The sequence below is a fragment of the Corythoichthys intestinalis genome, chromosome 19 (assembly GCF_030265065.1).
Source record: "Corythoichthys intestinalis isolate RoL2023-P3 chromosome 19, ASM3026506v1, whole genome shotgun sequence".
Classification (NCBI taxonomy): domain Eukaryota; kingdom Metazoa; phylum Chordata; class Actinopteri; order Syngnathiformes; family Syngnathidae; genus Corythoichthys; species Corythoichthys intestinalis.
In genome coordinates this window covers 15,217,753-15,794,468 of record NC_080413.1, presented here as the reverse complement: position 1 = coordinate 15,794,468, position 576,716 = coordinate 15,217,753, and the positions used below count along the sequence as shown (strand labels likewise).

Below are 576,716 nucleotides of genomic sequence, written 5' to 3'. Positions count from 1 at the left end.
ACGTTACAAAAGCATATCAGGACTCTCGGCAGAGCCCAAATATCCCCAAAAAGTTGACTCTTGAGAAAAGTCAATTTTTGACTTCTTTGTAAGGGGGGGTGCTTATGCAATTTTTCAAAATTTCAAAAACGGTCAAAAAACACTTTTGGGCCAAGGAGCGGCGGGATACGTTCCAAAAACATGTCAGGACTCTCGGCAGAGCCCAAATATCCCAAAAAAGTTGACTTTTGAGAAAAGTCAATTTTTGACTTTTTTGTAAGGGGGGGTGCTTACGCAATTTTTCAAAATTTCAAAAACGGTCAAAAATCACTTTTGGGCCAAGGAGCGGAAGAAAACGTTCCAAAAACATTTCAGGACTCTCGGCAGAGCCCAAATATCCCAAAAAAGTTGACTTTTGAGAAAAGTCAATTTTTGACTTTTTTGTAAGGGGGGTGCTTACGCAATTTTTCAAAATTTCAAAAACGGTCAAAAAACACTTTTGGGCCAAGGAGCGGCGGGAAATGTTCCAAAAACATGTCAGGACTCTTGGCAGAGGCCAAATATCCCAAAAAAGTTGACTTTTGAGAAAAGTCAATTTTTGACTTTTTTGTAAGGGGGGGTGCTTACGCAATTTTTCAAAATTTCAAAAACGGTCAAAAAACACTTTTGGGCCAAGGAGCGGCGGGAAACGTTCCAAAAACATGTCAGGAATCTCGGCAGAGGCCAAATATCCCAAAAAAGTTGACTTTTGAGAAAAGTCCATTTTTGACTTTTTTGTAAGGGGGGGTGCTTACGCAATTTTTCAAAATTTCAAAAACGGTCAAAAAACACTTTTGGGCCAAGGAGCGCTGGGAAACGTTCCAAAAACATGTCAGGACTCTCGGCAGAGCCCAAATATACCAAAAAAGTTGACTCTTGAGAAAAGTCAATTTTTGACTTTTTTTGTAAGGGGGGGTGCTTACGCAATTTTTCAAAATTTCAAAAACGGTCAAAAAACACTTTTGGGCCAAGGAGCGGCGGGAAATGTTCCAAAAACATGTCAGGACTCTCGGCAGAGCCCAAATATCCCAAAAAAGTTGACTTTTGAGAAAAGTCAATTTTTGACTTTTTTGTAAGGGGGGGTGCTTACGCAATTTTTCAAAATTTCAAAAACGGTCAAAAAACACTTTTGGGCCAAGGAGCGCTGGGAAACGTTCCAATAGCATATCAGGACTCTCGGCAGAGCCCAAATATCCCAAAAAAGTTGTCTTTTGAGAAAAGTCCATTTTTGACTTTTTTGTAAGGGGGGGTGCTTACGCAATTTTTCAAAATTTCAAAAACGGTCAAAAAACACTTTTGGGCCAAGGAGCGCTGGGAAACGTTCCAAAAATATGTCAGGACTCTCGGCAGAGCCCAAATATACCAAAAAAGTTGTCTTTTGAGAAAAGTCAATTTTTGACTTTTTTGTAAGGGGGGGTGCTTACGCAATTTTTCAAAATTTCAAAAACGGTCAAAAAACACTTTTGGGCCAAGGAGCGCTGGGAAACGTTCCAAAAATATGTCAGGACTCTCGGCAGAGCCCAAATATACCAAAAAAGTTGTCTTTTGAGAAAAGTCAATTTTTGACTTTTTTGTAAGGGGGGGTGCTTACGCAATTTTTCAAAATTTCAAAAACGGTCAAAAAACACTTTTGGGCCAAGGAGCGCTAGGAAACGTTACAAAAGCATATCAGGACTCTCGGCAGAGCCCAAATATCCCCAAAAAGTTGACTCTTGAGAAAAGTCAATTTTTGACTTCTTTGTAAGGGGGGGTGCTTATGCAATTTTTCAAAATTTCAAAAACGGTCAAAAAACACTTTTGGGCCAAGGAGCGGCGGGATACGTTCCAAAAACATGTCAGGACTCTCGGCAGAGCCCAAATATCCCAAAAAAGTTGTCTTTTGAGAAAAGTCAATTTTTGACTTTTTTGTAAGGGGGGGTGCTTACGCAATTTTTCAAAATTTCAAAAACGGTCAAAAAACACTTTTGGGCCAAGGAGCGGCGGGAAATCTTCCAAAAACATGTCAGGACTCTTGGCAGAGGCCAAATATCCCAAAAAAGTTGACTTTTGAGAAAAGTCAATTTTTGACTTTTTTGTAAGGGGGGGTGCTTACGCAATTTTTCAAAATTTCAAAAACGGTCAAAAAACACTTTTGGGCCAAGGAGCGGCGGGAAACGTTCCAAAAACATGTCAGGAATCTCGGCAGAGGCCAAATATCCCAAAAAAGTTGACTTTTGAGAAAAGTCAATTTTTGACTTTTTTGTAAGGGGGGGTGCTTACGCAATTTTTCAAAATTTCAAAAACGGTCAAAAAACACTTTTGGGCCAAGGAGCGCTGGGAAACGTTCCAAAAACATGTCAGGACTCTCGGCAGAGCCCAAATATACCAAAAAAGTTGACTCTTGAGAAAAGTCAATTTTTGACTTTTTTTGTAAGGGGGGGTGCTTACGCAATTTTTCAAAATTTCAAAAACGGTCAAAAAACACTTTTGGGCCAAGGAGCGGCGGGAAATGTTCCAAAAACATGCCAGGACTCTCGGCAGAGGCCAAATATCCCAAAAAAGTTGTCTTTTGAGAAAAGTCAATTTTTGACTTTTTTGTAAGGGGGGGTGCTTACGCAATTTTTCAAAATTTCAAAAACGGTCAAAAAACACTTTTGGGCCAAGGAGCGGCGGGAAATGTTCCAAAAACATGTCAGGACTCTCGGCAGAGCCCAAATATCCCAAAAAAGTTGACTTTTGAGAAAAGTCAATTTTTGACTTTTTTGTAAGGGGGGGTGCTTACGCTATTTTTCAAAATTTCAAAAACGGTCAAAAAACACTTTTGGGCCAAGGAGCGCTAGGAAACGTTACAAAAGCATATCAGGACTCTCGGCAGAGCCCAAATATCCCAAAAAAGTTGTCTTTTGAGAAAAGTCCATTTTTGACTTTTTTGTAAGGGGGGGTGCTTACGCAATTTTTCAAAATTTCAAAAACGGTCAAAAAACACTTTTGGGCCAAGGAGCGGAAGAAAACGTTCCAAAAACATGTCAGGACTCTCGGCAGAGCCCAAATATCCCAAAAAAGTTGTCTTTTGAGAAAAGTCAATTTTTGACTTTTTTGTAAGGGGGGGTGCTTACGCAATTTTTCAAAATTTCAAAAACGGTCAAAAATAACTTTTGGGCCAAGGAGTGGCGGGAAACGTTCCAAAAACATGTCAGGACTCTCGGCAGAGCCCAAATATGCCCAAAAAGTTGACTTTTAAAAAAGTCAATTTTTGACTTTTTTGTAAGGGGGGGTGCTTACGCAATTTTTCAAAATTTCAGAAACGGTCAAAAAACACTTTTGGGCCAAGGAGCGCTGGGAAACGTTCCAAAAACATGTCAGGACTCTCGGCAGAGCCCAAATATACCAAAAAAGTTGACTCTTGAGAAAAGTCAATTTTTGACTTTTTTGTAAGGGGGGGTGCTTACGCAATTTTTCAAAATTTCAAAAACGGTCAAAAAACACTTTTGGGCCAAGGAGCGGCGGGAAATGTTCCAAAAACATGCCAGGACTCTCGGCAGAGGCCAAATATCCCAAAAAAGTTGTCTTTTGAGAAAAGTCAATTTTTGACTTTTTTGTAAGGGGGGGGTGCTTACGCAATTTTTCAAAATTTCAAAAACGGTCAAAAATCACTTTTGGGCCAAGGAGCGGCGGGAAACGATCCAAAAACATGTCAGGACTCTCGGCAGAGCCCAAATATCCCAAAAAAGTTGACTTTTGAGAAAAGTCAATTTTTGACTTTTTTGTAAGGGGGGCGGTGCTTACGCAATTTTTCAAAATTTCAAAAACGGTCAAAAAACACTTTTGGGCCAAGGAGCGGCGGGAAATGTTCCAAAAACATGTCAGGACTCTCGGCAGAGGCCAAATATCCCAAAAAAGTTGACTTTTGAGAAAAGTCAATTTTTGACTTTTTTGTAAGGGGGGGTGCTTACGCAATTTTTCAAAATTTCAAAAACGGTCAAAAATCACTTTTGGGCCAAGGAGCGGAAGAAAACGTTCCAAAAACATGTCAGGACTCTCGGCAGAGCCCAAATATCCCAAAAAAGTTGTCTTTTGAGAAAAGTCAATTTTTGACTTTTTTGTAAGGGGGGGTGCTTATGCAATTTTTCAAAATTTCAAAAACGGTCAAAAATAACTTTTGGGCCAAGGAGTGGCGGGAAACGTTCCAAAAACATGTCAGGACTCTCGGCAGAGCCCAAATATCCCAAAAAAGTTGACTTTTGAGAAAAGTCAATTTTTGACTTTTTTGTAAGGGGGGGTGGTTACGCAATTTTTCAAAATTTCAAAAACGGTCAAAAATCACTTTTGGGCCAAGGAGCGGAAGAAAACGTTCCAAAAACATGTCAGGACTCTCGGCAGAGCCCAAATATCCCAAAAAAGTTGACTTTTGAGAAAAGTCAATTTTTGACTTTTTTGTAAGGGGGGGTGCTTACGCAATTTTTCAAAATTTCAAAAACGGTCAAAAAACACTTTTGGGCCAAGGAGCGGCGGGAAATGTTCCAAAAACATGCCAGGACTCTCGGCAGAGCCCAAATATCCCAAAAAAGTTGACTTTTGAGAAAAGTCAATTTTTGACTATTTTTTAAGGGGGGGTGCTTACGCTATTTTTCAAAATTTCAAAAACGGTCAAAAAACACTTTTGGGCCAAGGAGCGCTAGGAAACGTTACAAAAGCATATCAGGACTCTCGGCAGAGTCCAAATATCCCAAAAAAGTTGACTTTTGAGAAAAGTCCATTTTTGACTTTTTTGTAAGGGGGGGTGCTTACGCAATTTTTAAAAATTTCAAAAACGGTCAAAAAACACTTTTGGGCCAAGGAGCGCTGGGAAACGTTCCAATAGCATATCAGGACTCTCGGCAGAGCCCAAATATCCCAAAAAAGTTGTCTTTTGAGAAAAGTCCATTTTTGACTTTTTTGTAAGGGGGGGTGCTTACGCAATTTTTCAAAATTTCAAAAACGGTCAAAAAACACTTTTGGGCCAGGGAGCGCTGGGAAACGTTCCAAAAATATGTCAGGACTCTCGGCAGAGCCCATATATACCAAAAAAGTTGTCTTTTGAGAAAAGTCAATTTTTGACTTTTTTGTAAGGGGGGGTGCTTACGCAATTTTTCAAAATTTCAAAAACGGTCAAAAAACACTTTTGGGCCAAGGAGCGCTAGGAAACGTTACAAAAGCATATCAGGACTCTCGGCAGAGCCCAAATATCCCAAAAAAGTTGACTTTTGAGAAAAGTCCATTTTTGACTTTTTTGTAAGGGGGGTGCTTACGCAATTTTTCAAAATTTCAAAAACGGTCAAAAAACACTTTTGGGCCAAGGAGCGGCGGGAAACGTTCCAAAAACATGTCAGGAATCTCGGCAGAGGCCAAATATCCCAAAAAAGTTGACTTTTGAGAAAAGTCAATTTTTGACTTTTTTGTAAGGGGGGGTGCTTACGCAATTTTTCAAAATTTCAAAAACGGTCAAAAAACACTTTTGGGCCAAGGAGCGCTGGGAAACGTTCCAAAAACATGTCAGGACTCTCGGCAGAGCCCAAATATACCAAAAAAGTTGACTCTTGAGAAAAGTCAATTTTTGACTTTTTTTGTAAGGGGGGGTGCTTACGCAATTTTTCAAAATTTCAAAAACGGTCAAAAAACACTTTTGGGCCAAGGAGCGGCGGGAAATGTTCCAAAAACATGCCAGGACTCTCGGCAGAGGCCAAATATCCCAAAAAAGTTGTCTTTTGAGAAAAGTCAATTTTTGACTTTTTTGTAAGGGGGGGTGCTTACGCAATTTTTCAAAATTTCAAAAACGGTCAAAAAACACTTTTGGGCCAAGGAGCGGCGGGAAATGTTCCAAAAATATGTCAGGACTCTCGGCAGAGCCCAAATATCCCAAAAAAGTTGACTTTTGAGAAAAGTCAATTTTTGACTTTTTTGTAAGGGGGGGTGCTTACGCAATTTTTCAAAATTTCAAAAACGGTCAAAAAACACTTTTGGGCCAAGGAGCGGCGGGAAATGTTCCAAAAACATGCCAGGACTCTCGGCAGAGGCCAAATATCCCAAAAAAGTTGTCTTTTGAGAAAAGTCCATTTTTGACTTTTTTGTAAGAGGGGGTGCTTACGCAATTTTTAAAAATTTCAAAAACGGTCAAAAAACACTTTTGGGCCAAGGAGCGCTGGGAAACGTTCCAAAAGCATATCAGGACTCTCGGCAGAGCCCAAATATACCAAAAAAGTTGTCTTTTGAGAAAAGTCAATTTTTGACTTTTTTGTAAGGGGGGGTGCTTACGCAATTTTTCAAAATTTCAAAAACGGTCAAAAAACACTTTTGGGCCAAGGAGCGCTAGGAAACGTTACAAAAGCATATCAGGACTCTCGGCAGAGCCCAAATATCCCAAAAAAGTTGACTCTTGAGAAAAGTCAATTTTTGACTTCTTTGTAAGGGGGGGTGCTTATGCAATTTTTCAAAATTTCAAAAACGGTCAAAAAACACTTTTGGGCCAAGGAGCGGCGGGATACGTTCCAAAAACATGTCAGGAATCTCGGCAGAGGCCAAATATCCCAAAAAAGTTGACTTTTGAGAAAAGTCAATTTTTGACTTTTTTGTAAGGGGGGGTGCTTACGCAATTTTTCAAAATTTCAAAAACGGTCAAAAAACACTTTTGGGCCAAGGAGCGCTGGGAAACGTTCCAAAAACATGTCAGGACTCTCGGCAGAGCCCAAATATACCAAAAAAGTTGACTCTTGAGAAAAGTCAATTTTTGACTTTTTTTGTAAGGGGGGGTGCTTACGCAATTTTTCAAAATTTCAAAAACGGTCAAAAAACACTTTTGGGCCAAGGAGCGGCGGGAAATGTTCCAAAAACATGCCAGGACTCTCGGCAGAGGCCAAATATCCCAAAAAAGTTGTCTTTTGAGAAAAGTCAATTTTTGACTTTTTTGTAAGGGGGGGTGCTTACGCAATTTTTCAAAATTTCAAAAACGGTCAAAAAACACTTTTGGGCCAAGGAGCGGCGGGAAATGTTCCAAAAATATGTCAGGACTCTCGGCAGAGCCCAAATATCCCAAAAAAGTTGACTTTTGAGAAAAGTCAATTTTTGACTTTTTTGTAAGGGGGGGTGCTTACGCAATTTTTCAAAATTTCAAAAACGGTCAAAAAACACTTTTGGGCCAAGGAGCGGCGGGAAATGTTCCAAAAACATGCCAGGACTCTCGGCAGAGGCCAAATATCCCAAAAAAGTTGTCTTTTGAGAAAAGTCCATTTTTGACTTTTTTGTAAGAGGGGGTGCTTACGCAATTTTTAAAAATTTCAAAAACGGTCAAAAAACACTTTTGGGCCAAGGAGCGCTGGGAAACGTTCCAAAAGCATATCAGGACTCTCGGCAGAGCCCAAATATACCAAAAAAGTTGTCTTTTGAGAAAAGTCAATTTTTGACTTTTTTGTAAGGGGGGGTGCTTACGCAATTTTTCAAAATTTCAAAAACGGTCAAAAAACACTTTTGGGCCAAGGAGCGCTAGGAAACGTTACAAAAGCATATCAGGACTCTCGGCAGAGCCCAAATATCCCAAAAAAGTTGACTCTTGAGAAAAGTCAATTTTTGACTTCTTTGTAAGGGGGGGTGCTTATGCAATTTTTCAAAATTTCAAAAACGGTCAAAAAACACTTTTGGGCCAAGGAGCGGCGGGATACGTTCCAAAAACATGTCAGGACTCTCGGCAGAGCCCAAATATCCCAAAAAAGTTGTCTTTTGAGAAAAGTCAATTTTTGACTTTTTTGTAAGGGGGGGTGCTTACGCAATTTTTCAAAATTTCAAAAACGGTCAAAAAACACTTTTGGGCCAAGGAGCGGCGGGAAATATTCCAAAAACATGTCAGGACTCTCGGCAGAGCCCAAATATCCCAAAAAAGTTGACTTTTGAGAAAAGTCAATTTTTGACTTTTTTGTAAGGGGGGGTGCTTACGCAATTTTTCAAAATTTCAAAAACGGTCAAAAATCACTTTTGGGCCAAGGAGCGGAAGAAAACGTTCAAAAAACATTTCAGGACTCTCGGCAGAGCCCAAATATCCCAAAAAAGTTGACTTTTGAGAAAAGTCAATTTTTGACTTTTTTGTAAGGGGGGTGCTTACGCAATTTTTCAAAATTTCAAAAACGGTCAAAAAACACTTTTGGGCCAAGGAGCGGCGGGAAATGTTCCAAAAACATGCCAGGACTCTCGGCAGAGGCCAAATATCCCAAAAAAGTTGTCTTTTGAGAAAAGTCAATTTTTGACTTTTTTGTAAGGGGGGGTGCTTACGCAATTTTTCAAAATTTCAAAAACGGTCAAAAAACACTTTTGGGCCAAGGAGCGGCGGGAAATGTTCCAAAAATATGTCAGGACTCTCGGCAGAGCCCAAATATCCCAAAAAAGTTGACTTTTGAGAAAAGTCAATTTTTGACTTTTTTGTAAGGGGGGGTGCTTACGCAATTTTTCAAAATTTCAAAAACGGTCAAAAAACACTTTTGGGCCAAGGAGCGGCGGGAAATGTTCTAAAAACATGCCAGGACTCTCGGCAGAGGCCAAATATCCCAAAAAAGTTGTCTTTTGAGAAAAGTCAATTTTTGACTTTTTTGTAAGGGGGGGTGCTTACGCAATTTTTCAAAATTTCAAAAACGGTCAAAAAACACTTTTGGGCCAAGGAGCGGCGGGAAATGTTCCAAAAACATGTCAGGACTCTCGGCAGAGCCCAAATATCCCAAAAAAGTTGACTTTTGAGAAAAGTCAATTTTTGACTTTTTTGTAAGGGGGGGTGCTTACGCTATTTTTCAAAATTTCAAAAACGGTCAAAAAACACTTTTGGGCCAAGGAGCGCTAGGAAACGTTACAAAAGCATATCAGGACTCTCGGCAGAGTCCAAATATCCCAAAAAAGTTGACTTTTGAGAAAAGTCCATTTTTGACTTTTTTGTAAGAGGGGGTGCTTACGCAATTTTTAAAAATTTCAAAAACGGTCAAAAAACACTTTTGGGCCAAGGAGCGCTGGGAAACGTTCCAAAAGCATATCAGGACTCTCGGCAGAGCCCAAATATCCCAAAAAAGTTGTCTTTTGAGAAAAGTCCATTTTTGACTTTTTTGTAAGGGGGGGTGCTTACGCAATTTTTCAAAATTTCAAAAACGGTCAAAAAACACTTTTGGGCCAAGGAGCGCTGGGAAACGTTCCAAAAACATGTCAGGACTCTCGGCAGAGCCCAAATATACCAAAAAAGTTGTCTTTTGAGAAAAGTCAATTTTTGACTTTTTTGTAAGGGGGGGTGCTTACGCAATTTTTCAAAATTTCAAAAACGGTCAAAAAACACTTTTGGGCCAAGGAGCGGCGGGAAATGTTCCAAAAACATGTCAGGACTCTCGGCAGAGCCCAAATATCCCAAAAAAGTTGACTTTTGAGAAAAGTCCATTTTTGACTTTTTTGTAAGGGGGGGTGCTTACGCAATTTTTCAAAATTTCAAAAACGGTCAAAAAACACTTTTGGGCCAAGGAGCGCTAGGAAACGTTACAAAAGCATATCAGGACTCTCGGCAGAGCCCAAATATCCCAAAAAAGTTGACTCTTGAGAAAAGTCAATTTTTGACTTTTTTGTAAGGGGGGGTGCTTATGCAATTTTTCAAAATTTCAAAAACGGTCAAAAAACACTTTTGGGCCAAGGAGCGGCGGGATACGTTCCAAAAACATGTCAGGACTCTCAGCAGAGCCCAAATATCCCAAAAAAGTTATCTTTTGAGAAAAGTCAATTTTTGACTTTTTTGTAAGGGGGGGTGCTTACGCAATTTTTCAAAATTTCAAAAACGGTCAAAAAACACTTTTGGGCCAAGGAGCGGAAGAAAACGTTCCAAAAACATGTCAGGACTCTCGGCAGAGCCCAAATATCCCAAAAAAGTTGTCTTTTGAGAAAAGTCAATTTTTGACTTTTTTGTAAGGCGGGGTGCTTACGCAATTTTTCAAAATTTCAAAAACGGTCAAAAATAACTTTTGGGCCAAGGAGTGGCGGGAAACGTTCCAAAAACATGCCAGGACTCTCGGCAGAGGCCAAATATCCCAAAAAAGTTGACTTTTGAGAAAAGTCCATTTTTGACTTTTTTGTAAGGGGGGGTGCTTATGCAATTTTTCAAAATTTCAAAAACGGTCAAAAAACACTTTTGGGCCAAGGAGCGGCGGGAAACGTTCCAAAAACATGTCAGGACTCTCGGCAGAGCCCAAATATCCCAAAAAAGTTGACTTTTGAGAAAAGTCAATTTTTGACTTTTTTGTAAGGGGGGGGTGCTTACGCAATTTTTCAAAATTTCAAAAACGGTCAAAAATCACTTTTGGGCAAAGGAGCGGAAGAAAACGTTCCAAAAACATGTCAGGACTCTCGGCAGAGCCCAAATATCCCAAAAAAGTTGACTTTTGAGAAAAGTCAATTTTTGACTTTTTTGTAAGGGGGGGTGCTTACGCAATTTTTCAAAATTTCAAAAACGGTCAAAAATCACTTTTGGGCCAAGGAGCGGAAGAAAACGTTCCAAAAACATGTCAGGACTCTCGGCAGAGCCCAAATATCCCAAAAAAGTTGACTTTTGAGAAAAGTCAATTTTTGACTTTTTTTTAAGGGGGGGTGCTTACGCAATTTTTCAAAATTTCAAAAACGGTCAAAAAACACTTTTGGGCCAAGGAGCGGCGGGAAATGTTCCAAAAACATGTCAGGACTCTCGGCAGAGGCCAAATATCCCAAAAAAGTTGACTTTTGAGAAAAGTCAATTTTTGACTTTTTTGTAAGGGGGGGTGCTTACGCAATTTTTCAAAATTTCAAAAACGGTCAAAAAACACTTTTGGGCCAAGGAGCGCTGGGAAACGTTCCAAAAGCATATCAGGACTCTCGGCAGAGCCCAAATATCCCAAAAAAGTTGACTTTTGAGAAAAGTCCATTTTTGACTTTTTTGTAAGGGGGGGTGCTTACGCAATTTTTCAAAATTTCAAAAACGGTCAAAAATCACTTTTGGGCCAAGGAGCGCTGGGAAACGTTCCAAAAACATGTCAGGACTCTCGGCAGAGCCCAAATATACCAAAAAAGTTGACTCTTGAGAAAAGTCAATTTTTGACTTTTTTTGTAAGGGGGGGTGCTTACGCAATTTTTCAAAATTTCAAAAACGGTCAAAAAACACTTTTGGGCCAAGGAGCGGCGGGAAATGTTCCAAAAACATGCCAGGACTCTCGGCAGAGGCCAAATATCCCAAAAAAGTTGTCTTTTGAGAAAAGTCAATTTTTGACTTTTTTGTAAGGGGGGGTGCTTACGCAATTTTTCAAAATTTCAAAAACGGTCAAAAAACACTTTTGGGCCAAGGAGCGGCGGGAAATGTTCCAAAAATATGTCAGGACTCTCGGCAGAGCCCAAATATCCCAAAAAAGTTGACTTTTGAGAAAAGTCAATTTTTGACTTTTTTGTAAGGGGGGGTGCTTACGCAATTTTTCAAAATTTCAAAAACGGTCAAAAAACACTTTTGGGCCAAGGAGCGGCGGGAAATGTTCCAAAAACATGCCAGGACTCTCGGCAGAGGCCAAATATCCCAAAAAAGTTGTCTTTTGAGAAAAGTCAATTTTTGACTTTTTTGTAAGGGGGGGTGCTTACGCAATTTTTCAAAATTTCAAAAACGGTCAAAAAACACTTTTGGGCCAAGGAGCGGCGGGAAATGTTCCAAAAACATGTCAGGACTCTCGGCAGAGCCCAAATATCCCAAAAAAGTTGACTTTTGAGAAAAGTCAATTTTTGACTTTTTTGTAAGGGGGGGTGCTTACGCTATTTTTCAAAATTTCAAAAACGGTCAAAAAACACTTTTGGGCCAAGGAGCGCTAGGAAACGTTACAAAAGCATATCAGGACTCTCGGCAGAGTCCAAATATCCCAAAAAAGTTGACTTTTGAGAAAAGTCCATTTTTGACTTTTTTGTAAGAGGGGGTGCTTACGCAATTTTTAAAAATTTCAAAAACGGTCAAAAAACACTTTTGGGCCAAGGAGCGCTGGGAAACGTTCCAAAAGCATATCAGGACTCTCGGCAGAGCCCAAATATCCCAAAAAAGTTGTCTTTTGAGAAAAGTCCATTTTTGACTTTTTTGTAAGGGGGGGTGCTTACGCAATTTTTCAAAATTTCAAAAACGGTCAAAAAACACTTTTGGGCCAAGGAGCGCTGGGAAACGTTCCAAAAACATGTCAGGACTCTCGGCAGAGCCCAAATATACCAAAAAAGTTGTCTTTTGAGAAAAGTCAATTTTTGACTTTTTTGTAAGGGGGGGTGCTTACGCAATTTTTCAAAATTTCAAAAACGGTCAAAAAACACTTTTGGGCCAAGGAGCGGCGGGAAATGTTCCAAAAACATGTCAGGACTCTCGGCAGAGCCCAAATATCCCAAAAAAGTTGTCTTTTGAGAAAAGTCAATTTTTGACTTTTTTGTAAGGGGGGGTGCTTACGCAATTTTTCAAAATTTCAAAAACGGTCAAAAAACACTTTTGGGCCAAGGAGCGGAAGAAAACGTTCCAAAAACATGTCAGGACTCTCGGCAGAGCCCAAATATCCCAAAAAAGTTGTCTTTTGAGAAAAGTCAATTTTTGACTTTTTTGTAAGGGGGGGTGCTTACGCAATTTTTCAAAATTTCAAAAACGGTCAAAAATAACTTTTGGGCCAAGGAGTGGCGGGAAACGTTCCAAAAACATGCCAGGACTCTCGGCAGAGGCCAAATATCCCAAAAAAGTTGACTTTTGAGAAAAGTCCATTTTTGACTTTTTTGTAAGGGGGGGTGCTTATGCAATTTTTCAAAATTTCAAAAACGGTCAAAAAACACTTTTGGGCCAAGGAGCGGCGGGAAACGTTCCAAAAACATGTCAGGACTCTCGGCAGAGCCCAAATATCCCAAAAAAGTTGACTTTTGAGAAAAGTCCATTTTTGACTTTTTTGTAAGGGGGGGGTGCTTACGCAATTTTTCAAAATTTCAAAAACGGTCAAAAATCACTTTTGGGCAAAGGAGCGGAAGAAAACGTTCCAAAAACATGTCAGGACTCTCGGCAGAGCCCAAATATCCCAAAAAAGTTGACTTTTGAGAAAAGTCAATTTTTGACTTTTTTGTAAGGGGGGGTGCTTACGCAATTTTTCAAAATTTCAAAAACGGTCAAAAATCACTTTTGGGCCAAGGAGCGGAAGAAAACGTTCCAAAAACATGTCAGGACTCTCGGCAGAGCCCAAATATCCCAAAAAAGTTGACTTTTGAGAAAAGTCAATTTTTGACTTTTTTTAAGGGGGGGTGCTTACGCAATTTTTCAAAATTTCAAAAACGGTCAAAAAACACTTTTGGGCCAAGGAGCGGCGGGAAATGTTCCAAAAACATGTCAGGACTCTCGGCAGAGGCCAAATATCCCAAAAAAGTTGACTTTTGAGAAAAGTCAATTTTTGACTTTTTTGTAAGGGGGGGTGCTTACGCAATTTTTCAAAATTTCAAAAACGGTCAAAAAACACTTTTGGGCCAAGGAGCGGCGGGAAACGTTCCAAAAACATGTCAGGACTCTCGGCAGAGCCCAAATATCCCAAAAAAGTTGACTTTTGAGAAAAGTCCATTTTTGACTTTTTTGTAAGGGGGGGTGCTTACGCTATTTTTCAAAATTTCAAAAACGGTCAAAAAACACTTTTGGGCCAAGGAGCGCTAGGAAACGTTACAAAAGCATATCAGGACTCTCGGCAGAGCCCAAATATCCCAAAAAAGTTGACTTTTGAGAAAAGTCCATTTTTGACTTTTTTGTAAGGGGGGGTGCTTACGCAATTTTTCAAAATTTCAAAAACGGTCAAAAAACACTTTTGGGCCAAGGAGCGCTGGGAAACGTTCCAAAAGCATATCAGGACTCTCGGCAGAGCCCAAATATCCCAAAAAATTGTCTTTTGAGAAAAGTCCATTTTTGACTTTTTTGTAAGGGGGGGTGCTTACGCAATTTTTCAAAATTTCAAAAACGGTCAAAAAACACTTTTGGGCCAAGGAGCGGAAGAAAACGTTCCAAAAACATGTCAGGACTCTCGGCTGAGCCCAAATATCCCAAAAAAGTTGTCTTTTGAGAAAAGTCAATTTTTGACTTTTTTGTAAGGGGGGGTGCTTACGCAATTTTTCAAAATTTCAAAAACGGTAAAAATAACTTTTGGGCCAAGGAGTGGCGGGAAACGTTCCAAAAACATGTCAGGACTCTCGGCAGAGCCCAAATATGCCCAAAAAGTTGACTTTTGAAAAAAGTCAATTTTTGACTTTTTTGTAAGGGGGGGTGCTTACGCAATTTTTCAAAATTTCAAAAACGGTCAAAAAACACTTTTGGGCCAAGGAGCGCTGGGAAACGTTCCAAAAACATGTCAGGACTCTCGGCAGAGCCCAAATATACCAAAAAAGTTGACTCTTGAGAAAAGTCCATTTTTGACTTTTTTGTAAGGGGGGGTGCTTACGCAATTTTTCAAAATTTCAAAAACGGTCAAAAAACACTTTTGGGCCAAGGAGCGGCGGGAAATGTTCCAAAAACATGCCAGGACTCTCGGCAGAGGCCAAATATCCCAAAAAAGTTGACTTTTGAGAAAAGTCAATTTTTGACTTTTTTGTAAGGGGGGGTGCTTATGCAATTTTTCAAAATTTCAAAAACGGTCAAAAAACACTTTTGGGCCAAGGAGCGGCGGGAAACGTTCCAAAAACATGTCAGGACTCTCGGCAGAGCCCAAATATCCCAAAAAAGTTGTCTTTTGAGAAAAGTCCATTTTTGACTTTTTTGTAAGGGGGGGTGCTTACGCAATTTTTCAAAATTTCAAAAACGGTCAAAAAACACTTTTGGGCCTAGGAGCGGCGGGAAATGTTCCAAAAACATGTCAGGACTCTCGACAGAGCCCAAATATCCCAAAAAAGTTGACTTTTGAGAAAAGTCAATTTTTGACTTTTTTGTAAGGGGGGGTGCTTACGCAATTTTTCAAAATTTCAAAAACGGTCAAAAAACACTTTTGGGCCAAGGAGCGCTGGGAAACGTTCCAAAAACATGTCAGGACTCTCGGCAGAGCCCAAATATACCAAAAAAGTTGACTCTTGAGAAAAGTCCATTTTTGACTTTTTTGTAAGGGGGGGTGCTTACGCAATTTTTCAAAATTTCAAAAACGGTCAAAAAACACTTTTGGGCCAAGGAGCGGCGGGAAATGTTCCAAAAACATGCCAGGACTCTCGGCAGAGGCCAAATATCCCAAAAAAGTTGACTTTTGAGAAAAGTCAATTTTTGACTTTTTTGTAAGGGGGGGTGCTTATGCAATTTTTCAAAATTTCAAAAACGGTCAAAAAACACTTTTGGGCCAAGGAGCGGCGGGAAACGTTCCAAAAACATGTCAGGACTCTCGGCAGAGCCCAAATATCCCAAAAAAGTTGTCTTTTGAGAAAAGTCCATTTTTGACTTTTTTGTAAGGGGGGGTGCTTACGCAATTTTTCAAAATTTCAAAAACGGTCAAAAAACACTTTTGGGCCTAGGAGCGGCGGGAAATGTTCCAAAAACATGTCAGGACTCTCGACAGAGCCCAAATATCCCAAAAAAGTTGACTTTTGAGAAAAGTCAATTTTTGACTTTTTTGTAAGGGGGGGTGCTTACGCAATTTTTCAAAATTTCAAAAACGGTCAAAAAACACTTTTGGGCAAAGGAGCGGCGGGAAACGTTCCAAAAACATGTCAGGACTCTCGGCAGAGCCCAAATATCCCAAAAAAGTTGACTTTTGAGAAAAGTCAATTTTTGACTTTTTTGTAAGGGGGGCTGCTTACGCAATTTTTCAAAATTTCAAAAACGGTCAAAAAATCACTTTTTGGCCAAGGAGCGGAAGAAAACGTTCCAAAAACATGTCAGGACTCTCGGCAGAGCCCAAATATCCCAAAAAAGTTTACTTTTGAGAAAAGTCAATTTTTGACTTTTTTGTAAGGGGGGGTGCTTACGCAATTTTTTAAAATTTCAAAAACGTGAGCATTGATTTATTATTATTGATTCTGTATCCTGTAAAGGTACCAAAGTCCTCCAATAAATTAACCAGGGTTGGGATAGTATTTTTCAAATCAATGCTCATGTTCCTGAACAAAGAAGACCAAAGAAACCCCCCAATAAATAAATACCCAATTTACAATTGCAACAAATGGCTTTAAATATCTGGGTATTAGGATTACTCCAAACTTGAACAAACTTATCGAGTCAAATTATCACCCTCTGGTGGATGAAACTACCGAAATGTTAAATCGCTGGTCAACTTTACCCATCTCTATGGTGGGACGGATTAATACAATAAAGATGTCAATACTACCCAAATTTTTATATTATTTCCAAACAATTCCTTTGTCATTACCACAGAGCTTCTTCGACAATATGAATAAGATATTTAGAAATTTTATCTGGGATAAGAGAAAAGCAAGACTTCGACTCAAATTACTTTACTTACCTTATGAAAGAGGAGGCCTGCAACTCCCAAACCTTAGATGGTACTATATGGCTGCTCAATTAACATCAGCTCCCCACTACTTTAACACAGACTCTCCCCCCTCATGGGTAAAGATTGAACAGCAATCAATATCAACAAACATACCAATCCACAGTTATCTTTATTCTGCAAACCTGAAAAAACTAAAAAAAGACACAAAAAATCCCTTTCTAAATAATACGATAGTTAACTGGCACAAGGCGCACAATCTCGTTGATAGCCCTATAACAATATCTTGTTTCTCTCCTTTGCAGAATAATGATAATTTTCCACCCGGGAGAATGGATGGAGGCTTTAAATTATGGAAAATTAAGGGTATTGAAACAGTTGGAGACTTATATGAAAATGGAATATTGCTTACATTTAGTTCTCTATGTGAAAAATATCAAATCCCCTCAAGACATTTTTTCAAATATTTGCAAGTAAGAAATTTCATTTACACAAACTTCGGAGATGCCACACATTCTCCCAATCTATCACCGATCGAGGAAATAACACACAAGCAACCAAAAAATGGTCTATTGTCAAAGATCTATAATTTACTTATTATTAACTGTAAAGAGTCATCAGTTGACAAATTGAATGCTTGGAGAAATGACCTGAAAGAAAATATTGCTGAGAGTGATTGGAATGAAGCCTGTTTGAGAGCTCAAAAAAATACAATAAATACTAGGTTAAAACTGATTCAATACAAATGGTTAACAAGAATGTACATAACTCCTGAAATACTACACCACATGTCTGGTAACATTCCCGATACATGCTCTAAATGTAACGACTGTAAAGGTACGCTCTTACACTGTGTGTGGGAATGTTCTAAAATTCAGAACTTTTGGAAAGATATCACTAAGTGTTTATCAGTTGTATTTAAATGTAATGTACCTACTTCGGCCAAACTTTGTGTTTTGGGGATTTATCCAACGGATGTATTAATAACCCAAAACCTGAGAAAATTGTTAGACTTTGGGTTACTGCATGCACGAAGAGTGGTTGCCCTAAACTGGAAGAACATGGAACCTCCCTCGCTAAAACAATGGATTAAGGAACTTTCGGAAAACATAGGAATGGAAAGACTGACCTACATCGCTCAAGGAAAACAAAAAGAATTTGAAAAACTATGGGACATATACATGTACATTGTATTAACAGTCTGAGATCTTAGAATGTAATTACGTCTTCTATATACAGATATATTTTTCATTTTGTCTTTGCAAGCTGTGTGAATGTGTGTGTGAATGTGTATTATTTTTCTCTTTATTTTATTTTTATTTATTTAATTGGGTTGTAATATATGACCTCCTCGTGGTCATCTTGTTTTGAATTCTCAGTTCTTGTCCTTTTTTTTTTTTAAAAAAATAATAAAAATATGGGGAAAAAAAAAAAAAAAATTTTTTCAAAAACGGTCAAAAAACACTTTTGGGCCAAGGAGCGGCGGGAAACGTTCCAAAAACATGTCAGGACTCTCGGCAGAGCCCAAATATCCCAAAAAAGTTGACTTTTGAGAAAAGTCAATTTTTGACTTTTTTGTAAGGGGGGGTGCTTACGCAATTTTTCAAAATTTCAAAAACGGTCAAAAAATCACTTTTGGGCCAAGGAGCGGAAGAAAACGTTCCAAAAACATGTCAGGACTCTCGGCAGAGCCCAAATATCCCAAAAAAGTTGACTTTTGAGAAAAGTCCATTTTTGACTTTTTTGTAAGGGGGGGTGCTTACGCAATTTTTCAAAATTTCAAAAACGGTCAAAAAACACTTTTGGGCCAAGGAGCGGCGGGAAATGTTCCAAAAATATGTCAGGACTCTCGGCAGAGCCCAAATATCCCTAAAAAGTTGACTTTTGAGAAAAGTCAATTTTTGACTTTTTTGTAAGGGGGGGTGCTTACGCAATTTTTCAAAATTTCAAAAACGGTCAAAAAACACTTTTGGGCCAAGGAGCGGCGGGAAATGTTCCAAAAACATGCCAGGACTCTCGGCAGAGGCCAAATATCCCAAAAAAGTTGTCTTTTGAGAAAAGTCCATTTTTGACTTTTTTGTAAGAGGGGGTGCTTACGCAATTTTTAAAAATTTCAAAAACGGTCAAAAAACACTTTTGGGCCAAGGAGCGCTGGGAAACGTTCCAAAAGCATATCAGGACTCTCGGCAGAGCCCAAATATCCCAAAAAAGTTGTCTTTTGAGAAAAGTCCATTTTTGACTTTTTTGTAAGGGGGGGTGCTTACGCAATTTTTCAAAATTTCAAAAACGGTCAAAAAACACTTTTGGGCCAAGGAGCGGAAGAAAACGTTCCAAAAACATGTCAGGACTCTCGGCAGAGCCCAAATATCCCAAAAAAGTTGTCTTTTGAGAAAAGTCAATTTTTGACTTTTTTGTAAGGGGGGGTGCTTACGCAATTTTTCAAAATTTCAAAAACGGTCAAAAATAACTTTTGGGCCAAGGAGCGGCGGGAAACGTTCCAAAAACATGCCAGGACTCTCGGCAGAGGCCAAATATCCCAAAAAAGTTGACTTTTGAGAAAAGTCCATTTTTGACTTTTTTGTAAGGGGGGGTGCTTATGCAATTTTTCAAAATTTCAAAAACGGTCAAAAAACACTTTTGGGCCAAGGAGCGGCGGGAAACGTTCCAAAAACATGTCAGGACTCTCGGCAGAGCCCAAATATCCCAAAAAAGTTGACTTTTGAGAAAAGTCCATTTTTGACTTTTTTGTAAGGGGGGGGTGCTTACGCAATTTTTCAAAATTTCAAAAACGGTCAAAAATCACTTTTGGGCAAAGGAGCGGAAGAAAACGTTCCAAAAACATGTCAGGACTCTCGGCAGAGCCCAAATATCCCAAAAAAGTTGACTTTTGAGAAAAGTCAATTTTTGACTTTTTTGTAAGGGGGGGTGCTTACGCAATTTTTCAAAATTTCAAAAACGGTCAAAAATCACTTTTGGGCCAAGGAGCGGAAGAAAACGTTCCAAAAACATGTCAGGACTCTCGGCAGAGCCCAAATATCCCAAAAAAGTTGACTTTTGAGAAAAGTCAATTTTTGACTTTTTTTAAGGGGGGGTGCTTACGCAATTTTTCAAAATTTCAAAAACGGTCAAAAAACACTTTTGGGCCAAGGAGCGGCGGGAAATGTTCCAAAAACATGTCAGGACTCTCGGCAGAGGCCAAATATCCCAAAAAAGTTGACTTTTGAGAAAAGTCAATTTTTGACTTTTTTGTAAGGGGGGGTGCTTACGCAATTTTTCAAAATTTCAAAAACGGTCAAAAAACACTTTTGGGCCAAGGAGCGGCGGGAAACGTTCCAAAAACATGTCAGGACTCTCGGCAGAGCCCAAATATCCCAAAAAAGTTGACTTTTGAGAAAAGTCCATTTTTGACTTTTTTGTAAGGGGGGGTGCTTACGCTATTTTTCAAAATTTCAAAAACGGTCAAAAAACACTTTTGGGCCAAGGAGCGCTAGGAAACGTTACAAAAGCATATCAGGACTCTCGGCAGAGCCCAAATATCCCAAAAAAGTTGACTTTTGAGAAAAGTCCATTTTTGACTTTTTTGTAAGGGGGGGTGCTTACGCAATTTTTCAAAATTTCAAAAACGGTCAAAAAACACTTTTGGGCCAAGGAGCGCTGGGAAACGTTCCAAAAGCATATCAGGACTCTCGGCAGAGCCCAAATATCCCAAAAAATTGTCTTTTGAGAAAAGTCCATTTTTGACTTTTTTGTAAGGGGGGGTGCTTACGCAATTTTTCAAAATTTCAAAAACGGTCAAAAAACACTTTTGGGCCAAGGAGCGGAAGAAAATGTTCCAAAAACATGTCAGGACTCTCGGCTGAGCCCAAATATCCCAAAAAAGTTGTCTTTTGAGAAAAGTCAATTTTTGACTTTTTTGTAAGGGGGGGTGCTTACGCAATTTTTCAAAATTTCAAAAACGGTAAAAATAACTTTTGGGCCAAGGAGTGGCGGGAAACGTTCCAAAAACATGTCAGGACTCTCGGCAGAGCCCAAATATGCCCAAAAAGTTGACTTTTGAAAAAAGTCAATTTTTGACTTTTTTGTAAGGGGGGGTGCTTACGCAATTTTTCAAAATTTCAAAAACGGTCAAAAAACACTTTTGGGCCAAGGAGCGCTGGGAAACGTTCCAAAAACATGTCAGGACTCTCGGCAGAGCCCAAATATACCAAAAAAGTTGACTCTTGAGAAAAGTCCATTTTTGACTTTTTTGTAAGGGGGGGTGCTTACGCAATTTTTCAAAATTTCAAAAACGGTCAAAAAACACTTTTGGGCCAAGGAGCGGCGGGAAATGTTCCAAAAACATGCCAGGACTCTCGGCAGAGGCCAAATATCCCAAAAAAGTTGACTTTTGAGAAAAGTCAATTTTTGACTTTTTTGTAAGGGGGGGTGCTTATGCAATTTTTCAAAATTTCAAAAACGGTCAAAAAACACTTTTGGGCCAAGGAGCGGCGGGAAACGTTCCAAAAACATGTCAGGACTCTCGGCAGAGCCCAAATATCCCAAAAAAGTTGTCTTTTGAGAAAAGTCCATTTTTGACTTTTTTGTAAGGGGGGGTGCTTACGCAATTTTTCAAAATTTCAAAAACGGTCAAAAAACACTTTTGGGCCTAGGAGCGGCGGGAAATGTTCCAAAAACATGTCAGGACTCTCGACAGAGCCCAAATATCCCAAAAAAGTTGACTTTTGAGAAAAGTCAATTTTTGACTTTTTTGTAAGGGGGGGTGCTTACGCAATTTTTCAAAATTTCAAAAACGGTCAAAAAACACTTTTGGGCAAAGGAGCGGCGGGAAACGTTCCAAAAACATGTCAGGACTCTCGGCAGAGCCCAAATATCCCAAAAAAGTTGACTTTTGAGAAAAGTCAATTTTTGACTTTTTTGTAAGGGGGGCTGCTTACGCAATTTTTCAAAATTTCAAAAACGGTCAAAAAATCACTTTTTGGCCAAGGAGCGGAAGAAAACGTTCCAAAAACATGTCAGGACTCTCGGCAGAGCCCAAATATCCCAAAAAAGTTTACTTTTGAGAAAAGTCAATTTTTGACTTTTTTGTAAGGGGGGGTGCTTACGCAATTTTTTAAAATTTCAAAAACGTGAGCATTGATTTATTATTATTGATTCTGTATCCTGTAAAGGTACCAAAGTCCTCCAATAAATTAACCAGGGTTGGGATAGTATTTTTCAAATCAATGCTCATGTTCCTGAACAAAGAAGACCAAAGAAACCCCCCAATAAATAAATACCCAATTTACAATTGCAACAAATGGCTTTAAATATCTGGGTATTAGGATTACTCCAAACTTGAACAAACTTATCGAGTCAAATTATCACCCTCTGGTGGATGAAACTACCGAAATGTTAAATCGCTGGTCAACTTTACCCATCTCTATGGTGGGACGGATTAATACAATAAAGATGTCAATACTACCCAAATTTTTATATTATTTCCAAACAATTCCTTTGTCATTACCACAGAGCTTCTTCGACAATATGAATAAGATATTTAGAAATTTTATCTGGGATAAGAGAAAAGCAAGACTTCGACTCAAATTACTTTACTTACCTTATGAAAGAGGAGGCCTGCAACTCCCAAACCTTAGATGGTACTATATGGCTGCTCAATTAACATCAGCTACCCACTACTTTAACACAGACTCTCCCCCCTCATGGGTAAAGATTGAACAGCAATCAATATCAACAAACATACCAATCCACAGTTATCTTTATTCTGCAAACCTGAAAAAACTAAAAAAAGACACAAAAAATCCCTTTCTAAATAATACGATAGTTAACTGGCACAAGGCGCACAATCTCGTTGATAGCCCTATAACAATATCTTGTTTCTCTCCTTTGCAGAATAATGATAATTTTCCACCCGGGAGAATGGATGGAGGCTTTAAATTATGGAAAATTAAGGGTATTGAAACAGTTGGAGACTTATATGAAAATGGAATATTGCTTACATTTAGTTCTCTATGTGAAAAATATCAAATCCCCTCAAGACATTTTTTCAAATATTTGCAAGTAAGAAATTTCATTTACACAAACTTCGGAGATGCCACACATTCTCCCAATCTATCACCGATCGAGGAAATAACACACAAGCAACCAAAAAATGGTCTATTGTCAAAGATCTATAATTTACTTATTATTAACTGTAAAGAGTCATCAGTTGACAAATTGAATGCTTGGAGAAATGACCTGAAAGAAAATATTGCTGAGAGTGATTGGAATGAAGCCTGTTTGAGAGCTCAAAAAAATACAATAAATACTAGGTTAAAACTGATTCAATACAAATGGTTAACAAGAATGTACATAACTCCTGAAATACTACACCACATGTCTGGTAACATTCCCGATACATGCTCTAAATGTAACGACTGTAAAGGTACGCTCTTACACTGTGTGTGGGAATGTTCTAAAATTCAGAACTTTTGGAAAGATATCACTAAGTGTTTATCAGTTGTATTTAAATGTAATGTACCTACTTCGGCCAAACTTTGTGTTTTGGGGATTTATCCAACGGATGTATTAATAACCCAAAACCTGAGAAAATTGTTAGACTTTGGGTTACTGCATGCACGAAGAGTGGTTGCCCTAAACTGGAAGAACATGGAACCTCCCTCGCTAAAACAATGGATTAAGGAACTTTCGGAAAACATAGGAATGGAAAGACTGACCTACATCGCTCAAGGAAAACAAAAAGAATTTGAAAAACTATGGGACATATACATGTACATTGTATTAACAGTCTGAGATCTTAGAATGTAATTACGTCTTCTATATACAGATATATTTTTCATTTTGTCTTTGCAAGCTGTGTGAATGTGTGTGTGAATGTGTATTATTTTTCTCTTTATTTTATTTTTATTTATTTAATTGGGTTGTAATATATGACCTCCTCGTGGTCATCTTGTTTTGAATTCTCAGTTCTTGTCCTTTTTTTTTTTAAAAAAATAATAAAAATATGGGGAAAAAAAAAAAAAAAATTTTTTCAAAAACGGTCAAAAAACACTTTTGGGCCAAGGAGCGGCGGGAAACGTTCCAAAAACATGTCAGGACTCTCGGCAGAGCCCAAATATCCCAAAAAAGTTGACTTTTGAGAAAAGTCAATTTTTGACTTTTTTGTAAGGGGGGGTGCTTACGCAATTTTTCAAAATTTCAAAAACGGTCAAAAAATCACTTTTGGGCCAAGGAGCGGAAGAAAACGTTCCAAAAACATGTCAGGACTCTCGGCAGAGCCCAAATATCCCAAAAAAGTTGACTTTTGAGAAAAGTCCATTTTTGACTTTTTTGTAAGGGGGGGTGCTTTCGCAATATTTCAAAATTTCAAAAACGGTCAAAAAACACTTTTGGGCCAAGGAGCGGCGGGAAACGTTCCAAAAACATGTCAGGACTCTCGGCAGAGCCCATATATCCCAAAAAAGTTGACTTTTGAGAAAAGTCAATTTTTGACTTTTTTGTAAGGGGGGGTGCTTACGCAATTTTTCAAAATTTCAAAAACGGTCAAAAAACACTTTTGGGCCAAGGAGCGGCGGGAAATGTTCCAAAAAATTGTCAGGACTCTCGGCAGAGCCCAAATATCCCAAAAAAGTTGACTTTTGAGAAAAGTCAATTTTTGACTTTTTTGTAAGGGGGGGTGCTTACGCTATTTTTCAAAATTTCAAAAACGGTCAAAAAACACTTTTGGGCCAAGGAGCGCTAGGAAACGTTACAAAAGCATATCAGGACTCTCGGCAGAGACCAAATATCCCAAAAAAGTTGACTTTTGAGAAAAGTCCATTTTTGACTTTTTTGTTAGGGGGGGTGCTTACGCAATTCTTCAAAATTTCAAAAACGGTCAAAAAACACTTTTGGGCCAAGGAGCGGCGGGAAACGTTCCAAAAACATGTCAGGACTCTCGGCAGAGCCCAAATATCCCAAAAAAGTTGACTTTTGAGAAAAGTCAATTTTTGACTTTTTTGTAAGGGGGGGTGCTTACGCAATTTTTCAAAATTTCAAAAACGGTCAAAAAATCACTTTTGGGCCAAGGAGCGGAAGAAAACGTTCCAAAAACATGTCAGGACTCTCGGCAGAGCCCAAATATCCCAAAAAAGTTTACTTTTGAGAAAAGTCAATTTTTGACTTTTTTGTAAGGGGGGGTGCTTACGCAATTTTTCAAAATTTCAAAAACGGACAAAAAACACTTTTGGGCCAAGGAGCGCTGGGAAACGTTCCAAAAGCATATCAGGACTCTCGGCAGAGCCCAAATATCCCAAAAAAGTTGTCTTTTGAGAAAAGTCCATTTTTAACTTTTTTGTAAGGGGGGGTGCTTACGCAATTTTTCAAAATTTCAAAAACGGTCAAAAAACACTTTTGGGCCAAGGAGCGGCGGGAAACGTTCCAAAAACATGTCAGGACTCTCGGCACGGCCCAAATATGCCAAAAAAGTTGACTTTTGAGAAAAGTCAATTTTTGACTTTTTTGTAAGGGGGGGTGCTTTCGCAATATTTCAAAATTTCAAAAACGGTCAAAAAACACTTTTGGGCCAAGGAGCGGCGGGAAATGTTCCAAAAACATGTCAGGACTCTCGGCAGAGGCCAAATATCCCAAAAAAGTTGACTTTTGAGAAAAGTCAATTTTTGACTTTTTTGTAAGGGGGGGTGCTTACGCAATTTTTCAAAATTTCAAAAACGGTCAAAAAACACTTTTGGGCCAAGGAGCGGCGGGAAACGTTCCAAAAACATGTCAGGACTCTCGGCAGAGGCCAAATATCCCAAAAAAGTTGACTTTTGAGAAAAGTCAATTTTTGACTTTTTTGTAAGGGGGGGTGCTTACGCAATTTTTCAAAATTTCAAAAACGGTCAAAAATCACTTTTGGGCCAAGGAGCGGAAGAAAACGTTCCAAAAACATGTCAGGACTCTCGGCAGAGCCCAAATATCCCAAAAAAGTTGTCTTTTGAGAAAAGTCAACTTTTGACTTTTTTGTAAGGGGGGGTGCTTACGCAATTTTTCAAAATTTCAAAAACGGTCAAAAATAACTTTTGGGCATAGGAGTGGCGGGAAACGTTCCAAAAACATGTCAGGACTCTCGGCAGAGCCCAAATATGCCCAAAAAGTTGACTTTGGAAAAAAGTCAATTTTTGACTTTTTTGTAAGGGGGGGTGCTTACGCAATTTTTCAAAATTCCAAAAACGGTCAAAAAACACTTTTGGGCCAAGGAGCGCTGGGAAACGTTCCAAAAACATGTCAGGACTCTCGGCAGAGCCCAAATATACCAAAAATGTTGACTCTTGAGAAAAGTCAATTTTTGACATTTTTGTAAGGGGGGGGTGCTTTCGCAATATTTCAAAATTTCAAAAACGGTCAAAAAACACTTTTGGGCCAAGGAGCGGCGGGAAATGTTCCAAAAAATTGTCAGGACTCTCGGCAGAGCCCAAATATCCCAAAAAAGTTGACTTTTTAGAAAAGTCAATTTTTGACTTTTTTGTAAGGGGGGGTGCTTACGCTATTTTTCAAAATTTCAAAAACGGTCAAAAAACACTTTTGGGCCAAGGAGCGCTAGGAAACGTTACAAAAGCATATCAGGACTCTCGGCAGAGCCCAAATATCCCAAAAAAGTTGACTTTTGAGAAAAGTCCATTTTTGACTTTTTTGTTAGGGGGGGTGCTTACGCAATTCTTCAAAATTTCAAAAACGGTCAAAAAACACTTTTGGGCCAAGGAGCGGCGGGAAACGTTCCAAAAACATGTCAGGACTCTCGGCAGAGCCCAAATATCCCAAAAAAGTTGACTTTTGAGAAAAGTCAATTTTTGACTTTTTTGTAAGGGGGGGTGCTTACGCAATTTTTCAAAATTTCAAAAACGGTCAAAAAATCACTTTTGGGCCAAGGAGCGGAAGAAAACGTTCCAAAAACATGTCAGGACTCTCGGCAGAGCCCAAATATCCCAAAAAAGTTTACTTTTGAGAAAAGTCAATTTTTGACTTTTTTGTAAGGGGGGGTGCTTACGCAATTTTTCAAAATTTCAAAAACGGTCAAAAAACACTTTTGGGCCAAGGAGCGCTGGGAAACGTTCCAAAAGCATATCAGGACTCTCAGCAGAGCCCAAATATCCCAAAAAAGTTGTCTTTTGAGAAAAGTCCATTTTTAACTTTTTTTGTAAGGGGGGGTGCTTACGCAATTTTTCAAAATTTCAAAAACGGTCAAAAAACACTTTTGGGCCAAGGAGCGGCGGGAAACGTTCCAAAAACATGTCAGGACTCTCGGCACGGCCCAAATATGCCAAAAAAGTTGACTTTTGAGAAAAGTCAATTTTTGACTTTTTTGTAAGGGGGGGTGCTTTCGCAATATTTCAAAATTTCAAAAACGGTCAAAAAACACTTTTGGGCCAAGGAGCGGCGGGAAATGTTCCAAAAACATGTCAGGACTCTCGGCAGAGGCCAAATATCCCAAAAAAGTTGACTTTTTAGAAAAGTCAATTTTTGACTTTTTTGTAAGGGGGGGTGCTTACGCAATTTTTCAAAATTTCAAAAACGGTCAAAAAACACTTTTGGGCCAAGGAGCGGCGGGAAACGTTCCAAAAACATGTCAGGACTCTCGGCAGAGGCCAAATATCCCAAAAAAGTTGACTTTTGAGAAAAGTCAATTTTTGACTTTTTTGTAAGGGGGGGTGCTTACGCAATTTTTCAAAATTTCAAAAACGGTCAAAAATCACTTTTGGGCCAAGGAGCGGAAGAAAACGTTCCAAAAACATGTCAGGACTCTCGGCAGAGCCCAAATATCCCAAAAAAGTTGTCTTTTGAGAAAAGTCAACTTTTGACTTTTTTGTAAGGGGGGGTGCTTACGCAATTTTTCAAAATTTCAAAAACGGTCAAAAATAACTTTTGGGCATAGGAGTGGCGGGAAACGTTCCAAAAACATGTCAGGACTCTCGGCAGAGCCCAAATATGCCCAAAAAGTTGACTTTTGAAAAAAGTCAATTTTTGACTTTTTTGTAAGGGGGGGTGCTTACGCAATTTTTCAAAATTTCAAAAACGGTCAAAAAACACTTTTGGGCCAAGGAGCGGCGGGAAACGTTCCAAAAACATGTCAGGACTCTCGGCAGAGCCCAAATATCCCAAAAAAGTTGACTTTTGAGAAAAGTCCATTTTTGACTTTTTTTGTAAGGGGGGGTGCTTACGCAATTTTTCAAAATTTCAAAAACGGTCAAAAAGCACTTTTGGGCCAAGGAGCGGCGGGAAATGTTCCAAAAACATGTCAGGACTCTCGGCAGAGCCCAAATATCCCAAAAAAGTTGACTTTTGAGAAAAGTCAATTTTTGACTTTTTTGTAAGGGGGGGTGCTTACGCAATTTTTCAAAATTTCAAAAACGGTCAAAAATAACTTTTGGGCATAGGAGTGGCGGGAAACGTTCCAAAAACATGTCAGGACTCTCGGCAGAGCCCAAATATGCCCAAAAAGTTGACTTTTGAAAAAAGTCAATTTTTGACTTTTTTGTAAGGGGGGGTGCTTACGCAATTTTTCAAAATTTCAAAAACGGTCAAAAAACACTTTTGGGCCAAGGAGCGCTGGGAAACGTTCCAAAAACATGTCAGGACTCTCGGCAGAGCCCAAATATACCAAAAAAGTTGACTCTTGAGAAAAGACAATTTTTGACTTTTTTGTAAGGGGGGGTGCTTACGCAATTTTTCAAAATTTCAAAAACGGTCAAAAAACACTTTTGGGCCAAGGAGCGGCGGGAAATGTTCCAAAAACATGCCAGGACTCTCGGCAGAGGCCAAATATCCCAAAAAAGTTGACTTTTGAGAAAAGTCCATTTTTGACTTTTTTGTAAGGGGGGGTGCTTATGCAATTTTTCAAAATTTCAAAAACGGTCAAAAAACACTTTTGGGCCAAGGAGCGGCGGGAAACGTTCCAAAAACATGTCAGGACTCTCGGCAGAGCCCAAATATCCCAAAAAAGTTGTCTTTTGAGAAAAGTCAATTTTTGACTTTTTTGTAAGGGGGGGTGCTTACGCAATTTTTCAAAATTTCAAAAACGGTCAAAAAACACTTTTGGGCCAAGGAGCGGCGGGAAATGTTCCAAAAACATGTCAGGACTCTCGGCAGAGCCCAAATATCCCAAAAAAGTTGACTTTTGAGAAAAGTCAATTTTTGACTTTTTTGTAAGGGGGGGTGCTTACGCTATTTTTCAAAATTTCAAAAACGGTCAAAAAACACTTTTGGGCCAAGGAGCGCTAGGAAACGTTACAAAAGCATATCAGGACTCTCGGCAGAGCCCAAATATCCCAAAAAAGTTGTCTTTTGAGAAAAGTCCATTTTTAACTTTTTTGTAAGGGGGGGTGCTTACGCAATTTTTCAAAATTTCAAAAACGGTCAAAAAACACTTTTGGGCCAAGGAGCGGCGGGAAACGTTCCAAAAACATGTCAGGACTCTCGGCACGGCCCAAATATGCCAAAAAAGTTGACTTTTGAGAAAAGTCAATTTTTGACTTTTTTGTAAGGGGGGGTGCTTTCGCAATATTTCAAAATTTCAAAAACGGTCAAAAAACACTTTTGGGCCAAGGAGCGGCGGGAAATGTTCCAAAAACATGTCAGGACTCTCGGCAGAGGCCAAATATCCCAAAAAAGTTGACTTTTGAGAAAAGTCAATTTTTGACTTTTTTGTAAGGGGGGGTGCTTACGCAATTTTTCAAAATTTCAAAAACGGTCAAAAAACACTTTTGGGCCAAGGAGCGGCGGGAAACGTTCCAAAAACATGTCAGGACTCTCGGCAGAGCCCAAATATCCCAAAAAAGTTGACTTTTGAGAAAAGTCAATTTTTGACTTTTTTTGTAAGGGGGGGTGCTTACGCAATTTTTCAAAATTTCAAAAACGGTCAAAAAGCACTTTTGGGCCAAGGAGCGGCGGGAAATGTTCCAAAAACATGTCAGGACTCTCGGCAGAGCCCAAATATCCCAAAAAAGTTGACTTTTGAGAAAAGTCAATTTTTGACTTTTTTGTAAGGGGGGGTGCTTACGCAATTTTTCAAAATTTCAAAAACGGTCAAAAATAACTTTTGGGCATAGGAGTGGCGGGAAACGTTCCAAAAACATGTCAGGACTCTCGGCAGAGCCCAAATATGCCCAAAAAGTTGACTTTTGAAAAAAGTCAATTTTTGACTTTTTTGTAAGGGGGGGTGCTTACGCAATTTTTCAAAATTTCAAAAACGGTCAAAAAACACTTTTGGGCCAAGGAGCGCTGGGAAACGTTCCAAAAACATGTCAGGACTCTCGGCAGAGCCCAAATATACCAAAAAAGTTGACTCTTGAGAAAAGTCAATTTTTGACTTTTTTGTAAGGGGGGGTGCTTACGCAATTTTTCAAAATTTCAAAAACGGTCAAAAAACACTTTTGGGCCAAGGAGCGGCGGGAAATGTTCCAAAAACATGCCAGGACTCTCGGCAGAGGCCAAATATCCCAAAAAAGTTGACTTTTGAGAAAAGTCCATTTTTGACTTTTTTGTAAGGGGGGGTGCTTATGCAATTTTTCAAAATTTCAAAAACGGTCAAAAAACACTTTTGGGCCAAGGAGCGGCGGGAAACGTTCCAAAAACATGTCAGGACTCTCGGCAGAGCCCAAATATCCCAAAAAAGTTGTCTTTTGAGAAAAGTCCATTTTTGACTTTTTTGTAAGGGGGGGTGCTTACGCAATTTTTCAAAATTTCAAAAACGGTCAAAAAACACTTTTGGGCCAAGGAGCGGCGGGAAATGTTCCAAAAACATGTCAGGACTCTCGGCAGAGCCCAAATATCCCAAAAAAGTTGACTTTTGAGAAAAGTCAATTTTTGACTTTTTTGTAAGGGGGGGTGCTTACGCTATTTTTCAAAATTTCAAAAACGGTCAAAAAACACTTTTGGGCCAAGGAGCGCTGGGAAACGTTCCAAAAGCATATCAGGACTCTCGGCAGAGCCCAAATATCCCAAAAAAGTTGACTTTTGAGAAAAGTCCATTTTTGACTTTTTTGTTAGGGGGGGTGCTTACGCAATTCTTCAAAATTTCAAAAACGGTCAAAAAACACTTTTGGGCCAAGGAGCGGCGGGAAACGTTCCAAAAACATGTCAGGACTCTCGGCAGAGCCCAAATATCCCAAAAAAGTTGACTTTTGAGAAAAGTCAATTTTTGACTTTTTTGTAAGGGGGGGTGCTTACGCAATTTTTCAAAATTTCAAAAACGGTCAAAAAATCACTTTTGGGCCAAGGAGCGGAAGAAAACGTTCCAAAAACATGTCAGGACTCTCGGCAGAGCCCAAATATCCCAAAAAAGTTTACTTTTGAGAAAAGTCAATTTTTGACTTTTTTGTAAGGGGGGGTGCTTACGCAATTTTTCAAAATTTCAAAAACGGTCAAAAAACACTTTTGGGCCAAGGAGCGCTGGGAAACGTTCCAAAAGCATATCAGGACTCTCAGCAGAGCCCAAATATCCCAAAAAAGTTGTCTTTTGAGAAAAGTCCATTTTTAACTTTTTTTGTAAGGGGGGGTGCTTACGCAATTTTTCAAAATTTCAAAAACGGTCAAAAAACACTTTTGGGCCAAGGAGCGGCGGGAAACGTTCCAAAAACATGTCAGGACTCTCGGCACGGCCCAAATATGCCAAAAAAGTTGACTTTTGAGAAAAGTCAATTTTTGACTTTTTTGTAAGGGGGGGTGCTTTCGCAATATTTCAAAATTTCAAAAACGGTCAAAAAACACTTTTGGGCCAAGGAGCGGCGGGAAATGTTCCAAAAACATGTCAGGACTCTCGGCAGAGGCCAAATATCCCAAAAAAGTTGACTTTTGAGAAAAGTCAATTTTTGACTTTTTTGTAAGGGGGGGTGCTTACGCAATTTTTCAAAATTTCAAAAACGGTCAAAAAACACTTTTGGGCCAAGGAGCGGCGGGAAACGTTCCAAAAACATGTCAGGACTCTCGGCAGAGGCCAAATATCCCAAAAAAGTTGACTTTTGAGAAAAGTCAATTTTTGACTTTTTTGTAAGGGGGGGTGCTTACGCAATTTTTCAAAATTTCAAAAACGGTCAAAAATCACTTTTGGGCCAAGGAGCGGAAGAAAACGTTCCAAAAACATGTCAGGACTCTCGGCAGAGCCCAAATATCCCAAAAAAGTTGTCTTTTGAGAAAAGTCAACTTTTGACTTTTTTGTAAGGGGGGGTGCTTACGCAATTTTTCAAAATTTCAAAAACGGTCAAAAATAACTTTTGGGCATAGGAGTGGCGGGAAACGTTCCAAAAACATGTCAGGACTCTCGGCAGAGCCCAAATATGCCCAAAAAGTTGACTTTTGAAAAAAGTCCATTTTTGACTTTTTTGTAAGGGGGGGTGCTTACGCAATTTTTCAAAATTTCAAAAACGGTCAAAAAACACTTTTGGGCCAAGGAGCGGCGGGAAACGTTCCAAAAACATGTCAGGACTCTCGGCAGAGCCCAAATATCCCAAAAAAGTTGACTTTTGAGAAAAGTCCATTTTTGACTTTTTTTGTAAGGGGGGGTGCTTACGCAATTTTTCAAAATTTCAAAAACGGTCAAAAAGCACTTTTGGGCCAAGGAGCGGCGGGAAATGTTCCAAAAACATGTCAGGACTCTCGGCAGAGCCCAAATATCCCAAAAAAGTTGACTTTTGAGAAAAGTCAATTTTTGACTTTTTTGTAAGGGGGGGTGCTTACGCAATTTTTCAAAATTTCAAAAACGGTCAAAAATAACTTTTGGGCATAGGAGTGGCGGGAAACGTTCCAAAAACATGTCAGGACTCTCGGCAGAGCCCAAATATGCCCAAAAAGTTGACTTTTGAAAAAAGTCAATTTTTGACTTTTTTGTAAGGGGGGGTGCTTACGCAATTTTTCAAAATTTCAAAAACGGTCAAAAAACACTTTTGGGCCAAGGAGCGCTGGGAAACGTTCCAAAAACATGTCAGGACTCTCGGCAGAGCCCAAATATACCAAAAAAGTTGACTCTTGAGAAAAGTCAATTTTTTACTTTTTTGTAAGGGGGGGTGCTTACGCAATTTTTCAAAATTTCAAAAACGGTCAAAAAACACTTTTGGGCCAAGGAGCGGCGGGAAATGTTCCAAAAACATGCCAGGACTCTCGGCAGAGGCCAAATATCCCAAAAAAGTTGACTTTTGAGAAAAGTCCATTTTTGACTTTTTTGTAAGGGGGGGTGCTTATGCAATTTTTCAAAATTTCAAAAACGGTCAAAAAACACTTTTGGGCCAAGGAGCGGCGGGAAACGTTCCAAAAACATGTCAGGACTCTCGGCAGAGCCCAAATATCCCAAAAAAGTTGTCTTTTGAGAAAAGTCAATTTTTGACTTTTTTGTAAGGGGGGGTGCTTACGCAATTTTTCAAAATTTCAAAAACGGTCAAAAAACACTTTTGGGCCAAGGAGCGGCGGGAAATGTTCCAAAAACATGTCAGGACTCTCGGCAGAGCCCAAATATACCAAAAAAGTTGACTTTTGAGAAAAGTCAATTTTTGACTTTTTTGTAAGGGGGGGTGCTTACGCAATTTTTCAAAATTTCAAAAACGGTCAAAAAGCACTTTTGGGCCAAGGAGCGGCGGGAAATGTTCCAAAAACATGTCAGGACTCTCGGCAGAGCCCAAATATCCCAAAAAAGTTGACTTTTGAGAAAAGTCAATTTTTGACTTTTTTGTAAGGGGGGGTGCTTACGCAATTTTTCAAAATTTCAAAAACGGTCAAAAATAACTTTTGGGCATAGGAGTGGCGGGAAACGTTCCAAAAACATGTCAGGACTCTCGGCAGAGCCCAAATATGCCCAAAAAGTTGACTTTTGAGAAAAGTCAATTTTTGACTTTTTTGTAAGGGGGGGTGCTTACGCAATTTTTCAAAATTTCAAAAACGGTCAAAAAACACTTTTGGGCCAAGGAGCGCTGGGAAACGTTCCAAAAACATGTCAGGACTCTCGGCAGAGCCCAAATATACCAAAAAAGTTGACTCTTGAGAAAAGTCAATTTTTGACTTTTTTGTAAGGGGGGGTGCTTACGCAATTTTTCAAAATTTCAAAAACGGTCAAAAAACACTTTTGGGCCAAGGAGCGGCGGGAAATGTTCCAAAAACATGTCAGGACTCTCGGCAGAGCCCAAATATCCCAAAAAAGTTGACTTTTGAGAAAAGTCAATTTTTGACTTTTTTGTAAGGGGGGGTGCTTACGCAATTTTTCAAAATTTCAAAAACGGTCAAAAAGCACTTTTGGGCCAAGGAGCGGCGGGAAATGTTCCAAAAACATGTCAGGACTCTCGGCAGAGCCCAAATATCCCAAAAAAGTTGACTTTTGAGAAAAGTCAATTTTTGACTTTTTTGTAAGGGGGGGTGCTTACGCAATTTTTCAAAATTTCAAAAACGGTCAAAAATAACTTTTGGGCATAGGAGTGGCGGGAAACGTTCCAAAAACATGTCAGGACTCTCGGCAGAGCCCAAATATGCCCAAAAAGTTGACTTTTGAAAAAAGTCAATTTTTGACTTTTTTGTAAGGGGGGGTGCTTACGCAATTTTTCAAAATTTCAAAAACGGTCAAAAAACACTTTTGGGCCAAGGAGCGCTGGGAAACGTTCCAAAAACATGTCAGGACTCTCGGCAGAGCCCAAATATACCAAAAAAGTTGACTCTTGAGAAAAGTCAATTTTTGACTTTTTTGTAAGGGGGGGTGCTTACGCAATTTTTCAAAATTTCAAAAACGGTCAAAAAACACTTTTGGGCCAAGGAGCGGCGGGAAATGTTCCAAAAACATGCCAGGACTCTCGGCAGAGGCCAAATATCCCAAAAAAGTTGACTTTTGAGAAAAGTCCATTTTTGACTTTTTTGTAAGGGGGGGTGCTTATGCAATTTTTCAAAATTTCAAAAACGGTCAAAAAACACTTTTGGGCCAAGGAGCGGCGGGAAACGTTCCAAAAACATGTCAGGACTCTCGGCAGAGCCCAAATATCCCAAAAAAGTTGTCTTTTGAGAAAAGTCAATTTTTGACTTTTTTGTAAGGGGGGGTGCTTACGCAATTTTTCAAAATTTCAAAAACGGTCAAAAAACACTTTTGGGCCAAGGAGCGGCGGGAAATGTTCCAAAAACATGTCAGGACTCTCGGCAGAGCCCAAATATCCCAAAAAAGTTGACTTTTGAGAAAAGTCAATTTTTGACTTTTTTGTAAGGGGGGGTGCTTACGCTATTTTTCAAAATTTCAAAAACGGTCAAAAAACACTTTTGGGCCAAGGAGCGCTAGGAAACGTTACAAAAGCATATCAGGACTCTCGGCAGAGCCCAAATATCCCAAAAAAGTTGACTTTTGAGAAAAGTCCATTTTTGACTTTTTTGTAAGGGGGGGTGCTTACGCAATTTTTCAAAATTTCAAAAACGGTCAAAAAACACTTTTGGGCCAAGGAGCGCTGGGAAACGTTCCAAAAGCATATCAGGACTCTCGGCAGAGCCCAAATATCCCAAAAAAGTTGACTTTTGAGAAAAGTCCATTTTTGACTTTTTTGTTAGGGGGGGTGCTTACGCAATTCTTCAAAATTTCAAAAACGGTCAAAAAACACTTTTGGGCCAAGGAGCGGCGGGAAACGTTCCAAAAACATGTCAGGACTCTCGGCAGAGCCCAAATATCCCAAAAAAGTTGACTTTTGAGAAAAGTCAATTTTTGACTTTTTTGTAAGGGGGGGTGCTTACGCAATTTTTCAAAATTTCAAAAACGGTCAAAAAATCACTTTTGGGCCAAGGAGCGGAAGAAAACGTTCCAAAAACATGTCAGGACTCTCGGCAGAGCCCAAATATCCCAAAAAAGTTTACTTTTGAGAAAAGTCAATTTTTGACTTTTTTGTAAGGGGGGGTGCTTACGCAATTTTTCAAAATTTCAAAAACGGTCAAAAAACACTTTTGGGCCAAGGAGCGCTGGGAAACGTTCCAAAAGCATATCAGGACTCTCAGCAGAGCCCAAATATCCCAAAAAAGTTGTCTTTTGAGAAAAGTCCATTTTTGACTTTTTTGTAGGGGGGGGTGCTTACGCAATTTTTCAAAATTTCAAAAACGGTCAAAAAACACTTTTGGGCCAAGGAGCGGAAGAAAACGTTCCAAAAACATGTCAGGACTCTCGGCAGAGCCCAAATATCCCAAAAAAGTTGTCTTTTGAGAAAAGTCAATTTTTGACTTTTTTGTAAGGGGGGGTGCTTACGCAATTTTTCAAAATTTCAAAAACGGTCAAAAATAACTTTTGGGCCAAGGAGTGGCGGGAAACGTTCCAAAAACATGTCAGGACTCTCGGCAGAGCCCAAATATGCCCAAAAAGTTGACTTTTAAAAAAGTCAATTTTTGACTTTTTTGTAAGGGGGGGTGCTTACGCAATTTTTCAAAATTTCAAAAACGGTCAAAAAACACTTTTGGGCCAAGGAGCGGCGGGAAACGTTCCAAAAACATGTCAGGACTCTCGGCACGGCCCAAATATGCCAAAAAAGTTGACTTTTGAGAAAAGTCAATTTTTGACTTTTTTGTAAGGGGGGGTGCTTTCGCAATATTTCAAAATTTCAAAAACGGTCAAAAAACACTTTTGGGCCAAGGAGCGGCGGGAAATGTTCCAAAAACATGTCAGGACTCTCGGCAGAGGCCAAATATCCCAAAAAAGTTGACTTTTGAGAAAAGTCAATTTTTGACTTTTTTGTAAGGGGGGGTGCTTACGCAATTTTTCAAAATTTCAAAAACGGTCAAAAAACACTTTTGGGCCAAGGAGCGGCGGGAAACGTTCCAAAAACATGTCAGGACTCTCGGCAGAGGCCAAATATCCCAAAAAAGTTGACTTTTGAGAAAAGTCAATTTTTGACTTTTTTGTAAGGGGGGGTGCTTACGCAATTTTTCAAAATTTCAAAAACGGTCAAAAATCACTTTTGGGCCAAGGAGCGGAAGAAAACGTTCCAAAAACATGTCAGGACTCTCGGCAGAGCCCAAATATCCCAAAAAAGTTGTCTTTTGAGAAAAGTCAACTTTTGACTTTTTTGTAAGGGGGGGTGCTTACGCAATTTTTCAAAATTTCAAAAACGGTCAAAAATAACTTTTGGGCATAGGAGTGGCGGGAAACGTTCCAAAAACATGTCAGGACTCTCGGCAGAGCCCAAATATGCCCAAAAAGTTGACTTTTGAAAAAAGTCAATTTTTGACTTTTTTGTAAGGGGGGGTGCTTACGCAATTTTTCAAAATTTCAAAAACGGTCAAAAAACACTTTTGGGCCAAGGAGCGGCGGGAAACGTTCCAAAAACATGTCAGGACTCTCGGCAGAGCCCAAATATCCCAAAAAAGTTGACTTTTGAGAAAAGTCCATTTTTGACTTTTTTTGTAAGGGGGGGTGCTTACGCAATTTTTCAAAATTTCAAAAACGGTCAAAAAGCACTTTTGGGCCAAGGAGCGGCGGGAAATGTTCCAAAAACATGTCAGGACTCTCGGCAGAGCCCAAATATCCCAAAAAAGTTGACTTTTGAGAAAAGTCAATTTTTGACTTTTTTGTAAGGGGGGGTGCTTACGCAATTTTTCAAAATTTCAAAAACGGTCAAAAATAACTTTTGGGCATAGGAGTGGCGGGAAACGTTCCAAAAACATGTCAGGACTCTCGGCAGAGCCCAAATATGCCCAAAAAGTTGACTTTTGAAAAAAGTCAATTTTTGACTTTTTTGTAAGGGGGGGTGCTTACGCAATTTTTCAAAATTTCAAAAACGGTCAAAAAACACTTTTGGGCCAAGGAGCGCTGGGAAACGTTCCAAAAACATGTCAGGACTCTCGGCAGAGCCCAAATATACCAAAAAAGTTGACTCTTGAGAAAAGTCAATTTTTGACTTTTTTGTAAGGGGGGGTGCTTACGCAATTTTTCAAAATTTCAAAAACGGTCAAAAAACACTTTTGGGCCAAGGAGCGGCGGGAAATGTTCCAAAAACATGCCAGGACTCTCGGCAGAGGCCAAATATCCCAAAAAAGTTGACTTTTGAGAAAAGTCCATTTTTGACTTTTTTGTAAGGGGGGGTGCTTATGCAATTTTTCAAAATTTCAAAAACGGTCAAAAAACACTTTTGGGCCAAGGAGCGGCGGGAAACGTTCCAAAAACATGTCAGGACTCTCGGCAGAGCCCAAATATCCCAAAAAAGTTGTCTTTTGAGAAAAGTCAATTTTTGACTTTTTTGTAAGGGGGGGTGCTTACGCAATTTTTCAAAATTTCAAAAACGGTCAAAAAACACTTTTGGGCCAAGGAGCGGCGGGAAATGTTCCAAAAACATGTCAGGACTCTCGGCAGAGCCCAAATATCCCAAAAAAGTTGACTTTTGAGAAAAGTCAATTTTTGACTTTTTTGTAAGGGGGGGTGCTTACGCAATTTTTCAAAATTTCAAAAACGGTCAAAAAGCACTTTTGGGCCAAGGAGCGGCGGGAAATGTTCCAAAAACATGTCAGGACTCTCGGCAGAGCCCAAATATCCCAAAAAAGTTGACTTTTGAGAAAAGTCAATTTTTGACTTTTTTGTAAGGGGGGGTGCTTACGCAATTTTTCAAAATTTCAAAAACGGTCAAAAATAACTTTTGGGCATAGGAGTGGCGGGAAACGTTCCAAAAACATGTCAGGACTCTCGGCAGAGCCCAAATATGCCCAAAAAGTTGACTTTTGAAAAAAGTCAATTTTTGACTTTTTTGTAAGGGGGGGTGCTTACGCAATTTTTCAAAATTTCAAAAACGGTCAAAAAACACTTTTGGGCCAAGGAGCGCTGGGAAACGTTCCAAAAACATGTCAGGACTCTCGGCAGAGCCCAAATATACCAAAAAAGTTGACTCTTGAGAAAAGTCAATTTTTGACTTTTTTGTAAGGGGGGGTGCTTACGCAATTTTTCAAAATTTCAAAAACGGTCAAAAAACACTTTTGGGCCAAGGAGCGGCGGGAAATGTTCCAAAAACATGCCAGGACTCTCGGCAGAGGCCAAATATCCCAAAAAAGTTGACTTTTGAGAAAAGTCCATTTTTGACTTTTTTGTAAGGGGGGGTGCTTATGCAATTTTTCAAAATTTCAAAAACGGTCAAAAAACACTTTTGGGCCAAGGAGCGGCGGGAAACGTTCCAAAAACATGTCAGGACTCTCGGCAGAGGCCAAATATCCCAAAAAAGTTGTCTTTTGAGAAAAGTCAATTTTTGACTTTTTTGTAAGGGGGGGTGCTTACGCAATTTTTCAAAATTTCAAAAACGGTCAAAAAACACTTTTGGGCCAAGGAGCGGCGGGAAATGTTCCAAAAACATGTCAGGACTCTCGGCAGAGCCCAAATATCCCAAAAAAGTTGACTTTTGAGAAAAGTCAATTTTTGACTTTTTTGTAAGGGGGGGTGCTTACGCAATTTTTCAAAATTTCAAAAACGGTCAAAAAGCACTTTTGGGCCAAGGAGCGGCGGGAAATGTTCCAAAAACATGTCAGGACTCTCGGCAGAGCCCAAATATCCCAAAAAAGTTGACTTTTGAGAAAAGTCAATTTTTGACTTTTTTGTAAGGGGGGGTGCTTACGCAATTTTTCAAAATTTCAAAAACGGTCAAAAATAACTTTTGGGCATAGGAGTGGCGGGAAACGTTCCAAAAACATGTCAGGACTCTCGGCAGAGCCCAAATATGCCCAAAAAGTTGACTTTTGAAAAAAGTCAATTTTTGACTTTTTTGTAAGGGGGGGTGCTTACGCAATTTTTCAAAATTTCAAAAACGGTCAAAAAACACTTTTGGGCCAAGGAGCGCTGGGAAACGTTCCAAAAACATGTCAGGACTCTCGGCAGAGCCCAAATATACCAAAAAAGTTGACTCTTGAGAAAAGTCAATTTTTGACTTTTTTGTAAGGGGGGGTGCTTACGCAATTTTTCAAAATTTCAAAAACGGTCAAAAAACACTTTTGGGCCAAGGAGCGGCGGGAAATGTTCCAAAAACATGTCAGGACTCTCGGCAGAGCCCAAATATCCCAAAAAAGTTGACTTTTGAGAAAAGTCAATTTTTGACTTTTTTGTAAGGGGGGGTGCTTACGCAATTTTTCAAAATTTCAAAAACGGTCAAAAAGCACTTTTGGGCCAAGGAGCGGCGGGAAATGTTCCAAAAACATGTCAGGACTCTCGGCAGAGCCCAAATATCCCAAAAAAGTTGACTTTTGAGAAAAGTCAATTTTTGACTTTTTTGTAAGGGGGGGTGCTTACGCAATTTTTCAAAATTTCAAAAACGGTCAAAAATAACTTTTGGGCATAGGAGTGGCGGGAAACGTTCCAAAAACATGTCAGGACTCTCGGCAGAGCCCAAATATGCCCAAAAAGTTGACTTTTGAAAAAAGTCAATTTTTGACTTTTTTGTAAGGGGGGGTGCTTACGCAATTTTTCAAAATTTCAAAAACGGTCAAAAAACACTTTTGGGCCAAGGAGCGCTGGGAAACGTTCCAAAAACATGTCAGGACTCTCGGCAGAGCCCAAATATACCAAAAAAGTTGACTCTTGAGAAAAGTCAATTTTTGACTTTTTTGTAAGGGGGGGTGCTTACGCAATTTTTCAAAATTTCAAAAACGGTCAAAAAACACTTTTGGGCCAAGGAGCGGCGGGAAATGTTCCAAAAACATGCCAGGACTCTCGGCAGAGGCCAAATATCCCAAAAAAGTTCACTTTTGAGAAAAGTCCATTTTTGACTTTTTTGTAAGGGGGGGTGCTTATGCAATTTTTCAAAATTTCAAAAACGGTCAAAAAACACTTTTGGGCCAAGGAGCGGCGGGAAACGTTCCAAAAACATGTCAGGACTCTCGGCAGAGCCCAAATATCCCAAAAAAGTTGTCTTTTGAGAAAAGTCAATTTTTGACTTTTTTGTAAGGGGGGGTGCTTACGCAATTTTTCAAAATTTCAAAAACGGTCAAAAAACACTTTTGGGCCAAGGAGCGGCGGGAAATGTTCCAAAAACATGTCAGGACTCTCGGCAGAGCCCAAATATCCCAAAAAAGTTGACTTTTGAGAAAAGTCAATTTTTGACTTTTTTGTAAGGGGGGGTGCTTACGCAATTTTTCAAAATTTCAAAAACGGTCAAAAAGCACTTTTGGGCCAAGGAGCGGCGGGAAATGTTCCAAAAACATGTCAGGACTCTCGGCAGAGCCCAAATATCCCAAAAAAGTTGACTTTTGAGAAAAGTCAATTTTTGACTTTTTTGTAAGGGGGGGTGCTTACGCAATTTTTCAAAATTTCAAAAACGGTCAAAAATAACTTTTGGGCATAGGAGTGGCGGGAAACGTTCCAAAAACATGTCAGGACTCTCGGCAGAGCCCAAATATGCCCAAAAAGTTGACTTTTGAAAAAAGTCAATTTTTGACTTTTTTGTAAGGGGGGGTGCTTACGCAATTTTTCAAAATTTCAAAAACGGTCAAAAAACACTTTTGGGCCAAGGAGCGGCGGGAAATGTTCCAAAAACATGTCAGGACTCTCGGCAGAGCCCAAATATCCCAAAAAAGTTGACTTTTGAGAAAAGTCAATTTTTGACTTTTTTGTAAGGGGGGGTGCTTACGCAATTTTTCAAAATTTCAAAAACGGTCAAAAAGCACTTTTGGGCCAAGGAGCGGCGGGAAATGTTCCAAAAACATGTCAGGACTCTCGGCAGAGCCCAAATATCCCAAAAAAGTTGACTTTTGAGAAAAGTCAATTTTTGACTTTTTTGTAAGGGGGGGTGCTTACGCAATTTTTCAAAATTTCAAAAACGGTCAAAAATAACTTTTGGGCATAGGAGTGGCGGGAAACGTTCCAAAAACATGTCAGGACTCTCGGCAGAGCCCAAATATGCCCAAAAAGTTGACTTTTGAAAAAAGTCAATTTTTGACTTTTTTGTAAGGGGGGGTGCTTACGCAATTTTTCAAAATTTCAAAAACGGTCAAAAAACACTTTTGGGCCAAGGAGCGCTGGGAAACGTTCCAAAAACATGTCAGGACTCTCGGCAGAGCCCAAATATACCAAAAAAGTTGACTCTTGAGAAAAGTCAATTTTTGACTTTTTTGTAAGGGGGGGTGCTTACGCAATTTTTCAAAATTTCAAAAACGGTCAAAAAACACTTTTGGGCCAAGGAGCGGCGGGAAATGTTCCAAAAACATGCCAGGACTCTCGGCAGAGGCCAAATATCCCAAAAAAGTTCACTTTTGAGAAAAGTCCATTTTTGACTTTTTTGTAAGGGGGGGTGCTTATGCAATTTTTCAAAATTTCAAAAACGGTCAAAAAACACTTTTGGGCCAAGGAGCGGCGGGAAACGTTCCAAAAACATGTCAGGACTCTCGGCAGAGCCCAAATATCCCAAAAAAGTTGTCTTTTGAGAAAAGTCAATTTTTGACTTTTTTGTAAGGGGGGGTGCTTACGCAATTTTTCAAAATTTCAAAAACGGTCAAAAAACACTTTTGGGCCAAGGAGCGGCGGGAAATGTTCCAAAAACATGTCAGGACTCTCGGCAGAGCCCAAATATCCCAAAAAAGTTGACTTTTGAGAAAAGTCAATTTTTGACTTTTTTGTAAGGGGGGGTGCTTACGCAATTTTTCAAAATTTCAAAAACGGTCAAAAAGCACTTTTGGGCCAAGGAGCGGCGGGAAATGTTCCAAAAACATGTCAGGACTCTCGGCAGAGCCCAAATATCCCAAAAAAGTTGACTTTTGAGAAAAGTCAATTTTTGACTTTTTTGTAAGGGGGGGTGCTTACGCAATTTTTCAAAATTTCAAAAACGGTCAAAAATAACTTTTGGGCATAGGAGTGGCGGGAAACGTTCCAAAAACATGTCAGGACTCTCGGCAGAGCCCAAATATGCCCAAAAAGTTGACTTTTGAAAAAAGTCAATTTTTGACTTTTTTGTAAGGGGGGGTGCTTACGCAATTTTTCAAAATTTCAAAAACGGTCAAAAAACACTTTTGGGCCAAGGAGCGGCGGGAAATGTTCCAAAAACATGTCAGGACTCTCGGCAGAGCCCAAATATCCCAAAAAAGTTGACTTTTGAGAAAAGTCAATTTTTGACTTTTTTGTAAGGGGGGGTGCTTACGCAATTTTTCAAAATTTCAAAAACGGTCAAAAAGCACTTTTGGGCCAAGGAGCGGCGGGAAATGTTCCAAAAACATGTCAGGACTCTCGGCAGAGCCCAAATATCCCAAAAAAGTTGACTTTTGAGAAAAGTCAATTTTTGACTTTTTTGTAAGGGGGGGTGCTTACGCAATTTTTCAAAATTTCAAAAACGGTCAAAAATAACTTTTGGGCATAGGAGTGGCGGGAAACGTTCCAAAAACATGTCAGGACTCTCGGCAGAGCCCAAATATGCCCAAAAAGTTGACTTTTGAAAAAAGTCAATTTTTGACTTTTTTGTAAGGGGGGGTGCTTACGCAATTTTTCAAAATTTCAAAAACGGTCAAAAAACACTTTTGGGCCAAGGAGCGCTGGGAAACGTTCCAAAAACATGTCAGGACTCTCGGCAGAGCCCAAATATACCAAAAAAGTTGACTCTTGAGAAAAGTCAATTTTTGACTTTTTTGTAAGGGGGGGTGCTTACGCAATTTTTCAAAATTTCAAAAACGGTCAAAAAACACTTTTGGGCCAAGGAGCGGCGGGAAATGTTCCAAAAACATGTCAGGACTCTCGGCAGAGCCCAAATATCCCAAAAAAGTTGACTTTTGAGAAAAGTCAATTTTTGACTTTTTTGTAAGGGGGGGTGCTTACGCAATTTTTCAAAATTTCAAAAACGGTCAAAAAGCACTTTTGGGCCAAGGAGCGGCGGGAAATGTTCCAAAAACATGTCAGGACTCTCGGCAGAGCCCAAATATCCCAAAAAAGTTGACTTTTGAGAAAAGTCAATTTTTGACTTTTTTGTAAGGGGGGGTGCTTACGCAATTTTTCAAAATTTCAAAAACGGTCAAAAATAACTTTTGGGCATAGGAGTGGCGGGAAACGTTCCAAAAACATGTCAGGACTCTCGGCAGAGCCCAAATATGCCCAAAAAGTTGACTTTTGAAAAAAGTCAATTTTTGACTTTTTTGTAAGGGGGGGTGCTTACGCAATTTTTCAAAATTTCAAAAACGGTCAAAAAACACTTTTGGGCCAAGGAGCGCTGGGAAACGTTCCAAAAACATGTCAGGACTCTCGGCAGAGCCCAAATATACCAAAAAAGTTGACTCTTGAGAAAAGTCAATTTTTGACTTTTTTGTAAGGGGGGGTGCTTACGCAATTTTTCAAAATTTCAAAAACGGTCAAAAAACACTTTTGGGCCAAGGAGCGGCGGGAAATGTTCCAAAAACATGCCAGGACTCTCGGCAGAGGCCAAATATCCCAAAAAAGTTCACTTTTGAGAAAAGTCCATTTTTGACTTTTTTGTAAGGGGGGGTGCTTATGCAATTTTTCAAAATTTCAAAAACGGTCAAAAAACACTTTTGGGCCAAGGAGCGGCGGGAAACGTTCCAAAAACATGTCAGGACTCTCGGCAGAGCCCAAATATCCCAAAAAAGTTGTCTTTTGAGAAAAGTCAATTTTTGACTTTTTTGTAAGGGGGGGTGCTTACGCAATTTTTCAAAATTTCAAAAACGGTCAAAAAACACTTTTGGGCCAAGGAGCGGCGGGAAATGTTCCAAAAACATGTCAGGACTCTCGGCAGAGCCCAAATATCCCAAAAAAGTTGACTTTTGAGAAAAGTCAATTTTTGACTTTTTTGTAAGGGGGGGTGCTTACGCAATTTTTCAAAATTTCAAAAACGGTCAAAAAGCACTTTTGGGCCAAGGAGCGGCGGGAAATGTTCCAAAAACATGTCAGGACTCTCGGCAGAGCCCAAATATCCCAAAAAAGTTGACTTTTGAGAAAAGTCAATTTTTGACTTTTTTGTAAGGGGGGGTGCTTACGCAATTTTTCAAAATTTCAAAAACGGTCAAAAATAACTTTTGGGCATAGGAGTGGCGGGAAACGTTCCAAAAACATGTCAGGACTCTCGGCAGAGCCCAAATATGCCCAAAAAGTTGACTTTTGAAAAAAGTCAATTTTTGACTTTTTTGTAAGGGGGGGTGCTTACGCAATTTTTCAAAATTTCAAAAACGGTCAAAAAACACTTTTGGGCCAAGGAGCGCTGGGAAACGTTCCAAAAACATGTCAGGACTCTCGGCAGAGCCCAAATATACCAAAAAAGTTGACTCTTGAGAAAAGTCAATTTTTGACTTTTTTGTAAGGGGGGGTGCTTACGCAATTTTTCAAAATTTCAAAAACGGTCAAAAAACACTTTTGGGCCAAGGAGCGGCGGGAAATGTTCCAAAAACATGTCAGGACTCTCGGCAGAGCCCAAATATCCCAAAAAAGTTGACTTTTGAGAAAAGTCAATTTTTGACTTTTTTGTAAGGGGGGGTGCTTACGCAATTTTTCAAAATTTCAAAAACGGTCAAAAAGCACTTTTGGGCCAAGGAGCGGCGGGAAATGTTCCAAAAACATGTCAGGACTCTCGGCAGAGCCCAAATATCCCAAAAAAGTTGACTTTTGAGAAAAGTCAATTTTTGACTTTTTTGTAAGGGGGGGTGCTTACGCAATTTTTCAAAATTTCAAAAACGGTCAAAAATAACTTTTGGGCATAGGAGTGGCGGGAAACGTTCCAAAAACATGTCAGGACTCTCGGCAGAGCCCAAATATGCCCAAAAAGTTGACTTTTGAAAAAAGTCAATTTTTGACTTTTTTGTAAGGGGGGGTGCTTACGCAATTTTTCAAAATTTCAAAAACGGTCAAAAAACACTTTTGGGCCAAGGAGCGCTGGGAAACGTTCCAAAAACATGTCAGGACTCTCGGCAGAGCCCAAATATACCAAAAAAGTTGACTCTTGAGAAAAGTCAATTTTTGACTTTTTTGTAAGGGGGGGTGCTTACGCAATTTTTCAAAATTTCAAAAACGGTCACAAAACACTTTTGGGCCAAGGAGCGGCGGGAAATGTTCCAAAAACATGCCAGGACTCTCGGCAGAGGCCAAATATCCCAAAAAAGTTGACTTTTGAGAAAAGTCCATTTTTGACTTTTTTGTAAGGGGGGGTGCTTACGCAATTTTTCAAAATTTCAAAAACGGTCAAAAAACACTTTTGGGCCAAGGAGCGGCGGGAAATGTTCCAAAAACATGCCAGGACTCTCGGCAGAGGCCAAATATCCCAAAAAAGTTGACTTTTGAGAAAAGTCCATTTTTGACTTTTTTGTAAGGGGGGGTGCTTATGCAATTTTTCAAAATTTCAAAAACGGTCAAAAAACACTTTTGGGCCAAGGAGCGGCGGGAAACGTTCCAAAAACATGTCAGGACTCTCGGCAGAGCCCAAATATCCCAAAAAAGTTGTCTTTTGAGAAAAGTCAATTTTTGACTTTTTTGTAAGGGGGGGTGCTTACGCAATTTTTCAAAATTTCAAAAACGGTCAAAAAACACTTTTGGGCCAAGGAGCGGCGGGAAATGTTCCAAAAACATGTCAGGACTCTCGGCAGAGCCCAAATATCCCAAAAAAGTTGACTTTTGAGAAAAGTCAATTTTTGACTTTTTTGTAAGGGGGGGTGCTTACGCAATTTTTCAAAATTTCAAAAACGGTCAAAAAGCACTTTTGGGCCAAGGAGCGGCGGGAAATGTTCCAAAAACATGTCAGGACTCTCGGCAGAGCCCAAATATCCCAAAAAAGTTGACTTTTGAGAAAAGTCAATTTTTGACTTTTTTGTAAGGGGGGGTGCTTACGCAATTTTTCAAAATTTCAAAAACGGTCAAAAATAACTTTTGGGCATAGGAGTGGCGGGAAACGTTCCAAAAACATGTCAGGACTCTCGGCAGAGCCCAAATATGCCCAAAAAGTTGACTTTTGAAAAAAGTCAATTTTTGACTTTTTTGTAAGGGGGGGTGCTTACGCAATTTTTCAAAATTTCAAAAACGGTCAAAAAACACTTTTGGGCCAAGGAGCGCTAGGAAACGTTCCAAAAACATGTCAGGACTCTCGGCAGAGCCCAAATATACCAAAAAAGTTGACTCTTGAGAAAAGTAAATTTTTGACTTTTTTGTAAGGGGGGGTGCTTACGCAATTTTTCAAAATTTCAAAAACGGTCAAAAAACACTTTTGGGCCAAGGAGCGGCGGGAAATGTTCCAAAAACATGCCAGGACTCTCGGCAGAGGCCAAATATCCCAAAAAAGTTGACTTTTGAGAAAAGTCCATTTTTGACTTTTTTGTAAGGGGGGGTGCTTATGCAATTTTTCAAAATTTCAAAAACGGTCAAAAAACACTTTTGGGCCAAGGAGCGGCGGGAAACGTTCCAAAAACATGTCAGGACTCTCGGCAGAGCCCAAATATCCCAAAAAAGTTGTCTTTTGAGAAAAGTCAATTTTTGACTTTTTTGTAAGGGGGGGTGCTTACGCAATTTTTCAAAATTTCAAAAACGGTCAAAAAACACTTTTGGGCCAAGGAGCGGCGGGAAATGTTCCAAAAACATGTCAGGACTCTCGGCAGAGCCCAAATATCCCAAAAAAGTTGACTTTTGAGAAAAGTCAATTTTTGACTTTTTTGTAAGGGGGGGTGCTTACGCAATTTTTCAAAATTTCAAAAACGGTCAAAAAGCACTTTTGGGCCAAGGAGCGCTGGGAAACGTTCCAAAAACATGTCAGGACTCTCGGCAGAGCCCAAATATACCAAAAAAGTTGACTCTTGAGAAAAGTCAATTTTTGACTTTTTTGTAAGGGGGGGTGCTTACGCAATTTTTCAAAATTTCAAAAACGGTCAAAAAACACTTTTGGGCCAAGGAGCGGCGGGAAATGTTCCAAAAACATGCCAGGACTCTCGGCAGAGGCCAAATATCCCAAAAAAGTTGACTTTTGAGAAAAGTCCATTTTTGACTTTTTTGTAAGGGGGGGTGCTTATGCAATTTTTCAAAATTTCAAAAACGGTCAAAAAACACTTTTGGGCCAAGGAGCGGCAGGAAACGTTCCAAAAACATGTCAGGACTCTCGGCAGAGCCCAAATATCCCAAAAAAGTTGTCTTTTGAGAAAAGTCAATTTTTGACTTTTTTGTAAGGGGGGGTGCTTACGCAATTTTTCAAAATTTCAAAAACGGTCAAAAAACACTTTTGGGCCAAGGAGCGGCGGGAAATGTTCCAAAAACATGTCAGGACTCTCGGCAGAGCCCAAATATCCCAAAAAAGTTGACTTTTGAGAAAAGTCAATTTTTGACTTTTTTGTAAGGGGGGGTGCTTACGCTATTTTTCAAAATTTCAAAAACGGTCAAAAAACACTTTTGGGCCAAGGAGCGCTAGGAAACGTTACAAAAGCATATCAGGACTCTCGGCAGAGCCCAAATATCCCAAAAAAGTTGACTTTTGAGAAAAGTCCATTTTTGACTTTTTTGTAAGGGGGGGGTGCTTACGCAATTTTTCAAAATTTCAAAAACGGTCAAAAAACACTTTTGGGCCAAGGATTGCTGGGAAACGTTCCAAAAGCATATCAGGACTCTCGGCAGAGCCCAAATATCCCAAAAAAGTTGTCTTTTGAGAAAAGTCCATTTTTGACTTTTTTGTAAGGGGGGGTGCTTATGCAATTTTTCAAAATTTCAAAAACGGTCAAAAAACACTTTTGGGCCAAGGAGCGGAAGAAAACGTTTCAAAAACATGTCAGGACTCTCGGCAGAGCCCAAATATACCAAAAAAGTTGACTTTTGAGAAAAGTCAATTTTTGACTTTTTTGTAAGGGGGGGTGCTTACGCAATTTTTCAAAATTTCAAAAACGGTCAAAAAACACTTTTGGGCCAAGGAGCGGCGGGAAATGTTCCAAAAACATGTCAGGACTCTCGGCAGAGGCCAAATATCCCAAAAAAGTTTACTTTTGAGAAAAGTAAATTTTTGACTTTTTTGTAAGGGGGGGTGCTTACGCAATTTTTCAAAATTTCAAAAACGGTCAAAAATCACTTTTGGGCCAAGGAGCGGAAGAAAACGTTCCAAAAACATGTCAGGACTCTCGGCAGAGCCCAAATATCCCAAAAAAGTTGACTTTTGAGAAAAGTCAATTTTTGACTTTTTTGTAAGGGGGGGTGCTTACGCAATTTTTCAAAATTTCAAAAACGGTCAAAAAACACTTTTGGGCCAAGGAGCGGCGGGAAATGTTCCAAAAACATGCCAGGACTCTCGGCAGAGGCCAAATATCCCAAAAAAGTTGACTTTTGAGAAAAGTCCATTTTTGACTTTTTTGTAAGGGGGGGTGCTTATGCAATTTTTCAAAATTTCAAAAACGGTCAAAAAACACTTTTGGGCCAAGGAGCGGCGGGAAATGTTCCAAAAACATGCCAGGACTCTCGGCAGAGGCCAAATATCCCAAAAAAGTTGACTTTTGAGAAAAGTCCATTTTTGACTTTTTTGTAAGGGGGGGTGCTTATGCAATTTTTCAAAATTTCAAAAACGGTCAAAAAACACTTTTGGGCCAAGGAGCGGCGGGAAACGTTCCAAAAACATGTCAGGACTCTCGGCAGAGCCCAAATATCCCAAAAAAGTTGTCTTTTGAGAAAAGTCAATTTTTGACTTTTTTGTAAGGGGGGGTGCTTACGCAATTTTTCAAAATTTCAAAAACGGTCAAAAAACACTTTTGGGCCAAGGAGCGGCGGGAAATGTTCCAAAAACATGTCAGGACTCTCGGCAGAGCCCAAATATCCCAAAAAAGTTGACTTTTGAGAAAAGTCAATTTTTGACTTTTTTGTAAGGGGGGGTGCTTACGCAATTTTTCAAAATTTCAAAAACGGTCAAAAAACACTTTTGGGCCAAGGAGCGCTAGGAAACGTTACAAAAGCATATCAGGACTCTCGGCAGAGCCCAAATATCCCAAAAAAGTTGACTTTTGAGAAAAGTCCATTTTTGACTTTTTTGTAAGGGGGGGGTGCTTACGCAATTTTTCAAAATTTCAAAAACGGTCAAAAAACACTTTTGGGCCAAGGATTGCTGGGAAACGTTCCAAAAGCATATCAGGACTCTCGGCAGAGCCCAAATATCCCAAAAAAGTTGTCTTTTGAGAAAAGTCCATTTTTGACTTTTTTGTAAGGGGGGGTGCTTATGCAATTTTTCAAAATTTCAAAAACGGTCAAAAAACACTTTTGGGCCAAGGAGCGGAAGAAAACGTTTCAAAAACATGTCAGGACTCTCGGCAGAGCCCAAATATACCAAAAAAGTTGACTTTTGAGAAAAGTCAATTTTTGACTTTTTTGTAAGGGGGGGTGCTTACGCAATTTTCAAAATTTCAAAAACGGTCAAAAAACACTTTTGGGCCAAGGAGCGGCGGGAAATGTTCCAAAAACATGTCAGGACTCTCGGCAGAGGCCAAATATCCCAAAAAAGTTTACTTTTGAGAAAAGTAAATTTTTGACTTTTTTGTAAGGGGGGGTGCTTACGCAATTTTTCAAAATTTCAAAAACGGTCAAAAATCACTTTTGGGCCAAGGAGCGGAAGAAAACGTTCCAAAAACATGTCAGGACTCTCGGCAGAGCCCAAATATCCCAAAAAAGTTGACTTTTGAGAAAAGTCAATTTTTGACTTTTTTGTAAGGGGGGGTGCTTACGCAATTTTTCAAAATTTCAAAAACGGTCAAAAAACACTTTTGGGCCAAGGAGCGGCGGGAAATGTTCCAAAAACATGCCAGGACTCTCGGCAGAGGCCAAATATCCCAAAAAAGTTGACTTTTGAGAAAAGTCCATTTTTGACTTTTTTGTAAGGGGGGGTGCTTATGCAATTTTTCAAAATTTCAAAAACGGTCAAAAAACACTTTTGGGCCAAGGAGCGGCGGGAAATGTTCCAAAAACATGCCAGGACTCTCGGCAGAGGCCAAATATCCCAAAAAAGTTGACTTTTGAGAAAAGTCCATTTTTGACTTTTTTGTAAGGGGGGGTGCTTATGCAATTTTTCAAAATTTCAAAAACGGTCAAAAAACACTTTTGGGCCAAGGAGCGGCGGGAAACGTTCCAAAAACATGTCAGGACTCTCGGCAGAGCCCAAATATCCCAAAAAAGTTGTCTTTTGAGAAAAGTCAATTTTTGACTTTTTTGTAAGGGGGGGTGCTTACGCAATTTTTCAAAATTTCAAAAACGGTCAAAAAACACTTTTGGGCCAAGGAGCGGCGGGAAATGTTCCAAAAACATGTCAGGACTCTCGGCAGAGCCCAAATATCCCAAAAAAGTTGACTTTTGAGAAAAGTCAATTTTTGACTTTTTTGTAAGGGGGGGTGCTTACGCAATTTTTCAAAATTTCAAAAACGGTCAAAAAACACTTTTGGGCCAAGGAGCGCTAGGAAACGTTACAAAAGCATATCAGGACTCTCGGCAGAGCCCAAATATCCCAAAAAAGTTGACTTTTGAGAAAAGTCCATTTTTGACTTTTTTGTAAGGGGGGGGTGCTTACGCAATTTTTCAAAATTTCAAAAACGGTCAAAAAACACTTTTGGGCCAAGGATTGCTGGGAAACGTTCCAAAAGCATATCAGGACTCTCGGCAGAGCCCAAATATCCCAAAAAAGTTGTCTTTTGAGAAAAGTCCATTTTTGACTTTTTTGTAAGGGGGGGTGCTTATGCAATTTTTCAAAATTTCAAAAACGGTCAAAAAACACTTTTGGGCCAAGGAGCGGAAGAAAACGTTTCAAAAACATGTCAGGACTCTCGGCAGAGCCCAAATATACCAAAAAAGTTGACTTTTGAGAAAAGTCAATTTTTGACTTTTTTGTAAGGGGGGGTGCTTACGCAATTTTTCAAAATTTCAAAAACGGTCAAAAAACACTTTTGGGCCAAGGAGCGGCGGGAAATGTTCCAAAAACATGTCAGGACTCTCGGCAGAGGCCAAATATCCCAAAAAAGTTTACTTTTGAGAAAAGTAAATTTTTGACTTTTTTGTAAGGGGGGGTGCTTACGCAATTTTTCAAAATTTCAAAAACGGTCAAAAATCACTTTTGGGCCAAGGAGCGGAAGAAAACGTTCCAAAAACATGTCAGGACTCTCGGCAGAGCCCAAATATCCCAAAAAAGTTGACTTTTGAGAAAAGTCAATTTTTGACTTTTTTGTAAGGGGGGGTGCTTACGCAATTTTTCAAAATTTCAAAAACGGTCAAAAAACACTTTTGGGCCAAGGAGCGGCGGGAAATGTTCCAAAAACATGCCAGGACTCTCGGCAGAGGCCAAATATCCCAAAAAAGTTGACTTTTGAGAAAAGTCCATTTTTGACTTTTTTGTAAGGGGGGGTGCTTATGCAATTTTTCAAAATTTCAAAAACGGTCAAAAAACACTTTTGGGCCAAGGAGCGGCGGGAAATGTTCCAAAAACATGCCAGGACTCTCGGCAGAGGCCAAATATCCCAAAAAAGTTGACTTTTGAGAAAAGTCCATTTTTGACTTTTTTGTAAGGGGGGGTGCTTATGCAATTTTTCAAAATTTCAAAAACGGTCAAAAAACACTTTTGGGCCAAGGAGCGGCGGGAAACGTTCCAAAAACATGTCAGGACTCTCGGCAGAGCCCAAATATCCCAAAAAAGTTGTCTTTTGAGAAAAGTCAATTTTTGACTTTTTTGTAAGGGGGGGTGCTTACGCAATTTTTCAAAATTTCAAAAACGGTCAAAAAACACTTTTGGGCCAAGGAGCGGCGGGAAATGTTCCAAAAACATGTCAGGACTCTCGGCAGAGCCCAAATATCCCAAAAAAGTTGACTTTTGAGAAAAGTCAATTTTTGACTTTTTTGTAAGGGGGGGTGCTTACGCTATTTTTCAAAATTTCAAAAACGGTCAAAAAACACTTTTGGGCCAAGGAGCGCTAGGAAACGTTACAAAAGCATATCAGGACTCTCGGCAGAGCCCAAATATCCCAAAAAAGTTGACTTTTGAGAAAAGTCCATTTTTGACTTTTTTGTAAGGGGGGGGTGCTTACGCAATTTTTCAAAATTTCAAAAACGGTCAAAAAACACTTTTGGGCCAAGGATTGCTGGGAAACGTTCCAAAAGCATATCAGGACTCTCGGCAGAGCCCAAATATCCCAAAAAAGTTGTCTTTTGAGAAAAGTCCATTTTTGACTTTTTTGTAAGGGGGGGTGCTTATGCAATTTTTCAAAATTTCAAAAACGGTCAAAAAACACTTTTGGGCCAAGGAGCGGAAGAAAACGTTTCAAAAACATGTCAGGACTCTCGGCAGAGCCCAAATATACCAAAAAAGTTGACTTTTGAGAAAAGTCAATTTTTGACTTTTTTGTAAGGGGGGGTGCTTACGCAATTTTTCAAAATTTCAAAAACGGTCAAAAAACACTTTTGGGCCAAGGAGCGGCGGGAAATGTTCCAAAAACATGTCAGGACTCTCGGCAGAGGCCAAATATCCCAAAAAAGTTTACTTTTGAGAAAAGTAAATTTTTGACTTTTTTGTAAGGGGGGGTGCTTACGCAATTTTTCAAAATTTCAAAAACGGTCAAAAATCACTTTTGGGCCAAGGAGCGGAAGAAAACGTTCCAAAAACATGTCAGGACTCTCGGCAGAGCCCAAATATCCCAAAAAAGTTGACTTTTGAGAAAAGTCAATTTTTGACTTTTTTGTAAGGGGGGGTGCTTACGCAATTTTTCAAAATTTCAAAAACGGTCAAAAAACACTTTTGGGCCAAGGAGCGGCGGGAAATGTTCCAAAAACATGCCAGGACTCTCGGCAGAGGCCAAATATCCCAAAAAAGTTGACTTTTGAGAAAAGTCCATTTTTGACTTTTTTGTAAGGGGGGGTGCTTATGCAATTTTTCAAAATTTCAAAAACGGTCAAAAAACACTTTTGGGCCAAGGAGCGGCGGGAAATGTTCCAAAAACATGCCAGGACTCTCGGCAGAGGCCAAATATCCCAAAAAAGTTGACTTTTGAGAAAAGTCCATTTTTGACTTTTTTGTAAGGGGGGGTGCTTATGCAATTTTTCAAAATTTCAAAAACGGTCAAAAAACACTTTTGGGCCAAGGAGCGGCGGGAAACGTTCCAAAAACATGTCAGGACTCTCGGCAGAGCCCAAATATCCCAAAAAAGTTGTCTTTTGAGAAAAGTCAATTTTTGACTTTTTTGTAAGGGGGGGTGCTTACGCAATTTTTCAAAATTTCAAAAACGGTCAAAAAACACTTTTGGGCCAAGGAGCGGCGGGAAATGTTCCAAAAACATGTCAGGACTCTCGGCAGAGCCCAAATATCCCAAAAAAGTTGACTTTTGAGAAAAGTCAATTTTTGACTTTTTTGTAAGGGGGGGTGCTTACGCTATTTTTCAAAATTTCAAAAACGGTCAAAAAACACTTTTGGGCCAAGGAGCGCTAGGAAACGTTACAAAAGCATATCAGGTCTCTCGGCAGAGCCCAAATATCCCAAAAAAGTTGACTTTTGAGAAAAGTCCATTTTTGACTTTTTTGTAAGGGGGGGTGCTTACGCAATTTTTCAAAATTTCAAAAACAGTCAAAAAACACTTTTGGGCCAAGGAGCGGCGGGAAATGTTCCAAAAGCATATCAGGACTCTCGGCAGAGCCCAAATATCCCAAAAAAGTTGACTTTTGAGAAAAGTCCATTTTTGACTTTTTTGTAAGGGGGGGTGCTTATGCAATTTTTCAAAATTTCAAAAACGGTCAAAAAACACTTTTGGGCCAAGGAGCGGAAGAAAACGTTCCAAAAACATGTCAGGACTCTCGGCAGAGCCCAAATATCCCAAAAAAGTTGACTTTTGAGAAAAGTCAATTTTTGACTTTTTTGTAAGGGGGGGTGCTTACGCAATTTTTCAAAATTTCAAAAACGGTCAAAAAACACTTTTGGGCCAAGGAGCGGCGGGAAACGTTCCAAAAACATGTCAGGACTCTCGGCAGAGCCCAAATATACCAAAAAAGTTGACTCTTGAGAAAAGTCAATTTTTGACTTTTTTGTAAGGGGGGGTGCTTACGCAATTTTTCAAAATTTCAAAAACGGTCAAAAAACACTTTTGGGCCAAGGAGCGGCGGGAAACGTTCCAAAAACATGTCAGGACTCTCGGCAGAGCCCAAATATCCCAAAAAAGTTTACTTTTGAGAAAAGTCAATTTTTGACTTTTTTGTAAGGGGGGGTGCTTACGCTATTTTTCAAAATTTCAAAAACGGTCAAAAAACACTTTTGGGCCAAGGAGCGCTAGGAAACGTTACAAAAGCATATCAGGACTCTCGGCAGAGCCCAAATATCCCAAAAAAGTTGACTTTTGAGAAAAGTCCATTTTTGACTTTTTTGTAAGGAGGGGTGCTTACGCAATTTTTCAAAATTTCAAAAACGGTCAAAAAACACTTTTGGGCCAAGGAGCGCTGGGAAACGTTCCAAAAGCATATCAGGACTCTCGGCAGAGCCCAAATATCCCAAAAAAGTTGTCTTTTGAGAAAAGTCCATTTTTGACTTTTTTGTAAGGGGGGGTGCTTACGCAATTTTTCAAAATTTCAAAAACGGTCAAAAAACACTTTTGGGCCAAGGAGCGGAAGAAAACGTTCCAAAAACATGTCAGGACTCTCGGCAGAGCCCAAATATACCAAAAAAGTTGACTTTTGAGAAAAGTCAATTTTTGACTTTTTTGTAAGGGGGGGTGCTTACGCAATTTTTCAAAATTTCAAAAACGGTCAAAAAACACTTTTGGGCCAAGGAGCGGCGGGAAATGTTCCAAAAACATGTCAGGACTCTCGGCAGAGGCCAAATATCCCAAAAAAGTTGACTTTTGAGAAAAGTAAATTTTTGACTTTTTTGTAAGGGGGGGTGCTTACGCAATTTTTCAAAATTTCAAAAACGGTCAAAAATCACTTTTGGGCCAAGGAGCGGAAGAAAACGTTCCAAAAACATGTCAGGACTCTCGGCAGAGCCCAAATATCCCAAAAAAGTTGACTTTTGAGAAAAGTCAATTTTTGACTTTTTTGTAAGGGGGGGTGCTTACGCAATTTTTCAAAATTTCAAAAACGGTCAAAAAACACTTTTGGGCCAAGGAGCGGCGGGAAATGTTCCAAAAACATGCCAGGACTCTCGGCAGAGCCCAAATATACCAAAAAAGTTGACTCTTGAGAAAAGTCAATTTTTGACTTTTTTGTAAGGGGGGGTGCTTACGCAATTTTTCAAAATTTCAAAAACGGTCAAAAAACACTTTTGGGCCAAGGAGCGGCGGGAAATTTTCCAAAAACATGCCAGGACTCTCGGCAGAGGCCAAATATCCCAAAAAAGTTGACTTTTGAGAAAAGTCCATTTTTGACTTTTTTGTAAGGGGGGGTGCTTATGCAATTTTTCAAAATTTCAAAAACGGTCAAAAAACACTTTTGGGCCAAGGAGCGGAAGAAAACGTTCCAAAAACATGTCAGGACTCTCGGCAGAGCCCAAATATCCCAAAAAAGTTTACTTTTGAGAAAAGTCAATTTTTGACTTTTTTGTAAGGGGGGGTGCTTACGCAATTTTTCAAAATTTCAAAAACGGTCAAAAAACACTTTTGGGCCAAGGAGCGCTGGGAAACGTTCCAAAAGCATATCAGGACTCTCGGCAGAGCCCAAATATCCCAAAAAAGTTGTCTTTTGAGAAAAGTCCATTTTTGACTTTTTTGTAAGGGGGGGTGCTTTCGCAATATTTCAAAATTTCAAAAACGGTCAAAAAACACTTTTGGGCCAAAGAGCGGCGGGAAACGTTCCAAAAACATGTCAGGACTCTCGGCAGAGCCCAAATATCCCAAAAAAGTTGACTTTTGAGAAAAGTCAATTTTTGACTTTTTTGTAAGGGGGGGTGCTTACGCAATTTTTCAAAATTTCAAAAACGGTCAAAAAAAACTTTTGGGCCAAGGAGCGGAAGAAAACGTTCCAAAAACATGTCAGGACTCTCGGCAGAGCCCAAATATCCCAAAAAAGTTTACTTTTGAGAAAAGTCAATTTTTGACTTTTTTGTAAGGGGGGGTGCTTACGCTATTTTTCAAAATTTCAAAAACGGTCAAAAAACACTTTTGGGCCAAGGAGCGCTAGGAAACGTTACAAAAGCATATCAGGACTCTCGGCAGAGCCCAAATATCCCAAAAAAGTTGACTTTTGAGAAAAGTCAATTTTTGACTTTTTTGTAAGGGGGGGTGCTTATGCAATTTTTCAAAATTTCAAAAACGGTCAAAAAACACTTTTGGGCCAAGGAGCGGCGGGAAACGTTCCAAAAACATGTCAGGACTCTCGGCAGAGCCCAAATATCCCAAAAAAGTTGTCTTTTGAGAAAAGTCAATTTTTGACTTTTTTGTAAGGGGGGGTGCTTACGCAATTTTTCAAAATTTCAAAAACGGTCAAAAAACACTTTTGGGCCAAGGAGCGGCGGGAAATGTTCCAAAAACATGCCAGGACTCTCGGCAGAGCCCAAATATACCAAAAAAGTTGACTCTTGAGAAAAGTCAATTTTTGACTTTTTTGTAAGGGGGGGGTGCTTACGCAATTTTTCAAAATTTCAAAAACGGTCAAAAAACACTTTTGGGCCAAGGATTGCTGGGAAACGTTCCAAAAGCATATCAGGACTCTCGGCAGAGCCCAAATATCCCAAAAAAGTTGTCTTTTGAGAAAAGTCCATTTTTGACTTTTTTGTAAGGGGGGGTGCTTATGCAATTTTTCAAAATTTCAAAAACGGTCAAAAAACACTTTTGGGCCAAGGAGCGGAAGAAAACGTTTCAAAAACATGTCAGGACTCTCGGCAGAGCCCAAATATACCAAAAAAGTTGACTTTTGAGAAAAGTCAATTTTTGACTTTTTTGTAAGGGGGGGTGCTTACGCAATTTTTCAAAATTTCAAAAACGGTCAAAAAACACTTTTGGGCCAAGGAGCGGCGGGAAATGTTCCAAAAACATGTCAGGACTCTCGGCAGAGGCCAAATATCCCAAAAAAGTTTACTTTTGAGAAAAGTAAATTTTTGACTTTTTTGTAAGGGGGGGTGCTTACGCAATTTTTCAAAATTTCAAAAACGGTCAAAAATCACTTTTGGGCCAAGGAGCGGAAGAAAACGTTCCAAAAACATGTCAGGACTCTCGGCAGAGCCCAAATATCCCAAAAAAGTTGACTTTTGAGAAAAGTCAATTTTTGACTTTTTTGTAAGGGGGGGTGCTTACGCAATTTTTCAAAATTTCAAAAACGGTCAAAAAACACTTTTGGGCCAAGGAGCGGCGGGAAATGTTCCAAAAACATGCCAGGACTCTCGGCAGAGGCCAAATATCCCAAAAAAGTTGACTTTTGAGAAAAGTCCATTTTTGACTTTTTTGTAAGGGGGGGTGCTTATGCAATTTTTCAAAATTTCAAAAACGGTCAAAAAACACTTTTGGGCCAAGGAGCGGCGGGAAATGTTCCAAAAACATGCCAGGACTCTCGGCAGAGGCCAAATATCCCAAAAAAGTTGACTTTTGAGAAAAGTCCATTTTTGACTTTTTTGTAAGGGGGGGTGCTTATGCAATTTTTCAAAATTTCAAAAACGGTCAAAAAACACTTTTGGGCCAAGGAGCGGCGGGAAACGTTCCAAAAACATGTCAGGACTCTCGGCAGAGCCCAAATATCCCAAAAAAGTTGTCTTTTGAGAAAAGTCAATTTTTGACTTTTTTGTAAGGGGGGGTGCTTACGCAATTTTTCAAAATTTCAAAAACGGTCAAAAAACACTTTTGGGCCAAGGAGCGGCGGGAAATGTTCCAAAAACATGTCAGGACTCTCGGCAGAGCCCAAATATCCCAAAAAAGTTGACTTTTGAGAAAAGTCAATTTTTGACTTTTTTGTAAGGGGGGGTGCTTACGCTATTTTTCAAAATTTCAAAAACGGTCAAAAAACACTTTTGGGCCAAGGAGCGCTAGGAAACGTTACAAAAGCATATCAGGTCTCTCGGCAGAGCCCAAATATCCCAAAAAAGTTGACTTTTGAGAAAAGTCCATTTTTGACTTTTTTGTAAGGGGGGGTGCTTACGCAATTTTTCAAAATTTCAAAAACGGTCAAAAAACACTTTTGGGCCAAGGAGCGGCGGGAAATGTTCCAAAAGCATATCAGGACTCTCGGCAGAGCCCAAATATCCCAAAAAAGTTGACTTTTGAGAAAAGTCCATTTTTGACTTTTTTGTAAGGGGGGGTGCTTATGCAATTTTTCAAAATTTCAAAAACGGTCAAAAAACACTTTTGGGCCAAGGAGCGGAAGAAAACGTTCCAAAAACATGTCAGGACTCTCGGCAGAGCCCAAATATCCCAAAAAAGTTGACTTTTGAGAAAAGTCAATTTTTGACTTTTTTGTAAGGGGGGGTGCTTACGCAATTTTTCAAAATTTCAAAAACGGTCAAAAAACACTTTTGGGCCAAGGAGCGGCGGGAAACGTTCCAAAAACATGTCAGGACTCTCGGCAGAGCCCAAATATACCAAAAAAGTTGACTCTTGAGAAAAGTCAATTTTTGACTTTTTTGTAAGGGGGGGTGCTTACGCAATTTTTCAAAATTTCAAAAACGGTCAAAAAACACTTTTGGGCCAAGGAGCGGCGGGAAACGTTCCAAAAACATGTCAGGACTCTCGGCAGAGCCCAAATATCCCAAAAAAGTTTACTTTTGAGAAAAGTCAATTTTTGACTTTTTTGTAAGGGGGGGTGCTTACGCTATTTTTCAAAATTTCAAAAACGGTCAAAAAACACTTTTGGGCCAAGGAGCGCTAGGAAACGTTACAAAAGCATATCAGGACTCTCGGCAGAGCCCAAATATCCCAAAAAAGTTGACTTTTGAGAAAAGTCCATTTTTGACTTTTTTGTAAGGAGGGGTGCTTACGCAATTTTTCAAAATTTCAAAAACGGTCAAAAAACACTTTTGGGCCAAGGAGCGCTGGGAAACGTTCCAAAAGCATATCAGGACTCTCGGCAGAGCCCAAATATCCCAAAAAAGTTGTCTTTTGAGAAAAGTCCATTTTTGACTTTTTTGTAAGGGGGGGTGCTTACGCAATTTTTCAAAATTTCAAAAACGGTCAAAAAACACTTTTGGGCCAAGGAGCGGAAGAAAACGTTCCAAAAACATGTCAGGACTCTCGGCAGAGCCCAAATATACCAAAAAAGTTGACTCTTGAGAAAAGTCAATTTTTGACTTTTTTGTAAGGGGGGGTGCTTACGCAATTTTTCAAAATTTCAAAAACGGTCAAAAAACACTTTTGGGCCAAGGAGCGGCGGGAAATGTTCCAAAAACATGTCAGGATTCTCGGCAGAGGCCAAATATCCCAAAAAAGTTGACTTTTGAGAAAAGTAAATTTTTGACTTTTTTGTAAGGGGGGGTGCTTACGCAATTTTTCAAAATTTCAAAAACGGTCAAAAATCACTTTTGGGCCAAGGAGCGGAAGAAAACGTTCCAAAAACATGTCAGGACTCTCGGCAGAGCCCAAATATCCCAAAAAAGTTGACTTTTGAGAAAAGTCAATTTTTGACTTTTTTGTAAGGGGGGGTGCTTACGCAATTTTTCAAAATTTCAAAAACGGTCAAAAAACACTTTTGGGCCAAGGAGCGGCGGGAAATGTTCCAAAAACATGCCAGGACTCTCGGCAGAGCCCAAATATACCAAAAAAGTTGACTCTTGAGAAAAGTCAATTTTTGACTTTTTTGTAAGGGGGGGTGCTTACGCAATTTTTCAAAATTTCAAAAACGGTCAAAAAACACTTTTGGGCCAAGGAGCGGCGGGAAATTTTCCAAAAACATGCCAGGACTCTCGGCAGAGGCCAAATATCCCAAAAAAGTTGACTTTTGAGAAAAGTCCATTTTTGACTTTTTTGTAAGGGGGGGTGCTTATGCAATTTTTCAAAATTTCAAAAACGGTCAAAAAACACTTTTGGGCCAAGGAGCGGAAGAAAACGTTCCAAAAACATGTCAGGACTCTCGGCAGAGCCCAAATATCCCAAAAAAGTTTACTTTTGAGAAAAGTCAATTTTTGACTTTTTTGTAAGGGGGGGTGCTTACGCAATTTTTCAAAATTTCAAAAACGGTCAAAAAACACATTTGGGCCAAGGAGCGCTGGGAAACGTTCCAAAAGCATATCAGGACTCTCGGCAGAGCCCAAATATCCCAAAAAAGTTGTCTTTTGAGAAAAGTCCATTTTTGACTTTTTTGTAAGGGGGGGTGCTTTCGCAATATTTCAAAATTTCAAAAACGGTCAAAAAACACTTTTGGGCCAAAGAGCGGCGGGAAACGTTCCAAAAACATGTCAGGACTCTCGGCAGAGCCCAAATATCCCAAAAAAGTTGACTTTTGAGAAAAGTCAATTTTTGACTTTTTTGTAAGGGGGGGTGCTTACGCAATTTTTCAAAATTTCAAAAACGGTCAAAAAAAACTTTTGGGCCAAGGAGCGGAAGAAAACGTTCCAAAAACATGTCAGGACTCTCGGCAGAGCCCAAATATCCCAAAAAAGTTTACTTTTGAGAAAAGTCAATTTTTGACTTTTTTGTAAGGGGGGGTGCTTACGCTATTTTTCAAAATTTCAAAAACGGTCAAAAAACACTTTTGGGCCAAGGAGCGCTAGGAAACGTTACAAAAGCATATCAGGACTCTCGGCAGAGCCCAAATATCCCAAAAAAGTTGACTTTTGAGAAAAGTCAATTTTTGACTTTTTTGTAAGGGGGGGTGCTTATGCAATTTTTCAAAATTTCAAAAACGGTCAAAAAACACTTTTGGGCCAAGGAGCGGCGGGAAACGTTCCAAAAACATGTCAGGACTCTCGGCAGAGCCCAAATATCCCAAAAAAGTTGTCTTTTGAGAAAAGTCAATTTTTGACTTTTTTGTAAGGGGGGGTGCTTACGCAATTTTTCAAAATTTCAAAAACGGTCAAAAAACACTTTTGGGCCAAGGAGCGGCGGGAAATGTTCCAAAAACATGTCAGGACTCTCGGCAGAGCCCAAATATCCCAAAAAAGTTGACTTTTGAGAAAAGTCAATTTTTGACTTTTTTGTAAGGGGGGGTGCTTACGCTATTTTTCAAAATTTCAAAAACGGTCAAAAAACACTTTTGGGCCAAGGAGCGCTAGGAAACGTTACAAAAGCATATCAGGTCTCTCGGCAGAGCCCAAATATCCCAAAAAAGTTGACTTTTGAGAAAAGTCCATTTTTGACGTTTTTGTAAGGGGGGGTGCTTACGCAATTTTTCAAAATTTCAAAAACGGTCAAAAAACACTTTTGGGCCAAGGAGCGGCGGGAAATGTTCCAAAAGCATATCAGGACTCTCGGCAGAGCCCAAATATCCCAAAAAAGTTGACTTTTGAGAAAAGTCCATTTTTGACTTTTTTGTAAGGGGGGGTGCTTATGCAATTTTTCAAAATTTCAAAAACGGTCAAAAAACACTTTTGGGCCAAGGAGCGGCGGGAAACGTTCCAAAAACATGTCAGGACTCTCGGCAGAGCCCAAATATCCCAAAAAAGTTGTCTTTTGAGAAAAGTCAATTTTTGACTTTTTTGTAAGGGGGGGTGCTTACGCAATTTTTCAAAATTTCAAAAACGGTCAAAAAACACTTTTGGGCCAAGGAGCGGCGGGAAACGTTCCAAAAACATGTCAGGACTCTCGGCAGAGCCCAAATATCCCAAAAAAGTTTACTTTTGAGAAAAGTCAATTTTTGACTTTTTTGTAAGGGGGGGTGCTTACGCTATTTTTCAAAATTTCAAAAACGGTCAAAAAACACTTTTGGGCCAAGGAGCGCTAGGAAACGTTACAAAAGCATATCAGGACTCTCGGCAGAGCCCAAATATCCCAAAAAAGTTGACTTTTGAGAAAAGTCCATTTTTGACTTTTTTGTAAGGGGGGGTGCTTACGCAATTTTTCAAAATTTCAAAAACGGTCAAAAAACACTTTTGGGCCAAGGAGCGCTGGGAAACGTTCCAAAAGCATATCAGGACTCTCGGCAGAGCCCAAATATCCCAAAAAAGTTGTCTTTTGAGAAAAGTCCATTTTTGACTTTTTTGTAAGGGGGGGTGCTTACGCAATTTTTCAAAATTTCAAAAACGGTCAAAAAACACTTTTGGGCCAAGGAGCGGAAGAAAACGTTCCAAAAACATGTCAGGACTCTCGGCAGAGCCCAAATATACCAAAAAAGTTGACTTTTGAGAAAAGTCAATTTTTGACTTTTTTGTAAGGGGGGGTGCTTACGCAATTTTTCAAAATTTCAAAAACGGTCAAAAAACACTTTTGGGCCAAGGAGCGGCGGGAAATGTTCCAAAAACATGTCAGGACTCTCGGCAGAGGCCAAATATCCCAAAAAATTTGACTTTTGAGAAAAGTAAATTTTTGACTTTTTTGTAAGGGGGGTGCTTACGCAATTTTTCAAAATTTCAAAAACGGTCAAAAATCACTTTTGGGCCAAGGAGCGGAAGAAAACGTTCCAAAAACATGTCAGGACTCTCGGCAGAGCCCAAATATCCCAAAAAAGTTGACTTTTGAGAAAAGTCAATTTTTGACTTTTTTGTAAGGGGGGGTGCTTACGCAATTTTTCAAAATTTCAAAAACGGTCAAAAAACACTTTTGGGCCAAGGAGCGCTGGGAAACGTTCCAAAAACATGTCAGGACTCTCGGCAGAGCCCAAATATACCAAAAAAGTTGACTCTTGAGAAAAGTCAATTTTTGACTTTTTTGTAAGGGGGGGTGCTTACGCAATTTTTCAAAATTTCAAAAACGGTCAAAAAACACTTTTGGGCCAAGGAGCGGCGGGAAATTTTCCAAAAACATGCCAGGACTCTCGGCAGAGGCCAAATATCCCAAAAAAGTTGACTTTTGAGAAAAGTCCATTTTTGACTTTTTTGTAAGGGGGGGTGCTTATGCAATTTTTCAAAATTTCAAAAACGGTCAAAAAACACTTTTGGGCCAAGGAGCGGAAGAAAACGTTCCAAAAACATGTCAGGACTCTCGGCAGAGCCCAAATATCCCAAAAAAGTTTACTTTTGAGAAAAGTCAATTTTTGACTTTTTTGTAAGGGGGGGTGCTTACGCAATTTTTCAAAATTTCAAAAACGGTCAAAAAACACTTTTGGGCCAAGGAGCGCTGGGAAACGTTCCAAAAGCATATCAGGACTCTCGGCAGAGCCCAAATATCCCAAAAAAGTTGTCTTTTGAGAAAAGTCCATTTTTGACTTTTTTGTAAGGGGGGGTGCTTTCGCAATATTTCAAAATTTCAAAAACGGTCAAAAAACACTTTTGGGCCAAAGAGCGGCGGGAAACGTTCCAAAAACATGTCAGGACTCTCGGCAGAGCCCATATATCCCAAAAAAGTTGACTTTTGAGAAAAGTCAATTTTTGACTTTTTTGTAAGGGGGGGTGCTTACGCAATTTTTCAAAATTTCAAAAACGGTCAAAAAACACTTTTGGGCCAAGGAGCGGCGGGAAATGTTCCAAAAAATTGTCAGGACTCTCGGCAGAGCCCAAATATCCCAAAAAAGTTGACTTTTGAGAAAAGTCAATTTTTGACTTTTTTGTAAGGGGGGGTGCTTACGCTATTTTTCAAAATTTCAAAAACGGTCAAAAAACACTTTTGGGCCAAGGAGCGCTAGGAAACGTTACAAAAGCATATCAGGACTCTCGGCAGAGCCCAAATATCCCAAAAAAGTTGACTTTTGAGAAAAGTCCATTTTTGACTTTTTTGTTAGGGGGGGTGCTTACGCATTTCTTCAAAATTTCAAAAACGGTCAAAAAACACTTTTGGGCCAAGGAGCGGCGGGAAACGTTCCAAAAACATGTCAGGACTCTCGGCAGAGCCCAAATATCCCAAAAAAGTTGACTTTTGAGAAAAGTCAATTTTTGACTTTTTTGTAAGGGGGGGTGCTTACGCAATTTTTCAAAATTTCAAAAACGGTCAAAAAATCACTTTTGGGCCAAGGAGCGGAAGAAAACGTTCCAAAAACATGTCAGGACTCTCGGCAGAGCCCAAATATCCCAAAAAAGTTTACTTTTGAGAAAAGTCAATTTTTGACTTTTTTGTAAGGGGGGGTGCTTACGCAATTTTTAAAAATTTCAAAAACGGTCAAAAAACACTTTTGGGCCAAGGAGCGCTGGGAAACGTTCCAAAAGCATATCAGGACTCTCGGCAGAGCCCAAATATCCCAAAAAAGTTGTCTTTTGAGAAAAGTCCATTTTTAACTTTTTTGTAAGGGGGGGTGCTTACGCAATTTTTCAAAATTTCAAAAACGGTCAAAAAACACTTTTGGGCCAAGGAGCGGCGGGAAACGTTCCAAAAACATGTCAGGACTCTCGGCACGGCCCAAATATGCCAAAAAAGTTGACTTTTGAGAAAAGTCAATTTTTGACTTTTTTGTAAGGGGGGGTGCTTTCGCAATATTTCAAAATTTCAAAAACGGTCAAAAAACACTTTTGGGCCAAGGAGCGGCGGGAAATGTTCCAAAAACATGTCAGGACCCTCGGCAGAGGCCAAATATCCCAAAACAGTTGACTTTTGAGAAAAGTCAATTTTTGACTTTTTTGTAAGGGGGGGTGCTTACGCAATTTTTCAAAATTTCAAAAACGGTCAAAAAACACTTTTGGGCCAAGGAGCGGCGGGAAACGTTCCAAAAACATGTCAGGACTCTCGGCAGAGCCCAAATATCCCAAAAAAGTTGACTTTTGAAAAAAGTCAATTTTTGACTTTTTTGTAAGGGGGGGTGCTTACGCAATTTTTCAAAATTTCAAAAACGGTCAAAAAACACTTTTGGGCCAAGGAGCGCTGGGAAACGTTCCAAAAACATGTCAGGACTCTCGGCAGAGCCCAAATATACCAAAAAAGTTGACTCTTGAGAAAAGTCAATTTTTGACTTTTTTGTAAGGGGGGGTGCTTACGCAATTTTTCAAAATTTCAAAAACGGTCAAAAAACACTTTTGGGCCAAGGAGCGGCGGGAAATGTTCCAAAAACATGCCAGGACTCTCGGCAGAGGCCAAATATCCCAAAAAAGTTGACTTTTGAGAAAAGTCCATTTTTGACTTTTTTGTAAGGGGGGGTGCTTATGCAATTTTTCAAAATTTCAAAAACGGTCAAAAAACACTTTTGGGCCAAGGAGCGGCGGGAAACGTTCCAAAAACATGTCAGGACTCTCGGCAGAGCCCAAATATCCCAAAAAAGTTGTCTTTTGAGAAAAGTCAATTTTTGACTTTTTTGTAAGGGGGGGTGCTTACGCAATTTTTCAAAATTTCAAAAACGGTCAAAAAACACTTTTGGGCCAAGGAGCGGCGGGAAATGTTCCAAAAACATGTCAGGACTCTCGGCAGAGCCCAAATATCCCAAAAAAGTTGACTTTTGAGAAAAGTCAATTTTTGACTTTTTTGTAAGGGGGGGTGCTTACGCTATTTTTCAAAATTTCAAAAACGGTCAAAAAACACTTTTGGGCCAAGGAGCGCTAGGAAACGTTACAAAAGCATATCAGGACTCTCGGCAGAGCCCAAATATCCCAAAAAAGTTGACTTTTGAGAAAAGTCAATTTTTGACTTTTTTGTAAGGGGGGGTGCTTACGCAATTTTTCAAAATTTCAAAAACGGTCAAAAAACACTTTTGGGCCAAGGAGCGGAAGAAAACGTTCCAAAAACATGTCAGGACTCTCGGCAGAGCCCAAATATCCCAAAAAAGTTGACTTTTGAGAAAAGTCAATTTTTGACTTTTTTGTAAGGGGGGGTGCTTACGCTATTTTTCAAAATTTCAAAAACGGTCAAAAAACACTTTTGGGCCAAGGAGCGGAAGAAAACGTTCCAAAAACATGTCAGGACTCTCGGCAGAGCCCAAATATCCCAAAAAAGTTGTCTTTTGAGAAAAGTCAATTTTTGACTTTTTTGTAAGGGGGGGTGCTTACGCAATTTTTCAAAATTTCAAAAACGGTCAAAAATAACTTTTGGGCATAGGAGTGGCGGGAAACGTTCCAAAAAAATGCCAGGACTCTCGGCAGAGCCCAAATATGCCCAAAAAGTTGACTTTTGAAAAAAGTCAATTTTTGACTTTTTTGTAAGGGGGGGTGCTTACGCAATTTTTCAAAATTTCAAAAACGGTCAAAAAACACTTTTGGGCCAAGGAGCGGCGGGAAATGTTCCAAAAACATGTCAGGACTCTCGGCAGAGCCCAAATATCCCAAAAAAGTTGACTTTTGAGAAAAGTCAATTTTTGACTTTTTTGTAAGGGGGGGTGCTTACGCAATTTTTCAAAATTTCAAAAACGGTCAAAAAACACTTTTGGGCCAAGGAGCGGAAGAAAACGTTCCAAAAACATGTCAGGACTCTCGGCAGAGGCCAAATATCCCAAAAAAGTTTACTTTTGAGAAAAGTAAATTTTTGACTTTTTTGTAAGGGGGGGTGCTTACGCAATTTTTCAAAATTTCAAAAACGGTCAAAAATCACTTTTGGGCCAAGGAGCGGAAGAAAACGTTCCAAAAACATGTCAGGACTCTCGGCAGAGCCCAAATATCCCAAAAAAGTTGACTTTTGAGAAAAGTCAATTTTTGACTTTTTTGTAAGGGGGGGTGCTTACGCAATTTTTCAAAATTTCAAAAACGGTCAAAAAACACTTTTGGGCCAAGGAGCGGCGGGAAATGTTCCAAAAACATGCCAGGACTCTCGGCAGAGGCCAAATATCCCAAAAAAGTTGACTTTTGAGAAAAGTCAATTTTTGACTTTTTTGTAAGGGGGGGTGCTTATGCAATTTTTCAAAATTTGAAAAACGGTCAAAAAACACTTTTGGGCCAAGGAGCGGAAGAAAACGTTCCAAAAACATGCCAGGACTCTCGGCAGAGGCCAAATATCCCAAAAAAGTTGACTTTTGAGAAAAGTCCATTTTTGACTTTTTTGTAAGGGGGGGTGCTTATGCAATTTTTCAAAATTTCAAAAACGGTCAAAAAACACTTTTGGGCCAAGGAGCGGCGGGAAACGTTCCAAAAACATGTCAGGACTCTCGGCAGAGCCCAAATATCCCAAAAAAGTTGTCTTTTGAGAAAAGTCAATTTTTGACTTTTTTGTAAGGGGGGGTGCTTACGCAATTTTTCAAAATTTCAAAAACGGTCAAAAAACACTTTTGGGCCAAGGAGCGGCGGGAAATGTTCCAAAAACATGTCAGGACTCTCGGTAGAGCCCAAATATCCCAAAAAAGTTGACTTTTGAGAAAAGTCAATTTTTGACTTTTTTGTAAGGGGGGGTGCTTACGCTATTTTTCAAAATTTCAAAAACGGTCAAAAAACACTTTTGGGCCAAGGAGCGCTAGGAAACGTTACAAAAGCATATCAGGTCTCTCGGCAGAGCCCAAATATCCCAAAAAAGTTGACTTTTGAGAAAAGTCCATTTTTGACTTTTTTGTAAGGGGGGGTGCTTACGCAATTTTTCAAAATTTCAAAAACGGTCAAAAAACACTTTTGGGCCAAGGAGCGGCGGGAAATGTTCCAAAAGCATATCAGGACTCTCGGCAGAGCCCAAATATCCCAAAAAAGTTGACTTTTGAGAAAAGTCCATTTTTGACTTTTTTGTAAGGGGGGGTGCTTATGCAATTTTTCAAAATTTCAAAAACGGTCAAAAAACACTTTTGGGCCAAGGAGCGCTGGCAAACGTTCCATAAACATGTCAGGACTCTCGGCAGAGCCCAAATATACCAAAAAAGTTGACTTTTGAGAAAAGTTAATTTTTGACTTTTTTGTAAGGGGGGGTGCTTACGCAATTTTTCAAAATTTCAAAAACGGTCAAAAAATACTTTTGGGCCAAGGAGCGGCGGGAAATGTTCCAAAAACATGTCAGGACTCTCGGCAGAGCCCAAATATCCCAAAAAAGTTGACTTTTGAGAAAAGTCAATTTTTGACTTTTTTGTAAGGGGGGGTGCTTACGCTATTTTTCAAAATTTCAAAAACGGTCAAAAAACACTTTTGGGCCAAGGAGCGGAAGAAAACGTTACAAAAGCATATCAGGACTCTCGGCAGAGCCCAAATATCCCAAAAAAGTTGTCTTTTGAGAAAAGTCCATTTTTGACTTTTTTGTAAGGGGGGGTGCTTACGCAATTTTTCAAAATTTTAAAAACGGTCAAAAAACACTTTTGGGCCAAGGAGCGGCGGGAAACGTTCCAAAAACATGTCAGGACTCTCGGCACGGCCCAAATATGCCAAAAAAGTTGACTTTTGAGAAAAGTCAATTTTTGACTTTTTTGTAAGGGGGGGTGCTTTCGCAATATTTCAAAATTTCAAAAACGGTCAAAAAACACTTTTGGGCCAAGGAGCGGCGGGAAACGTTCCAAAAACATGTCAGGACTCTCGGCAGAGCCCATATATCCCAAAAAAGTTGACTTTTGAGAAAAGTCAATTTTTGACTTTTTTGTAAGGGGGGGTGCTTACGCAATTTTTCAAAATTTCAAAAACGGTCAAAAAACACTTTTGGGCCAAGGAGCGGCGGGAAATGTTCCAAAAAATTGTCAGGACTCTCGGCAGAGCCCAAATATCCCAAAAAAGTTGACTTTTGAGAAAAGTCAATTTTTGACTTTTTTGTAAGGGGGGGTGCTTACGCTATTTTTCAAAATTTCAAAAACGGTCAAAAAACACTTTTGGGCCAAGGAGCGCTAGGAAACGTTACAAAAGCATATCAGGACTCTCGGCAGAGCCCAAATATCCCAAAAAAGTTGACTTTTGAGAAAAGTCCATTTTTGACTTTTTTGTAAGGGGGGGTGCTTACGCAATTTTTCAAAATTTCAAAAACGGTCAAAAAACACTTTTGGGCAAAGGAGCGGCGGGAAACGTTCCAAAAACATGTCAGGACTCTCGGCAGAGGCCAAATATCCCAAAAAAGTTGACTTTTGAGAAAAGTCAATTTTTGACTTTTTTGTAAGGGGGGGTGCTTACGCAATTTTTCAAAATTTCAAAAACGGTCAAAAAACACTTTTGGGCCAAGGAGCGGCGGGAAACGTTCCAAAAACATGTCAGGACTCTCGGCAGAGGCCAAATATCCCAAAAAAGTTGACTTTTGAGAAAAGTCAATTTTTTACTTTTTTGTAAGGGGGGGTGCTTACGCAATTTTTCAAAATTTCAAAAACGGTCAAAAATCACTTTTGGGCCAAGGAGCGGAAGAAAACGTTCCAAAAACATGTCAGGACTCTCGGCAGAGCCCAAATATCCCAAAAAGTTGTCTTTTGAGAAAAGTCCATTTTTAACTTTTTTGTAAGGGGGGGTGCTTACGCAATTTTTCAAAATTTCAAAAACGGTCAAAAAACACTTTTGGGCCAAGGAGCGGCGGGAAATGTTCCAAAAACATGTCAGGACTCTCGGCATAGGCCAAATATCCCAAAAAAGTTGACTTTTGAGAAAAGTAAATTTTTGACTTTTTTGTAAGGGGGGGTGCTTACGCAATTTTTCAAAATTTCAAAAACGGTCAAAAATCACTTTTGGGCCAAGGAGCGGAAGAAAACGTTCCAAAAACATGCCAGGACTCTCGGCAGAGCCCAAATATCCCAAAAAAGTTGACTTTTGAGAAAAGTCAATTTTTGACTTTTTTGTAAGGGGGGGTGCTTACGCAATTTTTCAAAATTTCAAAAACGGTCAAAAAACACTTTTGGGCCAAGGAGCGCTGGGAAACGTTCCAAAAAAATGTCAGGACTCTCGGCAGAGCCCAAATATACCAAAAAAGTTGACTCTTGAGAAAAGTCCATTTTTGACTTTTTTGTAAGGGGGGGTGCTTATGCAATTTTTCAAAATTTCAAAAACGGTCAAAAAACACTTTTGGGCCAAGGAGCGGAAGAAAACGTTCCAAAAACATGTCAGGACTCTCGGCAGAGCCCAAATATCCCAAAAAAGTTGACTTTTGAGAAAAGTCAATTTTTGACTTTTTTGTAAGGGGGGGTGCTTACGCAATTTTTCAAAATTTCAAAAACGGTCAAAAAACACTTTTGGGCCAAGGAGCGGCGGGAAATGTTCCAAAAACATGTCAGGACTCTCGGCAGAGCCCAAATATCCCAAAAAAGTTGACTTTTGAGAAAAGTCAATTTTTGACTTTTTTGTAAGGGGGGGTGCTTACGCAATTTTTCAAAATTTCAAAAACGGTCAAAAAACACTTTTGGGCCAAGGAGCGCTAGGAAACGTTACAAAAGCATATCAGGACTCTCGGCAAAGCCCAAATATCCCAAAAAAGTTGACTTTTGAGAAAAGTCCATTTTTGACTTTTTTGTAAGGGGGGGTGCTTACGCAATTTTTCAAAATTTCAAAAACGGTCAAAAAACACTTTTGGGCCAAGGAGCGGCGGGAAACGTTCTAAAAACATGTCAGGACTCTCGGCAGAGCCCAAATATCCCAAAAAAGTTGACTTTTGAGAAAAGTCAATTTTTGACTTTTTTGTAAGGGGGGGTGCTTATGCAATTTTTCAAAATTTCAAAAACGGTCAAAAAACACTTTTGGGCCAAGGAGCGCTGGCAAACGTTCCATAAACATGTCAGGACTCTCGGCAGAGCCCAAATATACCAAAAAAGTTGACTCTTGAGAAAAGTTAATTTTTGACTTTTTTGTAAGGGGGGGTGCTTACGCAATTTTTCAAAATTTCAAAAACGGTCAAAAAATACTTTTGGGCCAAGGAGCGGCGGGAAATGTTCCAAAAACATGTCAGGACTCTCGGCAGAGCCCAAATATCCCAAAAAAGTTGACTTTTGAGAAAAGTCAATTTTTGACTTTTTTGTAAGGGGGGGTGCTTACGCAATTTTTCAAAATTTCAAAAACGGTCAAAAATCACTTTTGGGCCAAGGAGCGGAAGAAAACGTTCCAAAAACATGTCAGGACTCTCGGCAGAGCCCAAATATCCCAAAAAGTTGTCTTTTGAGAAAAGTCCATTTTTAACTTTTTTGTAAGGGGGGGTGCTTACGCAATTTTTCAAAATTTCAAAAACGGTCAAAAAACACTTTTGGGCCAAGGAGCGGCGGGAAATGTTCCAAAAACATGTCACGACTCTCGGCATAGGCCAAATATCCCAAAAAAGTTGACTTTTGAGAAAAGTAAATTTTTGACTTTTTTGTAAGGGGGGGTGCTTACGCAATTTTTCAAAATTTCAAAAACGGTCAAAAATCACTTTTGGGCCAAGGAGCGGAAGAAAACGTTCCAAAAACATGCCAGGACTCTCGGCAGAGCCCAAATATCCCAAAAAAGTTGACTTTTGAGAAAAGTCAATTTTTGACTTTTTTGTAAGGGGGGGTGCTTACGCAATTTTTCAAAATTTCAAAAACGGTCAAAAAACACTTTTGGGCCAAGGAGCGCTGGGAAACGTTCCAAAAAAATGTCAGGACTCTCGGCAGAGCCCAAATATCCCAAAAAAGTTGACTTTTGAGAAAAGTCAATTTTTGACTTTTTTGTAAGGGGGGGTGCTTACGCAATTTTTCAAAATTTCAAAAACGGTCAAAAAACACTTTTGGGCCAAGGAGCGCTAGGAAACGTTACAAAAGCATATCAGGACTCTCGGCAAAGCCCAAATATCCCAAAAAAGTTGACTTTTGAGAAAAGTCCATTTTTGACTTTTTTGTAAGGGGGGGTGCTTACGCAATTTTTCAAAATTTTAAAAACGGTCAAAAAACACTTTTGGGCCAAGGAGCGGCGGGAAACGTTCCAAAAACATGTCAGGACTCTCGGCACGGCCCAAATATGCCAAAAAAGTTGACTTTTGAGAAAAGTCAATTTTTGACTTTTTTGTAAGGGGGGGTGCTTTCGCAATATTTCAAAATTTCAAAAACGGTCAAAAAACACTTTTGGGCCAAGGAGCGGCGGGAAACGTTCCAAAAACATGTCAGGACTCTCGGCAGAGCCCATATATCCCAAAAAAGTTGACTTTTGAGAAAAGTCAATTTTTGACTTTTTTGTAAGGGGGGGTGCTTACGCAATTTTTCAAAATTTCAAAAACGGTCAAAAAACACTTTTGGGCCAAGGAGCGGCGGGAAACGTTCCAAAAACATGTCAGGACTCTCGGCAGAGCCCATATATCCCAAAAAAGTTGACTTTTGAGAAAAGTCAATTTTTGACTTTTTTGTAAGGGGGGGTGCTTACGCAATTTTTCAAAATTTCAAAAACGGTCAAAAAACACTTTTGGGCCAAGGAGCGGCGGGAAATGTTCCAAAAAATTGTCAGGACTCTCGGCAGAGCCCAAATATCCCAAAAAAGTTGACTTTTGAGAAAAGTCAATTTTTGACTTTTTTGTAAGGGGGGGTGCTTACGCTATTTTTCAAAATTTCAAAAACGGTCAAAAAACACTTTTGGGCCAAGGAGCGCTAGGAAACGTTACAAAAGCATATCAGGACTCTCGGCAGAGCCCAAATATCCCAAAAAAGTTGACTTTTGAGAAAAGTCCATTTTTGACTTTTTTGTAAGGGGGGGTGCTTACGCAATTTTTCAAAATTTCAAAAACGGTCAAAAAACACTTTTGGGCAAAGGAGCGGCGGGAAACGTTCCAAAAACATGTCAGGACTCTCGGCAGAGGCCAAATATCCCAAAAAAGTTGACTTTTGAGAAAAGTCAATTTTTGACTTTTTTGTAAGGGGGGGTGCTTACGCAATTTTTCAAAATTTCAAAAACGGTCAAAAAACACTTTTGGGCCAAGGAGCGGCGGGAAACGTTCCAAAAACATGTCAGGACTCTCGGCAGAGGCCAAATATCCCAAAAAAGTTGACTTTTGAGAAAAGTCAATTTTTTACTTTTTTGTAAGGGGGGGTGCTTACGCAATTTTTCAAAATTTCAAAAACGTACAAAAATCACTTTTGGGCCAAGGAGCGGAAGAAAACGTTCCAAAAACATGTCAGGACTCTCGGCAGAGCCCAAATATCCCAAAAAGTTGTCTTTTGAGAAAAGTCCATTTTTAACTTTTTTGTAAGGGGGGGTGCTTACGCAATTTTTCAAAATTTCAAAAACGGTCAAAAAACACTTTTGGGCCAAGGAGCGGCGGGAAATGTTCCAAAAACATGTCAGGACTCTCGGCATAGGCCAAATATCCCAAAAAAGTTGACTTTTGAGAAAAGTAAATTTTTGACTTTTTTGTAAGGGGGGGTGCTTACGCAATTTTTCAAAATTTCAAAAACGGTCAAAAATCACTTTTGGGCCAAGGAGCGGAAGAAAACGTTCCAAAAACATGCCAGGACTCTCGGCAGAGCCCAAATATCCCAAAAAAGTTGACTTTTGAGAAAAGTCAATTTTTGACTTTTTTGTAAGGGGGGGTGCTTACGCAATTTTTCAAAATTTCAAAAACGGTCAAAAAACACTTTTGGGCCAAGGAGCGCTGGGAAACGTTCCAAAAAAATGTCAGGACTCTCGGCAGAGCCCAAATATACCAAAAAAGTTGACTCTTGAGAAAAGTCCATTTTTGACTTTTTTGTAAGGGGGGGTGCTTATGCAATTTTTCAAAATTTCAAAAACGGTCAAAAAACACTTTTGGGCCAAGGAGCGGAAGAAAACGTTCCAAAAACATGTCAGGACTCTCGGCAGAGCCCAAATATCCCAAAAAAGTTGACTTTTGAGAAAAGTCAATTTTTGACTTTTTTGTAAGGGGGGGTGCTTACGCAATTTTTCAAAATTTCAAAAACGGTCAAAAAACACTTTTGGGCCAAGGAGCGGCGGGAAATGTTCCAAAAACATGTCAGGACTCTCGGCAGAGCCCAAATATCCCAAAAAAGTTGACTTTTGAGAAAAGTCAATTTTTGACTTTTTTGTAAGGGGGGGTGCTTACGCAATTTTTCAAAATTTCAAAAACGGTCAAAAAACACTTTTGGGCCAAGGAGCGCTAGGAAACGTTACAAAAGCATATCAGGACTCTCGGCAGAGCCCAAATATCCCAAAAAAGTTGACTTTTGAGAAAAGTCCATTTTTGACTTTTTTGTAAGGGGGGGTGCTTACGCAATTTTTCAAAATTTCAAAAACGGTCAAAAAACACTTTTGGGCCAAGGAGCGGCGGGAAACGTTCCAAAAACATGTCAGGACTCTCGGCAGAGCCCATATATCCCAAAAAAGTTGACTTTTGAGAAAAGTCAATTTTTGACTTTTTTGTAAGGGGGGGTGCTTATGCAATTTTTCAAAATTTGAAAAACGGTCAAAAAACACTTTTGGGCCAAGGAGCGGAAGAAAACGTTCCAAAAACATGTCAGGACTCTCGGCAGAGCCATAATATACCAAAAAAGTTTACTTTTGAGAAAAGTCAATTTTTGACTTTTTTGTAAGGGGGGGTGCTTACGCAATTTTTCAAAATTTCAAAAACGGTCAAAAAACACTTTTGGGCCAAGGAGCGGCGGGAAATGTTCCAAAAACATGTCAGGACTCTCGGCATAGGCCAAATATCCCAAAAAAGTTGACTTTTGAGAAAAGTAAATTTTTGACTTTTTTGTAATGGGGGGTGCTTATTCAATTTTTCAAAATTTCAAAAACGGTCAAAAATCACTTTTGGGCCAAGGAGCGGAAGAAAACGTTCCAAAAACATGTCAGGACTCTCGGCAGAGCCCAAATATCCCAAAAAAGTTGACTTTTGAGAAAAGTCAATTTTTGACTTTTTTGTAAGGGGGGGTGCTTACGCAATTTTTCAAAATTTCAAAAACGGTCAAAAAACACTTTTGGGCCAAGGAGCGGCGGGAAACGTTCCAAAAACATGTCAGGACTCTCGGCAGAGCCCAAATATCCCAAAAAAGTTGACTTTTGAGAAAAGTCAATTTTTGACTTTTTTGTAAGGGGGGGTGCTTACGCAATTTTTCAAAATTTCAAAAACGGTCAAAAAACACTTTTGGGCCAAGGAGCGCTGGCAAACGTTCCAAAAACATGTCAGGACTCTCGGCAGAGCCCAAATATACCAAAAAAGTTGACTCTTGAGAAAAGTCAATTTTTGACTTTTTTGTAAGGGGGGGTGCTTACGCAATTTTTCAAAATTTCAAAAACGGTCAAAAAAAACTTTTGGGCCAAGGAGCGGCGGGAAATGTTCCAAAAAATTGTCAGGACTCTCGGCAGAGCCCAAATATCCCAAAAAAGTTGACTTTTGAGAAAAGTCAATTTTTGACTTTTTTGTAAGGGGGGGTGCTTACGCAATTTTTCAAAATTTCAAAAACGGTCAAAAAACACTTTTGGGCCAAGGAGCGGCGGGAAACGTTCCAAAAACATGACAGGACTCTCGGCACGGCCCAAATATGCCAAAAAAGTTGACTTTTGAGAAAAGTCAATTTTTGACTTTTTTGTAAGGGGGGGTGCTTTCGCAATATTTCAAAATTTCAAAAACGGTCAAAAAACACTTTTGGGCCAAGGAGCGGCGGGAAACGTTCCAAAAACATGTCAGGACTCTCGGCAGAGCCCATATATCCCAAAAAAGTTGACTTTTGAGAAAAGTCCATTTTTGACTTTTTTGTAAGGGGGGGGTGCTTACGCAATTTTTCAAAATTTCAAAAACGGTCAAAAAACACTTTTGGGCCAAGGAGCGCTAGGAAACGTTACAAAAGCATATCAGGACTCTCGGCAGAGCCCAAATATCCCAAAAAAGTTTACTTTTGAGAAAAGTCAATTTTTGACTTTTTTGTAAGGGGGGGTGCTTACGCAATTTTTAAAAATTTCAAAAACGGTCAAAAAACACTTTTGGGCCAAGGAGCGCTAGGAAACGTTACAAAAGCATATCAGGACTCTCGGCAGAGCCCAAATATCCCAAAAAAGTTTACTTTTGAGAAAAGTCAATTTTTGACTTTTTTGTAAGGGGGGGTGCTTACGCAATTTTTCAAAATTTCAAAAACGGTCAAAAAACACTTTTGGGCGAAGGAGCGGCGGGAAATGTTCCAAAAACATGTCAGGACTCTCGGCATAGGCCAAATATCCCAAAAAAGTTGACTTTTGAGAAAAGTAAATTTTTGACTTTTTTGTAATGGGGGGTGCTTATGCAATTTTTCAAAATTTCAAAAACGGTCAAAAATCACTTTTGGGCCAAGGAGCGGAAGAAAACGTTCCAAAAACATGTCAGGACTCTCGGCAGAGCCCAAATATCCCAAAAAAGTTGACTTTTGAGAAAAGTCAATTTTTGACTTTTTTGTAAGGGGGGGTGCTTACGCAATTTTTCAAAATTTCAAAAACGGTCAAAAAACACTTTTGGGCCAAGGAGCGGCGGGAAACGTTCCAAAAACATGTCAGGACTCTCGGCAGAGCCCAAATATCCCAAAAAAGTTGACTTTTGAGAAAAGTCAATTTTTGACTTTTTTGTAAGGGGGGGTGCTTACGCAATTTTTCAAAATTTCAAAAACGGTCAAAAAACACTTTTGGGCCAAGGAGCGCTGGCAAACGTTCCAAAAACATGTCAGGACTCTCGGCAGAGCCCAAATATACCAAAAAAGTTGACTCTTGAGAAAAGTCAATTTTTGACTTTTTTGTAAGGGGGGGTGCTTACGCAATTTTTCAAAATTTCAAAAACGGTCAAAAAAAACTTTTGGGCCAAGGAGCGGCGGGAAATGTTCCAAAAAATTGTCAGGACTCTCGGCAGAGCCCAAATATCCCAAAAAAGTTGACTTTTGAGAAAAGTCAATTTTTGACTTTTTTGTAAGGGGGGGTGCTTACGCTATTTTTCAAAATTTCAAAAACGGTCAAAAAACACTTTTGGGCCAAGGAGCGGAAGAAAACGTTCCAAAAACATGTCAGGACTCTCGGCAGAGCCCAAATATCCCAAAAAAGTTGACTTTTGAGAAAAGTCAATTTTTGACTTTTTTGTAAGGGGGGGTGCTTACGCAATTTTTCAAAATTTCAAAAACGGTCAAAAAACACTTTTGGGCCAAGGAGCGGCGGGAAACGTTCCAAAAACATGTCAGGACTCTCGGCAGAGCCCAAATATCCCAAAAAAGTTGACTTTTGAGAAAAGTCAATTTTTGACTTTTTTGTAAGGGGGGGTGCTTACGCAATTTTTCAAAATTTCAAAAACGGTCAAAAAACACTTTTGGGCCAAGGAGCGCTGGCAAACGTTCCAAAAACATGTCAGGACTCTCGGCAGAGCCCAAATATACCAAAAAAGTTGACTCTTGAGAAAAGTCAATTTTTGACTTTTTTGTAAGGGGGGGTGCTTACGCAATTTTTCAAAATTTCAAAAACGGTCAAAAAAAACTTTTGGGCCAAGGAGCGGCGGGAAATGTTCCAAAAAATTGTCAGGACTCTCGGCAGAGCCCAAATATCCCAAAAAAGTTGACTTTTGAGAAAAGTCAATTTTTGACTTTTTTGTAAGGGGGGGTGCTTACGCTATTTTTCAAAATTTCAAAAACGGTCAAAAAACACTTTTGGGCCAAGGAGCGGCGGGAAACGTTCCAAAAACATGTCAGGACTCTCGGCACGGCCCAAATATGCCAAAAAAGTTGACTTTTGAGAGAAGTCAATTTTTGACTTTTTTGTAAGGGGGGGTGCTTTCGCAATATTTCAAAATTTCAAAAACGGTCAAAAAACACTTTTGGGCCAAGGAGCGGCGGGAAACGTTCTAAAAACATGTCAGGAATCTCGGCAGAGCCCATATATCCCAAAAAAGTTGACTTTTGAGAAAAGTCCATTTTTGACTTTTTTGTAAGGGGGGGGTGCTTACGCAATTTTTCAAAATTTCAAAAACGGTCAAAAAACACTTTTGGGCCAAGGAGCGCTAGGAAACGTTACAAAAGCATATCAGGACTCTCGGCAGAGCCCAAATATCCCAAAAAAGTTTACTTTTGAGAAAAGTCAATTTTTGACTTTTTTGTAAGGGGGGGTGCTTACGCAATTTTTAAAAATTTCAAAAACGGTCAAAAAACACTTTTGGGCCAAGGAGCGCTAGGAAACGTTACAAAAGCATATCAGGACTCTCGGCAGAGCCCAAATATCCCAAAAAAGTTTACTTTTGAGAAAAGTCAATTTTTGACTTTTTTGTAAGGGGGGGTGCTTACGCAATTTTTCAAAATTTCAAAAACGGTCAAAAAACACTTTTGGGCCAAGGAGCGGCGGGAAATGTTCCAAAAACATGTCAGGACTCTCGGCATAGGCCAAATATCCCAAAAAAGTTGACTTTTGAGAAAAGTCAATTTTTGACTTTTTTGTAAGGGGGGGTGCTTTCGCAATATTTCAAAATTTCAAAAACGGTCAAAAAACACTTTTGGGCCAAGGAGCGGCGGGAAACGTTCCAAAAACATGTCAGGACTCTCGGCAGAGCCCATATATCCCAAAAAAGTTGACTTTTGAGAAAAGTCAATTTTTGACTTTTTTGTAAGGGGGGGTGCTTACGCAATTTTTCAAAATTTCAAAAACGGTCAAAAAACACTTTTGGGCCAAGGAGCGGCGGGAAACGTTCCAAAAACATGTCAGGACTCTCGGCAGAGCCCAAATATCCCAAAAAAGTTGACTTTTGAGAAAAGTCAATTTTTGACTTTTTTGTAAGGGGGGGTGCTTACGCTATTTTTCAAAATTTCAAAAACGGTCAAAAAACACTTTTGGGCCAAGGAGCGGAAGAAAACGTTCCAAAAACATGTCAGGACTCTCGGCAGAGCCCAAATATCCCAAAAAAGTTGTCTTTTGAGAAAAGTCAATTTTTGACTTTTTTGTAAGGGGGGGTGCTTACGCAATTTTTCAAAATTTCAAAAACGGTCAAAAATAACTTTTGGGCATAGGAGTGGCGGGAAACGTTCCAAAAACATGCCAGGACTCTCGGCAGAGCCCAAATATGCCCAAAAAGTTGACTTTTGAAAAAAGTCAATTTTTGACTTTTTTGTAAGGGGGGGTGCTTACGCAATTTTTCAAAATTTCAAAAACGGTCAAAAAACACTTTTGGGCCAAGGAGCGCTGGGAAACGTTCCAAAAACATGTCAGGACTCTCGGCAGAGCCCAAATATACCAAAAAAGTTGACTCTTGAGAAAAGTCAATTTTTGACTTTTTTGTAAGGGGGGGTGCTTACGCAATTTTTCAAAATTTCAAAAACGGTCAAAAAACACTTTTGGGCCAAGGAGCGGCGGGAAATGTTCCAAAAACATGCCAGGACTCTCGGCAGAGGCCAAATATCCCAAAAAAGTTGACTTTTGAGAAAAGTCAATTTTTGCCTTTTTTGTAAGGGGGGGTGCTTTCGCAATATTTCAAAATTTCAAAAACGGTCAAAAAACAATTTTGGGCCAAGGAGCGGCGGGAAACGTTCCAAAAACATGTCAGGACTCTCGGCAGAGCCCAAATATCCCAAAAAAGTTTACTTTTGAGAAAAGTCAATTTTTGACTTTTTTGTAAGGGGGGGTGCTTACGCAATTTTTCAAAATTTCAAAAACGGTCAAAAAACACTTTTGGGCCAAGGAGCGCTGGGAAACGTTCCAAAAGAATATCAGGACTCTCGGCAGAGCGCAAATATCCCAAAAAAGTTGTCTTTTGAGAAAAGTCCATTTTTGACTTTTTTATAAGGGGGGGTGCTTACGCAATTTTTCAAAATTTCAAAAACGGTCAAAAAACACTTTTGGGCCAAGGAGCGGTGGGAAACGTTCCAAAAACATGTCAGGACTCTCGGCACGGCCCAAATATGCCAAAAAAGTTGACTTTTGAGAAAAGTCAATTTTTGACTTTTTTGTAAGGGGGGGTGCTTACGCAATTTTTCAAAATTTCAAAAACGGTCAAAAAACACTTTTGGGCCAAGGAGCGGCGGGAAATGTTCCAAAAACATGCCAGGACTCTCGGCAGAGGCCAAATATCCCAAAAAAGTTGACTTTTGAGAAAAGTCCATTTTTGACTTTTTTGTAAGGGGGGGTGCTTATGCAATTTTTCAAAATTTCAAAAATGGTCAAAAAACACTTTTGGGCCAAGGAGCGCTGGCAAACGTTCCAAAAACATGTCAGGACTCTCGGCAGAGCCCAAATATACCAAAAAAGTTGACTTTTGAGAAAAGTCAATTTTTGACTTTTTTGTAAGGGGGGGTGCTTTCGCAATATTTCAAAATTTCAAAAACGGTCAAAAAACACTTTTGGGCCAAGGAGCGGCGGGAAACGTTCCAAAAACATGTCAGGACTCTCGGCAGAGCCTATATATCCCAAAATAGTTGACTTTTGAGAAAAGTCAATTTTTGACTTTTTTGTAAGGGGGGGTGCTTACGCAATTTTTCAAAATTTTAAAAACGGTCAAAAAACACTTTTGGGCCAAGGAGCGGCGGGAAACGTTCCAAAAACATGTCAGGACTCTCGGCAGAGCCCAAATATCCCAAAAAAGTTGACTTTTGAGAAAAGTCAATTTTTGACTTTTTTGTAAGGGGGGGTGCTTACGCTATTTTTCAAAATTTCAAAAACGGTCAAAAAACACTTTTGGGCCAAGGAGCGGCGGGAAACGTTCCAAAAACATGTCAGGACTCTTGGCAGAGCCCAAATATCCCAAAAAAGTTGTCTTTTGAGAAAAGTCAATTTTTGACTTTTTTGTAAGGGGGGGTGCTTACGCAATTTTTCAAAATTTCAAAAACGGTCAAAAATAACTTTTGGGCATAGGAGTGGCGGGAAACGTTCCAAAAACATGCCAGGACTCTCGGCAGAGCCCAAATATGCCCAAAAAGTTGACTTTTGAAAAAAGTCAATTTTTGACTTTTTTGTAAGGGGGGGTGCTTACGCAATTTTTCAAAATTTCAAAAACGGTCAAAAAACACTTTTGGGCCAAGGAGCGCTGGGAAACGTTCCAAAAACATGCCAGGACTCTCGGCAGAGGCCAAATATCCCAAAAAAGTTGACTTTTGAGAAAAGTCCATTTTTGACTTTTTTGTAAGGGGGGGTGCTTATGCAATTTTTCAAAATTTCAAAAATGGTCAAAAAACACTTTTGGGCCAAGGAGCGGCGGGAAACGTTCCAAAAACATGTCAGGACTCTCGGCAGAGCCCATATATCCCAAAAAAGTTGACTTTTGAGAAAAGTCCATTTTTGACTTTTTTGTAAGGGGGGGTGCTTACGCAATTTTTCAAAATTTCAAAAACGGTCAAAAAACACTTTTGGGCCAAGGAGCGCTAGGAAACGTTACAAAAGCATATCAGGACTCTCGGCAGAGCCCAAATATCCCAAAAAAGTTGACTTTTGAGAAAAGTCAATTTTTGACTTTTTTGTAAGGGGGGGTGCTTACGCAATTTTTCAAAATTTCAAAAACGGTCAAAAAACACTTTTGGGCCAAGGAGCGCTAGGAAACGTTACAAAAGCATATCAGGACTCTCGGCAGAGCCCAAATATCCCAAAAAAGTTGACTTTTGAGAAAAGTCAATTTTTGACTTTTTTGTAAGGGGGGGTGCTTACGCAATTTTTCAAAATTTCAAAAACGGTCAAAAAACACTTTTGGGCCAAGGAGCGGCGGGAAACGTTCCAAAAACATGTCAGGACTCTCGGCAGAGGCCAAATATCCCAAAAAAGTTGACTTTTGAGAAAAGTCAATTTTTGACTTTTTTGTAAGGGGGGGTGCTTTCGCAATATTTCAAAATTTCAAAAACGGTCAAAAAACACTTTTGGGCCAAGGAGCGGCGGGAAACGTTCCAAAAACATGTCAGGACTCTCGGCAGAGCCCATATATCCCAAAAAAGTTGACTTTTGAGAAAAGTCAATTTTTGACTTTTTTGTAAGGGGGGGTGCTTACGCAATTTTTCAAAATTTCAAAAACGGTCAAAAAACACTTTTGGGCCAAGGAGCGCTGGCAAACGTTCCAAAAACATGTCAGGACTCTCGGCAGAGCCCAAATATACCAAAAAAGTTGACTCTTGAGAAAAGTCAATTTTTGACTTTTTTGTAAGGGGGGGTTTTTACGCAATTTTTCAAAATTTCAAAAACGGTCAAAAAACACTTTTGGGCCAAGGAGCGGCGGGAAACGTTCCAAAAACATGTCAGGACTCTCGGCAGAGCCCAAATATCCCAAAAAAGTTGACTTTTGAGAAAAGTCAATTTTTGACTTTTTTGTAAGGGGGGGTGCTTACGCAATTTTTCAAAATTTCAAAGACGGTCAAAAAATCACTTTTGGGCCAAGGAGCGGAAGAAAACGTTCCAAAAACATGTCAGGACTCTTGGCAGAGCCCAAATATCCCAAAAAAGTTGTCTTTTGAGAAAAGTCAATTTTTGACTTTTTTGTAAGGGGGGGTGCTTACGCAATTTTTCAAAATTTCAAAAACGGTCAAAAATAACTTTTGGGCATAGGAGTGGCGGGAAACGTTCCAAAAACATGCCAGGACTCTCGGCAGAGCCCAAATATGCCCAAAAAGTTGACTTTTGAAAAAAGTCAATTTTTGACTTTTTTGTGAGGGGGGGTGCTTACGCAATTTTTCAAAATTTCAAAAACGGTCAAAAAACACTTTTGGGCCAAGGAGCGCTGGGAAACGTTCCAAAAACATGTCAGGACTCTCGGCAGAGCCCAAATATACCAAAAAAGTTGACTCTTGAGAAAAGTCAATTTTTGACTTTTTTGTAAGGGGGGGTGCTTACGCAATTTTTCAAAATTTCAAAAACGGTCAAAAAACACTTTTGGGCCAAGGAGCGGCGGGAAATGTTCCAAAAACATGCCAGGACTCTCGGCAGAGGCCAAATATCCCAAAAAAGTTGACTTTTGAGAAAAGTCCATTTTTGACTTTTTTGTAAGGGGGGGTGCTTATGCAATTTTTCAAAATTTCAAAAATGGTCAAAAAACACTTTTGGGCCAAGGAGCGCTGGCAAACGTTCCAAAAACATGTCAGGACTCTCGGCAGAGCCCAAATATACCAAAAAAGTTGACTCTTGAGAAAAGTCAATTTTTGACTTTTTTGTAAGGGGGGGTGCTTACGCAATTTTTCAAAATTTCAAAAACGGTCAAAAAAAACTTTTGGGCCAAGGAGCGGCGGGAAATGTTCCAAAAAATTGTCAGAACTCTCGGCAGAGCCCAAATATCCCAAAAAAGTTGACTTTTGAGAAAAGTCAATTTTTGACTTATTTGTAAGGGGGGGTGCTTACGCTATTTTTCAAAATTTCAAAAACGGTCAAAAAACACTTTTGGGCCATGGAGCGCTAGGAAACGTTACAAAAGCATATCAGGACTCTCGGCAGAGCCTAAATATCCCAAAAAAGTTGTCTTTTGAGAAAAGTCCATTTTTGACCTTTTTGTAAGGGGGGGTGCTTACGCAATTTTTCAAAATTTCAAAAACGGTCAAAAAACACTTTTGGGCCAAGGAGCGGCGGGAAACGTTCCAAAAACATGTCAGGAATCTCGGCACGGCCCAAATATGCCAAAAAATTTGACTCTTGAGAGAAGTCAATTTTTGACTTTTTTGTAAGGGGGGGTGCTTTCGCAATATTTCAAAATTTCAAAAACGGTCAAAAAACACTTTTGGGCCAAGGAGCGGCGGGAAACGTTCCAAAAACATGTCAGGACTCTCGGCAGAGCCCAAATATCCCAAAAAAGTTGACTTTTGAGAAAAGTCAATTTTTGACTTTTTTGTAAGGGGGGGTGCTTACGCAATTTTTCAAAATTTCAAAAACGGTCAAAAAACACTTTTGGGCCAAGGAGCGCTGGGAAACGTTCCAAAAACATGTCAGGACTCTCGGCACGGCCCAAATATGCCAAAAAAGTTGACTTTTGAGAAAAGTCAATTTTTGACTTTTTTATAAGGGGGGGTGCTTTCGCAATATTTCAAAATTTCAAAAACGGTCAAAAAACACTTTTGGGCCAAGGAGCGGCGGGAAACGTTCCAAAAACATGTCAGGACTCTCGGCACGGCCCATATATCCCAAAAAAGTTGACTTTTGAGAAAAGTCCATTTTTGACTTTTTTGTAAGGGGGGGTGCTTACGCAATTTTTCAAAATTTCAAAAACGGTCAAAAAACACTTTTGGGCCAAGGAGCGGTAGGAAACGTTCCAAAAACATGCCAGGACTCTCGGCAGAGCCCAAATATGCCCAAAAAGTTGACTTTTGAGAAAAGTCAATTTTTGACTTTTTTGTAAGGGGGGGTGCTTACGCAATTTTTCAAAATTTCAAAAACGGTCAAAAAACACTTTTGGGCCAAGGAGCGCTGGGAAACGTTCCAAAAGAATATCAGGACTCTCGGCAGAGCCTAAATATCCCAAAAAAGTTGTCTTTTGAGAAAAGTCCATTTTTGACCTTTTTGTAAGGGGGGGTGCTTACGCAATTTTTCAAAATTTCAAAAACGGTCAAAAAACACTTTTGGGCCAAGGAGCGGCGGGAAACGTTCCAAAAACATGTCAGGAATCTCGGCACGGCCCAAATATGCCAAAAAATTTGACTCTTGAGAGAAGTCAATTTTTGACTTTTTTGTAAGGGGGGGTGCTTTCGCAATATTTCAAAATTTCAAAAACGGTCAAAAAACACTTTTGGGCCAAGGAGCGGCGGGAAACGTTCCAAAAACATGTCAGGACTCTCGGCAGAGCCCAAATATCCCAAAAAAGTTGACTTTTGAGAAAAGTCAATTTTTGACTTTTTTGTAAGGGGGGGTGCTTACGCAATTTTTCAAAATTTCAAAAACGGTCAAAAAACACTTTTGGGCCAAGGAGCGCTGGGAAACGTTCCAAAAACATGTCAGGACTCTCGGCACGGCCCAAATATGCCAAAAAAGTTGACTTTTGAGAAAAGTCAATTTTTGACTTTTTTATAAGGGGGGGTGCTTTCGCAATATTTCAAAATTTCAAAAACGGTCAAAAAACACTTTTGGGCCAAGGAGCGGCGGGAAACGTTCCAAAAACATGTCAGGACTCTCGGCACGGCCCATATATCCCAAAAAAGTTGACTTTTGAGAAAAGTCCATTTTTGACTTTTTTGTAAGGGGGGGTGCTTACGCAATTTTTCAAAATTTCAAAAACGGTCAAAAAACACTTTTGGGCCAAGGAGCGGTAGGAAACGTTCCAAAAACATGCCAGGACTCTCGGCAGAGCCCAAATATGCCCAAAAAGTTGACTTTTGAGAAAAGTCAATTTTTGACTTTTTTGTAAGGGGGGGTGCTTACGCAATTTTTCAAAATTTCAAAAACGGTCAAAAAACACTTTTGGGCCAAGGAGCGCTGGGAAACGTTCCAAAAGAATATCAGGACTCTCGGCAGAGCGCAAATATCCCAAAAAAGTTGTCTTTTGAGAAAAGTCCATTTTTGACTTTTTTATAAGGGGGGGTGCTTACGCAATTTTTCAAAATTTCAAAAACGGTCAAAAAACACTTTTGGGCCAAGGAGCGGCGGGCAACGTTCGAAAAACATGTCAGGACTCTCGGCAGAGCCCAAATATCCCAAAAAAGTTGTCTTTTGAGAAAAGTCAATTTTTGACTTTTTTGTAAGGGGGGGTGCTTACGCAATTTTTCAAAATTTCAAAAACGGTCAAAAATAACTTTTGGGCCAAGGAGTGGCGGGAAACGTTCCAAAAACATGTCAGGACTCTCGGCAGAGCCCAAATATCCCAAAAAAGTTGACTTTTGAAAAAAGTCAATTTTTGACTTTTTTGTAAGGGGGGGTGCTTACGCAATTTTTCAAAATTTCAAAAACGGTCAAAAAACACTTTTGGGCCAAGGAGCGGCGGGAAATGTTCCAAAAACATGCCAGGACTCTCGGCAGAGGCCAAATATCCCAAAAAAGTTGACTTTTGAGAAAAGTCCATTTTTGACTTTTTTGTAAGGGGGGGTGCTTATGCAATTTTTCAAAATTTCAAAAACGGTCAAAAAACACTTTTGGGCCAAGGAGCGGAAGAAAAAGTTCCAAAAACATGTCAGGACTCTCGGCAGAGGCCAAATATCCCAAAAAAGTTGACTTTTGAGAAAAGTCAATTTTTGACTTTTTTGTAAGGGGGGGTGCTTTCGCAATATTTCAAAATTTCAAAAACGGTCAAAAAACACTTTTGGGCCAAGGAGCGGCGGGAAACGTTCCAAAAACATGTCAGGACTCTCGGCAGAGCCCATATATCCCAAAAAAGTTGACTTTTGAGAAAAGTCAATTTTTGACTTTTTTGTAAGGGGGGGTGCTTACGCAATTTTTCAAAATTTCAAAAACGGTCAAAAAAAACTTTTGGGCCAAGGAGCGGCGGGAAACGTTCCAAAAACATGTCAGGACTCTCGGCAGAGCCCAAATATCCCAAAAAAGTTGACTTTTGAGAAAAGTCAATTTTTGACTTTTTTGTAAGGGGGGGTGCTTACGCTATTTTTCAAAATTTCAAAAACGGTCAAAAAACACTTTTGGGCCAAGGAGCGGAAGAAAACGTTCCAAAAACATGTCAGGACTCTCGGCAGAGCCCAAATATCCCAAAAAAGTTGTCTTTTGAGAAAAGTCAATTTTTGACTTTTTTGTAAGGGGGGGTGCTTACGCAATTTTTCAAAATTTCAAAAACGGTCAAAAATAACTTTTGGGCATAGGAGTGGCGGGAAACGTTCCAAAAACATGCCAGGACTCTCGGCAGAGCCCAAATATGCCCAAAAAGTTGACTTTTGAAAAAAGTCAATTTTTGACTTTTTTGTAAGGGGGGGTGCTAACGCAATTTTTCAAAATTTCAAAAACGGTCAAAAAACACTTTTGGGCCAAGGAGCGCTGGGAAACGTTCCAAAAACATGTCAGGACTCTCGGCAGAGCCCAAATATACCAAAAAAGTTGACTCTTGAGAAAAGTCAATTTTTGACTTTTTTGTAAGGGGGGGTGCTTACGCAATTTTTCAAAATTTCAAAAACGGTCAAAAAACACTTTTGGGCCAAGGAGCGGCGGGAAATGTTCCAAAAACATGCCAGGACTCTCGGCAGAGGCCAAATATCCCAAAAAAGTTGACTTTTGAGAAAAGTCCATTTTTGACTTTTTTGTAAGGGGGGGTGCTTATGCAATTTTTCAAAATTTCAAAAATGGTCAAAAAACACTTTTGGGCCAAGGAGCGCTGGCAAACGTTCCAAAAACATGTCAGGACTCTCGGCAGAGCCCAAATATACCAAAAAAGTTGACTTTTGAGAAAAGTCAATTTTTGACTTTTTTGTAAGGGGGGGTGCTTTCGCAATATTTCAAAATTTCAAAAACGGTCAAAAAACACTTTTGGGCCAAGGAGCGGCGGGAAACGTTCCAAAAACATGTCAGTACTCTCGGCAGAGGCCAAATATCCCAAAAAAGTTGACTTTTGAGAAAAGTCCATTTTTGACTTTTTTGTAAGGGGGGGTGCTTATGCAATTTTTCAAAATTTCAAAAACGGTCAAAAAACACTTTTGGGCCAAGGAGCGGAAGAAAAAGTTCCAAAAACATGTCAGGACTCTCGGCAGAGGCCAAATATCCCAAAAAAGTTGTCTTTTGAGAAAAGTCCATTTTTGACTTTTTTATAAGGGGGGGTGCTTACGCAATTTTTCAAAATTTCAAAAACGGTCAAAAAACACTTTTGGGCCAAGGAGCGGCGGGAAACGTTCCAAAAACATGTCAGGACTCTCGGCACGGCCCAAATATGCCAAAAAAGTTGACTTTTGAGAAAAGTCAATTTTTGACTTTTTTGTAAGGGGGGGTGCTTACGCAATTTTTCAAAATTTCAAAAACGGTCAAAAAACACTTTTGGGCCAAGGAGCGGCGGGAAATGTTCCAAAAACATGTCAGGACTCTCGGCAGAGCCCAAATATCCCAAAAAAGTTGACTTTTGAGAAAAGTCAATTTTTGACTTTTTTGTAAGGGGGGGTGCTTACGCAATTTTTCAAAATTTCAAAAACGGTCAAAAAACACTTTTGGGCCAAGGAGCGGCGGGCAACGTTCGAAAAACATGTCAGGACTCTCGGCAGAGCCCAAATATCCCAAAAAAGTTGTCTTTTGAGAAAAGTCAATTTTTGACTTTTTTGTAAGGGAGGGTGCTTACGCAATTTTTCAAAATTTCAAAAACGGTCAAAAATAACTTTTGGGCCAAGGAGTGGCGGGAAACGTTCCAAAAACATGTCAGGACTCTCGGCAGAGCCCAAATATGCCCAAAAAGTTGACTTTTGAAAAAAGTCAATTTTTGACTTTTTTGTAAGGGGGGGTGCTTACGCAATTTTTCAAAATTTCAAAAACGGTCAAAAAACACTTTTGGGCCAAGGAGCGGCGGGAAATGTTCCAAAAACATGCCAGGACTCTCGGCAGAGGCCAAATATCCCAAAAAAGTTGACTTTTGAGAAAAGTCCATTTTTGACTTTTTTGTAAGGGGGGGTGCTTATGCAATTTTTCAAAATTTCAAAAACGGTCAAAAAACACTTTTGGGCCAAGGAGCGGAAGAAAAAGTTCCAAAAACATGTCAGGACTCTCGGCAGAGGCCAAATATCCCAAAAAAGTTGACTTTTGAGAAAAGTCAATTTTTGACTTTTTTGTAAGGGGGGGTGCTTTCGCAATATTTCAAAATTTCAAAAACGGTCAAAAAACATTTTTGGGCCAAGGAGCGGCGGGAAACGTTCCAAAAACATGTCAGGACTCTCGGCAGAGCCCATATATCCCAAAAAAGTTGACTTTTGAGAAAAGTCAATTTTTGACTTTTTTGTAAGGGGGGGTGCTTACGCAATTTTTCAAAATTTCAAAAACGGTCAAAAAACACTTTTGGGCCAAGGAGCGGCGGGAAACGTTCCAAAAACATGTCAGGACTCTCGGCAGAGCCCAAATATCCCAAAAAAGTTGACTTTTGAGAAAAGTCAATTTTTGACTTTTTTGTAAGGGGGGGTGCTTACGCTATTTTTCAAAATTTCAAAAACGGTCAAAAAACACTTTTGGGCCAAGGAGCGGAAGAAAACGTTCCAAAAACATGTCAGGACTCTCGGCAGAGCCCAAATATCCCAAAAAAGTTGTCTTTTGAGAAAAGTCAATTTTTGACTTTTTTGTAAGGGGGGGTGCTTACGCAATTTTTCAAAATTTCAAAAACGGTCAAAAATAACTTTTGGGCATAGGAGTGGCGGGAAACGTTCCAAAAAAATGCCAGGACTCTCGGCAGAGCCCAAATATGCCCAAAAAGTTGACTTTTGAAAAAAGTCAATTTTTGACTTTTTTGTAAGGGGGGGTGCTTACGCAATTTTTCAAAATTTCAAAAACGGTCAAAAAACACTTTTGGGCCAAGGAGCGCTGGGAAACGTTCCAAAAACATGTCAGGACTCTCGGCAGAGCCCAAATATCCCAAAAAAGTTGACTTTTGAGAAAAGTCAATTTTTGACTTTTTTGTAAGGGGGGGTGCTTACGCAATTTTTCAAAATTTCAAAAACGGTCAAAAAACACTTTTGGGCCAAGGAGCGGCGGGAAACGTTCCAAAAACATGTCAGGACTCTCGGCACGGCCCAAATATGCCAAAAAAGTTGACTTTTGAGAAAAGTCAATTTTTGACTTTTTTGTAAGGGGGGGTGCTTACGCAATTTTTCAAAATTTCAAAAACGGTCAAAAAACACTTTTGGGCCAAGGAGCGGCGGGAAATGTTCCAAAAACATGTCAGGACTCTCGGCAGAGCCCAAATATCCCAAAAAAGTTGACTTTTGAGAAAAGTCAATTTTTGACTTTTTTGTAAGGGGGGGTGCTTACGCAATTTTTCAAAATTTCAAAAACGGTCAAAAAACACTTTTGGGCCAAGGAGCGGCGGGCAACGTTCGAAAAACATGTCAGGACTCTCGGCAGAGCCCAAATATCCCAAAAAAGTTGTCTTTTGAGAAAAGTCAATTTTTGACTTTTTTGTAAGGGGGGGTGCTTACGCAATTTTTCAAAATTTCAAAAACGGTCAAAAATAACTTTTGGGCATAGGAGTGGCGGGAAACGTTCCAAAAACATGCCAGGACTCTCGGCAGAGCCCAAATATGCCCAAAAAGTTGACTTTTGAAAAAAGTCAATTTTTGACTTTTTTGTAAGGGGGGGTTCTTACGCAATTTTTCAAAATTTCAAAAACGGTCAAAAAACACTTTTGGGCCAAGGAGCGGCGGGAAACGTTCCAAAAACATGTCAGGACTCTCGGCAGAGCCCAAATATCCCAAAAAAGTTGACTTTTGAGAAAAGTCAATTTTTGACTTTTTTGTAAGGGGGGGTGCTTACGCTATTTTTCAAAATTTCAAAAACGGTCAAAAAACACTTTTGGGCCAAGGAGCGGAAGAAAACGTTCCAAAAACATGTCAGGACTCTCGGCAGAGCCCAAATATCCCAAAAAAGTTGTCTTTTGAGAAAAGTCAATTTTTGACTTTTTTGTAAGGGGGGGTGCTTACGCAATTTTTCAAAATTTCAAAAACGGTCAAAAATAACTTTTGGGCATAGGAGTGGCGGGAAACGTTCCAAAAAAATGCCAGGACTCTCGGCAGAGCCCAAATATGCCCAAAAAGTTGACTTTTGAAAAAAGTCAATTTTTGACTTTTTTGTAAGGGGGGGTGCTTACGCAATTTTTCAAAATTTCAAAAACGGTCAAAAAACACTTTTGGGCCAAGGAGCGCTGGGAAACGTTCCAAAAACATGTCAGGACTCTCGGCAGAGCCCAAATATACCAAAAAAGTTGACTCTTGAGAAAAGTCAATTTTTGACTTTTTTGTAAAGGGGGGTTCTTACGCAATTTTTCAAAATTTCAAAAACGGTCAAAAAACACTTTTGGGCCAAGGAGCGGCGTGAAATGTTCCAAAAACATGCCAGGACTCTCGGCAGAGGCCAAATATCCCAAAAAAGTTGACTTTTGAGAAAAGTCCATTTTTGACTTTTTTGTAAGGGGGGGTGCTTATGCAATTTTTCAAAATTTCAAAAATGGTCAAAAAACACTTTTGGGCCAAGGAGCGCTGGCAAACGTTCCAAAAACATGTCAGGACTCTCGGCAGAGCCCAAATATCCCAAAAAAGTTGACTTTTGAGAAAAGTCAATTTTTGACTTTTTTGTAAGGGGGGGTGCTTACGCAATTTTTCAAAATTTCAAAAACGGTCAAAAAACACTTTTGGGCCAAGGAGCGGCGGGAAACGTTCCAAAAACATGTCAGGACTCTCGGCACGGCCCAAATATGCCAAAAAAGTTGACTTTTGAGAAAAGTCAATTTTTGACTTTTTTGTAAGGGGGGGTGCTTACGCAATTTTTCAAAATTTCAAAAACGGTCAAAAAACACTTTTGGGCCAAGGAGCGGCGGGAAATGTTCCAAAAACATGTCAGGACTCTCGGCAGAGCCCAAATATCCCAAAAAAGTTGACTTTTGAGAAAAGTCAATTTTTGACTTTTTTGTAAGGGGGGGTGCTTACGCAATTTTTCAAAATTTCAAAAACGGTCAAAAAACACTTTTGGGCCAAGGAGCGGCGGGCAACGTTCGAAAAACATGTCAGGACTCTCGGCAGAGCCCAAATATCCCAAAAAAGTTGTCTTTTGAGAAAAGTCAATTTTTGACTTTTTTGTAAGGGGGGGTGCTTACGCAATTTTTCAAAATTTCAAAAACGGTCAAAAATAACTTTTGGGCATAGGAGTGGCGGGAAACGTTCCAAAAACATGCCAGGACTCTCGGCAGAGCCCAAATATGCCCAAAAAGTTGACTTTTGAAAAAAGTCAATTTTTGACTTTTTTGTAAGGGGGGGTTCTTACGCAATTTTTCAAAATTTCAAAAACGGTCAAAAAACACTTTTGGGCCAAGGAGCGCTGGGAAACGTTCCAAAAACATGTCAGGACTCTCGGCAGAGCCCAAATATACCAAAAAAGTTGACTCTTGAGAAAAGTCAATTTTTGACTTTTTTGTAAGGGGGGGTGCTTACGCAATTTTTCAAAATTTCAAAAACGGTCAAAAAAAACTTTTGGGCCAAGGAGCGGCGGGAAATGTTCCAAAAAATTGTCAGGACTCTCGGCAGAGCCCAAATATCCCAAAAAAGTTGACTTTTGAGAAAAGTCAATTTTTGACTTATTTGTAAGGGGGGGTGCTTACGCTATTTTTCAAAATTTCAAAAACGGTCAAAAAACACTTTTGGGCCATGGAGCGCTAGGAAACGTTACAAAAGCATATCAGGACTCTCGGCAGAGCCCAAATATCCCAAAAAAGTTGTCTTTTGAGAAAAGTCCATTTTTGACCTTTTTGTAAGGGGGGGTGCTTACGCAATTTTTCAAAATTTCAAAAACGGTCAAAAAACACTTTTGGGCCAAGAAGCGGTGGGAAACGTTCCAAAAACATGTCAGGACTCTCGGCAGAGCCCAAATATACCAAAAAAGTTGACTCTTGAGAAAAGTCAATTTTTGACTTTTTTGTAAGGGGGGGTGCTTACGCAATTTTTCAAAATTTCAAAAACGGTCAAAAAACACTTTTGGGCCAAGGAGCGGCGGGAAATGTTCCAAAAACATGCCAGGACTCTCGGCAGAGGCCAAATATCCCAAAAAAGTTGACTTTTGAGAAAAGTCCATTTTTGACTTTTTTGTAAGGGGGGGTGCTTATGCAATTTTTCAAAATTTCAAAAATGGTCAAAAAACACTTTTGGGCCAAGGAGCGCTGGCAAACGTTCCAAAAACATGTCAGGACTCTCGGCAGAGCCCAAATATACCAAAAAAGTTGACTTTTGAGAAAAGTCAATTTTTGACTTTTTTGTAAGGGGGGGTGCTTTCGCAATATTTCAAAATTTCAAAAACGGTCAAAAAACACTTTTGGGCCAAGGAGCGGCGGGAAACGTTCCAAAAACATGTCAGGACTCTCGGCAGAGGCCAAATATCCCAAAAAAGTTGACTTTTGAGAAAAGTCCATTTTTGACTTTTTTGTAAGGGGGGGTGCTTATGCAATTTTTCAAAATTTCAAAAACGGTCAAAAAACACTTTTGGGCCAAGGAGCGGAAGAAAAAGTTCCAAAAACATGTCAGGACTCTCGGCAGAGGCCAAATATCCCAAAAAAGTTGACTTTTGAGAAAAGTCAATTTTTGACTTTTTTGTAAGGGGGGGTGCTTACGCAATTTTTCAAAATTTCAAAAACGGTCAAAAAACACTTTTGGGCCAAGGAGCGCTGGGAAACGTTCCAAAAGAATATCAGGACTCTCGGCAGAGCGCAAATATCCCAAAAAAGTTGTCTTTTGAGAAAAGTCCATTTTTGACTTTTTTATAAGGGGGGGTGCTTACGCAATTTTTAAAAATTTCAAAAACGGTCAAAAAACACTTTTGGGCCAAGGAGCGGCGGGAAACGTTCCAAAAACATGTCAGGACTCTCGGCACGGCCCAAATATGCCAAAAAAGTTGACTTTTGAGAAAAGTCAATTTTTGACTTTTTTGTAAGGGGGGGTGCTTACGCAATTTTTCAAAATTTCAAAAACGGTCAAAAAACACTTTTGGGCCAAGGAGCGGCGGGAAATGTTCCAAAAACATGTCAGGACTCTCGGCAGAGCCCAAATATCCCAAAAAAGTTGACTTTTGAGAAAAGTCAATTTTTGACTTTTTTGTAAGGGGGGGTGCTTACGCAATTTTTCAAAATTTCAAAAACGGTCAAAAAACACTTTTGGGCCAAGGAGCGGCGGGCAACGTTCGAAAAACATGTCAGGACTCTCGGCAGAGCCCAAATATCCCAAAAAAGTTGACTTTTGAGAAAAGTCAATTTTTGACTTTTTTGTAAGGGGGGGTGCTTACGCAATTTTTCAAAATTTCAAAAACGGTCAAAAATAACTTTTGGGCCAAGGAGTGGCGGGAAACGTTCCAAAAACATGTCAGGACTCTCGGCAGAGCCCAAATATGCCCAAAAAGTTGACTTTTGAAAAAAGTCAATTTTTGACTTTTTTGTAAGGGGGGGTGCTTACGCAATTTTTCAAAATTTCTAAAACGGTCAAAAAACACTTTTGGGCCAAGGAGCGGCGGGAAATGTTCCAAAAACATGCCAGGACTCTCGGCAGAGGCCAAATATCCCAAAAAAGTTGACTTTTGAGAAAAGTCCATTTTTGACTTTTTTGTAAGGGGGGGTGCTTATGCAATTTTTCAAAATTTCAAAAACGGTCAAAAAACACTTTTGGGCCAAGGAGCGGAAGAAAAAGTTCCAAAAACATGTCAGGACTCTCGGCAGAGGCCAAATATCCCAAAAAAGTTGACTTTTGAGAAAAGTCAATTTTTGACTTTTTTGTAAGGGGGGGTGCTTTCGCAATATTTCAAAATTTCAAAAACGGTCAAAAAACATTTTTGGGCCAAGGAGCGGCGGGAAACGTTCCAAAAACATGTCAGGACTCTCGGCAGAGCCCATATATCCCAAAAAAGTTGACTTTTGAGAAAAGTCAATTTTTGACTTTTTTGTAAGGGGGGGTGCTTACGCAATTTTTCAAAATTTCAAAAACGGTCAAAAAACACTTTTGGGCCAAGGAGCGGCGGGAAACGTTCCAAAAACATGTCAGGACTCTCGGCAGAGCCCAAATATCCCAAAAAAGTTGACTTTTGAGAAAAGTCAATTTTTGACTTTTTTGTAAGGGGGGGTGCTTACGCTATTTTTCAAAATTTCAAAAACGGTCAAAAAACACTTTTGGGCCAAGGAGCGGAAGAAAACGTTCCAAAAACATGTCAGGACTCTCGGCAGAGCCCAAATATCCCAAAAAAGTTGTCTTTTGAGAAAAGTCAATTTTTGACTTTTTTGTAAGGGGGGGTGCTTACGCAATTTTTCAAAATTTCAAAAACGGTCAAAAATAACTTTTGGGCATAGGAGTGGCGGGAAACGTTCCAAAAACATGCCAGGACTCTCGGCAGAGCCCAAATATGCCCAAAAAGTTGACTTTTGAAAAAAGTCAATTTTTGACTTTTTTGTAAGGGGGGGTGCTTACGCAATTTTTCAAAATTTCAAAAACGGTCAAAAAACACTTTTGGGCCAAGGAGCGCTGGGAAACGTTCCAAAAACATGTCAGGACTCTCGGCAGAGCCCAAATATACCAAAAAAGTTGACTTTTGAAAAAAGTCAATTTTTGACTTTTTTGTAAGGGGGGGTGCTTACGCAATTTTTCAAAATTTCAAAAACGGTCAAAAAACACTTTTGGGCCAAGGAGCGGCGGGAAATGTTCCAAAAACATGCCAGGACTCTCGGCAGAGGCCAAATATCCCAAAAAAGTTGACTTTTGAGAAAAGTCCATTTTTGACTTTTTTGTAAGGGGGGGTGCTTATGCAATTTTTCAAAATTTCAAAAACGGTCAAAAAACACTTTTGGGCCAAGGAGCGGAAGAAAAAGTTCCAAAAACATGTCAGGACTCTCGGCAGAGGCCAAATATCCCAAAAAAGTTGACTTTTGAGAAAAGTCAATTTTTGACTTTTTTGTAAGGGGGGGTGCTTTCGCAATATTTCAAAATTTCAAAAACGGTCAAAAAACATTTTTGGGCCAAGGAGCGGCGGGAAACGTTCCAAAAACATGTCAGGACTCTCGGCAGAGCCCATATATCCCAAAAAAGTTGACTTTTGAGAAAAGTCAATTTTTGACTTTTTTGTAAGGGGGGGTGCTTACGCAATTTTTCAAAATTTCAAAAACGGTCAAAAAACACTTTTGGGCCAAGGAGCGGCGGGAAACGTTCCAAAAACATGTCAGGACTCTCGGCAGAGCCCAAATATCCCAAAAAAGTTGACTTTTGAGAAAAGTCAATTTTTGACTTTTTTGTAAGGGGGGGTGCTTACGCTATTTTTCAAAATTTCAAAAACGGTCAAAAAACACTTTTGGGCCAAGGAGCGGAAGAAAACGTTCCAAAAACATGTCAGGACTCTCGGCAGAGCCCAAATATCCCAAAAAAGTTGTCTTTTGAGAAAAGTCAATTTTTGACTTTTTTGTAAGGGGGGGTGCTTACGCAATTTTTCAAAATTTCAAAAACGGTCAAAAATAACTTTTGGGCATAGGAGTGGCGGGAAACGTTCCAAAAACATGCCAGGACTCTCGGCAGAGCCCAAATATGCCCAAAAAGTTGACTTTTGAAAAAAGTCAATTTTTGACTTTTTTGTAAGGGGGGGTGCTTACGCAATTTTTCAAAATTTCAAAAACGGTCAAAAAACACTTTTGGGCCAAGGAGCGCTGGGAAACGTTCCAAAAACATGTCAGGACTCTCGGCAGAGCCCAAATATACCAAAAAAGTTGACTCTTGAGAAAAGTCAATTTTTGACTTTTTTGTAAAGGGGGGTGCTTAAGCAATTTTTCAAAATTTCAAAAACGGTCAAAAAACACTTTTGGGCCAAGGAGCGGCGGGAAATGTTCCAAAAACATGCCAGGACTCTCGGCAGAGGCCAAATATCCCAAAAAAGTTGACTTTTGAGAAAAGTCCATTTTTGACTTTTTTGTAAGGGGGGGTGCTTATGCAATTTTTCAAAATTTCAAAAATGGTCAAAAAACACTTTTGGGCCAAGGAGCGCTGGCAAACGTTCCAAAAACATGTCAGGACTCTCGGCAGAGCCCAAATATACCAAAAAAGTTGACTTTTGAGAAAAGTCAATTTTTGACTTTTTTGTAAGGGGGGGTGCTTTCGCAATATTTCAAAATTTCAAAAACGGTCAAAAAACACTTTTGGGCCAAGGAGCGGCGGGAAACGTTCCAAAAACATGTCAGGACTCTTGGCAGAGCCCAAATATCCCAAAAAAGTTGTCTTTTGAGAAAAGTCAATTTTTGACTTTTTTGTAAGGGGGGGTGCTTACGCAATTTTTCAAAATTTCAAAAACGGTCAAAAATAACTTTTGGGCATAGGAGTGGCGGGAAACGTTCCAAAAACATGCCAGGACTCTCGGCAGAGCCCAAATATGCCCAAAAAGTTGACTTTTGAAAAAAGTCAATTTTTGACTTTTTTGTAAGGGGGGGTGCTTACGCAATTTTTCAAAATTTCAAAAACGGTCAAAAAACACTTTTGGGCCAAGGAGCGCTGGGAAACGTTCCAAAAACATGTCAGGACTCTCGGCAGAGCCCAAATATACCAAAAAAGTTGACTCTTGAGAAAAGTCAATTTTTGACTTTTTTGTAAGGGGGGGTGCTTACGCAATTTTTCAAAATTTCAAAAACGGTCAAAAAACACTTTTGGGCCAAGGAGCGGCGGGAAATGTTCCAAAAACATGCCAGGACTCTCGGCAGAGGCCAAATATCCCAAAAAATTTGACTTTTGAGAAAAGTCCATTTTTGACTTTTTTGTAAGGGGGGGTGCTTATGCAATTTTTCAAAATTTCAAAAATGGTCAAAAAACACTTTTGGGCCAAGGAGCGCTGGCAAACGTTCCAAAAACATGTCAGGACTCTCGGCAGAGCCCAAATATACCAAAAAAGTTGACTCTTGAGAAAAGTCAATTTTTGACTTTTTTGTAAGGGGGGGTGCTTACGCAATTTTTCAAAATTTCAAAAACGGTCAAAAAACACTTTTGGGCCAAGGAGCGCTGGGAAACGTTCCAAAAACATGTCAGGACTCTCGGCAGAGCCCAAATATACCAAAAAAGTTGACTCTTGAGAAAAGTCAATTTTTGACTTTTTTGTAAGGGGGGGTGCTTACGCAATTTTTCAAAATTTCAAAAACGGTCAAAAAACACTTTTGGGCCAAGGAGCGGCGGGAAATGTTCCAAAAACATGCCAGGACTCTCGGCAGAGGCCAAATATCCCAAAAAAGTTGACTTTTGAGAAAAGTCCATTTTTGACTTTTTTGTAAGGGGGGGTGCTTACGCAATTTTTCAAAATTTCAAAAATGGTCAAAAAACACTTTTGGGCCAAGGAGCGCTGGCAAACGTTCCAAAAACATGTCAGGACTCTCGGCAGAGCCCAAATATACCAAAAAAGTTGACTTTTGAGAAAAGTCAATTTTTGACTTTTTTGTAAGGGGGGGTGCTTACGCAATTTTTCAAAATTTCAAAAACGGTCAAAAAACACTTTTGGGCCAAGGAGCGGCGGGCAACGTTCGAAAAACATGTCAGGACTCTCGGCAGAGCCCAAATATCCCAAAAAAGTTGACTTTTGAGAAAAGTCAATTTTTGACTTTTTTGTAAGGGGGGGTGCTTACGCAATTTTTCAAAATTTCAAAAACGGTCAAAAATAACTTTTGGGCCAAGGAGTGGCGGGAAACGTTCCAAAAACATGTCAGGACTCTCGGCAGAGCCCAAATATGCCCAAAAAGTTGACTTTTGAAAAAAGTCAATTTTTGACTTTTTTGTAAGGGGGGGTGCTTACGCAATTTTTCAAAATTTCTAAAACGGTCAAAAAACACTTTTGGGCCAAGGAGCGGCGGGAAATGTTCCAAAAACATGCCAGGACTCTCGGCAGAGGCCAAATATCCCAAAAAAGTTGACTTTTGAGAAAAGTCCATTTTTGACTTTTTTGTAAGGGGGGGTGCTTATGCAATTTTTCAAAATTTCAAAAACGGTCAAAAAACACTTTTGGGCCAAGGAGCGGAAGAAAAAGTTCCAAAAACATGTCAGGACTCTCGGCAGAGGCCAAATATCCCAAAAAAGTTGACTTTTGAGAAAAGTCAATTTTTGACTTTTTTGTAAGGGGGGGTGCTTTCGCAATATTTCAAAATTTCAAAAACGGTCAAAAAACATTTTTGGGCCAAGGAGCGGCGGGAAACGTTCCAAAAACATGTCAGGACTCTCGGCAGAGCCCATATATCCCAAAAAAGTTGACTTTTGAGAAAAGTCAATTTTTGACTTTTTTGTAAGGGGGGGTGCTTACGCAATTTTTCAAAATTTCAAAAACGGTCAAAAAACACTTTTGGGCCAAGGAGCGGCGGGAAACGTTCCAAAAACATGTCAGGACTCTCGGCAGAGCCCAAATATCCCAAAAAAGTTGACTTTTGAGAAAAGTCAATTTTTGACTTTTTTGTAAGGGGGGGTGCTTACGCTATTTTTCAAAATTTCAAAAACGGTCAAAAAACACTTTTGGGCCAAGGAGCGGAAGAAAACGTTCCAAAAACATGTCAGGACTCTCGGCAGAGCCCAAATATCCCAAAAAAGTTGTCTTTTGAGAAAAGTCAATTTTTGACTTTTTTGTAAGGGGGGGTGCTTACGCAATTTTTCAAAATTTCAAAAACGGTCAAAAATAACTTTTGGGCATAGGAGTGGCGGGAAACGTTCCAAAAACATGCCAGGACTCTCGGCAGAGCCCAAATATGCCCAAAAAGTTGACTTTTGAAAAAAGTCAATTTTTGACTTTTTTGTAAGGGGGGGTGCTTACGCAATTTTTCAAAATTTCAAAAACGGTCAAAAAACACTTTTGGGCCAAGGAGCGCTGGGAAACGTTCCAAAAACATGTCAGGACTCTCGGCAGAGCCCAAATATACCAAAAAAGTTGACTCTTGAGAAAAGTCAATTTTTGACTTTTTTGTAAGGGGGGGTGCTTACGCAATTTTTCAAAATTTCAAAAACGGTCAAAAAACACTTTTGGGCCAAGGAGCGGCGGGAAATGTTCCAAAAACATGCCAGGACTCTCGGCAGAGGCCAAATATCCCAAAAAAGTTGTCTTTTGAGAAAAGTCCATTTTTGACCTTTTTGTAAGGGGGGGTGCTTACGCAATTTTTCAAAATTTCAAAAACGGTCAAAAAACACTTTTGGGCCAAGAAGCGGTGGGAAACGTTCCAAAAACATGTCAGGACTCTCGGCAGAGCCCAAATATACCAAAAAAGTTGACTCTTGAGAAAAGTCAATTTTTGACTTTTTTGTAAGGGGGGGTGCTTACGCAATTTTTCAAAATTTCAAAAACGGTCAAAAAACACTTTTGGGCCAAGGAGCGGCGGGAAATGTTCCAAAAACATGCCAGGACTCTCGGCAGAGGCCAAATATCCCAAAAAAGTTGACTTTTGAGAAAAGTCCATTTTTGACTTTTTTGTAAGGGGGGGTGCTTATGCAATTTTTCAAAATTTCAAAAATGGTCAAAAAACACTTTTGGGCCAAGGAGCGCTGGCAAACGTTCCAAAAACATGTCAGGACTCTCGGCAGAGCCCAAATATACCAAAAAAGTTGACTTTTGAGAAAAGTCAATTTTTGACTTTTTTGTAAGGGGGGGTGCTTTCGCAATATTTCAAAATTTCAAAAACGGTCAAAAAACACTTTTGGGCCAAGGAGCGGCGGGAAACGTTCCAAAAACATGTCAGGACTCTCGGCAGAGGCCAAATATCCCAAAAAAGTTGACTTTTGAGAAAAGTCCATTTTTGACTTTTTTGTAAGGGGGGGTGCTTATGCAATTTTTCAAAATTTCAAAAACGGTCAAAAAACACTTTTGGGCCAAGGAGCGGAAGAAAAAGTTCCAAAAACATGTCAGGACTCTCGGCAGAGGCCAAATATCCCAAAAAAGTTGACTTTTGAGAAAAGTCAATTTTTGACTTTTTTGTAAGGGGGGGTGCTTACGCAATTTTTCAAAATTTCAAAAACGGTCAAAAAACACTTTTGGGCCAAGGAGCGCTGGGAAACGTTCCAAAAGAATATCAGGACTCTCGGCAGAGCGCAAATATCCCAAAAAAGTTGTCTTTTGAGAAAAGTCCATTTTTGACTTTTTTATAAGGGGGGGTGCTTACGCAATTTTTAAAAATTTCAAAAACGGTCAAAAAACACTTTTGGGCCAAGGAGCGGCGGGAAACGTTCCAAAAACATGTCAGGACTCTCGGCACGGCCCAAATATGCCAAAAAAGTTGACTTTTGAGAAAAGTCAATTTTTGACTTTTTTGTAAGGGGGGGTGCTTACGCAATTTTTCAAAATTTCAAAAACGGTCAAAAAACACTTTTGGGCCAAGGAGCGGCGGGAAATGTTCCAAAAACATGTCAGGACTCTCGGCAGAGCCCAAATATCCCAAAAAAGTTGACTTTTGAGAAAAGTCAATTTTTGACTTTTTTGTAAGGGGGGGTGCTTACGCAATTTTTCAAAATTTCAAAAACGGTCAAAAAACACTTTTGGGCCAAGGAGCGGCGGGCAACGTTCGAAAAACATGTCAGGACTCTCGGCAGAGCCCAAATATCCCAAAAAAGTTGACTTTTGAGAAAAGTCAATTTTTGACTTTTTTGTAAGGGGGGGTGCTTACGCAATTTTTCAAAATTTCAAAAACGGTCAAAAATAACTTTTGGGCCAAGGAGTGGCGGGAAACGTTCCAAAAACATGTCAGGACTCTCGGCAGAGCCCAAATATGCCCAAAAAGTTGACTTTTGAAAAAAGTCAATTTTTGACTTTTTTGTAAGGGGGGGTGCTTACGCAATTTTTCAAAATTTCTAAAACGGTCAAAAAACACTTTTGGGCCAAGGAGCGGCGGGAAATGTTCCAAAAACATGCCAGGACTCTCGGCAGAGGCCAAATATCCCAAAAAAGTTGACTTTTGAGAAAAGTCCATTTTTGACTTTTTTGTAAGGGGGGGTGCTTATGCAATTTTTCAAAATTTCAAAAACGGTCAAAAAACACTTTTGGGCCAAGGAGCGGAAGAAAACGTTCCAAAAACATGTCAGGACTCTCGGCAGAGCCCAAATATCCCAAAAAAGTTGTCTTTTGAGAAAAGTCAATTTTTGACTTTTTTGTAAGGGGGGGTGCTTACGCAATTTTTCAAAATTTCAAAAACGGTCAAAAATAACTTTTGGGCATAGGAGTGGCGGGAAACGTTCCAAAAACATGCCAGGACTCTCGGCAGAGCCCAAATATGCCCAAAAAGTTGACTTTTGAAAAAAGTCAATTTTTGACTTTTTTGTAAGGGGGGGTGCTTACGCAATTTTTCAAAATTTCAAAAACGGTCAAAAAACACTTTTGGGCCAAGGAGCGCTGGGAAACGTTCCAAAAACATGTCAGGACTCTCGGCAGAGCCCAAATATACCAAAAAAGTTGACTCTTGAGAAAAGTCAATTTTTGACTTTTTTGTAAAGGGGGGTGCTTAAGCAATTTTTCAAAATTTCAAAAACGGTCAAAAAACACTTTTGGGCCAAGGAGCGGCGGGAAATGTTCCAAAAACATGCCAGGACTCTCGGCAGAGGCCAAATATCCCAAAAAAGTTGACTTTTGAGAAAAGTCCATTTTTGACTTTTTTGTAAGGGGGGGTGCTTATGCAATTTTTCAAAATTTCAAAAATGGTCAAAAAACACTTTTGGGCCAAGGAGCGCTGGCAAACGTTCCAAAAACATGTCAGGACTCTCGGCAGAGCCCAAATATACCAAAAAAGTTGACTTTTGAGAAAAGTCAATTTTTGACTTTTTTGTAAGGGGGGGTGCTTTCGCAATATTTCAAAATTTCAAAAACGGTCAAAAAACACTTTTGGGCCAAGGAGCGGCGGGAAACGTTCCAAAAACATGTCAGGACTCTTGGCAGAGCCCAAATATCCCAAAAAAGTTGTCTTTTGAGAAAAGTCAATTTTTGACTTTTTTGTAAGGGGGGGTGCTTACGCAATTTTTCAAAATTTCAAAAACGGTCAAAAATAACTTTTGGGCATAGGAGTGGCGGGAAACGTTCCAAAAACATGCCAGGACTCTCGGCAGAGCCCAAATATGCCCAAAAAGTTGACTTTTGAAAAAAGTCAATTTTTGACTTTTTTGTAAGGGGGGGTGCTTACGCAATTTTTCAAAATTTCAAAAACGGTCAAAAAACACTTTTGGGCCAAGGAGCGCTGGGAAACGTTCCAAAAACATGTCAGGACTCTCGGCAGAGCCCAAATATACCAAAAAAGTTGACTCTTGAGAAAAGTCAATTTTTGACTTTTTTGTAAGGGGGGGTGCTTACGCAATTTTTCAAAATTTCAAAAACGGTCAAAAAACACTTTTGGGCCAAGGAGCGGCGGGAAATGTTCCAAAAACATGCCAGGACTCTCGGCAGAGGCCAAATATCCCAAAAAATTTGACTTTTGAGAAAAGTCCATTTTTGACTTTTTTGTAAGGGGGGGTGCTTATGCAATTTTTCAAAATTTCAAAAATGGTCAAAAAACACTTTTGGGCCAAGGAGCGCTGGCAAACGTTCCAAAAACATGTCAGGACTCTCGGCAGAGCCCAAATATACCAAAAAAGTTGACTCTTGAGAAAAGTCAATTTTTGACTTTTTTGTAAGGGGGGGTGCTTACGCAATTTTTCAAAATTTCAAAAACGGTCAAAAAACACTTTTGGGCCAAGGAGCGCTGGGAAACGTTCCAAAAACATGTCAGGACTCTCGGCAGAGCCCAAATATACCAAAAAAGTTGACTCTTGAGAAAAGTCAATTTTTGACTTTTTTGTAAGGGGGGGTGCTTACGCAATTTTTCAAAATTTCAAAAACGGTCAAAAAACACTTTTGGGCCAAGGAGCGGCGGGAAATGTTCCAAAAACATGCCAGGACTCTCGGCAGAGGCCAAATATCCCAAAAAAGTTGACTTTTGAGAAAAGTCCATTTTTGACTTTTTTGTAAGGGGGGGTGCTTACGCAATTTTTCAAAATTTCAAAAATGGTCAAAAAACACTTTTGGGCCAAGGAGCGCTGGCAAACGTTCCAAAAACATGTCAGGACTCTCGGCAGAGCCCAAATATACCAAAAAAGTTGACTTTTGAGAAAAGTCAATTTTTGACTTTTTTGTAAGGGGGGGTGCTTACGCAATTTTTCAAAATTTCAAAAACGGTCAAAAAACACTTTTGGGCCAAGGAGCGGCGGGCAACGTTCGAAAAACATGTCAGGACTCTCGGCAGAGCCCAAATATCCCAAAAAAGTTGACTTTTGAGAAAAGTCAATTTTTGACTTTTTTGTAAGGGGGGGTGCTTACGCAATTTTTCAAAATTTCAAAAACGGTCAAAAATAACTTTTGGGCCAAGGAGTGGCGGGAAACGTTCCAAAAACATGTCAGGACTCTCGGCAGAGCCCAAATATGCCCAAAAAGTTGACTTTTGAAAAAAGTCAATTTTTGACTTTTTTGTAAGGGGGGGTGCTTACGCAATTTTTCAAAATTTCTAAAACGGTCAAAAAACACTTTTGGGCCAAGGAGCGGCGGGAAATGTTCCAAAAACATGCCAGGACTCTCGGCAGAGGCCAAATATCCCAAAAAAGTTGACTTTTGAGAAAAGTCCATTTTTGACTTTTTTGTAAGGGGGGGTGCTTATGCAATTTTTCAAAATTTCAAAAACGGTCAAAAAACACTTTTGGGCCAAGGAGCGGAAGAAAAAGTTCCAAAAACATGTCAGGACTCTCGGCAGAGGCCAAATATCCCAAAAAAGTTGACTTTTGAGAAAAGTCAATTTTTGACTTTTTTGTAAGGGGGGGTGCTTTCGCAATATTTCAAAATTTCAAAAACGGTCAAAAAACATTTTTGGGCCAAGGAGCGGCGGGAAACGTTCCAAAAACATGTCAGGACTCTCGGCAGAGCCCATATATCCCAAAAAAGTTGACTTTTGAGAAAAGTCAATTTTTGACTTTTTTGTAAGGGGGGGTGCTTACGCAATTTTTCAAAATTTCAAAAACGGTCAAAAAACACTTTTGGGCCAAGGAGCGGCGGGAAACGTTCCAAAAACATGTCAGGACTCTCGGCAGAGCCCAAATATCCCAAAAAAGTTGACTTTTGAGAAAAGTCAATTTTTGACTTTTTTGTAAGGGGGGGTGCTTACGCTATTTTTCAAAATTTCAAAAACGGTCAAAAAACACTTTTGGGCCAAGGAGCGGAAGAAAACGTTCCAAAAACATGTCAGGACTCTCGGCAGAGCCCAAATATCCCAAAAAAGTTGTCTTTTGAGAAAAGTCAATTTTTGACTTTTTTGTAAGGGGGGGTGCTTACGCAATTTTTCAAAATTTCAAAAACGGTCAAAAATAACTTTTGGGCATAGGAGTGGCGGGAAACGTTCCAAAAACATGCCAGGACTCTCGGCAGAGCCCAAATATGCCCAAAAAGTTGACTTTTGAAAAAAGTCAATTTTTGACTTTTTTGTAAGGGGGGGTGCTTACGCAATTTTTCAAAATTTCAAAAACGGTCAAAAAACACTTTTGGGCCAAGGAGCGCTGGGAAACGTTCCAAAAACATGTCAGGACTCTCGGCAGAGCCCAAATATACCAAAAAAGTTGACTCTTGAGAAAAGTCAATTTTTGACTTTTTTGTAAGGGGGGGTGCTTACGCAATTTTTCAAAATTTCAAAAACGGTCAAAAAACACTTTTGGGCCAAGGAGCGGCGGGAAATGTTCCAAAAACATGCCAGGACTCTCGGCAGAGGCCAAATATCCCAAAAAAGTTGTCTTTTGAGAAAAGTCCATTTTTGACCTTTTTGTAAGGGGGGGTGCTTACGCAATTTTTCAAAATTTCAAAAACGGTCAAAAAACACTTTTGGGCCAAGAAGCGGTGGGAAACGTTCCAAAAACATGTCAGGACTCTCGGCAGAGCCCAAATATACCAAAAAAGTTGACTCTTGAGAAAAGTCAATTTTTGACTTTTTTGTAAGGGGGGGTGCTTACGCAATTTTTCAAAATTTCAAAAACGGTCAAAAAACACTTTTGGGCCAAGGAGCGGCGGGAAATGTTCCAAAAACATGCCAGGACTCTCGGCAGAGGCCAAATATCCCAAAAAAGTTGACTTTTGAGAAAAGTCCATTTTTGACTTTTTTGTAAGGGGGGGTGCTTATGCAATTTTTCAAAATTTCAAAAATGGTCAAAAAACACTTTTGGGCCAAGGAGCGCTGGCAAACGTTCCAAAAACATGTCAGGACTCTCGGCAGAGCCCAAATATACCAAAAAAGTTGACTTTTGAGAAAAGTCAATTTTTGACTTTTTTGTAAGGGGGGGTGCTTTCGCAATATTTCAAAATTTCAAAAACGGTCAAAAAACACTTTTGGGCCAAGGAGCGGCGGGAAACGTTCCAAAAACATGTCAGGACTCTCGGCAGAGGCCAAATATCCCAAAAAAGTTGACTTTTGAGAAAAGTCCATTTTTGACTTTTTTGTAAGGGGGGGTGCTTATGCAATTTTTCAAAATTTCAAAAACGGTCAAAAAACACTTTTGGGCCAAGGAGCGGAAGAAAAAGTTCCAAAAACATGTCAGGACTCTCGGCAGAGGCCAAATATCCCAAAAAAGTTGACTTTTGAGAAAAGTCAATTTTTGACTTTTTTGTAAGGGGGGGTGCTTACGCAATTTTTCAAAATTTCAAAAACGGTCAAAAAACACTTTTGGGCCAAGGAGCGCTGGGAAACGTTCCAAAAGAATATCAGGACTCTCGGCAGAGCGCAAATATCCCAAAAAAGTTGTCTTTTGAGAAAAGTCCATTTTTGACTTTTTTATAAGGGGGGGTGCTTACGCAATTTTTAAAAATTTCAAAAACGGTCAAAAAACACTTTTGGGCCAAGGAGCGGCGGGAAACGTTCCAAAAACATGTCAGGACTCTCGGCACGGCCCAAATATGCCAAAAAAGTTGACTTTTGAGAAAAGTCAATTTTTGACTTTTTTGTAAGGGGGGGTGCTTACGCAATTTTTCAAAATTTCAAAAACGGTCAAAAAACACTTTTGGGCCAAGGAGCGGCGGGAAATGTTCCAAAAACATGTCAGGACTCTCGGCAGAGCCCAAATATCCCAAAAAAGTTGACTTTTGAGAAAAGTCAATTTTTGACTTTTTTGTAAGGGGGGGTGCTTACGCAATTTTTCAAAATTTCAAAAACGGTCAAAAAACACTTTTGGGCCAAGGAGCGGCGGGCAACGTTCGAAAAACATGTCAGGACTCTCGGCAGAGCCCAAATATCCCAAAAAAGTTGACTTTTGAGAAAAGTCAATTTTTGACTTTTTTGTAAGGGGGGGTGCTTACGCAATTTTTCAAAATTTCAAAAACGGTCAAAAATAACTTTTGGGCCAAGGAGTGGCGGGAAACGTTCCAAAAACATGTCAGGACTCTCGGCAGAGCCCAAATATGCCCAAAAAGTTGACTTTTGAAAAAAGTCAATTTTTGACTTTTTTGTAAGGGGGGGTGCTTACGCAATTTTTCAAAATTTCTAAAACGGTCAAAAAACACTTTTGGGCCAAGGAGCGGCGGGAAATGTTCCAAAAACATGCCAGGACTCTCGGCAGAGGCCAAATATCCCAAAAAAGTTGACTTTTGAGAAAAGTCCATTTTTGACTTTTTTGTAAGGGGGGGTGCTTATGCAATTTTTCAAAATTTCAAAAACGGTCAAAAAACACTTTTGGGCCAAGGAGCGGAAGAAAAAGTTCCAAAAACATGTCAGGACTCTCGGCAGAGGCCAAATATCCCAAAAAAGTTGACTTTTGAGAAAAGTCAATTTTTGACTTTTTTGTAAGGGGGGGTGCTTTCGCAATATTTCAAAATTTCAAAAACGGTCAAAAAACATTTTTGGGCCAAGGAGCGGCGGGAAACGTTCCAAAAACATGTCAGGACTCTCGGCAGAGCCCATATATCCCAAAAAAGTTGACTTTTGAGAAAAGTCAATTTTTGACTTTTTTGTAAGGGGGGGTGCTTACGCAATTTTTCAAAATTTCAAAAACGGTCAAAAAACACTTTTGGGCCAAGGAGCGGCGGGAAACGTTCCAAAAACATGTCAGGACTCTCGGCAGAGCCCAAATATCCCAAAAAAGTTGACTTTTGAGAAAAGTCAATTTTTGACTTTTTTGTAAGGGGGGGTGCTTACGCTATTTTTCAAAATTTCAAAAACGGTCAAAAAACACTTTTGGGCCAAGGAGCGGAAGAAAACGTTCCAAAAACATGTCAGGACTCTCGGCAGAGCCCAAATATCCCAAAAAAGTTGTCTTTTGAGAAAAGTCAATTTTTGACTTTTTTGTAAGGGGGGGTGCTTACGCAATTTTTCAAAATTTCAAAAACGGTCAAAAATAACTTTTGGGCATAGGAGTGGCGGGAAACGTTCCAAAAACATGCCAGGACTCTCGGCAGAGCCCAAATATGCCCAAAAAGTTGACTTTTGAAAAAAGTCAATTTTTGACTTTTTTGTAAGGGGGGGTGCTTACGCAATTTTTCAAAATTTCAAAAACGGTCAAAAAACACTTTTGGGCCAAGGAGCGCTGGGAAACGTTCCAAAAACATGTCAGGACTCTCGGCAGAGCCCAAATATACCAAAAAAGTTGACTCTTGAGAAAAGTCAATTTTTGACTTTTTTGTAAGGGGGGGTGCTTACGCAATTTTTCAAAATTTCAAAAACGGTCAAAAAACACTTTTGGGCCAAGGAGCGGCGGGAAATGTTCCAAAAACATGCCAGGACTCTCGGCAGAGGCCAAATATCCCAAAAAAGTTGACTTTTGAGAAAAGTCCATTTTTGACTTTTTTGTAAGGGGGGGTGCTTATGCAATTTTTCAAAATTTCAAAAATGGTCAAAAAACACTTTTGGGCCAAGGAGCGCTGGCAAACGTTCCAAAAACATGTCAGGACTCTCGGCAGAGCCCAAATATACCAAAAAAGTTGACTTTTGAGAAAAGTCAATTTTTGACTTTTTTGTAAGGGGGGGTGCTTACGCAATTTTTCAAAATTTCAAAAACGGTCAAAAAACACTTTTGGGCCAAGGAACGCTGGGAAACGTTCCAAAAGAATATCAGGACTCTCGGCAGAGCGCAAATATCCCAAAAAAGTTGTCTTTTGAGAAAAGTCCATTTTTGACTTTTTTATAAGGGGGGGTGCTTACGCAATTTTTAAAAATTTCAAAAACGGTCAAAAAACACTTTTGGGCCAAGGAGCGGCGGGAAACGTTCCAAAAACATGTCAGGACTCTCGGCACGGCCCAAATATGCCAAAAAAGTTGACTTTTGAGAAAAGTCAATTTTTGACTTTTTTGTAAGGGGGGGTGCTTACGCAATTTTTCAAAATTTCAAAAACGGTCAAAAAACACTTTTGGGCCAAGGAGCGGCGGGAAATGTTCCAAAAACATGTCAGGACTCTCGGCAGAGCCCAAATATCCCAAAAAAGTTGACTTTTGAGAAAAGTCAATTTTTGACTTTTTTGTAAGGGGGGGTGCTTACGCAATTTTTCAAAATTTCAAAAACGGTCAAAAAACACTTTTGGGCCAAGGAGCGGCGGGCAACGTTCGAAAAACATGTCAGGACTCTCGGCAGAGCCCAAATATCCCAAAAAAGTTGACTTTTGAGAAAAGTCAATTTTTGACTTTTTTGTAAGGGGGGGTGCTTACGCAATTTTTCAAAATTTCAAAAACGGTCAAAAATAACTTTTGGGCCAAGGAGTGGCGGGAAACGTTCCAAAAACATGTCAGGACTCTCGGCAGAGCCCAAATATGCCCAAAAAGTTGACTTTTGAAAAAAGTCAATTTTTGACTTTTTTGTAAGGGGGGGTGCTTACGCAATTTTTCAAAATTTCTAAAACGGTCAAAAAACACTTTTGGGCCAAGGAGCGGCGGGAAATGTTCCAAAAACATGCCAGGACTCTCGGCAGAGGCCAAATATCCCAAAAAAGTTGACTTTTGAGAAAAGTCCATTTTTGACTTTTTTGTAAGGGGGGGTGCTTATGCAATTTTTCAAAATTTCAAAAACGGTCAAAAAACACTTTTGGGCCAAGGAGCGGAAGAAAAAGTTCCAAAAACATGTCAGGACTCTCGGCAGAGGCCAAATATCCCAAAAAAGTTGACTTTTGAGAAAAGTCAATTTTTGACTTTTTTGTAAGGGGGGGTGCTTTCGCAATATTTCAAAATTTCAAAAACGGTCAAAAAACATTTTTGGGCCAAGGAGCGGCGGGAAACGTTCCAAAAACATGTCAGGACTCTCGGCAGAGCCCATATATCCCAAAAAAGTTGACTTTTGAGAAAAGTCAATTTTTGACTTTTTTGTAAGGGGGGGTGCTTACGCAATTTTTCAAAATTTCAAAAACGGTCAAAAAACACTTTTGGGCCAAGGAGCGGCGGGAAACGTTCCAAAAACATGTCAGGACTCTCGGCAGAGCCCAAATATCCCAAAAAAGTTGACTTTTGAGAAAAGTCAATTTTTGACTTTTTTGTAAGGGGGGGTGCTTACGCTATTTTTCAAAATTTCAAAAACGGTCAAAAAACACTTTTGGGCCAAGGAGCGGAAGAAAACGTTCCAAAAACATGTCAGGACTCTCGGCAGAGCCCAAATATCCCAAAAAAGTTGTCTTTTGAGAAAAGTCAATTTTTGACTTTTTTGTAAGGGGGGGTGCTTACGCAATTTTTCAAAATTTCAAAAACGGTCAAAAATAACTTTTGGGCATAGGAGTGGCGGGAAACGTTCCAAAAACATGCCAGGACTCTCGGCAGAGCCCAAATATGCCCAAAAAGTTGACTTTTGAAAAAAGTCAATTTTTGACTTTTTTGTAAGGGGGGGTGCTTACGCAATTTTTCAAAATTTCAAAAACGGTCAAAAAACACTTTTGGGCCAAGGAGCGCTGGGAAACGTTCCAAAAACATGTCAGGACTCTCGGCAGAGCCCAAATATACCAAAAAAGTTGACTCTTGAGAAAAGTCAATTTTTGACTTTTTTGTAAAGGGGGGTGCTTACGCAATTTTTCAAAATTTCAAAAACGGTCAAAAAACACTTTTGGGCCAAGGAGCGGCGGGAAATGTTCCAAAAACATGCCAGGACTCTCGGCAGAGGCCAAATATCCCAAAAAAGTTGACTTTTGAGAAAAGTCCATTTTTGACTTTTTTGTAAGGGGGGGTGCTTATGCAATTTTTCAAAATTTCAAAAATGGTCAAAAAACACTTTTGGGCCAAGGAGCGCTGGCAAACGTTCCAAAAACATGTCAGGACTCTCGGCAGAGCCCAAATATACCAAAAAAGTTGACTTTTGAGAAAAGTCAATTTTTGACTTTTTTGTAAGGGGGGGTGCTTTCGCAATATTTCAAAATTTCAAAAACGGTCAAAAAACACTTTTGGGCCAAGGAGCGGCGGGAAACGTTCCAAAAACATGTCAGGACTCTCGGCAGAGCCCATATATCCCAAAAAAGTTGACTTTTGAGAAAAGTCAATTTTTGACTTTTTTGTAAGGGGGGGTGCTTACGCAATTTTTCAAAATTTCAAAAACGGTCAAAAAACACTTTTGGGCCAAGGAGCGGCGGGAAACGTTCCAAAAACATGTCAGGACTCTCGGCAGAGCCCAAATATCCCAAAAAAGTTGACTTTTGAGAAAAGTCAATTTTTGACTTTTTTGTAAGGGGGGGTGCTTACGCTATTTTTCAAAATTTCAAAAACGGTCAAAAAACACTTTTGGGCCAAGGAGCGGAAGAAAACGTTCCAAAAACATGTCAGGACTCTTGGCAGAGCCCAAATATCCCAAAAAAGTTGTCTTTTGAGAAAAGTCAATTTTTGACTTTTTTGTAAGGGGGGGTGCTTACGCAATTTTTCAAAATTTCAAAAACGGTCAAAAATAACTTTTGGGCATAGGAGTGGCGGGAAACGTTCCAAAAACATGCCAGGACTCTCGGCAGAGCCCAAATATGCCCAAAAAGTTGACTTTTGAAAAAAGTCAATTTTTGACTTTTTTGTAAGGGGGGGTGCTTACGCAATTTTTCAAAATTTCAAAAACGGTCAAAAAACACTTTTGGGCCAAGGAGCGCTGGGAAACGTTCCAAAAACATGTCAGGACTCTCGGCAGAGCCCAAATATACCAAAAAAGTTGACTCTTGAGAAAAGTCAATTTTTGACTTTTTTGTAAGGGGGGGTGCTTACGCAATTTTTCAAAATTTCAAAAACGGTCAAAAAACACTTTTGGGCCAAGGAGCGGCGGGAAATGTTCCAAAAACATGCCAGGACTCTCGGCAGAGGCCAAATATCCCAAAAAATTTGACTTTTGAGAAAAGTCCATTTTTGACTTTTTTGTAAGGGGGGGTGCTTATGCAATTTTTCAAAATTTCAAAAATGGTCAAAAAACACTTTTGGGCCAAGGAGCGCTGGCAAACGTTCCAAAAACATGTCAGGACTCTCGGCAGAGCCCAAATATACCAAAAAAGTTGACTCTTGAGAAAAGTCAATTTTTGACTTTTTTGTAAGGGGGGGTGCTTACGCAATTTTTCAAAATTTCAAAAACGGTCAAAAAACACTTTTGGGCCAAGGAGCGCTGGGAAACGTTCCAAAAACATGTCAGGACTCTCGGCAGAGCCCAAATATACCAAAAAAGTTGACTCTTGAGAAAAGTCAATTTTTGACTTTTTTGTAAGGGGGGGTGCTTACGCAATTTTTCAAAATTTCAAAAACGGTCAAAAAACACTTTTGGGCCAAGGAGCGGCGGGAAATGTTCCAAAAACATGCCAGGACTCTCGGCAGAGGCCAAATATCCCAAAAAAGTTGACTTTTGAGAAAAGTCCATTTTTGACTTTTTTGTAAGGGGGGGTGCTTACGCAATTTTTCAAAATTTCAAAAATGGTCAAAAAACACTTTTGGGCCAAGGAGCGCTGGCAAACGTTCCAAAAACATGTCAGGACTCTCGGCAGAGCCCAAATATACCAAAAAAGTTGACTTTTGAGAAAAGTCAATTTTTGACTTTTTTGTAAGGGGGGGTGCTTACGCAATTTTTCAAAATTTCAAAAACGGTCAAAAAACACTTTTGGGCCAAGGAGCGGCGGGCAACGTTCGAAAAACATGTCAGGACTCTCGGCAGAGCCCAAATATCCCAAAAAAGTTGACTTTTGAGAAAAGTCAATTTTTGACTTTTTTGTAAGGGGGGGTGCTTACGCAATTTTTCAAAATTTCAAAAACGGTCAAAAATAACTTTTGGGCCAAGGAGTGGCGGGAAACGTTCCAAAAACATGTCAGGACTCTCGGCAGAGCCCAAATATGCCCAAAAAGTTGACTTTTGAAAAAAGTCAATTTTTGACTTTTTTGTAAGGGGGGGTGCTTACGCAATTTTTCAAAATTTCTAAAACGGTCAAAAAACACTTTTGGGCCAAGGAGCGGCGGGAAATGTTCCAAAAACATGCCAGGACTCTCGGCAGAGGCCAAATATCCCAAAAAAGTTGACTTTTGAGAAAAGTCCATTTTTGACTTTTTTGTAAGGGGGGGTGCTTATGCAATTTTTCAAAATTTCAAAAACGGTCAAAAAACACTTTTGGGCCAAGGAGCGGAAGAAAAAGTTCCAAAAACATGTCAGGACTCTCGGCAGAGGCCAAATATCCCAAAAAAGTTGACTTTTGAGAAAAGTCAATTTTTGACTTTTTTGTAAGGGGGGGTGCTTTCGCAATATTTCAAAATTTCAAAAACGGTCAAAAAACATTTTTGGGCCAAGGAGCGGCGGGAAACGTTCCAAAAACATGTCAGGACTCTCGGCAGAGCCCATATATCCCAAAAAAGTTGACTTTTGAGAAAAGTCAATTTTTGACTTTTTTGTAAGGGGGGGTGCTTACGCAATTTTTCAAAATTTCAAAAACGGTCAAAAAACACTTTTGGGCCAAGGAGCGGCGGGAAACGTTCCAAAAACATGTCAGGACTCTCGGCAGAGCCCAAATATCCCAAAAAAGTTGACTTTTGAGAAAAGTCAATTTTTGACTTTTTTGTAAGGGGGGGTGCTTACGCTATTTTTCAAAATTTCAAAAACGGTCAAAAAACACTTTTGGGCCAAGGAGCGGAAGAAAACGTTCCAAAAACATGTCAGGACTCTCGGCAGAGCCCAAATATCCCAAAAAAGTTGTCTTTTGAGAAAAGTCAATTTTTGACTTTTTTGTAAGGGGGGGTGCTTACGCAATTTTTCAAAATTTCAAAAACGGTCAAAAATAACTTTTGGGCATAGGAGTGGCGGGAAACGTTCCAAAAACATGCCAGGACTCTCGGCAGAGCCCAAATATGCCCAAAAAGTTGACTTTTGAAAAAAGTCAATTTTTGACTTTTTTGTAAGGGGGGGTGCTTACGCAATTTTTCAAAATTTCAAAAACGGTCAAAAAACACTTTTGGGCCAAGGAGCGCTGGGAAACGTTCCAAAAACATGTCAGGACTCTCGGCAGAGCCCAAATATACCAAAAAAGTTGACTCTTGAGAAAAGTCAATTTTTGACTTTTTTGTAAGGGGGGGTGCTTACGCAATTTTTCAAAATTTCAAAAACGGTCAAAAAACACTTTTGGGCCAAGGAGCGGCGGGAAATGTTCCAAAAACATGCCAGGACTCTCGGCAGAGGCCAAATATCCCAAAAAAGTTGACTTTTGAGAAAAGTCCATTTTTGACTTTTTTGTAAGGGGGGGTGCTTATGCAATTTTTCAAAATTTCAAAAATGGTCAAAAAACACTTTTGGGCCAAGGAGCGCTGGCAAACGTTCCAAAAACATGTCAGGACTCTCGGCAGAGCCCAAATATACCAAAAAAGTTGACTTTTGAGAAAAGTCAATTTTTGACTTTTTTGTAAGGGGGGGTGCTTTCGCAATATTTCAAAATTTCAAAAACGGTCAAAAAACACTTTTGGGCCAAGGAGCGGCGGGAAACGTTCCAAAAACATGTCAGGACTCTCGGCAGAGCCCATATATCCCAAAAAAGTTGACTTTTGAGAAAAGTCAATTTTTGACTTTTTTGTAAGGGGGGGTGCTTACGCAATTTTTCAAAATTTCAAAAACGGTCAAAAAACACTTTTGGGCCAAGGAGCGGCGGGAAACGTTCCAAAAACATGTCAGGACTCTCGGCAGAGCCCAAATATCCCAAAAAAGTTGACTTTTGAGAAAAGTCAATTTTTGACTTTTTTGTAAGGGGGGGTGCTTACGCTATTTTTCAAAATTTCAAAAACGGTCAAAAAACACTTTTGGGCCAAGGAGCGGAAGAAAACGTTCCAAAAACATGTCAGGACTCTTGGCAGAGCCCAAATATCCCAAAAAAGTTGTCTTTTGAGAAAAGTCAATTTTTGACTTTTTTGTAAGGGGGGGTGCTTACGCAATTTTTCAAAATTTCAAAAACGGTCAAAAATAACTTTTGGGCATAGGAGTGGCGGGAAACGTTCCAAAAACATGCCAGGACTCTCGGCAGAGCCCAAATATGCCCAAAAAGTTGACTTTTGAAAAAAGTCAATTTTTGACTTTTTTGTAAGGGGGGGTGCTTACGCAATTTTTCAAAATTTCAAAAACGGTCAAAAAACACTTTTGGGCCAAGGAGCGCTGGGAAACGTTCCAAAAACATGTCAGGACTCTCGGCAGAGCCCAAATATACCAAAAAAGTTGACTCTTGAGAAAAGTCAATTTTTGACTTTTTTGTAAGGGGGGGTGCTTACGCAATTTTTCAAAATTTCAAAAACGGTCAAAAAACACTTTTGGGCCAAGGAGCGGCGGGAAATGTTCCAAAAACATGCCAGGACTCTCGGCAGAGGCCAAATATCCCAAAAAATTTGACTTTTGAGAAAAGTCCATTTTTGACTTTTTTGTAAGGGGGGGTGCTTATGCAATTTTTCAAAATTTCAAAAATGGTCAAAAAACACTTTTGGGCCAAGGAGCGCTGGCAAACGTTCCAAAAACATGTCAGGACTCTCGGCAGAGCCCAAATATACCAAAAAAGTTGACTCTTGAGAAAAGTCAATTTTTGACTTTTTTGTAAGGGGGGGTGCTTACGCAATTTTTCAAAATTTCAAAAACGGTCAAAAAACACTTTTGGGCCAAGGAGCGCTGGGAAACGTTCCAAAAACATGTCAGGACTCTCGGCAGAGCCCAAATATACCAAAAAAGTTGACTCTTGAGAAAAGTCAATTTTTGACTTTTTTGTAAGGGGGGGTGCTTACGCAATTTTTCAAAATTTCAAAAACGGTCAAAAAACACTTTTGGGCCAAGGAGCGGCGGGAAATGTTCCAAAAACATGCCAGGACTCTCGGCAGAGGCCAAATATCCCAAAAAAGTTGACTTTTGAGAAAAGTCCATTTTTGACTTTTTTGTAAGGGGGGGTGCTTACGCAATTTTTCAAAATTTCAAAAATGGTCAAAAAACACTTTTGGGCCAAGGAGCGCTGGCAAACGTTCCAAAAACATGTCAGGACTCTCGGCAGAGCCCAAATATACCAAAAAAGTTGACTCTTGAGAAAAGTCAATTTTTGACTTTTTTGTAAAGGGGGGTGCTTACGCAATTTTTCAAAATTTCAAAAACGGTCAAAAAACACTTTTGGGCCAAGGAGCGGCGGGAAATGTTCCAAAAACATGCCAGGACTCTCGGCAGAGGCCAAATATCCCAAAAAAGTTGACTTTTGAGAAAAGTCCATTTTTGACTTTTTTGTAAGGGGGGGTGCTTATGCAATTTTTCAAAATTTCAAAAATGGTCAAAAAACACTTTTGGGCCAAGGAGCGCTGGCAAACGTTCCAAAAACATGTCAGGACTCTCGGCAGAGCCCAAATATACCAAAAAAGTTGACTTTTGAGAAAAGTCAATTTTTGACTTTTTTGTAAGGGGGGGTGCTTTCGCAATATTTCAAAATTTCAAAAACGGTCAAAAAACACTTTTGGGCCAAGGAGCGGCGGGAAACGTTCCAAAAACATGTCAGGACTCTCGGCAGAGCCCATATATCCCAAAAAAGTTGACTTTTGAGAAAAGTCAATTTTTGACTTTTTTGTAAGGGGGGGTGCTTACGCAATTTTTCAAAATTTCAAAAACGGTCAAAAAACACTTTTGGGCCAAGGAGCGGCGGGAAACGTTCCAAAAACATGTCAGGACTCTCGGCAGAGCCCAAATATCCCAAAAAAGTTGACTTTTGAGAAAAGTCAATTTTTGACTTTTTTGTAAGGGGGGGTGCTTACGCTATTTTTCAAAATTTCAAAAACGGTCAAAAAACACTTTTGGGCCAAGGAGCGGAAGAAAACGTTCCAAAAACATGTCAGGACTCTTGGCAGAGCCCAAATATCCCAAAAAAGTTGTCTTTTGAGAAAAGTCAATTTTTGACTTTTTTGTAAGGGGGGGTGCTTACGCAATTTTTCAAAATTTCAAAAACGGTCAAAAATAACTTTTGGGCATAGGAGTGGCGGGAAACGTTCCAAAAACATGCCAGGACTCTCGGCAGAGCCCAAATATGCCCAAAAAGTTGACTTTTGAAAAAAGTCAATTTTTGACTTTTTTGTAAGGGGGGGTGCTTACGCAATTTTTCAAAATTTCAAAAACGGTCAAAAAACACTTTTGGGCCAAGGAGCGCTGGGAAACGTTCCAAAAACATGTCAGGACTCTCGGCAGAGCCCAAATATACCAAAAAAGTTGACTCTTGAGAAAAGTCAATTTTTGACTTTTTTGTAAGGGGGGGTGCTTACGCAATTTTTCAAAATTTCAAAAACGGTCAAAAAACACTTTTGGGCCAAGGAGCGGCGGGAAATGTTCCAAAAACATGCCAGGACTCTCGGCAGAGGCCAAATATCCCAAAAAATTTGACTTTTGAGAAAAGTCCATTTTTGACTTTTTTGTAAGGGGGGGTGCTTATGCAATTTTTCAAAATTTCAAAAATGGTCAAAAAACACTTTTGGGCCAAGGAGCGCTGGCAAACGTTCCAAAAACATGTCAGGACTCTCGGCAGAGCCCAAATATACCAAAAAAGTTGACTCTTGAGAAAAGTCAATTTTTGACTTTTTTGTAAGGGGGGGTGCTTACGCAATTTTTCAAAATTTCAAAAACGGTCAAAAAACACTTTTGGGCCAAGGAGCGCTGGGAAACGTTCCAAAAACATGTCAGGACTCTCGGCAGAGCCCAAATATACCAAAAAAGTTGACTCTTGAGAAAAGTCAATTTTTGACTTTTTTGTAAGGGGGGGTGCTTACGCAATTTTTCAAAATTTCAAAAACGGTCAAAAAACACTTTTGGGCCAAGGAGCGGCGGGAAATGTTCCAAAAACATGCCAGGACTCTCGGCAGAGGCCAAATATCCCAAAAAAGTTGACTTTTGAGAAAAGTCCATTTTTGACTTTTTTGTAAGGGGGGGTGCTTACGCAATTTTTCAAAATTTCAAAAATGGTCAAAAAACACTTTTGGGCCAAGGAGCGCTGGCAAACGTTCCAAAAACATGTCAGGACTCTCGGCAGAGCCCAAATATACCAAAAAAGTTGACTTTTGAGAAAAGTCAATTTTTGACTTTTTTGTAAGGGGGGGTGCTTACGCAATTTTTCAAAATTTCAAAAACGGTCAAAAAACACTTTTGGGCCAAGGAGCGGCGGGCAACGTTCGAAAAACATGTCAGGACTCTCGGCAGAGCCCAAATATCCCAAAAAAGTTGACTTTTGAGAAAAGTCAATTTTTGACTTTTTTGTAAGGGGGGGTGCTTACGCAATTTTTCAAAATTTCAAAAACGGTCAAAAATAACTTTTGGGCCAAGGAGTGGCGGGAAACGTTCCAAAAACATGTCAGGACTCTCGGCAGAGCCCAAATATGCCCAAAAAGTTGACTTTTGAAAAAAGTCAATTTTTGACTTTTTTGTAAGGGGGGGTGCTTACGCAATTTTTCAAAATTTCTAAAACGGTCAAAAAACACTTTTGGGCCAAGGAGCGGCGGGAAATGTTCCAAAAACATGCCAGGACTCTCGGCAGAGGCCAAATATCCCAAAAAAGTTGACTTTTGAGAAAAGTCCATTTTTGACTTTTTTGTAAGGGGGGGTGCTTATGCAATTTTTCAAAATTTCAAAAACGGTCAAAAAACACTTTTGGGCCAAGGAGCGGAAGAAAAAGTTCCAAAAACATGTCAGGACTCTCGGCAGAGGCCAAATATCCCAAAAAAGTTGACTTTTGAGAAAAGTCAATTTTTGACTTTTTTGTAAGGGGGGGTGCTTTCGCAATATTTCAAAATTTCAAAAACGGTCAAAAAACATTTTTGGGCCAAGGAGCGGCGGGAAACGTTCCAAAAACATGTCAGGACTCTCGGCAGAGCCCATATATCCCAAAAAAGTTGACTTTTGAGAAAAGTCAATTTTTGACTTTTTTGTAAGGGGGGGTGCTTACGCAATTTTTCAAAATTTCAAAAACGGTCAAAAAACACTTTTGGGCCAAGGAGCGGCGGGAAACGTTCCAAAAACATGTCAGGACTCTCGGCAGAGCCCAAATATCCCAAAAAAGTTGACTTTTGAGAAAAGTCAATTTTTGACTTTTTTGTAAGGGGGGGTGCTTACGCTATTTTTCAAAATTTCAAAAACGGTCAAAAAACACTTTTGGGCCAAGGAGCGGAAGAAAACGTTCCAAAAACATGTCAGGACTCTCGGCAGAGCCCAAATATCCCAAAAAAGTTGTCTTTTGAGAAAAGTCAATTTTTGACTTTTTTGTAAGGGGGGGTGCTTACGCAATTTTTCAAAATTTCAAAAACGGTCAAAAATAACTTTTGGGCATAGGAGTGGCGGGAAACGTTCCAAAAACATGCCAGGACTCTCGGCAGAGCCCAAATATGCCCAAAAAGTTGACTTTTGAAAAAAGTCAATTTTTGACTTTTTTGTAAGGGGGGGTGCTTACGCAATTTTTCAAAATTTCAAAAACGGTCAAAAAACACTTTTGGGCCAAGGAGCGCTGGGAAACGTTCCAAAAACATGTCAGGACTCTCGGCAGAGCCCAAATATACCAAAAAAGTTGACTCTTGAGAAAAGTCAATTTTTGACTTTTTTGTAAGGGGGGGTGCTTACGCAATTTTTCAAAATTTCAAAAACGGTCAAAAAACACTTTTGGGCCAAGGAGCGGCGGGAAATGTTCCAAAAACATGCCAGGACTCTCGGCAGAGGCCAAATATCCCAAAAAAGTTGACTTTTGAGAAAAGTCCATTTTTGACTTTTTTGTAAGGGGGGGTGCTTATGCAATTTTTCAAAATTTCAAAAATGGTCAAAAAACACTTTTGGGCCAAGGAGCGCTGGCAAACGTTCCAAAAACATGTCAGGACTCTCGGCAGAGCCCAAATATACCAAAAAAGTTGACTTTTGAGAAAAGTCAATTTTTGACTTTTTTGTAAGGGGGGGTGCTTTCGCAATATTTCAAAATTTCAAAAACGGTCAAAAAACACTTTTGGGCCAAGGAGCGGCGGGAAACGTTCCAAAAACATGTCAGGACTCTCGGCAGAGCCCATATATCCCAAAAAAGTTGACTTTTGAGAAAAGTCAATTTTTGACTTTTTTGTAAGGGGGGGTGCTTACGCAATTTTTCAAAATTTCAAAAACGGTCAAAAAACACTTTTGGGCCAAGGAGCGGCGGGAAACGTTCCAAAAACATGTCAGGACTCTCGGCAGAGCCCAAATATCCCAAAAAAGTTGACTTTTGAGAAAAGTCAATTTTTGACTTTTTTGTAAGGGGGGGTGCTTACGCTATTTTTCAAAATTTCAAAAACGGTCAAAAAACACTTTTGGGCCAAGGAGCGGAAGAAAACGTTCCAAAAACATGTCAGGACTCTTGGCAGAGCCCAAATATCCCAAAAAAGTTGTCTTTTGAGAAAAGTCAATTTTTGACTTTTTTGTAAGGGGGGGTGCTTACGCAATTTTTCAAAATTTCAAAAACGGTCAAAAATAACTTTTGGGCATAGGAGTGGCGGGAAACGTTCCAAAAACATGCCAGGACTCTCGGCAGAGCCCAAATATGCCCAAAAAGTTGACTTTTGAAAAAAGTCAATTTTTGACTTTTTTGTAAGGGGGGGTGCTTACGCAATTTTTCAAAATTTCAAAAACGGTCAAAAAACACTTTTGGGCCAAGGAGCGCTGGGAAACGTTCCAAAAACATGTCAGGACTCTCGGCAGAGCCCAAATATACCAAAAAAGTTGACTCTTGAGAAAAGTCAATTTTTGACTTTTTTGTAAGGGGGGGTGCTTACGCAATTTTTCAAAATTTCAAAAACGGTCAAAAAACACTTTTGGGCCAAGGAGCGGCGGGAAATGTTCCAAAAACATGCCAGGACTCTCGGCAGAGGCCAAATATCCCAAAAAATTTGACTTTTGAGAAAAGTCCATTTTTGACTTTTTTGTAAGGGGGGGTGCTTATGCAATTTTTCAAAATTTCAAAAATGGTCAAAAAACACTTTTGGGCCAAGGAGCGCTGGCAAACGTTCCAAAAACATGTCAGGACTCTCGGCAGAGCCCAAATATACCAAAAAAGTTGACTCTTGAGAAAAGTCAATTTTTGACTTTTTTGTAAGGGGGGGTGCTTACGCAATTTTTCAAAATTTCAAAAACGGTCAAAAAACACTTTTGGGCCAAGGAGCGCTGGGAAACGTTCCAAAAACATGTCAGGACTCTCGGCAGAGCCCAAATATACCAAAAAAGTTGACTCTTGAGAAAAGTCAATTTTTGACTTTTTTGTAAGGGGGGGTGCTTACGCAATTTTTCAAAATTTCAAAAACGGTCAAAAAACACTTTTGGGCCAAGGAGCGGCGGGAAATGTTCCAAAAACATGCCAGGACTCTCGGCAGAGGCCAAATATCCCAAAAAAGTTGACTTTTGAGAAAAGTCCATTTTTGACTTTTTTGTAAGGGGGGGTGCTTACGCAATTTTTCAAAATTTCAAAAATGGTCAAAAAACACTTTTGGGCCAAGGAGCGCTGGCAAACGTTCCAAAAACATGTCAGGACTCTCGGCAGAGCCCAAATATACCAAAAAAGTTGACTTTTGAGAAAAGTCAATTTTTGACTTTTTTGTAAGGGGGGGTGCTTACGCAATTTTTCAAAATTTCAAAAACGGTCAAAAAACACTTTTGGGCCAAGGAGCGGCGGGAAATGTTCCAAAAACATGCCAGGACTCTCGGCAGAGGCCAAATATCCCAAAAAAGTTGACTTTTGAGAAAAGTCCATTTTTGACTTTTTTGTAAGGGGGGGTGCTTATGCAATTTTTCAAAATTTCAAAAACGGTCAAAAAACACTTTTGGGCCAAGGAGCGCTGGCAAACGTTCCAAAAACATGTCAGGACTCTCGGCAGAGCCCAAATATACCAAAAAAGTTGACTTTTGAGAAAAGTCAATTTTTGACTTTTTTGTAAGGGGGGGTGCTTTCGCAATATTTCAAAATTTCAAAAAACGGTCAAAAAACACTTTTGGGCCAAGGAGCGGCGGGAAACGTTCCAAAAACATGTCAGGACTCTCGGCAGAGGCCAAATATCCCAAAAAAGTTGACTTTTGAGAAAAGTCCATTTTTGACTTTTTTGTAAGGGGGGGTGCTTATGCAATTTTTCAAAATTTCAAAAACGGTCAAAAAACACTTTTGGGCCAAGGAGCGGAAGAAAAAGTTCCAAAAACATGTCAGGACTCTCGGCAGAGGCCAAATATCCCAAAAAAGTTGACTTTTGAGAAAAGTCAATTTTTGACTTTTTTGTAAGGGGGGGTGCTTTCGCAATATTTCAAAATTTCAAAAACGGTCAAAAAACACTTTTGGGCCAAGGAGCGGCGGGAAACGTTCCAAAAACATGTCAGGACTCTCGGCAGAGCCCATATATCCCAAAAAAGTTGACTTTTGAGAAAAGTCAATTTTTGACTTTTTTGTAAGGGGGGGTGCTTACGCAATTTTTCAAAATTTCAAAAACGGTCAAAAAACACTTTTGGGCCAAGGAGCGCTGGGAAACGTTCCAAAAGAATATCAGGACTCTCGGCAGAGCGCAAATATCCCAAAAAAGTTGTCTTTTGAGAAAAGTCCATTTTTGACTTTTTTATAAGGGGGGGTGCTTACGCAATTTTTCAAAATTTCAAAAACGGTCAAAAAACACTTTTGGGCCAAGGAGCGGCGGGAAACGTTCCAAAAACATGTCAGGACTCTCGGCACGGCCCAAATATGCCAAAAAAGTTGACTTTTGAGAAAAGTCAATTTTTGACTTTTTTGTAAGGGGGGGTGCTTACGCAATTTTTCAAAATTTCAAAAACGGTCAAAAAACACTTTTGGGCCAAGGAGCGGCGGGAAATGTTCCAAAAACATGTCAGGACTCTCGGCAGAGCCCAAATATCCCAAAAAAGTTGACTTTTGAGAAAAGTCAATTTTTGACTTTTTTGTAAGGGGGGGTGCTTACGCAATTTTTCAAAATTTCAAAAACGGTCAAAAAACACTTTTGGGCCAAGGAGCGGCGGGCAACGTTCGAAAAACATGTCAGGACTCTCGTTAGAGCCCAAATATCCCAAAAAAGTTGTCTTTTGAGAAAAGTCAATTTTTGACTTTTTTGTAAGGGGGGGTGCTTACGCAATTTTTCAAAATTTCAAAAACGGTCAAAAATAACTTTTGGGCCAAGGAGTGGCGGGAAACGTTCCAAAAACATGTCAGGACTCTCGGCAGAGCCCAAATATGCCCAAAAAGTTGACTTTTGAAAAAAGTCAATTTTTGACTTTTTTGTAAGGGGGGGTGCTTACGCAATTTTTCAAAATTTCAAAAACGGTCAAAAAACACTTTTGGGCCAAGGAGCGGCGGGAAATGTTCCAAAAACATGCCAGGACTCTCGGCAGAGGCCAAATATCCCAAAAAAGTTGACTTTTGAGAAAAGTCCATTTTTGACTTTTTTGTAAGGGGGGGTGCTTATGCAATTTTTCAAAATTTCAAAAATGGTCAAAAAACACTTTTGGGCCAAGGAGCGCTGGCAAACGTTCCAAAAACATGTCAGGACTCTCGGCAGAGCCCAAATATACCAAAAAAGTTGACTTTTGAGAAAAGTCAATTTTTGACTTTTTTGTAAGGGGGGGTGCTTTCGCAATATTTCAAAATTTCAAAAACGGTCAAAAAACACTTTTGGGCCAAGGAGCGGCGGGAAACGTTCCAAAAACATGTCAGGACTCTCGGCAGAGCCCATATATCCCAAAAAAGTTGACTTTTGAGAAAAGTCAATTTTTGACTTTTTTGTAAGGGGGGGTGCTTACGCAATTTTTCAAAATTTCAAAAACGGTCAAAAAACACTTTTGGGCCAAGGAGCGGCGGGAAACGTTCCAAAAACATGTCAGGACTCTCGGCAGAGCCCAAATATCCCAAAAAAGTTGACTTTTGAGAAAAGTCAATTTTTGACTTTTTTGTAAGGGGGGGTGCTTACGCTATTTTTCAAAATTTCAAAAACGGTCAAAAAACACTTTTGGGCCAAGGAGCGGAAGAAAACGTTCCAAAAACATGTCAGGACTCTTGGCAGAGCCCAAATATCCCAAAAAAGTTGTCTTTTGAGAAAAGTCAATTTTTGACTTTTTTGTAAGGGGGGGTGCTTACGCAATTTTTCAAAATTTCAAAAACGGTCAAAAATAACTTTTGGGCATAGGAGTGGCGGGAAACGTTCCAAAAACATGCCAGGACTCTCGGCAGAGCCCAAATATGCCCAAAAAGTTGACTTTTGAAAAAAGTCAATTTTTGACTTTTTTGTAAGGGGGGGTGCTTACGCAATTTTTCAAAATTTCAAAAACGGTCAAAAAACACTTTTGGGCCAAGGAGCGCTGGGAAACGTTCCAAAAACATGTCAGGACTCTCGGCAGAGCCCAAATATACCAAAAAAGTTGACTCTTGAGAAAAGTCAATTTTTGACTTTTTTGTAAGGGGGGGTGCTTACGCAATTTTTCAAAATTTCAAAAACGGTCAAAAAACACTTTTGGGCCAAGGAGCGGCGGGAAATGTTCCAAAAACATGCCAGGACTCTCGGCAGAGGCCAAATATCCCAAAAAATTTGACTTTTGAGAAAAGTCCATTTTTGACTTTTTTGTAAGGGGGGGTGCTTATGCAATTTTTCAAAATTTCAAAAATGGTCAAAAAACACTTTTGGGCCAAGGAGCGCTGGCAAACGTTCCAAAAACATGTCAGGACTCTCGGCAGAGCCCAAATATACCAAAAAAGTTGACTCTTGAGAAAAGTCAATTTTTGACTTTTTTGTAAGGGGGGGTGCTTACGCAATTTTTCAAAATTTCAAAAACGGTCAAAAAACACTTTTGGGCCAAGGAGCGCTGGGAAACGTTCCAAAAACATGTCAGGACTCTCGGCAGAGCCCAAATATACCAAAAAAGTTGACTCTTGAGAAAAGTCAATTTTTGACTTTTTTGTAAGGGGGGGTGCTTACGCAATTTTTCAAAATTTCAAAAACGGTCAAAAAACACTTTTGGGCCAAGGAGCGGCGGGAAATGTTCCAAAAACATGCCAGGACTCTCGGCAGAGGCCAAATATCCCAAAAAAGTTGACTTTTGAGAAAAGTCCATTTTTGACTTTTTTGTAAGGGGGGGTGCTTACGCAATTTTTCAAAATTTCAAAAATGGTCAAAAAACACTTTTGGGCCAAGGAGCGCTGGCAAACGTTCCAAAAACATGTCAGGACTCTCGGCAGAGCCCAAATATACCAAAAAAGTTGACTTTTGAGAAAAGTCAATTTTTGACTTTTTTGTAAGGGGGGGTGCTTACGCAATTTTTCAAAATTTCAAAAACGGTCAAAAAACACTTTTGGGCCAAGGAGCGGCGGGAAATGTTCCAAAAACATGCCAGGACTCTCGGCAGAGGCCAAATATCCCAAAAAAGTTGACTTTTGAGAAAAGTCCATTTTTGACTTTTTTGTAAGGGGGGGTGCTTATGCAATTTTTCAAAATTTCAAAAACGGTCAAAAAACACTTTTGGGCCAAGGAGCGCTGGCAAACGTTCCAAAAACATGTCAGGACTCTCGGCAGAGCCCAAATATACCAAAAAAGTTGACTTTTGAGAAAAGTCAATTTTTGACTTTTTTGTAAGGGGGGGTGCTTTCGCAATATTTCAAAATTTCAAAAAACGGTCAAAAAACACTTTTGGGCCAAGGAGCGGCGGGAAACGTTCCAAAAACATGTCAGGACTCTCGGCAGAGGCCAAATATCCCAAAAAAGTTGACTTTTGAGAAAAGTCCATTTTTGACTTTTTTGTAAGGGGGGGTGCTTATGCAATTTTTCAAAATTTCAAAAACGGTCAAAAAACACTTTTGGGCCAAGGAGCGGAAGAAAAAGTTCCAAAAACATGTCAGGACTCTCGGCAGAGGCCAAATATCCCAAAAAAGTTGACTTTTGAGAAAAGTCAATTTTTGACTTTTTTGTAAGGGGGGGTGCTTTCGCAATATTTCAAAATTTCAAAAACGGTCAAAAAACACTTTTGGGCCAAGGAGCGGCGGGAAACGTTCCAAAAACATGTCAGGACTCTCGGCAGAGCCCATATATCCCAAAAAAGTTGACTTTTGAGAAAAGTCAATTTTTGACTTTTTTGTAAGGGGGGGTGCTTACGCAATTTTTCAAAATTTCAAAAACGGTCAAAAAACACTTTTGGGCCAAGGAGCGCTGGGAAACGTTCCAAAAGAATATCAGGACTCTCGGCAGAGCGCAAATATCCCAAAAAAGTTGTCTTTTGAGAAAAGTCCATTTTTGACTTTTTTATAAGGGGGGGTGCTTACGCAATTTTTCAAAATTTCAAAAACGGTCAAAAAACACTTTTGGGCCAAGGAGCGGCGGGAAACGTTCCAAAAACATGTCAGGACTCTCGGCACGGCCCAAATATGCCAAAAAAGTTGACTTTTGAGAAAAGTCAATTTTTGACTTTTTTGTAAGGGGGGGTGCTTACGCAATTTTTCAAAATTTCAAAAACGGTCAAAAAACACTTTTGGGCCAAGGAGCGGCGGGAAATGTTCCAAAAACATGTCAGGACTCTCGGCAGAGCCCAAATATCCCAAAAAAGTTGACTTTTGAGAAAAGTCAATTTTTGACTTTTTTGTAAGGGGGGGTGCTTACGCAATTTTTCAAAATTTCAAAAACGGTCAAAAAACACTTTTGGGCCAAGGAGCGGCGGGCAACGTTCGAAAAACATGTCAGGACTCTCGTTAGAGCCCAAATATCCCAAAAAAGTTGTCTTTTGAGAAAAGTCAATTTTTGACTTTTTTGTAAGGGGGGGTGCTTACGCAATTTTTCAAAATTTCAAAAACGGTCAAAAATAACTTTTGGGCCAAGGAGTGGCGGGAAACGTTCCAAAAACATGTCAGGACTCTCGGCAGAGCCCAAATATGCCCAAAAAGTTGACTTTTGAAAAAAGTCAATTTTTGACTTTTTTGTAAGGGGGGGTGCTTACGCAATTTTTCAAAATTTCAAAAACGGTCAAAAAACACTTTTGGGCCAAGGAGCGGCGGGAAATGTTCCAAAAACATGCCAGGACTCTCGGCAGAGGCCAAATATCCCAAAAAAGTTGACTTTTGAGAAAAGTCCATTTTTGACTTTTTTGTAAGGGGGGGTGCTTATGCAATTTTTCAAAATTTCAAAAACGGTCAAAAAACACTTTTGGGCCAAGGAGCGGAAGAAAAAGTTCCAAAAACATGTCAGGACTCTCGGCAGAGGCCAAATATCCCAAAAAAGTTGACTTTTGAGAAAAGTCAATTTTTGACTTTTTTGTAAGGGGGGGTGCTTTCGCAATATTTCAAAATTTCAAAAACGGTCAAAAAACACTTTTGGGCCAAGGAGCGGCGGGAAACGTTCCAAAAACATGTCAGGACTCTCGGCAGAGCCCATATATCCCAAAAAAGTTGACTTTTGAGAAAAGTCAATTTTTGACTTTTTTGTAAGGGGGGGTGCTTACGCAATTTTTCAAAATTTCAAAAACGGTCAAAAAAAACTTTTGGGCCAAGGAGCGGCGGGAAACGTTCCAAAAACATGTCAGGACTCTCGGCAGAGCCCAAATATCCCAAAAAAGTTGACTTTTGAGAAAAGTCAATTTTTGACTTTTTTGTAAGGGGGGGTGCTTACGCTATTTTTCAAAATTTCAAAAACGGTCAAAAAACACTTTTGGGCCAAGGAGCGGAAGAAAACGTTCCAAAAACATGTCAGGACTCTCGGCAGAGCCCAAATATCCCAAAAAAGTTGTCTTTTGAGAAAAGTCAATTTTTGACTTTTTTGTAAGGGGGGGTGCTTACGCAATTTTTCAAAATTTCAAAAACGGTCAAAAATAACTTTTGGGCATAGGAGTGGCGGGAAACGTTCCAAAAACATGCCAGGACTCTCGGCAGAGCCCAAATATCCCAAAAAAGTTGACTTTTGAGAAAAGTCAATTTTTGACTTTTTTGTAAGGGGGGGTGCTTACGCAATTTTTCAAAATTTCAAAAACGGTCAAAAAACACTTTTGGGCCAAGGAGCGCTGGGAAACGTTCCAAAAGAACATCAGGACTCTCGGCAGAGCGCAAATATCCCAAAAAAGTTGTCTTTTGAGAAAAGTCCATTTTTGACTTTTTTATAAGGGGGGGTGCTTACGCAATTTTTCAAAATTTCAAAAACGGTCAAAAAACACTTTTGGGCCAAGGAGCGGCGGGAAACGTTCCAAAAACATGTCAGGACTCTCGGCAGAGCCCAAATATACCAAAAAAGTTGACTTTTGAGAAAAGTCCATTTTTGACTTTTTTGTAAGGGGGGGTGCTTATGCAATTTTTCAAAATTTCAAAAATGGTCAAAAAACACTTTTGGGCCAAGGAGCGCTGGCAAACGTTCCAAAAACATGTCAGGACTCTCGGCAGAGCCCAAATATACCAAAAAAGTTGACTTTTGAGAAAAGTCAATTTTTGACTTTTTTGTAAGGGGGGGTGCTTTCGCAATATTTCAAAATTTCAAAAACGGTCAAAAAACACTTTTGGGCCAAGGAGCGGCGGGAAACGTTCCAAAAACATGTCAGGACTCTCGGCAGAGGCCAAATATCCCAAAAAAGTTGACTTTTGAGAAAAGTCCATTTTTGACTTTTTTGTAAGGGGGGGTGCTTATGCAATTTTTCAAAATTTCAAAAACGGTCAAAAAACACTTTTGGGCCAAGGAGCGGAAGAAAAAGTTCCAAAAACATGTCAGGACTCTCGGCAGAGGCCAAATATCCCAAAAAAGTTGACTTTTGAGAAAAGTCCATTTTTGACTTTTTTGTAAGGGGGGGTGCTTTCGCAATATTTCAAAATTTCAAAAACGGTCAAAAAACACTTTTGGGCCAAGGAGCGGCGGGAAACGTTCCAAAAACATGTCAGGACTCTCGGCAGAGCCCATATATCCCAAAAAAGTTGACTTTTGAGAAAAGTCAATTTTTGACTTTTTTGTAAGGGGGGGTGCTTACGCAATTTTTCAAAATTTCAAAAACGGTCAAAAAACACTTTTGGGCCAAGGAGCGCTAGGAAACGTTACAAAAGCATATCAGGACTCTCGGCAGAGCCCAAATATCCCAAAAAAGTTGTCTTTTGAGAAAAGTCAATTTTTGACTTTTTTGTAAGGGGGGGTGCTTACGCAATTTTTCAAAATTTCAAAAACGGTCAAAAATAACTTTTGGGTCAAGGAGTGGCGGGAAACGTTCCAAAAACATGTCAGGACTCTCGGCAGAGCCCAAATATACCAAAAAGTTGTCTTTTGAAAAAAGTCAATTTTTGACTTTTTTGTAAGGGGGGGTGCTTACGCAATTTTTCAAAATTTCAAAAACGGTCAAAAAACACTTTTGGGCCAAGGAGCGCTGGGAAACGTTCCAAAAACATGTCAGGACTCTCGGCAGAGCCCAAATATCCCAAAAAAGTTGTCTTTTGAGAAAAGTCAATTTTTGACTTTTTTGTAAGGGGGGGTGCTTACGCAATTTTTCAAAATTTCAAAAACGGTCAAAAAACACTTTTGGGCCAAGGAGCGGCGGGAAATGTTCCAAAAACATGTCAGGACTCTCGGCAGAGCCCAAATATCCCAAAAAAGTTGACTTTTGAGAAAAGTCAATTTTTGACTTTTTTGTAAGGGGGGGTGCTTACGCTATTTTTCAAAATTTCAAAAACGGTCAAAAAACACTTTTGGGCCAAGGAGCGCTAGGAAACGTTACAAAAGCATATCAGGACTCTCGGCAGAGCCCAAATATCCCAAAAAAGTTGACTTTTGAGAAAAGTCCATTTTTGACTTTTTTGTAAGGGGGGGTGCTTACGCAATTTTTCAAAATTTCAAAAACGGTCAAAAAACACTTTTGGGCGAAGGAGCGGCGGGAAACGTTCCAAAAACATGTCAGGACTCTCGGCAGAGCCCAAATATGCCAAAAAAGTTGACTTTTGAGAAAAGTCAATTTTTGACTTTTTTGTAAGGGGGGGGGTGCTTACGCTATTTTTCAAAATTTCAAAAACGGTCAAAAAACACTTTTGGGCCAAGGAGCGCTAGGAAACGTTACAAAAGCATATCAGGACTCTCGGCAGAGCCCAAATATCCCAAAAAAGTTGACTTTTGAGAAAAGTCCATTTTTGACTTTTTTGTAAGGGGGGGTGCTTACGCAATTTTTCAAAATTTCAAAAACGGTCAAAAAACACTTTTGGGCCAAGGAGCGGCGGGAAACGTTCCAAAAACATGTCAGGACTCTCGGCAGAGCCCAAATATCCCAAAAAAGTTGACTTTTGAAAAAAGTCAATTTTTGACTTTTTTGTAAGGGGGGGGTGCTTACGCTATTTTTCAAAATTTCAAAAACGGTCAAAAAACACTTTTGGGCCAAGGAGCGCTAGGAAACGTTACAAAAGCATATCAGGACTCTCGGCAGAGCCCAAATATCCCAAAAAAGTTGACTTTTGAGAAAAGTCCATTTTTGACTTTTTTGTAAGGGGGGGTGCTTACGCAATTTTTCAAAATTTCAAAAACGATCAAAAAACACTTTTGGGCCAAGGAGCGGCGGGAAACGTTCCAAAAACATGTCAGGACTCTCGGCAGAGCCCAAATATCCCAAAAAAGTTGACTTTTGAGAAAAGTCAATTTTTGACTTTTTTGTAAGGGGGGGTGCTTACGCAATTTTTCAAAATTTCAAAAACGGTCAAAAATCACTTTTGGGCCAAGGAGCGCTAGGAAACGTTACAAAAGCATATCAGGACTCTCGGCAGAGCCCAAATATCCCAAAAAAGTTGACTTTTTTGTAAGGGGGGGTGGTTACGCAATTTTTCAAAATTTCAAAAACGGTCAAAAAACACTTTTGGGCCAAGGAGCGGCGGGAAACGTTCCAAAAACATGTCAGGACTCTCGGCAGAGCCCAAATATCCCAAAAAAGTTGACTTTTGAGAAAAGTCAATTTTTGACTTTTTTGTAAGGGGGGGTGCTTACGCAATTTTTCAAAATTTCAAAAACGGTCAAAAATCACTTTTGGGCCAAGGAGCGGAAGAAAACGTTCCAAAAACATGTCAGGACTCTCGGCAGAGCCCAAATATCCCAAAAAAGTTGTCTTTTGAGAAAAGTCAATTTTTGACTTTTTTGTAAGGGGGGGTGCTTACGCAATTTTTCAAAATTTCAAAAACGGTCAAAAATAACTTTTGGGCATAGGAGTGGCGGGAAACGTTCCAAAAACATGCCAGGACTCTCGGCAGAGCCCAAATATCCCAAAAAAGTTGACTTTTGAGAAAAGTCAATTTTTGACTTTTTTGTAAGGGGGGGTGCTTACGCAATTTTTCAAAATTTCAAAAACGGTCAAAAAACACTTTTGGGCCAAGGAGCGCTGGGAAACGTTCCAAAAGAATATCAGGACTCTCGGCAGAGCGCAAATATCCCAAAAAAGTTGTCTTTTGAGAAAAGTCCATTTTTGACTTTTTTATAAGGGGGGGTGCTTACGCAATTTTTCAAAATTTCAAAAACGGTCAAAAAACACTTTTGGGCCAAGGAGCGGAAGAAAAAGTTCCAAAAACATGTCAGGACTCTCGGCAGAGGCCAAATATCCCAAAAAAGTTGACTTTTGAGAAAAGTCAATTTTTGACTTTTTTGTAAGGGGGGGTGCTTTCGCAATATTTCAAAATTTCAAAAACGGTCAAAAAACACTTTTGGGCCAAGGAGCGGCGGGAAACGTTCCAAAAACATGTCAGGACTCTCGGCAGAGCCCATATATCCCAAAAAAGTTGACTTTTGAGAAAAGTCAATTTTTGACTTTTTTGTAAGGGGGGGTGCTTACGCAATTTTTCAAAATTTCAAAAACGGTCAAAAAAAACTTTTGGGCCAAGGAGCGGCGGGAAACGTTCCAAAAACATGTCAGGACTCTCGGCAGAGCCCAAATATCCCAAAAAAGTTGACTTTTGAGAAAAGTCAATTTTTGACTTTTTTGTAAGGGGGGGTGCTTACGCTATTTTTCAAAATTTCAAAAACGGTCAAAAAACACTTTTGGGCCAAGGAGCGGAAGAAAACGTTCCAAAAACATGTCAGGACTCTCGGCAGAGCCCAAATATCCCCAAAAAGTTGTCTTTTGAGAAAAGTCAATTTTTGACTTTTTTGTAAGGGGGGGTGCTTACGCAATTTTTCAAAATTTCAAAAACGGTCAAAAATAACTTTTGGGCATAGGAGTGGCGGGAAACGTTCCAAAAACATGCCAGGACTCTCGGCAGAGCCCAAATATGCCCAAAAAGTTGACTTTTGAAAAAAGTCAATTTTTGACTTTTTTGTAAGGGGGGGTGCTTACGCAATTTTTCAAAATTTCAAAAACGGTCAAAAAACACTTTTGGGCCAAGGAGCGGCGGGAAATGTTCCAAAAACATGCCAGGACTCTCGGCAGAGGCCAAATATCCCAAAAAAGTTGACTTTTGAGAAAAGTCCATTTTTGACTTTTTTGTAAGGGGGGGTGCTTATGCAATTTTTCAAAATTTCAAAAATGGTCAAAAAACACTTTTGGGCCAAGGAGCGCTGGCAAACGTTCCAAAAACATGTCAGGACTCTCGGCAGAGCCCAAATATACCAAAAAATTTGACTTTTGAGAAAAGTCAATTTTTGACTTTTTTGTAAGGGGGGGTGCTTTCGCAATATTTCAAAATTTCAAAAACGGTCAAAAAACACTTTTGGGCCAAGGAGCGGCGGGAAACGTTCCAAAAACATGTCAGGACTCTCGGCAGAGGCCAAATATCCCAAAAAAGTTGACTTTTGAGAAAAGTCCATTTTTGACTTTTTTGTAAGGGGGGGTGCTTATGCAATTTTTCAAAATTTCAAAAACGGTCAAAAAACACTTTTGGGCCAAGGAGCGGAAGAAAAAGTTCCAAAAACATGTCAGGACTCTCGGCAGAGGCCAAATATCCCAAAAAAGTTGACTTTTGAGAAAAGTCAATTTTTGACTTTTTTGTAAGGGGGGGTGCTTTCGCAATATTTCAAAATTTCAAAAACGGTCAAAAAACACTTTTGGGCCAAGGAGCGGCGGGAAACGTTCCAAAAACATGTCAGGACTCTCGGCAGAGCCCATATATCCCAAAAAAGTTGACTTTTGAGAAAAGTCCATTTTTGACTTTTTTATAAGGGGGGGTGCTTACGCAATTTTTCAAAATTTCAAAAACGGTCAAAAAACACTTTTGGGCCAAGGAGCGGAAGAAAAAGTTCCAAAAACATGTCAGGACTCTCGGCAGAGGCCAAATATCCCAAAAAAGTTGACTTTTGAGAAAAGTCAATTTTTGACTTTTTTGTAAGGGGGGGTGCTTTCGCAATATTTCAAAATTTCAAAAACGGTCAAAAAACACTTTTGGGCCAAGGAGCGGCGGGAAACGTTCCAAAAACATGTCAGGACTCTCGGCAGAGCCCATATATCCCAAAAAAGTTGACTTTTGAGAAAAGTCAATTTTTGACTTTTTTGTAAGGGGGGGTGCTTACGCAATTTTTCAAAATTTCAAAAACGGTCAAAAAAAACTTTTGGGCCAAGGAGCGGCGGGAAACGTTCCAAAAACATGTCAGGACTCTCGGCAGAGCCCAAATATCCCAAAAAAGTTGACTTTTGAGAAAAGTCAATTTTTGACTTTTTTGTAAGGGGGGGTGCTTACGCTATTTTTCAAAATTTCAAAAACGGTCAAAAAACACTTTTGGGCCAAGGAGCGGAAGAAAACGTTCCAAAAACATGTCAGGACTCTCGGCAGAGCCCAAATATCCCAAAAAAGTTGTCTTTTGAGAAAAGTCAATTTTTGACTTTTTTGTAAGGGGGGGGTGCTTACGCAATTTTTCAAAATTTCAAAAACGGTCAAAAATAACTTTTGGGCATAGGAGTGGCGGGAAACGTTCCAAAAACATGCCAGGACTCTCGGCAGAGCCCAAATATGCCCAAAAAGTTGACTTTTGAAAAAAGTCAATTTTTGACTTTTTTGTAAGGGGGGGTGCTTACGCAATTTTTCAAAATTTCAAAAACGGTCAAAAAACACTTTTGGGCCAAGGAGCGGCGGGAAATGTTCCAAAAACATGTCAGGACTCTCGGCAGAGCCCAAATATCCCAAAAAAGTTGACTTTTGAGAAAAGTCAATTTTTGACTTTTTTGTAAGGGGGGGTGCTTACGCTATTTTTCAAAATTTCAAAAACGGTCAAAAAACACTTTTGGGCCAAGGAGCGCTAGGAAACGTTACAAAAGCATATCAGGACTCTCGGCAGAGCCCAAATATCCCAAAAAAGTTGACTTTTGAGAAAAGTCCATTTTTGACTTTTTTGTAAGGGGGGGTGCTTACGCAATTTTTCAAAATTTCAAAAACGGTCAAAAAACACTTTTGGGCCAAGGAGCGGCGGGAAACGTTCCAAAAACATGTCAGGACTCTCGGCAGAGCCCAAATATGCCAAAAAAGTTGACTTTTGAGAAAAGTCAATTTTTGACTTTTTTGTAAGGGGGGGGGTGCTTACGCTATTTTTCAAAATTTCAAAAACGGTCAAAAAACACTTTTGGGCCAAGGAGCGCTAGGAAACGTTACAAAAGCATATCAGGACTCTCGGCAGAGCCCAAATATCCCAAAAAAGTTGACTTTTGAGAAAAGTCCATTTTTGACTTTTTTGTAAGGGGGGGTGCTTACGCAATTTTTCAAAATTTCAAAAACGGTCAAAAAACACTTTTGGGCCAAGGAGCGGCGGGAAACGTTCCAAAAACATGTCAGGACTCTCGGCAGAGCCCAAATATCCCAAAAAAGTTGACTTTTGAAAAAAGTCAATTTTTGACTTTTTTGTAAGGGGGGGGTGCTTACGCTATTTTTCAAAATTTCAAAAACGGTCAAAAAACACTTTTGGGCCAAGGAGCGCTAGGAAACGTTACAAAAGCATATCAGGACTCTCGGCAGAGCCCAAATATCCCAAAAAAGTTGACTTTTGAGAAAAGTCCATTTTTGACTTTTTTGTAAGGGGGGGTGCTTACGCAATTTTTCAAAATTTCAAAAACGATCAAAAAACACTTTTGGGCCAAGGAGCGGCGGGAAACGTTCCAAAAACATGTCAGGACTCTCGGCAGAGCCCAAATATCCCAAAAAAGTTGACTTTTGAGAAAAGTCAATTTTTGACTTTTTTGTAAGGGGGGGTGCTTACGCAATTTTTCAAAATTTCAAAAACGGTCAAAAATCACTTTTGGGCCAAGGAGCGCTAGGAAACGTTACAAAAGCATATCAGGACTCTCGGCAGAGCCCAAATATCCCAAAAAAGTTGACTTTTTTGTAAGGGGGGGTGCTTACGCAATTTTTCAAAATTTCAAAAACGGTCAAAAATCACTTTTGGGCCAAGGAGCGGAAGAAAACGTTCCAAAAACATGTCAGGACTCTCGGCAGAGCCCAAATATCCCAAAAAAGTTGTCTTTTGAGAAAAGTCAATTTTTGACTTTTTTGTAAGGGGGGGTGCTTACGCAATTTTTCAAAATTTCAAAAACGGTCAAAAATAACTTTTGGGCATAGGAGTGGCGGGAAACGTTCCAAAAACATGCCAGGACTCTCGGCAGAGCCCAAATATCCCAAAAAAGTTGACTTTTGAGAAAAGTCAATTTTTGACTTTTTTGTAAGGGGGGGTGCTTACGCAATTTTTCAAAATTTCAAAAACGGTCAAAAAACACTTTTGGGCCAAGGAGCGCTGGGAAACGTTCCAAAAGAATATCAGGACTCTCGGCAGAGCGCAAATATCCCAAAAAAGTTGTCTTTTGAGAAAAGTCCATTTTTGACTTTTTTATAAGGGGGGGTGCTTACGCAATTTTTCAAAATTTCAAAAACGGTCAAAAAACACTTTTGGGCCAAGGAGCGGAAGAAAAAGTTCCAAAAACATGTCAGGACTCTCGGCAGAGCCCAAATATCCCAAAAAAGTTGACTTTTGAGAAAAGTCAATTTTTGACTTTTTTGTAAGGGGGGGTGCTTACGCAATTTTTCAAAATTTCAAAAACGGTCAAAAATCACTTTTGGGCCAAGGAGCGGAAGAAAACGTTCCAAAAACATGTCAGGACTCTCGGCAGAGCCCAAATATCCCAAAAAAGTTGACTTTTGAGAAAAGTCAATTTTTGACTTTTTTGTAAGGGGGGGTGCTTTCGCAATATTTCAAAATTTCAAAAACGGTCAAAAAACACTTTTGGGCCAAGGAGCGGCGGGAAACGTTCCAAAAACATGTCAGGACTCTCGGCAGAGCCCATATATCCCAAAAAAGTTGACTTTTGAGAAAAGTCAATTTTTGACTTTTTTGTAAGGGGGGGTGCTTACGCAATTTTTCAAAATTTCAAAAACGGTCAAAAAAAACTTTTGGGCCAAGGAGCGGCGGGAAACGTTCCAAAAACATGTCAGGACTCTCGGCAGAGCCCAAATATCCCAAAAAAGTTGACTTTTGAGAAAAGTCAATTTTTGACTTTTTTGTAAGGGGGGGTGCTTACGCTATTTTTCAAAATTTCAAAAACGGTCAAAAAACACTTTTGGGCCAAGGAGCGGAAGAAAACGTTCCAAAAACATGTCAGGACTCTCGGCAGAGCCCAAATATCCCAAAAAAGTTGTCTTTTGAGAAAAGTCAATTTTTGACTTTTTTGTAAGGGGGGGTGCTTACGCAATTTTTCAAAATTTCAAAAACGGTCAAAAATAACTTTTGGGCATAGGAGTGGCGGGAAACGTTCCAAAAACATGCCAGGACTCTCGGCAGAGCCCAAATATGCCCAAAAAGTTGACTTTTGAAAAAAGTCAATTTTTGACTTTTTTGTAAGGGGGGGTGCTTACGCAATTTTTCAAAATTTCAAAAACGGTCAAAAAACACTTTTGGGCCAAGGAGCGCTGGGAAACGTTCCAAAAACATGTCAGGACTCTCGGCAGAGCCCAAATATACCAAAAAAGTTGACTCTTGAGAAAAGTCAATTTTTGACTTTTTTGTAAGGGGGGGTGCTTACGCAATTTTTCAAAATTTCAAAAACGGTCAAAAAACACTTTTGGGCCAAGGAGCGGCGGGAAATGTTCCAAAAACATGTCAGGACTCTCGGCAGAGGCCAAATATCCCAAAAAAGTTGACTTTTGAGAAAAGTCAATTTTTGACTTTTTTGTAAGGGGGGGTGCTTTCGCAATATTTCAAAATTTCAAAAACGGTCAAAAAACACTTTTGGGCCAAGGAGCGGAAGAAAAAGTTCCAAAAACATGTCAGGACTCTCGGCAGAGGCCAAATATCCCAAAAAAGTTGACTTTTGAGAAAAGTCAATTTTTGACTTTTTTGTAAGGGGGGGTGCTTTCGCAATATTTCAAAATTTCAAAAACGGTCAAAAAACACTTTTGGGCCAAGGAGCGGCGGGAAACGTTCCAAAAACATGTCAGGACTCTCTCGGCAGAGCCCAAATATCCCAAAAAAGTTGACTTTTGAGAAAAGTCAATTTTTGACTTTTTTGTAAGGGGGGGTGCTTACGCAATTTTTCAAAATTTCAAAAACGGTCAAAAATCACTTTTGGGCCAAGGAGCGCTAGGAAACGTTACAAAAGCATATCAGGACTCTCGGCAGAGCCCAAATATCCCAAAAAAGTTGACTTTTTTGTAAGGGGGGGTGGTTACGCAATTTTTCAAAATTTCAAAAACGGTCAAAAAACACTTTTGGGCCAAGGAGCGGCGGGAAACGTTCCAAAAACATGTCAGGACTCTCGGCAGAGCCCAAATATCCCAAAAAAGTTGACTTTTGAGAAAAGTCAATTTTTGACTTTTTTGTAAGGGGGGGTGCTTACGCAATTTTTCAAAATTTCAAAAACGGTCAAAAATAACTTTTGGGCATAGGAGTGGCGGGAAACGTTCCAAAAACATGCCAGGACTCTCGGCAGAGCCCAAATATGCCCAAAAAGTTGACTTTTGAAAAAAGTCAATTTTTGACTTTTTTGTAAGGGGGGGTGCTTACGCAATTTTTCAAAATTTCAAAAACGGTCAAAAAACACTTTTGGGCCAAGGAGCGCTGGGAAACGTTCCAAAAACATGTCAGGACTCTCGGCAGAGCCCAAATATACCAAAAAAGTTGACTCTTGAGAAAAGTCAATTTTTGACTTTTTTGTAAGGGGGGGTGCTTACGCAATTTTTCAAAATTTCAAAAACGGTCAAAAAACACTTTTGGGCCAAGGAGCGGCGGGAAATGTTCCAAAAACATGTCAGGACTCTCGGCAGAGGCCAAATATCCCAAAAAAGTTGACTTTTGAGAAAAGTCAATTTTTGACTTTTTTGTAAGGGGGGGTGCTTTCGCAATATTTCAAAATTTCAAAAACGGTCAAAAAACACTTTTGGGCCAAGGAGCGGAAGAAAAAGTTCCAAAAACATGTCAGGACTCTCGGCAGAGGCCAAATATCCCAAAAAAGTTGACTTTTGAGAAAAGTCAATTTTTGACTTTTTTGTAAGGGGGGGTGCTTTCGCAATATTTCAAAATTTCAAAAACGGTCAAAAAACACTTTTGGGCCAAGGAGCGGCGGGAAACGTTCCAAAAACATGTCAGGACTCTCTCGGCAGAGCCCAAATATCCCAAAAAAGTTGACTTTTGAGAAAAGTCAATTTTTGACTTTTTTGTAAGGGGGGGTGCTTACGCAATTTTTCAAAATTTCAAAAACGGTCAAAAATCACTTTTGGGCCAAGGAGCGCTAGGAAACGTTACAAAAGCATATCAGGACTCTCGGCAGAGCCCAAATATCCCAAAAAAGTTGACTTTTTTGTAAGGGGGGGTGGTTACGCAATTTTTCAAAATTTCAAAAACGGTCAAAAAACACTTTTGGGCCAAGGAGCGGCGGGAAACGTTCCAAAAACATGTCAGGACTCTCGGCAGAGCCCAAATATCCCAAAAAAGTTGACTTTTGAGAAAAGTCAATTTTTGACTTTTTTGTAAGGGGGGGTGCTTACGCAATTTTTCAAAATTTCAAAAACGGTCAAAAATCACTTTTGGGCCAAGGAGCGGAAGAAAACGTTCCAAAAACATGTCAGGACTCTCGGCAGAGCCCAAATATCCCAAAAAAGTTGTCTTTTGAGAAAAGTCAATTTTTGACTTTTTTGTAAGGGGGGGTGCTTACGCAATTTTTCAAAATTTCAAAAACGGTCAAAAATAACTTTTGGGCATAGGAGTGGCGGGAAACGTTCCAAAAACATGCCAGGACTCTCGGCAGAGCCCAAATATCCCAAAAAAGTTGACTTTTGAGAAAAGTCAATTTTTGACTTTTTTGTAAGGGGGGGTGCTTACGCAATTTTTCAAAATTTCAAAAACGGTCAAAAAACACTTTTGGGCCAAGGAGCGCTGGGAAACGTTCCAAAAGAATATCAGGACTCTCGGCAGAGCGCAAATATCCCAAAAAAGTTGTCTTTTGAGAAAAGTCCATTTTTGACTTTTTTATAAGGGGGGGTGCTTACGCAATTTTTCAAAATTTCAAAAACGGTCAAAAAACACTTTTGGGCCAAGGAGCGGAAGAAAAAGTTCCAAAAACATGTCAGGACTCTCGGCAGAGGCCAAATATCCCAAAAAAGTTGACTTTTGAGAAAAGTCAATTTTTGACTTTTTTGTAAGGGGGGGTGCTTTCGCAATATTTCAAAATTTCAAAAACGGTCAAAAAACACTTTTGGGCCAAGGAGCGGCGGGAAACGTTCCAAAAACATGTCAGGACTCTCGGCAGAGCCCATATATCCCAAAAAAGTTGACTTTTGAGAAAAGTCAATTTTTGACTTTTTTGTAAGGGGGGGTGCTTACGCAATTTTTCAAAATTTCAAAAACGGTCAAAAAAAACTTTTGGGCCAAGGAGCGGCGGGAAACGTTCCAAAAACATGTCAGGACTCTCGGCAGAGCCCAAATATCCCAAAAAAGTTGACTTTTGAGAAAAGTCAATTTTTTACTTTTTTGTAAGGGGGGGTGCTTACGCTATTTTTCAAAATTTCAAAAACGGTCAAAAAACACTTTTGGGCCAAGGAGCGGAAGAAAACGTTCCAAAAACATGTCAGGACTCTCGGCAGAGCCCAAATATCCCAAAAAAGTTGTCTTTTGAGAAAAGTCAATTTTTGACTTTTTTGTAAGGGGGGGTGCTTTCGCAATATTTCAAAATTTCAAAAACGGTCAAAAAACACTTTTGGGCCAAGGAGCGGCGGGAAACGTTCCAAAAACATGTCAGGACTCTCGGCAGAGGCCAAATATCCCAAAAAAGTTGACTTTTGAGAAAAGTCCATTTTTGACTTTTTTGTAAGGGGGGGTGCTTATGCAATTTTTCAAAATTTCAAAAACGGTCAAAAAACACTTTTGGGCCAAGGAGCGGAAGAAAAAGTTCCAAAAACATGTCAGGACTCTCGGCAGAGGCCAAATATCCCAAAAAAGTTGACTTTTGAGAAAAGTCAATTTTTGACTTTTTTGTAACGGGGGGTGCTTTCGCAATATTTCAAAATTTCAAAAACGGTCAAAAAACACTTTTGGGCCAAGGAGCGGCGGGAAACGTTCCAAAAACATGTCAGGACTCTCGGCAGAGCCCATATATCCCAAAAAAGTTGACTTTTGAGAAAAGTCCATTTTTGACTTTTTTATAAGGGGGGGTGCTTACGCAATTTTTCAAAATTTCAAAAACGGTCAAAAAACACTTTTGGGCCAAGGAGCGGAAGAAAAAGTTCCAAAAACATGTCAGGACTCTCGGCAGAGGCCAAATATCCCAAAAAAGTTGACTTTTGAGAAAAGTCAATTTTTGACTTTTTTGTAAGGGGGGGTGCTTTCGCAATATTTCAAAATTTCAAAAACGGTCAAAAAACACTTTTGGGCCAAGGAGCGGCGGGAAACGTTCCAAAAACATGTCAGGACTCTCGGCAGAGCCCATATATCCCAAAAAAGTTGACTTTTGAGAAAAGTCAATTTTTGACTTTTTTGTAAGGGGGGGTGCTTACGCAATTTTTCAAAATTTCAAAAACGGTCAAAAAAAACTTTTGGGCCAAGGAGCGGCGGGAAACGTTCCAAAAACATGTCAGGACTCTCGGCAGAGCCCAAATATCCCAAAAAAGTTGACTTTTGAGAAAAGTCAATTTTTGACTTTTTTGTAAGGGGGGGTGCTTACGCTATTTTTCAAAATTTCAAAAACGGTCAAAAAACACTTTTGGGCCAAGGAGCGGAAGAAAACGTTCCAAAAACATGTCAGGACTCTCGGCAGAGCCCAAATATCCCAAAAAAGTTGTCTTTTGAGAAAAGTCAATTTTTGACTTTTTTGTAAGGGGGGGTGCTTACGCAATTTTTCAAAATTTCAAAAACGGTCAAAAATAACTTTTGGGCATAGGAGTGGCGGGAAACGTTCCAAAAACATGCCAGGACTCTCGGCAGAGCCCAAATATGCCCAAAAAGTTGACTTTTGAAAAAAGTCAATTTTTGACTTTTTTGTAAGGGGGGGTGCTTACGCAATTTTTCAAAATTTCAAAAACGGTCAAAAAACACTTTTGGGCCAAGGAGCGCTGGGAAACGTTCCAAAAACATGTCAGGACTCTCGGCAGAGCCCAAATATACCAAAAAAGTTGACTCTTGAGAAAAGTCAATTTTTGACTTTTTTGTAAGGGGGGGTGCTTACGCAATTTTTCAAAATTTCAAAAACGGTCAAAAAACACTTTTGGGCCAAGGAGCGGCGGGAAATGTTCCAAAAACATGTCAGGACTCTCGGCAGAGGCCAAATATCCCAAAAAAGTTGACTTTTGAGAAAAGTCAATTTTTGACTTTTTTGTAAGGGGGGGTGCTTTCGCAATATTTAAAATTTTCAAAAACGGTCAAAAAACACTTTTGGGCCAAGGAGCGGAAGAAAAAGTTCCAAAAACATGTCAGGACTCTCGGCAGAGGCCAAATATCCCAAAAAAGTTGACTTTTGAGAAAAGTCAATTTTTGACTTTTTTGTAAGGGGGGGTGCTTTCGCAATATTTCAAAATTTCAAAAACGGTCAAAAAACACTTTTGGGCCAAGGAGCGGCGGGAAACGTTCCAAAAACATGTCAGGACTCTCGGCAGAGCCCATATATCCCAAAAAAGTTGACTTTTGAGAAAAGTCAATTTTTGACTTTTTTGTAAGGGGGGGTGCTTACGCAATTTTTCAAAATTTCAAAAACGGTCAAAAAAAACTTTTGGGCCAAGGAGCGGCGGGAAACGTTCCAAAAACATGTCAGGACTCTCGGCAGAGCCCAAATATCCCAAAAAAGTTGACTTTTGAGAAAAGTCAATTTTTGACTTTTTTGTAAGGGGGGGTGCTTACGCTATTTTTCAAAATTTCAAAAACGGTCAAAAAACACTTTTGGGCCAAGGAGCGGAAGAAAACGTTCCAAAAACATGTCAGGACTCTCGGCAGAGCCCAAATATCCCCAAAAAGTTGTCTTTTGAGAAAAGTCAATTTTTGACTTTTTTGTAAGGGGGGGTGCTTACGCAATTTTTCAAAATTTCAAAAACGGTCAAAAATAACTTTTGGGCATAGGAGTGGCGGGAAACGTTCCAAAAACATGCCAGGACTCTCGGCAGAGCCCAAATATGCCCAAAAAGTTGACTTTTGAAAAAAGTCAATTTTTGACTTTTTTGTAAGGGGGGGTGCTTACGCAATTTTTCAAAATTTCAAAAACGGTCAAAAAACACTTTTGGGCCAAGGAGCGCTGGGAAACGTTCCAAAAACATGTCAGGACTCTCGGCAGAGCCCAAATATACCAAAAAAGTTGACTCTTGAGAAAAGTCAATTTTTGACTTTTTTGTAAGGGGGGGTGCTTACGCAATTTTTCAAAATTTCAAAAACGGTCAAAAAACACTTTTGGGCCAAGGAGCGGCGGGAAATGTTCCAAAAACATGCCAGGACTCTCGGCAGAGGCCAAATATCCCAAAAAAGTTGACTTTTGAGAAAAGTCCATTTTTGACTTTTTTGTAAGGGGGGGTGCTTATGCAATTTTTCAAAATTTCAAAAATGGTCAAAAAACACTTTTGGGCCAAGGAGCGCTGGCAAACGTTCCAAAAACATGTCAGGACTCTCGGCAGAGCCCAAATATACCAAAAAAGTTGACTTTTGAGAAAAGTCAATTTTTGACTTTTTTGTAAGGGGGGGTGCTTTCGCAATATTTCAAAATTTCAAAAACGGTCAAAAAACACTTTTGGGCCAAGGAGCGGCGGGAAACGTTCCAAAAACATGTCAGGACTCTCGGCAGAGGCCAAATATCCCAAAAAAGTTGACTTTTGAGAAAAGTCCATTTTTGACTTTTTTGTAAGGGGGGGTGCTTATGCAATTTTTCAAAATTTCAAAAACGGTCAAAAAACACTTTTGGGCCAAGGAGCGGAAGAAAAAGTTCCAAAAACATGTCAGGACTCTCGGCAGAGGCCAAATATCCCAAAAAAGTTGACTTTTGAGAAAAGTCAATTTTTGACTTTTTTGTAAGGGGGGGTGCTTTCGCAATATTTCAAAATTTCAAAAACGGTCAAAAAACACTTTTGGGCCAAGGAGCGGCGGGAAACGTTCCAAAAACATGTCAGGACTCTCGGCAGAGCCCATATATCCCAAAAAAGTTGACTTTTGAGAAAAGTCAATTTTTGACTTTTTTGTAAGGGGGGGTGCTTACGCAATTTTTCAAAATTTCAAAAACGGTCAAAAAACACTTTTGGGCCAAGGAGCGCTAGGAAACGTTACAAAAGCATATCAGGACTCTCGGCAGAGGCCAAATATCCCAAAAAAGTTGTCTTTTGAGAAAAGTCAATTTTTGACTTTTTTGTAAGGGGGGGTGCTTACGCAATTTTTCAAAATTTCAAAAACGGTCAAAAATAACTTTTGGGTCAAGGAGTGGCGGGAAACGTTCCAAAAACATGTCAGGACTCTCGGCAGAGCCCAAATATACCAAAAAGTTGTCTTTTGAAAAAAGTCAATTTTTGACTTTTTTGTAAGGGGGGGTGCTTACGCAATTTTTCAAAATTTCAAAAACGGTCAAAAAACACTTTTGGGCCAAGGAGCGGCAAGAAACGTTCCAAAAACATGTCAGGACTCTCGGCAGAGCCCAAATATCCCAAAAAAGTTGTCTTTTGAGAAAAGTCAATTTTTGACTTTTTTGTAAGGGGGGGTTGCTTACGCAATTTTTCAAAATTTCAAAAACGGTCAAAAAACACTTTTGGGCCAAGGAGCGGCGGGAAATGTTCCAAAAACATGTCAGGACTCTCGGCAGAGCCCAAATATCCCAAAAAAGTTGACTTTTGAGAAAAGTCAATTTTTGACTTTTTTGTAAGGGGGGGTGCTTACGCAATTTTTCAAAATTTCAAAAACGGTCAAAAAACACTTTTGGGCCAAGGAGCGGCGGGCAACGTTCGAAAAACATGTCAGGACTCTCGGCAGAGCCCAAATATCCCAAAAAAGTTGTCTTTTGAGAAAAGTCAATTTTTGACTTTTTTGTAAGGGGGGGTGCTTACGCAATTTTTCAAAATTTCAAAAACGGTCAAAAATAACTTTTGGGCCAAGGAGTGGCGGGAAACGTTCCAAAAACATGTCAGGACTCTCGGCAGAGCCCAAATATGCCCAAAAAGTTGACTTTTGAAAAAAGTCAATTTTTGACTTTTTTGTAAGGGGGGGGTGCTTACGCAATTTTTCAAAATTTAAAAAACGGTCAAAAAACACTTTTGGGCCAAGGAGCGGCGGGAAATGTTCCAAAAACATGCCAGGACTCTCGGCAGAGGCCAAATATCCCCAAAAAGTTGACTTTTGAGAAAAGTCCATTTTTGACTTTTTTGTAAGGGGGGGTGCTTATGCAATTTTTCAAAATTTCAAAAACGGTCAAAAAACACTTTTGGGCCAAGGAGCGGAAGAAAAAGTTCCAAAAACATGTCAGGACTCTCGGCAGAGGCCAAATATCCCAAAAAAGTTGACTTTTGAGAAAAGTCAATTTTTGACTTTTTTGTAAGGGGGGGTGCTTTCGCAATATTTCAAAATTTCAAAAACGGTCAAAAAACACTTTTGGGCCAAGGAGCGGCGGGAAACGTTCCAAAAACATGTCAGGACTCTCGGCAGAGCCCATATATCCCAAAAAATTTGACTTTTGAGAAAAGTCAATTTTTGATTTTTTTGTAAGGGGGGGTGCTTACGCAATTTTTCAAAATTTCAAAAACGGTCAAAAAAAACTTTTGGGCCAAGGAGCGGCGGGAAACGTTCCAAAAACATGTCAGGACTCTCGGCAGAGCCCAAATATCCCAAAAAAGTTGACTTTTGAGAAAAGTCAATTTTTGACTTTTTTGTAAGGGGGGGTGCTTACGCTATTTTTCAAAATTTCAAAAACGGTCAAAAAACACTTTTGGGCCAAGGAGCGGAAGAAAACGTTCCAAAAACATGTCAGGACTCTCGGCAGAGCCCAAATATCCCAAAAAAGTTGTCTTTTGAGAAAAGTCAATTTTTGACTTTTTTGTAAGGGGGGGTGCTTACGCAATTTTTCAAAATTTCAAAAACGGTCAAAAATAACTTTTGGGCATAGGAGTGGCGGGAAACGTTCCAAAAACATGCCAGGACTCTCGGCAGAGCCCAAATATCCCAAAAAAGTTGACTTTTGAGAAAAGTCAATTTTTGACTTTTTTGTAAGGGGGGGTGCTTACGCAATTTTTCAAAATTTCAAAAACGGTCAAAAAACACTTTTGGGCCAAGGAGCGCTGGGAAACGTTCCAAAAGAATATCAGGACTCTCGGCAGAGCGCAAATATCCCAAAAAAGTTGTCTTTTGAGAAAAGTCCATTTTTGACTTTTTTATAAGGGGGGGTGCTTACGCAATTTTTCAAAATTTCAAAAACGGTCAAAAAACACTTTTGGGCCAAGGAGCGGAAGAAAAAGTTCCAAAAACATGTCAGGACTCTCGGCAGAGGCCAAATATCCCAAAAAAGTTGACTTTTGAGAAAAGTCAATTTTTGACTTTTTTGTAAGGGGGGGTGCTTTCGCAATATTTCAAAATTTCAAAAACGGTCAAAAAACACTTTTGGGCCAAGGAGCGGCGGGAAACGTTCCAAAAACATGTCAGGACTCTCGGCAGAGCCCATATATCCCAAAAAAGTTGACTTTTGAGAAAAGTCAATTTTTGACTTTTTTGTAAGGGGGGGTGCTTACGCAATTTTTCAAAATTTCAAAAACGGTCAAAAAAAACTTTTGGGCCAAGGAGCGGCGGGAAACGTTCCAAAAACATGTCAGGACTCTCGGCAGAGCCCAAATATCCCAAAAAAGTTGACTTTTGAGAAAAGTCAATTTTTGACTTTTTTGTAAGGGGGGGTGCTTACGCTATTTTTCAAAATTTCAAAAACGGTCAAAAAACACTTTTGGGCCAAGGAGCGGAAGAAAACGTTCCAAAAACATGTCAGGACTCTCGGCAGAGCCCAAATATCCCCAAAAAGTTGTCTTTTGAGAAAAGTCAATTTTTGACTTTTTTGTAAGGGGGGGTGCTTACGCAATTTTTCAAAATTTCAAAAACGGTCAAAAATAACTTTTGGGCATAGGAGTGGCGGGAAACGTTCCAAAAACATGCCAGGACTCTCGGCAGAGCCCAAATATGCCCAAAAAGTTGACTTTTGAAAAAAGTCAATTTTTGACTTTTTTGTAAGGGGGGGTGCTTACGCAATTTTTCAAAATTTCAAAAACGGTCAAAAAACACTTTTGGGCCAAGGAGCGCTGGGAAACGTTCCAAAAACATGTCAGGACTCTCGGCAGAGCCCAAATATACCAAAAAAGTTGACTCTTGAGAAAAGTCAATTTTTGACTTTTTTGTAAGGGGGGGTGCTTACGCAATTTTTCAAAATTTCAAAAACGGTCAAAAAACACTTTTGGGCCAAGGAGCGGCGGGAAATGTTCCAAAAACATGCCAGGACTCTTGGCAGAGGCCAAATATCCCAAAAAAGTTGACTTTTGAGAAAAGTCCATTTTTGACTTTTTTGTAAGTGGGGGTGCTTATGCAATTTTTCAAAATTTCAAAAATGGTCAAAAAACACTTTTGGGCCAAGGAGCGCTGGCAAACGTTCCAAAAACATGTCAGGACTCTCGGCAGAGCCCAAATATACCAAAAAAGTTGACTTTTGAGAAAAGTCAATTTTTGACTTTTTTGTAAGGGGGGGTGCTTTCGCAATATTTCAAAATTTCAAAAAACGGTCAAAAAACACTTTTGGGCCAAGGAGCGGCGGGAAACGTTCCAAAAACATGTCAGGACTCTCGGCAGAGGCCAAATATCCCAAAAAAGTTGACTTTTGAGAAAAGTCCATTTTTGACTTTTTTGTAAGGGGGGGTGCTTATGCAATTTTTCAAAATTTCAAAAACGGTCAAAAAACACTTTTGGGCCAAGGAGCGGAAGAAAAAGTTCCAAAAACATGTCAGGACTCTCGGCAGAGGCCAAATATCCCAAAAAAGTTGACTTTTGAGAAAAGTCAATTTTTGACTTTTTTGTAAGGGGGGGTGCTTTCGCAATATTTCAAAATTTCAAAAACGGTCAAAAAACACTTTTGGGCCAAGGAGCGGCGGGAAACGTTCCAAAAACATGTCAGGACTCTCGGCAGAGCCCATATATCCCAAAAAAGTTGACTTTTGAGAAAAGTCAATTTTTGACTTTTTTGTAAGGGGGGGTGCTTACGCAATTTTTCAAAATTTCAAAAACGGTCAAAAAACACTTTTGGGCCAAGGAGCGCTGGGAAACGTTCCAAAAGAATATCAGGACTCTCGGCAGAGCCCAAATATACCAAAAAGTTGTCTTTTGAAAAAAGTCAATTTTTGACTTTTTTGTAAGGGGGGGTGCTTACGCAATTTTTCAAAATTTCAAAAACGGTCAAAAAACACTTTTGGGCCAAGGAGCGGCAAGAAACGTTCCAAAAACATGTCAGGACTCTCGGCAGAGCCCAAATATCCCAAAAAAGTTGTCTTTTGAGAAAAGTCAATTTTTGACTTTTTTGTAAGGGGGGGTGCTTACGCAATTTTTCAAAATTTCAAAAACGGTCAAAAAACACTTTTGGGCCAAGGAGCGGCGGGAAATGTTCCAAAAACATGTCAGGACTCTCGGCAGAGCCCAAATATCCCAAAAAAGTTGACTTTTGAGAAAAGTCAATTTTTGACTTTTTTGTAAGGGGGGGTGCTTACGCAATTTTTCAAAATTTCAAAAACGGTCAAAAAACACTTTTGGGCCAAGGAGCGGCGGGCAACGTTCGAAAAACATGTCAGGACTCTCGGCAGAGCCCAAATATCCCAAAAAAGTTGTCTTTTGAGAAAAGTCAATTTTTGACTTTTTTGTAAGGGGGGGTGCTTACGCAATTTTTCAAAATTTCAAAAACGGTCAAAAATAACTTTTGGGCCAAGGAGTGGCGGGAAACGTTCCAAAAACATGTCAGGACTCTCGGCAGAGCCCAAATATGCCCAAAAAGTTGACTTTTGAAAAAAGTCAATTTTTGACTTTTTTGTAAGGGGGGGGTGCTTACGCAATTTTTCAAAATTTAAAAAACGGTCAAAAAACACTTTTGGGCCAAGGAGCGGCGGGAAATGTTCCAAAAACATGCCAGGACTCTCGGCAGAGGCCAAATATCCCCAAAAAGTTGACTTTTGAGAAAAGTCCATTTTTGACTTTTTTGTAAGGGGGGGTGCTTATGCAATTTTTCAAAATTTCAAAAACGGTCAAAAAACACTTTTGGGCCAAGGAGCGGAAGAAAAAGTTCCAAAAACATGTCAGGACTCTCGGCAGAGGCCAAATATCCCAAAAAAGTTGACTTTTGAGAAAAGTCAATTTTTGACTTTTTTGTAAGGGGGGGTGCTTTCGCAATATTTCAAAATTTCAAAAACGGTCAAAAAACACTTTTGGGCCAAGGAGCGGCGGGAAACGTTCCAAAAACATGTCAGGACTCTCGGCAGAGCCCATATATCCCAAAAAAGTTGACTTTTGAGAAAAGTCAATTTTTGATTTTTTTGTAAGGGGGGGTGCTTACGCAATTTTTCAAAATTTCAAAAACGGTCAAAAAAAACTTTTGGGCCAAGGAGCGGCGGGAAACGTTCCAAAAACATGTCAGGACTCTCGGCAGAGCCCAAATATCCCAAAAAAGTTGACTTTTGAGAAAAGTCAATTTTTGACTTTTTTGTAAGGGGGGGTGCTTACGCTATTTTTCAAAATTTCAAAAACGGTCAAAAAACACTTTTGGGCCAAGGAGCGGAAGAAAACGTTCCAAAAACATGTCAGGACTCTCGGCAGAGCCCAAATATCCCAAAAAAGTTGTCTTTTGAGAAAAGTCAATTTTTGACTTTTTTGTAAGGGGGGGTGCTTACGCAATTTTTCAAAATTTCAAAAACGGTCAAAAATAACTTTTGGGCATAGGAGTGGCGGGAAACGTTCCAAAAACATGCCAGGACTCTCGGCAGAGCCCAAATATCCCAAAAAAGTTGACTTTTGAGAAAAGTCAATTTTTGACTTTTTTGTAAGGGGGGGTGCTTACGCAATTTTTCAAAATTTCAAAAACGGTCAAAAAACACTTTTGGGCCAAGGAGCGCTGGGAAACGTTCCAAAAGAATATCAGGACTCTCGGCAGAGCGCAAATATCCCAAAAAAGTTGTCTTTTGAGAAAAGTCCATTTTTGACTTTTTTATAAGGGGGGGTGCTTACGCAATTTTTCAAAATTTCAAAAACGGTCAAAAAACACTTTTGGGCCAAGGAGCGGAAGAAAAAGTTCCAAAAACATGTCAGGACTCTCGGCAGAGGCCAAATATCCCAAAAAAGTTGACTTTTGAGAAAAGTCAATTTTTGACTTTTTTGTAAGGGGGGGTGCTTTCGCAATATTTCAAAATTTCAAAAACGGTCAAAAAACACTTTTGGGCCAAGGAGCGGCGGGAAACGTTCCAAAAACATGTCAGGACTCTCGGCAGAGCCCATATATCCCAAAAAAGTTGACTTTTGAGAAAAGTCAATTTTTGACTTTTTTGTAAGGGGGGGTGCTTACGCAATTTTTCAAAATTTCAAAAACGGTCAAAAAAAACTTTTGGGCCAAGGAGCGGCGGGAAACGTTCCAAAAACATGTCAGGACTCTCGGCAGAGCCCAAATATCCCAAAAAAGTTGACTTTTGAGAAAAGTCAATTTTTGACTTTTTTGTAAGGGGGGGTGCTTACGCTATTTTTCAAAATTTCAAAAACGGTCAAAAAACACTTTTGGGCCAAGGAGCGGAAGAAAACGTTCCAAAAACATGTCAGGACTCTCGGCAGAGCCCAAATATCCCCAAAAAGTTGTCTTTTGAGAAAAGTCAATTTTTGACTTTTTTGTAAGGGGGGGTGCTTACGCAATTTTTCAAAATTTCAAAAACGGTCAAAAATAACTTTTGGGCATAGGAGTGGCGGGAAACGTTCCAAAAACATGCCAGGACTCTCGGCAGAGCCCAAATATGCCCAAAAAGTTGACTTTTGAAAAAAGTCAATTTTTGACTTTTTTGTAAGGGGGGGTGCTTACGCAATTTTTCAAAATTTCAAAAACGGTCAAAAAACACTTTTGGGCCAAGGAGCGCTGGGAAACGTTCCAAAAACATGTCAGGACTCTCGGCAGAGCCCAAATATACCAAAAAAGTTGACTCTTGAGAAAAGTCAATTTTTGACTTTTTTGTAAGGGGGGGTGCTTACGCAATTTTTCAAAATTTCAAAAACGGTCAAAAAACACTTTTGGGCCAAGGAGCGGCGGGAAATGTTCCAAAAACATGCCAGGACTCTCGGCAGAGGCCAAATATCCCAAAAAAGTTGACTTTTGAGAAAAGTCCATTTTTGACTTTTTTGTAAGGGGGGGTGCTTATGCAATTTTTCAAAATTTCAAAAATGGTCAAAAAACACTTTTGGGCCAAGGAGCGCTGGCAAACGTTCCAAAAACATGTCAGGACTCTCGGCAGAGCCCAAATATACCAAAAAAGTTGACTTTTGAGAAAAGTCAATTTTTGACTTTTTTGTAAGGGGGGGTGCTTTCGCAATATTTCAAAATTTCAAAAAACGGTCAAAAAACACTTTTGGGCCAAGGAGCGGCGGGAAACGTTCCAAAAACATGTCAGGACTCTCGGCAGAGGCCAAATATCCCAAAAAAGTTGACTTTTGAGAAAAGTCCATTTTTGACTTTTTTGTAAGGGGGGGTGCTTATGCAATTTTTCAAAATTTCAAAAACGGTCAAAAAACACTTTTGGGCCAAGGAGCGGAAGAAAAAGTTCCAAAAACATGTCAGGACTCTCGGCAGAGGCCAAATATCCCAAAAAAGTTGACTTTTGAGAAAAGTCAATTTTTGACTTTTTTGTAAGGGGGGGTGCTTTCGCAATATTTCAAAATTTCAAAAACGGTCAAAAAACACTTTTGGGCCAAGGAGCGGCGGGAAACGTTCCAAAAACATGTCAGGACTCTCGGCAGAGCCCATATATCCCAAAAAAGTTGACTTTTGAGAAAAGTCAATTTTTGACTTTTTTGTAAGGGGGGGTGCTTACGCAATTTTTCAAAATTTCAAAAACGGTCAAAAAACACTTTTGGGCCAAGGAGCGCTGGGAAACGTTCCAAAAGAATATCAGGACTCTCGGCAGAGCGCAAATATCCCAAAAAAGTTGTCTTTTGAGAAAAGTCCATTTTTGACTTTTTTATAAGGGGGGGTGCTTACGCAATTTTTCAAAATTTCAAAAACGGTCAAAAAACACTTTTGGGCCAAGGAGCGGCGGGAAACGTTCCAAAAACATGTCAGGACTCTCGGCACGGCCCAAATATGCCAAAAAAGTTGACTTTTGAGAAAAGTCAATTTTTGACTTTTTTGTAAGGGGGGGTGCTTACGCAATTTTTCAAAATTTCAAAAACGGTCAAAAAACACTTTTGGGCCAAGGAGCGGCGGGAAATGTTCCAAAAACATGTCAGGACTCTCGGTAGAGCCCAAATATCCCAAAAAAGTTGACTTTTGAGAAAAGTCAATTTTTGACTTTTTTGTAAGGGGGGGTGCTTACGCAATTTTTCAAAATTTCAAAAACGGTCAAAAAACACTTTTGGGCCAAGGAGCGGCGGGCAACGTTCGAAAAACATGTCAGGACTCTCGTTAGAGCCCAAATATCCCAAAAAAGTTGTCTTTTGAGAAAAGTCAATTTTTGACTTTTTTGTAAGGGGGGGTGCTTACGCAATTTTTCAAAATTTCAAAAACGGTCAAAAATAACTTTTGGGCCAAGGAGTGGCGGGAAACGTTCCAAAAACATGTCAGGACTCTCGGCAGAGCCCAAATATGCCCAAAAAGTTGACTTTTGAAAAAAGTCAATTTTTGACTTTTTTGTAAGGGGGGGTGCTTACGCAATTTTTCAAAATTTCAAAAACGGTCAAAAAACACTTTTGGGCCAAGGAGCGGCGGGAAATGTTCCAAAAACATGCCAGGACTCTCGGCAGAGGCCAAATATCCCAAAAAAGTTGACTTTTGAGAAAAGTCCATTTTTGACTTTTTTGTAAGGGGGGGTGCTTATGCAATTTTTCAAAATTTCAAAAACGGTCAAAAAACACTTTTGGGCCAAGGAGCGGAAGAAAAAGTTCCAAAAACATGTCAGGACTCTCGGCAGAGGCCAAATATCCCAAAAAAGTTGACTTTTGAGAAAAGTCAATTTTTGACTTTTTTGTAAGGGGGGGTGCTTTCGCAATATTTCAAAATTTCAAAAACGGTCAAAAAACACTTTTGGGCCAAGGAGCGGCGGGAAACGTTCCAAAAACATGTCAGGACTCTCGGCAGAGCCCATATATCCCAAAAAAGTTGACTTTTGAGAAAAGTCAATTTTTGACTTTTTTGTAAGGGGGGGTGCTTACGCAATTTTTCAAAATTTCAAAAACGGTCAAAAAAAACTTTTGGGCCAAGGAGCGGCGGGAAACGTTCCAAAAACATGTCAGGACTCTCGGCAGAGCCCAAATATCCCAAAAAAGTTGACTTTTGAGAAAAGTCAATTTTTGACTTTTTTGTAAGGGGGGGTGCTTACGCTATTTTTCAAAATTTCAAAAACGGTCAAAAAACACTTTTGGGCCAAGGAGCGGAAGAAAACGTTCCAAAAACATGTCAGGACTCTCGGCAGAGCCCAAATATCCCAAAAAAGTTGTCTTTTGAGAAAAGTCAATTTTTGACTTTTTTGTAAGGGGGGGTGCTTACGCAATTTTTCAAAATTTCAAAAACGGTCAAAAATAACTTTTGGGCATAGGAGTGGCGGGAAACGTTCCAAAAACATGCCAGGACTCTCGGCAGAGCCCAAATATCCCAAAAAAGTTGACTTTTGAGAAAAGTCAATTTTTGACTTTTTTGTAAGGGGGGGTGCTTACGCAATTTTTCAAAATTTCAAAAACGGTCAAAAAACACTTTTGGGCCAAGGAGCGCTGGGAAACGTTCCAAAAGAATATCAGGACTCTCGGCAGAGCGCAAATATCCCAAAAAAGTTGTCTTTTGAGAAAAGTCCATTTTTGACTTTTTTATAAGGGGGGGTGCTTACGCAATTTTTCAAAATTTCAAAAACGGTCAAAAAACACTTTTGGGCCAAGGAGCGGAAGAAAAAGTTCCAAAAACATGTCAGGACTCTCGGCAGAGGCCAAATATCCCAAAAAAGTTGACTTTTGAGAAAAGTCAATTTTTGACTTTTTTGTAAGGGGGGGTGCTTTCGCAATATTTCAAAATTTCAAAAACGGTCAAAAAACACTTTTGGGCCAAGGAGCGGCGGGAAACGTTCCAAAAACATGTCAGGACTCTCGGCAGAGCCCATATATCCCAAAAAAGTTGACTTTTGAGAAAAGTCAATTTTTGACTTTTTTGTAAGGGGGGGTGCTTACGCAATTTTTCAAAATTTCAAAAACGGTCAAAAAAAACTTTTGGGCCAAGGAGCGGCGGGAAACGTTCCAAAAACATGTCAGGACTCTCGGCAGAGCCCAAATATCCCAAAAAAGTTGACTTTTGAGAAAAGTCAATTTTTGACTTTTTTGTAAGGGGGGGTGCTTACGCTATTTTTCAAAATTTCAAAAACGGTCAAAAAACACTTTTGGGCCAAGGAGCGGAAGAAAACGTTCCAAAAACATGTCAGGACTCTCGGCAGAGCCCAAATATCCCCAAAAAGTTGTCTTTTGAGAAAAGTCAATTTTTGACTTTTTTGTAAGGGGGGGTGCTTACGCAATTTTTCAAAATTTCAAAAACGGTCAAAAATAACTTTTGGGCATAGGAGTGGCGGGAAACGTTCCAAAAACATGCCAGGACTCTCGGCAGAGCCCAAATATGCCCAAAAAGTTGACTTTTGAAAAAAGTCAATTTTTGACTTTTTTGTAAGGGGGGGTGCTTACGCAATTTTTCAAAATTTCAAAAACGGTCAAAAAACACTTTTGGGCCAAGGAGCGCTGGGAAACGTTCCAAAAACATGTCAGGACTCTCGGCAGAGCCCAAATATACCAAAAAAGTTGACTCTTGAGAAAAGTCAATTTTTGACTTTTTTGTAAGGGGGGGTGCTTACGCAATTTTTCAAAATTTCAAAAACGGTCAAAAAACACTTTTGGGCCAAGGAGCGGCGGGAAACGTTCCAAAAACATGTCAGGACTCTCGGCAGAGCCCATATATCCCAAAAAAGTTGACTTTTGAGAAAAGTCAATTTTTGACTTTTTTGTAAGGGGGGGTGCTTACGCAATTTTTCAAAATTTCAAAAACGGTCAAAAAACACTTTTGGGCCAAGGAGCGCTAGGAAACGTTACAAAAGCATATCAGGACTCTCGGCAGAGCCCAAATATCCCAAAAAAGTTGTCTTTTGAGAAAAGTCAATTTTTGACTTTTTTGTAAGGGGGGGTGCTTACGCAATTTTTCAAAATTTCAAAAACGGTCAAAAATAACTTTTGGGTCAAGGAGTGGCGGGAAACGTTCCAAAAACATGTCAGGACTCTCGGCAGAGCCCAAATATACCAAAAAGTTGTCTTTTGAAAAAAGTCAATTTTTGACTTTTTTGTAAGGGGGGGTGCTTACGCAATTTTTCAAAATTTCAAAAACGGTCAAAAAACACTTTTGGGCCAAGGAGCGGCGGGAAACGTTCCAAAAACATGTCAGGACTCTCGGCAGAGCCCAAATATCCCAAAAAAGTTGTCTTTTGAGAAAAGTCAATTTTTGACTTTTTTGTAAGGGGGGGTGCTTACGCAATTTTTCAAAATTTCAAAAACGGTCAAAAAACACTTCTGGGCCAAGGAGCGGCGGGAAATGTTCCAAAAACATGTCAGGACTCTCGGCAGAGCCCAAATATCCCAAAAAAGTTGACTTTTGAGAAAAGTCAATTTTTGACTTTTTTGTAAGGGGGGGTGCTTACGCTATTTTTCAAAATTTCAAAAACGGTCAAAAAACACTTTTGGGCCAAGGAGCGCTAGGAAACGTTACAAAAGCATATCATGACTCTCGGCAGAGCCCAAATATCCCAAAAAAGTTGACTTTTGAGAAAAGTCCATTTTTGACTTTTTTGTAAGGGGGGGTGCTTACGCAATTTTTCAAAATTTCAAAAACGGTCAAAAAACACTTTTGGGCGAAGGAGCGGCGGGAAACGTTCCAAAAACATGTCAGGACTCTCGGCAGAGCCCAAATATGCCAAAAAAGTTGACTTTTGAAAAAAGTCAATTTTTGACTTTTTTGTAAGGGGGGGGTGCTTACGCTATTTTTCAAAATTTCAAAAACGGTCAAAAAACACTTTTGGGCCAAGGAGCGCTAGGAAACGTTACAAAAGCATATCAGGACTCTCGGCAGAGCCCAAATATCCCAAAAAAGTTGACTTTTGAGAAAGGTCCATTTTTGACTTTTTTGTAAGGGGGGGTGCTTACGCAATTTTTCAAAATTTCAAAAACGGTCAAAAAACACTTTTGGGCCAAGGAGCGGCGGGAAACGTTCCAAAAACATGTCAGGACTCTCGGCAGAGCCCAAATATCCCAAAAAAGTTGACTTTTGAAAAAAGTCAATTTTTGACTTTTTTGTAAGGGGGGGGTGCTTACGCTATTTTTCAAAATTTCAAAAACGGTCAAAAAACACTTTTGGGCCAAGGAGCGCTAGGAAACGTTACAAAAGCATATCAGGACTCTCGGCAGAGCCCAAATATCCCAAAAAAGTTGACTTTTGAGAAAAGTCCATTTTTGACTTTTTTGTAAGGGGGGGTGCTTACGCAATTTTTCAAAATTTCAAAAACGATCAAAAAACACTTTTGGGCCAAGGAGCGGCGGGAAACGTTCCAAAAACATGTCAGGACTCTCGGCAGAGCCCAAATATCCCAAAAAAGTTGACTTTTGAGAAAAGTCAATTTTTGACTTTTTTGTAAGGGGGGGTGCTTACGCAATTTTTCAAAATTTCAAAAACGGTCAAAAATCACTTTTGGGCCAAGGAGCGCTAGGAAACGTTACAAAAGCATATCAGGACTCTCGGCAGAGCCCAAATATCCCAAAAAAGTTGACTTTTTTGTAAGGGGGGGTGGTTACGCAATTTTTCAAAATTTCAAAAACGGTCAAAAAACACTTTTGGGCCAAGGAGCGGCGGGAAACGTTCCAAAAACATGTCAGGACTCTCGGCAGAGCCCAAATATCCCAAAAAAGTTGACTTTTGAGAAAAGTCAATTTTTGACTTTTTTGTAAGGGGGGGTGCTTACGCAATTTTTCAAAATTTCAAAAACGGTCAAAAATCACTTTTGGGCCAAGGAGCGGAAGAAAACGTTCCAAAAACATGTCAGGACTCTCGGCAGAGCCCAAATATCCCAAAAAAGTTGTCTTTTGAGAAAAGTCAATTTTTGACTTTTTTGTAAGGGGGGGTGCTTACGCAATTTTTCAAAATTTCAAAAAAGGTCAAAAATAACTTTTGGGCATAGGAGTGGCGGGAAACGTTCCAAAAACATGCCAGGACTCTCGGCAGAGCCCAAATATCCCAAAAAAGTTGACTTTTGAGAAAAGTCAATTTTTGACTTTTTTGTAAGGGGGGGTGCTTACGCAATTTTTCAAAATTTCAAAAACGGTCAAAAAACACTTTTGGGCCAAGGAGCGCTGGGAAACGTTCCAAAAGAATATCAGGACTCTCGGCAGAGCGCAAATATCCCAAAAAAGTTGTCTTTTGAGAAAAGTCCATTTTTGACTTTTTTATAAGGGGGGGTGCTTACGCAATTTTTCAAAATTTCAAAAACGGTCAAAAAACACTTTTGGGCCAAGGAGCGGAAGAAAAAGTTCCAAAAACATGTCAGGACTCTCGGCAGAGGCCAAATATCCCAAAAAAGTTGACTTTTGAGAAAAGTCAATTTTTGACTTTTTTGTAAGGGGGGGTGCTTTCGCAATATTTCAAAATTTCAAAAACGGTCAAAAAACACTTTTGGGCCAAGGAGCGGCGGGAAACGTTCCAAAAACATGTCAGGACTCTCGGCAGAGCCCATATATCCCAAAAAAGTTGACTTTTGAGAAAAGTCAATTTTTGACTTTTTTGTAAGGGGGGGTGCTTACGCAATTTTTCAAAATTTCAAAAACGGTCAAAAAAAACTTTTGGGCCAAGGAGCGGCGGGAAACGTTCCAAAAACATGTCAGGACTCTCGGCAGAGCCCAAATATCCCAAAAAAGTTGACTTTTGAGAAAAGTCAATTTTTGACTTTTTTGTAAGGGGGGGTGCTTACGCTATTTTTCAAAATTTCAAAAACGGTCAAAAAACACTTTTGGGCCAAGGAGCGGAAGAAAACGTTCCAAAAACATGTCAGGACTCTCGGCAGAGCCCAAATATCCCAAAAAAGTTGTCTTTTGAGAAAAGTCAATTTTTGACTTTTTTGTAAGGGGGGGTGCTTACGCAATTTTTCAAAATTTCAAAAACGGTCAAAAATAACTTTTGGGCATAGGAGTGGCGGGAAACGTTCCAAAAACATGCCAGGACTCTCGGCAGAGCCCAAATATGCCCAAAAAGTTGACTTTTGAAAAAAGTCAATTTTTGACTTTTTTGTAAGGGGGGGTGCTTACGCAATTTTTCAAAATTTCAAAAACGGTCAAAAAACACTTTTGGGCCAAGGAGCGCTGGGAAACGTTCCAAAAACATGTCAGGACTCTCGGCAGAGCCCAAATATACCAAAAAAGTTGACTCTTGAGAAAAGTCAATTTTTGACTTTTTTGTAAGGGGGGGTGCTTACGCAATTTTTCAAAATTTCAAAAACGGTCAAAAAACACTTTTGGGCCAAGGAGCGGCGGGAAATGTTCCAAAAACATGCCAGGACTCTCGGCAGAGGCCAAATATCCCAAAAAAGTTGACTTTTGAGAAAAGTCCATTTTTGACTTTTTTGTAAGGGGGGGTGCTTATGCAATTTTTCAAAATTTCAAAAATGGTCAAAAAACACTTTTGGGCCAAGGAGCGCTGGCAAACGTTCCAAAAACATGTCAGGACTCTCGGCAGAGCCCAAATATACCAAAAAAGTTGACTTTTGAGAAAAGTCAATTTTTGACTTTTTTGTAAGGGGGGGTGCTTTCGCAATATTTCAAAATTTCAAAAACGGTCAAAAAACACTTTTGGGCCAAGGAGCGCTGGCAAACGTTCCAAAAACATGTCAGGACTCTCGGCAGAGCCCAAATATCCCAAAAAAGTTGACTTTTGAGAAAAGTCCATTTTTGACTTTTTTGTAAGTGGGGGTGCTTATGCAATTTTTCAAAATTTCAAAAACGGTCAAAAAACACTTTTGGGCCAAGGAGCGGAAGAAAAAGTTCCAAAAACATGTCAGGACTCTCGGCAGAGGCCAAATATCCCCAAAAAGTTGACTTTTGAGAAAAGTCAATTTTTGACTTTTTTGTAAGGGGGGGGTGCTTTCGCAATATTTCAAAATTTCAAAAACGGTCAAAAAACACTTTTGGGCCAAGGAGCGGCGGGAAACGTTCCAAAAACATGTCAGGACTCTCGGCAGAGCCCATATATCCCAAAAAAGTTGACTTTTGAGAAAAGTCAATTTTTGACTTTTTTGTAAGGGGGGGTGCTTACGCAATTTTTCAAAATTTCAAAAACGGTCAAAAATCACTTTTGGGCCAAGGAGCGGCGGGAAACGTTCCAAAAACATATCAGGACTCTCGGCAGAGCCCAAATATCCCAAAAAAGTTGACTCTTGAGAAAAGTCAATTTTTGACTTTTTTGTAAGGGGGGGTGCTTACGCAATTTTTCAAAATTTCAAAAACGGTCAAAAAACACTTTTGGGCCAAGGAGCGGCGGGAAATGTTCCAAAAACATGCCAGGACTCTCGGCAGAGGCCAAATATCCAAAAAAAGTTGACTTTTGAGAAAAGTCCATTTTTGACTTTTTTGTAAGGGGGGGTGCTTATGCAATTTTTCAAAATTTCAAAAATGGTCAAAAAACACTTTTGGGCCAAGGAGCGCTGGCAAACGTTCCAAAAACATGTCAGGACTCTCGGCAGAGCCCAAATATACCAAAAAAGTTGACTTTTGAGAAAAGTCAATTTTTGACTTTTTTGTAAGGGGGGGTGCTTTCGCAATATTTCAAAATTTCAAAAACGGTCAAAAAACACTTTTGGGCCAAGGAGCGCTGGCAAACGTTCCAAAAACATGTCAGGACTCTCGGCAGAGCCCAAATATCCCAAAAAAGTTGACTTTTGAGAAAAGTCCATTTTTGACTTTTTTGTAAGGGGGGGTGCTTATGCAATTTTTCAAAATTTCAAAAACGGTCAAAAAACACTTTTGGGCCAAGGAGCGGAAGAAAAAGTTCCAAAAACATGTCAGGACTCTCGGCAGAGGCCAAATATCCCAAAAAAGTTGACTTTTGAGAAAAGTCAATTTTTGACTTTTTTGTAAGGGGGGGTGCTTTCGCAATATTTCAAAATTTCAAAAACGGTCAAAAAACACTTTTGGGCCAAGGAGCGGCGGGAAACGTTCCAAAAACATGTCAGGACTCTCGGCAGAGCCCATATATCCCAAAAAAGTTGACTTTTGAGAAAAGTCAATTTTTGACTTTTTTGTAAGGGGGGGTGCTTACGCAATTTTTCAAAATTTCAAAAACGGTCAAAAAACACTTTTGGGCCAAGGAGCGCTAGGGAACGTTACAAAAGCATATCAGGACTCTCGGCAGAGGCCAAATATCCCAAAAAAGTTGTCTTTTGAGAAAAGTCAATTTTTGACTTTTTTGTAAGGGGGGGTGCTTACGCAATTTTTCAAAATTTCAAAAACGGTCAAAAAAAACTTTTGGGCCAAGGAGCGGCGGGAAACGTTCCAAAAACATGTCAGGACTCTCGGCAGAGCCCAAATATCCCAAAAAAGTTGACTTTTGAGAAAAGTCAATTTTTGACTTTTTTGTAAGGGGGGGTGCTTACGCTATTTTTCAAAATTTCAAAAACGGTCAAAAAACACTTTTGGGCCAAGGAGCGGAAGAAAACGTTCCAAAAACATGTCAGGACTCTCGGCAGAGCCCAAATATCCCAAAAAAGTTGTCTTTTGAGAAAAGTCAATTTTTGACTTTTTTGTAAGGGGGGGTGCTTACGCAATTTTTCAAAATTTCAAAAACGGTCAAAAATAACTTTTGGGCATAGGAGTGGCGGGAAACGTTCCAAAAACATGCCAGGACTCTCGGCAGAGCCCAAATATCCCAAAAAAGTTGACTTTTGAGAAAAGTCAATTTTTGACTTTTTTGTAAGGGGGGGTGCTTACGCAATTTTTCAAAATTTCAAAAACGGTCAAAAAACACTTTTGGGCCAAGGAGCGCTGGGAAACGTTCCAAAAGAATATCAGGACTCTCGGCAGAGCGCAAATATCCCAAAAAAGTTGTCTTTTGAGAAAAGTCCATTTTTGACTTTTTTATAAGGGGGGGTGCTTACGCAATTTTTCAAAATTTCAAAAACGGTCAAAAAACACTTTTGGGCCAAGGAGCGGAAGAAAAAGTTCCAAAAACATGTCAGGACTCTCGGCAGAGGCCAAATATCCCAAAAAAGTTGACTTTTGAGAAAAGTCAATTTTTGACTTTTTTGTAAGGGGGGGTGCTTTCGCAATATTTCAAAATTTCAAAAACGGTCAAAAAACACTTTTGGGCCAAGGAGCGGCGGGAAACGTTCCAAAAACATGTCAGGACTCTCGGCAGAGCCCATATATCCCAAAAAAGTTGACTTTTGAGAAAAGTCAATTTTTGACTTTTTTGTAAGGGGGGGTGCTTACGCAATTTTTCAAAATTTCAAAAACGGTCAAAAAAAACTTTTGGGCCAAGGAGCGGCGGGAAACGTTCCAAAAACATGTCAGGACTCTCGGCAGAGCCCAAATATCCCAAAAAAGTTGACTTTTGAGAAAAGTCAATTTTTGACTTTTTTGTAAGGGGGGGTGCTTACGCTATTTTTCAAAATTTCAAAAACGGTCAAAAAACACTTTTGGGCCAAGGAGCGGAAGAAAACGTTCCAAAAACATGTCAGGACTCTCGGCAGAGCCCAAATATCCCCAAAAAGTTGTCTTTTGAGAAAAGTCAATTTTTGACTTTTTTGTAAGGGGGGGTGCTTACGCAATTTTTCAAAATTTCAAAAACGGTCAAAAATAACTTTTGGGCATAGGAGTGGCGGGAAACGTTCCAAAAACATGCCAGGACTCTCGGCAGAGCCCAAATATGCCCAAAAAGTTGACTTTTGAAAAAAGTCAATTTTTGACTTTTTTGTAAGGGGGGGTGCTTACGCAATTTTTCAAAATTTCAAAAACGGTCAAAAAACACTTTTGGGCCAAGGAGCGCTGGGAAACGTTCCAAAAACATGTCAGGACTCTCGGCAGAGCCCAAATATACCAAAAAAGTTGACTCTTGAGAAAAGTCAATTTTTGACTTTTTTGTAAGGGGGGGTGCTTACGCAATTTTTCAAAATTTCAAAAACGGTCAAAAAACACTTTTGGGCCAAGGAGCGGCGGGAAACGTTCCAAAAACATGTCAGGACTCTCGGCAGAGCCCATATATCCCAAAAAAGTTGACTTTTGAGAAAAGTCAATTTTTGACTTTTTTGTAAGGGGGGGTGCTTACGCAATTTTTCAAAATTTCAAAAACGGTCAAAAAACACTTTTGGGCCAAGGAGCGCTAGGAAACGTTACAAAAGCATATCAGGACTCTCGGCAGAGCCCAAATATCCCAAAAAAGTTGTCTTTTGAGAAAAGTCAATTTTTGACTTTTTTGTAAGGGGGGGTGCTTACGCAATTTTTCAAAATTTCAAAAACGGTCAAAAATAACTTTTGGGTCAAGGAGTGGCGGGAAACGTTCCAAAAACATGTCAGGACTCTCGGCAGAGCCCAAATATACCAAAAAGTTGTCTTTTGAAAAAAGTCAATTTTTGACTTTTTTGTAAGGGGGGGTGCTTACGCAATTTTTCAAAATTTCAAAAACGGTCAAAAAACACTTTTGGGCCAAGGAGCGGCGGGAAACGTTCCAAAAACATGTCAGGACTCTCGGCAGAGCCCAAATATCCCAAAAAAGTTGTCTTTTGAGAAAAGTCAATTTTTGACTTTTTTGTAAGGGGGGGTGCTTACGCAATTTTTCAAAATTTCAAAAACGGTCAAAAAACACTTCTGGGCCAAGGAGCGGCGGGAAATGTTCCAAAAACATGTCAGGACTCTCGGCAGAGCCCAAATATCCCAAAAAAGTTGACTTTTGAGAAAAGTCAATTTTTGACTTTTTTGTAAGGGGGGGTGCTTACGCTATTTTTCAAAATTTCAAAAACGGTCAAAAAACACTTTTGGGCCAAGGAGCGCTAGGAAACGTTACAAAAGCATATCATGACTCTCGGCAGAGCCCAAATATCCCAAAAAAGTTGACTTTTGAGAAAAGTCCATTTTTGACTTTTTTGTAAGGGGGGGTGCTTACGCAATTTTTCAAAATTTCAAAAACGGTCAAAAAACACTTTTGGGCGAAGGAGCGGCGGGAAACGTTCCAAAAACATGTCAGGACTCTCGGCAGAGCCCAAATATGCCAAAAAAGTTGACTTTTGAAAAAAGTCAATTTTTGACTTTTTTGTAAGGGGGGGGTGCTTACGCTATTTTTCAAAATTTCAAAAACGGTCAAAAAACACTTTTGGGCCAAGGAGCGCTAGGAAACGTTACAAAAGCATATCAGGACTCTCGGCAGAGCCCAAATATCCCAAAAAAGTTGACTTTTGAGAAAGGTCCATTTTTGACTTTTTTGTAAGGGGGGGTGCTTACGCAATTTTTCAAAATTTCAAAAACGGTCAAAAAACACTTTTGGGCCAAGGAGCGGCGGGAAACGTTCCAAAAACATGTCAGGACTCTCGGCAGAGCCCAAATATCCCAAAAAAGTTGACTTTTGAAAAAAGTCAATTTTTGACTTTTTTGTAAGGGGGGGGTGCTTACGCTATTTTTCAAAATTTCAAAAACGGTCAAAAAACACTTTTGGGCCAAGGAGCGCTAGGAAACGTTACAAAAGCATATCAGGACTCTCGGCAGAGCCCAAATATCCCAAAAAAGTTGACTTTTGAGAAAAGTCCATTTTTGACTTTTTTGTAAGGGGGGGTGCTTACGCAATTTTTCAAAATTTCAAAAACGATCAAAAAACACTTTTGGGCCAAGGAGCGGCGGGAAACGTTCCAAAAAAATGTCAGGACTCTCGGCAGAGCCCAAATATCCCAAAAAAGTTGACTTTTGAGAAAAGTCAATTTTTGACTTTTTTGTAAGGGGGGGTGCTTACGCAATTTTTCAAAATTTCAAAAACGGTCAAAAATCACTTTTGGGCCAAGGAGCGCTAGGAAACGTTACAAAAGCATATCAGGACTCTCGGCAGAGCCCAAATATCCCAAAAAAGTTGACTTTTTTGTAAGGGGGGGTGGTTACGCAATTTTTCAAAATTTCAAAAACGGTCAAAAAACACTTTTGGGCCAAGGAGCGGCGGGAAACGTTCCAAAAACATGTCAGGACTCTCGGCAGAGCCCAAATATCCCAAAAAAGTTGACTTTTGAGAAAAGTCAATTTTTGACTTTTTTGTAAGGGGGGGTGCTTACGCAATTTTTCAAAATTTCAAAAACGGTCAAAAATCACTTTTGGGCCAAGGAGCGGAAGAAAACGTTCCAAAAACATGTCAGGACTCTCGGCAGAGCCCAAATATCCCAAAAAAGTTGTCTTTTGAGAAAAGTCAATTTTTGACTTTTTTGTAAGGGGGGGTGCTTACGCAATTTTTCAAAATTTCAAAAAAGGTCAAAAATAACTTTTGGGCATAGGAGTGGCGGGAAACGTTCCAAAAACATGCCAGGACTCTCGGCAGAGCCCAAATATCCCAAAAAAGTTGACTTTTGAGAAAAGTCAATTTTTGACTTTTTTGTAAGGGGGGGTGCTTACGCAATTTTTCAAAATTTCAAAAACGGTCAAAAAACACTTTTGGGCCAAGGAGCGCTGGGAAACGTTCCAAAAGAATATCAGGACTCTCGGCAGAGCGCAAATATCCCAAAAAAGTTGTCTTTTGAGAAAAGTCCATTTTTGACTTTTTTATAAGGGGGGGTGCTTACGCAATTTTTCAAAATTTCAAAAACGGTCAAAAAACACTTTTGGGCCAAGGAGCGGAAGAAAAAGTTCCAAAAACATGTCAGGACTCTCGGCAGAGGCCAAATATCCCAAAAAAGTTGACTTTTGAGAAAAGTCAATTTTTGACTTTTTTGTAAGGGGGGGTGCTTTCGCAATATTTCAAAATTTCAAAAACGGTCAAAAAACACTTTTGGGCCAAGGAGCGGCGGGAAACGTTCCAAAAACATGTCAGGACTCTCGGCAGAGCCCATATATCCCAAAAAAGTTGACTTTTGAGAAAAGTCAATTTTTGACTTTTTTGTAAGGGGGGGTGCTTACGCAATTTTTCAAAATTTCAAAAACGGTCAAAAAAAACTTTTGGGCCAAGGAGCGGCGGGAAACGTTCCAAAAACATGTCAGGACTCTCGGCAGAGCCCAAATATCCCAAAAAAGTTGACTTTTGAGAAAAGTCAATTTTTGACTTTTTTGTAAGGGGGGGTGCTTACGCTATTTTTCAAAATTTCAAAAACGGTCAAAAAACACTTTTGGGCCAAGGAGCGGAAGAAAACGTTCCAAAAACATGTCAGGACTCTCGGCAGAGCCCAAATATCCCAAAAAAGTTGTCTTTTGAGAAAAGTCAATTTTTGACTTTTTTGTAAGGGGGGGTGCTTACGCAATTTTTCAAAATTTCAAAAACGGTCAAAAATAACTTTTGGGCATAGGAGTGGCGGGAAACGTTCCAAAAACATGCCAGGACTCTCGGCAGAGCCCAAATATGCCCAAAAAGTTGACTTTTGAAAAAAGTCAATTTTTGACTTTTTTGTAAGGGGGGGTGCTTACGCAATTTTTCAAAATTTCAAAAACGGTCAAAAAACACTTTTGGGCCAAGGAGCGCTGGGAAACGTTCCAAAAACATGTCAGGACTCTCGGCAGAGCCCAAATATACCAAAAAAGTTGACTCTTGAGAAAAGTCAATTTTTGACTTTTTTGTAAGGGGGGGTGCTTACGCAATTTTTCAAAATTTCAAAAACGGTCAAAAAACACTTTTGGGCCAAGGAGCGGCGGGAAATGTTCCAAAAACATGCCAGGACTCTCGGCAGAGGCCAAATATCCCAAAAAAGTTGACTTTTGAGAAAAGTCCATTTTTGACTTTTTTGTAAGGGGGGGTGCTTATGCAATTTTTCAAAATTTCAAAAATGGTCAAAAAACACTTTTGGGCCAAGGAGCGCTGGCAAACGTTCCAAAAACATGTCAGGACTCTCGGCAGAGCCCAAATATACCAAAAAAGTTGACTTTTGAGAAAAGTCAATTTTTGACTTTTTTGTAAGGGGGGGTGCTTTCGCAATATTTCAAAATTTCAAAAACGGTCAAAAAACACTTTTGGGCCAAGGAGCGCTGGCAAACGTTCCAAAAACATGTCAGGACTCTCGGCAGAGCCCAAATATCCCAAAAAAGTTGACTTTTGAGAAAAGTCCATTTTTGACTTTTTTGTAAGTGGGGGTGCTTATGCAATTTTTCAAAATTTCAAAAACGGTCAAAAAACACTTTTGGGCCAAGGAGCGGAAGAAAAAGTTCCAAAAACATGTCAGGACTCTCGGCAGAGGCCAAATATCCCCAAAAAGTTGACTTTTGAGAAAAGTCAATTTTTGACTTTTTTGTAAGGGGGGGGTGCTTTCGCAATATTTCAAAATTTCAAAAACGGTCAAAAAACACTTTTGGGCCAAGGAGCGGCGGGAAACGTTCCAAAAACATGTCAGGACTCTCGGCAGAGCCCATATATCCCAAAAAAGTTGACTTTTGAGAAAAGTCAATTTTTGACTTTTTTGTAAGGGGGGGTGCTTACGCAATTTTTCAAAATTTCAAAAACGGTCAAAAATCACTTTTGGGCCAAGGAGCGGCGGGAAACGTTCCAAAAACATATCAGGACTCTCGGCAGAGCCCAAATATCCCAAAAAAGTTGACTCTTGAGAAAAGTCAATTTTTGACTTTTTTGTAAGGGGGGGTGCTTACGCAATTTTTCAAAATTTCAAAAACGGTCAAAAAACACTTTTGGGCCAAGGAGCGGCGGGAAATGTTCCAAAAACATGCCAGGACTCTCGGCAGAGGCCAAATATCCAAAAAAAGTTGACTTTTGAGAAAAGTCCATTTTTGACTTTTTTGTAAGGGGGGGTGCTTATGCAATTTTTCAAAATTTCAAAAATGGTCAAAAAACACTTTTGGGCCAAGGAGCGCTGGCAAACGTTCCAAAAACATGTCAGGACTCTCGGCAGAGCCCAAATATACCAAAAAAGTTGACTTTTGAGAAAAGTCAATTTTTGACTTTTTTGTAAGGGGGGGTGCTTTCGCAATATTTCAAAATTTCAAAAACGGTCAAAAAACACTTTTGGGCCAAGGAGCGCTGGCAAACGTTCCAAAAACATGTCAGGACTCTCGGCAGAGCCCAAATATCCCAAAAAAGTTGACTTTTGAGAAAAGTCCATTTTTGACTTTTTTGTAAGGGGGGGTGCTTATGCAATTTTTCAAAATTTCAAAAACGGTCAAAAAACACTTTTGGGCCAAGGAGCGGAAGAAAAAGTTCCAAAAACATGTCAGGACTCTCGGCAGAGGCCAAATATCCCAAAAAAGTTGACTTTTGAGAAAAGTCAATTTTTGACTTTTTTGTAAGGGGGGGTGCTTTCGCAATATTTCAAAATTTCAAAAACGGTCAAAAAACACTTTTGGGCCAAGGAGCGGCGGGAAACGTTCCAAAAACATGTCAGGACTCTCGGCAGAGCCCATATATCCCAAAAAAGTTGACTTTTGAGAAAAGTCAATTTTTGACTTTTTTGTAAGGGGGGGTGCTTACGCAATTTTTCAAAATTTCAAAAACGGTCAAAAAACACTTTTGGGCCAAGGAGCGCTAGGGAACGTTACAAAAGCATATCAGGACTCTCGGCAGAGGCCAAATATCCCAAAAAAGTTGTCTTTTGAGAAAAGTCAATTTTTGACTTTTTTGTAAGGGGGGGTGCTTACGCAATTTTTCAAAATTTCAAAAACGGTCAAAAATAACTTTTGGGTCAAGGAGTGGCGGGAAACGTTCCAAAAACATGTCAGGACTCTCGGCAGAGCCCAAATATACCAAAAAGTTGTCTTTTGAAAAAAGTCAATTTTTGACTTTTTTGTAAGGGGGGGTGCTTACGCAATTTTTCAAAATTTCAAAAACGGTCAAAAAACACTTTTGGGCCAAGGAGCGGCGGGAAACGTTCCAAAAACATGTCAGGACTCTCGGCAGAGCCCAAATATGCCAAAAAAGTTGACTTTTGAAAAAAGTCAATTTTTGACTTTTTTGTAAGGGGGGGGTGCTTACGCTATTTTTCAAAATTTCAAAAACGGTCAAAAAACACTTTTGGGCCAAGGAGCGCTAGGAAACGTTACAAAAGCATATCAGGACTCTCGGCAGAGCCCAAATATCCCAAAAAAGTTGACTTTTGAGAAAAGTCCATTTTTGACTTTTTTGTAAGGGGGGGTGCTTACGCAATTTTTCAAAATTTCAAAAACGGTCAAAAAACACTTTTGGGCCAAGGAGCGGCGGGAAACGTTCCAAAAACATGTCAGGACTCTCGGCAGAGCCCAAATATCCCAAAAAAGTTGACTTTTGAGAAAAGTCAATTTTTGACTTTTTTGTAAGGGGGGGTGCTTACGCAATTTTTCAAAATTTCAAAAACGGTCAAAAATCACTTTTGGGCCAAGGAGCGCTAGGAAACGTTACAAAAGCATATCAGGACTCTCGGCAGAGCCCAAATATCCCAAAAAAGTTGACTTTTTTGTAAGGGGGGGTGGTTACGCAATTTTTCAAAATTTCAAAAACGGTCAAAAATCACTTTTGGGCCAAGGAGCGGAAGAAAACGTTCCAAAAACATGTCAGGACTCTCGGCAGAGCCCAAATATCCCAAAAAAGTTGTCTTTTGAGAAAAGTCAATTTTTGACTTTTTTGTAAGGGGGGGTGCTTACGCAATTTTTCAAAATTTCAAAAACGGTCAAAAATAACTTTTGGGCATAGGAGTGGCGGGAAACGTTCCAAAAACATGCCAGGACTCTCGGCAGAGCCCAAATATCCCAAAAAAGTTGACTTTTGAGAAAAGTCAATTTTTGACTTTTTTGTAAGGGGGGGTGCTTACGCAATTTTTCAAAATTTCAAAAACGGTCAAAAAACACTTTTGGGCCAAGGAGCGCTGGGAAACGTTCCAAAAGAATATCAGGACTCTCGGCAGAGCGCAAATATCCCAAAAAAGTTGTCTTTTGAGAAAAGTCCATTTTTGACTTTTTTATAAGGGGGGGTGCTTACGCAATTTTTCAAAATTTCAAAAACGGTCAAAAAACACTTTTGGGCCAAGGAGCGGAAGAAAAAGTTCCAAAAACATGTCAGGACTCTCGGCAGAGGCCAAATATCCCAAAAAAGTTGACTTTTGAGAAAAGTCAATTTTTGACTTTTTTGTAAGGGGGGGTGCTTTCGCAATATTTCAAAATTTCAAAAACGGTCAAAAAACACTTTTGGGCCAAGGAGCGGCGGGAAACGTTCCAAAAACATGTCAGGACTCTCGGCAGAGCCCATATATCCCAAAAAAGTTGACTTTTGAGAAAAGTCAATTTTTGACTTTTTTGTAAGGGGGGGTGCTTACGCAATTTTTCAAAATTTCAAAAACGGTCAAAAAAAACTTTTGGGCCAAGGAGCGGCGGGAAACGTTCCAAAAACATGTCAGGACTCTCGGCAGAGCCCAAATATCCCAAAAAAGTTGACTTTTGAGAAAAGTCAATTTTTGACTTTTTTGTAAGGGGGGGTGCTTACGCTATTTTTCAAAATTTCAAAAACGGTCAAAAAACACTTTTGGGCCAAGGAGCGGAAGAAAACGTTCCAAAAACATGTCAGGACTCTCGGCAGAGCCCAAATATCCCAAAAAAGTTGTCTTTTGAGAAAAGTCAATTTTTGACTTTTTTGTAAGGGGGGGTGCTTACGCAATTTTTCAAAATTTCAAAAACGGTCAAAAATAACTTTTGGGCATAGGAGTGGCGGGAAACGTTCCAAAAACATGCCAGGACTCTCGGCAGAGCCCAAATATGCCCAAAAAGTTGACTTTTGAAAAAAGTCAATTTTTGACTTTTTTGTAAGGGGGGGTGCTTACGCAATTTTTCAAAATTTCAAAAACGGTCAAAAAACACTTTTGGGCCAAGGAGCGCTGGGAAACGTTCCAAAAACATGTCAGGACTCTCGGCAGAGCCCAAATATACCAAAAAAGTTGACTCTTGAGAAAAGTCAATTTTTGACTTTTTTGTAAGGGGGGGTGCTTACGCAATTTTTCAAAATTTCAAAAACGGTCAAAAATCACTTTTGGGCCAAGGAGCGGAAGAAAACGTTCCAAAAACATGTCAGGACTCTCGGCAGAGCCCAAATATCCCAAAAAAGTTGTCTTTTGAGAAAAGTCAATTTTTGACTTTTTTGTAAGGGGGGGTGCTTACGCAATTTTTCAAAATTTCAAAAACGGTCAAAAATAACTTTTGGGCATAGGAGTGGCGGGAAACGTTCCAAAAACATGCCAGGACTCTCGGCAGAGCCCAAATATCCCAAAAAAGTTGACTTTTGAGAAAAGTCAATTTTTGACTTTTTTGTAAGGGGGGGTGCTTACGCAATTTTTCAAAATTTCAAAAACGGTCAAAAAACACTTTTGGGCCAAGGAGCGCTGGGAAACGTTCCAAAAGAATATCAGGACTCTCGGCAGAGCGCAAATATCCCAAAAAAGTTGTCTTTTGAGAAAAGTCCATTTTTGACTTTTTTATAAGGGGGGGTGCTTACGCAATTTTTCAAAATTTCAAAAACGGTCAAAAAACACTTTTGGGCCAAGGAGCGGAAGAAAAAGTTCCAAAAACATGTCAGGACTCTCGGCAGAGGCCAAATATCCCAAAAAAGTTGACTTTTGAGAAAAGTCAATTTTTGACTTTTTTGTAAGGGGGGGTGCTTTCGCAATATTTCAAAATTTCAAAAACGGTCAAAAAACACTTTTGGGCCAAGGAGCGGCGGGAAACGTTCCAAAAACATGTCAGGACTCTCGGCAGAGCCCATATATCCCAAAAAAGTTGACTTTTGAGAAAAGTCAATTTTTGACTTTTTTGTAAGGGGGGGTGCTTACGCAATTTTTCAAAATTTCAAAAACGGTCAAAAAAAACTTTTGGGCCAAGGAGCGGCGGGAAACGTTCCAAAAACATGTCAGGACTCTCGGCAGAGCCCAAATATCCCAAAAAAGTTGACTTTTGAGAAAAGTCAATTTTTGACTTTTTTGTAAGGGGGGGTGCTTACGCTATTTTTCAAAATTTCAAAAACGGTCAAAAAACACTTTTGGGCCAAGGAGCGGAAGAAAACGTTCCAAAAACATGTCAGGACTCTCGGCAGAGCCCAAATATCCCAAAAAAGTTGTCTTTTGAGAAAAGTCAATTTTTGACTTTTTTGTAAGGGGGGGTGCTTACGCAATTTTTCAAAATTTCAAAAACGGTCAAAAATAACTTTTGGGCATAGGAGTGGCGGGAAACGTTCCAAAAACATGCCAGGACTCTCGGCAGAGCCCAAATATGCCCAAAAAGTTGACTTTTGAAAAAAGTCAATTTTTGACTTTTTTGTAAGGGGGGGTGCTTACGCAATTTTTCAAAATTTCAAAAACGGTCAAAAAACACTTTTGGGCCAAGGAGCGCTGGGAAACGTTCCAAAAACATGTCAGGACTCTCGGCAGAGCCCAAATATACCAAAAAAGTTGACTCTTGAGAAAAGTCAATTTTTGACTTTTTTGTAAGGGGGGGTGCTTACGCAATTTTTCAAAATTTCAAAAACGGTCAAAAAACACTTTTGGGCCAAGGAGCGGCGGGAAATGTTCCAAAAACATGCCAGGACTCTCGGCAGAGGCCAAATATCCCAAAAAAGTTGACTTTTGAGAAAAGTCCATTTTTGACTTTTTTGTAAGGGGGGGTGCTTATGCAATTTTTCAAAATTTCAAAAATGGTCAAAAAACACTTTTGGGCCAAGGAGCGCTGGCAAACGTTCCAAAAACATGTCAGGACTCTCGGCAGAGCCCAAATATACCAAAAAAGTTGACTTTTGAGAAAAGTCAATTTTTGACTTTTTTGTAAGGGGGGGTGCTTTCGCAATATTTCAAAATTTCAAAAACGGTCAAAAAACACTTTTGGGCCAAGGAGCGCTGGCAAACGTTCCAAAAACATGTCAGGACTCTCGGCAGAGCCCAAATATCCCAAAAAAGTTGACTTTTGAGAAAAGTCCATTTTTGACTTTTTTGTAAGTGGGGGTGCTTATGCAATTTTTCAAAATTTCAAAAACGGTCAAAAAACACTTTTGGGCCAAGGAGCGGAAGAAAAAGTTCCAAAAACATGTCAGGACTCTCGGCAGAGGCCAAATATCCCCAAAAAGTTGACTTTTGAGAAAAGTCAATTTTTGACTTTTTTGTAAGGGGGGGGTGCTTTCGCAATATTTCAAAATTTCAAAAACGGTCAAAAAACACTTTTGGGCCAAGGAGCGGCGGGAAACGTTCCAAAAACATGTCAGGACTCTCGGCAGAGCCCATATATCCCAAAAAAGTTGACTTTTGAGAAAAGTCAATTTTTGACTTTTTTGTAAGGGGGGGTGCTTACGCAATTTTTCAAAATTTCAAAAACGGTCAAAAATCACTTTTGGGCCAAGGAGCGGCGGGAAACGTTCCAAAAACATATCAGGACTCTCGGCAGAGCCCAAATATCCCAAAAAAGTTGACTCTTGAGAAAAGTCAATTTTTGACTTTTTTGTAAGGGGGGGTGCTTACGCAATTTTTCAAAATTTCAAAAACGGTCAAAAAACACTTTTGGGCCAAGGAGCGGCGGGAAATGTTCCAAAAACATGCCAGGACTCTCGGCAGAGGCCAAATATCCAAAAAAAGTTGACTTTTGAGAAAAGTCCATTTTTGACTTTTTTGTAAGGGGGGGTGCTTATGCAATTTTTCAAAATTTCAAAAATGGTCAAAAAACACTTTTGGGCCAAGGAGCGCTGGCAAACGTTCCAAAAACATGTCAGGACTCTCGGCAGAGCCCAAATATACCAAAAAAGTTGACTTTTGAGAAAAGTCAATTTTTGACTTTTTTGTAAGGGGGGGTGCTTTCGCAATATTTCAAAATTTCAAAAACGGTCAAAAAACACTTTTGGGCCAAGGAGCGCTGGCAAACGTTCCAAAAACATGTCAGGACTCTCGGCAGAGCCCAAATATCCCAAAAAAGTTGACTTTTGAGAAAAGTCCATTTTTGACTTTTTTTTTAAGGGGGGGTGCTTATGCAATTTTTCAAAATTTCAAAAACGGTCAAAAAACACTTTTGGGCCAAGGAGCGGAAGAAAAAGTTCCAAAAACATGTCAGGACTCTCGGCAGAGGCCAAATATCCCAAAAAAGTTGACTTTTGAGAAAAGTCAATTTTTGACTTTTTTGTAAGGGGGGGTGCTTTCGCAATATTTCAAAATTTCAAAAACGGTCAAAAAACACTTTTGGGCCAAGGAGCGGCGGGAAACGTTCCAAAAACATGTCAGGACTCTCGGCAGAGCCCATATATCCCAAAAAAGTTGACTTTTGAGAAAAGTCAATTTTTGACTTTTTTGTATGGGGGGGTGCTTACGCAATTTTTCAAAATTTCAAAAACGGTCAAAAAACACTTTTGGGCCAAGGAGCGCTAGGAAACGTTACAAAAGCATATCAGGACTCTCGGCAGAGGCCAAATATCCCAAAAAAGTTGTCTTTTGAGAAAAGTCAATTTTTGACTTTTTTGTAAGGGGGGGTGCTTACGCAATTTTTCAAAATTTCAAAAACGGTCAAAAATAACTTTTGGGTCAAGGAGTGGCGGGAAACGTTCCAAAAACATGTCAGGACTCTCGGCAGAGCCCAAATATCCCCAAAAAGTTGTCTTTTGAGAAAAGTCAATTTTTGACTTTTTTGTAAGGGGGGGTGCTTACGCAATTTTTCAAAATTTCAAAAACGGTCAAAAAACACTTTTGGGCCAAGGAGCGGCGGGAAATGTTCCAAAAACATGTCAGGACTCTCGGCAGAGCCCAAATATCCCAAAAAAGTTGACTTTTGAGAAAAGTCAATTTTTGACTTTTTTGTAAGGGGGGGTGCTTACGCTATTTTTCAAAATTTCAAAAACGGTCAAAAAACACTTTTGGGCCAAGGAGCGCTAGGAAACGTTACAAAAGCATATCAGGACTCTCGGCAGAGCCCAAATATCCCAAAAAAGTTGACTTTTGAGAAAAGTCCATTTTTGACTTTTTTGTAAGGGGGGGTGCTTACGCAATTTTTCAAAATTTCAAAAACGGTCAAAAAACACTTTTGGGCCAAGGAGCGGCGGGAAACGTTCCAAAAACATGTCAGGACTCTCGGCAGAGCCCAAATATGCCAAAAAAGTTGACTTTTGAAAAAAGTCAATTTTTGACTTTTTTGTAAGGGGGGGGTGCTTACGCTATTTTTCAAAATTTCAAAAACGGTCAAAAAACACTTTTGGGCCAAGGAGCGCTAGGAAACGTTACAAAAGCATATCAGGACTCTCGGCAGAGCCCAAATATCCCAAAAAAGTTGACTTTTGAGAAAAGTCAATTTTTGACTTTTTTGTAAGGGGGGGTGCTTTCGCAATATTTCAAAATTTCAAAAACGGTCAAAAAACACTTTTGGGCCAAGGAGCGGCGGGAAACGTTCCAAAAACATAACAGGACTCTCGGCAGAGCCCATATATCCCAAAAAAGTTGACTTTTGAGAAAAGTCAATTTTTGACTTTTTTGTAAGGGGGGGTGCTTACGCAATTTTTCAAAATTTCAAAAACGGTCAAAAAAAACTTTTGGGCCAAGGAGCGGCGGGAAACGTTCCAAAAACATGTCAGGACTCTCGGCAGAGCCCAAATATCCCAAAAAAGTTGACTTTTGAGAAAAGTCAATTTTTGACTTTTTTGTAAGGGGGGGTGCTTACGCTATTTTTCAAAATTTCAAAAACGGTCAAAAAACACTTTTGGGCCAAGGAGCGGCGGGAAACGTTCCAAAAACATGTCAGGACTCTCGGCAGAGCCCATCTATCCCAAAAAAGTTGACTTTTGAGAAAAGTCAATTTTTGACTTTTTTGTAAGGGGGGGTGCTTACGCAATTTTTCAAAATTTCAAAAACGGTCAAAAAAAACTTTTGGGCCAAGGAGCGGCGGGAAACGTTCCAAAAACATGTCAGGACTCTCGGCAGAGCCCAAATATCACAAAAAAGTTGACTTTTGAGAAAAGTCAATTTTTGACTTTTTTGTAAGGGGGGGTGCTTACGCTATTTTTCAAAATTTCAAAAACGGTCAAAAAACACTTTTGGGCCAAGGAGCGGAAGAAAACGTTCCAAAAACATGTCAGGACTCTCGGCAGAGCCCAAATATCCCAAAAAAGTTGTCTTTTGAGAAAAGTCAATTTTTGACTTTTTTGTAAGGGGGGGTGCTTACGCAATTTTTCAAAATTTCAAAAATGGTCAAAAATAACTTTTGGGCATAGGAGTGGCGGGAAACGTTCCAAAAACATGCCAGGACTCTCGGCAGAGCCCAAATATGCCCAAAAAGTTGACTTTTGAAAAAAGTCAATTTTTGACTTTTTTGTAAGGGGGGGTGCTTACGCAATTTTTCAAAATTTCAAAAACGGTCAAAAAACACTTTTGGGCCAAGGAGCGCTGGGAAACGTTCCAAAAACATGTCAGGACTCTCGGCAGAGCCCAAATATACCAAAAAAGTTGACTCTTGAGAAAAGTCAATTTTTGACTTTTTTGTAAGGGGGGGTGCTTACGCAATTTTTCAAAATTTCAAAAACGGTCAAAAAACACTTTTGGGCCAAGGAGCGGCGGGAAATGTTCCAAAAACATGCCAGGACTCTCGGCAGAGGCCAAATATCCCAAAAAAGTTGACTTTTGAGAAAAGTCCATTTTTGACTTTTTTGTAAGGGGGGGTGCTTATGCAATTTTTCAAAATTTCAAAAATGGTCAAAAAACACTTTTGGGCCAAGGAGCGCTGGCAAACGTTCCAAAAACATGTCAGGACTCTCGGCAGAGCCCAAATATACCAAAAAAGTTGACTTTTGAGAAAAGTCAATTTTTGACTTTTTTGTAAGGGGGGGTGCTTTCGCAATATTTCAAAATTTCAAAAACGGTCAAAAAACACTTTTGGGCCAAGGAGCGGCGGGAAACGTTCCAAAAACATGTCAGGACTCTCGGCAGAGGCCAAATATCCCAAAAAAGTTGACTTTTGAGAAAAGTCCATTTTTGACTTTTTTGTAAGGGGGGGTGCTTATGCAATTTTTCAAAATTTCAAAAACGGTCAAAAAACACTTTTGGGCCAAGGAGCGGAAGAAAAAGTTCCAAAAACATGTCAGGACTCTCGGCAGAGGCCAAATATCCCAAAAAAGTTGACTTTTGAGAAAAGTCAATTTTTGACTTTTTTGTAAGGGGGGGTGCTTTCGCAATATTTCAAAATTTCAAAAACGGTCAAAAAACACTTTTGGGCCAAGGAGCGGCGGGAAACGTTCCAAAAACATGTCAGGACTCTCGGCAGAGCCCATATATCCCAAAAAAGTTGCCTTTTGAGAAAAGTCAATTTTTGACTTTTTTGTAAGGGGGGGTGCTTACGCAATTTTTCAAAATTTCAAAAACGGTCAAAAAACACTTTTGGGCCAAGGAGCGCTAGGAAACGTTACAAAAGCATATCAGGACTCTCGGCAGAGGCCAAATATCCCAAAAAAGTTGTCTTTTGAGAAAAGTCAATTTTTGACTTTTTTGTAAGGGGGGGTGCTTACGCAATTTTTCAAAATTTCAAAAACGGTCAAAAATAACTTTTGGGTCAAGGAGTGGCGGGAAACGTTCCAAAAACATGTCAGGACTCTCGGCAGAGCCCAAATATACCAAAAAGTTGTCTTTTGAAAAAAGTCAATTTTTGACTTTTTTGTAAGGGGGGGTGCTTACGCAATTTTTCAAAATTTCAAAAACGGTCAAAAAACACTTTTGGGCCAAGGAGCGGCGGGAAACGTTCCAAAAACATGTCAGGACTCTCGGCAGAGCCCAAATATCCCAAAAAAGTTGTCTTTTGAGAAAAGTCAATTTTTGACTTTTTTGTAAGGGGGGGTGCTTACGCAATTTTTCAAAATTTCAAAAACGGTCAAAAAACACTTTTGGGCCAAGGAGCGGCGGGAAATGTTCCAAAAACATGTCAGGACTCTCGGCAGAGCCCAAATATCCCAAAAAAGTTGACTTTTGAGAAAAGTCAATTTTTGACTTTTTTGTAAGGGGGGGTGCTTACGCTATTTTTCAAAATTTCAAAAACGGTCAAAAAACACTTTTGGGCCAAGGAGCGCTAGGACACGTTACAAAAGCATATCAGAACTCTCGGCAGAGCCCAAATATCCCAAAAAAGTTGACTTTTGAGAAAAGTCCATTTTTGACTTTTTTGTAAGGGGGGGTGCTTACGCAATTTTTCAAAATTTCAAAAACGGTCAAAAAACACTTTTGGGCCAAGGAGCGGCGGGAAACGTTCCAAAAACATGTCAGGACTCTCGGCAGAGCCCAAATATGCCAAAAAAGTTGACTTTTGAAAAAAGTCAATTTTTGACTTTTTTGTAAGGGGGGGGTGCTTACGCTATTTTTCAAAATTTCAAAAACGGTCAAAAAACACTTTTGGGCCAAGGAGCGCTAGGAAACGTTACAAAAGCATATCAGGACTCTCGGCAGAGCCCAAATATCCCAAAAAAGTTGACTTTTGAGAAAAGTCCATTTTTGACTTTTTTGTAAGGGGGGGTGCTTACGCAATTTTTCAAAATTTCAAAAACGGTCAAAAAACACTTTTGGGCCAAGGAGCGGCGGGAAACGTTCCAAAAACATGTCAGGACTCTCGGCAGAGCCCAAATATCCCAAAAAAGTTGACTTTTGAAAAAAGTCAATTTTTGACTTTTTTGTAAGGGGGGGGTGCTTACGCTATTTTTCAAAATTTCAAAAACGGTCAAAAAACACTTTTGGGCCAAGGAGCGCTAGGAAACGTTACAATAGCATATCAGGACTCTCGGCAGAGCCCAAATATCCCAAAAAAGTTGACTTTTGAGAAAAGTCCATTTTTGACTTTTTTGTAAGGGGGGGTGCTTACGCAATTTTTCAAAATTTCAAAAACGGTCAAAAAACACTTTTGGGCCAAGGAGCGGCGGGAAACGTTCCAAAAACATGTCAGGACTCTCGGCAGAGCCCAAATATCCCAAAAAAGTTGACTTTTGAGAAAAGTCAATTTTTGACTTTTTTGTAAGGGGGGGTGCTTACGCAATTTTTCAAAATTTCAAAAACGGTCAAAAATCACTTTTGGGCCAAGGAGCGCTAGGAAACGTTACAAAAGCATATCAGGACTCTCGGCAGAGCCCAAATATCCCAAAAAAGTTGACTTTTTTGTAAGGGGGGGTGGTTACGCAATTTTTCAAAATTTCAAAAACGGTCAAAAAACACTTTTGGGCCAAGGAGCGGCGGGAAACGTTCCAAAAACATGTCAGGACTCTCGGCAGAGCCCAAATATCCCAAAAAAGTTGACTTTTGAGAAAAGTCAATTTTTGACTTTTTTGTAAGGGGGGGTGCTTACGCAATTTTTCAAAATTTCAAAAACGGTCAAAAATCACTTTTGGGCCAAGGAGCGGAAGAAAACGTTCCAAAAACATGTCAGGACTCTCGGCAGAGGCCAAATATCCCAAAAAAGTTGACTTTTGAGAAAAGTCCATTTTTGACTTTTTTGTAAGGGGGGGTGCTTATGCAATTTTTCAAAATTTCAAAAACGGTCAAAAAACACTTTTGGGCCAAGGAGCGGAAGAAAAAGTTCCAAAAACATGTCAGGACTCTCGGCAGAGGCCAAATATCCCAAAAAAGTTGACTTTTGAGAAAAGTCAATTTTTGACTTTTTTGTAAGGGGGGGTGCTTTCGCAATATTTCAAAATTTCAAAAACGGTCAAAAAACACTTTTGGGCCAAGGAGCGGCGGGAAACGTTCCAAAAACATGTCAGGACTCTCGGCAGAGCCCATATATCCCAAAAAAGTTGCCTTTTGAGAAAAGTCAATTTTTGACTTTTTTGTAAGGGGGGGTGCTTACGCAATTTTTCAAAATTTCAAAAACGGTCAAAAAACACTTTTGGGCCAAGGAGCGCTAGGAAACGTTACAAAAGCATATCAGGACTCTCGGCAGAGGCCAAATATCCCAAAAAAGTTGTCTTTTGAGAAAAGTCAATTTTTGACTTTTTTGTAAGGGGGGGTGCTTACGCAATTTTTCAAAATTTCAAAAACGGTCAAAAATAACTTTTGGGTCAAGGAGTGGCGGGAAACGTTCCAAAAACATGTCAGGACTCTCGGCAGAGCCCAAATATACCAAAAAGTTGTCTTTTGAAAAAAGTCAATTTTTGACTTTTTTGTAAGGGGGGGTGCTTACGCAATTTTTCAAAATTTCAAAAACGGTCAAAAAACACTTTTGGGCCAAGAAGCGGCGGGAAACGTTCCAAAAACATGTCAGGACTCTCGGCAGAGCCCAAATATCCCAAAAAAGTTGTCTTTTGAGAAAAGTCAATTTTTGACTTTTTTGTAAGGGGGGGTGCTTACGCAATTTTTCAAAATTTCAAAAACGGTCAAAAAACACTTTTGGGCCAAGGAGCGGCGGGAAATGTTCCAAAAACATGTCAGGACTCTCGGCAGAGCCCAAATATCCCAAAAAAGTTGACTTTTGAGAAAAGTCAATTTTTGACTTTTTTGTAAGGGGGGGTGCTTACGCTATTTTTCAAAATTTCAAAAACGGTCAAAAAACACTTTTGGGCCAAGGAGCGCTAGGACACGTTACAAAAGCATATCAGAACTCTCGGCAGAGCCCAAATATCCCAAAAAAGTTGACTTTTGAGAAAAGTCCATTTTTGACTTTTTTGTAAGGGGGGGTGCTTACGCAATTTTTCAAAATTTCAAAAACGGTCAAAAAACACTTTTGGGCCAAGGAGCGGCGGGAAACGTTCCAAAAACATGTCAGGACTCTCGGCAGAGCCCAAATATGCCAAAAAAGTTGACTTTTGAAAAAAGTCAATTTTTGACTTTTTTGTAAGGGGGGGGTGCTTACGCTATTTTTCAAAATTTCAAAAACGGTCAAAAAACACTTTTGGGCCAAGGAGCGCTAGGAAACGTTACAAAAGCATATCAGGACTCTCGGCAGAGCCCAAATATCCCAAAAAAGTTGACTTTTGAGAAAAGTCCATTTTTGACTTTTTTGTAAGGGGGGGTGCTTACGCAATTTTTCAAAATTTCAAAAACGGTCAAAAAACACTTTTGGGCCAAGGAGCGGCGGGAAACGTTCCAAAAACATGTCAGGACTCTCGGCAGAGCCCAAATATCCCAAAAAAGTTGACTTTTGAAAAAAGTCAATTTTTGACTTTTTTGTAAGGGGGGGGTGCTTACGCTATTTTTCAAAATTTCAAAAACGGTCAAAAAACACTTTTGGGCCAAGGAGCGCTAGGAAACGTTACAATAGCATATCAGGACTCTCGGCAGAGCCCAAATATCCCAAAAAAGTTGACTTTTGAGAAAAGTCCATTTTTGACTTTTTTGTAAGGGGGGGTGCTTACGCAATTTTTCAAAATTTCAAAAACGGTCAAAAAACACTTTTGGGCCAAGGAGCGGCGGGAAACGTTCCAAAAACATGTCAGGACTCTCGGCAGAGCCCAAATATCCCAAAAAAGTTGACTTTTGAGAAAAGTCAATTTTTGACTTTTTTGTAAGGGGGGGTGCTTACGCAATTTTTCAAAATTTCAAAAACGGTCAAAAATCACTTTTGGGCCAAGGAGCGCTAGGAAACGTTACAAAAGCATATCAGGACTCTCGGCAGAGCCCAAATATCCCAAAAAAGTTGACTTTTTTGTAAGGGGGGGTGGTTACGCAATTTTTCAAAATTTCAAAAACGGTCAAAAAACACTTTTGGGCCAAGGAGCGGCGGGAAACGTTCCAAAAACATGTCAGGACTCTCGGCAGAGCCCAAATATCCCAAAAAAGTTGACTTTTGAGAAAAGTCAATTTTTGACTTTTTTGTAAGGGGGGGTGCTTACGCAATTTTTCAAAATTTCAAAAACGGTCAAAAATCACTTTTGGGCCAAGGAGCGGAAGAAAACGTTCCAAAAACATGTCAGGACTCTCGGCAGAGCCCAAATATCCCAAAAAAGTTGACTTTTGCGAAAAGTCAATTTTTGACTTTTTTGTAAGAGGGGGTGCTTACGCAATTTTTCAAAATTTCAAAAACGGTCAAAAAACACTTTTGGGCCAAGGAGCGGCGGGAAATGTTCCAAAAACATGTCAGGATTCTCGGCATTGGCCAAATATCCCAAAAAAGTTGACTTTTGAGAAAAGTCAATTTTTGACTTTTTTGTAAGGGGGGGTGCTTGCGCAATTTTTCAAAATTTCAAAAACGGTCAAAAATCACTTTTGGGCCAAGGAGCGGAAGAAAACGTTCCAAAAACATGTCAGGACTCTCGGCAGAGCCCAAATATCCCAAAAAAGTTGTCTTTTGAGAAAAGTCAATTTTTGACTTTTTTGTAAGGGGGGGTGCTTATGCAATTTTTCAAAATTTCAAAAACGGTCAAAAATAACTTTTGGGCCAAGGAGTGGCGGGAAACGTTCCAAAAACATGTCAGGACTCTCGGCAGAGCCCAAATATCCCAAAAAAGTTGACTTTTCAGAAAAGTCAATTTTTGACTTTTTTGTAAGGGGGGGTGCTTATGCAATTTTTCAAAATTTCAAAAACGGTCAAAAATCACTTTTGGGCCGAGGAGCGGAAGAAAACGTTCCAAAAACATGTCAGGACTCTCGGCAGGGCCCAAATATCCCAAAAGAGTTGACTTTTGAGAAAAGTCAATTTTTGACTTTTTTGTAAGGGGGGGTGCTTACGCAATTTTTCAAAATTTCAAAAACGGTCAAAAATCACTTTTGGGCCAAGGAGCGGAAGAAAATGTTCCAAAAACATGTCAGGACTCTCGGCAGAGCCCAAATATCCCAAAAAAGTTGACTTTTGAGAAAAGTCAATTTTTGACTTTTTTTTAAGGGGGGTGCTTACGCAATTTTTCAAAATTTCAAAAACGGTCAAAAAACACTTTTGGGCCAAGGAGCGGCGGGAAATGTTCCAAAAACATGTCAGGACTCTCGGCAGAGGCCAAATATCCCAAAAAAGTTGACTTTTGAGAAAAGTCCATTTTTGACTTTTTTGTAAGGGGGGGTGCTTACGCAATTTTTCAAAATTTCAAAAATTGTCAAAAAACACTTTTGGGCCAAGGAGCGGCGGGAAATGTTCCAAAAACATGTCAGGACTCTCGGCAGAGGCCTAATATCCCAAAAAAGTTGACTTTTGAGAAAAGTCAATTTTTGACTTTTTTGTAAGGGGGGGTGCTTACGCAATTTTTCAAAATTTCAAAAACGGTCAAAAAACTCTTTTGGGCCAAGGAGCGCTAGGAAACGTTACAAAAGCATATCAGGACTCTCGGCAGAGCCCAAATATCCCAAAAAAGTTGACTTTTGAGAAAAGTCCATTTTTGAATTTTTTGTAAGGGGGGGTGCTTACGCAATTTTTCAAAATTTCAAAAACGGTCAAAAAACACTTTTGGGCCAAGGAGCGCTGGGAAACGTTCCAAAAGCATATCAGGACTCTCGGCAGAGCCCAAATATCCCAAAAAAGTTGTCTTTTGAGAAAAGTCCATTTTTGACTTTTTTGTAAGGGGGGGTGCTTACGCAATTTTTCAAAATTTCAAAAACGGTCAAAAAACACTTTTGGGCCAAGGAGCGCTGGGAAACGTTCCAAAAACATGTCAGGACTCTCGGCAGAGCCCAAATATACCAAAAAAGTTGTCTGTTGAGAAAAGTCAATTTTTGACTTTTTTGTAAGGGGGGGTGCTTACGCAATTTTTCAAAATTTCAAAAACGGTCAAAAAACACTTTTGGGCCAAGGAGCGGCGGGAAATGTTCCAAAAACATGTCAGGACTCTCGGCAGAGCCCAAATATCCCAAAAAAGTTGACTTTTGAGAAAAGTCCATTTTTGACTTTTTTGTAAGTGGGGGTGCTTACGCTATTTTTCAAAATTTCAAAAACGGTCAAAAAACACTTTTGGGCCAAGGAGCGCTAGGAAACGTTACAAAAGCATATCAGGACTCTCGGCAGAGCCCAAATATCCCAAAAAAGTTGACTTTTGAGAAAAGTCCATTTTTGACTTTTTTGTAAGGGGGGGTGCTTACGCAATTTTTCAAAATTTCAAAAACGGTCAAAAATCAATTTTGGGCCAAGGAGCGGAAGAAAACGTTCCAAAAACATGTCAGGACTCTCGGCAGAGCCCAAATATCCCAAAAAAGTTGACTTTTGAGAAAAGTCAATTTTTGACTTTTTTTTAAGGGGGGGTGCTTACGCAATTTTTCAAAATTTCAAAAACGGTCAAAAAACACTTTTGGGCCAAGGAGCGGCGGGAAATGTTCCAAAAACATGTCAGGACTCTCGGCAGAGGCCAAATATCCCAAAAAAGTTGACTTTTGAGAAAAGTCAATTTTTGACTTTTTTGTAAGGGGGGTGCTTACGCAATTTTTCAAAATTTCAAAAACGGTCAAAAAACACTTTTGGGCCAAGGAGCGACGGGAAACGTTCCAAAAACATATCAGGACTCTCGGCAGAGCCCAAATATCCCAAAAAAGTTGACTTTTGAGAAAAGTCCATTTTTGACTTTTTTGTAAGGGGGGGTGCTTACGCAATTTTTCAAAATTTCAAAAACGGTCAAAAATCACTTTTGGGCCAAGGAGCGGAAGAAAACGTTCCAAAAACATGTCAGGACTCTCGGCAGAGCCCAAATATCCCAAAAAAGTTGACTTTTGAGAAAAGTCAATTTTTGACTTTTTTTTTAAGGGGGGGTGCTTACGCAATTTTTCAAAATTTCAAAAACGGTCAAAAAACACTTTTGGGCCAAGGAGCGGCGGGAAATGTTCCAAAAACATGTCAGGACTCTCGGCAGAGGCCAAATATCCCAAAAAAGTTGACTTTTGAGAAAAGTCAATTTTTGACTTTTTTGTAAGGGGGGTGCTTACGCAATTTTTCAAAATTTCAAAAACGGTCAAAAAACACTTTTGGGCCAAGGAGCGACGGGAAACGTTCCAAAAACATGTCAGGACTCTCGGCAGAGCCCAAATATCCCAAAAAAGTTGACTTTTGAGAAAAGTCAATTTTTGACTTTTTTGTAAGTGGGGGTGCTTACGCTATTTTTCAAAATTTCAAAAACGGTCAAAAAACACTTTTGGGCCAAGGAGCGCTAGGAAACGTTACAAAAGCATATCAGGACTCTCGGCAGAGCCCAAATATCCCAAAAAAAGTTGACTTTTGAGAAAAGTCCATTTTTGACTTTTTTGTAAGGGGGGGTGCTTACGCAATTTTTCAAAATTTCAAAAACGGTCAAAAAACACTTTTGGGCCAAGGAGCGCTGGGAAACGTTCCAAAAGCATATCAGGACTCTCGGCAGAGCCCAAATATCCCAAAAAAGTTGTCTTTTGAGAAAAGTCCATTTTTGACTTTTTTGTAAGGGGGGGTGCTTACGCAATTTTTCAAAATTTCAAAAACGGTCAAAAAACACTTTTGGGCCAAGGAGCGGAAGAAAACGTTCCAAAAACATGTCAGGACTCTCGGCAGAGCCCAAATATCCCAAAAAAGTTGTCTTTTGAGAAAAGTCAATTTTTGACTTTTTTGTAAGGGGGGGTGCTTACGCAATTTTTCAAAATTTCAAAAACGGTCAAAAATAACTTTTGGGCCAAGGAGTGGCGGGAAACGTTCCAAAAACATGTCAGGACTCTCGGCAGAGCCCAAATATACCAAAAAGTTGACTTTTGAAAAAAGTCAATTTTTGACTTTTTTGTAAGGGGGGGTGCTTACGAAATTTTTCAAAATTTCAAAAACGGTCAAAAAACACTTTTGGGCCAAGGAGCGGCGGGAAACGTTCCAAAAACATGTCAGGACTCTCGGCAGAGCCCAAATATCCCAAAAAAGTTGTCTTTTGAGAAAAGTCAATTTTTGACTTTTTTGTAAGGGGGGGTGCTTACGCAATTTTTCAAAATTTCAAAAACGGTCAAAAAACACTTTTGGGCCAAGGAGCGGCGGGAAATGTTCCAAAAACATGTCAGGACTCTCGGCAGAGCCCAAATATCCCAAAAAAGTTGACTTTTGAGAAAAGTCAATTTTTGACTTTTTTGTAAGGGGGGGTGCTTACGCTATTTTTCAAAATTTCAAAAACGGTCAAAAAACACTTTTGGGCCAAGGAGCGCTAGGAAACGTTACAAAAGCATATCAGGACTCTCGGCAGAGCCCAAATATCCCAAAAAAGTTGACTTTTGAGAAAAGTCCATTTTTGACTTTTTTGTAAGGGGGGGTGCTTACGCAATTTTTCAAAATTTCAAAAACGGTCAAAAAACACTTTTGGGCCAAGGAGCGGCGGGAAACGTTCCAAAAACATGTCAGGACTCTCGGCAGAGCCCAAATATGCCAAAAAAGTTGACTTTTGAAAAAAGTCAATTTTTGACTTTTTTGTAAGGGGGGGTGCTTACGCTATTTTTCAAAATTTCAAAAACGGTCAAAAAACACTTTTGGGCCAAGGAGCGCTAGGAAACGTTACAAAAGCATATCAGGACTCTCGGAAGAGCCCAAATATCCCAAAAAAGTTGACTTTTGAGAAAAGTCCATTTTTGACTTTTTTGTAAGGGGGGGTGCTTACGCAATTTTTCAAAATTTCAAAAACGGTCAAAAAACACTTTTGGGCCAAGGAGCGGCGGGAAACGTTCCAAAAACATGTCAGGACTCTCGGCAGAGCCCAAATATCCCAAAAAAGTTGACTTTTGAGAAAAGTCAATTTTTGACTTTTTTGTAAGGGGGGGTGCTTACGCAATTTTTCAAAATTTCAAAAACGGTCAAAAATCACTTTTGGGCCAAGGAGCGCTAGGAAACGTTACAAAAGCATATCAGGACTCTCGGCAGAGCCCAAATATCCCAAAAAAGTTGACTTTTGAGAAAAGTCCATTTTTGACTTTTTTGTAAGGGGGGGTAGTTACGCAATTTTTCAAAATTTCAAAAACGGTCAAAAAACACTTTTGGGCCAAGGAGCGGCGGGAAACGTTCCAAAAACATGTCAGGACTCTCGGCAGAGCCCAAATATCCCAAAAAAGTTGACTTTTGAGAAAAGTCAATTTTTGACTTTTTTGTAAGGGGGGGTGCTTACGCAATTTTTCAAAATTTCAAAAACGGTCAAAAATCACTTTTGGGCCAAGGAGCGGAAGAAAACGTTCCAAAAACATGTCAGGACTCTCGGCAGAGCCCAAATATCCCAAAAAAGTTGACTTTTGAGAAAAGTCAATTTTTGACTTTTTTGTAAGAGGGGGTGCTTACGCAATTTTTCAAAATTTCAAAAACGGTCAAAAAACACTTTTGGGCCAAGGAGCGGCGGGAAATGTTCCAAAAACATGTCAGGATTCTCGGCAGAGGCCAAATATCCCAAAAAAGTTGACTTTTGTGAAAAGTCAATTTTTGACTTTTTTGTAAGGGGGGGTGCTTACGCAATTTTTCAAAATTTCAAAAACGGTCAAAAATCACTTTTGGGCCAAGGAGCGGAAGAAAACGTTCCAAAAACATGTCAGGACTCTCGGCAGAGCCCAAATATCCCAAAAAAGTTGTCTTTTGAGAAAAGTCAATTTTTGACTTTTTTGTAAGGGGGGGTGCTTATGCAATTTTTCAAAATTTCAAAAACGGTCAAAAATAACTTTTGGGCCAAGGAGTGGCGGGAAACGTTCCAAAAACATGTCAGGACTCTCGGCAGAGCCCAAATATCCCAAAAAAGTTGACTTTTCAGAAAAGTCAATTTTTGACTTTTTTGTAAGGGGGGGTGCTTATGCAATTTTTCAAAATTTCAAAAACGGTCAAAAATCACTTTTGGGCCGAGGAGCGGAAGAAAACGTTCCAAAAACATGTCAGGACTCTCGGCAGGGCCCAAATATCCCAAAAGAGTTGACTTTTGAGAAAAGTCAATTTTTGACTTTTTTGTAAGGGGGGGTGCTTACGCAATTTTTCAAAATTTCAAAAACGGTCAAAAATCACTTTTGGGCCAAGGAGCGGAAGAAAACGTTCCAAAAACATGTCAGGACTCTCGGCAGAGCCCAAATATCCCAAAAAAGTTGACTTTTGAGAAAAGTCAATTTTTGACTTTTTTTTAAGGGGGGGTGCTTACGCAATTTTTCAAAATTTCAAAAACGGTCAAAAAACACTTTTGGGCCAAGGAGCGGCGGGAAACGTTCCAAAAACATGTCAGGACTCTCGGCAGAGCCCAAATATCCCAAAAAAGTTGACTTTTGAGAAAAGTCAATTTTTGACTTTTTTGTAAGGGGGGGTGCTTACGCAATTTTTCAAAATTTCAAAAACGGTCAAAAATCACTTTTGGGCCAAGGAGCGCTAGGAAACGTTACAAAAGCATATCAGGACTCTCGGCAGAGCCCAAATATCCCAAAAAAGTTGACTTTTGAGAAAAGTCCATTTTTGACTTTTTTGTAAGGGGGGGTGGTTACGCAATTTTTCAAAATTTCAAAAACGGTCAAAAAACACTTTTGGGCCAAGGAGCGGCGGGAAACGTTCCAAAAACATGTCAGGACTCTCGGCAGAGCCCAAATATCCCAAAAAAGTTGACTTTTGAGAAAAGTCCATTTTTGACTTTTTTGTAAGGGGGGGTGCTTACGCAATTTTTCAAAATTTCAAAAACGGTCAAAAAACACTTTTGGGCCAAGGAGCGGCGGGAAACGTTCCAAAAACATGTCAGGACTCTCGGCAGAGCCCAAATATCCCAAAAAAGTTGACTTTTGAGAAAAGTCAATTTTTGACTTTTTTGTAAGGGGGGGTGCTTACGCAATTTTTCAAAATTTCAAAAACGGTCAAAAATCACTTTTGGGCCAAGGAGCGCTAGGAAACGTTACAAAAGCATATCAGGACTCTCGGCAGAGCCCAAATATCCCAAAAAAGTTGACTTTTGAGAAAAGTCCATTTTTGACTTTTTTGTAAGGGGGGGTAGTTACGCAATTTTTCAAAATTTCAAAAACGGTCAAAAAACACTTTTGGGCCAAGGAGCGGCGGGAAACGTTCCAAAAACATGTCAGGACTCTCGGCAGAGCCCAAATATCCCAAAAAAGTTGACTTTTGAGAAAAGTCAATTTTTGACTTTTTTGTAAGGGGGGGTGCTTACGCAATTTTTCAAAATTTCAAAAACGGTCAAAAATCACTTTTGGGCCAAGGAGCGGAAGAAAACGTTCCAAAAACATGTCAGGACTCTCGGCAGAGCCCAAATATCCCAAAAAAGTTGACTTTTGAGAAAAGTCAATTTTTGACTTTTTTGTAAGAGGGGGTGCTTACGCAATTTTTCAAAATTTCAAAAACGGTCAAAAAACACTTTTGGGCCAAGGAGCGGCGGGAAATGTTCCAAAAACATGTCAGGATTCTCGGCAGAGGCCAAATATCCCAAAAAAGTTGACTTTTGAGAAAAGTCAATTTTTGACTTTTTTGTAAGGGGGGGTGCTTACGCAATTTTTCAAAATTTCAAAAACGGTCAAAAATCACTTTTGGGCCAAGGAGCGGAAGAAAACGTTCCAAAAACATGTCAGGACTCTCGGCAGAGCCCAAATATCCCAAAAAAGTTGTCTTTTGAGAAAAGTCAATTTTTGACTTTTTTGTAAGGGGGGGTGCTTATGCAATTTTTCAAAATTTCAAAAACGGTCAAAAATAACTTTTGGGCCAAGGAGTGGCGGGAAACGTTCCAAAAACATGTCAGGACTCTCGGCAGAGCCCAAATATCCCAAAAAAGTTGACTTTTCAGAAAAGTCAATTTTTGACTTTTTTGTAAGGGGGGGTGCTTATGCAATTTTTCAAAATTTCAAAAACGGTCAAAAATCACTTTTGGGCCGAGGAGCGGAAGAAAACGTTCCAAAAACATGTCAGGACTCTCGGCAGGGCCCAAATATCCCAAAAGAGTTGACTTTTGAGAAAAGTCAATTTTTGACTTTTTTGTAAGGGGGGGTGCTTACGCAATTTTTCAAAATTTCAAAAACGGTCAAAAATCACTTTTGGGCCAAGGAGCGGAAGAAAACGTTCCAAAAACATGTCAGGACTCTCGGCAGAGCCCAAATATCCCAAAAAAGTTGACTTTTGAGAAAAGTCAATTTTTGACTTTTTTTTAAGGGGGGGTGCTTACGCAATTTTTCAAAATTTCAAAAACGGTCAAAAAACACTTTTGGGCCAAGGAGCGGCGGGAAACGTTCCAAAAACATGTCAGGACTCTCGGCAGAGCCCAAATATCCCAAAAAAGTTGACTTTTGAGAAAAGTCAATTTTTGACTTTTTTGTAAGGGGGGGTGCTTACGCAATTTTTCAAAATTTCAAAAACGGTCAAAAATCACTTTTGGGCCAAGGAGCGCTAGGAAACGTTACAAAAGCATATCAGGACTCTCGGCAGAGCCCAAATATCCCAAAAAAGTTGACTTTTGAGAAAAGTCCATTTTTGACTTTTTTGTAAGGGGGGGTGGTTACGCAATTTTTCAAAATTTCAAAAACGGTCAAAAAACACTTTTGGGCCAAGGAGCGGCGGGAAACGTTCCAAAAACATGTCAGGACTCTCGGCAGAGCCCAAATATCCCAAAAAAGTTGACTTTTGAGAAAAGTCAATTTTTGACTTTTTTGTAAGGGGGGGGTGCTTACGCAATTTTTCAAAATTTCAAAAACGGTCAAAAATCACTTTTGGGCCAAGGAGCGGAAGAAAACGTTCCAAAAACATGTCAGGACTCTCGGCAGAGCCCAAATATCCCAAAAAAGTTTACTTTTGAGAAAAGTCAATTTTTGACTTTTTTGTAAGGGGGGGGTGCTTACACAATTTTTCAAAATTTCAAAAATTGTCAAAAAACACTTTTGGGCCAAGGAGCGGCGGGAAATGTTCCAAAAACATGTCAGGACTCTCGGCAGAGGCCTAATATCCCAAAAAAGTTGACTTTTGAGAAAAGTCAATTTTTGACTTTTTTGTAAGGGGGGGTGCTTACGCAATTTTTCAAAATTTCAAAAACGGTCAAAAAACACTTTTGGGCCAAGGAGCGCTAGGAAACGTTACAAAAGCATATCAGGACTCTCGGCAGAGCCCAAATATCCCAAAAAAGTTGACTTTTGAGAAAAGTCAATTTTTGACTTTTTTGTAAGGGGGGGTGCTTACGCAATTTTTCAAAATTTCAAAAACGGTCAAAAAACACTTTTGGGCCAAGGAGCGCTGGGAAACGTTCCAAAAGCATATCAGGACTCTCGGCAGAGCCCAAATATCCCAAAAAAGTTGTCTTTTGAGAAAAGTCAATTTTTGACTTTTTTGTAAGGGGGGGTGCTTACGCTATTTTTCAAAATTTCAAAAACGGTCAAAAAACACTTTTGGGCCAAGGAGCGCTAGGAAACGTTACAAAAGCATATCAGGACTCTCGGCAGAGCCCAAATATCCCAAAAAAGTTGACTTTTGAGAAAAGTCCATTTTTGACTTTTTTGTAAGGGGGGGTGCTTACGCAATTTTTCAAAATTTCAAAAACGGTCAAAAAACACTTTTGGGCCAAGGAGCGGCGGGAAACGTTCCAAAAACATGTCAGGACTCTCGGCAGAGCCCAAATATGCCAAAAAAGTTGACTTTTGAGAAAAGTCAATTTTTGACTTTTTTGTAAGGGGGGGTGCTTACGCAATTTTTCAAAATTTCAAAAACGGTCAAAAATCACTTTTGGGCCAAGGAGCGGAAGAAAACGTTACAAAAGCATATCAGGACTCTCGGCAGAGCCCAAATATCCCAAAAAAGTTGTCTTTTGAGAAAAGTCAATTTTTGACTTTTTTGTAAGGGGGGGTGCTTATGCAATTTTTCAAAATTTCAAAAACGGTCAAAAATAACTTTTGGGCCAAGGAGTGGCGGGAAACGTTCCAAAAACATGTCAGGACTCTCGGCAGAGCCCAAATATCCCAAAAAAGTTGACTTTTCAGAAAAGTCAATTTTTGACTTTTTTGTAAGGGGGGGTGCTTATGCAATTTTTCAAAATTTCAAAAACGGTCAAAAATCACTTTTGGGCCGAGGAGCGGAAGAAAACGTTCCAAAAACATGTCAGGACTCTCGGCAGGGCCCAAATATCCCAAAAGAGTTGACTTTTGAGAAAAGTCAATTTTTGACTTTTTTGTAAGGGGGGGTGCTTACGCAATTTTTCAAAATTTCAAAAACGGTCAAAAATCACTTTTGGGCCAAGGAGCGGAAGAAAACGTTCCAAAAACATGTCAGGACTCTCGGCAGAGCCCAAATATCCCAAAAAAGTTGACTTTTGAGAAAAGTCAATTTTTGACTTTTTTTTAAGGGGGGGTGCTTACGCAATTTTTCAAAATTTCAAAAACGGTCAAAAAACACTTTTGGGCCAAGGAGCGGCGGGAAACGTTCCAAAAACATGTCAGGACTCTCGGCAGAGCCCAAATATCCCAAAAAAGTTGACTTTTGAGAAAAGTCAATTTTTGACTTTTTTGTAAGGGGGGGTGCTTACGCAATTTTTCAAAATTTCAAAAACGGTCAAAAATCACTTTTGGGCCAAGGAGCGCTAGGAAACGTTACAAAAGCATATCAGGACTCTCGGCAGAGCCCAAATATCCCAAAAAAGTTGACTTTTGAGAAAAGTCCATTTTTGACTTTTTTGTAAGGGGGGGTGGTTACGCAATTTTTCAAAATTTCAAAAACGGTCAAAAAACACTTTTGGGCCAAGGAGCGGCGGGAAACGTTCCAAAAACATGTCAGGACTCTCGGCAGAGCCCAAATATCCCAAAAAAGTTGACTTTTGAGAAAAGTCCATTTTTGACTTTTTTGTAAGGGGGGGTGCTTACGCAATTTTTCAAAATTTCAAAAACGGTCAAAAAACACTTTTGGGCCAAGGAGCGGCGGGAAACGTTCCAAAAACATGTCAGGACTCTCGGCAGAGCCCAAATATCCCAAAAAAGTTGACTTTTGAGAAAAGTCAATTTTTGACTTTTTTGTAAGGGGGGGTGCTTACGCAATTTTTCAAAATTTCAAAAACGGTCAAAAATCACTTTTGGGCCAAGGAGCGCTAGGAAACGTTACAAAAGCATATCAGGACTCTCGGCAGAGCCCAAATATCCCAAAAAAGTTGACTTTTGAGAAAAGTCCATTTTTGACTTTTTTGTAAGGGGGGGTAGTTACGCAATTTTTCAAAATTTCAAAAACGGTCAAAAAACACTTTTGGGCCAAGGAGCGGCGGGAAACGTTCCAAAAACATGTCAGGACTCTCGGCAGAGCCCAAATATCCCAAAAAAGTTGACTTTTGAGAAAAGTCAATTTTTGACTTTTTTGTAAGGGGGGGTGCTTACGCAATTTTTCAAAATTTCAAAAACGGTCAAAAATCACTTTTGGGCCAAGGAGCGGAAGAAAACGTTCCAAAAACATGTCAGGACTCTCGGCAGAGCCCAAATATCCCAAAAAAGTTGACTTTTGAGAAAAGTCAATTTTTGACTTTTTTGTAAGAGGGGGTGCTTACGCAATTTTTCAAAATTTCAAAAACGGTCAAAAAACACTTTTGGGCCAAGGAGCGGCGGGAAATGTTCCAAAAACATGTCAGGATTCTCGGCAGAGGCCAAATATCCCAAAAAAGTTGACTTTTGAGAAAAGTCAATTTTTGACTTTTTTGTAAGGGGGGGTGCTTACGCAATTTTTCAAAATTTCAAAAACGGTCAAAAATCACTTTTGGGCCAAGGAGCGGAAGAAAACGTTCCAAAAACATGTCAGGACTCTCGGCAGAGCCCAAATATCCCAAAAAAGTTGTCTTTTGAGAAAAGTCAATTTTTGACTTTTTTGTAAGGGGGGGTGCTTATGCAATTTTTCAAAATTTCAAAAACGGTCAAAAATAACTTTTGGGCCAAGGAGTGGCGGGAAACGTTCCAAAAACATGTCAGGACTCTCGGCAGAGCCCAAATATCCCAAAAAAGTTGACTTTTCAGAAAAGTCAATTTTTGACTTTTTTGTAAGGGGGGGTGCTTATGCAATTTTTCAAAATTTCAAAAACGGTCAAAAATCACTTTTGGGCCGAGGAGCGGAAGAAAACGTTCCAAAAACATGTCAGGACTCTCGGCAGGGCCCAAATATCCCAAAAGAGTTGACTTTTGAGAAAAGTCAATTTTTGACTTTTTTGTAAGGGGGGGTGCTTACGCAATTTTTCAAAATTTCAAAAACGGTCAAAAATCACTTTTGGGCCAAGGAGCGGAAGAAAACGTTCCAAAAACATGTCAGGACTCTCGGCAGAGCCCAAATATCCCAAAAAAGTTGACTTTTGAGAAAAGTCAATTTTTGACTTTTTTTTAAGGGGGGGTGCTTACGCAATTTTTCAAAATTTCAAAAACGGTCAAAAAACACTTTTGGGCCAAGGAGCGGCGGGAAACGTTCCAAAAACATGTCAGGACTCTCGGCAGAGCCCAAATATCCCAAAAAAGTTGACTTTTGAGAAAAGTCAATTTTTGACTTTTTTGTAAGGGGGGGTGCTTACGCAATTTTTCAAAATTTCAAAAACGGTCAAAAATCACTTTTGGGCCAAGGAGCGCTAGGAAACGTTACAAAAGCATATCAGGACTCTCGGCAGAGCCCAAATATCCCAAAAAAGTTGACTTTTGAGAAAAGTCCATTTTTGACTTTTTTGTAAGGGGGGGTGGTTACGCAATTTTTCAAAATTTCAAAAACGGTCAAAAAACACTTTTGGGCCAAGGAGCGGCGGGAAACGTTCCAAAAACATGTCAGGACTCTCGGCAGAGCCCAAATATCCCAAAAAAGTTGACTTTTGAGAAAAGTCAATTTTTGACTTTTTTGTAAGGGGGGGGTGCTTACGCAATTTTTCAAAATTTCAAAAACGGTCAAAAATCACTTTTGGGCCAAGGAGCGGAAGAAAACGTTCCAAAAACATGTCAGGACTCTCGGCAGAGCCCAAATATCCCAAAAAAGTTTACTTTTGAGAAAAGTCAATTTTTGACTTTTTTGTAAGGGGGGGGTGCTTACACAATTTTTCAAAATTTCAAAAATTGTCAAAAAACACTTTTGGGCCAAGGAGCGGCGGGAAATGTTCCAAAAACATGTCAGGACTCTCGGCAGAGGCCTAATATCCCAAAAAAGTTGACTTTTGAGAAAAGTCAATTTTTGACTTTTTTGTAAGGGGGGGTGCTTACGCAATTTTTCAAAATTTCAAAAACGGTCAAAAAACACTTTTGGGCCAAGGAGCGCTAGGAAACGTTACAAAAGCATATCAGGACTCTCGGCAGAGCCCAAATATCCCAAAAAAGTTGACTTTTGAGAAAAGTCAATTTTTGACTTTTTTGTAAGGGGGGGTGCTTACGCAATTTTTCAAAATTTCAAAAACGGTCAAAAAACACTTTTGGGCCAAGGAGCGCTGGGAAACGTTCCAAAAGCATATCAGGACTCTCGGCAGAGCCCAAATATCCCAAAAAAGTTGTCTTTTGAGAAAAGTCAATTTTTGACTTTTTTGTAAGGGGGGGTGCTTACGCTATTTTTCAAAATTTCAAAAACGGTCAAAAAACACTTTTGGGCCAAGGAGCGCTAGGAAACGTTACAAAAGCATATCAGGACTCTCGGCAGAGCCCAAATATCCCAAAAAAGTTGACTTTTGAGAAAAGTCCATTTTTGACTTTTTTGTAAGGGGGGGTGCTTACGCAATTTTTCAAAATTTCAAAAACGGTCAAAAAACACTTTTGGGCCAAGGAGCGGCGGGAAACGTTCCAAAAACATGTCAGGACTCTCGGCAGAGCCCAAATATGCCAAAAAAGTTGACTTTTGAGAAAAGTCAATTTTTGACTTTTTTGTAAGGGGGGGTGCTTACGCAATTTTTCAAAATTTCAAAAACGGTCAAAAATCACTTTTGGGCCAAGGAGCGCTAGGAAACGTTACAAAAGCATATCAGGACTCTCGGCAGAGCCCAAATATCCCAAAAAAGTTGACTTTTGAGAAAAGTCCATTTTTGACTTTTTTGTAAGGGGGGGTAGTTACGCAATTTTTCAAAATTTCAAAAACGGTCAAAAAACACTTTTGGGCCAAGGAGCGGCGGGAAACGTTCCAAAAACATGTCAGGACTCTCGGCAGAGCCCAAATATCCCAAAAAAGTTGACTTTTGAGAAAAGTCAATTTTTGACTTTTTTGTAAGGGGGGGTGCTTACGCAATTTTTCAAAATTTCAAAAACGGTCAAAAATCACTTTTGGGCCAAGGAGCGGAAGAAAACGTTCCAAAAACATGTCAGGACTCTCGGCAGAGCCCAAATATCCCAAAAAAGTTGACTTTTGAGAAAAGTCAATTTTTGACTTTTTTGTAAGAGGGGGTGCTTACGCAATTTTTCAAAATTTCAAAAACGGTCAAAAAACACTTTTGGGCCAAGGAGCGGCGGGAAATGTTCCAAAAACATGTCAGGATTCTCGGCAGAGGCCAAATATCCCAAAAAAGTTGACTTTTGAGAAAAGTCAATTTTTGACTTTTTTGTAAGGGGGGGTGCTTACGCAATTTTTCAAAATTTCAAAAACGGTCAAAAATCACTTTTGGGCCAAGGAGCGGAAGAAAACGTTCCAAAAACATGTCAGGACTCTCGGCAGAGCCCAAATATCCCAAAAAAGTTGTCTTTTGAGAAAAGTCAATTTTTGACTTTTTTGTAAGGGGGGGTGCTTATGCAATTTTTCAAAATTTCAAAAACGGTCAAAAATAACTTTTGGGCCAAGGAGTGGCGGGAAACGTTCCAAAAACATGTCAGGACTCTCGGCAGAGCCCAAATATCCCAAAAAAGTTGACTTTTCAGAAAAGTCAATTTTTGACTTTTTTGTAAGGGGGGGTGCTTATGCAATTTTTCAAAATTTCAAAAACGGTCAAAAATCACTTTTGGGCCGAGGAGCGGAAGAAAACGTTCCAAAAACATGTCAGGACTCTCGGCAGGGCCCAAATATCCCAAAAGAGTTGACTTTTGAGAAAAGTCAATTTTTGACTTTTTTGTAAGGGGGGGTGCTTACGCAATTTTTCAAAATTTCAAAAACGGTCAAAAATCACTTTTGGGCCAAGGAGCGGAAGAAAACGTTCCAAAAACATGTCAGGACTCTCGGCAGAGCCCAAATATCCCAAAAAAGTTGACTTTTGAGAAAAGTCAATTTTTGACTTTTTTGTAAGGGGGGGTGCTTGCGCAATTTTTCAAAATTTCAAAAACGGTCAAAAATCACTTTTGGGCCAAGGAGCGGAAGAAAACGTTCCAAAAACATGTCAGGACTCTCGGCAGAGCCCAAATATCCCAAAAAAGTTGACTTTTGAGAAAAGTCAATTTTTGACTTTTTTTTAAGGGGGGGTGCTTACGCAATCTTTCAAAATTTCAAAAACGGTCAAAAAACACTTTTGGGCCAAGGAGCGGCGGGAAATGTTCCAAAAACATGTCAGGACTCTCGGCAGAGGCCAAATATCCCAAAAAAGTTGACTTTTGAGAAAAGTCAATTTTTGACTTTTTTGTAAGGGGGGTGCTTACGCAATTTTTCAAAATTTCAAAAACGGTCAAAAAACACTTTTAGGCCAAGGAGCGACGGGAAACGTTCCAAAAACATATCAGGACTCTCGGCAGAGCCCAAATATCCCAAAAAAGTTGACTTTTGAGAAAAGTCCATTTTTGACTTTTTTGTAAGGGGGGGTGCTTACGCAATTTTTCAAAATTTCAAAAACGGTCAAAAATCACTTTTGGGCCAAGGAGCGGAAGAAAACGTTCCAAAAACATGTCAGGACTCTCGGCAGAGCCCAAATATCCCAAAAAAGTTGACTTTTGAGAAAAGTCAATTTTTGACTTTTTTTTTAAGGGGGGGTGCTTACGCAATTTTTCAAAATTTCAAAAACGGTCAAAAAACACTTTTGGGCCAAGGAGCGGCGGGAAATGTTCCAAAAACATGTCAGGACTCTCGGCAGAGGCCAAATATCCCAAAAAAGTTGACTTTTGAGAAAAGTCAATTTTTGACTTTTTTGTAAGGGGGGTGCTAACGCAATTTTTCAAAATTTCAAAAACGGTCAAAAAACACTTTTGGGCCAAGGAGCGACGGGAAACGTTCCAAAAACATGTCAGGACTCTCGGCAGAGCCCAAATATCCCAAAAAAGTTGACTTTTGAGAAAAGTCAATTTTTGACTTTTTTGTAAGTGGGGGTGCTTATGCAATTTTTCAAAATTTCAAAAACGGTCAAAAATAACTTTTGGGCCAAGGAGTGGCGGGAAACGTTCCAAAAACATGTCAGGACTCTCGGCAGAGCCCAAATATCCCAAAAAAGTTGACTTTTCAGAAAAGTCAATTTTTGACTTTTTTGTAAGGGGGGGTGCTTATGCAATTTTTCAAAATTTCAAAAACGGTCAAAAATCACTTTTGGGCCGAGGAGCGGAAGAAAACGTTCCAAAAACATGTCAGGACTCTCGGCAGGGCCCAAATATCCCAAAAGAGTTGACTTTTGAGAAAAGTCAATTTTTGACTTTTTTGTAAGGGGGGGTGCTTACGCAATTTTTCAAAATTTCAAAAACGGTCAAAAATCACTTTTGGGCCAAGGAGCGGAAGAAAACGTTCCAAAAACATGTCAGGACTCTCGGCAGAGCCCAAATATCCCAAAAAAGTTGACTTTTGAGAAAAGTCAATTTTTGACTTTTTTGTAAGGGGGGTTGCTTACGCAATTTTTCAAAATTTCAAAAACGGCAAAAAACACTTTTGGGCCAAGGAGCGGCGGGAAACGTTCCAAAAAAATGTCAGGACTCTCGGCAGAGCCCAAATATCCCAAAAAAGTTGACTTTTGAGAAAAGTCCATTTTTGACTTTTTTGTAAGGGGGGGTGCTTACGCAATTTTTCAAAATTTCAAAAACGGTCAAAAAACACTTTTGGGCCAAGGAGCGGCGGGAAACGTTCCAAAAACATGTCAGGACTCTCGGCAGAGCCCAAATATCCCAAAAAAGTTGTCTTTTTAGAAAAGTCAATTTTTGACTTTTTTGTAAGGGGGGGTGCTTACGCAATTTTTCAAAATTTCAAAAACGGTCAAAAATATTTTTTGGGCCAAGGAGTGGCGGAAACGTTCCAAAAACATGTCAGGACTCTCGGCAGAGCCCAAATATCCCCAAAAAGTTGACTTTTGAAAAAAGTCAATTTTTGACTTTTTTGTAAGGGGGGGTGCTTACGCAATTTTTCAAAATTTCAAAAACGGTCAAAAAACACTTTTGGGCCAAGGAGCGCTGGGAAACGTTCCAAAAGCATATCAGGACTCTCGGCAGAGCCCAAATATCCCAAAAAAGTTGTCTTTTGAGAAAAGTCAATTTTTGACTTTTTTGTAAGGGGGGGTGCTTACGGAATTTTTCAAAATTTTCAAAAACGGTCAAAAAACACTTTTGGGCCAAGGAGCGGAAGAAAACGTTCCAAAAACATGTCAGGACTCTCGACAGAGCCCAAATATCCCAAAAAAGTTGACTTTTGAGAAAAGTCCATTTTTGACTTTTTTGTAAGGGGGGGAGCTTACGCAATTTTTCAAAATTTCAAAAACGGTCAAAAAACACTTTTGGGCCAAGGAGCGGCGGGAAATGTTCCAAAAACATGTCAGGACTCTCGGCAGAGGCCAAATATCCCAAAAAAGTTGACTTTTGAGAAAAGTCAATTTTTGACTTTTTTGTAAGGGGGGTGCTTACGCAATTTTTCAAAATTTCAAAAACGGTCAAAAAACACTTTTGGGCCAAGGAGCGACGGGAAACGTTCCAAAAACATGTCAGGACTCTCGGCAGAGCCCAAATATCCCAAAAAAGTTGACTTTTGAGAAAAGTCAATTTTTGACTTTTTTGTAAGTGGGGGTGCTTACGCTATTTTTCAAAATTTCAAAAACGGTCAAAAAACACTTTTGGGCCAAGGAGCGCTAGGAAACGTTACAAAAGCATATCAGGACTCTCGGCAGAGCCCAAATATCCCAAAAAAGTTGACTTTTGAGAAAAGTCCATTTTTGACTTTTTTGTAAGGGGGGGTGCTTACGCAATTTTTCAAAATTTCAAAAACGGTCAAAAAACACTTTTGGGCCAAGGAGCGCTGGGAAACGTTCCAAAAGCATATCAGGACTCTCGGCAGAGCCCAAATATCCCAAAAAAGTTGTCTTTTGAGAAAAGTCCATTTTTGACTTTTTTGTAAGGGGGGGTGCTTACGCAATTTTTCAAAATTTCAAAAACGGTCAAAAAACACTTTTGGGCCAAGGAGCGGAAGAAAACGTTCCAAAAACATGTCAGGACTCTCGGCAGAGCCCAAATATCCCAAAAAAGTTGTCTTTTGAGAAAAGTCAATTTTTGACTTTTTTGTAAGGGGGGGTGCTTACGCAATTTTTCAAAATTTCAAAAACGGTCAAAAATAACTTTTGGGCCAAGGAGTGGCGGGAAACGTTCCAAAAACATGTCAGGACTCTCGGCAGAGCCCAAATATACCAAAAAGTTGACTTTTGAAAAAAGTCAATTTTTGACTTTTTTGTAAGGGGGGGTGCTTACGAAATTTTTCAAAATTTCAAAAACGGTCAAAAAACACTTTTGGGCCAAGGAGCGGCGGGAAACGTTCCAAAAACATGTCAGGACTCTCGGCAGAGCCCAAATATCCCAAAAAAGTTGTCTTTTGAGAAAAGTCAATTTTTGACTTTTTTGTAAGGGGGGGTGCTTACGCAATTTTTCAAAATTTCAAAAACGGTCAAAAAACACTTTTGGGCCAAGGAGCGGCGGGAAATGTTCCAAAAACATGTCAGGACTCTCGGCAGAGCCCAAATATCCCAAAAAAGTTGACTTTTGAGAAAAGTCAATTTTTGACTTTTTTGTAAGGGGGGGTGCTTACGCTATTTTTCAAAATTTCAAAAACGGTCAAAAAACACTTTTGGGCCAAGGAGCGCTAGGAAACGTTACAAAAGCATATCAGGACTCTCGGCAGAGCCCAAATATCCCAAAAAAGTTGACTTTTGAGAAAAGTCCATTTTTGACTTTTTTGTAAGGGGGGGTGCTTACGCAATTTTTCAAAATTTCAAAAACGGTCAAAAAACACTTTTGGGCCAAGGAGCGGCGGGAAACGTTCCAAAAACATGTCAGGACTCTCGGCAGAGCCCAAATATGCCAAAAAAGTTGACTTTTGAGAAAAGTCAATTTTTGACTTTTTTGTAAGGGGGGGTGCTTACGCAATTTTTCAAAATTTCAAAAACGGTCAAAAATCACTTTTGGGCCAAGGAGCGCTAGGAAACGTTACAAAAGCATATCAGGACTCTCGGCAGAGCCCAAATATCCCAAAAAAGTTGACTTTTGAGAAAAGTCCATTTTTGACTTTTTTGTAAGGGGGGGTAGTTACGCAATTTTTCAAAATTTCAAAAACGGTCAAAAAACACTTTTGGGCCAAGGAGCGGCGGGAAACGTTCCAAAAACATGTCAGGACTCTCGGCAGAGCCCAAATATCCCAAAAAAGTTGACTTTTGAGAAAAGTCAATTTTTGACTTTTTTGTAAGGGGGGGTGCTTACGCAATTTTTCAAAATTTCAAAAACGGTCAAAAATCACTTTTGGGCCAAGGAGCGGAAGAAAACGTTCCAAAAACATGTCAGGACTCTCGGCAGAGCCCAAATATCCCAAAAAAGTTGACTTTTGAGAAAAGTCAATTTTTGACTTTTTTGTAAGAGGGGGTGCTTACGCAATTTTTCAAAATTTCAAAAACGGTCAAAAAACACTTTTGGGCCAAGGAGCGGCGGGAAATGTTCCAAAAACATGTCAGGATTCTCGGCAGAGGCCAAATATCCCAAAAAAGTTGACTTTTGAGAAAAGTCAATTTTTGACTTTTTTGTAAGGGGGGGTGCTTACGCAATTTTTCAAAATTTCAAAAACGGTCAAAAATCACTTTTGGGCCAAGGAGCGGAAGAAAACGTTCCAAAAACATGTCAGGACTCTCGGCAGAGCCCAAATATCCCAAAAAAGTTGTCTTTTGAGAAAAGTCAATTTTTGACTTTTTTGTAAGGGGGGGTGCTTATGCAATTTTTCAAAATTTCAAAAACGGTCAAAAATAACTTTTGGGCCAAGGAGTGGCGGGAAACGTTCCAAAAACATGTCAGGACTCTCGGCAGAGCCCAAATATCCCAAAAAAGTTGACTTTTCAGAAAAGTCAATTTTTGACTTTTTTGTAAGGGGGGGTGCTTATGCAATTTTTCAAAATTTCAAAAACGGTCAAAAATCACTTTTGGGCCGAGGAGCGGAAGAAAACGTTCCAAAAACATGTCAGGACTCTCGGCAGGGCCCAAATATCCCAAAAGAGTTGACTTTTGAGAAAAGTCAATTTTTGACTTTTTTGTAAGGGGGGGTGCTTACGCAATTTTTCAAAATTTCAAAAACGGTCAAAAATCACTTTTGGGCCAAGGAGCGGAAGAAAACGTTCCAAAAACATGTCAGGACTCTCGGCAGAGCCCAAATATCCCAAAAAAGTTGACTTTTGAGAAAAGTCAATTTTTGACTTTTTTGTAAGGGGGGGTGCTTGCGCAATTTTTCAAAATTTCAAAAACGGTCAAAAATCACTTTTGGGCCAAGGAGCGGAAGAAAACGTTCCAAAAACATGTCAGGACTCTCGGCAGAGCCCAAATATCCCAAAAAAGTTGACTTTTGAGAAAAGTCAATTTTTGACTTTTTTTTAAGGGGGGGTGCTTACGCAATCTTTCAAAATTTCAAAAACGGTCAAAAAACACTTTTGGGCCAAGGAGCGGCGGGAAATGTTCCAAAAACATGTCAGGACTCTCGGCAGAGGCCAAATATCCCAAAAAAGTTGACTTTTGAGAAAAGTCAATTTTTGACTTTTTTGTAAGGGGGGTGCTTACGCAATTTTTCAAAATTTCAAAAACGGTCAAAAAACACTTTTAGGCCAAGGAGCGACGGGAAACGTTCCAAAAACATATCAGGACTCTCGGCAGAGCCCAAATATCCCAAAAAAGTTGACTTTTGAGAAAAGTCCATTTTTGACTTTTTTGTAAGGGGGGGTGCTTACGCAATTTTTCAAAATTTCAAAAACGGTCAAAAATCACTTTTGGGCCAAGGAGCGGAAGAAAACGTTCCAAAAACATGTCAGGACTCTCGGCAGAGCCCAAATATCCCAAAAAAGTTGACTTTTGAGAAAAGTCAATTTTTGACTTTTTTTTTAAGGGGGGGTGCTTACGCAATTTTTCAAAATTTCAAAAACGGTCAAAAAACACTTTTGGGCCAAGGAGCGGCGGGAAATGTTCCAAAAACATGTCAGGACTCTCGGCAGAGGCCAAATATCCCAAAAAAGTTGACTTTTGAGAAAAGTCAATTTTTGACTTTTTTGTAAGGGGGGTGCTTACGCAATTTTTCAAAATTTCAAAAACGGTCAAAAAACACTTTTGGGCCAAGGAGCGACGGGAAACGTTCCAAAAACATGTCAGGACTCTCGGCAGAGCCCAAATATCCCAAAAAAGTTGACTTTTGAGAAAAGTCAATTTTTGACTTTTTTGTAAGTGGGGGTGCTTATGCAATTTTTCAAAATTTCAAAAACGGTCAAAAATAACTTTTGGGCCAAGGAGTGGCGGGAAACGTTCCAAAAACATGTCAGGACTCTCGGCAGAGCCCAAATATCCCAAAAAAGTTGACTTTTCAGAAAAGTCAATTTTTGACTTTTTTGTAAGGGGGGGTGCTTATGCAATTTTTCAAAATTTCAAAAACGGTCAAAAATCACTTTTGGGCCGAGGAGCGGAAGAAAACGTTCCAAAAACATGTCAGGACTCTCGGCAGGGCCCAAATATCCCAAAAGAGTTGACTTTTGAGAAAAGTCAATTTTTGACTTTTTTGTAAGGGGGGGTGCTTACGCAATTTTTCAAAATTTCAAAAACGGTCAAAAATCACTTTTGGGCCAAGGAGCGGAAGAAAACGTTCCAAAAACATGTCAGGACTCTCGGCAGAGCCCAAATATCCCAAAAAAGTTGACTTTTGAGAAAAGTCAATTTTTGACTTTTTTGTAAGGGGGGTTGCTTACGCAATTTTTCAAAATTTCAAAAACGGCAAAAAACACTTTTGGGCCAAGGAGCGGAAGAAAACGTTCCAAAAACATGTCAGGACTCTCGGCAGAGCCCAAATATACCAAAAAAGTTGACTTTTGAGAAAAGTCAATTTTTGACTTTTTTGTAAGGGGGGGTGCTTACGCAATTTTTCAAAATTTCAAAAACGGTCAAAAAACACTTTTGGGCCAAGGAGCGGCGGGAAATGTTCCAAAAACATGTCAGGACTCTCGGCAGAGGCCAAATATCCCAAAAAAGTTAACTTTTGAGAAAAGTCAATTTTTGACTTTTTTTTAAGGGGGGGTGCTTACGCAATTTTTCAAAATTTCAAAAACGGTCAAAAAACCCTTTTGGGCCAAGGAGCGGCGGGAAACGTTCCAAAAAAATGTCAGGACTCTCGGCAGAGCCCAAATATCCCAAAAAAGTTGACTTTTGAGAAAAGTCCATTTTTGACTTTTTTGTAAGGGGGGGTGCTTACGCAATTTTTCAAAATTTCAAAAACGGTCAAAAAACACTTTTGGGCCAAGGAGCGGCGGGAAACGTTCCAAAAACATGTCAGGACTCTCGGCAGAGCCCAAATATCCCAAAAAAGTTGTCTTTTTAGAAAAGTCAATTTTTGACTTTTTTGTAAGGGGGGGTGCTTACGCAATTTTTCAAAATTTCAAAAACGGTCAAAAATATTTTTTGGGCCAAGGAGTGGCGGAAACGTTCCAAAAACATGTCAGGACTCTCGGCAGAGCCCAAATATCCCCAAAAAGTTGACTTTTGAAAAAAGTCAATTTTTGACTTTTTTGTAAGGGGGGGTGCTTACGCAATTTTTCAAAATTTCAAAAACGGTCAAAAAACACTTTTGGGCCAAGGAGCGCTGGGAAACGTTCCAAAAGCATATCAGGACTCTCGGCAGAGCCCAAATATCCCAAAAAAGTTGTCTTTTGAGAAAAGTCAATTTTTGACTTTTTTGTAAGGGGGGGTGCTTACGGAATTTTTCAAAATTTTCAAAAACGGTCAAAAAACACTTTTGGGCCAAGGAGCGGAAGAAAACGTTCCAAAAACATGTCAGGACTCTCGACAGAGCCCAAATATCCCAAAAAAGTTGACTTTTGAGAAAAGTCCATTTTTGACTTTTTTGTAAGGGGGGGAGCTTACGCAATTTTTCAAAATTTAAAAAACGGTCAAAAAACACTTTTGGGCCAAGGAGCGCTGGGAAACGTTCCAAAAGCATATCAGGACTCTCGGCAGAGCCCAAATATCCCAAAAAAGTTGTCTTTTGAGAAAAGTCTATTTTTGACTTTTTTGTAAGGGGGGGTGCTTACGCAATTTTTCAAAATTTCAAAAACGGTCAAAAATAACTTTTGGGCCAAGGAGTGGCGGGAAACTTTCCAAAAACATGTCAGGACTCTCGGCAGAGCCCAAATATCCCCAAAAAGTTGACTTTTGGAAAAAGTCAATTTTTGACTTTTTTGTAAGGGGGGGTGCTTACGCAATTTTTCAAAATTTCAAAAACGGTCAAAAAACACTTTTGGGCCAAGGAGCGGCGGGAAAAGTTCCAAAAACATGTCAGGACTCTCGGCAGAGCCCAAATATCCCAAAAAAGTTGACTTTTGAGAAAAGTCAATTTTTGACTTTTTTGTAAGGGGGGGGTGCTTACGCAATTTTTCAAAATTTCAAAAACGGTCAAAAAACACTTTTGGGCCAAGGAGCGCTAGGAAACGTTACAAAACCATATCAGGACTCTCGGCAGAGCCCAAATATCCCAAAAAAGTTGACTTTTGAGAAAAGTCCATTTTTGACTTTTTTGTAAGGGGGGGTGCTTACGCAATTTTTCAAAATTTCAAAAACGGTCAAAAATAACTTTTGGACCAAGGAGTGGCGGGAAACGTTCCAAAAATATGTCAGGACTCTCGGCAGAGCCCAAATATCCCCAAAAAGTTGACTTTTGAAAAAAGTCAATTTTTTACTTTTTTTGTAAGGGGGGGTGCTTAAGCAATTTTTCAAAATTTCAAAAACGGTCAAAAAACACTTTTGGGCCAAGGAGCGGCGGGAAACGTTCCAAAAGCATATCAGGACTCTCGGCACGGCCCAAATATGCCAAAAAAGTTGACTTTTGAGAAAAGTCAATTTTTGACTTTCTTGTAAGGGGGGGTGCTTTCGCAATATTTCAAAATTTCAAAAACAGTCAAAAAACACTTTTGGGCCAAGGAGCGGCGGGAAACGTTCCAAAAACATGTCAGGACTCTCGGCAGAGCCCATATATCCCAAAAAAGTTGACTTTTGAGAAAAGTCAATTTTTGACTTTTTTGTAAGGGGGGGTGCTTACGCAATTTTTCAAAATTTCAAAAACAGTCAAAAAACACTTTTGGGCCAAGGACCGGAAGAAAACTTTCCAAAAACATGTCAGGACTCTCGGCAGAGCCCAAATATCCCAAAAAAGTTGACTTTTGAGAAAAGTCAATTTTTGACTTTTTTGTAAGGGGGGGTGCTTACGCAATTTTTGAAAATTACAAAAACGGTCAAAAAACACTTTTGGGCCAAGGAGCGCTGGGAAACGTTCCAAAAGCATATCAGGACTCTCGGCAGAGCCCAAATATCCCAAAAAAGTTGTCTTTCGAGAAAAGTCAATTTTTGACTTTTTTGTAAGGGGGGGTGCTTACGCAATTTTTCAAAATTTCAAAAACGGTCAAAAAACACTTTTGGGCCAAGGAGTGGAAGAAAACGTTCCAAAAACATGTCAGGACTCTCGGCAGAGCCCAAATATCCCCAAAAAGTTGACTTTTGAGAAAAGTCAATTTTTGACTTTTTTGTAAGGGGGGGTGCTTACGCAATTTTTCAAAATTTCAAAAAAGGTCAAAAATCACTTTTGGGCCAAGGAGCGGAAGAAAACGTTCCAAAAACATGTCAGGACTCTCGGCAGAGCCCAAATATCCCAAAAAAGTTGTCTTTTGAGAAAAGTCAATTTTTGACTTTTTTGTAAGGGGGGGTGCTTATGCAATTTTTCAAAATTTCAAAAACGGTCAAAAATAACTTTTGGGCCAAGGAGTGGCGGGAAACGTTCCAAAAACATGTCAGGACTCTCGGCAGAGCCCAAATATCCCAAAAAAGTTGACTTTTCAGAAAAGTCAATTTTTGACTTTTTTGTAAGGGGGGGTGCTTATGCAATTTTTCAAAATTTCAAAAACGGTCAAAAATCACTTTTGGGCCGAGGAGCGGAAAAAAACGTTCCAAAAACATGTCAGGACTCTCGGCAGGGCCCAAATATCCCAAAAGAGTTGACTTTTGAGAAAAGTCAATTTTTGACTTTTTTGTAAGGGGGGGTGCTTACGCAATTTTTCAAAATTTCAAAAACGGTCAAAAATCACTTTTGGGCCAAGGAGCGGAAGAAAACGTTCCAAAAACATGTCAGGACTCTCGGCAGAGCCCAAATATCCCAAAAAAGTTGACTTTTGAGAAAAGTCAATTTTTGACTTTTTTGTAAGGGGGGTTGCTTACGCAATTTTTCAAAATTTCAAAAACGGCAAAAAACACTTTTGGGCCAAGGAGCGGAAGAAAACGTTCCAAAAACATGTCAGGACTCTCGGCAGAGCCCAAATATACCAAAAAAGTTGACTTTTGAGAAAAGTCAATTTTTGACTTTTTTGTAAGGGGGGGTGCTTACGCAATTTTTCAAAATTTCAAAAACGGTCAAAAAACACTTTTGGGCCAAGGAGCGGCGGGAAATGTTCCAAAAACATGTCAGGACTCTCGGCAGAGGCCAAATATCCCAAAAAAGTTAACTTTTGAGAAAAGTCAATTTTTGACTTTTTTGTAAGGGGGGGTGCTTACGCAATTTTTCAAAATTTCAAAAACGGTCAAAAAACACTTTTGGGCCAAGGAGCGGCGGGAAACGTTCCAAAAAAATGTCAGGACTCTCGGCAGAGCCCAAATATCCCAAAAAAGTTGACTTTTGAGAAAAGTCAATTTTTGACTTTTTTGTAAGGGGGGGTGCTTACGCAATTTTTCAAAATTTCAAAAACGGTCAAAAAACACTTTTGGACCAAGGAGCGCTAGGAAACGTTACAAAAGCATATCAGGACTCTCGGCAGAGCCCAAATATCCCAAAAAAGTTGACTTTTGAGAAAAGTCCATTTTTGACTTTTTTGTAAGGGGGGGTGCTTACGCAATTTTTCAAAATTTCAAAAACGGTCAAAAAACACTTTTGGGCCAAGGAGCGGCGGGAAACGTTCCAAAAACATGTCAGGACTCTCGGCAGAGCCCAAATATCCCAAAAAAGTTGTCTTTTTAGAAAAGTCAATTTTTGACTTTTTTGTAAGGGGGGGTGCTTACGCAATTTTTCAAAATTTCAAAAACGGTCAAAAATATTTTTTGGGCCAAGGAGTGGCGGAAACGTTCCAAAAACATGTCAGGACTCTCGGCAGAGCCCAAATATCCCTAAAAAGTTGACTTTTGAAAAAAGTCAATTTTTGACTTTTTTGTAAGGGGGGGTGCTTACGCAATTTTTCAAAATTTCAAAAACGGTCAAAAAACACTTTTGGGCCAAGGAGCGCTGGGAAACGTTCCAAAAGCATATCAGGACTCTCGGCAGAGCCCAAATATCCCAAAAAAGTTGTCTTTTGAGAAAAGTCAATTTTTGACTTTTTTGTAAGGGGGGGTGCTTACGGAATTTTTCAAAATTTTCAAAAACGGTCAAAAAACACTTTTGGGCCAAGGAGCGGAAGAAAACGTTCCAAAAACATGTCAGGACTCTCGACAGAGCCCAAATATCCCAAAAAAGTTGACTTTTGAGAAAAGTCCATTTTTGACTTTTTTGTAAGGGGGGGTGCTTACGCAATTTTTCAAAATTTAAAAAACGGTCAAAAAACACTTTTGGGCCAAGGAGCGCTGGGAAACGTTCCAAAAGCATATCAGGACTCTCGGCAGAGCCCAAATATCCCAAAAAAGTTGTCTTTTGAGAAAAGTCAATTTTTGACTTTTTTGTAAGGGGGGGTGCTTACGCAATTTTTCAAAATTTCAAAAACGGTCAAAAATAACTTTTGGGCCAAGGAGTGGCGGGAAACTTTCCAAAAACATGTCAGGACTCTCGGCAGAGCCCAAATATCCCCAAAAAGTTGACTTTTAGAAAAAGTCAATTTTTGACTTTTTTGTAAGGGGGGGTGCTTACGCAATTTTTCAAAATTTCAAAAACGGTCAAAAAACACTTTTGGGCCAAGGAGCGGCGGGAAAAGTTCCAAAAACATGTCAGGACTCTCGGCAGAGCCCAAATATCCCAAAAAAGTTGACTTTTGAGAAAAGTCAATTTTTGACTTTTTTATAAGGGGGGGTGCTTACGCAATTTTTCAAAATTCAAAAACGGTCAAAAAACACTTTTGGGCCAAGGAGCGCTAGGAAACGTTACAAAACCATATCAGGACTCTCGGCAGAGCCCAAATATCCCAAAAAAGTTGTCTTTCGAGAAAAGTCAATTTTTGACTTTTTTGTAAGGGGGGGTGCTTACGCAATTTTTCAAAATTTCAAAAAAGGTCAAAAATCACTTTTGGGCCAAGGAGCGGAAGAAAACGTTCCAAAAACATGTCAGGACTCTCGGCAGAGCCCAAATATCCCAAAAAAGTTGTCTTTTGAGAAAAGTCAATTTTTGACTTTTTTGTAAGGGGGGGTGCTTATGCAATTTTTCAAAATTTCAAAAACGGTCAAAAATAACTTTTGGGCCAAGGAGTGGCGGGAAACGTTCCAAAAACATGTCAGGACTCTCGGCAGAGCCCAAATATCCCAAAAAAGTTGACTTTTCAGAAAAGTCAATTTTTGACTTTTTTGTAAGGGGGGGTGCTTATGCAATTTTTCAAAATTTCAAAAACGGTCAAAAATCACTTTTGGGCCGAGGAGCGGAAGAAAACGTTCCAAAAACATGTCAGGACTCTCGGCAGGGCCCAAATATCCCAAAAGAGTTGACTTTTGAGAAAAGTCAATTTTTGACTTTTTTGTAAGGGGGGGTGCTTACGCAATTTTTCAAAATTTCAAAAACGGTCAAAAATCACTTTTGGGCCAAGGAGCGGAAGAAAACGTTCCAAAAACATGTCAGGACTCTCGGCAGAGCCCAAATATCCCAAAAAAGTTGACTTTTGAGAAAAGTCAATTTTTGACTTTTTTGTAAGGGGGGTTGCTTACGCAATTTTTCAAAATTTCAAAAACGGCAAAAAACACTTTTGGGCCAAGGAGCGGAAGAAAACGTTCCAAAAACATGTCAGGACTCTCGGCAGAGCCCAAATATACCAAAAAAGTTGACTTTTGAGAAAAGTCAATTTTTGACTTTTTTGTAAGGGGGGGTGCTTACGCAATTTTTCAAAATTTCAAAAACGGTCAAAAAACACTTTTGGGCCAAGGAGCGGCGGGAAATGTTCCAAAAACATGTCAGGACTCTCGGCAGAGGCCAAATATCCCAAAAAAGTTAACTTTTGAGAAAAGTCAATTTTTGACTTTTTTGTAAGGGGGGGTGCTTACGCAATTTTTCAAAATTTCAAAAACGGTCAAAAAACACTTTTGGGCCAAGGAGCGGCGGGAAACGTTCCAAAAAAATGTCAGGACTCTCGGCAGAGCCCAAATATCCCAAAAAAGTTGACTTTTGAGAAAAGTCAATTTTTGACTTTTTTGTAAGGGGGGGTGCTTACGCAATTTTTCAAAATTTCAAAAACGGTCAAAAAACACTTTTGGACCAAGGAGCGCTAGGAAACGTTACAAAAGCATATCAGGACTCTCGGCAGAGCCCAAATATCCCAAAAAAGTTGACTTTTGAGAAAAGTCCATTTTTGACTTTTTTGTAAGGGGGGGTGCTTACGCAATTTTTCAAAATTTCAAAAACGGTCAAAAAACACTTTTGGGCCAAGGAGCGGCGGGAAACGTTCCAAAAACATGTCAGGACTCTCGGCAGAGCCCAAATATCCCAAAAAAGTTGTCTTTTTAGAAAAGTCAATTTTTGACTTTTTTGTAAGGGGGGGTGCTTACGCAATTTTTCAAAATTTCAAAAACGGTCAAAAATATTTTTTGGGCCAAGGAGTGGCGGAAACGTTCCAAAAACATGTCAGGACTCTCGGCAGAGCCCAAATATCCCTAAAAAGTTGACTTTTGAAAAAAGTCAATTTTTGACTTTTTTGTAAGGGGGGGTGCTTACGCAATTTTTCAAAATTTCAAAAACGGTCAAAAAACACTTTTGGGCCAAGGAGCGCTGGGAAACGTTCCAAAAGCATATCAGGACTCTCGGCAGAGCCCAAATATCCCAAAAAAGTTGTCTTTTGAGAAAAGTCAATTTTTGACTTTTTTGTAAGGGGGGGTGCTTACGGAATTTTTCAAAATTTTCAAAAACGGTCAAAAAACACTTTTGGGCCAAGGAGCGGAAGAAAACGTTCCAAAAACATGTCAGGACTCTCGACAGAGCCCAAATATCCCAAAAAAGTTGACTTTTGAGAAAAGTCCATTTTTGACTTTTTTGTAAGGGGGGGTGTTTACGCAATTTTTCAAAATTTAAAAAACGGTCAAAAAACACTTTTGGGCCAAGGAGCGCTGGGAAACGTTCCAAAAGCATATCAGGACTCTCGGCAGAGCCCAAATATCCCAAAAAAGTTGTCTTTTGAGAAAAGTCAATTTTTGACTTTTTTGTAAGGGGGGGTGCTTACGCAATTTTTCAAAATTTCAAAAACGGTCAAAAATAACTTTTGGGCCAAGGAGTGGCGGGAAACTTTCCAAAAACATGTCAGGACTCTCGGCAGAGCCCAAATATCCCCAAAAAGTTGACTTTTAGAAAAAGTCAATTTTTGACTTTTTTGTAAGGGGGGGTGCTTACGCAATTTTTCAAAATTTCAAAAACGGTCAAAAAACACTTTTGGGCCAAGGAGCGGCGGGAAAAGTTCCAAAAACATGTCAGGACTCTCGGCAGAGCCCAAATATCCCAAAAAAGTTGACTTTTGAGAAAAGTCAATTTTTGACTTTTTTATAAGGGGGGGTGCTTACGCAATTTTTCAAAATTCAAAAACGGTCAAAAAACACTTTTGGGCCAAGGAGCGCTAGGAAACGTTACAAAACCATATCAGGACTCTCGGCAGAGCCCAAATATCCCAAAAAAGTTGACTTTTGAGAAAAGTCCATTTTTGACTTTTTTGTAAGGGGGGGGTGCTTACGCAATTTTTCAAAATTTCAAAAACGGTCAAAAATAACTTTTGGACCAAGGAGTGGCGGGAAACGTTCCAAAAATATGTCAGGACTCTCGGCAGAGCCCAAATATCCCCAAAAAGTTGACTTTTGAAAAAAGTCAATTTTTTACTTTTTTGTAAGGGGGGGTGCTTAAGCAATTTTTCAAAATTTCAAAAACGGTCAAAAAACACTTTTGGGCCAAGGAGCGGCGGGAAACGTTCCAAAAGCATATCAGGACTCTCGGCACGGCCCAAATATGCCAAAAAAGTTGACTTTTGAGAAAAGTCAATTTTTGACTTTCTTGTAAGGGGGGGTGCTTTCGCAATATTTCAAAATTTCAAAAACAGTCAAAAAACACTTTTGGGCCAAGGAGCGGCGGGAAACGTTCCAAAAACATGTCAGGACTCTCGGCAGAGCCCATATATCCCAAAAAAGTTGACTTTTGAGAAAAGTCAATTTTTGACTTTTTTGTAAGGGGGGGTGCTTACGCAATTTTTCAAAATTTCAAAAACAGTCAAAAAACACTTTTGGGCCAAGGACCGGAAGAAAACTTTCCAAAAACATGTCAGGACTCTCGGCAGAGCCCAAATATCCCAAAAAAGTTGACTTTTGAGAAAAGTCAATTTTTGACTTTTTTGTAAGGGGGGGTGCTTACGCAATTTTTGAAAATTACAAAAACGGTCAAAAAACACTTTTGGGCCAAGGAGCGCTGGGAAACGTTCCAAAAGCATATCAGGACTCTCGGCAGAGCCCAAATATCCCAAAAAAGTTGTCTTTCGAGAAAAGTCAATTTTTGACTTTTTTGTAAGGGGGGGTGCTTACGCAATTTTTCAAAATTTCAAAAACGGTCAAAAAACACTTTTGGGCCAAGGAGCGCTGGGAAACGTTCCAAAAACATGTCAGGACTCTCGGCAGAGCCCAAATATCCCCAAAAAGTTGACTTTAGAGAAAAGTCAATTTTTGACTTTTTTGTAAGGGGGCGTGCTTACGCAATTTTTCAAAATTTCAAAAACGGTCAAAAAACACTTTTGGGCCAAGGAGCGGCGGGAAACGTTCCAAAAACATGTCAGGACTCTCGGCAGAGCCCAAATATCCCAAAAAAGTTGACTTTTGAGAAAAGTCAATTTTTGACTTTTTTGTAAGGGGGGGTGCTTACGCAATTTTTCAAATTTTCAAAAACGGTCAAAAAACACTTTTGGGCCAAGGAGTGGAAGAAAACGTTCCAAAAACATTTCAGGACTCTCAGCAGAGCCCAAATATCCCCAAAAAGTTGACTTTTGAGAAAAGTCAATTTTTGACTTTTTTGTAAGGGGGGGTGCTTACGCAATTTTTCAAATTTTCAAAAAAGGTCAAAAATCACTTTTGGGCCAAGGAGCGGAAGAAAACGTTCCAAAAACATGTCAGGACTCTCGGCAGAGCCCAAATATCCCAAAAAAGTTGACTTTTGAGAAAAGTCAATTTTTGACCTTTTTGTAAGGGGGGGTGCTTATGCAATTTTTCAAAATTTCAAAAACGGTCAAAAATAACTTTTGGGCCAAGGAGTGGCGGGAAACGTTCCAAAAACATGTCAGGACTCTCGGCAGAGCCCAAATATCCCAAAAAAGTTGACTTTTCAGAAAAGTCAATTTTTGACTTTTTTGTAAGGGGGGGTGCTTATGCAATTTTTCAAAATTTCAAAAACGGTCAAAAATCACTTTTGGGCCGAGGAGCGGAAGAAAACGTTCCAAAAACATGTCAGGACTCTCGGCAGGGCCCAAATATCCCAAAAGAGTTGACTTTTGAGAAAAGTCAATTTTTGACTTTTTTGTAAGGGGGGGTGCTTACGCAATTTTTCAAAATTTCAAAAACGGTCAAAAATCACTTTTAGGCCAAGGAGCGGAAGAAAACGTTCCAAAAACATGTCAGGACTCTCGGCAGAGCCCAAATATCCCAAAAAAGTTGACTTTTGAGAAAAGTCAATTTTTGACTTTTTTGTAAGGGGGGTTGCTTACGCAATTTTTCAAAATTTCAAAAACGGCAAAAAACACTTTTGGGCCAAGGAGCGGAAGAAAACGTTCCAAAAACATGTCAGGACTCTCGGCAGAGCCCAAATATACCAAAAAAGTTGACTTTTGAGAAAAGTCAATTTTTGACTTTTTTGTAAGGGGGGTGCTTACGCAATTTTTCAAAATTTCAAAAACGGTCAAAAAACACTTTTGGGCCAAGGAGCGGCGGGAAATGTTCCAAAAACATGTCAGGACTCTCGGCAGAGGCCAAATATCCCAAAAAATTTAACTTTTGAGAAAAGTCAATTTTTGACTTTTTTGTAAGGGGGGGTGCTTACGCAATTTTTCAAAATTTCAAAAACGGTCAAAAAACACTTTTGGGCCAAGGAGCGGCGGGAAACGTTCCAAAAACATGTCAGGACTCTCGACAGAGCCCAAATATCCCAAAAAAGTTGACTTTTGAGAAAAGTCCATTTTTGACTTTTTTGTAAGGGGGGGTGCTTACGCAATTTTTCAAAATTTAAAAAACGGTCAAAAAACACTTTTGGGCCAAGGAGCGCTGGGAAACGTTCCAAAAGCATATCAGGACTCTCGGCAGAGCCCAAATATCCCAAAAAAGTTGTCTTTTGAGAAAAGTCAATTTTTGACTTTTTTGTAAGGGGGGGTGCTTACGCAATTTTTCAAAATTTCAAAAACGGTCAAAAAACACTTTTGGGCCAAGGAGCGCTAGGAAACGTTACAAAACCATATCAGGACTCTCGGCAGAGCCCAAATATCCCAAAAAAGTTGACTTTTAGAAAAAGTCAATTTTTGACTTTTTTGTAAGGGGGGGTGCTTACGCAATTTTTCAAAATTTCAAAAACGGTCAAAAAACACTTTTGGGCCAAGGAGCGGCGGGAAAAGTTCCAAAAACATGTCAGGACTCTCGGCAGAGCCCAAATATCCCAAAAAAGTTGACTTTTGAGAAAAGTCAATTTTTGACTTTTTTATAAGGGGGGGTGCTTACGCAATTTTTCAAAATTCAAAAACGGTCAAAAAACACTTTTGGGCCAAGGAGCGCTAGGAAACGTTACAAAACCATATCAGGACTCTCGGCAGAGCCCAAATATCCCAAAAAAGTTGTCTTTCGAGAAAAGTCAATTTTTGACTTTTTTGTAAGGGGGGGTGCTTACGCAATTTTTCAAAATTTCAAAAAAGGTCAAAAATCACTTTTGGGCCAAGGAGCGGAAGAAAACGTTCCAAAAACATGTCAGGACTCTCGGCAGAGCCCAAATATCCCAAAAAAGTTGTCTTTTGAGAAAAGTCAATTTTTGACTTTTTTGTAAGGGGGGGTGCTTATGCAATTTTTCAAAATTTCAAAAACGGTCAAAAATAACTTTTGGGCCAAGGAGTGGCGGGAAACGTTCCAAAAACATGTCAGGACTCTCGGCAGAGCCCAAATATCCCAAAAAAGTTGACTTTTCAGAAAAGTCAATTTTTGACTTTTTTGTAAGGGGGGGTGCTTATGCAATTTTTCAAAATTTCAAAAACGGTCAAAAATCACTTTTGGGCCGAGGAGCGGAAGAAAACGTTCCAAAAACATGTCAGGACTCTCGGCAGGGCCCAAATATCCCAAAAGAGTTGACTTTTGAGAAAAGTCAATTTTTGACTTTTTTGTAAGGGGGGGTGCTTACGCAATTTTTCAAAATTTCAAAAACGGTCAAAAATCACTTTTGGGCCAAGGAGCGGAAGAAAACGTTCCAAAAACATGTCAGGACTCTCGGCAGAGCCCAAATATCCCAAAAAAGTTGACTTTTGAGAAAAGTCAATTTTTGACTTTTTTGTAAGGGGGGTTGCTTACGCAATTTTTCAAAATTTCAAAAACGGCAAAAAACACTTTTGGGCCAAGGAGCGGAAGAAAACGTTCCAAAAACATGTCAGGACTCTCGGCAGAGCCCAAATATACCAAAAAAGTTGACTTTTGAGAAAAGTCAATTTTTGACTTTTTTGTAAGGGGGGGTGCTTACGCAATTTTTCAAAATTTCAAAAACGGTCAAAAAACACTTTTGGGCCAAGGAGCGGCGGGAAATGTTCCAAAAACATGTCAGGACTCTCGGCAGAGGCCAAATATCCCAAAAAAGTTAACTTTTGAGAAAAGTCAATTTTTGACTTTTTTGTAAGGGGGGGTGCTTACGCAATTTTTCAAAATTTCAAAAACGGTCAAAAAACACTTTTGGGCCAAGGAGCGGCGGGAAACGTTCCAAAAAAATGTCAGGACTCTCGGCAGAGCCCAAATATCCCAAAAAAGTTGACTTTTGAGAAAAGTCAATTTTTGACTTTTTTGTAAGGGGGGGTGCTTACGCAATTTTTCAAAATTTCAAAAACGGTCAAAAAACACTTTTGGACCAAGGAGCGCTAGGAAACGTTACAAAAGCATATCAGGACTCTCGGCAGAGCCCAAATATCCCAAAAAAGTTGACTTTTGAGAAAAGTCCATTTTTGACTTTTTTGTAAGGGGGGGTGCTTACGCAATTTTTCAAAATTTCAAAAACGGTCAAAAAACACTTTTGGGCCAAGGAGCGGCGGGAAACGTTCCAAAAACATGTCAGGACTCTCGGCAGAGCCCAAATATCCCAAAAAAGTTGTCTTTTTAGAAAAGTCAATTTTTGACTTTTTTGTAAGGGGGGGTGCTTACGCAATTTTTCAAAATTTCAAAAACGGTCAAAAATATTTTTTGGGCCAAGGAGTGGCGGAAACGTTCCAAAAACATGTCAGGACTCTCGGCAGAGCCCAAATATCCCTAAAAAGTTGACTTTTGAAAAAAGTCAATTTTTGACTTTTTTGTAAGGGGGGGTGCTTACGCAATTTTTCAAAATTTCAAAAACGGTCAAAAAACACTTTTGGGCCAAGGAGCGCTGGGAAACGTTCCAAAAGCATATCAGGACTCTCGGCAGAGCCCAAATATCCCAAAAAAGTTGTCTTTTGAGAAAAGTCAATTTTTGACTTTTTTGTAAGGGGGGGTGCTTACGGAATTTTTCAAAATTTTCAAAAACGGTCAAAAAACACTTTTGGGCCAAGGAGCGGAAGAAAACGTTCCAAAAACATGTCAGGACTCTCGACAGAGCCCAAATATCCCAAAAAAGTTGACTTTTGAGAAAAGTCCATTTTTGACTTTTTTGTAAGGGGGGGTGTTTACGCAATTTTTCAAAATTTAAAAAACGGTCAAAAAACACTTTTGGGCCAAGGAGCGCTGGGAAACGTTCCAAAAGCATATCAGGACTCTCGGCAGAGCCCAAATATCCCAAAAAAGTTGTCTTTTGAGAAAAGTCAATTTTTGACTTTTTTGTAAGGGGGGGTGCTTACGCAATTTTTCAAAATTTCAAAAACGGTCAAAAATAACTTTTGGGCCAAGGAGTGGCGGGAAACTTTCCAAAAACATGTCAGGACTCTCGGCAGAGCCCAAATATCCCCAAAAAGTTGACTTTTAGAAAAAGTCAATTTTTGACTTTTTTGTAAGGGGGGGTGCTTACGCAATTTTTCAAAATTTCAAAAACGGTCAAAAAACACTTTTGGGCCAAGGAGCGGCGGGAAAAGTTCCAAAAACATGTCAGGACTCTCGGCAGAGCCCAAATATCCCAAAAAAGTTGACTTTTGAGAAAAGTCAATTTTTGACTTTTTTATAAGGGGGGGTGCTTACGCAATTTTTCAAAATTCAAAAACGGTCAAAAAACACTTTTGGGCCAAGGAGCGCTAGGAAACGTTACAAAACCATATCAGGACTCTCGGCAGAGCCCAAATATCCCAAAAAAGTTGACTTTTGAGAAAAGTCCATTTTTGACTTTTTTGTAAGGGGGGGGTGCTTACGCAATTTTTCAAAATTTCAAAAACGGTCAAAAATAACTTTTGGACCAAGGAGTGGCGGGAAACGTTCCAAAAATATGTCAGGACTCTCGGCAGAGCCCAAATATCCCCAAAAAGTTGACTTTTGAAAAAAGTCAATTTTTTACTTTTTTGTAAGGGGGGGTGCTTAAGCAATTTTTCAAAATTTCAAAAACGGTCAAAAAACACTTTTGGGCCAAGGAGCGGCGGGAAACGTTCCAAAAGCATATCAGGACTCTCGGCACGGCCCAAATATGCCAAAAAAGTTGACTTTTGAGAAAAGTCAATTTTTGACTTTCTTGTAAGGGGGGGTGCTTTCGCAATATTTCAAAATTTCAAAAACAGTCAAAAAACACTTTTGGGCCAAGGAGCGGCGGGAAACGTTCCAAAAACATGTCAGGACTCTCGGCAGAGCCCATATATCCCAAAAAAGTTGACTTTTGAGAAAAGTCAATTTTTGACTTTTTTGTAAGGGGGGGTGCTTACGCAATTTTTCAAAATTTCAAAAACAGTCAAAAAACACTTTTGGGCCAAGGACCGGAAGAAAACTTTCCAAAAACATGTCAGGACTCTCGGCAGAGCCCAAATATCCCAAAAAAGTTGACTTTTGAGAAAAGTCAATTTTTGACTTTTTTGTAAGGGGGGGTGCTTACGCAATTTTTGAAAATTACAAAAACGGTCAAAAAACACTTTTGGGCCAAGGAGCGCTGGGAAACGTTCCAAAAGCATATCAGGACTCTCGGCAGAGCCCAAATATCCCAAAAAAGTTGTCTTTCGAGAAAAGTCAATTTTTGACTTTTTTGTAAGGGGGGGTGCTTACGCAATTTTTCAAAATTTCAAAAACGGTCAAAAAACACTTTTGGGCCAAGGAGCGCTGGGAAACGTTCCAAAAACATGTCAGGACTCTCGGCAGAGCCCAAATATCCCCAAAAAGTTGACTTTAGAGAAAAGTCAATTTTTGACTTTTTTGTAAGGGGGCGTGCTTACGCAATTTTTCAAAATTTCAAAAACGGTCAAAAAACACTTTTGGGCCAAGGAGCGGCGGGAAACGTTCCAAAAACATGTCAGGACTCTCGGCAGAGCCCAAATATCCCAAAAAAGTTGACTTTTGAGAAAAGTCAATTTTTGACTTTTTTGTAAGGGGGGGTGCTTACGCAATTTTTCAAATTTTCAAAAACGGTCAAAAAACACTTTTGGGCCAAGGAGTGGAAGAAAACGTTCCAAAAACATTTCAGGACTCTCAGCAGAGCCCAAATATCCCCAAAAAGTTGACTTTTGAGAAAAGTCAATTTTTGACTTTTTTGTAAGGGGGGGTGCTTACGCAATTTTTCAAATTTTCAAAAAAGGTCAAAAATCACTTTTGGGCCAAGGAGCGGAAGAAAACGTTCCAAAAACATGTCAGGACTCTCGGCAGAGCCCAAATATCCCAAAAAAGTTGACTTTTGAGAAAAGTCAATTTTTGACCTTTTTGTAAGGGGGGGTGCTTATGCAATTTTTCAAAATTTCAAAAACGGTCAAAAATAACTTTTGGGCCAAGGAGTGGCGGGAAACGTTCCAAAAACATGTCAGGACTCTCGGCAGAGCCCAAATATCCCAAAAAAGTTGACTTTTCAGAAAAGTCAATTTTTGACTTTTTTGTAAGGGGGGGTGCTTATGCAATTTTTCAAAATTTCAAAAACGGTCAAAAATCACTTTTGGGCCGAGGAGCGGAAGAAAACGTTCCAAAAACATGTCAGGACTCTCGGCAGGGCCCAAATATCCCAAAAGAGTTGACTTTTGAGAAAAGTCAATTTTTGACTTTTTTGTAAGGGGGGGTGCTTACGCAATTTTTCAAAATTTCAAAAACGGTCAAAAATCACTTTTAGGCCAAGGAGCGGAAGAAAACGTTCCAAAAACATGTCAGGACTCTCGGCAGAGCCCAAATATCCCAAAAAAGTTGACTTTTGAGAAAAGTCAATTTTTGACTTTTTTGTAAGGGGGGTTGCTTACGCAATTTTTCAAAATTTCAAAAACGGCAAAAAACACTTTTGGGCCAAGGAGCGGAAGAAAACGTTCCAAAAACATGTCAGGACTCTCGGCAGAGCCCAAATATACCAAAAAAGTTGACTTTTGAGAAAAGTCAATTTTTGACTTTTTTGTAAGGGGGGTGCTTACGCAATTTTTCAAAATTTCAAAAACGGTCAAAAAACACTTTTGGGCCAAGGAGCGGCGGGAAATGTTCCAAAAACATGTCAGGACTCTCGGCAGAGGCCAAATATCCCAAAAAATTTAACTTTTGAGAAAAGTCAATTTTTGACTTTTTTGTAAGGGGGGGTGCTTACGCAATTTTTCAAAATTTCAAAAACGGTCAAAAAACACTTTTGGGCCAAGGAGCGGCGGGAAACGTTCCAAAAACATGTCAGGACTCTCGACAGAGCCCAAATATCCCAAAAAAGTTGACTTTTGAGAAAAGTCCATTTTTGACTTTTTTGTAAGGGGGGGTGCTTACGCAATTTTTCAAAATTTAAAAAACGGTCAAAAAACACTTTTGGGCCAAGGAGCGCTGGGAAACGTTCCAAAAGCATATCAGGACTCTCGGCAGAGCCCAAATATCCCAAAAAAGTTGTCTTTTGAGAAAAGTCAATTTTTGACTTTTTTGTAAGGGGGGGTGCTTACGCAATTTTTCAAAATTTCAAAAACGGTCAAAAAACACTTTTGGGCCAAGGAGCGCTAGGAAACGTTACAAAACCATATCAGGACTCTCGGCAGAGCCCAAATATCCCCAAAAAGTTGACTTTTGAAAAAAGTCAATTTTTTACTTTTTTGTAAGGGGGGGTGCTTAAGCAATTTTTCAAAATTTCAAAAACGGTCAAAAAACACTTTTGGGCCAAGGAGCGGCGGGAAACGTTCCAAAAGCATATCAGGACTCTCGGCACGGCCCAAATATGCCAAAAAAGTTGACTTTTGAGAAAAGTCAATTTTTGACTTTCTTGTAAGGGGGGGTGCTTTCGCAATATTTCAAAATTTCAAAAACAGTCAAAAAACACTTTTGGGCCAAGGAGCAGCGGGAAACGTTCCAAAAACATGTCAGGACTCTCGGCAGAGCCCATATATCCCAAAAAAGTTGACTTTTGAGAAAAGTCAATTTTTGACTTTTTTGTAAGGGGGGGTGCTTACGCAATTTTTCAAAATTTCAAAAACAGTCAAAAAACACTTTTGGGCCAAGGACCGGAAGAAAACTTTCCAAAAACATGTCAGGACTCTCGGCAGAGCCCAAATATCCCAAAAAAGTTGACTTTTGAGAAAAGTCAATTTTTGACTTTTTTGTAAGGGGGGGTGCTTACGCAATTTTTGAAAATTACAAAAACGGTCAAAAAACACTTTTGGGCCAAGGAGCGCTGGGAAACGTTCCAAAAGCATATCAGGACTCTCGGCAGAGCCCAAATATCCCAAAAAAGTTGTCTTTCGAGAAAAGTCAATTTTTGACTTTTTTGTAAGGGGGGGTGCTTACGCAATTTTTCAAAATTTCAAAAACGGTCAAAAAACACTTTTGGGCCAAGGAGCGCTGGGAAACGTTCCAAAAACATGTCAGGACTCTCGGCAGAGCCCAAATATCCCCAAAAAGTTGACTTTTGAGAAAAGTCAATTTTTGACTTTTTTGTAAGGGGGCGTGCTTACGCAATTTTTCAAAATTTCAAAAACGGTCAAAAAACACTTTTGGGCCAAGGAGCGGCGGGAAACGTTCCAAAAACATGTCAGGACTCTCGGCAGAGCCCAAATATCCCAAAAAAGTTGACTTTTGAGAAAAGTCCATTTTTGACTTTTTTGTAAGGGGGGGTGCTTACGCAATTTTTCAAATTTTCAAAAACGGTCAAAAAACACTTTTGGGCCAAGGAGTGGAAGAAAACGTTCCAAAAACATTTCAGGACTCTCGGCAGAGCCCAAATATCCCCAAAAAGTTGACTTTTGAGAAAAGTCAATTTTTGACTTTTTTGTAAGGGGGGGTGCTTACGCAATTTTTCAAATTTTCAAAAACGGTCAAAAAACACTTTTGGGCCAAGGAGCGGCGGGAAACGTTCCAAAAACATGTCAGGACTCTCGGCAGAGCCCAAATATCCCAAAAAAGTTGACTTTTGAGAAAAGTCAATTTTTGACTTTTTTGTAAGGGGGGGTGCTTACGCAATTTTTCAAATTTTCAAAAACGGTCAAAAAACACTTTTGGGCCAAGGAGTGGAAGAAAACGTTCCAAAAACATTTCAGGACTCTCGGCAGAGCCCAAATATCCCCAAAAAGTTGACTTTTGAGAAAAGTCAATTTTTGACTTTTTTGTAAGGGGGGGTGCTTACGCAATTTTTCAAATTTTCAAAAACGGTCAAAAAACACTTTTGGGCCAAGGAGCGGCGGGAAACGTTCCAAAAACATGTCAGGACTCTCGGCAGAGCCCAAATATCCCAAAAAAGTTGACTTTTGAGAAAAGTCAATTTTTGACTTTTTTGTAAGGGGGGGTGCTTACGCAATTTTTCAAAATTTCAAAAACGGTCAAAAAACACTTTTGGGCCAAGGAGCGCTGGGAAACGTTCCAAAATCATATCAGGACTCTCGGCAGAGCCCAAATATCCCAAAAAAGTTGTCTTTTGAGAAAAGTCAATTTTTGACTTTTTTGTAAGGGGGGGTGCTTACGCAATTTTTGAAAATTACAAAAACGGTCAAAAAACACTTTTGGGCCAAGGAGTGGCGGGAAACGTTCCAAAAACATGTCAGGACTCTCGGAAGAGCCCAAATATCCCAAAAAAGTTGACTTTTGAGAAAAGTCAATTTTTGACTTTTTTGTAAGGGGGGGTGCTTACGCAATTTTTGCAAATTTCAAAAATGGTCAAAAAACACTTTTGGGCCAAGGAGCGGCGGGAAACGTTCCAAAAACATGGCAGGACTCTCGGCACGGCCCAAATATCCCAAAAAAGTTGACTTTTTTGTAAGGGGGGGTGCTTACGCAATTTTTCAAAATTTCAAAAACTGTCAAAAAACACTTTTGGGCCAAGGAGCGGCGGGAAACGTTCCAAAAACATGTCAGGACTCTCAGCACGGCCCAAATATGCCAAAAAAGTTGACTTTTGAGAAAAGTATTTGCATCAGGTTTCTCCCGCCACTGTGGAAAAAGTCTCAAGGAGATGTTACAGATGTTCTTCCAAATTCAGAAATCGAGCCCACCAATTTGGCTTTGGACTATCAAGCCTCCCACAACTAAGTTTGTGTGTGTTTCCTCTAATTAACTCAATGACTGCCATTGATAGGGTGACCATATTTTGATTTCCAAAAAAGAGGACACTCAGCCCGGCCTCAAGATACTTGAATTTTACTCGAAGTTCACTCAAAGATGCCTATATCACTTTAATATATTTAAAGTCTGCCCCCTCACTCTGGATGGAAAAATGCATTTTGAAAAAAAAAATAAAAATAATGACCTATATATAATATATATATATATTTATATATATATATATATATATATATATTTATATGACATGCAGACCCATGGAAATGTAGTCCAGTCAAAAAACATACACACAGTAGACTATGTGCCAACTAAACATTTTATAAATTACTATAACAACAATTGTCCTTGACAAATTGTTATTCCCATTCAATTGATATTCTCATTCAATGTTCGAGATTGCACACAAACAATAACTGAAAAAAACTGACAAACTATTCAACCAGCATGTTTCCAAACGTAGCAGTTCAAAACTACGTTTCCCATAATGCCTAGCGTGGTTTAGCTTACTGATAGTTAGCTGAGGCAAAAATCAAACTTTGCTATATAAGTTTACAATCATCGGCAGCGCAACAATGCGACACCAAACGGGATTTTACAGTCAAAGCTCCGACAGAAGTCAACAGTTGCCATTATATACGTATTTATCGTAAAAAACTTAACAACTGGGCAGGCGTTGTGGCCAAATCGTCAACCCAGTAGATGGCGGTAATGCCTCTTGATAGGGATAAACTGCCAACAAAAACAAGAAGAACTACTCCTTCCCTCCCTTCTGGTAGGAGCCATGTCAACTGTTGCCACCCAGCGGCCGGAGGGATTCTCTTCAAATTGGTCCCGTGAAAAATCATAAAAACCAGACATTTTTATGAATTTATAAAACCTGCCCGGACGACGAGGATACTACGTGAAAGTAGAACTTGTCCGGGCAAAAGAGGACGTTTGGTCACCCTAGCCATTGACAACAAATGCTAATGCTAATTGACGAAATTTGTGTCTTCTTTTTCAGTGACCAGACTAACTGGGATAAACCAGGCCGTCCACAAGCTCAATGTGGGCCACTACACTCTGGAAGTTATGGTGGACCAGCTAATGGAGCGCCTGACCAGGATGGATGGTAGCGAGTCATGCTAATGCTAACCTGTGTCACTTCTTGGTTTAGCCGAGTTTCTCGGTTTATCTAAAACATCTCAGCTAAAATGACGGAACTTGAGGACAAAATCCGGGAAGTCTGTCAGTACAGTAAAGACAACCAGAAAGAGACAGGGAGACTGGAAGGTAAGCTTGTTTCGCAGGTTTTCAGTCATTTGGTTACATCTGCCAATTTTTTTTTTTGGTCATACAGGTTGCCAGAAGGGCCTGTGAGTGGGCTACAAATGCTACCCAGTGTACCACAACTATCAAGACTACGCAGGCGCATCCAGGAAGTGCCAAGAACGCGGAGGCCGCATGACTATGCTGCAAAACCATCGCGAACAGGAGGCAGTTTCCAGTTACGTCAAGTCTTTCGTCCAGCCGGGCAACTGGCCTGTGTGGCTCGGTGTCAATGACCTGGCGGACGAAGGTGTGTATGTCTTTAACGACGGAACGCCCGTCTCCTACTTCCAGTGGTGCAGGCACTTCCTATCGAGTCAGCCGTATGGAGGCGAGAGTGAGAACTGCGTATCAATGGCATCAGATGACGGTGACCGGTGGGACCAACTCCTGCGACATGAACATGACATGTGACATGTGAGTTTGATGACCGGGTGGTGCATTAAATGAACTCCTAGAACTCCAGTGGCCTCAATTTCTATTGACGTCGAATGATCGCTGTCAACCCTCCCGGTTCAGGTGGATTGGATGTCTCTCGCCGTCAATGGCAGCTAAAGAGTTATTGATCATGGTTTTTATATGACAGTTGTATTCAAATTATAGTTAAATGATTCGGTATGAATGATAGACGGTTGGATTTATAATGCTGTGTTCAATAGTCACCACTAGGTGTCAGAAACTATCTGTTAAAATAAAAACATTTTTCATTCAGTGTTTTCTTAAAACATGGAAATTGTGTAAAAATTATGACAGTCCGAACTACTATAAATGTGTGTTACTACGTTCTTATTTGTGATTAGATTAGAAAGCCAAGGAAATGTAAGGGTTACTTGGTAATTGCCCATTAATAATCATCACACTGACATTATACATGGGACAAACACGAAAATGACCTCTAAAAAAAGAGCTAATTTGGTTTTTAAAATTATATTATGTCCCTTTATGACTCTTCTGTTTTGATATAGGTGATAGGCAGTTGCCTAGGGTTGCTTTCTCAAAGGGGTGGCACTGATACGAGTCAAAAAATACAAATATAAAGTCCTACATTGCCTATTTTTTCATTTATTTGTATATTTATCTATTTGTCGATGTCACAACAGGGGACAAAAAGCTTTCTACCAGGCCATCACGCAATCCTGAGGCTCTCGTGTGATGTTTCAAGAAACCGAATACCCTTTGACCCCAGGAGTTCTATCTTCCTGTGGGGTCACACAGGGGTCGGGGGTGTCTTATCGCAATCGTAGCCTACTCAGCACTTGGGAAAGAAGACGAATCCCTTATTTTCAAGACCGGCTGGCTGTATTACAGAATTCATAGAACCAGTTACAATTTTTGCTTTTGTTCTATAAGTTCCGACTGTTTGTAAAATCATCAAACGTGTACGGCTTTGTTGTAGCTAGACATGTGCCGATTACCGTGGTGTGAAAACATCACGGTTTCAAAACCGCAAAAATTTTCAGTCCTACCGGCCCGACAGTATCAGCTATTTTTTATGTCCCAAAAATGCATAGAGAAATCCCTCGCTTGAAGCTGCAAGGCTCAACCCTCCCCCACCGGTTGTTAGTCAGTGTCAGTGAGTCAGCTGTTGTACACGATGCCTGGAGGAGGTGAAACTCCTGAAGTTTTTCCCCCATTGAAGAAAACAAAATCGCTGGTATGGGAATACTTCAGCTACAGAAAAGTTACAGATGGCCGCAGCTTAGAGGAGGAGGGCCAACCAACATGTAAAACATAATTTCGGAGGGTGGCTGGAGGCAATACCTCCAATATAATTTCGCATTTATACAAAATTAAAGGTCAGTGAACACTGTCACGAAAGTTTCCCAACAGGTACGAGCGGTAACTGCAGCATGTTTAGCGGTGGCAAAACGTGATGTTTTTTTTCTGTGGCAACTGTCTGTGTTGAGAAATAGAGTGTGTGTATAATGTAAACATGATACGAGTCATACACACATGCTTTTTATGGAAAATAATTCAATTATTGTTGTTCTGATGGTAATTATGTTGAGCTGTGGCTGTGGGTTTAGGCTCACCTAAATGACTGCATTTATTTCAATTGTATTCAGTATAGTTTTTTTTTTTTTCAAATTTATTTTGACTTAACATTATACTTTATGTTCCAATTTGCTAATATGTTTTGAAAAAATAAAAATCCTATTCAATGGAAAAAAGTTTTTGAAATTAACAAATTTTAGAGCTGTAATTGCAATACTGGGAAACCGTGATATTTCGGCTTAAGGTTATCATTCCGTCAGAATCTCATACAGGCACATGCCTAGTTGTAGCACAAATATTTTCCCTTCTTTTTAGAATTACAACTGAATGCAACACACTCCAGTGTGTTCATGATTTTTCTTACCTCACTAAATGCCACAGTCTTCTTTTTGTAGCTGTAGAAATGGCAACCCTAGACGAAATAGTCATTCATCTCTTAATTGTGTTACTAGTCAGGACAAAGAGCACACAAAAACACTGACCTTAAGCTATATATCATGGCTATCAAATAAACACTCAAACAGCTTTCCATAGACAGGTTATTTGACACCGTTTGGTTTGGGTAACTGAGCTGCGTTAAGGAAGAATCCACAAAGGCGCCTTGGCAACCGAGAAGGTGGAGGCCTTACAGATGAGTTGCCGGTCAAGAGCTGCTTTATCTACATAGCAGCGAGTCTTTCCCTGGATCTATAATTCAGTGTCATTGTAATTCAGGTGGTGCTTGCAGACTAAGTGGAGTGCAATTAAAAAAAAAAAAAAAATACAATTAACAATTGCTATTGTTTGATTTACATAAAATTGAGTCACATCGTTTTAATTTCCCAAATAGATCAGCACTCAAAAAAATTACAATAAATTACTTTGTTAGGAAAAGAAGAAGAGGGAATTTATTTTTGAAAAATTGCTTTTTATTCTCCCCCCTTTTAATTAAAATTTAATGGAATCGCGGGTTGAGTGTTGTTAGGTCACGTGACGCTCACCGCGCCATGTTTCCATCGTGGCGTCGGGAAACTTTTGCAGCCAAGTAGGGAAAGCTGCTGAGTTACTGTCAGTGAAGTACTGATGAACAGTAAGCTTCCTACCACTCGTTTCAAAATAAAATAATACAATGTGATGCTTGACGATTTTGACAATATTTGACTAAAACCTATGCATTTGCCTTTTTTTAGTGTCTATATTAAACGAATAAAACAATAAAAAGAGGTATTTACGTAAATATAACTGAAAACGTTATTCTCCTTGGTGCTTTTGTTTTGAAAAACAACTGTCAGCTTTTCTTTTTTTTTCACTCCTTAGTGGTACTTTGACAAGTGTCGCCAGGAGGGTAAAAAAACACACACCAGGAACAAAGTTGTGATTCGCGGCTGTCTCGCCACACATTCCCCTATTCCCTAAGAATATTTCACATTTTCAAACAGGGCACCTCCTTGCGTGTGAACAACACTTCGACTTTTGGATTTTTAAGTTAACAAGGAACTTGTGCAACTTTTGATTTTCCTTGCATTTTTTGGATAATCGCAGTGGAATTACTTTGGGAGTTTTCACATCACTTTTCTAAGGAGCGAGTGTCCTGCATATCGAACATGTCTTTGGATCCTCTCAAGTGGAATCTACTTTTGCGCTTTTCATGACTCGGTTTATCACACTTTGCCCCAAATTGGACGATTTGGTCTTGTTTCGAAGCGGTGCACGTCTCCTTAATCCCTTCCGGTGACAGCAGAGGTGAGTTGTCTCCTTTCGGTTTGGTAAGCCTAAGTATACACCGCAAAAAAACAAAATGCATAAAACATGATCAGAAAAAGTCAAACTTTTCGAACATTTTCATTGCGTTGCTTCCCTCGTGATGTCAATGTTCACCAAACCTGATGGAAGAGGAACTGGAATCGTCAATCAATTTAAAGGGCCAGTACACTTCCAAAATGTCTTGAAGCGAAGGTGTTTACAGGTAACACCCTCTTGATGAATATATGCAATTTTAAAATGAGTTTCCATTTCATTACCCTTTTCGACATGGGTGTGTAGAAAACGGAAACTTTCGTAACTAATCAGTTTAATAAAATAAACATGATAAAACCAATAGTAGTGTTAAATAAAAATATGCGTTCTTTACATAATAGGTCCACTAAAAGAAAAGTCACCCGACTTACGAGTTTTCTGACATAAGGGATGTGTCACTGGTGCATTTTATTTGGTGACAGTCAACCCAACTCACTAAAAAACAAGCAGTCTTTAATCTGTTCATTGCCACTCCAAGCTAAAATATATGCTCAAACTAAATATTAAACAAATGTAATCACACATTTGGATTGTTTAACCTTGATAAAAGAATTAAGAGTTGATACGTTGTCCAGATTTAAACCTATGTCTGCCACCATGGCACACACACTAGGAGCAACACATATCCATTAAATTGAAGCAGAAAAACTTTTTTTAAGAAAGTAAAATATCGTAGGAGGATAGCTGTCCTTTTTAAAAACATATTTCCAACTTGTGTGTTGTTTTTGTGGAGGAGTCTGGAGCACATCAGAGGTATTTTCATTCATTTGAATGGTGAAAGATATTTTGGGATTCAAGGTTTTTGAGTTAAGACAAGATCAGTGCTTCTCAGTGATTTTCTGTGAGCCCCCACATCCCCCCCTCCCCACCCCCACCGCGAGACATAAACGTGTCCCGCACCCCAACTCTCTGCCACCACTGTAAATAGTATGAAATGTCTAGGACAGAGGGACAGTTTTATTTTTTTTTTCTGTAGGCAGTATCGGCTCCTTCGCTATGGTGTGGGGTTATTTTGCACTGAGCAACATGGTATGCCACCTTATATGATGCTAACAGTGCTTGCTGGTCTACTGATATAACACTGACAAAGCGGGACGATTGTTGGCAATATTTGGGATGTTTTCGCAAAAAAAAAAAAAAAAAAAAAAATTCAAGCGGCTTATCAATGTTATTGGGGTGTAATGTCTTTAAGTGACGTCTTAATTTATTTGGCTTCACACTGTCCGCTGCCAACGTTTTTGGACACTGTAGAAGCACTGTCTTTCCTTTTCTCCCACTGTATTAAAAGTGAAACCAAATTTGTTCTGAATGTGATATTGCTTATGAGTCAATTTTTTTGTCCATAAATGTAATTTTTTTATTTTTTATTTTTTAAACAAAACCATGTCTACCTCACTGGAGGAATTATTTCTCTTGTAAAGCATTTAAATTGATTGTAGATGGGAAGGCCCTTCATCTATTTTCTTTAGTGAGTTAAGTTGACATAGAAAGTCCTCTTACAAATGAAAATTGGTTAGATTTTGTTGTTGCTGTTGTTTGTGCAATAATGCGCAATCTATCATATTGTATTTGATGTTAATATTTAAATGCATGGTTGTGTTTGTATGTTTGGTTCAAAAATACTGCACACACTCAGAAAATGAGAGTGCCATTGCCACACACTGAGTGGATGTGCAATTACACTATACTGTAGTACGTCAAAAAAGTATTTTCCCCAAGGTCAATAAGTCCCTCCCTAGCATCGCCCCATTATTTGAGAAGGACTGGACTAGAGCATGGTCACTAGAGGTGGGAATCTTGGGGCACCTAACGATTCGATAATGATTCAGAGGCTACGATTCGATTATAAATTGAGTATTGATGCCCCCCCCCCCCCCCCCCAGCTAGACAGACAGACAGAGTTTTAATAGTCATTGACACACAGACATGACAACAAAATTACGGTCGATGAATGAGCATCGGCATCAGCTATTAGCTGCTTTTAATGTTTGGTATATTTGTTACAAAAATTGTACAAAAATCCTCTAAGGCTTAAATAAACTACTATTTCAGTATTAAGTTAACAGTTCAAAACAGTAAATAAAATACTGAAGGCCCAATTCTGTATCAGCAGCTTTAAACTACATTTAATTATTTTAATGTTGTGAATCAACTGTTAAAGTTGTTAAAATTGCTCCCATTATTCCATAATTTCCCATCCGTATACTTTCGACATGTGAAACTTTTAAAACCGTTTCATCATTTAAAGATAGATTCAAGTCAAGATTTTGCCGATTTAGGAGTATTTTAGATAAAAAGGCAATTAGGTCCGCTCAGAAGATACGCTAAAACAGCCTTCTAGAGAAGTCTACTGCTTTAAGATGGCGGCTGTTTACTAATGTCGGTGAGTCTGTCATTTCGCATCTAGTTTTCTGTACATCTGCTAATGCCGCCAAGTCTGTCATTTTGCATATATGTATGTGATATCTACTGTAGCATTATATGGGCGTAGTTTGTTGCGGCTGTTGGCCACAGTCAGGTATTGTTTTTTTTTTCTAGCGGCATAAGTTGAGCATGATGTTTATTCTCAGTCCGTTCCTCATTACGTCCTGACGACCGCACTGACTGTGTTTTAGTTCCGCTTTACTTGGCATATTTCAATAATCGAAATTCGTATGTTTGTGAATCGTTCTAGAATCTTCCACTGCCGAATCGCGAATAATCTAAGAATCGGAAATTTTGTACACCTCTAATGGTCATTGAGCGAATTAAACTCTTCTTAAGGCACGGCTGCACTCAAGTTTCTTGGTACATTAAAGGAAGCATTCATTTATGAATATATGTGCTATGGACCTGGGCGGGAATTTGACACGGGTAACTTGCAAGCCAGAGAACGTCTTATAACCAGTTGGTCAGGTGGGTTATGCCCTTTTTTTAAGGTACATTTTTTACTCATTTTTATTTCATGGTCAGTTACTTAGAAAACCTAAAGCCACACCGTCATCCAGACAAATTCCTTTGAATTGTAGTAGGATTAGTAGCAGTGGACAGTTTGAAAAAATATTACCACCAGTGCTTGGTTAAACAGTGTTAAAGATTGTGGCAGACGTTTTCAGCGTATGTTGTCCTCTCATAAAAAAATGGACCGGTGTGACTACAAATGGCCCTCAAGCTGTAGTTTGAACACTGCGGCTTTAGTAGGACCACTTTCATCCTCCTCACCAATCCATTGACGCTCACTTGTTTGGGTTTCTCCACACATGTATTCACTTTATCACAGATGAGCCTGGCTTTGCTGCTATTTTGGGTCCTTGCATCACCCACTGAGAAGTGTAACTGACAGAAAATCTCCTTTCATGGTAAACCAGCTATTTATTGTTATTAGGAGCTTTTGAAACAGTCTCACACACAGCCCATGTTTAGTTTGGGATGATGATGTAATCAAACAATACTCAACCTGACATAGCTTCCAAACAATGGGAACCTTGTGGAGGTTATTGCAAAACCAATTGTTACACTTCATACAGTAAGCACTCGGACGATGTCAGTCAGGCAGGCTGATGGCATCTTTTTTTCTCCTTTGCAGTGATGACGACTGAATGGGAAGTCATATCACTGGACATCCTTTGTGTCTTACCCTATACTTCTGCATTCATTGGTATATTTTATTCATTATTTGTTGTCACGCTTGTAGGTGCAGAGTTTCCTCGGACAATCAAAGCCTCGTCTGCTCCGGTTCATATGCAATCATGGCGTCACTCGGCGACTTTGCAGAGGGAGGAGCCAACGAGTTCAGCGACATCATCAAGTCGCGAGCAGGTAGGTTCTTCATTTTTTGTTTTATTAATACAGTGGTACCTTTATTCACGAAATTAATTAGTTTTGGAAGTAGCCTCGTAAACTGAAAATTTCGTAAGTAGATACGGCTTCCATGTAAATGCCCTAATCTGTTCCAATCCCCCCAAAATTCAGACATAAATCATTTATAAAACAGAAAAATACATCAAAACAAGCAATTATTACATGTTACAATTAGATTTGATCATTGCACAGTGAACATAAAATGAGAGTTGTGCATAATGTAAAAAAACAAAGAATAAAGAATAAAAGTTAATACACTCACAAAAGGCTGTCAGATCACCTCATTGCCCGGAGGGTGAATGAAGAGGATGCTGGGATGCATGCTCATTCAATAGAAGTCCCTCTTAGCCAATTGGAAGACAGGAAGATGTTAGGCACTAGCCAATGGCAGAACAGCTACAAGTATGTTACATTTAATAAACTCTGGAAGGGCGAGTAGCAGCCCATACTGTATTTTTGCCTCTTGTACCCTGAAATTTCTTTTGTAAGAGGCAATATCTACCCGTTGTGGCGTGTCGTAACGTGACAATTCCTTATTTAGTGACGTTCATAAGTAGAGGTACCACTGTACAATTGGTTGAGCCTTGTGCTAATCTTGAACATCTTATTAAAAAACTACAAATCTCATGTCTACATGCTGGCTGGAAATACATAAAATTTTCATGGTCTTGTTCAGGTTTTGAGCAACAACCGGGGACACTTGATGGTTAGGAGGAAGAAAAAAAATAGCCAAAAGATAATCAACTATGAATGATAGGCTGCCATACCAAATTATCGCTCTCATGTGAATGCCTATTTGGAATGTGCCAAACTAATGTGAATGTTTCCTGGTCAAAATGTTGCCATGATGCAATCCTTGTAACCTGTACAAACAATGTTTTCAGTAACACTTTTAAACTGTTATACTAGTGTAAAAATAGACCACTCTATTTATTGAATCATAAAAACCCGCAATAAAACTGTCATGTTACACAAATTTCAAAAGAAGTTGTAAAATCTGAAAACTTGCTTTTGGTGAAGCGAAGTGAAAAAGAATTTGCATCGATCTTTTCCTGTTATTCTGTCACTCTCTAAGGGGGGTGGGAACCTCTGGGTACTTTACGATACATTTCTCCAAATGGAATTTTAAGGTTACGATATGCATCATTGGGAAAATATTGCCTCTTGTTACGAAAGAAATTTCAGAATACGAGAGGCTTAAATACAGTATGTGCTACTACTAGCAGCTCCCAGAGTTTATTGAACGGAACATAACACATCACGGAACACCACACAAAAATACACATGGTCCCAGGCTTCAACTGGGACCGTCTGCTTTGGTCAGATGAGATCGAGTTTTTTGGCAACAAACACTCTAAGTGGGTCTGGCGTGCCATGAAAGATGCGCATGCTGAAAAGCACCACATACCCACTGTCAAGTATGGGGGTGGGTCAGTGATGCTGTGGGGCTGTTTCGCTTCCAAAGTCCCTGGGAACCTTGTTAGGGTGCATGGCATCATGAATGTTTTGAAATACCAGGACATTTTATATCAAAATCTGTTGCCCTCTGCCCGAAAGCTGAAATGGGTCGTCACTGGGTCTTTCAGCAAGACAATGACCCTAAACATATGGCCAAATCTACACAGAAATGGTTCACCAGACACAAAATCAAGCTCCTCCCATGGCCATCTCAGTCCCCAGACCTTCTTTTGTTGGCAAAAGGGGGTTGTACAAAGTATTAACACCTTGGGTGCTAATAATTGTGACACACATTATTTGATGTCAAATATTTTTTTCTTTATGTGGGATTTTTCCCCACTGAAGTAATGCACTTGTATTGAAGGTTGGATTTTTCTTTTTTTCCATTAAGGTCCCATATTATTTGAAAAAAATATATATATTAGAAGCTAAAAAACACATCTTTTTCAGGGGTGCCAATAATTATGGAGGGCACTGTATATGTATTCTAAATAAATGCACTCCTTTAGGTGAGCCCAAACCCACAGCCAAAGCTCAATATTATTACCATCAGAACAAAAACAATTGAATTATTTTCCATAAAGGCACGGGTGTATGACTCGTATTATTTTTACATTCTACACACACTCTCTTTCTAACACAGACAGTTGCCACAGAAAAAACACAGTCGCCAGAGAGAAAGAACACCACGTTTTACCAACGCTAGACACACTAAGCACTCTGGAGTTAACTCTCGTAGCTGGTGGGAAACTTTCATGACAATGTTTACTAACCTTTAATTTTGCATAAATGCGAAATCATTTTGGAGGTATTGCCTCCTCGGCAGCCACCCTCAGCAAACATGTTTTACATGTCGGTTGGCCCTCCTCTAAGCTGCGGCCATCTGTAACATTTCTGTAGCCAAAGTATTCCCATAGCAGCGATTTCCTTTTCTACGATGGGGGAAAAAAGTTCAGGAGTTTCGCCTCCTCCATCCATCGTGTAGCACAGCTGACTCTGTGAGACTGAGCAACAACCGGTTGGAGAGGGTTGAGCCTTACAGCTGCAAGCGAGGGATTTCTCCATGCATTTTTGGAACATAAAAAATAGCTAATAACCTAGGGACATTATGATGGAATTATTTTGTGGTTTTAAAACCTTGTCGTTTTCATGCCACAGTATACCTTTAAAGAGGTAATCGGCACATTTCTAGTACCACTGTATATCGATTTCTGGCAGGAGCATATCACTATACTTTTGGGATACAAAACTATATATGGTACATGGTATATCAACATTTCGATATTTAGTCACACCCCTATAATTAAGTGTGTGACTAAAAAGATTTAAACAATTGCAATTGTTAATTAGTTATTTGAACGGACTACAGTATAGTCCCTGACAAAAGTCTTGACAATTGCTAATAACCTGACTTTTAATTATTCAATTGGTTTCAGAAATGGCTGATATGAAAGCTAAGACCCTCCCAAATGATGTTGAATGTACAAAAATATATTTGTTTCACTGAAAAACTATTTATCATTTAATGAAGACATCAAGGTCACATTTTGGCAAGACAAAAGTTCTGTCGCCTACAGAAAGTAGTGTGAAAATTGAAGAAAAAATGTACTTCAAATACAAAAATATGTTACAAAACATAAGCGAATTAGTGGTGCTGTGAGATCCAAATTTAATATTTTGTATGACTTCCATGGGCTTCAGCAAGGATTCATACAATTTATTGATGAAGTCATAAGGAACATCAAAGAAAGCAGTCTTGCATGCCTCCCAGAGTTCATCAACATCCTTGGGTTTCGTCTTCCATGCTTCCGCTTTCATCCTACCCCAGACATGCTCAATGATGTTCATGTCTGGTGACTGGGCTGGCCAGTCCTGGAGGATCTTGATCTTCTTTGCCTTGAGGAACTTTGAGGTAGAGATAGAAGTATGCGATGGAGCACTATCCTGCTGTAGAATTTGTCCCTTTTTATGGTTAGGAACGTAAGAGGCAGCTAACATTTGTTAATATTTCAGACTGTTTATGTTACCTTACATCCTGCAGCTCTCTCAGGGTGCAGACAATAAAAAAACCGTGTGGCATTTGCAAAGACCCACAGCCTGTCAAAATGATGGACGCTGGAAAAGTGGCAAAAGGTGGATTTTTCAGATTAATCTTCCATTGAATTACACCACAGTCATCGCAAATATTGCAGGAGACGTACTGGAGCCCGCATGGATCTGAGATTCACTCAGAAAACAGTGAAGTTTGGTGGTGGCAAAATCATGGTCTCGGGTTACATCCAGTATGGGGGTGTGCGAGAGATCTACAGGGTGGAAGGCAACATAAATAGTCTGAATTATCAACAAATCTTAGCTGCCTCTTACATTCCTAAGCATAAAAAGGGACAAATTCTGCAGCAGGATGGTGCTCCATCGCATACTTCAATCTCTACCTCAAAGTTCCTCAAGGCAAAGAAGATCAAGACCGTCCAGGACTGGCCAGCCCAGTCACCAGCCATGAACATCATTGAGCATGTCTGGGGTAGGATGAAAGAGGAAGCTTGGAAGACGAAACCCAAGAATGTTGATGAACTCTGGGAGGCATGCAAGACTGCTTCCCAAGATGCTTCTGATGATTTCATCAATAAATTGTATGAATCCTTGCCGAAGCCCATGGAAGACATACAAAATATTAGATTTGGATCTCACGGCACCACTACTTAATTCGCTTATGTTATTTAACATGTTTTTGTATTTGAAGTACATTCTTTGTTCAATTTTCACACTACTTTCTTTAGGCGACAAAACTTTTGTCTTGCCAAAATTTGACCTTTATGTCTTCATTAAATTATAAATCTTTTTTCAGTGAAACAAATATATTTTTGTACATTCACCATCATTTGGGAGGGTCTTAGCTTTCATATGAGCCATTTCTGAAACCAATTGAATAATTAAAAGTCAGGTTATTAGCAATTGTTTCTACAAAATGGATAAGCGACAAGACTTTTGTCAGGGACTGTATATTTGTAGTGCGTAATTGTGAATGAATATGAAATTAAATATGTTCAAACAGGGTACATGACTGACAACTTATTTCTATGTATTTTTGCAACTTTCCACCCACTAGCTTTATGCTAGTTTTCCTTTCCTATCCTGTCGCACCGCCTTGCTGATTCCCCGCCAAGAATTCCGCTGTACCGTCGCAGTTTGTAATTTACGTTTGTGTCCAGACCACAATGGCACCCCTCTTGCGAAGATTCAGGTTTCCTAGCAACACCCCCCTCCCAAAGTAATGTTTTTTTTAATGGAATCGTGGGGGGAAATTTGGCATGTAGCTTAGTTACTGACCCAAAAACACATGGAGCGAGGTTTTACCATCCTGCAGGTCTCATGGTGTGTTTATGCGTGTGAGAAGGGGGGGATTACATGAAGTTCGGTTCAGTCATAGGAAGCGGCTTTAAACAACAATTCGTGTGGGCTTGGTGTGATGTGTAAAAGCTTTTCAAACTGTTTCGCACACAAACTTTAAGGTTGCCAGTGAGAAACGCGTGTTTGCCGGACAGGTGGGACGGATGTTTTTGCAGCTGAGACGAGCCCCTTTGAAAAAACATGAACTCACTCGTTTCAGCCAGCTACCATGAAGCTGCACTTTATGTCCTCTCACGGTTGGAGAGTCGCGCCACCATGACTGATTGACAGAATGTCGTCTTTGGTCATTCTGCTCTTTAGATCAGCCCATTCTTTAATTTTCATGGACAGTTTTTAACATGCCGTGTGTGTATAGTGGAGGTCAGCAGGCTACATTCCGGCTATACATACTTATGCAAACAAATGCCTATTGAGTGTCGTGGGAGGGGTGGACTCTAGATTTCCACCATGTCAACTTGTTATTCTATCCCACAATGCACCAGGCGTTGAGAGCTAAATGTTAAGTGAGCATTTTGGCATGTTCCACTACCTCCACGTGGGGGTTGCTTGTCATCCAACTCACTATGGAATTTGAAAGTACAGTGAATCTGTTCCTTGCAAGGGAAATTCAAGACACACCCGTTATCCAACCAGACTTATTCAAACATTCATTTCATTACTAGCATTGCATTACTAGCTACAGTGTTGGGAAAGTTCTTTTTCTATATGAAATAGTTCCAATTGCAGTTCACAAATTTTAATTGAACTGTTCAGTTCATAGTTCATACAGGACTTTAAGAAATGTTTTATACTAAAGTTTTGGTTTAAAAAAAATGACCTTTTGTAGTTCTGTACTTTCTTCTCCCCAGTAATTGCTGCAAGCTATTGTTGACGGTGTCAATATAGAACCACAGACAGCAATTATTTGAGCCACTTTAACACTGAAACTGTCAGATTCATTTTAATGTGCAATTTCAAATCCACGTTGGTGCTGACCTGTTTGTAAAATTCGCTTAAAGGTTGGTACTGGGGCAGTGGTCTGCCAGATTTTGCACCCCATCAGAAGTTGCAACTTTGTGGTTCTGCCATGCGCATATTTTTTGCAAATGGCCGCAAATGCAGTGATTCTAATTAAACACAAAAAACTTTCTATAAAGAAAGGAATTATGTACTTACGTTTGGTCATGGACGCACATGAAGGAAAGTTCACACACTGCTGCACACTGCTTTCTCACTGTTAACGATTTCTCCCTGCCGTTAAGCATTTATTTACGCCAGGGTTGTTTTTGGCAGCCCTTTTAATTTTCAAATTAGTCTTAGTCTTTTGGACGATAATAATTTTTAGTTTCGATCATATTTTGGTCATTTCACAATAGGGGTGGGCGATATGGCCTTAAACATGTATCACGATAAATGGAGCAGATTTATCTCGATAACGATAAATGACGATAAAGTCGTCCAAGCGGACTGTTATATAATTTGAAAATCTGAATCAATGCATGAAATACAGATTAACAGTTTCTTGTTGATTTAGTTACCAGCATTCAATTTGATATATTTAACAAATGTACATGCAGTCTAGACATTAGGTTTATACAAATGAATTGTAAACAATAAGAATTCAAGTATGAGCATTTATAACAGAGTGTATGGCTTGAACAATGTACATTGTCAAAATCGATATGCCTGTGCAAACATGTCATTGTAACACAAATGACTTGCAGCTCGAACAGTACACTTCAAAAAGACAATTTATTGTTAATGGCTGCTGTGACATAATTATTCAATACAAGTGTTTACTTTATGGTTTCAGGGTCTCCCCCCCCCCAGTGCATTTTTTAATAAATGCACACATACATGAACCCCCAAACAGACAGACAGACAGACACACATTAAAGCTATATTGATCTTCTGCAAATGAAACACTTAAGATTTTATGATAGCAATAATGACACAGAATTAAACACATACAGAAAAATAGCTGGGGCCATTTATGCTTTATGCTGAATGCTTTACCATCACAAAAGCTATCAGAGAAATCACACACAGTCAGATACAAAATAACGCGACATAGTAATTGCTAGATGCAGTCCATGCCCAATCCACTCATTAAATTCAGCCGTTTCGACAAGGTTAGAGCCGCTATCCGACTCCATCACGTTCATTTGTAGCGTTAGCCGCTAGCGGCCGCTAGCGTTAGCGGCTAGCGTTAGCCTGTGGCCTGGCTACCGGTAGAAAGCACTGAAAGCCCCATCTCCGGAAATTGTGAGAACAAGGGAGGACAGCTGGTGAAAGCCCGTCTGGATGCCACCAAGAGTCTATTAAATGTCGGCGAACCTCCCTTAAGCCACACTCCATCACGTTTTGCTTGTAGCATTAGCTGCTAGCGTTAGCTTACCGGGCTTCTGTTTGATTGGCTTCCTGATGATCACGTGACTCCCTACGTAAGTACATTCACTGCTTTCTTAAAGGGGAATGAGCATAGACGAACAACACAGAGTCAAAGCGGGATGAAAAGACTATTTTCTTGTTTTATTAATTTACCGAATTTACCGACATGGTCAAAATTACGTCGGTCATCGTGAAGAATTTCGGTGACGGTAAATTTTCGGTTTACCGCCCAGCTCTATTTCACAATGTGTTTGGCTTCGTCTAGTTTTTGTTGACGAAATCTCAGATTAATTTCGTCTAGTTTAAGTTGACGTTTACTCGATATTTTTGTCTGTAAAATTTGAAAGTTTCATTCCAAAAATAAATCAATTAAAAAAAAAAAAAGTTTCCATGTTCCGACTATTTCGAACGAACATTGACAGACAAGCACATATTGTAGCATCTACAAATCTATCATGTGACAATTCACACTCAGCAGGAAAACAGTGTATTATTTTAAATTAATCATACCCACCTTGATACCACAAACTATGTAAAAAAAAAAAAAAAAAAAAAAAAAAAAAAAAAAAAAAAAAAAAGAAAGAAAATTGTCCGAGAGTTTAAGGGGACGCTCGCCGCTAGCAATAGCCTAATGCTAACGTGAATGTTATGCTAACGCTATTAATTACATCCATTGTGTGATTCAGATTCAGAATATTTATTGTCATTGTTACTAAAAGCACAACGAAACTTTGTTTGGCGCATCCATACAGCTAAGTTGGTAAAGTGCAAAACCCATTAGCTCACGGCCATACTACCCTGAGAATGCCCGATCTCGTCTGATGATCACTCAACACAGACCTTTAAGGGCTAAAGCAACATTGCATATTCTCTCTTGCAAAGATAACAAGACAAATTTCTGTGTGTGTGTCTTAAAACAAGCAATGGGGAGACTTGAGAGAACCTTTGTGTGTGAAATGGGGGGGGGGGGGCGCAGCACATCACATGAGTGACACAACCAGACACTGCTATGATGCAGGGTAGCTGCAGATAAAATGTCACACATTGTGAACATGTGACTGAAACTATGGTGCATGTTCGTCTTGTTCTTGTCTCGTCAAACGAAAACTGGCATTCGTGTTGTTATGTTTTAGTCTCCCAATACACGTTTTTAGCTTGTTATCGTCTCGTCATCATCATGAAAAAAAATTGTTTGTCGACGAAATATTTTCGTTTTCGTCATCGTTGACGAAAACAACACTGATTTACGCCCTATTCATGTTGCACATGTATGTTTATGATGTAACTTGTTTATTTAGCCCTTTTGGATAATATTGAGAGTCCAACTGAATGTAAAAGAATGCTTATTCGCCGCCATAAAAGCAGGCAAAATCTGACAGGACACCAGGTTACGAGAGCTGTCGTTTATTGTGTCCATGCTGCCGTATATGCTAGAACAACACAGCCGTGATAGGCAGCTTGAGTTGCCAGGTTTGATCGTTTTCCGCTATAAATCTGTTTTTTATCGTGTGTTTTTAGCCTATGGCTTTATCTGTTTTGTCTGAAAGGCTCTAACGAGGTTATGAACACCGCTCACAACCACTAGAAGGAGCGTGTTCACAGTAATGTTCAGACATTGTTGAGACAGCAAAATGATCCGTTCAATTCAAGTTCGCCCAAATTGTAAATCTGTTCATTGAACGCGTTCATGCACAACACTGACTAGCAACAAAGCTAACGTTTACTAGCATTACAGTACATCCAACAAAGCCAACTCAGATTACTCAACACCATATAGTGTCCATTCGGTGCAACGTTTACTAGAATTACAGTACATCCAACAAAGCCAACTCAGATTACTCAACATCATATAGTGTCCATTCGGTGCAATGGGAATTAATTTTACACTCTGGTTTTATCATTACGGTCTTTCTCAAACATTCAGGGAATAAATACCACACTGTCGTCAATTGTTTCGCAGGTTCTCAAATCCCTTGAAGGTTAAGAAGTATTATATTACTTTTTATCAAAAGATCTATGGATTCGTTTGAGAAGAACAAAACAGACTGTCCTCTTGTAAAGTACTTGACAAGCATGGAACTATTCAGGCTTCGGCTGCATTTTGCCACATGGCACAGCATTGTAAACCAAACCCTGTGTGAATGATCCATTCTGGTCATTCCTAAGGGAGGAAAAATGTGAGAGGTCAAATATCCTCACACGTATGTTTTATTTTTTTTTAAGTAAATTTCTCCTGACGGTTCATGATAACCTCTTAGGAACGTCCTTATGTTTTTGACCATCTGCTTGCACTTTAGGGTGTGACGTGAAACAAAACCAAGAAGAACAACGTGATTGTCGCCAAATGGAGGGTGTGGCATCAAGTTTTGTGATGGCTGGGTGGAACGTGTAATTGGATGCACTCCAGCTGGTGTGTGAGAGTGGGCGTGCGGTGTGCTCTCTGCTGTAACAGTTTGGATGGCTTGTCCTTGAATAACTTGGTGACATATTGGAACCGTCTGTAGTAACATTTGCCACCTAATCACTGATGAATACTTAAAGCCCATCCTAAAATCAAGGACGTTTCTCTCAATTGAATGGATGCAACATGGAAATTTCTTGGATTGTTGTCTTTGGTCAGCCCGTGCAAATGTGTCATTCCACTTCTATAATCCGAGAATTTTAGAGCAATAAAGGCACATTGGCCACTTCTTAACCGTCGCATGACAGGATTAAGTAAAACAAAAACTACACAAGCCAGGAGGGATCAGGTTAACCCTTTCAAGATTTTCTTCGTGAATAAATGTGGTTAAAAACCCTGAGATCCTTTCCTTTTTTGGCTTAGGGGCAAGTTTGAGACTGCTTGTATTTACTCCTCCTCCTGGCTGTTTACTTATAGTCCTTTCGGTCCCTTTTAGGAATTGTTCATAACATTGTTTCAAACTTAAGCGTTTAAAAGTGGAAGTTTTGAAAGCAAGATAAGTGTTTTTGTCATGACGTTTATCACAGCTAAATGTATTAGACGCCTATCATTGTCAATGGCAGCCAGTGAGCAAAGTGCCTTGGGATTCGTGGACTGAATGACAGATTTGGGAACCCTCTCCATGTCAGCATGACTAATTCAGTCCAGTGGAAATTCCCTTTTTTGTCTCTGGGCTTTTTCATCCACTTTTCTACCCTGCTTTTAGTCTTCCTTAGCAGGCATCGCATAGCCTGCTCACTGCTTTCGATGATTTTTCTTGTCTATAGTACTTCCTACATGTTTAAGAACGGAAAAGACTATATCAGGCACAGGAAAAATGAACTTCCTTTCCCTTCCATTTTACTTTCACTGTTCAAGTTGCTGGTTTTGTAATAGCAGTTCAGTCAACTTCAGAAACATTTTAGTTTTTGGCAATATAAAATTTGTTCGATTGATGCATTGTTGACGTCAGGAATAGTTCGTTTCAGCTATATATTCATTACAGATCCTAATGTGACCGTAACAGCCCTCGTCTGCTAACTTTTCTCACCCACTCATGAAGTGTTTGCGGGGTATGTGGCTCCACGCACACGTGTGATGTCCCAGCACCCCAACTCAGCGCCTTTGGTGCAGAAAAAAAAAATAAAGTTCTCGCACCTCCTACTTCCTCTTTTACTTATTACTGTTCTTCCGTCTCCTGCTACCACCTTGTCGTCATCTTCTGCGTTGTTTTTTTTTTTCACTTTCTGACATGAATTTAAGTAAGTGGATGTCATGGCGAAAGCGCAATTTTTTCAGGAGGAAACGGAAGCCTGAAATAATTCTTGACGTTGGTAAGTGCAAGGCCTTTGTCCACTTAAATCTGATGAACTGACGAGTGCTTGAAGCTAAAGTGATTTTGCTTGTCTCGGGCAACTTAATTATCATTTAAGTTTTCAGAATATTTCAAAATACTTGTAAAAACCAATACACAATATACTTTATACTGTGCACAACGCACATTCTCATAGAAAACACAAAACATAGCTTCCTCTACAAGCTGAAGTTGGGGCATTTACTTATCTGCTACCTTCAACATTAGCGTCAACCCTGTGTAGTGTCTGAGGGTGTGTTAACTAATCATTCCATCGCCTTGCATGCTGTGGTGGCTCTGAACACTGACTTTATCTGTGTTCATGGCCTGTCAACTCGCCGTCCTGCAATGCATTGAGACTCCCCCACCTTCAACCTGCTCTGTCCTATTTTTTTCTGGTTGTGCTCGCTCGCTGTTGCTGCTGCATTCCTCTGGTCCTTCGCTGGTTTTCTAGTCAAGGACACTGAAAGGCAAAGAAGAAAGGAGGAGCCCAAGATGTCCAAATTTCTTTGAGTCTTGACTATTGTTTATGGCAACTCGGCAGATGGCAGACTTCTGATATTGCTAGGCGGCAGGACGTGCCCTACCACGATAGGAAGTTGGTGATTCTTTGGCAGTGATTAGCTATTATGTGGCTGATTCATTAAAATGAAGTGAATGAAGAAATATAGTGATTGGACAAAATAATGGAAACACCTAACATTTTGGCATCATAATCATTGAACCTAATTGTCAAAGAATGGCATGAGGAACATTCTAATGAAGTTGAGCGTCTCGTAAGACCGGCACAATCCCCAGACCTCAACATTATTGAGCATTTAGGGTCAGTATTAGAGATTCAATTAAGACATCGATTTTCACTGCCATCGTCTCTAAAAGAGTTAGAGGGTATTCTAACTGAAGAATGGCTTTAAATTTCTTTGTCAACAATTCACAAGTTGTATGAATCAATACCTTGGAGAATTGAGGCTGTAATTGCCGCAAAATCGGACCTACACCATATTAAATTAGTTTTTGTTGATTTTTTTGAAGGTGTTTCTGTTATTTTGTCCAACCCCTGTAAGTTCTCAAGAGTGTGAGAATGAGTGGTCGGACGGGCCGATGGCGCAGACTGGCTGCCTCGCTTCTGTCGGACTGCCCCAGGGCAGCAGGGGCTGCAGTAGTGGCTTACCACTGTCGAGTGTGGAGTGAAAGAATAATGCAATGTAAAGCGTCCTTGAGTGTCCAAAAAAGTGCTATGTAAGTCCAGTGCTGCAATGATTAATCGATTAAATTGAGTAATTTGACAAGAAAAGGTTTTGAGTTCAATTTTGCTGCTTCAATGATAAGAGTGGCGTTGTAATGTTTTTTTTTTTTTTTTTTTTTTTTTTGAAAGTGTTGCATTTAGTTTCATTGATTTGGCAGGACACACTGCTGTCTGGTGGCAACAATGAATATGACCTAACTTGTCTAATGTTGCTGAATCCAGCTGCTCCCTGTTAAGGCCAACATAGGGCTATAAGTTTTTGTTTTAGTTTATGCATTTGCGATGTAGTTTAGAGGAATATTTAGCATTTTTTTGTGGAAATATGTGCTAGAACGAATTGTAAAGAAAGTTTGCATTTTATAGTGTTTAAGCTAGCGGACTTTTGCCATGTAAGTTAGGTTAATTCGATTCGATCTACTAAATTTACATATCAATTCAACTAATTTGACATGTAAACTCAAAAAATTTTTTTTGCTCTTTTGTTGTACTTGGATATTTTTTTTTCTATTTGAGGATAAACTTAAAGGGTATGAAAACGCAAAGGGGGTGTGAGACATCAATAGAACCGTTATGTGCCAAGATAACAAATATTTATAAAGTTAAAAAAAAAAAATCAATCACATTAATGAGCAATTATCGAAAATAGATCGAAAATGATGAACATTTCCGAAAGTGTTCCGGAAACAGCCGAATGGGGTGGAGACGTCATAACAAGGAAACAAAAAGTCGAGGCAGGTGCCATCGTTGTTTATCGACGAGAGAGTTGCGTTCGGGTTTTATCAAAAAATCGCTAAAATGGTTCAAACCTGTCATGCTATGTGGTTTACAAATAGCCATTTGTCGCAATTTAGTACCCATGAGTTGCCGAACGTGAGAAAAAGAGTTGGACTACGCAGACAATGAGTAAAGTTCGTCAGTGCTAAGAGGGCTAATTTTGCAATTTTACAGGGAAACGGGAACCTGACGAGCCAGAAGATGTGCCTACAACCTCAAAGACAACAAAATTTATGCTACTTCCCAATCACTAAAGACCCACGAACTGCGAAGGAGTGAATTCATGACCCGTATGTGAATAAATAGAGTGTTTCGAGCATGTCTGTGGAACAGGAATATCATCATGTAGAGATTGCAAATCACGGCGACTTAAACGTACATTTGAGACAACAACTCTACCGAAGTTCTGGATTAAAGTCATTTCGGAATATCCCGACATCGCTTGGAGCGCGCTGAAAACTGTGCTACAATTTCCAACATCGCTAGCTTGATGCTAGCCTCTCTCACTCTCCCATCTCGTCTCAACGAAACAAACTCAGCCCTCCCACTGATTCAGCGGGTGAGTTGTATTTTTCCCCTGCACTTAAAGAGCATATGACACGAGAAAAAAAGTCTCAAATGGCATTATTATGTGAATTAGAATCATATTTTGAGACGATTCGACTATATACAACAATTTAGAATAGCACAGATGACGAGAAATTAGTCTTTTAATCTGCCGGTTAGCCACGCCTACCATTATAGGGCTTTAGTGTCCCCAACAGGTGGATGACGTCAGCGGTAGACTGGGCTCATCGGTTTTACTATTCAGCCCATTGAGGGGGAATTATTCAGAACGAGGAAAATGCGACGAAGAGAGCCGCAAAATGTCATTGTTTCAGTCTCTCTACTCCAATATTTTTACAGGATATTCTTTTTATCCAAGTATTTTTCCCCAATAGCTATATAAATGGCTTGAGAAGGACCAGTCAGCCCGTCGAGGGGGAACTATTCACAACGAGGAAAACGCGACGAAGAGAGCGGCAAAATCTCATTGTTTCTGTCTCTTTACTTCAATATTTTTACAGGATATTCTTTTTATCCAAGTATTTTCCCCAATAGCTATATAAATGGCTTGAGAAGGACCAGTCAGCCCGTCGAGGGGGAACTATTCACAACGAGGAAAACACGACGAAGAGAGCGGCAAAATGTCATTGTTTCTGTCTCTTTACTTCAATATTTTTACAGGATATTCTTTTTATCCAAGTATTTTCCCCAATTGCTAAATAAATGGCATGTTCATGACAAATAACAGTATTGTGCTGAATGGAATATGAAATAATAAAAATGCATTTATTCAGGACGACATGGCAAAATTACTCCATAATGGTCAAAAATGTCGACTTCACCTTTACTGTCGCACCTCCCGAACGATATTTTATGACACCTAAATCGGACATATGTCATTTCCTTTCCCCGGTTTCGGAGAATGTAAACAAACCAGAAGCTGTGACAGCTAGCCGACATGCTAACCCAAACCGAGTGATGTTTCAAAGTCTTCGAAGTGGAAAATCACACATAACTATCCTGGATTATTTGACATGACGACCCGGTTGTCAATGGTCTTAGTGGATCGGCAAACCGCCCGGCGGAGAGCAATTTACAGTTCGTTCCCCGGAGGAGGGTGGCTGGATTTGTTGTGCAGCTAACGTGGTGCTGCTAATGACCATTAGGAGAGCTTTTTACATGGGGTGACGTGGCTCAGTGGTAGAGTAATTGTCCCCCAACCCAGAGGTTGTGGGTTCGATTCTCTGCCGATGAACACGTCTAAGTGTCCTTGAGCAAGACACTGAACCCCACGTTGCTCCTGGTGCTGCGTCACCAGTAGGTGGATGGTGAGATAGTGTAGAGCGCCTTGAAAGGTGGAAAAGCGCTATATAAGTGTAACACCATTTACATGCCTATCAATGATCAAACGTAAGTAGTCCTTCATTTAAAGGAAGTTTGTAGTGTTTACTTTGTAATCGCTGTATTCGTTTTTGACATAATACAAAACAAGATGTTTACTCACTTCCTCATAAGTCCAATGGTCCCACAGTAAATATCCACGGTGAATGGGAACCTTTTGAAACTCCAAAAAGGCGCATACGCCTCTCCCTCATACAGAATGATTTTTCTGCAGCCGTTTGGCTGGCGTGATGCGAAAAATAAACGTATTAATCCGCAAAATCAGCTGAATCCTTCGTCCTAATACACAACAGTACACTGTAGTAGAGCAGGGCGGTAAACCGAAAATTTACCGTCACCGAAATTCTTAACGATGACCGACGTAATTTTGACCATGTCGGTAAATTCGGTAAATTAATAAAACAAGAAAATATAGTATTTTCATCCCGCTTTGATTCTGTGTTGTCCGTCTATGTTCATTCCCCTTTAAGAAACCGTCAATGGGCTTACGTAGGGAGTCACGTGATCATCAAGGAGCCAATCAAACAAAAGCCCAGTAAGCTAACGCTAGCAGCTAACGCTACAAGCAAAACGTGATGGAGTGTGGCTTAAGGGAGGTTCACCAAACTTTTAACCGACATTTAGTAGACTCTTGGTGGCATCCAGACGGGCTTTCACCCGCTGTCCTCCCTGCTGTTCTCACAATTTCCGGAGATGGTGCTTTCAGTGCTTTCTACTGGTAACCAGGCTAACGCTAGCTAGCGGCTAACGCTACAAATGAACGTGATGTAGTCGGATAGCGGCTCTAACTTGTCGAAACGGCTGAACTTAATGAGTGGATTGGGCACGGACTGCATCTAGCAATTACTATGTGGCATTATTTTGTATCTGTCTGTGTGTGATTCCTCTGATAGCTTTTGTGATGGTAAAGCATTCAGCTTAAAGTACAATCCAACGGCGAAACTTATAATGACCGAGAAATGGCCCCAGCTATTTTTCTGTATGTGCTTATTTCTGTGTCATTATTGCTATCATAAAATCTTAAGCGTTTCATTTGAAGAAGATCAATATAGCTTTAATGTGTGTGTGTCTCTCTCTGTTTGTTTGGGGTTTCATTTGTGCGTGCATTTATTAAAAAATGCACTGGGGGGGGACCCTGAAACCATAATGTAAACACTTGTATTTAATAATTATGTCACAGCAGCCATTAACAAGTTGTCTTTTTGAAGTGTACTGTTCAACCTGCAAGTCATTTGTGTTACAATGACATGTTTGCACAGGCATATTGATTTTGATAATGTACATTGTTCAAGTCATACACGCTGTTATAAATGTTCATACTTGAATTCTTATTGCTTACATTACATTTTTATAAACTTAATGTTTAGACTGCATGTACAATTGTTAAATACAGTATATGAAATTGAATGCTGGTAAATAAATCAACAAGAAACAGTTAATCTGTATTTCATGCATTGATTCAGATTTTCAAATTATATAACAGTACGCTTGGGCAAATTTATCGTCATTTATCGTTATCGAGATAAATCTGCTCAATTTATCGTGATACATGTTTAAGGCCATATCGCCCAGCCCTACACTGTAGCGTGAAGAGGACGTCTTCTACCGTACACGTCACAGCGCCCTCCTCCTCAATGCAAGACCGAAGCCGGAAGTCACTCATTTTCATGGCGCGGGATTCAATAAAAACTAAATAAAAATAGCGATCGCTTCCACACACATCCAAGCGGCCCATATCATTCAGGGGCATAAAATACCGCGTGTATTATGAAATAAACATGCTTTTTCGTGTCACAGGCACTTTAACACGACGGGGCTAAAAAAAATGCTATTTTATATTTGCTGTATTTTTCTGCCGCACATTGCCATTGTTCTGACAAAGTTGGCATGCACGTAATGTTAAAAAGGACCACGAATGCAGCGATTCCTAAGTACACACTACAAACTTACTTTAAAGAAAGGAATATTAACTTACGTTTGCCATGTTTGGCGCACACAACAACTGCACGTAGCCCTCTCACTTAACGACTTCGCCGCGTCGTTAAGCGTTAATTTACGCCATTTCCGTGTTGCACATGTATGTTTGTGATGTAAATAGTTTTTTAGCACCATTGGATAACATTGCGAGTCCAACTGAATATAAAAGAGGGACACCGGTCCGTGAAAAAAAGACCCAAATCACACCGGGAACCCCTGCTCTCATCCCATTCATATTTGTGTCGGTTGGCAGAGCGAAACCGATGATAGCATATTAAATGATAATTATTCTATACATTATTTTGCGGTCACGGTCTATCAGCTTCACAAAAAGAAATGCAAAACATACCATTTGGTGTTTCCCACACGAACTGTTGTCGGGGTTTCATCAGTGTGATTGCTCCCCTCAATGATCCTTTCATTAGACTGCATTGGCTTTCGTTTGGGCTCAAATTGATAACCCAAAACACCAAAGAAAGGTTCATAACTCTCCTCGTCACCATTAGAAGAATGTTCGTTACGTCGGATTCGTTGCTGCAACTAGAAACGTAATTGTCCGCCATCATCGCCGCCATTCAGTACTAAAGCACCGAGCCGGTTGTTTCCTTGTTTTGATGTCACGCCCACAATCTGCCAGATTTCCGGGATCTCGGGGGCGGGTCTTTTTAGCTTGAAATTGCCCCAAATTTCTTTCATTTTCTTGGTGTTGCGATGTGTGTAATTACACGAAGTGACATGATATTAATCCAAAAGGCATTCGTTTATGGATAAATGATGGAATATTAGCATTTCCCCAGGTGTTGACATACACTTTAAGTATTTTAATATATCTTTTAAATGCATTTATTGCTCTGTCAAATGAAAGTGCAATCCTGTATAGTTTGAAGAAACACGAAGGTATTATTCTGTATTCACGTTTTTTCTATTTTAATGTAAATATTTACAATACTGTAATTTGCCATTTTTGCTCTTGTGTTAGCGTAAGTTTGTGATCGACTTCAATGTGTTCAGACAATTCTGTCTGTAGGAATGGAACTCGTAAAACATGGAGCCCCTTAACATCACGTTGTGGCATTATAATACAATCATAAACATTTAGATGTTTTTCAAACTATGAAAGGTTCCCCAGAGATGTCAGTGATGGTGACGAAAGGTTTCCCCGCTACAAATTCCCAGCGCTTTGAGAGCAAAAGCATGTCAACAAGGCTCTGCTGCAGTGACAAGCTGAGGCAAGTGACTACTGGAAGCTTGGAGGGAGGAATGCATTTGGGAATTATGGGAATTCTGTGCATTCTTCCCATCCTACACAAGCAAGGGAGAGTTCATCTCTGCTGGGGTTGTTTTGTGAGAGCGCTTTTGTTTCCAGGAGGAGTTAGTTTAGTGACGCACAATGAGCAGATGACTTGAAAGCCAGCTATTGTGTTGACTGTTGAATGAGAAGGTGAAGTTCATCCTGGAAAACTGTTGTCGGACACAAGATTTGCCTTAAAAAGTCACATATACACGACCCCAGCTTGATATCTCTGAGTTCATCCTGGCTAGTTGCCACTTAATCACGTGACCTTGTGGTTAATGGGTTAACTGTGGCTGGATTTTGTAAAAGCCTCGATTAGGACAACTACTGGGGTGGAACCATGTGAACTTAGGAAGTGTGGCCTGGCTTGTAAATTGCTGTGTTTGCTCGCCCATGTTTGCAGTGTGATGTTGCCGTGGAATCCAGCACGGTTTGTTTGGTTTCCACCTCAGTGACTCCCTGCCTGAGGTCATCACATTTGTCCACCTGTGAAATAAAAGCGATATTTATTTGAAAAGTGTGCATCTTGTGTGTTTTTAGGGTTCCTGCATTGCTTTCAGTCGAGTCCCCAGACTCAATCCTCTCGGGTATGGATTATGTAACCATTCTAGTTTGCTAAAAAACTGCCATCAGCGGGACTAATATAATTGTTATTATTACATGGGATCTTCAGTCTTTATTTACTGTATCTCACTGGCTGCCTGCAGTACTTATGCTAAATTGTGATTGTTCTATTAAAATGTAAAAAAAATAATAAAAAAAATGCTACTGTCGTGTTATCAGCTAAATTTTAAAGTGGAAACGCAGCATTTGTGTGTACATACAGTAAATTGCGGACGCGTGTGTGGCCAGTGAGCCGTGGGAAGACACCAGTGGGATTACGCCGCCTTGATGTAATCACCACTTCCTGTTTTTTTTTTTTTTTTTTTACCATCAGATGAATGTAGAGACTGTAAACAACATGTGCATTGTCAGCATGTAGTGGTGATTGTGTCAAGCAAAACAAAGTGTTATTAACTTGCATTGGGTCACATTTGGATTGTGTTGCCAATAGACTTTTAGAACTAGCTAAAATTCTCTTAAATCACATTTATTTCAATTCTTTTTCAAGTGTTCCTTACCGCTTGTTCTTACGCTCACTTACTGTAATGTTTTTTATGGTTCAGCTCATTCATGTCCATTTGTTGTCTTGACCTTGTACTGTGATTAAATGTTCCTTACTAAATTTCCTCCACGCATGACTAGTTCCCCTCTTATTATTTTTTCATCATGATATAATCAACCGGCAGCTCAATTATCATCAATTATCCGCTGTTGGTGATTATCAGGCCATAATTTGCACGCAGGATAGCATGTAAAAACTGGAGAAGGCTCATGCATATTTTTAACGTGTGGTTTCTTTACTTCATACTTTACTACGAAATTACAAGCTGTCAATTGGTGGGTTTCCTTCTCGGTGTTTTAGAAGACAGAATTTATTGGTAGTGGCTAGTAGTATTTTAGATAGACTTGAGTAGATTAAAAAAATATTACTGGTTTTCCCTGCCATGTTGGAAAAGTGCCGCATGCACAGATACTTTTAATCATTCATTTAACAGGACAAACAACAATCACACACAAATCTGCTTCCTTTCTTTCTGTCCCCCCTATGCCCCTTCCTGTTCGTTGCTTTCTCCTAATAAGTAAAACATAATGAACAACCACAATGGGAGTATATTAAACTCCCATGTGACGCATTAAAACGATTCGATTCTCCGTGTCTAAGCAGATGAACAGAACAGGTAGAAAAAAAGAAAGAGAAAAGAAAATACACAAATACAACATGAGGACATTTGCAAGGACTTAGTGAGTTCAACCCCTGACGTCACTCAAAAAGGCCTTGATTTCTTCATGGCGTGTTGACATAACACACCATAACCCACACATAAAGTCAGTGTATTTCTTCCCATTCTCTGATGTTTTATTCGGTTGTCACAGTGGTGGTGTTCTTTGCAGCCCATTTAATTTTCATCTTAGTCTTTTGGACGATAATTCTTATTAATCTTAGTCATACTTTAGTCATTTTAAAATGTGTTGTCTTTGTCTAATTTTTGTTGACGAAAACTAATTTTGTCTAGTTTTAGTTGGCGTTTGCTCAAAATGTTTTAGTCTGTAAAATTTAAAAGTTTTACTCCAAAAATTAATAAATAAACAAAGGTTTCGAACAATTTTGAATGAACATTGACAGATGGGTACATATTGTAGCGTCTACATAGTGTTGCAACAATAAATCAATTTATCAACAACTAATCGATGACCAAATTAATCGACAACTATTTTTATAACTGATTAATCGTTTATGACCTTTTTCACCTTGAAGTTGTCTAAATTCTTGAAATTATAACAAATATATAACATCTCGGTTGTGAATATTATCAGATATCTTCATTATATTTTTAGGTCAAAATGAGACACAAACAAAAATCTGCTTTTACTTTGGAAAACAACAATTCAAATTTTTGCCCATTTTAAGAAACTAGCTTCTTAATAAAGCTGCAACATCTAATCAATTAAATCGATTAATAAATTAATTTCAAACGAATTTGCTAATCGACACAGTTGAAGGAAATAGTCAGCCATTTCGTCTTACAACATGCTGAAAACAACTTCAAGGTAAATTGTGAAGGTAATTGAATGAAGTGACGTCTATCTGATTAATCTATTAATCGTTTAATTAATCGTCCGATTAATCGATTATGAAAATAATCGTGAGTTGTCTAGTCTACAAGAACAACGTCAACTTGGTGATAACACACACTCAACAGGAAAACAGTACATCGTTTTTAATCAATCATATTCACCTGGATGTCACAAAATCTATGTAAAAAAAAAAAAAAAAAAGATCAAGAGTGTTAACAGGACTCTCGCTTTTAGCATTAGCCTAATCGGAATGTAAATGTGAATGCTATGCTAATGCTATGAGTTACATTTAGTGTGTGATGGTCACTCAGCAAAGACTTTTAAACGCTAAAGCAACATATTCTCTCCTGCCAAGATAAGAAAACAAATCCTACCGTGCGTTTCAAAACAGGCAAGCCTGGAATACAGCCTAGCTTGAAGGACATCATTAACAGCACTGACAGGAGTGAGAGACAGCACATGTAACCCAATACATGTTTTTAGCTCGTTTTCACCACATCGTCATGAAAAAATTGTTCGTTGACGAAAAATATTTTAATTTTCTTTATCGTTGACGAAAACAACAGTAATCTTTTGTTTTTTACTGAGTCTATTTTTTCTGTATTTCAAGAGCAGTGTGTTTAATTACGTTTTAATGCAGAAAAATGATTTGATATTCATGAGAAAATCAAGTTAAAGAGTTTGATTAAGAACAAATGAAACTCATTTTTTTGCCTTTATTTGTAAAAATCCTCATTAAGGTCATTTAAAACACCATTGCCCACGGTTATTTCAACTTGGTGTGTGTATGTTTTTTTAGTCATATACTAGTATGTGTCAGTATAAGTGGTGTTGTATGTTATTTTCAGCGTTGGCTTCATCACTCACTTGTCCATACATGCAGTATGTAAGCAGCCACATATAAAGTGACTTAAGAGTAGGGGTGTGACAAAATATCGAAATGGTGATATGTCGTGATAATTTGTATCCCAAAAGGTTTTATCAGATGTCTAAAAAATAAATAAATAAAAAGGAACCAACAAGTTGCTACCAAAATCTTCTATCATGTCTGTTAACTCTAAGGCTTCATTAACGATGCTCGACGCCCAATCCATTTAGACTGGGAACGTTCCTTCATTCGAAACCAGAGCATTCACCGTCATTCTGTCCGATTTTCAGGGCATTTACAGGTCCCTTGCTGTGCATTTTAGGGCATTTACAGGTCATTTTCTGTTGAGTTTTAGTCACCGCCTATTCATTTGGGTGATTCCCAGGTCACTTCCTGTACTGTAACTAAAAATAAACAGGAAGTGACCCATAAAATACCCCCAAATCAACAGGAAGTAACTGAAAATCAACAGGTATTTAAATTTAAATGGCCCCAAATTACTTAAATTAATCAATGACTGGCATTGGCTGCCACTGACGGCCATAAACGTTCAATTGAAGTGGGAGGGATGGCAGCGAATGAACGAATGTTCATTCGCTGCCACCCTCCCAGTTCAAATGGATTGGACGTCTACTATTGATAAACTCTTTCCAATTCACAGCAGAAGCTTATTTTTCTGTTTGTTAGTTGTTTGTAGAATATCCTAGAATGATTTCCTGACCAATGTATCGATAATCGTTGTATCGCCATATCGTCAGATCGTTATCGTGAGCTTTGTATCGCAAATCGTATCGCATCGTGAGGTACCAAGAGGTTCCCACTCCTACTTAAGAGGACATGGGTAATATGGACTTAATGTTGTTTTAGACACATTCGTCAAGAGAAGGATTTTCATGTCTCTTTTAGACACGTGCTCAGACCCACACAATACTACCTTGATTTTTCTAGTCGTTTGACATTCCTGTGCCACGGCGGTCAGAAGCAAGCACATACTGTATGAATTGGAGTTATTGTGCTGTGAGGGCGGCAAGGTAGAGGGCTTGGAAGACTTGAGCCAAACCCAGGGCCTCCGAAGGTTGCTGATAAGGCTTTCAAGTTGGGGGGGAAATGCCGATGTTGTGTTGAGAGCACAGCTGCACCGGACCCCATACCGGTTTTGAGATTTTTAACATTTTAGGGCTTGGCGTTAAATTTTTTGCTTGCTCATGGAAGTGTTCATCCGCTGCCACCCTCCCCAGTTGAAATAGATTGGACATCTTTAAAAAAAATAAAAAAAAAAATTATGTAGTGTGAAAAATTATATTGTATATAAATTATATTGAAAAATATTGATCTCGAGCTCAAGATTTTAGTATTGTGAATATCCCTGTGGCTTATAAATGAAGAAATACTATGTTCAGGTACGCACTAAAGTCCAAAAACTACAGTTCTTGTTTTAGTTAACTCGTCCATCCATCCATGTCCACATGGTATGTTATTATTTTTCCAGCCAGCCAGCAAGCGGCCACACAGAAACAAAGAAGCAGACAACTACCCGGCCGGGTGATCATAACCTCTGACCCTTTGTTCGGTTCATGGTGTTTTCACTCACCGGCCTGTGTCCTGAGAGTGGCACTTAACTACACATACTGCCTTCTCTCCCTTTCTGTAATGTTTTTTTTTTTTTTTTTTTTCATTTATAAACCCCTAATTGACATTTCCTTCTGGCACTGATTTCCAATTTTAGAATTAATAGCGTTTTGCTACTAAAAGCGACTTGGACTTAATTTTAATGTTCACTGCAGCTTTTATGCTCTAAAATTGATTAGTGGATGTACTTAAAAGTATTTATGATTAAAAAGCCTCTTTTTTTTCTTGTCCACAGATGAACATGACTTGGTGCAGAAAAAAACATTCACCAAATGGATAAATGCACAGTTCTCAAAGGTAACTATTGTAAGGTTATACTTAGTTTTTCCGCTTGTTTATGCAACAAAACAACAATCTAGTTACTACAATTCAGGTCTCTTTTCTACACAACATCACTTGGCTCGTAAACCTAATGCAGTAATTAATTTTCATAGTAAGCTTGACACAGAGAGCTGTTTATAGCATTCTTTGCCTTATTAATCTGTTGCGCTGATTTTGTTTTGATTGTGTAGTCACAAGGGGTGTGCCATCTAAGGCACCCCATGATTCGATTATGATTCAGGGTGCTACAATTTGATTATTGAACAGTTGTCTTAACCTAATGACCCAGCAGGAACAACAGAAACATTTCTATACAACACAAATCTGACCTTAAGCTACTCTCTTTCAAAAGAAGCTGCAAAAACATTAACTTTTCAAAGGAAGTACTTATTTCTCTCAACAATACAATAAAATTTACACTGGTGGAATGAATTCCACATTTTTGGGGAAAAAACAAAGTGCCTTTAGAAATAAGACTTCTTTTAACACATACAGTGGGAAGAACAAGTATTTGATACACTGCCAATGGGTTTTTCCATTGTGAGTGTATCAAATACTTGTTCTCCCCACTGTATACTTGTTTTCACAGATTTCTGTACTATTTCGCATGTATGTAATCCAGAGGTTGCGCTAGACTTTTTCGTTGTCTGTCATTTTGACTGACAGTGTCATAAAAATCCGGTCATAATCTATTTTTACCCGTCACTTACATTTTTAAAATGATAATAATGACATATTCAAATAGTATTTAGTTTTCATTCATTTTTAATTAATATTCTGTCCAAACAAGCTTAACAGAGGCAAACAGACAGCGGAGTGCACCAATCAGCGACGGGCAGACGTGACGTTAGCAAAGCGACGAGTGCGGGATGAGGGACTTGCGCGTGGAAGTAAACATACGAGGAGAGCGGAGTTTATTCAACATGGCTAGCGCGAGCCAGACTGTTGTCAATGACTCGTGTCGATGTGTTTTAGCTCATTTAAAACTGAATTTACCACGGATTGGAACATATTCTCGGCCCTCCCGTTCGCCATCCGTGTTGTTGTGGAGACGACATTCGGCGCGCAAGAGTGACGTTGCTCATGAAGAACACGTCACGCAAATAAACAAATCTTATTTGTCGATTGATTTTGTCCCTACTCGAGAGGCCGTTAATGGGCTGCGTCCCAGACTTTTCTATCAGTGTTTGAAAAATACAGGGAGAACAGTCTGGCCGTGCCAGGCAAACACTCAGTTGCCTTGACATTTTTCCGAGTAAGGCCAACGACGTCATGCATCAAGAGAGACAATAGCTAATTAATATGCTCACTCGCCACTCTATGGTCTGGGGTGGGAATTGCAACCTGTCAAAATGACAGATGGACTTCAGTTTTTTCCGTCACCGTTTTAAAAAACCAGTCAACGACGGAAAATATTCGGTTAACGCCACCCCTGATGTAATGTTACCACTGTACTTAACCCTGGTTTTACACGTTCTGCATTTGGAGTAACTTTTGTACACCAACAAACAACGCACAAATGGACATGGAAATACACGTTAGCAAATGCGCTAATTAGCTTAGTGCTATGCGCTAATGTTTAACATCTCAAACGCAACAACGATAAAGGCTAAACAGTACAAGAGGGTTCGTGTACTCACCTCGCGACACACTCAGCACATTTTTCCATTACATGACTTGAAAGTACTGCTGGACAACTGAAAGGCAAGGAGCAGTGAACTACCTTTCTCCCCCTCTCGCTCTAAAAAAATAAGGCACACAGACGAGAACCCTAAGCGTGACCACTGGGAGCTTACCTTTCTCATACATAAATTTATTTTCGAGTCTTTTGTACAGGAGTAAATCTCTCACTCAGTAACTTCTGCTCTGGCCATCCTCACCTTGTGCGTCCCATAAGGTGTCCGGTGGCAAACGTGTTTTGAATTTCGTTCAGCTAGTAGCAGCTGTCATTAAGTTATAAGGGAAAATCATCGTTTTTTAACATTGATGAATCGTAATCGAATCGTCACATGTCGAATCTTGATGAATCTAATAATCGGATGTATTCACTCACCTACTGTTGTCACTCACATACTGTTAGGCAGTGTTGTTAATATTACTTTAAAACGCAGTTAGAATTACTAATTACTTCTCCCAAAAAGTAATTGAGTTAGTAACTCAGTTACCTCTTTTTAAGAGTATTTAGTTACTCAGCAAAGTAACTGACGTTACTTTCCATCTTCTACACCTTCTATTAAATTATACATTCCATAACATCTTTAACATCAAATATGTTTATAATAGCTGAAGAGTGCAAACACTATATACAGTTTGTCAGAACATTTGGTATTTATTTGCATCAAATATATTACAGTCTGTAAGAAAACACAAATGTAAACTGACCATTAACCAGTGCAAATTTCTGAAACGATATGTTAAGCCTCCTGCACAATAAGCAGAACACTATCCTTAAATATTCCAAAATATAATTCAAGTTTTGAGAACGCTACCTTTGAAATTCCCTGGCCCATCGACATTATCACTGTCTTCAGTATCACTATCCAGAGCGTGCAGTCAAGCAGGGCAAGATCCACCCACCTAGCCAATCATCATCGCGTTTTCAACGGCGTCATCACCCCCCTTCCCTCCTCCCGCTCTGCTTTCTCCAGGCGGAAGGCAGCTAATGTGTGACAAAATGAACTGTCGACAATCGCGCTTCATTCGACCAAATTGTAGTAACGCCCCCCTTCACATCCTCAGTAACGGTAATGGCGTTGCAAAGATGGGAAAAGTATGTAACTAGATAACTCACCACTGAAAAACATAACACCGTTAGAAACACCGTTATACTCTAACGCCGTTGTTAATAACAATACTGTGAAGTGAAGTTTGTTGTGTCTGTTTTGTCATTTGAGAGATAAAAACGCTCAGAATTTTTCAACACTAAATTTGACTACTTTTACTAAAATTACACCAAGTTAAGGTGGGAAGTGTACTAAAATTTATGTAATTTACGATCAATAAAACATTCAAAGGCAAACAATATGCTGAATGCTGCGGTTTGTGTATTCACGTTTCTATTTTTTAAAATTCATCTACTTAAAAAAAAAAAAAAAAAAAAGCAATATTTCACATGTCAATAATTGTGGGTGTGATTCAACACTGAATCTTGAAATCACAGAATAATTTAGAGATGTCCTCGATCTGATTACGTGATCGGAAATCTGGCTGATTGGGCTATTTTTCAGTGGATTGAAACAGGTAAAAAAAAAAAAAAGCGGAAGTACTACAAACAGTACAGTACTGTAACATGTTTGGAACTTCTTTTCGGTATCATATCAGGGACTCGGTATCAGCAGATTCTCAAAATCAGGTTACTCTTACTCTGACTTGGGTGCAAAATATCCGATCGGTAAATCCCTAGAATAATTGTTGATTAATCAATTATTATATAATAAACTCATTCACAAATTGTGAAGTGAATGTTTCTGAGGTGAGTGTTTATTCGATTTAAATTTTTTTGGAAAGAATTTGAATAACATACACATTTCGTTAAGATTGCTGGTGCTCATGTGCTCCTGCATATTAACTCAACCATTGACATCTATAGATGTCCAGTCCATTTGTATTGGGAGGGTGGCAGTGATCATTTGATGCCCAGCCTCTCCCAGTCAAAATCGATTGAACGTCCATCAAGCCAATGACTGCCAATGAGTTAATATACAATTAATAGACTGCAAGTGGATGTTTTTGTTTGTGTTGTCCAATCAGGTGGGCAAAACAACCATCAAGGACATGTTCTCTGACCTGAGGGATGGCAGGAAACTGCTGGACCTGTTGGAGGGACTCACTGGCAACATCCTGGTTAGTTTCTCCAGTGTTTAACAAATTCTTTGTTTCTTAAACTATTAGTTTTTTTTTCAGACTTTCCATGATCCAATCCCATCTCTGCTCTTTATTCTTCGATCATATCTCTCCTCCAATACCTTCCGCTGCAGAAAGTGTCAGACAATCTGCATTTAATATGCTTGCCTAATCTCGCTCGGCTCGGATAACAATAAATCTCCAATTCCCTGTCAGTCAGTGCAGTGCCTTCTTCAAGATATGCAGCTGGTTGCAATTCAGCCTGGCATTCTTTCCATAAGTTCTCAAGAGAAAGAATTGATTCTCCTATCAAGTGGTAGCTCACATTGTGGCTTCGACTGCGGTTCCACTTCACAATGTCTATTAACGTCCTATTTTCCATCATTTCCTCTGAATATATGTATGATTCTTCCAAGCGTTATTGTGCTGCGTTAATTCTTCAATTTCTTATTCTTCAGACCAAAGAGCGAGGCTCCACCAGAGTGCACGCGCTCAACAATGTCAACAAAGTACTTCAAGTTCTGCATCAGAATAATGTGAGTGCGCTACAAATCTGCTGCTTTTTTGTCAAATCGAGATGTCGAAGGTGGAAAGAGCGCGCCGGAGATTACGGTTGCTTTGGTAAACATGATATTAGAAAGCACACACAATGTCCTCCTTTCCTTTCCTGAGAAGTAAGTGGCCTCGTGAATTCACACTTGCCTTCTGTGTGAGACATATAAGGACACAGAGAGGGATGCAAGCGAAGCGGAAGAATGAGGCTAATTGGGAGCAGAAAACGGGGTGAAAGGTGGGCTCTGCGGTAGAGCGAGGTGTCATTAAGCTAAACACATGACCTCCCGCGTCCCATACTTTGTCTCGATCCTCTCCAAATAAGTCAAACATGGCCTCGCTATTGCTTCTGTGCTCAAGTTGTCCGTCAGATTCGCACTGCAGGCGCGCTCGTCACTCAAAACTGCTCAAATCAAGTTTTCTCAATTGAAATGGATTTAACCTACTGGCTGCAAATGACGTTGATAGATGAATGAGCCGCACGATTGGACGCCTATCATCGACAATGGCAATGAAAGAGTTAATACAACTTTAACACACTCAAAATTACATTAATAAATGTGTTTCCCGATAGAAAAAAATTACCTTTCCGTAAAATTGTGCTTTGTAAAGACATAGTATAATGGCATAATTCATTCACTGCCACTCATGGCGATATTTGCAAATTATTGCATTTGATTTGGAAAACAATGATACTGTTCCATGTTTAAAAGTATTCATAGTCCCACTTTTCTCAGCGCATTGTTTTTGGTTCCAATGCACATTTACAGCTAAAACAACAAGTAATATTACAGTTCGTATGTGATTTATGTATGTACCCATTAGTCGAGTAATTCAAAAATTAATTAGCCGACTATTAAGATTCTTTGTGGCAATCCTAGAACATACATACAGAACATACTGAAATACATGAAGTAGTAGTACAGAGATCCCTCGTTTATCGCGGTTAATGGTGACCCCCGCAAAATTCGTAGCGGTGGTGCCTAAGGACATACATATATGTATATTTCTATAAATAGTTTTCAAGCACTGCAGATGTAATGATTATAATATGAGATATATATATATAGAGAATAAAACAACGATTTATATAAGTTCAGTGGTATGAAAAAGTATCTGAACCTTTTGGAATTTCTCATATTTCTGCATAAAATCACCATCAAATGTGATTTGATCTTTGTCAAAATCACACAGATGGAAAAAATCGGTCTGGCACATTGATCAGGACTAATCTTGGCCTATTCTTTACAAAACTGTTGTAGTTCAGTCAGATTCCTGGGATGTCTGGCATGAATCGCTGTCTCTAGGTCATGCCACAGCATCTCAATGGGGTTCAAGTCTGGACTTTGACTTTGCCATTCCAGAACGTGTATTTTGTTCTCCTGAAACAATTCTGAAGTTGATTTACTTCGATATTTTGGATCATTGTCTTGTTGCTGCATCCATCCTCTTTTTAGCTTCAACTGTCTGACGGACGGCCTCAGGTTTTCCTGCAAAACATCCTGATTAACTTTTGAATTCATTCTTCCATTAATGATTGCAAGTTGTCCTGGCCCTGAGGTAGCAAAACAGCCCCAAATCATGGTGCTCCCTTCACCATGCTTCACGGTGGGAACGAGGTGTTGATGTTGGTGTGCTGTTCCTTTTTTCCTCTACACATGACGTTATGTGATACTCCCAAACAATTCAACTTCGGTTTCATCAGTCCACAAAATATTTTGCCAAAACTTCTGCGGCTTGTCCAACTGCCTTTTTGCGAACATTAAACGAGCAACAATGTTTTTTTTTTTTTTTTTTTTACACAGAAGTGGCTTCTTCCGTGAAGTCCTCCCATGAACACCATTCTTGGCCATAGTCTTACATACAGTATAGTTGATGTGTGCACAGAGATATTGGACTGTGCCAGTGATTTCTGTAAGTCTTTAGCAGACACCCAAGGGTTCTTTTTTACCGCTTTATTATTCTGCGCTGACTCTTGGCGTCATCTTTGGTGGACGGTCACTCCTTGGGAGAAAAGCAACAGTGTCAAACTCTCTTCATTTGTAGACAACTTCTCTGACTGTCAATTGATGAACATCCAGACTTTTAGAGATGGTTTTGTATCCTTTCCCAGCTTTATACAAATCAATAATCTTGATCGCAGGTCTTTAGGCAGCTCTTTTGACCGAGCCTTGATGCACATCAGACAATGCTTCTCATTAAGACAATTCTTACCAGGTATATGTTTTATAGTGGACAGGGCAGCTTTAAACCACTCACCAGTGATTGGACACACATGTTTTAAATTGTTTGGTAAAAATTGATTTCAGTTGCTTTTTAAGTTTCCTTAGGCAGAGAGTTCACTTACTTATTTTTTTCCCCCTTCTGTCATTGTTTGCATGCTATTCTCATTAAAATATGAAAACCTATAAATGTTTGGGTGGTTTTTGCCGACACTGTTTTGACATCTGTGTGATTTCTATAAAGATCAGATCACATTTGATGGTGATTTTATGCAGAAATTCCAAAATGTTCAGACACATTTTCATACCACTGTATACATGCATGTATCTTAACATATTTAAATAAAATACAGCAACCTTCTATAACTGGCATTGGTGATGATAAAAAATGATGATGATGTGCACTTCTGCCTCGTTGTCAGCTGTTACTTTGTTGCTGGGCCGTCTGCATTTTTCGTTTTGCTTACAGGATTCTGTGAATTTCTTTATTTATTTCAGAAAAATCCGCAAAAAATTGAAACCGCAAAATTTTAGACGCGAATTGGCAAAGGATCTCTGTAGTCATAGATTCTTTATCCTCTGAAAAAAAAATGTTTTCGATTGTTGTCTATTGTTTTAATTTTTTAGTCTGCTCTGTTCATCTTTTTCAACTAATTTGACCTTGATGTTTTTCCTTCATTAAATCTTGTGTTGTTGCTTTGTTTTGCCGTCATCAGGTGGATTTGGTAAACATTGGCGGGACCGACATTGTGGATGGAAACCACAAGCTGACTTTGGGCCTCATTTGGAGTATTATTCTTCACTGGCAGGTGAGCGCACATCCACAAAACTATTGGTCTTCTTCTACAGTGACTCAAACTTTCACTCAGTTTTTTGTAATTCATCTTTTTCTCCTCAATTCAGGTGAAAGACATCATGAAAGGTGTCATGTCCAGCCTCCAACAAACCAACAGCGAAAAGATTTTGCTCAGCTGGGTGCGCCAGTCTACTCGCGCTTACCCGGAGGTCAACGTGCTGAACTTCACCACCAGCTGGGCCGACGGTCTGGCTCTCAACGCCATCCTGCACCACTTCAGGTGAGGAGCTTGTCAGACAACGCCGTCAAGGCAGCTTCATCCGACACTTTGCCATCAAGTTGCGTTTATACTGAACAAAAAATGAATGTGAAAAGATACAAAGTTTTAAATTTATCATGAGTAGGCCTACCCATTGTCTGATTGTCATTGAAAAGCACAGGTGTCAAACTCCCGGCCTGGGGCCAAATCTGACCCACCATGCCAGTTTGTGTGGCCCGTGAAAGTAAATCATGTGGATTGACTTTGTGTTTTTCACTCAGGCATTAATCAGTTTTGGGTTTTTCCCCTCCCTTTTTAAAAACATTCCTGAATGAATCTTTCCTAAGATTTTTTTTTTTTACAATAAAAACAATAGGACAAAATACTGTATTATATATTACAGTGGTATGAAAAAGTATTTGAACCTTTTGGAATTTTTCTCACATTTCTGCATAAAATCACCATCAAATGTGATCCGATCTTTATCAAAATCACACAGGTGAAAAAACAGTGCTTTAACTAAAACCACCCAAACATTTATAGGCTTTCATATTTCAATGAGGATAGTTTGCAAACAATGACAGAAGAGGGAAAAATAAGTAAGGGAACGCTCTGCCTAAGGAGACTTAAAGAGCAATTGAAACCAATTTTTACCAAACAATTTAAGTCAGGTGTGTGCCCAATCAAGGATGAGTGGTTTAAGGCTGCCTTGGCCACTATAAAATACACACCTGGTCTCATCAAGAATTTGATGAGAAGCATTGTCTGATGAGCATCATGGCTCGGTCAAAAGAGCTGTCTGAAGACCTGCGATCAAGAATTGTTGATTTGTATAAAGCTGGAAAAGGATACAAAACCATCTCTAAAAGTCTGGATGTTCAACAATCAACAGTCAGAGAAGTTGTCTACAAATGAAGAGAGTTTGGCACTGTTTCTTCTCTCCTGGGGAGTGGCCTTCCACCAAAGATGACGCCTAGATTTCAGGGCAGAATACTAAGAGAGGTAAAAAAGAACCCTTAGGTGTCTGCTAAAGACTTACAGAAATCACTGGCACAGTCCAAGATCTCAGCACATATCAACTATATGTAAAACTATGCCCAAGAATGGTGTTCATGGGAGGACTCCACGGAGGAAACCACTGCTGTCTAAAAAAAACATTATTGCTCGTTTAATGGAAAAAGGCACTTGGACACTCCACACAAGTTTTGGCAAAATATTTTGTGGACTGTGGAAACGAAATTAGAATTGTTTGGGAGTAACACATAATGTCATGTGTGGAGGAAAAATGGAACAGCTCACCAACATAAACACCTCATCCCCACTGTGAAGCATGGTGGAGGGAGAATCATGATTTGGGGCTGTTTTGCTTTCTCAGGGCCTGGATAACTTGCAGTCATTAACGGAAGAATACATTCAAACGTTTATCAGGATGTTTTGCAGGAAAACATTATTTTTAGTATAAAAATAAAAATAAAAACTTTAGAAGTAAATTAAAAAAGGCAATTTCCCCATCTTAAACTAAAAAATATAAATATATAAAAACCATAAAATTGAAAAATAAGACAATATGTACTATTTAAAAGCTCAAAAAAAGGCTTTGGACTATTTTTGGGTCAACAGCGTCTCTAAACAATTCATTAACTATAAAAAAAAAAATCAATTTGTTTATCATTTAGTTTATTATTCATGAAGCCTTACCTTACAAACCATAAATACGATTTGTCTTGTGACAAAGACTTAAATCATAACAGCGTAAATATGGTTCAATATTCTTCAAGCAGATAGCGTGACCATATTGCACCAAAATCAGCATACAAGGTGGCTGTTCAAACACTTTTCCATACTCGTTTCATACCTGATTAAGCCTTTGTCATGCTTTGATTTCGTCAAACAAGAACGGTCGCCCCAAATGCAAACAAATCAGTCGTTATTAGCAAGTCACATTATGGATGCTGAAATATTTTCGTTAGATGGAAAAATGATAGCTTTTACAGATCTTGTGTATCTACTGTATATGGGAGTGGGTCTCCTGTTATGTGTGTGTTGACTTATCCTGTTTACACCTGCTATGTTGGTGTTTGCACATGCTTGGTGTGTGTGTGAGTTAAAAGCAAATGAGCCGAGCATCAGGGGTATTCGTTCGCCCAGCCCTCCCCTTTCTGTAACCCTTGTCCTTAGCTGTGACAAACACACACACATGGGACTTTGAGTTGTGAGAAAGGCCAGTGTTGGTTTAGACTCGGGCCAGGGTTTAGGTGGATCACTGATCCTTTACATTCCAAACTCGTCCCAACATAGTCTTTTTCTTCGTGCAAGATTCAGCACATACTGTACATCGATATTTTTTTTTACTATGTCTTGGTGCAAAACAATTTTTTTTGTCCTTTTATGTTGAATGTGATGGAGTTTTTCATGTCATTTGTAGGCCTAATGCATTCATTTGGGATGATGTGGTCCAAATGAGGCCTGTTGAGCGACTGGAGCACGCCTTCACTGTAGCCAAAGACCAGCTGGCTATTGAGAGGCTACTGGATCCCGAAGGTGAGGGCCCCTTTTCTCCAGTTTTTGCTGCCATTGATGGCGATAGATGTCCTGAGAGGGGTGAAAACTTCGAAGATATAGATGGTTATGGCGAAGGGTTCACTTGTATGTGTCGTAATGGCAACTGTATTGCACCGAACTCCATGAATTTTTTCCCCCATTATGCTGAACAGCATTTAATAAATTACCTCGGGTGCCATTGATGTTGATAGACGTCCAATCCATCTAGACTGGGTGGGCAGGCATCCTAAAGGGTTAAAATGAAGATGGATATAGTAAAGTGTCCACTTTGGGCAACGCCTTCATCACGCTAAAGTTTTTTGGCATTTTCTGACAAGGTTGCCGCATTCAGAGTCCAAATGTATTGGACGTCTATCCCCTTCAATGGCACTAAAACATGCTCTTCCAGATGGTCTTTCATACCATATTCATTTAGCGTCATCTTTCCTTTTCCAGATGTGGCAGTGCAGTTACCAGACAAGAAGTCTATACTTTTATACGTGACGTCACTGTTCGCGGCGTTACCCAAAGACGTCAGCATGGAATCCATTCGAGAAGTGGAGACGCTACCGCGCAGATTTAAAGCAGAGGCAGAAGATTCGGGTCCGGGTCTTCATGCACAGGTAACTTACGAGTAGAGGTAAAACTGCAAAAAAGGTTTTTAAATTGTCTGTCAATTTAATGGATTTTCACTGATCAAAATTCACCGTACACTGTCTTTTGTGGTGTTGTCAGAAACACCCAAATCACCTTTTACATTTTATTTATTACCTCTGGCCTCACACTTCACACCCTGGAAGCAGCGTTGGAAAACATGATCGTCTCGGATTGGTCCGATTTGGGGTTTACTTTCCTGGCACACTTCCTCCCGCCGCAGGAAGTGATCCGTAATGCCTCTGCTTTTGTGACCAGAAGGTTGGGATAGAATAGAGGTTCTTTGTGTGGGATGGTCCCCTCCCCCGCTTCAGGCTTTGATTCCTTGTGACTTCATGCAACAAATTTTTCCAGATATGTCACATTTTGGAAGTTCAGTCATCTATTGTGAGCAGGCGTTTCTCTCGTTATGTCAGAAATGTCAAACTAGTTCTTTTGCAACCGTAGTCATTTCTGCCATGGTTTCTGTGGTTAAGTGACACCTCAACTGTTGTACCATTTCAGACGACCCGGATTGGGAGTTCAAACTTTTTAACTCCTAGATTGCAGCTTGACCTGCCCTGCAAGTCAGCAGGCACCTCCCAGCATCCCATAATAGGCCCGCATATTTGCTATTCCTCAACTGCAGGGCAGGTCGCTCCGCATGCCTCAAAACAGTCACTTCCAGCCTCTCCCTCATTTAACTCCTGCTTCTATTTTAAAATCAGTAGCAGCTGATTAGGCATCGCTATATAAGAAACAAATGTCGAGCAAAAAGTGAACACACACACACTACATCAATGCAAAGCGAGCTGCAAAAATATAATCTCATTCCTTTTTAAAAACACAAAAAGAAAATTGGGTGCCTCATGCAAAAGACTAAGGGGCAGTTTACATGGCGACTCTGCGACACAAAGACTCAATGACTGAGTTGCAGACTCGCCTCCCGTGCATATGATGTCAGCGAAGACTGAAGGCGAAGACGAAAAATTCTGAATCCTGCCTCCAAAGTGGAAGATTCTGAATCCAGGGGCTAAGGGGGGGCTTCCTCGGCATGCATATCAAAGGCTCCTGCGGCGCGAGACCGCGTCGTTAACGTCAGCACTCGTACATGTCACATTGGGCGTGCGCGGCGGTGCGACTAAACATTAAAAACAGCAAATATGGTGGAACGTCGGCTTTAATTTACTGTTTTAATAATATTTTTAAATTAAATATATTGAACGTTTCAGTTTTTGTGCCTTTTTGAACAAAAGAAAAATGACATAGCTTCGAGTGGGCGGGCATATTTTTTTTTCCGGGCTGGGCTGAGGGAGCTTGGTGGGGTCAAAGTGCATCATTCTCTGTCGCCCAGTAAATCTGCCCCCTAGGGCCTGGCATGAATACTACATCGTTTTCATGCGGAATCACGACATTGTTCAAATGGAGACGCAAATGCAAATTTGACATTTTTCGTATTCTCGGAGAGTCACCATGTAAACGGCCCCAAAGCTTCTGTTATGGCTCCTTTTTTTGTCATCCGTTTGACCAAACGTAGTGACATTGCTCATCTACCGTATTGGCCCGAATATACGATGGCCCTGTTTATAAGACGACCCCCTCTTTTTCCAAGACTCAAGTTTGAAAAAATTTTTGAACACCAAATTATTTTTTATACAGAAAATAATTACAGTACATCTGAAACAAATGATTATACCAATATATTTGAGAGAAAAAGCATGTTATTTTGCCTCATTCAAATCTTAATATCTGAACATTTAAATATGTAAAATTAAGCAATCACATTTGTAAATGAATGGCTTCTGGTTTTTGAAATGTAAATAAACCAATCTATTGTGATAAAAAAACAAAATTGCAATAATTGCATTAACCATCAAAGTGAGGTCTAACTGTAACTGTAGTCTTGAAACAAATCTGAATAAGGAAAAACATTGCAATAAAATAATGCAAACTGGTTAAACTTGAGAGTAGCTGAGATCTGTCATGACAGAACACTACTCCTCAAGTTCGGCATTCGCTTCAATGATATCTAGCGCCATCTAGCGTCGTGAATGGGTAAAATGTCTAGACCCCGAATATAAGACGACTCCCACTTTTTCAGTCTTTTTTTTCAATGCAAAAAACACCGTCTTATATTCGGGCCAATACGGTAATTCTCATTAGGTATGTTTACATGGGTAATTTTCCTCAATCCAATTGAAATCAATATTATTAAGTGAATAAGATTTGATCTGTATGTATGAAGTTTAAGTAAAGAGATTGAAATTCAATCCGCGTTTGTATGGCCCCAGCTGAATCCGACTGTATTGTTCTTTTTGACATGCGCATTATGTTACTCTCTGCCACTACCATTAATGTGTAATGCTGCCTTCAAATGCTCTGCTCTGGGAAAGATGATCTTTACTACTTGCTAGTGGGTAGGTACTGTACGAGTGCATCCTGTTCATGTGCTTTTGTTGTCGTAGTCAGTGGCGTACCTCGCCTAGATGGTACCCTGGGCGACAAGACGCTTTGCACCCCCCCCCCCCCCCAATCGCCAAAATCCAACAATGGTTGACCCACAAAATACAGCGCATACAGTATAGACAAGTTTCCTGAGCGAAAATCTGTGACATTTTCTGCTACGGACTTCCGGCTTGGACAGAATACCATGAATTGCGGTTGAAGTAGAAAAAGTTTTAAACTGCCAAATCAAACCAGACGAAGAAACGGAATCTTCAAAAATGGATTCAGCACGATGTAAATGGGACTCCGTGATTTTCTGTCCTGTGCGTGATTTTGTGAACTCCTGGAAGCGCCTATATTTATGCTTGGAGGTGGAATGTTTTGAACAGCGTCCAGCTTCAAAGCACCAGTGTGGCTCTACCCCGCCATATGCCTTAAAGCGAAACCAGCAGCAGATTAAGGATTTGGCTCACAAGTTTAACCTTAAAGCATCCACCTAAAAGATTGCATGTTTGTTTTTATCACTTCGTTGATCGTTCGTGGACAAAATTCTACCAATCTGTTCAGCCTGTGTTAACATTGGGTCTAGATTGATACACTGGCCACTTGTTTTGTTTCTTGTTTTATTTAAAACAACTGGTGCATGTGCAAAACAGGTCAATAAATCACAAATTATAAAATTATTGGAAAAATATAATGGAAGTGGAGCATAAATCGAGCCTTCCATCATCAAGGTAGAATGCACGTAGTCTCGAGTTACTGTATGTCCATCAACATAAGTGTTGTTGTGCGGCACATCAAGTAGTCGTCCCTTGCCCAACAAAGTTTTCCAACTGTTAACAAACAAGCAATAAAACGTGTAACACTTGAATTTATATACATTTAGGGTAAAAAGCCCGTGGATGACTTGTAGTAGATGAGTGTTTGTTTTCCATTTCTTTATCATTGAAGCTAATGCAAAGTTAATGATGTTTCAGCTGTGACGCAACACACAGAATTGTAGTCAAAATGAACATAAATGTACCTGTTACTGCTTTGTGGTGGCACTGTCTTCGTTCCACATCTGCCTCCATGAACACAAAATTCCCATATTCATGTATTAGGACACATCCAACTGGATACTTCATAGATTTTCAGGTACCTGATTGTGCAACTATTTTGGTTGTGGCGACTCTTAGCCATTTCTTCATGTTGTCCCCCCATGTCGTGACGATGGCAGATGGATGCGGTATTTCCAAAATTGTCTTTTTTGAAGGATTTTGATGAGTAATGCCACTCCAGCTCCACTATTGTTTTGGTTGGATAAAACTGAAGTCGCGAGTAGAAATGCGGAAGGACTGTACCTGGGAAACTTGTTTATGTTTAGCACAACTCAACAACCAAAACACAGTATTTGCTAAGAATGTTACATTGATTTATGTTATCAAACCAGTTGAAAGTGCACAACAATATATAACGGACATAAATGAACAGGAACGGGTGCAGACGTGGCCCAAAATCCCACAGGAAGTGACCTAAAATCAATGGCGTAATGCAAGCAACATGTCACTTTTGTTCATTAATATCCATGACGTTAGCAATTGTGGCTAGACAGGTCAACCTTCCATTTGTCCCTAATAGTAAATGAATAGAAATAGTGTATGAACGAGATGTTTACTGAGCCAAACCTACCAATTCCTTTCAAAAATGATGTCCCTGGTGCTAAATTCGCTGGTCAAGATGTAGAGGAACATACAAATGTTGAGTTAAAGCGGTGGCTTGAGTGTCGAGGGCTGAAAAAGAGCCGACCTGATCCAGAGGTAGCTTTTTTATAGACAGCTTTTTCTTGTGTGCATTGCGTGACACCACTGACAATGACATTCTCCTGTTCCAACAATCTATCCCTTACCACAATATGGCCTGTCTTATATATTATATCCTCTGGTTGTATTACGTCTCTGACCGTTCTTGGGGTTAATTTACATTGCTATTTTTGTGTAGCTATCAGAAATGCTACTCAGTGACAGCCAACGAACACTTTTAATTTTTTTCATTAATAACAAATCCTAATTCTATAATTTATTTACACTTCCCCCTTACTAAAGTTTTTTTTTTAATTTATTTATTTTTTTTTTACAACAAAATAGGTAACAACAGTGGAAATCAGATACCATTTTAATTTTTTTCAGGTAATTCATTGTCAGACAGAAGCAGCCCGTCAAAACGCCACGCTAAAAAATAAGTACAAATACCAAAAGAGCTTGCATCTTGGTCTTTTGTTGGACCATGGACCCCAACAAAATGTTTAGTGCATATGAAGGTGAATGGCTTCACCTTACTGGCGTTAAACTGGTCTTTTGACGTCCGCACAAGTTGATCCGTTCTTCACATTTTTCCCCTCTGAGTTTTTGGTGTCGGGAAACGTATGAAAAAAAAACATCCTTCATATGTCGTAATGTCTAGAGTCGTTTCTACAAGTTTCATAGCAGAAGTGTTTGATCGGCATGTTCTTTTTTGAAAGATTACCGGCAGAAAACAAGCAGAAATAACATAGTTTGTATTCGAGGGCGTGTCAATTATGTCCCACTTCCGCGTTACGATGGCGACGTCACGGTCTAAAAATAGCATTCTTGCGGTACGCTATTCAAAGTGAACAGGAAATGCCCTAAAATCAACAGGAAGTGTCCCAGAATTCCCCCCAAATTAAGAGAGCTGTATTGACCGCTATGAACGAATTCCCCAAGCACTTTCTCAAAAAATGTTTAGTTTTGAACAAATTCTTATGTTCCTCAGAGTATGGAGCAAAGGAACTCGGGCAACAGCCCCCGACCGGAGACCCCCGACGCACTGACGGAAGAGGAGATGGAAGGCGTCGTCCTCGAGGCCGACTTGGACACCTACCAGACCACCTTGGAGGAGGTACTGACCTGGCTGCTGTCAGCCGAGGATGCCTTGCAAATCCAGGACGAGGTGTCGGACGATGTGGAGGATGTTAAAGAGCAGTTTCATACACACGAGGTGAGAGATCAGTTACACAGAATTTTAAATTTAAATGCCTTTAAATGCTAAAACAGCTGTGTGCTCCATTAAAATTTGGTATACTCCATTCGCGGTTGTATATATTGTGTTGCAACTGGACAGAACATATCTTAGAGGAACAGAGGAAAAAAAACTGAGGGAATAGTTATACACAAACATGTTTGAATATATGCTACCTAGCTATAATTAGCATTGCAGCCTCATTACAACATTGCGTCTTCTAGTCAAAATACCTTAGATGACTATTTGAAATATCATTCACAGCGTCATGGTGCCCTGACCTAAAGCCTACTTGTTTGCTAGCGGGGTGTTTGCGCCTGCCCAAGTGTGCAAAAGGGCTTTGGCTGTATTCCCTTTGGCCTAAATGGGAATATTTGCTGTGAATAATGTGCGGAGTCCAGGACAAAGCATGAATCTGAAGCAAAAAGAACAAGATTGATCTAAGCAAACTGCCCGATGATCTAGTTCGTCTTCAGATTGTCATATAGCAAAAATATACAGTTGTTTTCATGCAGATTAGTACCATAAGTGTACAGTACATCACAGGTCTGTCATTTCAGCCCCCCTGCCCCAAATTACATCCTGTTCAGAAATGTACTGTGAAAAGTTTGTCATTTTCATGGTCATTTGAGGATTCAAACTTTTCATTAAACTTGTAAAGTTGATGATCGCTCGAAGGCCTGTCACGAACAGGTCGATTTCCCAAGCAAATTGTGACTGTGCGGCTCTTGTGGACTTTGAAAGGCCTTCATGATGGAGCTGACGGCTCACCAGAGCAGCGTGGGCAACGTGCTGCAAGCCGGTAATCAACTGATCGCCCAGGGCAGCTTGTCAGAAGAGGTGGAGGATGAAATACGGGAGCAGATGAGCCTGCTGAATTCCCGCTGGGAGAGCCTACGCGTGGCTAGCATGGACCGCCAGGCCAGGTAAGGAATTCTCATTTGAAGCTGTTTTAATGATTAGTGTAGTTACACTACTAGATAGAGGTCATCATTCTTAGCGTTGACCCCAGATGTTTATGGCTTTCAACTGCGAGGAATGTTCTAGGCTGCAAGCAATATGAAGGTGACACCTGATAAGCAGTGAGCTTTCCCCCTAGGCTTGTGCCAGTCAGTCTGTAATCAATGTGTCAAATGTTTCAAGACAAAAATGAGCTTTTTTCCCCATTTTCAGGCTCCACGAAGTCCTGATGGAACTCCAGCAGCAGCAGCTTCAGCAGCTTTCTGATTGGCTGAGTCAGACTGAAGATCGCATCAGAAAAATTGAAACTGAGTCGGCGGCTAAAGACTTAGATGACTACAAGGACCGCATCGAGCAGCATAAAGTAAGGACATTTGATTGTGCTGCTTTGTGAAAGCCATTAAGGTCAAGTCAGAGATGCTTTAGAGAGGCCCGATGTCAGCCACTGGGGTGCGCGTAATCTCTGCGGAAGCACTGCTAATTGTGTGTTGTTCTTACTCTCCCCCCCGTGAAGGAGCTTCAGAACGACCTGGAGGCGGAGCAAGTGAAAGTAAACTCCCTGACGCACATGGTGGTTGTGGTGGACGAGAACAGCGGTGAGAGCGCCACTGCGGCCCTGGAGGAGCAGCTACAAGTAAGGGCTATCACTTGTCAAAGCAAGAAGTGGCAAAAGTACTCTACTCATTGGCTGCAAATTATGGAGACAGACAAAATAGAATTGCTCTGAAAATAAGCTGTTTTTACTAAGGATGTCCTGTTCCGATCACGTGATCGGAAATCGGGCCGATCGCGCCATATTTCAGAGAATTGGAATCAGATGAGAAGGATTTGGTTTTTCATTAAAAAAAATATATTTGTTTTTCTGCTTCATGCTCGTACAGCCTCTCATTCTCCCTCCTGCTGCTTTTCTTGGTCAGCAGGCAGCTGGAGTTTGCTTGCTAAAGTTAATGATGATTGACAGGCATTGAAGCTTTGATCTTGCCAGAGAAGCTTGGGAGCGCTACCTTCAAAGGCGCCTAATGCGTCAATCATCGTTTAGCTTGCTAAACACTAGTGGTAGTGTGCTGTGGCGACTCATTGTGTGGGTGTCAGTCAGCAGCTGTTCTCAGCAGCATGACAGGAATTGAGTGGACTCACTCAATGAAGCATTTAATAAAGACGAGCGTTTTTCTATGTTGTTCTTGTTGAAAATAATTCACGTTCTGAATATTATTATATATTTCTTTTTTGGAACACTTTTTTTTCGGTATCGGATCGGGACTCTGTATCGGCAGAATTTCAAAATCAGGTGACTTGGACTCGGATGCAAAAATATGCAGCAGGGCCGAGAACGAAAAGTGATATTTGGTCTGTGGGAAAATGGATTTCGCCATGTGGCCTTTTATTTTGGCATGTGGCAAAATTGATTTTGCCATGTGGCATTTTTTTAGCCACTTGGCAAAATTGATTTTGCCATGTGACATTTTTTTGCCATGTGGCATCTCTTTTGCCATGTGGCATTTTTTTGCCATGTGGCATTTTTTTTGGTATGTGGCAAAAAGGATTTTGGCATTTGGCATTTTTTTGGTATATGGCAAAATGTATTTTGTGATGTGGCATCTTTTTTGCCGTGTGGCATTTTTTTTGGTATGTAGCAAAATGGATTATGGCATGTGGCATTTTTTTTTGCCATGTGGCAAAATGTATTTTGGTATGTGGCATTTTTTGCCATGTGACATTTTTTTGAGTATGTGGCAAAATGGATTTTGGCATGTGCCATTTTTTGCCATGTAACATTTTTTTTGGTATGTGGCAAAAAGGATTTTGGCATGTGGCATTTATTATGGTATCTGGCAAAATGGATATTGCCATGTGGCATTTTTTTTGTTATGTGGCTATATGTATTTTGCCATGTGGCATCTTTTCTGCCTTGTGGCATTTTTTGGGGTATGTGGCAAACTGTATTTTGGCATGTTGCATTTTTTTGCCATGTGGCAAAATGTATTTTGGCATGTGGCAAAATGTATTTTGGCTTGTGGCATTTTTTTGCAATGTGGCAAAATGTATTTTTGGCATGTGGCATTTTTTTTGCCATGTGACATTTTTTTGGTATTTGGCAAAATGGATTTTTGCAATGTGGCATTTTTGCAGGCCATGCACATCCATGCAATACATTTTGCCAAATGGTAAAAAATGCCACATGGCAAAATCAATTTTGCCACATACCAAATACCACTTTTCGTTCTCGTTGTCTCTCAAAATATGTGATGGGGACATGCCTAGTTTATACATTGACCACACGGCAGCTTTTGGTTGCCATTGACGGTGATAGCAGTCCAATATATTTTCAGACTACAAAAGAGCCATCCAGTTTCAATCTCGATGAGCTAAAAATCAGATTTTGCCTGTTACGTTTGAACAAGGCCATAAGATATTCATAGCATAGGGTCCGCTTGCTGAACGTGTTTGGGGTCTTCTGACAGGTTTGCAGCATTTAATGAATTAATTTACTGGCTTACATTTACGTTCCCTTATGTACAATAGTCTCTGGGTGAGCGCTGGGCAGCTGTTTGTCGCTGGACAGAGGAGAGGTGGCACAAGCTACAGGATGTCTTCCTGGTGTGGCAGCAGCTGGTCTCGGATCAGGTAAGACATCCTTATACATAATCTATTACTGTGTTTCTCAACCTTTATAGCCCTGCAATGATAATCTTGTAACTATCGTAACAAAAATGTGCTTAGTCCGTGTGAAAACTGTTTGCAGACTTTATTCAGAACGTGGTTGGAAGAACGAGAAGAGGCATTGAGTGAAGTTCAGACAAGCAGTTTTAAGAATCCGAGTGAAATTAACACTAAAGTGCGGCAGTTAGCGGTAAGTAAGGCGGCAGCTCTTGGTTGAATCCACCTACAAATTACTCCGCTGACATTTCATATAAATGTCTAGATTCTCAAGGAGGATATGGAAAAAAAGAAGAAGACACTGGACCAACTGACCGACGCCGGACAGGATGTGATGTCATTGTTACGGAGCGGCGAGGCCGGAGCAATCATCGAGGCGGACACTGAAGATTTGGCCCATCGATGGGACAACCTAGTGCAGAGGCTGGAGGACTGCTCCTTCCAGGTGGGTATTGAGCTCCCATCTTCATGACTGATTAGCAAAAGCAGCGCAGACACACAGGAGCGTCCAAAAAGATAATAAACATCTTATATATTGACCAACGTTAATTGATCTCCGATCCGTTCTAGGTAATGGAAGCAGTGACTGACGCTGGGATGACTCAGGTGGATGAACAAGTCGTCATGAAGCCAGTTGCAGTGTCCGGCGCCACTGACGAGGAGTTGGCTCCACCTGCCCCTCCCAAGAAACGATTGGTGGAGACCGATGTAGAAGTCAGAAGATTGTAAGTACTGCTAGAAAAACTAAATCTATCCATTCATTTCCAATTGTTGATTATTTTAGTTAGCACTTAAAGGCACACATCCAACACTCGATTTCAGGACTTTTTTTGGTCACATTTTCGCACCGCAGGTTTGAAAATAAACTTTCCGACCAACTCAGCTGGATCAAAAAGTGGAAGAAGTCTACTGAATCTATAGCCACCACGCAACCGGACACTACAACCGATACTCAGGAGCTGCAGGAAAAGTTGAAGGTCATAGGAGGTGCAATTAAGAAAATGACAAGTTACAAGCTGGCGGTTAAATGTCTGATTTGGGTTTTTAGGCTCAAGAGGTGGAACTTAAAGCAAAAAAACCTGCTATCGATCAAGTGATCCAGGAAGGTCGAGGCTTGATGGAACAATTGGAGAGAGGTACGTGGCTAAGCTGTGATATTACTTAGATATGTGATATAACTCAGTTTGGACTGGTCAAAAGACTTTCAAGTGCAGTGATACCGCTACTTACGAAATTAATTGGTTCTGGAAGTAGTTTCGTAACTGAAAATTCTGTAAGTAGAGACATGTCTTCCATCTAAATGCCCTAATCTGCTCTAAGCTACCCAAAATTCAGGCAAATCTTATATAAAGCATAAAAATGCATCTAAACCTATAACAAATACATGTTGTAATTAAATTATTACACAATATACATGAAATGAGAGTTGTGCATGATTAAAAAAACAAAGAATGAAGAATAATAATTAATACATTCACGGAAAGTTGTCGGAACAACTCATGGCTTGAGGTGCAAATGAAGAGGGCATTGAGTTAGACACATACACATGCAGTAGAGGTCCCTCTTAGCCAACTGAATGCCAAGGAAATGCTCGGCAATAATCAATGGCCAGAGGTGGGTAGAGTAGCCAAAAATGTTACTCAGGTAAGAGTAGCGTTACTTCAAAATAATATTACTCAAGTAAAAGTAGTCATCCAAAAAATGTACCCGAGTACAAGTAAATAAGTATCCAGTGAAAAAACTCAAGTAATAACTAACATTGTGAGTAACTGCTTATTATTATTATTGTTTAAAGCAATGGTATTTGTTTTCTCTCAGCACAAACTTATCTATATGAAGTTTTGTTATAATGATACTCTACAATAATCCATTACATACTGTAACCACATTATGCCAAAGAAATACAAAAAAAATGAATTCTGGTGGGAGAATAAAAAAAAGACAGATATGAAGCATTATGTGTCCAAATAGCATTAGTGCCCTCTACTGGAGAAAATAGTTCCTAGTTTGAATAGTGAATAGTTCCTTCATATTTGCTATTATGGAATTATCATATCTCCCATTTTCAGTGGTCAAACGGTGCCAAATAAAAACTGGGAGAGAGGTGTAAATTAGCGCTTCCGAGTCATGGTGAGGGCAGCGCTCTATGTCAAATACTTCATTTTTTTACGTCGCTTTAAAGATGCCACGTGATTGAACAGGCTGGAGTGATCATAGAACGGCAATCTTGCATCAGATTGGTGTAATGGAGTCATTTGATTGTTGTTGCGACGTCTCATTGGTGACATTGGTAGAGCTGCTCTGGCAAAAAAAAAAAAAAATAATATGTAGAATAAAGAGGAAAAACATAACGACTCCGACATGATTAGAATTCTTAAAAAAAAAAAAAAAAAAAAAAATCTAGCATTAATATTATATTATACTACTATATACAGTATAATAGTATTACAATAATTATAATAATTATTCATTGTCAATCAGATTTTTCATAAATGGTGTCATTTTAAAGCTATTCTTAGTGTATTCTGAAGTATGTGGTAATAACTCCAGAAATCGTTTATTATATGACGAAAATGACGTGCTTTTATTTTGAAATGCTCACCAGAAGTACGTTCGTTAAACCGCTAACCGTAAGCTTTAAACTCCACAAAAAAAACACTTTTCGTCATTGCATGTGATGTCAGTCATAGATCTTTTTTTTTTTTTTTTTTTCATTTTTTCGTTCGCAAATCCTGTCAACAAGCGATTTTTCATGTTTGAAGTGTCACCTTTTAACCACAAGTTTGCGTTTTGGAGAAGACTGCCAATGTTTTATAGCAAGCTAAAATAGGTTGTCTTTTTTCCCCATTAGCCTCAATGTAGCAATGCTAACTTTTAAAGTCTTTAATGTAGTTGTGTTTCCTTATATTGAAAGTCTGAACTTTAATTTTACGTCATGTTGATGATCAATAAACATCTGTGAAAGGAACTGGAGTGTCATATGCCATCAACACGCATGCACAAATGTAAGCACACACGCACGCGACGAAAAAATACAGCCGTGAAAATTACTGCCCTCATTTTTATTACCGTGGGATAAATAGACTCATTGCATTTCGCGACAGGCTTAGCAACTTCAAAAAACCATGTCGTTAGTTAGTTAGATGGATTTAAGATCTGCCAGCTTGTTGTCTCCTGTCGTCTTCCAAAATTATAACTGGGTGACAGTGCTTCTTTAGGTGCTCATTCACAGCCCATGTGCGCCTGGTATGCAAGCTTGGCATTGAAGAGACAGGACACAACAGTGTACTCTTCTTTGGCAACTGTGGTACGGTTCTTTGGCTTTGTGCTGCTTTCCCCGCTTGCATACCGAGCATCTGATATTGTCAACTTTCCACGCATATTTTTTTAACCCTTCATTAACCATCAACGGGATATTGTGCTTGTTGACGCATTTACGTCATCGATGACGTCGACTACGACGACTAGTCGGCAGAGCTCTAGTAGAGACGTTCGTAAGTAGAGGCGCCACTGTACATAGTTGAACTCATTTCACTGTTTTTCTTCATTACCTTCAGAGGGCGTGCATGTGGATTCGGTGCGGGCAGATGTAGATCTGATTCAAACTGAATTGGACACGTGCGCGAGGGAGCAGCAGGCGGCCCGCGACCGAGTTGACGCGCGAACTCGGTTCACGGCACTGTCTGCTGATCTGGCCGGACTGGATCGGGTCTTGGATGAGCTGGACGGATGGCTGGACTCCACTTGTGTTGTAGAAAAGTGCGACATTGGCCAACTGAGGAACCTGAGTGAAGAATGTCAGGTGAGAGATGAATATACCACTTTGTTGCACAATTCTCATTGTAAAATCCCTAAAGACCGATATGCTATTCAGCCAAATCTCAAGCCACCAATCACAATTAATTTATGTTCATTGGGTTCAGTCCCGGCTGGTCCCTTTCAGTGCGTTGAGTACGCAGTTGGAACAGATTCGTGCAGATGCGGAGATGCTTCCGTCGTTAAAGGACAACATGGTGGCGGTTTCTGCTCATCACGGCTCCACACGACAGCGACTACTGAGCAAACAGCAAGAGGCCAACCAAGGTAACCCTACGAATGTAGCGCTTAAATACGCCCAACAGCTCAAAACTTAGAAACTTAATCAATTACACTGCTGGCCAAAAGTATTGGCACCCCTGCATTTTTGTCAGATAATGCTCAATTTCTCCCAGAAAATGGTTGATTGCAATTACAAATGCTTTGGTAGTAATATCTTCATTAATTTTGCTTGCAATGAAAACACACAAAAGAAAATGAAAAAAAAATCATTATCCTTTTACACAAAACTCCAAAAATGGGCCGGACAAAAGTATTGGCACCCTGAGCCGAATACTTGGTAGCACAACCTTAGACAAGATAACTGCCAACAACCGCTTCCGGTATCCATCAATGAGATTCTTACAACGCTGCTGGAATTTTAGACCATGTATCTTTGGCCAACTGCTCTAGGTCAATGAGATTTGAAGGGTACCTTCTCCAAACTGCCATTTTCAGATCTCGCCACAGGTGTTCCATGGGATTCAGGTCTGGCCACTTTAGAAGTCTCCAGTGCTTTCTCTCAAACCATTTTATAGTGCTCTTTGAAGTGTGTTTTGGGTCGTTGCCCTGCTGGAAGACCCATTTACCTCTGAGAGAGACCCAGCTTTCTCACAATGGGCCCTACATTATGCTGCAAAATTTGTTATTAGTTTTCAGACTTCATAATGCCATGCACATAGTCAAGCAGTCCAGTGCCAGAGGTAGCAAAGCAACCCCAAAACATCAGGGAACCTCCGCAATGTTTGACTGTGGGGACCGTGTTCTTTTCTTTGAAGGCCTCGTTTTTTTCCCCCTGTAAACTCTATGTTGATGCCTTTTCACAAAAAGCTCTACTTTTGTCTCACCTCACCACAGAACATTCTTCCATAACGTTTTTGGCTTTCTCAGGCAAGTTGTGGCAAACTCCAGCCTGGCTTTTTTATGTCTCTGGGTCAGAAGTTGGGTCTTTCTGGGTATCCTACCATACAGTCCCTTTTCATTCAGATGCCAACGGATAGTAGGGGTTAACTCTGTTGTACTCTCAGACTGCAGGACCGCTTGAACTCGTTTGGATGTTATTGGAGGTTCTTTATCCACCATCCGCACAATCTTTCGTTGAAATCTCTCGTCAATTTTTCTTTTCCGTCCACATCTAGGGAGGTTAGCCACAGTGCCATGGGTTTTACGCCTGTTGATGACACTGCGGACGGGAGACACAGGAACATTCAGGTCTTTGGCGATGGACTTGTAGCCTTGAGATTGCCCATGCTTCCTCACAATTTTGCTTCTCAAGTCTTTAGACAGTTCTTTGGTCTTCTTTCTTTTCTCCATGCTTAATGTGGTACACACAAGGACACAGGGCAGAGGTTGAGTCAACTTTAATCCATTTTAACTGCAAGTGTGATTTAGTTATTGCTACCACCTGTTATGTGCCACAGGTAAGTAACAGGTGCTGTTAATTACACAAATTAAAGAAGCATCACATGATTTTTCGAAAGGGTGCAAATACTTTTTTCAGGCCCATTTTTGGAGTTTTGTGTAAAATGATAATGATTGAACTTTTTTTTCCATTCTTTTTTGTGTTTTTTCAATGCAAGCAAAATAAATGAAGATATTACTACCAAAGCATTTGTAATTGCAATCATTTTCTTGAAGAAATTGAGTATTATCTGAGAGAATTGCTGGGGTGCCAATACTTTTGGCCAGCAGTGTAAAACTAGTGAAAGTGAATCCTGACTCAGGAATGAACTAAGGTCTTTAGGCTAATCCCCGATTGATTCGTTAATCGAATAAGAAGTCGTTCCTTAGGCGTTTCAAACATTTTAGCTGGGATTTCATTTACAATCAATATGGCTCTTGTTCTGAAGTCCAGCATCAAATCTGGTAATTTTCTGGCATCGTGCTGATATTTGGCAGAAGCCTTGACAGAAAGAAAGAAAAGATTCCAAAATGGAGGGTGTATGTTACAATGACTTGTAAGGGGAGACCCTAGACCTCAGGCCCAGGTGTGTGCTCGAATTCTTTGCCTTCTGGATTTTTCTGAGCTCGTCGACTTGGATAATAGCCATGGAAAAACTACTCTGTTTCTGCTCTGGCTTTTCTCTCGACTTAATCTCCCTCATAGGCCCCATCAAAACTGTCTTAATCCTGTGCATCTGGAAAACATTCACAGTGCTTTACTTTTAAAACATTTTATATGATAGCTTTATTCCAAAATTCTCGAAGAACTTGAGTGCCTTCATTCACATGTCATTCATCGCTACCATTGACGACTACAGTAGTCAAATCTGTTTACTAGACGTGTGACAAAATCGTGATACTTTGTATTCCAAAAGCTTGTCTTTTAATGTACAGTTAGGACATTTAGCAATGGGTGGTCCTTTTGCCTGGAGGTTGCTTCCCTCTGACAGCAGGTCCACAAATAACATTGGATAATGAATAATACACATTTCAGGGACAATGGTTATCACCATGAGCATCAGTAAAGCTGTTATTACATATATTTTGACTCTTGAATGTACGATCAATATATTGGGACAGCAGTGATGACGACGATGATGGCGGTGGTAGTGATAGTGATGATGCGATGATGATGACGATATTGGGAAGTGACTGTATTCTCATCGAATTGTTAAGGAGTGAATTGGGGGTGGGCCCAAAAAAAAAAGCTCGCCTTTTTTCCACTCCTTTTTTAGCTACATATGTATGTATTTGTTATTATTTTTGTATAATTTGTTTGTTATAATGCTATAATTGTTATTATTATTGTTTTTTTCCCCCACTCTTGTTGTTGTATTTCGTAATTACTGCTCGAGAAAAAAAAAAGGTTAGCGATATGCTCCTGCTGAGAATTGATATATGGCAGAAAACAGTCAGGTGACTTGAAGTTCGGCTCTGAGACCCCCAATTTGGCCAAATTTCAAAATTGTCCTATATGCATGTGTGATACATTATTGGAAAGCTTAAAATCTCCATTTTCTGGGTATAGAACAATTTTGAACTGGAGGGCATTTAAAAAACAATATTTTTTAAACCCCTAAACCCTAACTGGAGGTGAGAGTATAAGAGAGCATAATTAAAGACACCATGATTTTAACGAGATATTATCACGTACTTACCTTGTTTCCATCCCCAAACTCCATGTAGCGTGTATCACCGAGTGTCAAGACACAGCTGTGAATTGCCACAGCTGGACTTTTTGGGGATTTTATGGGTGACACATGATAACAAGGGTCGCGATGCAGGAATCGCAGACATCAAGGAGTGGTCAAGATTTTCTTTTCATATATTTACTTGGGCTGTCAAACGATTAAAATTTTTAATCGAGTTAATTACAGCTTAAAATTTAATTAATCGTAATTAATCGCAATTCAAACCATCTATAAAATATGACATATTTTTCTGTAAATTATTGTTGGAATGGAAAGATAAGACACAAGATGGATATATACATTCAACATACGGTACATAAGGACTTTATTTGTTTATTGTAAGTTACAATAAATTTGTAACAATAAATCAACAAGATGGTATTAACATTATTAACATTCTGTTAAGGCGATCCATGGATAGAGGGACTTGTAGTTAGTTAGAAAAATGTTAGTACAAGTTATAGAAATGTTATATTAAAACCCCTCTTAATGTTTTCGTTTTAATAAAATTTGTAAAATTTTCAATCAAAAAATAAAATAGTAGCCCACCATTGTTGATGTCAATAATTACTTACACAAATGTCATGGGTGTTGAAGCCTATAAAATCAGTCGCACCCAAGCGCCAGCAGAGGGCGGCAAAACTCCATAAAACACAAGTGAGCGTTTCACTGTACTGTCATTTAAATCTGTCTGAGCGGAACATCTGCGTTAATTGCGTCAAATATTTTAACGTGATTAATTAAAAAAATTAATTAACGCCCGTTAACGCGATAATTTTGACAGCCCTAATATTTACCCTTTTAAACGTTTTTTTTATTTTTAGGGCCCGAGCACTAGACGTGCGAAGGCCCTATTGTTTTGCAAAGGATTATTATTATTATTATTATTATTATTATTATTATTATTATTATTATTATTATTCTTTTTTCAGGGCAAATGAAAATGGCCAATTTGGAGGCCTGAACATGCACGAAAAGTCACCAAAATTTGCACATACGTGCCGCTTCGCGTAAATTTCGATAATCTTGTGTCGTTTTGAAAAAATGTCAAAAAATGGCTCAGTGGCGCCCCCTTTACCCTTAAAATTTTCAAAAAGGCCTCTCCTCTCAGGTTTTCAACGTAGAGCAATGAAATTTGGGGAGTAGATACCTTATGCCTAACTGTTCAAAAAAGCCTCTTGCACCCATATTCCAAATCCAACAGGAAATCGGATATTTTGGATCAAATGTGAAATTTTTATCGGTTCACAGTTGGGGTTTACATTTGGAGGCCTGAACATGCACGAAAACTCACCAAAATTTGCACATACATGCAACTTTGCGTAAATTTTGATAATCTACAAAAAAATTTAACAAAATCGCTCAGTGGCGCCCCCTTGAAATTTTCAAAAAGGCCTTTCCTATTAGGTTTTTTCAACGTAGAACGATGAAATTTGGCGAGTCGATACATTGTGCAAAACTGCTCCAAAAAGTCTCTTGCACCCATATTCCAAATCCAACAGGAAGTCGGAAATTTTGGATCAAATGTGAAATTTTATCGATTTACATTTGAGACCTTGTCGCTGAAGAAAATAGTTGGATCGTCTTCAAAATTGGTCAGAGTATTCAGGAGACATATGAGATCTTAAGTTTTCAAAATGGTGTGTTTTCACTCAAGGGTCGGGCCTGGGCGTGGTCCCAAAGTCGGCCATTTTTGGGCAAAATACCAAATTCAGAAAATGATTAAAAACTCCGTGATACAACGTTCAATCTTTTTCATTTCTAGCATGTATATGAGATATCCCAGCCTGAACACGACTGCATTGAAATATTACCCATTAGGCCTGGCGCCCCCTAGTGGGAACAGGAAATGGCCTTCTTTACGAGACAGGCTCCTCCTCCAAGGGAAAAAAATCTATTGACCTCAAACCTGTTTCAGGGGAGCCTCAAGACATGTGTTCAGGTCCCTGATAAAAAATATTGAGGTTTCGTTGAAGCGGAGAGGTCCAAACTGGAAGTGAAAATGACCGTCAACAATTTGTCTCGCCAAAAATTTTGAACAGTCATAACTCGGCAGATATGCAACATATCTGCGCCAAACTTTCCGTGTTTGTTGAGAGTCATACCCTGAAGGTTCTTGTAGGGGTCATTTGCATCAACTCTACAGTGCCAACTAGTGGCGAAAGAAAGAAGTTTTAAAAAAGGCCTTTCCTATTGGGTTTTTTCAACATAGAGCAAGGAAATTTGGGGAGTAGATACCTTATGCAAAACTGCTCCAAAAAGTCTCTTGCACCCATATTCCAAATCCAACAGGAAATTGGGTATTTTGGATCGAATGTGAAATTTTCATGGGTTCACAGTAAGAGTTTACATTTGGAGGCTTGAATATGCATAAAAACTCACCAAAATTTGCACATACATGCGGCTTTGGATAACGTTCGATAATCTTGCAACGTTACGAAAAAATTTAACAAAATGGCTCAGTGGCGCCCCCTTGAAATTTTCAAAAAGGCCTCTCCATTTAGGTTTTTCTAACATAGAGTGATGAAATTTGGAGAGTCAAAACTTTGTGCAAAACTGCTCCAAAAAGTCTCTTGCACACACATTCCAAATCCTACAGGAAATCGGGTATTTTGGATTGAATGTGAAATTTTTATCGATTTACAGTGTGCACATTTTACACCTTGGCACCTAGGGAATTAGTTTGATCATTCTCAAAATTGGCGAGCCTGTTCATGAGGCATATGAAATCTTAAGTTATAAAAATGGTGTGTTTTCATTCACGGGCCTGACCTGGGCGGGGTGCCAAAGTCGGCCATTTTTTCGCCAAAACACCGAATTCGGAAAATGACTGATAACTCCCTCATACAACGTTCAATCTATTTTAAATCTGGCATGTGTGTGAGGTATACTAGCCTGAGCAGGACTGGATTGAAAATTTACCATTTGTGCCTGGCGCCTCCTAGTGGGAACAGGAAATGCCCTTTTTTACGGGACACACTCCTCCTCTAAAGGGAAAAAATCAATCTACCTCAAACCTGCAAAAGGGAAGCCTTAAGACCTGTGTTCAGGTGCCTGATGAAAAATATTGAAGTTTCGTTGAAGCGGAGGGGTCCAAACAGGAAAGTGAAAATGACTGTCAACAATTTTTCTCTCCAAAAACTTTGAACAGTCATAACTCGGCAGATATACAACATATCTGCGCCAAACTTCCCGTGCTTGTTGAGAGTCATACCCTGAAGGGCCTTGTAGGGGTCATTTGCATCAACCCTACAGCGCCAACTAGTGGCAATAGAAAGTCACTCGTTTTTCCAATACATGTCCAGTTCTTTTCAGGTTGGTCATTGTAGTTTCAAGACCTATTAAAATACTTATTTACGGCCCATGTCCACGTGTCTCTGTCTGTTGCCGTGACGACCCTTTGTTCGCCATTTAAAGGAAATATTTTTTTTCAGAGACTCAGGCAGCTTATAGAGCCACAATAGTTGGCACACTTGGTCGAATTGGCCCAGTTAGAAGATTAATTTTAGTTTTGAATAAGGGCTTGGCTGCACAGCTCAGTAGTGGCTCCTTTTTTGTAGTACTTTCTCCAATAGGGGTTTTTATCTCTTGGGTGTGGGAATGTAAATAGGCGACTTTCGAGCATGTTAGGTTCTAATGAGATGATTAGAGAGGAGGATCTGCCACCGCCCTGACCTGCACACAGTCCGAGTTGCGTGACGTCCGAGTTGCGCTAGATCGCGAGGGCCCGTTCAGTCCTGCTTGCAGGCCTAGTTATTTTTATTCTTTCTTTGTTTGGATCGATTATTATCATCTAAAATATCGGGCTGCGACAGTAACAAAAAAAAAATACAACTAAGCGATAGTTATGAGGTAGATATCTATGACCTATTTACAGACACAATTTTTTATCATTGTGACGTTTGAAATATGCGAGTGAATAATTTTTTAAAGTCGTTTTTTTTTTTTTTTTTAACTAAATATTAGACATCAATTAATGATTCTAAACTAAAAATAACATTTTGAATACCGGTAATAAATATAATTACCTTCTTTTTATGGCTGGGTTGAAACAAAAGCGGTTGCGCAGTGTCTGTAAACAGGGGTCTCCAGGGTAAAACGGACAAATTAAAAATAGTTTGTGGCCTTAATGTGTCATGAAACTTCTATGGCAGCATATAGACATTGTTCAATCAAACTCAACACTTCTTTTGGCTTAAAAGACAGCAGTTTATTTTAAAGAGGGGTGCAAGAGCAGAAACTGCTTTTTCAGCCTTGTCTGTCTTTTCCGCCATATAGTTTTATAGGTGTCACTCTTGAGAAAAAAACAAAAAAGCAACCAACAATTTGCTACCAAAATCTTCCACTGAAATAGTGTCTCTGTTAACTTGATGGCTGCTGTTGTTGGCGCTAGACGCCAAATCTATCTAAACTGAAATTGGCGTTCATTCGAAACCAGAGTATTCTTAGCCAGTCTTTCAGATTTTCGGAGCAATCACAAGTCACTTTCTGTTCATTTACAGGTCGCTTCCTGTTGAGTTTGAGTCACTGCCTTTTCTTTTGGGGTGATTCCCATGTCACATCCTGTTTATTAACCCAAAATCAACATGAAGTGACCCAGGAAATGCCCCAAAATCAACAGGAAGTGACTGAAAAGCAACAGCAAATGACTTGAAATGCCCCCAAATTAAACTGATTGGTCGCTGTTGACTGCCATAGACGTCCAATCCATTTGAAGTGGGAGGGTTCCCAGTTCAAATGAATTGGATGTCTACTGGTTATAAACTCAATTCAAATTGTTTTTCTGTTTATTATTTGTATTGTAAAATATTGTAGAATGACCGCCTGAACAATGTATCGATAATTGTGCTATAATCATTATCGTGAGCCTTGTATCGCAAGTCGTATTGTACTGTGAAGTACCCAGAGGTTCCACCCATACTGTTAACATACTAGCTGTCATACCCTACTCGTCCACACAATTTCAACTTCCCGCTTCCCCCATGTGGTGTAGAAGCATGTATGGAAATTCATCATGATTGCCTTCATTGCTTTTCCAGCTCTGGAGGCCATCCAGGCACGATCTCTTCTGGTGGAAGGCCTAGAGGCCAGGCTTTCTGCTCTGAGACGAGGAGTCAACGACATTGCTGCAACTGAGGCAGCAGTGCAGCGAGCTCAGGTAAGTGAAGCTGCGTTACTGCTGTACTGCTGTTAAACGCTTAGCAAAAACAGACTTGAGCTCCTGCTCCTTCACGTTTTTGCTCTGTAAGTAATTTACTTAAAGTGTGTTCAACAAACTAGTTAGTTGTTTTAAATGTTGGTCTGGTACACTTTACAAATATGTAGTTTTCCTTTGACTTAATGAATTGTGATTTAAAAAAATATGCAAAGTAACTCACTGATCCGTGCTAATTTTATTAGCTTGAAATGAAAAACCAACACAATTAGCATGTTTTACCAAGTTATGTTTCATACTATTTCATATACCAACCATTTTTGTGTGTAATTCCTTTTCATCTTCAGAGAAAATAACGGAACGACAAAGTACAGACTCTTGTCAGATGTTTTTGAAATAACTGACCATAATACATATATAATTCATGGAAATACCTAATTAGCTAAATATCTGTAATCACATTAACATCATTGTAATCAACTAATGAAACTACTCAGCACCTCACTCGCAGTACTTAAATCATACCTTTTCAATAGGTGATGTATTTTTAATAACTACTGTATGGACAGTACATATACAGCACAGTATTTTACAATCGTAACTAGTGCTGCAACGATAAATCGATCCACTCGAGTAATTCATTTAGGTTCAAATCAAATTTTACTGCTTCGAGGATTCGTTTAGAGTGGCGTTGTGATGGTTTGTTTTGGAAGTGTTTGCATTTTGTTTTATTGATTTGGGTGGATACACTGCCCTCTTGTGGCAACAGTGAATATGCCGTAACTCGTCTAACATGGCTGAATCCAGCTGCAGCCCTGTTAAGATCGACATAAACTATGTTTCTGTTTGAGCTTATATGTATTCGTTATTTAGTTTAGAAGTATAGCAGTTTTTTGTGGGAATACGTATGTATTTTAATGATTTGTTAAAGGATACCACGGATAGAAAGAGATGTACTTCTTAAAAGATAAATGTTGGTACGAGTTGTAATAATTTGATATTAAAACTGCTCTTAATGTTTTCGTTTTAATGAAATTTGTAAAACTTTAATTAAAAAAAAACAAAAAACTAATAGCTCGCCATTGTTATTGATGTCGCAGAACGTGATATCACATTGGCTCCGTGCTGTACTTCTACAGTGTCGCTCTATCTAAGGTAGTGATTTAAATACACCCCTAGGTGTCAATGGCGTGTTTTAAATTAATTAGCGATAAGCTAACGAGTGCGTTTTGTCTCTCAACGGACGTTTCCTGTTTTACTGCGGGTTCATTGTACCTTAACGTTCATTTCAGTGTGGTCTTCACAACGTACAAGACCCCTGATAATGGCTCCCAGCATCATAGTTTGTACAGTATATTGCGACTAAATATTGCCATCCAGTGTATTTGTTGAGCTAAATGAGTTGCTAAAATGTTTAGAGTTTTACCAAAGTCTGAGTAAGTTTTATGTGTATTTTGCATATCTTGATTGTGAATGCCAGCTCCTTTTGCATTGTTTTTTAACCGTGTGAGAATATGGCCTCATCAATACAGATTGAAGCGCTTTTCTTTTTGTGAACATTATTTTTTGAGGGAGATATAATATTATTTTTGTTATATTTCGCTATTATATACTTATGTTTGTTGCGAAGGATTTGAAGAAATACTCTGGAATTTTATTTCTTATTCGCATTAAATGCTCTTTTGAAAGTGCAGTCTCAGTTAGCCTTTGTTTCACATCTCCTAAAATTGATTCTGCAACGCATTCAATGTTTCTTATACGATTATACGAATTCGAACTAACTAGTTGATAAATTAATCGATTACTTAAATAATCGATAGTTGCAACCCTAATCGTAACTCGCAAACTAACACACAAAACAGTTTAAACTAAACCAGACTACGTTCTCTCTTTAAATAATGCCATCTAGTTCTGTCTCTGTATGTTTCAGTCTTTTGTTTTATCTGCAGCTGAGAAAACAGATGCGCAGATGTTTTTTTGTTCTGTGCTTTTCTATGTGTGCACGATGTTTAAACATGTATGACATCATTTCCAACCCCCATCAGTCACTCTTGTCTGTCACTCACTTTTTTCTGCACTGTATCAGACTACCTGATCAACAAACGTGCGTTTGCGTTTAATATACTGTGCATATATACACAGTATATATTGATTAGTTTCCTCAAATAGATTTTCAGAAATCACCAGTTTTTATATCAGCTTTTTGTGTACTTTTTTCATCCTATACTAAAGTAGAGGAGTTTAGTCAGTTTTTTTTAACCGCCTCCTCCCCGTCTTTATCCCGCATTGGAATGTGGTTCAGTCTGAGCTCTTGTTTTGGCGGTGGTGCCGGTGAGGTGGGGGCCGCTGGGTAGTTGGTGCATTCTGGGCACTGCGCCCTGACATGCCGCACACATTTCTGTGTCACGGAAACATGAGAACATCAAGTCTTACGACACAACAATTCATAAAGGCCAAGTGTTGGCTTGAAATTACCTGAAATTTAACTACGTATTATCAAAAGACATGAAATGTTTTTTTAAGCCTTTATTGGGCTCTCATTTACTTCATTTGCTACCATTGACAGTGATAGATGTACGTATATTGGGTTCAAAACCGCAATTAATATTAGAGGTGTGCCATCTTTGGCACCCCACGATTCGATTCGATAACGATTCAGCGTACTACGATTCGATTATTGAAACAAACAATTTTATGTCCATTATTTATTTAAAATTTCCTATTGATTCAACAGGAACGATGGAAACATGCCCATACCACAAAAAGCTGCCCTTAAACTGCTTATTTTTATTTATTTATTTATTTATTTATTTATTTATTTATTTTTTACAAGAAAGTGCAAAAGCATTAACCATTTTAAAGGCAGTACTTGTTTCTCAACATGCCCATACAACACACAGCTGACCTTGAGATACTCTTTTTCACAAGAAGGTGCAACAACATTAGCTGTTTCAAAGGCAGTACATATTTCTCTCAACAAGACAATAAAATTTACAATGGTGGAATTAATTCCACATTTTCTGGAAACAAACAAAGTGTCTTTAGAAATAAGACTATAACCAGTATACTTTGTTTTCACAGATTTCTGTTCTATTTCGCATGATTGTAGTGTTACCGCTGTACTTAATCCTGGTTTTAAATGTTCTGCATCTAATAATCGATTTTTTTTTTGGAACTCATTTACTATCATACCCTAATCTGTCCTATCGTCGCTCTTCCTGTTCAATTAGTTATTTAAGTGCATTCCCTCTGTAATAGAAGTTGTAATGAGCTTTGCAATGCTATTCATAGCTAGGGATGGGAATCGAAATCCGATTCCAATTCGGAACCGGTTCCTAGTGTTTCGAGGCCTCGACATCACAATGAAAAAGCCTTAACAATCCCTTTAACGAGTCCTGAAGACGCATATTGCGTCGTGACTGTCTTGCTGTCCAAACACATCAAACTAGCATGGCGCCAAGAACCACCCGCTCCAAAGTTTGGCTACACTTCACCAGGAAAGAGGGTGAAAATGAAAGGTTACGATGGTTTGGCACGAGCATTGCAGCTGTAAACATAACAATTACAGCACGTAGGTTCAAACGCTTGAAAGTGTGTCTTCACTTCACGAGGAAACATTTACAATTACAACAAAACGACTTACAATCATTGCAAGGTGGATATAACTGCATCGGGAGGGAATAGACTGCACTGTCCTCACAGAGACAGCTATACAGCTAGCTAAACTCCGAAATGACGATACAGGAGACGTTGGTTTAATTTGCTGACTTTATTCAACCATCACTTGAAGAGTGAAACTAAAAATAGAAATGAAACAAATCAATTTCGTCCCCAATAACAAACAGGTTTGCATCAACGTAAATCAGCGATGATTAGCGGCTAATTGAGTAATAACAAAGCAGTCAGCATGCGTTCGCTAGCATTAGCACATCGTTCAAACCACTACACAACTGGATTTAAGTGTCCGATCGCGAGTGGAAACACACAACAACAACACAAAAGATGATACATACAGGCGTTGCCTCTGTAGATATTTTACAAGCATTAACAAAGAACGTAGGGTCGCAGCAGTGCTTCCCTCTCTCACTAACTCGCTCACTCGCCTTGGATGCGGCATTTCTTCTTCACGTGAGCGCGTTCTTCTTCGCGTGAGGAAGCGCAAGGGCGCCCCCACTTGAGCGTGAAAGCACCATAAAAACTAAAAGGCATGCATTTCAATATACTGGTAAATAATACTTTAACAGGAGTCCCCAAACTACGGCCCGCGGGCCGAATACGGCCCGCCCCGACATTTGGTCCGGTCCACTGAATAATACCAGAGAGCATTTTGATTTTTTTTCTTTTTTTTTTTTCTCAATAGTGTTAATTATTTTCTGGCCTTTTTCTGTGAAGAACTCAGAGAGGGTTATTTGGTTATTATCTATTTGATTAATAGAGTTATTTTTATTAATTATTATTATATTATTATTTTAATTTTATTTACTTTTGTTCCGTGAAATATCCAGAAAGGGTTATTTGATTGTGGCATTCGGAAAAACAATATTTTTTTACATTTAGGCACTCCTGCAATCGTCACACTTTTTCTGTTACAAACTGACCCCGGCCCCTCATCAGAGAAGGGAAAAGTTATGCGGCCCTCACTGGAAAAAGTTTGGGGACCCCTGCAAGTTTAACACATATCGCTAACGGCAGACCAACGACCTATATGCCAATATATACCAATATTTTTTATTTCTATTACAAAAATGTTTCAGTAAAATGTTACATTCTTGTGCATTTGCCACTTATTGCCACCGTTAATTTTGAGGCTTTGGGCCTCTTTTGACCTTGTTGTGAGTTTTTAAGGTTGTGACTTCTGATTAAACAAACTCAATGCCAATCAAAACGTTTGTTCTTCTTTTTCCCCAAATTAGAATCGATAAGAGAATCGATAAAGAATCGAATCGTTAATCAATATCGATAATGGAATTGGAATCGTAAAAATCCTATCAATTCCCATCCCTACTCATAGCGAGGTAGCATATACTGTATACTGTATATACAATGTATATCCATACTTATTAATATCACAGATCCCTCTTTTTCCCCAATGGCATTGAGTTAAATTCTATGAAATTTAAAAAATAATAATAAAAACAAGTTAAGAGTATTATTGGAAATAAAATTTCCCGGTTTATTTATTTTATTGTATTAATTTTGTTGTTATTAACATGTATTAATTTACACTTTTATTTATTGATAGAATATATTAAAATAATGATTTTATATATTTATACGTACATATTTAGATATATAAATGATATGTTTGTGTGTAAATATGCATTTAAAACTGCCAGGGTTTTTTATTATGGTCAGTATTGGATAAGTTTTGTATTTTATTTTATATTTTTTTATTGTTTTTTTTCTATTCACATACAAGCAGCCCCCCACGCCCTAAAAAGGGATGCATTTTAATCACAAAAAATTACCACGTGCCTTAACAAATGGTTAAAGTCTATTGAAAGTCCTTTTTTTCCCTCTGTAGGGTTTGTGTCTTGATATTGAACAAACACAGCAAGCCTCCCATCCCGCAGAGCAACAAAGATGGACTCAACTGTCCACGAAAGCTCGGGAGGAGATGGCCGGTCTTAAGTGCATTTTGGGAAACATGAAGGACAATCAGGTAAAATAGCTTATCCTCCCTATTTATTATGGAGGACACATGTTCCACACCCACCATATTTTACTTCCTTTAAAATGTGTAGTGCTCTAAACGTGAGTTATGTTGCATTCAGGTGCGGACGGCGGAGGTGGAGCGCTGGTTGGAGGCGGTTCAGGAGCTTTTGTCCCGGGATGCGAGAAGGTCAAGTGACGCACACAGCTTAGAGGAAGAATTGAGTCACTGCAAGGTCAGAAGAATGCATTTGTTATAATAATAGGACGCAATATTAGGAACATTGTTCCAATTCATAATGTGGTAAAAACTCAATTTTGATGCAGGAATATGTGAATGAGATGGACTCCGTGCAAGGTGCCTTGAAGCTGATGGATGAGAATGTGAGAGCCGTGCAGGCGGCTGCAGTACCGGGGTTGGCCGAGTGGGGGCAGCAGGCGGCGGAAGACCTCCGGAGTCAAGTGGATTCCCTTTCAAAACAGGTTAAAATGTTAACTGCTTTTTTGCAAACAAATTAAAAAATGAAAGCGGGGTGTCAACCCACCTTTGTCGCAGGCCACAACATAGTTTTAGTTTCCTTTGGAGAACCATCGTTGTCATCAAATAAATCGATAACTACTTTGAGAGTCAATGAAGCTTTTAAGAGACATTGTTGACCTCAGAATTGTCCAGATGGTATTTTTAAAGACTCTTAATAACACATATTTTCCTACATATTTCATAAAAATTTAAGAAAAAAAGGAGGAAAACAACAGTAAATATCTTTTTTTAACTTTTAAGTAGTCCCTAGGTTATGACGTAACCGATTTACGTGATTTGGAATTTACGTCGCCGAAGAGAGTCCACCATTCTGTCTCCAGTCGTTTATTTTATTTCATTTTTTAAAAATTTGCTTAAACAGTACTTAGTTGCCGTTCTTTATGTCATGTTGCGGCTTCTCCCACGTTGCCGACTCCTTTTACGAGTCCCGATCAGTTTTTTTTTTAGTCCAGACAGCGGGCTCACGTTGAGAGAGGCGACGCTGGCCACCTGAGCGGCCATGATTTCCCTCCTTTCTCGTCTCCCTACTTTTTCCACAGCGGCTTTTTCTCTCAGCAAGGCGACTCTCTTGCGATTGAAGCCCGAATAGTCATCTATTATAACTGCATTTAACACAACGTACCTCACATTATTTAATTTTTTTGCTTTTTTGCATTAATATGACATATAATACCGTATTGGCCCGAATATAAGACGGTGTTTTTTTGCATTGAAATAAGACTGAAAAAGTGGGGGTTGTCTTATATTCGCGGTCTAAAGGTTATATCCATTCACGACGCTAGATGGCGCCAGATATCATTGAAGGGATGTTCTGTCATGACAGATCTCAGCTACTCTCCAGTTTAACCAGTTTGCATTATTTTATTGCTATGTTTTTCCTTATTCAGATTTGTTACAGTTACAGGTAGACTTCACTTTGATGGTTAATGCAGTTATTGCAATTTTGTTGTTTTATCACAATAGATTGGTTTATTTACATTTCATAAACAAGAAGCCATTCATTTGCGTATGTGATTGCACTTTAGTTTACATATTTAAATGTTCAGATATTAAGATTTGAATGAGGCAAAATAACATGCTTTTTCTCTCAAATATTTTGTTATAATCATTTGTTTCAGATGTACTGTAATTATTTTCTGTATGAAAATTAATTTGGTGTTCAAAAAGTCTTTTTTTCAAACTTGAGTCTTGAAAAAGAGGGGGTCGTCTTTAGGGCTGTCCCAAACGACTAATTTTCTCCCGATTAGTCAGCCGACTATTTTTACGATTAGTCGACTAATCTAATAATTAATTATTTATTTATTTATTATTGTATTTTTTTAAACTAATTTAGCAATGAAATTTTTGTTGATGCTTATCAATTAAAAAAAAAAAATTGGAACACTCAAATCATTTATTAAAGTACAAATAAACACGTAAATAACAATAATAAATCACAAATAAACAATGAGTTCAAATGCTGATAGAATTAACTAGTGTAGCATCCCGATTGAAAATATGGTCTCTTAAACTGATGGTTTACAACTTTTATTCCATCCTTGATGTAAACACACCGTAAGAGCTACGGCGCACACAAATAAAGCAACACAATTAGAAATTAACAAAAACTTTTCACCTTTTTCCTTTTAAACCTTATTTATATATCAATGAATTGCCTATATGAATTGCCTTTACCTTATTACCTTATCATTGACAATCTCTCCCTTGAGTGCAATCACTGTATATACTGTATATATTTATGACCTTTTAACCTTATATAATTTTCTATACCATAAAATAAAACATAACATGAAATAAACCTTTCAATTATCATTAAGAACAATACTAATAGCACTTATAGGCCCATTGTCAATGAAACATTATTATTTAGTAAGGCGACAGCACCCTCTGGTGTACAAAAAATGAAAGAAAGAAAAAAAAAAAAAAACCTTACAAACTGCGTGAAGGCGCTTGAGGTGTTTCTTCACGGCCGACGTGCAGCCAAGCTTGGCACTGAAGAGACAGGACAGAAGAGTCCTTTGTTTCTTTGAAATAAGTCAGTGTTTTGGCCACTCTGGTGCGCTTTTTTTGGCTTTGTGCCGCTTTCCCTGCTTGCAAACAGAGCATCCGACATTCTAACTTTCCACGCATATATTTTTTTAACCCTTCATTAACCGTCGACGGCATGTTGTGCTCGTCGACGGATTTACGTCATCGATGACGTCGACTACGTCGACTAGTCGGGACAGCTCTAGTCGTCTTATAATCAGGGCCGTCTTATATTCGGGCAAATTCGTTTAATACATGTTTTTGGATCGTTATTTTGAGATTTAGGGGGTATTTATGGTTATTTAAAAGGGTTAATTCCGATTCGTGCGGAAATTTGGGTTACATGGCTAGCTTAGGAATGGAACACTTTTTGTTTAAGAGAAAAAAAAATTCATTTGATTTTTTTTTTTTTTTTTGATGGAATTGTATTTGTTTTATTTTAACCAGAAACATGAAATTGAACCACAAAATTATTTACTTACATGCGGGCCACACCAAATGAAATGGTGGGCCATATCTGGCCCCAAAGCCTTGAGTTCGACACCAGTAAATTAAAGCATCTTCAATTTGTTTTGCAGTTGCTGAGCTTACAGGATCGTTTGTTAGAAAGTCAGGAGAAGCAGGTGAATTTGAAGAAAGACTTGGCCGAGATGCAAGAATGGATGGCTCAAGTGGACGAGGAGTTCCTAATGAGGGACTTCGAGTACAAGAGTCCTGAGGAGCTCGAGACCGCGCTGGAGGAAATGAAGGTGAAGAGATGGCGACGTTATGGTGAAAGCGACATTTTCAACAAAAAGTAGTTAACTCTTCTGATTTGTTCTTTAACAGAGGGCTAAAGAGGATGTGCTACAGAAGGAGGTGAAAGTGAAGATCCTGAAGGACAGCATCAACACGTTGGTCGCCAGAACAGCGCCGACTGGTGGTGGTGGCTTGACATCACAGCTGGAGGGCGTTCTGGGTAACTACCAGAAGCTTTGCGACCGCCTCAAGAGCAAGTGCCACACCTTGGAGGTAAACTTGCCCCTCACTGCAGTTGGGAATCAAGGAAATAGCGCTGATAATATTTCATCAAATGCAGGAGGTGTGGTCGTGTTGGATGGAGCTGCTGCAGTATCTGGACATGGAGCAGTGTTGGCTAAACACGTTAGAGGAAAAGCTGCAAGCTACGGAAAGTCTGCCGGAGAGCACTGAAGTGTTTCATGATGCGCTTGAGGTAGGTCATATGTGTCCCATTTCAACAAATTATAAAAACAATTTAACTAAGCGTGGTACCCATTTTTGACCAAAAGTTTCCCATGAATTCCCATTGACACATTCAAATACTGGTTTCACACCCTCGTCAGCCCTTTTTCTTAATATTCACATCTTCGCATTTCAACGCATTCAATTCCTGTAATAATACTAATACAGTATGTAACATTGACATTTTTGACAAAAAAATCACCATTTTTGACCAAAACATACCCTTGAAAATCGAAAAGGACAGGGTTCACATCTTTGCCAGTGCTTTTTTGTTTTTTTGTTTTTGCGATTTGCCTCATTCCAGTTTCAACCTATTTAAAACATTTTAACTCCCACTCATCTTTTTAAACTAGCTTTTCACATATAATTATTTTCTTTATTGTTTTGTTCTGTTCTCGTTGTTTGCTGTTTTTTTGTTCCTACTGTAAAGCGTCTTTGAGCATTGGAAAAAAGTGCTGTACAAATAAAATGTATTATTATTATTATTTTTATTTTTCACATGTTCATGTTTTTAACTACTTAGTCACCATTAGCATAATTGCATCCCTCCCACAATTTCTCTAGAAGTTGCACCACCATGTTTAATGTACTATTAATGCAGAAAAAATACATTCCCTTAATATTATTTTATAAAGAAACATTCTATCAACTTAAAAAAGAAAGAAAAAAAGAAAACTACCACAATTTTCACACTATAAGGCGCACCTTCAATGAATGGCCTATTTTAAAACTGTTTTCATATACAGTGATCCCTCGCTACTTCGCGCTTTAAACTTTGCACCCTCAGTCCATCGCGGATTTTTTTTTTCAAAAAAAAAAAAAAAAAAAAAAAAACAGTTGCTGTGGCAACTAATTATGTGTAAGTGAGAGGATTTGACTCACTCAATGAAGTGCTGCCTCGGAAGAGACAGGCTCTGACTGCGCATTACGCGGGCGGGGGGATAAGGAAGCACGAGCTGGAATGAATGTGTGTGTTTGGTGACGTTTGAGGCAGCTGGACGTGTTGTGTTCGTGGCAATAAATGCCACATGTTAAAAGTGATCCTGAGCAGTTTGTAATTTCCACATGTCACTCCAAGAGTCACAGCCAAGGGAGATAACAGAAGCATTTAATAAAGCCAAGCATTTTTCTACTTCAGTACTTTATTTTTCTTTAAAAATAATTTGGTGTGACAGTAACATTTTTAAAACGTATCCTAATTATTGTATTTGAAGTGCTTAAAAACAATTTCATAATATATATGTATATATATATATAATATATATATATATATATATATATATATATATATATATATATATATATATATATATATATATATATATATATATATATATGTATATTTAAATTTGGGGGAAAAAGTGAAAAAACACATCTTTTGTTTATCTCTTTCCAATGCTAAACCTGAAAATTACATTGAACACACACAAAAAATACTTTGGTTCTGGTCCCCATTAACTGCGTAGAAAGAGGGATCACAGTATAAGACGCACCGCATTATAAGGTGCATTAGTAGAAGTGGTTGGGGTTGCGTTATACAACCACTAGATGGTTCTGTGCTAAAGGGAATGTCATGCCATGGTTAACCAATATTGAACAATATACAAGGCGCAGCGGATTATAAGGCACACTGCCTGCTTTTGAGAAAATCGAAGGCTCTTAGGTGCGCCTTATAGTTTGGAAAACACTGTATATAAAACATCAATCCCCCTCTTTAACACCACATCTTCCAAACATTGCCCACTGACAACTGTAGAAAAGCAGAGAATTGTCCAAAATGTACTAGAAAGTGTGTCCCAAGACTTTTGTCCTCATGGAGTCTACTCTTGTAAAGAGTCTCGCTCCCAGCCTGTGTCTGGCTGGTTGCTATATCTGTAGCTTGCCCGCAGCATCGCTGTCAAATTCACTTAGCGTCATGCTGCTGTTTCACCCTATGATGATGCATTGTTAAAAAAAAAAGATGACTTGAAGACATAAACACGCTCCCATAAAAGAAAAGTCCACTAAATGACCTCAAACATACGGCCGTCGATTCTCTCACATTTCTATCTCTTGTTCACTTCTCACCATTTTCTTCAAAGTCGCTCACTTGTAATTCTCACTCGCTTGCTCGTCCAATCACCCGCCAGAGTTTGGAGACCGTTCTCCGTCACCCGGCGGACAACCGCACACAAATCCGAGAGCTGGGTCAGACGCTGATCGACGGCGGCATCCTGGACGAGCTCATCGGCGAGAAACTTGAAGCCTTCAATTCCCGCTATGAGCACCTCAGTCAGCAGGTGAGCACTTAGAAGGTCTACTTAACGTTTTACAGGGCAAGTGACTATTTTGGGAAATTTAAAAAACTTTGCCTCATAAAGATTTGGCGTGAACATACGTCGACATCACATTTTGGCTTATTTAGGCCACAATATTAATTTGATATAGTACATAGGCCTGTTACGATAACAAATTGTAGTTGCTGGGATAGTGTCTCATAAATTACTGCTGATATGTGATATTATTGTCAATGTTTAAAACAATTCAACCACTGATGTAGTGACGATACATCCTAATAAATTACTGATTCAAATGCAATAAATTGTTATTCTTAAATAAAACACAAACTATATTGAAAATAATAAATATTTTTAAATTAAAAACACACAATACATAACGGGTCATTTCAAAACTAGTACAGAATATGAAATAGGTGCGAAACCAAACACTATTTTTTGTCTCTTCCAATTACAGCCCATCAAAAGTGTTTATTTGATTCAGAATGACTGTGATCTTGTCCTGCACAATACACATGCTTGCTAATTTGAAGCTAAATTGCCATTTAAATTTTTGATAATGGGTGTCATTTTAATGCTATCCTTAATGTAGAACCTAAATTATGAATGAAGTATAAAGTAAGTATGAGATTAACTCCAGAAATCGTATTTACATGTTGAACATGACATTGACATGCTTTTTTTTTTTTAAATGTTCACCAGAAGAACAGTCGCTAAGCCGTTAACCGTAAGCTTTACACTCGATAAAAAAAATAAAATAAAATAAAAGTGCATGTCTCCTATTTTTGTCATGCGTGTGGTGTCAGTAATAGATTTTTTTAAGGCTAGGTTCATACCGCAGGTCTTAATGCACGTATCAGATTTTTTTTGTGTTTTTCCGACTCGAGTTAGACTTTACAGTCTGAACGTGAAAGTCTCATAGAAGTGGACCATTTCGAATCCGATATGGGTGTCTGTCGTATGTGGTTTAAATCTGATCTGGGCCACATTTTTCCAGAATGTGGCGGTGGTCTGAACTGTCAAGTCTCCCAAATCGGTAATCATGCAGCAATTATGCCAGCAAAGAGTGAGAGCAGCACGCAAGACAGCAGTGATGTAGCTGTTCAATAGCATTAGCGCCTAGTTTGAACTCGGCTTGTAGTACACAGGAGGCACCACAAACATAAAAAAATACAATGAAGAAAAGGATAAGCCTGATAATGCTCGGTTTCTCCGTGCGCCAGATGAGCAATATTTCAGTAATGCTTACGTGGCCAAGTCGGGGCAAACTGACACACAAATACTGTATGTGGACGCCTAGAGCTTATGTTTTCGATTCTGTCTGTTTGTTGAAGACCAATAAAGGGATTACTATCAAACTTGCACTATGTTTGTAATATGAAATGAAATTTTCGGTGATGAGGTCAGATGTCAAATTTTTTTTTTTTTTTGGTAACCTGATTTACAGATTAACCTATTTAACTCAAATTTGCAGGATAGGTGATCTAATAATATTTTATTTTTATATCAAGGCATCAGGTTGTTGTTGTTCCCATGAACACAAATTTTGAATTCCTACTCTCTTTCATTTGTGAACCGACCATCTTGAAACTTGGTAGCTATGTAGCATAGGCCAGTGTCTATCGATCCTCTGAACCTGATTTTTGAGTTTTTCTATAAGGGCTAATCAAATAATTGCGGAATTATAGATAGGTTAATTAGCCAGTAGTGGGTGAGATTCTGCAGGGTAGGAATTTGCCAGTAGAGCAGTGTTTTTCTACCTTTTTTGAGCCACAGCACACTTTTTACATTTGAAATTAAAATCGCTGGGCACACCAACAGCAAAAAAAGTTAAAAATGAATTTCTGTAGCCTATATTAATGATATAAAGTCATGTACTGAAAAGGAATCAAACAAACACAAAGAAAAACACATTTTATAATCATATTTTTACTCACTCAGTCTGACTTGTTGTATTGCAGTCTTGCTTTTGGCAGCCATTTGAATTTTTGTCTTGGTCTTTTGGACAAAATACATATTAGTCTGAGTCATATTTGAAACTTTTAAAAGCATTTTTCTCTTTTAAACCTGTCAATCGATGTCACAGTTATAGTTTCACTAGCTCCAATGCCTCCTACTTCTTATGCATCACTCAACATAGTCATTAGCTACCTGTTGACACCTACTGATATGGAAGAATATGGCATGATTTCCGACCATTGAATAGCACAGCTCAGCAACGGCACATTTGCGGATTTATTTTCAAAAAAAATTTTTTAACATAAATTAGGTGAAAGTGGTTGATTTTCCACGGCACCTAGGGCTGCAACTAACTATTCATTATAATATATGATTAATCGGATGATTAAACGATTAATCGTATAAATGTCACCTCTTTCATTTAACTTCACAATTTGCCTCGAAGTTGTTTTCGGCATGTTGCAAGTAGCAATGAAGACAAAATGTATGACTATTTCCTTCAACTTTATCGATTATGAAATATGTTGGCAACTAATTTATTAATCGATTTAATCGATTAGTTGTTGCTGCCTTCTTCAGAAGCTAGTTTAAACAGTAAGATGTCAGAAAATTGGCAAAAATGTGACTTGTTGTTTTCCAAAGTAAATGCAGATTTTTGTTCATGTCCTGCTTTGACTTAACGAAGAAATCTGATATTTGCAACTGAAAAGTTATAAGAATTCAGACAAGTTAAAGAAGGTCCTAAGCAATTAATCGATTACCAAAACAGTTGTCGATTAATTTGCTAATTGATTAGTTGTCGATTTATCGATTATTTGTTGCACCTCTACACCAGACACGACGCCACGGTACAGTGGTTGAAAAACACTGCAGTAGAGTAGATATGTGCCGATTACCGGTTTCAAGGCAGCGTGTTTTTTGCATCTAGTGGTGTTTTTTTCTCTCTGGCATCTTTGTTGAGAAAGGGAGATTGAGTATAATGTAAACATGAGATGAATAAAAAACACGTGCTTTTTATGGAAAATAATTCAATTATTTTTGTTCTAATGGTAATAATGTTGAGCTGTGGCTGTGGGTTTAAGCTCACCTAAAGGACTGCATTTATTTTATTTAGAATATTTATTTAAAAAATATATATATTTTAGCTTAACGTTATATTTATGTTCCAATTTGCTAATGTTTTGAAAAAGAAAAATCCTGTTCAATGCAAAAAATGTGTTTTTTCTTAGTGTTTAAACTAGGGTTGTTCCGATCATGTTTTTTTGCTCCCGATCCGATCCCGATCGTTTTATTTTGAGTATCTGCCGATCCCGATATTTCCCGAGCCGATTGCTTTTTTTTGCTCCCGATTCAATTCCAATCATTCCCGATAATTTTTCCCGATCATATACATTTTGGCAATGCATTAAGAAAAAAATGAATAAAACTCGGACGAATATATACATTCAACATACAGTACATAAGTACTGTATTTGTTTATTATGATAATAACTCCTCAAGATGGCATTTACATTATTAACATTCTTTCTGTGAGAGGGATCCACGGATAGAAAGACTTGTGACTTTGTATATTGTGACTAAATATTGCCATCTAGTGTATTTGTTGAGCTTTCAGTAAATGATACTGTAGCCATGCCCAAATTCATGATGTGAAGTGGAACCATGACTGTGCGTAGTGCTACCAATTTATATGTCTTCTCTGCGTTGGGAAATAACATAAGGTGTTAAGAAAAAGATCAATTGCTACCTTGCTTCCCCACATTGCTTCCCATGATATTTCTAATCGTAGGGGGATGGATTGTAAGGCTTTGGCCAATTAAAAAAAGGCTCCAAAGGCTGCCAAAATTCACTCTACTCATTTTACGATGCCTTTTCTCTCTCTAAATAGGTAAAACGGCGCCATTACAGATTGAGCGCGACAATGCCTGAGTGGGTGCAGTGCATGCATTAATTGCGTTAAATATTTTAACGTGATACATTTTTTAAAAAATTAATTACCGCCATTATCGGGATAAATTTGATAACCCTACCTTAAGCCTAAACTAAAGACTCTGGATGAGTGTAACATATTATGTATGTAACGTTAAATACAATTAGAAAACGATTTAATTAAAAAATATATATATATTAAAAAAAGGCATGGCCGATATTTTTTTGCCGATTCCGATACTTTGAAAATGACGTGATCGGACCCGATCGATCGGGATGCCGATTGATCGGGACATCTCTAGTTTAAACACAGGAAATCTCAAGTGACACATTTTAGAGCTGCAATATCGTGAAACCGTGATATTTTGGCTTAAGGTTATTATACCGTCAGAATCTCATACCGGCACATGTCTACAGTAGCGTGCATGTGCACACGGCGCATGACTTATTGGTGTTGCCTCTAGGTTACGAGTTAGCCAGTAGAGGCCAGCCTTCAGCCTGTAGTAGCACATACATGGTTGTTATTTATTTATTTATTTATTTGTAATGTCTTTTGTCATAAACAGAAATATATTCTGGTTATGATCCCCAATAACATTCTCAAGTTGATCAATAATAAATTGATCTTTCGCTGCCAGCCTCTCCCAGTCAAATTGGCGCCATCAATGGCAGCTAATGAGTTAATGAATGCCCTATAAAGGATTAAAGCATACCCTGTTTACAGGCTGTCAACAAGCAAATGGGCCTGGAGCAGCAGCTGACCACGTTGAAGGAGAATGAACAAGCGCTCCAAACTCTCCAGGAGTCTCTTAGTCAGTTGGACCACACGCTCACTTCCTACCTTACAGACCGCATTGATGCCTTTCAGCTTCCCCAGGAGGCGCAGGTACGCCACGTGAGCAAATATGACATTTGAAATTGCAATCATTTGAATTTTAAATGCTAATATACTTTTTTCCCTAGAACATAGCGGCAGAAATCGCAACACATGAAGTGACAGTGGAGGAAATGCGGAGAAGGAACGTGGCCAATTTGCCACCCCCGGCCACCGATGGCAAAGGTGCCAAAGGTGGAACCATGCTGGACCAGCTTCAGGTAACACTGACCTCTCCTGGTGTTCACTTGAAGCTGCACCTTTTATGTCACTGAACACTGGCTAAAGCGAAAAGACATGATGCCATTTGGCAATTTGTCAGTATTACTTTTTTCTTGTGATACAGAGAAAGCTCAGAGAGATTTCCACAAAGTACCAACTGTTCCAGAAGCCTGCTAACTTTGAGCAGCGCATGTTGGACTGTAAGAGGGTTCTAGATGGCGCCAAGGCTGAGTTGCACGTTCTGGATGTCAGGGATTTGGACCCTGAGAAAATCCAGTCCCACCTCAACGGCTGCATGGTGATAGTTGCTTCAGCGCTGCCTTGATTTATAAACGTTGCCGGAATGAACATCTTAAACTTGTGTCTTTTTCTAATCCTTCTGCAGAAACTGTACAAGCTGCTGAGCGAGGTGAAACTAGAAGTGGAGACGGTGATTAAAACAGGTCGGCAAATTGTGCAAAAACAACAGACGGAGAACCCCAAGGCCATGGACGAGCAGCTGACTGCTCTCAAACTGCTTTACAACGATCTAGGAGCGCAGGTAAACACTGAATTACTTTACAGAACAACCAGCTATAGCTGAAAATCTACAACACTCAAATTTTTTTTTTTTGGCTATGCAGGTCACGGAGGGCAAACAGGACTTGGAAAAAGCCTTGTCGTTGTCACAAAAATTCCATAAGGAGAGCGCCACCCTGCAGGAGTGGCTGACAACCAGCGAAGCAGGGCTGCAGCAGAAAAACAACAGTGGAGACATGCCGGCAGACATTGACGCGGAGATTGGTTGGGCTAATGTGAGCTCACACTCATACAAATACTACTTTTTCTTCTACCACCTAATTGCATAAGTTATAATGATAATTTCGAGTCATTCTTAGACATTTTGTGCTAGAAAAACATCCAACCAGTGTTGTTTTTGGCAGCCATTTTAATTTTCGTCTTCGTTCTTCTTTTGGACAAAAATACTTAGTCATATTTTAGTCATTTGAAGTTGTGTTAATCTTCGTCTAGTTTAAGTCAACAATTCTCAAAATGTTTTCGTCTATAAAAATAAAGGTTTCCAACAATTTCGAATGAACATTGACAGACGAGCACATAATTGTAGAGTCTACCAGGACATCAACATCTCCATGTTGATAATTCACACTCAGCAGGAAAATGGCATATTATTTGCAATTAATTAAACTCATATGGATGCCACGAACTGAATGTAAAAAGTTTTCCAAGAGTTGAAGAAGACACTCACCGAGTCACTGCACTAAATGCTAATGCTAACGCAAACGCTATGCTAACCATACACTAAGCTAACGCTACAAATTAGTTTAGTGTGTTATGATAACTCAGCACAGACCTTTAAGGGCTAAAGCAACATGGCACAGCTAAGAAAACACCACGTCCAACTACAGTGGCGCTAGGGGTGGGAACCTCTTGGTACCCTATGACACGATACGGTTTGCGATACAAAGCCAAAATAACTATGATCTCACAATACGCTGATGAGACGATTATAAATACAATGGTCAGGAAATCATTCTAAGATATTCTACAAAACAACTAATGAATAGAAAAACAAGCTATTTTCATCCTTCTGCTGTGGAATGAGTTTATCACTAGTAGACGTCCAATCCATTTGAGCTGGGTGGGTGGCAGCAAATGAACATTTGTTCATTCGCTGCCATCCCTCCCATTTCCATGGCGGTCTGTGGCAACCAATGAGTTTAATTTGGGCGTATTTCAGGCTATTTGCTGTTGATTTTTAGTCACTGCCTGTTGATTTTGGGGCATTTATGGGTCACTTATTTAGTTTATTTTGGGTTACAGAACATCAATTGATCCAAGGATCTCCCTAAATGAATAGGCAATGACTCAAACTCAGCAGAAAGTGACCTGTATATGCCCTAAAATGAACAAAAAGTGACCTCTAAGCGCCCCAACGATATACCGTTTCTTGGCAGGAGCATATCGTAAACCTTTTGGAATACAAAGTATCAAGATATATCACCATTTCGATATTTTGTCACAGACCTAAGGGGTACCTCGAAATATGTTCAGCTCGATATGCAATCTTTTGTCATCCGACGTAAAATTTGACTAATTTGTTTCTACATCTGCTCGAAATACAACGACATGAAAGCGTTGCAGACGGACGCACGGTGGATTTTCTTGTAAGAGAAATCAACACAGGTTTCAAAAAGTTGGTACAGGGGTTGAAACACGAAAAAGGTGACGCTTACCAATGAAGTGAAGATGCAATTGATAAAAAAAAAAATATGAGCGTGGGGTGCGCATCTGTGGACTAGCTCAACAATACAGCCGTAGAATGTCTACGATCTCCATGTTCCTCCTCCGACCTCTGTTCGCCAGTTTTTATAAGTTAAGGTGACGATTACAGTATTATTGTTGTAACATCGCAAAAGAAATCGCCAGCTTTGTCATTAAAAGTGAAGTAAACTGTAAACCGCACCTTTTCCTCTCTCTGTCACGTCAGCGATGCGGTGTGTTCAGGTACAGCACGCAACACACGTCCGCCACATTGGAACCCGATTCGTTACATTGTTACAGGAATTGTTATTATTTTATGATTCCGGTTGTTATTAATAAATTATTTGTTTTGCTATTTGTAATTGCCATATGTAATAGCACTAGCAGTATTTATTAAGGATTTACTGTGGGTTTTTTGGGCTGTGGAACGAATTAATGGAATTATAAAGTACAACCATTTTGACTTACATACAAGGTCTTAGAACGAATTAACTTTGTATGTAAGGGCAAACCCGTCAGGTATGTTGTCCCGTGTCTCAGGACCATAGGGGCCCCTGAATGACCCTTAATTTATTTTACTTTACATTCACATATTTCTTTATTTAAATCATTGTCTGATTAAATATTATGTTCTACTCGATATATACTTAACAACTTTAACATATTAAATATTTCAAATACATATTTTTTCCTTTTTTGCACAACGCCCCCTCCCCCTCTGTCTTAGCAGAGAATGGTTTGACCCCGCTCTCGTGCACTCAAGGCTACACTATGTACGTGCCCTGAAGCGGGAAATTAAAATCTGTCATTGTTATAAACTCTAAAAATGGCGAGTCGTCATAAATCGGGTGCGCAGAAAAGACAAAAAAGTAAAAAGAGATGAAGATTATAGAGGTGAACGAAAAAAAAATGATAACGTTTTTAAAAGGGGGACAAGAAGCCAGAGAATTGGGGCTAAGTTGGCTGTGGACGGTGATGTCGGTAAGTGAACAACAGCCGCTAACACTGAATGTTTACATTCGCGATCACCGTGACCAAAGCCTGATTTGAGTCTGTCACCGGCCGCTTGTAACCTATTGAGCTGGGGTATGACGAAACATGCTGCTCACGTTGAGCCGAGGAGAGAGAAGGTGATGGGAGATCAGGGATATATGTTACTCTGTGGGGAGCAGATGCGCGAGGCTGAACAGACTCTGGTCCGGCGGCTGGATTTATCTTGGGTTAACAACCTAGCCATGCTCTCCATTTAGCGTGAGCTAGCTCAAAAACAGGATTTCACTGGTGCTATACAGTAAATGACTTTGCTGTCAAAAAATCTAGACGCATCACTGTTTGAGGGCTTGATAACCCCAGGGATGTGGAGGTGGCAGGCACAGGATGTTTAGTTATACTATTTTGTTGCTTAGCAGGCAGGCATAGCACTCTCAGTTGTATTGTATTGTAGCCTACATTAGACAATAGACGGAAAATTTTTGTTTATATTGTGTCACATCACATTACGGTCTGTTAAATTTAACTGTCCATCTCAAATTAAATAATTTGAAAATTTACACTGTCATTGCTTGCAAAGCATTAAAAGTACTGCGTATTTTGTCGTGACAACCCGGTGGCAGGGATGGGGTGGGGTGTGATGGGGGGGCCCTGTAATTGTCTCTTCTCCCCGGGCCCCTGCAAGTCTGTTGACAGCCCTGTGTAGGGGTACCATTGTACTGTATACTATAATTCTTCTTGTGTCACTTACTGTATGTGTTTCTTTTTTTGGCCAGTAGGTTGTACCATAAGACAATCTTCTTTCCTTTATCAATTACTGCCACTATTATCTATGTACATAGTAGCGATCTAGATCTAATAGTAGTCATAAAACTCTAAAATGCTATTTATGGTGTCACCAGGGCCTTTTGAAGGAGTCTGAACGTCGCAAGGTGGATTTATCCAGTCTGATGGAGACAAGTGGCGGGCTGCAGACATTGGTTGAGGGCAGCGAAAAGCAGTTGGAGGACAAACTCTGCGGCCTTAACGAGTCTTGGGGCCAAGTGCGCACGTGGATTGAGGATTGGCTCAGTGCTGTGCTGGTGCGTGCAAATAAGTGTTTTAAAAATAATATAGAAAGATTGCAGTCTGCGAATGGCTGGCAACCAGGTGAGGGAGTACCTGTTGTTAGCTGGGATATGCCCCAGCAGCCCCACGACCCTCTTGAGGATAAGCAGTTTAGAAGATGAATAAATGAATGAATAAATAGTGACACCTTTTCTGGACAAATAACAGAATAAAATTTAATTAAAGCGGTTTCTGTGGATGCAGAGTCACCAGAATGAGGTGGAAATCTTCGATGAAAACCTGGCACACATAAGCACGTGGCTCTACCAGACTCAGATACACCTAGATGAGGCGGAGCGACTGGAGCCAGGAGAGCGCGAGAAGGTGGTCAAGGTAAGGAGTTGCTGTGTAGGCTTTCAGTGTTTTCTGTGAATTTTTAAATCACAGTGTAACTGATTAATCACTATTTGGCCGTATAGTATGAAGTAGTGTTACGCCAGCAGTTGTCTATTAGGTTAAATGTGGTTGCCATTTTATGCTTCAACCATTGAGAAGCACTAGAACTAAATGTGTTATTACAGTTTGGCAAGCTGTGCTAAAGCATGTCACCATTAAAAAAAAAAAAGAATTAACTGTATTTGATAATGAACTATAATTCAGACTCAAGAAATTGGCTAAATAAAGCAAGATGTGTCAAAAAAGATGAATAACTAATGTATGTGTCATTGAATAGAACCTGACCCAACAAAAATTATTTGTTTTTAAATTATATACTATATCGTGTATTTTTTCATTTTATTTCTGTCACTTTAGTTAATTCATATACATATTTCCAATATGATCCCATAAAATATAATAACCGGGATTTATTTGTTTATTATGTTGTGAATTTTTTGGTGTTTACATTGCAAGTTCCAGGATTTTGAATTTTTTTATTTTAATTGTACAACTTCAAATTAATTATGACCACCTGGTACCCATACAAGATGTGATGCAATGCTGCCATCTTTGGGATAACTGGAGTAACTACATGAAGAGTCCACATTTAATAAATCAGCAATTAATTTATCAGACTTGAGGAAAAAATGGGGTTCCAAGGATCAAAAATAAAATATACCAACCAAAATTCATTCTGATTGAATAACAAAAGAGTTGCCGTTTTAGTTGGTGTCCTCACCATGAAGTTGAAGAACAACAAGAAAGCGAGTCAGACCTTGAGACCTCCCTCCAGCCGGTGCACTAGTTTCAAAGCTGTTATAATTGATAAAAGGGCTGTTCGTCAAATTTCGTATAACGTTTCTTTGTCAGCAATTAATATAAAACAAGAAGACAGTATGGAAATTAGGCTGCGATATTTGCTTCACCCTGCTGGCTTGGGCTGACAACCTGGCTGACAGCTTGTTTTGAGTCGTAACGGGCCGAACTCACTGAGTAGACAAATATGTTAATAACATTTTTTTTGCAATGTTATTAGAACATGCTTGAAGAGCTGGAAGACGTCGGGTTGCGCGTGGACAACGTGCGGGACCAGGCCGTCATTCTGATGACCAGTCGGGGGACCGCCTGCCGAGATGTCGTGGAGCCTAAATTAGCTGAGCTCAACTGCAACTTTGACAAAGTTTCACAGCACATTAAAACCGCCCAGGTTAGAAAGAAAAACACAACACAACACAAACTTAACATTACTTAATTAATGTGTGCCATTGACGATGATAGACATCCAATCAGTTTGGCTGACAGCAACCGTGCACTGCCAGCTTATATTTCGCCAAGCTATCAATGTACTTGTAACTCACTCACTGATATTGACAGATCTCTGCCATCCCTCCCAGTCAAAATGGATTTTAAATCTGTCACCGTCAATAGCAGACAATGAGTTAACACATTTTATTACAATGTTATTAATATGTTGTTACATTGTAAATATTAAGTTTATCAAACTTAAAAATACATTTTTAAAAACACGATCTTTTACACCTGATTTCAGGGGCGAGCGAACAATTGCTGACAGCCCTTCTAGTCAAAATGAATTGATGATCTATTGCCGTCAGTGGCAACCAATGGGTTAATGAGAAAACTACGGTGATTGTGTAATAGACCAAAATGTAAGGATTGAAACAGTTTTTGCCACGTTTTTATGGATATTGCCCTGCTCCCTCTAATGTGAGCACTCTGGCCGCTTGGGGGCAGTATAACACAATTGGTAGTTTAGTGACTGTAGAATGGTGAACTGTCGAGTATGAATAAGTTAGAATAACATTTATAACGCGGGATTTCCACCTTTTTAACTACATAGTTGAGATAAGTGTTGGATTGTTAAAAAAGTTTTTTTGCATGCAGATGATGACCAGCTTGGAGTCAGTAGGTGTGGACGTGAAACAGCAAGTGCCTCAGCAGGTATGACCGCACACTGAAGAATATTATGATAGTGAAGAATTAAATTAATAATTTTTCCCCTTTGTTTTTTTCAGGATGTCATTCCCAACCTGGAGACGTCAGTGGAGACTCAGACTGAAGCACTCCACCCCAGTGACCTGCAGGAATTTCAGGCTGAGCTTCAGGAGACCCTCAGGACTCTGCAGCAGGACCCTGCGAATATCCCAGATGATGACAAGGTAGCCTTCACCGGCTTTGAGAATGTGATTGCTTGAAGGCCGAAGATGAAACTGCTTGTTATCACATTTATGACGCTAATCATTCCAGTAGCTCAAAGTTGGCCAATTTGCAGCGAGGTCAATGTCCTTACAGGAAAAAGTCTCTTCCCACGCTCTTTATTAGATTTATTTTACTTGTCTCTGTGTCCAGATGGACGAGGAGAAAGCCAGCGTTGAAAACCTGCTGAGACGAGGAGAAGATCTTCTCCAGCAAACGTCTGATGAGGTCCAGCGAGAGGAATTGAGACTCTTGCTGCTTAGACTTCAGAACCAGTACTCCTCGCACAGGGTGAGACATGTAATTTGGTTGTCGCGTTTTGTGTGCGTCTGTTAATTTGTATGTACTTCTTAGGAGTTGAGGGTGTTGAGAAGCAGACAGCTCGACGTAGAATCGTCTTCCCACATGATAACGCAGCAGATAAAAGACTTGCCGCCTGAGGTGAGCTCCGCTTGAGCACTTTTGTTCAAGTTCAGTGTGACCTAGTTGCGGTTATGATGTTTTTATGTGTTTTTAAACATTAACTGCCAGAAGTAGTGGCAAATCAAGGCATAGGAATGCATAACCAGTATAATGCGTTCAAACTCCAAGGTGCCATTGTAATGGGTTTGTTTGCGTGCGGTGCAGGATGGGAAGTCGGTGGTGGACCACGGCCGAGCCCTGACTCCGTCCAGCTACCAGCTGGATATTAACAAAGTGCTGCTGGCCATGGCTGACAATGAGCTGCTGCTCAACTCCTCTGAGCTCAGCGGCGGACTGTATGAAGACTTCTCCAGCCAGGAGGACACACTCAAGGTCTGTGGGGCTGGTTATCAATTTTAGTTTAATTTGCATTTTTTTTTATTAAGTCATTTTTTTAACTTAATTTCATTAAAGTAGAGCATCCTAAAACCAGACATCTCTTGTGCAGTTTCAAATACTTTTTTTTTTTTTTATACTTAATTTCATGAAAGTAGAGCATCCTAAAACCAGACATCTCTTGAGCAGTGTCAAAATATATGATGTGATATATAAATGTATATATGTGTTTGTGTGTGTATACGTATATCTAAATTATTCATGAATAAACTCCCACCTCAGAAACTGTCATCCAAAAATTATGTTTGAGCATGCATTAGTAAGCAGATCAATTAAAACATTGAAAAAAAGATCTAAAAATACCCCTCGGAGTTATCTAACTGATTGGCTGCCATTGACGGCTATATACGTCTGATCCATTTGTAATTTAAATGAGTTAAGAATTTTTTTTTTTTTCAATTAAAAAAGAAAAATGCCAACTGCGCTGTCTGACGCTCGCTGAGAGACAGCAAGGACCAAAAGTGGTATTTGCCATGTGGCCAAATGGATTTTGCCATGTGGCAATTTTATGCCGTGTGGCAAAATAGATTTTGCCATGTAGTGTTGATTAAAATGAATGTGAAATTTGGACGTGCATAGCCGTCAATGGCATGGACGTGCATGGCCTTCAAAACTGCCATATACCCCCAAAAAATGCCACATACCCCTGCTAAGAAATGCGACATCAAAAATCCATTTTGCCACATGGCAAGAAAAAATGCCAAATGTCAAAATCAGTTTTGCCACAGGGCAAAAAAAATGCCACGTGGCAAAAAAAATGCAACATGGCAAAATCAGGTAAAAAAAGATAAAAAGAAAAAAAAAAGCCACATGGCAATAAAAAATGCCACATAGCAAAATCAGTTTTGCCACATGGCAAAAAAAATGCCATATGACAAAATCTATTTTGCCACGTGGCAAATACCACTTTTGGTTCTTACCCCTGCTGGGCTCGCTCCTTCCCTCCCTGCTCTTTGCTCGTCAGAGAGTGAACTGGAGTTGCTTATTAAAGTAAACGATTACTGACAGGGATTAAGTTTTGATCTCGCCAGAGACTCAACCTTCAAAGCGCCTCATGCGTCAATCATCGTTTAACTTGTTAAACAGTTGCTGTGGCAACTCATTGTGTGTAGGTGAGCAGCTGGACCGGATTTGAGTGGACACTCAATAAAGCATTTAATAAAGACGAGATTTTTTTTTACTATTTCAAAATGGATTGGGTGTCTACTTTATTCGTTGCTTGAAAATAATTCTGTGGGACAGTTATTTTTTAATTTTACTCTGGGGGGAAAAAGGTATGTCTTATATGTATCTCTTTCCAATGATAGATTTTATGGGGGGAGGTGGGGGGGCGCTACTTTGCGGTTTTTCACTTATCGCGGCGGGTTCTGGTCCCCATTAACCGCGAAAAACGAGGGATCACTGTACTTGAATTATGGATGTTTGTTGGTATATTATTATTATATTTGCAAGGCAAATATACTTCACAACTAATGATACGCCATCAGCTAGCCGCTGTAATTTATCGAAATTGCACTGACTTTTTTGTATTGTCTGTCCTTCAGACCATCAGCGAAAACCTGGAACGGCTAGGCGAGCGGGTGGCCGGAATCCATCAGCGCCACCCGGACGTCATCCAGCACGCATCACCTGCCGAGGTCTCCCAGACGGAGGATGCCCTCTCGCAGCTCAATGCCGATTGGGACCGCATCAACCGCATGTACAACCAGCGAAAAGGGTGAGCACATTGTGAAATATTGCATTTCTCCTACTTTATAAACTGTATCCAGAATATATTCAGAATAATTACCAACAAGCACCAGGATACATCAGCGTGTCAAAATTTTAATTTCACATTTGCTTCCTCTCTTACATAAGAAATGTAATTGCCTCATACTCACAAACGGATACACGCTATTATCGGGATTGCTATTAGCTGAACCAGCGAGGTGATCTCACAGTGATTACACCAACTTCAGGGCATCATTAAAAGTCAAACAAATGGAGTTCATTGTATCAGGTTAGCCATCCAAAACTCATTTCCTCACTGCTCCCTTTAACAGATCACATTTGCGGCGCTACAGGAAATCAACCTCATGTGGTCCGACAGTGCTATCGAAAATTGTTTCTTCTGTCGGGCAGTTCAAACCTCCCGTTGATTTATTCAACATTAACATTTCTCCCCGACAAGAGGAGTTCAGACACATTTTCTTATTTCTAAACGGAGTTCAAATGTTCATTCGCTTAGCATTTCCTTATTCATACTTGTTGGGCTTTATATAACTAAATTAAATTAAATAATATGGTACTGCAGGAGCTTTGACCGGGCCATTGAGGAATGGAGGCACTTCCACTGCGACATGAATGACATGAACCAATGGCTGACTGACACTGAGAGGCTGCTGTCGGACGGCGTCAGCCCTGAGGGACAGTTGGACCTGGACACGGCGCGGCGTCACCAAGAGGTCACACACACAGACTCTTGCTCATGATTATAACATGAAGACAAAAGCGATTGGTTTAAATTAACTCAAAGCCGTCGACTGTGATTGACATCAAGTACACTTGAACTGGAATAGCTAGCATTGCGTAATCAGCTTTCACTGCCGATGAAGTGCTAGACGTCCAATCCAATTTGACTGGAGGGCTCCCAATCAAAATGGATTCGACCAGTGCCGAAACAAATGTGAACAGGAGCCAGGTGCGATGAGCATAAACAGGACCCCCGAGTGGACGTTATGAGGTGCTAGTGAACAATTATTCACGGGCCCCTCCACACTTTAGCACGCCCCTTGTGTGTGGGGTGCAAGTGGAATTTTTTTTTTTTTTTTTTGCAGTCCATCCAGACAACTTGTTAATTTAACATATTAACAGTTAGGCCTGATTTATGCTTCTGCGTTCCGTTGACGGTGGAGCAACGGCGTAGACCCTACATCGTCATTGAGCATTCTGAAGTTCTGCGTCAAGGGCGTTCTTCTGTCATTCACCGCCAAGCCACTAGAGGGGTGTTGCTTTGTCTTTGTACAATTTATGCGTGTGTTTGGAGCTGCAGCTAATCAATATTGAACAACAAATGTTGTTCATACAAAGGCTGACGCATAGGCGACACAGAAGATGTTTGCAGAAGTGTTTGAATGTTTGAAAATGGCAGTGTTGTGCTAAACCCATAGACATAGTAATGTATTGATGGGGCGTGGGGCCGATTCATAAGGGGCCCATCTCCGTCAAAGCTTACCGAGTGGAAACACAGACAAAGAGCTTTTTCCGTTAAAAATTCTTGTGAACAAATGCTTAAATCCCTGAACTCTTCATAGATATGGATGTAAAACAGTCTTGATTCTTGGTTAAAAGCAAAAAAAAAAAAAAAAAACGTGCAGGTAGCATTTATTTGAGTAAATATTGCAAACTATGGGGGCTAAGTCAGTAAGGAAATTAGCGGCCGCCATATGTAAACAAAGAGCTTTTTCCGTTGAAAATTCTTGTGAATAAATGCTTAAATCCCTGAAGTCTTTATTGATATGGACGTAAAACAGTCTCGATTCTTGGTTAAAAGCAAAAAAAAAAAAAAACCGCGCTGGTAGCATTTATTTTATGTAAATATTGCAAACTATGAGGCTAGTCAGTTAGGAAATTAGCGGCCGCCATATGTAGACAAAGAGCTTTTTCAGTTGAAAATTCCTGTGAATAAATGCTTAAATCCCTGAATTCTTGGTTAAAATAAATAACGTATATATTGCGAAGTATAATGCTAATGCCGTAGCGGCTAATTTCTCCCATCGATTGTTTTCACAACATTTTAAAATGCATGCATGGTACGAAAAATACAATAATTACCTTGAATCTTCGAACAAATCACTCCTGTGACAATCCTCGCTGTGTTTATGCAGTACAGTTTTCGCACTTTTTCAACCTAAATCCGGCGTTAGATCGCTGCATGTGACCGACTGCTACTAAATGAAACGGAGTGTGGGACTGCCCCCTTCGGGAAGGTGTGACGCAGTGAATGGCGAATGTGTCACGTCAATACATTATGAAATCTATGGCTAAAGCTTTACGTTTACGTCACTAAGCGTTGACGTGACGCATAGTCAGGATTTTTTGGAGGCGCACGTCAGACTATGGTGTCATGTCGTAAATCGGGTCCGCGTTAACGGCGTAAGTCTGCCGTCACCGCCATGTAGAAGCATCAATCAGCCTTTTAACACTATATTACAACTCCGTACATCATCTTTCCATTCTATTTGACCCTCCCCTTCGTCCAAGTGCACCCACAACAATAGATAAGGATCAATGCTAACCCTGCCAGTCAAAATGGATTGGACGTCTATGGCCGTCAACTGCAGTCGAAGGGTTAAAATCTCAGCGTCTTATATTATTCTACTCAGTCTGCTGAATTCCATTCTGGAACACTAAGTGGGGAAATTATATTAAACAAATCACTTAACAAAAACACAGAAAGTATTAAAGTTCACTGCACTGTTATTTTTAAATTGCTGCAAAGACTGAACAAAAAGGCCATTTGGATTCCAACTGAGAGAGTGATTGTATAAGAAATGATAAAATGTAGTTATGTCACCCCCCGCCACCACCACCTGATTTTTCCTTATTCTGTAATTTCCATTTTATTGTTTGGCTACTTCAGACCAAAAAGTGTGAGCATGTGTTCAATAGATGGACATGAAAGATAAGTCATATACAATATGTCTGGTGGGATTAACCCTCATAACGTACAAGTTCAAAGCATGATCATTATCCCCAAGATATGCAATTAATGTTTGATTTACTAGGCGCTTGTTAGCCACTCTTTGATAATTCAGCTTCATTCCCTGTGGAGGTGTCTTGTTTCTATACGGCATTTATTAAACAAACAACTACAGTTGATCCAAATTCATTACGCACAAGACGTGAGGCGTCTTTGTTTGGATGCTAAACCTTGAGCTGTACGCTAGCTTTACATGTTGTTAACACACATTTTCACAAACTTTGACACAACTTGTCTGACTTGGTACAGTGTTGTTTGGCAGCCATTTTTATTTTTGTCTTAGTCTTAGACAAAAATACTTATTAATGTTAGTCATATTTTAGTCATTTCAAAACCTTTTAGTTTTCGTCCAGTTTTATTCGATGTACAGTAGTGCTGCAACGATTAATCAATTAACTCGAGTACTCGATTACAAAAAAATATTCGAATTAAATTTTGTTGCTTCGAGTATTCGTTTAATTAAAGCGGCGTTTTAATGGTTTATTCTGAAAGTGTTTGCAATTAGTTTTATTGATGAGGGTGGATACACTGCCCTCTGGTCTGCCTCTTTTCACATGGCTGAACCCAACTGCTCCCTGTTAAGACCAACGTAAGCTAAGTTTTTGTTCGAGCTAATGTTTTTTAATGCATTCTGAATTTAGTTTTTAGCTATATTTAGCCGTTTTTTGTGGGAATATGTGTCTGAAACATTTGTTAAGAGCATTGTAAAAAAAAAAAAAAAAAAAAAAAAAGTTAGCATTTTATAGCATTTAAGCTAGCGGACTTTTTCCTATGTAAGTTAACCAGTTGTTCTTTTGTTGTACATAGATCCTCACTTAAAAAAAAAAAAACATTTGAGGCTTAGCTCAGGTTTTTAAACAATTTTTCATGTTCCTTATCCGATTACTCGATTATTCGAACTAACTAGTCCATTGATTAATCGACTACTAAAATATTCGATAGCTGCAGCCCTAATGTACAGTCATTTCATACAAATTTCGTCTAGTTTTAGCCGGCAGTTACTCAAAATGTTTTCGTCTCTAAAATTCACAATTTTGGTCAAAAAATAACTGTTTCCAACAATTTGGAATGAACATAGAAAGATGAGCACATAATGTAGCTTCTACAAGGACTACAACAACTTTGTGATGATAATACGCTCAGCAGGAAAAGCATTGTTTTCAATTAAAACCAACAAGAAGCCACAAACTATATGTTAAAAAAACAAAAAAACAACTGAAGCCAGAGAAGCCAAGTTGCTCTGCTTTAGACTGGCCAGTGTTTTAAGATGACGCTTGCCATTCTGGAGCTAATGCTCATGCTAATGTGAATGCTACGCTAATGCTAGGAGGTACATTTAGTGTCTGATTATTACTCAACACTGACGTTTAAACGCAAAAGCAACATTCCAAATACTTTCTTTCCAAGATAAGAAAACAAATCTTACCATGTTTCCAGACAAAATTCATTGTCGAAACTTGGCATTCTGCTCGTTATGTTCTAATCTCCCGAGCCACGTTGTTAGCTCACAAAATATTTTCGTTATCGTCATTGTAGACAAAAACAACACTTACCTGGTATTTATGAGACTGTACATAGATCATTATTAACAGAGTAGTGTCAGATTTGAACTTGACTAAACGTAAAATCTGTCTGGTTCTTCCTTCAGGAGTTAGAAGAAGGTCTTGCTAGCCACCAGGCGGTTCTGGCCGACCTCACCCGCACAGGAGAGCGAATCACCAGCCAGTTGTCGTCACCCGACGGCCCTCTGCTGGAAGAAAAGCTCCACGCCTTGAGTCGGCGCTGGAAGGCAGCGAACCGTCAGGTTGCGGATCGACAACGCAGGTATTCATGGAAACATCTCGGCCAGCATGTAAATTCGGGAACATGATGCCGATATATACTTGTAACCCCATCATTCTCGTAACTGGATTACGATAAGAAGTTTTGAATTTCCAGTGTAGTACAGCATGCAGGTCAGCAATTCCTGGCCATCTGCTTTGTCTCCTTATCAGCACTGTCAATTAGCCGCCACGGCTAATTTAAATGTAAATTTCAGGATTAAGTCCGCAACCTACAGGGAAGTGGAGATTCCAATCTGGGTAAATAATGTGTCTACGCATGTGTACGTGCAGGCTGGCTGCAGAGGATCCGGCCCTTGCCGACCTGTTGAGGAGAAGCGAGGGTTTGGCTTCGTGGCTGCAACAAGCGGAAAATGCCTTTGTCACACTTCCTGTCTCCTCCACTGACCAGAACCTCAAAGAACTTAAGGTAGATCCAGGATCAGTAATGTATTTCCTATGGATGTCCCCAATCCGATCATGTGATTGGAAATCAGGCCAGATCATATCATGTCATTCTTATCATGTCATTTTCAGAGGATTGGAATCAGGTGTAAAAGATCAGGTTTTTGAACTGTATTATTTTTTTAACTCATTCTCTCCCAGCCATTTTCACCAGAGAGAGGCCCTTCGCTCCCGGCCGTTTTACTGGATTTTGACTGATTTTGCAAAGCCCACAGAAAATTCTGTTCTATTGCTATATAAACATGGAACCCACCAAAAGTAAGATTAGACTCTCTTCTTTCAGAAGAGAAAAAGTTAGTTCATGTCTTCTTCCATTCTTTAGAAATCAGCATTAGAAAATAGCTTAGTTTGAGCAATTTTCCAATTTCTGATGAAAAAAGAGAAAATGAGCTTTTTGTGAAAGCATACGTTTCAAACATAACTTTGACTTTAACACAGCTTCTTTTTTTTTTGCTTTAGTTACATCCCAAACATCTGAATAATGTTTTCCTTTTACAAAATAACATAAACAACAAAACAAATAGATCTTCTGATAGCAAAGTAAGAATTTATTTACACATAACTAACTGAGATGATGCCGTTGTGGCTGCGACAGCCGGGTTAACTTTTCCCTCATTGCCGCCTGTCTCATAAAGATGGATTTTTTTTGAGTCCCTTTGGGGTCTGCTCGGCGAGCAGCACGGATTCAATGACATCGTCCGCTGCACTGGTGGTACCGGTCGTTCTGCTCGTCGTCCAGCGCCTGGCATCCCGGGCGTCCTGTCGTTTGTTCTGCTCGGTCGTCCGCCGCCTGGCATCCTTCCTGTACCTTGGCCGTTCGTTGCCGTTGAATCGGGTGGCGGGTCTTACCAAATGCTCTACTGCCCTCCAATGGCCAGTTTTATTGCTTTAAAATGGATTTTCAGCTTTGTGCTTTGGAGCCGTTGAATCATAGCCCAGAGATGTGTCTTATGAAAAAAAACATGAAAGACGTATTGGGATACTCAAACAATTAAAAATAGAACGTATTTATACGTTTTTGGGAGCAAATGAGTTAAAGTATTCACTCATTGGCTGCCATTGACCGCGATAAATGTCTAATCCATTTTGACCACGAGGGTTCGCATTTTAAAAATGTTAAACTAGCAAAGTTCCTTAGTAATTACAATGTAGTGACATAGTAATAACATTGTAACAAATGTGTGCAGCGATTTGTCAGTGAGTGATTTAAAAGTGCAGTGGTAACTTAGTTTGGTCAAATATAGGCTTTTTGTTGTGAGCCAAAATTTAAAGTGGAAAAACATATCCTTAACGGGGAAAAACTCAGTAAGACACTTGAGGTAAATCGGTCGACTAATTGAGGCAGGGTGTCTATTGAAGTGAAAGCCACTATATATTTTTTTCTAGCTGACAAGAGCTTCAGCGCCTGTTTTTCTTTCGCTATTTGTTTCAAGGAGGACCTGGCCAATGTGATTACCTTCGCTTAGATCAATAGCGCTTGATGAGATAAATGTGTCTATCCTCACAGACCTTGGCAACAGAGATGGACGCGCAGAATGAACACTTGGGTTGGCTAAACAAACATGCGCCGCAGATCCTGGCCAGTCCCGGCGTGAGTCCACAGAGCAGAGATGAACACGTGGGCAAACTCAGAGCTATTAACCTTAATTGGAGTAAGGTGGGATGTGTGTACATTTATCTGTACACTCAATACTGTAACATTAACTTCATTCGGTAGCTCTGATTCTTCTTCCATTAAACGCCTCTTAAATCCAAATTTGCAGGTGACCCACGAGTTGCTAGACAAAGTGGGCCAAGTGGAGGCCGATCTGCAAAGTCACGCCCATTTCCGCGACAAAATGAACCGGCTCACAGACTGGGTGGTCATCACGCATCAGACCATCACAAATCGAGGTCTGAGTCCTGGGCAAGCGCAGGTACTTAACCATACTTTGTGAACTGCGTTTATCTCAGGAGATACATTCAAGAGCAACATTGCAGTCAGTGAAAAACAACGAAAAAGAGAACAGAAAAAGTTTTTGGACCGTCCGGAGGGAGGTCTCAATTTCTCACATGCTTTGTACTTCTACTACTTTTTCTTATTGGTGAGGACTCTCACTAAAATTGCTACTACTATGTTATTTGTGGACGGATCAGAATGAAATTTGGTAAGTATAGTCTTTGAATGTATATGTATAGATCATTGACTTATTTTGCCTCTTTATAACATAAAAATATTTAATATGCGTATCTTGTTTGCTGAGGTAGGTTGTAACGCGTTACATGTACTCCGTTGCATTTACTTAAGTAACTTTTTGAGAAAAATGTACTTCTAAGAGTAGTTTAACTTAGCCATACTTTTACTTGAGTAGATCTGTGAGGAAAGAACGCTACTCTTACTCCGGTACTTAGGGCTACATAAGTTGTTACATTTTTCCTCATTATTCTACATATTAGATTTATTGTTGTTGGGTTTTTTTTTTTTTTGCTAGCGATGCTGTTGCCAAGTGTAGCGCTCCTAAGTTCACCAAAGAGACGTCACAACAATACAATAATCATATGACTCCATTACACCAACCAGACGCAAGCTTGCCATTCTGTGATCACGCAAGCCTGTTCAATCACGCGTCTTTAAAGCACAGTAAAAAGTGAGGTATTTGACATGGAGCGCTGCCCTCAACATGAATCGAAATCGCAGATTTAAAACTCTCACAGGTTTTATTTGGCACCGATTGACCACTGAAAACCGGAGATATAATCCTTTTAATATGATAATAGTAACTATGAAGGAACTACAGTACTCACTACTCAAACTAGGAACTATTTTCTCCACTAGAGGGCAGGGAACTCATGCTCTTTGGACGAATAATGCTTCGTTACTGTTTTTTTCCCCTCTCTTTAATGATTTCTTTAAATTTCTTTGGCTTAATATGGTTATGTAATGGGTTATTGTACAGTATCCTTATAACAACAGTTCATATAGATATGTATGTGCTGAGAAAAAAAAAATACCATTGTTTAAAAAAAAAAAAATCTAACAAAAATAAGCACTCAAAATGTTACTCTTTTCTTGAGTGTTATTTTCACTGGGTACTTTTTGACTCGAGTAGATTTTTTGGATGACTACTTTTACTTGAGTATTATTATTTTTGAAGTAATGCTACTCTTACTTGAGTAAAATTTTTGGCTACTCCACCCACCTCTGCTTGTTTGGTATAATTTTTCTCAGCATGTCATCTATATTAACTGTTAGTATTACACTATAACCTATTACATTATCATAGCAGGCCAAAATATACACAAAAATATGTATTTATTCAGTGAAGCGGTCAAAAGTCCCGTCCCAAGAGCACGAGTGCCTTTTAGTGTCCAATGCGCACACATGCACGGATAAAGACATCTTCTACTATGAAAAGAAAACTATCATACCTCCGGTTTTCTGTGGTCTATCGGTGCCCCAAAAATGGGAGAAAGTTTGAAGTCCTCATTTTTCAAGTTTAATGACAATACAGGACAAAGTGCGGCCCTTCTAAGCTCAATGCAGGGCATTTTTGTTTCTGAACATGCGATGATCCCGTTTGTTAAGGGACTGTTGGCAACCCCAATTCTATCATTCCTGTTCTTTGTGTAGTGACGGTCTATTTTAACACTTTATTGCCATTGACAATGTTAATGGCAGCCAATTGGTTATCTGTAAATAAGAGTCACATAGAACACATTTAAATCAGCAATTTTGAGTCCAAAAACTGCTACGTAAGGTGCCTGTGACAGCATAAAAAAATCTTGAATAACATTATTATGTGAATTATAATCATATTTTGAGACTATTCGACTATATACAATAATTTACAAAGCGGAGATGACGAGAAATTAGTCTTTTAATCTGCCGTTTAGCTCCACCTGTTATTATAGCGCTCTAGCGTCCTGGAGGATGACGTCGGCAGGGTCACGATTTCATCTGATTTAGAATCAAGCGCATTGAGGGCGAATTATTCAGAACGAGGAAAATGCGACACAGAGCCGCAAACTGTCATTGTTTCAATCTCTACTCCAATAGTTTTACAGGATATTCTTTTTATTTAAGTATTTTTCCCCAATTGCTAAATAAATCATAAGGTGACAAATAAGTCTTGTGCTAAATGGAATATGAAATTTTAAAAATGCAATTATTCAGTACGACATGGCAAAATTACTCCATAATGGTCAAAACTATTGACTTCTAGCACCACCCGAACGATATTTTATGCCACCGGAGTTAGTCCGGCTTTTGTCATTTCCTTGCCGCGGCTTCGGAGAACGTAAGCAAACCAGGAGGTGTGACAGTTAGCCGACATGTTGCCGGGAAGCAGCTGGAGAATGACCGCCGAGGGGCTGTTCCAATCTTTTTTACCTTTCGAGGACGAAAAATAGCACAAAACTACCCCAGCCGATGTCACACACGGCGGCGAGGATGACAACCTTAACCGATCGGCCAGCCTCTAGTGGCAAGCAAGTTTCGGCCCGTTGTTCCCCTGCTCTTGGCAGGAGTGCTCGTTGCCGGGGAAGAAGCTGGAAAATGACCGCCGGACAAACCGGCCAACATCGGAGGAGCGCGTGGCTGCCCAAGCCCAACCTGAGGATAGTTGTCTATTGCCGGGCACACAAATAGGGAAGAGGGTGCTGGAGGTCTGGACGATATGGAGAACCGCGGACGAGAGTGGGGGGCTGCACGAGCATAAGCCGAGTATAGCGCTTGAGGACCGAGTGGGGGGGGGTGCGCCAAGCCGCTGGTTGTCGGCCAAGTGGCCTTCTCGCTGGACAAGGAGCATTGTCAGCCACAAATGCAAGCCACCTCCCTATCAAAACGTGCGCCATGATCCCAGTATTTGACATAACACAAAACATGTAGTTTACTCACTCCTTATAAGTCAAATGGTCCCACAGTTGTCGGACTTATTTTGGCCTATCTCTGCGGTGAACGGGAACTTTTTGAAACCCAAAAAGGCTCACACGTCTCTCCCTGGTGCAGCAACAAAACCCTGCAGCACATTTGAATGGCGTGATGAGAAAAATAAACGAATTAGTCCGCAAAATCAGCTGAATCGCAGACCATTTGCATGCTATAAAGCAATGCTGTATTGTGAGATGCTGACCCGGGTGACGTCACATTCACATTCATCCTCAACCCGAGACTGGAGAAGTCAGTCATTTTTATGGCACGGGATTAAAAAAATTGAATGCTTTTTGCTGTCATAGGCACTTTAAACACTCATTCTGACTGTTTTCAGGCTTTGGAAGTCTCCATGAAAGACAGGAAGAAAGACTTAGAAGACCTCTTGTCCCACTCCATCGAGCTCCAGAGACGCCAGCAGCTTTCACCTCATGAAAAGGTTCCCTCTTTTCTCGTCGAGCGATTTATTCAATAAGCCCTCCTAAATTCACAATCCTGTGTAATTACAGCATATTGCAGCGGGTCATTTTCTCTCCTGGAACTGATTGCGGCTTAATTGGCTGTTTTATTAAAGCGCTGTTCCTCATCTCACCCTCTGAATGTTTCATGGCGCGCAGGGCAAGGTGGAGCAGCTGGCAGCCGATTGGAAAGTTCTGGATGGCCGGCTGAGGGAGTCTCTGCAGGCGCACGTCTCCCCGTGGACGTCGCACCACGCTCGGGTTGTGGAGCATCAGCAACTTGGTGAGAATGATGCCCGTTTTTACACGTCTTATAGTGGAAATGATCAATTCTGAAGCGGTTATGAAACGTTTTGTCTTAGTTTTTACACTGGAAATTAGCGGTGGGAACCTCGATTTGCGATTCAAGGCTCATGATAACGCTGATCTCACGATATGGCGATACAATAATTATCGATATATGGGTCAGGAAATCATTTTAGGATATTCTACAAAACAACTAACTAGGTATTTTTATCTTTCTGCTGTGAATTGGAATGATCTTATCACTAGTAGACTTCCAATCCATTTGAATTGGGAGGAATTCATTCATTCGCTGCCATCCCTCCCACTTCAAACGGATTGGACGACTATGGCCGTTTGTGGCAGCAAATACTGCTTGATTTTGGGGTATTTCACTTCATTTCCTAGTGATTTTCAGTCGCTCCCTTTTCCTTTTGAGACATTTATGGGTCACTTCCTGTTGATTTTGGGGAATTTACAGGTCACTTCCGGTTGATTTTGGTTTACTGAAAAGGAAGTGACACCAAATGAACAGGAAGTGACCTGTAAATGCCCACAAAATGCCCAATTTTTTTTGAGCGGCGGCGTCTCATACGTCAAGTTTGAGGGGAGGCAGGAGGGTCAGTGAATGTGGCGGACTTTTTTGCTGTACCTGAACGCACCGTGGGACTGACGTGACGGTGAGATACTTTCTGTTTTGATGCTGGCGTCAACAGCAGCGGAAATGATTAGGAACCTGACGAAGATGGCAATTTCATTTGGCGATGTTACCACAATAAGAATTGTCATCATAATTTATAAAGACTGGCGAACGGAGGAGGATAGCCAAGATCGACATTATACGGCCCTATTGTCGACCCAGTTCGTGGATGCACACACCATGCTTATATTTTGCTATCATTTACATCTTCATTTCAATGGTAAACGTCACCTTTTCTTTTTTTCTCCACCTGCACTAACCTTCTTGGAACCAGTGTTGATTTCACAAAAAAAATCAGCCGTGAGTCCGTCTTCCGGCAAAACGAAGAAACTGCGGCGCTGTCAAAAATTGCCATATTTCGAGTATGTCGTCGGATGTAGAAACAAATGACGAGTCAAATTATACGTCTGATGTCAAAAAATCGTGTGTCGAAGTGATTGTATGTCAAGGTACCACTGTGTATTCTTATGGGAAAGTCCTGCTCGATATATGACCATTTTGACTTCCAAACAAGGTCCTGGAACTAATGAACTTCGTATGTAAAGGTACCACTGTATATTTATCTTTGTTAGTAAATTTATTGCTGACATTTCGGGGTCATCAACATGTTTTGCACCCCCTTCCGCTAAAGTCAAACTCTGCCAATGTGACGTCTAGCGCTGTTGATGCCACTGGAAACCAGAACATTCACAGCCGGTCTGTTGTGGGTATATGCAGGTCACGTCCTGCTCATTTTAGGGCATTAACAAGTCACTTCCTGTTGATATTGAGTCACTTCTTTTTCATTTGGGGACCTTCTTGAGTCACTTCCTTTACAGCAGTACTTCTCAAATAGTGGGGCGGCGCCCCGCTTTTTTTTTTTTTTTTTTTTTTTTTTGCCGTACTAGAATAAAGTGTACTTGCGCATCCACTCAGTGGGTGGCAGTGGCGCTCTCATTTTCAAAGTGCGCGCAGTATTTTTGAAGTAAGCAAGAGCACACAGAAGAGAGATATGAAGAGCTGTGTGCCGTTTTCGAAAGCCGTTTTCCGGCCGGACTCACACAGCAACCCACTGTCTTCTCCGGTTCTCACGTGTCCGCCCGAGAAGTGCCATTTTCGGCTAGGGATCGTCACGACGACCGCCCTCACCTACGGTTCTCCCTCGGCCGCCGAGAATGCGCTTTTTTCGGGCCGTTTGCCTTTTGGCTTTGACATTTAATACAGTGGTAGATGAGGAAAGACCACTGTTTACTGTGTCTAAAAATGATTATAGCAGACAGCCGGAAGCCAAAACAATTAAGACGCCACTTAAAGACATTACACCTCAATCTCATTGATAAGCTGCTTGGTTGTTTTTCAGCGAAAACGTGCCGAATATTGCCAATAATCGTCCCGCTTTGTCAGTGTTATCTAAGTAAACCAGTGAGCACTGTTAGCATGCTCAGTGCAAAATAACCCCACCTCATTGCAAACTGGAGGTGATACTGTGAGCAGCGAGCAGCGAAAATAAAAACTGTCCTACTGTCCAAAGACACTTTTTTTTCCCCCTCTATTCAGTTTTGTTTTTTCGGTCAAATTTTTTGGCATATTGTCCTCAAGAGTTAATGTTTCTAATCAATTTGAATGTGTTATTTACTGATTTTATTTTTCAGTATCAAATTGTCAAAAATGTACCTTGAATGTATTTTTACAGTTTGGATGTGACTTTTTTTTTTTTTTAATTCAGGCAAATTGATGCGCGTTAAGTCTTTCCTTTTACAAACAAAACAATGTTGATAAAGTTATACTGTATAAGTTGATCTCTGTTATTTTCTCTAATAGAAAAAAGGACACAATGTGAGGCAGAGGCGTACTTATAATAGTAATATTATAGACTATTTACAGTGACGGCAGAGTTTGGGGGGGGGGGGGCGCGAAACATTTACGTCTTCCTTGGGGGGGGGGGGGGGGGGGGGGGGCGTAACAGAAAATAATTGAGAAGCACTGCTTTACAGTAACCCAAAATCAACAGAAAGTGACCCGTAAATGCCCCAAAAGGAAACGAAAGTGCCCAAAATTTAACAGGAAATGACGTGATATGCCCCAAAATGAACTCCTTGCTTGGCACTGGCTGCGACTGATGGCCATAGACTTCCAATCCGTTTGACGTGGGAGGGATGACAGCGATTCGCTGGCCGGATTGGATGTCCACTAGCGATGAACTCATTCCAATTCATTGCAGACGGATGAAAATTGCTTGTTTTTCCATTTATCAGCTGTTTTGTACAATATCCTAGAATGATTTCCTGACCCATGCATCAATAATTGTTGTATCACCAGAAGTTCCCATCTTTAGTCCACTATATTCACCACTGTATCCGACAGGGTTAAAACCTTCCACGCTATTAGTTGGTAGCCTCCTCCATTACACAAAATATTTGCATTCCCGTCTCATGATTCATCCCCAGCATATTGAGAAACAGAACAGTTTAATAGTTACAAGTACCGGGGAGAGTTTAATTTCGAGTATGAAAAATGCATGCTGAAATTACATATCAGCTGGTAAGCTGCATTCGCCGCGGAGCGTCATTTATCACGATTTGCTACTTACGCTCCAGAACATCTTTAATATTCAAGCCGTCATTTTTCCTTAAACATGTGGAGGAAGAACTCATGTTTTTTGTGGGAGAAAATCTGTGTTGTAGAGGCCGTAGATGAAACTTTTTTGCTCGTTCTACTACTTTTATACTCTTTAATCACACGAACCTATGTCCTCTGTCGCAGTGGCAGTGTCTTCAGTCCCCTCAGCTGTCCAGATGGCCAGCCTGGCAAGCGAAGACCCTCATCACCAGACCCCGCACACACCTGAATCCGTGGCACCCACCGACTTAAACGAGACGGCGACAGAGTTGGCCGACTGGCTGGTCCTCATCACACAGATGCTGAAGTCCAACATTGTCACAGTGGGCGACATCGAGGAGATCAGGACCACCATGGCGCGGCTTCAGGTTACCCCAGCACTTTGATCATTCTTAAATTCATTTCTGTATTTCATTTGTATTTTAAAGTAGAAGTATGGCCCGGAGTTGGCCCGGAATACTACTGCTGCTGTGTTGTTGAGCCAAGGTTTGTTAAAGGGAACCTCAGACTTTTAAAGACTTGTAGGCTCTAATAAGCCAGCCACAATTGTTCTCTTTTACTAAAATATGTTATTAGAAACACATAAAATATTGCCATTATTTAAAAATCTATAATATTTAGTACATGTTTTGACCTGCAGAGGGTACTTACTATTTGTGTTTTTCTTGCGTCTTTTATGACCTTTTCATTGCCTCAATAGACTTTTTGCATGTGTTTCCCTCTCATACTTTTAAGCATTGTGTTTACATGTGGTAGCTTTAAAGCAGATTCTTGATCTGTTGACCACATTTGTCACGTAGCATATTCAACCCCCCCTTATTTGATATTACTACGTTTAAGTATTTTCTTAAGGGAGCTTTAGTATGTTCTGTCTTTATGCATCTAAACAAAACAAGCTGAAAGCGCATGGTACTACTTTGGGTGTCAAATCGCCGGTGTAGCACATTTTGGCAGAACACCGTTTTTTTCCCCCCAACTCTCGTCTAGTCTCATCCCGTCTTTCCTGTTCATTTTGCGTTTGCTGCTCGTTTTGTGAAATATCGACAGTGCTGTCATGCTTATTAATGTTCCTCCTGGGTTCAAATTGAAAGGGTTGAACAGATGACATGCTTATGTCGCTAAAGTCGTACTCTGGAAGCCCGGCAACTTAACCATGTGACGTCACAGCCCCGCAATGTCAACAACAATGGCCATCTACGAGTTAAACAAATTTTACAAATTGTATAAAAACGAAAACAACAAGAGGGGTTTCAATATCAAATTATTTTAACTCATAAAAACGTTTATCTTTTAAGAACTACAAGTCTTTTTATCTGTGGATCCCTTCAAATGGACACATAATAAACCTCGAAATGTGGCCGTAGCCCTGATTTTAAAAAACAGTCTTTTTAATACAGTATATGCTGGATGGATTTATCAAGCTGTATGGCCCGGCGTTGCTCAGGTGAAAAAGTAAAAATGGGCATTTTCTATTGTAATTTTTGGATGTTCTATAAATTTTCTACACTAAATGGAGGCTTACACAGATCAAACCCATCGAAGAACACTCCCAGGCACATAAAGTACAACTGTGTAAAATTTCGTCAAAATTCACACAGCCTTTTTGGAGTACATACAGACAAACACACACTCACACATACAGTCCCATTGATATATAGGTATACATTTTTTTTGCCCTCGTTTTTTATTGATATTTTTTGGGTTGGGATTTTTCCTCCATTTGATTTTTCATAAAAAAAAAAAATAGATAGATAGAGAGATAGATATATAGATGGATTTTTTTTTTTTTAATTTTCATTTCTTTTTAGAATTTTTTAAATTATTTTTTTATTTTGAAATTTTTTTTTTTCCATGTATTTTTTTACTTTTTGGCATTTTTAAAATTTTATTTTATAGATATTTGGATATAACTTTTTAGTCTCCTGTCAAGATTAAATGTTATATGGAAAAATAATTAAAGTATTCAGTGTTTTTCTTCTTTGTAAATTAGATTTATTTTATTTATTTTCATAAAAAAATTATAAAATTATTATTTATTTAATATTATAAGTACGTACGAATTGTACAATGTATTAAAAAAACATTTTAAAATTAATTTTCTCCACTTTTTTTGGCAAAAAATATTTTTCAAAATGTTTGTAGTCTTTTTATTTTCATTTTTACCTTTTCGACTTTTGAGATTTTGGAGTTTAGATTCTATTAAAAAACATGTCAATGTTAAGGTAGCCAATGTCAAGCATCTGTGTATCGAAAATATGAAACCAATTATAGTGTGACTATTCCTCCCATACAGAGCAAAAAAAAATCATACTCATTTGAACTATGTTCATGTATCATCATTCCAGGTAACCAAAAGAGACCTGGAGCAGCGTCATCCTCAGTTGGAAGACATTTTCACCCTTGCGCAGAACATCAAAAACAAGACGTCCAACCTGGATGTGCGCACGTCCATCACAGAGAAACGTACGTGATATTCAACGGGTATCAACTATCACCTGCCCTCTGTTGGTGATTTAATCCCTAATAATTTCCAGTGGAGAAGGTGCGTGGCCAGTGGGACAACACACAGCACGGCGTTGTGGCGCGACTTCAACAACTAGACAGCATGATCGGCCATAGTGACCAATGGGAGGGTCAGCGTCGGGAAGTGCAGGCTCTAATTGGACACAAAGAAGGATGGTTCCACAATATGCTGCAGCAGTCCAGAGAGTCCAGAGACCCACTGACAGTTCAGCTGGCTGATAGCAAGGTTAGAAAAAAAGTAAAATTTCTGAAAAAAAAAAAAAAAGCCAAAAAGATTAATAGAATTTGCCGTTTTGTCTCAAAACAATCATTTTAGTATAATTTTGCTCATCCTTTGAATCTATAATTACTCCCAAATTTGAACCGCACACACACGACGGATGGATGACGCCAAGTTGTGAAACATTTGACTTTCCAGACAAGCGCTGGGGCCGCTAATTTGAGTATCTCAGCTTTAATTACCAGTGCAATTCAGAGCGTGATTAAAAGTGCTGGATGGGGAATGAATCACCTCTCCACAGTATCCTTTTGAGGCTTAACAGCATCAGTGAACTCACATCAAGCATAGTCTCGATGCGAGACGATGACAAATTGTGCCCTGCGAGAGCGTCTGAAGCACTGCGGGGGGCGAACACTAGGGGGCAACTGAGTCACTTTGTGTTTGGCCATGCGATGGTGACTAATCTTGGTCAACCAGAGTTTAAGCAGAAATACTGTTTTAACTAAATCTATTATCAGACACACACACTAAACAATGTATACATGCAAATTAGGGGTGTAATGATACACACAAGTCACGGTTCGGTATGTACCTCGGTATGGGCGTCACGTTTAGGGAGGCGTTTGGTACAACGGGAAAAACAAAAGGGCTTTTTTAATCACAGCATTTAAAAGATAAAGGTTCTATTGGCTAAAACTAAAGAGCAGCTCTTATTAAATCGCAAAATAAATAGAAAAAAATCAAACTTGTGAATTTGTTTTTATATTGTTCTAATATTCTTTGATTCACACAGGGTTTATGTGGGTCATTAAAAAACATTAAAAGTCATTAAATGGATTTTGGTAAATGGTAAATGGTGTTATACTTGTATAGCGCTTTTCTACCTTAAGGTACTCAAAGCGCTTTACACTACATCGTCATCTACCTACTGGTGACGCAGCACCAGGAGCAATGTGGGGTTCAGTATCTTGCGTCAATCCTTAAAAAGCATTAAACTAAATTTTTGAGGCATTAAAAAATATGTAAAGTTGATGGTTAAAGGTCCCCATTAACCGCAAAAACGAGGGATTACTGTATTTCAATGTTACATTACACAAAGTTAACTGTAAACCAACACCAGTAAACATACACTCCCACATAAATTGTATTTTTATGTTAGCAAAATCATATAAAAAGTGCAAATAGTTCCTAAACTGAAAAAGTATCCCTTTTTGCCCAAAATAGCAACTTATGATTTTTTTTCAATTTAGTGCAAGTTTTCAACGGCTAATAAATCACTCAATTATCACTTGAGGAAAGCATGCAGAATCATCTTAATTTTGCGCAACAAAAGCAAAAAAAATTTTTTAATTTTTTTATTTTCATTTGTTTAGTTCAGGCCATCACTGTTGTTGTCAAGACAGTAAATATATACAGCTCATATAATAAAAAAGAGCACAAAAATCATTTGCATTTTTCTATATACAATCACAACTTATTTTGGTTGAATTCCGCTAATGTGTAGAGATACGAAATCCAACATGGCGGCCATCATAAAACAAAGACCTTTTTAAGTTGGAAATTCTTGTAAATAAATACTTAAATCGCGGAATTTCTATAGATATGAACGTAAAACAGTCTAGATTCTTGGTTAAAAGTAAAAAACGTGCAGTTATCGTACATTTTACATAAATATTTCAAGCCAAAGTTACGGTATTGTGTCATCCAATATGGCGGCGGTCACGAAACAAAGAGCTTTTTAAGTTGAAAATTCTTGTAAATAAATGCTTAAATCGCACAATTTCTATAGACATGAATGTAAAACAGTCTAGATTCTTGGTTAAAAGCAAATAACAGGCAGTTATCGTTCATTTTACGTAAATATTTCAAGCCAAAGTTACGGTATTGTGTAATCCAACATGGTGGCTGTCACGAAACAAAGAGCTTTTTAAGTTGAAAATTCTTGTAAATAAATGCTTAAATCGCGGAATTGCTATAGACGGAAATGTAAAAATGTCTAGATTTTTGGTTAACTGCCTGTTTTTTGCTTTTATTGTTCATTTTACGTAAATATTTCAAGCCTAATTTACGGTATTGTGTAATCCAACATGGCGGCCGTCATGAAACAAAGAACTTTTTAAGTTGAAAATTCCTGTGAATAAATGCTTAAAACTTGGAATTTCTATACATAGCGCAAACAGTGTAGATTCTTGGTGAAAAGCAAAAAACGGGCAGCATTCATTTTACGTAAATATTATGAGCCAAAGTTACGGTATTGTGTAATTTAACATGGCGGCCGTCACAAAACAGAGTTTTTTAAGTTGGAAATTCTTGTAAATGAGTGCTTAAATCGCGGAATATCTATAGATATGGACGCAAAACAGTCTAGATTCTTGGTAAAAAGCAAAAAACGGGCAGTTGTCATTCATTTTACGTAAATATTTCAAGCTAAAGTTACGGTATTGTGTAATCCAACATGGCGGCCGTTACGAAAGAAAGAGTTTAAGTTCAAAATTCTTGTAAATGAATGCTTAAATCGCGGAATTTCTATAGATATGAAAGTAAAACAGTCTAGATTCTTGGTCAAAGCAAAAAATGGCAGTTATTGTTTATTTTACGTAAATATTTCAAGCCGAAGATATACAAATTTTATCCACAGATTTTTTTCACAATATTTCAAAGTGCATGCATGGTGCTATTTAATATAATAATTACCTTCAATCCTCAACCAAACCACTCTGGAGACATTCCTGCCTGCTTGTATGGAGTAAAACCTTTGTCCTCTTTCCACCTAAATCCGGCGTTAGAACGCAGCGTGTGTTTGAGTTATCACAGTGAAAGCCAACTCAACCTTCTGCCCGGGTCGGTCCCCTACTGGAAGGCGTGGCGCAATGTCTGTGAGAGCTGTCTTGTCAACAAATGGTGGAGTCAATGCTTTAGCCTAGGGTTAGAGCACAATATACATTTGCTGATTTTGGTTTAGGTACATTACCTCTACCGAACCCTGGAGTAAAGGAGAACGAACTTCGACAAGGTTTTTAAACATTTTTACTCAAACGGATTTGCCGTCTGACTGCGTGCACCGAACCGTGATGCCCGATGATAATACGAGACGAATACAAATACCATTACACTCTTAATGCAAAAAAATGCATACCACTCTAAAGAGCTTGATCATATTTTATGATATCTGTCGACGCAGACTTTTTTGCAAGAGCTGAATCGAGGCCAAGCCGCAGTGGCGGCTTTCAACGACTTGTCGGCCCATCTTCTGCGCGAGTACTCCAACGACGACACCCGGCGGGTGAAAGAAGTCACCGACGCGCACAACGCCGCCTGGAACAACCTCAACAACAGGTGCCGAGTGCTCTTTTTAGGCCAGTCGTGCATAGATTATGACAACCACTTGGATTAATGAATCTTCAGGCATCGTGTATTTTAACGAGTTATAAAATCAGCGTTTCTTAACCTTGTTGGAGTTGTGTTTCATACACAGATTCTTAATTTGTAATTGGAAAAATGGGAATTTTCTTTGAAGTTCAAAAAAAAAAAATATTGAAAAAGTGCTGATGATGAGCGACAAAGTGCTTTTCATATGTTTTCTTCCCTCTAAATGATAAAATTAAAAGAAATAAACCGAAAAATATTGGGGAAAAATATCTGTTAATAGGTTAATCCGCTTTATTGTTATTGCACAAAATTAACCAAAATTATGGAGGCCCAAATGGGACAGGAAGAAATATACAAACTATATAAATAAAGTTATATAGACTTCAAACGAAAGCAATCGATGAGACTTCGATCGTTCAGTCCTGCCCACTGACTTTGATGGGCGGGTTTGACAGATAAAATAAATTCATGAAGTGCTGCAACATGTGTCAAGGAAATAATTCAGTAAATATTTTTTAAATAAAATATCTGTTATTTTAATTAATTGATTACATTTATTGACACTTTTATTCCCATTTGAATTAATTAATGACACATTTAAATATTTATTTAAAGACATTATTATATATTTCTCTCTGTCCCATTTGGTCCTCCATACGAAATCACTTTGTTCATAGAATTAAAAGAAAACATGAAATTCATGGAGGGCTTGCAGTGAATGATCATATTTCAATGCCATTGGCGGTGATAGAGGTCCAATTCATTTTGACTGAGAAATGTTCAGCATGAGAGGGGAAAAACATCATGGAGGTCGTGGCAACACCCTCATGTGGATCATTCACTCTGACCCTGTTTGTTCTCTAACATGACAGCCCTCTCAGCAGTGTTGTTTTTGGCAGCCCTTTTAATTTCCGTCTTAGTCTTAGACGATAATACGTTTTAGTCTTAGTCATATTTTGGTCATCTAAAAATGTGTTTGTCTTCGTCTAGTTTTTGTTGACGAAAACTCAAGACTAATTTTGTCTAGTTTTAGTCGACGTTTTGTTTTCGTCTGTGAAATTAAAAAAAAAAAAAAATCTCCAAAAATAAATATACGTTTCCAACTATTTCAAATAAACATTGACAGACGAGTGCATATTGTAGCGTCTACAAGGACAACACCAATTTGGTGATTATACATACTCAACAGGAAAAATGTAAAATACTTTCTATTAATTATACCCACCTGGACACCTCGAACTGTATTTGAAAAAATTTGTCTGAGAGTTTAAGAGGACGCTCGCAGTAAGCATTAGCCTAATGTGAATGCTATGCTAATGCTACAAGTTACATTTAGTGTGTGATGATCACTCAGCACAGACCTTTAGAGGCTAAAGCAACATTGCATATTCTCTCTGGCCAAGACAACAAATCATACCTGTGTGCAAGTCTGCACGGAGACTGGAGATGACACACTGGTGAGTCGGGAAGCGGGCAGTGCGCAACACGCCACGAGTAACACAACCAGACACTTCTACGATGCAGGCTAACTACTCATGAAATGTCACATTGTGAACATTTGACAAAAACTATTGCGCATTTTCGTTTCTTCAGACAAAAACCGGCGTTCGTCTCGTTATCTTTTAGTCTCCCAAATCACGTTTTTAGCCCGTATTGTCATGTCATCATCTTGAAAAAAAAGTGTTAATCGACAAAATATTTTCATTATCGTCACCGTTGACGACAACAACAGTGCCTCCCAGTTAAAATGGATTGAACGTATATCCAGGGACGGATCTAGGAAAATATTTATGGGGTGGCGAGAGGAGGGCAGGAACTTTTAGACGTGGCAAATATTTCATGATGGTATAACACATTATCGACTCTTTAATACTTCTCACATTTAACACAATCAGTTCCAATTTACCTGAGGAAATAAAAATACAAATCAGTTTGTATGTGCATGACAATTTTGTTGACGAAAAATCAAATGTTTTAATTGAATACATACTGTATATATATGTATGTATATATTAGGGCTGTCAAATTTATTGCGTTAACGGGCGGTAATTAATTTTTAAATTATGTTATAATATTTGACGCAACCTCAAACAGTTTACTATGACGCTGTTTTACCACATTGAGACCGAAAAGGCAGAGAAATGTGAGTGGACACAGGCGTTCATTGGACCGCACCTTTTATTGGCTTAAGCAGCCACTACTAACAGTCATGGTTGCCCAACTTCCCATCATGCAATTGGGCGGAGTAAGAGACGCTGTTTTTCTTAACACGCTTAATTGAACACAACATAGAACATATTGTATACCATTTGCAGCCACTACTGACAGTTATGGTTGCCCAACTTCCCATCATGCAGTTGGGCGGAGCAAGAGACTAGCTTTTTCTTAACACGCCTAATTGAACACAACACAGAACATACTTTACACCATTTGCAGCCTCCACTGACGGTCATGGTTGCCTAACTTCCCATCATGCATTTGGGCAGAGCAGGAGACATTCTTTTTCTTAACACGCCTAATTGAACACAACACAGAACATACTGTATACCATTTGCAGCCACCACTGACAGTCATGGTTGCCCAACTTCCCATCATGTATTTGGGCCGAACAGTTAAGTCGCTACAGTATCATTTAGTGAAAGCACAACAAAAATAATATTTCTATCTCTCAAAAAAAGATGTTCACAAAAAGAAAAGCGCTCATTGCAAAGAGAACTGGCATTCCCAATCAAATAGCTATGCAAAATACACATAAATGTTAATAATGTTAATGCCATCTTGTGGATTTATTGTTTTAATAAACAAATACAGTACCTATGTACAGTATGTTGAATATTTATGTCCGTCTTGTGTCTTATCTTTCCATTCCAACAATAATTTATAGAAAATTATGGCATATTTTAGAGATGGTTTGAATTGCCATTAATTAATATTAATTTTTAAGCTGTGATTAACTCGTTAAAAAATTTAATGGTTTGACAGCCCTAGTATTTATGTAACAACAGCATATTGACATTATAATCGTTTTGCATTTTGATGGAATTACATTCAATTCTGCTTAACTAATTGATAACATGATCCACATCGACTGATTGTTACACACCTTGTGTCAACATATGGCAGATGTGTGCACATCTTAAATCACTGTTTGTATGTAGACACCACAAAAAGGCACAAGTGATATTTACAAACTGAGAGAGAAACATAGTTCCATTAAATGTATTATTATTACTATAATCAGGTTCCTCACTGACACCAGTACTTAACTGATGGTAGTACATGTCAAATTGATTTTAAATGTCAAATTGATTTTTTTTTCCCCCATTGAGGCGACTCTGCTGGCAACTGGGATGGCAACTAGGTCTGCACAATATATTGTGTTAATATCGCGATGGCGATATTCAATGCGCAATAGTCCTATTGCAGGATGTGCAATTATTATTATATTTTTTGAACATATGACCTTTTGGTTTGCTTCATAAAAGCAGCAAGTGTGCTGAGACATGACTTCCTGAATCCTGTTTATATGCAGCAATCTTTATTATTCACAGATCAACCCTTTTGCCTAGATTAGAGGGTATTATAGAAATACAGCCATATATCACTGTTTTGCACTCCCAGTTCTTAGATAAATGAATAATAAATAGTAATTTAAAGTAAATTGAAGCACCTTGAATCTATAATGCAACAATAAAAAATTGCAGAAACTAAGATGGCATTTTTTTTTATAATAAAGAAAATGTGGAATTGTTTAAATGATATGAAACAAAGAAAAGAAATGAGAATAGATGAGAAAAACAAGGAGGGGAAACTCAGGAAAAACAATCTAATAAAATGAAGAATGCAGCAAAAGTCTTCCCAAACAGAGCTATTCAAGTAATCTGGTGAAAATTCTTCTAATTTTAATATTACTATATATATATATATATATATATATATCGCACCCTCCCAAAAAGTCGCATTGTAAGATTTTTCCAATATCGTGCAGGCCTAGTGGCAACCCTGTCTGTTAGGATGGCAGTTGCCCCCAATGCCATCCTGGTGGATCCCCTCTTGCGTCTATCACTGTCAATGGCAGCCAATAAGTTAACTAAATGAATTAACTGCTACTATGTCCCTATTGTTTCCAGTCTAGAAGATTCACGTAGGTATTTAAAAAAAATAAATAAAAAAAAAAAATATATATATATATATATATATATATATATATATATATATATATATATATATATATATATATATATATATATATAGAGAGAGAGAGACATCAAGCAGCAACTAAGAAGTAATTTAATCCTCACCATTTCCAAGTATTGATTTTGCGATGGGAGGATTGTAATTAATCACTACTAAATTAGGGAACGTGCATCACTGTTTTTTTACTACAATCAATACTATCACTGCGGCTTAGTCATCTGCGAGATCGAATTATACTTGTATCTCGAGGCACCGTTGACAAAAAAATGAACTAAGACATTTATTGCTGACTCAGGGCAAACGACTACCACGGCCAGCTGGACTTTGAGCTCAAAGGTCTACAGGCATCCCTCAGGGAGCTGGAAGCCTTCCTCAAGTGGCTCCAGGAGGCCGAGACCACCGTAAATGTGCTGTCAGATGCCTCCCATAGAGAAGACCTATCGCAGGATTCCACCCGTGTCAAGGAGCTCAGACGACAGCTGGAGGTAGGAGCCGTGTGTCCAAATTGCATGTGTGTCTGGGAGTAAACAGGTGGGAGCCATTATCTCAGTGTCGTCCTCCATTAGTGTTATCAATGCGAGGGCATGTTGAGGGGCGTCGGAACACGTGCGCACATTGAGTGCAGAGCATTGATTCATTGGGGAGTTCAATACGCGCGTGCCAGTGAACTCATTTTATGCTATTTGAATGGACAGTATATATTTTGGTCTTTCAGTTCTGCAAGTTTGTCTTTCGTTTTAAGTATTGGTCGATCCGAATGGATTGTTCTAATTTATTCAGATAGTTGGGTCCATCCAAATCTTGTAATTGTTTCGAAATAGCTTTGCTGAGTGCCAAATGGATTGTGAGTTCCGAATGGATTTTTCTAATTTATTCCAATAATCCTGTTTTTAGATCTTGTAATTATGTAGAAAAACTACACTGAGTTGCTTGTGTTTTTCTGTTGGTCAAATGAAAATCAACTTTCAGATTTAAAAAGAAAAATTGTAATCTGATCTTGGTACGTTTCGGAAAATGGTTTCTTTAGTTTCTTCAGACTTTACCATTTAGTCTGAATACACAGGTCTACAAGCAAAATGCTTCATGGATAAAAGTAGTGAGACTTTACTAAATTTTGGTCACTAAAAAGAAAAAAATGAGGTCAGAAGTGTCAATTAGATATCGTTTTAAGAAATGTTAAAGTCCAAGCAATTTAGCTGAAATGTGTTTCACAAATCCTGGTTTTTGGAAGTGAACTAATTGCATTAATGTAAACACATTTCATAAGTGGTGGGGCACACTGATATATCCATCTCATATCAAATGAAGCAACTTGTAAAACTGAATTATATAATCACACCAATATATCTTTGTAATTACAGTTTAACATTAAATATCTTGTATACTTTAGCCAACCAGCACTAAAATATTTTATTTTCCAATCTACGTCACCACAACAATTATGATTTAGGCATTTTTATCTCTGAAGCAGATATTTTCCAAAATTTTGTGCACTAGTGATATTGATCCATTGAGTCTTTCAGCGATAGCTAGCTAGCTATCGCTTAATGCTAACTCGGAATAGCAGCGTTTTTGGGTCCTGTAACCCATTATTCATTCTAGATTTTATACAAATGACCAGATTGTTTTTGGCAGCCATTTTAATTTTCGTCTTAGTCTTTTGGACAAAAATACTTAGTCTTATATTAGTCATTTCAAAATGTTTTCGTCTTGGTCTAGTTTTAGTCAACGGAAATGCAGATAAATTTCTTCTAGTTTTAGTCGACAATTCTCAAAATGTTCTCATCTATAAACTTTAAAAGTTTTAATCCATGAATAAATAAATGCATAAAAGGTTTCCAACAATTTCGAATGAACATGACAGACGAGCACATAACTGTAGAGTCTACAAGGACATCGCCATTTTCATGATGATAATACACACTCGGCAGGAAAACAGCACATTATTTACAATTTATTGAACTCACCTTGGACGCCATGAACTGTATGTAAAATGTTTTCCAGGGGTTTAAGAAGACACAGAGTCACCGCACTAAATGTTAATGCTAACACGAAACGCTATGCCAATGCTACAAGTTAGTTTAGTGTGTGATGATCACTCAGCACAGACCTTTAAAGACTAAAGCAACATGGCTTATCTAGCCAAGATAAGAAAACAAAACTTACCAATCATCACCTGACACGTTTCACAAAAGGAATCTGGTATTGGCACAGATAAGCGTGTGTGTGGGGCGAGGGAGTCGGGGGTGAGGCGCAGAACGCCACATGAGTGACACGACCATACACTGCTAAATGTGTGCTAACTACACATACAATAAGAAAATATCACACATTGTGAATTTATGACGGAAACTACGCAAATTTTCATCTCGTTCCCGTGTCATCAGACGACAACTGGCATCCATCTCGTTATGTTTTAGTCTCCCAAGGCGTGTTTTCAACGCGTCATCGTGACGTTTTTGTCATTAAAGAATTGTTGACGAAATATTTTCGTTATCGTTGACGAAAACAAAACTTTTACATGACAATATTACAATTTACCAGTAGCTTAATAAGTTATAGTCATATAATCTTTATCCTCTGTAAAGAACAATGACTTCGAGTGCTGTACTGATAAGCTGAGAAGTAGGAGTGGGGACCTTTTGGTACCTCACAATACGATAAGATTTGCGATACAAAGGTCACGATAACGATCTGACGATATAGCGATACAACGATTTTCGATACACTGGTCAGGAAATCCTTCTAGGATATTCTACAAAAAACTAATAAACAGAAAAACAAGCTTCTGCTGTGAATTGGAATGAGTTTATCACTAGTAGATGTCCAATCCATTTGAACAGGGAGGGTGGCAGCGAATGAACGAATTTTCATTCGCTGCCATCCCTCCCACTTCAAACGGATTGAACATCTATGGCCGTCAGTGGCAGCCAGTGCCAGGCAATGAGTAATTTTGAGCCATTTAAGGTAATTTACCTGTTGATTTTCAGTTACTTCCTGTTCATTTTGGGGTATTTTATGGGCCTCTTGCTGTTTATTTTGCATTACAGAACAGGAAGTGACCTGGGAATCACCCAAATGAATAGGCAGTGACTCAAACTCAACAGGAAATGACCTGTAAATGCCCCAAAAATCGCACCGAATGACTGTGAATGCTCTGGTTTTGAATGAACGAACGTTCCCAGTCTAAAAGCATTGGGCGTCGAGCATCGTCAATGGCAGCCTTTAAAAAAAAAAAAATATATATATATATATATATATATATATATATATATATATATATATATATATATATATTTTTTTTTTTTAATTGACACCTTTTTAAAAAGATATCTCGATTCTTGACAGGAGCATATCGATAACCTTTTGGGATTCAAAGTATCACGATATATCACAATTTCAATATTTTGTCACACCCCTACTGAGAAGAGTTGAAATGTCTCAGCAACAGTATAGTTTTGCTTATCTTATATACAGGGGTGCACATATTTTTTTTGCCCAGGTTCTCAGAGGAGGACCTGGAGATGTGACTTGGTCCTCATTGAGCTTGAGAGCCGACCCGCCTGATGCGATAAAATTATGACAAGCTTTAATTAGAGCCAATTACCTTTAATTAATTATATAAACAATTAACGCTTGATTAACATCAACTGGCACAACAAAATTGCCATTACTTTGAAGTGAAATGTAAAGAAATAAACATAAAAGCACTAATTCAAAATAAAGGGCATTCATATGCGGCTCTCACATTAACTCCAAGCCTTTGTAAAAGTGGGATGTCCTCCTCATAAGAGCTCATTGAACGTGCATGTTTAGCTTTGTGAAATGCGAGCAAAAACACGTTTGTCAGCCCATGGCGCTGTTCTACAATAACTTTATTCCGCCACTTGTCCATAGGGCGAGTGGGGTCCTGTCTGACATCGATAGTTTGATTAGTTGCCACATGCTCTGTTTTTTTCATGCTTTTCAAAGTTTGGATGGCTAAAATTATTTGACCCTACATAAAATGCGCTGCTCTTATTAGCGACATTGGGATTCTCACGGCAAATGTTGCACCACATTTCCGTGCGAGCATCATTTGCTTCTAGCCATGGTACCTCCTGCAGCCACTTTTCAGCAAAAGTCCTTTTTTTCCAGTAGCTCCGGTGATGTCTCTGTCGTCTGTCTGTCTGTCTGTCTTTTGACGGGGGTGGGGGAACACGGAAATAATTACTCAGTGGGGCCTGCCTCTTTGACATTTTGAGAGGTGATTTTCTCGTGTCCGCCGCAAATACAGTGGTCAGGCAGGTCAGCCATTGGTACGCAAAAGCGTATGGAAGCCGTTGAGGGCCAGCGCGTTTGTCTATGTCCGGTACGCATGCGCGCATGCGGACCACTTATGTGCACCCCTGCTTATATATAAGTATGTGAGTGTCTTAAGTTTCGAGTATGGTCAAGGAACAAATTAAAGTCTTATCTCAAATCACTACTGTATAAAAAGAAAAAAATCCAATTTAATTCTTTGTTTCAATCCTGCAACCCTGGAAAAAGCGGTTTTCTACTAAATCCTTAAAATCCCCCAAATTAGTGTGACGTTCAATACCCCAGCAGTGTCTGTAAACGTCTCAGCAAAGCGTCTCCAGCAAAAACAAGACTTTCTGTGTACCCCTGGGGCCCCCCCTGACATATCGCCTTAATTAAAGCCCCATCGTCTGTTTCTATCTCTGCCGCGCTTCAGATTGATGGATGGCGTTCAAGTGTGAAAAGTCATTTGGTGAAATCGGAAAGTATTCTCCAGCTGAGGAAAGCCTTTTTTTTCTCCCCCTTCATAACTACACATTTACAACCTACTTTTTGACCACTGGCTTTTTGGAAACACACAAACAGACGCTCACATAACTTTGCAGCTGATGCTTTCAGTGGTATTAACAATAAGTGAGTCAACAAAACAGTGTGGTGTAAATCCCTGGAAGTCAATACTGTGCTTTGACTGAAATGACTCCTGTAGCGCGTTAAAACCTTCTCTAAACACTCTTCTTCTACAAAGCTTAACATAATCCCTCTAACACTGTCTATTCGTACGCATGTATGTGTTTGTAATAATTACTAAAGCGGCCTGTGTGGGTGTCAAATATTTGCTTTAACTCCATCTGAATGCGGATTATAACTCTGGAAGTTTGAGGCTCTATTGATATACAGTTCAAGCTAGCAATGACCTTTGAGGCTCTATTGATATACAGTTCAAGCTAGCAATGACCTTTGTCCTGAATACTAGCGCAACAAGCTAACAGTTTGAATAGGTGATGCTGTGTGTAAGCATTGCTGTTTTCTATGTGTCTCCCGCATTTCCAGTGGAGTTCTTATGCTTTTTTTACTTCTCGCAGTGGCAATTTTTTAGCTGCACTTCAAAGTGGCGCGCCGCTCTTACGCAACCTCTCTCGGGGTCAGGAGCGTCACGCCGCCTCACCGCACCGACTGAGCCGCTCGAAGAGCCCAACGTTATGGCAATTATCCCGCCGTGGAGGTGGTATTGACGAGTAAAATAGGACAGTGGGAGCGGCGTGCTCAGCTCCTTAGGGGTTCATTTACGAGGCACCGTTGATGAGATGGGTTTAAATGACCTCAATTTATGCTCATGTGGGGCTAATAGTGCTTTTAATTGTAGTATGACAATGTTATTCTGGTGATATTAAGAGTTTTCTTACAAATTGGTCTTGTATCATTGCAGATTTATTCGTAATATTAATTACCGCGTTGTTTTGTTGCATAAGTCACAACAATAATTCGAATACTTTTTATCAAATGTATGACTTGATTACAACTATCAGTCATAACATTTCAACTTTATCATGTAAGATAAGACTTTATTATAACTTTGTTTTTCTCCAATTAAAAAATATATATATATTTTGTGCATTTATATTGACTTTTCATCAAATTTGAACTTGAAAGTTTTCACTACATTTATGTTTCAGCACTTCTGTTGGTAATATTACATCATTCTTGTCACAAGGCTTTTCTGGTAACTTCTTAACTTTAAAATTACAACACTTGTTTCTTATTACTATGATTAGTTTTTTTTTGTTTTTTTTTTCCACAAAATTTGCGACTTCATTTTGGTAATTTTACCACCAGTTAAAAAACGACACTCGCGTAACAGTGTTTTCACAAAATTCACTCCACTGAACCTTTTGACTGTAACATTAATGACTTAACTCTCGTAACACTGTGATTGTCTTGTCGCAAAATTTTGAATTAATCGGAATATTGTGAATGTATTCTCGTAACAGTACGATGTATTGTAAAAATTGGAATTTATCCTAACATTCCAACTTAATGGTTGTAGCAGTACGACCGTCGTAAAAGTGTCAAATTTTGAATTTATCTCAATTTTATGACTTTGTTCTTGTAAAAGTATGATGGAATAGTACAAATTGAATCTATCGCAACTTAACTACCTAATTCGTGTAGCAGTATGACGTAGTATCACAAAATTTTGAATTTATCTTAACATTCCGACTTCTAGCAGCAGTACTTCATAATATACTGTAAAATTTTGAATTTTTTTCTTAATTTTATAACTTTGTAAGAATTTGAATGTACCGCAACTTTACGACTTGATACATCATACTGCGACATGAATTATCATAAAAATTGAATTTATCGTAACATTCCGACTTCATTCTTGTAGCAATACGACTTCAGAAAATATATTGTAAAATATGGAATTTTTTCCTGATTTTATAACTTTGTACTCGTAACAGTACGACAGAATAATACAAATTTAAATGTACCACAACTTTACGACTTAATACATCATACTGCTACAAGAATTATCATAAAATTTGGAATTTATCTTAACATTACAACTTAATTCTTTCAACAATACGATGATTGTAAAATATCGTAAAATGATGAATTTATCTCAATGTCATAACTTTGTCCTCATAACAATACGATGGAATAGTAAAAATTTGAACCGTAACTTGACGACTTAATTCTTGTAGCAGTGTGACGTATTATCATAAAGTTTGGAATTTATCGTGACATCCCGACTTCATTCTTTCAGCAGTATGACGGTTGTAAAATATTGAAAAATGTTGAATTTATCATAATGAGTTTTATTCGTAACAGTACGGTGGAATAGTAAAAAAATTGTATCGCAACATCGCGATTTAATTCTTGTAGCAGTATAATGTACTAGTATTATCATCAAATTAGGAATTTATCGTTACATTCCGACTTCATTCTTTCAGCAGTACGACGATCGTAAAATATCGTAAAATTTTATTGTAATGTTATGACTTTGCTCTTGAAGCAGTAAAATTAAACAGTATAAATTTGAATGTATCGCAACTTTACGACGTGAATTTATCGTAAAATTGCGTCAAATTTTATTCTTGCAACTTGACTATTATTGTTACGGCAAGGACCACCACAGATTATGCTATTATTTCCGATTTATATAGGATATTTTGCTTGTTTGTTTCCTGTAATAATATTCCCTAGAAATGTGCAACTTTATTCCTGTAGTTACGACTTCTTAATACCAGTTTGTATCATAGTTCTGACTTCATTTTCATAATTTGGGGACTTCTCATAATTTCCCAACGGTTCGCCACATCCCATCCTGTGACATAGTTCTATTTTCTTGCGTATTCTTCTGCTCAAAGGCGAGTTTTGTGTTTCACGTGTGTGGTGTCAGAAATCCAACTGGGACTTTTACTGCCAGGAAGCTCCGTCTAACCCCTCCTTCTCTTTTACGCGCGTGTTATTACTCAGCCGCTCTCAGTGTTGATGTAGCGGCTGCACAAAGGAGGCGCTACCTGCCTCCCCTCTTCTGCTCTTACATCCCGGCTCCTCTCACAGGCATTCTCACCCCTCTTACGGGATCAGCTGAAGTGCGTAGACCATCCTATTTTTGACGGACTCTGCACTTTTCAAAACATTTCCTTTCTCCGTTTCTTTTTTTTTTTTCTTCAATCTCTCACGTCACAGCTGATTTGTCTCTGTATAGTGTGGGATGAAAAGAAGAGCCACGCTGAGATCAGCGTGCGTGTGAGTGAGCGAACGCGTGCGTACGAGCAAGAGAGCGAGCGCGTGCCTCCGCTCGGGTCCGCCGGGCTCGCGAGGGAGACGGTCACAGCGCCATGAGCGGGTTAGGGCAGTGATAGCATGCGGACCGGCGCCAGGCTGCTGCACACTTGGAGCAGTCCTAAAATGATGGCCATGGTCCGGACCTCCCTCCAGAAAGTGGTGGTCTTCCTACACAGGCTTCAGAGGATGGCAATTTCCTCGCCGCGCTACCAGAAACTCTGCAAGGTACGTGCACAGGAGGGAGCGATGAGACCACGGAGAGTTTATTTTGGATGCTTAAGTGGGCAAAATCACTTCCCGTCCTCATTTTGTCGTGCGAGAGAATGAAGCGGACAACTTGGACAGGTTGTTTTCTGAGACGTTAGTCACTCTTCATCTGTGTTTTTGTTGTTCTGTGTGAAATTGATGATTTGAGTCTATTTGTGATGGTTGTGGTGCATATTCTCGAGGTACTTTCTTTCAACACGCTCAGACTTTTTGGTCTAATTCATGACTGTACTCGATTAATAATTTAGGCTGCCGTTCTCGTACTACTCCTCATGTGTTTCTCTGAATAACATTACAACTTTCTTTTGCTGGACATTGGGTTTTCTGTTGTTATTCTCATGATATTACATGTTTGCATTTGTTTTAAATGAACAATTTTTTATTCATGGTCACTTTCTGTGGTCTCTTTTTACACCTTTATTCTCCTGTTATATCACTTTGTTTTCATCGGAGTTTTTCCCCATGTAGTCGTATATAAGAGTATTTTTATGTTATTGTAACTTTTTCCTGATATTCTCCTTCATATTTGTACTGTGCATTGTATCTGAAGACTTATTCTCATATTCTGATTTTGTTTTGTTTTGAGTATTTTACATTGTTTTCACACTGGTGCGACATGTTTTCCACAATTAATGATGGTTTCATAATGCAGTTGCATTTTTCTCAAGATATCTTGTTTTTTCCTCAAAATGTAGAAGAGTAATCTCATAATAGTCTTTTTAACCCCTTGTAATTTATTCTCATTACATTCCACGTTTTCAAACACAAGATATCCATGTAATAATTGACATTATACTGGAGTTGGAAGTTTTTGTAATATTACTCTTACTTGAGTATTTTTATTTTGAAGTAACGCTACTCTTACTTGAGTGAAATTTTTGGCTGCTCTACCCATTTCTGGCTGGCGATGAAACCCAGATTTGCGCGTAAGTCCGATTTAAGCCTTCAAATAACTCGAAAAACCCTCTACATTACAAAAAAAACAAAAAAAAACACGATCCAATAACACGTATTATACATCATTGTACTGTCCTCGCCAAGACGTTGGAGCTAGGTCCTTGCTAGACAGCGAGCTAAGCTCCGAAATGACGATGTCAGACGTCCGTGTGGTTTGCTGACTTTATTCAGCTGCTCAAGACATCAACACTTGCAGAATGAAACTAAAATAAAATGAAATTAAATCAGTCTCATCTTCAATAACAGCAATTCAAATTTGCGTTTACAAGTACCCGCTGATACAGCAATAACAAACGATGAGCATGTATTAGCGTCCGCACATCATCAAAACAATCACATCAAGTATTCGACCACAATTTAAAACGCACAATTAACAGTACAAAAGGGGGTATATATGGACAGAGGTAGTCACCGGGTTATGACGGACCCGACTGACGCGATTTCTACTTTACAACGCCTCGTCATTCTCTCGTCATTTTTATTTTTTTTTAAAATTTATTTTATTTTATAAAGCGAGCGCATGTATAGCCGCGCCCCCCCCACCCCACACACGCACAAACAGAGCAGATGAGTGGCAGAGGTGACAGCCTGCGCGCACATTTGTTGCTTGTGAAGCATCCAGAGGCGACGGCTGTACGTATATATATACAAGACTATTCCGATAATTGTCTTATTTCTTGTAATTTAAAGTGCCTGTGACACGAAAAAGCATGTTTATTTCATAATACACGCGTTATTTTATTCTCCTGAATGAAATGGACCTCTTGGATGTGTGGAAAATCGATGAATATATTTATTCAATTTTTTTTAATCCCGCGCTACGAAAATGACAGACTTCCGGCTTCGGTCTTGCATTGAGGAAGAGGGCGCTGTGACGTGTACGGGAGAAGGAATCCTCTTCACTATACAGCCGTACTGTTGTATGAGAAGGACTAAGGATTCAGCTGATTTTGCGGATTAATTTGTTTATTTTTCGCATCACGCTAACCAAACGGCTGCTGAAAAATCTTGCTGTACGAGGGAGTGGCGTGTGAGCCTTTTTGGGGTTTCAAAAGGTTCCCATTCACCGGTGGATATTGGCCAAAACAAACCCTACAACTGTGGGACCATGGAACTTACGAGGAAGTGAGTCAACATCGTGTTTTGTATTATGTCAAATACTGGGATCATTTTAATATGTAGGTGGCTTGCATTTCGTTGGCCAACTTGTCGCACATCCCCCCGCCGGGAGAGCACTATACTCTGCTTATTGCCCTCTTCAGGTGCCCGGTGTTCGCTCAAATTTTCCAACCGATCAGAAATTGCAACTTTACGTTAAAAATAGCTGCAAATACAGCGATTACAAAGTAAACATTGCAAACTTTCTTTAAATATAGGGCTACTTACTTTTGATCATGGATGGGCATGTAAAAAGCTCTCCTAATACACATATTGTCATGTTAGCTGCATAAGAAATGCAGCTGCCCTGCTCCACTGAGTCTCTGGCTGTATACGACTTCGCTGTGTAGTAAAGCATTATTTTGCCATATTCGTAACCATTTGCTACACGCTCCTCCGACGTCGGCTGGTTTGTCCGGCGGTCATTGTCCAGCTGCTTCCCCGTAAACAAGCCTTCTGCCCTGAGCAGGGGAACAACGAGCTCTAACCGGGCAGGTTGCCCATCGGCGAAGACAATCGACAACCCAGTCATGATGTGAATTGATCCGGGCTAGTTATGTGTGATTTTCCGCTTCGAAGACTTTGAAACATCACTCGGTTCGGGTTAGCATGTCGGCTAGCTGTCATGCCTCTTGGTTTGTTTACATTCTCCGAAGCCGGGGGAAAAAAATGACATAAGCCCGACTTAGGTGGCATAAAATATTGTTCGGGGGGTGCGACAGTAAAGGTGAAGTTGACAGTTTTGGCCATTATGGAGTAATTTTGCCATGTCGTCCTGAATAAATGCATTTTTATTATTTCATATTCCATTTAGCACAAGACTTATTTGTCATGACCATGCAATTTATTTAGCTATGGGGGAAAAATACTTGGATATAAAGAATATCCTGTAAAAATATTGGAGTAGAGAGACTGAAATAATGACATAGTGCGTTTCTCTTCGTCGCGTTTTCCTCGTTCTGAATAATTCACCCTCAGTGGGCTGCATACTAAATCAGATGAAATTGTTACTCTGGTGACGTCATCCACCTGTTGGGGACGCTAGAGCCCTATAATGGTAGGCGTGGCTAACTGGCAGATGAAAAGACTAATTTCTCATCATCCGCGCTTTGCTAAATTGTTTTATATAGTCGAATCGTCTCACAATATGATTCTAATTCACATAATAATGCTATTTAAGACTTTTTTTTTTTTCTCCTGTCATATGTCGTATGCACTTTAATTCTTATTACAGTCCACATTTTCCATGTAACAATTGGCATGCTTCTCATAAATATCAGAACTTTTTATAGTAGCACAACTTTTTCCTATGATATCATAATTGTTTCCTGAATATGACTATTTACTCCATATAATACTCTAGGTCATTCTCATGATCTTTCCAAATTTGACGATACGAGTACGTCCACTTTTACCCGGGGCCTTTTGTTTACAAAAGGCCAGTGCACGGTGATGTAAGGAGCCACAGCTGGTTGGCAGCTGGCTCCTTTTCATCACAGAGGATTTGGCCAGCGAGGAGGGGGGGAAACAAATGCATCGCAACGGTTTGTGACGGCTTGCCAGCCTCAATCAAAGCAACATGTGACAGTCCAGCCTAAGCCAGTCTTAATCCATAAATCCATCATTCCTCAACGCTCCGACGTAGGCAGTTTGCTTTCAGGTTGACCTTTTTGTGTATGTGTGATCCTGGCTGGTTATATTTACCGTTTTAGCTTCATTCACATATTTTTATGAATGTTTCTGAAGTAAAATGTTACATTGCAATACCACTTTTTTTTTTAAACCTAAAAGTTTAAAACTGACATTCTTTATAACTGTTTGTAATACAGGGGTATCTTGATTTACGAAGGCTGTGATAGCACTCACTAGGCCACGCCCTTTCAAGACAAATATTTAACACACAAATATGTCAGTACGTACAGTAATTGAGTTTTTATAAGCAGCTTATTTCTGTTTTTTTTTTTTTTTTTTTTTTTTTTTTTGGACAGAATAGCATTGATTCGCAAAGTGTGGTATAAGTACTTGGACTACATTGATTATATTAGCTCCCTCTAGTGGTACGTAAAAGGATAACAAAATTAAATGTTCAAACTGCCTGATTTTAAAGGGGTAGAAAGTTTATTATAGTCAATATCATACATTTGATAAACACACTTCACTTGTATTTAACTTTGAATTGTAATCATTTACATTTTTTTAACTTATTTACTGCCCACGACCGTGATGGACGTCTCTCTTTAACTTGATTTTTACCCAGTTTGATTGGATTCGACATCTATCGCCATCACCGGTAGCTAATTTGTTCATCATATTTACATTTTTCTATATTCAAGCACATTATTAATGGTTGAACAATGCTAAATAGGATTCCATTTACTTTATATGTATTAAAAATGGATTATTGAAACAGATTATTAAATTATTCATTATCAACATTTTTTTAAATTCGGAATTTATGTAAAAATATTTTGCAAATACTGCAACTCAATTGTTTGGAATTTAGCGTAACCATATGTTTTTTTGTTGTTTTTTTTTTTCTCCTAAAGTTTTTGAATTTATCGTAACATTACGACATAATTCTTGTTATAGTATGATTTCATTATGGCAATTTTTCAATTAATTGTAACATCCCGATAATTTATAATTCTCGTAACCTTGACTGGTGTGCTAGTGTTATTTTCGATATTCATATGATTTATATGCAGTAACTTGTTTGTTTCTCGTGATGACATCTGCAGTTTGTATCATAATAATGTTAAATATACTTTATAGGCATTAAAAGTAGAGCTAAATTATTTATGAGGTCGTAATTCTTGTAAAGATGTTTGAGAATACTACTGTTCCTTATGGAAAATTGACGTAATTTAAAATTATCTGTTTGATGGGCTGGTAACCGATTAGGAGCATTTCAATGGAAAATACTATAGAGTTGTCTGATATTCTCGGGTAGCTAATAGTGTTGGCTGATAAAAGCATTTATAAATAATATCGACATTGGTTTTTTCATTACTGGTTCCGGGCCAATATGCATGTTTCCTTCAAAGTGAATGTAGAAGCCTTCTGCCTTTGTACAAGGGCTGATCACAGCCTAGCACAGTAGTTATTCTTATTGACCATTAGATGTCTTCAATCTAAGATGCTAGGGATTTGTGATGTGGGCAGACCATTTGACCTGGGCAACACATTACAACCTTGCATTGCTATTTTATTTTTGACATATTGATAGGATAAGTAATTTAGAAAGATACGGGGAATTCATTTTTCATCGTTGACAAATTCAAGTACTGCTCATACCGTGGAAATCCAGCACATTATCTTTGTGCCAGATACCTGCAGAGATTGATTCCCAACTGCAAAGAAGTCTATTAGCGCCCCCTGAGTTGCATCAGTCGGTCTGACTGAGGAAGTCACACCATTCCCGATCCTCTCAGGAGCGCTCGCTTGCCAGCCTCCGAGTTGGACCGCTGACTTCCGCTTCATAAATTTGAGGGCTGAGCCTCCTGGGTCGCGTGAACGTTTCCACCCATATTTCACTTGAAGGAGTTACAAACGTGTTATATCGATTTTTGTACTCCTATTTTTCCGTAATAATTTGTTATTTAGCTGGTTCAATTTCTTATCTAAAGAGTTGTATATCATGGGGTATTGTGGTTCATGGTGTATTGCTTTAATATTTGTTCCAACAGAGCAGAGATTTAGGTTTTGTCGCATCCACAGTTTTTATGTGTTGTTGCTAGGTGTAAAATTCAGTATTTGGACCATAGTAATTATTCTAATGTTAATAAGCCTTTGTGTTTGTTTGAGCATTTTTGTATTTAACTGACTGGCTGACATGGGTGGTGACTGAGGTCCAATTCGTTCTCTAACAGTCAAAATGGACTGGACATCTATTGCTGTCAGTGGCACTGAAACATGATCATTCACAGCTAAGGCCTCCCTGTTTAGATAAAATATTACCAGGTTTTTATCTTTTAGTTAAAAAAAAAAAAAAAAATCATTCAAAAAATTTAAAAAATTTAAAAAATATCAATTAAAAATAAGTATATTACTGAATATATTGCAATAATGATTAAATATTTTTATTGAATATTTCATTTTTTAATTTAAAATATATTTAAATTTGTATTTTTTTCATTAAAAAATTTAAAATAAATAAATTTCAACATTTTTTAATGAAATAAAAATAAAATACCTTTTTTTGATTGAAAATGTTACAAAATAATAAATGAATAAGAAATCTAAGAGGCATATATAAATATATATATATATATATATATAGTTTTTTAGATGTAATTTTTTAAATTTTTAAAAAAAATAAAATATGTAAATGTAAATTTAGACAAAACACACATAAATTAATGATTAGTGATTAGCGACAGCTCCAAAAAGTTTTTGGACTTTCCTTTATTCATTTTTTTTTTTTTTTAATATAAAAGAATCATAAAAAAAAAAAAAAAAACGTAAAATAAAAAAACAAATAAAAAGATTAATTAAAAATAATTATCATATATAACATTACTATTAATAAATAATATGATAATGACATATTCAATGAATGTTTTCTTTTTTATTTAAAGCATATTTAAACATTTTAAAAAATAGTTTTTTTTTTTTTTAAATCAACATTCTTCATTAAATATAATAGAGTAATGACTGTTTTTTTTTAATTATTAAAAAATAATAAATTCAATAAACAAAATAATGGATTGTATATATATATATATATATTTTTTAGAATTTTTGAAATATGTAAATGTTATTTTAAATAAAAAATACATAAATGAATGAATAGAGGCAGCTCAAAAAGGATTTGGACTTTCTTTTATTCATACATTTTATTTTTTTTATTTAACCTTTTTCGATATTAGCCCCCCCCCCTTTCTTTTTTTAAAAATGTTTTTATTTTTTATTTATTTTTATTTTTATTTTAAACTACTAGAAAAGAAAATTTTGCAGTCAACTTTGAATTTATCGCTGCCAACCCCCGCCCCAGTCGGGGTGGATTTGACGTCTATCGTCGTCAATGGCAGTAAAACAGTTAAGAATGTATAGCGTTTTTTTTTGTTTTATGTGTCAATTTCACAGTTGACGTCAACTGGGAGTGGCAAACAGCTTTAAGCAAGCACTCTTATCAGTAAGAACAAGTACTTAAAAAAAGTCTCACTCTACCGCACATTAGTAGTGCCATTGAATTTTTGTTCATTTCGGCTGCTTTTGTATCGCCCTTCTGTTCCGCATTCATGGCATTGAATACAACCAGAAGCCTTTTTATCATGCTATTTTTAGTTGAGTTCTCTCCATTACTTGCACACATGAATAGCTCTCATCTCTTCTCCATTTCTTTCCAAGCAGTTTATGTTTAATGAGGTGCAAACTAGTCTGGTCTGGATTAACTTGTGTCCTCTGTTGACGAAACAAAAATTGCAGGTTTTGTTTTTAAAGCACACTGCTTAGGTCGGAAAATCGGAAATTCCCATCCTCTGTGATTTAGACGCGATGTAGATTCTTCATTATTCTTTATTGCTTCTTAATAATACCTTGACACTTTCAAAATGAAGTGCATTTATGGACCTCCAAGCAAATATTTCCTAGCCATCACTCAGCGGGGATTATTAACAGCGTGGCGGTCCATTTGCGCATCCGGGCGTGAGTATTTTGGCGAGGACGGAAATGCATTGTGGGTAGGAGGGCGGGAGAGGCGGATCTGTCTAATTTGAGCCGGAGCAGTCTTACGAGGGAGACTGTCTGCCTGCACCTGAGCTCCTATTAGAGTCTAATAACCCAGAGGAGCGCTTTTGGAGCTCAAGGTTAGACGGCGTCTGACTCACCTGCCCTGCGGCATTTGTGGTATGGAAGTAGATGGAGCAAGATGGGCTGTCAAACTTGATTTCGTACAGGGTCACGTTGTAGTTATGGTTGCATTTTGAGGGATGGTTATAAGAGGGAAACCACTTACAGTGTTGCTCTGCTACAGTGTATTGTGCTTCAATGTATGTATCCACCTGAAATCACTTATTTTTACAGGCTAAAGGCCTGTCAAGTTGCCACTCGGCTTGTTTTGGTTCTCCATGTGGACACCAACTTTGAAGTCCGACTCCTTCGTTATTTGTGAACGGATCGCCATGAAATTTGGTAGCTATGTAGTAGGGGTGTGCCATCTTTGGAACCCCACGATTCGATTTGATTACGATTTGGGGTGCTACGATTCGATTGTTGAACAATGATCACGGTATGGACGATGATCACGATTATCTCGATTATCAATGGATCATGCAATACTAATTAATAGTGCTGTCAAACTTATTGCTCTAACGGATGGTAATAATTTTTTGTAATTAATCGCGTTAAAATATTTGACGCATTTAAAGCATGCGCGGATTGACCCGCTCATGCATTGCCTCAAACAGAATACAATGACGCACTTGAGAGGTAAGCAGAGAAGAAGGTGTCTTGTTTTGTGCTTTTTCTGAACAAAGGTATACCACACACGACGTGCTGGCACTTTGTTTCCTTATTAGCACATTCAGCTTCAACATTAACACAGCTTACGACTCTCGGCAGGCCGTATTTCTAACTCACCCCTGCATCATGTGAGTAAACAGCATTGGTGCCACGTGCACTTCAGGGTGCCTCAGATAATTCTATATCAGAATATTACAAAAGGCGAGTGGACACAGGCGTTCATTGGACCGCCCTGTTTATTGGCATAAGCGTCAGCAATTCCTTCACAACAAACATGAGTGTCATTTTGTGAAAGCACAACAAAAATGATATCTCTCAAAAAAAAAATAATGTTCACAAAAAGAAAAGCGCTTCAATCTGTATTAATGAGGCCCTATTCTCACACAGTTAAACAACAGTGCAAAGAGAACTGGCATTCCCAATCAAAATAGCTATGCAAAATACACGTAAAACTTACTCAGACCTTGGTCAAACTCTATTCAAACATTTTGTGTAATTCAACAAATGGGAATATTTAGTCACAATATACAAACTATGAGAGGTCTCGTACGTTGTTAAGCCAGCACTCAAAAAGACCGTGTGATACAATGCATGGACCAGTAAACAGGGAACTACGGCGTCAGTCGAGGGACAAAGCACAGTATTTGGCTTGATTTCTAAGTTAATTTAAAACTTACCATTGACACCTTGTGGTGTATTTCAATCACTAACAGAAAGAATGTTAATAATGTTAATGTTATTGTTATAATAAACAAACACAGTAATTATGTACAGTATGTTGTATGTATATATCCGTCTTGTCTTATCTTTCCAGTCCAACAATAATTTACAGAAAAATATGGCATATTTTAGAGATGGTTTGAATTGTGATTAATTACGATTAATTAATTTTTAAGCTGTGATTAACTCGATTAAAATTTTTAATCATTTGACAGCCCTACTACTTAATAAAGTAGATAAACAAATTTATATCCATTATTTATTTAAAATAATGATTTGATAAGAACAGGCCCATACAACAAAAAGCTGCCCTTCAGCTGCTTTTTTTTTTTTTTTTTTTACAAGAAAGTGCAAAAACATTACCCATTTTAAAGGCAGTACTTATTTCTCAACATACCTATACAACACACATTTTATTTCCAATCACCTAATGATCCAGCAGGAACAATGGAAACATGCCTGTACAACACAAAGCTGACCTTAAGCTGCTTTTTTTCACAAGAATTACGGTGAAAAAACATGAGCTGTTTCAAAGGCAGTACTTATTTCTCCCAACAATAAAATTTACGCAGGTGGAATTAATTCCACATTTTCTGAAAAAAAATAAAGTGTCTTTAGAAATAAGACTTCATGGATATACACGTTAGCGATTTTGCTAATTAGCTTAGCGCTCGGCGCTAACTGTTAACATCTCAAAAACAACAACAATAAAGGCAGTACAAGATTGTTCGCGTATCTTATAGATGGACACGGGATTTAGCAACACACTCAGGACATTTTTTAATTGACATGACTTGAAACTACAGCTGGACATCTGAAAGAGGAGGAGCAACGAACTATCTCTCTTCCCCTCTCGCTCTAAAAAATGTGCGCTTTCTGTGCCTGCCTGTCTCATACGCAAATTTATTTTCGAGTCTTTCGAACAGGAGTAAATCTCTCGCTCAGTAAACTTCAGCTGCATCCATCATAACGTTGTGCGTGCGTCCGTTAAAGGTGTCAGGGCGGCAGTTGGTCTTGAATTTCATTCCGCTACTAGCAGCTATCATTGTTATTAGGGAAAATCATCGTTTTTGAACATTTATGAATCGTAGTCCAATCGTCACGTGTCGACTCTCGATGCATCTAATAATCGATTTTTTTGGGGACACCGAATTGATCCCTGGAGCCCGAATTTTGATGGTTTTGTTATGCCCATTTATTTTAAATGTCTTAAAATGGCACTTGAACTTCGAACTTGTTGGTATTTGCCTGGGAAACTGTATTAAATTCAAAATTAAAAAAAAAAAAAATTAGCTTTTTGGGACACATGTTGCTATGTGTTTAAAATGCAATTGATCAAGTTTATTTAGATTTTTTTGTGTCTCACCTCTAGAAACAAGAAGACAATGATACTTTTTGTTGACGTTTGCTAGCAATAAGCTAAACAAATTCATGTAAGGAAAAGTTTTCAGGCTGTTATAAATACACAGCATATACATGTTATGCTCGTTCTTTAGAAAAGTACAGTTGGAAGCACTAAACAGCTTAAAGTCTCTTTATATTTAGGGTAAATTGCCCTGCAATTGGCTGGCAACCAGTTCAGGGTGTCCCCTGCCTACTGCCCGTAGTTAGTTGGGATAGGCTCCAGCACCCCCGCGACCCTCGTGAGGAATAAGCGGCACGGAAAATGAATGAATGAATGCTCACTATTTGGCAAACTGTTGCTGGTTGTGAACTGATTAGAGTTCACCAACACCCTAATTTTCTCCTATCTCAAATTTGATCTCCAAGCCAGTGAAAAGAAGTCAGCCAAAAGTTGGCTCGTATCTCAAAAACACTTCATTTATGATAGTGACTCATATCTCAGGGCACCTATACTACGAGTTCATATTAAAATATTGGTGTTTAATCCTACATGAAGTATTTTGCTTTTCCAGCCGTGCCTCTTATTTGGAGTATAAACACAATGAGATACCTGGAAAAGTGTGTTCGGACCAGTTTAAAAGGGTAAAACTCTTTGAGGGGGTAAAAAAAAAAAAAAATGGAATGTGCAACCTCAGGGCAGTCGGATTAAAGTCCCAAACAAGCCAATAGGCAAAAGGTGGCTTTTGGACGCCCTTCTGAAGTTGTGCTTCGACAGGGGAATGAGAGTCAACGCCGGCCAAGTAATGAGAAGAGTAGGACGTTCCTCTTGGGGAAGGGGAGGGTGTGAGGCTGGTAGACGAGACTGACAGCGGTGGTCCCTTCAGCCAATTTCCAGCTCAACACACACACACACATGTGATTTGTTAGTTTCACACTCCACTGCCTTACTTTTTCTTAGGATTAAACACATTTCGTTAACAACAGTACTTTCCCTTGTTAGCCTCTCCCGTTCCATTCCTTCCATTCAAGAGCAGCCTTTTCAAGCAAGGGATCAGATAAAGCAATAAGTCATGCATTTAGCTTAATGTCATTAGACGCACCGTGTAGCAAGTCTATAAAACTCAGTGTGCACGCGTGTTTTTTCTTCGCCCACACTTATTGAGTCACTAATGCCTCTGTGTGTGTTTTGCCATGGATTTGTGTTGTGCGCTCCCTGTTCCATTAGCCGCTCTTAGGCCGGATGCAACGGCGAGCCAGAGCTGCTAATGCTTGTGTGCTTTATCGCCCTGCGCACTTTATGATGCCGCAAAGCAAGCAAGCGAGCAAGTCGTGAAGGTTCTGGCCAGAAGCAGCCAGCACTTTGTTGATCGGAACAACACTTTTGACAGGGAATAACTCACACAGGCCCACTATATAACAACTCCACAGCAAGTTCCATTTTGACAATGGAGGGCTTTTTACAAGGCTTTCCAGTCTGAATTTTAAAATGGAGAAAAGAAATGTAAGAAACTTGGTTGATAAAAAAAAGTAGGTAATTTTCTAAATAAAGCTAAGGAAGGAAATTAATTGCATGATATACTGTATGCATAGATGTATAATATTCATGTGTTGTCAGTATGGCTGTAGCTATCGACCATTTTAGGATTCGATTAGTCGATGAAAAAGTAAATAAATGAGGATCTATGTGCAACGAAAGAATAATTGGCTAACTTATATAGCAAAAGTCTGCTAGCTTAAATGCTATGAAATGTTAACTTTTTTTTTTTTTTTTTACAATGCTCTTAACAAATGGTTCAGACACGTATTCCCACAAAAAACAGCTAAATATACCTATAAACTAAATTTCTAATGCATTGAAAAAACATTAATTGAAACAAAAGCTTATGTTGGTCTTAACAGAGAGCAGCTGCATTCACCCATGTGAAATGAGGCAGACAAGAGGGCAGTGTATCCACTCAAATCAATAAAACTAAATTCAAACACTCTCAAAATACACAATTACATCACCACTTTAATTAAACGACTACTCGAAGCAGCAAAATTTAATTCAAATCTTTTTTTCTAATCGATTACTCAAGTTTATCGATTAATCGTTGCAGCACTAGTTGTCAGCTACGTAACGCATTACTGTAATCAGATTACTTTTTTTTTTTTTTTGTAAAGAGTAACGCATTAAATTTTCCAAACCAGTAATCTGATTAAAGTTAGCTTCCTTAGTCTCTGTGCATTACTGTTTTGTTATTGCCTTATAATGTATGTAGAATGAAGAATATTGTCATGTAAAAAGAGCATTTTGAATAGAAAATGCTGGAAAAATGACGCTTTGTGTTCGTTTCCATGGTAACGGCTCACGGTTACTTCCTGTCACTAAGTGGTGTTTTGGGACTAAGAAAGGGGAGCGCCAGGCTGTCAGCATGGGTGCACATTCGAGCCAAATGTTGAGTTGTGCGAGGGAATGCTGATTCTGTATTCCAGTAATAGTTTGGATCCCCTACATGTGCGGCCGTTTCGTAGCTTTGCCGTTGCAATGACGGGCAGTCATCGCTCCAAGTTGGCAAGCATTGTTTACATCATATTCGTGTTGCATATTTATGCAGTGAGGTGACGTGTTCGTTTAGCGTCTTTGGGATGTGTTGTAAGTCCGATTAAGCATAAAGTGCTTAGTTGCCGCCACGTTTTGCGGCCAAATTGACCGCATGTGTGTACGGCGTACTTCCAGGTTGTGTGCGCGCGTCCGCGCTCGCCCCACCTTTGTGTTTTTTTTCACTGTGCAATTAATTTGTGTGTTGCTCATTATGGTGCAGTCAATTTGCATTGTTTTGCATTGGCACTGATGCTGCTAACCCGAACCCGAACACGAAATGTATCATTTTTGACATTAGGCTTAATCTTCGAGTTAGCGGGGTTTAATTAGTCGGTGGAGTTGATTTCAACAAATTCCATGCAGTTTGTCAGTTATTTGTTACTTTCAGGGCTCCGGAGTGGCTAAGCTAGCGCGAGTCAATGGCGGTTGAAATGAACTCCATTAACTAATTAAACCTCCGCTAACTCGAAGATTATGTGAAAAATACTGCTGTTCCCCTTTAAATTCAATTATGGGAAAGTCAACTATATGCGATGACATTTTCTGTTGTCATTCTTATGTTGAGGAGGCAAAGGCAAAAAAAAAAAGGTAAAATGTCATCTTTTTAGCTTGAACGGCAGCTTTCGACGGCCTCAGGTTTTCCTGCAAAACATCATGTTAAACTTTTGAATTCATTCTTCCATTAATGATTGCAAGTTGTCCAGGGCCTGAGGCAGTAAAACAGCCTTGAATCATGATGCTCCCTCCACCGTGCTTTACGGTGGGGATGAGGTGTTGATGTTGGTGAGCTGTTCCATTTTTCCTCCACACATGACGTTGTGGGTTACTCCCAAACAATTAAACTTTGGTTTCATCAGTCCACATAATATTTTGCAGAAACCTCGGTTGAGTGTCCAAATGCCTTTTTGCGAACATTAAACGTAAATTAATTTTTTCTTATCAGTGATTGGGCACACACCTGACTTAGATTGTTAGGTAAAAATTTGTTTCAATTACTCTTTAAGTCTCCTTAGGCACAGGGTTCACTTACTTATTCATCCCCGTTCTGTAATTGTTTGCATGCTATCCTCATTAAAATATGAAAACCCATAAATGTCTGGGTGGTTTGACTTAAAGCAGACACTGTTTTTTCTTCTGTGTGATTTTGACAAAGATAAACTCACATTTGATTTTATGCAGAAATGTGAGAAATTGCAAAAAGTTCAGATACTTTTTCATACCACTATATGTATTTATATACAAGGGTGGCAAAATCATGGCCAAAATGATGGTAGCGAATATTTTGATCAATATTGTATTCACAATTGTTTAGTTGTAATGAAAACCATCTGCATTCTTATTCAAGTTCTTTTCAACAAACAAAATGTGTAAACTTTCCAAGGTAAAATCTGAATTTAAAATGAACAAATGATCATTTTGGAATAAAATTCAGATTTAGATATGCAGCAGAGATTCAGATTTAGATATGCAGCAGAGCCCACATTCCAAATGTAAAAACGACCAACAATATCGTACTAATGTAGAAGTTACTACTATTCTAAGGTAAAATCCAAAATCCTTTCCAAATATCCAGTGTATTTTTTACAGGTTTTTTGCAGCCAAAATCCCATCTCACAGCAGTTTTTTTTTTTTTTCATGAGTCACACTCAGTGGGTGCAGACAGAAATTCACACTAACCCGGAGTGAGCCGCTCCAGTGTCTAATTTACCTTGTCAGCGTGAAGCCTTTTTGACCTTCAGCCTGTTTCTGCCTCCTCCGTGGTCACCTTGCTTGTTTGCCAAAAAATGTCATGTCGGGTTGACGCCAATGCGCGACATGAAACGATTTTTTTTCTCCACCATTCTAGTCCGTCAATAAAGACACCCTGCCAGTGATTGAGTCACTGAAGTACACATACATAATTTGGAGTCAGTAGCAATAGTCATGAAATCCTTTGCTTTTAAATGTTTCACAAGTGCTTACATCTTGAATGAAGTGCTTTTAAGAGCTCCACAGTACTGTATCACTCTTTGAAAAACAGGAATCCAATATCGTGTTTTTTTACTGTATGTTTTCTACTAACAGCATGAATCTGTTGTCATTATTTGATAATGAAAAATACAGGGTTAGGGTTAGGGTTAGAGTCCTTGAAATCTTTGAAAACGCTTGGATTTTACTGTTGGGTTTTCAAGGTTTGAAAAATATTTGAATTTTGTGTACATTCTTTGCAAATGCTTGGAAGTGTTAGCTTTTAAAGGGAAACTCAGACTTTAAGACTTGTGGGCTCTAATAAGCCACAATTGTTCTCTTTTACTAAAATATGCTATTAGAAACACATAGAATATTGCCAATGATTTAAAAATCTATAATATATAGTACATGTTTTGGCCTACGGAGGGCGCCATGTTTTAGGCGCGCAATAGACGCTCGGGGTGATGACGTAGATCGTCACTGTCACTCGACGAATACGACCGGTGTTCGCGGCGAAACGTCCTACACAATGCCCAGTCCCCTTGCGCACGCCTGCGCACATTGGTTAAAAGCGGCGAGTACTTACTATTTGCTTGTGTTTCCCTCTCATACTTTTAAGCATTGTGTTTTCTTGTTGTGGCTTTAAAGCAAATTGTTGATCTGTTGACCACATTAGTCACATAGAGTATTTAACCCCCCCTTATTTGATATAACTTCATTTAGGTATTTTGTTAAGGCATTTCTTAGTATGTTCTGCCTGTATGCATCTAAACAAAACTAGTTGAAAGTGCACCGTAGTACTTTGGGGGTCAAATCGGCTTCATGTAGGACATTTCGCCGGTTTAGCACATTTTGGCAGAATACCATTTTTTTCCCCCAAGTCCCGTCTCATCCCGTCTTTCCTGTTCGTTTTGCTTTTGCTGCTCGTTTTGTGAAATATCGACAGTGCTGTCATGCTCATTAATATTCTTCTCAAGTTCAAATTGAAAGGGTTGAACAGATGACATCTTTATGTCACCAGAGTCATACTCTGAAAGCCGGCAGCGAAACCATGTGACGTCACCGGCCTGCGACTTCAGCAACGATGGCGACCTACTAGTTAAACTAATTTTATGAAATCTATAAAAATGAAAACATCAAGAGGGGTTTCAATATCAAATTATTTAACTCATAATAATGTTTATCTTTTGAGAACTACAAGTCTTTGGATGCCTTTAAATGAAGGAAAATAACATTTTCCCGCGTTTTCACGTTCGTTCTGAAGTTGCTTTCCCTCGATGTCCCAGGTCATATCGTCGCTCCTAAGAGTACAGTGCAGGGACTAAAATTTGAGCCAGTACGAGTATTTTTTTTCATCTCCTCGTACAAGCGCGACCATTAACATTGCGGTTTTTTTTGTTTTTTTTTGACTGACAAACTCCTTCACGATTATTTCCACTAGTTGGCGGTAATGTAATGAGCTGGTTTGCCAAGGGTAAATACAACAGTAGAAAAAGAAGGTGAAGATGGGCAATGTCTGGAGCGGGTTATAATAGGTGTTGCGGGAAAACTTGACGGTACTTGCGAACAATGGCAAAAAGAACATTACCGTAATAGTCATACTGTTTTTTGAGTGAATCTCGGATCCATGCGGGCTCCAGTAGGTCTCCTGCAATATTTGCGGCGACTGTGGTGTAATTCATTGGAAGATTCATCTGAAAAATTCACCTTGGGGATGGCGTGGCTCAGTGGTGGAGTAGTTGTCCCCCAACCCTGAGGCTGTGGGTTCGATTCTCCACCCTGATGAACTCGCCTAAGTATCCTTGAGCAAGATACTGAACCCTGCATTGCTCCTGGTGCTGGGTCACCAGTAGGTAGATGGCAATGTAGTGTAAAGTGCTTTGAGTACCTTGAGAGGTAGAAAAGCACTTACATCTTATACTTTCAACATCATTTGGGAGGGTCTTGGCTTTCATATGAGCCATTTCTGAAACCAATTGAATAATTAAAAGTCAGGTTATTAGCAATTGTCTCTACAAAATGGATAAGCGACAAGACTTTTGTCAGTGACTGTATAAGCCACTACTTTTTTACATTTTTTTCATTTTGAATCCTGTGGCTTATAGTCCAGTGCGGCTTATTTGTTTATCTATTTTGGTTAATAGATAACAATTTATTTGACAGCGGTGTCATAAGACTGCCATGGACATTAATAAATCCTTATGACAGATGTAATTAAGTGTTATCTGCCAAATCATGTCACTAACTCAATTTATGTCCAGCTTGGATCTTGTACAACCACTAATAAGTGAGATAATTTGCCCGATGACACAAAATGGCATCTGTCATAAGCATTCATTAATGCTCATGTCATGCATGTCATAATTATGATTGTCTTCTGACAGTCTTATGGCGCCACTGTCAAATGTGTTACCAAAATACCATAATGAGCAAATAATGAAACAACTAGAACACTAATTGGAGAAACAATTAGCAGAGAAGATACATTTTGATTGTTATTTACATCTGTGTGCTGCAATGCATGCTAGGAGGCAGGTTGGACCACAACAGTGTTGACATCAGGTGGCAGAAGAGGTTGACTGTCTCCCTCAAGGGAGCAGTGGTGGCCAAATGAAGCTTCTTGAAGCAATGAAGCTTTGCAGCCAATTGGTTCAAAGCTTCATGGTGGTTCATTTGGTCATATGATAGTCCTTTGATGCCGCTGTCAAATAAAATGGTACCGGTTAATATCTTTTGGAGTGAATATCCCATAATATAGTAAGGGTAGCTGCGGCTTATAGTCCAGTGCGGCTTATCTATGGGGGGGGAAAAATACTGTTTTTGTGCCAGATTTGGCAGGTGGCGGCTTATAGTCAGTTGCGCCTTATAGTCCGAAAATTACGGTATTTCACGTTTAACTTAGTCAATTGACTTCAAGTAAAAACGGGAGTGAACCTCAACTTCCGCATTTTCAAACGAGACCAATCACATGTCTCACAACTTTTGAGGGTTGAGAATCTCACATTTATATGTATGATATAAACTACATCATGACACCGTCAGTGCCATTGACGGCGATAGACGTCTAATCCATTTTGACGGAGCAGGCAGGCAACGATCATTCGCCGTCAATGGTTGCATAGAGTTAAAACAATAAATTGTTTTGGAAAAACGGGAAGTTTGAATTATGAATCATCGTAGCAGCCTCACTTTGGCTTTTAGAGGTAAGTCCGATGGCGATTGTGCAAATGTTTTCTGCCCTTCTATGACAGCAGATTAAAGATAAAGCGGGTTATATATAGTCTCTAATCCCCAGCGGGGAACATCTGGCCGATAAAAACTAGCAGCAGCAGCGGTAGCAGCAGCGGCGGTAGCAGAAGGGGAAAAGACGGATTGGACATGTGAAATTTGCAAAACATGTTTAAAGATTAGAAATGTGACACGAAGACAAGCGACGTTTAAGGAAGGATCAAAAGCTGCACGAGACTGCGCGTGTTAAGACGTTCTGCTTTTAAGCGTGGCAGGTTGACGGCGAGCATTACGTCATGTGACTGCAGGGAAAATAGCGAGATAGAGATTGACGTAATACATTTGAATTTAGAAATGTAAATCTTAAAGTTTAATAAATCAGATTTCCAGCTTTTCATGTTGCTAGGCAGAGTTTATTTTGTTCATGGGTGTCAAACTGTTTTTCACAGGCCACATTGTAGTAATGGTTTCCTTTGGAGGGCTATTATGTCTCCCAACTAAGGCTGCCATTATTAATCAACTAATTGCCAACTAATCGATTATCAAATGAACTACTTTGACGGTTGAATGAATCGTTTCGAGACATTGTTGACCTGTAGGATACACCTAATCCTCTTTTTGAGCCCCTTAGTGCAAATACTTTTATATTTTTTGCATTTTTATTTAATATGATGATCAATTATTGAAAAATTATATGGAAAAAAAATATTTAGAATATATATATATATATATATATATATATATATATATATATATATATATATATATATTTAGCATTTATTTTATATTTGTATTTTTAAAAAAAAAAAAAGAGGGAAAATAAGATTTTTTTTCTCTTATTTTGTTTTTCATTAAAAAACATTTAAAAACGAGGGAAAAAACAAAAAAATAAATCACTAAATTGATGCACATTACCTACTTCCGCGGGCCACACAGAATGAGGTGGAGGGGCCGGATCTGGCCCGTGAGCCTTTAGTTTGACACTTCTTTATCTAAACATTTATGATTTTTTTTAGCATTTTATTTATTTACCTTATACATTTTCCATATATATATATTTTTTTCATCTACAAAAACGGACAAAAACAATACATTTTCTTGTATTTTTTTTTATATTATCAAAAACTTATTGATTGATTGATTGATTTTTTTTAAAATTGGGAAAACAACTGAACATAAATTATATTATGTGCATTTTATACTGACGTAGCTCACACAAAATTAGGCGGCAGCCCGGATCTGGCCCCCAAGCCTTTAGTTTGACACATTTAAAGATATGTATATATATTTGTAAACATTTCTATTTTTTTATTCACCTTTTTTATTTGATTTTTTTTAAAATATAAAATCAACAGAGAAAAACAATTATTCTTTTACTTTTGACAAAACTTTTTTCATTTAAATATTTTTTTCTTGAGAATGTCAAAAGTAAAAGAAAAATCAATCAATCAATATTGATTGATTTATTTATGTTTTAAAATTGGGGGAAAGAAACTGAAAATATATCACATTATCTACTTAAGTTGTGCGAAATTTCCGGTTCTTAGATTATTCGCGATTCGGCCGTGGAAGATTCGAGAACGATTCACAAACATCAAAATTCCGATTATTGAAATATGCCAAGTAAATCGGAACTAAAACACAGACAGCGTGGTCTTCGGGATCCAATGAAGGACGGACCGAGAGTAAACATCATGCTCAACTCATGCCGCTAAATGAAAAAAACAATACCTGACTGTGGCCGACAGCCGCTAAAAACTATGCCCACATAATGCTACGATAGATATCGCATGTATATAGAACTAGATGTGAAATGACAGACTCGGCGGCGTTAGCACATGTGTAATAATCGATTTTTAATCGAATCGTAGCCTCTGAAGTAGTCAAATTGTTACTGCCCCAAGATTCCCACCTCCATTATCTACATTATTTACTTTTGCGGGTCACACAAAATGAAGTTGCTGGCAAGGTCTGGCCCCGGGCACTGAGTTTGACGCCTGTAATCTGGCCAATGAAAAATGAATTTATATTACTGAAGTGGACAAAAAAAACAATCAAAGGCAATGACTCCCTGAACAGTATGTTACGGATTATAAACCAGCTTTCTTTAAACATTAATTTTACTATTTAATAATTTCTCCGTATTAAACATAATACACTTAAGGGAGCTCTTCTTTCCTTCCTAAAATTATTTGTTTTTTTAACGCACGAATGCCTAAAATAGTGCTGAGGCAACTTGTGTTCATTTGAATGTGCTAATTTGATGTCGCTAATTAGATGCGAATCGTCTCCCCGACTAGCAAATTGCATTTTTGCAGGTCAGGACGTCGAAATGAAAACTTGTAAGTTACGTTGTCACATTAGAGGTGATTTCGGGCAGTGACATCATTGATGTAAATTGGACTCTCGATGCGTGTGTGTGTCTTTTGCATGTTGTCTGTGTTTGCCCTGAGGTTAGTCGATTTTTCGGGTAGTTCATCAAGATCTAATTTTGGATTGATGTTTTCCTGTTTCCCGGAGAGAAGCCATTAATTAGTGCTAATCACTCTGGGAAACACGCACTCACACACGTGCACGCCCTCACACATACTATATTCTCATAACGGTCATGATAAAGTCTCTTGCTAACCAAAAAGGCAACACTTGGATGATTAAAAATATTGTGTTTGTCCCTGTGCCACCGCTCGCCAACATACTCACACTCACTCTTGACTGACATATCGCACGTCCTCTTTTCCATTCTGTCTTGCTCTATTTATAGCTGGTGTCAGGCTCCGCCCCCTCAGACTGTAATGATGATTGACAGGTCAATGCGAGCATCCGTCCTTCCTCTTGTTAACCTTCTCCTGCTGACATCAACTCTGACTGAATGTGAAGTTACAGTTATACGTGCTTGTATGTGTGTGGAACTCATTGGATGTCATTGACAGCACTAGATGTCCAATCTTGGGCTGCAGCTATTTATTATTTTAGTAGTCAATTAATCGATGAACTACTTGGTTCGAATAATTGAGTAATCGGATAAGGAACATGAAAAATTAAAATACTTGAGCTGAACTTCAAACAGTATAAAAAAGAAATAAATAAATAAATGAGCATCTATGTACAACAAAAGAACAATTGGCTAACTTACATAGCAGAAGTCCGCTAGCTTAAATGCTATAAAATGACTGTATGACTAAAAAACTTTTTTTTTTTTTTTTTTTTTTTAATAACAATGTTCTTAACTCATTCACCGGTGCAACCCCCTTTGTTCCCGGCAGTTTTACTGAATTTTGACTGATTTTGCAAGGCCTACAGACATTTCTGTTCTATTGTTAAATAAACATGGAACCCACCAAAAGAAAGATTAGACTCTCTTCTTTCAGCAGGAAAAAAGGTTTGTTCATATCTTTTTCCATTCTTTAGAAATCAGCATTAGAAAATAGCTTAGTTTGAGCAATTTTCCAATTTCTGATGAAAAAACTGAGAAATTGAGCTTTTGTAAAAGCATACATTTCAAACATAACTTTGACTTTAACACAGCTATTTTTTGCTTTTGTGACATCCCAAGCATATGAATAATGTTTTCCTTCTACAAAATAACATAAACAAGAAGACAAATAGAGCTTTTGATAGCTAAGTAACAATTTATTTACACATATCTAAACTATTGAACTGAGAGATGACGCTGTTGTGGCTGCGGCTGTATCGGCAGTCGGGGTAAATTTTTCCCTCATCACCGCCTGTCTGTCTCATCAAGATAGATTTTTTTAAATCTTTCTTTTGTAGTGACCACTACCTCATAACAGAATTCACCTAGGGAACTTGTGTGGGGCATGTGCCTTGTGTTTACATCATTCTCCACATTTTTCTCATGCTTCTTACTTCTTCCAACTTCCGTTTCTTGACTAGTTCTCTTCATTCATTTCCTTTCATGGTCCGATATGAGTTCTTACTAGAGATGTCCCGATCGATCGGGTCCGATCACGTCATTTTCAAAGTATCGGAATTGGCAAAAAAATATCGGACATGCCTTTTTTAAATATATATATATTTTAATTAAATCGTTTTGTAATTGTATTTAACGTTACAGACATAATATGTTACACTCATCCAGAGTCTTTAGTTTAGGCTTAAGGTAGGGTTATCAAATTTATCCCGTTAACGGCGGTAATTGATTTTTAAAAAAAATTTATCACGTTAAAATATTTAACACAATTAACGCATGCGCTGCACGACCCACTCACGCATTGTCGCGTTCAATCTGTAAGGACACCGTTTTACCTATATATAGAGCTAAAAGGCAGCGCAAAATGAGTAGAGTGAATTTTGGCAGCCTTTGGAGCCTTTTTTTAATTGGCTAAAGCCTTACAATCCCTCTCCCTACGATTAGAAATATCGTGGGAAGCAATGTGGGGAAGGAAGTTAGTAACTGATATTTTTCTTAACACCCTATGTTATTTCCCAACGCAGAGAAGATATATCAATTGGTACCACTACGCACAATCATGGTTGCACTTCCCATCATGCATTTGGGCAGAACAGTTAAATGGCTACAGTATCATCTACTGAAAGCTCAACAAATACACTAGATGGCAATATTTAGTCACAATATACAAAGTCACATTTATCCTTTAAGAATTACAAGTCTTTCTGTCCGTGGATCCCTCTCACAGAAAGAATGTTAATAATGTAAATGCCATCTTGAGGATTTATTGTCATAATAAACAAATACAGTACTTATTTACTGTATGTTGAATGTATATATTCGTCCGAGTTTTATTCATTTTTTTCTTAATGCATTGCCAAAATGTATATGATCGGGAAAAATTATCGGGAATGATTGGAATTGAATCAGGAGCAAAAAAAAAAAAAAAAAAAGCAATCGGATCGGGAAATATGGGGATTGGCAGATATTCAAGCAAAAAAAAAAAAGCAATCGGATCGGGAAATATCGGGATTGGCAGATACTCAAACTAAAACGATCAGGATCGGATCGGGAGCAAAAAAACATGACAGGAACAACCCTAGTTCTTACCAAATGCGCTACTGCCCTCCAGTGGCCAGTTTTATTGCTTTAAAATGGATTTTGACCGTTGTGCGTTGGAGTGAACTTGCATAAGAACCTAGAGATGTCTCTTGTGAAAAAAAAATGTAAGAGACGTAAAATACGTTTTTGGGACACTGAAACAATTAAAAATAGAATGCATCTATACGTTTTTTGGAGCAAATGTGTTAAATGCTATAAAATGTTTTTTTTTAAAAATTTTTTAAACAATGCTCTTAACAAATGGTTCAGACACATATTCCCCCAAAAAACGGCTAAATATACTTATAAACTAAATTACGAATGCATTAAAAAAATATCACCTCACACAAAAACTTGACTTATGCTGGTCCTAACAGGGAGCAGCTGGATTCAGCCATGTGAAATGAGGCAGACCAGACCGCAGTGTATCCACCCAAATCAATAAATTTAAATGCAAACACTTTCAAAATAAACCATTACAACGCCACTGTAATTAAACGAAGACTCGAAGCAGCAAAATTTCATTCGAATCTTTTTTTTTCTAATCGAGTACTCAAGTTAATCGATTAATCATTGCAGCACTAGTCCAATCCATTTTGACTGGGGGAGGATGGCAGCGGTGGTATTGAAAGAAGAGCATTTACAGCCAGTCCTCACAGTTTAAATGAATTGGACGTTTATTGTTGTCAATTGCAGGCAATGAGTTAAGTACATGTGTTCGGGAGAATTTGTGTGAGTAAGTGAATGTGTGAGTATTCATGTGTTTGTGTGTATGTGTGAAGAATGTGCTTTCCATACTGCTTTCTGGATTACAGACGCGTCGCTGATGCCGGTTGCCATGACGGTGTCACTGCCAGCTAGGGAAAGGAAATGAAAAGAATAATGGAGGAATGAACACAAACACACATGCACTCGCACACCTGCACACACCAACACACACGTATACACAGATATACCCTGGTAATTTGGTGACAGATAAAGACGTGCCACAGTTTCTTTCCCTGCTGCCCTCAGTCACCTCTTGAATGTGTTGTCCGCTGTTGTAAGAGTGTAGTTTATAACAAGAGAAAAGTTGTAACATGAAAGGAATAAAGTTGTCTTCAAAGAGACGGTAATTTATTGCATTTACTGTATTTTTTGGATAATTGGCGTAACATAATTTCTTTTCATCCGCAAGGAGCTTTAGTTCTTTATATTTTAAGGGTTTTTGTTTTTTTATGTCCTACTGAAATTAATGTTTGAACAAAACTACTAATTCCAACTACCAAACCAATAACTAAACTACTTTAAACTCCTTAAATGACTATTACTTGAGTACTTTAATTGTACTGCATATTGTTTCTAATTTATAATCACCGTAATTTTCGCACTATAATGACTATAAGCCGCCACCCACCAAATTTGACAAAACTGCATTTGTTCATAGATAAACCCCACTGGACTATAAGCCGCAACTGTCCTCACTGTATTATGGGATATTTACATCAAAAGATATTAAGCGGTAACACTTTATTTGACAGACGCATCATAAGACTGTCATAAGACCAAATCAGCAACCAAGCTTTATTGCTTCAAGAAGCTTCATTTGGCCATCACTGCTCCCTTGGGGGAAACAACCTCTGCTGTTACCTGCTGTCAACATTGTTGTCATCCAACATGCCTCCTAGCATGCATTGCAGCGCTACAGATGTAAATAACAATCAAAATTCATGTTCTGAGCTAATTATTTCGTCGGTTACTGTTCTAGTTGTTTCACTAATGACCAATCATGGAATTTGGTAACACTCTATTTAACAGTGGCGCCATAAGACTGTCATAAGACCATCATAATTATGACATGACACACCCATGAGCAATAATGAATGCTGATAACAGACATCATTTTGTGTCATCCGGCAAATTATCTCACTTTTAAATGGCTGTAAAAGATCAGATCTGGACATAAATGGAGTTAGTGACATAATTTGCTGGACAACACTTAACGACATCTGCATTCATTAATCTCCATGACAGTGTTATGTCCTAATTATGACGGTCTTATGGCAGTCTTATGATGCCGCTGTCAAATAAAGTGTTACTTATTAACCCAAATAAATCAACAAATAAACTGCACTGGACGATAAGCCGCAGGATTCAAAATAAGGGAGAAAAGTAGCAGCTTATAGTCCGAAAATTACGGTAAATGTTTATGGTGTAAGAATAAGTAACTCCTGTAAACTGAAAAATATTAGTCATTTGATTATGGGAGCCTGAATGCTTCTAGAATATAGGTTTGAAGTCATTAAGCACAACCAGAATTCATACTGGAGACGCACTGTCAGTTTTTGGGAAAAGTAGAGGATTTTAAGTGTGCCTTATATTTAAAAAAATAAGGTAATTTTTACCATCTTGTTTTGACCAATGGATGGCAGATAATGAGTTGACACATGTGTTACAATGTTATTACTATGTTATTACAATGTAATTACAAATAAACTCAACGAGTTAATATTTAAAATTGAAATACAATCCAAAAACCTAATCTTTTTCACCTAAAAATGATGGGATCGAACCTGATTTCCTATGACATGATGATAATTTGGGACATCCCCACCAACATTGAAAAAGTTAAACTTGTAAGGAAGTGTTTGTCATCCCAAGGTTAAACAGACAATAATTGAACATTTGTCCTTCTTTATGGCAAATGTCAGTCAAGCTTCCAATCGCGTGCGGCTGCCAAACCAGGAATGGAAATGGATGTTCTTGCTGACCCGTTACGCTCAGTCAGTCAGTGGTCATTCTGTTCTCCACGGTGCTGTTTCGCAAACGGCTGGCTCACGTGCATTAGAGCTGCATTAACGTAATTGTGTCAGGCTCCAGGAGTTGCTAAAAATGGTCTCAAGTGACTTTCCTTAAGTATTCTCCTTAGAGCAAATTCCCAGATTGGTGCCCAGAATGTGCCTGCTTTCGCTTTTTGACTGGAATGAATGACATAGAACTGCTGACGATATAGAAAAAGACAGTGTAGAGTTAGATATATGCGCTAATGTAAGTCGAGCATAATTCCCTCGAGGGCTTGAATTTTCACGTATGAAAACATACTGTAAATTGGATGTCTCCCAAATCTTGGAATGCTGTTTTGGCCCTCTCGTATGGCTAAATTGCATTCGGGAATTGGCTGTTTAGAGGACGTCGACTGTAAGGGACAAATAGCGGCTGTAATGGAAAACGGGCCGCCGCGCTATAACTCACTCGCTCGCAGGCTATTTAGTCTTTGATTCGCTTTCCGTGGACAATACATGACAATTCAGGACGCTGCTTGGTACATATAGGCTTAATTTCTACTAGAGTGGTTTGGAAACTGGTCTCTGGAAGTCCAGCACCTGATAGGTCTCCCAGTTTAGTCATTACACTCTTTGCTGTTAAGTCAGTTAACCGCTTCTTCATCGATCAGCGGACGTTTTCTTCTTAACGATGACCATTCATCACTTAAATGGCTTGTTGGAGTTTCACTTGTTTTATTTTCTTTGCTGTCATAGTTTTACTGTAATGTATCAATTTTTCAGTTTTTTGGGGGGACTAGAAGCAAATGCTGTTTTAAAGGGAAGCTAAATAGTTTTTATGGGGTTTGATGAAATGCTGTGATGGATGTTTGGCAAAAGTTTGCCTTTGATTCTACAGGTTTTAAAGCTTCCTGCAACATCCATAAAATGTTTTTTCTGCTTTACCGCAACATTAAGTCCATTTGAGAAATCTATAATGTAGGAGTAGTCACAATAACAAAAGGTGACCTCAGTGCTATACTTGCATTAAATACCTTGAGACTGTTACTTAGATTATAGCATTGCAAAAACCTAAAGCAGTGGTCTCAAACCGGTCCTCAAAGGGCCGCAGGGGGTACTGGATTTCATTCCAACCAAACGAGACAAATACCTTTTCACCAATCTGGTTTCTTACAAGTGTAATCAGTTGATTGCAATCAGGTGCTGCTTATGTTAGTAGAAACCTCATTGGTTGAACTGTCTGTGCTGGATCTGTTGGAACAAAAACCAGGACCCACTGCGGCCCTTTGTGGAGTCGGTTTGAGACCGCTGACCTAAAGTATTAATACAAAAAATGTATATCAAAAACTGATGAAACATCTTTTTTTTATTATTATTAAATCAAAATAAAATGGTTAGATTGTTATGATATTATAGATTTCTGTTTTTCAAGTTAGCTTTTATTGTTGCAATCGATTTTTATTCTTTTACATATATTATTTATTCATTTGTCTTCCGTTCCGCTTATCCTCACAAGGGTCGCGGGGTGCTGGACCTTATCCCAGCTAACTATGGCCAGCAGGGAGGGTAAACCCTGAACTGCTTGCCAGCCAATCATTTGTTCATAGACTTCATAATGATATATTGTGAAGTCTATGCATTTGGTATTTATTAAATTACGGTAAGTAAAAAGTGTACAAAATTTAAAATTAAATTAAAAAGATTTTTTTTTTTTTTTTCTCAAAATTTTACTTGCATAATGTATGCAATATACGTATGTAATATATCAGTAAATATAAACTTTGTAATTAGATATCCAAAGGACTGGAAGAGTCTGTAGTACTTTTTCAAATAAATACTTTAAAAATTTGTACACTTTTGCTTTTTACTGTCAGGTACTGTGGTACTTTTTAGTACAAGTATACCATGCAACTCTGTGGAAGAGTACAGTGGCACTTTGACTTATGAGTTCAATGCGGGGGCGGAGCTTAGGTGGGTCCTGGGGCTGTGGCCGCCTCTGAGCCCGGGCCACTTGAGGCGATTAGCGGGCATGGTTAGGCAAGGGGAATGTCTAAAACAAAGGTAAGATGCGCAAAGTTATAATACAGGTAGTCCCCAGTTTACGAACGCGTTTCGTTCCTACGCTGGCAACGTAACCCGAATTTATGCGTTGGAATTAACTCTTTAAGTCCCCTAAATCTTTAAATAGCTATCCAAAATGTCCAAAAGTATTATATTTTGTTTAATGATGGAGGATACACTGCCCTCTGGTGGCAGCATTGGGTCTGGCTGGACTGTCACCTTGTAAGACTGAGAAGCTGACACAGATGTCTGACATGAATAAAGGATAACTGCGCTCTGGTTTGGCCCACATAATGCTGTAAGTTGTTTCAGCTAATATATGTGTGTTTATGCATTTGTAATTAAGTTTACAGCTATTGTTTGTGGAGTTACCTGTGAGCGATTTGCTATGAGAAGTTTAAATAGGATAGCATTCGTAGCATTTAAACTGGTGGATTTTTGTTAGGCAAATTAGGCTAATTTAATCTATTAAATTTACATATTGATCAGACTAGATGGACATTTGAAGACCAATTGTTTTGTGTCAAGTGTTTTACTATTTAAATGTGTGTCATTTTGAACATAAGATTACATATTTGTGTTACAGCTTTACAAATTGTCAAAGTAAAGGAAGTCAAAAGCTTAAAAAAGCACAAATGCCTTGTTTGCTGTCTGTGAAGCTGAACAACTTCATGTTTAGTGAGGACAGAACATGTCATATTAATAAAGTAAAAAATAACATACTCTGAGGTACAATTAGGTACTGTTTATGCAACTTAAAAAAATCGCATAGGTCAAGTACGTCATAACCCGGAGACGGTGTTGTTTTTGGCAGCGATTTTATTTTTTTAGTATTATTTTAGTCATAGTCACATATTTTAGTCATTTCAAAATGTTTGTCTTCATCTTGTTTTAGTCGACACTTCTCAGAATGTTTTCATCTATAAACTTCAAAACTTTTAGTCCATGAATAAATAAATTAAAAAAAGTTTTCAACAATTTCGAATGAACATGATTGATGAGCACATAACTGTAGAGTCTACAAGGACATCAACATTTTCATGATGATAATACACACTCAGCAAGAAAAAAGCACATTATTTGCAATTAAACTCACTTGGATGCCACGAACTGTATGTAAAATGTTTCCAAGAGTTTAAGAAGACACTGAGTCACTGCGCTAAATGCTAATGCTAACGCAAACGCTATGCTAATGCAACAAGTTACTTAAGGGTATGATGATCACTCCACACAGACCTTTAAAGTCTAAAGCAACATGGCATATCTAGTTAGGATAAGGAAGAAAAACATACAAAGCAGCACCTGACACATATATTTCACAAAATGAGAATAGAGTGGGCACGGTGAGTAAGCGTGTGTGTGGGACATGGGGTTGGGGGGGGCTCAGCACGTCACATAAGTGACACGACCTAACACTGCTAAATGCGTACTAACTACTAATAAAATAAGAAAATATCACATTGTGAATTTCTGACGGAAACTATGGCAAATTTTCTATCTCGTTCTCGTGTCGTCAGACGACAACTGGCATCCATCTCAGTATGTTTTAGTCTCCCAAGACACGTTTTCGGCGCGTCATCATAGGGCTGGGCGATATGGCCTTAAGTATGTATCACGGTAAATTGAGCAGATTTACCTCGATAACGATAAATGACGATAAATTCGCCCAAGCGGACTATTATGTAATTTGAAAATCTGAATCAATGCATTAAATACAAATGAACCGTTTCATTGATTTATTTACCAGCTTTCAATTTAACAAATGTACATGCAATCTAGACATTAAGTATATAAAAATTTCTTGTAAACAATAAGAATTCAAGTATGAACATTTATAACAGCTTGTATGACTTGAACAATGTACAACATTATAAAAATCAATGCGACGACTGTGCAAACATGTCATTGTAACACAAAAGACTTACAGCTTGAACAGTACACTTCAAACAGACAACTTATTGTTAATGGCTGCTGTGACATAATTAGTCAACACAAGTGTTTACTTCAAGGTTTCAGGTTTTTTTTTTTCCCAGAGCGTTTTAGAAAAGAATAGAATAGGTCTTTACTGTCATTGTCAACAACAGAACATTGTGTCATTGTCAACAACAGAACGTTGTGTCATTGTCAACAACAGAACATTGTGAACAACGAAATTGGACGTGGCACTCCAGTATAAACATAGGTAATTGATAAATGAAATCAATAAATCGAGGACTGGTTTGCCCACCCCTGCTCTAGAGCTATAAGTGCATAAGTATAGCTTACTTAGACTGAAATATGTACATGTTGATAATAATGCAGTGCTGTCCTAATTTCAGCAGCGTCATTTGTGCAAAGAATGGAATATGAATTAAAAAGATATATATATCTATAAATAGAATTTTTTAAATAATGTACCCCCCACACAGACACAACCACATTAAAGCTATATTGCTCTTATGCCATTGAAACATTTAAGATTTGATGATGGCAGTAATGACACAGAATTAAGCAAGCACATACACAAAAATAACTGTGGCCATTAAACGGTCATATTATAGGCTTCACTGTTGGATTATACTTTATGCTGAATGCTTTACATCATAAAAGCTATCAGAGAAATCACACACACTCAAAGATACAAAATAACGCGACATATTGACTGCTAAATGCAGTCTGTGCCCAATCCCCTCATTTAGTTCAGCCGTTTCGACAAGATTAGAGCCGCTATCCGACTCCATCACCTTCATTTGTAGCGTTGGCCCGGCTACCCCTAAGAAGCACTGAAAGCATCCTCTCCTGAAATCATGAGAACCATGTAGGACAGTGGGTTAAAGCCCGTCTAGAGGCCGCCAAGAGTCTACTTAATGTCAGGTGAAAGTTTTAGCGAAGCTCCCTTAAGCCGATTCCATCACGTTTGCTTGTAGCGCTAGCCGCTTGCATTAGCCTACCGGGCTTCTGTTTGTTTGGTTTCCTGATAACCACGTAACTTCATACTTCAGCACACTGACAGATTTCTAAAGGGGAATGAATGTAGCCGAACAACACAGAGTCAAAGCGGGATGAAAAGACTATATTTTCGTGTTTTATTAAATTACCGAATTTACCGACATGGTTAAAATTACTTCGGTCATAGTGAAGAATTTCGGTAACCGTAAATTTTCGGTATACCGCCCGGCTCTAAGTCATCGTCATGAAAAAAATTGTTCGTTGACGAAAACAACACTGCCCAGGGACTACCTGTATAGTGTTTAAGTGTTGTCAGTAGGGCCCCGCAAGTGATAAGCCACTCTACCACCCACCATTCGGCTCAAGGGGCCCGTGGATACGCAACACTCCTGGGCCCTGTTCACATTTGTTCTGCCACTGGGTAAATATATCTAAAAAACACAATAAAAATGTACTCTAGTATTCCTAGTGGATGTCTTAGCAAAAATCATAATAAATATGGCTCCTGATGTTTGTCAGCGTTTATGACACCAATACAGAAGTAACTGCCGCAACACGTTATAAAAAATATGAATAACATTCGTCATGATCAGATCTCTACTTTCCAAGTCCGTAATATCGCTTGGCTGCCTCACTCACACACTGAAATTAAGAAGGTTACAGATGGTAAACATCTCCAACCTGCAGCATGTCCTAAATTCTTCAAAGCATGTTATTATACTTCATTATTTTTCTAGCCTCATTCTGGGTCGAATTAGGGAGGCTGCCGTTGCCATCAGGGAGGACGACTCAGTCGATCAGCCTTCATGAAAAAGCACAAATGTGATACACGGTGAGGCGCTATTAATAAAAAACACACACGGCGACGCTTTCCAGTGACGAAGACGCGGATTAATCGTCGCTGTTTGCAGAGATATTGTAGCTATCTGCGATTATAATTAATTCAATCCGTCACAATGTGATAGAAGTTCTATCAGTCATCGTGTGAAAGAATAATGAGATTAAAAGCACTTAGGGCTTTCGCACCACATTTTTCATGGTAATTCTTTGAGATGATCATTAAACTTTGACACCCTGCTTTTATTAAATGGCAAACAATATGCCCCGATACAATACATTTTTAATTATTTGATGATGAAGCTGCCGTGATCGTTGTAGAATTTTTCTTTAACATTAACTCATTCTCTCCCAGCCATTTTCACCGTTGCAACCCCCTTCGCTTTTGGCCGTTTTACTGGATTTTGACTGATTTTGACCCAGAGAAAATTCTGTTCTATTGCTATATAAACATGGAACCCACCAAAAGAAAGATTAGACTCTCAGCAGGAAAAAAAAGTAAGTTCATATCCTTTTCCATTCTTTAGAAATCAGCATTAGAAAATAGCTTAGTTTGAGCAATTTTCCAATTTCTGATGAAAAAACAGAAAAATTGAGCTTTTTGTTAAAGCATACATTTCAAACATAACTTTGACTTTAACACAACTATTTTTTGCTTTAGTTGCATCCCAAACATCTGAATAATTTTTTCCTTTTACAAAATAACATAAACAACAAGATAAATAGAGCTTTTGATAGCAAAGTTACAGTTTATTTACACATAACTAACTGAGAGATAACGCTGTTGTGGCCGCGACAGCCGGGTAAACTTTTCCCTCATCGCCGCCTGTCTCACAAAGATTTTTTTTTTTTTTTGAGTCTCTGCGGGGTCTGCTCGGCAAGCAGCACAGGCTCAACAGCGTCATCCGTTGCACTTGTGGTGCCGATCGTTCTGCTCGGTCATCCAGCTCCTGGCATCCCGGGCATCCTCTAGGTTCTGCTCGGTTGTCCGCCGCCTGCCATCCTGGACGCCTTTCGGTCGTCTTCCGCCGGCCCCCCTGGCCGTGCTGCCCGGCCGTTCGTTGCCATTGAATCGGGTTTCGGGTCTTACCAAATGCGCTACTGCCCGCCAGTGGCCAGTTTTATTGCTCTAAAATGGATTTTCAGCTTAGTGCTTTGAAGCTAAATTGAATCAGAACCCAAATATGTCTCTTGTAAAGAAAAAACGTAAAAGACGTATAAATACGTCTTTGGGACACTGAAACAATTAAAAATAGAACGTATTTATACGTTTTGGGGAGCAAATGAGTTGAACATACCAGTCACAAATGTGAAATGCATAAAGTAGTGCTGCAACCTAAAGTATGCAAATGGCAACCTAAAGTATCCAAATGGCACAGTAACATACATATTTTTGCATTAATTTTTTTTTTTTAAGGTTTTGCTTCAACTTAATACACATGTCCCTCCTTCTGCTGTACATCAGAACAATTACTAACAATCCCAAATGGCCTTCCAAATAAATAAATAGAGCCGATCAACAACTTGTTGTAACAGGACAATGGAGCAGTTTCCTTCCTCTTGTTAATCACTTTTTATTTCATATCATAAACCGACTCGGCCGGTTAGCTTCCAAGCACTCGTTTGATTTTAATCCGCCGTCTCAGCCCGGCTTTGTAAGGCGTCGGCAGGTTAAAGGCGGGTTAATTGGCTCCCAACTTCTGACACCTTTGATGCCCCCGAGCACTAAATAGATGCAAATCACGGCCAACGAAATGGATCTGGTCCATCATCTCCCACTTATCCAGGAGGGATGCGAGGGGCCACTTAAAAGGATTTAAAGCGTTGAAACATTCTGATGCATCTCTCGCTAGCCGCGCTTCGCCCAAGTGCCTCTCTAGAGTTGATGAACGATATGAAAGCCGACGATGATAATGACTACCAGACATAAAAAGAGGTTATTTCGTTGATGGTTTCTCTCATTGGCAGTGGAGACTGATGGCTTTATTTTGTGTAAAACAAGCCGCTTTTTGCCACTTGACATGCGGATTGTTTTTATGCACTGAAATTAGATGGGTTTATGGACTCTTGCTGATTATATTTTTTAGTTTATCTTGGGAGGTGGCAGTGAAAATGTCAAATTTTCAAAGTCAAAATGGGTCGGACGTCTATCGTCTTGCCACGATGACACGCTAAAGTTTAAAGCTTTGCCTCTTTCCTGCCAATTAATGGCAGCCAATGAGTTAAAACCCAAGAATATACAGGACATGTTTTTTTTTCCTTGGTCAAGTTATGTATTTATATAAATTTTAAATGGCAATTCTTAACAGGCATGGAAAGTATTAATCCGATCGATCGGGTCCGATCACGTCATTTTCAAAGTATCGGAATCGGCAAAAAAATATTGGCCATGCCTTTTTTAAATTTATATATATATTTTAATTACCTGTAAATCGTTTTCTAATTGTATTTAATGTCACAGACATAATATGTTACACTCATCCAGAGTCTTTAGTTTAGGCTTAAGGTAGGGTTATCAAATTAATGCCGATAACGGCAGCAATTAATTCTTTAAAAAATGTGTCACGTTAAAATATTTAACGCAATTAATGCATGCGCTGCATGACCCTCTCACTCATTGTCGCGCTCAGTCTGTAATGATGCCGTTTTACCTATATAGAGAGATAAAAGGCAGTGCAAAATGAGGAGAGTGAACTTTGGCAGCCTTTGGAGCCTTTTATTAATTGGCTAAATCCTTGCAATCCCTCTCCCTATGATTAGAAATATCATGGGAAGCAATGTGGGGAAGCAAGGTGGCAATTGATCATTGTCTTAACACCTTATGTTTGTTCCCAACGCAGAGAAGATATAGCAATTGGTAGCACGTTGCACAGTCATGGTTCCACTTCCCATCATGCATTTGGGATGGCCACAGTATCATTTACTGAAAGCTCAACAAATACACTAGATGGCAATATTTAGTCACAATATACAAAGTCATAAGTCTTTCTATCCGTGGATCCCTCTCACAGAAAGAATGTTAATAATGTAAATGCAATCTTGAGGATTTATTGTCATAATAAACAAATACAGTACTTATGTACTGTATGTTGAATGTATATATTCGTCCGAGTTTTATTCATTTTTTTCTTAATGCATTGCCAAAATGTTTATGATCGGGAAAAATTATCGGGAATGATTGGAATTGAATCGGGAGCAAAAAAAAGCAATCGGATCGGGAAATATCGGGATCGGCAGATACTCAAACTAAAACGATCGGATCGGGAGCAAAAAAACATGATCGGAACAACCCTAGTATTAATCACTAATAATCGAGTACTTGCTAATTACATGATTAACTTTCAAATGAATCAGCAACTTTTTTCAACGTTTAGAGGCCTAAAAATTGTCCAAATGTCGTTTTTGGGCTCCTTAAGAAAAGAGAATATTTAGTATTATTTTTTTTTTTGTATTATTTTATTTGTTTTGGTTTTTTTCAATATGCTGTATTTTTTTCAATAAAAAGTAAAAAATAGTCTATCTGGCTAGCTGCCTGGATAGCTATTTAAGTAGCTATTAAGCTTAAAGTGCCTATGACAGCAAAAAGCATGTTTATATCATATTTCACGCGGTATTTTATGCTTCTGAATGAAATGGACCGCTTGGATGTGTGTGGAAGTGATCGATTTATAGATTCAATTTTTTGAATCCCACGGCATGAAAATGAGTGACTTCCTGGATTGAAGAGGAATGCGATTGTAATGTCACCCGGGTCAGACACCCCGTTACAATACAGCATTGCTTTATAGCATGCAGATGGACTGCGAATTCAGCTGATTTTGCGGATTAATTCGTTTATTTTTCACATCACGCCACCCAAATGTGATGCAGGGTTTTGTGGCTGCACCGGGGAGAGGCGTGTGAGCCTTTTTGTGTTTCAAAAAGTTCCCGTTCCCGCGGAGAATGGCCAAAACAAGTCCGATAACTGTTGGACCACTGGACTTATTAAGAAGTGAGTTAACATCGTGTTTTGTATTAGGTCTAATATTGGGATCATCGCACACGTTTTAATAAGGAGGTGGCTTGCATTTTGTGGGTGACAATGCTCCTTGTCCACCGAGAAGGCCACTCGGCCGACGACCCTCTTCTGACGTCGGCCGGTTTGTCCGGCAGTCATTCTCCAGCTGCTTCCCCGGCAAACGAGCTGTCCTTCCCACAGCAGGGGAACGACGAGTTGTAACTTGCTCGTGGCCGTGGAGGGTTGCCAATCGGTGAAGACTGTCGACAACCTTGCCGCCGTGTGATACGATCCGGGGTAGTCTTGTGTGATTTTTCACTTTGAAAGGCGAGAATAAGACTTGGAAACGCCACTCGGTTTGGGTTAGCTGTCACGCCTTCTGGTTTATTTTCCCTCTTCGAAGCTGGGGCAGGGAAATGATGAAAGCCTGACTAACTCCGGTGGCATAAAATATCGTTCGGAAGGTGCAAGAAGTGGACAGTTTTGACCATTATGTCGTACTGAATAGATGCATTTTTAATATTTCATATTCCATTTAGCACAAGACTGTTATTTGTCATGACCATACCATTTATTTAGCAATTGGGGAAATTTTACCGTATTGGCCGGAATATAAGACAGTGTTTTTTTGCATTGAAATAAGACTGTAAAAGTGGGGGTCGGTCTTATATTCTGGGTCTAGACATTATACCCATTCATGACGCTGGATGGCGTCAGATATCATTCAAGCGAATGCTGAACTTGACTCCCCAGGCCAAAGCGACCCCTTATGGTTTATGCAGTTATTGCAATTTTGTTGTTTTATCACAATAGATTGGTTTATTTACATTTCAAAAACCAGACGCCATTCATTTACAAATGTGATTGCACTTTAGTTGACATGTTTAAATGTTTAGATATTAAGATTTGAATGAGGCAAAAAAACCATGCTTTTTTCTCTTAAATATATTGTTATAATCATTTGTTTCAGATGTAATTATTTTCTGTATAAAAATTAATTTGGTGTTCAAAAAGTCTTTTTTTACACTTGAGTCTTGAAAAAGAGGGGGTCTTATAATCAGGCCGTCTTATATTCGGGCCAATACGGTACTTAGGTAAAAAGAATATCCTGTAAAAATATTGGAGAGATTGAAACAATCATGACATTTTGATGCTGTCTGTTGCATTTTTCTCATTCTGAATCTTCCCCCTCAATGGGCTGAATTCTAAATCAGATGATATCGTGACCCTGCCGACGACATCCTACAGCTAGGGACGCTAGAGCGCTATAATGACAGGCGGGGCTAAACGGCAGATTAAAAGACTAATTTCTCGTCATCTGAGCTTTGCCAAATTGTTTTATATAGTCAAATCGTCTCAAAATATGATTCTAATTCACATAATAATGCTATTTAAGGTTTTTTTATGCTGTCACAGGCACTTTAATATATAGCAAGCTATGTAATTAGTTCTTTACCTAGCTAGCTGGCTAGCATCAATCTGTCTGTATGTCTGTCTGTCTAATCTATCCCCCCCCCCCTCCCTTTTAATTAAAAAGAAAAAAAATCCGTATTTTGTTATTCAAGAATTTTTCAAATTGAAAGTGGGAATCCTAATTGAAGTGCAATAGGAATTGTTTAGTTTCATTTTGAACTGCTTTCAACTGTAAATATAGATTGATATCTATCAAGTAGATGTATGTGGTACAGTTACAAGCTGTTATATTGCATTTTTTGCAGTAAATGAATGGTTTCAATAATTGCCACGTGGTGCTATTAAGAAGTGGATTAAATTGGAATCAAACTGTGAAATCAGCCATCATGTGCCTATTTATAGCAGTAGTAAACACCAATCAATTCTCCAACATGAGGAAATGAATGTTTACTACATTTCACTAAAGTCTCAGATGTCTTATGCTCAAATTGACATTTTTTTCCCCAGCAAACGATATTTCTCGCTTTATGAAACCTGAACAGATATGATGTATTTTAATTATATCCAACCTCTTTTAAAAGAATGGCATCGCCGTGTGGACCACATTTTTTTCGTAGCTAATATGTACAAGTATTTATGAACGAATGCATATTTCAGCTTTAGTAGGCTCCTAATTGGACATGCCTTTCATCTACTAACGTATGCTACTTTTCAATACGGCTTTCCTCGGCGAGGCGATCAAAGGAGTCGCTGATTAAAACGACACGGGAATATGCGTGCGCGTGGTTGTGTGCGCCGAGCTATGATTACTCATCACAAAAACATCAGAGGGAACATTACAACCAACCCAAAATGTTGAGTGTTTTTATCAAGTTTTCCTCTATGTTTAACCACATTTATCTCATTACGCAACTTCAGCGTTTTTTTTTTGTTTTTTTTATGCCATCAAGTTTGTCAAGTTAGATTTCGAGAGTCCCGCGAAAGCTTGGCTTGAGTGATAAAAAGCAGGAATTTGTTTATTTGTTGTTGCAGTCAAAGAAAATGTCGAGATATTTTTGAGACTTTACGCATGATTAAGCAATTTTTTTGCTTTTAAACTATTTTGGTGAACAGTTGGTAGTTTGGGGAAATTGTCAGCTAAATGTGTCCAAAATCTTAGATTTTCAGAATTTGCCTTTGACTGTGATAGAGGTCCAATTCAATTGAAGTGGGAGGGTTGGCTGCCACTTAAAATGGATTGGACGTCTACGACAAACTCATTGGAAGGATAAAATCAAACACATTATTGCCGTCAGTAGCAGTGTTTGAAAAACCTACAGTCACATGAATTGTTATTCGTAATGAAACTCAAACTATACGGAAAATAGTAAGTATTTAAAAATAAATAAATAAATAAATAAAAAACACACACACACACACAATGCATAATGAGTCATCTAAAAGCTAAGAGCAGAATATGAACTATGCCATTTTTGTTCTCTGCCACTTAGAGCCCATCAAAAGTGTTAATTTGAACCAAAATGACTGTCATCTTGTCCTGCAAAGTGTTCATGGTAGCAAATTTCAAACCAAATTACTCTTTGCCAATCAGATTTTTCATAATGGGTGTTACTTTAAATCTATTCTTAGTGTAGAATTTGAAGCATGTGAAAAATCTATATTTAAATGTTGAACATGACAGGCTTTTATTTTTTTAAATGCTCTCTCGAAGTACGTTCGTGAATCTGCTAACCGTAAACTTTACACTGTGTATAAAAAAGTGCACGTGTCTTTTATTTTCGTTATGTATGTGGTGTCTGTAATAGATTTTTCTTTGTTTGCAAATGCTGTAAACCAGATTTCATGTTTGAAGTGTCACCTTTTAACCGCAAGTTTGTGTTTTGGATAAGACTGCCAATGTTATATAGAAGGCTAAAGTTGTTAGTACATTGAATAGAGAATAGAATAGCCCTTTATTGTCATTATACAGCTGTACAATGAAATTGTGGAGCATCTCCCTTTACAGTGCAGGACAAGCAAAAATCTCAAAAGTGACTTGCAAGAATAAAAGTATAAAATCTAAATAAATATAAAATGTGTATGAGGTAGTCCTATATTCAGGCGGTGCAAATAATTGAACTAGCGGCAGTTGACAGTGAAGGCATCGAATATTGCACGTTAATATTGCACGTAAATAAGTATTGCACACAGAATATGTGTGAATAGAAGTTAAGTAGCAGCAGTTGACAGTAAGGCATTGAATATTGCACATAGTATTGCACATAGTATATTGCATGTAAATGAATGTTGGGACATTGGGTGATGTGGTGTTACATATGTCTGTTCAGGGTGGAGATGGCTTAAGCAAAGAAACTTCCTCAGTCTGTTTGTTCTTGCTTTTAAACACCTATAGTGTCTCCCAGAGGGGCGCAGTTCAAACAGCTGGAAACCAAGATGTGAGCTGTCTTTGAGGATGTTTAGAGCTTTGCTGAGGCACCGGGAGTAGTAGATGTCCATCAGGGAGGGGAAAGGACAGCAAATGATCCTCTTCGCTGCCTTGACTGTCCTCTGAGGCCTCTCCCTGTCTGTAGCAGTGAGGCAGGGCGGCAGGGTGGTACTGTTCCTCCTGAGGTCCGTGATGACCTCTTTGGTTTTGGTGGTGTTCAGGGCCAGATTGTTGTCTGAGCACCAGGCTGAGAGTTTGTTGACTTCCTCTCTGTAGGGTGCCTCATCTTCCTGGGTGATTAGTTCAACCACTGTGGTGACATCAGCAAAGTTGACGATGGTGTTGCTCCAGTGGATTGGACTGCAGTCGTAGGTGTAGAGGCAGTACAGGAGGGGGCTCAGTACGCAGCCCCCGAGTGAGCCGGTGCTCAGTGTGGGGAAGGAAAAATGGTGGGGGCCAAGTCTCACAGTCTAGGGTCTGTTGGACAAGAAGTCCTTGATCCAGGAGCAGGAGTGGGAGGAGGCCTCAATAACCTCAATGTAGCAATGCTAACGTTTTACAATCTTTCATAAAGATGTGTTTCCTTATTTTATATGTCTGAACTTTAATTCCATGGGATGTTGATGATAAGTCAACATCTCTGAAAGGAACTGGAGTCTCCTACGCAGTCAACACACAAACGCATGCACGTGACGATAAATTTCGACCTCATTTTAATTTACCGTGCAATTAACTGATTAATTGCATTTTGCGACTGAATTTATTTTCATGCATTTTCTGCACTGTCGCTTTGAAATAACTTTCCAATTTTTGAATAAAGTTGTGAAAAATTTACCTTTTAATTGAAAAAACACTGTGTTCAAATAGTTTTTGTATCATTGTTACACAATTTTGCTTCCAATAAATTAACTGGTTTTAAAAACTAAAGCCTTGATGGTTAAAAAAAAAAAACAGCGAATAACATGTTTGACGTTGACGAAGAGCGATGTGGCTCAGGTCCCGCGTGACAAACTGGATGAGGTCCCACCTCTGTGACCTCATCCCATGTTCAATCTGTGTGTGATTGTCGACTTGAACACGGGGGAGAACATTGCTTTCGCGCCCTCCTTTTACTTTACTTCGATTTCACTGTCGGGGGAAAAAAAGTGTGTTGATAGGAAGAAAATTGAGTGCAAAGCGTTCCCCAAGTTGTGCACACACAGCCAAAACTCAGAATGGCTTACCGAGCCAAAATGTGTAGATGAATTTGTAATTGAATTCATTATGACGTGCTAGGTGCATATTTCACATCCTAAATTATGCCTTACAATGGCCTCTGAAATTAAGATGCTGTAATGTTCATCATTTTTTGCAAAGGATAAAGAATATATGCTAGTGATTAGTGTTATTATTTATTATTAAATTTATTTATTTAATTTTTTTTATTACCTGTCCTGTTCAGCTGCTTAGACACAGAGAATAGGAATCTAATTGTCCCTGTGGTCTGAAGAGTTTTAATGTACCACATGGGAGTTTGAGATACTCCTATTGTGGTTGTTCATTATGTTTTATTCATTAGGAGTAATCAGTGAACAGGAAGGGGTGACAGAAAGGAAGGAAGCAGACAGAAGAGGAGAACAAACAACAACATAAATATACATTATTACACGCCGATGCTACCTACAGTGATATGAAAAAGTATCTGAACCTTTTGGAATTTCTCACATTCCTGCATAAAATCACCATCAAATGTGATCTGATCTTTGTCAAAGCACACAGATGAAAAAACGGTGTCTGCTTTAACTAAAACCACACAAACATTTATAGGTTTTCATATTTTAATTTGGATAGTATGCAAACAATGACAGAAGGGGGAAATAAGTACGTGAACCATCATATTTCATATTTTGTGCGCCCCCCACCCCCTGCCAGCAATAACTTGAACCAGACGCTTCCTGCAGCTGCAGATCAGTCTGGCACATCGATGAGGACTAATCTTGGCCCATTCTTCTCCACAAAACTGGTGTAGTTCAGTCAGATTCCTGGGATGTCTGGCATGAATCGCTGTGTTTAAGTCATGCCAAAGCATTTCAATGGGGTTCGAATCTGGACTTTGAGTTGGCCACTCCAGAACGTGAATTTTGTTCTTCTGAAACCATTCTGAAGTTGACTTACTTCTGTGTTTTGGATCATTGTCTTGTTGCAACATCCATCCTCTTTTTAGCTTCAACTGTCTGACTGGCGGCCTCAGATTTTCCTCCAAAACATCCTGATAAACCTTTTAATTTATTATTCCATTAATGATTGCAAGTTGTCCAGGCCCTGAGGAAGAAAAACGGCCCCAAATCATGATGCTCCCTCCACCATGCTTCACGGTTGGGATGAGGTGTTGATGTGGGTAAGTTTTTCCATTTTTCCTCCACACATGACGTTGTGTGTTACTGCCAAACAATTCAACTTTGGTTTCATCAGCCCACAAAATATTTTGCCAAAACCTCTGTGGAGTGTCCAAGTGCCTTTTTGCGAACATTAAACGAGCAACAATGTTTTTTTAGACAGCAGTGACTTCTTCTGTGGAGTCCTCCCATGAACACCATTCTTGGCCATAATTTTACATATAGTTAATGTATGCATTGAGATATTGGACTGTGCCATTGATTTCTGCAAGTCTTTAGCAGACACTCGAGGGTTCTTTTTTACCTACCTGAGTATCCTGCACTGAACTGGCGTTATCTTTGGTGGACGGCCACTCCTTTGGAGAGAACCAACAGTGCCAAACTCTCTCCATTTAGAAACAACTTCTCTGACTGCCGATTGATGGACATCCAGACTTTTAGAAACGGTTTTGTATCCTTTCCCAGCTTTATACAAATCAACAATTCTTGATCGCAGGTCTTTAGACAGCTTTTTTGACTGAGAGGGTTCACTTACTTATTTTTCTCCTTTCTGTCATTGTTTGCATGCTATCTTCATTAAAACACGAAAACCTATAAATGTTTGCGTGGTTTTCGTTAAAGCAGACACTGTATTTTCATCTGTTTTTATTTTTACAAAGATCAGATACATTTGATGGTGATTTTATGGAGAAATGTGAGAAATTCAAAAAGGTTCAGATACTTTTTCAAACCACTGTATGAACATAGTGGTGCTAGTGATTAGCGCTATGATATTGGTAGTTTAATATCAACAAATGCCTGACAAAAAGATATCGAGCCTTTGGACATCAATACTTTATTTTCCGATATTACAAAGTCTGAGTCCATGAGAATAGTGTCTACGTTAGCTTAGTAGCTGCCATTGACGGCGCTAGACATCCAATGCATTTTGACTGGATTTGGACGTCTAGCACCAGTCTTTTGTGAGCATTTATGAGTCATTTCCTCTTCATAATAGGGCATTTACGGGTTACTTCCTGTTCATTTTGAGTCACTTCCTATGGATTTTAGGACATTCCCAAGTTACTTCTTGTTGATTTTGGGTTACTGAACAGGAAGTGACCTTAAAAGCCTCAAAATCAACAGGAAGTTACCCACAAGTACCCCAAAATAAAAAATAAAAATAAAAAAAAGTGCCCAAAACAACAGGAAATGACGTGAAATGACCCAAAATTAACTCATTGCCTGGCATTGGCTGCCACTGAGGGCTATAGACGTTCGTTCATTCTCTGCCATCCCTCCAACTTCAAAGGAATCGGACATCTACTCTTGATAAATTCATTCTGATTCACAAACGAAGGATGAAAATAGCTTGTTTTTCTGTTTATTACCCGTTTTGTAGAATATCCTCGAATGATTTCCTGATTTATGTATCGATAATTTTTGCATCGTCATATCGTGAGATGACCTTTATCGTGAGCCTTGTATTGTATCATGAAGTAACCAGAGACCCCCTCCCCCTACTGTACAACCCACCATTGCTGAAAATGTAAACAAGTAAATTCTAGCAATATGACAGCATTTTATAGTGATATAACATATCACCTTCCTACATAAAGTAGTGGTTGGAGCTAAAAGCAGATTACGAGGAGGCTGCAAGGACACAGGAGGATGTATATGACTAAGCGATGTACATTACACACCAGTACACAAATATTCTGCTCACCCACTATTATTATTATTAGCATCACCTCCCTCAAGTGGACGCTATGTCACCAAACTATGACGCACACACACCTGGTGCTGTTTATTGTTTGATTTAGAAACGAAATTCCAGCTGAGTGGTGTTTGTTGAAAGTTTTTTTTTTTTTTTTTCATTTTAGGCTGTGTTGATCCATGAATTAAAAAGTTTGGGAAAGTCCAGAGCGTGTCGGTAAAAGATTTATAGGGCGTTGGACTGTACCTGCTGTTAAATTGATATACAACAGAGGACATGCTTTATTTAGCCACAAAGCTTTACAGTCCCGTCATTTTTTTTTTTCCTTCCTCCCTCTTTGCTTGTTGCATCATTAGCAAAAGCTGTCTCTTCTGGTGTTAAAGCAATTCATCTTGACGTGATGTGTGTTGCAATTTGCATTTTGATGTTAGACACGCGTGTCTCCGATTTATGAGCGGAGAAGAAAACAAGCAACTGACAAAGGTAGTGTTGCACCAATACCATTTTTTGGCTCTATCTACCGTATCCGTTACCACGCTAAGTGGTTTTCGACCAATACTGTACTGATTACATGCTTTTGAAAGAAACACATTTTCTTTTAATGCTACATTACTGCATTAATGCATACTCACTTAAATGTAAAAAAAATTGTTATCAAGGCTTGGTTGGACTCTACTTACCAAACCTTTGTGCCTACCTGGTATAAGTGATAAATGACTAAGCATGTGCCGGTATAAGATTCTCACGGTATGATGAACTAAAACCAAAATATCATGGTTTCACGGAATTGCAATTATAGCTCTAAACTGTGTTAAATTGAGATATTTGGGTAGGGAAAAAAAGTCTGGTTTTAGCAAATTTGCGCATTAGAACTTAAAAGGATAATGTTAAGTTTAAATTAGGGCAGTCAAACAATTAAAATTTTCAATCGAGTTAATCACAGCTTAAGAATTAATTTATTGTAATTAATAGCAATTCAAACCATCTATAAAGTATGCCATATTTTTCTGTAAATTATTGTTGGAATGGAAAGATAAGACACAATACAGATACATACATTCAACATACTGTATTTGGTTATTATATCAATAAATCAACAAAATGGCAATAACATTATTAACATTCTGTTAAAGCGATCCAGGGATAGAAAGACTTGTAGTTCTTAAAAGATAAATGTTAGTACAAGTTATGGAAATTTTGTATTAAAACCTCTCTTAATGTTTTCAGTTTGATAAAATTTTCAAACAAAAAAATAAACTAGTAGCTCGCCATTGTTGACGTCAATAATTACACAATGCTCATGGATGGTGCTGAAACCCATAAAATCAGTCGTACCCAAGTGCCAGCAGAGGGCGAAAGAACACCAAAAAATACAAGTAACAAATGGACATGACACTGTCATTTTAATCTGTTTGAGCAGGGCATCTGCGTTAATTGCGTCTAATATTTTAACGTGATTAATTTAAAAAATTAATTACTGGCCTTTAACGCGATAATTCTGACAGCCATCGTTTAAATACATTTTTTAAAAATGACAAAAAATAACTGAAATATTCTAAATAAAATAGAAATAAATGCAGTCCTTTAGGTGAGCACAAAGCCACAGCCACAGTTCAACATTATTACCATCAGAACAAAAAATAATGGAATTATTTTCCGTAAAAAACACATGTGTATGACTCGTATCATGTTTACATTACACACACACAGACAGTTGCCATAAAGGAAAAAAAAAACAACTAATGTTTTACCACCGCTAGACACACTAAACACGCTTGAGTTAACTCTCGCAGTTGGTGGGAAACGTGCATGACAGTGTTTACCAACCTTTAATTTTGTATAAATGCGGAAATCGTATTGGAGGTATTGCCTCCTCAGCAGACACCCTCCGCAAACATGTTTTACATGTCGGTGGGCCCTCCGCTAAGCCGGGGCTGTCTGTAACTTTTCTTTAGCCGGAGTATTCCCATACCAGCTGTTTCGTTTTCTTCAATGGGGGAAAAAGTTCAGGAGTTTCACCTCCTCCAGCCATCGTGTAAGACTGCTGACTCACTGACACTGAGCAACAACCAGTGGGGGAGGTTTGATCCTTGCATCTGCAAGTGAAGGATTATCCCTGCATTTTTGGGATATAAAAAATAGCTAATACCGGAGGGACAGGATGATGGAAATTTTTTGCGGTTTTGAAACCGTGATGTTTTCATGCCACGGTTTATTTTGAAATAGGTAATACACGCATGTCTAGTGATAATAAACGAATGAACTCCTCTAAAATTTTAGACTTAAAATGCTCTCGAAGGTCAAAATCTTGTTTTAAAAAAAAAAATATTTGATTAATTTGGTATCAGTCCTGATATTTGTATTAAGTCCAGTTAATGCCATTATACTACATTAGCTTAGCATGTGCTCATAACTTGCTTTGACTGGGTGTGCTGCCGGTGATCATCATATCTTATCAATGCGTCAAAATATCAAAATGATGATGTATTGTGATACTTTATATCCCAAAAGGTTATCAATATGCTCCTGCCAAGAATTGATATATCATTTTAAAAAGGTGTCACTGTTAAAAACAAAAAAAAGGAACCAACAAGTTGCTACCAAAATCTTCCACTACAATACTGTCTCTGTTAACTCAAAGGCAAACAATGGTCGCGCGAGAATCCGTTTAGACTGGGCGGGGCGAAAGAATGTTCGTTCATTCGAAACCAGAGCATTCGCAGTCAGTCTTTCTGATTTTCGGTGCATTTACAGTTCACTTTCTGTTCATTTTACAGTATCTACAGGTCACTTCCTGTTGAATTTGAGCAACTGCCTAATCCTTTGGGCATATTCCAAGGTCAACTCCTATTCTCTAACCCAAAATCAATAGTAAGTGGCACATAAATGCCCCCAGATTAACAGGAAATGACCCAGAAATGCTCTAAAATCAACAGGAAGTGACTGAAAATCAACAGCAAATGACCTGAAATGGGAGGGTTGCAGCAAATGAACATTCGCTGCCACCCTCCCACTTCAAATGAATTGGACGTCTACCAGTGAACAACTCAATTAAATTCACTGAAGAATAACAAGAGCTTGTTTTTCTGTTTATTACATGTATAGTAAAATATTGTAGAATAGACCAATGTATCGAAAATTGTTATATCGCCATATTTTCAGAATATCATTATGTCCTTGTATAGCAAATTGTCTCTATCGTTCACACCGCAAGGGTCAATGGTAGCCAATGAGTTAAAAGAAACGTAGCTTTTTGAGCTCAAAGGAATTGTCGTCACTACTACAAACAAAATGGCTGATAAGTTATCTATCCACCCCCACCAAAATTGCCGTGCCCGCCCAGAAGCTGCTCCCTTAGGGGTCTAAGTGTATTTGGTGTGGCACGCCCTGATTTGAACTTTTTTCGCCGCCGCTCTTCAATTTGCTTCACGCAGCGATTTTTGGACATTGATCCACGCGATGTTCAGTCAACAGGAAGCACATTATCTATTGATTTGTATCTAAATTTAAGCTTTAGAGCTCCTTCATGTGTCAGCTCCTCATTCCCAGCAAGGCTCTTTCTTAGATCTATGGATTTTTTTTTATCACTAGGTTCCTTCCAAGGCCTGTTGGTACCTCTTCTTTTCTATACTGAAGGCAAGGATCTTTGAATTTAAAGGGGAAATGGCAGGCATTATGAATATTTATGAAGCAAAAACATGATATGTATGAGCTATATGAGGAGTGATGTGTGTGTGTGTGAGTGGGCGGTGGCAGAGAGAGAGCTGTTTATGCATGTGTGAATTGGAAAATATGATTTAAAGGCGGGCTTGTTATCACAGAGCTAGATGGAATGTTTTGGAATCAGGACCTTTCTCACGCTACCTGCCGCTAAATCGTCTTATCTGACCTCTGTCGCTCTGCCGCCCCAAACAAACCAGGCCAAATAAAATAAATATTGGAAAAATATCCACCATTGCGTTGAGCCGCATGTTTGTGTTGTTCATTGTTATTCTGGAGCCATAAGAATAGCAATTTTCAAGGTTTTGTATGAGCAAAGAATCACCAAATTTGATGTTTTGTAAAGTTAGAACGTAAAGCCACTTTGCCAAAGTAAAAATTGGGAGGTATTCGTGTTGCACTTAAATACTAGTACAGTGCTACCGCTACTTATGAGATTAACTGGTTCTGGAAGTAGTCTCATAACTCAAAATTTTATAAATAGAGACGCGTTTTACAGTCCCTGACAAAAGTCTTGTCGCATATCCATTTTGGTGAAACAATTGCTAATAACCTGACTTTTTAATTATTCAATTAGTTTCAGAAATGGCTCATATGAAAGTAAAGACCCCCCCCCAAATGATGTTGAATGTACAAAAATATATTTGTTTCACTGAAAAAAGATTTATCATTTAATGAAGTCATAAAGGTCCAATTTTGGCAAGACAAAAGTTTTGTCGCTTACAGAAAGTAGTGTGAAAATTTAACAAAAAATGTACTTCAAATACAAAAATATGTTACATAACATAAGCGAATTAAGTAGTGATACTCTGAGATCCAAATTTAATATTTTGTATGACTTCCATGGGGTTCGGCAAGGATTCATACAATTTATTGATAAAGTCATTAAGGAACATCAAAGAAAGCAGTCTTGCATGCCTCCCAGAGTTCATCATGGTTTCGTCTTCCATGCTTCCTCTTTCATCCTACCTACCATCCTATCCTACTATGATGTTCATGTCTGGTGACTGGGCTGGCCAGTCCTGAAGGATCTTGATCTTCTTTGCCTTGAGGAACTTTGAGGTAGAGATTGAAGTATGCGATGGAGCACCATCCTGCCACAGAATTTGTCCCTTTTTATGTTTAGGAATGTAAGAGGCAGCTAAGATTTTTTTTTTTTTTTTTTTTTAAACCTGTCCTGTTCAGCTGTTTGACACGGAGAATGGAAGTCTAAGTGCCCGGATGGTCGATAGGCAGCTAAGATATGTTGACGAGGAGCCTTGTGCTCATTTGGGTCAGACCTCCCCACAATATCAACAACACCGTCGCGCCTGTGCCCGTTATCATACTGCAACACCCAAATTGAAACCTCATCAACAATAGGACAGTAGGAGAGTGGAATTCCATTAGTAAGCATGATGGAAAATATTATGACCAATAGAGCAGCAGTATCTTATGCCGTGACATTTAAAAGCAGAAAGCGGGAAGTACATACAGTACGCATCTTTTACAGTATTATATAGTGCAGTAATTCTTAACCTGGAGTCGATTGAACCCCAGGGGTTCGATGAATAAGTCTAAGGGGTTCGGCGAAGGTAAAGAAACACAGAACCCTATTTTCGTACGCTGATTAAATCTAGGCAAAGTGGATTTTTAGACCAGGTTTTGGACTGGTTTACTCCCAGTTTACAGGCTTTATCCATTTCTTTCCACTGCTAGTCCTCGATCTGATGGGAGAAGGAACTGGTTTGCTCAGTGGAAGGTTGACTCACACTTGGTATCAGTGCATACAACAGACCAATGGGCAGCGTGGTCTCAAATTTTGACCTCTTTATCAAAGAAGCTGTCAAAATGAGACGAATTTTGAATGGGAATTTGCTCAATTATTAGCTTGCTAGCTTAGGTATATCGGTTTTGAATTAGAAGACAAAAATGCTTTTTTATCTAATTCCTAAGGGTTCAATACTTCGCGGTTTTTCACTTATCGCGGCAGGTTCTGGTCCCCATTAACCGCGAAAAACGGGGGATCACTGTATAATGTATTTTAATGGGAAAATACCGCTCGACATACGACCATTTCGACTTACAAAACAAGACCTGGAATGAATTAAATTCGTATGTACAGGATAATGTAAAAATAATAATGTACTTTGTAGATTGCACCTATATAAGATTAAAAATGTAACTCCCAGGACAAACAAAGGACCACTGTATAAAATCATAAATTTAGTAGTCATGTCATTTATGATTCTACAAATTTGTTGAAATTATTAAATTTGTCACCAACTTTGAATCACTAAAACTACATTAGTTTGTGTCTTTTTTTTGTGTGTGTGTGAGAACAGCAGTGCAGCAAAGTTTGACGGGCCTTTTTATTTTTCCTCCTAGCTTTGATTCATTTTCGTTCTCTCCAGCCTTTTACAATTGAGTCATCTCCGACCAGCTGCCAGCCTTGCTCATCTTTTTTTGTAAAGTCAGATGGATTGGGTGTCAATCACTGTCAATGGCACTGAAAGATGATCATTCCCTCTCTATGACCTTTTACTAGAGGATACCTACGACCCTCACTTGTCTTGGCTAATGGGAGCTGTGTCACATTGTTGGGGAATTTATTGCTAAAAGGAGCTTTTTCTATGATGTCCTCTTACCGTTCTTTTTATTCCGCGCTCATTTTCTTGCACCGGAGATAACCTGGAGCATCCTCAGGGAGGAATCTAACAAGCAGGATCGTGTGAGGTCAGAAACGCTTGACTTGTACAGCATCACGCGAGGTTGCCCGTTTAGTGGAAGGGAGCCCCGGGTGTGTTTGTGTTTGCCGGTGCCTCATTTGTGATCCTGTTACATGCTTGTTTAACTTCGTGTAGGCGGCATCGCTTTTGCTCCCTCTTCACAACGCTCCGTATGGCAAACAGCTATTTGTCACATCTTTTTTTATCATGAAGTAGCATCGTTATTATTTTGATGCATGAATACTATAATACTATACAAAAATGAACAACCATTGTACTAGGAATGCCATAAACAATTATTTTGTTAGTCGAATAATTAGCAAATATTTTTAGTGCTGCAACGATTAATCGATCAACTCGAGTATTCGATTAGATGAAAAATATTCAAATTAAATTTTATTGCTTCGAGTATTCGTTTAATTAAATTGGCGTTGTAATGGTTCATTTTGAAAGTGTTTGCATTTAGTTTTATTGATTAGGGTGGATACACTGCCCTCTGGTCTGCCTCATTTCACATGGCTGAATCCGACTGCTCCCTGTTAAGACCAATGTAAGCTAAATTTTGTTTGAGCTAATGATTTTTAATGCATTCTTAATTTCGTTTATAGATATATTTTGCTGTTTTTGTGGGAATATGTGTTTGAACCTTTTGTTAAGAAAATTGTTAAAAAAAAAAAGTTATCATTTTATAGCATTTAAGCTAGCGGTCTTTTGCTATGTAAGTTAGCCAATTGTTCTTTTGTTGTACATAGATCCTCATTTTTTTTTTTTTTTTATACCATTTGAGGCTCAGCTCAGGTATTTTAATTTTTCATGTTCCTTGTCCAAACACTCGATTATTCGAACTAACTAGTTCATCGATTAATCGATTACTAAGATAATCGATAGGTGCAGCCCTAAATATTTTTGCGATTAGTTGAGTCATCGGCTCATATAATTTACGTTATTTACTTTTATTTTATTTCAGGCTTAACATTTGAGATTTAAGGCTGCGTTCAGACTGCAGACTTATCTGATTCCAGTTGGATTCCTCTTTAAATCTGATTTTTAGGGATGACTGGTTCACCAGTGTTGTTTTTGGCAGACCTTTTAATTTTAGTCTTAGTTGTAGTCTTTTGAACGAAAATACTTATTAGTCTTAGTCATATTTTAGTCATTTCAAAAATGTGTTCGTCTTCGTCTAGTTTTAGTCAATGTTTTCGTCTGTAAACTTCAAAAGTTTTAGTCCATGAATAATTACATAAAAGGTTTCCAACAATTTCAAATGAACATTGACAGACGAGTACAAAATTGTAGACTGTGCAAGGACATCACCACCTTCGTGATGATTATATGCACTCAGCAGGAAAACAGTACATTATTTTCCATTAATTAAACTCACCTGGACGCCATGAAGTGTATGTAAACAGTTTTCCGAGAGTTTAAGATGACACTCACCACGCTAAATGCTATTGCCTACGCGAAAGCTATGCTAACGCTACAAGTTACCAGAGGTGGGTAGAGTAGCGAAAAATTGTACTCAAGTAAGAGTAGCGTTAATTCAAAATAATATTACTCAAGTAAAAGTAAAAGTAGTCATCCAAGAAATGCACTTATGTACAAGTAAAACAGTTTTTGGTGAAAATAATACTCAAGTAATATGTAGAATTGTGAGTAACTGCTTACAATTTTTTGGGGGGGGGCAAAAATGAAGCATTATTCGTCCAAAGAGCATGAGTGCCTTCTAGTGGAGAAAATAGTTTGTAGTTGGAATAATGAATAGTTCCTTCATAGTTACGATTATGACGTTAAAAGGATCATCCGGATCCGGTTTTCCGTGGTCAGTCGGTGCCAAATAAAGACTGGGAAAGAGGTTAAAAATCAGTGCTTTTGTGTCATGTTAAGGGCAGCAAAGTAGTGGCGTAAGAGTAGCGTTTTTTTTAAAGTATGGTTTAGTAAACTACTCTTAGAAGTACATTTTTCTCAAAAAGTTATTCAAGTTAATGTAACGCAGTACATGTAATGCGTTGCTACACACCTCTGCAAGTTACATTTAATGTGTTATAATCACTCAGTACAGACCTTTAAAGGCTAAAGCAACATGGCATGTCTGCCCGAGAAAAGAAAACAAAACTTACCAAGCAGCACTTGCCACATGTTTCATAAAAGGAGCCTGGAGTGGGGCGTGTGTGTGGTGTGGTGGCGGTGCAGAACGTCACTTGAAGGACACGACCAAACACGACTATAATGCGTGCTAACTACACATACGATAGGAAAATGTTACACATTGTGAACTTATGACTGAACCTACAGCTAATTTTCATCTCGTTCTCGTCTCGGTAGACAAAAAATGGCATCCATCTCGTTATGTTTTAGTCTCCCAAGACACGTTTTTAGCTCGTCATCGTCACAAAAAAATTGTTCGTTGACAAAGTATTTTCGTTATCAGCATCGTTGACGAAAACAACACTGCTGTTCACATTATTTTTAGCAAGTGTCCAAATCAGATCTGGGCCCGTTCAAACTGGGCTACATTATTGACGCACCTGACAGGTTGCCGTAGCAACAAAGGCGTAATCTGGCATAGAGTGAGGTCAAGGACAGTCAAATCCTATTTGAGCTGTTCAGACTAGGAAGCATATTGTCCAAATCTGATATGAAACTACATAGCATATGTGGTTTTAATCCGTCTGGTAAAAATCAGATTACTGTGCTTTGTGACTTCAGAGTACAAAAAAAGCCATCCAGTTTAATTCTGGATGGGCTAAAAATCAGATTTTGCCTGCCAGTCTGAACAAGACCGAAGCTGCATTCAGATATTGTTGACGTTTTTAAAAATCACATTTGGATTGTTCTAGACTATAATTACGTATAAATAGTGTTTTGCTTTCATTGAGGACAAAGGAAATCAGAGAATATTGGCTGTTTTTTGTTATTTTTAATCAAGCAAAATAGATTTTAAAAAAATGAATGAAAAATATCTTTTTACATTTTTTAAAAATTCTAATATACATTTAACTTTTAATGTTAATGTAAAGTTAACAAGGAAATATTTAGATTTTTTTAATAATAAAAAGTGTTCCCCTTTTCACCATGTTTTCTTTTATTTTTTTCTTTCAAATCAATTCTTAAGAAATTAGAATAAAAATGAATATTCATGATTAAGAGGCTCAAAAATTAGGATTAAATCGCAGAATTTTTTACGTAAACAAGGTCTCCAAATGATTGTCTATCAAAACAGTTGTCAATTGATTTAATAATTGATTAGTTTTCGATTAGTTGATTAAATATGGCAGCACTACACTCCACCCATTCCAAAATGGCCACTGTAATTCATCGTATTACTGGAGACATTTTAATGAACTACTTTATTTAACCCATACTACCATTGACGGCCATAGACGTCCAGTTGAATTGTTGAGGGCCGGAAGCTTAGTCAAACACGTAATCATGTTTTTTTTCCATTAAACTAGACTTTCTGCTTTCATCCCTACACTGTGAAGAACAGCCCAAAAACCCACAACTCTCAAAAAAAACATCATCTAATACATTTGACATGGTTAAGCCGAAATTCCTCAAGCAGTACACTTGTCTGCCTGAATCAAAAATGCTGTTTAAAAAGCCCGAAGTATGTAGATCTTTTTAATGAGCTAAGCGCACTTCAAAGCATTTTCCTTATGAATATTCAACCTTGTATTTGTCTTCTCGCTGTCGCTCGCTCGGCCTGACAGCCATCTGTCTTCCGGCTTTGATCTACCCCGCATGTTTGCGTTTCTTCTGTTTGCAATGCCAACATACATCGTCACGAACGCATCTTTAATGTATGTGCCGTGAAAGTCGACGACCTGAGGGCTAGCAGGCGGACAAGAATCTTGCATTTATCAAACTCGGCGGTCGCCACTCTTGATGCAAACAGATCATAAAGTTAGTGTCATGGGATCATTTCTTGAGAGAGATCAGTGATACCTGTTACGTTGTACTTTGTGAAGTGGTATTAGACTGCTCGTACATGCGGTCAAAATGGATGAGACGTCTCTCGCAGTCAATGACAGCAATGTATTCTGGAATGGTTTAAATTAGGGCTGCTACGGATGATTACTTTGATGGTCGAGTAACTACTGATTATTTCTTCGACTAAATTTGGCACTAATGTGCAGAGAAAAGTTGGACTACTAATACCATGTAACTGTGTCGAATTGTAAAGATAATCATTACAGAAATCGAGGATTATTTGCACCCCCCCCCCTTTCAGTTTTTTGATTAAAGAAAAAAAAAGGTAAAAAAGAAAAACAGCAGAATGGAATGGTACCTCTACATACAAAGTTAGTTCGTTCCAGGACCTTGTTTGTAAGTCGAAATGGTCGTATGTCGAGCAGGATTTTCCCATAAGAATACATTATAATACCATTAATTTGTTCCACAGCTCGAAAACCTAAATCCTTAATAAATACAGCTGGTACTATTACAAATGGCGAATCAGGTTCTAATTTGGCGGATGTGTTTTGCATACTGTACCTGAACGCACCGCGCGACTGACATGACAGTGAGATAGGTGCGATAGAGATTTTACATTATCTTTTAATGTCCTGTTGTTGTTGGCGTCAACCGTGGCGGACAGTAAGCGTGTTGTGTTGCACAAGTTCTGAAATAAACAGTGTTGTTAATTTTCTTCAGTAGTGAGTAATCTAATTAATTACTTTTCTTATCTTGGCAATGTTGTTACCGTTACTGAGGCGGGAAAGGCATGTGTTACTATGCGTTACGATGTTGGTTGACTGACACGAGAAGTGGGGAGGAGGCAAAGGAGTGTGACGCCGTTGCAAACGCTATGCTACTATGCTAGGTGGCTCCAATAATACCATACTGTAGCTGATAGCCTACAAACTACGCCCACGTGATGCTTCGGTAGATATCACATATATACACAACTGGATGCAAATGACGGACACGGCGGCATTAGCAACATGTACAATAAAGGACTAGATGCATTAGTAAACAGCTGCCATCTTAAAGCAGTAGACCTCTCAGGAAAGCTCTGTTGAAGAGAACCTTCCTAGCGAACCTAAGTGTTTTTATCTCAAATGCTGCTAAATCGGCAAAACTTAAATGTTTCTTTAAACGGTTTTAAAACTTACACATGTCGAAAGTAGACAGAAGGGAACTAATGCAATAACGGGAGCAATTTTGACAACTTTATTGGTTGATTCACAACATTAAATGACTTCCACACATAGCAAAGGTTACTATCTACCGTATTTTTCGGACTGCAAGTCGCACCTGAGTATAAGTCGATCCAGCCATAAAATGCCCAACGAAGAGAAAAAAAACATATACAAGTCGCACCGGAGTATAAGTCGAATTTTTGGGGGAAATTTACTTGACAAAATCCAACACGTAGAACAGACATGTCATCTTGAAAGGCAATTTAATATAAAAATACAATAGAGACCAACATGCTAAATAAATGTACAGTGTACAGTGCATGAACAACGAAATGTGAATATACTGTCCTACGCTACGGCTCGGGCCAGGCTATACAGCGAACTCCCAAAAGACAATGCTGGACGTCCGTATAATTTGCTGAATCAATTTGGTCCTCAATATCAAACAGGTTCGCATCAACGTAAATAAATGATAATTAGGTACTATTACAGTAATAAATAACAGGTTAGCATGCGTTCGCTATCATTAGCACATCGTTCAAACAACCACACAACTGGCTCTAAGTGTCCGATCGCTGGTGGAAAACACACAACAACAACAGAAAAGATGATACACGCAGGCGTTGCCTCTGTAGAGATAATTTAAAAGCATAAACAATGAAAGTAGGTTCGCAGCTTTCTTTTCTCTCTCGCTAACTCGCCCACTCACTCACTCAGAGCTACGTAGCTGTCCGTCTTCTTCTGGCGTGTGAGCACTCTTCTTCACGTAAACAAGTGCGAGTCCGCCCTCACGTGGGCGTGAAAGCGCCACAAACTAAATGCATCCATTTCAAGATAAAAAAGTCAATAATACAATTGAACATACACTGCCAAAGGCAGAACGCGAATGTTGCCATAGCTATAAGAGTTATTCAGATAACTATAGCATAAGAACATGCTAACAACTTTACAAAACCATCAGTGTCACTGCAAAGCACCAAAATAACATGTGAAATTATATCATAATGTGTTAATAATTCCACACATAAATCGCTCCTGAGTATAAGTCGCACCCCCAGCCAAAATATAAAAAAAAACGCGACTTATAGTCCGAAAAATACGGTAGTTATCGCAATATCCGCAATACCCCTGTGTCTAGTTAAGTTTAGGGTAAAGAATTGGGCTAGGGCCAGTTATCCCAAAAAACCCTTTAAACTTCACATTGTGTGGAAAATTATCACCAGTTACTTTGCCAAGTAACTAATTACTCTTACATTCAGGTAGCTGAGTTACTAACGCAATTACTTTTTGGGAAAAGTAATTTGTAACTGTAATTAATTCCTTTTTTAAAGTAAGATTAACAACACTGGAAAGAAATTATTAAAAACTTGATGAAGCTGGTGATTTCTTTGGGGATGTTACCACAATAATAATTGTCACCTTAACTTACAGTATAACTGGCGAACAAAAGTTGGAGGAGAACCATCAAGAACATTCTATGGTCGTATCTGCACTAACCTTCTTGGAACCTATGCTGATTTCTCTCACAAGAAAATCCACCGTGCGTCCGTGCTGCGGGAAAACAAAGAAACTGTGGCGCTTTCATAAATCCTCGTACTTTGAGCATGTTGTCGGATGTAGTAGCAAATTGCGAGTCAAATTTTACGTCAAATGTTGAAAAGATCGTGTGTCAAAGCGATCGTATGTCAAGGGACCACTTTAATTAGATCGGGTCTGATCACGTCATTTTCAAAGTATTGGAATTGGCAAAAAAATATTGGCCATGCCTTTTTTTTAATATATATATATATATATATATATATATATATATATATATATATATATATATATATATATATATATATATATATATATATATATATATATATACATATATATATTCATTAAATCGTTTTCTAATTGTATTTAACGTTACAGACATAATATGTCACATTCATCCAGAGTCTTTAGTTTAGGCTTAAGGTAGGGATATCAAATTTATCCCAATAACGGCAGCAATTAATTTATTAAAAAATGTGTCACGTTAAAATATTCAACGCAATTAATGTATGTGCTGTATGACCCTCTCACTCATTGTTGCGCTCAAACTGTAATGACGCCGTTTTACCTATATAGAGAGATAAAAGGCAGCGCAAAATGAGTAGAGTGAATTTTGGCAGCCTTTCGAGCCTTTCTTTAATTGGCTAAAGCCTTGCAATCCCTCTCCCTATGATTAGAAATATCATGGGAAGCAATGTGGGGAAGCAAGATGGCAGTTGATCTTTGTCTTAACACCTTAAGTTATTTCCCAAAGCAGAGAAGATATATCCTTTGGTAGCACGACGCACAGTCATGGGTCCACTTCCCATCATGCATTTGGGACGGCCACAGTATCATTTACAGAAAGCTCAACAAATACACGAGATGGCAATATTTAGTCACAATATACAAAGTCACAAGTCTTTCTATCCGTGGATCCCTCTCACAGAAAGAATGTTAATAATGTAGATGCCATCATGAGGATTTATTGTCATAATAAACAAATACAGTACTTATGTACTGTATGTTGAATGTATATATTCGTCCGAGTTTTATTCATTTTTTTCTTAATGCATTGCCAAAATGTATAGGATCGGGAAAATTATCGGGAATGATTGGAATTGAATCGGGAGCAATAAAAAGCAATCTGATCGGGAAATATCGGGATCGGCAGATACTTAAACTAAAACGATCGGGATCGGATCGGGAGCAAAAAAACATGATTGGAACAACCCTAGTATTTACAGAATCATTTTTCGTCTAAAGAAAATTTACTTTGAAGTCATTGATTTCCAGTATTACCAGATTATTTATGTATTCATTGTTTTCTTTAACAGTGATAATATCGAAAAGATTTCACTGACGGACCATTTTTTTCATGAGGTTGATGAGCTAAAGACGTGGCTTGGAAGACTAGAACATAACGAGACGAATGGCAGTTTTCCTCTGGCGAGACGACAGCGAGACGGAAATGACAGTTTCTGTCATGAGTTCTCAATGCATAACACTTTAATATTGTAGGTGGAGTACGTCAACTTGCCTCGTAACAGTGTTTGGGTCGTGCAGCGCATCTCCCTCATTCTCCTCACCGGAGTTTAGGATGTGTTTCAAGCTAGGCTGGGCTCCATCTTACTTGTTTGGAAACACATGGTACGATTTGTTTTTTTATCTTGGCAAGAGAGAATATGCAGTGTTGCTTTAGCCTTTAAAGGTTTGTTCTGAGTGATCATCACACACTAAATGTAACTCGTCGCGTTAGCATAGCATTCATGTTAGCTATAACATCAACTTTAGCGTGGTGCGCATCTTTTTAAACGCTTGGACAACTTTTTTTCCTTTTTTTTACATACAGTTTGTGGCTTTTAGGTGGGTTTAATTGGAAAATTATGTAGTGCTTTCCCTGCTGAGTGTGTATTTTCATCACGAAGTTGACATCCTTGTAGGCGCTGCGATTTGTGCTCATCTGTCTATGTTCTTTCAAAAGTGTTGGAAGCCTTTTTTATTTTAGGTCTAAAACCTTTGAATTTTACAGACGAAAACATTTGGTGTAACTGTCGGTTATTGCTGGCAGCAATTGAGTGATCCCTGCCACCCCTCCCGGTCCAAATTAATTGGACGTCTATCACCGTCAATGGTAGTAAGTAAGGAGGCTCAAAAAAGAGGATTTTGACAATATTTAGGTCAGCAATGTCTAAATGGTTAATCGACTATAAAATATGTATAAAAATGTCAATTAATTTAATATTCGATTTATTGGGGTAGCACTAATTTAAAAGACAGTGTTCGGGTTAATATTAGTGGTACACTCATCGTAATGAGGCCCTTCAAACTTTGTCAAAAAGTCTCGAAAGTGCGGGCGGGCTGCGAGGGGTCAGCCTCAGGAAGCGTGTGTTTGGCGTGTCCAAGTTAGTTTAGGGGACAGCCACAGTGGTAGAGAGAGAGTGAGCGAGTGAGGAAGAGGAGGGGAAGGGGAAATTACAATAATAAACAGCTGGGAAAACGAGAGAGGGGGCTCGTAACGGGCCGGAGTGCCAGCGAGGCAGCCGGCGGCACGGTAAGACCCTCGCCGGATCCCCTCGAGGAGGAAACTTCTGAGCTTTTGGAGAAAATTGCAGCAACTCCGACTCAAAGGATGGAGACGGTGGGCGGTCGTCTGAACGCGGGGCCTCCGAGATCAGAAGAAGGCATTCTTTGACTAACTGGTGGTCGTGGTTATGGTGAAAGGACGACGGGGTGACCCTGACCTCCCAATAACTTTCGATTTCCAAGGAGTGGGCACAAATTAGGCCTGAAAAAGCAGAGGCAAGAAGGCGAAGTTGATGCATCCCTCCAGACACCAAGTGTCTTATCTCCAATTTGCAGACTTCAATCCAAGATTTGTCGGATTCTCCCCCCCGCCGCTCACAGCGTCCCGTTTCTGGCTGTCAGGGAAACCTGACGGCACCGGTCGGCCAGTAAATCCGAATTCTGGATCACCCACGGAAGCGCGGTTGCACGGATGCTAAGATTACATTTGCGAGATTGGGCGATCGATGAGGGATTTAAGAGTGACGTGTTTTTGGAGGACCTCTGACCTCTATTGAGAAGATGTAGAAGGGCTCGGAAGGAGTGGGAGGAGCTAAAGCACAAGCGGCAATATGATTGGTTTAAGCTTCAGTTTGCATGAGCTACTCAGGAAATTTGAACAGGTAATTATAAAGTATTTTTTTTAATTTTTATTATTATATTTTCAATGAACGCTTTCGCTGCCATTGACAACAATAGATGTCCAGCCCATTTGAAATGAGAGAGGCTTGCTAAATTTGAAACTGTTGAGCCTCACTTCTAACGCCTTCAAAAGAGAGTGTTAGTAACTGAGTTATGGACCCAGATGTTGTGCTTTGCTGCCAAGGCGGGTGGGAGCAAAACTTTGATATTTACTTCGTTTATTTAAAATGTTCAAACTACTTAATCTGAATTTTAGTTTCGGAGAATGTTGAGTTCAAAGCATTAACTTATTTTTTTGAGTTTTCTATCAAAACCTGACAAATCCAGTGAAATCGATTGACTTGAAATTTCAAGTTGAGCCTGTTTTTTTTTTTTTTTTTTTGTGATACAGTGGACTGCTAATGGTTGATGGTGGATTAAACATTTAAAAATATATATATATACTAAATATAAATGTCTTTTTAAATCCTCTAATGATATAAATCACCAGACCTAATATTTCAAATGTAAATGTAAAGTCCTTGGCTAACTTGAAGGTAAATACAACACTAATTATTAATTTCAGCTAGGTTAGGCCATCAGAGATTAACAATAAGGAAAAAAAAAAAAAAACATAAAATTCACAGCACAAAATACAAACAGGCTACAGTTTATAAAAAAAAACATATATACCATATTTTCCAGACTATAAGTCGCACTTTTTTTGTTTTTTATAGTTTGGCTGGGCCTGCGACTTATACTCAGGTGCAACTTCCCCCCGAGGCTTGCCCTCTACTTTGAGTTTGTGCAGTTATTCAAAAGTGATACCTTAGATGAGGACCTGAATGGATTTGGTAGTGATTTAAAGGGAGATGGAGAGTTTGTTTAGTTTAGTTATCTGAATAACTGGTAATATGTCAACAGATACCTATTTAGCATTTTGTTCTCCATTTTATTACTGCTTTAATGTTTAATATTTGTGCTTGGTCTCTGATTAAGTAAAATGGCGTCCCCAACATACGACTTATACTCCAGTGTGACATGTTTTTTCCCCCCTCTTCATTGTGCATTTTGTCTGGTGCGACTTGTAGTCCGAAAAATAAGGTGTGTATATATATATATATATATATATATATATATATATATATATATATATATATATATATATATATATATATATATGTATTAGGGCTGTCAAACTATTAACATTTTTAATCGAGTTAATTACAGCTTAAAAAGTAATTAATCGTAATTAATCGTAATTCAACCCATCTATTAAATATGCAATAATAATACAGATTTTTCTGTAAATTATTGTTGGAATGGAAAGATAAGACACAAGATGGATATATACATTCAACATACGGTACATAAGTACTGTGTTTGTTTATTATAACAATAAATCAACAAGATGACATTAACATTATTAACATTCTCTTAAAGCTATCCATGGATAGAAAGACTTGTAGTTCTTAAAAGATAAATGTTAGTACAAGTCATAGAAATTTTATATTAAAACCCCTCCTAATATTTTCGTTTTAATAAAATTTTTAAAATTTTCAATCAAAAAATAAACTAGTAGCTCGCCATTGTTGATGTCAATAATTACACCATGCTCACTCATGGTACTAACCCATAAAATCAGTTGGACCCAAACGCCAGCAGAGGGCGCCAAACACCAAAAAACAAGTAACAAGCGGACATTACAGTGTCAGTCTGAGCGGGGCATGTGCTTTTATTGCGTAAAATATTTTAACGTGATTAATTTATATATATATATATATATATATATATATATATATATATATATATATATATATATATATATATATATATATATATATATATAATATATGTGTGTGTGTGTGTGTTTTTTATTTTTTTTTTGTACTGCCCATGGCAAAATACTCCAAAAGAATACAATACTTTGACGTCAAATGCAGGGCCGCAAGAATTTGTCCCTCGTGCCTAAATTGGCCCATCTTCTGCAAATTTGAGGTTGTATCCATCCTACCAAATTTCATCTCGATCAGTCCAGGGCTGCGGCTATCGATTATTTAAGTAATTGATTAATCTGTCAATTAGTTAGTTCAAAAATTAATCAAGTAATCTGATTAGGCACATTTAATGTGTTGCAGAATAAGTTTTAGGAGATGTAAAACAAAGGCATGCTAAGATTTCACGTTCAAAAACGCATTGAATGGAATACAAAATAAAATTCCCGAGTGTTTCTTCAAACTGCAGAATTGCACATTCATTTCACAAGAGCAATAAATTCATTTAAAAATAAATTAACATACCTGAGCTTAGCCTCAAACGGACAAAAGAACATATGGCAAATTTGCATAGCAAAGGTCCGTCCGCTATCTTAAAAAAACCATAGGATTTTATAGCATTTTTTTTTTTTTTTTTAACAATGCTCTTAACAAATCGTTCAAAAACATATCCCCACAAAAAAACTGCTAAATATTCTTAGAAACTAAATTACGAATGCTTAAATAAAACAAAGCTCTCCATCTACTGTTCGATCTTCGTTCCTACCCTCACCTATGGTCGTGAATGATGGGTCATGACCGAAAGGACAAGATGACGGGTACAAGCGGCCGAGATGGGCTTCCTCAGGCGGATAGCTGGTGTCTCACTTAGGGACAGGGTGAGAAACGCTGCTATTCGCGAGAGGCTCAGAGGCGAGCCGCTGATCCTTCACACCAGGGCGCCTCCCTAGGGAGGTGCTCCTGACACGTCCGGCTGGGAGGAGACCTCGGGGCAGGCCCAGAACCAGTTGGGGGGATTATATCTTGACACTGGCTTGGGAGCGCCTTGGGATCCCCCTGTCAGACCTAGTTGATGTGGCCAGGGAAAGGGAAGTTTGGGGATCCCTGCTGAAGCTGCTGCCCCCGCGACCCGATTCCGGATAAGCGGTTGAAGATGGATGGATAAATAAGCTCAAACAAAAACTTGCTCCTAACAGGGAGCAGCTGGATTCAGCCATGTAAAATTAGTTTTTTCATATACACTGTTGCCACTTGAGGGTAGTGTATCCACCCAAATCAATAAAACTAAATGCAAACAATTTCAAAACAAACCATTACAACACCACTCTAACTAAACGAATCCTCGAAACAGCAAAATTTGATCTTTTTCAGGTTTTTTCTAATCAAATAGCTCGAGTTAATCAATTAATCTTTGCAGTTCTAGATCAGTCCAAGAATAGTGCAAAAGTAGCAATTTTAGTCTGTATCAAGAACATGAAACACTTCATTTTAGTTAGTATTTACTGTAGCTATCTTTACAGAAAAACACAAAAAAGTCTAAATTGTAGCTGCTTTGAATAGGAAAAAGTAGCAAAATCTTGAATTGAATTAACATAAGGATAAGAATTCCATGAGTTAGACGTTAAGATAAATGCAGTTCCTAACAGCTGACTGCTCACAGCCCACAGCTGAAACATGGCTCATTATCGTCTGTACGAGATCCACAAGCCATTAACCTTTCTGCTAGCATTCTCCCCACATCCACCCACAAGCACGCCTCTGCACAAGTGTTTGTCCTTTAGGTAAAATAGTAATGCACTTTGAGTTTGTGTCCACTTTTTTGTCATTCCGAGCATGTGTTGCATGTCGGCAGTATTTTTCCATAATTAATAACACTGCTGTAGGCCTCCGAACCGCCAAATATAATTAATTAGCATCCATCACCCACGAATAGAACGTGAAATACGAGCGGACAGACATCCTTTTGTTGCATACTGAGTTATTGCTTTACGCCGCACTAATATTTAGTTTGGCATCCGCACACTGACTATGTTTCAAATGCGAAAATGAATTCTAAAAGGAGCTTTTGTAATTGAATGTATGCCCTACAAACGTCTGTTTTTGCTCCCACACTGTGTGTTTGTGCTTATAATCAGTTGTATGTTAGTAGTAGAAGTGCCCAAGTTCAAAAAGGGATGGGGAAGCACTTGGGTAATGACTTGAGTTAAGTCCAGCTGGCTCGGCGGCAGCGCATGAATCTGTCTTTGCACATCGGCGCGGTGTCATTGCGCGGACGTGCCAAATACGTTGCGCATGTCATAAACGCGATGTTTATCTGCTTTTAAAGTCACGCTTTTGATGTTTTTAAAGTGCTTCGACATTTCAAGCAATGAAATTGCAAATGAAAGTCTTTCAATTAGTGTTGCACCGATACAAGTATCGAGTTTATTAGTAGTAGATGTCCAATTCATTTGTAGTGAGAGGGTTGGCAGCGAACACAGGTGGGCAGTAACATGTTACATGTACTCTGTTACATTTACTTGACTAACTTTTGGAGAAAAATGTACTTCTAAGAGTAGCTTTACTTTTGACTTTAGTAGATTTGTGAAGAAAAAAAGCCTTAGTCCGCTACTTTGGGCTACACAAGAGTCATTACATTTTTCCTCTTTATTCTACATATAAGATGGTTTTTGTTTTGTTTTTTTAGCTAGCGATGCTATTGCCAAGAGTAGCGCTACTAATTTCACCAATGAGACGTTGCAACAATAATCACATGACTCCATTAAACCAATCAGACGCAAGCTTGCCGTTCTATGATCACACCAGCCTGTTCAACCACGTGGCATCTTTAAAGCACCGTAAAAAATGAAGTATTTGACATAGAGCGCTGCCCTCAACATGACTCAAAAGCGCGGGTTTAAAACTCTTTCCCAGTTTTTATTTAGCACCGATTGACCACAGAAAACCAGAGATATGATCCTTTTAATTTCATAATACTAACTATGAATGAACTACAGTATTCACTATTCAACCTAGGAACTATTTTCTCCATTAGAGGGCACTCATGCTCTTTGAACGAATAATGCTTCATTTTTGTCTTTTTTTCTCTCTCGCCAAAATTCAATGATTTTTTTTTTTTTTTGTATTTGTATTTCTTTGGCTTAATGTGGTTATGTAATGGGTTATTGTGCAGTATAATTATAACAACAGTTCTGACAAAAAAATTAAAAACACAAAAAAAAAAAACATTGTTTAAAAAAAAAAAAAAATCAAACAAAAATCAAAAATAAGCAGTTACTCACAATATTACTCATTACTTGAGTATTCTTTTCACTGTACACTTTTTTTACTTGTACTTGAGTACATTTTTTGGATGACTACTTTTTACTTAATATAATAGTATATAATAAGTAATATTATTTTGAAGTAATGCTACTCTTACTTAAGTAGATTTTTTGGCTACTCTACCTACCACTGGCAGCAAATATAAATGGGTTGGATGTCTGGCACAGTCAATGGCGGCAAATGAGTTAAGCAGTGTCTGACCAAGGCAGTGGCGGAACAAATATGAACAGGGGCCGGGTGCGATCAGTGTAAACGGAATCCCCGATTGGACCGTTCAGTTGTGTGTGAGTGTGTGTGGCGGGGGGTTGGAGGGCGTGCAAGTGGAAATTTTTTTGCATGACCCTCCAGACAACTGGCCAAGCGGCTGGCAGAGATTATTAACAGTTAAACACTTTATATGTTAAGTTTGTAAGTCGAAATGGTCGTAGGTCGAGCGGCATTTTCCCATTAGAATACATTATAATTCAATTACAGTGATCCCTCGTTTTTTGCAGTTAATGGGGACCAGAACCCGCTGTGAAAAACCGCATAGTAGCACCCCCTCTCAAAAAAAAAAAAAAAATTGTGTTCAATGTGTTTCCTCAGATTCACCATTGGAAAGAGATACATATAAGACATGTTTTTTCACTTTTTTCTCTAAAATATATTATATATGTACTAGTATATATTTGTTAATAAATGGTTTTTAAGCACTTCAAATGTAATAGTTTTGTTTTTAACATGATACTGTCTAACCTAATTATTTTTAAACAAGAATAAAGTAGAAAACAATGCTTGTCTTTATAAAATGCTACATTGAGTGAGTCCACTCATATCCGCTCAAGCTGCTCACTTACACACAGAGTTGCCACAGCAACTGTTTAACAAGTTAAACGATGATTAACACATGCGGCGCTTTGAAGTAAGCGTCTCTGTCTAGCTCAAACCTTAACCGTCTGTCAATCATCGTTAACTTTAATAAACAACTCCAATGCACTGCCTGACCAAGAAAAGTGGCAGGAGCGAGAGTAAGAGACTACGTAATCGGATCGGGACAGCTCTATGAAATAATGCATTTATTTATTTATTAATTAAAAAAAATAAATAAATCTGCGATGGACTGAGGGCGCGAAGTTTTAAGTGCAAAGTAGCGAGGGATCACTGTAATTCGTTCCACAGCCCATAAACCTACGCTAAATCTTTAATAAATAGTGCTGATACAATTACAAATAGAAATTACACATTGCAAAACAATTTTAAATACAAATCGTAATGTTAATAATAATGTAACGAGGTGAGTTCGAATGTGGTGGTTGTGTTTTGCTTGCTGTTCTTGAACGCACCGTGTGACTGACCAGAGTGAGATAGAGAGGTGTGGCTGAGTGGGAAGTTTTTACTTATTTTCATGTTGTTGTTGGCGTCGGCTATGGCTGACAGTAGCCGTGTTGTGTTGCACAAGTTCTGAAATATTAAAAACCTGAAGAAGCTGGCGACCTCTTTGCCGATGTTCCAATAATAATAATTCGGGGGGGGGGACACCTTCATTTATAGAGATTGGCGAGGAGACCGGCCATATTTTCGAGCCAGTTCATTCACACGTGCACAACACTCATAATTATGTATCATTTCCTTCTTAATTTCAATGGTAAGCATCACCTTTTTCCTATTTTTCTCCGCCTGCACTAACCTTCTTGGGACCCATGTTGATTTGATGACAAGAAAATCCGCATTGCGTCCGTCTTGCAGGAAAACAATGACACTGTGTCAAAAAACACGGTATTGGTACACTATCAGCTTTAACCGATACCGCACAGCCGGAATCAGTGCAACAGTACTTTTATTATCGACTTTTTACTGTTTTTCTTTAACCATTACAGTCTTAGTTCTCCATATGTGCAGGCAGTATTCCATTCACACCCAACTCATCCATATGCTAGTGGGGCTTCTTTATTTAGTGTTCAAATAGCTCAAACGGAAGGGAGGGTCCCACTAGAGAGCGGGCGGCAGGAAAAAGTGGAGCGATTTTACACATCCCAAAATAAAACGTTTGACAGGAGCCTGAGAAGCGCCACGGCTACGCGTGAATGCACACAAGCACATGTGAAAACCCCGGAGGTGCACTTATGTAATTCAGTGAACCCCCACTATGACGTGATTCATCGTATCTGCCCTTTCTCTGTCACAGATTTGGTAACTACAGTATTGTCCAAATCTATAGTTGCGCGTCATCAGTGTAGTAACACGTGGTGTTGGAGCTCTGCTAGAAGAGTTACAACATAATTAACAAAAAGAAGTTGATGACAATTTTAATGTTTTTGTTGAGCAACGAATGAAGTCACGTCCATAAATATTGATAAAAATTCAGCCTTTTAGTTCGAAATACCACCACTATAGATTGGAATGTATATTTGAGCCATTCAACCACACTTTGGCATTTGAGTCAAAAATTTGAAAACGGAAATGCTCAAACAAGACTTTTCGCATTTTAAATGTTTTTAGAAACTCTCCCTTATACAAATAAATCATTATAAATCATCTTATAAATCATTTTTATCATCACGGATCAAAATGGACGGCCACCAACCTGCCAACTAGCGTTGCAACGATTAATCGATTAAATCGATTAATTAGATTAGAAAAAAGCTTCGAATGAAATTTAGCTACTCCAAAGATTCATTTAATTAGAGTGGCGTTGTAATATTTGTTTTGAAAGTGTTGCATTTAGTCCTATTGATTTGGGTGGATACAGTGCCCTCTAGTGGCAACAGTGCAACTCATTATATAACTCATTTAACATGGCTGAATCTAGCTGCTCCCTGTTAAGACCAACATAAGATGTTTTTGTTGGAGCTAATATGTTTGTTTATGCATTTGTAATTTCGTTCAGAGGAATGTGTAGCAGTTTTTTGTAGGAATATGTTTTTGAACAATTTAAGAACTAGCGGGGAAAAAAGCATGTTATAGCATTTAAGCTAGCAGACTTTGGGTATGCAAGTTGGCTCGATGCTCTTTTGCTGTACTTAGATGCACGTTTATTATTTTTTTATAATGTTTGAGGCTAAACTCAGGTATTTTAATTTAGTATTCAGTTTAAATGCATTTTTTGCTCTTGTGAAATGAAAGTGCAACTCTGCATCATGTGAAGAAGCACTTACAAATTTTATTTTTGTATTTGCATTTAATGCTCTCTGAGACTGATATCTTAGCAAGCCAACACTTGTTTCTTTCCTCTTACATCTCTTTAAAAATGTATTCTGCAAGCCATTAAATGTTTGTAATTCGATTTCTCGATTATTTGAACTAACTAGTCGAAAGATTAATCGATTACCTAAATAATCGATAGCTGCAGCTCTCCTGCCAACAGAGTTATTGCATTTAGTAGCTGATATTTGAATTTATGGTAGAAGTGAGAACCTCTGGGTAGCTCACGATACGATACAATTTGCGATACAAGGCTCATGATAACACTTAGGTAGTAGTCGATTAATTGATGAAGGTCCTGGAGTGGCCTAGCCAGTCTCCAGATCTCAACCCCATAGAAAATCTGTGGAGGGAGTTGAAAGTCCGTGTTGCCCAAGGACAGCCCCAAAACATCACTGCTCTAGAGGAGATCTGCATGGAGGAATAGGCCAAATTACAAGCAACAGTGTGTGAAAAGCTTGTGAAGAGTTACAGAAAACGTTTGGCCTCCGTTATTGCCAACAAAGGGTACATAACAAAGTATTGAGATGAACTTTTGGTATTGACCAAATACTTATTTTCCACCATGATTTGCAAATAAATTCTTTAAAAATCAAACAATGTGATTTTCTGTTTTTTTTTTTCCTCATTCTGTCTCTCATGGTTGAGGTTTACCCATGTTGACAATTACAGGCCTCTCTAATATTTTCAAGTGGGAGAACTTGCACAATTTGTGGTAGACTAAATACTTATTTGCCCCACTGTACATGGCAAACATTTCCAGTGAACTTAAAGGTATTTGTATATTTAATGTTTTAACTGTTTTTTTAATGATTATGATGGGTCATCTCACAAAAGTACGTACAAAAGTACAACACCAGGATGCAAACCTTGAAGTAAAAGTTTCAGGGGTGAAATTTTTTCATATATGATTTAGACTAGACTAGATTAGACTAGAAACGCTACTTCGTGCGTCATACCTCATTCAGAGAAGCATTTGATTTCATTGGAACGCCTCAATTATGTCTCTTGAGTATGTATGAGTCTGTTTGTATGCATTGTCGCTCCATGTGTGTTGAAGCTGTTTGAAAGTACGTCTGGAGCGTAACTCCCGTGCGAAATGGTGGTTGATGGTAGGTGTGTTGTCGACCCACACTTTGGCAAACTTGTTGACAAACACACACAGCGCAGCTGGATATTTTCTCCTGCAGTGATAAGAGCAAACGCGGTACGTGCGCAGACGTTGCTCTCGGGCTGACATTCCATGTCAAAAGAGAGAAGTTAAGGTCTTTACAGTCAAAGAGTGTCCCGCGGGCATTCAATAATAATAAAAGTTCACCCTCGGCATGAATACTTCCCTATTGTTTGTCACTCTAGTCGTGTATCACATTGAAATGACTTACACGTATCCATCTGTATCCGCACAGGACATCCAGGCTGAAATCGACGCCCACAATGACATTTACAAGAGCGTGGACGGCAACAAGTCCAAAATGGTCAAAGCTCTGGGAAGCTCCGACGAGGCAGTGTTCCTTCAGCACCGGCTGGATGACATGAACCAACGCTGGAGCGACCTCAAGGCCAAATCGGCAAACATCCGGTTAGTCAAAACCAACATCCATCCGTCTTCTTTACCACTTGTTCATTCGAGTCATAGTCGGTTTCCTTGACGTTATTTATAAAATTTCAAATAGTCAAAGGCCACTCTCCTCCATTACCCCACCACTTAGCATGTTATTCATAATATATGACCCAAAAGGCACGGCACCGTTCCCAGAGCCGAGTTCATAAAAGACGACACAGATAGCCTTTTTCTTTATCGAGCGTGACTCGCACGCGCTGAAATATTTATGCGGTCTGGGGGCGTTGTCCATCAGATACGGCGCGCCCTGTGTTTCAGCATGTCTGCCTTGGTGTTCCGGGGTGAAATATTGATCGCTCGAGAGGCGCATAAACTTCCATGACACTGATAGACCCCAGCCAACCACGACCTCGCCAAAAGGAAGAATGGGAAAAAAAAGCTCTGTATATCATGGAGGGTTGCTGTGAAGAAAGTGTAGGTAGAATTAAAGGTGACAAGAGCCAGATGGAGATGCTCCCAGATCAGGATGGAGTGTGGGGGGAAGCAGCGGAACAAAGACAGGAAGGAATAATGCAGGGTAGACATGCTAAAAATGCTAACATTGTGCTTCTTCACCAAAGTGAGGAAGTGTACTGTACTGTACTGTAGTCTGTAAAAGATGTATAGAATGTAACTGACCAAACCGTGTGGTGTCAAACACATCTTTGTCACAAACTTACGTCGCAGTTGTGGTTTCCGTCAGAAGGTAATTATGGCCATGTGTGAATGAAGTATTCACTTTTTTTTTTTTTTTTAATGTATATAAAAGTACAGATACAGGTGCAAATTTTTTTTTTTTTTAAAAACCTAATATATGTATTTTTTAATATACATAAATACATACTGAAGGAATTTGACCTTTTAGCCAGATGGCCGGAATCACTCCAGCCAAACCGCGAGAACCGCGCTAGCGCAATTCCAACAACCCGGGCCGGCGGAACCTTGACAACCCGGCCAAAAGGCCAGATTCTGCGGGTTCACCTTAGTCTTAACCCCTTGTACTGACTTAATTTTAAAAGCTGCTAAAAGGCTTCGAAACGCAAGTTGACAATTTATTCCAAGTCGGCAGCAGTCATACAGCACAGAGACACCCAGGTGAGGTGGCAAATTGGATCCGGAGTCATCATATCACAAGTCAACGAAAGATTGTCGAGAAAAATGACAACGATTAGTTAAACATTTAGTCTTTCAAAGGCTCTGGTGAGGCTGGCTGTGGTCTGGAAAAAGGGTGTGTTTGGGCGTTTTTTGGATTATTGTATCTTGGACAGGAGAATTCGGGCATTACTGTTGTCAGGGCAACAAGACTTAAGGATTTTTCCATCCTCAGCGCCACATGAGTGCTGAGTGTTCACTTCTCGGTCGCGGGTTCCTCCTTATCAGATGTTCCTTATGGCAAGACAAGATGTCCCGCCATTTGTTCTGGACTGTCCAGAAGAGCTGATTGTGGGATTTGGTGGTGTAGACGTGGACTTGTAGATGTCTTGCCTATCACCTGCTTGTCAGCGTCAATCTTGCTCCGTCAGCTGCATGATGCGCGTTGGGCTTCCGTGATCACAAAGCGTCCTGTATCTGTTTTGCCCTCAAAATATATTCTGCTTGTTTTTCTTAAACTATGATATAAATGCTATTTATTTTACACTGGGTGTGTTAGAGTAACACAGTCAGAGTAAATTTGAGAAGATATACTATTCCCTGATTGATTATATTCAGTGTGTTACAGTAATACAAACAGTCAAACAGTAAATACAAGAAAAGACCGTATTCCCTTCAATACATACAGAGATTTGAATTAGTATTCAAAGAAAGAACCAGAACATTTGTGCAGAATGGAAAAACAAGCAATAAAATTGACTCCACTGTAAACTAGAGATGCAACAATTAATCGATGAATCGACAACTAATCAATTAGCAAATTAATCGACAACTATTTTGATAACCGACTAATCGTTTAGGATCTTCTTCACCTTAAACCTGTCTAAATTCTTGAAATTATAACAAATATATAACTTCTCAGTTGTAACTATTATCAGATTTTTTTCATTATTATATTTGTTAAGTCAAAGTAGGACATGAACATAAATCTTTAGAAAATTCACATTTTGGCAAATTTTCGGACATCTTACGGTCTAGATTTAGTTGTTGAAGCCTTATTAAGAAGCTAATTGATTAAATCGATTAAAAAAGATTAGTTGCCAACGAATTTGATCATCGATACAGTTGTAGACTAGAGTTAAGTCAGGAAGCTGTAATAATTTTTTTTTTTTTTTTTGAAGGAAAAAGTCAACCATTTTGTCTTCATTGCTAAATACAACATGCTGAAAACAACTTCAAGGTAAATTGTGAAGATAATTGTAAGAAGTTATCAGCATGTTTATTTAATCGATGATGAAAATAATCGTTAGTTGCAGCCCTACTGTAATCAGAAGCTTACCAAGCTCAAAAACTCTGAAACCTAGCTTGTCGGCGGATTGCGTGCAACTATCAGGTGCATATCGCCACCTACTGTACAAGAGTGTGCAGCACCCATCTGAAGGCGCGCTGCTCTCACTGTTGTTTTTTTATTGGTCAATATCTTGTTCACCTGCCTAATCTTGCGTGCACTCGTGTTGCTGCCTCTAGTGTTCAATTACGGTATAGTTGTACAGGGCTCATAGATTGCACTGGCGGTATGAAGACAAAACTATCAATTCTCAAGTAGGGAAAAAAATTAACAAAAGTGATGTGTAACTCAGGCGACAATTTGGAAATTAGTACAGTATAAAGTACAGACACTGTACGTGCTGTAAAATGTACTGAAGTAAAAGTGAAAAGTACCACTTCATATTTGTACTTAAGTACAGATAGACAAAAATGTACTTAAGTATAATAATGAAGTACTTTTACTTCGTTACATTCCACCACTGATTATGACTATGTTCATACCGCAGGTCTTAATGCACAAATCCAATTTTTGTCATATCTGGTCTTTTTGCATGCCCGTTCAGACAGAAGCGCCAACATGTGATAGCATAATTAACATGGAGGTCTTTGGATGGTTTCTCCCTCCCCCAGATAGTTATTAATTGTTGAACTTCACTCTTCCTCCACTGCACACTGCCGTCCATTCCGCCCTCCATGCTTGTTTTTGTTCCTCGCGTTACTTCACTGAGCAGTCACCCGTTGCTCAGCAATACAAATTAACGTCGTCAGCGGAAATCAAATCGGAATTCGGGAGACTTGAGAGTTCAAACCACAGCTACATTCTGGGAAAATGTGGCCAACATCAGATTTAAAACCACATATGAAAGTCACGACTTTCACCGTTCAAACAGTCAAGTTTTAATGCCTCACTCGAGTCGGAAAAAAACATTTATAAAATCTGATTTATGCATGTCTACCAACAAAGGCTGTCATGATTAAATGAGTAATTGTCATCTGATCGATCATCAAATGAACATTTTTGATAGTTGATGCATCTGCAACGATTAATCGATTAACTCGAGTATTCGATTAGAAAAAAAATATTCGAATTACCTTTTGTTGCCTCGAGTATTCGTTTGATTAAAGTGGCTTTGTAATGTTTTATTTTGAAAGTGTTTACATTTAGTTTATTGATGAGGGTGGATATATTGCCCTCTGGTCTGCCTCATTTCACATGGCTGAATCCAACTGCTCCCCGTTAAGACCAACGTAAGCTAAGTTTTTCTTTGGGCTAATGTTTTTTAATGCATTTGTAATTTAGTTTATATGTATATTTAGCCGTTTTTTTGTGGGAATATGAGTCTGAACCATTTGTCAAGAGCATTGGGAAAAAAAAGTTAGCATTTTATAGCATTTAAGCTAGTAGACTTTTGCCATTTAAGTTAGCCAATTGTTCTTTTGTTGTACATAGATCCTCATTTATTTATATTTAATACCGTTTGAGGCTCAGCTCGGGTATTTTAATTTTTCATATTCCTCTTCCGATTACTTGATTTTTCCAACTAACTAGTTCATTGATTAATCGACTATTAAAATAATCGATAGCTGCAGCCCTAGATGCATCGTTTAGAGATACTTTTGACATAAAAAAAGTAATATTTTTTTAGCTTCTTAATAGCTGATATGCTCTTCAAATATTTCTCGTTTTAATTTCAATTATTATTTACATTTCTTACTAAAAAAAGGAAATCCTTTTTTAAATGAATGAATGAATGGTTTGCATTTTTTTAATTGAAAGACATCTTTTTTTTTTTTTTTATTTCGTAGTCAAGGTTCATTTATTATTAAAAAATTTCGCAGACCGCAAAAACGATGCAGCGGGCTGGATCTGGCCCCACGGCCTTGAGTTAGATGTTTGTTTTATACTGCGTGGGGGCAGCACACTCAGTAGCAAAGTTTCTAAACAGCCGTTTCACCTTGACAGCGCCCACCTGGAAGCAAGTGCCGAGCGCTGGTCCCGCCTGCTGGGTCTCCTGGAGGAGCTGTGGCGCTGGATCTGCATGCAGGACGAGGAGCTGGCCAAACAGATGCCTGTCGGTGGAGACGTGCCCACCCTGCTGCAGCAGCAGAACCACTGCACGGTATGTTCCAACCTTGAAATCATTTCCTTCTATATCTTCCGTTGACTTAAACAGGGTTCCCGTCAGGGTAGGGGTGTAATCACCAATCGTATAACAATAGGATTCTTAAGACAATAATACGATAATTGCAGATTGCACGATTCGATTCAAATCAAGGGCGCATTTAACATAGTTGGCTACATTTTACCTAAAGCAGTGGTTCTTAACTTTGCTAAAGTTACCGAACCCCACGAGTTTCACATGTGCATTCACCAAACCCTTCAGAATTTAAGAATGAAGCTTTTTTTTTTCAATTTCAAAACCAATATACCATAATTCCCCGAATATAAGGCGCACCCGTGTATAATGCGCACCCCAAATTTACTTGTAAAATCTAGGGAAAATTATTGTACCCGTTTATAACGCGTACCCTAAATTTAGCACCGATAAATAGAAGAATACAAGAAAACAGAGCTCGTGTACAGATACAGAAATATAATTTTACTGACTGGTGAAACACAGCACAAGCATAGCACATTGGTAGTTCAAAACATTACCATAAACTGACAATATTTACGGTAATAATATGATTTGACAACTTCGCCAACTTACCAGAATCTAGGAGAAAACAAAACAGATGTGACTTTTCTTTTAAAGGCTGCTGTATAACTTGCTTGTTTCATCATCATGAATAAATGTTTCTTCCGTGGATTGATACGGTAAAATGAAAGTGAGAACGTAAATCCGAAATCCGAGAGAGCTCATCGCTGTCGACACGACAGTAACAATAGGAACTATTGTTATTTGGGTTTGAGTTTCCCGAGGGACAGATATAGTTGACGGACACAGGAAGTCTGTGTTGTTCCGTTTGTTATGGTCCGAGTTGCGGAGCTGCAATAAACGTTGACTCAAATGTAAATTCTGTGCTTTATGAAGCGTGAAAAAAGCAGAATTTAACACAGACGAAATCATTCGGCCGATCAGAGTGAAGTATTACCGAAACAAAATGGTGACGTCACGTACCGTAATGATCGGGAACGGATCGCCGCATACGTTTCTTCAACACAACGTGGCCGTGTCAATAAAAAAAAAAAAAATCAGTTTATATACAGATATATACATATACGTATATAATATATATTTCTGTCTCCATCCATGCACCCGTTTATAATGTGCACCATGATTTTACAAGTTGATTTTGGGGGGGAAAAGTGTGCGTTATATTCGGGAAATTACGGTAGCAAGTAAATTCAAATTTACTACATTCAAATTGGGTGTTTTGCAGTTAAGTTTCATGTTGGACAATGAAATTTCATGTCTCATTTTTGAAGTTTCATGTCATCCTCTTATTCTTTTTAAATTAATTATTTTTTTAAATTAATTTTTAATTTAATTTAGTTTTTAATTAGTTAATTATTTTTCTTTTAACCTGTCCTGTTCAGCTGACATGGAAAATAGGAATCTCAGTGTCCTTATGGTCTGAACAGCTTTTATGTATCACATGGGAGTTTGATATACTCCTATTGTTCATCATTTCTATATTCTGATTTTATGGTGACATCCTTGAATCACATACTATTTTGATGGCGTAAAATGTGACGCCAATATTTTTATTTTTATTTCTTGTATTATCTGCACGGTGCACGCTGCCTGCGTATTTGTTATACTTCCTCATAATAAGTCAACCTTCCACTTAGCAAACCACTAATTCTTCCCATTAGATAGAGGGTTGGAAGTTGAAAGAAATGGAATAAAGCCTATAAATTGGAGGCAACCCAAAACCTAGTCTAAACCGACACTTGGCCTTTAGTCAGATTATGACAGTAGGACCTTGCGTGTCTTAACCTTCACCGAACATCTCAGACTTACTTACCGAACCCCTGGGGTTTAAAATAAACCCAGGTGAAGAACCACTGACCTAAAGCAGTAATAAGTACAAAGACATTTTGAGGTTTTTGACAGTTTTGTTCCTAAAATATTTCCGACATTTGAATAAAAAGCATTTTTAAACGGAACTGTACAATCCCTGAGAAAAGTCTTGTCGCTTATCCATTTTGTAGAAACAATTGCTAATAACCTGACTTTTAATTATTCAATTGGTTTCAGAAATGGCTCATATAAAAGCTAATACCCTCCCAAATGATGTTGAATGTACAAAAATATATTTGTTTCACTGAAAAAAGATTTATCATTTATTGAAAACATAAAGGTCAAATTTTGGCAAGACAAAAGTTTTGTCGCCTACAGAAAGTAGTCTGAAAATTGAACAAAGAATGTACTTTAAATACAAAAATATGTTAAATAACATAAGCGAATTAAGTGGTGGTGCTGTGAGATCCAAATTTAATATTTTGTATGTCTTCCATGGGCTTCGGCAAGGATTCATACAATTTATTGATGAAGTCATCAGAACCATCAAAGGAAGCATGCTTCCTCTTTCATCCTACCCCAGACATGCTCAATATGTTCATGTCTGGTGACTGGGCTGGCCAGTCCTGGACGGTCTTGATCTTCTTTGCCTTGAGGAACTTTGAGGTAGAGATTGAAGTATGCGATGGAGCACCATCCTGCTGCAGAATTTGTCCCTTTTTATGGTTAGGAATGTAAGAGGCAGCTAAGATTTGTTAATATTTCAGACTATTTATCTCTCAGGGTGCAGACAATTAAAGAACCGTGTGGCATTTGCCAAGGCCCACAGCCTGTCAAAAGGATTGACGCTAGAAAATTGGCAAAAGGTGGATTTATCAGATGAATCTTCCATTGAATTACACCACAGTCGCCACAAAAATTGCAGGAGACCTATTGGAGCCCGCATGGATCCGAGATTCACTCAGAAAACAGTGAAGTTTGGTGGTTACATCATTAGCAAAATCATGGTCTGGGTTTACATCCAGTATGGGGGTGTGGGAGAGATCTGCAGGGTGGAAGGCAACATAAATAGTCTGAAATACAACAAGTCTTAGCTTACTCTTAACTTCCTAACCATAACAAGGGACAAATTCTTCAGCAGGATGGTGCTCCATCGCATACTTCAATCTCTACTTGAAAGTTCCTCAAGGCAAAGAAGATCAAGAGCCTCCAGGACTGGTCAGCCCAGTCACCAGGCATGAACATCATTGAGCATGTCTGAGGTAGGATGAAAGAGGAAGCATGGAAGACGAAACCCAAGAATGTTGATGAACTCTGGAAGGCTTGCAAGACTGCTTTCTTTGATGTTCCTGATGACTTCATCAATAAATTGTATGAATCCCTGCCGAAGCTTATGCCAATAAACGACGTGGTCCAATGAACGCCTGTGTCCACTCGCCTTTGTCTGCCTCTTAGCTCTCAATGTGCCAAAAACAGCGTCATTGTAATATGTTTGAGACAATGCGTGAGCAGGTCGTTCTGCGCCTGCGATAAATGCGTCAAATATTTTAACGTGATTAATTTTAAAAAATTAATTAGCGCCCGTTAACGCGATAAATTTGACAGCACTCCTCCAATTGTGGGAAGTTTCTTGGTTTCAGCAATATGGTTCGCCACGAGGTATGATGCTCTCAGTGCATTCGCTTTTGTTGCCTCGTTTGCTAGCTGTTAGCCACATATTGTGCAGAATGGACTTGGTTGTCGGCTCCTCTTCTAGCTCAGCAGGTGGCTTTTTCCCCATAAAAAAGCTGTCCAAAGACATCGCCGCACACAGCCAACAGCAGCTAATGTTACTGTTAACATTGACTAACGCTGGGCTACTCTAAGTGTGCAAACACCCCAGTAATGGCAGCCAACCACTAGATGGCGACGTACACAAATCTCTACTCATATTAATCAATAGAGTAGGCAGCAGGGGCGGACTGGGACTAAAAAGCAGCCCTGGACTTTGACTCAGCCCAGCCCACAAGAATCGCTTTACGAAGGGAAACAGACCCCCTAGGGGTGTCCGGGGGCATACCGCCCAACCCCCCAACCCCGGGGAGAATTTTTATTTATTTATTTTTTTTACATTTTATTGTAAAATGCATCAATTTCTTGCACTTTAAGAGAAAATGAAGAAAATATGTCTAGACTGTCACTGTTTGGGTGGCACGGTGGCTTAGTGGTTAGCACATCTGCCTCACAGTTCTGAGATCAAGGGTTCAATCCCGGGCTTCGGCCTTCCTGTGTGGAGTTTGCATGTTCTCCCCGTGCCTGCGTGGGTTTCCTCCGGGAACTCCGGTTTCCTCCCACATCCCAAAAACATGCATGGTAGGCTGATTGAACACTCTAAATTGTCCGTAGGTATGAGTGTGTGCGTGAATGGTTGTATGTCTCCTTGTGCCCTGTGATTGGCTGGCAACCAGTTCAGGGTGTCCCCTGCCTACTGCCCGTAGTTGGCTGGGATAGGCTCCAGCACCTCCGTGACCCTCGTGAGGAAAAGCGGCATGGAAAATGAATGAATGAATGTCACTGTCTGACTTGGGGCACTCAAAGTACTGCAAGGCTGAACTGGAGTTGGGTTCATTTTCTGTACTAGCTCTATGATAGACCTAAATAAACAAATGAAAGAATGTATTTTTCAAAGCAAGTTTTAAGTATTCGGGCAAATTCCACATTCTGAAACTGTCAATGATTATGATGATGATGACAATGACAATAAATTCATTCATTCATGTATCCGATTGATTATAATATATCTCTATATATCTCTGTCTATAAAACAATTTCATTGTTTATGCCATAATTCAGTGGTCTCCAAACTATTCCACATAGGGCCGCAGCGGGCACAGGATTTCATTCCAACAAAACAAGACAACACCTATGCACCAATCTGGTGTTTTACAAGTGTAATCAGTTGATTGCAGTCAGCTGCTGCTTGTTTTAGCAGAAACTTCATTGGTTAAACTGTCGGTACTCGATCGGTTGAAAGAAAAACCAGGCCCCACAGTGGCCCTTGAGGACCGGTTTGGAGACCCCTGCCATAATTAATCTTGCCATACAAATAATAAATTTCAATGAAAATACAATAAACATTTCAAGACAAATCCTGTATACATAACCTTCATTGGAAAGTATTAACCAGAAAACAAAACGATATATAAATGATTAAAAATATATATCAATTTAACTACCTAAACTGTAAAGTAAAACCATTCATTTTATTAATATTTTGTTATATTTCTTCTGAATTAATATTGCTGCTGCGTGTGCATACGTTGTTTTACAGCTAAAATATTTTTTCTTAGGAGAGTGATAGTAGGACTAGCATATTGTAACTTGACACGATTGCCAACGGGTACATCGACTAGCTGGCACTAACCCTTTAATTGTCGTTTATTTCATTTAAAATGTACCTACCTGGTGGATAACAATTGCCAGTATACCGAACAAGTGACCCTCTTCATCCATTTTTACTTGCTCTGCGCTTGTCTGGGGAACTTCCCTCTCGAACTTCCACCAGCTTATCATTACCCCCTCCCTCTTTTTTTCTCTCTCCCTGAATCGGCTGCGCGTCAGAGCGGCTGCCGCTCCCCCTCTCACGCCGGGAGTGGGCTGCTGTTACCCGACGTGGCCGTTGCAGCCAGACTGCTGCTTGCGAAAATATTTGTCAACTTATGACATTTTGATGCTTCGCTCTCCAGTTTCTTTAATTTTTTTCTTCCTAACCTTCTTCGCGCCACCCTTCTCTTTTCTTTTTTTGCCACCACCATCCATATTGTGCATTAACGCTCGTCGCCATTTTGCTTCCACAAGGAACCAATGAAGGCAACTTTGTGCTTCTTCCGTTCTTCTATCAGACTGGCGATGAACAGCCAGGCGCATTGCTGCCACCTGTTGGATTGGATGCGAACTGTAGATAATCAGAGGCAAGGGGGGACAAAAACAGTGATGTATAATGAATGGCGGCCGCCGGCCGTCCAGGGCACCGGCCGTTCTGTGATCCTCCAGAACCCACAGATTACCAGTCCGCCCCTGGTAGGCAGGCATATTGATCTGTCAAGAGGCACAGGCCAGATTGCGGTCGTTGCAAATGATTTTCATTCTCTGTTGCCCAGTAGCAAATGTGCCACGGACCGGCACCGGTTGGGGACCACTGGGGCTACGGCGTCAGGTCCAAATCGCTTTAATGGCGTAAGTCTGCCGTCACCGCAACGTTGAAGCACGTATCAGCCTTAAGTATGTGGTTATTTTGTTAACGTTCGTTCAATAAGTAGTTTGAAGTGCAATGGTGGCTATGTATTGCAGCATTATAATAAGTTGTTGGCAAGATGCTGTTTACTTTTCTATTGATTAAATACCTGTCATTGAAGGTGATAGACGCTCAAATGGATCGCAGGCAGGTCTAAGTATCACCTTCAAAGACAGCAAATAAGTTAACAACGCTTTCCCCAAAAATTGCTGCCCTCAAAATTCCATTCTGTCATGTTTATCAATAAAAAGCAGGCGGTTTAGCGGTTTGCTGAAACCGCAGGATCCTCCCGCGCTTGTAAATCACCGTGCGGTAATCACCGGTGTTATTATTCATCATCAAGCCGGTCGGCGGCACGTCCCGTAAAGATGAATTGCAGTTTGCGGCAGTCCCCTACGAAAATAAACAGAATGTTTTGTGCGTCCTTGGTAATTAATCGGCAGTTTTATTGCAGGCAATCAGCAGCCGGCGGGCGGATAAAACTTGTTTCACCACAGTTAAATAATGAAGTGCGCTACTCTATCCTCGGGAATCATTGTTCAGTTTCTCGTCCCACACCGTATCATTTCTTGTGTCTTAAGTAGTCAATAGTGACCCATCGGTAAGTTTGTCTTCATTGGTTTTTGTCAGCCGTCGCAATTATTTATTGCAAGAACTGGATATCGTTGACGTGTAATTTTGTTCAGATGGATGAGGCAGTCAGTGGAGGCTGTTTACGAACGGCGGGCTCGCACTCGTCTTGACATTGTTGTATGGTAGCTTTTCAGTGATGTCCCAGTTACTAGATATTAACTCATTGACTGCCATTGAGAATGATAGACGTCAAGTCTGTTTGAAGCGGGAGAGCTGGCAATGATAAATCGCCCTTGTCAGCCTTGCATGGTTATTTCTGTGATATGTTGATTAATCATCTAAAATGTAAATCAGTGTTTTATTTACATTTTAGCTGGAAATGTGCCTTGGAACCAAAAAAACTACACTGTGAAAAGTTGGATTCTGAATATTATCAATGTAACGCATTGTTATTCAATGCATAAACGATTATATCAAATTTGGCTTAATTAAAAAGATAGTCAGAATAGAATATTTAGAGTTTCCCCCTTTAAAATATCAGAATAGAATATTTAGAGTTTCCCCCCTTTAAAATAAAGTTTTTCTGCATTTATTATTTTTAAAATATACTGTAAGAGTGGCGGATGCTGGTCTGTCAATGAGGGGAAGTTCAAAGTGTGTCCCCATGTGAGTGCTTTGTGACTATGGAGGGGCTCAGCGGCACCCTCTGCTCAGGAGGGACAGAAACTAGTGTGCCAGAAGCAATGTTCCCTCTAAGCTGCGCGCGCGTGCGATCGTACACTGCTTGCACATTAACAGCGCACAAGAAAATCTATGCAGCGCACAAAATAAAAGTTCAACAGAAACATATTGTAGCGTCACTAGGACTACTGTCAGCACGACACTCCCATTGGTGCGTTCGATACGGCAACAGTACGCTCCCATTGGTGGGTTACTACACCACGATTGTATATAGTGGTGAGGTGCAAAAAGAAATGTGGTTCTTTTAAGATGGAATAGCTGTCGGAGTAAATGGCGGAAAACACAGACAAGGCTGAAAAAGCAGTTTCTGCTCTTGCACCCCTCTTTAAAATAAACTGATGTATTTTAAGCCAAAAGAACTGTTGTGTTTGATAGAAGAATATGTCTATATGCTGCCATAGCAGATTCATGGCGCATTAAGTCCCCAAACTATTTTTAATTTGTCCATTTTACCCTGGAAACCCCCGTTTACAGATGTCATCGCGCACACCACTTTTGTTTCAACCTAGCCATAAAAAGGTGTGTAATCGTATTTATTACAGTATTAGAAATGTCTGTCATTTTTAGCTTTGAATCATTAATTGATGTCTCATATTTAGTTTTAAAAAAAACTAAAAAAACGACTTGAAAAAATTATTCACTCGTATATTTTAAACTTTTAAACAAATTACGTCACAATGAAAAAATTGGCGTCTGTTAAAAACTCACGGATATCTACCTCATAACTATCGCTTAATTGTATTTTTTTTCGTTACAGTCGCATTTCTCCCAATATTTTAGATGATAATCGAAACAAACAAAGAAAAATTGAAAGAAAAAAAAAACGTTTAAAAGGGTAAATATCTGAAAATAAATATCTCGATTACTCCTTGATGTCTGCGATTTCTGCATCTCAACCCATGTTATATTACCATGTTTCACCCATAAAATCCCCCCAAAATCCGGCCGTGGCCATTCACATCTATGTCTTGACACTCTATGATACGTGCTACATGGAGTTTTTGGATCGAAAAAAGGTAAGTACAGGATAATATCTCGTTAAAATCCTGGCGTCTTTAATTATACTCTCGCATGCTCTCACCGCCAGGTGCGGTTTTGCTGTTAATTTTTTTTTTTTTAAATGCCCTTCTGTTGAAAAGTTTTCTTCCCCCAGAAAATTGAGATTTTAAGCTTTCCAATGATATATATATATATATACATACATATATATACATATATATATATATATATATACATATATATACAGTGGGGAGAACAAGTATTTGATACACATTGGCAGTGTATCAAATACTTGTTCTCCCCACTGTGTATATATATTTTTATATCTATCTATCTATCTATCTATCTATCTATATATATATATATATATATATATATATATATATATATATATATATATATATATATATATATATATATATATATATATATATATATACATATTAGGGGTGGGCGATATGTCCTTAAACACGTATCACGATAAATGGAGTAGATTTACCTCGATAACGATATATGACGATAAAGTCGCCCAAGCGGACTGTTATATAATTTGAAAATCTGAATCACTGCAATTTTGAAATTTGGCCAAATTGGGGGTCTCAGAGCGGAACTTCAAGTCACCTGAGTGTTTTCCGCCATATGCTGCTTAGACAAGGAGAATCGGACGGAACCTTGAGTGTCCTTATTGTCTGAACAGTTTTAATGTAGGAGTTTGATCTGCTCCCATTGTGGTTGTTCATTATGTTTTATTTATAAACTCACCCATGCCACAACTGGACCTTACCCAGGCCAAAGCAGGAGTCTTCCTATGGTTAAAGCAGGACTCTCACATATAACATAATGGACATCTCATGAACAACAAGATTTTTCGTCTTTTTCAATTTAAATGGGCCAAATCAATTATATTGAAAGTTAACTAATGACAATTGCTGTTGTAAATTCATTGTTTTAATAAGCCATGTAACTTGCTATGCTCCAAGGTTTTGAACACGCGTGATATTGGCACAGCAAACACATCTGATGTTGCTCACAGTGGTCCTCAGTGTGCTTGTGTGTCTGCTCAGACATGAAAAATTAGAGGGAACGTTGGCCAAAAGTCAAGTCTCCGAACACAAGCAGCTACAAAAAAAAAACCCCCACAAGAAATAGAAATTCAATTTTTCGCTAGTTGTTTTTAACCAAACACGTTTCACTAGAGTGATTATGAAAGTCTCCGGTTCACCTCAGAACAACAGAATGAAAATTGAAAAATGCCCCCCATGGTTGTTAATACTAAAAGATCACGTCTTTGCTCAGTTCGCTGTCAATCAAAAATTCAGCCTCAGACAGCTCATCTATCATCATGCAGAGAAACAGGGCTTCTGGGCCAGCTGAGCACCGCCCACTGTCCATCGCTGCAGTGGAACAATGCACTCTCAACTCTGGAGACGCACAGCTTCCATACTGTTTAAAGGACTGTAAAGCTTTGCGAATGAATTAAAAGCAAGCCGCATCATAACGAGTGATTAGAAGCTAATTGTGAACAAAAGTTGAGCGCGTTGCAGCGCATATTTAGTCAATGACATGTTCACACAACAGTATACACACTTATTTTTTGACATTTTGGGGGAAGCTGAGCTTCCCTTGCAGGCTAAGAGCAATCGCCACTGCTGTAAAATAAATATGAAAAATCTTATTAAATGTTTCTTTTCTTAAATTGTAATTATTCTTTTTCCATTTAAAAAAAAAAAAAAAACATTTTTTTTTATATATATTTTACATTTAAATAAGGGAAGTCAGGGTGAAAAGTGAAAACCTTTTATTTTAGTTAGTTGAATTATTTATACAATTATCAATAAATTATATTTTTATTTTATATTCATTTTAAATTTTAAGTTAAAAAGAGGAAAATGTAAAAACAGATTTTTTTTGTTTTTAAGTTTTTAGTTTAAAGAAAAAATTATATTTAAAAATGAATGAATAAAACATAGAAATATAAAAAAAAATATGGATAAAGAGTTTCTGTACTGTTCAATTATTTTAGAAAACACTGGAGGTCTCTTATTTTTTAATTCTTATATGTTTTTAGATATACTTAAATAAATGGGGCAAACTAAGATACTTTTGAATTATGATTATGAGGCTACAAAAAGAGGAATAAACTGAACATTTTTTTTAGGTAAAAATGTATTTTAAACTCTTCCTCGACTATCAAAATCAATTAATTTATCCTCCCTATCAAAACGGATTTGGACGTGAATGCCAGCGACTAAATTGATAATCATAACTAATAGTTCGTTATCACTTTTGTGCTTTATTTTAACGACCTACAATATGAAGTGTTGGCCCACTTCCAGCAGGGAACAATAAACGTTTTGGCTCTCCTACTTGCTTAACCTTAACTTCATGAAAGAATCATCAGTCACATTGAACAGCACATTATGAAAAACAATAGGTGACCCATATCGCAGAAATATTGCTGTTCTATGCCAAAAAAATAGTGCGGTTAAGTTCATATATCCTCCCTTTTGGCCCATATCGTGTCAAAGTCAATATAAAATCATCTATAATAATGTCAGAGAATAAAAGTTTATATAATAGGCTAAAATTATGAACTGAGGAACCGCTTTAGAAAAGAAGAAAAACTTTTCATCAAAATGTTATTAAATACAGGGTTATACTAGGCGAAAAACGAACCAAAAAAAATGATGATGGATTTTCACACAGTTCATATTGTAATGCAGCACACTTGTACACAACTGACAACTGTGATAATAAACACAAAGGTGTCAAGCAGAACGAAACATTTTTGTAGAATCCGCCTTTTTCATGCAGCTCTTGAAGTGAATCATTGCACTGACAAGAAAACACAATCTGCCCTCATCGCATCTCCCTTTTATGTCCTTTTTCACACTCTTCACTTTCCAGATTGACTCAGTTTTATATATTGTAGCCGTGTTCTTAGTGGAGTGAAATCCTCTTTGAATTGCCGTTTCTGAGTCTGACTAGGGCTGCTACAAACAATTATTTTGATAGTTGATTCATCAAGAAATAGTTTTTAGTCAAGTTACTTTTTAACCAAAATCCAGATATTGTCCAGATGGTAGCGTCAGAATTTGGCGTCAACAACATGAAAGCATGGATCCATCCTGCCTTGTATCAACGGTTCAGGCTGGTGGTGGTGGTGTAATGGTCTGGGGATTTTTTTTGGCACTCTTTGGGCCCCTTGGTACCAATTGAGCATCGTTGGAACGCCACAGCCTACCTGAGTATTGTTGCTGACCATGTCCATCCCCTTATGACCACAGTGTACCCAACTTCTGATGGCTACTTTCAGCAGGATAATGCGCCATGTCATAAAGCTGGAATCATCTCAGACTGGTTTCTTGAACATGACAGTGAGTTCACTGTACTCAAATGGCCTCCACAGTAACCAGATCTCAATCCAATAGAGCATCTTTGGTATGTGGTGGAACGGGAGATTCGCATCATGGATGTGCAGCCGACAAATCTGCACCAACTGTGTGATGCCAGCATATCAATATGGACCAAACTCTCTGAGGAATGCTTCCAGCACCTTGTTGAATCTATGCCACGAAGAATTGAGGCAGTTCTGAAGGCAAAAGGGGGTCCAACCCGTTACTAGCATGGTGTACCTAATAAAGTGGCCGGTGAGTGTATATCCTAATTAATAAAAATTGAAAAGAAAAATTAAAAGAGAGAATATTTGGGGGGGACGATGGCACCTTTGCTGGGCTGCAGGAGGAGGGATGGGATGGGCTGCGCTGAACCCCCCCCCGCTCGAGTGGAATCTCCACTCGTCTGCATGGCTGTCGCATGCGACTGGATGTGATAGGGCGCGCTCGGGTCGGGGGTCCCGGTGCCGGGATTGGCAATGGGGCACCGTAGGGTCGGTCGCCAATGGGCTTATACTCACAAGGGATTCACACGATTACTGGGTTCTAGATCACAGAGCTGATTTGTGTACACTCTACCCCTTTCAATCACTTAGCTTATAGACTCCCCCACCCCCAGCCCCCTCTTTCCCTGGTCAACAGGCCCCCCACATGGTGTCAATCGTAAATATATCGAGCTGACGATAGCGCCAACATTTTACTAGTTAGTGTAGACGTTCAATGTGTTTCTTGTTGTTGTGTTTCTTTTCTTTCTTCTCTTGTGTTCCTTTTCTTTTGTTCCCCTATAGCCCATTCCTGTTCGCTGCTTTGTCATATTAAACGAGGTATGTTGGATGATCACAATGGGAGTATCTCATACTCTCAATGTGAAACATTAAAAGTGTTCAGACCAACCGGGCACTTAGACTTCCATTCTCCGTGTCAAACAGCTGAACAGGACAGGTTTAAAAAAAATAAAAAAAATAATAAATATTACGAACTATGACGCCAATGCCGTGGCGACCAATTTCTCCCATTGATTTTTTTCACGTTTAAAAATGCATGCATGGTATGAAAAATATAATAATTACCTTGAATCCTCAAACAAATCACTCCTGAGACAATCCTTCCTCTTTGTATGCGGTACAGCTTTCGTAGTATTTCGACCTAAATCCGGCGTTAGATCGCTGCGTGCGTGTGTTTGAGAGTAACTCCTCTTGATGTGGGCAGGCCCCCTACTTGAAGGCGTGGCGCAGTGTATGACGGAAGTGACCTGTCAATATAATTATGAATTCTATGAAAAACCATAAATTAATAATAAAGAATATCTACAATTTGGAGCAAACAAATAAGGGATTTAGGTCGACCTCTATATGATTACTCATCTTTTCAGATATTGCACTTATGACCAATGAGTCGACTTTTGGAGGGCCTCAAACTGCCCAAAGGATTTTTGTAAGCGTGTAATTTTTCTGTTTCTGTCTTGTTAAAAAAAAAAAAAAACTCTGAAAAGTCACTCTCTTTATATCATCAGATGGCAAAATATGTCTGTGTAGGCTCAGACTTGGGAAAAAAAATTCATCCTTCTTTTTTTACATTATATATTTCTTTGCTCCTGTGAGATAAAAACGCTAAGCCACTTAGCCCGGCGGTGAGCAACGGATGTGGCGGTTATTAAAAGAACAAGAAGTCAGAATCCGAGCGAGCACTGGTCCGAGAATGACAGCAGAGACGGAGAAAAAAAAAAGCCGGACTTATTAAACATGTGAGAGTTGAGCAAAGTTCCCAAACTTTTTAAGTGTTTCTACTGTTTAAATCGACCATAACGACAATTATTCATCATCACGCATTCAATTAGCCGCTAAAAGGCTGTCGTCATTATCGGGCTCATTACAAGCGTCGCTTTGTGTGACCGTTTTTTTTTTTTAAATGCCTTTTATCGCTTGCTGGTATTTGGGCTTTTGTCTTGTCATTTGACAACCTCTTGACCACTGCTTTCAAAGCCAAAACTAACAATTATTTCTATCAAAAGTTGCTCGACATACGCACTGTTGTAAAAGTTTAGTAATTAGCAACTAGAATCTATTGTAATTATGATGCCAGACTGATAAATTGCTTCCATTTGCATCCGTAATAAACGGAAAGGAAGAATTAAACACACAAACAGTTATTTCAGACTATATGAAGTATATAATTTATTACAGTTTCAAAGACATTTAAAAGTGAATGTTGAGACTTGTTTTAACACATTATACGTCCTTCAATATAATTGTTTAAAATGTGTAAAGACTCCTCACATGAAGTATGATACAGAAAAAAAAAAAAACCAAGCACATTGAAATTCACTTTATTTCTTTGAGGCAATCTAGGGCCTTTAAATATGTTGAAACGGTTAGCAACATTTGAAGGTTAAAATTAGTGCTGCAACGATTAATTGATTAACTCGAGTATTCAATCAGAAAAAAAGATTTGAATTAAATTTTGCTGCTTCGAGTATTCGTTTTAGTTAAAGGGGCGTTGTAATGGTTAGTTTTGAAAGTGTTTGCATTTAGTTTTATTGATTTGGGTGGATCCATTGCCCTCTAGTCTGCCTCATTTCACTTGGCTGAATCCAGCTGCTCCCTGTTAAGACTAACATAAGCTAAGTTTTTGTTTGAGCTAATGTTTTTTATTTTTAAATGCTTTTCTGATTTAGTTTCTAGGTATACTTAGCCATTTTATTGTGGGAATACGTGTCTGAACCATTTTTTAGGAGCATTCTTAAAAAAAAAGTTAGCAAAAGTCCACTAGCTTAAATGCTATAAAATGCTAAGTAAGTTAGCTAATTCTTCTTATGTTATATATAGATCCTCATTCAAAGGAGATTTAAAATATATATATATATTTAAAAAAAAAAAAAAATTTTTAACGTCAGCTCAGTTATTTGAATTTTTTATGTTCCTTAACCGATAACTCGATTATTCAAACTAACTAGTTTATCGATTAATCGACTACTAAAATAATTGATAGCTGCAGCCCTAGTTAAAATTCACACTTTACTTCAAATCTCCTTTTACAATTTGTTTGTCCTTGATTTAGTTGTCACAGTACCGTTATTTTGATGCTCCATCTGACTCTCCTGAAGGAAAATGAGGGGTTCAGCTGTGCTTATTGTGTTATAGTGAGGAAGAGATAGAAGTAGCCGTCAGCGCTCGGTGATAAGCCTTCGCCGTGCACCTTTGGCCACACAAGCAAACACTACCCAGCCTCAATCATTCAGAGGCCACAATGCACAATGTCGACCAAGGTCGTCATCACGAAAAGTCAGACGGATTTTTTTTTTGGTGTGTGTGCGGGGACTTAAAACACACACCCTGAGTCCACTTGTGATAAGTGCTCAAAAGCAGACGAGTCTTTTATCTTAAACATAGCCGGGCCGTGTCTTATCTTTTACCGGCCAGATGGAATTTGTCAGCCAAATGGAAAAGCATGTTCATTTCAAATGTATTTGATGTTTTTTATATTAGTAAAAATTGAGGGAGAAACCATATAAATGTTTTTTTTAATTTGATCATTCGATCTCTCCAAGTTAAAATGCATAGGACATCTATTCCAGTCAATGACAGCTACAGTGAGCCAATGAGTTACAGTTGTATTGAAAAGTATCTGAACCTTTTGGAATTTCCTACATTTCTGCATAAAATCACCATCAAATGTGATCGAATCTTTGTCAAAATCGCACGGATGTAAAACTAGTGTCTGCATTAATTAAAACCACCCATACATTTATAGGTTTTCATATTTTAATAAGGATAGTATGCAAACAATGTCGGAAGGGGGAAAATAAATACGTAAATATTTTGTCGTCCCCCCCCCCCCCCTTTTGGTAGCAATAAAATCAACCAGACACTTCCTGTAGCTGCAGATCAGACTGGCACCTCGATCAGGGTTAATCTTGACCCATTTCCCCCCCTTTTGTCTTTGTTTGCATGCTATCTTCATCAAAATTTGAAAACCTATAAATGTTTGGGTGGAATACTTAAAGCAGACACTGTTTTTACATCTGTGTGATTTTGACAAAGATCAGATCACATTTGATGGTGATTTTATGCAGAAATGTGAGCAATTCCAAAAAGTTCAGATACTTTTTCATACCACTGTAGATAGTTAAGCAATGTGAGGTCACAAGATTTATAAAACAAAACAAAAACAAACAAACAAAATAATTTCCTAAAGCAAAATTACACACAGGCCACATTTATTTGAAAAAATGTATTTATTCATCTTTTTTTTCATTTACTACTATATTCTTGTTTTATTATTTGTTTAATTAATTAATTTATTATCGTTTTATTTTATTTTTGTTTTATATATTTTTAATTAAATTAAATTAAATTGTTAATTCTTATTTCTTTTTATTAATATAGATTTTTTTTTTATTTCTCATGGTATTTCTTAAAAAAATATTATACAAATTACACACAGGCCACACTTATTTGATTTTATATCTTTATTTTTTATTTACTACTTTATTGTTGTTTTATTATTATTTAATTTACTATTATTTTTAATTTATTTGACAGTTCTAAATATGTATTTGTATTTATTTATTCTTCTGTCAATTTATTTAGAATTATTTTTTTTATTAATCATGGCTTTTAAAAAACGTTATTTATTACTTTAAAAAAAATGAATCCTTCAATAAATTCATTTTATTCTAATTATTTATATATATTATTTATAATCCATCGCAAAATATGTGCGTGCAACACTATTACTACAATTTGTGAAATGGGGTCCGAAAAATATTCTCCAGTGTGCCGCAATTGACCCCTGGGCCACATGTTTGTGACCCCTGTCCTATTTGAAGATAATAAAAACATTTAAGAAAAATAAAATCGCATAATTCATGCCTAACTAATCGCACACAGAGTGTCAGAGTGGGCAAGAACACCTCCTCCACTCTCACCATCAACACGGGGGCCCCTCAAGGGTGTGTTCTGAGCCCTTTACTAACCCTGTACCCTCATGACTGCTCCGCCTCCTCTGCATCCAACCTCATCGTCAAGTTTGCCCGACGACACCACAGTGCTCGGACTCATCGCCAACGACGATGAAACAGACTACAGAAGAGAGGTGCAACATCTGGAGTCATGGCAACGTTACAAAAAAAAAAAAAGCAACAAAATGGCTCAGTGGCGCCCCCTTGAAAACAAAAACAACTTGGCTCTAAACTAAAAAGAAAAAAAACCAAGGCGATCGTGGTGGATTTCCGTAAGGGGAGTCACATCAGCCATCAGCCTCTTACTATCGGCAACGATGTGGTGGAGAAGGTGAGAAGCTTCAAATTCTTGGGGGTAACTGTGACTGAGGACCTGTCCTGGTGGGACCACATCTCCACAGCGGTGGGCAAGGCACAACAACGCCTCTATTACCTGAGGAAGCTGAGGAGCACTCACATCCCCAGACCACTGATGGTGAACTTTTACAACTATGCCATCAGCAGTGTTCTGACATATGGATTTTTAGTGTGGTTTTCCAGCTGCACTAAGGCTGACCAGCAGGCGCTCCAGCGCGTGGTGAAAGCTGCCGGGAGAATAATAGGAAAATCTCTCCCTGAGATCAGCACCATCTACATCCTACAGCACTTGCTGTTTAAGAAGAGTGCACAACATCCTGCGGGACCAGCACCATCCTGCTCACAACCTTTTTCACTTGCTGCCCTCAGGGAGAAGGTACAGGTCCATACAGGCCAGAACATCAAGACCGGCCAACAGTCTGTACCCACAGGCTGTGAGGCTACTGAAATCTGCCCCTCTCCCCTCTCTGCCCCCCTCTTACGGACAATAATCCACATCCACCAACAATAACTCTGAGCTGGTTTGCATTGTTGCAGTATGTCACTATCTACCATTTCCTCCTCCCTGACCGTTACCCATTGGTTGACGACCAGTAGGCTATAGACCCTACTCACATGACGTCACAACCACGCCCCCGCGCCATATTGTCCGTCAACTCGTCACTGTTGATGCATTACGGCTACGTAAATTCCTCCTATTATGACGTGTTTTTCTGCTCGTTAACATTAATAATCAAAATGGTGAAGGCGTGTGTGGCGGTCGGTTGCAATAACAGAGAAGATAGACAGAGAGACTTGAAGTTCTACCGGATTCCGAGAGACCCGGAGAGGAGAGCGAGATGGGCTGCTGCAATTCGACGAGAAAACTGGGCTCCAAACGATTACCACAGATTATGTAGTAGTCATTTTATATCTGGTAAGATGCATTTAATATATATTTAGAGGGTTTTGGGCTGACAACCACAATTAAGATCATTGCTAGGCTAATCGCCGACAACATACACTCAGACGTTGTGAATGAACTACCTGAAAATATATAAGGGGATAATAAGACAGTTGTCATACAATTAATTTACAGTTTCACTATTGAGGTCAAAAGCCAAAAAATAAATTCAACTAGGGACAATCTGGAGTAGTGCTATCGCACTTCATATTTATTACATATTATATATGTATGTAGTGAGAGTGCTATCACTAAACCATATAAACATTAAAAGCCCTAGCTCCATTGACAAATGACATGAAATACATTAGACTTGACAGTGGATGTTAGCAAGAACAAAAGCTTTTGAATTGAAAATTTCGTAACTCACCTTCCCAAGCACAAGATAGATTCCTGCCGAATTTTCGTGGACGAGGACCTGTTTCACCCAACCAGCAACGAAGTATTTATAAGCCTCCAAGCTCTTAAAGTTTTTCAAACTTTCGTGAGAATGGGCTGATTTTGTGTGGACAAGATAGTTGTAAATATCAGGGTAGCAGATGTCAGGCAGAGACGGCGAAGACAGCGGGTTGAAAAACATCGATTTAGGCATCAAATATGGATCTGGCGAATGGATAAACTGAAGCTTTTCCACATAACGGCTTTTATGCAACGCATCCAATGAGTTTACAGCGTCAGATAACACCGGGGCTTCCATGAATTGCTCTATAAATAACACGACTAATTGAAACCATTGAGAATAGGGCTAAAAAATGGCGGCCGGATACAGCGACACGTCATTTTGTGACGTGAGTAGGGTCTATACTTGATTATACTTAACTTATCTACGTTTTGCTCTGATTTATGACTGTTTTTAGCTGGTATATTTTGCTCTGCACTTTAGCACTGACATGACCTTATGCTGCTGTTGAATCTTTGTTGTACATATGTCCAATACTGTGTCAATGTTTACACTTGGTACTTAAGGGTATTTATTATATGGGTTTTGCACTTTACCAACTTAGCTGTATAAGCTGTATGGATGCTCCAAACAAAGTTTCGTTGTGCTTTTTGTAACAATGACAATAAATATTCTGAATCTGAAAGCATTAAGCTTGCTAGTTAGCTAGCTAGCTAGCCAATATGGCTCATATTTAAAAACCGCCACTATTCTTCACTCTCCCTCCTCATTTCATTGGTTCAGCGCAAGTCCTACATTTGCTCACTTGTTCACAGTCTCTGTGAACTTCGCAGTTCACACACTTCGCAGGAAACTGGAACAAAACAGAGCACATTTCAACACCGGTGGAGAAGATTCGTCTTGATGTCCCATTTCGACACAAGCATATTTGTTTCATGAAGACATGAATATGTTGGATCTGCGGTGACGCGTACCCTCATTCACTTGATTGAAGGGCCTTTGCAATCTCATCTTATGTTGAATCAATGTTTCCTCTTGAAATGAATTGAAGTTAGGGTGCTTTAAGGTAAAGTTAGTTTTAATATTGTCACAGAACAACATTACCTTAAGCGTGTGAAGGCCCTATTGTTCTGCAAAAGATTTTTTTTGTCGTCAAATGAATTTGGAGGCTTGAACATGCTCAAAAACTCACCAAAATTTCCACATACATGCGGCAAAATTTAAATTTCGATAATTTTGCAACATTGCAAAAAAAAAAAAAAGCAACAAAATGGGTCAGTGGCGCCCCCTTGAAATTTTAAAGTTGGCCTATAACATTAGGGTTTGTCGGCGTATAGCGATGAAATTTGGGGAGTCTATACCTTGTCCAAAACTGCTCCAAAAAAGCATTGGCACCCATATTCCAAACCCAACAGGAAATCGGTTATTTTGGATCAAATGTGAAATTTTTATTGATTTACAGGGTGCACATTTGAAACCTTTTCGCCGATATAGTTGGATCGTCTTTAAAATTGGTGAGACTGTTCAGGAGACATACTGTATGTGAGCTTAAGTTTTTAAAATGGTGCATTTTCATTCATGGGTCTGACCTGGGCATCGTGCCAAAGTCGGCCATTTTTTCGGAAAAATGGCAAATTCACTAAATGACTAATAGCTCCTTGACACAACGTTCAATCTTTTTCATATCTGGCATGTATGTGCGGTATCCCAACCTTAACACGAGTGCATTGAAATATTACCCATTAGGCCTAGCAACCCCTAGTGGGAACAGAAAATGCCTTTTTTTTTTTTTTTTTTTTTTTTTTTACGAGACAGGCTCCTCCACCAAGGGAAAAAAATCTATTGACCTCAAACCTGCATCAGGGGAGCCTTAAGACATGTGTTCAGGTGCCTGATGAAAAATATTGAGGTTTGGTTGAAGCAGAAGGGTCCAACAGGAAAGTGAAAATGAGTGTCAACATTTTCTCACTAAAAATGTTCAACAGTCATAACTCGGCAGCAACATATCTGGCCAAACTTCCCGTACTTGTTGAGAGTCATTCTCTGACGGGTCCTGTTGGGGTAATTTGCATCAACCTTACAACGCCAACTAGTGGTGACAGAAAGGAGTTTTAAAAAGGCCTCTCCTTTTAGGTTTTTTTCAACATAGAGCAATGAAATTTGGGGAGTTGATACCTTATGCAAAATAGCTCCAAAAAGTCTCTTGCTTGATATTCCAAATCTAACAGGAAATCAGGTATTTTGGATCGAATGTGAAATTTTTATCGATTTATAGTACAGTTTATATTTGGGGGCCTGAACATGCACGAAAACTGACCAAATTTTGCTCGTACATACGGCTTTACGTAAATTTTAAAAATCGTGCGACATTACAAAAAACCGTAACAAAATGGCTCAGTGGCTTCCCCTTGAATTTAGGCGTGTTTCGAGCAAGTTAGGTTCTAATGAGATTACGAGAGGGGGACAATTTGCCACAACCCTGACCTGCGTGCCGTCCGAGTTTAGGTGACGTCTGAGTTGCGCCAAACTGCGAGGGCCCGTTCAGTCCTGTTTGCGGGCCTAGTTGTTGTTGTTTTTTTTGTGTGTGTGACTTATATGTGTGCAAAAGTGGCATTACCAAGTAAGCTCGTCCCATTTAATCAAGCTGCCTGCCAGCGTCTCGCACTACACGGCCGCCTCGTAAAGCAATCACACACTCCGATAGGCAATGAAGTCCCCGGGGTCACGCGTGTATTAAAACGAAAATAATTATACTGTTATGTAGCCTCCTTTCTTCGCTCTGGCTGCGAGGATCGCAAGTTGGCAAAGGTTAAGCGAATGTTCCTCATTGGGTCCAATCATTGCTATCAGGGAGGCCATATGCTGGTGTGTTTAGAGCAGAGAAACAGTATTGCTGCACTAGCTTAACTTGGACTGGGAGGGATGGCAGTGTTCATTTGCTGCCAGCAATTCCCAATTCAAATGGATTTGTCGATTACCTCCGTCAATGGCGGCGGCCAACGAGTGAATTAGCGTTTGTTGGTCATTGAGCGTAAATAAAATAAACATCTGCTGCAATTCGTTAAGGCCCCTCGAGTTCATAGCCGGCACCTCTTTTCGTGATGTGATGAAATCTGGCCGCAGTTCACTCTGAGTTCATGTGCGCCGGCCAGATCGGCAGACAGGAGTCACATATGCAGGGGGAATGCATTATGGAGCTCATTAATCAGCCGGCCTGCTCTCAAATGCAGGCTCTTTCTCATTACGAAGGATAAGTTTGGGAGTTTCAACTCGCCACAGTGAAGTTTCGGCTATTTTATTATGCTATTTTATTGTTGACTTGTATATTTTTATACGACTGAGTATTAGGGCCAAATAAAGGGAAAAATAAACAGACTGCGAGATTAAAGGCATACTGTTACTTCAAGAAAAAAGTCGCATTATTACGTAAGGGGTAATGTAGCTGAATTAGCTTTTCTCTCATAACATTTCGACTTTTTTTTTTTTTTTAGTACCATTACTACAACTTTTTTTTTAATTGTTTTGACAGAAGCCCCTTAATTCTTAGGTGCTAATCATAAGCGGAGTTTAACTTTTGTGGAAGGGGGAGCAAAAATGTTGATGACCCCAAAACGCAATATCAGCAATAAAATTAACTTACAAGATATATGCTCTGATAGTAGCTTAGCCCATGCTTGTACATACGGGCATCCCAGTTGTGTGTGTGTCTGTGCGTTTTTCTGTCTTACCTGGAAGGAGACGCCGCATCCTTTTTGACAGGATATTCCAGCCAGGAATAATTATAATAATATGCTGAAAATGAGCGTTTTTTTTTCCCCATCATTTTTGAGGGGAATTCTAAATCAGGCTGCTGAGGACAGCTATGCTTTTGGCCAAGATCGTGGTCCATTGAATATGGTACGCCCGGTGGTGGCTCTGTTGTAGAATTAACATCTTTAGTGGGACAAACTGAAACTCCGCTCAACATTTTAGCGGTGCTCTGTGGCGTTTCATGGTCCACATCTTCAATCCTTGGTTCTCGCTCAGTAGTTGTTGTCGCTTTTGAAAGTTTAGGTTTGAAAAAATGATGTACCGTATTGGCCCGAATATAAGACGGTGTTTTTTGCTTTGAAATAAGACTGAAAAAGAGGGGGTCGTTTTATATTCGCGGTCCAGACATTATACCCATTTACGATGCTAGATGGCGCCAGATATCATATGAGCGATGTTCTGTCATGACATATCTCGGCTACTCTCCCCATTCACGATGCTAGATGGCGCCAGATATCATTGAAGCGATGTTCTGTCATGATAGATCTCAGCTACTCTCAAGTTTAACCAGTTTGCATTATTTTATTGCAAAGTTTTTCTTTATTCACATTTGTTTCAAGACTGAAGTTACAGTTAGACTTCACTTTGATGGTTAATGCAGTTATTGTAATTTTGTTGTTTTATCACAATAGATTGGTTTATTTACATTTCAAAAACCAGAAGCCATTCATTTACGAATGTGATTGCACTTTAGTTTACATATTTAAATGTTCAGATATTAAGATTTGAATGAGGCAAAATAACATGCTTTTTCTCTCAACTATATTGTTATCATCATTTGTTATTTTCTGTATAAAAATTAATTTAGTGTTCAAAAAGTCTTTTTTTTCAAACTTGAGACTTGAAAAAGAGGGGGTCGTCTTATAATCAGGGCCGTCTTGTATTCAGGCCAATACGGTACATCCATCTTGCCTCTTCTGTCCTCAGGTGTTTTTTTTGGGGGGGGGGGCTAAGAAAAGCAAATGACTCTGTCTAAGGTGCTCGCCACATGATCTGTTCGAAAAATAATTTTGACCCATTATAAAAATATATTTTTTGTTCATTCATTTTTGTTTTTTTATTGCTTTACAGATTTTATAGAAAACATTTTACTGGCAAAGTCTTACTTTTTAAATTCAAATATTGGAAAGTCAGTTACATGCTATATATATATATATATATATATATATATATATGAATATGATATTTGCGGCCACCAGGCGGGGCTATGCCCCCCAGGCCACCTTAGGCTATATCTACACTTGAACAGATAATTTTCTCAGGAGTATTTTGCCGACTATTTTTATACCTGTCGCATGACGTTTAAGGTGCGTTTAAGTCCCCCCAGCTTCTGCAAGGTATGGCTGCACATGCGCAAACTACATATGCTTAGAAAGGAGCAGCCATATGTGTTACGTCTTCGTCCGCGTGATTTACCTATGAACCGGCGGGAAATTAAAAAATTACTACACCTTCGAGACCAGAGGTCTAGAAGATGATCTCTGTTTTGTGATCACTGTTTTTTTTTTTTTGTGTGTGTGTGAACGCATCACGCGGGAGCTAGAGTGAAGGGACTGAGGGTACACTCAGCTTTTGCGAGCAATCGGCCAATTGTGATTGAAATAAATCTTTAGAAAACAACAACGAAAGGTTGACATCGTTACTTGGGATGTTACAATGTTCAATTGTGCACTCACCACTTGAGACGTGCCGATTACCGGTTCCAAGGTATACCGCGTTATGAAAACGTCACTGTTTCAAAACCACAAACATTTTCTGTCGTACCGTCCCTAAGGTATTAGCTATTTTTTGGATCTCAAAAATGCATGGAGAAATCCCTCACTTGCAGCTGTAAAGCCTGAGTTATGCTTCTGCATTGCGGTGACGGCGAAGCGACTACGGCGTCAATGAGTATTCGATAGTTCTGCGGCAAAGGAACACGTTGCTCTGTAATTTACCGCCAAGCCACTATAGGGGTGTGGTGTTGTTTTTGTTGGGTTTTGGGGGACTCTTCTCGACTTCCTCTAGTTTTCTTTCGGTTACACAATGCCAATGGAGAAAAAAAAAAATAATGCTGACTGTTGATGCCGCACACAAACTTTTAGCCTCGGGTGGAAGCCAGCAAGCTGTGACGGCTAGCTTCAAACTGGCGTCGAGCACTGTGTCCAGCGTTTTGTCTGAGGTCTGAAACGAATTGCGGACAGCCTTCCGGCCCGATTTTTTGCCGTGTCCTGCAACAAGCCAGTGGGAAGCCATAGCAGATTTCTGGCGGCTATGCAACTTCCCAAACTGTGTTGGAAGCCTCGATGGTAAATACGTTATCATAAAAGCACAGAGGCACTCTCAATCAGTGATGCTGTATCAAGTGTGTGAACTGTCTTGTTGAAAATTAAACATCAAAACAACTCTTTTGATACCAAACCTATGCTTTATTCTTCAAATAGTGTTCTTGAAGTGTGACATGTAAATAAGTCACTGACTCAAAGCAAACATATGTACACAATAAATGATGAAGTGCACCAACCAAAAATACAGTACGACATAAAGTGATAAAAAGCTGGCAGTTTATGGCCGACTGGTTGACCGACTCGGGAGGCCATTTGCTTCCGAACACACACATACTTGTGTCGGTGGTTCTTCCGTTTTTTATGCAATCGCTGACCTCGCCATTTGGCAATCTTTATAATGTCTTGACGAGACATTGTATAAGTTGTCGCACTTGCTCTTCGATGATACTCGCGTCGGCTTGGTCCATTTTTGCGTTTAGCAAAGCAATGTTTGAAAATGGCGGTGATTTCGCGCTGTTCCGGAAACAACAGTTCGAGCGGACAGTCCATTTGCGCCACGTCACCATGCGCTGACGCCGCACAAGTCAAGATTTTCTTGAAGTGCACGACAGGCTACAGTGGAGGGTTATAAATCAGGTCTGCCTTGACGGCACAGGTCTGCCGCAGAAGCATAACTCGGCTGAAACCTCCCCCACCGGTTGTTGCTCAGTGTCAGTGAGTCAGCTGTGCTACACGATGGCTGGAGGAGGTGAAACTCTTGAACTTTTTCCCCCATTGAAGAAAACAAAATCGCTGATTTTTCGGCTACAGAAAAGTTACAGACGGCCGTGGCTTAGAGGAGGAGGGCCAACCGACATGTATAACATGTTTGCGGAGGGTGGCTGCCGAGGAGGCAATACCTCCAATATGATTTCGCATTTATACAAAATTAAAGGTTAGTAAACACTGTTATGAACGTTTCCCACCAGCTACGAGAGTTAACTCCAGCGTGTTAAGTGTGTCTAGCGGTGGTAAAACCTGTGTTTTTTTTTTTCTCTCTGTCAACTGAGTTGAGAGTGTGTGTATAATATAAACATAATACGAGTCATACACACGCACTTTTTCTGGAAAATAATTACAATTATTTTTGTTCTGGTGGTTATGATATTGAGCTGTGGGTGTGGGTTTAGGCTCACCTAAAGGACCGCAGTTTTTTAAATTTTATTTAGAATATTTTGTTATTTCTTAAAATGTATTTTAACATTATACTTATGTTTCAATTTGCTATTTTTTGAAAAATAAAAGTCCTGTTCAATTTATTTTTCATTATCTCAAAATAACACATTTTAGGGCTGTAATTGCAATACTGTGAAACCATGATATTTTGACATAAGGTTATCATACCTAAGGATGGGAATCGAAATCCGATTCCAATTCCGAACCGGTTCCTAGTGTTTCGAGGCCTCGACATCACAATGAAAAAGCCTTAACGATCCCTTTAACGATTCCTAAAGACACATATTGCGTCGTGACTGTCTTGTTGTCCAGACGCATCAAACTAGCATGGCGCCAAGAACCACCCGCTCCAAAGTTTGGCTACACTTCACCGGGAAAGAGGGTGAAAATGAAAGGTTACGACGGTTTAGCACGAGCACTGTAGCTGTAAACATAACAATGACAGCATGTAGGTTCAAACGCTCGAAAGTGTGTCTTCACTCACGAGGAAAAAATACAACAAAACGACTTGCAGTGCAAGGTGGAGATAACTGCATCGGGAGGGAAGGTGGAGATAACTGCATTGGAAAGGAATAGACTGCACTGTCCTTACCGAGACGCTAAGGCTTAGTCCTGGCTATACAGCTAGCTAAACTCCGAAATGACGATACAGAACACGTTGGTATAATTTGCTGACTTTATTCAAACATCACTTTTAAGAGTGAAAATAAAAATAAAAATGAAACAAATCAATTTTGTCCCCAATAACAAACAGGTTTGCATCAACGTAAATCAGCGATGATTAGCTGCTAATACAGTAACAACAAAACGGTTAGCATGGGTTCGCTAGCATTAGCACATCGTTTAAACCACTACACAACTGGATTTAAGTGGCTGATCGCGAGTGGAAACACACAACAACAACACAAAAGATGATACATACAGGCGTTGCCTCTGTAGATATTTTACTAACATTAACAAAGAACGTAGAGTCGTAGCATTAGCACATCGTTCAAACCACTACACAACTGGATTTAAGTGTCCGATCGCGAGTGGAAACACACAACAACAACACAAAAGATGATACATACAGGCGGTGCCTCTGTAGATATTTTACAAACATTAACAAAGAACATAGAGTCGTAGTACTGTTACCCTCTCTCACTAACTCGCTCACTCGCTTGGATGCGCATTTCTTCTTCTTTGCGTGAGGAAGTGCAAGGGCGCCCCCACTTGAGCGTGAAAGCACCATAAAATCTAAAAAGCATGCATTTCAATATACTGGTAAGTAATACACTTTAACAGGGGTCCAAATGTTGGGGCGGGCCGAACAATACCAGAGAACATTTTGAATTTTTTTTTTTTTTTTCCTCAATAGTGTTATTTATTTTCTGGCCTTTTTCTGTGAAGAACTCAGAGAGGGTTATTTGGCTATTATCTATATGATTAATAGTGTTATTATTATTTATTATTATTACATTATATTATTATTTGTATTTTATTTACTTTTGTTCCGTGAAGAATCCAGAAAGGGTTATTTGATTGTGGCATTCTGAAAAACAATAATTGTTTACATTTAGGCACTCCTGCAATCGTCAGACTTTTTCTGTTACAAACTGACCCCGGCCCCTCATCAGATAAGGGAGAAGTTATATGGCCCTCACAGGAAAAAGTTTTGGGACCCCTGCAAGTTTAACACATATTGCCAACGGCAGAACAACGACCTATATGCCAATATATACCAATATTTTTTATTTCTATTAAAAAAATGTTTCAGTAAAATGTTACACATTCTTGTGCATTTGCCACTTATTGCCACAGTTAATATTGAGGCTTTGGGCCTCTTTTGACCTCGTTGTGAGTTTGTAAGGTTGCGACTTCTGATTAAACAAATTCGATGCCAATCAAAATGTTTTTTCTTCTTTTTCTCCAAATTAGAATCGATAAGAGAATCGATCAAGAATCGAATCGTTAAGCAATATCGATAATGGAATCGGAATCGTAAAAATCCTATCAATTCCCATCCCTAACCGTAAGAATATCCTACCAACATATGCTTACACCACTTGCACTAAACATGTACTCCAAAATCAGTCTTACCTGTACACTCTAATATGTCATGCGAAAAGATTGCTTAAAAATTTGCAATAAGGTGGTGTTGCGAACAATTAACCATGATTTAACAGGTTAACACTATCTTTTATGAGAATTCATTAAACTTTCAACTCCCTCTTTTCATTAGCCTTGTAAAAATACGGGTGATTAAGTGGTTTGGATAGAAATCCTCCAACACATTTAAATGTCTTCCTCGTTTTCAGATGCTGCAATCGGAACTGAAAGAACGCGAGCAGCTGGTGATCAGCACTTTGGAGCAAGCTCGCCTGTTTCTAGCTGAGCAGCCTATCGAAGGTCCGGGTGAACCGCGCAAGAACCTGCAGCCCAAGACAGGTCGGTGTCATCGGATTTAACTACCCTGCATTAAAATGAGCCTGATTTCGTCGAGTCACCACGTTTGCCTTCAAACGATCCTTTTTTTTTTTTTTTTGCATTAATTATTAAAGTGAGCCAAGAGGGTGCAACGGGGGTGTGGCAAGACTTCACACGGCTGTGATATTAGACACCGTGATCAAAGTATCGTCTGATTATATAAATAGATAAAAAAGATGAGTTTAAATCACAGCGTATGCCTGATATTTAATCAAAGGAGACAGTTAATGATCACGTTTTAGTGCCATTGACATTGATAGACATCTAATACATTTTGACTGCGAGCGATTATTCCCCGCCAGCCCCTCCTTGTCGAAATGGATTGGACGTCTGTCATCGTCAGTGGCCGCGAATGAGTTCCGCTTCTCTTATTAAGCTTTGTCTGTGTCACTGATTAACTTTTGATTGTTGTCTGCATGACTAAAGATGCATAAAGAAAAGATGTTAATTCAATCACCACCCCGGAGAGCGGGCGGATTTAAGCTCGGGGAAATGGTGGTAGATGACAACCAATGTTAATTGCCCAGGCATCCTCCAAATCTTATATGAACCATGAGGGAACATAACAATCAAGACTTTGGAATAACATTAAATCTATGAGACAAAAACTTAATCCAAATTGAAGGAAAGGTGAATTTATACTGAAGTATTTTCATTGAAATGCTAAATTTGAACCAAATAATGAACTCCACTGGGCAAAAAAAGTTTTTTAAACAGCAAAACCCTATCTGGAGGCGAGAGCACGCGAGAGCAGCATTACAGACTCCATCACTTTAACGAGATGTTATCTCGTAAAAACCTTGTTTCAATCCAAAAATTCCATGTAGCATGTATCACTGAGTGTCAAGACACAGCTGTAAATGGTGACAGCTCTATGGGTAAAACATGGTAATATAACAAGGGTCGCAATGCAGAAATCGCAGACATCAAGGAGTGGCCGAGATTTTTTTTCATATATTTACCCTTTTAAACTTTTTTTTTTTTTTTTTTTTTGCTCAATCTTTCTTTGTTTCGATCGATTATTTATTATCTAACGTGTCAGAGAAAATGTGACAGTAACAAAAAAAAACAGAAAAACAATTAACTGATAGTTATGAGGTAGATATCCGTGACTTTTTTACAGACGCCATTTTTTTCATTGTGACATAATTTAAAAGTTTGAAATATGCGAGTGAATAATTTTTTTAAGGCGTTTTTTTTTTTTCATACAAAATATGAGATATTGGTTAATGATTCTAAGCTAAAAACGACAGACGTTTTGAATCATAAATATAATTAATTACCTTTTTAATTAATTACCCTAGGTTTTATGGCTGGGTTGAAACTAAAGCGGTTGCGCGACGTCTGTAAATGAAGGTTTTCAGGGTAAAACGGCCAAATTAAAAATAGTTCAGGCGCTTTGTGCGCCCTGAGTCTGCAATTGCAGCATAAAGATATATTGTTCTATCAAACACAACAGTTGTTTTGTCTTAAAATGCAGCAGTTTCTTTTAAAACGGAGTGCAAGAGCAGAAACTGCTTTTTCAGTCTTGTCTGTGTTTTCCGCCACATTTACATATACAGGTATATATATATATATATATATATATATATATATATACACAGACACAACCGTAAAGTACATAAAAAAAACAATATAGAGCTTTAAATCATGGAAGCAAACCAGTGGGGATTTTGTCAGCAATGACGATAAAGAAAATATTTCGTAGACGAACATTTTTTTTTTTTTTTTTTATCATGGTGACGTGGCTCAGGAGACTAGAACATAATGAAACAAACGCCAGTTTTCGTCTGACAAGATGACAACGAGACAAAAATGCAAGATAGTTTATGTCATATGTTCACATTCATATTGTACGTGGAGTATGTCAGCTTCATCGTAGCAGTGTTTGGGTCGTGCCACCCATGCACCTCCCCTTCACTCTCTTCACCGGAGTTTAGGATGTGTTTCGTGCTAAGCTGCTCTCTATCTTGCTTGTTTGTAAGCACATTGTAATATTTGTTTTCTTAACTTGGCAATATGCAATTTGCTTTAGCTTTTAAAATCACAGACACTAAATGTAACTTGTTGCATTAGCATAGCATTTGCGTTTGCATTAGCATCAACTTTAGCATTCTCTTCGTACAACTTTTTTTTTGGCATACAGTCCGTGGCTTCTAGGTGGGTTTAATTGTGTGTGTGTTATTATTACGAAGTATGCGTTATCCTTGTAGACAATATGTGCTTCTCTATCAATGTTCTTTCAAAATTGTTGGAAACCTTTGATTTTTGAACTACAACTGAGGGACTTTTAAGATGAAAACTGACAACTAAAGCTAGACGAAATCTGTATGAGAATTTCAACTAAAACTAGACGAAGACGAACATATTTTGAAATGACGAAAATATGACTAAGTGTTTTCGTTCAAAAGATTAGGACAAAACTTCAAGGGCTGCCAAAAGTAACACTGAGGCGCAAACATTTAATTTTGACATTTTTTTTTACATTGATCCATATGTAACCAGTTTTGATTTTTGATGCTAACTTTCCTACAAGTATTTGGACCCACACTTTTATCTTTGCAATCGAGCGTGTCAACGACCAAGCTCCTCAAGACAAGTTGTAGGAAGTGCTGTGCATTTTCAAGATTATGAATAATTCACTCGTTGAGGATTTAAAAATCTGAACCGATGGCTGAAACTAGACTGGACTGTTCGCTCCATAGTCCACCAACATTACCACTCCTACCAAAGTGATATTGCAGATTTAAACTTGTGTTGGATCTCACACCACGACATACTTTTACAGTCGTTGGCTGTAAAACAACAGTTGAAATGTGAAATCTACTGTAAATTCAACAGGTTTTTCCACAAAAACTAGAATCTATCATTCTTTTCATGAGTTGAATATGATAATTTCAACTGCTACTTTTTAAGAGAAGGGCCTTTCATCAGCACCAGCACTCACACATTCTCTTTAAGTTGACTTAACTGCAAAGGAGATGCTGACATTTTTATTCCCTGCCTATATAATGGAAAATGTCTGATCTATAAAACCACATGGTCTAAAGGAATTAGTATGCTCGGTTATTTAACTTTCCCAGAACAGCTAGACGTCTTTAATGCAAATGAACTATAGTACATAGTCAGTGGCTCAGAAGATGGTATACTTGTAAAACTTGGAAAGGTAATTGCTGATGTCCAGACAGAATATTGGATTGTTCTGTATTGAGTTTACTGATGCAATCATAAGTGGGTGTTTTTGTTGGGAGGATGGATCGATAAATGTAAGGTCAGGAGCTTGAATGTCCACTCGTGAATTGTCTTTCTATTGTAATTCTTAACATTACTTTACATTTTTTCCATTTTTTACCAGACCTCAGCCCAGAGCAGAAAGCCCGCGGACTGGCCCGGGCCATCCGCAAGCAGACGGGCGAAGTGAGGGAGCGCTGGGAGCGTCTGCGGGGCCATGCGGGAGGCTGGCAGAATCAGGTGGAGCAAGCCCTAGAGCGATTGCAAGAGCTCCAGAGCTCCATGGACCAGCTTGATCTGCAGCTGACTCGGGCAGAGGACGCCAAGTCCGGCTGGCAGCCTGTGGGCGACCTGCTCATCGACTCTTTGCAAGACCACATTGACAAGACAGTGGTAAGCAGGATCTGAGATGTTTATCGAGTTTTGCAAAAACAAAAGTGACATATTGTTAACAGTAGAGTTGTCCTATTAGGACTTTTTAACTGGTAACCGATATCCCTGTATTGTTCATCTCCAAAAATCTGATAACGGTATGAAACCAATACCGATATATGCGGTCATGCACTTAACACGGCCACGCAGCCCGACCGTTCCGTTCCATTAAATCGGGTTACACCTGGCATCCTGTGTGGGTGAATTCTGGGGGGGGGTCATGTGTAGTGACCACTACCTCATAAGAGAATTCACCTCGGGAACTTGTGTGGGGCATGTGCCATGTGTTTTTGTTCTCCACATTTTTTCTCACGCTTCTTACAGTACTTCTTCCAACTTCCGTTTCCTGACTATTTTTCTTCATTCACTTTCTATGGTCCGATGAGTTCTTACCAAATGCGCTACTGACCTCCAGTGGCCAGTTTTATTGCTTTAAAATGGATTTTCAGCATTGTGCTTTGGAGCGAGGTGCATCAGAATCTAGACATGTCTCTTGTGGAGAAAAAAAACGTAAAAGACGTATAAATACGTCTTTGGGACACTGAAACAATTAAAAATAACAAATGAGTTAAGCTAATTTTCTGACCAACAAAATACAATTTGTGGATACTTTGCGATATTTATGTCATGATAATTGAACATTGAATTGAAACGGAAGTTTAACTATGTTATATTAATTCAAAAAAAATTCTCGGAATCTCTATCAAACTCATTTTGCCAAGCCCGATCACAAATGCTACTGCTGGAATATTCCTAAATTTGTTTTCCCAGGCATTCCGAGAAGAAATCAGCCCGCTGCGTCAAGACGTCCAGCTAGTAAATGAGCTTTCTGCCGAGCTGACTCCACTGGACATCCAGCTGTCCTCCACCGCCTCCAGGCAGCTGGACCAGCTCAACATGAGGTGGAAGCTACTTCAGGTACACACGGCCTCAAAGGAATGCGGCGTATGGAAGCTTTTTCCGTCATGCTTTGTTCCATCCTGCGGCATTTTATCCATGCTTGTCTGGTCTTTTTTTACACGTCCCCTCTGTTTCCCCTTTTGTTCCAAGCAAACACACGGTTCTGCCTGTGTATAATCACAGCTTGGTACCGCGAGGCTCAAGTCACGCGGAGAAAATCTGCAAAATTAATGTTACAGCTCTATTTTTTCTATATATTTTTGCAATACTACAAAACAGCTAATAAACTTCTGCTGTGAATTGGAATGAGCTTATTGCTAGTAGACGTCCAATCCATTTGAACTGGGAGGGATGGCAGCGAATGAACGTTCATTCGCTGCCATCCCTCCCAGTTCAAATGGACTGGACGTCTATGGCCGTCAGTGGATACTAATGCCAGGGAATGTGTTCATTTTGGGACATTTCACGTCATCTATTGATTTATGGTCACTTTTTTTTACCTTTTGGGGCATTTACGTGTTACTTCCTGTTGATTTTGGGGCATTTACAGGTCACGTCCTGTTTATTTTGGGTTACTGATAAGGAAGTGACTCAAGAATATTCCAAAATGAATAGAATAGAATAGATCTTTATTTTTTTTGTTTTTGTTTTCTAGCAAAGGGAACGTCTGGGTACATCATGATTAGGGTTGGGAATCGAGCATCGATGGGATCCGGGACTAAAACTTTGGGCCTCCCGGAACTTTTCGAATTTTTTTATGTCAATTCCAAGTTGCCTTGACCGCCGACCGGAAAAAACAGCTGCCGAACACCACAAAGGAGAAGCCACATGAAGACTAGCTCCGTTATGAGCAAATCAAATGAAGTGGCTAAATTATCTTAGCACAAAAATGTGTTGCTTCGCTTCACATAAATGACAAAGTAAGAGAATAAACACACCGAAATGATATCAGACCCTCTGTTAAAACGTGCAGATTATGTTCTTTTTGCTTGCTGCTTTCAGTAAGTAACCACCAAGGGAAGCCAAGCGAACATAGCAAAACCAAAGCAAAACTGTAGAGTCCGGAGTTATAATAGTGACATCTTGTGGAAGGATGAACAATATACCAGTTGAGAAAGAAATCAAACTTAAAAAGTAGTCAACTTAAGATCAAGGGACAGAACAATCCCTGCTTAACTAACTTGTAGAAATACCACCAAAAATTTAAAATGCAATACAATAAATGCCTGCAGCATAAGACACTCTAAAACATAGGCAAAAGAACATGTGTCAATCTTTTCTCTGTGAGCTTTTGAAAAATAAACATCTTTGTGAAAGTGCACTGCTGTGGAAAGAAACTTCATAATATTCAAGCTCAAAGGCTGATATTTATATACAAGTTAAAAATAGCCCTGTGAGAAACCATAGCAACGCATAGACTTCATAATGTATTGACTTGACACATTCGCCTTTCACTGCGTCACGCCTTCCCAAAGGGGGCCGTCCCACACTCCGCTTCATTTATAAGCGGTCGGTCACATGCAGCGATTTAACGCCGGATTTAGGTTGAAAAAGTACGAAAGCTGTATCGCATACAAACAGGCACGATAGTCTCAGGAGTGATTTGTTCGAGGATTCAAGGTAATTATTATATTTTTTGTACCATGCATGCATTTTGAAACGTGAAAAAAATCAATGGGAGAAATTAGCCGCCACAGCATTGGCATTATACTTCGCAATATTTATGTAAAATAACTGCTAACTGCCCGTTTTTTTGCTTTTAACCAAGCATCGAGACTGTTTTACATCCATATCTATAAAGAATTTAGGGATTTAAGCATTTATTCACAAGAATTTTCAACGCAAAAAGCTCTTTGTTGTACTAAGGGGGCCGCCACAGTGACTTAACTAGCAGCACATTCAACATATTAATGTAAAATAAATGCTAACTCCCCATTTTTTTTTGTTTTGCTTTCAACCAAGAATCGTGACTTTTACGTCCATATCTATAAAGAATTCAGGGATTTAAGCATTTATTCACAGGAATTTTCAACGGAAAAAGCTCTTTGTCTTTGATATGGCGGCTGCTAATTTGCATACTGACTAGCATCATAGTTCGCAATATTTACGTAAAATGAATGCTAACTGCACTTTTTTTTTTTTTTGCTTTTAACCAAGAATCGAGACTGTATTACGTCCATATCTATAAAGAATTCATGGATTTAAGCATTTATTCACAAGAATTTTCAATGGAAAAAGCTCTTTGTCTGTGTTTCCACTCGGTCAGCTTTGACGGAGATAGGCCCCCTATGAATCGTCCCCGAGTCCCGTCAATACATTATGAAGTCTATGAGCAAAGTTAGTTGAAAGTTCATATAATTTAAAAAATAATCGACAAGTTTAGAAATTGATATAAATTATGCAATTTTTTTACCCTGCCTATTAAAAGACTTGGAATCGAGAATCATTTGGAATCTGAATCGAAACTCGGAACGGTTAAAATTCAAACTATACCCAACCATAGTCAGCAGCATAGGAATGGAAGTCGTTCATAACCCTGGGACTACATGTAGTGTTTTTTCTCTTTTTTTTAATTTCAATTTCACGCTTCTTTCTCTGCACACATTGTTTCGTTCTTTATCAGTGGAATTCCAAAAATTGGATGGAGCAAAAGATAAGGACTACATTTGCATAAAAGTGTTTAGTTGGATTTAATGACTTGCGACTCGACCCGACAGAAAAACTTTACTTGCTTGAGACCCGGTACAAATGACTCACAACATGCTTTTGACTGAAATCAGATTTTAGCGTAATATGGGCAAAAAATAGTTGTACATTGAAGACTGCTTAATGTAGGAGATTATACTAGTAAAACTGGCTTTCACCCTCCCACATGCAAAGCAGAGACAAGAGTACTCATAGGTAAAGTCGTCTTTTATCCACTACTTTTCAGTCAATCCCTTTGGAATTACAAAACGCTTATTGTTGTATGTCAATGCGGTGAAAAAATCTTACGTCAGTAGCACTATTCTTGTTGCAGGTGGCAGTGGAGGACCGACTGAAACTACTCCAGGAAGCCCACAGAGACTTTGGCCCGTCCTCGCAACATTTCTTATCCAGTGAGTAGTTCATTCAGTTCTTAGTTTTTTTTTTTCTTTTTTGTAAGTAAACTCTTAATCCAGATGTAAATTGTTTTACCTATCAGTCAGTTGCCATTTTGCTAATAATGAACATGTTATGCACTGCAAAAACACAGTAGTTTAATTCACTTGTTTTCAGTGTAAATCTACTATAAATAGGTGAAATAATCTGCCAGTACTTCAAGTAAATTTTGCCGTGGCCCTGGGTTGCCGCCCGCGCGGCATCTCCGCCCGTCTGCGTGGCTGTCGCGCGCCCAGTGGGGCTCGCGTGCTGCTGGATGTGGTAGTGCATGCTCGGGTTGGGGGTCCTGGTGCCGGGATTGGCGATGGGGCGGCGTAGGGTTGGTCGTCAACGGGCTCACACTCATAAGAGATTCACACGATTACTGGGTTCTAGATCACAGAACTGATTTGTGTACACTCTACCCTTTTCAATCACTTAGCTTATAGACACCCCCGTCCCCCTCTTTCACTGGTCAATAGACCCCCACATGGTGTAAACCTGAAATACATCTCGCTGACGATGGCACCAGCATATTAGTAATTAGTCTAGATGTTCAATGTATTTCTTGTTGTTGTTAGTGTATGTGTTTCTTTTCTTTCTTCTCTTGTGTTTCTTTTCTTCTGTCCCCCCATAATCCCTTCCTGTTCGCTGCTGTGTCATAATAAAAAAGTATTTTGAATGATCACAATGGGAGTATGTCAGACTCTCAATGTGAAACATTAAAACTCTTCAGACTATCCGGGCACTTAGACTTCCATTCTCTGTGTCAAACAGCTGAACAGGACAGGTTAGAAAAAAATAAAATAAATAAAAATAAAAAAAATAAAAAGAATAGAGGAGCGAGAATGCCACGTCGTGATCGTCCTCCTCCATTGTTTAGGATGCGCGGCATGACGTCATTTCCTTAGTGTCCGATTGCTGTACGGAAACAGCAGTCCATATTAAGTGGCGGGTAATATTACTCGCCTACATTACCGTGGAACAACTAATCTGGATAATAGGCATACTAGTGTAGCCGACATGCCATATAGTCCAACTAATTACACGTTTAAGGCCATTATCCGTCCTAGTTTTCTAGTTTTCTAGTTTTCTAGGTTTCTTCTACACAAATCTACTCAAGTAAAAGTAATATGTATGGCTTAGTAAAACTAGTCCTAGATGTACATTTTTTTCAAAAAGTTACTCGGGTTAATGTAGCAGAGTAAACATAATGTGTTACTACCAGTCTCTGATTTTAATTAGGGCTTTCAAATTTATCGCGTTTACGGGCGGTAATTATTTTTTTTAATTAATCATGTTAAAATATTTGACGCAATAAACGCATGCACGGAATGACCCGTTTATGCGTTGCCTTAAACCAGGGGTCCCCAGCCGTTTTTGCACCACGGACCGGTGTGATTTGGGTCTTTTTCACGGGCCGGTGTTCTGTCAAATTTTGCACCCATATGAAATTTTGCTCCCAAAGCTTTTGTGGAGGTGAAAAAAACCCTCTTTTATATTCAGTTGGACTCTCAAAGTTATCCAACGGTGCTAAAAAACTATTTACATCATAAACATACATGTGCAACACAAAAATAGCGTAAATTAATGCTTAACGACACGGTGAAGTCGTTAAGTGAGAGAGCTGCGAGCAGTTGTGTGCAGTTAACATGGCAAACATAAGTTAATATTCCTGTCTTTAAAAGAAAGTTTGTAATGTGTACTTTGGAATCGCTGCATTCGCGGTCATTTTTAACGTTACGCGCATGCCAAATTTGTCAGAACACCGGCAATGTGCGGCAGAAAAATACAGCAAATATAAAATAACATTTGTTTCTAGCCCCGTCGTGTTAAGTGCAGGGAAAGTACAACTCACCCGCTGAATCAGTGGGAGGCCTGAGCTTGTTTTGTTGTGACGAGATGGTCCTGAGATGGGAGAGTGAGAGAAGCTAGCTTCACAAAGATACAATATTGGAAATTGTAGCAGTTTTTAGTGCGCTCCTCGCAATGTCAGGATATTCCGAAATGACTTTAATCCAGAACCTCGGTAGAGTTGTTGTCTCAAATGTACGTTTAAGGTCGGCGTGATTTGTGATCTCTACAAGCTGATTGTCCCGTTGCACTGACATGCTTGAATCACTCGGTTTATTCACATACGGGTCAAGAATCCACCCCTTTGCAGTTCGTGGGTCTTTATTGATTGGGAAGTAGCATAGATTTTGTTTTCTTCGAGGTTGTAGGCTCATCTTCTGGCTAGTCGGGTGCCCTTTTCCCAGTAAAAAATCTGTCCAAAGACGTCTTTTTTCAGTCATCCTAGTGTGGGGACTAATTATTTCCGGGAAAAAATGGATTAGCGATGACCTACGTCATACGTTATTATCGAGGCCAAGCTCACATAGATATACAAAACAAGATGTACTGCTAACAGTCCAATCAATGCATTTCTATGACGACCTCCTATCCTGTAGTGTTATATCTAGAGTAGACAGGGATATTGGTGTGTTAGGCGACACAGGCCAAAGTCAATCGGCCACAATGCAGTCGTTAATAAATTATTTATTATTTCTGCGCGGCCCGGTACCAAATGCGCAACGGACCAGTACCAGTCCGCGGCCCGGTCGTTAGGGACCCCTGCTTTAAACAGTTTACAATGACGCCGTTTTAGCACAGTGGGAGAAAAAGGCAAAGAATTGCGAGTGGACACAGGCGTTAATTTTCTTTACACGCTTAATTGAATACAACGCAGAACATACTGTATACCATTTGCAGCCACTACTGACAGTCATGGTTGCCGCAACTTCCCAGAATGCATTTGGGCGAAGGAGGAGACCATCTTTTTCTTAACACACTTAATTGAACACAACGCAGAACATACTGTATACCATTTGCAGCCACTACTGTCAGTCATGGTTGCACAACTTCCCAGCATGCATTTGGGCGGAACATTTAAGTCGCTACAGTATCATTTAGTGAAAGCACAACAAAAATAATATTCCTATCTCTCAAAAAAAAAAAATGTTCACAAAAAGAAAAGCGCTCAATGCAAAGAGAACTGGCATTCCCAGTCAAAATAGCTATGCGAAATACACATGAAATTTACTCAGTCTTTGACTTGGCTAGATCTCTAATTAATTTAAACCTCCCCATTGACACCTTGTGGTGTATTTTCAATCACTACTTTACTTATCTTTCCATTCCAACAATAATTCACAGAAAAAATATGGCATATTTTAGAGATGGTTTGAATTGTGATTAATTACGATTAATTAATTTTTAAGTAGGGCTGTCAAAATTATCACGTTAACGCACGGTAATTAATTTTTTAAATTAATCACGTTAAAATATTTGACGCAATTAACGCACATGTCCCGCTCAGAAAGTATTCTGCCTTTTGGTAAGTTTTACAGCAAGGCTTTTTATGCTGTCCAACAGCGAACTTTTGTGGTCGCTTTGCGACATGGTTTATTGTTGTCTTACCAGTTCATTATGGCTGCACGACGTCTCGGGCTGATAATGTTGTGCTTATATGATCCTTGGACAAGATTTGTCCGTAAGTATGGTTGTTGTAAAGAATGTACATATTATGTTAGTAAGCGAAATGTTCTATTTTTTGTATGAGACGCTTTTTGTTTGTTTAGTGAACCTGTATAGCGTGCTAAGCTAATGTTGTTGCTAATGCAATGCTTGTGTACTTTTATTTTGTAGTTTTACAACGGTCTAAAGAGGACAATGGTTTGAGGCCATTTTATTAATAAATCAGATGAAAAAGGAAGAAGAATTATTAAGGCGTCGTTCACTAGCTGTCTAGCTTTGGAAAAAGTAGACGCTTCGGAGTGAGGACAGCATAGACAGATTTAAATGACAGTAGAGTGAAATGCCCACTACAGTCCTTATATACCGTATGTTGAATGTATATATCCATCTTGTGTCTTATCTTTCCATTCCAACAATTTATTTGACAGAATATATATATAATTTACAGAAAAATATGGCATATTTTATAGACGGTTTGAATTGCGATTAACTGCGATTAATTACGATTAATTAATTTTTAAGCTGTAATTAACTCGATTAAAAATTTTAATCGTTTGACAGCCCTATTTTGAAGCTGTGATTAACTCGATTAAAAATTTTAATCGTTTGTCAGCCCTAGTTTTAATGCAACATTTTTAAAACTGCACAAGCCAAAAGAGAAACATAGAAATAAACGCTCTTCTCTATTACACGAAAGTGTTATTTCTTTGAGTTTCGGTCCAGCCTCGATGACACTATCATGTCTATCATCTCACGTTGGCAGTCATTACACTGGTAGTGTAATTTTCCCTCAGGGATCAATAAAGCACTGCTCTTATCTCCCAATCTCTTTTTTATGTCTTTTCATCCTTCCGTGCGCTCGCCAACGCCTCTGACAGAGGAGGGAACATGGGAATCAGCCGTGCGCACGTTTCACCGCTAATAGTCTTAATGCGGCTTCGGATATTTCAGACGTTTCTGCTTGCATTAGTCGCCTCGCTTATCCGAGTCCGCCACCAATATTTCTTATGTTTTTTTTTTTTTTTTTCCCCCCCAGCGTTTCCTCCTTCTGCCTGAAACACTCTTCCCTTTTCCTCTCTACTTCATGCATAGTAGCTTTGTTCTTCACACAAGTTATTCCAGGTCAAACTTATTCTTACAATGCCGCTCAATTATAGGGCTGCTACAAAACAGTAATTTTGATAATTGGTTAATTAGCGATTAACGACTAACAGGCTCATATATGGATAGTTTTTTTATTGTGACTTTGACTAGGGCATTACATTTTAGCCAGAAACCAAATACTCTTGGCTTGGAAAAGTTTTAATGTTATGTCACTATGAAACCATCATTGTTGTCCCAGAAAAATCTCATTTTAAACAAATACAAAGATATTCATGATTTCATCAAGAACTACAGAAATCAGAGAATATTTTTATTATTTGTAATCCAATAAAAACAAAATATTTCAAATAGACAAAAATAGAATAGTTTCATTTTTTTTTTTTTTTTAATCGGAATATTTCCGTAAAATAAAATAGAAATTAATTTTGAAAATACTTAAAAAGAGAATATTATATACATTTAAAAACATTTGAAATAATACAAATACAAATCATAAAAATACATAAAAAATACAATATTAACAAATAAGAAGATCAAAAATTTATTTTTTGGGGGGGTTGACAATGTTTCAACAAACGAAAGTTTTCCATTCATTTCATCATGGACTAGATAAATAAAATAGATTTAAAATAAAAGTTTTTTCCTTTTTTGTTTTGAAGATTTACTGTTTTTCACTTTTGTTTTATATATATACAGTATAGATATGGCGGAAAACACTCCGGGGACTTCAAGTTCCGCTCTAAGACCCCCAATTTAGCCAACTTTCCAAATTGTCCAATATGCATGTGTGATACATCATTGTAAAGCTTAAGATCTCAATTTTCTGGGGGAAGAAAATTTTTGAACAGGAGGGCATTTTTTTTTTTGTAATGTTTTTTTAAACAGCAAAACCCTATCTGGAGAGCAAGCGAGAGCAGAATTACAGATGCCATGACTTTAACGAGATATGATTACCTTATTTCGATCCAAAAACTCCATGCAGCATGTATCAGTGAGTGTCAAAACACAGCTGTGAATGGCCACAGCTGGATTTTTTGGGGGGATTTTATGGGTGAAATATGGTAATATAACAAGGGTCGCGATGCAGAAATCGCAGACATCAAGGAGTGGTCGAGATTTTCTTTTTCATATATTTACTAGGGCTGTCAAACGATTAAAATTTTTAATCGAGTTAGTTACAGCTTAAAAATTAATTAATCGTAATTAATCGCAATTAATCGCAATTCAAACCATCTATAAAATATGCCAAATTTTTCTGTAAATTATATATATATTCTGTAAAATAAATTGTTGGAATGGAAAGATAAGACACAAGATGGATGTATGCCGTGGGGAGAACACGTATATACTACTATAATACTTGTTCTCCCCACTGTACATTCAACTTACGGTACATAAGGACTGTAGTGGGCATTTCACTCTACTGTCATTTAAATCTGTCTATGCTGTCCTCACTCCGAAGCGTCTACTTTTTCCAAAGCTAGATAGCTAGTGAACGACGCCTTAATAATCAGACTTCTCCCTTTTTCATCTGATTTATTAATAAAATAGCCTCAAACCATTGTCCTCTTTAGACCGTCGTAAAACTACAACAACAAAAAAGTACACAACCATTGCATTAGCAACAACGTTAGCTTAGCACGCTATACAGGTTCACTAAACATAAACAAAAAGCGTCTCATACAAAAAATAGAACATTTCGCTTACTAACATAATATGTACATTCTTTACAACAACCATACTTACGGACAAATCTTGTCCAAGGATCATATAAGCACAACATTACAACGTAGGCGTCAGCCCGAGACGTCGTGCAGCCATATTGAACTGGCAAGAAAAAAAATAAACCATGTCGCAAAGCGACCACAAGAGTTCGCTATTAGACAGCACAAAAAGCCTGCTCTAAAACTTACCAAAAGGCAGAATACTGTCTGAGCGGGACATGTGCGTTAATTGCGTTAAATATTTTAGCGTGATTAATTAAAAAAATTAACGCGATAATTTTGACAGCCCTAATATTTACCCTTATAAACGTTTTTTTTTTTTTTTCTTTGTTTGGATTGATTATTTATCATCTAAAATATCGGAGAAAATGCAACAATAACAAAAAAAATACAAATAAGCAATAGTTAAAAGATCTGTGACTTTTTTTTACTGACGCCATTTTTTTCATTGTGACATAATTTGTTTAAAAGTTTAAAATATGTGAGTGAATAATTTTTTAAAGTCGTTCAAAAAAAAAAAAGACATCAATTAATGATTCTTAGCTAAAAATGACAGACATTTAGAATATTAAACATAATTGCTGAGCTTCTTTTTATGGCTGGGTTGAAACAAAAGCAGTTGCGCGACGTCTATAAACGCGGATTTCAGGGTAAAACGGACAAATTAAAAATAGTTCGGGGACTTCATGCGCCAGGAATCTGCTATGGCAGCATATAGACATATTGTTCTATCAAACACAACAATTGTTTTGGCTTAAAATGCCGCAGTTTCTTCTAAAGAGGAGTGCAAGAGCAGAAACTGCTTTTTCAGTCTTGTTTGTGTTTTCCGCCATATATGTATATAGAGTCCACCATCAATTGACAAGAAAACTCCCACGGACTTTGCGCCACGCCTTCCCGTAGGGGGCAGACCCACAGAGCGTTGAGGTGGCTTTCGCTATTCGCTGTGATAAACTCAAACACACGCTGCGTTCTAACGCCGGATTTAGGTGGAAATAGGATGTAGGTTTCACTGCATACAAGTAGGCAGGAGTGTCTCTCAAGAGTGATTTGGTTGAGGATTCAAAGTAATTATTATATTTTTTTGCACCATACATGCACTGAAATGTTGTGAATACAATGAAATGAATGGAAAAAATTGGCCTAACTTTAGCTTGAAATATTCATGTAAAATGAATGATAACTGCCTGTTTTTGTTGGTGTTTTTTTTTTTTTTTTTTTTTTTGCTTCTAACCAAGAGTTTAGACTATTTTACGTTCAAATCTATATTAATTCTGCGATTTAAGCATTTATTTGCAAGAATTTTCAACTTAAAAAGCTCTTTGTTCAGTGACGGGCACCACGTTGGATTAAACAATACGGTAACTTTGGCTCGAAATATTTACGTAAAATGAATAACTGTTTTTTCTTTTAATCAAGAATCTAGACTGTTTTACGTTCATATCAATAGAAATTCTGCGATTTAAGCATTTATTTGCAAGAATTTTCAACTTAAAAAAGCTCTTTGTTCTCGGATGGCCGCCATGTTGGATTAAACAATACTGTAATTTTGGCTTGAACTATTTCAGTAAAATTAATAATAACTGCCCGTTTTTTCCTTTTAACCAAGAATCTAGACTGTTTTACATTCATATCTATAGAAATTCCGCAATTTAAGCATTTATTTGCAAGAATATTCTACTTAAAAAGCTCTTTGTTTTGTGATAGCTGCCATGCTGGATTTTGTATTACTACACAATAGCGGAATTCAACCTAAATAAGTTGTGATTATATGTAGAGAAATACTAATTTTGCTTTTGTTGAGTAAAATTAAAATTATTCTGCATGATTTCCGCAAGTATTAAGTTTCTGATTTGAAAATTGAGTGATTTATTAACCGTTGAAAACTTAAGTTGCAAATTTGATCGAAAACTTTTATGATATGTTAAATATTGCTATTGATCATGAAAATATAGGGGATTATCTCTGCATTTAGTGATTTTTGTGCATCTAGCATAAAATTTGAGAATTTTCTAGCAATTTTAAGTTTTTTTATACTTGTTTAAAAAACACAGAATAAAAATAATTAATCAGGATTTTATCAGAGAACAACTTTGAATTTTTGGAATATATGCCTAAGGGAGGTGTCTGTTTTTGCTTTAGGTCACTAGCGGCTTTGGTTTTGAAAATATTCTAAGTTTTTGGAAATAGGCACCCTACGGATCGGCTCCAAGCACTGTTTCCTGCCAACTGATAGTTAAGTCTATGATATATACATATAGTTTACCAGTATACTGCATATATAAATAAAAGAACATGGATAAGAGAATATTTACTCATAAAAAGCTAAAAAGCAGCCCTGCTCAGTAATAATGCATGTTCAGGTAGCGTTGGCTTATTTTTGACTCTGATCATGATCTTTCTTTGTCTCCCTAGCGTCTGTGCAGCTCCCCTGGCAACGGGCGGTTTCTCAAAATAAAGTTCCATATTACATCAAGTAAGTGTCCAGAAAATGTGGGGCGTATTTCCTAAAATAGGGTGGTTGGCGGTCAGGTCCGGAAAGGCCTTACACTCACTGTTACAGGCGCTGACCCACATTTACAACCTATATTCGCATATTTGTGTCAATCAATTGTATTAATTTATTGTAAAAAAAAAAAAAAAGTTTGAATGATCATGTTTCAGTGCCATTGACCACAATAGATGTTCAATCTATTTGAACTGTGAATCGCAATGAAAATCAATGAGTTAACTCCTCTTTTGAAGCAAAATAACATCATTTATCTTGTTATTTTCCATCCGCAAGTGTTACTTTCGTGTGCGTAATTTGCATTGCAAAACGCCTAAAGAAAAAGTGACTTCAAAAATAGCTCATTATCATTTAAATGTTTCTTCCGCGCACTCATTATAACAAAGACCTCCAGCGACCTGTCATATTCAGCGCCCGTCATCAGTTCGGTCCCCCAAAACAATTGTCGTTCTGCTGATTTGACGCCAAGTGTGCATGAAAATGCCAACGTGTCCGCCTGGTGAATAGATAACACCTGCGACAATTTAAGCTTGAGGTTTCTGCTTCACGTTCACTTAGTTTTTTACGCTGCGTCTGGTGAAATGCGCGCAGGTATAGTTTGTAGGTACCTTCGTTGAGGAATGACCTCATTATCCTTCAGTCATCCGACCACGTTTTGTTTATTTAAACTGCTGACTCTCTCAGGCAGTTTGATTCATTTGTTTGAGCACCGTCAGGTTGGTCTCTCTTAAAAGAAGCTCACATTCAGATGGTACTAATTAAGGTACTGTAATGCCCTCACATATGGGCAAAGATAACTACACTTACTAACATAGTTTCAGTTCTTTATTGATTAGGACAAACAAAAGAATAAAATTAGAAAAGAAGCTGTAACAGGCCACCAGTCAAGCTCAAATCCCAGATTGTAATATTACATATGAAGTAGGTCATGGTCTCATCAAAGCCACAGCTATCACACAACAGCCATTTTCACCGGTGCAACCCCCTTCGCTCCCGGCCGTTTTACTGGATTTTGACTGATTTTGCAAGGCCCACAGAACATTCTATTCTATTACTATATAAACATGGAACCCACCAAAAGAAAGATTAGACTCTCTTCTTTCAGCAGGAAAAAAAGTAAATTCATATCTTTTTCCATTCTTTAGAAATCAGCATTAGAAAATAGCTTAGTTTGAGCAATTTTCCAATTTCTGATGAAAAAACAGAGAAATTGAGCTTTTTGTGAAAGCATACATTTCAAACATAAGTTTGACTTTAACACAGCTATTTTTTGCTTCAGTTAATATAAGACGAATATAGGACGGCCCTGATTCTAAGACGACCCCCTCTTTTTGAAGACTCAAGTTTGAAAAAAAGACTTTTGGAACACCAAGTTAATTTTTATACAGAAAATAATTACAGTACATCTGAAACAAATGAGTGTAACAATATATTTGAGAGAAAAAGCATGTTATTTTGCCTCATTCAAACCTTAATATCTGAACATTTAAATATGTAAACTAAAGTGCAATCACATTCGTAAATGAATGGCTTCTGGTTTTTGAAATGCAAATAAACCAATGTATTGTGATAAACAACAAAATTGCAATAACTGCATTAACCATCAAATTGAAGTCTAACTGTAACTGTAGTCTTGAAACAAATCTGAATAAGGAAAAACATTGCAATAAAATAATGCAAACTGGTTAAACTTGAGAGTAGCTGAGATCTGTCATGACAGAACATCGCTTCAATGATATCTGGCGCCATCTAGCGTCGTGAATGGGTATAATGTCTAGACCGCGAATATAAGACGACCCTCACTTTTTCAGTCTTATTGCAATGCAAAAAGCACCGTCTTATATTCGGGCCAATACGGTACATCCCAAACATCTGAATAATGTTTTCCTTTTACAAAATAACATAAGACAAAGAGAGCTTTTGATAGCAAAGTAACACTTTATTTACACATAACTAACTGAGAGATGATGCTGTTGTGGACGCGACAGCAGAGTAAACTTTTCCCCCATCGCCGCCTGTCTCATAAAGATGGATTTTTTGAGTCTCTGCGGGGTCTGCTCGGCGAGCAGCACGGACTCAACGGCATCATCCGCTGCACTGGTGGTCCTGGTCGTTCTGCTCGCTCGTCCAGCGCCTGGCATCCAGGGCGTCCTCTAGGTTGTTCTGCTCGGTCGTCGGCTGCCTGGCATCCTGGACGCCATTCGGTCGTATTCCGCCGGCGCCCCGGCCGTGCGGCCCGGCCGTTCGTTCCCATTGAATCGGGTTGCAGGTCCTACCAAATGTGCTACTGCCCTCCAGTGGCCAGTTTTATTACTTTAAAATGGATTTTCAGCTTTGTGCTTTGGAGCTAAATTGAATCAGAACCCAGAGATGTGTCTTGTAAAAAAAAAACAAAAAAACAAAGAAACGTAAAAGACATATAAATATGTCTTTGGGACACTGAAACAATTAAAAATTGAACGTATTTATACGTTTTTGGTAGCAAATCCGTTAGAGTTATTACGCTTTATAAAACCTTATTATTTATTTACATTTAACTCTCATCTCACAGGGTTTCCCCCAGTGTTTTATAAGCGTTTATAAGACTTTTATTGAAAGAGTAACTGGTAACAGTTTATTTGACAGTAGGCATGTGCCGGTATGACATTCTGACGGTATGATAACCTGAAGCCAAAATATCACGGTATCAAGGGGCTGCAATTACAGCTCTAAAATGTGTTACTTTGAGATATCAGGGTATTAAAAAAAAAAGTTTTTTCATTGAACAGGATTTTTATTTTTCAGAACATATTAGCACCTTGGAACATAAGTATAATGTTAAGTTTAAATAAGTAAAAAAAAAAATAAGAACATGTTCTAAATAAAATTTAAATAAATGCAGTCCTTTAGGTGAGCCTGAACAAACAGCCGCAGCTCAACATTATTACCATCAGAACAAAAATAATTGAATTATTTTCCATAAAAACCATGTGCGTATGCCGTGTATCATGTTTACATTATACACACTCTCTTTCTCAACACAGACAGTTGCCAGAGAGAAAAATAACACATTTTACCACCACTAGACACACTAGACACGCTGGAGTTTACACTCGTAGCTGGTGCGAAATAATATTGGCAGTATTGCCTCCTCGGCAGCCACCTCCGCAAGCATGTTTTACATGTTGGTTGTCTGTAACTTTTCTGTAGACAAAGTATTCCCATACCAACGATTTCATTTTCGTCGATGGGGGGAAAAAAGTTCAGGAGTTCCACCTCCTCCAGCCATCGTGTAGCACAGGTAACTCATTTTTGGGACTTAAAAAAAAAAAGGTTATACCTTAGACATTGTATGACGGAAAACTTTTGCAGTTTTGAAACCTTGACGTTTTCATACAACGGCATATCTTGAAACCGTAAATCAGCACATGTCTATTTGAAAGTGGTGTCATTAGACTGCTATTAGACTGTCACAATTAGGACATGACACTGTTGTGAGCATTAATGAACACCTACGACAGATGTCATTAAGTGTCATCCGGCAAATTATTTCATTTTTGAATGGTTAAAAGGTCCGGACTAAACATACAGTAAGTATTTACTAGTATTTACCAATTGTGCAAGTTCTGATTGATTGGTTGGCTAAATACTTATTTGCCCCACTGTAAGTATTTAGTCAACCACCAATTGTGCAAGTTCTCCTACCTGAAAAGATTAGAGAGGCCTGTAATTGTCAACATGGGTAAACTCAACCATGAGAGACAGAATGTGGGGAAAAAAACAGAAAATCACATAGTTTGATTTTTAAAGAATTTATTTCCAAATTAGGGTGGAAAATAAGTATTTGGTCACCTACAACCAAGCAAAATTTCTTGCTGTCAAAGAGGTCTAACTTCTAACGAGGTCTAACGAGGCTCCACTCGTTACCTGTATTAATGGCACCTGTTTTAACTCATTATCGGTATAAAAGAGACCTGCCAGTCACACTCCAAACTCCAGTTTGGCCAAGACCAAAGAGCTGTCGAAGGAGACCAGAGACAAAATTGTAGACCAGCACCAGGATGGGAAGACTGAAGGTAAAACACTCGGTGTGAAGAAATCAACTGTGGGAGCAATTATTAGAAAATGGAAGACATACAAGACCACTGATAATCTCCCTCCATCTGGGGCTCCATGCAAGATCTCCACCCTGTGGTGTCAAAATGATAACAAGAATGGTGAGCAAAACTCCCAGAACCCTCTTATATTCCTAACCATAAAAAGAGACACATTCTGCAGCAGGATAGTGCTCCATCGCATACTTCAATCTCTACCTCATAGTTCCTCAAGACAAGGAAGATCAAGATCCTCCAGGACTGGCCAGTGCAGTCTCCAGACATGAACATCATTGAGCATGTCTGGGGTAGGATGAAAGAGGAAGCATGGAAGACGAAACCCAAGAATGTTGAGGAACTCTCGGAGGCATGGAAGACAGCTTTCTTTGATGTTCCTGATGACTTTATCAATACATTGTATGAATCCTTGCGAAGCCCATGGAAGCCATACAAAATATTAAATTTGGATCTCACAGCACCACTACTTAATTCGCTTATGTTATGTAACATTTTTGTATTTGAAGTACATTTTTTGTTCAATTTTCACACTACTTCCTGTAGGCGACAAAACTTTTTTCTTTCCAAAATTTGACCTTTATGTCTTCACTAAATGATAAATCTTTTTTTCAGTGAAACAAATATGTTTTTGTACATTCATCATCATTTGGGAGGGTCTTAGCTTTCATATGAGCCATTTCCGAAACCAATTGAATAATTAAAAGTCAGGTTATTAGCAATTGTTTCTACAAAATGGATAAGCGACAAGACTTTTGTCAGGGACTGTATATCAAACTCCCATTTGACACATTAAAACCGTTCAGACCATGAGGATACTCAGATTCCCATTCTCTGTGTCTAAGCAGCTGAACAGCACTAGTGAAAAAATAAAAACGTATTCCGTTCAAATGGTTTGACGTCTATCGCCGTCAATGGCAGCCACGGAATTACAATAGAAAAATCAGTAAGAACCACTTGAACCAGAAAGACTCACGCTTTGTGTGGACCAACGGGGATGATAGGATGGTTTGTTATTACTCGCGAGATAAAAGCATTTGATCCCAGATGTGTCCGACCACTGAACCTGCACCCGCCCACTCTAATAAACAAATCAATGGAGCAAGTGTACAAAGCACACGTGCGCATCACACCATTGGGAATGCACGTGAACTCAACTGAAGCGTGAATTCAGACAAATCCACATCCCGAACATCGTCAAAGATTTTATTCAAGAAATGATCGAATTGGAGCGTATTAAAGGCTGACTTAGAATCTACTCTCGCAAGTCCCTTTTGAATGGTCGTGACATCTTTCAGGACACTCTGGTCCCCTTCTGCTTTCATATCTTGCCACTTCGTTCATGGGCGCTGACAAAAGGGCGACTGATTAAAAACGGCGCCTTGTCCACCTCCTGCGGCGAAGCTGATCCAAGCGCCATATTGGTGGAGGGAGGGAATTAAACTCTTCCATACAAATTCATTTGGCGCTGGCTGTCGAGTGCTGGCAGCCTGGCGCGACGCCCCATTTAAACTGGTTTGGCAACCGTGTTCAGTGGGCAACCTGTGTCTTAGGAGGAATGCAGTATCAAACTTTGGAGCTTTATCCCTCAGATTTTTGCCGTTTTTGTGTTCCTTCTGTAACGCCGTGTATTAAGATGCCAGAGCTATTCCACTAGTCTTTGTACAAAATGTCCCAAAAATGCTGTTCAGTCTTTTCCAGTTTGAAAATACGGTCTAATTCCTTATACCATTCTTACAGAACTTTCCCAAACTAAATTTAAAAACATTCTTCGTCATGGTAAAACTTCCTCCCGCAAACAGAAAATCGAAACCAATTATTCAAAATATCTTTTATCTACAGTATTTTAAGACTTGTGTGAATGAAAACACAATTAAACTAATTATTATTCAGATTTTAATTTTTTATTATTTCTTAAATATGAATTGTTTTTTTTTCCTGTTCAGCTGCTTAGACACGGAGAATGGGAATCTGAGTGTCCATATGGTCTGACCAGTTTTAATGTGTCACATGGGAGTCTGATATACTCCCATTGTGATTGTTCATTAGGTTTTGTTTATGAGGAGAAAGCAGCATGGGTTATGGGGGACTGAAAAGGAAGGAAGCAGACAGAAGAGGAGAAGAACAAACAACAACAAGAAATACATTATTACACCACTATGCTACTTATGAACAGAGTGGCGCTATCTTTAGTTAATTATATTTATCCGTGGACACCATGTAATATCCACAAATATTAATTCTAGGGCTGTCAAATGAATAAAATTTTTAATCGAGTTAATCACAGCTTAAAAATTGATTCATCGTAAATTATCGCAATTCAAACCATCTCTAAAATATGCCATTTTTTATCTGTAAATTATTGTTGGAATTGAAAGATAAGTAAAGTAGTGATTGGAAATACACCACAACGTGTCAATGGCGAGTTTTAAATTAATTAGAGATCGAGCCAAGGCAAAGTCTGCGTTTTATGTGTATTTTGCATAGCTTTTTTGATTGGGAAAGCCAGTTCTCTTTGAATTGAGCGCTTTTCTTTTTGTGAACATTATTTTTTTGAGGGATAGGAATATTATTTTTGTTGTGCTCTCACTAAATGATACTGTAGCGACTTAACTGTTCCGCCTAAATGCATGATGGGACGTCGGGCAACCATGACTGTAGTGGCTGCAAATGGTATACAGTATGTTCTGCGTTGTGTTCAATTAGGCGTGTTAAGAAAAACATCGTCTCCTCCTCTGCCCAATTGCATGATGGGAAGTTGGGCAACCATGACTGTCAGTGGTGGCTGCGAATTGTATACAGTATGTTCTGCGTTGTGTACAATTAAGCATGTTAAGAAAATGATGGTTTCTTGCTCCGCACAAATGCACGATGGGAAGTTGGGCAACCATGACTCTCAGTAGTGGCTGCAATTGGTATACAATATGTTCTGCGTTGTGTTCAATCAGGCGTGTTAAGAAAAAGACATTCTGATGTCAATGAACACCTGTGTCCCTTGCATTTTTCTGCCTTTTCGCTCCCAATGTGCTAAAACAGCGTCATTGTAAACTGTAGTGACGAGATTTGTCGTTCACTTGAGTAAACGAATCCATTCCGGTTCGTTCAGTAAAAAGATTCGTTCAAACAAATCGTTCAACGAATCGTTCGCCCCCCTCATCTCCCTCACCGCCCAAACGAATCGTTCGGTTACTGAACGGGAAGTGACGTTGCCGAACGAATCACCAAAGACCGCTTCGCAGTATAACTGAACGGGAAGTGACATTGCTTGGTCCCTCCCTCTCTTCCACATTGACCACTCGTCGTAGTTTCAGAAATGAGTGACAGGCGGTATCATTCTGCTTTCACAGACAGCCTCGTCTCCCTCCTGCTGCTGCAAAAGCGAGGGAGAACTTCCGCGTCGTCTGTCCTAGTTCTATGGGCTCAAAGTCATGGCTCGTGCTTGCATTTCGATTTAGGACACGGTTAAACATTTTCCTTTTGTGAGGGGAGTAGGGGGCGGGGGCGCACGGACTTTCTTTAGCAGGTTCTTGATCACACATGCAATCACATATACAGCATGTTTGCTGTCACGAAAATAAAAATACATCGAAAGTTTAATTTCTGAATATGGAACGACCAACACATCATATTTACATCTCGCTCTGTTGTATTTTTGTTTTTTAGTATTAAGATGATCGTGTTGAATTTTTGCACTGGTATTAATAAATAAAATAATCCGGTCAGCTCCCCTGTCGTCCCCGCATCTCAGATCGTCAAATGCTGACGAGAAATAATTGTTTGCTCTTTACGATGTCGCCTTTCTACTCTCATTAGTCTGTTAAGAAAAATGTAGACATATTGCAACATCTCCCGTGTCCGCGTGCTTTGTTTTTGGGCGCTTGAGTAGCACATGATGGACGGATTGACATAATTTGTCAAACCAACCAACACCTGACACGAAAAAAAAAAAACACTCGGGAAAAAAATTACATGTATATACAGTTTCATTGCAAATCAGTATTATGGTGATCATATTGTTTTTTTGCACTGGTATTAATAAATAAAATAATCCGGTCAGCTCCCCTGTCGTCCCCGCATCTCAGATCGTCAAATGCTGACGAGAAATAATTGTTAGCTCTTTACAATGTCGCCTTTCTACTCTCATTAGTCTGTTAAGAAAAATGTAGACATATTGCGACATCTCCCGTGTCTGCGTGTGTTGTTTTGTAGCACATGATGGACGGATTGACATAATTTGTCAAAACAACCAACACCCGACACGCTGACACGAAAAAAAAAATAAAACACTCGGGAAAAAATTGACATGTATATACAGTTTCATTGCAAATCAGTATTATGGTGATCATACTAAATATTTTTTTCTGTGCACATATGAGGTAAATATCGCTGCCATGAAGCCTCCATATAGTGATAGTTCTCTGCCCGCTTCACTGCCGCACTCAGCAGCTCAGCTTTTGCTTGCCTCGTAGCTACCCGTGTTTTAAATTACTGTAAATTTGATAGTATGTCGTCATAGGCAGTCACGAGTTTGTTGAGAAAAGTACTACTCTAAACAATGCTCGCTAGATTTGTGTGGTGTTTTTGTCTGTTTGAGCAGCATTTGATAGGCTCCACGTTAACAAATATGTGACAAAGTCATTTCCTTTCATTTTCTGATTCGTTCACCGCATAGTCATTACTGGAAAATCAAGTTAGCAGCAAGCTAGGTCAGGAACCGGAGGACCGAGTCACTGAACGGGAAGTGACAAAACTCAGTCTTGCCCCCCTGCCTGCACGCTGGCTGCTTATTGGCCACACGTGGACGTGAGTGACAAACGCCCTGATTCTGTTTCCGCTCCCTCCCCTGCCCGCGATGAGGCTGGCGTCTGATTGGTCGTGTGCAATGTCAGAAGACGCTGCCGCTTGCTCAACGCCCTCCCACGCAGCGAACAAGCACCACCTTCATAGAACGAATCAGTGCAGATGATGATTAGTTCGGTCTCGTTCACCAAAACAATTCGTTCAAAAAGAACGAATCGTTCGCGACCGATACAACACTAGTAAACTGGGGTCATTCCGTGCATGCGTTAATTGTGTCAAATATTTTAACGTGATTGATTTTTAAAAATGAATTACCGCCTGTTAACGCGATAAATTTGACAGCCCTAATTAATTCTTAATGAATAGAATCATTTAATTGATACTGACACCTCAACAATACACAAAATAAAATTAGAATTAAATGTTTAACTTGACCCACTTTACATTATATTTTCATTCATTTTCCGAGCTGCTCATCCTCACAACTGGGGAGCTGGAACCATTCCCAGCTAACTATGGGCAGTAGGCGAAGTATAGCCTGAATCGGTAGCCAGCCAATCGCAGGGTACAACAGGACAAACAACCATTACCAAACTATTACCTACAGACAATTTAGAGTGTTTGTTTAGCCTACAATCCATGTTTTTGAGATGCAGGGGGAAACCGGAGTACCCAGAGAAAACCCAGGCAGGCACGGGGAGAACATGCAAACTCCACACAGGAAGGCCAAAGCCCGGGATTGAACCCTTGATCTCAGAACTGTGAGGCAGACATGCTAACCACTCTGCCAACCAGTGTTGTTTTCGTCAACGATGACGACAATGAAAATATCTCGTCAACGAACATTTTTTTTGTGACGGTGACGAGACGATAACGAACTAAATGTGTGTTTATGAGACTAAAATATAACGAATCGAATGCAGGTTTTCGTCTCCTCAAGACGAAAACGAGACGAAAAAGTGCAATAGTTTCTGTCACATGTTCACAATATTTGACATTTTATGTGTAGTTAGCCTGCATCGTATCAGTGTCTAGTTGTATCACTCATGACGTGCTACACCCTCCCTTCGAACACTAAATAAAACTCGTAGCGTTAGCGTAGCATTCGTGTTGGTGTTTGAGCATCCTCTTAAACATCCACTTAATTTTTTTTATTTTTTTTTACTTACAGTTCGTGTCATTCAGGTGGGTATAATTAATTGAAAATAATGTACTGTTTTCTGGCTGAGTGTGTACTATCACCAAGTTGGTTTTGTCCTTGTAGGTAGACAAATGTACCGTTTTCTGGCTGAGTGTGTACTATCACCAAGTTGGTTTTGTCCTTGTAGGTAGCCGTTACAATATGTGCTATTCTGTCAAGGTTCATTCGAAATAGTTGGAAACCTTTATTTATTTTTTAAGTAAAAATTTTTTAAAAATTTCTACAAACGAAACCTTTTTGGCAAACGTCGACTATAACTAGACGAAGACAAACACATTTTGAGATGACTGAAATATGACAAAGACTCGTAAGTATTTTCGTCCAAAGACTAAGACGAAAATTAAAAGGGCTGCCAAAAACAACACTGCTGCCAACGTGCCGCCACACACCGTGCCGCCACCTTAAATATTAATGTACATTAATTATTAATATACTTTATATGACCTTCTTCTTCTTATATGACTTCTCTGCTTTATCACACTGTTGTCTCTTCATCCACTCATTGAGAACATTAGCCACATTTTTTAAGTCACATTTTGGCCGAAGGTTTTCAACCACCAAATTTTATTTCGGTACAAATATTGACAATTTTTCTGGATCGTTATTAAGAATACACAATTGACATTTGTGTCAGTCAAGAAGCACAAAAAAAAGATCACAATGAATTACCATAATTTTAGGACTATAAGGCACACCTGACTATAAGCCGCAGCTGTCCTTATTGTATTATGGGATATTTACACCAAAAGATATTAGCCTGCAACACTTTATATGACAGCAGCATCATAAGACTGTCATAAGACCCAATGACCCACCATGAAGCTTTGAACCAATTGGCTGCAAAGCTTAATTGCTTCAAGAAGCTTTATTTGGCCGTCACTGCTCCCTTGAGGGATTGACTCTTAATACAAGTTGATATGCTGCTATTGACGGCGATGCAGACAGTCAACGTCGCTGCCACCTGCTGTCAACACCGTTGTTGTCCAACATGCCTCTAAGCATGCATTGCAGCACTTCAGATGTAAATAACAATCAAAATTAATGTTCTGACCTCATTACTTCTTCAGTTACTGTTCCAGTTTCATTCATTTTTATTTATGGTATTTGGTAACACTTTATTTGACAGTGATGCCATAAGACTATCATAAGACCGTCATATTTATGACATGGCACAGTCTTGAGCAATCATGAATGCTTATGACAGATATCATTTTGTGTCATCTGGCAAATTATCTCACTTTTGAATGTATGTAAAAATGTATGTCCAGCTGGACATAAATGGAGGTAATGACATAATTTGCCAGATGACACTTAATGACATCTGTCATATGCAATCATTAATGCCCATGATAGCGTAATGTCATAACTATGACGGTTAGAGGCGTGTGAAATTTCCGATTCTTAGATTATCCGTGATTCGGCAGTGGAAGATTTGAGAACGATTCACAAACATCTAAATTCCGATTATGAATTATACTAGTTAAAGTGGAACTAAAACACAGTCAGGTCTTCGGGATGCAGTAAGGAACGGACCGAGGGTAAATATCATGTTCAACTCATGCCGCTAGATTTAAAAAAAAAAAAAAACAATAATACCTGACTGCGGCTGGCAGCTGCTACAAACAACGCCCAGTTCCTACAAACATATGCCCACATACGGCTACTGTAGATATCACATATATGTAGAACTAGATGCGAAATGACAGACGACGGCGCCATTAGAACATATATAGAGAACTTTATGCAAAATGACAGACGACGGCGTTAGTAAACAGCCGCCATCTTAAAGCAGTAGACTTCTCTAGAAGGCTTTGTTGTAGCGAAGCTAATTAACTTTCAGCAAAATCTTGACTTGAATCTATCTTTAAATGATGAAACAGTTTTATAATAATAATAATAATAATACTGCATTTTATTTATAACACACTTTACATTTGAAAACCAAATCTCAAAGTGCACATTGCCAAAAAAGAAAAATAATAATAAATAAAATAAATAAAAAGACTAAGAATAAAAGAGAACAAGCAAAATAGACACAAGCACAGATAAAATCAGATACCAATCAGATAAAAGTAAGACAGTCAAATAAAATTAGCTAGAATAAGCTTTTTTTAAAAGGTGAGTTTTTAGTCCTTTTTTAAATGCATCCAACGTCTGCGGGGCTCTGAGGTGGTCTGGGAGGGCGTTTTAAAACTTTGACATGTCGAAAGTAGACAGAAGGGAAATTATGGAACAACGGGAGCAATTTTAACAACTTTAACGGTCGATTCATAACATTAGTTGAATGTAGTTTAAAGCTGCTGATTCAGAATGGGGACTTGAGTATTTTATTTTCTGTTTTTAACTGTTAACTTGATACTGAAATATTAGTTTGGTTTAGCCTGAGAGGATTTTTGAACAATTTTGGAACTAATGTTCAAAACATTAAAAGCAGGAGGGGGGGCTACCTGAATCATCGATTTATAATAGAATCGGAGCCTCTGAATCGTAATCGAATCGTTAGGTGCCCAAGATTCCCACCTCTAAAGACAGTCTTTATGACACCCCTGTCAAATCCAATAAATCAACAAATAAGCTGCAATGGACTATAAACCGCAGGATTCAGAAAGAGGGGAGAAAAGTGGCAGCATATAGTCCGAAAATTAAAGGTAAATGCAAGGCGTTCACATTACAGTGCAGTTGTTTCATCCCCATCCTATTTATTTATAAGTGAACACTTTTATCATATCTGGCAATCCAAGTGTTCATTTTCAGGATGTCTTTCTTCAAGTTTATTTCGACTTTTACGTAATCATAAACATTGGGGTACACAAAGGCAAATTGTGTCACAGTTTAAATAGCTGGGAAATCTCGCTGATGCTAAAGCAGGTCAATATTCATGCATTTGTTTGTGTTGCTTTGGAAAAGAACTAAATGATCTCGACGAAGGCTCAAATGGGAATATAAATGAGCATCAGTCTGAAGGAAATAAGTTGAAGTGACACATCTAAACTTTTTGAGATCTATCTATATCTGGCAGGAAGCTCCTTCCAGTAGTCATTCAGTCTGACTGACGACATTTTGCCGCTGCAATCAGGCAAATTGGCTAACAAATTAATTAGACTGTGAAGTTTATCTACAAGTGGATGCATGATGCAAACTGTGAAAAAGGTGAAAAAAACTAATTGTAATCTTCGGGAAAAAAACATGAGGCAGACATTTTTATCTACTTGCTGCAGTCTGTGCGTTCTACTCAGTAACCTCATTTGATTTGTTGATGCTTACTGAGTAATGGCATTTAATAATGACGCTGGAGATAAAATGTCAGCATCCCCAGTGGCAATCGCTGTCCCTTCTCATGGCCTTGGAATTCTGATGCAGCAACAAAGACCTTTTCTGGACCACTTGTCGTCATTATGCATTCATTTGAATTTGGTGGATATCAAAGGAAAGAACATTCAGTGACATTTCGAATCGATCATTTATTTTTTTTCAGGGTTTTTAAACCCTTAAAGGCCTGTAACATGAAGCAATTGCCAGATAATCCCAAAATTTGAAAAATACGGTCCTAATTGAACCTTTTTTTTCAAATTTGTAAAAGGTCAAAATGAATATGCGTAATAAGCACTCTAATAAGCGATCTATAACCCTTGCTAAATCTTGATTTTTTTTTTGTTTTTTGTTTTTTTTGTAATGGAACCTGCAGATGCATGTGTTGACTTGCAAGAAACTTCAAAAATTCGGACTTACTCTCAAAATCATGAACTACTCAGTGTATCAAATGTGATGCATTTGGCTATAAAGGGTTAAACTCATTCGCTGCCATTGACTGGATAGACGTCCAGTCCATTTTAATCCGTTTTAATGTTTTAGTTAGTTTTAGTGTCACATAAAACTGTTTTAGTGTTTTTTTTTTTCTTTAAATTATACTTTGAATCAATTTCGGTGAACAAAAATGTATTTTCAATTCTAGTTTTTGTCATTTTGTTCATTTTCGTTAACGATAAATGCCTTGCTGAGGAAATGTTACCCATAGGACCACTTGTTCGACTGCTTCGACGCATTCAAACTTTAAAAAATCAGTTTCTTTTGAAAATCTTGCGACTTATAATTCACATTTTGGATAAACTTCTACTTGTATTGATGAAACATTTTAGTTGATAACATTCCCTCAAACCATATTTACATATTTTAACCTGCTGACCAGCGTTGTTTTCGTCAATGATGACGATAACGAAAATATTCCGTCAATGCGCACTTTTTTTCATGACGATGACCAGATCATAACGAGCTAAAAGTGTGTTTTGGGAGACTAAAACGTAATGAGACGAAGGCCAGTTTTCGTCTGACGAGATGAGAACGAGACGAAAATGCGCAATCGTTTCCTTCACATGTTCACAATGTGTGACATTTAATGTGCAGTTAGCTTGCATCGTAGCAGTGTCTGCTTGTGTCACTCGTGATGTGCTGCACCCTTACCGACTCACCAGTGTGTCATCTCCATTCTTCATGTAGGCTTGCACACATGGTAAGATTTGTTTTCTTGGCCAGAGAGAATATGCAATGTTGCTTTACCCTTTAAAGGTCTATGCTGAGTGATCATCACACTCTAAATGTAACCCGTAGCGTGACCATAGTATTCGTTTGTGTTAGCATTAGGCTAAGATTAACGGCGAGCGTCCTCTAAGCTCTCGGACAAGTTTTTTTACTTACAGTTCATGGCGTCTAGGTGGCTATAATTAATTGAAAATATTGTACTGTTTGTTTCTGCTGAGTGCGTATAATCACTAAGTTGGCGTTGTCCTTGTAGATTGATGCTACAATATGTGCTCGTTTGTCAATGTTCATTTGAAATAGTTCGAAACCTTTATTTATTTACAGTTTTAATGTTACAGAAGAAAACATTTTTAGTAAACGCCGAGTAAAACTAGACAAAATTAGTCTTGACTTTTCATCAACAAAAACTAAACAAAGACAAACACATTTTGAGATGACTAAAATATGACAGAAGCCCCTTTCACAAACATATCACGGTTAATTTGCGTGTAAGCTGACGTGGGATTTACTCGCATCATTGCTTTCACGCATGTAGAGATATCCCGGGAATGACGCGGGTTGGACTTTTTCACAGACTTGTCCCATGTTGCCTAGTGGTGCTCTCTGTGTGGGTAGGGCTGCTAGCACGATTTTATAACCCGGACATTACGTCATTTTTGGTCGGCATCAGCTGTCACAATGTTGGTCAAATCGTGTTTTGTTACAGAGCCAGTTGTGAAATCGTTCCTGTTGTGTAACTGCAGCCAGTTCAACCTCATCAAGACTGTATTTAAGCCAGGCGATCCAAGAGAACGGTGCCGAGATATTAACTTGCTGGGCGCCATTCGACACCTTGTACTCTGGAATTCCGTGCATTTACTAACTTGTTCGTCTAGCCGCCCTTGTTTTGAAATCCCCTACGTTGTGCTGGTACTTGAGTGTATTTGTTTTGTTGTCTTATCAGTTTTCTGCCTACCTCTTAGTTAGCTAGTATTATTGATCCCCGTCAACCTACTGTCACGAACCCATTGTGTTATTCCCCCTTTCCGCAATTGCTTGTATTTTTGTATTTAATAAACCCTTAAACAGATCCCTCCATTGTTTTTTGCTTTGAAGTACAACCTTGTTTCCACAGTTGCACACCCCAACACCAGCAACAAAACCACACATTTTCAAAGATGGACAATGGACTCTCTTCTTCGGGGCTATGATGCAGTTACAATTTAATTATGTTTTCAGTTTAAGTTAGCAATTTCCAGCTTGCTATGATATTTACGTCATCAGCCATCGTGCTGCGACCCAGGAATTTAACGCTTGCTTTCACATACGCTTCATCCCGGTAAAGTCCCAAACTTATACTAAGATGCGACCCATTAAATGTCCGCCAAATCTGTCAGTCAGTCGACCCGTAAAATTGCTTTCACATACAAGCCCAGCCCATTAGGTGTATGTGAAACGGGCTTAAGACTAATAAGTATTATCGTCTATAAGACGAAGACGAAAATGACAAGGGCTGTCAAAAACAACACTGCTCCTGACTTAAACATTTATCATCACAATAAATCTGACATATTTGAACATTTCACGACGAATTCAAACTTTTCCAAACTCTATAAATTTGCATCATTTCGCCTCGACATTAACTCTAAAACAATGTTTACTTTGCATTTCTTTAGATTCTCATGTTTTTGAAAAAATAAAAGGCTTCATTTGATTCTGACTTCTTCATCGCTGCCAAATGAACTGCTAACCTTCGAAGAAGAAACAATTTGTCCCCATCCCACCCACACTCCCTTCCTTCTGTTTTTATCTAAACTCCAGCATCTTTGTAGCTTACGTTTCTAAGTTTGTCATGGCGTTCTGACAGCTCCGCTGTTCTCATTACAGCATTCATGAGCAACTGATTTACACACAAGCGGCGCACCCTGAGTGTTGACGCCAACACCACCACTCTTTTGTGTAGCGAGGCGACCGCGAGCCTCCGTCGTTATGAGCAGTGATAGGAGCAGCTTGCGCGCTGCAGTCTGCTTATTTATTAGGCTCTATTTTATTCGTAATGGGGTAATAAACAAGCAGGAAACGGAGCACTGCAGTGGGTTTCTATTGGTGTTAACCTATTTCCACACCGCCACCTTTTCTTTGTACTTTGGTTATGATGCTTGAATTTGTTTGCATTCTGCTGTATCAGCGCTGCCTTTGCTCAATAAGACATTAAAGATGCTGTAAAGTAAATTCAAATTTATACTTTAACTCATTCACAGTTGCTTTTTTACAGAGCTTCTTATCCCATATTGTGAGATATTTTAAATAAGTTTTTGTATTTCAAGTGGGGAGCAGATGTACAGAGTATCACAAAAGTGAGTACACCCCTCGCATTTCTGTAGATATTTAAGTATATCTTTTCATGGGACAACTCTGACAAAATGACACGTTGACGCAATGAAAAGTAGTCTGTGTGCAGCTTATATAATAGAGTAGATTTATTTTCCCCTCAAAATAACTCAAAATATAGCTATTAATATCTAAACCCCCGGCAACAAAAGTGAGTACACCCCTTAGAAACTACGTAAATCCCTAAATGTCTAAACTGAGTACTGCTTGCCGTTTTCCCTCCAAAATGTCATGTGACTCGTCTTTTCTGAAGACGCTACACAAGAAAGCCTGCAAACAGTTTGCTGAAGACATGTCAACAAAGCACATGGATTACTGGAACCATGTCCTATGATCTGATGAGACGGGCGGGCTTTCTTGTGTATCGTCTTCAGAAGAGACTTCCTCCTGGGGTGACAGCCATGCACACCAATTTGATGTTTTTTAATGTTTCAAATGTATGTTTTTATTGATTTAAAGCTTTTAACTCATTTGCTCCCAAAAACATATACAGTGGGGAGAACAAGTATTTGATACACTGCCAATGGGAAAACCCATTGACAGTGTATCAAATACTTGTTCTCCCCATTGTACATATTTTTAATTGTTTCAGTGTCTCAAAGACGTATTTATACGTCTTTTACGTTTTTTTTTCATAAGTGACATCTCTGGGTTGTGATTCAACTGAGCTCCAAAGCACAAAGCTGAAAATCCATTTTAAAGCAATAAAACTGGCCACTGGATGGCAGTAGCGCATTTGGTAAGACCCGCAACCCGATTCAACGGCAACGAACGGCTGGGCCGCACGGTCGGAGCGGCGGCGGAAGGATGCCAGGTGGCGGACAACCGAGCAGGACAACCGAGAGGACGCCCGGGATGCCAGGCGCTGGACGACCGAGCAGAACGACCGGGGCCACCAGTACAGCGGAAGATGTCGTTGAGGCCATGCTGCTCGCCGAGGAGACCCCGCAGAGACAAAAAAAAAAATCCATCTTTATGAAACAGTCAGCGATGAGGGAAAAGCTTACCCGGCTGTCGCAGCAACAACAGCGTCATCTCGGCGACAACAACGTCATCTCTCAGTTAGTTATGTGTAAATAAATTGTTACTTTGCTATCAAAAGCTCTATTTGTCTTGTTTATGTTACTTTGTAAAAGGAAAACATTATTCAGATGTTTGGGATGTAACTAAAGCAAAAAATAACTGTGTCAAAGTTATGTTTGAAATGGATGCTTTCACAAAAAGCTCAATTTCTCTGTTTTTTTCATCAGAAATTGGAAAATTGCTCAAACTAAGCTATTTTCTAATGCTGATTTCTAAAGAATTGAAAAAGAATGAACTTACTTTTTTCATGCTGAAAGAAGAGAGTCTAATCTTTCTTTTGGTGGGTTCCATGTTTGTATAGCAATAGAACAGAATTTTCTGTGGGCCTTGGAAAATCAGTCAAAGTCCAGTAAAACGGCCGGGAGCGAAGGGCCTTGCTCCGGTGAAAATGGCTGGGCGTGAATGAGTTAATAATGTGGTTGATTTTATTTTCAAATCTTTTATATGGAATATGGAACTTACTCAGTGCTTATTGTTGTATTCTGTTGTTCTCAGCCACCAGACGCAAACGACCTGCTGGGACCATCCCAAGATGACGGAACTCTACCAATCACTTGGTAGGAAACACAAGTAGACATTACAGTACCTTCCAGTCACTCAAACTAAAACTGTAATTGTAAATCACGTTTTATTTGACAAAAAACTCGAATAACAGTCACAGCAAGTTACCACTGTACACACACACATTGTATATTTTCACCACCTTCATGTTAATATCCACCCACAATACTGCCGCCACTACTGTTAATTACCAACTATTGTTAATGGCGGCCTAAACAAATACCCACTGAGATGGAACCTCCTAATTATACAGTTCATCTCCTTTTGCAGTGATTTACAAAGCAAAATTCCGCTTTTACAATGAATGGTGCTTGAATTACGGTTTGTTTTCCAATTTGTCTTTAGCGGACTTGAACAATGTGAGATTCTCTGCGTACCGCACTGCCATGAAGATCCGCCGACTGCAGAAAGCACTTTGCTGTAAGTCAAGCAGACACACACAAATGTCACAAAATGATACGCTGAATTTGTTTTTACTCTAGCAAAATGCACACTATCAAAAATATTAAAAAGGGAAATTAGTGCAAAAACTTGGGCAGCACATTTATCTCCACATTACCTTGATACTTCGACAGGAAATGGTACTGTTGCTAACATGCTAAGCGATGATCATAAACATACCTGCTTTTATTACTTTTATTTGATTAAGTACTAAAGTAACACAAGTAGTAAAAGTAAATATCTGGGTTTATTTATTTTATTTTATTAAGTACTAAATTTACATAAGCAATAAAAGCAAATAACTGATTTCAAAATTTCTATGAAGTACTAAAAGCAGGTATGTTTATGTTTATCAATTAGCATGTTAGCAAAAATACCCTTTCGCTCCATTTGCCTTTTGCTAACACTGCAAAAATACCCTTTCCCTCTATTTGCCTTTTGCTAACATGCTAATCGATAATTATAAACATCCTTGCGTTTATTGCTTGTGTTACTTTAGTACCTAATAAAATAAAAGCAGGTAAATTTATGATTATTGATTAGCATGTTAGCAAAATACCATTTCCATTCAACTGCCATTTTACCCTGCACAAATCGTTTTGTCCCATGTTGGCCTTGCTAGGTCTTCTAGCTTATCCAGAAAGCTAAACATCAATGAACAAACTTCACAGACAACAAGTGTGCAATCAAGCTGACCATATAATTTGTGAAACGGCAAGATACAGAAACCATGCTTAACATACAATTTGTACACTATTCATCATCCAATGCTATCTATATTGTACACAACGATTAGCATGACTGAGTGTTAGCAAATTGCATCCACGTTAACACTAGTGATCAGCATAATAATTCATGTTTTAGCACATTAGCTTTCGTATACATGAAAGAAACGTGTGTCTAAGAAAGCGTTAGTAACACTTTTAGGGGCATGTATATTGACCAGGAATCTTGTCAATATTAAATATGAAAAATATTTATCTCCTAATTAGTTTATCCCATTTGTTGCCTAACATCATTTCTACTGTATTATCTTGAGCTGACACAGAATAAGTCCGTTAACTGTAAATGACTATAGTTGTCATGGAGACCATCCCTTCAACACTGATAAGGGTGACGGCCTCACACCACATGCGGTTTTCGCATTCCGTTCTGTATCATTACAACCCTAACACATAAGTAGGTAGTAAAGTAAAGAAGCATATTACAGTCTCATGGTGACAAAACAATCATTCACCCGGGTGGCAATGTTATAATAGCCCCCCGCCCTCTGAGCCTACCCAGCTGTCTCCCTCCGAAAAGATAAAACAACTCAGTGCAGGTGCGCTTTGGAGCTCGTGCGCATCAGTATTTGTTCTCGCCTGCTAATGAGCTGCAATAATTCAATCCCATCATTTTTGCACTATTGTTTTTCAATGCCCGTAGCGCTTTGTTGCCGGCACGCATTAGCCTGATTGATTCCAAATGTAGGCCATCCAATTCCGACTATGATTCCATACAAATAGCCACAGGTTTCTCCTCTTCTTTTTTCAGTGAATGCCTGCTCGTGTAATGCGTGTGAATGACACATTTCTACACAAAAGTGCATGACAGGCATAGTGGAAAATGTCTAATTGGGTTAAGTCCGTGCCAGGGGGACTTGAGTGGCACAAGGAGGTAGCGTTTCTGTGGGTATGTGTGACTGGAAAACTACCAGACAGTGTGTGAAGTAGGGCTGCCATCAATTATTATTGTGGTTGTTGATGAGTCACCGATTAGTTTCTGATGATCGTCTCTGGTGGTCGATCTGCAGCAGGTGGGGCTCGGCTAGAGCTCTTGTTCTCTGCATAGTGATTGGATAATCTGTCTGATGCTGAACCATAAACGGATTTTAAGGGGGGCCCAGGCCGCCGAAAAGTGTAATTGCATGTAATTGACTTTCCTATATATCAGTACTTCTCAAATAGTGGGGCGTGCCCCCCTGGGGGGGCGCAGAACGATGCCAGGGGGGGCGCATGTGTCCTCGGGGAACATGCTTTTTTTTTTTTTTTTTTTTTTGCCGTACTGGAATAAAGTGTACTTGCACATCCACTCAGTGGGTGGCAGTGGCGCTCTCATTTTCAGAGTGCGTGCAGTATTTCTGAACTAAGGAAGAGCACTCAGCACACAGAAAACAGATATGAAGAGCAGTGCGCCGCTGCCGTTTTCGAAAGCCGTTTTCCGACCGTACTCCCTCAAGCGACCCACTGTCTTGTCCGGTTCTCACGTCGCCGCCCGAGAAGTGCCATTTAGTGCTTGGGATCGTCACGACGACCGCCCTCACCTACGGTTCTACCTCGGCCGCCGAGAATGCGCTTTTTTCGGGCCGTTTGCCTTTTAGCTTTGACTTTTAATACAGTGGGTGATGAGGAAAGACCACTGTTTACTGTGTCTAAAAATAATTATAGCGGACAGCCAGAAGCCAAATCAATTAAGACGCCACCTAAAGACATTCGACCCCAATCTCATTGATAAGCCGCTTGATCGTTTTTCAGCGAAAACGTGCCGAATATTGCCAACAATCGTCCTGCTTTGTCAGTGTTATATCAGTAAACCAGTGAGCATTGTTAGCATGGTCATTGCAAAATAACTCCACACCATTGCAAAGGAGGTAATACTGAGTGTGAGCTGCAAAAATAGAAACTGTCCTTCTGTCCAAGGACACTCTTTTTTTCTTTTATTCAGTTTTGTTTTTTCGGTCAAATTTTTTGGCATATTGTCCTCATGAGTGAATGTTTCTAATCAATTTGAATTTGTTATTATTGACTGATTTTATTACATTTTATTTTTCTGTATCAAACGGTCAAAAATGTACTTTGAGTGTATTTTTACAGTTTGAATGTGACTTTTTTTTTTAATTCAGGCAAATTGATGCTGGTCAAGTCTTCTCTGTTACAAACAAAACAATGTTAATAAAGTTATACTTTATTATAAGTTGATCTATGTTACTTTTTTTCTTTATTAGAAAAAAGGACACAATGTTAGGCAGATGCGTATTTATAATAGTAATTTTATTGACAAATGATAATATTTACAGTGGCGGCAGAGAGTTTGGGGGGGGCGCGAAACATTTACGTCTTGCTTGGGGGGGGCGTAACAGAAAATAATTGAGAAGCACTGCTATATATAAAAGTTGTAAAGCAATAAAACTGCAACAAAAATGAATGAAATGAACAAAAAAACATTTTTATAATGGGTCGAAATTATTTTTCGAGCACCTTAGACAGTAATTTGCTTTGCATATAATTTAAAAAAAATATATATATATATATATATGTGTGTGTGTGTGCGTGTGAGTGTGTGTGTGTGTGTGTGTGTGTGTGTGTGTGTGTCTTTTAGAGAAAAAAATATTTTTTAAAAGGATTTTTTTTCTTTAATTGAATTTTTTTTTTTTTTTTTTTTTTTTTTTGATTGAAGCAACTTTTAAGGGATTGAATGATTTAGACACAAATGTCCTAATCATAATATGGCCCAAACACAAAAAGGATTGCTTCAATTAAAGAAAACTTTTTCAATGAAAAATTAAGTGTTCAAAACCAAATTTCTCAATCAGAAATATTTTTTTTCCCATTCAAAAACTTTTTTCTTTGATTGAAATTTTTCTGTTTTTGATTAAAGTGATTTTTCTTTTTGATTTTTTTTTTTTTAAGCAACTTATTTTGCGATTGAATAATAAAGAGAAAAAAGTCCTTGCCAAAATGTTGCCCAAACACAAATCAACATTACTTCAATTAATAAGTTGCTTCAATAAAAAAATAAAAAATAAAAAAATAAAAAAGCTTGACTTCAATCAAAAAAATAAATAAATAAAATAAAAATTAATCAAAGAAAAATAGCTTTCACATGCATTTTTTTGAGTTTCAAATTTATTTTTGCATTCAAACACTTTTTTTTTTTGATTGAAGCAACCTTTTTTTGGTTGAAAATACATATTTTGATTAAAGCAACTTTTTTTATTTTTATTTTTTTGAATAATAAAGACACAAATCTGCGTCCATATGGCTCCGTCCACGGGATACAATTTTTGACTAGAGTAACTACATTGACCCCGGCTCTTGGCGAAAAGTATTGCCTAAGCAGCCTGGTTTAGAATTCCCCTCAAGAATAATGGGAAACAAAAAACGCTCATTGTCAACTTATGTTAAATATTCTTGTACCGTAAGTTAATTTTATTGCTGACACTGCGTTTTGGGGTCATCAACATATCCTGACCCCCCCCCCCCCCCCCCCCCCCCCCCGCTCAGCCCCAAAAGTCAAACTCCACCTATGGGCTGAACTCATTTTTGAGCGACAGCAATCTTGTCGTGTTTACATCTGCGGGATGTGTTTTTCAATTTTCATTCCGTTGTTCTGAGTTGAACTGGAGATATTCATAATGATACTAAAAATGGCTTACAAATGACTAGCGAAAAATAGAGCTTATTTTTGGTGTTTTTATTCTATTGTAGCTGGTTGTGTTTGGAGACTTGACTTCTGGCACTCGAGTTTCTTACCCTGCAGCTGGGCCCCACCACTGTCACAAAGCACTCACAGGCGAACACACTTTGAACTTCCCCTCATTGAAAGACCAGCATCCGCCACTGATTTGGACGTCTATAGCCGTCAATGGCGGAAAATTAGTTTAAATATAGTTAGACAGAAGGGCAGGTACTGCTTTAATGTTAAATCTATCCACAGTACAACTTTCATGTTGTAATTCTTTTCGACATGAATGCATGCATGAAATTACTCTTCTGACCGATCATTCATATTGATGTGGAACACTTTCACTTTTTTCTCTTTCTAACTCACTTATCTCTGAATGATTCCCGTATTAGCGCGTTTCATTTGTAGGCCCGGCGCAGGTCGCTAAAGCAGGCAGCCAGACCTTATCACAGTTGATGAGCGGAGGTGAATCGTAAAGCCTAAAAAATGAGTGAATAAACTTTTATGGGAAGCGAAAAAAGAAAAAGTTCTTTCCAACTCTGCCTTTTCATCAACTTTTTTTTCCCAGTGCTTTATAAAAATGTGCATAAAAGATGAAGATGTCACCAGCAAATTAGATTTGTAGAAACTGACTGGCTTATTTCCATCATATCAATTATTAATCACAATGATCCATCTGTTCTCTCGCTATTCACTCTCGGTTATGCTTCCATGAACATGGTGTGCCACTTTTTCGCTGTTTGTCCCGATTCTCAAATGTCAGTCATCCACTTATCATATCTTGTTTGTAGTGGACCTGCTGGATCTGAGCGTGGCCCAGAACACTTTCGGGCAGCACAAGCTGACCAACAACAACCAGTTGATGTCCGTTCCGGATGTCATCAACTGCCTGACGTCCATCTACGATGGCCTGGAGCAGGAACACAAAGACTTGGTCAACGTGCCGCTCTGTGTCGACATGTGTCTCAACTGGCTGCTTAACGTCTACGACACGTATGTTTAGTCTTAATTTATGAACTCAGTGGCTGCCATTGAAAAACAAATTAAGGACATTGACAAAAGTCATTTTCTCCACATGTTCACATTTTTCATCAAGCAAAAAATCAGTTCAAGTACAGTGGTAAGAAAAAGTATCTGAAACTTTTGGAATTTTTCACCTTTCTGCATAAAATCACCATCAAATGTGATCTGATCTTTGCCAAAATCACACAGATGTAAAAACAGTGTCTGCTATAACTAAAACCACCCAAACATTTATTGGTTTTCATATTTTAATGAGGATAGCATGCAAACAATGACAGAAGGGGGAAAAATAAGCATGTGAACCCCCTGCCAAAGGAGACTTAAAGAACAATTGAAACCAATTTTTACCAAACAATTTAAGTCAGGTGTGTGCCCAATCACTGATGAGTGGTTTAAAGATGCCCTGCCCACTATAAAACACACACCTGGTAAGAACTGTCTTGATGAGAAGCATTGTCTGATGTGCATCATGGCTCGGTCGAAAGAGCTGTCTGAAACCCTGCGATCAAGGATTGTTGATTTGTATAAAGCTGGGAAAGGATACAAAACCATCTCTAAAAGTCTGGATGGTCATCAATCGTCAGAGAAATTGTCTAAAAATAGAGAATTTGGCACTGTTGCTTCTCTCCCAAGGATTGGCCATCTACCGAAAAATGACACCAAGACTTCAGCGCAGAATACTCAGAGAGGTAAAAAAGAACCCTAGAGTGTCTGCTTAACACTTACAGAAATCACTGGCACAGTCCAATATCTCTGTGCACACATCAACTATATGTAAAACTATGGCCAATAATGGTGTTCATGGGAAGACTCCACAGAGGAAGCCACTGCTGTCTAAAAAAAACATTGTTGAATGTTTAATGTTCGCAAAAAGGCACTTGGACACTACACAGAAGTTTTGGCAAAATATTTTGTGGACTGATGAAACCAAAGTTGAATTGTTTGGGAGTAACACACAATGTCATGTGTGGAGGAAAAATGGAAAAGCTCACCAACATCAACACCTCATACCCACCGTGAAGCATGGTAGAGGGAGCATCATGATTTGGGGCTGTTTTGCTGCCTCAGGGCCTGGACAACTTGTAATCATAAATGGAAGAAGGAATTCAAAAGATTATCAGGATGTTTTGCAGGAAAACCTGAAGCCATCTGACAGACAGTTGAAGTTAAAAAGAGGATGGATGCTGCAACAAGACAGTGATCCAAAACGCAGAAGTAAATCAACTTCAGAATGGTTTCAGAAGAACAAAATGTACGTTCTGGAGTGACCAGGTCAAAGTCCAGAATTGGACTCCATTGAAATGCTGTGGCACGACACAAAGACAGCAATCCATGCCAGGCATCCCAGGATTTTGACTGAAATACAGCTGTTTTGTAGAGACAAATGGGCCAAGATTAATCCTGATCAATGTGCCAGACTGATCTGCAGCTACAGAAAGCGTCTGATTGAAGTTATTCTGCCATAGAGGGGCCACAAAATATCAAATGTGAATGTTCACTTACTTATTTTCCCCCTTCTGTCATTGTTTGCATACTTTCCTAATTAAAATATGAAAACCTATATATGTTTGGGTGGTTTTAGTTAAAGCAGACACTGTTTTTTCATCTGTGTGATTTTGACAAAGATCAGCTCACATTTGATGGTGATTAAATGCAGAAATGTGAGGAATCCCAAAAGGTTCAGATACTTTATCATACCACTGTTATATTGAAAAATAGTATCGATTATTTTTTTCAGTATCGATACGGAGTTGAAAATGTTCGTATCGTGATAACAGTAATATACACACATACCAGTCTTCAATGAAATCAGACGTATTATCTTTGTAAATAATCAAAATAAGGTATTTGCAACAACAATAATAAAGTAACAGAGTATGGATTTACAGCTAAAATGTTAAGACTAGAATAATATAACAGTAAGTTACTTATTTACAGTATGAGCAAGCTATTGCAAAAATAATTTAATTGCCAACTATAAAAATAATTTTTATGGCAATGAATGAGTTAAGATTCTCATTAAGATCTGGAAAAATAATGCAAAATGTGGACGCTAACCTTAATCTAGCATTGGAGTGACAGCTGCACATGAATAAATAAAACCACTCTTTTAATATGTGTAGTTATTGATATGATTTTGACACTTTTTACCCCTAATGTATCATTGAATATTCTGTTGGTTTTCAAGTGGTCGCAGCGGGAAGATCCGCGTCATGTCCATGAAGATTGGCTTGCTTTCTCTCTGCAAGGGACACCTCGAGGAGAAATACAAATGTAAGTGCATGACTTACTGTATGTAACCCTAATGTCACTCTGTCATTGCATACTTCCATCCTTCTGCTCTTCTTTCCTGAAAATGTTCCCTCCCTGGGCTTATGCATTCCCTTGGCACATTCTATTAGACCGCGAAGGATATCATGCACGCCTGATCGCGTCCTTCCTCCCTCGCTCCCACAGTGTCATTGGCTCTCAAATAGCGACGACACATAAACACACACACGCGCAGTCTGCCGTGTCAAACGGTGTCTGTGAGCGGTGGGTGTGGATAGGTTAATGTCATAAAGAAGTGTGTGTAGGAAAGGAGGTCGCACACATGCCAGGAATGAGGAATCGGGGCTGAAGTCAGCTTTAATCAGAGCACAAAGAGCTGTCTTGCCCTTTGTTTCTGCTCTTTGTATGTGGGTGAGAAATAGAAATGCGCCACTGAAATACATTACCATGTTTCTCCAACTATTTGGCTGCCATTGACGGCAGTGAGGAGTTAACTCCTCTCTGAAGCAAATGGATATTATTTTACCTTGTAAAATGAGGTATGACGTCCTTTAGTCGTGTGACATTTTTAAAATTTGATGTAATATTTTTGAATAAACTCTCACCTGAGAAACTTTCAAGTCAGGTTTTGCTTTCTAAAGTTATGTTACAGCATTTATAAAACGGCTAATAGCCAAACTTTCACTCAAGTAAGAGTAGCGTTACTTCAAAATAATATTACTCAAGTAAAAGTAGTCATCCAAGAATGTACTCAAGTACAAATAAAAAAGTATTTGGTGAAAAGAATACTCAAGTAATGAGTAGCATTGTGAGTAACTGCTTCTGATGTTTGATTTGATTTCTTTTTAAACAATGGATTTTTTTTTTTTTTTTCAGCACAAAATAATCTGTATGAACTGTGATTATTATACTGCACTATAACTGATTACATAACCACATTAAGCCAAAGAAATACAAAAAAAATCTTTGAAATCCAGCGAAAGGAAAAAGCGCCTGCCCACTAGTGGAGAAAATATATTTCCTATTAAGAAAATAAAAAAATCATATTTCCAGTTTTCCGTGGTCAGTCAGTGCCAAATAAATACTGGGAGAGAGGTCACGTTAAAGGACGGCAGCGCTCTATGTCAAATACTTCAATTTTTAAGGTGCTTTAAAGATGCCATGTGATTTAACAGGCCGGCATGATCATAAAACGGCAAGCTTGAGTCTGATTGGTATAATGGAGTCATGTGATTATTGTTGTGACGACTCATTCGTGAAACTGACTGTTGGCGTCTCTTGCAAAAAAAAAAGTACAATTTAATATGTAGAGGAAAAATGTAACGACTAGTGTCGTCAAAGTAGTGGAGTAAAAGAGTAGCGTTTATTATTCACAAATCTACGCAAGTAAAAAGTATGGCTTAGTAAAACTACTTTAAGAAGTACATTTTTCTTAAAAAGTTACTCAAGTAAATGTAACTGAGTGAGTACACGTAACACATTACAAGCCACCTCAACCAAAAAGTTGCCTGTTTTGAGAAGTCTTATCATATTACAATATCAGTTGCTACATTCAATATACCAGTCGGTGGGATGGTAGTGCTAATTTTTCATAATTGATCAAAATGACCACTGCCAGTCCTCCAAGTTATCCTCAGTGGCAGTAAGAGATTCAAGAGCAAACAAAGACTATTGTTAGAAGTTAATAAGGTTTAGTGCATGTAGTTTGTATTATGTAGTAAACCAGTATTGCGTATGATTGTTCTGTAAATTATAAATCTACTGTTTTGTCAGGAATTCATAATGAATACAGAGCTGAATTTTTAAATAACAAAAATAGGAATACAAAGAGCCCACTGGGTGTGGCCGCCATTTTTCATTGGACTGCGGGGCAGTTATTATTGAGCTCTTTGAATTATAGCTAGAAACAAGTAGGTGTAGCTGCAATGGTGTTACTTTGTAGTATCTTGCTGTGTGAAATCTGCAGACAACAACTAGGCGTGACTGCTCATGACTGTTTTCCCTCCGCATTTGTCTTTTGTGTTGGTAAAATTTTGCCCGGCAACAGGTTGCGTATTTTTTGGTATATTCCATTTTATCCATTGGTCTAATGGAGCACTTATAACTTAGTCCGGTGAATCCTACCTAGCAACAAGTCAGATTTTTTTGGGCTAAATCTAATGGTTTACATCATTTACATTGTCAAAAAAATATAACATTTCTGTTAGTCATGCTTGCTAAAGATTTTAAGTAGGTCCCAGGTTGGAGCAAAGTATTATACAATTTAATTAAAATATTGAATTCATACTACTTGAACTGTCCTACTTAGGGCCTACTGTATTTTTGCAACCATAGGGAGCACTGTTTCAAAAGGCGCAGGCTCATTTTCGGGTGATATTTTTTGTATTTAACACACACTAGCATGTTTTTTTAAAGGCAGCGAGAGCATTAAAGAATTTAACAAAGTACCCACATCAATCTTACTCAGTCCACAAATCCATCAAAGTCCTTCTTCTGTAGCCAGATTGAACAGCTGGGCTAGGTCTTGAAGGGAATAGCATGCTTTCCCATATTTATGGTTTGACTGTTTGTATTACTCTAACACATCAAATATAAAATAAATACCATTTAAATAAAAGTTTTAGAAAGCAAGTAGGATATATTTGATCTTATGAATAGTTGGAGTGATTGGAATTTGCTGCGCCAAGACAATGGACAGATAAGGGCATAACAGATACAGGATGCCTGCTGACTACAGAAGCCCAGCGCGCGTCATGCAGCTGACTGAGCGAGACTGACGCTGACAGAGCAAGACAAGTGGGTGATGGCCAAGACATGTACAAGCCCACGTCTGGACCACCAAATCCCACCATCAGCTCTTCTGGGGGCCAACAATGGACAGTCCATAACAATTGCGGGACATCCTGTCTTGCCAAAAGGAACACCTGATAACAAAAAAAACTGCACGGCTGACTATTTGAACACTCAGCGCTCCTTTTACACTGCGGTTGACAAAATTTGCAACTCTGGTTGCCTTGCCAACAGTGACGCACGGACTCATTGGCTCAACCTGCAATGGAAAATTACCCTAAACAACACCCAAACACGCCCTCCTTCCGGACCACAGCCCGCCTCAATCGAGCCTTCAAAAGACTGAATTCTTCAGCTATCGCCATCTTTTCTCTGGAACATTTTTGTGTATTTGTTTTTTGTCGACAGCCAGCTTTCCTCCTCGTCTGGGTCTATTTGCTGTTTTTGCCTTGCTGTCTGATTGCTGTCGACTTGGAAAAATTTGTCAACTTGTGTTTCAAGCCTTTTTCCAGCCTTCGAAAGGGAGTCAGTACAAGGGGCTAAAACTAAGATGAAAGCGCCGAGTTTGGCCTTTTGGCCGGGTTGTCGGAGTTCCGCGGCCCAGGTTGGTGAAATTGTGTTAGGGCAGTTCCGGCGGTTTGGCTGGCGTGATTACGGCGATCTGGCTAAAAGGTCAAATTCCAACAGTCTCCATCAAACACGTCAGCTTAACTATTCTTTCGGCAACGTCTTCCTCTTAAAAATTACCTGAGGTGGCAGTTTTTTTTGTTTCGCGTAAGTGATAGCCTTGAGTTTGAACTGGGCTTTGTAATTGTGTCTCTTCGCAGTAGATGCCATTTTCGAGGGTCCTTCGCCAAACCAATGTTGTTTAGTCGAACGCACACATAAAAATTGCTCAGTCAGACAGACACATTTTGGTACTCAGTCCATAGAATAGGTGCACGACATTATTAGGCACACCGTCCATTTTTGAGATTTTTTTTTTCCTTTAACTGCGCTTTATGGTCGTGAAAATACGATACTCAGAATGTTGAGTCAAAGCGTTAACTTAATTTTTTTTTTTTTTTTTTTTGGTAATCTTGAAAAAGCCAGTGAAATTGATTTACTTGAAATTTCTTGACAAAATTAAAATGACATTACAATACATTTGTTAAATACAAAGATCCCAGTGGGCTCAGTCTGGATCTTGCTGTGTTGAATTTGCATGTCAGCACAATAGAAAATGGATAAGAATCGTCTTTTTACAAATGACTTGCTCCCGTCCCTCCCTCCGCAGACCTCTTCAGTCAGGCGGCGTCAGCGGGGGACACGTGTGACCAGCGGCAGCTTGGCCTTCTCCTTCACGAGGCCATCCAGATCCCCAAACAGCTTGGCGAAGTAGCCGCCTTCGGGGGCTCCAACATTGAGCCCAGCGTGCGAAGCTGCTTCCAGCACGTACGTACATATAAATTCCATCAAATACGATGAACAAGTTCAGATTCATTGACCAAATTAGAACAATTTTGATTAATTTACCACAACCTAAAGTCAAGTGCTGATATCAGACAGCAATATAACATCTTCCCCACATCTCATTCCTATTCCGCCGCAACCCAAAGCCAAAGAAGATCTTGAATATTTAAGTCCTGCTGACCAACCGCGACGCCTCCCGTGGCCCGCGGTCAGCCGCCTTCTGTCCTCCCCACTGCTTTACAGCAGCCAACGAATCAATTTTGCAGCTTTATCACTGGATGTTCCTGGCATTTAACGATGTCTTTATCCCCCTGGGGATCGAGCTTTCATTTCTCACTCCCTCTACTTCTTCCGCCACCGCTTCATTTCCAGGAAGTGAGCATTTAAATTGGGACCAAGCTATAAATTTCATCTTTTTCCTGCCGATTCACAAATAAATCGCCTGCTGGCTCCATCCTGAATTGACGAGCCAGATGTGCTGCAGTTGTGTATTAATCATTCAATCAAACTAAGTCCGCTCCTTGAAACTCGGTGCACGAACTCACATTTCCATAAAGTCCTGTGTGACACCTGTGCCCGTCCCGTCAATGACGTCTAGTCCATTTGCTTTAACGAGCTCATGATGAATGAGTGGCACAGCTATAAATTTGGCATCCTTCACTGTACTTTTGTCACTGGCTTCCATTTAAGCATCCATCTGTCTTATTGGGGTCACCCTCTTCACACTGCGCAAGCTCATCTGTAAACACCATAATTCTAACATTCGGACTTTAGCAGGGAAAGACATTGAGGCAGTCTGAAAGAAAGTACCGAACATGCAATCATAGACTTCACTATCAGTTGACGGGGCTCGGGGCCAATCCTGAGGGGGGCCTATTTTCAAAAACTTTAAAATTCAAATATTTTCAAAACTAAAGCCGCTAGCGACCTAAAACTAAAACAGGAACTTCCAGTGCTTAATTTGTAAATCATAAGGTGCCGGAACGCAAAGTACATATGACGGCGCAGGGATGACGAGACGGAAGCAGGTCCCGGAACATATGCAGAAAATGGTGCTGAGAACAACACGCAAATGCCCACTTGCCATGCTGTGGGACTTACAAGCCTCAATTTCAGTTAATATCCATGTTATAAATCTTATGACAACAATTTACAATTATTTAGGCTATACTCTGCATACCGATTATTATTATTATTATTTTTTTTTTACACAAATGGCTATAAAATTCTCAAATTTTAAACTAGATGCACAAAAATCACCAAATGCACAGATAATCACCTATATTTTCAGGATCATTAGCAATATTTAACATATGATTTAAGTAGAGATGTCCCGGACCCGATCCATCGGCAACTCGATCGATCGGGTTCGATCACGTCATTTTCAAAGTATCGGAATCGGCAAAAAAATAACGGACATGCCTTTTTTTTTAATATATACCGTATATATATATTTTAATTAAATTGTTTTCTAATTGTATTTAACGTTACAGACATAATATGTTACACTCATCCAGAGTCTTTAGTTTAGGCTTAAGGTAGGGTTATCAAATTTATCCTGATAGCGGCGGTAATTAATTTTTTTTTAAATGTATCACGTTAAAATATTTAACGCAATTAATGCATGCGTTTCACGACCAACCCTTGCATTGTCGCGCTTAATCTGTAATGGCGCCGTTTTACCCATATAGAGAGATAAAAGGCAGCGGATAATGAGTAGGGTGAATTTTGGCAGCCTTTGGAGCCTTTTTTTAACTGGCTGAAGCCTTACAATCCCTCTCCCTACGATTAGAAATATCATGGGAAGCAATGTGGGGATGCAAGGTAGCAATTGATCTTTGTCTTAACACCATAAGTTTGTCCCCAACGCAGAGAAGATATATCAATTGGTAGCACTACGCACAGTCATGGGTGCCCTTCCCATCATGCATTTGGGCAGAAGTTAAATGCCTGAATTATCATTTACTGAAAGCTCATAAAAATCCACTGGATGGCAATATTTAGTCACAATATACAAAGTCACATCCGTCCTTTAAGATTTACAAGTCTTTCTATCCGTGGATCCCTCTCACAGAAAGAATATAAATGCCATCTTGAGGATTTATTGTCATAATAAACAAATGCAGTACTTATGTACTGTATGTTGAATGTATATATTCGTCCGAGTTTTATTCATTTTCTTCTTAGTGCATTGCCAAAATGTATATGATCGGGAAAAATTATCGGGAATGACTGGAATTGAATTGGGAGCAAAAAAAAAAAACAATCGGATCAGGAAATATCAGGATCGGCAGATACTCAAACTAAAACGATCGGGATCGGATCGGGAGCAAAAAAACATGATCGGAACAACCCTAGATTTAAGTGTTTGCCCAAAACAGCAACTTCATTTTTTTTTTTTTTAACTCAACTTTAAATCACTCAGTTTTCACATCATAAACTTAATACTAGAGGAAAGCATGCAGAATCATCTTAATTTTACTCAACAAAAGCAAAATTTGCATTTTTCTATAAACAATCACTACTTATTAAAGTTGAATTCCTCAATTGTGTATATACACAAGATTCAAGATGGCGTCTGTCACAAAACAAAGACCATTTTAAGTTCTTGGAAATAAATGCTTACATCGTGGAATTTCTATATATACGAACGTAAAATAGTTTTGACTCGTGGTTAAAGGCAAAAAACAAAACAAAACAAAAAACGGGCAGTTATCATTCATTTTACGTAAATATTTCAAGCTAAAGTTAGGCTAATTTTTTTCCATTTATTTCATTGTATTCACAAAATTTCAAAGTACATGGATGCTGCGAAAAATATAATTAATTACCTTGAATCCTCGACCAAATCGCTCTTGAGACACTCCTGCCTGCTTGTATGCAGTAAAACCTTCATCCTATTTCTAACTAAATCCGTCGTTAAAACGCAGCGTGTGTTTGAGTTTATCACAGTGAACACCAACTCAACATTCTGCCTGGGTCGGCCCCCATCGGGAAGGCGTGGCACAATGTCTGTGAGAGCTGTCTTGTTAACTGATGGTTGAGTCTATGATACAACAAAATACAATAATGGAACAACATTCTAAACGCTAGTTTTGCATGCTAGTTGATAGGTACTGAAACATTTTGTTGCCCTTTGATGTTTGACATTGTCAAAAGGTTATGTTTGATAGATTCCTGACATTACAGTGATGGTCTTTTCAGATTGGATCATTTTAATCTTCAATTCTGGACAGGTTGTCAAACACAATCTTTGAAGCAAACAAAACTAATTCATGATTGTTATTCCTTAGACAGTTTCATTAGACACTGCGGCTTGTCATTCTGTTTGCCACCCACAAAAATCAGAAGCTCAGTAACCTCAGATAACAGCTCTATGATACACGTTATTATTCGGTTTGTTGAGCTTGCAATTAAAGCAACGCTTTTCAACCTTTATAAAATATTTTTATAACATTTGTGATGATAGGTCAACTGACAACTAGTTGAATGACACCTTCTCTTTTATATCATGAGGGGATCTCTATCGCTTTCAATGGCACTAATTAATTTGGAGAAGGTTGGCAGGAAACCTGCCACACAAAAAAATTCAAATGTGCTGACTGCTTTACGGCATACGTCACTTTCCCCTCTCCCCAATCATTATAAAGATGGCAGAGCAACAAAACGTTTTGTCCGAGGATAGAAAAAAAAGAGAGGCTAACAGGATGAAAGGATACTCAAGAATAAACATTGGCATGGCTATCACTCATTGGCGTGATCCAAAGCCCCCCAACCGAACTTGTCAGCGCTGACGGCACCACGATAGCTAACCGTCATATGTTATTGTTTAGCCACAACTGGATTCATTACCTTATTACTATTCATCCTTCACAGAGCCCCTGGAAACAGAAATGTTGTTTATTCCATCTTCAGGTGACTGGGAGATCATGATTTTACGAGACTGTGTGGGTGTGTGCTGGTCCTCATGTGAAACGCAGTCTTCCTTCAGGCAAAACACTACCGCTTTTGTCCACCGGCGTCGCTAAAATCGACCAAAAACTGAAAAATTACCTCGTGTTCCTTTAAAGTTAGAAAGAAAATCCCTTGTTGCAAAAATTTTCCCTTACTAGAAGTGTTTTTAACTCATGGATTCAGCACTTCCAAGCACTACACTGTAAGGTTTTCCAACATAATTGCTGTATATTGGCTGATGAAAAGTGAGAAAAGTATCCTAACTCACCGATTGTATGCCCATAACAATTTAAATTTATGGGGTCACCGCCCTCCACAACTACCCCAATGCCTGCCACTGCTTGTTGGAATTAAATTTCCAATGTTGTAAATACAATAATATATAATATATTAACTAATATGCAAAGTAATAAAAACTTGTAAGATCCTTTTGTTGCAATGCGACTAATTTGCGATGAATTGTGAGTTAATGAAGTAAATCATTTGATTTATCTCAAATAAATATTATAATTGATTTTTTTTAAAACATTTCTGAAAAGTTATTAATAATAAAAGTGTTTTTTACGGGGGGGCGGGTTTGCTCATGAAATACCGAGTACTCCCAAATGGCTGGACTTTCCATCTTGAAAACAAAATTTGACACTCAAATCTCGCTTGTCTTTTACCAGATCATAGTTATTGCATCGAAAAGAATTTATCAGGGAATGCGCACTTTTTTTCGGCGATTCTGGTTGTAATGTCGCAAGTCAACTGATGCTCGTCGCTAGCTTTCAAGTGCTGCGAAAGTTGATGGGCATTCTCGATAAATGACAGAACGTTTATTCAGCTACAACAGTAGCTAATGTATAGTTTACCTAAGCATAGCACTAGAGGTCGACCGATATATCGGCCAGCCAGTATATTAACTTTTTTCCAACATTGACCATCAGTCGAATAACAAAAAACAAAAAATAGCCGATAAAAAAAACGATTTTGATCAGGCATCAGTGCGGGCAACTGTGGCCGCCGCTGACTGACGGTTGGACCCCGGAAGGAGCCTTCAGCAGCTTGAAGTCAAGCTGCTACAGAAAGCGTCAGGCTTGCCTGTTTTGTAAATATTGTAAGACTTTTTTTAATCTTCCATCAGAGAATAAGCAATGTTGCTAAAGCCTTTTAAGGTGTTTACTAAGTAATCCGTACACCCAAAATGTAACTCGTAGCATTAGCGTAGCATTATCTTTAGCATGGGGAGCATCCTCTCAAACGCTCACTCTCACTTATTTACACCTCGTCGTGACGTCCTGGTGTATTTATTTATTTGAAAATAATGGTCTGTTCTTGCTGAGTGTGTATAATCATAAAAAGAAGTGCTGCCTTTGTTGGTTTGGTAGCACTAGAATGAATTAATCCTTATGTCTCAGGTCATCATTGTAAAAATTGCCTTTATAGTCTACGCGCTTTAAAAAGAAAAGTATATCGGCCTCAAATATGGGCTGAAATTTTTTAACAGAAATCTGTATCGCCATTTGAAAATCCCATATGGGTCGACCTCTACGTAGCATGCGAGCAGACAGCAAAAATCTGCTGCTTGTTCTGGTTGGTGACATCAACTTCTATTGGGAGATTTTCTGTGGGTGGCTGGGGTGAAGGTAGTTGAGAAAGGATGACTAAATAGGTTTTCTTTCATTATTCAGACTTTTCTGTAAATTTTTTGATGAATTTGTGTCAAAACTACGGTCACTTGCTTTTGTAATTCATAGCACCTTTAAGGTACTGTTTTTTTTTTTTTTTTTTTTTTTTTTTTTTTTTTTATGCACACGTTTTAAATGGTCTGTTTTCAATAAAATACCCCCTCGAGTTACCAAATATGATTTCATGTCGTCGTCCGTCTCACAGGCCACCAACAAGGTAGAGCTGGAGCCTCGACAGTTTGTGGACTGGATGCGTCTGGAACCTCAATCCATGGTTTGGCTCCCCGTCCTGCACCGAGTGGCCGCCGCCGAGACGGCAAAACATCAGGCCAAGTGCAACATCTGCAAAGAGTGTCCTATTGTAGGCTTCAGGTACGCGTCCCGCACTGACCTCGCATTTTTTTTTTTTCTTCAATAGAATTTACAAGCAAGCGAGTGCATTCTGTTCAAAGGCAGACATCCACACATACTGTTGGTTGCTGTTAATCTAAAAGGGCAGGTCTGCTCTGGTGGGCATTTATCTAAATGTCAGCAGAGGCCAGACCACTCACCAAATAGCATTTAAGCCTCCACAGGTTCAACCCTTCACAAAGGATGTTGGCAAACAACCCAAAACACACACGCACCTTTTGTTTTGATTCACTTCTTTTGTTTTTCTGGAAAGCTAACGTCACGCCAAGTGACCCCAATGTGACGAAGTGGTCATCTTTCTCCCGAAAAAGGACAAATACTTTGATGGAGCGTGTGTCTCTGAAGCTGTGTCACTGATTGATGACAGTAGGCGGGAAAGTGCCGAGTAAGCTGTTTGTGGGGTCTTTAAATGTAGGCAAATCACATGACGTGGAAGGTACTGCAGTCTGAAAATTTGAGTTTTTTCAAACTTTGCGAATGCAAGAAATCTTATTTAAAACTCAAAGGACAGTTTAACTCATTGACTGCCTTGACGACTGCGAGCTCAGTTGAAACTGATTGAAATTCATTTAAATTGGGAGGCCTTTCAGTTGCACTGACGGCGCCTGAAGTCCAATTCATTTTGACTGGGAGGGGCTAGAGGTGATATCAGTTGAAATGGCTTTTGTCATCTCCCAGCGGGGACTCGGGAGGAAAGTGTAAACAAAAGAGGAGTGTGAGTGCTATGCTACATGCTAACCCGAACCGAGCGACTCTTCCAAGTCTCTTCCTCACCTTTTGAAAACGAAAAATAACACAAACTACCCCGACTCATGTCACAAATGGCAGCGGAGGTGATTGTCTTCACCAATCGGCCAGCCCCTGGCGGCGAGCAAATTTCAGCTCGTTGTTCCAATGCTGCGGCCCCGGCAGGCAGGCAGTGACGTCACATTCACCTTCTTAGTCAATCCAGACTCTGGCTGGAAGTCACTCATTTTCATGGCTTGGGATTCAAATATATTGATCGCTTCCACACACATCTAAGCGATCCATATCATTGAGGAGCATAAAATACAATGTGAAATATGAAATAAACATGCTTTTTGCTGACATAGGCACTTTAACCCAAAGGGGAAAAAAACATCATTGAATTCCTGCAAGAGAAAAAAAATACAGAAATGAAACATCATTCATCCAAAGAACATGAATGCCCTCTAGTGGAGAAAACATATTTCCTATTATGAAACCAAAAGGATTATATCCCCGGTTTTCCTCGGCCAACTGGTAGCAAATAAAAACTGGGAGAGAGGTTAAAATCCGCGCTTTCATATCATGTTGACGGCAGCACTCTATGTCAAATACTTCCTTTTTTACAGTGCTTTAAAGACGTCATGTGATTGAACAGGTCGACATGATCATAGAACAGCAAGCTTGAGTCCGATTAGTATAATGGAGTCAGGAGATTATTGTTGCGACATCTTATTGGTGAAACTGGTAGCGCCACTGTTAGCGTCTCTGGCAAAAAAAGGAAAAAAAAAGGAAAATCTAATATGTAGAATGAAGTGGAAAATTTTAATGACTAGTGTAGCCCAAAGTAAAGGAGTAAGAGTAGCATTTCTTCACAAATCTACTCAAGTAAAAAGTATGGCTCAGTAAAACTACTCCTAGGAGTACATTGTTCCCCAAAAGTTAATGAAGTAAATGTAACGGAGTAAATTTAATGCGTTACTTCTAACCTCTGACCGCAGTATAGTGGACCAGTGGCGGAACAAATGTGAACAGAGCCCTGGTGCGATGAGCATAAATGGGACCCCCCGAATGGACCGTCCAACCGGGGTGTGAGGGGGCCTCCAGACAACCGGCCAAGTAGCTGGCAGAAATATTTTAACACTTAATTACTATGTTACAGCTCTGCGCATCATCTTACCTTTTTGTTTGACACTCCATGCCCACTTTACCTCCGCAAACTGGGCTCTTTAGAAGCCCGGGTGCAGTTGCACCCCCCTAAGTTCCGCCCTTATCGTGGGCGAACACCGTATTGTCGATGAGCTCTCGACTGCTCTGAAGGTGACTGAACGCCTCCCCCTTCATGGCTATCCACGACGCATAATGGTGTCTGAGACTCGTGCGAGCAGTTGAGCTCCGTGATATACGACTTGTGAGGCCTCATCCGTCAGCCGAACCCCCACAGAGGAAAGAGATAAAAGACTCCGGCTATTATTTCTGTCTTTTTTTTTCCCCCCTCCTCTTTATATTTTTTTTGAAGCCGCTAAATGGCTTTCCGGCTGCAGCTGACCAGGATGGAGGGTGTCTTTCTATTGAGGAGTGTTTCTGAGCGGAATGCCATTATCTGTCACTCTGTCAGCACTTATAGGAGGATGTTAGCGTGTGGGCGCACGCGAAGAAAGGAGAGGCAATCGAACGCCACGGGATCCTTGACTTTTTAATAGGCTATTTATACATCGTGGTTGGAAATTGAAAATGAATCAAAATGTCACAATCTTTTTAGAACTTAGGGGGATAAATCGCGATAAGAAAATGGTCATGAATTAAAATTCCCACAAGAAACACGATCTTTTGAGATGTTTGTTTATCGATTAGTAAAACTTGGCAACATTCTTAAAAGCTCCAATCTTGAAGGAGGTATAATTGATAAGTGTACAGTTCCAATTTTATTCTTCTAAAAATGATGATTTTGTTCTGCTGAAGTTAAAATTTCAGTCACTTTTTTTTAGTTAAACTAATTGAATAATAGCTTATTTCGAGAATTATCAGAAATTTAATGTGCTTTTGAACCCTTTCATGCACACATTATGATTTTTTTATGTTACATTCATACTGGACAGAGGTCTCAAACTTGCGGCCCAGGGGCCAATTATTTTGCGGCCCGCTTGACCTCCAGCTGCAGTAATAATGTCGCCCGCATGTATTTGCCGATGGGCAATAAGAATATATACGAATAATTTTAAATAAAATGCATGAATTAATTACAGGATCCATTTTGGAGCAAAAAAAATAGTAATAAATGAAAAATTAGTTTTAAAAAACCATACATTAAAAAAAAAAAAAAAACATGACTATAACAAACGTAGGCATGACTATATAAAATAATTCTAAATAAAACAAATAATAATAAATTAAAAACTAAAAACCAAATTGAAACAATATGAAAAAGAAGAAGAAAGACATCATTTCAAATAACTGTGTTCCTGTGTGTAATTTGCTCTAGGAATTTTGTTATTTTGTTCTGTTTTGTGACATGACGTGGCTTAACTCTTTGGCTGCCATTGACGGCAATAGTTGTGCAATGTCAATTTCCCTCTTTTACTAACAACCACAACACATTCTCCGTGACCTAGGCTGGCAGTGAATGAGTTAGGCTGACCATTGTCCCAAAAAGGGTTTAAAAAAAAAAAAAAGACTTCTCGAAGAAAATGACTTTATTGTTGTAAAATTAAGAAAATATTCTTGCAAATTCTTCAACTTCGTTTGAGCACATCTTTAACTTGCTACGCAATATTGATATTGTTTACTATAAAGATGTGACTATGAAGTAGGATTTTACCCCCTTTTCACCTGTTTTGCCTGTTGTTGTTTTGTTTTGTTTTGTTTTTTCAAAATCAGACCATATGTCCACACAGTAGTATCATTTCCCCCCAATGCAAAATCAATGGTTATTACAATAATTATTGTGTTTTGTTTTTCCATAACTGTATACACTGTATACCTACTTTTGCACCTCCCTGTATTTGTATATATAGGGGAACCTTGGTTACGACTAGGGTTGGGCATCGTTTGAATTTCAGTGGTTCCGATTCCGGTTAGGGCTATTTTTATTGTATATAAATGTCTTTGAACTTGAATAATATTAAGTTTCTTTCCACATGAGTGCACTTTCACAAAGATCTTTATTTTTTAAAAGCTCACGGAGAAAACAGTTACACATATTGTTTTGCCTATGTTTTAGGGTGACTTATGCTGCAGGCATTTTACATGTTATTGAGCTCCCACTAATGTGCTAACCTGGTGCAGAATATCAACCAAAAAAACAAAAAAACTACTTGTAAAACCAAGTCCGGAATAGCAGCGAGTACAGTATAAAGTCAGAAACAGTTTTTGTTGAGGAAAATGATCATATCTGCTTTCTCTGGCAGTTAGCGTGAGCGATCTGGACAGATAGTGTCTCCTGCAGTGGAGAACACACGTTCACTGGGTTTAGATGAAGCTTGAACCCATAAATATAAGAAAGCAAGAAAAAGTTGCAAATATTACATAGGGGTAAGGTAGCCGTGAGCTGCTACGCACTTTACATACTGTATCTTAGCTGGAAGCTACGACGAAGCATTAGTATAAATTCTTCTGTTGATTATAATTTGATGTAGATTAGACAAAATAATAAGGATTTCCTTATTTGTAAAACCGATTCTAAAACAAAAGATGCTTTTAATACTGTTGATTTTAACAGAGGCGGCAATGGGCTAATGTAGCTACATAAGCATAAGCAGCTACGTAAAGTACGTAGCTGCTTACAGTATATAGCTACATTAGCGCGATGTAATAATACAACATATTCTCATACTATTCCATCCATCCAACCATAATCTACCACTTAATCCGTGGTCGGGTCGCGGGGGCAGCAGAAGACAGACGTTATTTATTGGTTTTAGTTACCTGGTTCTGACTGGTTAGAGGGCCGGGGCAGCGTGTCAAATCCATGGCACTCAGCTATGCACTACTAGGCACTTGTATCGCATGAAGCCAGAGGTGTTTAATCATATTGGTCGTGCTGACTGTTCATTTTTCTTTGTGAAGTTGAGCCAAACTTTTGAGCGCCGTGTCCATGGTTGAAATCAAGTTGCAATGCACAAACACAGGATTCATGTGGCTTCTTCTTCGTGGTGTTCGGCAGCTATTTATTCCCGCTTGACGGTCAGGGCATCGAAACATTGAATCGAAATTTAAAAATTTGAACGGTTCCGGGAGAATCGGAGTGTTAGTCCCGGATCTCATCGATGCCCGATGCCCAACCCTAGTTACGACATACCCGATTTACGTGATTACGACTTTATGACGCCAGAGGCTTCTCTGCCATTTTGTCTCCAGTCATTTTTTTGCTTGTGTTTTTTTGTCGCATAAATAGTACCTTGACTTTTGTTTTGGGATGCTTTTATTTTGGCACTGGAAGCGTAGAGCAGGTAGTACTTCCGCACGCGAGTACACACGAACAAGACCGTATTTGCGCACACATAAGGAGGAGCGCATTTGCTCCCACGAAGAAGTCATGCAGCCTTTCGAGAGAAAGAGAGGAAAGAATATAGTTTAGCTCACTTTCTAGCTTGAACGTACCTCCAACATCTTGGCGAAGACAGTACAATAACATATAATACATGTTTTTAGATCGTTATTTTGAGATTTAGGGGGTAATTAGGGTTACTTAAAGGTTTAATTCCGATTTACGCGGAAATTCGGGTTACGTCGCCAGCGTGGGAACGGAACTCATTCGTAACCCGGGGACTACCTGTAGTCTGTAAAAGTAGGTGACATGAATACAATACAAGTACGACATGCATGCGACAAGCCAAATGTGTCAGCAATTTGTGTAATTAGGTTGTATTATGCAAATAAACTCACTTTCGTCTTGCTGACCTTTTTTGTATGCAGGTATCGCAGTTTGAAGCATTTCAACTACGACGTGTGTCAGAGCTGCTTCTTCTCCGGGCGAACTGCCAAGGGCCACAAACTCAACTATCCCATGGTGGAGTACTGCACGCCGGTGAGAGGCATATACTCTGGTGGAAAATTAGGATTAAAGGGATTAAAATTCAGACAGTACATCATTTTTATGTTTTTTTTTTCTCCTTACCGCTCCATCTATGACACCCTCTGGTCAAGTTCAAAATTCTCTGAATAAGTGATGAATTAACAGTCATTTTTCTTCTATTTCTTAAGGAAAGCAATATGTTCAGAGAGAAGAGTGTAATCAAAGTCACATCTGTGAAAAAGCGTCACGGCTTCTTTGTAATTTACCTCGGAATTAGGCTAACTCATAGTTTTCTCATTCCATTCTGTCTTTTAATCTACTTTTTCAATTCTGCAAACGCGACGGATATCGACTGCGGCCAGACGAGCGTCTGTCATGCCGCGCCGAGTGACTTTGAAGGCACGTTTTCTTCGTCTTCGCGCCCGCCGTGCTGATGAGCTTCTGTTGCCAGTGCGCGTGGAGGCTACTAATCAGTGCTGCGGCTTTACGGGAGTATTTGGCTGCTGACAACAGTCTGGCAGGGCTGTCGAAGGAGTGAGAGACAAAAGACGATGAAGTACGACCAAAAAAAAAAAAAAATCGTGACCTTAACAGCTGAGGCGTGGAGCTCCATGAGGGAGTCGCAACTCGTCACCGTCATGGATAGAAAAGTGAGATGTGATTAATGGAGGAAGAAGACTTATTTTACAGTCTGGCTCAGCGTTGACCTCAAACGCGGTTAAGATCGATTCTCGGGCCATTTGCTGGGACGAAGGAAATGATCATGTTTCAGTGCTATTGATGCAACAGAGTAACTTTGGCATAATACCACTTACAACACTGAAACTAAGGAAAGAGATCAACACACTGCTTTAATGATTTTGAATAAATTAACGTATTGGCTGTCTTTGACAGTGATGGACGGCAATTTTGACTGGGAGGGTTGGAAACTCAGAGCATTGTTGTTTTCGTCGACAATTACGATAACGAAAATATTTCTTCGACAAACAATTTTTTCATGACAAAGTGACGATGACGATCTAAAAACAAGGCTTGGCAGACAAGAACATAAAGAGACGAATGCCAGTTTTCGTCTGACGAGACAAAAACGAAACGGAAATGTGACATAGATTCTGTCATATGTTCACGATGTGTGACATTTTCATATTGTACGTGGAGTACGTCAGCTTGCATCGTAGCAGTGCATGGGTCGTGTTACTCATGTGAGATGTGCTATCTCACTCTCCTCACTGGAGTTTAGGATGTTTCAAGCTAGGCTGCGCTCCATCTTGCTTGTTTAAAAATACATGGTATTTGTTTTCTTATTTTGGCAAGACATAATACGCATTGGTGCTGAGTGATCATCGCACACTAAATGTAACTTGTCGCGTTAGCATAGCATTCGGGTTAGCATTAGCATAATCTTTAGCGTGGCATGACTTTTATTTTACAGACAGTCTGTGGCTTCTAGATGGGTTTAATTGAAAATACAGTGGTACCTCGACATACGATCGCTTCGACACACATTCTTTTCAACTCGTGTACTCGTAACATGTAAGTCTGTGGACCTAGTAAAGAGCCTTGTGGAACACCAACAACATACACGTTTAAGAATGTCATATTGTTTAGAAATAGTAACAATAATAATGGCTGAAGTTGCATTTTATGAAATGATTATTGTCAATTGTCTCCAAAAATATAGTGTAGGATTTCAATTTTCTGTAGTACAGTGGTACCTCGACATATGGTCGCTTCGACACACGATCTTTTCGACATCTGTCGTAAAATTTGACTCGCAATTTGTTTCAACAGCCGACGAAATGCTAGAAATACGACGATTTAAGACAGCGCCACAGCTTCTTTGTTTTCCCGCAAGACGGACGCACGGCGTATTTTCTTGTGAGAGAAATCAACATGGGTTCCAAGAAGGTTAGTGCAGGTGGTGAAAAAAGGAAAAAGGTGACGCTTACCTATGAAATGAAGATGGAAAATATGAGCATGGTGTGCACATCTGTGAACTGGCTCGACAATATGGCCATAGAATTTCAGACGTCCCTACGGTCCTCTGCTGCTTTTTGTTTGCCAGACTTTATAAGTTTTCAATTATTATTGTGGTAACATCGCCAAAGAAATCGCCAGCTTTGTCAGGTTTTTATTCATTTATTTCAGAACCTGTGCAACACAACATGCCTAATGTCTGCCGCAGTTGACGCCAAGTCGCCAACAACAACAAAACATTAAAAGAGAAAGTAAAATCTCAACCTAACGCTCTATCTCACTGTCACGTAAACCACGCGGTGCGTTCAGGTACAACACGCAAAACACGTCCGCCACATTAGAACCTGATTTGTTACATTATTCCAGGAATTATTATTATTATTATTATTATTATTAATATACTGTATTATTATTCCGATTTTTATTGAATAGTTTATTTGTTTTGCTATTTGTATTTTCCATTTGTAATATTACCAGGAGTATTTATTAAGGATTTAGTGTAGGTTTTCAGGCTGTGAACAGAATTAATTGAATTATAATGTATTCATATGGGAAAATCCTGTTCGACATACGACCATTTCGACTTACAACCAAGGTCCTGGAACGAATTAACTTCGTATGTAGAGGTACCACTGTAATGTACTGCTTTTCCTGCTGAGTGTGTATTATAATCACAAAGTTGGCATTGTCATTAAAGATGCTACAATATGATCTCATCTTTCTGTGTTCATCCGAAATTGTTGGAAACCTTTATTTTTGGACTCCAACTTTTGAGTTTGACAGACAAAAACATTTTGAGGAATTGTCGATGAAAACTATACAAAATTTGTATGAGATTTCTTCGAGTAAAACGACCAAGACAAACACATTTTGAAATGACAAAAATAAGACTAAAGGTAATAAGTATTTTCGTCCAAAAGACAAAGACAATAATTAAAATGGGTGGCAACAAAACAACGCTGTAACCTGGAGATCCTTGTCGACAGATAATAATGGTGTGTTCCTGAAGGCTCAATTGTATATCCACAGTGTTTTTACATTATACAATCTGTCGGAAACTGAGGAGCTAAAGGTGTGTGCTGAGTGATCATCACACACTAAATGTAACTTTTTGCATTTGCATAGCATTCGCGTTAGCATTAGCATAATCTTTCGAGTGGCGTGACTTTTTTTTTAAATACAGATCGTGGTGTCTAGGTGGGTTTAACTGAAAATAATGTACAACTTTTCCTGCTGAGTGTGTATTATCATCAAAAAATTGGCGTTGTCCTTGTAGATCCTACAAGATGTGCTCATTTGGCTATGTTCATTCGAAATTGTTGGAAATCTTTCTTTATTTTTGGACTAAAACATTTGAATTTTACAGACGAAAAATACGCTAATCTCTAATTGTCATAACTTAATTTTCATGTATTTTTTTTTTAAGTAATTTTGGTTTAATTCAAAAGTAATGAATTGATTAAATGTGAAGAATTTTATATTGTAATTATTATTGTTTTACATTTAATTAGCTTATTACATTTTTGGTGTACTTCTATACGAACAAATTCCATTTTCATTTAAAATTTGGTGGGTGCAGGTTACAGTCAGGTCCCCCTTATAGTTAGAAAATTACAGCAATTGAACACAAAAAATGTTCTATGGAATCTAGGGAACTTTATTCAAAATTTGTGTGGTGTCTTAAGAAATGATGCGTCCCAATCCATTTTGACTGGGGAGGGTGGCTTGTTATCTTTCATTGTTATTGAATGCAACAATCAATTTTTCCATCATTGGTTTAGGATGAATTTCAACAATTTCTTGATCTTTTTCACACAAGATTGAGAAGACCGCTTAAGACTCCAATTCTTTCAAGTTAAAGTTGAACATAACATGAATATTTAAATTCGTTTTGTCTTTGTCTCCACTAGACAACTTCAGGCGAGGACATGCGAGACTTTACCAAGGTGCTGAAGAACAAATTCCGCTCCAAGAAGTACTTCGCCAAGCATCCTCGACTAGGATACTTACCTGTCCAGACCGTCCTCGAGGGTGACAATATGGAAACGTGAGTAGTACTTGAAGCTTCTTCCCCAAAAACTAAAAAAAAAACTCTGTTGCCAGCAATGTAGAGAATCAATCAGTTTATAACTTTCTTGGCTCCACTGTGGCCAACATTTGATAAAACTATTTTAAAAAATACACATCTGCTGTTTTCATAGCAAATCTCTGCTCACGCACCTGTGCACTGCCGGTGTTTCTTTCCCTCTTCTCTACGCTTCTCTAGTGTTTTTGCTTAATTATGCGTTGGCTCAGTATTTGTTGCAGCTCCACCGTAGATCTCCTTAATGTAGATGCGGCGCCAGAGCTGATTAACATCCTCACGCAGCAATGTGTGAAAAAAGCTACCCACAGAGAGGTTTTTCACTTTGAGCTGGTGTGATGCCAACCTAGGCCATCCACTTTTCCCACACCACTAAGGGGGCTGCCACACCTATTCACTCCAAGACCCCCTGCTTGTTTCTGTATTGATCAAATGTCAGAAGTGGTTAATAAGGGACCAGAAATCAAATTAAATTAAACAGAAAATAACAGCATAGTTTTTGTTATAATGTTACAAATGAGCTTTGTCTTAATAATAGTGTTCTGGCAATAATAAAAATATTTGTTTTTAGCCAGGTCTACAGAGTCTGTGGACCTAGTAAAGAGCCTTGTGGAACACCAACAACATACACGTTTTAGAATGTCATATTATTTAGAAATAGTAATAATAATAATGGTAGAAGTCACATTTTATGAAATTATTATTGTTAATTGTCTCAAAAAATATAGTGTAGGGATTTTTAATTTTCTGTAGTACAATGGTACCTCGACATACGATCGCTTCGACACACGATCTTTTCGACATTCGACGTAAAATTTGACTCGCCATTTGTTTCTACATCCGACGACATGCTCGAAATACGATGATTTATGACAGCCCCGCAGTTTCTTTGTTTTCCTGCAAGACAGACGCACGGCAGTTTTTTTTGTGAGAGCAATCAACATGGGTTCTAAGAATGTTAGTGTAGGTGGTGAAAAAAGGAAAAAGGTGAGGCTTACCATTGAAACAAAGTTGGATGAAAATATGAGCATGGTGTGCACGTCCGTGGACTTGCTCGACAATACAGTCGCAAAATGTCTACCATCTCGACGATCCTCCTCCGACCTCCGTTCGCCAGTCTTTATAAGTTAAGGTGACACTTATTATGATTGTAACATCGCCAAAAAAAATCGCCAGCTTCGTCAGGTTTTTAATCATTTATTTAAGAACTTGTGCAACACAACACGCCTACTGTCCACCGCAGCTGATCACGCAAAAGGAAAGTAAAAAGTGCTTCTCTCACTCTGGCACGTCAGCCACACGGTGCATTCAAGTACACCACGCAAAACACATCCACCACATTAGAACATGATTGGTTACATTATTACAGGTATTACTATTATTATATTATTATTCTGATTTTTTTCATAATTTATTTTTTTTGCTCTGTGTAATTGCTATTTGCATTCAAGGATTTAGTGTAGGTTTTCAGGCTGTGGAACGAATTAATGGAATTATAATGTATTCTTATGGGAAAATCCTGCTCGACATACGACCATTTCGACTTACAAACAAGGTCCTGGAACTAATTAACTTCTTATGTAGAGGTACCACTGTATTTGTTTTTAGGTATACAGACCAAATAACATGTACGTCTGTGGACCTAGTAAAGAGCCTTGTTGAACACCGACAACATACGGATTTAAGAATGTCATGTTATGTAGAAATAATACTAATAATAATGGTAGAAGTCACATTTTATGAAATTATTATTGTTAATTGTCTCGATAAATATGTTGTACTGCAGAGATTTTAATTTTCTGTAGTGCCTTTTCAACAAGGTTTTTAGAAATATCTGAATAATGGTTTGAATAAATACGTACTGTATATTCCTTTTGCATTCAAAGAAAGTGTGATAAAATGATTTCATTATACAGTGTGCTTTCTTTTGAAGGTCTGACTTCAGCCGTGATGTTAATGTTGCCTTAACATGTCTGTTTAAACAGTCACATACAACTTAAAGGATGCTTTGAATAAATGCACACAGATTCCGAGGAATAATTGATTTAAAAAAAAAGGACAAAATCCAGACAAATACGGTCAAAAACTGCATTGTACAAAACAAGAGTCTAAGAAAACCAAGCTTCCTCTGTACTTGAAATGGTTACTTTCATCATGTGACTAAACGAATCCACTGGTTGACAAAATACTCTTAGTGATGTAACCGTTTCTGGCCAGAAGTATTCTTTCCTTTCCGTCCTGCTGCGTATTTTTGAAAAACACTGAGCGGATTTGACCCGGACATGTTTTGTGGTACCCCTTTAACCCAACCCGACCCTCCTCTTCCCCCCTACTCTTACAGTCCCGTCACCCTCATCAGCATGTGTCCGGAGCAGTACGAGTGAGTATCTACAAACGAGCACCGGAATGCCCTTCTATTTATTTTTGTCACTCATCTATTAAATAACAAAGCACACGTCGTCCGGCCTTTTTTTTCCTGCCTCACTTCAACTAAATCCATGCCTGAATTGCATGTCGCCTGCCTGCCTGCCCCATCCGCAATGGCTGCACACGTGACACCGACATGTCGGCTCACTTCCTCTCCTTTAAGCATCCCGAGCAGTGGCTGTCGAAAGCCCTCCGGTCTCGTCGTAGATCATCCACTTCCCTCATTCCTCTTTGCAGGATGACGTTGTGGATGCGCCTCTGGGTTGTGTATGAGTGCGTGTGTGAGCGTGTGCCTGTGAATCCTTTTAATGAGGTTTTGGTGGCTCGCCCGAACTCATTCATCTCCATTACGCCATTCGTCTCCAGGCTGTCCCAGTCACCTCACTTGTCCCATGATGACACCCATTCCAGGATAGAGCAGTACGCCAGCAGGTACCCCTCAACCGCCACTATTTGAGAATTTCATATGAGCTCCTAATCCATCAAGTGATATACAAGGGCTCCTCAGTTTCCGACAGATTGCAAAATGTAAAAACACTGTGGACATACAATTGAGCCTTGTGGAACACCACATTATTATCTGTCTACAAGGATTTACAGTGTTGTTTTTTGCCAGCCCTTTTCGATTTTTGTCTTAATCTTTTGAAAGAAAATACTTATTACTCTTATTATTTTTGTCATTTCAAAATATTTTTGTCTAGGTCTAGTTTTATTTGACGAAATCTCATACACAATTCATTTAGTTTTAGTTGACAGTTACTCGTCGCGTCTTTCGTCTGTGAAATTCAAAAGTTTGAGTCCAAAAATAAAGGTTTCCGACAATTTCGAACGAACATAGACGTACGAGCACATATTGGAGCATCTACAAGGACAACGCATACTTCTTGATGATAATATGCACTCAGCAGGAAAAAAAGTAAATTATTTTCAGTTAAACCCACCTAGAAGCCACGAACTGTATGATAATAAGTTTTCCAAGCGTTTAAGAGGATGTTTGCCACGCTAAAGTTGATGCTAATGCTAACGCGACAAGTTACGGTACATTTAGTGTGCGATGATCACTCAGGACAGACTCTTAAAGGCTAGAGCATCATTGCATATTCTGTCTTGCCAAGATAAGAAAACAAACCATACCATCTGTTTCTAAACAAGCAAGATTGAGCGTAGCCTAGCTTGAAACACATCCTAAATTCCGGTGAAGAGAGTGAGGGAGACACGCAGCATATCTCACTTGTGTGACATGACCCAAAAACTGCTACGATGCAAGCTGACGTACTCCACGTACAATATGAAAATGTCACTTATCGTAAACATGACAGAAACTAAACGCATTTTCATCTCGTTGTCATCTCGTCAGACGAAAACTGGCATTCGTCTCGTTATGTTCTCGTCTGCCAAGCCACGTTTCTAGCTCTTCAACGTCACCGTCATGAAAAAATTGTTCATTGACGAAAGATTTTCATTATCTTCATTATTGTTGTTGTTGACGAAAACAACACTGCCAGGTTACAAATGAGTAGTTATGTACAAGTATGTACTATTTAGAGCAGTGGTCTCAAACCGGTCCTCAAAGGGCCGCAGGGGGTACTGGATTTCATTCCAACCAAACGAGACAAATACCTTTTCACCAATCTGGTTTCTTACAAGTGTAATCAGTTGATTGCAATCAGGTGCTGCTTATGTTAGTAGAAACCTCATTGGTTGAACTGTTTGTGCTGGATCTGTTGGAACAAAAACCAGGACCCACTGCGGCCCTTTGTGGAGTCGGTTTGAGACCGCTGATTTAGAGATAAATGTAAATGTATGTGCACTTAATAAATAGCCTTGTCGAACACAGACAAGATTTGTTTTCAGTTGTCACTACAGTTTGGCTTGAATATAAAACAAGGCAACGCAACAAATTGTTGTTTCAAGGTGTTTTGACTCTTAAAAAGCTGCTGTGTTTATGAAGGGAGAAATTCCTTGACCCCAACCCCATTGGGAACCTGTGAGGCATCCATAAAAGGATCTGATCAGCAGTTTTTTAACAATGTCAGACTTTATGAATCAAAGTACCGTCATTTTCACAACGTAAACAGCTAGTTTTCCCCTTACTTTGAACTCTGCATTTTATTGGCTGGTTTGAATTTTTACAGCTTATTTTAGAATTTTATGAGCTGCATGTCTTTTGGTGTAAATATTCCATACTACAATGTGGACACCTGCAGCTCATATTGACAAATACGGTTTTATTTGTAAACTTATGTGGATGCGGCTTATAGGCGGGTGCGTCTTATAATTTGAAAATTACAGTAATTTTGTGACATAGTAGTATAGACATTCACTTACCGTACATATTAGTCCTCTGCTGTAACATTAAGCATTTTTTATAGGGGGTTTCTGTAAAAATTTGCGGACTGAGTAGCAAACCTTGAGGAACGCCACTTAAATATAGCGTTGATCAGTTGATCCTTATTCTGATACCCTTTTATGTGACACTAATCAAAACCTTTTCTGACATTACTTGTCTTACATTTTAAATGTATAATGAAATACAGTATAAATGAGAGAAAAAAATCACCAAATAACAACATGACTTTCACACCAATTCTTGTTTTAAAGATTTTTTTTTCCACATCTAAAAAGTCTGGCTATTATGGATTTGTCTAAATGTTAAACGAGTCATAATTCAGAAGAGAAATATTCCCTCCTCTAAAAAAGAAAAAAAGGCTTTAAAAAGCCTTTGAAAAAGCCCGTCAAATAAGTGAGGCAAACATGCTGCACAGACACAAACATCCTCATCAGTTTGATCATTGCCAGGGAGCTGTTCAAACAAATGGACTACAGAGACTCATTACATTTGATCAAATAAACTATCTATATGGCTGATTTTGACGGGAGAATGATACATAATTACATGAGTGTCATTTTCGCCACTGGGTAGCAAAGAAAACACTGGATGACGACCATTTCAAGTGCATTAGAAGCACTCAGAAGTCTTTTTCTGGCGACTTGATGACACCGCTGCTCTGATCGCATGACCCTCACAGCTAGCTTTTGGCTAATATTGACATCCAAAAACCAGCCAGCTACACAGCAGGTGATGGCTTGCGCTTCTTCATCAGCCAACACATATTCATCCACGCTGGGATTTGTCAGCTTTCATTCCAGGATGGGCCCTGTCACATTTGGACAAATTACATTTTGAGCCGCAAAATTTGGGGGCATTGATTTACTTAATTATATATTGGCAGAGGTGAATACAGTTGCATAGTAGGTAGGGTTGCCAACTCCCTGGAAAAAAAGGGACACCTCATTGATAATGTGAAAAGTGTTTTTTTGTTGTTGTTGTTGTTGTTGTTTTTTAAAGTTATACTGTATATTTTAATGAAATAAGCACATGTAATAATTATCAGGAATGTATTTTTGATACAAAAAAATACTCGAATAAAATTAACATCTGTCCTGCTAAATTAAAAACTGTACATTTTAACCCTTACGTTCCTGGGGTCCTTTTTTAAAAAGTGCAAACTCAAGTCTCAGGTGATTTTTTTTTTTTTATAACAACTTAGGTGAGCTCAAAGTCCCCTCAGCAAAAACATTTTTGCAAATGATCGTTCCAAATACTGTATTTTTGGACTTTAAGTCACACCTGATTATAAGTCGCACCACCTAAAAAATGCACAATGAAGAAGAAAAAAAACATATATAGGCTTATATATGCCGTAACCGAATGTAAGTCACATTTTGGGGGGTAATTTATTTGATAAAATCCAACAACAAGAACAGACGTCATCTTGAAAGGCAATTTAAAAGAAAAACCGAATAGAGAACAACAGGCTGAATAAGTGAACAGTATGCAAACATTTCTTAACGCATAAACAACGAACTGAGAAAGGTATGTTAACGTAACATAGCTATTAAGAGTAATTCTGATACAGTAACTATAGCATAAAGAACATGCTAACAAGTTGACCAAACAGTTTAGTGTGAAAATTACTTGTGAAATGATATAATAATGTGTTAATAATTTCACACATAAGTCGCTCTAGAGTATGTCGCACCCCCAGCCAAACTATGAAAAACAACTGCGACTTAAGGCCGTTTCAAACTAGCGGCAGCCTAGTGTAAGGGGTTCAGCGGTAACTCATTTATTGTGTATGTGGGAGCGGACTTCTCTGCGAAAGTGAGCAGTGGACGGCCGTCTTGGGCAGAACGGCAAGTTTAAATGAGTTTGTGCCGAGAGGCGGGGCCCAAAATAGAGCCTTGCTCTATTTTCAGAGCGCCGCCACGCTTACGTCAACAACACATCCATTACCAGAGAGGCAGGCATACTTATATCTGTGGTATCAGGCTGTTTCGGCGGATGGATATACACAAATCACGGCCGATGAAACATTGATAAATGCGCTTTTTAAAGTTTCGTGAGCTCTGGGACACTCGAAAATGACCCGCATGCCTCTCCTTGCTTAGCTAAATGGTACCTCGATGTGCGTTTGTGTGAAAATGTAGTTCACCAACAATAAAAAAAATCTATTATTCTCATCGAAACTAGTAAAACTCTTTACACGGCTATTATAATGCCCCCTACTCCTTGAAATAGGAAAAGCTGTTGCTGTCACTGTTTTCTTGTGCAACAATGAAAAATAAACACATTGGTGCTTGGGACTATAGTAAATATGCTTGCCGCTTTTCACTACCTGACAGCGTCTACGTCAGGCTATGTGGCTCCTACAGTTTTGCGCTTGCTGGGCTGATGCTAGAGTAAAAAGGCCTTTATAGTCCGATAAATACTGTATAATGTGGAAGTACAAATTAAATTGACAGAACACACACAAATATCGTACAATTAGTAGAAAGAAAGTACACAGACAAGAACAAGAAAGCAAATAATAATCATTTTGAACATGCTTATTACTCAAACTTCACTTAAACCCCTTATCTCCCACACTCTTATGTTCTCTTCCATGATCATCATTGCAAGCGACAGTACCTCGATCTCTGGGATGAGTGGGATTCCGTATTGTCATTGTTCTGTCAGCTCATTGGTCAAAAGGCAGAAGAGGCGGAAGAATGTATATTCATGTAAAGCATCATACCAGTATTCGTTCATTCTACAAATTAGAGACTATTTTCGAGTTTCATGATAATACAGGACAGAGCGCGTCCCTTCAAAACTCAATATATGACGCGCATTTTTGTTTCTGAATATGGGATGATTCCGTTCTTCTTAGGGATGGTTGGCAACCCTAATAGTAGGCCTAGGTTTAGCAGAAGTCAGTCTTCAGCTGCTTCTGGAATGGACGAGTATTTATTAGGAGTGTGCCATCTAAGGTACCCCACGATTCGATTCGATCATTGAACGATTATCTTCACGGTATTAATGGTGATCACGATTTTAAATGCATCTTACCCCCCTACCTTTCAGGATTTTTTTTTTTCTTACTTTGTGGCTACTTTATACTTTTAAGCAAGGCATGTTTCCCAGTATTCATTAAATAAAGCAGCCAAACAAATTTATGTCCGTTACGTTTTATTTCCAATCATCTAATTATCCAGCAGGAACAGTGGAAACATGCCTATACAACACAAAGCTGACCTTAAGCTGCTCTTTTTCACAAGAAGGTTAAAAAAAATAGCAAATTTTTTAAAGGCAGTACTTATTTCTCTCAAAAATACAATAAAATTTACACTGGTGGAATCCACATTTTCTGGTAAAAAAAAAAAAAAAAATGCCTTTAGAACTAAGACTTCTTTTAACCAATATACTCTGTTTTCTAGATTTCTATACTAGTTTGCATGTTTGTAGCGTTACCATTGTACTTAACACAAATTTTACACGTTCTGCAAATGGAGTAACTTTTGCACACCAACAAACAACGTACAAATGGACATGGAAAGGTAGCAAATTCGCTAATTAGCTTAGCGCTCAGCGCTAACTGTTAACATCTCAAAAACCACATTAATAAAGGTTAAACAGCACAAGAGGGTTCGAGTACTCACCTCTTATAGACGCACACTTGGCAACACACTCAGGACATTTTTCAATTAACATGACTTAAAACGGCAAGAGAGCAGTGAACTCTCTCGCTCTAAAAAAATAGCAGGAAGGACCCAAAGCGCGACCACCCGGAGCTTTCCTGTCTCATACACAAATTTATTTTTGACTCTTTTGTACAGGAGTAAATCTCTCACTCAGTAACTTCCGCTGCTGCCATCCTCACTTTGTGCGTCCCTTAAAGTGTCCGGGCGGTGGACGTGTCTTGAATTTTGTTCCGCTAGCAGCGGCTGTCATTGATTTATTTAGGAAATTCATCGTTTTTGAACATTTATGAATCGTAATCGAATCATTACGTGTCGAATCTCGATGAATCTAATAATCAATATAATGACACACCGCTAGTATTTATGAAAATAAGATGCTACATTTCATCACGGAGGAGAGATTGTGTCCGTCTCAGTCATAACACAGTTCAGGAAAAAAAAAATAGGCTCATTAGTGCTTCGCCTCTGGAGCCACATGTTTTTATTAGATTGTGCTAGTTGATATTTGAAAGAAGACAAACCACAGAAATAGAAAATGTTTTCAAAGAAGCCAAAGCTTGAATTAAAAATAGAACGTACAGATGTCTGTTTTCTGACGTTTGTCAGGAAAATAAATGCTCAAGCAGAGATACCTGAGAAATCTATTTCTGTGTCACACGTGTCCAGTTCCATTATTTTCTCTGATAAATGCATGACATTTCGAAGCGAAGATTTTGAGTGATGATGTATGTCCCTCAGGTTGGCTCAGATGGAGAGATCCAACGGATCGCTGCCTACAGACAGCAGCTCGGCAACGGGAAGCATGTAAGTCCTCGTTTTTTGAGTTACACATTTGGTCCTAGAATGAATTCATCTTGTAAGTGAAAAGCTAGCATGGAGTTTTTGTAAAAATTGTAGCAGCGGCAGTGAGAGAGATTGGCTTGGCGAGCAAGTGATTGGTTTCAGCATCCGTGATAACCAGGCTTTATCTTGATCAGACGCGGTGAAAGAGAGCGGCACAGAGATGTAAAACTCGGTTGAAAAGTGCTGAACTCCTTTTTGTGCATCTTGTGTGTGGCTGTCTGCAAACAGAGTTTGTGTTTACGTTTTAGCATAGAAAATCTCTGACGCGAGTCACACAAGTGGGTTTTTTCATGCATGATATTAGGATTTATAGAGATCTAAGTTGAATGCAGTGCAATTGTACATCAATCCTTTTGTAATTAGTACGGCCCTTGCAGTGTCAATCAAAAGTGAGGATTTTTATCTTTTTAAGGGCGAAATTTACATAGAGCTCTTTAACTGGATCTCATTAAATGTGTGATTGCTATTTTTAGAAATGTAATCGAGTGTAAATGTATTGAATATAGAGGTGGGAATCTTTTGGCACCTAACAATTCGATTACGATGACGATTCAAAGGCTCCGATTTGATTATGAATCGATTATTCTGTATCAGCAGCTTTAAACTACATTCAATTAATTTAATGATGTGAATCAACCGTTAAAGTTGTTCAAATTCTCCCGTTATTCCATAATTTCCCTTCCGTCTGCTTTCGACATGTCAAAGTTTTAAAACTGTTTCATCATTTAAAGATGCAGGCATGAAAATCTCTCACCTTTCGGCGAAATTCGCCGTTTTGAAGTAAAAAAGGGCGACCTTCGTGAATTGCGTAGATCCGAGGAGAAATTCTTTTTGGGAGGAGGGGGGGGGGGGGTCGGGAGGTTTTATTTAATTATTATTATTATTATCATCATGTGATTAACTTAGTACGTAAACTGAGCACTTAAGAACACAGTCAGCAAATCCTTCTAGATGCTTCGCTGACGAGAACCAATCATCGGCCCAAGCTGCGTTCCATTATTCCAAACGCGCGCACTCCTTACTGTAAATGGAGTGCTCGGAGAGCCTTTGGTTGCATTGCAAAGCTGCGAAAACAAAAAGCAGGCCTTATCCACACTGGGGCAGACCAGAGCGCAGCATACACACTTGCCTGTATTTGCCACCAGATTGAATTTGGTGAGTAATGGTTTCAATCGTTTTCACATTTTGCGATATAAAAAAGTTACTGCCACTCGTTGCAGCTTGCGTTGAACACTGCCAGAGCTAGCCAAATCTCCCATGAAAAAAAATAGCTCCCGTCAAATTGGCGTCAAGCTTGTGTATTTAGCGGTAATATAAACGAAGAAACACACTGTTGTGTCAAATTAAGCGGCATGCTCTCGGATGGAGGAGGCGCCTCACATCGCTCCCGTCGTCCGCCGGAGACGCGTTATTTTCGGCTTGGATTTGAGCTGACGGCCGGTGTCGGCACAACACCGGCCCGACGAGTGGTGGGAATGAGTCCTGCTTCTTAAAGCTTTTCAGAAATACAGGGATCCCTCGTTTTTCACGGTTAATGGGGACCGGAACCCGCCGCAATAAGTGAAAACCGCGAAGTAGCGCCCCCCCAGCCCCCCCCCCCCCCCCCTCCATTTTTTTGTGCGTGTTCAATGCATTTATTCAGATTTTACATTGGAGAAAAGATATATATATATATAAGACATGTTTTTTTCACTTTTTTCACCAAAGTATCATTTATAAATGGTTTTCAAGCACTTCAAAATGTAAGAATTATGGTAAGTTTTAAACATGTTACTGCCCCACTGAATTATTTTTAAACAAGAATAAAGTAGTAAGAAAATGCTTGGCTTTATTAAATGCTTCATAGTGAGTCTACTCAAACCCTCTCAGGCTTTGGTAAACGGTGATTGACACATGTGCAAAGTTTTTCTTTTTATATATATTTTTTTGTTTGAAGCAACTTATTTGATTGAATAATAAAGACACAAATGTCCTAGCCAAAATGTGGCCCAAACGCAAAACAACATTACTTCAATGGAAAAATTTGTTTCAATCAAGAAAACATTTTCAAATGCTTTTTTTTGTCTCAAATTTATTTTTGCAATCAAAAACATTTTTTTTTTATTGAAGTTACTTTCTGGGGATTAAAAGTATGTACTGTATTTTGATTGAAGCAACTTTGTTTTTGATAGAAGTAACTTTGTTTTTTGATTGAATAATAAAAACACAAATCTACCTCCATCGTTATTGAGAGAGAAAGAAATTAAGAAAGCTTTAAAACTAAAAGCCACCGGGGAGTCTGTTTTTTTTTGTTTTTTTAAATATTTATATTTCATTACATAGACATGCGTCGTAGGGAAGGGAGATTGAGGGATAAAAAAAGGAGTTAGATGAGGCTGCTAAAGGCAGTGGATACCTCATCAGCTGGGTGAATAGCAGACCTGGTAAGAACAAGTTTGCAAGGATAGTCGGGTATTAAATCCAATTATAAACACAATTACAATGTTATTTTTCTATAAGATTTTTATGTCATTGCTTTATTAATCATTAGGTGCTAGAGTTGTTAAGTATGGATAATAATGAAATGATAGTTTTAAGAAAACTGTGCTGTTGGTGGCTCAGTGACCATCTGATGTGGTTTGTTCTCAGATGAACAAGTTGAGGAAGGAAGTTTTGATGCAGAGGTTGAAGGAAGAAAATAGGCAGACTGACTGAGTCACAGCCAGAAAGTGTTGATGACAGTATTGATTTCTATTCACTGTTGCCCCCTCCCAATTAAAGTATGTCACAGTCGCAGCCAATTATTATCTAAAGCTGGTTAAAATTGAAGTTATGTTGTTTTAAGGTGTATTAAATACTTGTTCATATGCCCCTTTTGATCTACGAGCACCCGCCCCTCCACCGGTCTCTGCATGGCCCTGCTGAAACACAGTGTGGGTCAACAGAGCTCAATATTTTGTTGGGGTGTACAGTGTACTGGAACATATTTCCTCCACACCCTTCTCACCTTTTTAACCCCTGACCCATTTTCATGCCTGAAGATGGATTCAAGTTAAGATTATGCCGATTTAGGAGTATTTTACATAAAAAGTTAATTAGGTTCGCTACAACAGTGCCTTCTAGTTCTACATATATGTGATATCTACTATAGCCGTATGTGGCCGTATGTTTGTAGCAACTAGCATCTGGGTGTTCTTTGAAGCAGCTGTCGGCCGCAGTCAAGTATTATTGTTTTTTTTTTTTTGATTTAGCGGCATGAATTGAACATGATATTTACTCTTGGTCCGTTCCTCATTGCGTCCCGAAGACTGCGCTGACTGTGTTTTAGGTCTGCTTTACCTGGTATAATTCAATAATCGGAATTTGGATTTTTGTGAAACGTTCTCGAATCTTCCACGGCCGAATCGCAAATAATCTCAGAATCGGAAATTTCACACGCCTCTAATTGAATACTTTGTAAAAAGCTTATTTCTTGTCTGAATTTTTTTAATAGATAATTTTTTGTAAAAATTTTAGCATTTTTGAGTTTAAATTAAAAATCATTTTATTTAGATTTAATTTTGGATTCAGAGTTGCATCAATTTTTTAGGAAGTAATTTTTTATTCTTGGATATGTATGTATATGAATATTTTTAAACTTAATAATTTTAGTAGCTTTTCCCCAAATTTTGGGAAATTATTGCATTTTTGGAAATGTTATTCATTTCAATTAGTGCTGCAACGATTAATCAATTAATTTGAGTAATTAGATTAGAAAAAAGATTCTATTTCAATTTTGCTGCTTCGTGTATTCGTTTGATTAAAGTGGCGTTGTAATGGTTTGTTTTGAAAGTGTTTGCATTTAGCGCCCTCTAGTGGCAATAATGAATATGACATAACTCCTTTCACATGGCTGAATCCAGCTGCTCCCTGTTAAGATCAAGTTTTTTTTTAGCTAATGTTTTGTTGTTTTTTTGCATTCGTAATTTAGTTTATAGGTATATTTTGCCGTTTTTTGAGGGAATATGTATTTGAATCATTTTTGTAGAGCATTGTTTAAAAATAAATAAATAAATAAAAAATAAAGAATTAGCATTTAATAGCATTTAAGCTAACGGACGTTTGCTATGTAAGTTAGCCAATTGTTCTTTTGTTATACTGAGATCCTCATTCATTTATTTTATATACCGTTTGAGGTTCAGCTGAAGTATTTTAATTTTTTATGTTCCTTATCCTATTACTCGTTTATTCCAACTACGTAGTTCATTGATTAATCGACTACTAAAATAATCGATAGCCGCAGCCCTTATTTCTTATTAAGACTTTTAGTCATTTTATTCTTTCAGTTAATTTTATTGCAAATGATATTTTTACATTTCCATGCAAATTAGTTTTAGTTGACATCTTAAAAAAATCTATTATTCAATTTCTATTTCCTATGAATGCAACTCATCAACAAATGCTTCAAAATGATCCGAACTAGGCAAAAAAAATGACACCCTCCCCCGCAAAAAAAACCTGTACAAGAGTTACACAGCATAAAAGAAGTCAAAAATTTTCGAGGAGTATCGACACCATTATCATCCATGTTGCATCACAACCCCTGCTGCGCCAGTTGCACCGTGACGCCGCTTGGCCTTCACGTGACCTTCAAAGCTTTGAGCGGCACGAACGTTAAAGTCCGCTGACAGCTGAAAAAAACAAACAAAATAATAGACCGGGAAAAACAAAAGTGTTGCTGAGGAAGATGGATTAAATGTGTGACAAACACATTATGCCCACTCCCACTCGCTCCTTTTGTCTTTGTGTCATCTTCAAACAAACCTGACGCCCATACGCGAATGAAAAGGAAGGTGAGGAAGATGATGACGAAGGCTGAACAATAACACCCACTGCGTTGCAATTTGAGCTGTGTTCGGAATCACTCCCTTGCCACTATATAGCGCACTATATAATAGTGAGTTGGCGGAAGTTTATCTGCTATATACAGTACATTAATCCCCCTCAATGTATATCACAGTGCATTTTGAAAGCTAATGGTGATATTTAGGAAAACAGTATTTCACATAATACATCTTTCTGATTTTTAAAAAAAAAAATGGCATATTTTGCAAATTATCTGAATAAACTCTCCTCAGAAACTTTCATTTCAATGTTTACATCTAGAGTTGTCTGATAATATCGTTCAATATAAGCATTAAAAATAATATCGGAAATTATTGGTACCGGTTTTGCACCAGAATGTATGATGGGCTACAAATTAAAGTACAAGCCTGCAGCCTTTGTGGATGGGCTGGTCACAGCTTAGCACAGCAGCTGTGCTTCGGGTGATGTCCAAGAGGTTTCCAAACTAAGAGGCAGTTTACACTGTAACGGTTCGGAATACGACACATTTCATGTTTGCATTTACATGGTTCCGTCTTGGTTCCATCTCCATTCGAACGGTGTCACAATGGCGTACCACAAGCAACATGTCACTTTTGCTCATTAATATTCATAACGTTAGCAATTGTTGCTAGGCGCGTCAACCTTTGTCCTTAATAGTAAATGCAAAGAAATAGTGGACGACCGAGATGTTTACTGAGCTAAACCTACCAATTATGTCCGAAAATGATGTCCCTGGTACCAAATTCACTGGTAAAGATGTGGAAGAACATACAAATGTTCAGTTAAAGAGATGGCTTGAGTGTCGAGGGCTGAAAAAGAAGGGAAAAAGAGCCGACCTGATCTAGAGTTAGCTTTTTTTATCAACACCTTTTTTGTGTGCATTGCCTTACGCCACTGACAATGACATTCTCCTGTTTCAACAATCTATCCTTTACCACCATATGCCCTGTCTGCCTCATATATTATATCCTCTGGTTGTCGTACGTCTCGTACCATTCTTGGGGGCAATTTACATTGCTATTTTTGTGTAGCGATCGCATATGCTACTCAGTGACAGCCGACGAACACTTGTACTCACCAAACGAGCCAGATGTGGCTCAGGAGACATAGGTTCTTAACCTCTGCCCTACACAGTCATTGTGTCTTAGAGTTGCAGTGTCACCTTTTAAGCAGCCCCTTTAGATCTTTGGCATTTGTTAACTTAGGGAAAGACCCTAATCATTCATGGTGCACAAATAAAATGAACTATAAATGAAAAATAATGAATTATAAACTCATTAACTGTAAGTACTGTGTCACCAGATAGAAATAGTAACAAAGAAAAGTTCTCCTACTTGAAAAGCTTTGAGAGGCTTGTAATTGTCAACATGGGTAAACCTCAACCATGAGAGACAGAATGTGGAAAAAAAACAGAAAATCACATTGTTTGATTTTTAAAGAATTTATTTCCTAATTAGAGTGGAAAATAAGTATTTGGTCACCTACAAACAATCAAGATTTCTGGCTGTCAAAGAGGTCTAAACTTCTTGTAACGAGGTCTAACGAGGCTCCACTCGTTACCTGTATTAATGGCACCTGTTTTAACTCATTATCAGTATAAAAGACACCTGTCCACTACCTCAGTCAGTCACACTCCAAGCTCCACTATGGCCAAGACCAAAGAGCTGTCGAAGGATACCAGAGACAAAATTGTAGACCTGTACCAGGCTGGGAAGACTGAATCTGCAATAGGTAAACTGCTTGGTGTAAAGTAATCTACTGTGGGAGCAATTATTAGAAAATGGAAGACATACAAGACCACTCATAATCTCCCTTGATCTGGGGCTCCATGCAAGATCTCACCCCGTGGTGTCAAAATGATAACAACGGTGAGCAAAAATCCCAGAACCACACGGGGGGACCTAGTGAATGACCTACAGAGAGCTGGGACCACAGTAACAAAGGCTACCATCAGTAACACAATGTGCCGCCAGGGACTCAAATCCTGCACTGCCAGACATGTCCCCCTGCTGAAACCAGTACACGTCCAGGCCCGTCTGCGGTTCACTAGAGAGCATTTGGATGATCCAGAAGAGGACTGGCAGAATGTGTTATGGTCAGATGAAACCAAAATAGAACATTTTGGTAGAAACACAGGTTCTCGTGTTTGGAGGAGAAAAAATACTGAATTGCATCCGAAGAACACCATACCCACTGTGAAGCATGGGGGTGGAAACATCATGCTTTGGGGCTGTTTTTCTACAAAGGGACCAGGATGACTGATCTGTGTAAAGGAAAGAATGAATGGGGCCATCTATCGAGAGATTTTGAGTGAAAATCTCCTTCCATCAGCAAGGGCATTGAAGTTGAGACGTGGCTGGGTCTTTCAGCATGACAATGATCCCAAACGCACAGCCAGGGCAACAAAGGATTGGCTTCATAAGAAGCATTTCAAGGTCCTGGAGTGGCTTAACCAGTCTCCAGATCTCAACCCCATAGAAAATCTGTGGAGGGAGTTGAAAGTCTGTGTTGCCCAACGACAGCCCCAAAACATCACTGCTCTAGAGGAGATTTGCATGGAGGCATGGGCCAAAATACCAGAAACAGTGTGTGAAAAGTTACAGAACACGTTTGGCCTCCGTTATTGCCAACAAAGGGTACATAACAAAGTATTGAGATGAACTTTTGGTATTGACCAAATACTTACTTTCCACCATGATTTGCAAATAAATTGTTTAAAAATCAAACAATGTGATTTTCTGTTTGTTTTTTTTTTCCACATTCTGTCTCTCATGGTTGAGGTTTACCCATCTCGACAATTACAGGCCTCTCTAATATTTTCAAGTGGGAGAACTTGCACAATTAGTGGTTGACTAAATACTTATTTGCCCCACTGTATATATCAGTATCAGATTTTCTGAGTTCAGCAACATCAGGATATTGGTTATTGGTTTGAAAGTCATTATCAACTGTATTTCCATCCTGTTTTAAAGGCAGACCCGTCACAAGCATTGAGAAATCACTGTTAAATTTAGTACAGAAAAGGAAACATGCAGTAAAGCTTGCTGTCTTTTTTTCTAAGCACAAAAGAAAACGACTTGTTCCTCTTACCAAGTGAGCTGTTCTAATATTCAAGACTGGAGTAGTGTTTCTTCTTTCTCTAGCTTTGATCTGTCCTGGACATTTTTTTTTTAAGATTCAAGGCGTATTGTACTTGTACGCTTCTTTCTGCAACTCGTTTCTCAGCTCAATTCGGTGACATCACCATTATAGAAGTTGCGAATAAGGCTCAACATGGAGATAATTGCTCAAGAGTACGTGCCATTCAAACTTTCATAATGAGGACAAGCGCTTAAGAAAACTGAACTGATAAATGAACAGCCAGACTTTAAAAAAACAACACTCAAGATCATATTTTATGTATTGCATCCTGAAAGTAGAACTAATTAACAACTTCAATAAACCGTTTAATTTGCTCTCCCTTTTTGATTTAGCTTGTTTCTTACTGCTGGTTTTATGTGAGGATAATTGGCTTTTAGGTCTGTGTTTGTTTGTGTGTTTACGTGCAACACTTTGTTTTGTGGTTTAACGACGTTACTGTTAATTGTTCTTTTAAAAAGTTCAAGTTGTTCGATAGGAGAATTGGATCGCGACCTTCTGCGCGTGTGTTTAACATCCTTGTAAAGTCAAAACAATTATCTTCTCGCTTTAATTTGACGGTACAGAGATGAGTTTAACAAAGCGCTAATGTTTTAGCATCGTTTTAGATGCTGCACTACTATTTGCAGTGATAGACATCTAATCCATTTTGACTGGGGGGGCTATCGCTGCCAGCCTCCCAGTCAAATTGGACTGGACGTCTAGCGCCATCAATGGGAGCCACTGTGTTAAGTGACTCATAATCTGTGACTGATGACCTGTTTTGCAGCTTTTAAAAAGGAATCTTTAATTAGGAAGGGAGCTGTTTTTTTGCCGCTCTGATTTTCACCAGCCTGCTTTTTATTATTCGTCACATGGCGCTTTTTCATATCCACACAGCCATCCAATTTTCAATTCGCCGCTATCCCTGTATCGCCGGACGGTAATACGCTTAGTAATGCATTCAAATGCAGAAAATAGCACTTTCTCCCATTTTCATTCTAGATATAGTATTAATGTTAAGTTGTTTTTATTGGCTGTGATCAGCGTGACGCACGGAAATCAGGAGTGGATCCTTCGACATCAAGTGGGTCATACAAGTAGAAGGGATGTCAATTATGCGTTTAAATTGTCTGACAAAAATCCTAAAGCTGTTCTAAAAGGGGCTGAAACAGGAAAGGTTTCAAACGGCACGTGAAATGAATGATTTATTGGTTTTTAATTATCATTTAGTCATTTTTTTAATCATAAATAAATATTTCTTTGGAGTGTAAACTATTCTTTATTGTATATATAGTATTTTATTTTTGTACTACCGTAATTTTTGGACTATGAGCCGCTACTTTTTTCCCCTCATTTTGAATCCTGCAGTTTATAGTCCAGTGCGGCTTATTTGTTGATTTATTTGGGTTAATAGGTAATGCTTTATTTGACAATGGCGTCATAAGACCGTAATATTTATTACATGATACTATCATGGTCATTACTGAATGCTTATGACAGATGTCTCATCCTGCAAATTATGTCACTAACTCAGTTTATGTCCAGCTCTTGCTGAATGATACTAAATGACATCTGTCATAAGCATTCATTAATGCCCATGACAGTGTCATGTCATATTTATGATTGTCTTATGACAGTCTTATGGCGACACTGTCAAGTAAAGTGTTACCAAATACCATAATTAGCAATTAATGAAACAAATGGAACAATAACTGAACAAATAATTAGCACAGAACATTAATTTTGATTATCTGTAGCGCTGCAATGCATGTTCGGAAGCATTTTCTATGACAACATTGTTGACAGCAGGTGGCAGCAGAGGTTGACTGTCTCTCACAAAGGAGCAATGATGGCTAAATGAAGCTTATTGAAGCAATGAAGCTTTGCTGCAAATTGCTTCAAAGCTTCATGGTGGTTCATTTGGTCTTATGACATTCTTATGATGCCGCTGTCAAATAAAGTGTTACCGGCTAATATTTCTGTGTGTAGATATCCTTTAATACAGTGAGAACAGCTGTGGATTATAGTCCAATGCGGTTTATCTATGAACAATGCCGTTTTCGTATCAAATTTGGTGGGTGGCGGCTTATAGCCAGGTGCGCTTTATAGTTCGAAAATTAATTATTATTGTTTTAGGGTTTTAAATGATTATTATTATTATTTTTAAACATAATGAATAACGAACACTTCAAGATGATCCTCCTTTGTCTACTTAAGTCTTTGATAATCAAAAGGCATGCACTAAGACATGTGGGTGGATGTAACATAATAGTGGAAATTGTGTGTGAGTAAATGTAGATTTAATTTAGCCCTGTGTTTTATTTTGTAAATAAACATGGCTAGCTGTATAGTTAATGATAACTTTACTGCAAGCAGTTTTTGATTTGTCTTGATTGTAATCTGGGCAAAGAAAAAAAAAATTCCGGGGTAATTTTAGGGGTTAAATTCCAATACCATAATGTTTTAATTTTTGCAGTGGGCTTTTAAAATATTTTTTTCAATTATGATTCAAGAATGTAAATGGAAGATACTGAAAATAAAAGGCTCCATATGCATTAAGGCAGTACATAACACTATTTATTATACGGCTTTATGATTTAAGCATCTAATATATCTAATACATTGATAACATCCCATAATAAGTAATCCAAATGGCAACAAGGGTCAAACAGATAATGGACAACATGCTAGTCAGTTAGCCTGCTGTGTCCATAATTCTCGCGCTGGCGTTCAACTGCAATGTATGTCTTTTTGTGACTCTCCGGTAACTCGAGGTGAGAGCATGATAGAGCATAATTAAAGACACAATGATTTTAACGAGATATTATCACGTATGTACCTTGTTTCGATCCAAAAACTCTGTGTATCATGTATCACCGAGTGTCAAGAAACAGCTGTGAATGGCCAAAGTTTGTGGGGATTTTATGGGTGAAACATGGTAATATAACAAGGGTCGCGATGCAGAACTCACAGACATCATGGAGTGGTCGAGATTTTCTATTTCAAATGTTTACCCTTTTAAACTGATTATTTCCATTTTTCTTTGTTTGGATCCATTATTTATCATCTAAAATATCGGGGAAAATGCGACAGTAACAAAACCTATAGTTATGAGGTAGATATCCGTGACCTATTTACAGACACAATTTTTTTCATTGTGACGTAATTTGTTTAAAAGTTTAAAATACGCGAGTGAATAATTTTTTAAAGTTGTTTTTTTTAAAACTAAATATTAGACATCAACAATGATTCTAAGCTAGAAATGATAGACATTTCAAATAAGAAATCTATTACTTCTTTTTATGGCTGGGTTGAAACAAAAGTGGTTGCGCGGTGTCTGTAAACGGGGTCTCCTGGGTAATACGGTTTGTAGACAAGAATAAAATAGAATAGAAGAGAAAGCCTTTATTGTCATTGTACAGAGTATTACAAGATTTAAAGGTTCGCCATAACGCGCGCCACCTAAAACAAAGCAAAAGTGCAATAAGGCTAATATATAACACAGGTGACAGTGTACACAGACTGGGAATAAAGTAAATAAGTGACTAGCAGCAAGTGGTGATGTATTGGTAATATAACAGTGCGTATTTGACAATTTACAGTACTCAGACAAGGAGGCAGATAGCTGACCTAATATGAAATGCAAACGACAGTATATGCATGGATGTTGATGTAACTGCAAAAACGCTATAATGTAACTGTGCAATTATTGCATATGCAGTACCCAGATTGAGACGGATCACTCTGAGAACATATTACTTCGTGAGATGCATGTGACAAGGTTGTGGCATTAGCAGTGCAATGTTTTAGTAGAGTTATGTCGTCCGGCAATTCTTTAATAACAGCTCCACATCAAATTGTTTGACATGATTCTTCTTCTAGTACTCCATGAAATTCTGTTTAAAGTTATTCTTCAGTGTTTGTACCCTTAAGTGTCCCACTTCATGCTCACTGCTTGAAAACATCGATTGCAAGGCTACTTTGAAATCGTAACCTTCATAGACACTGCTGGAGTGTCATTTTTTTTTTCCTTTTGTCTTTTTTTAAGTGCTTGTGTTGAATTTATGATTTTACACTGGAGTGCTGGCTCAGATATTTTCTTTTTATTTTGTTTCCGCTCTAATTTCTCACCAGTTTTATCTTTCATTGTTTTGCTCCTCCGCTGCTAGCTTTGTCGTCATTCACGCCCGTCTTCATGCCTCGATTACTGTAAAAACACCTCGCGGCCGTGTCCTAAGCTCACCCGCCTCCCCAGTACTCCTTTTGCTAAATGCATTTTGGGTAGAGTAAGCTTCCAAAAAAAAAAAAACCCAAAGCATTTATTTTTAACTCAGTGGCTGGCATTGATAGACGTCCAATTTATTTAAAGTGGGAGGGTGGCAGATTCATTCAGTGCACTTTTGATAAACACGCTAGAACTATATAATATTGAGCACAATAGAATTTTATTTGATAAACGTCACTTTTTTTCAACTGGCAAACTAGTTTTCCACTTTGTCATTGCTTTGACTTTGAAAAGACATGAAAAGGTTAACACAAATCTCCTCCTTTAAAAGAAACGATGCTTTAAATTGGTCCCTTAATGCCAAAAGCTGTTTGTGGGAGGGAAAAAAACACATACACACTCACAAAAAAAAAGCTTATTGTTCTTTTTATGTTGTTACTTCCCCGTGGAGGCTGAGCAGACGCATCAGCCAGCAAAATCTTGGGCAATAGCGACACAGCAATAGTGACAGGATGCAGTTTAACTGCGATGACAAAACTTATCTTCCTGCGGGTGGAAGACACAATAAAAGTCCTAAAACAACATGGATGTCACATCCAGGAGTGTACATGTGATTATCTTGCATTCTGCTTCGTTCTGATAAGCATGTATTGCACAAATCAACACTTAAAGCAAATACCTACTGGACATCACAGATTAATATTATGCCAAAACAGCAGTTTTGGGGCAAAGGTAGTTTATTTTATTGCTCTATTCTACAATCGTTGGCTGCAAAATGACACGTTATCATTCACAGTAGGTGTGGGAACCTCTGGGTACTTCACGATACAATACGATATGGCTATACAACAAATATCGATACATGGGTGAGGAAATAATTCTACATAGCAACTAATCTACAGAAAAACAAGATCTTTTCATCCTTCTGCTGTGAATTGGAATTAGTTTATCACTAATAGACTTCCAATCCCTTTGGAGTGGGAGGGTGGCGGCCAATGAAAATTTGTTCACTGGATGTCTATTGCCATCAGTGGCAGCCAATGAGTTCATTTTGGGGCATTTCACGTCATTTCTTTTTGAGTTTCCGTCAGTTCCCTTTCCTTTTGGCACATTTACGGGTCACTTCCTGTTGATTTTGGGTTACTGGATAGGAAGTGACTCAAGAATGTCCCCAAATGAATAGGAAGTGACTCAAAATCAACAAGAAGTAACTTGTAAATGCCCTAAATTGAACAGAAAGTGACCTGTAAATGCCCACAAAAGACTGGCAGTGAATGCTTTGGTTTCAGTGCCATTGATGGGGCTAGACGTCCAATCTAGTCAAAATTAATTGGATGTCGAACGCTGTCAATGGCAACCAGTAAGCTAACGTAGACACTATTCTGATGGAAGATTTTGGTAGTAACCTGTTGGCTCCTTTTTTTAATTTTTTTTTTTTTTTTTTTTTTTAATTTTTAAAAACAGTGACACCTTTTTAAAATCGATATCGATTCTTGGTGGGAACGTATCGATAAGGGCTACAAAGTATCACAATATATCACCTTTTGGATATATTGTCACCCCCCCCTACTATATAGGCTATGAATTATTATAGTACCCTAGTAAAGGTCATATTAACACTGTCTTCTTCGAATTATGTTTTTGGAAAGATATTGACGTGCCATTGTGGGCCAGCCGGTGGGTTGGCTGGGTATCGCCTGCTCCAGCCGGGGGGTCCTGCCCTGCCATGGGCTTGGTGGGCTGTTGGGGTTCCCACAATGTGCCGTAGTGGTGGTGCGTCCCCTTATCCCATCCTTGAAGGCCGGTTGATGGGGGCGCAGGTGGCCTGGGGGACCACCCTGGATCCCTGGGGGGTGACTATGGCCCGTTTGCTGGGCTGTGGGAGGAGGAATGGGCTGCACTGCACCCCCCCCCCACTCCCCCGCCCCCACGATTGGCTGAGGAAGGACCATGGCCTCGGTGCAGCACTCACGCAGCATCTCCACTTGTCTGCGGGACAATCACATGTGAGATGGGACTCACGCATGACTAGGTGAAATTAGACACACTCAAGTAGAAAATTTCGGTGTCAGGATTAGCGATAAGGCAGCTTAGAATAGGATGCCAACATACTCACATTAACAAGGGATTCACACAAATCCTGGGTGCTAGACCACGTGATTTATGTACATTTTATCCCTCCCAATCACTCATCCCTCCCCCCTTTCCCCTCTTTCCTTGGTTTTTAGGCCCCCTACGTGGTGTCAACCTGAAATACAACTGGCTAACGATAGCACAAACATATTCATAGTTAGAGTTGTTGTTTGTGCTTCCTCTGTCTTTTCGCTGCTTTATCCTAAAAAACGAGCTACGCTGAATGATCACAATGGATGTATGTCGTACTCCCATGTGATACATTAAAGCTGTTCAGATCCATCGGACACTCAGATCTCCATTCTCCAGGTCAAGCAGCTGAACAGGGCAGGTTGAAAGAAAAAGGAAAGATATTGAAGAGAGTCCTAAGGTTCATTGTCGAATCTTAAATACATAAGAGACAGGACGTCTGCCTTTTGAGTTTTAACCCTTTACAGGGAATTCAATTAAATGACCATTGGCTGCCATTGATGGCGTCATTCAGTTTGACTGGCAGAGGCTGGTCTTTAAGCGGTTATTTATTACTTTAAATGACCAAAATAGTCCCTTGTCCTTTAAAGGCATACTGTAACCGGCCATTTCTTTTTTAAGTCAATTTGACCAGTTTCAGGCATCCTTCAAAAACAACACACCAACCACATGTACTAGATTGAAATCATTTTTTCTCAGTGAAATTTAGGAATTTTAAGATCATGAAATATAAGAAAATGGTCAAAAGCTGTATGCCTTAGCACTTACAACCAAATAAACACTTTTCTGACCCTCATTTTGATCATCATCACACCTGGAGTTGTTGTATTTTGCAAATGATATCTGTAAACTAGTGAAAAATCCTCAAACTTTTGTATCAACTGTTTTCTGAATACTTATGATGCAGTGGATCCTTCAGAAATTTTTCATAGGGGTGTCCAAACAGAGCCACTTAAAATCTTGGAGTGGCACATGGCCGAGGCAGGGGAACTACAATGAAGGCGACGAGCAGTCTTGCCTGGCTGTGTATTTGAGATAAAATGCATAACTGATACTACTACAATCCAACAATATACTGGCAAGCGGGGTGGCCGGTAGGGTGGCCAATAAATTTATAGGCACTGTTATGATGGGTCTTTTTGCAAAAACATGCTCAAACACAACTTTAGTAAGCTTGAGGTGAAAGTTTATTCGGTTGCAAAATATTTAATAAAATTGCGACAACTCCCTGTTTTTGGTGGAACTATTCGTGTATATCAAGTTTTCTGCCGATGGTTGGGGCATCCCTTCATATATTTTTGTATGTTTTGTTGCGCAGGGATGATGAGCATGCGCTGATCCTTCAATACTGCCAAACGCTTGGAGGGGAAGTTTCGCCACGTAGTCAGCCGCAGAGCCCCGCGCAGATCCTACAAGCTGTGGAGAGGGAGGAGCGTGGTGAGCTTGAGCGGGTCATCAACCGCCTGGAGGAAGAGCAAAGGTAACATTGGGCAGCCTCCACTTTTCAAAGGTCCGCTCACAGTTGTGACATTGGAATATTTGAATCGCAGGATCCTGCAGAGGGAGTACGAGCAGCTGAAAGAGCAGCAGCGAGGGGCTCCAGCGGGAAGCCCGTGGGAGTCGGAGGTCGCGCCGTCGGCCTCCCACCCCGACGAGGCCGATCTGCTGGCCGAGGCCAAACTGCTGCGGCAGCACAAGGGTCGTCTGGAGGCCCGCATGCATATCCTGGAGGACCACAACAAGCAGCTGGAGTCGCAGCTCCATCGCCTCAGGCAACTTCTGCACCAGGTCAGCACGACTCTTTTAATACATAATTGACCAACGGAGAATTTCTTCATCATTCTGAAATTGGTGACAGTCCAAAATATAGACATACTGTACCATTTAAAAAATGTTATTGTACTGCTTTAATAGAATAGAATAGAAAATTATTATAAATTATAATCTTATTTGTACGAGAATGGTCATAATAGAAAAGAATACAATAAAATAGAATACTATAAAATACTCTTGATATAAAGTGATACAACTCTTTTTTGAAGACAGTTATAGTTATCCGATATTATCAGATAGCTAATAATATCAGCTGAAAACATTTTTAAATGATAACGGATTATATCGACATGGGTTTTTCATGATCGGTTTTGGGCCAATATGCATGTTGATTCACAGTTTAGAAACGCAATTATGCTGATTGACCATTAGATGTCTCTAAACTACGATGCTTGGGATTTCTTAAGTAAGCAGTCAATTTGCATTCATGGTGCAAAAATTAAATGAACAATAAATGATTGAAAAATAATAAATTATAAACTAAAAATAGTGGCAAAATATAGGCACTTTTACCATAACCAGTTGAAGTTTTTCTCATTTTTTCACTGAACTTTTTTTGGAAAACCTTGGAGTTGTTACATTTATCATTATTAAAGCATCCAGTGGGGCATCACAATGCAATTAGCCATAATATGTTAAATCCACAACCACATATATCGGTATTGGATTTTTGGAGTAATATCGGGATATCGGTTATCGGTTAAAAAGTCATTATAGGACAATTCTAGTCATAATCATTCAGAAATATGTTTTCAGAGGAACGTCGTAATTTCAATAATATAGTCATAAAATGTTTATTGTATGGAATACATTCCAGACCGGCTTGTCATTGGTAAACTTTAGCAATATGGCGAAAACATTAAAAAATAAAAAATAAAAAAAGAAGAAATAGTATTCCTTCTAGAAAAGCAAATATATTTTTAAATTGGATTTTTTTCATCCAAATCCACAATAATAACCCCCCCCCCCAAAAAAAAATCACGAAAACCATATTTTTGCAAGATCGCAAAACAATAGTCATCAGACAGTGATTATTTGTCACTGATCATTTTGACAAAACCTTCCTGTTCTTCTCCAATCATTAACTTCCAAATGTCTTCTGTTTCGATCCGCGAATGCGGAAAACAAAATTGGATCCTTAAAGCAGACAACAAGGGAGGCAGTCAAAAGGTTTATTGAATACAAACAAAAACACGCAATCGCGGAAAAGAGGGGAAACCAAAAGGGGACCGTGACAACAGGTCGACAGGGATCACAACGAATAACCCGACGGTAAACTAAGGTGGTAGGCAAATAAGCAAATACGGTAACAAAACAAACACAAAAGCACTCAAACACCTGCCTCAAACAAGAGTGGCAGAACAAGCAAACCAAGGCAGTAGCGAAACTAGCTGAATACGAAAAAGAGGCTGTAGAGTATAAAACTGTCAGATGGTGACCAGCAAGACAATATCTCGGCAACCCTTCCTTTGGTTGAAAAGAGAACTGACATTCCCAATCAAAATAGCTATGCAAAATACACATAAAACTTACTCGGACTTTGCCTTGGCTAGATCTCTAATTGAATTAAAACTCGCCATTGACACCTTTCAATTACTACCTTACGTAGTTAAAGACACTGTGGAAGAACGGCAGGGAGCCCATGTGACGTCCCGCTTGGGGACCTCAACAATGGCGAGCTATTAGTTCATTTTTTGATTGAAAATTTTACAAATTTTATTAAAACATTAAGAGGGTTTTTTGATTTAAAATTACTATAACTTATATGCAACTTTATCTTTTAAGAACTACAAGTCTTTCTATCCGTGGATTCCTTTAACAGTAAGAATGTTAATAATGTTAATGCCATCTTGTGGATTTATTGTTATAACAAACAAATACAGTACTTATGTACAGTATGTTGAATGTTTATGTCCGTCTTGTCTTATCTTTCCATTCCAACAATAATTTAAAGAAAAATATGGCATATTTTAGAGATGGTTTGAATTGCGATTATTTACGATTAATAAATTTTTAAGCTGTGAGTAACTCGATTAAAAATTGTAATCGTTTGACAGCCCTCATTTTAACTCATAATAACATTTATCTTTTAAGAACTACTAGTCATTCTATCCATGGATCCCTTTAAAAACTCCACAGTAACGATGTGCGAATTCTGCGTTTGTAACGCCATCACGTGGACACTGATAACCGAAGATTTAACTGGGAAAATGTCACAGACTACGACAAACTTTGTTTGTACGTCTCACATGAGACCACTGTTTATTTTTGGAGCAAAAATGGATACCTGTAAATGCTTTCTGCTTCCATTTTTTTAAAACTTGCAGTGCTTCATATTGAAAAACACATGCAAAGGATGGGGGTTTTATGGACAATTATTTTTCACGCATTGTTATGGGTGTATTTAAAAACGAATGAATGCAGTTGGCTGTGGATGCTTTTTTTTTCTACGAACATGTTGGTGTAGACGTAGTTATTTATTCTTGATGTATTAGGGCAGGATCTTCGGTTTTTAAAAAAAAAACAGGTAACTGTAGATATGGCCTCAGATTTTTTATTTTTGGTGGCAAGCGACGTGCGAGCCATCGCCCCAACAAAGCAGAGACGTGAAATGTGAGTGCTGGAAGCAGATCCATGGATAATCACTCAATGTTTCGCTTCATGGAAATTCAACTTCTAGTAACACCTCATTAGGTGCACCTGCTCACCAAAATTCAGCCGTCACGAATGTAAAATTCTCGATTGACAGTCTAAGAAGGGTATTAATTGAACAATCTGTTCTTTTACGCTATAACGGACATTGTTGCTATTTAGTTACTTGCAAGGGATTATTGGGATTTCCCTTGACTTCCTAAATTAATTTCAAAATCCTAACAATTTATAGGCTGAACACCCTCCTGGAACAGATACCATTTACCATGTCAATCAAAAGTGAGCATTATATTTTGCGGCCAGTTCGCTCACATAAGAGGACCATAACAGAAGCTAATTTATTATTAATTTCTCAGTCCTGCGGTCTAATCTGAGCGAGCTTTGACCGTAGCTAATGCGAGACAAGACCGCAGTTGTGGGCCTGTTTTGAACACGTTAGCGCCGCGGGCAGCAACAGATGATGAAAAAGTAGAAGAAGAGAGGATATTGGCTACATTGATTCGGCTTTGAGTGCTAAAGGGAGCCTGGGATGCTGCTCTAAATGTCACCGGCTATAAATTGCTTGTTTGCGCCATCTGGAAAGCTGGCCACAGTCATTCTGATGACACACTCGGCTCTTATTGTTTGTCGGTGCCAGCCATAAAAGAGTGAATATTATCATTGCTTCAGCAGTCGCGTGTTTTCTAATGATGTCATTTTTATTACAAGGCCAGTTTCCCTTAGGTGACAAAAAAGTGTATAATAGGGGTGTCAAACGTGTCTATGTCGCAGGCCACATTATTTCTTCAGAGGGTTTGTGTCAGCCACCCCATTAAAATACAGGGTAGCCAGGGGTTAATTTGTGCCGGATCCTGCCGGAACAAGATTCGGCACCTCTTGATTTCGGCCTCCCTGTGTTCCGGGACTTATTTGGGTAGATCCGGCACCTCTCGTGCATAGAAAATGATAATAATATGTGGACCGGCGATTTCCGTGGCTCGTTCGTCGTCGCTCCTTCGTATGGTTCTTCCTTCGGGGCGGTGGTGTAGTGTATAAAAATATAGAGACGCCTCGGATGGCTGTTGCATTGCGACTTTCATTAACTAAACAAAAAACAGCGGGGGACGGTCAGCCAGTCAACACCGCACTCCTGCGCAACTCTCCTTTTCGCTCCTTATCTCTCCCCCTTATGCTCGGCCACTTCTTCTTCTAAGCCAAATTGGCAATGCCGGTCACACTGAAACGGGACAGCGGACCCTTGGGGATGCCGGTAACAATGTTGTTTGTAAAAATGTAACGTCATTTGAAAGTAACCAGGATCGAACGGTATTTCAACATGCCAAAAAGACAGTTGCATTAACAGTTGCATTCAAGATGGTTCAAAACGAGTCAGAAAAGCAACAACCGGCAATGAGGGCAGCTGCAGCGATCATGCTAACTGGTGCAGCAAGAGGCTAGCGCCGCAGCAGTTAGCCAGGTTCACGGACAGTCAGCCAAGCCGGGGCAGGAGGCTGCTACCGTGGCAGCAGCTGGTCAGTTTCAGCGCTACCCCGAGTGGGGGGCCAGCTACAGCCAGGTGAACCACCAACAGCGGGAGCAACAGCCCAATACCCTATGGGAAATTCGGGTTTGGGCTGCACAATTTTTAAGGCCCAGAGAAGATGGGGGAATGAAACTCACAAAAGAATGGGTTTGTGTTATTTATTGTAAGCGCTGATTTTTTTGTTTTTGTTTTACAAGTTAGACCTGTTAAGAAACTAATTGCTGACTGTCTACTGTAAGTCCCACCTGTGGTTATGTGGGCAATTGCCCGTGCTGTGCAAAATATAGCCTAAATAATCGTAAATTGTTGTCATAACATTTATACCATAGATATTATCTGAAATTGAGACTGGTAAGTCCCACAGCATGGCAAGTGGGCATTTGCGTGTTTTTTTCAGCACCATTTTCTGCTTATTTTCTGGGACTTGTGCCCGTCTCGTCATCCCTGCGCTGTCATATGTATTTTGCAATCCGGCAACTTATGATTTACAAATTAAGCACTGAGGGTAACCCCCTAAAAAAACAGGAACATTTTAACAATCCAATCAAACTAAGAGTGATGGAAGAAAATTATTTGATTCATAGTAATTGAAACTTCAAAATATGCCATTTAAGAAACAATTATGGAATTTTCATTTAAAAATGACATCCTTTAAATGTCGTCCTCCTGCATGAATAAATTCTTGAAATCTGCTGTTGACCAATTTTGAAAAAACAAATTTTTGGCAGCACTTCGAGACCTTGACCAAGTAAACAATTTTAGTAACCGTGGTGAATTCAGGATGAAAATCACAGTGTCGCAACTCGGTTAAGGAATCGATGAGGAATATCACCAGCACATTTCCAGAATGCATGCGTAATTAGGACGCCATTTAAATAATGTCATTTTTCAAAAATTAAGATTCCATTATTGTTTCTTGTATGGCATGTTTTATGATTTCAATTTCTTTAAATGTAATATTTTTTCTTCCATCAGTCTTGGTTTTAATGGATAGTTAAAAAGTTTTTTTTTAATCACCCTGTATTTAGCTCATTGGCTGCCATTGAACAAGGTCTGCCACGGTTAATCGACAACTAAAATTGCATTCAAAATTGTCCAAAACCAGTTTTTTTCTGCCTCTTAATAGCACATTTTTGGGGATTTATTTATCATTTAGTTACATTTTTCAAGTTAAAAAAAAAGGATAATAATATAAACATTCCGTTTTAATTTTTTTTAAAAAAAACATTATTTTAAATATTGAAAAGGCAAAACAAATATTCTTCGGAGAGTGAGAACGACACAATTGTTTTTGTATTTATTTTTATATGTAATTTTATTTTATAATTTTTTATTTTTATTTTATTTATTTTTTTAGAAGTTTTTATATTTTTTAACTAAAAACCCAAAAGAGAATAACAACAATAATTACCATTTTTATTTAAGAAAATATTTGTTTTTATTTTGGGTTTAATAAATTACTCATTTTAAATGTCAATAAAGGAGGGTAAGGTTAAATATTCTCTAAATTATAGACTGCCAAAATTCTATATTAATTTCATTTTAGCGAGCATACGTAAACATGAAGTTAACACGAAGTCAACGCATATTGGTTACTTTTACGGGCCACAATAAATGATTTGGCGGTCCTGATCCGGCACCCTGGCTGCGAGTTTGAAACCTGCCAATTTAGGGTCGAGACCATTTATTTTGGTCAAATTTGCCTTGCCTTTTCTAAAAATGTATTTTATTACAACCCAATTTGAACTTATATCTCAAGGCATTCCGAGCAGTGGCATTCCTCATGGTGAGCATGTTCATGAGTTCTTCAAAAAGTCACAAAACAAAATATCCCAAAAAAGTTATATTGGAGTGGCTCCTTAAGGATCAATTTCGCCATTTCCGGGGGGGTCCTTCAAAAGTAAACCTCCCAATTTGTTGCAAAGGCCCATTTGATTGCCTCTCACTGGCTAAATTAATCTTGGTTGTGTGTTGTTTGCTCCTTGCAGCCAGCGGTGGACTTGAGGCTAAATGGACTTTCTTCTCCCGCCGCGCAAGATGGAGAACCACTTACGGAGAACTCAGGTGAAACGCTCAGCGGCAACACCTTCAAGCGCGTGCATAGCACTTCTTTTCTTCCCCCAAGATTTAAAACGAAATCCAACTCTAAGCAAGTGTGTGTGTGTGCGTGTGTTCAGATGAGCTGCTGGACCCGCACAATAGCAGCTCTGATCTGGCTGATGTCATGGAGCAGATTAACAACTCCTTCCCTGCATGCAGTCGTAAGTTTTCCCCAAAAAATCCTCCTCCTCGTCTTTCTCCCTTGCGAGCTTGCGTCGATCCATCATCCCCCGCAAGACTGCTGGTCAGCACCTGTCGTGCGTGTTTAACAGTTCACAATCTGCAGATTTATGCGGGAGAGACAAACAACTAGGCGGGCTTGTCCGAAATTTGTTGGAGGCAGTCATGCGTCTTTTTTTAATGTTTTTTTTTTTTTTTTTTTCACTCGTTAACTATGGACGTCCTATTTATTTGAATATGATCATTTACTGCCAACAAGCAACAAATTGAACGAAAATTAATGAATTAATGAAAATTAGAGAATCAAAAATATATTTAAGAAAGAATAAAAAAAATACACTGACCGTTTTTTACGGAGCCTCTAAAGGGACACTGACAGACATAAAATAGATTTAAGGAATCTCATGCGCACCAGATAGTATACAGTACGCACTAGAAAAAATCTGGTGCGTACTAGATACTATTTGGTGTGCACCTGATAGTATGTGGTGCGCTCTAGAAAATATCTGGGGCACACCAGAAACTATTTGGTGGCCACCAGAAACAATCTGATGCGGACCAAATACTTTGTGGTGCGCACTATAAACTATCTGGTGCGCACCAGAAACTATGTGGTGCGCACTAAAAACGAGCTGGTGTGCACCTATAGTATGTGGTACGCACTAGAAAATATCTGGTGCGCACCAGAAACTATCTGGTGAGCACCAAATACTATGTGGTGCGCACTATAAGCTATCTGGCATGCACCAGAAACTATGTGGTGCACACTAAAAAGTATCTGGGGTGCACCTGATAGTATGTCGTGCGCACTAGAAAATCTCTGTGGCGCACCAGAAACTGTCTGGTGGGCTCCAGAAACAATCTGGTGCGCAACAAATACTATGTGGTGCGCACTAGATAATATTTGGTGTGCACCAGATAGTATGCTGTGCGTACTAGAAAATATCTGGTGCACACTAGATACTATTTGGTGTGCACCTGATAGTATGTGGTGCGCACCAGAAAATATCTGGGGCACACCAGAAACTATTTGGTGGGCACCAGAAACAATCTGATGCGCACCAAATACTATGTGGTGCGCACTATAAACTATCTGGCACGCACCAGAAACTGTGGTGCGCACTAAAAACGATCTGGTGTGCACCTATAGTATGTGGTACGCACTAGAAAATATCTGGGGCACACCAGAAACTATTTGGTGGGCACCAGAAACAATCTGATGCGCACCAAATACTATGTGGTGTGCGCTAGATAATATCTGGTGTGCACCAGATAGTATGCGGTGCGCAGTAGAAACTATCTGGTTTGCACCAGACATTATCTGGTGCGCACTAGATAATATTTCATGTTCACCACATAGTATATGGTGCGCACTAAAAACTATCAAGTGTGCACCTGATAGTATGTGGTGCACACTACAAAATATCTGGTGCGCACCAGAAACTATCTGGTGAGCACCAGAGACAATCTGGTGAGCACCAAATAATATGTGGTGCGCATTATAAAGTATCTGGCATGCACCAGAAACTATGTGGTGCGCACTAAAAAGTATCTGGTGTGCACCTGATAGTATGTCGTGCGCACTAGAAAATCTTGGTGGCGCACCAGAAACTGTCTGGTGGGCTCCAGAAACAATCTGGTGCGCACCAAATACTATGTGGTGCGCACTAGATAATATCTGGTGTGCACCAGATAGTATGCTGTGCGCACTAGATACTATTTAGTGTGCACCTGATAGTATGTGGTGCACACTAGAAAATATCTGGGGCACACCAGAAACTATGGTGCGCTCTAAAAACGATCTGGTGTGCACCTGATAGTATGTGGTACGCACTAGAAAATATCTGGGGCACACCAGAAACTATTTGGTGGGCACAGAAACAATCTGGTGTGCACCAGATAGTATGCCGTGCACAGTAGAAACTATCTGGTGTGCACCAGACATTATCTGGTGCACACTAGATAATATTTAGTGTGCACCAGATGATATGTGGTGCGCACTAAAAACTATCAAGTGTGCACCTGATATTATGTGGTGCACACTACAAAATATCTGGTGCGCACCAAATACTATGTGGTGCGCACTATAAACTATTTGGAATGCACCAGAAACTATGTGGTGCGCACTAAAAAGTATCTGGTGTGCACCTGATAGTATGTCGTGCGCACTAGAAAATCTCTGTGGCGCACCAGAAACTATCTGTTGGGCTCCAGAAACAATCTTGTGCGCACCAAATACTATGTGGTGCGCACTAGATACTATTTGGTGTGCACCAGATAGTATGTGGTGCACACTAGAAAATATCTGGAGCGCACCAGAAGCTATGTGGTGCGCGCTAGATACTATGTTGTGTGCACTAGATACTATCTGGTGTGCACCACATAGTTTCTGGTGCGCACTAGATAGTTTTTGGTGCGCACAACATACTTAGCATAGACTTGTAGAAAGTTCCCTTTTATAGGCCACAGACTGCAGGAGCGCATCAGACACCAGCGGTTTTGGCATGCTAAAAATTATAATCCAGGATTTACTTGAGTTTTATTTCAATCTTGGACTAAACTATAAAGATATTACTGCATTACATGCACAACGTCAACATGACATTGTCTCGAAACACCCTAGATTGGATGTCTCGCGGCGTCAATGCAGCAACTGAGTTAATAAAATCAAATTTAAAATTTAAAAAATCATATTTAAAGTTAACTTTTTAATGGTGCCTTAATTTATGAGTAAAATTTCTTCTCTAGTCCAGCTCGTATCTTAATTGTCGTCACGTAATTCACCCATCCATCAAATCAATGCTTCTCATCAAAATGCACTGAAATCTGCCCAGCAACTTGCGTCTCACTCATTATTTTGAGATATGAGTAAATTGAATTACAAACCCAGTCACAGAAAGATTACACTGTCGTCAACAATCTGAGCGTTCATTTTGCTGCACTCTATAAGTGCGTAACGGGGCCGCAATTAATTGAAACTGTCGAAAAAAGCTGCTTTATGATCAGCCTCTAAACTCTCCTAATGGATGATGGCAAACACTAAAAACATATTGCTGCTGTAAAACTACAAATGAAAATTGTATTCAGTGTTTCGGTGCCATTGACAGCATTTTCAAAGTTGTTTTTTTTTTTTTGCTTTTAATTGTGTGTTATAAATTATTTTTGCTTTGTCTCCAACAGCCTCAACAAGCCTTTCGTCCAGACCGCAGGTAAAATAGAACAAATGTGGGCAAATTGCTTTATATTAGTATGATGATATATACTATGAGTACTGTATAATAGCAGTGGGATAGCTCGAATATTGTGGTGGGGACACCTATTAAACGTTAACCCCATATTTTAGAGGTTATTCTAGTCCCCCCCAGGATGTCTTCTTTTAACATCCCAACATTAGTGGTCCAGGATGACTAATGGGTCCCACGGGACGGCCTGTTGGTGCACCTCCAGGTTTCCATTGTTTGTTCTTTTGGGGGGCCAGAGGTGATGCCGATGAGGTGTTTCCATTGCAATTATTTTCCTCCCGTGAATCATTTTCAAACTCAATCCCTAAGGACGACTGCACTTCACACGATAGTCTTCCACACCATGCACTTAGATGTGGATTTGAAAAAAGAAAAAAGGGGGTTGGAGTTCATATTTTATTTTATCCTCCATGTGGTTCCATTTGAACTAGCAGCAGGCCAGTCGAACTACTGTGTTTTATTACGCGACTTCTTGTTCATTACATATTTCATTATCTGAAACAGTCAGACGTCGCTCATGGTGACTTCAAATTCAATCAAAAGGGGTTGAATATAATCGACACCGTCCACAGGAAGTGAATAGACAAGAAAATGTGACTTTTGGGAGCTATGCTCCAGCCACCGTAGGTGAAAGTAGTTTAAAATAAATGTACTTCTACCACTAAAACCACATTCAAAGTTATTAAAACTAACTTTTCATTCCTTGGTGTCAGTTCTCACCACCACACGTCACGCTACATCACACCGCGTAACGTGACGCTAGGCTATGCTGATTTTATGGTGTTATATGTTACGTTACGTCACATCACACTGCATCACAGCACGTTATATTACGCGACGTTAGGTTGCGCTTTGCTGTTTTATGTTATATGTGACGTCACGCTACATCACGCCATTTTACATAACGCAACGTTATGCTACGCTACGCTGTTTTATGTTATGTCAAGTCACATTACGCTACACTGTTTTATGTTATGTTACATTTAGGCATGTGCCGGTACGATAACTAGGGTTGTTCTGATCATGTTTTTTTTGGTCCCGATCCGATCCCGATTGTTTTAGTTTGAGTATCTGCCGATCCCGATATTTCCCGATCCAATTGCTTTTTTTTGCTCCCGATTCAATTCCAATCATTCCTGATAATTTTTCCCGATCATATACATTTTGGCAATGCATTAAGAAAAAAATGAATAAAACTCAGACGAATATATACATTCAACATACAGTACATAAGTACTGTATTTGTTTATTATGACAATAAATCCTCAAGATGGCATTTACATTATTAACATTCTTTCTGTGAGAGGGATCCACGGATAGAAAGACTTGTGACTTTGTATATTGTGACCAAATATTGCCATCTAGTGTATTTGTTGAGCTTGCAGTAAATGATACTTTGGCCATGCCCAAATGCATGATGGGAAGTGGAACCATGACTGTGCGTAGTGTTACCAATTGATATATCTTCTCTGTGTTGGGAAATAACGTGTTAAGAAAAATATCAATTGCTACATTGCTTCCCATGATATTTCTAATCGTAGGGAGAGGGATTGTAAGGCTTTAGCCAATTAAAAAAAGGCTCCAAAGGCTGCCAGAATTCACTCTACTCATTTTACACTGCCTTTTATCTCTCTATATAGGTAAAACGGCGCCATTACAGATTGAGCGCGACAATGCGTGAGTGGGTCGTGCAGCGCATGCATTAATTGCGTTAAATATTTTAACGTGATACATTTTTTTAAAAATTAATTACCACCGTTATTGGGATAAATCTGATAACCCTACTTAAGCCTAAACTAAAGACTCTGGATGAGTGTAACATATTATGTCTGTAACATTAAATACAATTAGAAAACGATTTAATTAAAAAATATTTATATATTTAAAAAAAGGCATGGCCGATATTTTTTTGCCAATTCCAAAATTTTGAAAATGACGTGATTGAACCCGATCGATCGGGACATCCCTAATGATAACCTTAAGCCAAAATATCAATGTTTCACGGTATCACTGTATTGCAATTACAGCTCTTAAATGTGTTACTTTGAGATATTTGAGTTAAAAAAAAAAACAAAAACAAAACTTTTTTCCATAGAACACGGATTTTTATATTTCAAAACAAATTGGAACATAAGAATAATGTTAAGTTAACATGAAAAAAACTAAATATTCTAAATAAAATTAAATGCAGTCCTTTAGGTGAGCCTAAACCTACAGCAACAGCTCACCAATATACCCATCAGAACGAAAATAATTAGATTATTTTCCATAAAAAGCACGTGCGACTCATATCATCTTTACATTATACACACTCTTTCTCAACACAGACAGTTGCCAGAGAGAAAAAAAAACACCATGTTTCACCACCGCTAGACACACTAAACACACTGGAGTTAACTCTCGTAGCTGGTGGGAACTGTTAATGACAGTGTTTACTAACCTTTAATTTTGTGTAAATGTGAAATCATATTGGAGGTACTGCCTACTCGGCAGCCACCCTCAGCAAACATGTTTTACATGTCGGTTGGCCCTCCTCCTCTAAGCCGCTGCTGTCTGTAACTTTTCTGTAGCGGAAGTATTCCCATTCCAGCGATTTCGTTTTCTTCAACAGGGGAAAAAAGTTCAGGAGTTTCACTTCCTCCAGCCATTGTGTAACACACCTGACTCACTAACACTTAGCAACAACCGGTGGGGGAGGGTTGAGCCTTTTCTCCATGCATTTTTGGACATAAAAAATAGCAATACCATAAAGTATGACTGAAAAATGTTGCAGTTTTGAAACCTTTTTTCATACGACGGTATACCTCGAAACCGGTGATCGGCACATGTCTAGTTACATCACATCACACAATTTCATGCTACATCATGCCATGTTACGTTACGTGACGTTACATTATGCTATGCTGTTTTGTGTTGCGTCACATCACGCTACGACACACCATGTTACGTTACGCTCAGTGTTGTTAATTTTACTTTAAAAAAGTAATTAATTACAGTTACAAATGACTTCTCCCAAAAAGTAATTGCGTTAGTAACTCAGTTACCTGAATGTAAGAGTAATTAGTTATTTGGCAAAGTAACTAGTGATAATTTTCATGTTTTTTTTTTTCTTAAAAAAAAAAAAAAAAAACAGGTCACACAATGTGAAGTTTAAAGGGTTTTGGGGACAATTGGCCCTAGCCCAATTCTTTACGCTCCACTTAACTAGACACAAGGGTATTGCGATAACTAGATTTTAACCTTTGTTATATGTGGAAGTCATTTAAAGTTGTGAATCAACCGTTAAAGTTGTTAAAATTGCTCCTGTTATTGCATTAGTTCCCTTCTGTCTACTTTCAACATGTATAAGTTTTAAAACCGTTTCATTATTTAAAGATAGATTTAAGTCAAGATTTTGCCAATTTAGGAGCATTTTAGATTAAAAATAAATAAATAAATAAAAGTTACTTAGGTTCGCTAGGAAGGATCTCTACATCAGAGCCTTCCTGAGAGGTCTACTGCTTTAAGATGGCGGCTGTTTACTAACGCATGTAGTCCTTAAAACATGTTGCCAATGCAGCCGTATCTGTCAATTGCATCTAGTTCTATAATATGTGATATCTACAGTCAGGTATTATTGGAGCCACCTAGCATCGCGTGTGCAACGGCGTCTTCCCCACTATTGCTCTGCTCTCTCGTCTCCGTGAGTCCGTCTCTCTCAGACTTGTTATATTCAACCAACTTAATAACGCATAGTAACGCACGCCTTTCCCCGCCTCAGTAGCGGTAACGGCGTTGCCAAGATGAGAAAAGTAATTAATTAGATTCCTCATTACTGAAAAAATAACGCCGTTAGTAACGCCGTTATAGTCTAATGCCGTTATTAACAACACTGGTTACGCTATGCTGTTTTATGTTATTACGTCACATCGCACGCTACATCACACCATGTTACGTTACGACGTCGCTTAAACTGTTGTGCTACGCTACATTACGTTATGTTACGTCAAGCTGTGTTACGTTACATCGCGCCACGCTACGTCGTGTCCCCAAATGACCTGATGTTATTTTTGTTGTTACCAGTGTTGTTTTTGGCAGCCCTTTTAATTTTTGTCTTAGTCTTTTGGAGAACCATACATATTAGTCTTAGTCATATTTTAGTCATCTCAAAATGTGTTTGTCTTCATCTAGTTTTTGTTGATAAAAAACTCAAGATTACCTTCATCTAGTTTTAGTTGACGTTTACTAAAAATGCTTTCGTCTGTAAAAATGTTTTTAATGCTCAAAAATAGTGTTCCAACTACTGTATTTTGAATTAACATTGAAAGACGAGCACATAATGTAGCATCCACAAGGGCAACGCCAACATGGTGATTATACACACTCAACAGGAAAACAGGACATTATTTTCAATAATTTATACGAAACTGGATGCCACGCACTGTATTTAAAAAAGTTGTCCGAGAGTTTAAGAGGGCACTCGCCGTAAGCATTAGCCTATTGCTAACACAAATGCTATGCTAACGCTGCAAGTTAGATTTAGTGTGTGATGATCACTCAGCACAGACCTTAAAAGACTAAAGCAACATTGCATATTCTCTCTCGCCAAGAAAACAAGCTTTCATGGAGACTGGAGACATCACACTGGTAAATCGGGAAGGGGGGTGGGCGCGCAGCACATCACAAGAGTGGCACAAGCAGACACTGCTACGATGCATGCTAACTACACATGAAAATGCCAGCCATTGTGAACATGTGACGGAAATTATTGCGCATTTTTGTCTGTTCTTGTCAGACAAAAACTGGCATTCATCTCGTTACATTTTAGTCTCCCAAATCACGTTTTTAGCTCGTTATGGTTTTGTCATCGTCATGAAAAAAGTGTTCGTCGACAAAATATTTTCATTGTCGTCTTAGTTGACGAAAACAACACTGGTTGTTAGCAAATGATTTGATGTGATTCGTGTTGTGTTTCAGGTGATGTGACCACATTACATGACCGGTGATCCCAAAGAAGCCCCCGGACCCGGCAACTAAACCACTTCATCCACCTTTGTCGTCGTCTACTATGCAAAGTGTACAACGTCACCAACTGTACATTAGTATGGACCCCCGAGCTTTGTAAAATATACCCCCTATTTTTTAATGATGGTCTTGTTCTGGGCTGCTTTTGGTATTGCTTTGGTTCACTGGGAATCAGTCTGTTACTTTTCCGTTGTCATGCCACTGCTTTGTCCTCCAACACTGACAAATTCAGATTTCAAGCCCAATTATGGGAGAATACACAGACTTGCCTATTGGAAAATGGAGTTTTTTTGCAGTAACCTTTAAAGTACAAAAGGGGTATTCGGGTCATACTGAAGAACATGGGAGAAATGATTGTGTTACAATAATAAAACAAAATTAAAAAAAAAAAAAAAAGTTTTTTGCAATAATTTATAGTACAAAGGAAAGGCGAAAATGCTGTATTAAAATTCTTTAATTTTACTTTAAAAAAAAAAAAAAATGAAATGAAACGGAAAAAAATCAGATTATGACGTAAAATACATTTTAATTTCATAAAAACAGACGAAATGTTTTAATGGTAAGTGGAAAATTCTGTGTTTTATCCTAAAAAATTCCTAATATAACAAAATAGGTTCATGGAAAATGGGAAGTCAATGAAAAACAACTTGGAATTTATTTATTCGTAACGTCTCCTTGTAAATTCCTCCGATTTTTTTCCCTTGTATTTTCAGTGTTTCCCTAACACTCAAGCTTAAGAGCGATACACTGAGACTTCATTAAAACTGTGTTTGTGCCTATACAGTTTGCCATTCCACGTGTGGGAGGCAGGTGAGTGTACAATAAGACATTTTGACTATGACACTCATCAGACAATGTAGGTTTTTTTTTCGGTTTGTTTTATTTTTGGGAGGAGGGGGAATCTTTTGGGTTCAAAATGACCAATCAAGAGGAAAGCCATGATTGCCTTGCTACCTCAGCCTCATTTGGACACACTTTTGTTTCGAACGGAACAACTCACTGTATCCGTGTACACTGCATTGAGGAGCTATCCAGTGATTGTTTGGAGACATTCGAGTCACTGTTACTGTACCACAATTTGGTCCTGCTGAACCGTGTGAGTTTGTCCTTTGTTTTGTCGCGCTATTAATGCTCCAGTGTATCATGTACCACTTGTGAGACTTAACAACACTACTATAATCTCATGTCTCCTGTTTGCAGGCTGTAGCTTCACATGGGTGAATATTTGACCAGATACGTTACAGTGGCAGAACTGTGTTTTTTTTCCCCTTACCCTCTTTTCTCGGTTTGTAAAAATAGATGGCTCACATCATGTGTAAAATGGCTATGATGTTTTATTTCCAAATAAAAATTTTATAACAATCTGCCCGCTGTTTTTCAGTTTTTTTTTTCTTTTTATTTGGTGTTGTTATTACTTGCTGGTTTCATCATGTTGCTCACTTGTGAATGTGGGTACTTAGTTATGAATGAAAGAGAAGAGTAATATAATCCATTAATATAATATTAATGTATTGGGGGGGGGGGGGATCATGAATGGAATTGTAGTTATTAGCCTCTTCAAATTCATGATATTAGAAGCAACTTAATTCCCAGGCATATTTAAAAAAAAAAAAAGTCATAAGTCTATAGAAAATATAACATTTTGCAAGGTAAAAAAATCTTGATATGATTTTAAAACATTATTTTAACCAAAGAAACTAACATTGCATTTGTAATGTTTGGAAAATTGCCTAAAAAAAGCCCCAAATGTAAATATTTCATTTAAAAAAAAAAATCTAAACATGGATTACAGTAAAAGCCACATTTGTTCAACTAAGACATATTTTACCACCAAACAAAAATGTCACCCAAAGTATATAGTAAATCATTTATTTAAAAAAAAAAAAAAACACCGGAATGTTGCATTTAAAAAGTTTTGATTTCATGCACAAAAAAAAACTCAGTAACATTGTTTAGGACAGTAAAAGCCACCAAACAAAACATGTCGCAAAAAGTATACAATTTATATTTGAATAGTGATAGCTTATTCACTGCCAGTCTCTCCAAATAAAATGGATTGGATGAGTGCCTGTGGCACTGCTGAGGTATTATGGAGGCCCAGGATGCATCGATAGCGGCCTTGAGCTCATCCACAGTGTTGGATCTGGTGTCTTTCAACTTCCTCTCACAATATCCCACAGATTCTCTATGGGGTTCAGGTCAGGAGAGTTGGCAGGCCAATTGAGCACAGTAATGCCATGTTCAGTAAACCATTTACAGTGGTTTTGGCACTGTGAGCAGGTGCCAGGTCATGCTGAAAAAAAAAATCTTCGTCTCAATCAATCAATCAAATTTATTTATATAGCCCTTTACACAACCCGAAAGGCCCTCAAAGTGCTTTACAACAAAACATGGCTCAAGATAAATAAAAGGCAGGAAAATATTATACATTGACATTAAAAAAAATAAAAATAAATAATAAAACAAAGACCGCTTCGCGATAAAAGTCCAGCAAATAAAACAAACCGATAAAATCCAAAGACATTAAAAAACCCTTAAGCAAATAAAACCAGGCTATCCTAAACTGTGTAAAAGGTGAGTCTGAAAAGGTGTGTTTTTAACCGACACTTAAAAAGACCTAGATCCCTGATGGTGCGGATTTCGGGGGGGAATGCTATTCCACAGCCTGGGGGCAGCAACCGCAAAGGATCGGTCTCCCCACTGTTTGTTTCGACCTCGGAACATCTAAAAGAAGCTGGCCGGTCGAGCGAAAAGTCCTCCCAGAGTTACGGAAAGTTAAAATTTCCGATAAATAAGATTGGGGCCTGGCCATTAATAGAATTAAAAACAAACAGTGAAAGTTTGAAATCAATTCTAAAATGGACTGGAAGCCAGTGGAGTGATGATAGTATGAGGGTAATATGTATGGAAGCATGAAGTGCTCCAAAATCTCCTGATAGCTAGCTGCATTGACCCAGCCCTTGATAAAACACAGTAGACCAACACCAGCAGCTGACATGGCACACCAGACCATCACTGACTGCAGGTACTTGACACTGTACTTCAGGCATTTTTGCATTTCCTTCTCCCCAGTCTTCCTCCAAACTCTGGCACCTTGATTTCCGAATGACATGCAAAATTTGCTTTCATCTGAAAAAAGTACTTTGGACCACTGAGCAACAGTCCAGTGCTGCTTCTCTGTAGCCCAGGTCAAGCGCTTCTGCCGCTGTTTCAGGTTCAAAAGTGGTTTGAACTGGGGAATGTGGCATGTGTAGCCCATTTCCGGCACAGGACTGTGCACGGTGGCTCTGGATGTTTCTACTCCATACTCAGTACACTGTTTCTGTAGGTCCCCCAGGGTCTGGATTCGTCCCTTCTCCACAGTCTTTCTCAGGTTGCGGTCACCTCTTCTGGTTGTGCAGCGTTTCCTGCCACATTTTTTCCTTCCCACAGACTTCCCACTGAGGTGCCTTGATACAGCACTCTGGGAGCAGCCTATTCACTCAGAAATTTATTTCTGTGTCTTAGCCTCTTGCTTGAGGGTGTCAATGATTGCCTTCTGGACAGCAGTCAGGTCGGCAGTCTTGCCCATGATTGCGGTTTTGAGTAATGAACCAGGCTTGGAGTTTTTAAAGGCCTCAGGAATCTTTCGCAGGGGTTTTGAGTTAATTCGTTGATTCAGATGATTAGGTTAGTTGCTTCTTTCGAGTACCTTTTCATGATATGCTAAAAAAAAAATTTACATAGGGATTTTTTGTTTTTCTTGACTTTTTTGCCAAAATAAACAATATTAAAACAATAAAAGGCATGAACTACTTCAGTTGTGTGTAATGAATCTAATATATATGAAAGTCTAATGTTTATCAGTACATTACAGAAAATAATGAACTCCATCACAATATGCTATTTTTTTAGAAGGACCTGTACAGTACAGGCCAAAAATTTGGACAAACCTCATTCAGTGCAACACAAATGAAGGTCCCAACCCCATTGATAAAGGAATAAATTCCACTAATTAACCCTGAAAAGGCATACCTGTTTAGTCAAAAATCATTTTAGGTGGCTCCTTATTGAAGCTCATCAAGAGAGTGGCAAGGGTGTGCAAACAAGTAATCGAAGCAAAGGCTTGAAGATATTAGAATATTTTACGTTTTTTTTGTTTTTTTGTTATTTCACCGTTTTTTGCTAAGTACATACAGTGGGGCAAATAAGTATTTAGTCAACCACTAATTGTGCAAGTTCTCCCACTTGAAAATAGCAGAGAGGCCTGTAATTGTCAACATGGGTAAACCTCAACCATGAGAGACAGAATGTGGAAAAAAAAACTGAAAATGACATGTTTGATTTTTAAAAGATTTGCAAATCATGGTGGAAAATAAGTATTTGGTCACCTACAAACAAGCAAGATTTCTGGCTGTCAAAGAGGTCTAACGAAGCTCCACTCGTTACCTGTATTAATGGCACCTGTTTTAATTCATTATCGGTATAAAAGACACTTGTCCACAACCTCAGTCAGTCACACTCCAAACTCCACTATGGCCAAGACCAAAGAGCTGTCGAAGGACACCAGAGACAAAATTGTAGACCTGCACCAGGCTGGGAAGACTTTATCTGCAATATGTAAAACGCTTTGTGTAAAGAAATCAACTTTGGGAGCAATTATTAGGAAATGGAAGACATACATTTAGTTGAATGAATTCGTATTTGCCCCACTGTAATTCCACACATGTTCATTCATAGTTTTATTACATTCAGTGACTAATTACAATGTAAATAGTCATGAAAATAAGGAAAACGCACGAATGAGAAGGTGTGTCCAACTTTCGGTCAACTTCAAAGTTAATATGTCAGCATTTTTTCTTTTTAAATAAAACAAATTATTTAGGGGGGGCTCAAGAATATTTGGAGCCCCCCCTAAAATAAGCCTAACGACGCCACTTATGCCAGCCACCTCTGTTTAAAGAGAAATGTCATCTATATCTGTCAATAATGGATAATCATCTTCTTAATGTGTTTGATTGAATTTGTTCAATTTCCTGGTCCCAATGGAAGGAGAAAATAACAGTTTTCAAAATTTTGCTGCCGGCAACAATAGACACAAGTCTCAGCTTTGTATGTTATCCCCAAAGTGCCATGGCCGACCATTTGTATGGTCCAACCTGAAGGTCTTGGCAGTAAATGCTGGAGGTGAATGAATTCATTGGCTGCCATTCATTCACACGGCGGCGTTGGCTCTCGGCGTTCGTCCGACAGCTGTCCTCATTTTAGCCCAAGGTTTTGGCATGTTGGTGGTCAAAAGGGTGAGGGACAGACAAAGACACGTTGCTTTGTATTAATCTTTTTACTCTTTCCTGGAATGTGATGAATGACGCACAGAACAAAAGAATATTTTTTGTTAAAATATTTATTTCGGTAGAGGGCGCTAACGGACAAACATCTTAATTAGCAAACCGTTTCAGCTGATACCGGAATAAAGATAATGGGATTCTGCACTCGATCTCACTGTAAATAGTAAGCTTGAGAACGATAAACCGATACGACCGGATATCCGGTTTTACAGGTGAGAGATACCGCTGTATCGATAGTAAAGTTACCATTCGACAATAATTACCCATTAAATATTAAATGAACCGATAGTAGAGATAGAATTCAGCTATCACGAGCACAAGAATCAGCTTCTAATGCCTAGTTCAATGCATTTTTAAATGGGATAATAATTTAGCTTTTACTTCACATACTGCGCTTGTGTCATTCACCACACAGCGCACTTAGATTGAGACCGCACGCATGATCTAATATGGACAAGCACAACTCACGGTCGTGGTTGCCTCAGAAGAACCGCTACTAGTCTAGTTCGGCCAATGGGGGTTCCTGGCCCCCCCTTAAAGAGCATACGAGAGGAGAAAAAAAGTCTTAAATAGCATTATTATGTGAATTAGAATCATATTTTGAGACGATTCGACTATATACAACAATTTAGCAAAGCGCAGATGACGAGAAATGTGTCTTTTAATCTACCGGTTAGCCACTCCTACCATTATAGGGCTCTAGCGTCCCCAACAGGTGGATGACGTCAGCGGGAGACTGGGCTCATCGGTTTTACTATTCAGCCCATTGAGGGGGAATTATTCAGAATGAGGAAAACGCGATGAGCCGCAAAATGTCATTGTTTCAGTCTCTCTACTCCAATATTTTTACTGGATATTCTTTTTATCCAAGTATTTTTCCCCAATAGCTAAATAAATGGCTTGAGAAGGACCAGTCAGCCCGTCGAGGGGGAACTATTCTCAACGAGGAAAACACGACAAAGAGAGCTACAAAATGTCATTGTTTCTGTCTCTTTGCTTCAACATTTTTACAGGATATTCTTTTTATCCAAGTATTTTCCCCAATTGCTAAATAAATGGCATGGTCATGACAAATAACAGTCTTGTGCTAAACGGAATATGAAATAATAAAAATGCACTTATTCAGGACGACATGGCAAAATTACTCCAAAATGGTCAAAACTGTCGACTTCACCTTTACTGTCGCAACTCCCGAACGATAAATCTATGACACCTAAATCAGACATACTGTATGCCATTTCCCTTCCCCGGCTTCGGAGAATGTAAACAAACCAAGAAGCGTGACAGCTAGCCGACATGCTAACCCGAACCGAGTGATGTTTCAAAGTCTTCAAAGCGGAAAATCACACATAACTAGCCCGGATTATTTGACATGATGACTGGGTTGTCGTTTGTCTTCGCGGATCGGCAAATCGCCCGGCGGAGAGCAATTTACAGTTCGTTCCCCGGAGGAGGGCGGCTGCAGTTGTTGTGCAGCTAACGTGCATTAGGAGAGCTTTTTATATGCCTATCAATGATCAAACGTAAGCAGTCCTTTATTTAAAGAAAGTTTGTAGTGTTTACTTTGTAATCGCTGTATTCGTATTTGACATAATACAAAACAAGATGTTTACTCACTTCCTCGTAAGTCCAATGGTCCCACAGTAGTAGGGCTTGTTTTGGCCAATATCCACGGTGAATGGGAACCTTTTGAAACTCCAAAAAGGCGCACACGCCTCTCCCTCATAAAGCAAGATTTTTCTGCAGCCGTTTGGCTGGCGTGATGCGAAAAATAAACGTATTTATCCGCAAAATCAGCTGAATCCTTAGTCCTCATACACAACAGTACGGCGTTTTAGTGGAGAGGACGCATTCACCCGTACACGTCACAGCGCCCTCCTCCTCAATGCAAGACCGAAACCAGAAGTCACTCATTTTCATGGCGCGGGATTCAAAAAACTAAATAAATATAGCGATCGCTTCCACACCACAATTTTCAAAGTGTATCTACTCCTTCAATTGTTGACCAAATCACAAAATGTGGGCATCAAAAATTCCGGGACGGCGAGGGGAATAAAAAATAGCCTGGAAATTTTTTTGATAAAATGTACGGTTTCCCGGCAATTTGCCAAAAACTGGCCCATTCATTTTTAATGGGAAACAAAGAAAAGTTTCAAAATGTATCTAATCCTTCAGTTTTTGACCAAATCACACAATTTGGGCATCAAAAATTCTGTGACGGTGCGGGGCATAAAAGTTGTATACAGAATTTTGATAAAAATTACGGTCCCCCGGAAATTTGCCAAAAACATTCCTATTCATTTCTAATGAGAACATTTCCCATTCACTTACAATGGGATTTCCAATTGAATTTTTTACATTACATTGATGCCATTGACGGCCATGCACGTCGAATCTATTGATGCCAATGTACTTGGATTCAATTGACTTTATGGATGTCGATGCCATTGACGGCCATGGACGTCCAAAATGTTTCCCATTCATTTTCAATGGGGAAAAAAACTAAATTTCCCCAAATCAACAGATAATGACCAAATATCAATAGGACCTGTCCCCCAAACATCCCTGACTCCATTGACGCTTATAGGGGGTGCTGCCATTGACGTCCTTGGACGTCCAAATTTTTTCCCATTCATTTTCAATGGGAAATGTTTTTTTTTTCCCACAATCAACAGAAAATGACCAGATATCAATAGGACGTGTCCCCCAAACTTCTCCAATTCCGTTGACGATTATGAAGGGTGCCGCCATTGACGGCCATGGACGTCCGAATTTCACATTCATTTTCTAATGGCATTTCAGCATGTTTTTACACTTTATTGATGCCAATGAACTTGGGATTCCATTGAAGCCTATGTAAGTTGATACCATTGATGTCCATGGACGTCCAAATTTTTTCCCATTCATTTTCAATGGGAACATTTTTTCCCCCCAAATCAACAGAAAATGACTAGATATCAATAGGACGTGTCCCCCAAATGTCCGCGATTGCATTGCCGCTTATGGAAGGTGATGCCATTGACGTCCATGGACGTCCAAACTTCCCATTCATTTCCAATGGCATTTCTTCATGTTTGTTCATTCTATTGATGCCATTGTACTTGGATTCCATTGACGCTTATGTAAGTTGATACCATTGACGTCCATGGACATCCAACTTTTTTCCCCATTCATTTTCAATGGGAATTTTTTTTTTCCCCAAATCAACAGAAAATGACTAGATATCAATAGGACGTGTCCCCCAGATGTCCACGATTGCATTGACGCTTATGGAGGGTGATGCCATTGACGTCCATGGACGTCCAAATTTTTCCCAATTCATTTTCAATCGGAATTTTTTTTTTTTTCCGAACATCAACAGATAATGACCAGATATCAATAGGACATGTCCCCCAAACTTCCCCAATTCCATTGACGCTTATTAAGGGTGCCGCCATTGGCAGCCATGGACGTCCAAATTTCCCATTCATTTCTAATGGGATTTAATTTGTTTAATGCCATTGATAGGCATGTTTGTCCATTCTATTGATAGCCTTGGGCGGGGCTACGATCTGTATAGCCACACAGGAAAGACCAGGTGTAATTTCTCCAGAAATTGCAGTTTCTAGTTACTTGGTATTCTTTTCACCAAATACTGTTTCACTTGAACTTGAGTAATTTTTTTAGATGACTACTTTTATTTTTACATGAGTAATATTATTTTAAAAATAACGTTACTCTTAGATGAGTAAAATTTTCTGCTACACTCCCCACCTCTATTACCTTTCTCTTGAGAAATGATAACAATCAGCAAATCGCTACCTCTTGTGAAGTGAGTTGACTTGAGTTCACACCGTTATAAAAGACCTGAAGCTTGTTCATAAATCCAATCAGCCAGCTTCCCGAAACGTGTTGCACATCAGAATTTCCACTGCACTTCTACGTTCCATTTTTCACGAGTTTACTATTGGCTATCTTCTATCATAGTCTTTACAACCATAAACAAACCCAGTGAATCCTTTTTATAGTACAAAAAGTGTGAATTATTCCTCTCTGTGAACAATGTCGGGTTAAGGCCAACAACTAATGAAAGCAGACAAAGTCATATTGTTGTGTGAGAGCTGGGAGCAACTGGGAAGCGTACAGGGAATCATTCCGACTCTACCGCTTTCATTACTGCGTCGACCTTGCGCTCGCAGCAGCTTATCGGAATTGCGGCCCGGTCCGGCGCTTCGCTATCACAATCCAAAGGTCTTGTAAACACAAAAGAGCGGGCTTTAATTAAACATGTCAATTTCACGTTGACCTGAGGGGGGCTCGCTGAAATATTTCTGGGGAAATATGAAGTACACCTTTGTTGTGCTGTGGCCTGGATGAAATTGATATTGACCGTGCGGCACTGGGCTGAGAGTGATTGCGATTCTATTTACTTGCTGATGTATGCAACCCCTTCGCGTGCATGTGTTACTCAATAACAAAAGATATTTGCTATTCATGAGAAAGCCTCAGCCAGAGGCAAAACAATGTTCCTCATACGTCCCTATAGTGCTAGTTGAAGCACCCAAACAATCTATCCATCCATCTATTTTCAATACAATGTTTCTGCGCTATACTGCAGTTCATTCTGGTTATATTGCACGTTTTTAGGCAATTGTTATTTACAGAGATGCAGGGATGCCTGCCTTCAGCACTGAGGTCTACTGGAAAGGATGTGGTGTAATTAACTCATTCAATGCTTTGGACCTTTATAATCATGAACTTGAATATACAGTAGGGGTGTAACGGTACACAAAAATCTCGGTTCGGTACGTACCTCGGTTTTGAGGTCACGGTTCGGTTCATTTTCGGTACAGTAAGAAAACAAAATGCAAAATATAAATGTGCTAGTTGTTTATTACACACCTTTGTGCTTTCAACAATAGGAACTTAAGCCTATAGACCCCAATCACGTGACGTCACAACTCCGCCCCCCTGACTGGAGCCGCCATATTGTCCGTCAGCTCATCGTGTTTACACATTACCGCTATGTACATTCCTCCTATTACTGCTTGTTTTTCCGCATGTCTAAGGAATCACCGCCTGGTAAACGAACCCAACAACCTTCCTGACAATCGTTAACATTGATTAATCAAAATGGTGAAGGCATGTGTGGCGGTTGGTTGCAGTAACAGAGAAGATAAACGGTCATTTTAGTAGTTCCTTTGTGCTCATTGTTAAAAGGGCAAATCTCGAAAGCAGCGCGGTTTGTTTTATCTCGGTCCATGATGCGTTTGTGTCGACAGCCGTTAGACAGCGGCGAAAACATCAATATGATGCCAACACAATCGCAGACATCATCAGACGGAGACTACGAAGCTCGTCGCCACCGTCGCGCAGCAAGAAAGTGAGCGCAACAACAGGTGTTGTGCTGAAAAATAGCCGCTCTGCGTGAAATGTCCCCCCTGACGGGAGCGCCCACACGGAAACGACTTTCTTGTACCGTTAATATGTATTATTTTACTCTGCTTGAACTAATAAATGTCATACCTGTGTGATTGTCATTGGTATATGGTTGTGAAAACCTGTAGACTAATACATTTATGTTCAAGGATGGTAATGTGGCCCAGTCCACGATTTGTTACTAAAATACAGTACTAATATTTCGTGTAATTTTAATTATTTAAAACTGATCTTACAGTCGTAAATCCATTACTGTAAGTCGTCCATGAAAACATTTGATGTTTTCACGTCAATAAAGCGTTATAAATAAGCGCTCCCGTCAGGGGGGACATTTCTCGCGGGGCAGCTATTTTTCGGCACACACCGATCCGTTGTCGATTAAGTTTCATTTTACAATCGTGACAACGGTGACGCTCAGCTGACCAAATGTCGGTTTATATTCGGCCCGGTGCCGATTTTGGGTACCCGACTCCTCATCGTGAAATAAACTGGAGTATGATTGGAAATTTTGTGGTCTCAGGACGAGCTCATACTCTCGGGACGGGACCGGACGGGAGGAAACACTAATAGTCAATGATTGACAAATCAGGTTTGGGCATCAAATATGGATCTGGCGACTGGATCGACCAAAGATTTTCCAAATAACGGCTTTTATGCAACTCATCCAATGAGTTTACAGCGTCTGAAAGCACCGGGGCTTCCATAATTTGCAAGTGAATCCATCTTTAGAAACTACGATCAATGACAATACGGACACACAATGACGGACAATATGGCGGCACAATACAGCGATCACGTGATTGTGTGACGTTGGTGATTGGGGTCTATACAAAGCTAGAATTTTGCTCAAAAATTAGCAGGTATTTAAAGATAATCCAACAACAATTTGCCTTTCAGACCCCACGTATTGGTCAGCTTTCTTTCTGAAAGAAAGAAGAAAAAAGAAGTCATGTGCTAAAGAGAAAAGCAATCCCAATGACAAAGATTTTAACATGTATTTTACAAATGAAATGCCTCAATGAATCATTTTTTTCTTCTCATGAACGGTTTTCAAAAGCTTTATTGGTGGATTTTCTCAAGTTAAAGCGCCACACAGAAATTAATAAATTTAATTGTGTAAGCAGGATCTGTATATTATTCTTATTATTTAAATACAGGTGTTTTAGCTCATTTCAATTTATTTTATTTAAATGGGCTATTATTTATTTTATTATGTGTTTATATTTTACAAATGTGATATCGTATTCATTTATATTGTATATTTTATGTTGTATAACTTTAGTTCCTATGAGAATGTTAGTTCCTACTTGTTTTGTTGTGGTAGGAGGGTTTTGTATTGAACACGGGGCCGTGTTGGTTATTATTACAGCAGAGAAGACAGCAGTAAATCAACAAAGACAAGTCAACTGTGCCCTGATCTACCACTCAAGATATCTGATGGAGTCAAAAAGTGGGTTACGATTGCATATTAGTTTGAAAATCGACCGGATCCACCGTATTTTTACACGAGTGACTACCGTATTTTTACACGAGTGACTTCCGGTCTGCCCGATCATAGCTCCCGGTAGAAGTATTGACGCAGCTGGGTGGTGTCTCAAGTCAAATAATAAACTCTGCCCTTCTTTTCGCGTGCGTCGTGTTGACCCGCTTCTGGGACGCGTCTAACATGCGACCACACTGCGACTGGTGTGCATTGGCTGATTGACTTTAACGCACACGTTTCACTGCGTTCTCTCGGCGGCCACGTTGTCGCACCGATGACATTTTTGGGTTATACTGTCCTACTGTGTTGGTCCTCATTATAATAGAGAAGATGGAGTAAATATAATCTACACAAAGAAACTGTAACCCGATCAACTCACAGCCTCGAAAAGTAAGGGTTACATTACGTCAGAAACTCGCTCGGTACGCCTCCGTTCCGAACCGAGCACCACGTACCGAAACGGTTCAATGCAAATACAAGTACCGTTACACCCTCAATATACAGTGGGAGGAATAGGTATGTAAATTCTCATCAGATCCTCATCTTAATGACAAGAATAACAAGCAGAATCTGTGTTTCTATTACTCCTAGTAATTCGTAAAACTATCTATTGCTGAACTGGAAAGAAAACCAATAACATATTCTCTCAATACTATTAGTTGAAAGTAATAATTTCCCAGAAATTTGCTGACTTTCACAAGTTTGACAAAACTGTCTCAGCAGGCACCACAATTATCAATTTGTGCTTAATTGCCAATTTAAAGTCATGATTAGGTATGCAGAAGATGTACTGCTGATTTAAATGAGCCTCGACCATTGTCACGCTAAAACGACGCTATTTTTTTCCCTCAATGACAAACGCTCCCAACAGAAGTAACGAGCCTTGGAATGCCACAAAGTCAACACATTCGTGTGAACTTATAAAGGCACAACCGAGATATACTGTGACGTTTATTGACACTAAAACCGACAATTCCAAGGCCTACGTGCAGACGGATGCTATGGGAAATGTCCCAGAAGAGCGACGCGTCACTGAGCCAAGCCGGCAGTTTGTGGCTGCCTTTTTGTTCATGTCACAAAACACCCTTGGCTTTGAAAGCTACGGCCCGGGGTGTTTGATTAAGTGTACACATTTTGCACAAAGTCACACAGTTTTAACCAATAACTAATAACTCCATATCAACAAATTTGCTACCCGAATCCTAGTGGATACACCAGCTGTTTTGAGAGCAGCCAACCCAATATTGCCAAAGATTTTATAGCATTTGGACTGATTTCTCTAGCGTGACAGACTATCATCAACTGCACAAAACACGCTGGTATACAAATACCATGTAGTCACCATACTTGACATGAGCTAAAAAGCTATAAGGATAGGTTGGCTTTCATACAGCAGGATTTAACAAATTTTGTTCTTTACTGTAGCTTTTCCCCATAATCACAAATACAGTGGTACCTCTACATACAAAGTTAACGCGTTCCAGGACCTTGTTTGTAAATCGAAATGGTCATATGTTGAGCAAGATTTTCCCATAAGAATACATTATAATCCCATTAATTCCTTCCACAACCTGAGAACCTACACTAAATCAGGCATGAAAATGGGTCAGGGGTAAAAAAGGTGAGAAGGGTGTGGAGGAAACATGTTCCGGTACACTGTGCAACAAGAGCTGTCCCAAACAACTACTTTTCTCCCGATAAGTTAGCCGACTATTTTTACGATTAGTCAACTAATCTACCCCCCACCCCCCACCCCCAATTTTTTTTTTTTTTTTTACTAATTTAGCAATGAAGTTTTTGATGATGCTTATTAATTCACAGAAACATTTTGGAACACTTAAATTCTTTATTAAAGTACAAATAAACAATGAGGTCAAATTAACTAGTGCAAAATAATGGAATGTAAACAGATTCAGAGCACTGACTTTGCCTTATCTAGCATTAATATTATCGTATACTACTATATGTATATACACACACACACACACACACACACACACATATATATATATATATATTAGGGCTGTCAAAATTATCGCGTTAACGGGCGTTAATTTTTTAAATTAATCACGTTTAATCACGTTAAAATATTTGACGCAATTAACGCACGTGCCCGCTCAGACAGATTTAAATGACAGTACAGTGAATTGCTCACTTGTGTTTTATGAAGTTTTGCCGCCCTCTGCTGGCACTTGGGTGCGACTGATTTTATAGGCTTGAGCACCCATGAGCATTGTGTAAGTAATTATTGACATCAACAGTGGCAGGCTACTAGTTTATTTTTTGATTGAAAGTTTAACAAATTTTATTAAAACGAAAACATTAAGAGGAGTTTTAGTATAAAATTTCTATAACTTGTACTAACATTTTTCTTTTAAGAACTACAAGTCTTTCTATCCATGGATCGCTTTAACAGAATGTTAATAATGTTAATGCCATCTTGTTGATTTATTGTTATAATAAACAAATACAGTCCTTATGTATCGTATGTTGAATGTATACATCCATCGTGTGTCTTATCTTTCCATTCCAACAACAATTTACAGAAAAATATGGCATATTTTATAGATGGTTTGAATTGCGATTACTTACGATTATTTTTTAAGCTGTAATTAACTCGATTAAAAATTTTAATCGTTTTACAGCCCTAATATATATATATATATATATATATATATATATATATATATATATATATATATACAATTAAAATTTTTAATCGTTTGACAGCCCTAATATATATATATATATAGACGATTAAAATTTTTAATCGAGTTAATTACAGCTTAAAAATTAATTAATCGTAATAATTGCAATTCAAACCATCTATAAAATATGCCATATTTTTTTGTAAATTATTGTTGGAATGAAAAGATAAGACACAAGATGGATATATACATTCAACATACGGTACCCAAGTACTGTATTTGTTTATTATAACAATAAATCGACAAGATGGCATTAACATTATTAACATTCTGTTAAAGCGATCCATGGATAGAAAGACTTGTAGTTCTTAAATGTTAGTCCAAGTTATAGAAATTTTATACCCCTTATGTTTTCGTTTTATTAAAATTTGTAATATTTCCAATCAAAAAATAAACTAGTAGCTTGTCATTGTTGATGTCAATAATTACACCATACTCACTCATGGTGCTAACCCATAAAATCAGTTTGACCCAAACGCCAGCAGAGGGTGCTAAACATCAAAAAACAAGTAACAAGCGGACATTACACTGTACTGTCATTTTAGCGGGTTGAGCGGAGCATGTGCGTTAATTGCGTCAAATATTTTAACGTGATTAATTTAAAAAATCAATTACCGCCCGTTAATGCAAATAGTAATAGAATAATTATTCATTGCCAATCAGATTTTTCATAAAGGGTATCATTTCAAAGATACTCTTAGTGTAGAATCTTGAATTCTGAAGTATGTGGGATTAATTCCAGAAAACGTTATTTATATGAGGAACATGACGTGCTTTTATTTTGAAATGTTCACCGGAAGTACATTTGCTAAACCGTTAACAGGAATCTTTACACTCTGCAAAAAAAGCTCTTTTTGTTATTGCATGTGGTGTCAGTAATCAATTTTTTTTCTTGTTTTTCATTTGCAAATTCTGTTAGGCAGGAATTTTTCATGTTTGAAGTGTCACCTTTTTACCGCAAGTTTGCGTTATAGAGAAGACTGCCAATGTTTTATAGCAGGCTAAAGTAGGTTGTCTTTTTTCCCAATTAGCCTCAATGTAGCAATGCTCACGTTTAGAGTGTTTAATATAGATGTGTTTCCTTATTTTGTATGTCTGAAATTCAATTCTACGGTGTGTTGATGACCAATAAACATCTGTGAAAAGAACTGGAGTCTCATATGCCATCAGCACGCACGTACAAATGTATGCACGCATGCAAGATGAAACGCAGCCGTGAAAATTACCGCCCTCATTTTTAATTTACCGTGCGATAAATGGACTCATTGGATATCGCGACAGGCTTAGCAACTTCAATAAAACATGTCGTTAGTTAGTTGGATGGACTTACAATCTGCCAGCTCCTGTCGTCTTGCAAAATTACAACTGGTTGAGGGCGCTTTAGGTGTTCATTCACAGCCGACGTGCAGCCAAGCTTGGCATTGAAGAGACATGACACAACAGTGTACCCCCCTTTGTTTCGTTGAAATAAGTCAATGTTTTGGCCACACTGGTGCGCTTTTTTGGCTTTGTGCCGCTTTCCCCGCTTGCATACCAAGCGTGCAACATGAAAAAAAATCTCTGAATTACCCCCTTCAAAATCTACACAATTCACGTCGGTCACCCTTTTTGACTTCAAAAGGGCGAATTTTGCCGAAAGGTGAGAGATTTTCATGGCTGATAAATGCTGCTGGTACTACTGCAAATGGCAATTACACTGAGAATAAAATTAATAAAATCACAATGATAATATAACAATAGTAATAATAATAATACCTGTAATAATGTAATGAATTGGGTTCTAATGTGGCGAATGTGTTTTGCGTGGTGTACCTGAATGCACCGCGTGGCTGACTTGACACTTGACAGTGCGGGAGGTCTTTTTTCTTCCACTTTGTTCAGCTGGGGCGGACAGTAGGCATGTTGTGTTGTCCAAGTTGTGAAATAAATGATTAAAAACTTGATGAAACTGGCGATTGTTGGCGGTGTTACCACCAAAATAATTGTCACCTTAACTTATAAAGACTGGCGAACGGAGGTCGGAGGAGGACCGTCAAGATTCTAGACATTCTACGACCGTATTATCAAGCCAGCTCACGGACGCGGCCACCGTGCTCAGATTTTTCTAGGATTTCAACCATCATTTCAATGGTAAGCCTCACCTTTTTTCGCCACCTGCACTAATATTCTTGGAACCCATGTTGAAGAAAATCCGCTGTGCGTCCTTCTCACGGGAAAACAAACTGCAGCGCTGTCATAAATCGTCAGATTTCAATCATGTTGTCGGATGTAGAAACAAATGACGAGTCAAATTTTACATTGGATGTCGAAAAGATCGTGTTTCGTAGCAATCATATGTCGAAATATCAACATATTAATATACAGTGGTGTCAATTCTTACAGACATAAAGTTTCCAAGGCAGAAATCTAACAGAAAGCACTCAAAGCGTCAATGCGACTAACTGTGAAAGTGAATTAGCATGTGTTCCAAACTGTGCCACACAGTTGATGCAGTGAATTATTATGAGCACAAGGTGGCAGTAACCTACTGTAAAATGTTAACTGGCTCTAAACTAGCCAGCATAATATATATTTTTTTAATATACAGCATAAATTGGAAACCCGATCCTTTTCACTCGATTCCGATCGTCTGAAAAATGGCCTGATCGGCCCAATGTCCGATCATGTGATTGGGACATCCCTAGCTTGTTTCACACAGAAACAAAGTTCTTAACAAATCAGCAATATGACAAAACACAGCTGCTTTGCCTGTAAACCTTTCAACTCCACTTTACTGCCATCTAATGGCGGTTGTACATAGTTAAATTGCTTACGAGCTTGAAATTCACAGTCGAGCTGCATCGGGCTTTCTCCCAGCCATTCCAATCTAAAAACCCAATTGACGTAAATGTAATACAACACTGAGGCGTAACTAACGGGGACGTGAACGGCGAGATGTGATTTAGCAGGAGTTCACTGTATTGACTTTGCTTGACCTCCAGTGTAAATGAAAATTGCGTCTCTGTCCAAATATCCAAGAATCCCACTGGGGTCATGTGTTTTTTTTTTTTTTTCCATCTCATCGATACACCTCCCTATTGTCTACCCATTACGTCAGATCCAATACTTAAGACAGATGCAGTGTAGATTCTGTAATTTTTCTGGTTCAAGCTCCCTTTTTACTTGAATGGATTTTACTGAGATGAAAACTGCACCCATCAATGCTCTTAATCAATCAATATTGTAAGGTGGGAAGATAGCCAGACAGGCAAGCACTTTTTCATAGGGACTTTTGTTCTGGATCTGAATTTATACCTAATATTGTGGTCAGAGTGTAGCTAAGGCTTTAAAATATCAGATTTTTTTAAGAGGTGCAGAACAATGCCGAATAAAACTTAGCTTTTTTACCTAAATAGTACAATAGTATAATAATAACTTACCTAAAAATGTTGCGAGTGTACACAGGGGTTCATTGGACCACGCCTTTAATTGACTTAAGCGTTGGCAGTCACTACTAACAGTCATGGTTGCCAAACTTCCCATCATGCATTTGAGCAGAGCAGAGACGATCTTTAACACGCCTAATTGAACACAATGCAGAACATACTGTAAATCATGTGCAGCCACCACTGACAGTCATGGTTGCCCAACTTCCCATCATGCATTTGGGCGGAAAAGTTAAGTCGCTACAGTATCATTTGGTGAAAGCACAACAAAAATAATATTCCTATCTCTCAAAAAAATAATGTTCACAAAAAGAAAAGCGCTCAATGAAAAGAGAACTGGCATTCCCAATCAAAATTACAATATTACTATAACTTGTACTCAAATTTATCTTTTAAGAACTACAAGTCTTTCTATCCGTGGATCACTTTAACCGAAAGAATGTTAATAATGTTAATGCCATCTTGTGGATTTATTGTGATAAAAAACACAGTACTTATGTACAGTATGTTGAATGTTTATGTCCGTCTTGTGTCTTATCTTTCCTCTCTAACAATAATTTACAGAAAACATGGCATATTTTAGAGATGGTTTGAATTGCGATTAATTACGATTAATTAATTTTTAAGCTGTGATTAACTCGATTAAAAATTTTAACCGTTTGACAACCCTAGTATAGACCTATGTTCTGGATAAGCTTTTGCACCTAAAAAGCCCATCCTGAACAAATTCCATCAATATTTTGTAGCGGGCATTAACCAAGGAGACCAATTAAATTTTTGGAAGCTGTGTTTAGTTTTTCGAAGGTCTACACTCTATTTAAAACCCCCCAGACACACACACACACACCCCAACTGTATTATTACTGAAATTTGAATAGGCGCTCGGGAGGATAAGTGAGTGGCCTTAGGCATAATATTTCATCATAGGGTCTTCAAGAGAAGGTTTCCATGAAAATTACCAAGAGAGCTTTTGGGAAGTGCTTTTCAATGCTCTAATTGAATCGGAAGCTGAACAGGAAAGATAAAGGTTAATAATGCGTTCAATAGCTGGAAGGTCAGTCTTTGTGCACTCCTTTGACACAAATAAATGGACAGTGGCATTGTTGATTGGAGGTTAATTGCTCGTTACGACCGCTTGAAGCAGAGGAAGGAACGTGACCTCTAGTTGAAAGTTCAGTACTTGCTTTTTCTTTTCGCCGAACAGTCTTTCAAACCTGAATTTATCTTTTTTACTCCTGTATAAATGGGCATCCGGTGTGCTTTGGGAGTGCATGTGTGACATGTTTGTCAAAACTTTTCTATTTGTTCGTACAATGGACCTATTGCTAATCTACGCCCCCAAAGGAGAATACTCGGACACAAACCGTAGAGTTGCATAGGAATGTACTGTGTGGTCATGACTTAAAACTAGGGCTGTCAAACGATTAAAATTTTTAATCGAGTTAATTACAGCTTAAAAATTAATTAATCGTAATTAATCGCAATTCAAACCATCTATAAAATATGCCATATTTTTCTGTAAATTATTGTTGGAATGGAAAGATAAGACACAAGATGGATATATACATTCAACATACGGTACATAAGGACTATTTGTTTATTATAACAATAAATCAACAAGATGGCATTAACATTATTAACATTCTGTTAAAGCAATCCATGGACAGAAAGACTTGTAGTTCTTAAAAGAAAAATGTTAGTACAAGTTAGAGAAATTTTATATTAAAACCCCTCTTAATGTTTTCGTTTTAATAAAATTTGTAAAATTTTCAATCAAAAAATAAACTAGTAGCCCTCCATTGTTGATGTCAATAATTACTTACCCAATGCTCATGGATGCTGAAGCCTATAAAATCAGTCGCACCCAAGCGCCAGCAGAGGGCGGCAAAACTCCATAAAACACAGCAAGTGAGCGTTTCACTGTGTACTATCATTTAAATCTCTCTGAGCGGGGCCTCTGCGTTAATTGCATCAAATATTTTAACGTGATTAATTTAAAAAATTAATTACGCCCGTTAACGCGATAATTTTGACAGCCCTACTTAAAACATCTTTTTTTTAACTTTAAAATGGCAAAAACCCAATGGTTAAACACTGTGTGTGAGATACCTGTAATTCCGACACCAGTTACCCTGTAATATTGGGGGGAGGGATTTTTATAGTGCCTTTTTCAAAGCCTTCAAACTAGCGGCAGCCTAGTGTGAAGGGTTCAGCGGCAACCCATTCATTGTGTATGTGGGAGGGGGCTTCTCTGTGAAAGTGAGTGGAGTTTTGGACGGAGCCAAAAGTCTTCAGTGAATTTTCACCGAGGGGCAGGGCCGAAAATAGAGACTTTGCCTGTTTTCATCACACAGACCGCTGACGTCAACAATGCATCCAAAAGCAGAGGTGTAGGTGTACTTATATCTGTGCTATCAACATGTTTCGGCAGACGGATATACGCGAATCACAGCCGACGAAACCTTGGTAATTACGCTTTTTCAAAATTTCACGAGCTCTGGGACACTCGAAAAATGACTTTCATACCTCTCCTTGCTAATCTAAATGGTACCTTAATGTGCGTTTGTGTGGAAATGTAGTTCACGAACAACAACAAAAACTATTCACCTTCTCACCGAAACTCTCGACACGGCGATTATAATGCCCCCTACTCCTTCAAATAAGAAAAAAGTCGCTGTTTTCTCGTGCTGCAACGAAAAATAAGCGCATTGGTGTTTGGGACTATAGTAAAATTATTGCCGCTTTTCACTTCTTGACTGCGTCTACGTCAGGCTACGTGGCTTCTCGCGTTTTGCGCTTGCCGTTGACTGCTCTTCACACTGGGCTGATGCTAGTGTGACAAAGGCCTTAAAAGAAGGCTCACCAAATGCAAGCAATAGAAATGACTTGGTTGTTGACCACATAAACAACTGAATGTCAAGAAAATCACCAAGGACACTTATGCTTCCTCTAAGGTAAGTTAATGCTTGAGTTGAAAAAAAAAATATATGGCGGAAAACACAGACAAGACTGAAAAAGCAGTTTCTGCTCTTGCACTCCTCTTTTAAAGAAAGTGCTGTATTTTAAGCCAAAAAAACTGTTGCATTTCATAGAACGATATGTTTATATGCTGCAATAGCAGATTCATGGCGTATTAAGCCCTCAAACTTTTTTTAATTTGTCCGTTTTACCCTGAAAACCCGTTTACAGACATCGTGCAACCGCTTTTGTTTCAACCCAGCCACAAAACGAAGGTAATTAATTATATTTATTATTCAAAATGTCTGTCGTTTTTAGCTTACAATGATTAATTGATGTCCAATATTTCATTAAAAAAAACGACTAAAAAATTATTCACTCACGTATTTTAAACTTTTAAACAAATAATGTCACAATGAAAAAAATGGCCTCTGTAAACAAGTCACAAATATCTACTTCATAACTATCGCTTAATTGTATTTTTTTTGTTACTGTCGCATTTTCTCCGATATGTTAAATGATAAATAAACGATCCAAATAAAGAAAAATTGAAGAAGAAAAAAATGTTTAAAAGGGTCAATATATGAAAAAGAACATCTCGACTGAAGATGTCCCGATCGATCGAGTCCGATCACGTCATTTTCAAAGTATTGGAATCGGCAAAAAAATATCGGACATGCCTTTTTTTTAATATATATATATTTTTAATTAAATCATTTTGTAATTGTATTTAACGTTACAGACAAAGTGTCTTACACTCATCCAGAGTCTTTAGTTTTGGCTTAAAGTAGGGCTATCAAATTTAGCGCGTTAACGGCGGTAATTAATTTTTTAAAAATTAATCACGTTAAAATATTTGATGCAATTAACGCATCCGCTGCACGACCCACTCACGCATTGTCGCGTTCAATCTATAATGGCGCCGTTTTACCTATATATAGAGCTAAAACTGAATAGTGTGGATTTTGGCAGTCTTTGGAGCCTTATTTTAATTGGCTAACGCCTTACAATCACTCTCTCACCAATTAGAAATATCGTGGGAAGCAATGTGGGGCAGAAAGGTAGTAGTTGATCTTTTTCTTAACACCTTATGTTATTTCCCAACGCAGAGAAGATATATCAATTGGTGCCACTACGCACAGTCATGGTTGCACTTACCATCATGCATTTGGGCAGAACAGTTAAATGGCTACAGTATCATTTACTGCAAGCTCAACAAATACACTAGATGGCAATATTTAGTCACAATATACAAAGTCACATTTATCCTTTAAGAATTACAAGTCTTTCTAGCCGTGGATCCCTCTCACAGAAAGAATGTTAATAATGTAAATGCCATCTTGATTTATTGTCATAATAAACAAATACAGTACTTATGTACTGTATGTTGAATGTATATATTCGTCCGAGTTTTATTCATTTTTTTCTTAATGCATTGCCAAAATATATATGATCGGGAAAAATTATCGGGAATGATTGGAATTGAATCGGGAGGGGGAAAAAAAGCAATCGGATCGAGAAAACTAGAGCAAACTAAAACGATCGGGATCGGATCGGGAGCAAAAAAACATGATCGGAACAACCCTAAATTCTCGACCACTCCTTGATGTCTGCGATTTCTGCATCGCGAGCCTTGTTATATTACCATGTTTCACCCATAAAATTCCTCCAAAATCCAGCTGTCGCCATTCACAGCTCTGTCTTGACACTCAGTGATACATGCTACATGGAGTTTTTGGATTGTAACAAGGTAAGTACGTGATAATATCTTGTTAAAGTCATGGCGTCTATAATTCTGCTCTCGCATGCTCTCACCTCCAGATAGAGTTTTGCTGTTTAATTTTTTTTTTTTTTAAATGCTCCCCCTGTTCAAAATGTTTCTTCCCCCATAAAATTGAGATTTTAAGCTTTCCAATGATGTATCACGCATGAATATCGGACAATTTTGAAAGTTGGTTAAATTGGGGGTCTCAGCGTGGAACTTCAAGTCACCTAAATGTTTTCCGCCATATACATTTGATAACATGTAGTAGAAATGTAGACTATCAACATTACTTTGCTAACATTTGACTGCCTATTTTTTTACTAGCCTGTCACTACACAAACAGAATAAACTATAGCTAATCTAAGATGCCAAGAACCCAGCACTGAAAGTCCAAAGTAAACACCACAAACTTTCTATAAAGAAAGGAATATGTACTTACGTTTGGTCACGGACGCACACAAAGGAAAGTTCTCCTCACACACACCTAGCATGTGACCGCGGTCAGCCCGACTACACTCCACTCTCTCACTGTTAATGCCTTCGAGCGATAGGTCCATTACTCCATTTGTTGCAAATTCATAAATTATCCTCTTACGTAAGGCCACCTAAAAAAACTACTTGGACAATTTAGCTTTATCCATCATTCTCCTGACTTTCATAAAGCCAACATAAACACAGACAAAATTATACCATTCTCGCAGTGTGATGTCCTTATTGATTCAGGCTAATTCCTCAGTATGTGAGGGATTATCTACCCGATACTACACAAGCCACTGTTTACCAAAGAAAACAAAATGTATCAGTTTGCTGACACGAATTGTATTGTCCCAGCAGGCTCACACTGATCCCTACTAATTTGGACAATGACAAGCTCAGACCAGGTTACCATGATCCTGAGTTGAAAGGGATGGAATACAGAACATATAAAAAGACACAGGAATCGGGTGAAGGTATCATCACAGGCTTTATGAATAAAATATTAACTCAATAGCTTCCTCAAGTCGGGGAAGAAATTTTTAATCCATTGGGCGTCCCTGAACAAATAAATATGCCAAATATCAAAGCACTTTTTTGAGCCCTTATTGTGTATGATGACTAAAACACACAAAAGGTGACACAAAGTACATAATATTTTTAGTTTATATAGAAGCTCTCCAATTTGTCTGACGGCTGGCTTCAGTGCTTTACACATTGCTGTTATTTTAGTGTGTCCCTCAGGGAAGTTCGCTGTCTATTTTAAGATATTTTTGTGTGCAGGTGATCTCAGAGATTTGTCTTTGAAGGCATTAAAAAGTTTTAAAAGCACATCTCTTGAAAATTAATTAAAAAATCA

The 576,716-nt window shown here is 39.0% G+C and overlaps 1 protein-coding gene and 1 pseudogene across 8 annotated transcripts; both read left to right on the top strand.

Moving 5' to 3' along the window:
- Nucleotides 1–151,899: 151,899 nt before the first annotated feature.
- LOC130907982 (C-type lectin domain family 11 member A-like) lies at nt 151,900–223,658 on the top strand (annotated as a pseudogene).
- A 2,749-nt stretch (nt 223,659–226,407) lies between these two features.
- On the top strand, nt 226,408–553,686 carry utrn (utrophin). 8 transcript variants are annotated; one of them, XM_057822866.1, is made up of 79 exons: nt 226,408–226,795; nt 230,523–230,647; nt 254,369–254,430; nt 258,205–258,297; nt 258,756–258,833; nt 261,788–261,880; nt 261,975–262,147; nt 264,552–264,667; nt 265,124–265,290; nt 270,518–270,742; nt 271,508–271,689; nt 271,937–272,087; nt 272,238–272,357; nt 274,247–274,348; nt 274,467–274,574; nt 274,647–274,826; nt 274,952–275,106; nt 275,235–275,358; nt 275,430–275,517; nt 277,939–278,183; nt 278,305–278,464; nt 286,629–286,747; nt 292,269–292,406; nt 292,519–292,632; nt 292,724–292,879; nt 295,544–295,714; nt 295,794–295,976; nt 296,044–296,178; nt 298,337–298,486; nt 303,096–303,257; nt 303,335–303,466; nt 303,592–303,765; nt 303,853–304,008; nt 304,091–304,261; nt 307,622–307,801; nt 308,031–308,159; nt 309,241–309,411; nt 310,107–310,163; nt 310,238–310,381; nt 310,572–310,709; nt 310,773–310,859; nt 311,046–311,213; nt 312,821–312,993; nt 313,570–313,720; nt 317,666–317,841; nt 318,132–318,267; nt 319,810–319,959; nt 320,066–320,218; nt 323,549–323,650; nt 323,829–323,952; nt 327,394–327,617; nt 329,595–329,712; nt 329,784–329,998; nt 333,174–333,328; nt 337,854–338,043; nt 415,768–415,940; nt 420,346–420,502; nt 448,581–448,710; nt 452,105–452,373; nt 453,184–453,330; nt 456,332–456,410; nt 465,192–465,252; nt 483,859–483,920; nt 484,270–484,344; nt 489,600–489,801; nt 492,020–492,105; nt 496,169–496,326; nt 502,174–502,340; nt 508,020–508,131; nt 512,007–512,143; nt 514,521–514,559; nt 514,973–515,038; nt 521,369–521,434; nt 537,085–537,246; nt 537,317–537,554; nt 543,762–543,837; nt 543,951–544,034; nt 547,234–547,262; nt 552,252–553,686. In XM_057822866.1, the coding sequence occupies exons 2-79, from the start codon at nt 230,578–230,580 to the stop codon at nt 552,258–552,260; spliced, it is 10,578 nt and encodes a 3,525-aa protein (XP_057678849.1). In that variant the 5' UTR covers nt 226,408–226,795; nt 230,523–230,577; the 3' UTR covers nt 552,261–553,686. The 8 variants fall into 8 exon arrangements, with proteins under 8 accessions (XP_057678849.1, XP_057678854.1, XP_057678848.1 ...); XM_057822865.1 differs by lacking the exons at nt 226,408–226,795; nt 230,523–230,647 and adding an exon at nt 239,130–241,699; XM_057822867.1 differs by lacking the exons at nt 226,408–226,795; nt 230,523–230,647; nt 514,521–514,559 and adding an exon at nt 239,130–241,699.
- Nucleotides 553,687–576,716: the final 23,030 nt, after the last annotated feature.

Coding starts and splice junctions, on each gene's coding strand:
- utrn (XM_057822865.1), top strand. CDS start 241,618: ATGAATTTAAGTAAGTGGATGTCATGGCGAAAGCGCAATTTTTTCAGG. Junction 272,358..274,246: donor CCCTGGAGGAGCAGCTACAA/GTAAGGGCTATC, acceptor TATGTACAATAG/TCTCTGGGTGAGCGCTGGGC. Junction 292,633..292,723: donor AAGAATTGAGTCACTGCAAG/GTCAGAAGAATG, acceptor ATTTTGATGCAG/GAATATGTGAATGAGATGGA.